General features: G+C 41.4%; 3 protein-coding genes across 5 annotated transcripts; 1 reads left to right on the forward strand and 2 right to left on the reverse strand.

Annotated features, from left to right (window-relative positions):
- Positions 1-4,885: 4,885 nt before the first annotated feature.
- Positions 4,886-46,248, reverse strand: IFIH1 (interferon induced with helicase C domain 1). Its single transcript, XM_081935858.1, has 16 exons — positions 45,546-46,248; positions 40,967-41,123; positions 38,999-39,160; positions 33,766-33,849; positions 28,690-28,913; positions 26,903-27,113; positions 23,347-23,564; positions 21,619-21,735; positions 18,386-18,509; positions 18,041-18,274; positions 16,313-16,569; positions 11,983-12,132; positions 10,991-11,152; positions 8,627-8,817; positions 5,996-6,089; positions 4,886-5,796 (listed from the first exon to the last, which is right to left on the reverse strand). Exons 1-16 carry the CDS (start codon positions 46,002-46,004, stop codon positions 5,614-5,616), a joined length of 3,027 nt encoding a protein of 1,008 aa, XP_081791984.1. The 5' UTR covers positions 46,005-46,248; the 3' UTR covers positions 4,886-5,613.
- Positions 46,249-56,997: 10,749 nt separating this feature from the next.
- On the forward strand, positions 56,998-77,470 carry GCA (grancalcin). Its single transcript, XM_081944643.1, has 8 exons — positions 56,998-57,260; positions 62,278-62,454; positions 67,327-67,396; positions 69,577-69,620; positions 71,391-71,538; positions 71,891-72,004; positions 73,168-73,226; positions 75,555-77,470. Exons 1-8 carry the CDS (start codon positions 57,237-57,239, stop codon positions 75,579-75,581), a joined length of 663 nt encoding a protein of 220 aa, XP_081800769.1. The 5' UTR covers positions 56,998-57,236; the 3' UTR covers positions 75,582-77,470.
- Positions 77,471-84,262: 6,792 nt separating this feature from the next.
- Positions 84,263-459,002, reverse strand: KCNH7 (potassium voltage-gated channel subfamily H member 7). 3 transcript variants are annotated; one of them, XM_081943610.1, is made up of 18 exons: positions 458,475-459,002; positions 454,855-455,085; positions 253,692-253,847; positions 249,557-249,589; positions 233,632-234,060; positions 231,137-231,157; positions 230,407-230,430; positions 222,627-222,841; positions 187,122-187,547; positions 165,709-166,108; positions 148,395-148,594; positions 132,055-132,307; positions 130,723-130,928; positions 125,294-125,393; positions 118,696-118,944; positions 108,560-108,728; positions 88,030-88,219; positions 84,263-85,421 (listed from the first exon to the last, which is right to left on the reverse strand). In XM_081943610.1, the coding sequence occupies exons 1-18, from the start codon at positions 458,548-458,550 to the stop codon at positions 85,155-85,157; spliced, it is 3,645 nt and encodes a 1,214-aa protein (XP_081799736.1). In that variant the 5' UTR covers positions 458,551-459,002; the 3' UTR covers positions 84,263-85,154. The 3 variants fall into 3 exon arrangements, with proteins under 3 accessions (XP_081799736.1, XP_081799737.1, XP_081799738.1); XM_081943611.1 differs by lacking the exons at positions 230,407-230,430; positions 231,137-231,157; XM_081943612.1 differs by lacking the exons at positions 230,407-230,430; positions 231,137-231,157; positions 249,557-249,589.
- Between the last annotated feature and the right edge of the window lie 117,714 nt (positions 459,003-576,716).

Raw genomic sequence — 576,716 nt, forward strand, 5'->3', positions numbered from 1 at the left:
GTCATGTGGCCGGCATGACTAAACGTTACCTTCCCACCAAAGGTGGTTCCTATTTTTCTACTTGCATTTTTACATGCTTTTGAACTGCTAGGTTGGCAGAAGCTGGGACAAGTAAGGGGAGCTCACTCCGTTATGAGACAGTAGGGATTCGAACCACCAAACTGCCGACCTTTCTGATCAACAAGCTCAGTGTCTTAGCCACTGAGCCACCGCGTCCCTCCACTATCATAGATAGGCAGTTCAAAAATGTGGAAAATAAATTTAAAAACCCATAAATTTAAATATTCCGTCTGAGCTGCATCACCTCACTTTTCAGTAATAATTTTCAAGCCCGCTAGGAGAAGGCCCTTATACCAGGGATGATGAATCTTTTAGGCACAGGATGCCCAAACCGGAAAGCATGCCGGAAACCAAATGACCAGCTGGCCAGTGTGCATGGGCACCTTGGAAAACCGACCAGCTGACTGAACTGGGGCGATGGCGTGTGTGCCCACAGAGAGGGCTCTTTGTGCCACGTCTGGCATGCGTGCCATAGATTCACCATCACGGCTTTATTATACATATGGTGATCTCTTTCCAGATATGTACATTAAATAAGGATTAGGTCACAAAACTTGTAGCATGATTCCTCCTGGATGCAGAGCTGCAGTTCAATCTAGGTCAGTGATCCAGTTTCTGTAGAACTGCAATCACATGTGATGGGAGGATGGTGACATCTTACCGTTGCACAGTGAATACCGGTGAGCCTTCACGGAGACGCTGCAACACTTTTTTTCCCCCTGTGCTGCCACAAGGCATGTATGTCTCATAAAATTCATGTCACTAGTTATTTGTGTTCTTGTAGAGCAGGGGAGGTTGAAATGATTGGTTTTACGCTGCCGATGTTATTGGCGTTTATGCCAAATTTAATCTTTCCCTTAAAAAAATAATAATAATACCAGCACTGTCAGATGACCCTTACGTTTGTATACTGTTGTTTTTCCTTCCTGGCTTTTAGCTGCGATAAAGTTTTGATTTGATTTTGCCGGGTTGTTGGATGGAGGAATGCACATGGGGTATAAAGCAGCCGTAATTTTAGGAGCTTTAACCTCAGTACTGTTCACAGGATAACTTCCGTTTTAAATGACCTATTTGGTTAATTAATCAATGCTAATAACTTGGATAAATTAAAAAGCTGTCCCTGATTGTCTACTAAAAGAAGAAGACTGCAACAAGAGCGGAAAAGTGTCTCAGCCATGTATGGGTAACTATGTTTGTAAGCCTTGTCAAAAAGCCTTCTGAACTCTAGGCTCTCACAATAGTTAGTGTCAGGAGCAAATACAGAAATTGAGTTCAAAGCACTAAATGTTTATTCCAAAGCACTAAATGTTTATTCTTGTGTTACCTATACACAAGAATCTGATATACTAACAATCAAGCCAAATTGGCACTAGGTAAGAGTCAATGGAAATCATGGAGGGGGGGTGCACTTAGGTCTCTTGTGGCTGTGTAAGGATTCCAAAACTGATGATACATTTGACCCTGACTTTGGGCTCCACCTGGTCATCTCCTACAGTTGGCAGTATTATGTACGATTGTACCTTGCTTCCAAGAGGCCCTCTAACCCTTCACCTTCCCTTTCAATTTATTCAAAAATCACTTTAAAAAACCCCAAAGTCCAGATAGGATAGGAACTTTGTTAAATTCCAAAGAAGGCATCTTCTGAGGCATTTTGATGGCTGTGGGCAGCAGGCCATCCAACTTATATAGTATTCCTGAGCAGTACTTTAGGTTTCTAAGATCCATGGTGGTGCAGTGGTTAAGAGTGCAGTACTGCAGGCTACATCTGCTGACAGTTGCCTGCAATTTGGCAGATCGACTCTCACCGGGCTCAAGGTTGACTCAGCCTTCTATCCTTCCTAGGTGGGTAGAATGAGGACCCAAAATTGTTGGGGGCAATATGCTGACTCTGTAAACTGCTAAGAGAGGGCTGGAAAGCACCGTGGAGCGGTATGTAAGTCTAGGTGCTATTACTATTTTACCGAGAAAGCAGCTACATATTAAAAGAAGAAAACACTGCCTTGAGCATAAACAAATTGTTCCCTGACTGAAAATCTATCCTACACATAGTCTTAGTTCCCCCTCTCCCTGGATTGAACAAGGAGGGAAAGGTTTTTGAATGTCACAGTACACAAGGTGGGTAGGGTATCCATTCGTCTCATCTATTACAATTTTTTGGGGAAACCCTCCTTTTCACAGGTGTATTTTAGAGGGAAAAGAATTCCCCTGGCAGCCACTTGAGGAAGCAGCCTTTTTAGATACGATCACAATGTACCAGGTGGATAAAGTGCCTCATAACAATTAGTTTAAGAAAAAATCTTAGAAAAACATCTTATTAGGATAAGTTGTCCCTCCTCCCCATTATTGCCACAAAAAGAGGGAGAGTGGGATTGCAACAGAGAGGAAAGAAGATGTGGCCCAAAAATGTAATTACTGCATTGAATTCTGACAAAGGGAGGAATCATGCAAAGCTTTATTAAAGACTGCTGCATACAATTGGTTATCAGGACTGATCTGGTGCTGGAATTCTCCAAGGCAGGGTGGGGGAAGGTCCACAGGCTGAAATGGTCTTTAGAAACAGCAAATCCACTCTACTGAAACACAATGTGTTAGGCAAGTAGTCTTACCCACAAACCTTTCTGCAAATGGGTGGCCAAGAATGAGAATCAGTTTTCCTGCTGTGCTGGTTTTAGCCATTAAAAATGTTGGGGCAAAGAAAACGTTCATTGTTTGTGAAAGATTAATTAGAAACTGGGATAATGTAGTAATGATACTCTTTCGGGTAGCAACAGGAGATAGGAAAGGAATAGGAAGAATAGGAATATGATAGAATAGAAAACAGGAGAGAATAGATTAGAATAGAATAGAATAGAATAGAATAGAACAGAACAGAACGGAACGGAATAGAATTCTTTATTGGCCAAGTGTGATTGGACCCACAAGGAATTTGTCTTTGGTGCATATGCTCTCATTGTACATAAAAAGTCAAGATACATTCATCAAGAATCGTAAGGTACAACACTTAATGATAGTCATAGGGTACAAATAAGCAATCAGGAAACAATGTCAATATAAATCGTAAGGATACAAGCAACAAAGTTACAGTCCTGCAGTCATAAGTGGGAAGAGATGGGTGATAGGAATGATGAGACTAATAGTAATAGTAATGCAGTAATGTAGTGAATAGTTTGACAGTGGTGAGGGAATTATTTGTTTAGCAGAGTGATGGCGTTTGGGGAAAAACTGTTCTAGTGTCTAGTTGTCTTGGTGTGCAGTGCTGAATGGCGTCGTTTTGAGGGTAAGAGCTGAAACAATTTATTTCCAGGATGTGAGGAGTCTATAAATATTTTCATGGCCCTCCTTTTGACTCATGCAGTGTATAGGTCCTCAATGGAAGGCAGGTTGGTAGTAATTGTTTTTTCTGCAGTTCTAATTATCCTCTGAAGTTTGTGTCTGTCTTGTTGGGTTGCAGAACCAAACCAGAACCAATTCCTCTCTAGAACTGTATCAGCAGCTCCTTGGGCAGTTTGCGCTTCCTGAGTTAGTGCAGAAAGAATAGAATAGAACAGAATATACAACAGGAGAGAATGGAATAAATACTTGGCCAAATATGATTAGACACCCAAGAAATTTGTCTCTAGTGCATAAGCTCTAAATTGTTCTTCTAATTCTAAAATTAATCCCTTTTGAACACTAGAATGGCTAGTGCATGGGAATTATGCTTAAACTCCTAAATTGGAGTCCTGTTCCAACTCAATCAACCACCACCTGCATCCTGATTTTCTTACCTCCTGCTGTTGAAGAACAGTTTTATAAGCCTCTGCTTCCAGAGAGGTCTTAAAACAGAGGACTACTGTACCTCCTTTCCTTCATCATCATACTAAGCAAAGCAAGAAGTGAGAAACTCCTCCTTTGTTCTATCTCCCTCTATTGGCAAGGGGGTTTCTCAACAGTTCTGATGAGACTTGTTCATGCTCTATTTTACACACCGAGATCATAGTAGAAAGATGGAAAGATTAACGATGTCCATCAGCCTCCCTTAGCACGTTTACATGTAAGAAGCTCCAGTCTCTTCATATTTCCCACTTGTTCCTTTTACTGTTTAAATATGTTGTTCCACTTCAAATAACACTTAGATGCAAAACAAAGCACCGGCCCTTAATATCCTCATTGTTGTTGACATTTTGCCACAACAGCAGGAGCTCTTGCTCCAGAATATCATCATTGTAATGAGAAGCCTGCTTTGCTTCTGGATGACCCACCTGTAAGGTCTTTGATCTGGAACTGAAATAGGCCAAATGAGAAGGTTGAGGATTGGCGCCTTTTCAAAAGTACATTGCATTTTGTACCTCTTTTTTATTTTTTAGCTGGAGAATCTTGCAATAGCATCATGGAGAAACACCAGAAGACTCCAACTGGGACCATTAAAAAAAAGCATAGCTTTGGCAGAGGAAGATGTCAGGTTAGAAGGCATCTTCTAAAAAGAAACTTGTGTCATAAGCTTTATCAGCTGGACTGTGCAGTGCTTCAGATCCAAAAACGTGCTTCACAGCCCAAAGTGAAAGAAATGTAACATCTACCCACTAGAGAAGCAGTTGCATCTTAGATGAGCAACTGCATCTTTCCCCAGGACACAACTATCTGCAGCTGCCAGAAAAGACAATAGTTCCACCCACCCACCCAATATGTTCTGAAGCCAAAGCCTTTTTGGCCTTTGGATCCAAAGCTTTTCACAACTCTATTCATCAGTATTTGCCTGGTGAAAGGGTTAGCATTACAAAAACAAATCAATAAATAAAGGCTACACCAGAGAATAAACAGCAGAGAAAACACAGAGGCAACAATGTTTTTTTTTAATTCTTTATAAACATGGAAAATGTGGAAGCATCATAAATTTGTATCAGGATCCATAAACACGTCAAATACTTCTATTTTCAACTCACTTCTTTATAAGCATTGTTAAGAACAATGTTGCTTATTGCATTAGAATTTTATTGTAGTCATTTTAGTCATGTAAAATAGTCATCTCGGGAAAGCAAGGAAATGGCATGGAGCTAAAACAAACTACCATAAACCCCAAAAGAACAAAAGGCTCGTTTAACTATTTTTCTTTTCATTTAGCATAGAAATTGAAACTTCAGACTGCCGAATACTTAAAAGAATGACACATCTAGGTAAAATACAAATATATTGTAATATAGTCTATAGTCCAGAATATAAGAGCCTTTTGTATAAATTTGATATAAGTTTAGTAAAATAATTTTTTACCAGCATGGCTTTTTTGTCCACTGCAGAAAACCTCATTAAAGTAAAAAACAAATTCTCACGCTGAATCATTTTATATCCTGGTTAGAAATGTAGCCCAGGAACTATTTTTTTCTTTTCACACAGTGACTTAAATCTGAACTGTCTCCATTCACAAATACAGATCCCTGAATGCTAGAGAAAAAACAAAAAGCTTTTGCACAATATCTGCAGTCATTAAGACATAAGAAAAAGGTTTCTTTGAACTTGTTTTTGGAAACCTGAAGGCAGAAAAAAATTCCCATCTGTCTTTAGAGTCTTTTGGCCTTCTTAATCTTCTTCACTAGAAATATGATCTGTATAACTGAAAGCTGGAAAATCAATGGCTAGTTCTCTCCATTTTTTGTAGAGTTTCTTTGAGGTGGATTTCTTATCTTTGAAATATACCACAAAATTTTTGATTTTTAAGCAAGGAAGATCTAGACCTTTGTATACCATCATAGTTCCCCAAATCTGGAAAAAAAAAGGTGAGAAAATCATATTAGGACTATACCAATACAAGAATCTGATGTTGTTGAACTCCCATTCCCAGCCATCATCCTAATCCAAAGTGATTGGATTATGTCTTTGGGAGAAGTGGCTCAGCAATATTTAGAGTATCCAACCCAGGATTAAGCCAAAGATACCCAAATTAATCAATTCCGACACTCACCTGGCCACAATCTCTACAGATAATGTCACCATTTGTTTGATAATCTGCTTTTTTTGCTTGCAGTGTCTTATTTTCCTTTACGATATAAAGGTCTCTGAAATAAAAAATGAAACAATTTACTTTTTTTTTTAAAAAAAAAGGAAGACGTTGTGACTAGTTTTTCATATAGGCAGGAAGGAGTTTGTCTCACCAGATAAGCATCATTGACACTTCCTGTAGCTTCACCCCTATCTGCTGGATGAGTCACCAAGTCTACAGACCAGAAATCCCCACACTTCTGCAAGTGGGGTATTTAGCTTTGTTGTGAACTAGTCGGATGTAGATATAAAAGGGAGCAAGTTCACTCATCAGATGTAGGTATAAAAGAGCGCTATGAAAAAGAAATGAACTGGCTGAGGGGGGCAATGATGTTCAATACTGGCTACATTTCCTAAATCAAAGCACTGGATTCAGAGGTGGATTCTGGCCGTCATTACTGCCAGTTTGCTCATGAGCGCGCTTTGCACGCACATGCACAATTCAATGGAAATTGTTCTGCACATGCGCAAAACTCCCCCCAAAAAAGATGGTGTCAGCGACTGGGGAACCGGTTTGGTGGCGTGGCCAGCTTGGGTTGCTGCTGGTTCTGCAACCCAGGCTGGCATGCCACTACCGGTTTGGCTGAATTGGGCCGAACCGGTAGGAACAGAGGTGGGTTCCTACCAGTTCGGCCGAGTAGGTAGTAACTCGGCTGGCCACCCCCCCCCGGAACCGGTTCTATCGGCGGCACCATAGACACCGCCATTTTGTTTTTTGCTTCTGTGTGTGTGCAGAAGCAAATTTTTTACTACTGCGCACAGCAATAACAGAAGCTGGAAACCACCCCTGGGTAGGAACCCACCTCTAACTGGATTACAACACAAGCCCGCATTTATAGTTCTTGTGTTTGGAATATCTGCTGCTACCAATCTGTCATTGGTATCTCTTCCTACTCAAAGCAGACAGGATGACTAGTAGATCAAAGAGGCTTCATATTCTTGTTTCACAAATTAACAATCGATCACATGAGCAGCTCTGGCAGCAACTGAGGTTTGCTTGTTTTCAGTTAAGCCATTGGTATACAGTAACTCTACCAAGGGATTTACCCGTAGACACCATTCTTGGTTTTCCCTGCTTTGATGGAGGGATCCCCTGCCCTCTTACTTCTTTATTGGCTGGACTCCTTAACAGCAGATGTTGTTCCGGTCTGTCAGATAAAGGGTGGCCTTTTAGTATATTGGGTACATTGCCAAATCATGAAGCCAAATCAAACTAGAGGGGTAACTTCAGAGCAAAGTTACAGCTTTCATTTTTTTTGGCATGAATGAGAGATTTGCTAGAAAAAGAACTCTAAGCAGGGCAATCAGTGGATTAGCAATTAGTGCAACCACTGCATTGATTCAATCAATGGAACCAGCGGAACAGCTTGCCTTCAAAATTTATGGGTGTTCCATTCCTGGAGACTTTTAAGAAGAGACTGGACAGTCATTTATCTGAAATGGTATACAGTCTCCTGCTTGAGCAGAGGTTTGGACTAGAACAGCGGTCCCTAAACTTTCTGGCTCCACAGATTAGCAGCAGGGAGAGATGGTTTCATGCATGCAACCTAGCTCCTCACATGTGCAAATGTAGCTTCACGTGGTTGCCTGATTCTTGCACAGCCCGATTGCCAACAGACTGTGGACTGGCAATGGTCCATAGCCCAGGGGTTAGGGACCTCTGGACTAGAACAGGGGCCCCCAACCTTTTGGACCTAAGGGACCACTAAATTCTTAATTTTAAATCCCGCGGACCACTAATATGATCTGCCTAATGACTGGCTGGCTGGGCCTGGCTGGCTGGGTCATGTGACTGGGTGGGCATGGTCAACTTGATGTCACTCACCGGCCTCTACTTGCCCCTCCCCTCCCAGCCACTCCTCACCTGCCCACCTGGGTTCCTTAGGGCCCCAACCGGAAGCAGTTGTTGGAGCTAAGAAGCCACCGCGAGAAAGAGTTGGTAAAACAACTGGCTCAGTTCAAATTGGATCTGACCGAGAAGGAGGCTCAACAGAAGCACCTCACTGAGGACTATAAGCATAAGCTTTCTAAGCCGAGGGAAGATCTGCAAGAGTGCAAAGCCAGGTACCTGTGCCTGGAGGCTCAGCGTGCTGAGATGGTTAGCCAGTTCCAGGCCATGATGCCGTCTCACTGGAAAAAGGACCTCTGGCTCTTTGCCACCAGCGGCACTTCCCTCCAGCCTTTGCCCAAAGCAGCACACCAGGAGGCTGAAGCAGACCCTAAGTCGGAATTTCTGCCCCCCTCCAACCCACACAAGACCCAGAAGAGGGAGACTCTCTGCAGCAACACAAGCTCATTGCATGTATCCGGCCCAAGGACCTTAGTTTGAGGACTCCTGATTTAGTGGAATATAAAAAATGCAAATAATTTTTCTGTGGACCACCAAAGTTTTCTCATGGACCACCAGTATCCATGGAACACTAGTTGGTGACCGTTGGACTAGAAGGCCTCCATGGTTCCTTCCAACTCTGATGTCCTATGTTCTGTGGTCAATCAGAACAAGACCCCCTTGAGGGAAACACAAACAGATACACACACACAGAGGTGGACTTACGCAAATTCCTTTTTAACATTGACATGATGCATATTTAAAATAACTTGAATGTCCGTTCCTGAGCATTTTGGATTGTTGCAGTTTTTGCAGTGGAACGTGATCAGGGAGGGGTTCTCCTTGTATTGTTTAAACTGTTCTTTCTTTGCCTTAATTTTCATCTCCATGCAGCTTTGCAGCTGAAGCTCTTTGATCTAGTAAAGGAATGAATGGAATCAGGAAATAATTCCCAACTAAAATTTCATATCATCCAAGAAAATTCATGTTGGATTATTTTAAATTTGGAATAATTAAAAAAAACCTTTCCTTTTCATGCCTTAAAGTAATTGCCTGAATACTGAATGTCTTTATTACATTACAATTATCGATCATCCTTGGGTTGGGAAAAAAGGGAAAAAATTAGATGCAGGAAACTATAGGTCTATCAGCCTGACCTCAATACCAGGAAAGATTCTGGAAAAAATAATCAAGCAACAAATTTGTGAACACCTAGAAGCCAACAAAGTAATAGCCAAAAGCCAACATGGATTTGTCAAAAACAGATCATGCCAGACTAATCTTATTGCATTCTTTGATAATGTGACAAAATTAGTGGACCAGAGGAATGTCGTCAATATAGTTTACTTGGACTTCAGTAAGGCTTTTGATAAGGTAGACCATAACCTACTACTAGATAAAGTAGAAGAATGTGGGTTAGACAGCATCACCACCAGATGGATTTGTAACTGGCTGACCAAACGCACTCAACGTGTGGTCCTCAATGGAACTGCATCTTCATGGAGGGAAGTATGCAGTGGAGTACCCCAAGGCTCTGTTTTAGGCCCAGTACTCTTCAACATCTTCATCAATGATTTGGATGAGGGAATACATGGGGAACTCATCAAATTTGCAGATGAGACCAAGCTGGCAGGAATAGCCAACACTCCAGAAGATAGGCTAAAGATACAGAAGGATCTTGACAAACTTGAACATTGGGCACTATCTAATAAAATGAAATTCAATGGTGAAAAGAGTAAAGTTCTACATTTAGGCAACAAAAATGGAATGCACAGGTACAGTATAGGTGGTACCTTGCTCAGTAGTAGTAACTGTGAAAGGGATCTTGGAGTCCTAGTGGACAACCATTTAAATATGAGCCAGCAGTGTGCAGCAGCTGCCAAAAAAGCCAACACAGTCCTAGGCTGCATCAACAGAGGGATAGAATCAAGATCACGTGAAGTGTTAATACCACTTTATAATGCCTTGGTAAGGCCACACTTGGAATACTGCATTCAGTTCTGGTCGCCACGATGTAAAAAAGATGTGGAGACTCTAGAAAGAGTGCAGAGAAGAGCAACAAAGATGATTAGGGGACTGGAGACTAAAACATATGAAGAACGGTTGCAGGAACTGGGTATGTTTAGCTTAAGAGAAAGAAGGACTAGGGGAGACATGATAGCAGTGTTCCAATATCTCAGGGGTTGCCACAAAGAAGAGGGAGTCAAGCTATTCTCCAAAGCACCTGAGGGTAGAACAAGAAGCAATGGATGGAAACTAATCAAGGAGAGAAGCAACTTAGAACTGAGGAGAAATTTCCTGACAGTTAGAACAATTAATCAGTGGAACAGCTTGCCTCCAGAAGTTGTGAATGCCCCAACACTGGAAGTCTTTAAGAAGATGTTGGATAGCCATTTGTCTGAAACGGTATAGAGTTTCCTGCCTAGGCAGGGGTTGGACTAGAAGACCTCCAAGGTCCCTTCCAACTCTACTATTGTATTGTATTGTATTGTATTGTATTGTATTGTATTGTATTGTTTAATGACCCTAACTGTGCCAGTAAGTGAAGCAGTGGCTAAATGGAAAATCATGTGACTGTAAGTGTGCTTTCCAGCCAAGAAGAGACAAGACTACTTAGTTTCACATCTTTGGCTTTTTATTTTTATTTTTTTGCCTCCTAACCAGTTCCTTGTCTTTTGGAATCCTCAAGTGCCTACTTACTGTCTTCTACACATGAAAAGCAATGCAATCATGCCACCGGGTGCCGTGCAAACAGTTGACAGTACTCTCTTGAAGTGTCTTTCTCTCCAGTATCTCCACTCTGTGACAGGGTGGGAGAAATCAAGTGGTTTCTCCAGGCAGTCTCTCCTTTGTGAGCATGATCACATTGCTTTTCATGTGCAGAAAAGATCTCTCTGCTTTGCAGGGGAAGGGAGGGGGTCAGAGTTAGGCAAAGGAAAGATTACTTCTGAATAAATAAGCACTTTTGGGGGAAAAAACCAAAGCTTTTCAAAAATAAGTAATAGCAAGCAAAAAAAAAAAGGAAAAAAGAAGAAGAAGAGAGAGGTATTTTCAGAACCAAAGTGGTCACACCCATGGTGTGGGCCTTACCTTTTGCAAATACTTTTCATGTGGCATCTTTTGGACACGCTTAATTGCTAGATGCATCATTTTCTCACGACACATATTAACATTTTCACGTTCAGCAGCTCCCGATGCACCTGAAGCTACAAGCACATAGGTGCTTTCCTCAGCTCGAGCTCTTCCCCGAGCCTGGAAGAAACAAGAAAATAAAATAAAATACTAGGAACTTACATGTAGGAGGTAGGTTGTGTTCCCCTCCTTTCCTGGAAGCGTTAAAGAGCTTTGCTGGAATATGAATCTCGATTTCAATATTTATTTGTCATGTGCTTTTAGAAACTAGCAACTCGTCAAAACAACAGAAAATGTCTTCCAGTAGTTGGCACATAGGATCTTAATTAATTACATTTATTTACTGTTGCTAATAAAATTTGAGGAGCAGCCTGGCGATGAAGACTGTCACCTCCCGCACAGAAGGTTGAGAGTTCAATCCTAGGGTGCTAAGAGAAAATATCTACTGTGAGCTCTGTGTGGCGTCAGGAAGGGAATCCCGCCAGTAAACGCTCAGTTCCATCCACTTGCCTTGACTCTATCCCAACCATACAGGGTTGTTAAAAAGGGAGGGTTTTTTTTTACTGTTGCCAATACAATTTAAAATCTATTTTAGAATTGTTTTAAACAGCAGTTGAAATATGGGGTAGAAGGAGAATTCAGATAAAATGGAAGGAGAGAGTTGCCTCTTTCTCCTGTGCCATACCAATGTCTCTCCCTCAACTTATTTGTCCCAGTTACAAAAAGATAGAGGTGCACATATATTCATGGGATGCACAGCAGAAGCCCAAATGTATTATATTTGAGCACTTGAGATAAACAATCTGCCTTATTGATAGAATGACATTTTACATGTTTTTATGCTGCAGTGGAGAGCCATTGCAGTGTTGTGGTTAAAGCAGAAGATGGTAGTCTGATTATCTGATAAACTTACAGGTGAAAACGCACTAATGGGATGACTGGAACATTACCTGCATCATTGCTATTTCATTGGTAACCAGACCATAGCGGATAACAATGTTGCACTGTGGGATATCCAGGCCTTCCTCTGCTACGGTAGTAGCAATTAGTAGGTTGATTTTGCCAGTACGGAACTTTTGAATGATATCTTTTTGTTCGTTCTGTAAAAACATATTGTTGTTACATTCATAAAGCAGCACGACGAGCATCTCTTACAACTTGAGTTAAGTCATGAAGCATTTGTTCTCAAATGTTACAAACTATGTTTTGAATTAAAGCAAGAACAAAGCCATATTTTAAAAAAGAAAACTCATATATAAAGCTGCCACAGGTTTCTACCGTAAGCAGGAAGAAGAAATTCCTAGCATTGATGATGTTATCTAGCTGGGTCAGTGACATGTGGTGAGGTTTATGGCTGGTGAGGCACTGACACAGTGGTGGGTTTCAAATATTTTTAGACTCGTGGACTTAAACTCCCAGAATTCCACAGCCAGGCATGCTCAGTTCTGATTTAAAACGACAGCATTTGTTTCTCTCTCCTTTCCTCCCCCTCTCTCAAACACACATACAAATTGGATTGGACTATCTTTCCTACCCCCTTCCCTCTCTCACTCACTCTCAAGCAAACACACACACACACAAAAGTTGGATTGGATTTCTTTTCCAGTGGCTTGAAAGCAGCTCCTCTGCCATTCCCCCCATTCTCCTGCTGCCTTCCCCAAACACCTCCACCATTGCAAATGCAGCTTGCTGTCTGGGTGGGAAATGCCTGGAATGCAATAAATCCCCCCCACTCACCTCCTGCTGATAGGCTGGGGTGAGAGGAGAGGCAGAGAAGCCGGAGGGGGGCCAATCCGAGCCTTCCTAAAGAAAGAGACTGGGGGAAAGTGTGTGCGCTACAGCATAGCTCTTTGCCTGGCTTCCGTGGATGACTCTGCTTAACTGTTAAAAAAAGCCTCTAAAAAAGCGCCCTCTACTATGAGGCAGGAGAACTGCGTGCCTCACCTACGTCAGGAATTTTTAGGCTTTTAACCCTTGCTTAACTCTGCTCGAGTGATCATAAAACACCTGGGAGGAGTTTGACTCTGTTGCCGCCGAGGATATGGACAGGCTACGCGGGCGACTGCGGGCCACCACATGTTTATTGGACCCGTGTCCCTCCTGGCTTGTACTGGCAGCCTGGGAGGTTACACAAGGCTGGCTCCTGGGACTAGTGAACGCTTCGTTGGGTGAGGGGTCCTTGCCGGCCGCCTTGAAAGAGGCGGTGGTGAGGCCCTTACTCAAGAAGCCTTCTCTGGACCCAGTAGAGTTAGCCAATTATCGTCCTGTCTCCAACCTTCCCTTTTTAGCGAAGGTTGTTGAGAGTGTGGTGGCGCAGCAGTTCCCTCGACACCTGGAGGAAATTACTTATCTAGACCCGCGCCAGTCCGGTTTCCGACCCGGCCACAGCAAGGAGACGGCTTTGGTCGCGTTGGTGGATGATCTCTGGAGGGCGAAGGATGGGGGTTGTTCCTCCATCCTAGTCCTGTTAGATCTCTCAGCGGCTTTCGATACCATCGACCATGGTATCCTATTGCGTCGACTGGAGGGGATGGGGGTGAGGGGCACCGTTTTGCGGTGGTTCTCCTCCTTCCTCTCCGGTCGGACGCAATGTGTGTTGGCGGGGGAGCAGAGGTCAACCCTGAGGCCGCTCACGTGTGGAGTGCCACAGGGGTCGGTCCTCTCACCTCTCCTGTTCAACACATACATGAAACCGCTGGGCGAGATCATTCGAAGATTCGGGGTTGAGTGCCATCTGTATGCAGATGACACTCAGTTGTACATCTCTACCCCGAACCACCCCAACGAAGCCGTCGAGGTGATGTCCCGGTGTCTGGAAGCCGTGCAGGTCTGGATGGGTGACAACAGACTCAAGCTCAACCCTTCCAAGACGGAGTGGCTGTGCCTGCCGGCACCCCGCTTTAGCCAATGTGTTCCATCTCTGGCCATCGGGGGGGAACAACTGCCCCCGGTGGATAGGGCACGCAATTTGGGCGTCCTCCTAGATTCCCGGCTGTCGCTAGATGATCATGTGACGGCCGTGGCTAGGGGGGCATTCCACCAGGTTCGCCTGGTGCGCCAATTGCGCCCCTTACTAGAGCGGGACGCCCTTCGCACAGTCACTCATGCCCTGGTGACTTCCCGTCTTGATTACTGCAACACTCTCTACATGGGGCTCCCCTTGAGATGCACCCGAAGGCTCCAGCTGGTTCAGAATGCAGCCGCGCGGGTTATTATGGGGAGTACTAGGTACTCCCATGTAACACCTTTCCTGCGTGAGCTGCACTGGCTGCCTGTGGCTTTTCGGGTGCGTTTCAAGGTGTTGATTGTCATCTTCAAAGCGCTCCATGGCTCGGGACCTAGTTACCTGCGGGATCGCATTCTACCCCATACATCCCTGCGACCAATCCGCTCTCACAGAGAGGGTCTCCTCCGGGTACCTTCCGCTAAGCAGTGCGGGCGGGCGGTGCCTAGGAATAGGGCCTTCTCTGTGATGGGTCCAACCCTCTGGAACGACCTCCCCCCCGATATTAGAACCACCTCGGATCTCCGCTCCTTCCGCAAGAAACTCAAGACCCACCTGTTTCGACTAGCCGGCCTGGCCTAATTGTAATTGTAATTGTATTTACAGGGAACATCTATTACTAACCTTCCTGGATGGCTTTCTAAATTTTAAATTGGGGTTTTAAACTGGTTTTAGAATTGTTTTTAATTATTTAAATTGGTTTTGGGTTTTATACACAGACGGTATGTGTGCGTTGTTTTGTCTGATGTCTTATGTTATGTTTTGTTGTTTTGAACATGAACGGTCTGTACACCGCCCCGAGTCCCTACGGGGAGAGGGGGCGGTCTATAAATTTAATAAACCTTAAACCTTAAACCTTAAACCTAAAGTCAGACTACAGGAGGCATGCAGTTCTCCTGCCTCATAGTAGAGGGCACTTTTTTAGAGGCTTTTTTTAACAGTTAAGCAGACTCATCCATGGTGAGGCAGCAACTAGCTCAGCTTTTTCCTTTTACATTTTTTTTTCTTTTCATGATGAGAACAGTGAGGCTGTGCCTCACTTTCCTCACCTGACTGCACATCACTGAGCTGGGTAATGAAACATCTGCAAGAAAACCAGCAAGCACAGAGAGCAGCAAGGGCTCCACGGAATAAATTCAGTTCATTCAGAGGTGCTATTCCCAAAATATCCAGGTTACCTAACTAAAGTAGAGTTGTAGCTCTGACAAATATAAATTCTATCTGACTACCTTGATCTACGTCAATAGGTTGTTACAGCCATATCACTTTGGAAGTCAGCTCTTAAGCATTTTAGCAAAAAAAGCGTCAATCACAGAAACATATGTAGGATTCACATAGAGCATTTGATATAATGATTATTAATGAGTAACACTCTACTTCTGAAATGGGATAGGAAAAGTGTGTGTGTGTGTGATACACTGTAGGTCATATGAAGGATCTGGCAAGCCACCCATATTTCATGTTCTACATCTCATAGCTACCGGCTGTGCTAGGTTTGGCATGGTTCAGGTGTGCCATCTTCTTTTACATTTTGGCATCTTTTACATACAAGGGCAGTGCATGCCCTTGTCCTCACAGAGCCATGGGGGTTTCAGCAATGTCTTCGGAAGAACCACAGATAACACGGTGTTTTGATGTTTTCTCTGGAGCCATAGAGCAGACTGTTTCTCGCTGGTTAGGACGCGGGGGCGGGGAGAACAGGGCTGGCTAGTGGTGGACTAATGCGCACACTTCCACTCATGTAAGAGAGAAGCCTTTGCACCGGTTTCGTACTCCTTCACGCTTCTCCGTACCAAACGTTTTTGCAAAGTGATGGAAGGCCCGAAGCAGCGTGAGATCGTTCCCTCGAAGGCTTTTGTCCATTTGCAAAAGCTTTTTGTGTAGAGAAAAGAAGCCTTTAGGGGTGCGGTCTCGTGTTCCTTCAGACTCACTGAAGCTGCCTGAAGTGCCAAAAGTGGATCCTGAGCAGGGTGTGCTTGTCTCACTCAGCCTCTGCTCTCATCCCTCCACTTTTCAAGCATCAAGAGCAGGGGCTTGGCTGGTGGGGGGAGAGGGGAGAACTTGGTTGCGGGAGCAGTGGGCCAGCACAAATGAGCACAACTCCACTCACACAAGAGAGAAGCCTTTGGAATTCCGTTCACGCGAGTGGAGCAGCACACTAGCCCGCCTCTTGCATGGCACAGTTCCAAATAGGCCATGGTCCAGTAGGGGACCCCTGCCCTACCCAATTGAAAAATAAAGGAAGTCTGACAATAGATGTCACATTTTTGTTTTACCTGAGTCATATGCTGAAATTCACTATTATGTCCTGTACCAATGAGGTAGTGAGCCTTCACTCCAATTTCTTCAAATTTGGGATTATCCTTAATCCAATGACAGATAGCAAATGCACTTTGACGAGTTTTTGAGAAAATAATTCCTCTGGGTTCATTGTTCTTTGTGAATTCTTGCATTAAAGTTGTACGCAATTTCGTTAGTTTTTCATTTTCATATTGTCGATTTTCAGCTAACTCTTCCAGTTCTCTTTGTTTGTCTTTAGGAACAAATGTAAAGGAATAAAATATTTCAGTAATTATGTTGAAAAAGAATTAAGAGTATGTCATTATGAGGCATGCTGGCTGACACTGATTGTAGCCAAAAATATCTGAAAGCATCAGCAGATCATGTTCAAAAAGACTAACATCCATTTGCGACAGTGGGCAAGCAAAGATAGACAGTGGGATGGAGTGGGTGGGTGTCTGTGTGGTGCATCCGGGGAGCCAGATCACATGCCTCCCCCCGCACCTCTACTTCCGCCTGCTGCTTGGAGGGCTGGGCCAGCAGTCGCATCACACAGATTCACCTGTGTGTTTAGCTGATGGACACCATAGGCTCCCATGCGCTCACTGCCTCCTGTGCTGGGCATGTCCCCCACAGGGCTGACGATCTTAACTGGGGTTTATTTTGGGGGGTAGGGCTTATATTATGAGCATCTTGAAAAATCATGCTAGGGCTTATTTTCTGGTTGGGTCTTATTTTCAGGGAAACACAGCAGAAGGCAGAAACTACAGGAGATAGGCAAGATCTCAAATAACAAGGCCCTATGCCATGTTAGAGCTTTATAGGGAATATCCATTGACTTGAATCACACCTGGAAGCATAATGGAAAGTAATATGATTTACACAACAGGTACTGGTGGAGGCTCTGTTGCCTGGATATGTTGACAGCAAACAGTAGTAGTGTAGATTTACCTACAAGTAAGCGATGAGGAATCCTTAGGTTCCTACCTGCTTGCACTGGGAGCACATGGTTTATAGCAGTGATGGTAAAGTAAACCTTTTCGGCACTGAGTACAAAAGAGGGAGCGCGCGCAGCCGTGGCCAAAAAGGGAACATTTTGCGCCATCTGGGCTGTGACCAAGGAGTACTTCTGTTCTCCGGATATGTACTTCCGGTTACTGCCGCGTATGTGCATGCACCGATCAGCTGGCCAGTGGACATGCTCACACTGGAAAACAGAAGACCAGCTCTTCCGGTTTCCAGCACTGCTGTTGCACGCACAAAGGTCAGCCGATCGTTGTGTGCGCATGCATGCCAGAAATTCAGAAGAAGAACAGGTGACATTGTGCATGGCAGGTGACCTGGCTCCATGTCCCACTTCGGGCATGCGTGCCAGAGTTTTGCCATCACAGGTTTATAGTTATGATTAAATCAGGCTAATAGCCCTGAGAATAAGTAGGGAGCTTGTCTAAATCTCTATCCACAGAACATCCTACCTTACTCCTCCCTGAGTTTCAGCTAAAGCGGAAGTTGAGAAAATTGGGAAGTTTCTATCCCAATTTTGAATGAAAACCAGAAAATGTATAAACATGAATGAAAAGTGCAGGTGAAATGTGAGCAAGCCGCTTGCTACAGAGCAGCCTTACTGAATGATCCCAACTGCAAGGAATTTTGGGTTCTCATTTGAATAGTGTACATTGATTGGTAGAAGTGTGGACAGGAAGTCCCAGATGGCTCACGCTTACCATAAAACAACTCTATAAGACATGTATTGGTTTCATCTAGCTGTGAGGCTATGCATTCATCTTCTTCCTTATCTTCATCCATTGCCATCTTTTTGCTCCTTTCTTCCTCATAAAAGTTCTTCAGATGGTTATAGGCATCAATCATTCGGGTAGTATCATTAATCAGCAAGGCATCATTGTACTTCTTCAAGTGTTCTGCACATACCCGCTCTTTGCGCATCCCTTCTTTGGCAGCTAGAAAAAGAACCAGCATTGAAAAAACAAGCAAACAAAGGTCTACGAAAACTCTGGCCATCTAATTTAGCAATGTATTATAACCATGTAGTAATCCAATGTAAACCTTACCTTTCTTTTCTTCCTGAATTACCCACTGTTCATAGGCCTGTGATCCAAAATCAACGTTTAGACTGAATTGGCCATAGCCTTGAATCTCAGTCATAATGTTTACGAGTTTCTCTCTAAATGGATCCTAAAATGTAAAGCATGTCATTAGTGAGCCAGGGATTAGAAGGGATCTTTATTTATTATATGCTGTCCACCTCACTGTCCCAAGACACTCTGGGATGCTCAGCAGCTTGAAAAGCTAGTCTAACATGCTCCCCCCCATGGTGAAATTCATTTTTTTTACTACCGGTTCTGTGGGAGTGGCTTGGTGGGTGTGGCAGGGGAAGGATACTGCAAAATCTCCATTCCCACCCCACTCCTGGGGGAAGGATACTGCAAAATCTCCATTCCCACCCCACTCCCGGGGAAAGGATACTGCAAAATCTCCATTCCCACCCCACTCCTGGGGGAAGGATACTGCAAAATCTCCATTCCCACCCCACTCCTGGGGAAAGGATACTGCAAAATCTCCATTCCCACCCCACTCCTGGGGAAAGGATACTGCAAAATCTCCATTCCCACCCCACTCCTGGGGAAAGGATACTGCAAAATCTCCATTCCCACCCCACTCCCGGGGGAAGGATACTGCAAAATCTCCATTCCCACCCCACTCCCGGGGGAAGGATACTGCAAAATCTCCATTCCCACCCCACTCCCGGGGGAAGGATACTGCAAAATCTCCATTCCCACCCCACTCCCGGGGAAAGGATACTGCAAAATCTCCATTCCCACCCCACTCCCGGGGGAAGGATACTGCAAAATCTCCATTCCCACCCCATTCCCGGGGGAAGGATACTGCAAAATCTCCATTCCCACCCCACTCCCGGGGGAAGGATACTGCAAAATCTCCATTCCCACCCCACTCCTGGGGGAAGGATACTGCAAAATCTCCATTCCCACCCCACTCCTGGGGAAAGGATACTGCAAAATCTCCATTCCCACCCCACTCCCGGGGGAAGGATACTGCAAAATCTCCATTCCCACCCCACTCCTGGGGGAAGGATACTGCAAAATCTCCATTCCCACCCCACTCCTGGGGAAAGGATACTGCAAAATCTCCACTCCCACCCCACTCCTGGGGAAAGGATACTGCAAAATCTCCATTCCCACCCCATTCCCGGGGGAAGGATACTGCAAAATCTCCATTCCCACCCCACTCCCGGGGGAAGGATACTGCAAAATCTCCATTCCCACCCCACTCCCGGGGGAAGGATACTGCAAAATCTCCATTCCCACCCCACTCCCGGGGGAAGGATACTGCAAAATCTCCATTCCCACCCCACTCCCGGGGGAAGGATACTGCAAAATCTCCATTCCCACCCCACTCCCGGGGGAAGGATACTGCAAAATCTCCATTCCCACCCCACTCCCGGGGAAAGGATACTGCAAAATCTCCATTCCCACCCCATTCCCGGGGGAAGGATACTGCAAAATCTCCATTCCCACCCCACTCCCGGGGGAAGGATACTGCAAAATCTCCATTCCCACCCCACTCCCGGGGGAAGGATACTGCAAAATCTCCATTCCCACCCCACTCCTGGGGGAAGGATACTGCAAAATCTCCATTCCCACCCCACTCCTGGGGGAAGGATACTGCAAAATCTCCATTCCCACCCCACTCCTGGGGGAAGGATACTGCAAAATCTCCATTCCCACCCCACTCCTGGGGGAAGGATACTGCAAAATCTCCATTCCCACCCCACTCCTGGGGGAAGGATACTGCAAAATCTCCATTCCCACCCCATTCCTGGGGGAAGGATACTGCAAAATCTCCATTCCCACCCCTCTGGGGCCAGCCAGAGGTGGTACTTGCCGGTTCTCTGAACTACTCAAAATTTCTGCTACCGGTTCTCCAGAACCTGTCAGAACCTGCTGAATTTCACTCCTGATTTTCTCCCCCCCAACAGAAATCCTCACACCATCCCTTTACGTCTAACTTTTGTTAGGAAAACCTCCAGTTAAATAGATATTCAACCAAAATCATAGTAAATCTTTTTTTTTTTTTTAGTTTATAATTGAGGAAAATATTAGAAACATTCCGTCACAGCAGATCAATTAATCCAGAGCTTCCCCCAACCTTTCTGGCTTTGCGGACCAATGCAAAGAGAGAGAGGATGGTTCCATGTGAACAGCCAGTAAGCGCACACACTGCGTGTGCAAGAGGGACTGTGCGCGTAATGTGGGAGGGAGGAGGTCCTTCACTGGAATGTTTCATTTATTCTATTTGTTTATTTCTTTCCTACCTTTAGTATTTTGACAAGAGCAATATCATTTAAACTTATATACCACTTCATAGGACAGTGATTCTCAACCTTCCCGATGCCGCGACCCTTCAATACAGTTCCTCATTTGTGGTGACTCCCAACCACAAAATTGGTGTCTCGGTTCCTAAGACCATCGAAAATATGTGTTTTCCGATGGTCTTAGGCGACCCCTGTGAAAGGGTCGTTTGACCCCCAAAGGGGTCCCGACCCACAGGTTGAGAACTGCTGTCATAGGGCTTTACAGCAGAGCTCCCCAACTTTTACAGCTTTGCGGACTGCCAGGGGGAGGGGGGAAGAAAGGGGCTAGTTCTGGGTGAGTGGCTGGCAAGCGCATCCATGGGGGTGCAGTCCATTTGCATGAGCTGTGGGCATATGCGTTCACTGCTCACTCAACTGGAATGTGTGCGCACACACGCTTAGCTGCAGATTCTGTGGCCCAGTTCCGAACGGCTCATGGCCCAGTAGTGTGCCGCATCCCATGGGTTGGGAACCCCTGCTTTACAGGCACTAAGCGGTTTGTAGAGTCAGCCTATTGCCCCCAACAATCTGGGTCCTCTTTTGACGACCTTGGAAGGATGGAAGGCTGAGTCGAACTTCAACCGTTCAGGATCAAATGCCTGGCAGTGGGCACAGTCAGCCTGCACTACTGCATTCTACAATGCTGCCATCACAGCTCCAGGAGGACTATTTACTCCTATCTCCCTATGTGCAATGTACCACATATGTTCTTTTTTTATGGGCTATGGGTGCAAAAAGAACCAAGCTGGAATCTTCCTCGAGATTCTAGTTCTTCCCATGAAGAAATGGAGAACTTTCTTTTCTGAAAGAGGAAGCTAACATCTGTAGGCCTGTCTTTCTTTTCTTTTCTTTTTTCCAAATAAGGGAACCATACACGATGCTAAAGTTACATGCTCACATAAAAATCCATACCTCCTTTTTGTCATCTGCAATCTCAAATTTCTTAACAGGTTCTTTTGCTTGATGTTGCAGTTGCACAATGTGCTCTTGAACAGTCACAATCTCATCTGCATCCAGATTGGCACATATCTAGAGGAGGGAAAATGATTTAAGTGATTGGATAGGTAGGTCTGTACCTACCTAATCATCAATGATTTGGATGAGGGAATAAACAGGGAACTCATCAAATTTGCAGATGACATCAAGCTGGCCAGAAGATCTCCAGAAAGATCTTGACAAATTTAAACATTGGGCACTATCTAATAAAATGAAATTCAATGGTGAAAAGAGTAAGGTTCCACATTTAGGCAAGAAAAATGAAATGCATAGGTACAGTATAGGTGGGTGCCTTCCTCAATAGTAGTAACTGTGAGAGGGATCTTGGAGTCCTAGTGGACAACCATTTAAATACGAGCCAGCAGTGTGCAGCAGCTGCCAAAAAAGCCAACACAGTACTAGGCGGCATAAACAGAGGGATAGAATCACGATCACGTGAAGTGTTAATACCACTTTATAAGGCCTTGGTAAGGCTACACTTGGAATACTGCATTCAGTTTTGGTCGCCACGATGTAGAAAAGATGTGGAGACTCTAGAAAGAGTGCAGAGAAGAGCAACAAAGATGATTAAGGGACTGGAGACTAAAACATATGAAGAACGGTTGCAGGAACTGGGTATGTCTAGTTTAATAGAAAGAAGGACCAGGGGAGACATGATAGCAGTGTTCCAATATCTCAGGGGTTGCCACAAAGAAAAGGGAGTCAAACTATTCTCCAAGGCACCTGAGGGTAGAACAAGAAGCAATGGGTGGAAATTAATCAAGGAGAAAAGCAACTTAGAACTGAGGAGAAATTTCCTGACAGTTAGAACAATTAATCAGTGGAACAGCTTGCCTCCAGAAGTTTCCTGAAGGCTCCAGGGGACGAAAAACAATCCAACGGACAAACCGGAAGTCACTTCTGGTTTGCTCGTAGGGCTGTTTTTAGTCCGCAGGAGCCTCCAGGGAAGCCTCCAGAAGGCTCTGGAGGACTAAAAACGGCCCTACGAGCAAACCGGAAGTGACTTCCGGTTTGCTCTTAGGGTCATTTTTTGTTCTCCGGAGCCTTCAGGGAAAGTTTGTGAAGGTCTCTGAAGGCTCCGGAGGACTAAAAACTGCCCCATGAGCAAACCGGAAGTCCATTCCTGAACTTCTGGTTTGCCCGTAGGGCTGGGATTTTGTGCTCTGGAGGCTTCAGGGAAGCTCCTGAAGCCTCCGGAGTGCCTCAGGTGGGGGCGGGGGAGGCTGTTTCCTATAAAGCCTCTGGAGCCTGGGAAGGGCGAAAAAAGCATGCAAAAAATGGGGGGGGGGAGCCTGTCATGTGTGCATGCACTCTGGGGTGTGTCACACATTGCATTATGGGTGCGGCACCCCCACACATGAGCCCCCTGTGCTCCCCCCGCTTATGGCACATGAGCCAAAAATGGTTTGCCATTGCTGCCCTATATTATATTATATTATATCCCTATATTCCTTGTAGGACCACTCAAACACAAGCAAACTCTTTGCAGCTTTGGTAATAACTCCTTAAAGATGTTGACTGATTTCCTATGTGAAAGTAAATTCTCTGCTCCATGCAAGATCTCTTTATTTATAACCAGCAATGATAAAGTTTGTTCTTGTAAAATATTTGCCACAGTTCTACGATCATGTATAACTAACTTACTGTTAGAATATGTTCGTCTGCTTTTGAATGATTTTTTGCACCTCCCACTCCAGGTGAAGCTGTGAGCCCCAGAATCTGAGGCTGAGCCACCAGTTGTTTTCCTTCTTTCTTTCGCTTCTCATTTTCCCTTTTTTCTTTTAAGTAGTAACGCATTATATTGTTATAGACAGCTCCTTTCTGGGTGTGATGGCATTCGTCAATGATCATCAAGGAGAACACTAGAAGACATGTACAGATTGGTTACAGTCCTTCTGCTCATATGTGCTGTAGTAAAACAAATGACTCTTTGCTTTTGATCAGACTGTTTCTTGTGGACTTGTTGGTGCTCTTTGAATGTGGTTGTTTGCTTGCAGGCATTTTATTGCCCGACTAGGTAACAACATCAGTGCTAGGGAGGCATGTGGTTTGCTTCCTGTTTAAATAGAGTAGCTTGACCTGCCAGTGTTGGTGGGGGAGTGTGGTCTTCTTCTTGGTAGTTTCTTAATTAGGATATTGTTTTCTGCTTCTTTGTCTCCTTAGAAGTTACTTGAATTGGGTATTGTTATAGCCTAATACCCTAAACCAGGGGTGTCAAACTCGATTTCATTGAGGGCTGCATCAGGGTTGCTTTTGACCTTGGAGGACTGGGGTGGGCATGGCCAGGGTGAGTCACTCATGTCGGGGGTGCCTCTGGCCCGAGTGCTATCTGGCCGAGTGAAAATGGGCTTCCAAGCTCCGTTTTCAACTGCAACGGCCGCCTGCAACCCTCTGCCAGCGAAAACTGAGCTTGAGCTCCATTTTTACTGGCAGAGGCATTGCCGGCCGGTCTTCAGCTGTTTCTGGGGCAGTCCCACAGGCCAGATCTAAGCACCCCACGGGCCGGATCTGACCCCCAGGCCTTGAGTTTGACATCCCTGCCCTAAACCCTAATGCAGGAACTACTCAGGAGACAATCAATCAAGCAGAAAACAAGGTTCTAATTAAGGAACTACCAAGAAGAAAACCACACTTCCACCAATACTAGCAGACCAGGCTACTGTATACAAAGAGGGAGCAAACCCCACACTCATTAGCACTGATGATGTTATCTAATTAAGTAATAATGAAACATCTGCAAGCAAATAGCCAAGCTCAGGGAGCACCAAGGAGTCCACAGTTCAACTCTGAGCTACAGGCATTTTCTTCTATTCATAACATCAGTTTCTTGCTTGCTTTTGAGTTATTTTACATGGTGTATTCAAAAGGTGGGATATACATCTAAATATACAGCCAGATAATGGCTTGATATTATTTCTATATCAGAACTAAACACACAGAGATCATGGGCAAGTCAGTATTACATCTCAAAGTCTATGCCACGGGTGTCAAACATGCGGCCTGTAGGCCAGGTGTGTCACGCAGAGGCCATGCCCACCCCTGCAAAGGAGGAAAACGTTGTGATATGTCACATGATGGCAACATAACGCTGCCAGTTTGACACTCATCATCTATGTGGTCTCTGCTTATTTACAGATCCTTTGCACGTTTAGTACATAAAGTACTTAGAACTGCAAAGGAGTCTGTAAATGTGTTTGGTCAGACACTTAGAAGTCCTGCAACTAGAATGTCTTCTTTACAAGGGAACTCCATATTCATCCAAATATGTATATAGTGCCTTTGGGGGGGGGTGGAGGGGGAATTTTACTGAAATCTAACAGACAGACTGGGACATTTTTGCTCTATGCAATTAGGGCTATTGACTTGAACAATTACTTATGATATAAAAGGATTTGACAATATCAATCAGAAAAGACATTTCAGTCATCAAAAACCTAATCCATCTGGAAGTTTGGTTAATATTTCTCGATTGTGTTTTTGTTTAACTAGCTATTCTTTTGGCTGAAGGAAGACGGAGAGAAGAGCAAGTGACTAGTTTTCATCGAGAAATGATCTTCAGGGAAAAACATTTTTTTTTAAAAAAAAGTAGCTAAATCTGCAACTTTTATTTCCCAGAGCAGTATGGCTTTAGAAAAGGCAAGGAATTTCTGGAAAGTTCTTTTGCTATAGCATTTATCCATATGTACATAAAATGAGAAACCGAGTCTTCCAAACCATGCCAAATCCTCAGTATATAGTTGTTGTTAGTTGCAAAGTCGTGTCCGATCCATCACGACCCCACAGACAACATTCCTTCAGGCCTTCCTGTCCTCTACTATCCACTGGAATCCATTTAAACTCATGCCTACTGTTTCAGTGACTCCATCCAGCCCCTCATTCTCTGTCGTCCCCTTCTTCTTTTGTGCTCAGTCTTTCCCAGCATTAGGCTCTTCTCCAGTGAGTCCTTCCTTCCCATTAGGTGGCCAAAGTACTTAAGTTTCATCCTCAGGATCCGGCCTTCTAAAGAGCAGTCAGGGTTGATCTCCTCTAGGATTGACCGTTTTGATCGCCTTGCAGTCCAAGAGACTCACAGGAGTCTTCTCCAGAGTTCAAAGGCCTCAATTCTTTGGCGCTCCAGTATATAATACCTATCATCCTCTCACGTAGAGCTTTAAGAAGTTTGACAGATAGTCCTCATTCAGCAAGAGTTTGCAGTTACAACAACGATGGAGTAACTCTGCGAGCAGTGTTCGCAGTTAAAGAGTTGCAATACAGCAAGATGGGTGGCATATAAATGTAATAAATAAATAAAACTTTTGCAGGTCTGTAAAGCAAAGAAGAGCTGAAGTAAAATTATAAACACAGTTATAGTTTCATTTAGACTATTTCACTTAATGACTGGGTTTCCAGTTCCAATTTTGGTTGCTAAACAAGGACTATCTGTACTTCCATGGCAGACTGCAGAATTTGGAGCCTAGAAGATGTGGCTGGAATTAAACTGTATCATTCATTCTCAATCATTTACCATGCTGCAGATTCACAGGTTTCTGAGAAATCAATGCTTTTAGTTTTTGTACAACTAAAAATTGAAATACTATTCATTCTGAATAGGCTTCTTCCAGTTTCACTGCCTGGATTGCACTTTAGTCTCTTAGGTCTGTGCTCAGGCTGCCCAAAGTATCTTCTTTCTCCCTCAACTATTTGCTCTGCACAAACAGCTACAAATGGAGGGGAAATTTTCTGAAGGAAACTGATATGGATCCCTGATTTAGGCTATAAACATTTTCTTGATCAATGTCCAGGTTTGGCAGTGTTTCACAAACAAGAGGCAGACAGGACCAAATGTGCTTTTGAAGGATTCAGGGTGGGTTCCTTTTCATCTAGGACTATACAATTTTTGATATTATTTTCAGTCGCCATGAGCTGCAAGCATTACTAGTCTAGTTGTACTGTTGAAAATGGGACCAATTATTTAAAAAGATGCATTTGCTGGGAGGAGACCTATATGCTCAAAAGATATTATTAAACCTAGTGAAGACTAAGAGATGCACCTTGCACCTTTGGGAGGTTCTCCAAGCAGAAATCATGCAACATGAATGTTGGTGACATGAGTTGGTGGTTATTGTGGGGTGGGTCAAATAAGAGGATGGAATGATGTCAGTTTGCCTACTCCTATTGCAATACATTTGGTGTTCAGATCTACACAGCTAACTATACATGCCTGATAACTGGACCCCTTCTTCATCATCTTCATACACTTTCTCCAATGCATTCTCCAGGATCTTAGCTGTACAAATAATCACATCATAATCTCCAATTAGTTCAGGGAATGAATATTTCAGCTGAGACGCCCCACTCAGTCCTAGTGTTCGGTATGAATGTTTCATGTAGGGATTAAATTCATTCTCTAAATGCTGTTCCACCAATGGCACCTGTTTTCCAGATAGATATATGAGAGAGAGAGGAGAGAGAAGAGAGGAGAGAGGGCGGGAGGAAGGGAGAGAAAGAAAGAGAGAGAGATTAAACAGATGTTCATGACTGTGGGTTTAGACCAAGGATGTCAAACTGGTGGCCTGCAAGCTGGATGCATCATGCACAGGCCACACCCACCCCAGCTCTGCAAAGACAAAAAAGTCTCGATACATCACGTGACAAAATCGAGTTTGATACCTGTGGCTTAGACCAATATTTCCCACCTTCAGTTCTCCAGCAAGCATGGCCTTTGACGAGAGGTCATGAAATCCAATTATCCAAAAGAAACCACTGAGAAAGGTTGCTTACATCCAGTTCTTTGGTTGCTCAGCTCTGGCTTGGTGCGCCAATTGTGGCCTTACCTGGGACCCGAGGACTTTACTCCAGTGACTCACACCCTTGTATCAGTATGTTGCTTAGATTAGTGCAACATACTCTGTGTGAGGCTACCATTACCATTTAGCCTGGCCTCCTCAACAGGTGCCAAATGCAACGGCCTAGTGCTTACCAGCAAGAGTTGGTGGGATCATATGATGCCCAATGTGGAGGGATCCTACACCGACTCCTTATTAGCTTCCAAATCCAATTCAAAGTGTCATTTTCTTTTTAAGTTTAAAAAACCTGTAGGCTCACGTTACTTGCAGCCCTGCCTTTCTCCATGGGAGAATCTGATGGTGCTGGGAAAAGCACCCATAATACATTTCATTATATAAACGAGGTCCAGGTAGGTCATATATTGCTATGGACCTCATGACCAGAGGAATTATTGAGTCTGTCATCTGCACCCCCATAACTGTCTGGTTTGGCTCTGCAACAAAACCTGACAGACACAGACTTCAACAGGTAATTAGAACTGCAGAAAAAAACAATTGCTAGCAACCTGCCTTCCATCGAGGACCTGTATACTGCACGAGTCAAAAAGAGGGCTGAGAAAATATGTACAGACCCCTTGCATCCTGGACATAAATTGTTTCAACTTCTACCCTCAAAATGACGCTCTAGGGCACCGCACACCAGAACAAGTAGGCACAAGGACAGCTTTTTCCCGAATGCCATCACTCTGCTAAACAACTAATTCCCACAACACTGTCAATAATTTACTAAAACTGCATTACTATTATTCTTCTCTTCCTTCCTAGTATTTATCTCTCCCCACTTACGACTATAACTATGTTGCTTGTATCTTTCAATTTATATTGTTTTTATTTATTTTCTAGTACGATTTGATAGCTTATTAGTAGTTTTCACTATCACTAAGTATTGTGTCTTTCTATTCTTGATGAATGAATTTTATTCTCCTTATGTACACTGAGAGCATATGCACCAAAGACAAATTCCTTGTGTGTCCAACCACCCTTGGCCAATAAAGAATTCTATTCTAGTCTATTCTATTCTCATGGGTGATGAAAGTCTAATGGCAAAACTTCTACATTTTGGGACTTCACCATTCATTCTGCTAACCAGAGTTTGACTCCCATCCTGATGTCACCATAGACCACACTAATTGCTGTTACCATTTATCACTGGATGGTTTACCTTGTTGACAAGAACTATAACCTTTCCACGCTCTTTTGCTTGTCTTTTTTTATCTAAGTGGTCTTTGGCAATGTAAACAGCAACTCGGGTCTTGCCAGAGCCTGTGGGAAGGCATATAACAATATTTTTCCCTTTCAAAGCTGGTTTGGCCACTTCCATCTGATAGTCTCTCAGACTCAGCTCTTTTTCAGAGGATGGTCTTTGGTCTCCACTTTCAACAGGATCTGCAGATGAAAACAAAAGTACAAATCATTGATAATGAAAAAAAGAAGAAGAAATTATTATGATTTTTCCTAATACATGCTCCAACAATGGAGGTTTTGGAGAAGAGAATGAACAACTATTTGTCTGAAATAGTATAGGGTTTCCTGGTTGAACAGGAGTTGGACGAGAAGACCTCCAGTTTCCCTTCCAGCTCTGTTATTCTATTTACTTTAAAACTTATAATGATGGTTTAAAAACTTAAAAACCTATAATGATGGTTTAAAACATATGTGTGAAATGTTATCATATTTTAAACATAGACAGAATATAGGAAATGGGCTGGAATGAGAGAAAAATTACCAGAAAAATATCTGATATTTAAAAATATTATTTCTGGTAAAATTGTCAGTGTAGGCCAATCATAAGGAAAATCACCATAAATATATTTGTAGATAGGATAAGGAATGGTCATACCTTTTTTGTACAGCTAATTCCATTAAAAGCTAACTAAGCTAATAGAACTTACTGAAGCTTGCGTAATACTTCCTAATGGACAGCAAACTAGAGCTACTATTTGAGCTATAGAAAATTATCATCTGCAGTTATATAACCACCACTTCTGTTGGAAAAAATAGTCCAATTTGTGGCCCAGCCTCAATGTTAGGAATGTGACTGTGGTCACTTTGTTCCTTTCTTCCCAAACATCCTGCTATCCTTTCTGGCTATTAGAAAGCCATGGTGCCATGGGGGTTAGAATGCAGTATTGCAGGCTAATTCCATCAACTGCCAGCAGTTCAATTCTCACCAGGCTCAAGGTTGATCCAGGCATCTATCCTTCCGAGGTCGGTAAAATGGGGAACCAGATTGTTGGGAGGCAATATGCTGACTCTTTAAACTGCTTAGAGGAGGCTGTAAAGCACCATGAAGTGGTATATAGTGCTATTATTATTGCTCTTCTCTCACAAAGATATGTCACATGGACAATTATCAGCACCGACTGTGGAATCAATGAACCTGAATTGGTGCAGATGTCCTCCTAATCTCTAAGCTACAAAAGTTGGCAAATGCTGAGGCTGAGATATTGGAGCCACCTTCTCTGAAAAGAGATAGCCTTGGGATTGCCCAAAAGTTCATACCTTTCTTGGGGTGGAGATACTGCAGGAGTTACTGACACTGGTTTGTGCCTTTATCATTAATAGACTGCAGGATGACGGGTAGTGCCTACATAACTTATGTGAGAGGGGAGAAGGTCTACTATAGACTGCGTTCTGTGTGATGCTTCATTATGATGCTTCAGCTGTCAAGAAATAGTGGTATCTCCTATGCATGACTTATGCATAGCTAATTTGGAGCTATCCAAAATGAATCTGTTATTCACAAGATGATTACAGACTCTAAGTGAATGCTATCTACTAGTGCTACAATGATTTTCTTTTCTTTTTTCTAGAATTGTTCTGATATTTTTGTTAGATAGTACAAGTTTCAAATAGCAACAAAACGAGTATAATGCCATGTTTTAACTAAACTGTTTCCTGCCACAAATTCCCAAGTCCTGGAATGAAAAACGGAGATAGCTAACTGAAAATACTTCAGTGTACTTTTCAGCTATATTTTAGCTACATTTCATTAGCTAAGACCATTTTAAGATAAAGAAGCACATGCTATCATGATCCCCAGGTTTAATGTTTTATTCCAGCTCCTATAATAAACCAACATTGTTCAGAATGTGCAGAATTGAACTGGATTGCCTGTTCAGTAAGTGATACCACAATGGCTTAATGGTTAGACAGTCAGTGTACAGATTTAATGTGAAGTGTGGTAGATACTTCTACCCCATCTCTCTTCCCTTCAAATATATATTGTCCTTGTTTTTCTATCCACGACTTGGTACTTTAAGGTAATCTAATTTTAAGAACAGCAACTTCATCAAGTGACACGGAAATATATCTAGGCTTAATCACTCGTCCATGTTAACTGCCTGCTAATATTTTTATTTTTTTTTAAAGTAAGCAATAAAAGAGGCAAAAACAAAGGTGAGGAAAAAGACTGCACAGACCAAAGGTTGAAATGACAATATGATAATTACAGAAAGATTAAAAAAAACATTTTGGGGAAAAAAGGCTAAGGTATGTCTAGTTTAATGAAGAGAAAGACTAGGGGATGCCAGGATAGAAGTTTTCCAATATTTGAGTTCTCCAAAGCATCTGAGGGCAAGATAAGAAGTAACAGATGGAAACTTATCAAAGGTTGAATCAAAGAGATTCAACCTAGAACAAAGGAGACATTCCCAGACAGTGAGAATAATTAATAAGTGGAATGGCTTGCCTTCAGAAGCTGTTTTTAAGAGATAGGACACCCATTTGTCCAGAATGATATAGTTTCCTGCTTGGGCAGGGAGCTGGACTAGAAGACCTCCAAAGTCCCTCCCAACTCTGTTATCTTGTAATTTAAATATTTGTCAGTCTCTCTTTTTCCCTCTCAAAAGTCATAACCTTTTCTATACTTTGGCTTCAATCTTATATAGGCTTGCTAAGAAGAAAAATCTTACTGCCCTCTGAGAGTAGGCAGAGACAGGAGATGGATAAATTTGGGCAAGGATCACGACCGTGACTATTCAAAGAAGATCCGGGTTACATTGGCTTGTACTCTGGTTATTCAGGTCACCACATTCTTTTTCTTCCATTTTGATAATTAGAGGCCCAGTCAGCCAGGCATGCTCATTTTATTATTTTTATTTTTTAATATATCTGATTACGCAATGTCCAGGGTCTAACATTAAATAGCTGCTCCATGGGCAAATACAGGCATGCCCTTACTGTATTTTAGTTCTCATTTCTTTTTAATTGTTATTTAAGCATTTATTACCTTCAGTGCTATGACTCCCACATAAACTGTAAACAGGAACTAGCAATTCATATGACTAAAATACTATTATTAGCGGGTAAAATACTATTATTAGCGGATAGAATCAATCCCTAAAAGTTGAGAGTTTTCTAAGTGCCTTTGTATTTAAGCTTACGGTTCACCTACCTCAAAAGTCCAGGATAGTTTACACAGATACTTACAATTTAATATTCCAAAGTTTCTTTTGATGTTTTGTTCTCATTTAAGAAACTTACGACATTCTTGCCTATCTTCCTAAGTGCTGTATCGAATGAACCTGCCTTTGTGCACAGGTACTATATGAGTAATCCATGATTGTATGGACGATCTGGGCACTGATATATGCTAAAACTATGATGATCTTACTTAGATTCTATGATTTCTGTTAGGATCAAGCCAGCTTCTCACGTTGCCACACAAGATCATTTCACATTATTTATCATACTAATTCTGTCTGTTCCAGAATTAATTTCCCTCATTTTTAAAAATAGCTGCTAGTATAGAAACCGACTGTACAATACTGAATATCTATTTGCAGTAGATCCAGATATAGGAGTACAGGGAGTCCTCAAGGGAGTCCAAAGATTCTGTTGTTAAGTGAGTCATTTGTTAAGTGAGGTTTGCCCCATTTTACAACCTTTCTTGCCATGGTTATTAAGTGAATCACGGCAATTGTTAAGTTAGCCCAGTTATGAAGTGATTCTGGCTTCCCCATTGACTGCTTGTCAGGAGGTCAGGGAAGCGGATCATATGATCCCGGGACACTGCAACTGTCATAACTATGAACTAGTTGCCAAGCATCTGGATTTTGATCAAATCATCATGTGGATGCTGCAAAGGTCATAAGTCTGAGAAAGGATCATAAGTCACTTTTTTTCAGTGGGTTGTAACTTTGAACGGTCACTAAATGAACCGTTGTAAGTCGAGGGCTAATTGTACCTCAGTCAAAAGAGTGACAGAGATTGACAAGAAACCAGCAGGAGGAACTTTCATTTCTTCCGCTTGCTGGACTACTTTTCTTTTTTATATCTAATTATTAAATCCTCAGAGGGGTATTGACTGAGGCAAGGCAACAGTTTAAACCAACCGTTTATTTCCAACTGACAACAACTTCAGAACCAAGGCAAAAATGACAGTTCCCCTCGGGCCACGGACATAACACTAACCTTAAATTCTGTGAGTAGGTTCACACGGAACATGATCGGAAGGGTGCATGGTGCATTAGGTATGTGATTGTGTGTCTTTGTGGGGAACATTGTGAATTGATTATCAAACAAGCCTGCACCTAAACTCAACAAGGCAAAGTGGTCAGTGAGAAAAGAAAAGTTAAAAAGGTAAAGATTCCCCTTGCACATGCGTGCTAGTCGTTCCCGACTCTAGGGGGGGATGCTGATCTCTGTTTCAAAGCCGAAGAGCCAGTGCTGTCTGAAGACGCCTCCGTGGTCATGTGGCCAGCATGACTAAACCAAAAGCGCACAGAACGCTGTTCCCTTCCCACCAAAAGTGGTTCCTATTTTTCTACTTGCATTTTTACATGCTTTCGAACTGCTAGGTTGGCAGAAGCTGGTACAAGTAACGGGAGCTCACTCTGTTACGTGGCGCTAGGGATTCGTACCGCCGAACTGCCAACCTTTCTGATCGACAAGCTCAGCGTCTTAGCCACTGAGCCACAGGCTGCAAAACCCACATAGGGCTACCGATTTGGATTATGGGAGAATTGAAGCATGCAGAGTTTGACAGAAACAGTCTGGGAGCTACATACAGACATACATCTACATACATCTGGTGGTTCAGACAACTTATACTTTATGTAACTCTTTTATTTTGTAGGCAGAGGAAGCAGTAACATAGTTTAAAGAACCCAGCAGTCCCCCGATGCTATTACCTTTTGGCCACGTATACGAATCTTCTATCGCAAGAAAATGTTGACTGAGCATATGCTTCTAATTTCATTTCATGTTTACCAGAGTACAAGGGGAAAAGTCCTACCTGAATCATCACTGTAAAGGTACATCTGTCCGAAGTTTGCATTCACATCACAGGCATTTGTTTCTTGCAAACTGACATCCGATTCTGACAGGTTAAATACATAAGCAGAAGAATAAAAGTCACAATGCACTGTTATTTCTGCCTCCATTTAACATACTTTGCTGTTGGATGTGACCCCTTCCTTTAATCTTAATCTCATTAAAGAAGTAGGTGTTTCTATTAGTATAAGAGATGCAGAAGCTGCTACAAAATATTTAAAGCACAGCTGAAAACTTATAAATGTTCAAAATTGTTTTTCCCCCATTTATATTTTCTGTGAGTTTCGCTAGTTTAGACACCTGGGAGACAAACCTGAATCATATTCAGGCATATGGCTCTCTCATGAGGAATCAAATATGAGGAATAAAAGCCTAAAGGAGGTATATTTATATATTCCCATATCCATAGCATTAGCACTAGCCAAAGTGAATAAAAATCAATGATCAGATTTTGTAAATTTAAATTGGATTCTTTTTTATTTAAATTGGATTTTTTTAAAATCAAATTTATTTTAATAAAATGCTTTTGGAGTAAAGAAAATCTCAATATAGTTTTCTTTCTAAGCTACATTAATAATTTAGTTTATTCAGCATGAAATGGAGCTTAGTTATGTAGCAGGAGGCTGTGTATTCTGCAATATGTACATTTTTGGTAAACTCATTCAACGAATCCAAGGTCTGTCAGCTAAATAGGAAACCCTTATTTTGTTTGCAAATAACATTAAAGTTTCTAACTACCAGCAAGAATGAGTCCTTACATTTAAAGAGCACCTGTCATTTCAGATCCATCATGGCATCCACTGTTAGTGGGCATCCACTCACCTGCGCCTGCTACGTCCCTCACCTTGTTGTGCCACTGCTGCATCACCAGCCATCCCATTAATGTGAATGGGATTGTCGGTGAGTCAACAGCGGGTCAGAGGAGGAGCCACTGCGGGACAGAGATGACAGTTGCTCTTTAAAAATTATGATTTAAATCAAATTGATTTAAATCGAGCCTTTTTTACAAGTGATTTAAATCATGATTTAAATCGAATTGATTTAAATCAAATCTACCCTGGCACTAGCAATAGCACTTAGACTTATATACCACTTCATAGTGTATTATAGGTGTCCCTGAGAGATTTAGAGAGTCAGCATATTGCCCCCAACAACCTGGGTCCTCATTTGCCGACCTGCGAAGGATGGAAAACTGAGTTAACCTTGAACCAGTCAGGATTGAACTCCTGGCTGTGGGCAGAGTCAGGCTGCAACACTACATTCTAACCACTGGCCACCTATATCCAACTCTCTCTGTCTGTCAGTCTCTCTCCCTCCCTCCCTCCCTCCCTCCCTCTATATTTCAGAACTGTTTTGCCCCTACTTTACTTTCTCTTTTCTAGAGCTAAAGGAGAAAGTCTCATCCAAGGTCTCCCACCTGGTTTTGTGACTAAGAACTATCACTTTGTGAGGTCTATCACTCAGTTTCCTGATTTTTAACCGGGTGCCTTAATCACTCCACCAAACTAGCTGTTTCTGATTTATATTAGGTAGTGCATAATTAGGCAGTGTAAAGAAACCTTTTGCTTGAGACCATTACATTACATTAGATTTGCTTTATCTAACCCACATTTAACACAAGATGCAATGGGATTTCTTGTGGCTAAAAACTAGATTATGCAGCAGAAGCAGATCTTCCTAACAGGGATGGATAGAGTGCCACCTACTGATTCCCTAGGTATTTGAATCAAGATGAATACCATTCGAATGGAGAAAATCCTACTTTTAGGCAAAAGTGTAAAACTGGGGTAAAAAACATGATTTGCAAAGTTCAATTTCAGCAAATGGCCTAATAATGATGAAATGCATTCACCCCTTCCAACACAGCAGAAGACATGAGAGGGGAAAATAAAAATTAAAAAAGGATTCATTTAAAACAATGTCAATACCAGCAAAACACTGGGCTGGAAAGAATCATTTAACGTCTTACTTATAAAATTAAGTACTTATATAATCCCTTACTTATTTTAGAAATAAGGGCTGACTGCGCAGTTGGAGATGAGAACAACGTATTTAAATTAAGAACAGAGTGTCTCCTCTGCCTCATTTAAATAAGCTCTGAATCCATTTATATACATTTCTTGGACAGACAGATGACATTGAATCACAACAGCAACAGGAATGAGTCATGACTATGTTTCCAATGGGGGGTGGGGAGGAAAGCAAAGTTATGTCTTCTCTTTCAGCAAATGGAGGTGCTAGGAGGTGCTATGGGCAGAGAAAGTTCACACCAATTAATTCTAGCAGGGTGAAAATTGTACAATGATTAGGAAATACACTTTCTTTGTTAACTGTTGAAGAACCGATGAGGAAAATTAAGGGGAAACAAGGTTTTGGGGAAAAGGGGGGAAAAATTAAAAGTTCCTACATATAGCCAAAAACGTGCTTGTTCTAGCTATGTATCTATATTTTCATAGTACAAGTAAAGGTAAAGGTTCCCCTTGCACCTATGTGCTAGTCATTTCCGACTCTAGGGGGCAGTGCTCATCTCCGTTTCAAAGTTGAAGAGCCAGCGCTGTCCAAAGATGTCTCCATGGTCATGTGGCCGGCGTGACTAAATGACAAAGGCGCACGGAATGCTGTTACCTTCCCACCAAAGATGGTCCCTATTTTTCTACTTGCATTTTTACATGCTTTCGAACTGCTAGCTTGGCAAGAGCTGGGACAAGTAATGGGAGCTCACTCCGTTACGCGGTGCTAGGGATTTGAACCGCTGAACTGCCAACCTTTCTGATCGACAAGCTCAGCATCTTAGCCACTGAGCCATCGCGTCCCTCATAGTACACGTAGCATAGCACAATCAGAACTGGATCCTAACATAACACTCTTTATAAACAGCCAGAGTGAGTGTGGAGGTAGAGAGAATACAAGCCTATTTTTTGGTTTTCAAATAAAATGCAAATTGCACGCATGTCAGTTATTGTAGCCCAAGTATTTGGAAGCACCTAGTTAACCTTGGTTGAATGGGGCAAGTTAAGCATGGTTGGACTTAGTTACTACTTGGATGAGAGACCACTTGGATTAGAGAATTCCAGGGTTGTTGCTTAGGCTAGAGAGCTGAAAAAGCATCCCCAGAATTCTGAGTGTGCTTCTACCTACCATGTTTTCCTGAAAATAAGACAGGGTCTTATTTTCTTTTGACCCCCGAAATAAGCACTTGGCCTTATTTTCGGGGAGGTCTTATTATTTTTGAGGTGCAGGAGGTGGCGAGCATGGTCACCTCATGGCTGCTGCTGTATTACAATATTTTGGGGGGAGGGCTTATTTTCAGGGGAGGATTTATTTTACTGCATGCGCTCAGAAGCCCGATTATTATCCAAGGAGTTTTTATTTTCAGGGAAACAGGGTACAATGAATGTACTTTCTAGTCGTCTTTATATCAGAGGTCTTAGCGTTCACAGAATACAGGTAGTCCTCAACTTACAACAGTTCGTTTAGTGACTGTTCAAAGTTACAATGGCACTGAAAAAAGTGACACAATCATTTTTCAGCATACCCATGACCATGTGATCAAAATTCAGATGCTTGGCTATTGGTGCATGTTTATGACGGTGTCCCAGGTCATGTGATCACGTTCTGACAAGCAAAATCAACGGGAAAGTCAGATTCACTTAACAACTGGGTTATTAACTAAGCAGTTGCAGTGATTCACTTAACAACTGTGGCAAACAAGGTCGTAAAATGGGGCAAAACTCACTCAACCAATGTGTCACTTAACTACAGAAACTTTGGGCGCAATTGTGATTGTAAGTCGAGGACTACCAGTATGATGAGCACTCTTGGAGTAAAACAGGTTATTGGTTAGATTAAAAACATGACAAAACTAACCAGCATTTTGTCCTTATCATCAGCAGGGTATAACTAATATTGGCAACCAATACTTTTTATCTTGCTGAAAAGTTTTGTATAAAAGCATCCGTTGAGCATGACGACTAGTGAAAGTCAAACTCATTTATTGACTGGAATGAAAGAGGAATATAAATAAGGAATACGAATGAAGCAAAATAGATACAGGTAGTCCTTGACTTACAACCATTCATTTAGTGACTGAAGTGTAGCACCGCTAAACAAAGGGCCTTATGATGCCCCCCCCCCGAAGTTACAGCTCTTGCAATGCTTCAGCAGTCATGTGATCAAAATTCGGATACTTAGCAGCCTCTCCCACTTATAACTCCAGGGTGCTTCAACTTCCCCCATGTGCCAATCCCCCACCCCAAATCTATGGCTGTCCTTCACTTGCTGGATCTGCTAGCCCGGGTATCAGCAACCCGCGGCTCCAGAGCTGCATGTGGGCTCTTTGACCCCTCTCCTGCAGCTCCTTGCCAACCTGCTCTCCGTCCCGAGACACTGGCCCAACCCAGTCACAAAACCTGGGTAGGTGTGGCTGGGTGGGTGTCATGTGACTGGATGGGTATGGTGTTGAGTTGGCCACGCCCACTCAGGTTTTGTGGCTCCTGATGTTTCCTTTTCTGTGGGAAACAGGTCCAAATGACTCTTTGAGTGGTTAAGGTTGCAGCCCCCTGTGCTAATCCTTTCTACCCACAGTTGATTTTCACTGTCTTCTTTCTGCCACTGTTGAGTAGGTGTGCCAGCCTGGCCCTTCATGAAGTAGCTGCTGGCTATGTCAATCTTATTCCCGAAGCTGTGCCCGCCCCTTGTCCAAACTGCACATGGCTTTGTCTAAATTGTGTGCAGCCTTCTCATGAGATTTTGGAAAGCAGGTGCATGAAAAGACAGTTATAGCTTCTTCGGTGCAAAAGGATACTTTCGTTCTACACTTGGCGAGTAGAGGAAGAATACAAAGCTATCGTTAGTGCTTTCATGATGAACATCATTTCTTCTTGAAAAGTTTTGGACCCAATGTCTTTCATTTGAGGAAGATTTGGCACTGATTTAGTTAAACTGATTATATTAGAGGAGAGCAAATTTTTCAGATAGGAAACACCACGAAGTGATTTGACATAATACTGCGCATCCCATCCTCCCAAAATGTTAAATTGGAAGAAAATATTTTTTTTTGCCTTCTTTAATTAAAAATTCTTGGAGAGCCCTGAGTGCCATCTAGTGTATCATATATGTAATGGCATCCACCGCTTACAATATTACTGATCAGTTATACAAATTATATGGAAAAATACTGGTAGCTGACAAATCACCTGAAATGGCAGTGAGGTCTTCAAGTGATTTTTCTGATACATCCTTCTCATCCTCCACAGCTCCTTGTAATTCAATTCTTGGCTGCAGATTCTCCACCACTTCAGAACTTGGTGCCTCATACATTTCATCTGATGAATCAGCGGCTCCGTTTACGCCTAGTTCTGTTCAATCAAAATTTTAAAAAAGTTGCAACCCATAACGGAAGCTTATTCATTTAAATAAACATTCAATTAATGACCTATATGAAATTGATGGATAATACAATTCTAATATACAATTCGGGATGTACCTGGGGCTAAACTGAAAGAAATCTTGGGAGTTTTATGATCAGAACTTCCCAAGTGTCCCTGGCTGTCCCTATTCGTATATGCACCCAAATAACAGGTAGGAAGGAACCTTAACTTAAGGGTTACAAAGCACAGTAGCAAGAATCAACTTTTGAAAGCAGAGAATTTTCAGAAGGCTTGAAGCTCTAAAGCAGGCCTGTCTCCACAAAGGCAAAAGATGCCACAATACGGCACAATATGTCATGTGACGCAATTGAGTTTGACACCTCTGCTTTAAAGCATAGCTTTAAAGATGAGGAGAAAAACAGAAATGAGACCACAGACGATGACAACTCAGGGGAATGAAGTCCTACTGAAATACGTTTGTAGCCAGTAAGGAATAGATCTACCAGTTGTCTATTTAAAAACAACTTTCATTGTTTGTAGTGCATCTTATTTCCCAGTAAATGTAGAAACAAAGAATGTTCTGCATTTTTCAGACTATATGACACACCTAGATTTACAGGAGGAAAACAATAAAAAAAATGGGGGGAGGCTTCACGCATTGTGTTTTCACCCTCCCTGCCCCCAGAAGCACTCTTCAGGGATTCACATGTCCCGTTTTTGCCAAAAACATGCCTGTTTGGGGCCTGCAGAGTGCTTCTGGGGGCCAGGGAGGGTGAAAACGTGACATGCGGAGGGTTCGGAAGCCCCAAAACAGGCCCGTATTCAGTCTCTAAGACGCACCAAAAATTTCACCCACTTGGGGGGGGGGGGGGGAGTATGTCTTATACTCCGAAAAATACGGTAAATAATACTCTCCCAACACAATATTTTCAGTCTCTACTATATATAGAAGTACAGGTAACCTTCGGCTTACCATCATAATTGGGATTGGAATTCCTGTTGCTAAGCAAGGCTGTCATTAAGTAAGCCATGCCCAACTTTACTATTTCTTCTGCTGCAATCATATGGGTGTTAAAACGAATCCTGTGGTCATTAAGCCAATCCAGCTTTCCCCATTGATTGTACCTATTGGAAGCTGGCTGGGAAGATCAAATGATCATGTAACACCAGGATGCTGCAAACCGTCATAAAATACATGCTGGTTGCCAAGTATGTCCATCGTACGATCCCGGGGACACGATGACAGTCTAATTGCAAGCACCTATCATAGGCCACTGTTTTCAAGGCTATCGTCACTTCCAATGGTCACTAAAGAAATGGTTGTAAGTTGAGGACTATCTGTAAGCCTAGGTCAGAAGCGATTCAGTTCATTGATTCAAGACTGCTCAATTCCTTTCCTGTTGAAAAATTAAGCCGATTATATTTGAAACATATAGTTATGCTGGTAAGTTTAGGTAACCTTTGCAAAATGACTTCTTTTCTTGCTACAGTTTATTTGATGAGTATCCTATTCTGTGATGACTTAGTAGCTAACTCTGAATCACAGTAGAAATGAAAAAAAGGGTTTGGTTGATTGCTCTTGTTTACTTACAAAATGCTCGTCCGCATCTTACAAATTTTACATTAAACTCACGGGCCCAACTGCACCTCTGTCTTCTCACCATGATCCCAAACTCTTTGTTTTAAAGAGCAGCCCTGTGGAGCAAACCTCCCTTAAGCGACAAGCAGCGAAAGCAACACCATCAGCACACAAACATTTACCATGCGCCAAAGCTCATGAAATTATATTATTACCATTTGGGTGCCCACTTATGTAAGCAGCCATGTCTGCATGGCCAGCTTCACCCAGGGCTTCTAGAAAGGGCGAGAACCATTCTTTCTTCTGTATTATCCTATGGAGCATTTCTCTCACTGCCGATTTATTCCCCTCTTTATCCTTTTCGATGACTACCTGTTGTAGGAAAAACAAAGAGGCAAAAGAAACATGTTTGGCAAGACGCTTCACAATGCATATCAGTGTCTCTTCTTATTGTCAAATACAGGTAGTCTGCGATTTACAACTACAACTGGGAGCAGAACGTCTGTCACTAAGAGAGGGAGTCGTGCCCGATTTGATGACTGTTTGGTCACATCGTCAAGTGAATCCTGTGTTCCTTAAGTGAATCGTGGGATTGTGACCAAATCCTGCTTCCCCATTAACGTTTCTTGTTGAAATCTGGCTGGGGAGGTTATAAATGCAAATTACATGACCCTGAGATGTTGCAACCACTGTAAATATATGCTGGTTGACAAGGGCCCAAATTCGGATCCCATGACCGTGTGGATGCTGCAATAGTTGTCCAGCACCATTTCACTTTCAATTGCCACTAAATGAGCGGTCAAGGTGATCAGCAGTATTAAGTACCTGGGGCTGCAGATAATTAACGATTTGACTTAGTCTCTTCATACACTATCTTTAGTGAATTGTGCAAACCAGCATCTGCATTTCCTGCTTGGATGAGGAGAGCCCATCTTTCTCCTTCTGTCCTGGCCATTTTTTACAGAGGCACAATTGAGAGTGCTTTAAGAAACTGCATCACTGTTCGGTTTGGTGGCTGCAGTGCCTCAGAGAGAAAGTCCATTCAGAAAGTGGTAAGGACAGCCGAGATGATGATAGGAAGCTTACTTCCTGTCATTCAGGATACTGCTTATAAGTGCTCTGTGTTTAGAGCTGAAAGCATTGTTAGAGACCCCACACATCCTCTTCACGGTCTGTTTCTGTTGCTCCCCTCTGGGAGGAAGTTTCAAAGTATTTATAGCAGGACTACCCAAATTCTGTAACAGCTTTGTTCCCTCTGCCAGGGGGGGTCAAACTCAATTTCATTGAAGGCCACATCAGGGTTGTATTTGACCTCGGTGGGCGTGGCCAGGGTGGGCATGGCCAGTTCGACATCACCCGTTGAGGCTCTGTCTTTGGCTGTGGCGGCCTCCTGCAACCCTCTACAAACTAAAACACAGCCCACTCAGGCTGTTTTCAGCCATGATGGCCTCCTGCAACCCTCTGCCAGCAAAAACAAGAGCTCAGGAGCCTGGGTGGGACACACAGCCTCCCAACCTTCATTTTCGCTGGCAGAGGCACTGTGGGCCAGTTCTTCACTGTTTCCAGAGTGGCCCTACGGGCCAGATCTAAATACCCCACAGGCCAGATCCAGTTCATGGGCCTTGAGTTTGACAACCGTGCCCTATGCCATCTATCTGATACACTCGCAAGATTTGTTTCTGTCGCCATCTGCATGTATACGTCCAAACTAGACTGTGCTGTTTCTCCATGTCATCTAGCATATGTGGGTATATGCATAATTTTATATTATTTGTTTATTTATTTCATCATGTTTATATAGTGTATATTAGAGATGGAGACCCTTTGAGAGTTGCCATGAAATTTCATTTTAATGTATGACAATTAGGGTACAATAAAATTAGTCTAAGTTCTAAGTATTCCTTGTTTAGCCTTGACAATTGGGACCGGCAAATCAGTCATTAAATAAAGTGGTCACTAAGTGAAACTGCGATCTTGCTTCACCTGTCCTTTGCTTTCTAGACCTTTAAAGGTTGCAAATGCCAGGATTTGTCACAAAGTTGCTTTTTCATGGTCATTGTTAGCTATGAATAGTTGCTAAGCCAGGCCAGGTTCTGAAAGGTTCTGGAGAGCCGGGAGTGGAAATTTTGAGTAGTTTGGAGAACCAGCAAATACCACCTCTGACTGGCCTCAGAGTGGGGTGGGAATGGAGATTTTGCAGTATCCTTCCCCTGCCACGCCCACCAAGCCACGCCCACCGAACTAGCAGTAAAAAAAAAATGAATTTAACCACTGAGCCAGGCCATTGCTAAACAAGGGCTACCCTTTATATGCTACTCCGTATGTTTTCAAAGAGTTATACTTAAATCAATTTCCAGCTCCTTTCTGAGCAGCATTTGTCAACTCAAGCTCTGCTAGGTGACCTACAAGACAGAAGCAGAGTCGGAGAATGTTCAAGGCAGACTCCTCGCCATAGCAGTAGCCTGATTTTGAAATACTTCATTCTTTTTTATTTCTCTCATTGTTGCTGCAAGGAAATGCTGAGCTAGGACTCTCTGGCTCCAAAACCCAAGAAACACATGGTAAGTTTCTTCTAAGCAGTGCACACCTCTAGACAGAAATCTTGCCCAACTAAAGCAAACTACTTGCATCATTAAGATATACTCTGAGTACTTCTAAGGAGGAGCAGTCTAGACCAGGGGTGTTAAAGTGGATTTCTTCGAGGGCCAGATCAGCATTGTAGTTCTCCTCCGCGGGCCGGCAGGGGGGAGGACTGGGGTGGGGGAAGACGGGACGTATGTCTCCTCTGCCGGCCAAAAACGGGCCCTGCGGATTAAAGTGAGATTAATTTTTTTTTGCTACCAGTTCTGTGGGCTTGGTTGGCATGGCATGACTTGGTGGGTGTGGTTTGGTGGGCGTGGCAGGGGAAGGATACTGTAAAATCTCCATTTCCTCCTGATCAGCTGGGACTCGGGAGGCAGAGAATAGATGGGGGCAGAGCCATCCAGAGGTGGTATTTACCGGTTCTCCAAGCTACTCAAAATTCCTGCTACCGGTTCTCCAGAACTGGTCAGAACCTGTGGCACGGAGGCCCCAGGAGGCCCGTTTTCAGCCTCCAGCAGCACTCTGCTGGACAAAAATGGGATGCATGGAGGCCTCTCAGAGGCACCGCGAGGCCCGTTTTTGGCCGACAGAGTGCTGATGGAGGCCAGGAGGCCAAAAATACCCACCCTGAGGCTCCTTTTGGCCAGCAGAGGCACTGCGGACCGGTCCTTTCCAGGCTGGCTCCATGGGCCAGATTTAAGCACCCCGTGGTCTAGACTCTCTTCCTCCAAATCCAAGTATCTAAACTTTGCTGTCTCTTATTTCTCTGGAATGCAGACACCCACCCCCTTTCCTTGGGAATCCAGACTACGTTTCACCACGAGAACCGTACTCCGATATAGTAGTGCAGCAATAAAGCTCCAGGGTACACATTTTATGAAGACATCAACAGTCTTAGGGAACAGCAGTACAGTCTCCATAATATGCTGTCCCCCAGGCTTTGAGTTGGTAAAAGAAAAACATTCCTGCCCTTACACTTTTTAAATTAGGATAAATTTGCAATCTGACAAGCAAAGAAGTCAAGAATCCAGATTCGCCTTACAACCACGTTCTTAACTTAATAATTGCAGTGATTCACCTCGCTATGCAAGATTGCCAGGCATAATCCTCAATTTGCAACCACAAACGAGCCCACAATTTCTGTTGCTAAGTTATGTGCGTTTTGCCCCATTCACCACATTTCTTGCATAGTGAAGTGACTCGCTGCAGTTGTTAAGTTAGTAACATGGTTGCAAAGCGAATCTGGCTTCTTGACTTCTTTGCTTGTCTGGTCACAAAAGGTGATCACATGACCCCAGGACACCACAACAGGAGAAGGCAACTGACAAATTGTGCATTATGATAGACTCCACACCTTAGGTGCAACATTGTGATTCAAGCATGAAAATGTCATGAAGCACCCGCTGTTTTGGCATCATGGTGATTTGGAGCAGAATTCTATGGTCATTGGAGCCTTCATGTTTATGGCTATTTACTTCAAAATCCCCTCTGTGAATAATTGATTGTTGGTCAGCCCCCGTGTTAACCATCTCGGTTAAGAAATAGGAAATGTAAACAAATACCCTGCCCAGAGCCCCTTATGAGGGAGCTGGGTGGTTAAAACATTAGATGAGACGGAGAAAGAGATCTCTAAAATAGGTATTGTGGACAAGATTCATTTGGCCCAAAAATATATGTTTGCTCCAAAATTGATTTGTAAGGTAATAATCCGCAAATCAGATTTTACATGTAGGATGGGTTTGACCTTCCATAGGGCCTACTACAGTTTTTTTTTCCCTCAATCTCCACAATTTTAAGGTGTGGGAACTTATGGTGGGTGGGGAATTCAGAGAGTTCAAGCCAGGGGTGAAATTCAGCAGGTTCGGGAGAACCAGCAGCGGAATTCAGAGTACCGGCAAATACCACCTCTGGTTGGCCCCAGAGTGGGGTGGGGGATGGGGATTTTGTAGTATTCTTCCCCTGCCACGCCCACCAAGCCACGCCCACAGAACCGGTAGTAAAAAAAATTGCATTTCACCACTGGTTCAAGCACACACGTTTTAAAGTTGTTGAGGTTCAGAAATCCAGGTCTAGTGTAAAGAATTCGGGGATTCATCCCAAATACCTTGAGAGCATTCTTCTTTACTGATCTCTCTCTTCCCATTTCGCTGCCCCCACCTAGTTTCGGGAGAGGACCCGGCTTGGCCTCCCTGCTGCTTTGTGCCAGCTTACCCGCTCCATGTCTTCAAAATCCAAGAGCCCTTTTCCCAAACACCGGACAGCCACCTGAGTAGCTTGCAGCGTGTCGGTGAGGCGATCGAAGAAGAGGTTCACCAGAGCCTTGCCCAGGTCGCCGACTGCTTCCAAAGAGGGCGAGGGCAATTCGCTCAGGCTGGGGTCCAGGTAATTGGCGGCGTCGTAGCCTCCCCGCACCAGCGCCTCGCAGAACTGCTGGCATAAGCCCGGCGAGTCGGCGGCCTCTTTCTCCACCACGGAGAGCAGCTTCTCCGCGGCTTCCACGTCCCCCTTTTCTTTAGCCACGGCGCGGAGCTGCTGTTTTTGGTCGAGGCTGAGGGACGGCATCATATCCAGCACTCGATTCACTTGGACGCTGGCCTTAATCCTGTTCCTAAAGCAAGAGATCAAGTAGAGGACGCACTCGTCCCGGGATGGGCTGGCGGCCGCTTCCATCCTGCCGCTGCTGCTGCTGCTGCTGCTGCTGCTGGAGTCGCCGGCGGGGAACCGCTTGGGAAAGGGAGGCGGTTCCCTCTCAGAGCGCGTGGAAACCAATCCAGAGCCCGGCTTCCCAAATTTACAACTTCGCCCGCCGGGGAAACACAGCGGACTGTTGGTTTCCTTCCTGAATCCTGATCCTGTCGCTTGGCTTGAAATTCAATCAGCTGAGCGATTCTCCGGCTGCAACTTTCGGTTTCTATTCTCCGTGGGAGCTTAGTTTCCAGACGGCCGTTTCCCTTTGCTCTGAAGGGGGAGTGGTTGCAATTTTTTCTACTTTCGCCTGCCACGGAGGACCTTACCGCCTGCTCCGTGAGATGAAACTAAGGCGGTCAATGTCCTAGCTAGCTAGAATTATATTGATATTGTTTATCAATATTATTGATTGCTTATTTGTACCCTATGACTATCATTAAGTGTTGTACCTTGTGATTCTTGATGAATGTATTCTATTTTATTTTTCTTTATGTACACTGAAAGCATATGCACCAAAGACAAATTCCTTGTATGTCCGTCCAACCACACTTGGCCAATAAAGAATTCTATTCTATTCTATTCTATTATCAGGAGCTGCTACAAAGAAGAGGGAATCAAACTATTCTCCAAAGCACCTGAGGGCAGGACAAGAAGTAATAGGTGGAAATTAATCAAGGAGAAAAGCAACTTAGAACTGAGGAGAAATTTCCTAACAGAACAGTTAATCAGTGGAACAACTTGCCTCCAGAAGCTGTGAATGCTCCAACACTGAAGGTTTTTAAGATGTTGGATAACCATTTGTCTGAAGTGGTGTGGAGTTTCCTGCATAAGCAGGGGGTTGGACTAGAAGACCTCCAAGGTCCCTTCCAACTCTGTTATTCTATTCTATTCCATTCCATTCCATTCTATTCTATAGTTCGTTAACAATAACTCCAGATATTGCCTCCATCAGATGTTTTAGTCTTACCCTTCCCAGAATCCAGAGCCGGGATCCTCTTGGAGACATCGTTCAATTCTCTTGGAGGCTAGTGGTGTGGGAAATTTTGCTCAATATATTTGATTTGTAAGACAAAGTTCAGAATAACGTTTAATACTAAAATCATGAGTGAGGCAACCACCTGCCCATCATGTTTGACATTTGATTACTTTAGGAATTGCAATTGTGTTTTTTTTAATTACTCTTTATATCTTTTTAATTCTACTGGAGAGGGTTTTGTAAGCCACTCGGAATCTTCGTTGATTACAGCAAAATATACCATACACCCAAATATCTACTGCTTACAGTTGTAAGTACACATCCCAATTTGTTAATAGTAACTACTGTACCCAAGAAATTGCAGTTGTGCAGATATTCAGGTAGTTTTATGACAGCAATACAGCTTCCACTGGATTCCTAGGATGTAGGTTAAGTTTCTTTTCTCTGGTGTAGTCTGATGTACACAGACTGGCTTCCTCTTGATTCATAGTTTCATTTTGTCAGGGGAAAAAACACCCTGTTAGAGACCGATGGACCGTGGCTGATTCCCTTCTGCATATCTTTTGAGATATTGAGAAAAATAAGTCTTTAAAAGTATTCTAATTAATAAACAAACTTTAATAATAAAATAAAACAGAAAATAACTAATTGGTTACATTTTGATAATGAAAGCTTCGTCAGCCAAAAGTTGGCTGGCGAACAAAGAAGAGAGGAATTTTGGAATGTGTAACGCGTGCGCAATAAATCACTTTCAGATAAGAACCTTTTTTTGTTTTATGACCTGCGCAATAAAGCTTTCTTAGTTTAACTCTTGAGTATCAGTTCAGGCAGTTCAGGCCTAGCAAACTTTTTAACATCGTGACACCCCTTCTTTTGCTAGTCTGGGCTGACGTCATCAAATCATCAATTAAGGCACATCTTCTTTCGCAGATATTCGTGTTGATTTGCGGCAAGTGGTTTGTTAAGCATGTCTGCGATCTGATCATGTGTAGAAACATATTGCAATTTAACAAAACCTTGCTTAACTAATTGCTTTGTGTTTTGATAACGAATGTCAATGTGTCTGGACCTAGAACCTGTAAAATGTGACTCAGAAATATAAACAACAGATACATTATCTTCCATCACGGTGATTGGTCGAATCGGACGTGTCCAGATATCTGTGATCAAAGCATCAAACCACGTTAGAGAATTACAAGCATCTGAAACACAAGCATATTCAGCTTCAGTAGATGAACATGAAACAAAACTCTGTTTTCTCACTTGCCAGTAAACAGGACAACCATTTAGGAACATCATGTAACCAGAAGTGCTTTTGCGTGACTTCTTGTCGCTCGCCCAGTCGGCGTCGGCAAAACAAATCAGCTTTGGTTGATCAGTGTGTGTTGGTTCTAGCAATAACTTCATGTGTTTAGTGTGTTTTAGGTATTTCAACAACTTCTTAATGCATGACCAATGAAATTGTGTTGCCTTACCTACGTGTCGTGATAAAAGATTAACACTAAGTGCGATGTCAGGTCTGGTCCAACTACTAATGTATAATAGTGAACCAATGACTGAACGATAGAGTGTTTGATCCTCGAACTCAGGACTTGGTTCATGTGTTAAGTTGTGAAAATCTGTTTGCATGGGTGTCTTTGTTGTGCTAGCATCTTTCATGTTGCAATGATGTAGAATGTGATCAATTTTCTCTTCTTGTGAAAGACTAAACCCCTTCTGTGTCTTTTCAATTTGAACACCTAAATAAGTGCTAATGTGTCCTAAAGATTTTAGTGTGAAGTATCTCTGCAAACTTTTGGCAAAAATCTCACTCATTTTCTTATTTGGACCAATATAAACAATATCATCAACATAAACAAGAATTATCTCATATGCATTGTTAGATCTTTTTGTGAACACGCATTCATCAGTTTCGGACTTAATAAAGCCCATTGAATTTAGTTTGTCAGTAAGACATAAATACCACATTAAACCTGACTGTTTCAGACCATAAAGACTTTTGTTCAGGAACCAGGTGTCCCCTTCTTGCTTTCGGAATCCTGGAGGGCTTCTCACGTAGATCTCTTCATCTAGGTCTGCATGTAGATAAGCTGTGTCCACATCAAATTGGAAAACTTCTAAACCAAGAATAGTTGCAGTGGTTAAAGCAATTTCTGACTGTTGGTGAGTAAGTGTTTGTGTAGTCCTCAGGATAACGTTGAGCGAAACCCTGAGCTACCAGTCTGGCTTTGTATAAAGACTCACCATTCGGTTTCTTCTTGATTCTGTAGACCCATCGGGTGCCAATGACTTTCTTATTTGCTGGAGGTTTTGCAGGTGTGAATACATTAAGTTTCTTCAAACTGTCCATTTCATCCTGCATTGCATCATACCATTTGTCTTGTTCTGAATCAGGGAGCTGTTTGATTTGTGTGAATGTCTCTGGAGGAAGAGTAACATTGCAAATCAAAGGTAATGGTGATTTTGTCAGTTGCCATGAATAACGTTGTGGAGGGATTCCTTTTGTGGCCCTCTTGGAGCGTCTAGGAACAACAGACCAGTCTTCTTCTTCTTCATCATCATCATCCTCGTCCTCACGTTCGTCGCTAGCATCAGCATCCGCGGCTTGAGAAGACGGAACATCAGGTTGTGAAGAACTGGTAGAAGGAATATCTGCCTGCGAATTATCATCAGGCTGCGTGGCATCTGGAACACCATCTCTAGGAAAATAAACTTCAGGATCATTGGAATGAATCCTGGACCAGTCAATGTCTTCCTCAAAATTAGCAGATTGTGAAATGACAATCACATGTTTAGTATCAATGAATTTGTACCATTTTGAATTATCATCAATACCCATAAATCTCAGTCTCTTTGCTACTGTACCTCCCTTTCTTCTTTGACTTAAGGGAGTGTTCACCATAGCATATGAACCAAAAATATGGAGGTTCTTGAGATTAGGCTTGTAGCCATATAGCATGTAGAAAGGAGTTTGATTGATTACACTGCTCCAAGTACGGTTGACAATGTAATTTGCATATTTGATTGCTTCACCCCAGTATGCGTTACTGAGATTGGCATCTTCTAGAAGACAACGCATCATGGTTTGTAGAACCCCTTGTCTTCTTTCTACGACTCCGTTATGAGCCGGTGTATATGGAGCAGATGTCTGATGAAGAATTCCATTCTTACGCATCCAGTCCTGGAAACGCTGAGACATGAATTCTGCACCACGGTCACTCTGGATTCTGGCGATGCGAACTTGGTATTGTGTAGAAACAAACGCTGCAAAGTCTTTAAAGATCTGAAAGGTCTCAGATTTCTCTCTCATAGGATATACAAATCCATATCTAGAATGATTATCTACAATTGTTAAAAAATACTTTCTGCCACCAAGGGTTGGTGGGAAAGGACCCACTATGTCAGTGTGTACCAAATCAAAAATGCGTGTTGACCGGCGTGTAGCGTGTTTTGGAACTGGAGCCGCCTTGGATTTAGCCTTTTTGCAAACGGCACAATCCAAAAACACCTTACACCCCTTTAGATCCAAACCTTTTGCGAACTCCGGCATCTTTCTAAGAACACGGAAACTGGCATGCCCCAATCTTCTGTGCCACTTGTGAATACACCTGGAATGCAAAGGTTTACCAGTTAGTGAATTCTCAACATTAACAGTTTCATGAGGACCCTCAGGCTTGCTTTGAGCAATCTGTTTCTGTTTTCTTTGTTTGTTGGCTTTAGGAGCCTTTGGCACAGTAACGCTTTCTCTCTCTGGGACAACTCTCTCTGGGTTTGCGTTGTGCCTTTTTGGAGTTTGCATACTTGCCTGTGCTTGCCCTTTAGGCTTTGGCTTTAAGTAATAAACACCACCAATCAGCATGGTTTCAGCAACAATATCACCATCTTTAACTAAGTAACTTGCTTTTTCGAGGTGGTGAACCTGGAACTTTAACTCTCTAGACAAGTGACTTTGACTAAGCAAATTACTGGTTGCTGAAGGTATGTAATAAACATCAGGGATGTGTGTATCGAGCTGTTCAATGTAAACAGTTCCTTTTCCCATAACCTTGCAAGTGTGGTTGGTGAAGGAATACAGTTCTCGATACTCGGGCTCTGGTTCGCCCATCTCTGTGAAAAGTTCCCTTCTGTGGGTAACGTGCACAGCTGCTCCACTGTCTAAAGTCCACAAAAGACGTCTGTCGAACTTTGGATCAGGTTGTGGAACGTTGGTTATGGCCAGTGTTGCAAGCGGAGCTTGTGGATCACGCCTTGGACCACGACGACCTTGTCTTCCGCCTCTACCTCTGCCTCTGGAATCTGTTCCTCTGGGCTGGTACGTGGCGGGAGCTGGAACTCGTTGGGGACAATCCCGGGTGTCATGTCCCACACGGTTGCAGGTGTAGCATTTTGGCATCCTTGGAGCGTAGCCTCTTCCTCGGAAGGGACGTCTGGCTGGAGCCTTTGGTGCTGGAGGTCGTTGCAGATGTGGGGTAGCTAACCTGATAGCTTCGTCTTCCACTAAAAGTCTGCAAACGTGGTTAACTGTGCGTTGAGCAATAGGCACGTAGTTAATCTTTGCAACAGCATCTTTCCATTCATAATTCAATGAGTTAATGATGATGCTAATCATTTGGATGTCATCGATTACATGGCCATTTTGTCTCAATTCACTTCTCATTCTTTTCAGTTTGGTCAAATGTCCACCAATTCGTTCACCAGGTTTCAACTTCGAACCATGGAACTCAGACATGAGCAAACATGAGGATTCAATTGAAACGGGCCTGTAGCAATCTTCCAAAATAGCCCAAATTTCTTGGGCAGTTGCATCAGGTGGAAAGATACCTTGGATCTCAATTTCCATTGACATGAGTAAAGTCGTGATAGCTCTGTTTTCAAGGTTTCTTATTGCAGGTGTCCAGGGTTGACGGGGAGGATCAAAAACCATGGAATATGTGCCTTCTCTTCGAAGCAAGAGCGCAATTTCACTGACCCAGGCTTTATAATTCTCTCCTGACTCCTTTAATTTGGACTCACCAGTCAAGGGGGTGACTGTGAATACCTGCTGAGGAATAATTTGTTGCTCTGGTTGCAAATCTGGTTGTTGAACCAGGGGATGCTGGGGTTGCATCATTGGCCTTTGCGTGGCAACATCAAATTGGCTTCCTCGAATTCGCCTTTGGCTTTGCCTTTTTTCATCTAGGGAGGATTCAACGCCGCCAGGGGGTGTTGAAGACTTAACCTCTGGAGACAAAGTTTTGGCTTCTAAAGGACTCATAGACAGATCTCTGAAAATCTGGTCCAATTGCTTAATCTTTTGCTGTAATAATTTTTCTCCGCCAGCAGATGGCAGTGCAGCTTCACTTTTTGGCTGCCTCTCCTTTCTATACGTATGCTGAAGTTCAATGGGCTCAAAGGGACCACGTGACCTCGGTGACGTGTACATGTCTCTTTGTTCTAATTGACTAATGAACTCTGTGGGGTGTGTCTTAGGCTGTTGTTTTGAAGAAGACAAGATGGCGTCCTCAGACTTTTTGGGAGTGGGGGAGCTTCTTCTACTTCGCCTTATCTCGTTAAAACACACTCTCGCCTCCCTAACATATCTTTCTAAACGTTCTATTTGATATAGATAGCTTTGCATTTCTTGCTCACCATCTGGGGAGATGTTATAAAATCTGCTTTCTGCGTGGGAGGATATTTTCTGTGCCGGCAGTTGCCATTCATCAATCGTTTGATAATCTGCGAGGGTCTGGGAATGGAGTGGCTCTGGCAGAGTGGGAAGTTTTGGCTTGGCCCCCAAAAATTCATAATCTCCTGGAGATATTTTAGAAGGAGGAACCACTGACCTTGTTTCGTGGATGTCGCGTCCTGTAGCTCCTTCTCCCATATTTGGCTCGGCACTTGAAGGAATTTGTTGTTCCTGAAGCACGTTTTGATCTTGCTTCTCTGTGTCCGAGGGAGCCTCCTTGTCAGAGGAAGCTGATCCTTCTGTGCTCGCCCCATCTTTCTTTTTCTTTTTTTTCTTTTTCTCCGACATTGCTAATTAGGCTTAGTCGGTTATCTTTAGATAGCATGAAGGGAAAATACAGCCATAAATTGTAGCCATCTCAGCTACCAAGTTGTCAACCAAACCTCTGCTACCAAGTTGTCAGCCAAACCTCTGCTACCAAGTTGTCAGGGGAAAAAACACCCTGTTAGAGACCGATGGACCGTGGCTGATTCCCTTCTGCATATCTTTTGAGATATTGAGAAAAATAAGTCTTTAAAAGTATTCTAATTAATAAACAAACTTTAATAATAAAATAAAACAGAAAATAACTAATTGGTTACATTTTGATAATGAAAGCTTCGTCAGCCAAAAGTTGGCTGGCGAACAAAGAAGAGAGGAATTTTGGAATGTGTAACGCGTGCGCAATAAATCACTTTCAGATAAGAACCTTTTTTTGTTTTATGACCTGCGCAATAAAGCTTTCTTAGTTTAACTCTTGAGTATCAGTTCAGGCAGTTCAGGCCTAGCAAACTTTTTAACATCGTGACACATTTCCTGTCCTCCCTCCCCGCCCCACACTTTTTTTTAAGGCAAGGAAATCAATAGAAATCTTTGTGAGAAAGGCATCTTTAAAAATAGGAAATGTGTTTAGGAAGAAGTCATGAAACAGTCAAGCTGTGTTCTAGTTTTCCAGGTTTAGATTTAGATTTTTTATTATTATTAGTGAAATATAAATTAATACACTACCACTACCATTGCCAATAAAATGAAACAGTGGCTATGTTATTTAAAAACCCAATAGTGAATAAAATAAACGAAATGGGATAAGAAATAGAACTAAGAAAAAAAGAAGGGAGAGATAAAACAATCTACAGCAGGGTGTCAAACTCGATTTCATTGAGGGCCAGATCAGGGTTGTGTTTGACCTCAGAGAACTGGGGGATGTGGCCACTGGGCATGGCCATGGTGGGCACGTCATGGGACTTGTGCTGGGGGCACCTGTGCAGGACTTCCCTGAGACTCTCCCTCACTCTCATTATAATCTCCTTCCTTCTCTTCTTTTTCCTTCCCTCTTCATTCGTTTTTCTTCCTTCCCCTTTCCTTATTTTTTCTTCCTTGCTCTCTTCCCATCTTTACCTCTTTTTCTTTCTTTCCTCTTTCCTTTCCTCCTTTTCTCTCTCTTCTTGCATACTCAAATACAAAAGGAGAAACATTTCTCCTTTTGTTTTGTTTTTAGTTTGATTTGATAGCCTCTGTCAGCGAAAACAGAGCTTGCGGGGGGGGGGGGGGCAAGCATGGCCCTTCCGTGTCCGTTTTTGGCCTGGACAGTCTCCTGCAGCCCTCTGCTAGCAAAAATGGAGCTTGGGTGTATGTATGCGCTCCCCACCTCGACTCTATTTTCTCTGGCAGAGGCACTGTGGGCTGGTGCTTTGCTGTTTCCAGCCCAGCCCCACGGGCCAGATTTAAGCACCTTGAGTTTGACCCCTCTGATTGTACAGTATATCTAGAGACTGTATCAGTTATAATGCTCAGAGTCATTGTCATGTGTGCAGTATACAAGTTCCATAATTTATTATTATGATATGTCCTCAGCATATTTTTCTTGTGTGGTTTGAGTCTGTCATTATCAGTGTTCTGGCTGCTTGCTTCTTAGGGAAAATTGGTACGGGGTAAAGCAGAAAACAATTATATTACATCCACTATTCAGAGTTTTCTCAGGGTTACAACAGCCACTGTATCTTACATTTGTAGCACCCAGAAAAAAAATTAACATTATTCCTTAAAATAATAAACAACGAAAAGGAAATGGGGTGGGGAGAGGAAATATGCCTTCAACACTCAGATAGATATTAACCATATTCAGGTAGTCCTTGAGTTACGACCTTTCATTCAACAATAGTTCCAAGTTATAGTAGCACTGAACAAATGATACTTATGTGGGTCCCCAAAGTTATGGCCATTTCAGTACATGGCCATAAAATACAAGGAATGGGAAATGATACAGAAACCAGTTTCAGAAAAGGCAGTGAAGACTGGGTAGCACAATTTTAATAATGGGGAGACTTAAGAGCCTTTGTTTTGTGGGATACAACAAAATATTTGTATTGTTGGAAGAAATGTGCTTCTCGGTTCAGTTCCAAATGGGGAAAAAGACACTGGAAACATGGAGGCTGCTTGGAAATATGGTTTAATGGTGGACAGGATCACATGCCTTGAGCTCCTAAACAGAAAAGGGGGATAACATACTTCCAGATGTTGGATGAGGAAGAAGAGGGCCGAGATGCTGAAAGTCCCTAGTTTTATGCCCTCTCTGGCCTTTGATCTTGAGGTTGTATTCTGATTGGTTGTCATACTCCCATGGGGCTGTTGGAAGAAATGTCCTTCTGGGTTCGGCTCCAAGTGGGGAAAAAGACACTGGAGACATGGAGGCTGCTTGGAAAGATGGTTTAATGGTGGACAGGACCACATGGCCTGAGCCCTGAACAGCAAAGGTGATCACATGCTTCAATGTTGGTGGAGAAGAGAAGAGAAGGGAAGAGAAGGGCTGAAGAAGGGCTTGTAGGGATTTTTATAATCTGTTCTGCCCCACCTATCTGTTTCCTGTTCCTGTGTAAGAAATGTATTCTGATTGGTTGCCAGACTCACATGGGCCCATACAAGGGCAACCCTCTAGGCTGTTTTGAATCCAGGTTTGATTGAGTTTAGATGCCATGTGGTCAGTTGAGTAAAGGCTTATTATCCTGCCTTAATCCCATCACAGCTGAAGAGGAGAACTCTTTATTATGTAAAGTGGACTAGCTTGGCCTTCTTAATGGCCCATTGACAAAAGTGGGGATGGGCAGGAAGCTGTAGGAATTTAGTGTTTAAAATGTGTTTCTCCCTTTTTCACATCCAGGAAAATATAATATTCTGCCTTTTCAATATTTCCTAGGATATTTCATTTTTCTGGGAGAGGGCTAGGTGATAACTTCCTACAGGGCCATGCAGGAGCAACTCTGTAGGCTGTGCTTTGAGTCCAAGTTTGGTTGCCTTGCTGGCTGATGTAATTTTGTCAGGAGCCTTGTGGGCAGTGTTAATCATACTTTGTTATGTAGAGTAAACCAGGCTTTAATGACTCATTGACAAAGGTGGGGGCTATTAAGAGTGAGTCTGTTTCCTGCCTAAAAACATGTTCCTCCATTTCTTATCCAGGGAACTATAATATTCTGCCTTTTCAATATTTCCCAGGAGATTTCATTTTTCTAGAAGAGGGGTGGATTTTAACTTCCTACAGTATGATGCAAACTAGCTAATCAGTGTGCAAGTACACTGATTTTTTTTTAAAAAAGGATCTTTACAGTGAACAACAGCAACAAAATCCTTACAGCAATAACCAAAAGTGGAGAAACAGTGGTTGATAATACAAAAAGGAACTAACTAGGCACGGATCTATATCATCTCAGTATTTGGTCTGACTTTCAAAAGTGCACGTATTACATGAACTGAAGTAATAAAACCAAATCAAAATGGAAGAATAACAATTTTGAGATATCAAGAGTAATACTTTGTTGGCCGAAGGTAAAGTGGACTTTTCAGTTCATCATAATTTTTTTTTAAAAAAAGGATCCATCCATTTTCAGATAGACGATACTCAGGAAACTCCTGCAAGGAAACTATTCCCCCAATAGAGGAACGATTATTTATTTATTTTTTTGATTTGTCAATCGTTTACAAAATAGGTACTCAGCACAAGCAACACTATTGTCAAAAAAAACTGACATCCGTCATTCATCTATTTCGTTGGTATCACTGATTTCGATAGCGGGCTTAACTTTCTCGCATAATCTCTTTATCAAGGAAATACACAATGCGTCCCTGCCTTTTAAGGAGAATACAGCCACGCTGACTTCCGCTCTTTTCCGAAACTACAACCGCGCCTTCCTCTTTTTCCTCAACGATCATTTCCGGAGTAGGCGGGACTTCCTTCTTAACTCCTTCCCCCCTCCCCCCACCATATACACCTCTTCCGCTCTCCCCGCTTCCTCATCTTGCGAAGCGGCCCCGAGCAGGAAGTGGACGACCGCCTTATCCAATAGAGGAAGGCGATACAAGAGGGCTAGCGGGGGGGAAAGGAAGTCCCGCCTCATTGTAGAGCGACTCAAGGAAAGAGAAGGCGGCGACTGCGGCCTTTTGGGGGGGAAACTTAAGAGGCGTTTGTGGCGGATTTAGAACCCCGCCGAGCTTCGAAGTCGGCTGTGACCGTTTTTAACGGTTCGTCTCTCGCAGATTCGGCATGACGTATCCCGCGTTTGGAGCGGTGAGTAAGGCAAACGGGAAGGCGCAGAGCCCGCCGAGCTGCTGCTTCTTCTTTCCGTACTTAGTTTGGAAGGCTGGTTGCCCGTCTTTGGTTTTCAAAAGCCATTTTCGCTTTCTCGCCTTTTGTTGGTGGGTCTCCTCGCTTGGGTTCCCTCGCCCTCAGAGACTCCAGGTTCTATAAAATGTCTTCTCTTCGTCTTCCTTCTTCCCCCCAAACCCGACCGGTGCCTCTTCCCCCCCCCCCCCAACTCCTTGTCTTTGACTGGGAGATGTTATGGCGGCCTACGAAGGGAATGGACTTACAATATCATTTTCCACCCGTAGGGTTGCAGGAGGTGACTAGGTTGGGAGTAAATTGCAGATACCATATATACATAGGCTGCACAGGTGGTCCTCGATTTATAACGGTTTTGCTGAGTGGCCAAACTTAACGATGAAAGATGTTCTTTTTTGTATTTTAATTGAAAAGACAGTGACATGTCAGGATAATAATTACATATAAAGCAAAGCCAATGAAAGGTTAATAGTAAATCTTAAGCCACAAACTAGTAACTATAACATTAATATAATAGTAATTATTGTAGTATGACCAAAAAGAGTGAAGAAAAAGATCTTTAACTAAATTTCTACTTAACATTAGCCGATTTACAATTTTTCCCTTACTATAGTCATAGTTTTATGCATCTTTATTTTCCATGCTAACAATTATTGACATTTGTAAACTTATTTTCTCTCTCATTTCTTCTACCTCTTGTCTTTATCCATTCATAAAATTTATTCCATGTCCGGTAATATTTCGAGTCTTCTTTATCTTTAATTTTTAAGGTTAATCTATCCATTTTGGCACAATCCCAAATTTTCCTAATGATATCCTCATCCGATGGTCCTCAACTTATAACGGTTCGCTGAGCGACTAAACTTAACGATGAAGAATGTTCAAACGTGTATCTTCCTCTGTTATAGTATAAAGGTGATGGAGTCAAGCAAGTAAAGGAGTTCTGTGGGTAGTACCTTGACTTAACAACAGTTCATTTAGTGACCATTCAAAGTTACGACGGCACTGGAAAAAAGTGACTTACAACCTGTTTTTCACACTTATACAACTGTTGCAGCACCTCCATGGTCACGTGATTTACATTTGGAGGCTGGACGACTGACTCACACTTATGATGGTCGCACGGGTCATGTGAGATCGCATTTTGAGACTTTCTGATGAGCAAAATCGATGGTGAAGCCAAATTCACTTAATAACTGTGGTGAATTCACTTAACAACTGTGGCAAGAAAGGTCGTAACATGGGGCAAAACTCATTTAACTAATTTCTCCCTTAGTAACATAAATTTTGGGCTCCATTATGGTCATAAGTTGAGTACCTGCATGAGCCTCTTCATTTTTATCCTAGGAAATAACCTTTTAAAAAACGCTTCTGTGCCTATTAGAATATTCTTTATTGGCCAAGCGTGTACCCACAAGGAATTTGTCTGCAAAGCATAAGTTTTAGTATACATACAAGCAACAAAGTGATAAATCATAAATCATAAGATACAGGTAGCCCTCAACTTGAAACAGTTTGTTTAGTGACTGTTCAAAATTACAACGGCACTGAAAAACGTGATATACAATCATTTTTCATAGTTACCACCTTTGCAGCATCCCCATCATTATGTGATCAAAGTTCAGATGCTTGGTAACTGGTCCATACTTATGACCGTTGTTGTGTCTCAAGGTCATGTGATCCCCTTTTGTGAACTCACAAGCAAAGTCAGTGGGGAAGCCAAATTCATTTAACAACCAGGAATTAATGATTCACTTACTTGTGGCAAGAAAGGTCATAACATGGGGCAAAACTGACTTAACGAATGTTTCACTTAACAATTTTGGGCTCAATTGTGGTCGTAAGTCAAGGAATAACTGTATAACCAACAAATTTATAGTCATAACATACCAATAGAAGTAGAAAGGTAAGAAGGTGAGGTGAAGTGTTTCTTTCTACAATATTCCAGACAATTTTCCTGCCTCATTTCTAAGGCTTCTAACAAACCTATTTTGAGTTCTGGGGACACCGTCAACATATCTGTGTTGTTCCCTTGCAATATGGAAGCAATTTGCCATTTACCAAAATTATTTGGTGGCACGGAACTCTTAATTTAACCAAGAAAGAAATAATATAGGAAACAGGTTATATACTAAGGAAAACAATGGAAATATTTTTAAGTCAAGGTAACAAATCCATGCAGTTTTCTTGGCAGGAGAACGATGGGATTTGTAGTTACTACTTTCTGAGATGTTTTATCAAGTTCCCAATTTAGTTTATAACTCTGGAATTTCTGAATGGTGGTCTATCCAAGCATTTACTTGATACGGCCCTGTTCAGCTTTTTTTTATAGTTATGTTGGTAATTTGCTGCCACATGTTGTCTCCTCTGGGTCTTGATCTAATGTTAAATGAAGAACAGGGTTAGCACAGCTTTATTTGTATATTTTAAACATATTTTAACATATTCTTATTATATTAAAATACATTAAGACTTGTTTCCTGAAACAGGAAAACCCTTGTTATCCTACATTGAAATGGGAAGAAAATTTGTTGCTGTTACACTGATCATTTAAGAGTTTTAATATTTAAGATTTTTTTAATAATACAAAGATACAAAATATAAACAAGAAAAAAAATGCAAAAAGGAAAAAAGAGAAGGATAGCAAAAGGGGGGAAATACAGTGCATTCAGAAAGTATTCAGATCCCTTTCACTTTTGTCTATTTTGTTATGCTGCAGCCTGATTCTGCAGTTGTTGAAATTCATTTTTTTTCATTAATCTATACTCACTATCCCATAATGACAAAGTAAAAACAGAATTTTAGAAATTTTTAAAAGTTTCTTAAAAAGAAAAAAACCTGAAATATCACATTGGCATAAATATTCAGACCCTTCACTCAGTACTTTGTTGAAGCACCTTTGGCAGCAATTACAGTCTCAAGAATTTTTGGATATGATGCAACAAGCTTTGCACATCTGGATTGGGGGATTTTCTGCAATTCTGCCTTGCAAATCCTTGCAAGCTCAGTCAGGTTGGATGGTGAACATTGGTGGACAGCCATTTTCAGGTCCTTCCAGATATATTCACTAGGGTTCAAGTCAGGGCTCTGGCTGGACCACTCTAGCACATTCACAGAATTGTCATTCAGGCACTTCTGTGTTATCTTGGCTGTGTGCTTAGGATCATTGTCATGTTGGAAAGTGAACCTTTGGCCCAGCCTTAGGTTCTGAGTGCCATAGAACAGGTTTTCATTGGGGATATTCCTGTACTTTGCTCTATTCAGCTTTCCCTCAATCCTGACCAGTCTCCCAGTACCTGCTTCTGCAAAGCGCCCCCATGGCATGGTGCTGCCACCATCATGCTTCACTGTTGGAATGATATTGGGCAGGCTTCCTCCAGACATAAAATTTAGAATTGAGGCCATACAGTTCAATCTTGGTTTCATCAGACCAGAGAATCTTGTTCCTCACAGTCTGGGACTCCTGAGGTGCTTTTTTCTTTCTTTCTGCAAACTCCAAATGGGCTTTCATGTGTATTGCACTGAGAAGAAGCTTCCCTCGAGTCGCTCTGCCCAAATTGGTGGAGGGCCGCAGTAATGGTTGTCCTTCTGGAACTCTGTCTCATCTCCACACAGGATCTTTGGAGCTCAGTCAGAGTGACCATTGGATTCTTGGTCATCTCTTTTACTAAGGCCCTTCTCCCCCAATTGCTCAGTTTGACAGGGCAACCAGCTCTTGGAAGAATCCTGCTTGTGCCAAACCTCTTCCATTTGAGAATTATGGAGACCACTGTGCTCTTAGGAAACTTCACTGCAGCAGAAATTTTATTGCAGCCTTCCCCAGATCTGTGCCTTGCAATAATCCTGTCTCTGAGGCAGGCAGTTCCTTTGGCCTCGTGGTTTTTGCTCTGCTACAGTCTGCCTTTGTCAGCTGTGAGGCCTTCTATAGAGAGATGTGTGTGTGTGCAAATCATGTCCAATCAATTTAGTTTATCATAGCTAGACTCCAATCAAGGTGTAGAAACATGTTCAACAATTATCAAGAGAACTGCGAGGCACTGAATCTAAATTTCAAGTGTTGTTGCAAACAGTCTGAATTCTTATGCCAATGTGATATTTCAGTTTGTTCTTTTTGATAAATTTACAGAGATTTCTAAAATTCTGTTTTCACTTTGTCATTCTGGGGGCACTGAGTGTAAAATATTGAGGGGGGAAAATGAATTTCAACAACTGTAGAATCAGGCTGTAGCATAACATAATTGACAAGAGTGAAGGGAGTCTAGATACTTTCCGAATGTGCTGTATATAAAGAAAAAAATAGAAATATTCATTCTCCCTTTCATCAAGACAAGTATAAGCGTTTTCAATAGCTTAACACCACCTCTAATATTTAAAAGATATAGAATAAAGGGTCTTTGGTTCTATCTATTGGCAAATATGGGTAGTTCTTGACTTACGACTACAATTGAGCTCAACATTTCCATTGCTAAGCAAGGCAGCTGTTAAATGAACCCAGTTTCCCCCATTGACTTTGCTTGTTGCAAGCTGGTTGTGAAATACACAAAGGTGATCATGTGACTATAGGACACTGCAACAGTTGTAAATATCTGCTGGTTATGAAATGTTCAAATCTCAATCGCATGACTGCAGAAATTTTGCAATGATTGTAAGTACCTGGACTGGTCATAAAGTTACTTTTTCAGTGTTTTCCTAATTTAGAATGATTGATAAACAGGGACATCATTAAGTGAGGACTAACTGTATTGTGAAAGCTATGTTTTATTATGTAACCAATATAATATATTGCTTACATAGTAATGAAACATAGCTTTCAAGCATGCTTCACTGGATTTTGAATATTTAAAAACTGATATTTTAATTTTATATTAGAGAAGGTGTTTTCGCAAGTTGGGGTGTGTGTGCATACATGCTTTGTGCTAGGCTGATGAACATAGTAAAATATATCTCTTCTTTTTGTTAAAAGTATGGTGCTTACCACGGTCAGATGCCAATGCAAATGGCAGTGGGACAACCGGTCCCTAGAGGGGTACAAACTGCTGTAGCCCATGATGGATCTACTGGATATTCTGTTTATTCTGGTGCCTATGCTGGTGCTGCTGTTGATCCCTTGTGGGCATTCTTCAGTGCTACTGCTGGACAGGTAGGTCAGTTTAAGTAATTCTAAAGTTTTGAAAGACAGTCACTTTTTTTTTCTGCTGATCAGGGTTAGAAATATCCCATCATCTCAGGGTTTTGTTTGGCAATGGATATATTGACAGTATTATTGGTATTACACCTTATAAATGACCTTACAGAATTGCTTGCCTGTAATTTTTTAAATATGACTGGCCATAGAGCACAAGATAGCTTTTCATCTACAGCTACTACCATGTCGATTGCTAGCTTTTTAGGCTTGTTTCTAAAGTTTTATAGGTATTAAACAGCTCAATAGCAGAAAAGGAAATAACTTTCCCCCCCATTTGTGACCAACATAATATCCAGCTGGACTGAGAGGAAGAATGGAGAAATTCACCTTCAACTAATCTGTTTGTTTGCATGGAATCCATAATCTACTTTTAAATGTAGATTTAGGCAAGCAATATAAAGCTACCTTCCTATGGTAACATTTTAAATAATTAAATCTTGTACTTTCTGCGTAAGAGGAATGGGAGGGCTACTATAAATTTGATTTTTGACCTCATTAATTAGACTATGATCTTCAGCCAATTTTATTTGTAGGGCTATCTGGCAACCTAGAATAGCTACAGTACATCAAGCTTTATATAATAAAAACATAGTGAATCGGTGTTTAAGTGAATGTCCATCCAGTTTCAGTTTGGAAGAGGTCTGTACATTATATGTGACTAGGTATTGAGAAATACAGAAGCCATATCTGTATAATCTGGGCGAAAGGACTGGTTAAAAGGTTATAGTAAAGATTCATCAAAGGGCATATGCATGGCCCCACAGGTCATTTGGTCTCTAGAGCGTTTTGGGAGTTGTGATGCCAATTTGCATTCTCTCAAGAGTGTGGAACTGCAAAAGCAATATTCATGAAGAACTCCAGTTTCAGGTGAGTAGCTTCTCTTTACATTTATTCTTCTGCTTGCATTTTATTTTTTATACTCTTTACAAAGAATGCCTTACAGTAGTAGTAAGGCATTTGCTTAACAAATCAATTAGCGCCTCCACAATAATAGCAATAGTAATATGGTATTTCTAGCAGCAAAAGCATTCATATCTCTGGCACAACCCATTGGATGCTATATTCCATTGGAGGAGTTGATAAGAGAGAAATTACATGTGACCTGAGGCAGGGACAGTGTAAGAACTGCCTTCTTAAATATTCTCCTTTGACCCTGAACGTTTTATCACCCACAGAGAGTTTTTTTGATACTGAAGGGATTTAATGGTACTTTCTATTAAAAATAGATTTTTGTGTATAGGATATTCTTTGATCCGTTTTAGTTGCTTATTGACAAGAACAGTGAGTATTCATTTCAGCCAGTTCTAAATTCTGTTTGCTCTCTGATAGTCAGGGAGGAAAAGTTATTTTATTGCCAGAAGTCGCTAACCTTATGTGAATGTGATTCTAAGCTTATGCTGGCAAAGTAAATTTATATTGTGGAAAACTGGAAAATACATGCAGTTCAACAATTAAAGAGTATGACGCTTTTGGAAGCTAGTATTGTCTCTTACTTGTGATTAAATTGTGAAAGGAAATAGATGCCAGGATATTCTCTAACCTAAAAATAGATTCTGTTGATGAGTGCCTAAAGATAAAAAGAGTGGCCACATAGGATACTCATTCTCAGAGAAACGCCTAATTTCAATTGTAAAATGCTGTCCTTACTAACATTTCCATGGAAGAAGAAATGAGTCTTAACTGTATGAAAGTATGGGACAGTATTTGCTTTCCCTGTAGACTGTCTTCTGATACAGGACAGGAATAACAAGAAAGGCATTTCAGAACAACATTTGTTTCATGAGAGCAGCAACTGCTTGAAATAGTATCCAGTACAAGTGTGGGTCAATTAATTGCTTCTTTTCTCTACAGGCAGGGAATGAACCACACATTTTGTCTAGAAAGGTGACCAACTACTTCATAAAGCAGATTTCTTGTTATAGTTGTAAATGGAATGCAGTAATTTTTTTAATGTTCTCATTCTGAGCATTTCTGTAAATTCCACTAAACTCTTTTTGGGCACGGTTCAAAATTCAATCTTGTGACTTTCATTTGAAGTTGTTAAGACAGACTTAGCAAAGAATAGCCAAAATGGAGTTGATAGTGTGAGCTACTAAGACCCCAAGAAGAATAGGGTTTTGGGTGGAAAAGATAATTTTCCAAGCAGTATAATTTCTTGGAATTATAAGGAATAGTGTATACATGTTTTTAAAAAGATTACTACCCAAAATAAGTTACTATAGGCATAATAACAGTTGTAAAATAGGCACCTAAAAATAGATACAAGTTTACATAGTGCACAGAGCTCTTAATCATATTTAGTACTATTTCATCTCAAATATTGACTGCAACTAAAATCTACAGGTAATCCTCGACTTACGGCCACAAACAAGCTCAAAATTTCTGTTGTTAAGTGAGACATTGGTTAAGTGAGTTTTGCCCCATTTTACAAACTTTCTTGGCATAGTTGTTAAATGAATCGGTGCAATTGTTAAATTGGTATCCTAGTTGTTAAGTGAGTCTGGTTTCCCCATTGACTCTGCTTGTCAGAAGGTTGCAAAAGGCGATCCCATGACCCCGGGACACTGCAACCGTCATAAGTATGAACCAATTGCCAAGCATCTGAATTTTGATCACATGATCATGGGGATGCTGCAAAGGTTGTGACTATGAAAAATGGTCATGTCACTCTCTTCAGTGCCGTTGTAACTTTGAACGGTCACTAAATGAATGATTGTACGTCGAGGACTACCTGTACTAGGTGATCAATTTTTGCAAGTGAGGAAAACATGAAATACCATTGCTTTTTCATTTTTTTCATTGCTTTACAGCAGGGTTTTCAAGCTCTGTATCTTGAGAGAAGTTTTTCTTTGCTGAACATGCTATATATCGGCTGTAGAATTCAACTGCATAGCAAAGGATTGTGCAGTGTGTTCTGGAATAACATGTTCTCAGGATCAACCTATGTGCTTTTGAATAAATGGGCTGGCATTCTAAGCACAATTGCAAGATCTGTTTAATGTAGCCTAACATCCTCAGATGTAAAATGCTAACAATTGAACAGAGCATAGCCTAGAGAATAACCCCAGCGTTCTATTGCAACTTCTTCTACAGTTCTAGAGGAGAAGTTTAATAGCATAGGTAGTACAGTAACGTATATTTTTTTTGGGGGGGGGGGTTGTGGAAGGAATAATGTGACTGATTATATTGAAGATTATATGATCAGTTTCTAAGGAATTCGGGAGTTTTCCAGAACATAGTTTGAAAACCACTGCTCTAAAGTAGCTATCTGGAACAGGGAGTTTTTCTGTGTTTTTAGTTAAAGTAGGATCGTCATTGCTGACTTCCATATTTTTCTTAATTCTCAACTGTAATATGTTAGTAAATTTAGTTTTTTATAGGAGGAATAAACATTCACTCCTGAAGTACCAGTCAAATAAGCACAATGTCATCTGCCATATAGCAAGACCAGTGGGGTGATGGAAGCGTGGGCCTTTGACACTCAAAAGAACTGATCAGGTAGAAACTTGCAGTAACATGGGCATTGTTTTTGGAGGGGAGGGTAAAGAAAGGCAGTGAAACAGTTTCTGAGTGTTCTTGCATTATGAACTGACGACGAGACTCAGAAATGTCGAAATCAAGATTCATTTAATCTTTTTCTTGTGCCCTGTGAACTTATCCAGTGAAAATCCTTTTGCTTTGGTGGTAAATGCAAAAGTATGTTTGCGTTTTGTACAATCATTATGAACAATCTCCTCAATTACATAGGTCTAGTAGAAAATATGTACTGAATACGTACTGAATTTTTGTCAATATGGGTAATATTTTCTTTCTTTCTATGGAGAACTTTATATCAGCATGATCCTATTTTTTTTAATCTAGCCGGGAAAATGATATGCCCATTCAGTTTGGAAAAACACTTCTGAGAAACCTCTGAGAAGTCTGTACATGATTCCCATGTTAGATTAAGGAATTTTGCTTAAGGCCAAATCAAGCAACAGGATTTTCAATATCCACCATTCCTTATGCTTTCATTGGCAAAGCTCACAAATTTTTTTTTTAAATCATTGCTGCAAAATTAACTTGGAGGTTAATAAGATATATTTAGAATGCTTACTTTTATGTTGTAATATATTTTAAGAAGCCTTTTTTGTCATTTTAGCAAGATAATGCATCATAATGCAATGGTACGGTAACTGAAAGGCTGCATTTCATGTCTTTTTGAATGAATATTCTCCCATGTGAGAATTTGCAGTTGCTCAAACAGATAGCAAATTGACATGGATATCGAGGTAGCTTGACAAATTAATGTAAAGGCTTTCATTATAGAGATTATTTTGTCTGGATGAGCTTTATGTTTGTATTTTATAATTGGATATGGATTTAACTTTAAACTTATGAATTGTTGGTTTTGTATATTTTTGCATAGAGCTGGATTTGAACTAACCTGAGAAACTCTGTAGGATGTGCCTGGAATGAAGAAATAGGGAGAGAAGTTTTTTGTTTATTTTAAATGGTTTGTCTCATAATTTGCAATGCTTGCACATAAAACAGTTTTTTTCAGTTCAACAGTTTTGAAAACTAGTTTTTATGATGTGTCCTATTTGTAAGATGTCACAAATGAGGAAGTTATAGTTTATTTTGTGATTTTGAAAACATGTCCATTGTGATTTACTTACGTAAAATAACTAGTATAGCAAATACATAGTTGAGGTATATTTGTGAAATAAACTATTTGAATTTAAGTAGAACAGTATGTTAACTGTATAGAATGCATGAATACTTGATTTTCTATTACCAGTTTTGTTAATCCCTTGAACCTCAAATTTGTACGCATTCATTTTACAGAATGGTGAAGTGGATGCAGAGGAACTCCAGAGATGTCTAACACAGTCTGGAATCAGTGGAACATATTCTCGTAAGATTGTCATTATATTTATTATTCTATACCTGTAGTTGTTTTGTCTGGACACAGGGGCTCAGTGACTAAGATGCTGAGCTTGTCCATCAGAAAGGTCAGCAGTTCAGCGGTTTTAATCCCTAGTGTCACGTAATGGAATGAACTCCCATTACTTGTCCTAGCTTCTGCCAACCTAGCAGTTCAAAAGCACGTAAAAAATGTAAGTATAAAAATAGGGACCATCTTTGGTGGGAAGGTAACCGCGCTCCGTGTGCCTTTGGCGTTTAGTCATGCCAGCCACGTGACCACAGAGACGTCTTCGGACAGCGCTGGCTCTTCATCTTAGAAACGGAGATGAGCACCGCCCCCTAGAGTCGGGAATGACTAGCACACATATGCGGGGGGGGGGGGGGACCTTTACCTTTACTGATTGTTTTGTGGTCCTTTTTTCACCTGTAATGGAGAACTCAATTTTTGTCTCCAGAGACCATATTTGGGGATAATTTGATAGATTTACTTTCAGATGTTTTGCCAGTGACAACTCAGTGATGTCTTCAAGTCAAGCAGGATCCAAATAGTGGAATAATTTCCCCCTAGTTTTGAAGTGCATTGAAGAGAGAAGGTGCACACATATTTTTAACCTCTGTTGAAAATAAATTAGTATGCTTATTTATAAATGCAGGTGGAGGATCCTCTCAAAAGGTATAAAAATTAATCTAAGTTCTCTATGTAAGCTGCATTGCTCATTCCTCATTTTTTTACATATTGCCTCTTAGATCATTAGTTGTTTACTGACTGCATGTTGTAAAAGAAAGATGATAGTGAATTCAAGTTGAACTTTCCCATCAAAAGGAAAACAAACAAGCAAAAAAAAAGTACTGGTTTTGTTCCTTTGCTAATCTAAGATTACCAGCAATAATTGAAATTAGTCCTGAACATGGCCTCTTAATTAGGTCATATGATGCACTTATATGTGCCACATGCATCTATATAGATAGTCCTTGACCTGCAACTACAATGGGGCACAAAATGTCTGCTGCTAAGCAAGTCAGTCGTTAAGTGAGTTTTGCCCCATTTTACGACCTTTCTTGCCACAGTTGTTAAGTGAAAATCACGGCAGTTGTTAATAACATAGTTGTTAAGTGAATCTGGCTTCCCCATTGACTTTGCTTATCAGAAGGTCGCAAAAGGAGATCACATGACCCCAGGACATTGCAGCCATCATAAATATGTTGCCAAGCGGCTGAATTTTGATCACGTGACCATGGGGATGTGGCAACTGTCATAAGTGTGAAACATGGTCATTGGTCACTTTTTTCAGTCCGTTGTAACTTTGAAGGGTCACTAAAGGAACTGTTGTAAGTCGATAACTACCTGTATAAGTTAACATTTATCTCTGTCAGAAGCCACATTCTTAAAAAAAAGGAAGGTCCAGAACAAAAGCGATATTTGTTATGCTACCCAACTTCCAGTGACTTTGGCAGCAGTAGTTAATCATGGTTAATTCAATTAATATTAAACATTGTCCTTACATTTCCTTTTCCTGTAATTACATTACAAGATCTTTAAACTAATATAAAATTAATCTTCCAGTTGCACATACCAAAAATGCTATTCTGTATACCAACTTTTATGCATGGAAACACATATCCCTTCTCCACTCCTTTAAACAGAAAGAGCAAATGAAAAGCAAAGCACAGCATGATAGATATTGGGTGAGTGGAAGGAACAGGGAAGAGAAAAAAAAACCTAGGCTGATGATTATGTGCAATGTGATGAAGGAGGGATGTCTAGCGAAGGGAAAAGATAGAAGCCATATTCAGACATTACAAGTGTTATTTCTTGAGCAACAGAATACCTCACCTCTCTGTTAATACTTCTAGTGAATTTTAATCTCTTTGTATAATACATGAAGGGTAACTGGCTCTCCTTGTAGTATTATTCTTGACTTGGCTTCCAAATGTCACCTATCCCCTCTTAATTACCATTCCACCTTGGAAAACTGTGAAGGGAGCCTTAAGTCCAGCTGAGAAATCAGATTTCAATTGGTGCTCTGTTCTCAACAAGTTGATTGCTACATTCAGAAGGTTTTAATGGTAATCCTTTAAATGAGATTTGATGTTCCTGTTTTGAGCACTAAGAATTACAACTGAAATGGATGTGATGCTTTAGAATTAATACTTCGTTTGCAATTTCAGCATTCAGCTTGGAGACCTGCAGAATTATGATATCGATGTTAGATGTATCCTTTTAAATTCAGCTAAATATGTAGGTGAATTGTCTGTTTCCGGATGTCCTTTTTAAAAGTAAGTTCCACTGAATTTAATGGAGTTTATTTCTCCAGTTCCATAATCAGTGTCTCTTGAAAAACATCAATATGTAATGCAGATGAGAGTATGTATTAAAAAAGTTTGAATCACAGAGCAAGTGGAATAATTTGTGCAAACTATTATAGTAAATCAAATGAGGAACAAGCATCAGGCTTCCTTCTACAGTCTCCTTGTCTTCATCCTGCTTAGCTGGAAACACAATTGCCAGTTTTAGAAATTTAACAAGATTTACAGGTGACAAAGTATGTCTGATGCCAGTCTTCAGATTGAGTTGTTCTAAGTTGGGCACTGTGTCATAAAATTTAAACGGTAACTTTGGGTTAAATAATTTAGGATACATTTTTGTTTGTTGCCTGAGGTGCAGGTCACCTGATGGAGACTGTAATTCTGTACATAAAGGAACAGAAATGGCAGGATCTGTCTGATTTTACTAAGGAACAAGAATATTTAATTGGTTCATTTAATGATTAAAATACGTGCAACTAGGTTTTCTGGTTGCATATATTCTTAACCGGCCCCATTAAAAATTGATTTGTACTTGTCCTATTTTAGCTTACAATCAGTCTTTTATTTACAGCCCGCTGACAACAATGCAGAAAGCAGCTTTGAAGGAATGTCATGTTACAGTGCAATCATGAAACAGTTATCAGTTGTCAAAAGAGCTAAACAAAGTAGGAAAACATGTCTTAGTGTTTTTACACATTAATGATGCAGTGATACTCACAGAGAGGTCAGGCTAGAAATTATGACCCCTTCTAATTTTGTGGGACTATGGCTTTTACCAAATGGATGCATGAAGTTTGCAGGGGGCTCACTTGTTTTTCTTATTTTATCAAAACAAAATGAAAATTATGTTACATATTCAGTCATTTTTTTCAACTAAACTTCAGTGGCACAATAGGCTGCAAAAAGGGCTTAGGTTCACATTGAAAGCTATATGTTGTCTATCCTGATTTTAGGGACTCTGTCAAATGTTAGAAGTTACATAATAAAATACATTTCTGCATATGTGAAGTCTGAGCTACCTCACGTTGATTTTAAAATAAATATGTAGGAAATCTCTGTTCCAATTCAGATTGCTTCCAGCTCATAAATAATAGATTCCCAGGGTGTTGTTGTTGTTGTTACAATTCCTCTTTTAAAGGAAGGACTTATATATGTCATCAATTGAAGTGCAAGTAGGAGCCCCAAATAATTTTTGTACTGTACTTATATATGCCCAGCAGGTGGCAACAGTAAGCTATTGTTTGATGCTCTCAAGAATGGTTAGTACTTAAATGTATGACTCTAATAAAATCCTAGGACTGTAAGTGAAATCCCAGAATTAAAAAATACATCCTAAGGGAAGACAGTGGCAAACTGCTTCCATAATATTCCTTAAGAAAATTAGAGGTATTGCTATTGGCACCATAGTCAAGTTGAATTTGAAAATTGCTTAGCTACCAATGTTAAAATGTGTAGCTTGATAAGATATTGTTTTCTAAAAGAGCAAAGTAAGAAGAAAATGGGGTGTGGTTTTTTGGGTTAAATGATTTATATGATTTGTCTGTTTAAAACATGAGCAAAATTGGAGCACAAGTGTGCAGAACAGTAACAGAATGCATACAAGTAAAACATTTATCTTTTTTGTTATTTTAATCATCTGTCCACAAGCTAGTATGCTTCTTAACACATAACGCTAGAGACAGAATACTGGAAAAATGGGCTATAATGAATTTAAAGAACTTTGGACAGCTCTCAGTGCTTGGAAACACAATTTCATGTTGGTTGATCAAGACCGAAGTGGAACTGTGGAATTTCATGTGCTGACTCAAGTTATTGTAGCTATGGGTAAGTAAAACTGATTTAGAAATCTAATTTACACAGGTAAGCCAGAGTTTTCTGCATTCAAATCTAGTGCTAGTTATCTAATTTAGGTTAGAAATTTATGGATTGTATTCCTTTTCCTATATCTGAGAAAGTTAGTCTTTTGTAATTGCACAATAAAGCAATATAACTTAAGGGGTAGGCTTAACAAATTACCTTAACTTGCTCTATTTTATTCACTGTATCTCTGTTGAACTTCTGCTATCTCAGATTGGTTATGACCATTGTAAATGATTTATGAATATCCAAATACTGGCAATATTCTCCTAAGCTTTCTATCCTGAAAGTGTGTTTTTCTTTCTAACTACTTATCTAGGATACAGACTAAGTCCACAGACTTTAATTGCTATTGTAAAACGCTACAGCAAGAATGGCAGAATTTCTTTTGATGACTATGTGGCTTGCTGTGTGAAGCTTCGTGCTTTAACAGGTAAATGCTGGATTTGTATAATATATTCTGATTTTACAAAGCAAGCATTCACTGCTTGGATATAGACCAGTTTGCATAAGTAGAACATATTTGCCTAGAAGAAGCTTTGAAAATTTCTTCTATTTTTTTCTTCTTGCAACAAATTTCTTTAGCCATTATGTGTAATTCCAAAGGCTTTTTCATACTGAAAGTGGGAGCATGCTCAAACAGTTGTCAGCTTAAAAAGCAAGCCTCATTTCAAAGTCCCAATGCTTTGATTTGTACTATTGACAAGATGGCAAACATTATTCTTTAGATTACTTTAGCCTTACAGTACAGTGAACATGGCAAAATATTTTACATTAGAGTGGCCTTATTTGGAGTCTGGTGTAATTCCATTGTATTGCTGGCGATATTATAGAACAGTGATGGCGAACCTATGGCACGCATGCCACAAGGAGCCATTTGTCAGGGCACGCGAGGTGCTGCCCTGTCAGCTGGCCAGCGTTCATGCGCACGCTGGCCAGCTGAGTTCACCTTTTTAAAAGTCATTTTTCGTCCTCCCCAGGCTCCAGAGGCTTTATAGGAGCCTGGGGAGGGCGAAAAGAGCCTCCCCAACCCCCCGGAGGCCCTCCGGAGGCTTCAGGGACCGTCCGGAGGCTTCCCTGAAGCCTTCGGAACGCTTAAAACAACCCTTCGAGCAACCCGGAAGTCACTTCCGATTTGCTCGGAGGGTGGTTTTAAGCGTTCCGAAGGCTTCAGGGAAGCCTCCGGACGGTCCCTGAAGCCTCCGGAGGGCCTCTGGGGGGGGGCAGGGGAGGCTCTTTTCGCCCTCCCCAAGCTCCTATAAAGCCTCTGGAGCCTGGGGAGGGCAAAAAAAGCATGTAAAAATGGGGGGGGTCGCCCGTTGCATTATGGGTGCGGCACGCCCATACACGACCCCCCTGCGCTCCCCCCACTTGTGGCATGCGAGCCAAAAAAGGTTCGCCACCGCTGTTATAGAATGTGCTATTGTCTGATGACTAAAAATAAATGGATAATGGAATATTGTTAATTTAAAGAGAAATGACATTATGTATTATGGTTGTGCTTTACTATTTTAAAATATACCACACAGATATTTTGTGTGTATATCTAGACAAGTTCAGGGTTTTTATAATATAAATCTGCATATTTTTTTTTAGATTTCTTCAGAAGAAGAGACAGCATGCAACAGGGCATTGTGAATCTTCTGTATGATGATGTAAGTAACAATACTGTTAATTGGTAATAAAAATGTTTTTAACTAGAATTGTGTTTCTTACATTTCCTTTTATAATCCCACTCCCATTATACTCGAGAATATTTTAGGAAATTACATCTCAAGATAGTGCTGTAGCTCCTCTTGAGATCTCAAACAGATGGCAGTTCCTTTAATTCTTCACTGGGCTCTTGATTTTTCATGTTCATTATTTCTTTGCTTATGCAGGATTTCATTTGATACCTTCCAGAGCTTACAGATTTTTTTGGTCTGTTCCTCCCCATTTGTACCACAGAACATGGTGTGACTCCCATCTCATTTTTCCATTGGTTTTCAGTCCTTGTTTTTTTCCTTTTATCATAATTATTTATTTTTTCCCTTTACTTATTAATCTCCTTAACTTGCAGTTGTTAGCTTTTGTTTTCTGAACCCAAGGGCCCCATTTGATGAATACCAGTCTTGTGGGTGCAAACCTAGCTCTTGACTAGGCATAAATACAGTTTGTTTGCTTTGCCATCATTCTTCCAGTTGGCAGGCCACTCTCCTGTCAACTAGAAGAATTGGGAGGCAGCTTTTTAGAGGTGGCAAACTAGCTGTCTCATTTCTTCCATTCCTCCTAATGTGTTCCAGAAATTGTCTGATGACTGTCCTGTCTTTGAGAAATCAATCAAATTCTCCCCGTTGACAGAAGATTCATACATATCTGCTATCCCATTAATGGCCTTTTCCCCTCATTTACTCAGACAATGCAGTAGTGGTTTGCAAAGAATTTGCTGTTACCCAGGAGTTCTTTGTGCCTCTTGGAAAATTATATGCCTTGCTCCAGCTGATTTTATTTGTTTTGGACAATTGATTCTGGGAAGAGTAGCAATGTTAATTGGGTTTTCTCCATTTATATACCATCTGCCTATCCATGGACTGATGGACCCTAAAACCCTTAGCAACAGATTTGTAGCCTTGTCTGCAGAGATCTGTTAAATCAGGGCATGATTCACTTTCACTGATATGTCATGGAGACGTGTCATGAAGAGCAGAGATGGAAATCGGTGTGTCTATTCTTAGAGGAAGCATCAGCCTCGTACCCTTAAGCGAACTAGTTATCCTAGGTTTACATAGTTTCAGCTAACAATTACTGTCTTTATTAAACATACGTACAGTATGGATATTGTACTATATCACCTGACTGGCATGTGCATGCCTGTTTTTGGCTGTTTTCAGTACCACTTTTTGGGCCATTTTCAGGCTGGTTTTGAGCCAAAAATGGCCAGTAAAATGCCTGGAAAATGACCCTAAAAACGGGCTTGGTTTTTCAGCCATTTTCAGGCTGTTTTCCAGTGCTCCGCAAATGGAAACTTGAAGAGCAGCTGGTGACAGTGTGCATGCCCATAGAGAGGGCTCTGTGTGCCACCTCTGGTACGCATGCCATAAGTCAGCCATCACGATACTATATTGTTTTATGTGCTGTTTAATCAGATTTCCATTAACAGAACATAGACGAAGCTGTGATCACTGTGGTCACACTACTGTAAAACTAAAAGGTTTACAAACTTCTCACTTCTCATCATGCCTTGTAGCCAGCTTCTCCTTTTCTCTTTTCTTGGGTGGTATTCCTTTTTGCTGTAACCAGCTGATAAAGCGCTACAAAAGGCCTACTGCTTTGGACTTGGAGCATCTCTTTTGTTCTTTTTGATAAAATCAACAGACTTTGAACCTATAACTACTTCCGTCTTGTGGAAACTGCTCTTTTTTCCCAGTCTGACTTCGGCTTATGTAGAAAGATAAAGTGCACTGAAACAAAGCGTGCCCCCCCCCCCCCCCTGGTAGTGATCTGTCAGCTTCCCAGTTGTAGGCACTTTAAGAGAAAGGGAAAAACAGTTTAAAACTCCGTAGAATCACCTGCAATCTGGCACATAGGTTTCAAAAGAAAGAAGTAGAGAAGAAACCACAGAAAGGTGATGGGATGGGGAGTGGTTTCTCCAGGTTTGGCAGGTGAATCCACGGTGAAGAAGAACCAGGAAGGAGGTTCTGAGGCAGCTGAAAACAAAAAAGAACCTGCAGAAAAGAGCCAGCAGAAAGAAAATACAACCCTGGACTCTAGACAGTGGCAATTTACTTTGAAACATATAATCAAAATAGTCATGAGTAAAACTTGCGTTTATACAAAATTATTTTTTCTCTGAAACATTTAGCACAAGCTTCAGAATTTCTTTCAATTCTTAATTATTTGATAGATACATTTTGGATCATATGCAAATAATAGGAATGGGGGGGGATTAGGATGGTAAGGACCCCCCCCCCCCCAACTCTGTTAAATTTCTTTTTGTTTTTCAGTTCTTGCAGTGCACCATGACTATCTGAGTGCCGGCTATGGATGAAAAGTCCCATGCTTAACTTCACCTACGTAGAGTTGCTGTGAAAGCGAGGCTGTCATTGATTTTCCATATTTCTGCCTGCTAATGTACCATTTTTGACCTTTAATGTGTAGTTTGAAATAAATAAGTATACAGGTTGTACAGTAATTGTTAGAGGTGTCATTCTTTTACATGTGGATGATAGTCTTTTTTTTTTCTATTTGGGGTTACGGTCTTAGGATGGATAAAAGGAAACAATCACCTTTCATGTAATGATTACAAACAGGGCAGGCTGCATCTTGTGAAATTGTAAATGCCTAAGAAACCAGGAAGCCATGAATTGGTGGCTGTCAAAAAGTATGTATAAACATTTGTATATTTCTTCTGAAGTTTGATAAATAATTTGAATGCAAACTAGAAGAATGTGTTCATAGTAAAGATTATACTCTATGGTAATAAAACATAATCTTCCGAGTGGTTTATCCTCTTGACCAGGCATCCCCAATCCTCAGGCATACTGGTCCGTGGTCGGTTAAGAACCGGTCCGTGCAAGCAGGTGAGAGAAGCTTTATTTGTGCATGCGTGGGATCTAGGTTGTGTGTGAAGCCATCCCGCTCCCCTCCTTTTCTCTGCCCCCTGCCCTCCCCGGTCCGTGGAAAAATTGACTTTCACGAAACTGGTCCCAGAAAGATTGGGGACCACTGCTCTTGACGTAATCTTCAAAAGAATACAGGTGACTTTATGGAGTTGACATTTTCCAGATGAAGCGTAGATCGTCTAGAAAGGTAAAAGAAGGGGGGCGTTTGCAACTGGCTCATGATTATCACCTAGAATGCCAAGAGCAGGTGAATCCATGAAACAAATGCCTATGTTGATGCTTCCTCTGCTTTACTGCACTGTGGTTACTGCCTGAAAGTAGAATTGTAGATGTGGTGGGAAGCTGTTAAGTAACGCAGCTTCTCATATTGTAATAATTACATGCCAATTGAATAGCATCAGCAGATCTCTTGCTCTCCTCCAACTCTCTGCAAGTGGTATTAGATAAACAGGGCCTGTGGCAAACCATTCCTTTATATGTTTTTTAAATACAGCGGCTGCTGTTTTCTATCCATTCATAATTTGTACATTGTAAGGAAATGTCAAGGTTAGAATTTGTAGATAATGGACTTGGTTTACCGGCCTGGTTATTGCCATGTTTTGCAGATTTAAACATTTTCTTTCTGCGTAGACATCTCATTATACATTGTAGATGAATCATAAAAGCCTTGCTTATAGTGAGCTGTTGGATATGTTCTGCTGCCAAAGGAAATAGAATTAAGTCCAGGTAGCGCTTCACGATTAACCTAGCAAGTGGGTGCATTTGTTGCAAGATTCCCCCGTGTTGCCATTTCTTGGTATATCGAATAGCATGATGCAGCTGTGTGATCTGAGCACTTGGTAAGAGGAGGATATATTTGCATCACATCAGAGTTCGGTCTCACAACTAAAGTTCATTTTGTTGAATATTGCAGTAAGCTGTACTCTTGCTAAGAAAGATAGTTTTTAGCCTGGAGACAACAATGCATCTGTAAAACATTTCAGTTATTTGTGTCATCCTGCACCTCCCTCTATAATTATGCCATTATATTTATCTCCTTTTAAATGGCTTTTGCGTTATCTTTGAATTTCTGTAACAGTGGTGGTATCAAATCAAAAGTTTTTGAAATCATTGACACTATTCACGTGGAAATTTTGTGTTCACCATTGTCAAGTAATAGCTGTAGATTATTTGCAATCTTCTATAGAGATTTTGTACCTTTTGAAATGGATGCTGTTCTAACTGTAAAAATGTTCTCGTTCTATTTTCAGTGCCATTCCAGGCAATTGTTTGAAAATAAAGTTAGAGCTTGCTTTGTATTTTTTTTCTTTCCTAAAATAAGTACATATGAGCTTATATTCGTGAGTGCTACAGTAATTTTACGGGTTCTCCTAGTATTTCATATTCCAACCTCTTAAGGTGAGATGTGGGTGTGGATGCGTGCAATAGATTCGATAAGGGTGAGAGAAACCCTGCTGTGGCAGTGCTCTTTGAATCTTGCACATTCCAACCACGGGTGTAGAATTTTAGCATATGCAGAGAGAAAATGGGCCATCTTTGTCACAATTTTTGGTTATAAATGTTCACATTTCTTCCCTTAAATGTAATGCTGCCTTGACGACTGAGGCATCTTTTTAACAATAGGCCTAGCCCCAGTGAAAAGCGAGGTGGTTTAGCAGGGGCCATCCAGTATACCTAACAGTATTTATAGTTCCTGAGGTAATTGTAAGGATTAAATCATCAACGCTGCAAACCATACAACATAGTGTAAGATTGAAAGAATGTATGGGGAAGAAGGGGGGGGAAAAGCTAAAAAGGGGTAAGTTGGAGAGAGGGTGTGACATTCTGGGTATGAGATAGTGTGATTACACGAATCCCATCGCTTCCCTGCACTTTCAGAGATTTCTGTTGTTTTACCACTGGAGGATGGTATTTGCCAGTTCTGCCTCCTCTTGTGCCCTTGGTGTCTCTGTACCACCTGCTACACTGTTTGATATATTCAAGGTTTGGTGTATAAGTTACAATGCTTGGGTTTAAATTGGGACCACCTGTGCACTATAGTGATGAAGTTCACTCAACATATAAGCCAGAATTAAAACTTTCCTCTTTAGGGTAATACTATGAACTCCGTCAGTCTCCTTTGCTGTTATGGGCCACTTAAAGGTCAAAACTTTACAACTCCATAAAAAAAAAAGTAACCTTCCAATATTGTTGGATTGTAGCTCCCACCGTCCTCACAATAGAAATGCTTGCTGGGATTGATCACAATTGAGTTCCACAATTTTTCCTGGATTCCTAATGTAACTCAGATGACTTACCTTGTCCATCACCAACTCTTCTATAACCACATCTGTTCTAAAACCTTGTCCATTAAACTGATAATCCCAATGCCTTTGAACTGCAACAACTCAAAGCGTTTCTTTACCATAGGCCACACAGGTTGGATGTTCCTAATAAAACAATGTTTGGAAGGTCTATGGCAGTGGTGGGTTGCAGGCGGTACACCCCAGTATGGGCGTATCGGAGCCTGCCCGGAGCACCGGGTACCATTCCGGTATGGTGCTCCGGAGGGCCCACCCACCCACCCTTGTTCCTTACCCGTCTTTAAACTCTTTGGCGCTTAAGCACAGCGCCTGTGTGATGCTCCATCGAGCAGCTGGAGCTTCACGGAGGTGTCGCTGGATGATAAGATGCATACGCGCACTGTGCGTGTTCTTGTGGAGGATGCCGGGCCCCATTGCAACCATACTGGTTGCAATGGGATCCGGAGCCCACCATTAGTCTATGGTACCCTATTGCATTTTAAAGAATGTATTTAAAGCATAACATGCTGTAGAGTTGTCAAAGAGTTGCCGATAGCAGCAGAGTTAAGATGTTTGCTTAATGTTGCCAGGCTAATTACTCAACTAAATATTGTAATGAGACAAGCTGATGAATAAAGAAATTGACAGGAGGGAATCACTCATGTTTGTTTTAGGATCTGCTACTTCAATCACAGGGTGCAGCAGAAATCACAAGCTGAGACAACACACCAAACTAAATGGATGGTCAAATAACAGACTAAGGACCTACTGGATTGACAATCACCAGGACAAAGCAAAGCAGAAAAATTGTTCCCAGCAATCTGGTTTGGTTTAAATACTCCAAGCAGCCGATTTGCTCTCCTGCTAAGACTTAACAGCTATCTGAGACGTCATGGCAACACTGCATTGTGCAATCTCTTGACCTTGTATTTGGAGTGCATTTTTCCCAAAGGGTGCCCTAATTCCAAAATCAGGATCTGGGTAACGATCCAAACTGCAGGGTACCTAAGGTGGAAGTTTCTGGCAAGGCAAGACTTGGTCTCTTAGGGTTGGGTCTGCTGTAGCTCAAAACCTTTAGGAAGTCTTGCCTCCCACTTTTTTTCCATGTTTGAAGATTTGTCTTCCAGTGGCATGGTAATTCTTGACAAAAGTCCATCCACAATGTTCATGGCCATTTGGAGCAAAGTCTTAAGTTCTGTTCAACAGAGAAAGTTTAATATCAACTCTTAAAAAAAGATGAGGGAAGCCTGCAGCAATTTCTGTAGAAGCTCTGTTGAAAGCTGCTGAATAATTTCTGAGTTGCAAACACAGCTTTGAAGAAGTATAAATTAGAGGGCCTCATAAAACAAGGGTTCCAATATTCCTTGATATGGTACCGTAATTCAAATTGGGGACAGCTTAATTCATAAAGAATCCCATTAAGAGGATGCATCCATTCACTTGGCAACAATGATCTAGATTTCATTATGACTCAATAGTATCACGTAAAGCAAATTGACCCCATACTGCAAGGTCTGAATAGCTTCAATTCATTATGTTCCCCCAAGCAACTTCTTTTACACAATGGCACATTTAGAGGGGAAAAAGCCTAGTCAGCTGTCTTGTCATTCTACCACTAGATCATTATGAAAGTAAATTCAGCTTACTTTTCTAGTTAAAACACTTCTAAGTAGTTAGTGAGACTCATGATGTTAGGAATGAAATACTTTGTTGGACAAAGAAACATTCTGCTTTAGTAAGGTTGCAAGAATTGGATATGTCTCGTTTAATGAAAAGTCGTCCAAGGGGCGACACGACAGCAGCATTCCAATATCTAAGAGGCTGCCACAGGGAAGATGGTGTTGACTGTTCTCCAAAGCCCCTGAAGACAGGACAAGAAACAATGGAAGGAAGCAAGGAGAGAAGCAACCTAGAACTAAGAAATTTCCTGACAGAATAATTGTGGAACCATTTGCCTCCAGAAGTTGTGGGTTCTCTAGTATTGGAGGTTTTAAAAGAAGAGATTGGACAACCATTTTTCCGAAATGGTATAGTTCTCTGAAATGCTTGAGCAGGAGGGTTGGACTAGAAGACCTCTCAGGTCTCTTCCAACTCTGTTATTCACCCCAGCCAGTTTCAATCTATCCTACTTACCTTTATTAGGAAACATCTAACAGACTGCCACTCCTAATTTGTAACAAATGGCACTGAAAGAATACATTTATGAAGGCTGTGGTTTGCTGGTTACTTACACCATTTTCTGTCTCCTAAAAAATACCAAGCTAATAAGCCAAGCAGCTCTGATGATATGTCAAACACTAACTATAAGTTGCTATCAAGTTCATTACTTTGCTTTAGAAGAATTCTACAGGCTAGCCAAAAAGGTATTTAAAAGGGGAAATGAACAGAAGTATAAATGTAAGATTTATTTTGTTCAACTGGAAAACTATTATAATTTTTTTTTCTAAACAGAAAGCATGGAAAACCAGAGCAAAATGGAAGGCTGTGGGGTTCAATATAAGTTGGAGGTTGGAGATGAAACTGCTATCAATCACTTGATTACTATATATGGCCTTTGAGGCGATATATTAGGTGAGGGAGCCAGGTGCCTGTTTTTCACATCAATTAAAAAATACATTAAATAGAGTTGATATGGTTAAGTGCCACATATTTAAAAGTCTGATTTAGATCACAGCAAGTCACCATTTCCTGGAAATCCTTTGCTGCATTTTAGAGAACTAAAAAATCTTTTAAGATCTTTCAAAGGCCTTCTATGTTCCCATTTGAGCAAAGCAAGTCACAGCCTTGACTCAATATGAGAGAGCTTCTTGTGTTCCTCCTACCAAATAGGTACAGGGCTAGAATAGCTTTGATGATACCAGAAAGTCCTGGATCAGAATTTTCTCAGATACTCAACTGTGGTTCTGCATTAAACTGGCAACACATCATGAATGAAGAGGAAGAAGCCTAGAAGAAATAGATGTGGTAGCAGTATGCATGAGATAAGAGGCCTGGGGCAGAACCATTCCTGAAATTAATGGGGATTGGGCACAGAAGAAGAATGTAGAGGAAGCAACAGGACGGGGTATTTTTACATGGTCATACCATTTGATACCACCTTGATAGTGCAGGGGTGTCAAACTCAAGGCCTGGAGGTACTTAGATCTGGCCTGCAAGGCTGGCCTGGAAACAGCAAAGGATTGGCCCGCGGTGCTTCTGCCAGCAAAAACGGAGTTCAGAAGGGCTACAGCCATGAGCTCCGTTTTCACTGACAGCAGGCTGTTGCAGCTGAAAACGGAGCTCAGCGGCTCATTTTTGCAGGCAGAGCGCTCGGGCCTACAGGCACCCCCGACACAAGCAACATCATGCTGGCCACGTCCACCCCAGTCCTCCGAGGTCAAACTGATGCGGCCCTCAATGAAATTGAGTTTGACACCCTTGTTCTAGTGAGTCAGACATCCTTTGCTGATCCTGTTTCAAAGAGCAGCAGAGATTCTTACGGCGATGCAAGTGAAGTGGTACCTTTTAATGTTTAGATTTAAATATTTCGGAGAACAATTTTCAAATCAATGTATGTTTAAACTGTGTAAACAAAGGACCCACTCATCAGGCTCCTTTGAGAATCTAAAGTGATTTGGGGTTTTGCTCCTGGGGATGGGCAATTTTTTTTTTTTTTTGCGATTATAAAAGCATCATCCATCTGTGAAATTGAGAGCAGCTCTGTGAACTATGGTGTTAGTTTTCTGTTGCAGTCTTTCATAAATCTCGGGCCTGATCGTCAGATGATGTGGCACGCTGATATGTGTCTAAGTAACCGCAGAAGAACAGTGTGGAGAATGTCATCACTTTATGGGGCTTCCCTTGAGATGCACTCGGAGACTACAGTTGGTCCAGAACGCGGCCGCGCGGGTGATTATGGGGAGGACTAGATACTCCCCTGTAACACCTCTCCTGCGCGAGCTGCACTGGCTTCCTGTGGTCTACCGAGTGCGTTTCAAGGTTTTGATTATGATCTTTAAAGCGCTCCATGGCACAGGGCCTAGTTATATGCAGGATCGCATCCTGCCTCACACATCCCTACGACCAATTCGCTCACACAGAGAGGGACTTCTCCGGGTGCCGTCCGCCAAACAGTGCCGGGGGGCGACACCCAGGAGCAGAGCCTTCTCTGTGGTGGGCCCAGCCCTGTGGAATGACCTCCCCCGTGACATCAGGATTACTTCCGATCTCCGCTCCTTCCCTGTACAGCTGAAGACCCACCTCTTTCAATTATCTGGCCTGGCTCAATCGTAATTATTCTTATTCCTCCTAACTGGTTTTAAATTGTATTTTAAACGTTAAAATTTTAATTCTATATGGGGTTTTTATAATTGGGGTATCTTAATGCGGGTTTTTTAACTGTCTATATGATGTAAATTGTCTACCTCCTCCGAGTTCGAGTCCGTGTTTGTGTATCTGTATGTATGTTCTGTATGTACGCCTATGTGTTTTTATATATTTTTTGTGTTTTATATGCCCCATTGTACGCCGCCCCGAGTCCTACTTGGAAAGGGAGCGGCTAATAAATTCAAACTTAAAAAAAAAAAAAAACTTAAATTTCCATCACACTGAACCTTCTAAACTCTCCCAAGTTGAGCAAAAGGTTGTCTTTAGAGATAGAAGAATTCAAAAGAGCTTGAAATAAGAAATCTTTTTTTAAATTGACATCAGAGCAGCTGAAGAAAATAAAAGTCAAATGTTTCAGTTTAAAACTTTTTTATTTTTGCTTCATTAGTCAATCTGTTCAGTTGTTTCAATTTCCCCCTCTTTTTCCTATAAACAGCCATAGCCATGCAAACACTCAGAATTATGGAAGTTGTTTTGAATGTAGAGGGGGAACTCTATATTCTTTGCCTGCCTGCCTGCCTCTGTCTATCGTCTGCCTGCCTGCCTGCCGATATCCATCCATCCATCTAGTCTGTCTATCATCCATCTATAATCTATCAGCTTTCTATCATCTATCTAATCTACAGCATATCCATCCATTTATCTATCTAGTCTATCATCCATCTATATCTAATCTTATCAGCTTTCTATCATCTATCTAATCTACAGTACATCCATCCATTGTCTAAACATGTAGCCAAACATAAATGTTTATAGTTTCTCCCTCCCCCACTCCACTAACTCCATTGTTTGATTCTCAAACAGTGCATCTTGAGAGGACCTCTTCTCTCCAGAGCTGCAATGTTTCTGAATTCTGGTAATTGGGGGGGGGGGGGATCTGCTTTGGATGCAAATCTTCCCATTACAAATTTAGAATCTGATACCAGACCACTCTAGGAAGAAGGAAGTATACGTTTAACAGAAATCTGTTTTTCCTACCATCAATGTCTACATACTCTGTCTTGCTGGATCTTTGTTACAAAATGGGCAGAAAGCTGGCTGGCTAATATTCATTTATAATTCTGCATATGCTCCCTCCGCTAAGGAACTATAGGTAAAATATGGCAGATATATCTGGATTTTCTTATTTCTGCAATGACCCAGATTTCTGTGCATGGATGATGTGTAGTCGATAGACCAGGCAACCATAGAAAATTGATCAACCCCTTCAGTTTAATGTTACTTATTGAAATAATTTTAGACACCAGAAATGGTATATGAAAGGATTCTCTAGTGTACTTCTATTGGATATGCACTCAAGCTTGCAGCTCTGTGTTCACACATATTGGGGGGGGGGGGGCTAGAGGGGAGCAAGAGGTAACAAAGGATTACAATGAATTTTTTTTTAGTACTCAGGTTTTTTTAATGCTTCCATTCAATTGAAAAAAGACAACATTTTCCAGTTTATGTAGAAATTATGTTTATTGCATTGTTTGTATTTGAGGGTCTTGACAGCTAGCTGCCTTTGAGTGTGGCAATTTATAGCAACGATAAAATTTCAGTAAAGAAAAATAAATTAGAACATTAAACGATTCAACTATTGTAAACTGAAGTCACAAATGTGGCTTTCCATTATGCAGCCGAGTTACCGGTTTTTTTCCTTTCCTTTTTTCCAAAATGCATTTGTGTTTTGCTAATTGGGTTTTTACATGAATGATGTCCAAACCTACAAAGTTGTTTTCCTTATGTTCAAAGCTAAAGGAGGTTGCTTTGACTGCAAAATGCTCAATCCTAGAAGGGTAAATTGTAGTGCTTTCCAAAAAAATAAATTTAAATACAATAAAACTAGAAGAGAAAATTGTTGGAAGGTAAAGTCGTTCAAGAAAAGCAAGTGGTTTTTGTTTTTGGGTCATTCTCATCTTTTTTTTTTTTGAAGGCGTGTCCGCAATAAAATAGTTTTTTAATTGAAAACAGTAAACAGGAACCTCCATGCAACAGAACCATGATCATTTCCAAGCATGCAAGGTGCTTTTTAAAAAATTAAAAAATAGAAGGTGCCTCGAGAATGCTGGCAGTTTTATATTTGCAACATACCGTTTTTGTTTGTTTGTTTATATATGTATATATCTATATATTTATATATTTACATTGTTACTGATCAACTTTCCTTACAAGCTTCAAAGATAGGAAAATATACAGTACTTTTGCATATAATGGTATATCCTTGTAGCCCCTGAGTCAAGTATTGAGATTTTGATAGAAAAAATAATAGGAAAGGAAGAAAGGAAAAAGGAAAAAAAAACCAGACGTTAAAAGCACTTACATTTTTTTTAGGTGATGTAATAATGCAAAAGGGTCATTTCCCAGGAAGACCAGGATCAGAGACATGCCTATGGAGACCCAACATTCCTGTCGTGCTTAGGGGAGATTCGGGCAAGGATGGGTGCCTATTTGGGTGGAGGTAGGTCTTACGGAGCGATGGGGCTGGCTCTACAGGGAGGTCGTGCTCCTGATCCAAAAGGGAAGCCAGGTTGTCTTCCGAGGCCAGGTGAAGATGCCCTCCACTTGAGAGGGATTCTTTGGATTTCTCTTTCAATTTGTCAAGATCCAAGAATTTGGGACCCTGAGAAGACACAACAACAAAAACATGGCTCCGTAGTGTTTATTGGCATTAAAAAGCAACGCAGAACATTTGTGGGTTGCTTTGTTTTTTTTTTAATGAGTTTACACTACTGGAGAATTTGTTTAAAAATCAGCAGTGCTGAAATCAGAAGCCGGGCTTAATAAAGGTGCTTCATCTATAAGACCCATGGTGGCCCAATGGTTAGAAGGCAATAGAATAGAATAGAATAGAATAGAATAACAGAGTTGGAAGGGACCTTGGAGGTCTTCTAGTCCAACCCCCTGCTTAGGCAGGAAACCCTACACCAGTTAAGACAAATGGTTATCCAACATTTTCTTAAAGACTTCCAGTGTTGGAGCATTCACAACTTCTGGAGGCAAGTTGTTCCACTGGTGAATTGTTCTAACTGCCAAGTGTGGCCTTACCAAGGCATTATAAAGTAGTATTAACACTTCACGTGATCTTGATTCTATCCCTCTGTTGATGCAGCCTAGAACTGTGTTGGCTTTTTTGGCAGCTGCTGCACACTGCTGGCTCATATTTAAATGGTTGTCCACTAGGACTCCAAGATTCCTCTCACAGTTACTACTATTGAGGAAGGTACCACCTATACTGTACCTGAGCATTTCGTTTTTCTTGCCTAAATGTGGAACCTTACTCTTTTCACCATTGAATTTCATTTTATTAGATAGCACCGAATGTTTAAATTTGTCAAGATCTTTCTGGAGATCTTCTGGAGTGTTGGCTACTGTGAAGCAGTAGATGTCTAAGTGCTATTGCTATTAAGCAATCCGCTATGCTTCTGAGTAACAGATACATATCAATGCAATCCAAATACAGGTAGTCCGTAACCTACATCCACAATCGAGCCCAAAATTTATGTCACTAAGTGAAACAGTTGTTAAGTGAATTTTGCCCCATTTTATGACCTTTCTTGACATAGTTACTAAGTGAATCACTGCAAATCTTAATTTAGCAACGCGGGTGCTAAGTGAATCTGACTTCCCCCCACTTACTTTGTCAGAAGGTTGCAAAAGGTGATCATGTACATGTCAACCGTCATAAATATGAGTCAAGTGCCAAGCATCTGAATTTTGATCACATGACCATGCGGGAATGGTGCAATGGTTGTGTGAAAAACATTTGTGTCGCTTTTTTCAGTGATGTTGTAACTTTGAACAGTCACTAAGTGAACTGCTATAAGTCAAAGACTATGCTACCTGTAATACTTAAGACATTTAGGTGGATTTCTTCCCCTCTGCAGCTTTTGGAATGCAGATGCCACTTTTGTAGTTGAAGGAAGAACTTCTTCTCCCAGATCACATGCAGGCGAGCAAAGCAGAGAGACAGGAAGGAGGCCTCCCTGAGTTCAGCCTTCAATGGCCAATGAAGGAATTCAGACAATTCAATGAATTCAAACAACTGCATGGATGAAAAGGCTCCTCGAAGTCTGCTTATCAAAGTAGCCTTTATTTGGCTCTATTTCTTTTACAACCAAGGAATGACTCTTGCCTTCAAGTCAGTGGTGAAATTCAATTTTTTTACTACCAGTTCTGTGGGCATGGCTTGGTGGGCGTGGCAGGGGAAGGATACTGCAAAATCTCCATTCTCACCCTACTCTGGGGCCAGCTAGATGTGGTATTTGCCGGTTCTCCAAACTACTCAAAATTTCCGCTACAGGTTCTCCAGAACCTGTCAGAACATCCTGAATTTCACCTCTGCTTCAAGTCCAGCTAGTCCACCTCCTGAATGAATTTGCCAATCCAGGAAACAAGCTCCTGTCAAGCTCAGGGAAATCAGGATATTCAGGCAGTTCAGATGTCTATAAAGATGTATTGTGAGTTTAAGCGTTGTACAAGAATCTGAACTATTAACAGTCAATGGAAATTAGCGGGAGTTAGGAATAGAAGGAATTCAAGATGGGCTGGACTTAGCTCTCTCATGGGCACAAAGGGACTCCGGACTGATGGCATGCTTCATCCCTCCCTTGAGCTCAGCCTGATCATCTCATACAGCTGGGGTGTCAAACTCAATTTCATTGAGGGCTGCATCAAGGTTGTGTTTGACCTCAGGGGGGCTGGGAGGGTGTGGCCAGGGTGGACATGGTCTGCTCGTTGTCACTCATCAAAGATCTGTTTTCTCTGCGATGGCCTCCTGAAGCCCTCTGCCAGCGAAAATGAAGCCCAGGGAGGCCTCTGCGTGCGGCTTCCTCGAGGTCTGTTTTCATTGGCAGGGGGCTCCAGGAAGTCGTCGCGGCTGAAAACAGAGCATGGGTGGGTTGCGCGGGGCCTCCCTGAGCTCCATTTTCACTAGCAGAAGGTTGCAGGAGGCCAATGTGGCTTAGTGGCCCTCCCAAGCCATTTTTGCTGGCAGAGGCACCGTGGGCTGGTCCTTTGCTGCTTCCAGGATGGCACACAGGCCAGATCTAAGCACCTCACAGGCCGGATCTGTCCTATTGGTCCTTGAGTTTGACACCTCTGTCCTACAGCATCTGGTCTAATCCACTTGTGCTGCTTTTCCCATACGGATTTCTATGAAGAACATTTTGTTTCCCACAAGAGGATAAAGCTGTAAATGATGTAAACCTGTCCCTTCGGAAATGCCTTACCTGTGAAGGACTGAAGCTTCGATCTGTTTTAATTGATGCGATGGGATGAAGACGTCGCAATAGCCGGACAGCTGGCTTCTGGTAATCTGCACTTGCCATCACCATGCTATAAGCAGGTGGGATGAGGGCTGACTGTCTCTGCAACAGCTGTAAGATGGTTTGAATGTCGGCTGTCATTTGGGATTCAAGCCTGGAAAATAGCAGGAAATAACCAGTCTATCAGAATATATATACACTCCATCTTCCCTCAAGCTCTCAGAGCAGAGCGCAATTAGATGGTATGCATTAGATCATGCCCCTTTGAACAGCGTTTCACGTGACTTTCCCCTTCTTAGTGGCAGGACAGAGTTTCTCCATTTTTACACAGCTTATATAATGTGTAGTGGTTTCATTTTCACTGACCACTAGAGGCACTATGGGACTGTTTTTGTCCTATTGGGACTGATAGCAATAGTGTTTAGACTTATATACTGCTTCACAGTGCTTGACAATCCTCTCTAAACAGTTTACAGAGTCAGCATCTTGCCCCCAACAATCTGGGTCCTCCTTTTACCGACTTCAGAAGGATGGAAGACTGAATCAACCTTGAGCCGGTGAGAATCGAACTGTTGGCAGTCGGCAGAATTAGCCTGCAATACTGCAAAACAATTAAGAAATTCACATAATTTGAATCCACGACCTAGCAGTATTTAGAACATGGGTGTCAAACTCGCTGCATCACGTTGCTGTCATGCTGACATATCATGACGCTTTTCCCCTTCATGGAGCTGGGGTGGGGGTGGCCTGCGCGTGATGTCATCAGTTTGACACCCCTGATAGAAGAAGAAAAAAGAGAAAGCTCATTTTTTAATGGGGGACATAAAGACGTGTGAAACAAAAGCTCATAGCAAAGTCAGCCCTACAAATTAGCTACCATAAAGATTTCATGTAGCGCTTGAAAGGTTAAGAAAGACTCACGGAATAGTATTTTTAAAATTACAGCCGCCCAAAGTAGCTCTTGTGATATCGGCATTGCATGACTTAGCTCATTAAGCTCACTAAGAAGAATCAGAAAATGATAGGGACGGGTTTTCTAAAAATAAGCTGGGGGAAAAAAAGGGATTGGAATTGATGCTTCAACTTCTCGCCGGGAGCTTTTTAGCAACAGTAAAACTAAATTGGCATCAGAAATAATGATAGTGATTGGGAAGAAACTCTAACCATACATTTTTTGGCAGAGTGAAAAAAAATGGAAGCTTTATGGATTTCCGAAAAAGAAATTCTCCTAAATACATTTCCCCTAAGGTTGGTTTTCAAGGAAACATGCTAAACTGTGCAGCTTTCCGTTAAGTACCAGCGTTTGATCTGATTACAGTTGATATGTGAAAAATTGCTTCCCTTAAGTAACCACTGGGATGTAGCAGTGGGAGAAGAACAGAGACGAGCTATTTATTTGGGCTTATCATGCTTGCTTTTCTCCTATCCCCCTAGCCTCACCTCTACGGGACCTGTGGGATAACAAGACAAAAACCATTGCTGGCGAATTCCCTGACATGACATGAAGAACACGCTTTGAATTTTCATTCTGAGTTTAGGAAATTGCCTCTGTAACTGAGCCTTGCAATTTATCACACCAGCCATCAACTTGGATCGCAGCTGCTCTCTGGCATGAGATTCCTGTGAGGCATTGCCTGTGTTAAGACAGTTTCACTGGGAAAATCAGAAATCTTCGACAAATTGTAACCTGGGGCCCCAGAGCAATGGTTTCCTCTCCCAAATGTCTTCTAACTGGTGGGTGGGATTCCAAAATGCAGATTATGAAGTTCTACCAGCTATTGATTCTGATCTATTTCAAAGATGCAAATTCTTTTTATCTATACAGGTGGTCTTCAATGAACAACTGCCGTTGGGATTGGCAATTCCATTGCTAAATGACATGGCCGTTAAATAAAAACCACATGATCATGTGAGCGTGCCCAACTTATGGAAATAGCAATAGAATTTAGACTTATATAGTGCTTCAGAGCCTTCTCTAAGCGGTTTGCAGAGTCAGCCTGTTGCCCTCAACAATCTGGGTCATTTTACTGACCTTGGAAGGATGGAAGGCTGAGTCAACCTTGAGTGGGTGAGAATCAAACTACCAAACTGCAGTCAGCCGGAAGTAGCCTGCAGTACTGCATTCTAGCCACTGTGTCACCACGGCTCTGATGTCAGAGCTTATGATGTCAGCTCTACTGTGTTCGCTAAGTGAATTATCCATGGTCATAAAACATGTCACGTGACTCCAACGTGTGACTTCCTGCTGACTTCTCCTTTAATTTTGCTTGTTGGAAGCCACACAAGGCAACCGTGAGACTGTAGGAGCAATCATTGCCTGCGTGTATTGGTTGTCAAATTGCAATCACATGACTGCTGGGATAAGTACAACTTGTGTGTAGAAGAATCGGTGCTAAGCCTACCTTTGCAGTGTGACCCTTAACAGCTGTTAAACAGGATGGTCGTTAACCAAGGACTACCTATAAATTATTGTATTTTTCGGTGTATAAGACACTCCGAAGTATAAGACACACCTAGGTTTTGGGGAGGAAAACAAGGGGAAAAAATCTGCTTCTGCCTCCCAGCAATTTGCCTCCTTGCAACAAACAGCAAACAGTACAGACGATATACACTGTTTTCTGTGTTACATTTTAGACTATACTTGTACAGATGCTGTTAAAATTGATGTGGTTTTCTGGAAGCATAGTTATTCTCTGCTATTTAAAAGGAGATACAATAGTACTGGGTCTCTTCAGAGCAAGCATTTATTTTAAAAAGCTGCTTCATTTTGTTAAGTTGTCTAGAACAATAATAAAGCAGTCTTTAAAAAATAAGTCCATTATTCTATAGGCATTTATAGTTATTGACTTACCTCCTTGCAGCAAACAGCAAACAACCTGATTAGCACAAGAAAAAATATCTGCCTCTGCCTCCCAGCAATTTGCCTCTTGCCAGCAAACAGCAAGTTTCACTTTCAATTTCAGCATGGGTCTCCCTATCATCAGCTGTTTCAGGCTGCAGGGATTGCCATAGCCTATTGCTGCCTCCGCAAGCCCCATTTTCTCCACTTGCTGCAAGGAGGTAAATTGCTGGGAGGCAGAGGCCAAAGGGTGGGAGCTAGTGGGTGGGCCGGGTTACATTCAGTGTATAAGACACCCCCAGATTTTCACCCTCTTTTAGGGGGGGAAAGGCATGTCTTATACTCCGAAAAATACGGTAAACTTTATCACAGGTCTTTTCCTAAGTCAGTATCGTCATCTGCAGTAGTTGCTGTTTTTTTGATGGAGGGCTGAGTCTAAGAAAAGAGTGTTTGATGAAAGCAAATTTCCTCTTCTCAAAGGGTTGGGATTGCTAATTCCTGGGATTATTAGATGGAACCAAGGCCACCTAAAGAAGGTTCTTCATCTGGATCCCGACAGATGGATCCAGATTCTTTGACTGATGGGATCTGAAGTAGACCCTCCTTGTTGGCACGAGTAGGACGGCCATAAATCTTGAGTTGAGCCCCTGTTAATGATTACTGGAAGCCTATGTAAAAATTATCAATCAATGGAAAGCTGGGATATCTGCATGCATTGTGTTACCTGCTGTAACTGCTGTAACATATGTTTTAATGCGGTATTTTATTTTTTCCTGGAAATTAGGCCATTGCTATTCAGGCTTTATTGGCTCATAGACTGCAAGAAAAGTGGCTTGCCCTTATATTGGCTTCAAATTGCTTGTTAAAATGTAGAGAGAACATGCCCAGGAGCACTTAGTATCTAATATGGACTGAATTTGTCAATTCAGGATTAAATTGCCCATTTGTCAGGACAAAAGTGATGACAGTAGTGGAATACCGGGGAGATGATGATGATGATTTTTTTTTTGAAAAAGGTTACAGGCCTGAATAAAAGCCAATTTCCAATTAGATGCAGCTCTGCCTGCCGGCAAGTCATTTTTTGGTCTTGGTGCAGAATTTATTCTGGTGGTTTACGGGGTATGATCCTGGAAATACCGCTGGAGCAACGGTAAAGGGCAGTGCCAAAGGCTGCCCTTTTAAGATCCCTCTGGGACCCTTTTTGAATTTGGGGAAGCAAGTATGATTTTCTTCCTCTGTTGAGAGGTCTGTCTTTAGTAACTAAACTGCTCGGTTCATGTTTGAAAATCTATAGGCATGTATAATACAGGTAGTCCCTTACTTATGACTGTAACCGAACCCCACATTTCTGTTGTGAAGTGAGACGTTTGTTACGTGAGTTTTGCCCTGTTTTACAACTTTTCTGGACACTGTTGTTAAGTGAATCACTGCAGTTGATATGTTAGTAACCCAGTTGTTAAGTGAATCTGGCTTCCCCCTTGGACTTTGCTTGTCAGAAGTTCTCCAAATGGGATCACATGACCCTTTTAGGACACTGCAATTAATGTGAGTCCATTTCTAAGCCTCTGAAATTTGATCATGGGGATCGGTGGTGGATTCTGGATCCCACCACTGATCTGGATCGTACCAGTTCGAACGGGCCCAGCGGCATCTACATGGATGCGCTCAGCACACGCATGTGTCTTACCGCCCCCGTGAACCTCCGGCTGCTCAGTGGAGCGTCTCACAGGCGCTGTACGCGCCATGTGCGTGCACGGAAACGTGGAAGCCTTAAAAGACAGGTAAGGAGCTCAGGTGGGCAGGTGAGAACGGTATCAGTGCACCAGGCAGGCTCCGATACGCCAGTACTGGGGCATACCGCCTGCAACCCACCACTGATGGGGATGCTACAAAGGTTGTAACTGCAGAAAACAGTCATAAGTCATATTTTTCAGTGACATTGTAACTTTGAGCAGTCACTAAAGGAACTGTTGTAAGTCGAGGACTACCTGTAGTTCTATTATTCAATTGATACCAAACCAGTCATTTTAGTTACAAAGAAATCTGAATCATGTCTGCAGGCAGAATAGGAATTTATTTCCCTCTCCCCCCACCTGCACCTTTTTCTCTAGAACACGGGTGACAAACTTGTGGCGTCGTGTTGCTGTCACATGACGTATCGTGATATTTCCCTCCTTCACTGAGCTGGGATGGGTGTGGCCTTCACATGACGCATCCAGTTTGACACCCCTGCTCAAGCATCTCCCAATTTTAGGACTAATATTTTTGGTAGCAAACATCTGGATGACCATGAGATGTATCTTTTTACTGCAACCCTATGCTGGTAGCCTCACCCAATCTCCAGAGAAGATTGGGAGGGGTTCAACAATAAATCAAAGTTTCTTTATTTAGAGTTTGATAGTATTCATGTGTGCAAAATGTTCCATGCACAAACAAATCTGGAGGGACTAATCTGGATGGCCCATGTCTGAATTCAATTAGATAATTGTTATTCCTTCCTAAGGGAGGCTCTGATTCCCCCCCCCCCTGTTTAAAACAGACCTATTTTTTCTAGTGATTTTTCAATGTTATTACATTTTTTTACTTGTTAGAATTTGTTGTAGCGAATAAAATGGTACAAATAGTTTTAAAATGAACCTTTTCTGTCTAATCTACAGTAATGAGTGGGGATTTTTCTAATTATTGGAATGTTATTACAACATCTTGCTCTATTGGACCATTTCAGATTTGTTTTGACAGTGTGCATGGAATTTAGAATATATTTTTTTCCTCACAGACCAGTGATGAGTTTTAACCAAGGTTTTTAGAGCAAGTAATTTATTTCTTTCGGCTGATAACAGTTTTCCCTAATGGCATGGTTGCCTATTAAGTTAAATATTATAAATGTCCCAGCAACTCAGTGCTTTTGAATCGACATTTAGATTCAAAAATTACTTCATGAATTTAAGCAGATAAGGTTTAATTTTATTTTGCAATCTAATTGCATTGCAGTAGGATCAACCATCTTATCTGTCCTGAAGGATTATACAATTTTTTAAAGCTTCCAACATCCCCCCCCCAAACAACTGACTCACCTGCACATCACTTTAATGATGAAAGAATTCTCTCTCTCTAAACCCATTTAAATGCCCTTTCTATATTAACACAAAATGGCAACTAGTCCAAGAATTCTAGTTGTGAAACAGAGGTCTTGGACAGTGGCTTAAATTATGCAGCCAAAGCAGCCTCAAACTCTACTTCTGATTCCTAAACATTTAAGCAGATGAAATCCACTTCTCAGAATTTCAAGAACAGTAGCTAAAGGCAGTTATTACAATGACAGAGTAAATCTATTCAAGAAAGGGTGGGTGGATAAAATAAAAAGTTGAGATAGAATTCACAACCTCCTGACTGAAGGCTGAAGGTTCAATTGTGTGGTTGCAACCAGCATCTTGACTTTTGGATCCAAACAGAAAAGTTTGAGAACAATGTTTGGATACCACCTTTATACACTCATAGGAGAAACTTCCATTGAAATCTGGGGGACGTATATATAAACAGACCTATAAAACGCAAGCAAATGGAGAATCTCACACAGTTTGAAAGCAGAACAGATATTTAAAAACATTGTTATACTTAATAAACAATATTTTTAATAAGGGAATTCATTTATATGTTGATGTACTGCAGTGGTGGGGTTCAATTTTTTTTACTACCGGTTCTGTGGGCATGGCTTTGTGGACGTGGTGTGGCTTTGTGGGCATGGCAGGGAAAGGATACTACAAAATCCCAATTTCCACCCCGCTCCTGGGGGAAGTTTACTGCAAAATCCCCATTCCCTCCCCACCCCATTAACCTGCTTTCCAGCTCCGTTCTCCTGTTCAAGGAAGATCAGCTGTGAGGCAGCAGGGGCGGGGCCAGCTTATTTGTCGGTTCTCCGAACTACTCAAAATTTCTGCTACCGGTTCTCCAGAACCTGTCAGAACTGGCTGAATACCACCTCTGATGTACTCTAGATAATAACCATCCTGATAGTTTTGGGGTCACATACTAATTCTATGCCATCTAAAAAGGAAGAATTACAGCAGACAATTATCATTACTATCTAATGGAAACCCTAGTAGATGGGATAAGTGGATGATGTTTTCCTGCTATTTCTTGGAATGTTGCTAGCTAGAACACTGGTTTCCTCGGGGAGTGAATGAATGAAAAAAAAGTACTTAGGGCACACAATATTAACTGTTTACCTAAAATTTGGACTGCCACTATTGGGTCAGATGAATAATTTTCCCAGGATAAAAAGCTAATATATTGGCCAAAAAAGAGGACATTGCTCTTCTTGTTAATAATGATCCTAACACTGAAAAGTGAAAAATAAACTTGAACACCATTTTCCATAATGATTAGTACAAAGGTTAAAAGTGTTTTTTCTCTTCTAATAGTTATCATGTATATTATTTCCCCTCCACTGAACCTGAAAGTCTATATCAAATTGTCTTGAAACAAACTGTACTAGATGGGCAGTACAGAATTCCAGGCTTGAACAGAAAAACTGGTGTTGATTGCATATCAATATCAAAATCACCCCTTAAACGGATTTGCCCAGGTTTGCCAAACAGGTTCCCCTAAGTGCTGGGATGACTGGGTGAACTATGCTCAGCTTAGAGCTGTTGTATTGGGGAAGCCTAGACAAAGTATCAGGCATGAAGTTCTCCCCCCCGCCCCAAATGTACTTGAGGGTAAAGTTGAAAAGGTTGAAATGTTGCACCCAACATGTTTAGGAGATAGCTTACGTGGGGTCTTCAATGCTTCCAAATTTTTATGATCAGTCCATACTTCAAAAGGGTGTTTCGCCCCTTCTAGGAAATGTCGCCAGGTCATCAAAGCCCATCTGACCACAAAAGCTTCCTTTTCCCATATAGCCCATCATCTCTCAGCCTCTTGTCAGTTTGCGAGAGGTGTAAGCACATGGCTGCAATTTTCCATCAGTGTGTGTTTGAAGTAATACTGCCCCCACCGCCACATCATTGGCATCAGCTTGAACGATAAATGGTGCCTCCATATCTGGGTGTTTCAAAATGGATTCAGCTGCAAAGAGTCACTTTAATTTCTCGAAAGCGGCTTGACACTCCATAGTCCAATTCAAAGGCTTACCCGGTCTAGGCTTGGCCTCCCCTTTTGACTTTAGGAGATTTGTAATGGGCAGAGCAATGCTGGCAAACAAGGGGATAAATTGACAATAAAAATTTGCAAATCCCCAAAAACTTCGTAATTGTTTGCGGGTACGAGGAGGTGCCCATTCAGTTACAGCCTGGACTTTCTCTGGGTCCATCTCAATGCCATTGTGGAAGATGTGGTAGCCCAAGTAATCAATTTTCTATTGATGAAATTCACATTTAGACAATTTGGTATAAAGTTCTGCGGTCTGGAGTTTCTTGAGTACTGATTGTACTAAAGTCACGTGTTCATCACATGTTTCTGTGTAGATAAGGATGTCGTCAAGGTAGACCAACATGCCCTTGTATAGGTGTTCATGTAAAACTTCATTTATTAATTGCATGAAACAGCTGGTGCCCCCTGTAGGCCAAATGAGTACTCTGAATTGAAAACACCCGAGTGGGAAGTTGAAAGCAGTTTTCCATTCATCTCCCTCTTTGATTCTGACTCTGTAGTAGGCCTCTCTTAGGTCCAATTTTGTGAAGATCTTCCCTTTACCCAATTGGGCCAACATATCCTTCATCAGAGGGAAGGGGTATACATTTTCCACGCACACACTATTAAGATTTTTGTAGTTAACACAGAGACGAAAGGAGCCATCTGGGCAGGCTGAAAGAAAAGACCCGGAATCTTGTCCCACAAATCTCCAGGGAATCAACTGGAGTTAAGAGGTGCTCCTAAAGCTTCAAGCAAAGTTTGCAGCCTATATGAATCAAGGATTAATCATCTGTTTGTTGGAGAAGTGAGATTAGAGGAAATCCCTCCTTTCAGAAGTAAAGTGAGGTTTTCAGGCTAAGATCTATGTTCAGATTACATTATTTTTAGGTATGCTAGTCTGCTGTTTGGAAACAGTCTGTGACTATCTCATGGTAATTACCTCTGATTTTTCTATCAGAAAGAGATTGTCTTTCAGAAAACTTCCATCTTATGTATTTTATCCTATCTATCTATGTTACTTGAAACCCCACATCTCTTCCCATATCATTCTATTTAAGATTGTTGTTTCAGATGCTATTTATACTTTTATTAGTGCTAAATGCCTCATATCATCCACATGTTTGGTGTTTTGATAAGCTAAAAGGAAGTTTTCTTTTTCCTTAAATTCAGTAGAATTGACTTTTAAAATGATGCTTTACTTCTTACAAGGGAAAAGGCTGTTGTTCAGAGGCCACACACCTTAAAACAATTATGGCCAGGACATGATGCTGCTGTGTTTGTTTGCTTTTATTCTTCTTATTAATATTACTATTACTATCCTCACCACCACCATTGTGCGCAGTTTATGATAAGTTGCTTTGGCTGTGAGAATCCTCTCTCTATCACAATGTAGTGTCAAGAAGAAAGAGCATAACAAGGACATCTCCAACACAGTTTTAGGCTGCATAAACAGAGGGACAGAATCAAGATCACGTGAAGTGTTAATACCACCTTATAATGCCTTGGTAAGGCCACACTTGGAATGCTGCATTCAGTTTTGGTCATCATGATGTAAAAAATGATGTTGAGACTCTAGAAAGAGTGCAGAGAAGAGCAACGAAGATGCTTAGGGGATTGGAGGCTAAAACATATGAAGAACAGTTACAGGAACTGGGTATGTCTAGTGTCAGGCCTGCAGCCAGTTCCTTTTGGGAATCTTTGGCTTGCCACACTAATATTCTATTCTACTATGCTGTTTCTTTAGTGGGGAATTGGAAGGGGGAATAGTAAGGAGTAGAATGTGATTATGTCAAAATAAAATTTATTTCTAGAATCCAAGGTCATCCTTTGCCTTTACAACTCTGCACCTGACTGGAACTGGATGGGTGGAACTGCCAGCATGGCAGTGGAAGATTGGACCAATGTAATGGACTTGTAGGTGTGGGGCAAGATCATGAACTTTCAACTGGGTGGGGAAAACTCAGGAAGCTCAGATTCGGGTTTCCACAGATGTGCCAACATGACTCTCTTAACAATTGAAACTTTGAGCAATACTTTGCCTTGGACTCTGATTTAATTTTGGATGTTATTTGGGACCATGACATTACCTCGAATCTCCCTTAAAATATTTCACCAGCTACCCCTGCACGGGGTGCTGGGAGGGGTGCTGACTCCCATCACTGACCCGACCCGGGTCAGCATAAAATATCAACGAAGATGAAGATAGAGCCCATGGAATAGAAGCAGATGACGGATTGCTTCTCTGCAAACCTTCCAAAGTTGCAAAGGAATCTGTGGAGGAGGAAAACTAGAGATTTATGGCTTCTGAAGATATGCGGTCAGAGCCAGAAGGGGTTGAAATGACTGGAGAGGACAAAAGCAATCACCCAGTAGCCGACCTGATGATTGGAACCTCCCAGACAAACTTGTGCAGCCAAACGTGAGTGAACCCCCCCCCCCTTCCCTAGCAAAGGCTCTGCACCATACTGGAGTGGAGATTTTTACTCCTTCCACACAGCGATAAGTGAAATGACCCATTATCCTACAGCTGAGCCACAGACAGATCCCCCATCAACATGGGGAAATCAATCCAGCCAGCAGAAAGGGGCTTGGGCCACATGTCTCCCTAGCCAGCCACCGATGTTTGGGCTGCAGCCTATGAATCAAGCACCACCGGGATGGGCTTTCTTCCCAGGTCATGAATGGGAAAGATGCCAGTGGGCATCTCCCTTCCCTCAGCAGATGGCACCATGTCAGATAATTGGGCAGGGGACAACCCAGGGATTGACATCGAGTCCAGTCCCACCTGCAATGCCCCAACAGGCTCTTACTCCACCTTCTGACAGAGAAATGTTCTTGACAATGGCAGAAGGGATGAATGAGGGGGAAGCTGAAGGATGGATAGCGGAACAACGTGTCAAGGCGGTTCCTAAGTTTAGAGATACAACTGGGTTCCTTCCCTCAGGGAGGGGGCAATAAAATGCCACCATTGCTGTCAATCTGGCCACAGAGTGTCAGAGTGCTTGGCTCCACCCCCAATCACACAAACATACGCACCAACCACCAGTGCAGTAAAGAGAAGGTCCCAGAAACGACCAGAAAAGAGTCATCTGGGTCAACAACCTCTGAAAGCTGATCCCCAACCTAAGGTGATGAAAAGCCCAACCAATGGAGAAACCTCGGCAGAAGAGAATAGTGTAGACGACCCGATGGTGAGTGCACCCATCCGTCCCTTTGCCATCCAAGCCAAACTCCAAGTACCCGAAACGGGAGTAGAAGGGGAAGTTGAAGCAATCGTGGAAACCAGCTGCACCCGATGCTAAATCAGCATGTCGATTGTAAAGCCACTAGGCATACGCACAAGACCTCTAGCCCATCCCATTCAGGTTGAGCAGGTAGATGGAACGCTAGTTGGGGGGACCCCAGCCATGCTAATGACCGAACTGGTAAAGTTACAAGTAGGCCGCCACTATGAGCTCCTCAGATTCATTGTGGGTCCAAAAATGCAGGAATTAATTATCTTGGGGCTTGCATGGCTTGACAAGTGGACGTCTATGATAAAGTGGGGAAACGGTGGTAGAAAATTGATGATCACATTTGGGCTGCTACCACTTGTGGAGCCAAAGGGCCAACCAGGGACGATTGAACCCAAGAGCCCAGAACCTGCAGCACCTGCAGCAGAGACAAAACCGCTAAGTATCCAACAAGAAAAAAAAATAGTGACGGATGTTTTGTCGAGAAAACCGCAGTACAACAGTAAAAAGGAAGAGGCTGTTCACCCCATCCTTTCTTCCTCCCACAAAAAGGCGGCCCAAGTGACCACCCAAAGCCAGGATAAGCTGATGACAGCGATGAAATTGGCGATCCCGGAAGACCCGTGGCTCAACAATAACAAGGATATCCTAATGATGAAAGATGGCTTAGCCTGGAAGGGGTCTAAACTGTATGTCCCCATGGGATTGAGGCTGGAAGTTCTACAGCGAAGCCATGATGCGAAACTAGGAGGCCACTTTGGATTCCTAAAAACGCTCCACCTCGCCAGGCATCAATTTTGGTGGCCAAAGATGAAATCAAAGGTGGAAGATTATGTAAAAAGCTGTGCGACTTACGCAACAATGAAAACACAGCCGGGGAAGCCCCCTGGGCTACTACAACAAGTGGCCAGCCCTTGCTGACCGTGGGAAGAGATCACAATGGACATCATTGAGCTCCCAGACAGCAGCGGGAATAGAATAATCTGGACAGTTATTGATTTGGTTTCCAAGTAGGCGCATTGGATGTTATTTGGAACCCTGACAACTAGTTTGATAAAAAGGACATTGTATGAGGGGGGGGCATATCTCACTGTAGGAGTGTTCCAATATCTCAGGGATTGCTACAAAGAAGAGGAAATCAAACCATTCTCCAAAGCACCTGAGGGTAGGACAAGAAGCAATGGGTGGAAACTAGTCAAGGAGAGAAGTAGCTTAGAACTGAGGAGAAATTTCTTGACAGTTAGAACAATTAATCAGTGGAACAGCTTGCCTCCAGAAGTTGTGAATGCTCCAACATTGGCAGTTTTAAAGAATATGTTGGATAACATCTGAAGTGGGGTAGGGTTTTCTGCCTAGGCAGTGGGTTGGACTAGAAGACCTCCAAGATCCCTTCCAACTCTGTTATTCTATTCTATTTTTTCCTCCGGGAACATGGATCATGTCAGCCAGAAAGTATAACCAGAAACTAGGAGTAGGTAGGGCTGAAGAGCATGGTAGGGAAAACCAAGACCCCTTCCATCTACAGCACATTGTTACCCCTCCCTTGACAGCCATTCATTACAAATATAATTACCGGTAAGTCTATATTGCATCAAATCTTCTAATAGTTTTAGTTTATGTACAATGTTTTGATGACAGCAACTGCCAACTAGTCAACTAGGATCAAAGTGGTATATCCATATGTGTTCGGTACAAACCACAATTGCAAAAAATGATACAACATTCAATTGCAGTATCATGATCCAATTCCTGACCTTCTGTACTTAGGTCCCACTGGACACAGATTTGTAATTCATGTAGCTTGCAGAAATGTTGGCATATACATTTCATCATTTCCCCCATTCCCAGAGATGCCTATGGAATCATCATGCCATTGGAAAAAAGGAAGACTTCCAGAATATTTGCAAACACAATTCAATGTGAAGTTGAAACCATCAAAACATTCTCCCCACCCCCCTTTACAAATGGACGTGGATTAAATGGCTTTTGCCTCCTTATTTTATTCCTGGTAAACAACTTGGTTCTGTGTTCCACCTAGCTTCAGTTTTTCAAAGTTTCTTTTGATAAAATGAAATGCATCGTTGGCCTATTGAAAAAAAAGGTGTCATCTTCCAGGATCGCCTCATTTCAAAGCATACCTCTAGACCTCTACAGCTTTTTACCCAATTTTAAGGATGAGGTATTGTGGAAGAAACTTTCAGAATGAATACTGCCAACTTTCTTTTCTTAGTAAATATGCCATGTATGAATAAAAACAGCAGCATTCTTCTGAAGGCTGTTTTAGACCATCAAATTTTCCATTTTGGGGCCGTCAGAGAGCAATTGTATACCGACTTACAATGTTAACATACCCTCTTTGCTACTTGCGTATCTATTCTGACATTAAAACACATGCAGCTTCTTTCTAAATTGTACATTCTGGTAGGGCCACTGCTTACTTGGACTTTAAGCAAAAGGCATTGGATTAAATAGCACAGATCTGATCAGTTTTTATCATTGCTCAGTAACAAATCTTATTGAAATAATCTGATTTGTCTTGAGGCAGGATCCAAATAACAGGAGCAGAAAAAGAGTTTAAAACTTGAGCGAGGGGGAGCATATCCATCATAATCTGCTTTTGAGAAGTTCCCTTGGGTCAAAAAAAAAAGTGAAATGTGTTAAGGTGTAAAGACTCCAAAGATGAGGCTGCATTAGCCACGTACAGCTCTTTGCAGAACTTTGCGTTCCAGCCAATCTTTGCCCTAAGGAAAACTTTTTCCATGGTTGTAAGAAAATGATGTCTCTATATAGTAGCTTTCAGTCTTTGGGCCATGATGGCATTGCAGTCAGATGGATGCTGGCAGCCTGTGGCATTCCTCTACAATTTATATCCAGATAATTGCTAGGGTAATGCTATTACTAGAACTGGGAGCAGGTGATTACAGGATGCTTTGATTATCAGGAGGACTTTGTTGGTTACCTGCCTGGAGTGTGGCCAAGAACATTTTTGCACCTTCGCTGAGAGGCATGTCGGCAGTTGCCAAGACAGATGTGATGACTGTCCTTCTCAAGAGCAGAGAATATAGAAAGACTATTAAGGGCACTATTATTAATGTTATACATTCTGAGAACAGAATATCTTGACCAGGTGGCCCAGAGGAATGCAGCATTCCCTAAAGATACTTAAGGATAAAATGTTTCTGAGATCTCACTTTTGCCAGGTGAACAAACTGACTGTAGGAATTCTGGAAGAAATTTGAGAAAGGCCAAACAGTTTGTTTCAAGCTGGAAAGCATTGACTCTCCTATAAGATTATAACTACCGTACTTTTTGGAGTATAAGATGCACTCCCACTCCCAAAAAAGAGGGTGGAAATGTTGATGCATCTTATACACCTGAAACCCCACCCCGCGTCCCATTTTAGCCAAAAACAGGTAGGGTGCACAGAGAGTTTGGGAGGCCTGCAGGGTGCTCCTGGGGGCTGAGGACAGCAACAACGGGATGCGTGGCAGGTTTGGGAGGCCAAAAACGGGTCCATTTTTCGCAAAAATGGGGGTATACAGAGGATTTGGGAGGCCTGCAGGAGGGCAAAAACCAGATGCGTGGAGGCCAAAATCTATTGTTTTTCCTTGTTTTCCTCTTCAAAATCTTGGTGTGCCTTATACTCCGGTGTGTCTTATAGTCCGAAAAATATGATAATAGGCCCCCTCAGTGTTCCACCATGGAGGTTCACCACAAACAATGAAATAAAATATGGCCGACATTCATGCTTAGTCACATGTGCAGGGGACAAAAATATTATGATATTTTGTTTCCCTAATTTTATTAAGGACATGATGATGATTTAATCCATTAAAGTCATGTCCAACTCTTGGCGATTCTAGGTGCCGGATCTTGAAATCTTTCTTTCTCTTCTTTTTTTCTATGCACTGGCTGATGTGAACTTTGATGGTGTCCAGCTATCGTGTTCTTTGGTGGCCTGATTTTCTTTTACCACTAACTCTAGCCAACATAATTGCTTTCTCCAATGATATTAAGGACAATACACGGGGAAAAAATAGTGTGAAAAATATGGCTTGACAGGAAAATCCTGATCCCGTCATCAAGTTTCTATATTTTCTATTATGGATTTCTATATTCTGAAATTATTCAATTTTATTTAGAAATCATTTCATAATAATGAGGCAATTGAAAAATATTTTACATCTTTATGTTCTTGTCGAAAAAAGGCACCTTCAAATAGAACAAATATCAATTGTCTCTGTTAGGGATATCTCCGTTGGGAGACAGAAAATAGCACAGCAGAATGTACAGCTAGAGAGAAAGAACGTTGCTAGTAGAAAAAAGCACACGAATAGAGTTTCAGACACTGCTAGTAAAAAACAAGTAGCTTTACTACTAATAAGTGCTTCACAAGCAGTGATAGTAGATATATGTCCAAACACAATTCAAAGAACAAACAATTGCTTACAGTCGCAGTTCACGTTCCAGTCATCAAGCGAGCAAGTAGTTATCGAACATAGGACAAGCAGAGAGAGAGAGTGAGTGAGCTCTCCTGACTCCCTCTTATTGTAAAGTTAATTACAGCTGATAAGTACATTCACCCATTTAAAGCAACAACGGCCATTTGTTATTGTATATAGATATATGTTGCCTACCCAACACTAGGAGTATACTCCCAACAGTCTCCAAGCAAGAACCGGTAGGACATAACATAGACAAAATAATGGAAAACGAAGAAGCTAAAGCAGTGTTTCTCAAACTTGGCGACTTTAAGTCCTGTGGACTTCAACTCCCAGGATTCTGGGAGTTGAAGTCCACAGGACTTAAAGTCGCCAAGTTTGAGAAACACTGAGCTAAAGTGTTCTGGGACATTAAAGTTTGAACAGATAAACACCTACCACATAAAATCCTGAATTTAATAAATGTTGAAAGGAAAGAGAAAAAAGTTTGGATAGTGGATGGGGCAGTACCTGAAAACAACAGAAGAGAAGATAAAGAAATGGAGAAAAATAAAAAATATATAATGACCTATAAATAGAAGTAGAATGACTATGGCAAAAGAAAGCAACGGTAGTACCAATAGTAAAAGGTGCCTTGGGTGCAATCCCAAAATTTCTGGACCACCATTGGCATTGACAAAATCATAATTATTAGTCTATTACAAAAGGAAGTGTTACTTGGAAAAGCTTACTGCCGGCCGCTCCAGCAGCTGAATCAGAGGAAGACGCGTGGGAGTCAGGATAAACATCAAGGCAACCTGAGAGCTCTGAGAGGAATGAGGTAATGGAAGGCGGAGCCTGGGCCATCCATCAGCCCTCAGATGGAGAGTCAACAGCACCCAGGTATGGAGGTGGCTGATTAGGAAGAGGAAGAATAGCTGGGTCCAGTGCCTGATGTGCAGATGTGCAGAAGGCAAAGGAAAGGAGAGCAGTGGAAATCTGTGGGCCGATCCTTGGGATGGAAGAGCCACCGCTGCTATGAAGCCCCACCCTAGCTCTGGCGATAAAAGGCAGGGGGCGGAGATGAATAGATGTGGCAGACAACTATTCATCTCCCTACCAGATAGACTTGTTAGCCTGTGGTGAGAAAGAAATGTTTTGCTGGGGCTGCTGATGCTCCTAATAAAGGATTCTTTGAGTTAACTTCAGGTTGGTCATGTTTGGGCAGCTGGGTCAAAACAGCTACTTCTGAAGCTCAACAAAGGCTGTGCAGAGAATATCTCTAGTTTCCAAGTGCATAACTTTCTTAATAAATAGTTAATGCAGCTGATATTAGCTGTTTACATGAGCTTGAATGTCCTGTTCTAATAAATCAGTAGAAGCTCAAATTAAACAAAGTGTAATTAAGTTAATACAACCAACTTCTTTTTTTGTGTGCATACGGGACGATTTTTTACTCAGGCACATTTTTTCCCTTTCTTTTTCCTGTTTAATTTTTTATTGCTAGCTTATTAACTTTATGGTTATGCTAATCTGCATTTATGCATTTATAGCTTTCAATTAATTGTGCCAATTAATATAAATTATAATTAAATCAGTTTCAAAGAATGCTATCTTCTGTATTAATTGACTGCATAAAAGAGTTCCAAATAACTTCAGATACTTTGCTTATGCTGAGAAAGCAGCAAAACATTACCGTATTTATTTACCAGAAAGATGTAGATTGGTTATAAAAATTGTTTCCAAATGTTTTTCGTATAGTTCTTAGGTAAATTTGATTTGGATGCTTTGAAACGTAGACAAAATATGCTAGATGCTCATGCAATTGGTAGTAAGCTGAGAATAAACATATTTTATCATGCCTCATACTTTTCTGGGGATTGTTCCATATTATTATTTTAACCATAATAGCCATTTAAAAAAAAAACAATAATGCTATTGGATGAAACAGGTATGTGCTGAATTCTCTGAAGCAGATGTAAGTACACATTGGACTAGGCTACATGAGCATTCAGCATCTCTTAATCTTACTTAACAGAAATATTTAGCAGAACAATAAGAGTTGGAAGTGACCTTGGAAGTCTTCCAATCCAACCCCCTGCTTGACCAGGCAACCATTTCAGACAAGTTATTCAGATTTGAATAATGCCAAATGCATGGTCCTTAACCAACACAGCCTTAGAGTAATGTATTAGACCAGGGGTGTCAAACTCAAGGCTCACAGGCCGAATCCGCCCCGCGGGGTGCTTAGATCTGGCCCATGAGGCCACCCTGGAAGCAGTGAAGAACCGTCCCATGGTGCCTCTGTCAGTGAAAATGGAGCTTGGGAGGGCTGCAGGCGGCCCTCCCGGACTCTACTTTTGCTAGCAGAGGGTTGCAGGAGGCTGTCACAGCTGGAAACAGAGCTCAGGGGCCCGTTTTCACTGGCAGAGTGCTTGGGCCACCACAGGTGCCCCTGACACGAGTGATGTCGAACTGACCACGTCCATCCTGGCCACGCCTACCCACACACCCCTGTCCCCCTAGGTCAAACACAACCCTGATGCAGCCCTCAATGAAATCGAGTTTGACACCCCTGCATTAGACAAAGAGAGACGATGGGAAGTAGAAATTATATAGAAAAGAAATCTAATCTAGGGAATATAAAGCCCTTCATGGTACAGTATAGGACTGGGTCTTATAGAGTACCTGTCCCTTATTGCAGCAGTATTCCTGCTACAGTACTCCAGTGGGCAGGTACTACTACAAGAACATGTCTCCTGGGTCTACCACATGATTGTTCTATAGAGGAGATTCAGGCCATGTCCACCCTCTTGGATCTCATGGCCATTGGCCATTGGTCTTGAAGGCCTTGGTTTTTCCCCAGAGAGGGGCCACATGCTGGACGAGCCCATCTATGGTGGTTTTAAGCTTGATTTGACTTTGGGTCAGTCTTTGTTATGTTACTTTTCTTTTGTGTTGTTTTTAATCTGTTGGTTTTAATACTCAAATGTGTACATTGGGTGTCATATAAATTGATTGTAAATGCATGCACTTAAAGTTCTATTCTGCTCTTCTGCTTCATGGCACTCAGGGCAGCTTTCAAGAATAAAATAACAATTGAAACAATAGTGTTAATAATCAATAAAACATGACTGATCCGATTGCACGTAAGTTACTGCTTGACAAAAATTTATGATATCTTTTGGCTCAAGAGTTGAATTCTCCTTGGTAAGCATTCAAAGGGACATCCCAGTGAGGGGCAGGTACAACAGCAAAATGGCAGGCTGAACAATTTATTTATGTTGACAGCAGCAGTGGGTTTCACACTTTGTTACCACCGGTTCTCGCTCACTTCATGGGTCCATGTGCAACTTCCACACATGCACTCGGTTTTCCACGCATGAGCTTTGCTCTCTCTTGCGCCTTCCGTGTATGCTCAAAAACATACCTAAATAGCACGGCATAGAGCCGGGATGGGTGAGCAGGCCCACCCATGATTTCCGCTACTGGTTTGGCCGAACCAGTCCGAACTGACTGAATACCACCTCTGGTTGACAGGAATATTTTCTAACCACTCCCTCCCACTCTGTCTTCTCCTGATATGCCTGTGACTTTTTTTTCTTTGAAGGATTTTTTAAAAACAATCTACTGAACAGATGTTATTGGTGTACACTCACAATCACGTTGCTCTACTCTCTTGGTTTCGCTGTCATTTTATACTGCCAAGAATGAATTTATGCTGGTCAATAGGGTTTCTTCCTCAATAACCCTGTCAACCGATGTAGCAAAAAACAGCTCTAATTTCATTCATTTGTAACAGTTTGATTTACGTATTCCCCGACTTCCCCTAAGAAGTCTTTGAGTGCACTGCTGCTAACTTGGAAAATCTGCTTTGTTGTCTTTCGCCAGCTGCATTTGCCACAACCTTTACTTCAAATGTTTTTTAAAAAAAGTAAAAGCATCCACATTTGAAACCACAGTCCAATTAGAGATCTCCACTACAATGTTAGATCACCGAACCATTCAACTGAAGCATGGAACTGTTCTTACTTTCCATAAAAATGTTTATTTAATTCCTCTATAAATGGTACAGCTCTGGGATATTTCCTCAACTCAGTCAAGAATCCTTCAGAATAATGAACTAAACTTTACTTTCTAATTCAGGATCTTTCAGAAGCTCCTTCAGCTGTCCAAGTTTTGTCCTAGTTTTGATGAAGTTAATATGTGAGATCACTGTGGATATGCTATTTTTTATTCCCAAAGAATGTGGGTAAAGTGGGACTTCAACTGAGAAAAATTTAACTAGGACACAAGTTTTGCTCCTTGCTGATAGATCTGGAAACAAATCAAGAGTTACAAAAAGCGCCAAGGAGATCTTCGACAGCTTACCGAACAGTAGAGGAATTCCATGGAGTACTGAAGACCTAAAAAGCACACCATAAAAACGTTCAGGAAGGTAATACCAACCAGACACATCATGGTTTGGGAAGATGCTTTACAAGAAAAATAAGCAAGTGTGTGTGTGTGTGTGTGTGTGTGTGTGTGTGTGTAGCAGTGAGAACAATAGATTGATTGCTGGGAAAACTCTACCCATGACAAGCCAGGTTAAACCACAGTATGTGCTGATACAGAGCTAAAATTTTCACACTATAAAGAAAGAAGTCCCCAGTTCAAATACGATGTATGCGCAAAACTACATTATCTACTGATAATCGCGAGAGAATGTTTCCTATCTTCATCCACAGGCCCATTTTGACTCTACATAACAGTGTTATATTATTCAGTGGAATGGATCTAGTTTGAAAAAAGAGAAATGCCAACATTGCTGTCACTATCAAAGCTATTGAAAACCCAGCTTGGCTTTTTCCTTCATGCTCTTGAGTTACCTGCTGAGTTGCTCTTGAAGTAGATCTAGCCTCTGCTCCACTTCGCCGTAGTTGATTTCACTTTCTGTTTCAGAGATCCCCCAGGTGACATGAGGTAATGCGGATGGACAGGAGGATTCTTGGTGACTTCTGCTCTGCTCTTCCTCCCAGGTTCTCCTGTCCCTGATATCTGCCAGTCAAAATGGTGAATGAGAGTGAAGGTTAGCCTAACACAGATAGCCTATTTTATGCCTGTTTCTTATAGTTCTATTCCATGCGATATGAAGAGGTTGCTTATCTGTTACTGTAGTCTTTCCTTTGCCACCAGCACACTCACCCATAAGGCTAATTTCCCCCATGCAGAAGCCACTCTTAGAATTTTGCAGAGCTAAAGCAAGTTTTGAAAAGGAAAACACAATCCTTTATCCATATACTCCTGGGTTCATTATCCTGCCTTGTTCCCTCTGAATGGTTTGAGATTCTCACAACATATCAGATTCCTTGCCATGGTGGGGATTTGATGTGGGGAAGGCGGATGGATTGTGGCTACCATACAAAGAACTATAGTTACAGGAGAATAATTTTATCTCATGATCTCTGGGCATCAGGCATTCTCAGTGAATCTGAGCAAGTTTATCGATAGAGATGCTGGGGCTAATTAAGGATGACAGACAACGACAGCCAGAAGAACTGGATTGGGATTAAATATCCAGATATTAGCGGCTAATTGAGTTGGAGGTCTGGATCAGATTATTCTCCTACAGTGTTGCTGTATTATGGGGCCTGCAAAAAGAAGCTGATGCTAAAAGCACCTGAGCCGAGAGTGCCTGAATAACCACAGTTTAGGATAAACCCATATAATATTGAGCAATGCTGCTACTAGAACTTTTGAATACATTTGCAAGTCAAGGGAATAAGGCAGCGGCGTCAAACTTGCATCATCACAGTGGCATCACGTGACGTATCACAACTTTTCCCGCCTTCACTAAACCGGGCATGAGTGTGGCCAGCGTCTGATGCATCCGGCCCATGGGCGCGCGAGTTTGACAGTCCTGGAATAAGGAATGGCTGTGAAGGACGATCATTGCGACCAAGACAATAATTAGATAAACAGGAATTGAGCTGGTTCCAAGAAACTAATTTGGGAAAACGTCTCAGACAAGCCCCTTCTTAGTTCAGATGAAGATAAAGTGAGGGAGGGGGGAAGATTCAGACTTGCCAAATTTTATTACAGTAAAAGTAGTCTTGACCTGTATGGTATTTGTTTGTTAGTCTGGTCTACTTTGTAGGGTGACAGTACTACAGAAGAAGCACCTATGGAAATAACAGGAAGCAGGGCACACTGTGTGCTGATTGGGGGAAATCTGGAAAAAATAGTCAGATACTCACTGATCTGTCTTCCTAGGTTATTGATCGATGAACAGCAGTTGCTCAACAATGCAATTTTCAGCCTCAAGAAACAGATGGAAAATAATAGCTTTTCTCTATTTATCTTTTTTGCTCTGAATTAATTCCTTTGCATTATTTTCATTTCCAGGAAAGAAAAGGAGTAGTACAAGGAAGGAAAATTTGAAATTCCCCAAACAAAATCCAACCATACTCTTTAGGTGTATGGCAGGTGGTTAGAGTGCAGTACTGCAGACTATTTCAGCTGACCGCTAGCTGCAGTTTGGCAGTTCAAATCTCACCAGGCTCAAGGTTGACTCAGCCTTCCATCCTTCCAAGGTGGGTAAAATGAGGACCCAAATTGTTGGGGGCAATATGCTGACTCTGTAAATCACCTAGAGAGAGCTGTAAAGCAATGTGATGCGGTATAGAAGTCTAAGTGCTAAGTGCTATTGCTATTAGTTACACTCCTTTCCACAGACTGTAATTTCCTAGGGTTGTGTTTGCTTTTATTCAGTAAAAGCACTTTATTTATAGATTTTTTTAAAAAGAAAGCTGGTTTCTTTATATAAATATTTGCACATTGAGCTCTCAAGGTGCAGAGCCTTTTCCTTCTGTTCTCTTCACACCTTAAAAGTATCATCAGAAAACAAATGAAAAACAAGACTGAAATAAAAATGCTCAACAAGATTAACATCAGCTGATGTTGATCCTATCTGATCTGCAAATATCTGAATAACTCCTAGATAGCAGCAAAAGGTACAAAAATTCTCTGCTGCCATCTATGGTCAAGAAGTAGAAGTCATGTCATCAAAAAAACAGTTAGCTTGAGGACGAGCCAATGTCACGACGAGACGACATGCAATCTCAATGCTCTGAGATCGCCTTCGATACTTTTGCCGCTGGGTGGTCCAAACAGACCTAAACCGTCCCACAGAGATGGTGGACAGGAAGAATATTTCTTGCTGATCTCAGGGACATTGCAAAGTCCCTGATCGATCCAAGAGAAGTTCTTAAAGCCGGCGACAAAAATCCAGCCATTAGGCTGATGAAGTCGGGGCGGCTCCAAAACGGAAAGATATGGAAAGACAAAGTGTTTCCAGCTGGTGAGGAATTTTTACCGTTTTAAAAGAGACTGCCTATAAAAAACTTAAAATTAATTTAAATTGGAGAACAGAAGAAAAAAGTGGCGGAATTAAATTTGGAATGGTTTTGGACAGTGGGTTACTTTTGAAATGCTATCTTCATGGATGGAATTTATGCAAGCCTTTTTAAACGAATGGATTAAGTTTTCTTCTTCTATTTTTTCCCCTTTTATTATTCTTTGTAACCTATGGACTAAAATTCTCATCTTTCATTACTTTGGGTGTTGTTCTAACTTTTTTTTAAACTTGAAATACAAAAAAGATACAAAAAGAAACAAAGAAGATTGCAACAATAACACTGCTACTCGGAGGCTGGTGGTTTGTGTATTGGAAACAAAACACTCTTACTTTTCTCACTGATTATCCTGGCTTGGCATTCCAGGGTCTCTCTGCTTGTTTATAGAGAGTGATAAGAAGAAAAGCATACAGATGTCCCTTTGAAGTATATCTTTAACCAGAGAAAGGTGAAAATAAAATGTTATTGTGAATCTATGCTTAATCTTGTTAAAACCTTCCAAGCTAGAGCAGCAGTGTTTGTTAGCTGGAGATAATGACACAATTTCAACAGCAGAAAGAAATTTTAAGTCTGCAAAAGATATTCTCAGAAATACAGAAATTATCAAACACATATGAGAGGATAGAGAAGAAGTTGGAAGGCTTAGAGCATCTAACAGCAAAATATGATGAAGAAGTTGGAGTTATCAAGTGGAAAAAGTGATGGTTAAAATCCTAAAAATCGAAGAGGAAAATGAATATAAAGAAATTAAAATTGCTGATATTTATGGTGATTGGTTTGTCTCTGAAAATTGAAAGAGTGGAATACTGAAAGAGGAATTAAATGGAGGGGAAATCTATCCCAGATGGCAAGATACAGAAGAAGAAAAAACAAAAGAATTCATGGATTTGAAGAGAGAAATTTCATTAGCAATATCATTGATAACACTACCGACAATCAAAGATAAGGAAAATTACATGAGAGATTTTATAAGCAAGGAGTTGCTAAGAGGAGTCCATACAAAGTTCATTAAGGAGATAATTAGAGGACTGACACCACAAATGGCAGAAGATATGAGACTGTTTTGCTACTGGAAAGATACAGGTTGATAGATGGAAGAGTATAATTTAAAACTAGTTAAACTTAGTGAAATTTAGTGACAATAGATATAGTTAAATAAATTGATAATGATAATAATGTATACAATGTATAGTGTTATGATAAATAATAATTGGATATGAATATTGAATGGTACCCATGAAAGGAAGATTAGAAATCCTTTTGGATTATATATAAAGATTAATGAAAAAGAACTAAGTTAGATACAGTTAAGTCTTGATTATTAGGAGGAAAATGTTATGATGCAGGATATAGTTAAATAAAGGAGGGATAATGATAACAACATATATACAGGTATGGGTACAACATAAGGAAACGGGATGTAAATTGTAAACTGATTTGGAAAGGAGGATTAGAAAACTTTGTTATTAAATATTATGGATGTTTAGCTAGAATAGGACATAAGGATTCAGTGTTATTGGACGATTTTAGAAATAGTAAATGAAATGCCAGAATGTGGTTATGTATTAAATCTTGATGTATTTTATGATGAAGGACGTTTAAACAATAATAGTCAAATGAAAATGGAGGTATGATGATGGTAAAATGTATAAATATCTGAGTTAAAACACTTTTTACAGTATGTAAAGAAGGATGTGTTGTGTTGTTTTGAAAATTAAAAATAATAATAAATGTTTTTTATTAAAAAAAAACCAGTTAGCTTCATGGACTGTTCTAAACCAAGTAAAGTAATTGTAAGCAACCAGGCCTTTCAGACCTTTTTAAAAGCAATTATGAAGAGTCTTAGGCACACGTATGAAAAGCAGGCGCTTCTATAATAGTAGCAATAGTCAGCATATTACCTCCAACAATTTGAATCCTCATTTTACCCACCTCGGAAGGATGGAAGGCTGAGTCAACCTTGAGCCTGGTGAGATTTGAACTGCCAAATTGCAGGCAGCCGGCAGTCAGCAGAAATACCCTGCAGTACTGCACTCTGACCACTGCGCCACCGTGGCTCATCTCAAAATAGCCCTTGAGATTAAGTTTATCACATTTTAGTAGTTAATTTCTTCCAGCCTTAGAGTATTTCAACAGATTCAGTATTCTCTGCAATTGAATTGCCAAATTGCAGCTAGCAGGCAATACTGCACTCTAACCGCTGCACCATCTCAGCTCTTCTAATAAAGCTGGAACTATGGCAGGAGATCACTGGTCCGATTCATTTTTCTGGAAGGCTTTTTTTCTTCTTCAAAGGCCCCTGAAATGTTCAGAGAGTTCAGGCGAGTTCACATTAATGCAGACGGTTTCCCTTCGTGAGGAGAAGATTTTCATTGTAATGCCAATATTCCTCCTTACATTGGATATTAACAATGAGATATCATATCTTGGCATCTTGGGAGGTGACCCGGGGCTGGCTTCTGGGCCTGGTGAATGCCTCATTGGGTGAGGGATTCTTACCAACCGCCTTGAAAGAGGCGGTGGTGAGGCCCTTGCTTAAGAGGCCTTCACTCGACCCAATGGAGCTAGCTAATTATCGTCCAGTCTCCAACCTTCCGTTTCTAGCGAAGGTTGTAGAGAATGTGGTGGCGCAGCAGTTTCCACGACACCTTGACGAATCCGAGTATCTAGACTCACGCCAGTCCGGCTTCCGACCCGGGCACAGCACAGAGACAGCCTTGGTCGCGTTGGTTGATGATCTCTGGAGGGCCAGAGATAGAGGTTGTTCCTCTATCCTGGTCCTATTAGACCTCTCGGCGGCTTTTGATACCATTGACCATGGTATCCTATTGCGCCGGTTGGAGGGGATAGGAGTCGGAGGTACCGTTTTGCGGTGGTTTGGCTCCTACCTCTCCGACCGGAGGCAATGTGTGTTGACAGGGGGACAGAGGTCGACCCTGAGGCCACTCACTTGTGGAGTGCCACAGGGGTCGGTCCTCTCGCCTCTCCTGTTCAACACATATGTGAAGCCGCTGGGTGAGATCATCCGTGGTTTTGGGGTTGAGTATCACCTCTACGCTGATGATACTCAGCTGTATATTTCAACTCCAAACCACCCCAACGAGGCTGTCGAAGTGATGTCCCGGTGTTTGGAGGCTGTCGGGGTCTGGATGGGGGACAACAGACTTAAACTCAACCCCTCCAAGACTGAGTGGCTGTGGCTACCGGCACCTCGGTTCAGCCAGCTGATCCCATCGCTGGCCATAGGGGACGAACAATTGCCCCCTGTGGAACGGGCGCGCAATTTGGGCGTCCTCCTTGATGCCCGGCTGTCAATGGAGGACCATGTGGCAGCCGTGGCAAGGGGGGCGTTCCACCAGGTTCGCCTGGTGCGCCAATTGCGCCCCCTACTGGACCGGGATGCCCTACGCACGGTCACTCATGCGCTGGTGACGTCCCGCCTGGATTACTGCAACGCTCTCTACATGGGGCTGCCCTTGGGACGCGCCCGGAGACTGCAGTTAGTTCAGAACGCAGCCGCGCGGGCTGTGATGGGGAGTACGAGGTACTCCCACGTAACACCTCTCCTGCGCGAGCTGCACTGGCTGCCTGTGGTTTTCCGGGTGCGTTTCAAGGTGCTGATTACCATCTTTAAAGCGCTCCATGGCACGGGACCTAGTTACTTGCGGGATCACATCCTCCCACATACATCCCTGCGGCCAATACGCTCACACAGGGAGGGACTTCTCCTGGTGCCGTCCACTAGGCAATGCCAGCGGGCGACACCGAGGAGTAGGGCCTTCTCTGTGATGGGCCCAACCCTCTGGAATGACCTCCCCCCCGACATTAGAACCACTTCTGACCTCCGCTCCTTCCGGCAAAAACTGAAGACCCACCTGTTCCGACTGGCAGGCCTGGCATAATTCAACTGTCCCTCCTGGCAAATGTATTATATCTGGTTATTTTAGGGGTTTTTTAATTTACTGTATTTGTTTTTAGGGGTTTGAATTTATTTTATATCTGCTTTGTACAGTTCTTTTAACTACATTTTAACCTCCTCCATGTCAATTGTCAACTGTACATATTTAATTTAATTTTATTGTATCCTGTTATATTTTGTATGAACTGTACACCGCCCCGAGTCCCTTGCGGGAGAGGGGGCGGTCTAGAAGCATTAAATATTATTATTATTATTATTATTATTATTATCTTTAGGCCAGGAGTGTCCAAACTTGGCAACTTTAAGACTTGTGGACTTCAACTCCCAGAATTCTGGGAGTTGAAGTCCACAAGTCTTAAAGTTGCCAAGTTTGGACACCCCTGCTTTAGGCTTTCCCTCCCCCTCACAATCACTAAAACTGATAAACCTATCGGTATCCTATCTCCTAGCACACGTATATATTGTTACACACTGTACACCCGTACGTTTAGAAAACATCCACATTTTGTTAATTAATTCAGTTAACAAGAACAAAGAAGAAGGCTGCTGGTTAGATGGAACATTATTAAAAGCAGGCAGATAGAAAAAGAACGAGAAAGGATGATTACTTCTTCAGTGCCCCAAACAAAGAACAAGGACATTTTATTTGGGTTTGTGTGTGACCACAGTGAGAACACTCCTGAAAATAGCTAAATATAGCCCAGAGAAGATTGTTTTGCTAGGTTGCCTTGGAAAGCGTTTCCATAGCTGCGAAATATATTTCTAGCAACCAAAAGGGAAAAGGTGAGCTTCCAAATTGCAAATATATATTAGTTGTATTTATAAAGTTCTGAGTCAATGGGAATTTGTGGGTAGATGAATGACATTATTGGCGCTTTCTCTCTCTCTCTGTAGCTCAGGGGTGGGCAATTAATTTTCCCAAGGAACCACATGAGAAACTGAGACTGCTGTGGAGGACTGAACCAATATGGCTGTGAAGGTGCGCAGCACAGACACACAAAAATTGGGGTGTGGGGGGGAAATAGCAGTTGCCTTCAAAATAAAAGCAATCCATGCAGGCTGGACAGAGATAGCCAAAGGTCCGGACGTGACCCGAGAGCCATAAAATGCAGAGGTTTGATGTAACCTGATATTTGATGAAGAGATATGGGAATAAAAACTGAAGTTCCTTATGCGGAAATAGGAGAGAAATCAACAAAACACATATCAATTGTGATGTGTAGAAATATTCCAGTGACAGAACTCTTGACGTTTTGCATATCTTCATGCATTTCAGTTATTCCTAATCAACAGTCATAAAGTTCTGGCAATAAAATGCCCTAGTGAGATGGCTAGGAGATGATTTATATATCTGATTAATAGCGAGGCAAAATTTATTCAGTGCTGATCTTACGTAGTAAATGTTTGTTACATACTAAAATTTGGAATGGTGTCTGAAACCTTAATTGCAATATTTGACTAACTCCTGCTTAATTCAGAGTGAACCCCCAAACCCCCACAATGACTACTTATGACTCAACTCTACTATTTCTTAAAACAACAGCAACACAATATCTAGTTTATACAACGGGATGGTAGCATGATTCCTTCCCAACAGGTGGAGCAATACAACTGTCATTAATTTGGGTCAGAACTATCAAGATTTCAGGCTTCACAGGAACAGGCTAATTTCAGAAACCGAAGACTCAGCACCAAATGAAACAAGACATGAGACTTCTGTGAACAGATCATTCATTAGTCTAATCTTAGTTTCTTGAACAAAACTCCCAGTGTAATACCAGTAATGTCTGAGTAACTGCATAGTATATAGGACAGCGATGGCGAACCTTTTTTGGCTTGCGTGCCACTAGTGGGGGGAGCGCAGGGGGGTCGTGTGCGGGCGTGCCGCACCCATAATGCAACGCGCTTCCCCCCATTTTTACATGCTTTTTTCGCCCTCCTGAGGCTTTATAGGAGCCTGGGGAGGGCGAAAAGAGCCTCCCCCGCCCCCCCGGAGGCCCTCCGGAGGCTTCAGGGACCGTCCGGAGGCTTCCCTGAAGCCTTCGGAACGCTTAAAACAACCCTCCGTGCAAACTGGAAGTGACTTAAAACCAGCCTCCGAGCAAACCCTGAAGCCTCCGGAGGGACTCTGGGGGGCGGGGGAGGCTCTTTTCGCCCTCCCCAGGCTCCTATAAAGCCTCTGGAGCCTGGGGAAGGCGAAAAATGGCTTTTAAAAAGGTGAACTTAGCTGGCCAGTGCACGCATGCGCGCTGGCCAGCTAACAGGGCAGCGCCTCGCGTGCCCTGACAAATGGCTCTGCGTGCCACAGGTTCGCCATCACTGATATAGGAAGTTCCAAACTTTGTCCTGAATTACACTTTATGGGCAGATGGTTTCCTGTGATCTCTTATCTCATGTGGTTCAGCTACAATCCAATGATAGAAAAGCTGGCTTTGAATAGCAACAGCACTAGCACTTAGACTGATATACAGCTTCACAGGGCTTTACAGCCCTAAGCGGTATAAAGAGTCAGCATATTGCCCCCAACAATCTGGGTCCTCATTTTACCCATCTTGGAAGGATACGGAATATTAAATATCATGTCTTGGTTCAAATAAGCTTTTTTTATATGGCGGATTTGTTAAGGCAGGATAGTTTTCTTTTTTTGTCTGCTCTATAGCTTTTGGGCAATTATCTGAATATTTTGTAGATGTAAATAACTCAGTGGTGGGTTGCACTTACCTTCATTACCAGTTCACTGATTGCGCATATTCTGTTCGTGCGCATGCCTGATTCGTGTTGCATGTGTGTGCGCAATCCACTGCCCCTGCAGCAACCAGCTGATTATTGGTGCTTGCGCAGGCGCCACATGATGTGCCACGTGCACAATTTTCCTTTTGCCATAAAAATAGGTAGAGGGTGTGGGTGGGTGGGCCAAAAGAGCCATGTGGTGCTCCGGGCAGTTACTGCTTCACCTGAACCGGGCCAAACCAGCAGCAACCCACCTCTGAAATAATTCCTTTGACTGGATGAAGCTGAGCATTTACTGGCTGGATTCCTTTCCTTATGCCTATGCAGAGTTCACAGCTTTTTCTTTGTGCCCTTGGAGAGAAACATCAACTACCAACTAGGATTGAACTCTCACTGGGAGGTGAGTATTTTCACCACTAGACCACTACACTGTTCATCTTTTGTATATAACAAAGAGATTAAAAACCCCAACTCTTTGCTGTTGGGAGTTATATGGTCAGCTTAAGGATGACCATTCTCTATTGAAGAGAATATCGAATCTGTTGAAATACTCTAAGGCTGGAAGAAATTAACTACTAAAACGTGAAAAACTTAATCTCAAGGGCTATTTTGAGATGAGCCATGGTGGTGCAGTGGTCAGAGTGCAGTACTGCGGGCTATTTCTGCTGACTGCCAGCTGCCTGCAATTTGGCAGTTCAAATCTCACCAGGCTCAAGGTTGACTCAGCCTTCCATCCTTCCGAGGTGGGTAAAATGAGGACCCAAACTGTTGTGGGAAATATGCTGACTCTGTAAACCGCTTAGAGAAGGCTGTAAAGCACTGTGAAGTGATATATAAGTCAAAGTGCTATTGCTATTTTCAAGGAATGTTTGATTAGAAGGTTAAAAGTCTGACTGCTCTAACCATGTCCTGTGACTTCTTAAATCTAAATACCTTTGGCAAAAGACTTTGTTGGGTTTACCTTTACAGGAGTGACTTCGTTGATCACTTTGGATTCTTTCTGTTGCATTCACCATTTCCTCAAAATCCAACACTGCAGCCTTGCCTAGACCAGCTGGGTAGCCTATGATCTCAGCAAACAAAGGTTTCTGCTCATCATCTGTCGATGACACAAAAGATGATGACCTGCTTCTCTTTTCCACATAATGTTTCTCGATGGCCTGACATTGCTGGTTGTTGTCCATGGAATTCTCATCTTCTTTGTCATAATCTGTTAGAAAAGAAATTATTAGATTGATGCTATTTAGTGGGGAATACTGTACATTATGATGGCATTCAGCAAGTTTGTTCTGTTCAGAGAATAATGCTCTTTCAGTGTCTTTTTATAGAACATGCCTATAGGATTTATATCTATTTCCTCAAGCAGATCCTGCGATTCATATCTCTAATCCCAAGGGGCATGGCTGAATTTTTTTAAAATAATTGTGAGTACAAATAAATACATTAAATGGGAACAAATTTTATTTGCAAACAGGATTACTCATCTTTTTCCGCAGCACTTAATACATTCTGATTTTTTAAAAAATAATCTAAATATTCCTAGGACAGAAACACATAACATTTTTTAAAGAGACCTATTTTGAATGTCTATTGCAGCTTGATAATGTACTCAAATTGTTTTTGCTTCGCACAGGTCGCTTTCGGAAAGTGAGGGGAGCCAAATGTCAACTCATAAAGTTGCTATGGTGAGGAAAGGTGGGGAGCGCATTCCATGCATACTTTCAGCTAGAGTCGGATCTCAGATTACTACAGCAAGCTTGTGAGGCACGCACCTCATTGGAGAATGTGATTTATGACACAGACTGAGGGGACGGAAGAAACGGGCAAAGTTCAGCCATAATTAAAATGAGGTCAGATCTGACTGCAATGGAGTATTGCCAAAATGACGATTTCTTTTGAAACTTGGCTTGAGGCTCATGAATTAATTAGGGCATCTTTCGGAAACCTGACAGGTACCTTATCCATTTTAATTAGAAAAAAATATGCAGGATCTAGATTGAAATTGAGAAACTGATGTATTGGGCTGAATTTTTTTTTCTCTTGGCTTCCTTGGGCTCAGAATCTTTGTTTACCTCCTCATACACAATTATGTAAATTTTCAAAACAACTCTGTTGTTGAAAGTGAAGAGATTTTTTAAAAAACAAACTTCTGAGTCTAGGAATAATGGTATCTAGAGCCTAGAGGGAGTATTTAATGCAAATATGGATAATATTCCCAATCTAAAGGGTATCATCTTCCTCTAATTAAAATAACATGAATCAGCTTCATGTGATATATATATATGGTAACTCCTAAACACAAATAGACAACTCTGCAAATATGAATAAGAAGTCAGCCTTAAAATCTCCAATTTATAATCAGTTTTTATCCACAAAAATAAACAAACCATTTCTTCCTTATTTATTAAAATGTCTATTTTGTAATATACTTAGCAATCAGTAGCTAATTTTGTCAATTTCTGTGCAGCTGAGGACTGAAGCAAATAACTCAAGCCGGATGGTTATAGCTTACATTTGTGATCTCACAAGTCTTATTCCCATGTTTAATAGAAAATCTTCATCTAATAATTCCAAGAATTCCAATTGGATGATCCAGGATATTTTGTTCCAACTTGTAATTGCTACAAGGACCTCTACTATATAGCCCTGATACTAAAAATGTAGTTATTAATTCATTTAATAAATAACAATTACCAACCTTTTATTATCCCCCAATTTTACTACTTGAGCTATCAACCTCATTCTGCCTAGCGGTATGGCCAGCCCTGCTGGAAAAGGATTATCACAGTCATTTTGGGATCAAGACAATATCTGACCTACATTTTCCTCCTTAATCATGGCCAGCAGGTATGCGATAGGAAATGATTTCACCCTCTACTATGAAATGCCTACCTTAATTAGTTTCGTATGGGCAGGTTTAAATATCCATGTTTCCACTTTATCATTGCTGTTTAAGCATGTAAATGACCCTCTACAGCTTTGCCTTTTGTCACTAGTAAACTTAGAATACTACCATTGGTAGCCTACTTATCTACCCAACGTTTAAGTACCAGTTTTACAATATGTTTAGGACAAAATATTTTAGGGCAACTCATATTTATCTTAAGTCCTGATTCATTCCAATCAAAGGAGGCTGGATGTGGACTATGTTAGAGGTCATCAATATTCATTCATTCATTCATTCATTCATTCATTCATTCATTCATTCATTCATTCATTCATTCAGCTGTACACCTTACACAATATGAATATGGGTGGTATTAAAAAACACATCATAAAAACCAACCATTATTACAATTCTATGAAGAAGAGCACCAGTTGGGATTACTACTACCAAAGTAGCAGAGAAAGTTATTATTATAGGCCAGTGATAGGGAACCGTTCCTTATGGCGTGCCAAAATTGTGTGCGTGTGCATGGGTGTTCTCACCAATTCAATCCTCCCTGCCCACCTGCGCATGCGCGCATGACCCTCCCCAGCTCCAGAAACTTTCCTGAAGTCAGGGGGGGGGGGAAACGGCCTCCCCTGCCCCCCCGGAAGCCGGAAATGGACCATTTCTGAGCTTCCGCTTGGCCCGTTGGAGACATTTTTCATCCTTCCCAGGCTTCAAGAAAGCCTCCGGAGGCTGTGGAGGGCGAAAAACGGGCCAAATGAGCCAACTGGAAGTTTGGAAACAAACTTCTGGTTGGCCCATTGGGCCTGTTTTTCACACTCCCAAGCCTCCGGAGGCTTTCCTGAAGCCTGGGGAGGGCAAAAACGGCCTCTTCTGGCCCTCCGGAAGGCCGAAAATCAGCTGACCGGTGCATGTATGCTCCCTGGAGCTGACTGCTGGCGTGCCACCTGTGCCATGCGTGCCATAGGTTCGCCATCATGGTTATAGGCAATAATATTATAGCGTTTTCTCTAATTCACTATTTCCTTGAAATCCTCTTTTACTTTCTGTTTTCAGTACACAGTACTCCCTCTAGAACCATATATAAAGGAACTGATTGACTGATTATGTACCAATGAAGCTGGTGTTGACTTTTAGTAACCTTATAAATATTCTTTCGGAAGATCAGTCCCTAACCTGGTCCTTCAAGTTCTGTATCAAGAAATGGGAAGGTTTTTTTAAAATGATGTTGTCTGAGATACTCTGCAGGATAAAACATCCAAAACAAATAAAATCCCTTTAATGAAAAGTTAGAATAATTTAATTAAGAACAAGCTGAAGGGTACATGAAATATGAGAAACTATACTATTGCTAAAATAAGAAACAATATTTCTTTTGTGAAAGATGTTTGATTAAGATTTTTGTATACCCTTCTTTTAATGCTGAACAAACATTTCTTATGAAGAAAATCTGCAATGCTGAATTAATCGTCTTATCCTTGGAAAATTAAGTGGCCAAGATACTAGACTAGAGGTAAAGGATAAAAGGACGTATGCATTATCAATGTTTTATATGAAGCCAATGTAGAAACAGTTGCTATAGAAACTACCGCAGTGAGAAAAAAAGCTAAGATTTCAAAGAGATACTACCCCTCTTCAACTTCTGATACTTAAAAAGAAAAGAAAAAGACCTCATAACAAGGGTATCACAGGAATAGAAGAAAAACACCTATATCTGTTTTAACTAATTAAATCTAAATGTTGTTCATTACAACAATCACAAAGTCTCCCTTTCTGGATTATTCCCTATTTTTGTGGTCTCCTTTGTGCCATTTTTTTGAACGATTTAAAAGTTAAAGACCCTCTTGGGTCAAGGATCTATTCCATTGTAAAGTTAAAAATGACTGATTGGCTGAATAATATTACATGATATCTGAGCTCCGGATGTTCCCCATTCTCTGGAAGACTGTTAACACCTGGCTTTTCCCTCAGGCCTTGGGGCCAGGATGGGAGATATGGCTAGCATTGTGATTTGGGAGGATAGTGATATAAAGTTGGTGGAGCATGAGAGGTTTTATAACCTTGTATATTTTATTATTTCCGTATCTGATGGTTCACTACTGTTCTGACCTCCCTCTGTCCATGCCTGTGTACAAGCCAGAACACAGGCTTGGCTGTTTGCCACTGTTTAATTGCAAGATAACAAACCCTTTGGCTGAGGGCCCAGATAACTCACATACAAGAAAAACAAACCAGATATTCAAACATGGCTCTAAGACATAGACTTTCTTCACTGCTAATTTCGAACTGCTGTTTCCTGCAAATGTTCCCTCCCAACGCCTCAGCTATAAGCTCTCTTGGGAGGCGCCAATCCACAACCACCTGAGCTGAATTATCTTCTATGAGCCTGCCTACGTAATTGCTGCTTACGCTTCTCAGCCCTTCTCACTCTAGCATCAGGGACAAACTGCCTTTGATCATCCCCACTGCTCCATGCCTCAGGCACCTCCTGGTGGCCAACCAGCCCCTCTGGTCCCTGCTCTGAATCTGAACCCTGCACAGGGTCCTCCACTTCGTCCAGGGCAGACTCAAATGATCCCTCGCTACCCAAGTCCATCAGCAGCTCAAACGGATCCTGCTGGGCCACAACAACTACCTAGGATCATTTTACCCTAATTTAGGCAGCAGTATACCTTACTACGTGATGGCAATATGAATTGAACAAATAAATCATTTCCCTCAGAATTACAAGGTCACTTAAAAGGGGTGAATGCCCCCTTTATGCTTGTCAAGAGTGTTCTTTTCCAAGGGATAAGCATTTTATTTAGCCAAGTATATTTTACTTTTAATATGCTTTGCTTTTTCCTGTGGACTGGATTCATTGATGGACTGATGGATTTAATTCCATGCGGCAATCAAATAGACTCTTGGTGGCTTATGCACGAAAGTTACAAATTAAACCATCCACAGTTGAAAAATAAACAGAATTATAATATGTTCATGCAAAGGTAAAGCCATGTAAAATAAGACAGAAATAAAGATAAAGAAGAGCTGAAATAGCAACATCAGATCAGGGGAAAGCTCTATGGAACAACTCAGTCTTCAACAGTTTACAATAAAGAGGGAGCTAGCCTGATCTCTAGGTAAAGGTAAAGCTTCCCCTTGCACTTATGTGCTAGCAGTTCCCAACTCTAGGGGAAGAAACACTGTTCCCTTCCCTCCAAAGGTGGTTCCTATTTTTCTACTTGCATTTTTACATGCTTTCGAACTGCTAGGTTGGCAGAAGCTGGGTCAAATAACGGGAGTTCACCTTGTTATGTGATACTAGGGATTTGAATTGCCGAACTCCCGACCTTTCGATCGACAAGCTCAGCGTCTTAGCCACTGAGCCACCGCATGTCTACAAGATGGCTATTTCACCATGCTGCCTTGTTTCGTCCCCCAAAACCTTTTGAGAGTCCTGAATGCCTTGCTTTTTCCTGGTTGATCTAATCAGGCTGGTCAACATTGAATGGAGCAGAAAGTCCGGCATGTATATCTGAGTATCAAACTATAAAGGGCTTTTGTAGGTTAAAATCAATATCTGGTTATGTTATGTAGTACCCCACTCTGATAGGATTTAAAGTGATGAGAATTGGTCTAGATGTGAAATACTTCAGCTTGCAGTTTACATGGCCTGGTAGACAAAAATCAACATGAGAATAGCAAGACTGAATTTCCTGGAGGCAGAAGACAGCAAGAGCAGTTTTGGTATTTATTTGTTCTCTGAAAAGGAAGTGAAGGATTGCTCCCCAAAATAGTGGACATATAGTTCTTGTTCCAACAGAGTCTTCATGGTTTCATATTGTTTATTTGTTTGTTTTACAAATGAAACGTGTCTTTCCTTTTACAGATGGGAAAGCCTGGAGTCAAAGCAGAGAGATAATTTTTGCTGACTTCCAGTGTTCTTAGTAGATCAGCAGGGGTGTAGCACTTGGAGGAGTGAAGTCATAGCAGTAATTTATGTGGCATCCTGAAAAAAAATTCTATTAAAAATTCATAATGGATACAGGCCAGAAAGTTAGTTTTTCTTTTTCAGCATTCTTTAATATTTATTTCGTTACTGAAGGTCACCTAGGGACATAATCTCAGTCAACGATTTCTCAATGCGGGAAGGGGAGGGAAGAGCAGTGTAAATAGTTTATGAAGGCATTTTCTTGACAGATTTTGTTGCCTCTTTTCTTTTGGCTTCGTGCTTTAGAGAGGCCCTTTGATGAAACAGATAGCACAGTACTTATCAACAATATGATCCTGAGTTAAAAGTTTCTTGTAGGATACAAGCCACTTGGAAAACATGTTTTTTACTATATCAACCTTTCAGAAATACATCAAATTAGAATTATAGGGCAATAAGGGGAAATCCCTAATTGTTTAATTTCATTAACCTTGAAATTGCACATAATGTCTACTTAGCAATAATCACCACTGAATCCAATGGGAGTTATTCCCAAATAAATGTGTCTGGAATGCAGTAAAAGAAATGTAAGACAAATAGGCATTTTGGGCAGATGAAAAGATATTGGTTCTATCTGTGTACTAAGACGTTTGAGCAGACTTCGATGATCTCTGAGCCTTAAGACAAATTTAGCATAGGTTTATGTGATTATCTTTTCAACAAACATCATTTAGTATATAAAGGCACCCTTACCTTTATCCATGTCACTTTCAAAAGACAATTTCCTTCTTCGGAGATTACCATTGTCTCCATCCGAATCATTTGTGGTCTGTCGCCTTATTGCAAGATCAGCCTTGAAAAAGAAGACGTCCATACAGTATATGATAGATTTAGAGACATTTGACTTTATTTATACAACTCTTCATTAGTTTACTTTGAGATGGATTCTTTCCATAGATGGAAGGGTTCCTTCTATAGCTTTTGAACTATGAAGAGCTATTGATTCTAGAAAGTGGGGAAGGAAGATTAATCTTTCTTCTTGGCCCCAAGTATAGTTCTACACTAGGGGTGGGTTCTGGAAGTCACTATTGCTGGTCTGCTTGTGGGCGCGCCATGTGCATGCACAGAAGCAAAAAACAAGATGGCGGTGCCACCGCCAGGAGAACTGGTTTGGGGGCATGGCAGGCCTGGGTCACTGCTGGTTCCACCAACCCAGGCCACCAAATTACTACCAGTTCGGCCAAACCCATAGGAACCCACCACTGTTCTACACTGTTGGAGAGTCAGGTTAACCCTAGCCTCCACAAAGAAGTCTCCATATAGCAGTGGTGGGTTCTGGATCCCGTTCCAACCGGTATGGTTGGAATGGACCTGGCATCGCCTACGTGGACGCGAATGGTACATGCATGTGTTGTATCTGCCAGCGATGCTTCTGCAAGCCTCTGCAATGCTCCAGCTGCTTGTCGGAGCATCGCGCGGGTGCTGTACACACCATGCACATGCGTGTAAGTGCTGAAGGCTTTAAAGGACAGGTAAGGAGCTCAGGCGGGTGAGCGGGCGCTCGGGGGCATCGTACCGGAATGGTACCTGGTACTCGGGCAGGCTCCGGTATGCTCGTACCGGGGCATACCGCCTGCAAACCACCACTGCTACATAGGGTATGGAGGATTCAGAGGGCTGGTGAAATGTTTTCTCTCCTACTTCTCCTAAAAAGAATAGAACATTCCAAAGAATAGAACATTCCAATGCCTAGGATTTTGTCTATATGCAAAAAAAACCCCAAACCAATAGTAGTAATTCCTTTTCTGAGTAAGACTCACAATTTATAGATGTGTGGGTGATATTGAAGAGGAGATGTCTCTTTAAAAAAAAGAATGGTGATATAAGCACTAGAATGTTAATTAAAGTCCCCTTTATATCTTGTTCTCTGAATTACTATTTAAAGTTGTTTATCCTTTTTAAAACAGAGTGTGCTCAGAAATAAGCTAGGGAAGGAAAAATGGAAAACAACCTCTTATGGATTGTTTATTACATCAGACAGTAATGTAGTAGTAAATTATAATTAGCTATGATGTTTAATTACACGATAACAGTAATAAAAGTTGATCTACATAAGAATAAAGCAAACAAATTATATGCTCTTTTATCTCTCTCTAATTTTTCCTTCTATCATTGAGTCAATGACAGAGATGTGACTTTCATAGCTGAAAAAGCAGTTTTTATTTGGGTAAGTGCCATTTCTTCTAATAATTATTTCTGCTTTTTGTCAAGAATTTCCGGGATATACATAGTCATTCTTCACTAAACAGAAACAGAACAAAACAAGAAAACAAAGGAGAATAGAATATAGAAAGCAAAAGACTGATCACATCTGTCTTCTCAATACAGGAAAGACGTAGGCTTTAGAGAAGGTCTTAAAGATGTTCTTAGAGAAGTTTAGCATGGTTTGCCCTTGCCTCCTTTCTAGGGCTGAAGCAGAATGGCTGGCCCAGATCACCAGCTGCCTTTTGTGCAAGGTAAGCCTCCCAGTTTCTAACCACTATATTATACTAGCTCGGTAGATCAGTGGTGAGATTCCAAATATTTTCCTACTCATTCTATGAGAGAGTGCTTTGCGTGCGTGCACAGCACTCAAAGACCGCCCTTGGTGTCAGCGCTGGTGAACTGAGCTGTTTTTTTAGCTCAGCATTCTGCCACACAAATCAACTCAGCTAAAAAACAAGGGAATATAGGAAGGATGTCCCAACCAGAGGTGATATTTGTGGGTTGTCCGAACTATTCAAACTTTCCGCTACTCGTTGCCCGAACCAGACCAAACTGGATGAATACCACCTCTGGTGTAGATGCCATTATCTTGATAGATCATAGAATTGTAGGGCTGAAAGAGACCTTGGATGTCTTTGTAGTCTAACACTCTGTCCAAGGTAGGAGCCCTTATATCATACTTGACAAGTGATTGTCCAATCTTTTCTTGAAAACATTCATCAATTAAGTGTCTTATATAGCTTAAAATATTTATAATCCCCTTGTCAGGAAATTTCTCCTTAGTCCAGATTGGAATTTTTTTTAGTGAGTTTCCACTCATTGCTTCTTCTCCTACCCTCAGGTGCTTTGGAGAATAAGTCATCCCCATGTATTTAGTAGACCCACTGCTCAGTAAAATACAGATTACAATTTATAGCAGTTTTGCCTAATGTAGATAAACTCTGGATCAGTATTTTTCAAACTTGACAACTTTTAAGATTTGTGGATTTTTAAGACGAACTCCCAGAATTCCCCACCCAGCTCCAGATGTAAGGACTTCAGCTTCTAAAATTCCCTCGCCAACTAGGAAATGCTGGGAATTTTAGGAGCTTTTGTTTAAAGATATGGACAGAACCCACATTGGAGAAAGCTGATGTACAAAATGGTTCTTGAACCTAACTTTTTTGTCTGACACTTCATGAAAATTTTAATGTCCCCCTGTTACTTTACCGATTTTACTAGGTCTAGTTAAGTGCTCCTCAATAATTTAAAAAAGATATACAATTTAATTCTCACTTTATGAGACTTTCATTCATCATGTCATTTGCATTTATATTGTAAATTCACTCTACTTCCTTTTTGGATTGACATGAACCTTACAATTCTTTTTATTCTTCCCCTTGTTTCGAGACTAAAAGGAAAGTTAGCCCCCTTTTCCTCCCTAGAATCTTTCTGTGATTTGTAGAATTAGAAGAGGCCTTTTAGATTCTCAAGGACCACCCACACACCCTAACCTAACCCATACAGGACGCATCCTCAATACATGGTTGACTAGTATCTGCCTAAATGAATCTAATGAAGGGGAGATTACCTATTTCTAGGTTATTGGTTCCACTGTCAGCCTACTTTTACTACTAGGTACCATTTTCTAACAGTCTTCTGGAATCTGCTTTTTTGTAATGCAAATTAAATGTTTTTGCATGCTGCATGCTGAAATAAAAAAAGTCTTGATCTTTTATGTGACATTACATTAGAAGAGGACTATCATACTTCCTCTCAATTGGCTTTCCTCGTAGCTAAACACAGCAAGTTCCTTCAATTACTCTTCATAATTTCTAGGCTAATTGCCTTCAGTACCCTTCTCCTATACCAGGGCTGTCACAACTCCCAGCCTGGGAGCCGGATGCGTCACGTGCTGGCCACGCCCACGCCTGGTTTAGCGAAGGGAAGAACAGTCCCAATACGTTACGTGACACCGCTGTGACAACGGGAGTTTGACATCCCTGTCCTATTCCAAATTCCACTGAATTCTGCTTAAATGTGTGATGCTAAGAACTGGATACAGGGCCTAAAATGGGGCTTTCCTCAGGAGCTGGTCACAGATGGAACTATAAGCAGCTTTTCTTTTGCATTCCCACTTAATAGATTACCAATGGGCATTAAAAATGTATCCGTCTTCCTTTGTTTCTTTCTGCTTTTAAGTAGCAGGGGAAAAAGTTGGGAAACGGGGCTATGACAGGATGTTGAAAGGAAGAACAACCTCATTCAGAAGAAGAAGTTCTATCCAACTGGACTCCAAGGGCTGATAAAAGTAAAGCTGGCAGGGAGCCAAGTACAACAAACCCCCCTCCCCCCCATTATATATGAACAGAAGCTGTTTAAATTGTGGGTGTCTAAGGAAAAACAGCCAAATACTGCTTAACAAGAGTAAGATTTTGCTACTACCGTATTTTTCAGACTATAAGACACACCAGTGTATAAGACACACCAAAATTTTGAAGAGGTAAGTAAGAAAAAAACGTTTTTGCCTTCTCTCAGCCCCCAGCAGCACTCTGCAGGCTTTAGCAGGGCTGGGGCAAGGCAAAAACGCCCCCGTTTCTGCCTTGCCCCAGCCCTGCTGAAGCCTGCAGAGTGCTGCTAGGGGCTGAGAGAAGGCAAAAAGGCTAAGTTTTTGCAAAACAACGGACTGTTTTTCACAAAAATGGGATGCGGGGGTGGGGCTTTGGGAGGCCAAAAATGGCTGTATTTGGTGTATAAGACGCATCAACATTTCCACGCTCTTTTTTTTGGGGGGGGGAGTTGCATCTTATATTCTGAAAAATACGGTAATTGCAATCCAAATTTGACCACCTAAAACATCTAAGGTACTATGCTGCATGGATAGAAGCGTTGGGGATACATCTAGCCTGTATTGGGGTTAGAAATTGAGATGATGGAAAGAGAAAAGAAGAAGGAGAAATGTACTATATGCAAACTGAAGCAGAGACTACAAGCAATGAGAAAAAAATATGGCTACTAGGATAATTTAGGTAGTAATCTAGAGCTATTACATTATAGATAAAGTAGAGAGGTAAAGAGCCATTGTCTTTACTGAGATTGAATTTTAGGCTGTGGATACATTATTTCAAAAAAATGAGGCATGGAAAATCTTATTTATGATGTGCTTAGTTTCTAAATATGTCATGTAATAGAATTGATGTTCTTTTCTCTGCTGGATATTAATATACTGTATAACTGCTTTTTCCTACATGCATCTATGTATCGATCTATGTATGTATCTATGATCAATATATCTGCGATGAAGCAGCTGTTCTTCATGCTCTAGTCCCTGATCACGAAAATAAACAAGCAAAGCAAAAGGAGAGAATTTTACTAGAGTTTTTTTTCTTTGCTAATATTGATCTTTCATCATCAATTTTTATTATAGTGACAGAACACATTTTTCTTTCTTTCTTTTACCTTTCTGGACCAGGAATGTCAAACTCAGGGCCCAGGGGCCAGATCTAGCCCTGTGGGGTGCTTATATCTCAGATCTTGGAAACAGCGAAGAACTGGCCCACAGTGCCTCTGCCAGCAAAAATGGAGCTTGCACAAGGGCCCTCCCGAGCTCTGTTTTCGCTGGCAAGGGACTGCAGGAGGATCCCCCCAGCCCTGGCCATGCTCCCCTGGCCCCCTCAGTTCAAACACAACCCTTACGCAGCCCTCAATGAAATCGAGTTTGACACCCTGTTCTAGGCAATTCGTAGATGCTGTTTTTGCTTTAATTTCATCCAGCTAGGAAGGAGGGAATGGCAAACCGCTTCTGAAAACCTTGTCAAGAAAACTGCAGGGACTTGTCCAGGCAGTCTCTGAGATCGGACAGGATTGAACAGAATAAAAAGGAAAACCTCATTTTTATCGGGAAATGAAAAGATAGCCGAACACTGTAATTAACATACTTTTGCATTTTCATGTCTCAAGTTGAAAGTGAGTTCTAAATTGGTGAGAAACAGGTCTGAAAATTCAGGATACATATCCAAAACTTCTAACAAGTCTTCTCGCTGGATTTTATGTAAGTCACAGTAGGTTAGTGCTCTCACATCTGCATTTGACTTTCCTGGTTTTGCATAAAGGTGGACCATTTCTCCAAAAATATCATTTTTGCCTGTAACAATAATGGCACAGAAAAACATGGTAAATACAAGAATTCACATTTCTCTCTCTCTCTTCTTAAACAAGAAGACATAAATGTCTAAAAATGATTGTTTAACCACCGGTTATTTATTTTTCCTGTAAAAAAAATCTTCCTCTCTGGAAATCTCACTAACAAAACAGAATAACACAATCTTCTGTCATTATAGTCTTTCCCATATTGACTTAATGGATGCTGTTTTCTGCAGAAGGTTGTTATTGCCTAAACAGAATTCATTGGGCTTTTACCTCTAGAGATAAAGCTGCAATTATTTATGATCCTCATAAAAGATCCTTGTAAAACTTTGCGAGGAGCATATGATGATTTAAACCCTCGATAGTAAGGATGGTTGAGTTCTGAAGAAGTCGAGGTGGTGTGCTGGAAACATGTTCCTACCATCAGGCATTCATCAAGTTCTTGTGGGAAATTATGGCAATAATTGTTGGCAATCCCTGAAGGATGAGCACTGAAGTTTTGTCACTGCTATGCTTTTTCTCCATTTTGTTATTCGGAATATCTAGACAGTGGAGATGTATTTTTCTACTAGCATAGTAGTACTGCACATCTGAACCTAATATAATTTAAGATTAATTCTCTTTTTGCCAAATTACAGTAGTTGCTTTTCTAAGAGTCAGCACCCAGGGTTGCTTTAACTGCTTGATGTAAGACAAAAGCAGGCAGAGTGGGGGGAGTTAAATGTGTCATAAGCTTAGAGTCCTTACATTGCCACATACCAAGTCCAACCTCTCTTGAATTCTATTGACTCTGATCTGGTGCCAAATGAGGAACAACAGAATTAAAGGGAAGTTGGACTTAGATAGTTTGTGACAATGTAAGGACTCTAAGCTGATGACATACTTAACTCCACCCCTCTGCTCTGTCTGCTTTTCTGCACTTGATGACATACTCCTTTTCTGTAAATTTTGCAGAATTTACATTTTATGAAAAGAAAAAGCGTTCACATTGGATCCAGTATGACATTGATGGATATTCTTTTGATTCATTCTAATATGCAATAACAATTCTGCTCTTAGAAAGGAGTGATTGCTGATCAAACCGTTAAACATTTCCAGAATTAATGGCATTTCTGAATGCTTACCGAGAATTGCTACAACCATGTCATTCTTGAGGATTTCAATGGAGCCTCGGGAAAGGAAGTAAAGTGCAGTCAGGATATCCCCACAATGGACTAGTGTGTCCCCAGGAGGTGCATGAGTAGTTTTAAACTTCATAGCCAGAGCCCGGAGACACCCTTTACTCGCCCCCTGGAAAGCTTTGCAGTTTTGAAGTAAACTTTGGTTGAGGTGGAGACAGATATCAGCTTGCAAACATTCTGGAAACCCCTTTAGGACCTGATGAAGATAATGTAAGAGTTTAGTACAACCAAGCTGCTTTGCCTATGGTTTGGGAATATCATTTCCTTGATCAATCAGGTGCCAAATAAACTGGCACTAGATCTGTAATACAACGATGATCAAAATATAATCAGAAATGTGATTGGCAGCATTGACATGGGTAAAGGCATTCGTGTTTGATATAGGTCACCGGAGGTTCTTTAATTTAGCTAGCTGGATCAAAATCATCAGAATGGATCTCTAACTGCATACTAGAGCTCATTAGAAAAAATTGGATTCCTAATTTGATACATCACTGACGATAGGCTTATCTTTTGGAGGGTAAGGCATGAGTTCTGGTCATGCTGAGATGGAAAGTCTATGCTCCCCAAGGACATTGGAAACAGAGGAGACTGAACCTTATGGGGTGCAATGTGAGAGGAGTGGGATGAATCATGAGTCATGTGAAGAGAGTAGGATGAAAAAAGATGTATGTTTCAGTGACTCAAAGACATGAAGCCAGCTTGTGTTGGAAGAAAGAATCATCTAGTCTTATCAAAAGAAACCAACTAATGATGCTGAAGCCATTCCTCAAAAAGTCTGTCTTACTTTTGCATTGGCTTTTGAGGAAATCCTCCCATTATTTCCCCTTTCCCCCGGGTAGCACTGATTCAGGCAGGTCCAGGAAAAGCTTCCATTTGAGGTTGTGTCCCCCCCACCTGATGTAGGCAAAATGTGCACATGGGGAAGGCCCAGAGTTGACTTCGCTTAATTGGAAGGTTTATGGAAGCAGCGGGACACCTGTTATTTGCCACAAAGAACCAAGCTTGATGTAGGTTAAATGTCTCGGCTTTTAGAAGAAGCAAAGAATGCTTTGGCTTGTGGTGGAGGTGGATCCTGATTAATGGAACAGCGGCAGGTAGGATCAAGGAATCTGGTTCTTCCTTCCCTTGCAACCTTGGAACCAACAGTTCCTTTGATGCTGCTAACCTGCACTGAGACACTTCCTTTGATTGCTAATGGTCGCTCAACATGAATTATTTTGCTAGGTCTGCTTCAAGGGAAGGACCCCCACACACACACACATACAACCTGCCTTCTCTGATTATGAAAATGATCAATCCCTCTCTGGTAACAACTCTTCAATGTCTCTGAAACCTGGTAGAGTCAAAGAGAGGATTCCACCAGTCATTCCCTTCCTTTGCATATCCTGTTAAAAAGAATGCTTGCTGCTGGTTGTGAAGTTTTGAGGGCAGCCGAAAACCCTTTTCGGCTGTTTTACCGATGGTTTGCTTTTTTGCTTTTTGCTTTTTGATATTCAAAGTTCTAAAACCCCATTGCGGGTTCTCCAAAGGCAGAGCTGTGTTCCTGAGCCCAGAAGAGAGGGATTGCAATTCCCTCTCAAACAATAGCTGCACGATCTGAACCTTGTACCTCTTCCTTTCTTCCCTCTATCACCTGTGTATTACGAAGGAGAGCTCAATTGAAGCACAAAAGCTGAGAAGTACTTTTCAGCTTGTGACCCAAATAGAATGAGATTTTACATCTGTCTGTCTGTCTGTCTGTCTGCATATCTATCTATCTATCTATCTATCTATCTATCTATCTATCTATCTATCTATCTATCTATCTATCTATCTATCTATCTATCTATCCGCCCAACTCACCCACCCACCTACCTACCTACCTACCTACCTACCTACCTACCTACCTACCTATCACTTTAAAGGAATTTGATACCTTCATATGTTCACATATTATATTTAAATGCATATTAATTAAATAATATCATTCCAGTGTTTAAATATTTAAGTTTTTGTTCCATTTCAGCACAACAAAGTTCTGTGCAGCCATTTATAGATTCAGAACCAAAACATTGATCCTATTCCTCCAGTTTTAACAAGCAAGATACGGATGGTTTTTACTTTTGACAGGAGAACATCATTCCATCGACCCAACGCTATGAAGTAAGAAATGACTTTACATAAATTAGACTTGTGCTGCAAAAGAACAAAAAAATAATCATATAAAAAGTTGCACAGTTTAAAGTCTTATGGCCAGGAATGCCATTTCCATGTTCAGGAAACAAGAAACATGACACTGAGAGATTTCTGTAGGTTTAGTGTAAATCAGGATTACATTTTAAAAAAAAATGCACTGGTTTTGGAGATAGATAGTCCTCGACTTACAACCATCCATTGAACAACCATTCGAAGTTATGACGGTACTGAAAAAAGTGACTGTTGACGATCCTCGTACTTATGACTATTATGCAATGGCAGTAGATCATGTCATCAAAATTGGGGATGCTTCGCAAACGGCATGTATTGACCATGGTCACAGTATCTCAGGGTCATGTGATTGCCATGACAACTTCCCCAGAGGGCTTTTGACAAGCAAAGTCAATGGAGGAAGTGAGCTTCACTGAACAGCGATTCACGATTCACCTCATGACTGTGTCAAAAAGGGCATCAAATAAGTCCTGGCTCACTTAATGATGGCATTACTGAGAAACAGAGGTTCCCGTTTCAATTGTGGTCGTAAGTTGAGGACTACATGTACGTGCTGCGATAACTGAGCTCTGACTTTGGAACCTGAAGGACAAAAAGCTCTCCCTCTCTCTCTCCCCTCCCCCTTTCCTGCTGAAGGATGGGATGGGATGCTTTCCCCGGTAGCTCTTCCCTCCTTAAGTCTCCAGCACCGATTCTTGCACTATTCAAAAGGCAAGCGCAATACAGATTTTCAGGAAACGTAAGGGCTATAAAGCGGAGAAGAAAAATAACAGTTGAAAATGATCTTCCACCTGCAGAAGACAGTCTGATTCCGGTCCAGAGAAATTTGGATCCAATTCAATGAGTTTTGTATTTTTAGAGTTCAGGCACCCTTTAAAACAAAAAAGGGTGTTGGATCCATTCAACTGTTTATGACAAACTCCTAAGGATTTCTTAAAAATCCTTTTCTATCCTAAGGATAAAGAACCAATGAAATAATCCAAAGCATGAGCACTCCAATGAAGTAATAAAATGGGGCCTGAAGCAGAGTTTCTTTCAGTTTCTCATCTTTGCAAAAACTGGGTTATCTTACTTTTCCTTAAAGTTTTAGATCTGCTCCTTAACTTGAAAATTCACTTAATTTTCCTGCAACTTTTTTCTTGATATTTGGAATATACGAATGTGAAACTATTACATATGTAATTATTTTGCTAACAGTTTTATTAAATGCAAAATCTTTATATTTGTTTTAGTAATATATACACTTTTTTCTATGCATTTTATACTGGATGCTGGACTTGCTATGATTCTTGTAATCTTTTTACACATTGCTCTTCAAAAAGAGAATTGCATTGCCAAATTCAGGGAAAGGCAACTTTCTTTGAAAGCAACATTAAGTAATCTCACTTTAAAGGGGCTTCCCCTGGGACGCGCCCGGAGACTACAGCTAGTCCAGAACGCAGCCGCGGGGGCCATCATGGGGAGTACTAGGTACTCCCACATAACACCTCTCCTGCGCGAGCTGCACTGGCTGCCTGTGGTTTTCCGGGTGCGTTTCAAGGTGTTGATCACCATCTTTAAAGCGCTCCATGGCACAGGGCCTAGCTACCTGCGGGATCGCATCCTGCCGCACACATCCCTGCGACCAATCCGCTCTCACAGGGAGGGACTTCTCCTGGTGCCGTCCACCAAGCAATGCCAACGGGCGGCGCCAAGGAGTAGGGCCTTCTCTGTGATGGGCCCAACCCTCTGGAATGACCTCCCCCCCGACATCAGAACTACCACCGACTTCCGCTCCTTCCGACAAAAACTAAAGACTCACCTGTTTCGATTAGCCGGCTTGGCACACTCATAGTTTTATTTTACCTCCTGGCAGATATTTTTAATTGGAATTTCTGGGGAACTTTTTAAAATTTAATTCTTTGGGGTATTTTAGGGGTCGTTTTTTAAATATTGTATTTTAAATGCTTTACTTGAATGTACAGTTTTTATAACCTCCTCCATGTAAGCATTTAATTATTTAAGTATTTAAATATTTAAGTATTTGTTTATTTATGTATTCTTTTTATGTATTCCATCGACTGTACACCGCCCCGAGTCCCTTTTGGGAGAGGGGGCGGTCTAGAAATATGAATAAAAGTAAAGTAAAGTAAAGTAAAGTCCAAAAGAAACAAATGCGATTCCCCACCCCCATAATTTCTTCCTTCTCATCTCATCTGCCCTCAATGGCAATTCCTGCCCAAGCACAAATCGGCAAAAGGGAAGAAATAGCTTCAAACTAGGAGAGGCAGCTAGGAGTCAGTTATATCTAATAAACAACAGATGTAAGTAACTTGGTTCGGCTTCTCTAAGCAATTAATCTGCACTTTTTTAAAAATAGTCTGATCCTAAAAAATGATAATAAAGGCTCAGCATTTGGGATTATAAACTTCTCCAGCAACATAATCTTATTTATTCTTTATTCAATTGTAGACGACCAGACCAATTCTAGCAGCATAACAGTTTTTTTTAAAAAAAAAAAAAACCTTTGCTCAGTTGTCATTGCTTGTTTCAACTGAATGTATATGGATGTTTAGAATTGATCCCACAAATGACATATAAAATACTGGACATTTTGTAAAGTTATCTTTCCCATTAAAAGACCTTTTTCCTTACAGAGTATTTGGATGTATTTATCACATGGGTTATACCACTAAATCTTGTGTTTTAAGATGGGGTTTCTTTTGTAATAAAACACAAGGCATAATATAATTACAAAACCATATCAAATTATTGCAGCTAAAATGATAATCCTACTCAATTCCAGGTGACATCATCCCTCCAAAGCTCTTTGGAACAGTTCTCTTTTCATTGCTTTTCAAATAAGGGTCAGGAGAAGGCTGTTTTATCAAGTGGGACTTGATCATCGAGAAACACTGGCTACGGATCACTGATGATTTCTTTTTCTTTTCTTTTTTTAAAGGGATACACAGCATTCCTAACTAGGGGGACCATATTGACTGGATCCAGGCTACCTGGAGAAGGAAGTCATATAGGTATCTCGGAGCCAAGTCACGAAAACGTTCAAGGTTAAAGCCATCCCTTTTACAGTATGCAGAGAAATCTCTTGAACGCCAATGCAGTGCCTGCAGTTTGGATGATATACAGCTGCAAAAGGTCTCACTTGCCAGCACAGACAGCTGTATTCTGACCAATTACACTTTCTGAGTAGTCTTCAGGGGGACTCCCATGCAGAGAACACTGCAGTAGTTTATTCTGATGGTGATTGAGGCATGAGTTACAGCTTCTTCTCACTCAGGATAGGGATGACCTACTCTTTCAGGGAGTGTGTATTTGCAAATTTTAAATGGCAAAAGACGAGTAAGGAAGACTGTAGTCTTAAGCACTTTATAAGAGAGTAAATTGCATTGATTGTAAATGGTTCTGCCATTACCAAAAGCCATGCTTTTGTGGTCCTTCCTTCCTCTCCCTTTTCTCTCTCTCTCTCTCTCTCTCCCTCCCTCCCTCTATCCATCTATCCACCTATCCATCCATATCTCATTCACTTTCCCTTCCCTTCCCTCTTTCTCCCTTCCCTCCCTCCCTCTTTCTTTCTCCCTTCCTTCCTTCCTATGAAGAACCCCAGAAGGCCTTTGGTAGGAGGAAGTAAAGCCAGATGTTTTGAAACTGAGAACAAGCCTATTGATCATCTGGTATTCTTAGAGCTCCATGATTGATTAGCTTAGCCTGAGCAAGGATAGCTAGCAGCACTTTCAATAAATTCTCAACTCAAGCTCCCTGCACTTGGGGATCCCCAAACAGTGAGGATTTCTTTTTCTCCCTTGAAGCCCCCCCCCCTTGCAGCCCATTTTTGCTTCCAGGGAGCTGCAGGGAGGGCACTCCCCATGCCCTGTTTTGGGCCTAGCAGGCTCCCTGAAGCCCCCTGGGAGCCAAACGGGCTCGTGGGGACTCCTGGAAGGGGCAGGGGAAGATAAAGTTGTGAGCCCTATGGGGACAGTGATGGTGGTGGTGCAGCAAGCTCCAGGAAGGGGGGGCTAGCGAGACTTACCTGTAGGCAGGAGGAGGCAGCTCAGTTGGGGCACAGGACAGGCACCATGTGGCAGCTTAGGCAGGCAAGGCAGTTTAAGAAAGCAAGCCGCGCGGGAGGTGAGGAGTGACTGGGTGGAGTGGGTGGGCGGGCCAAGCGACAAAGGAACCGGTTCAGGGGTGTGGCAGACCTGGGTCACTGCCGGTTCCAGCAATCCAGGCCGCCAAACCATTACTGGTTCAGGCTGAACCGGTAGGAACCCACCACTGATTAGAAATTACATTTGGTCTGGACATTTTCCCCCTATAAATAAATACCCGGGTTATCAGCTAGTATGTATGTATGTATGTATGTATGTATGTATGTATGTATGTATGTATGTATGTATGTATAGAAATCCACCAAGAATAGATCCCTAAAGAAAACCTCAAGGTAGTGTCAGATATTTCTCTCTGGGCGCAAAGAGAACATTATGTTCAGCTCCATTCAGTCGCCCCTACTCCACCCCAATGCAAGGGATTGCAGAGTCATTAAAAGGAAAAAACATATTTATTTATTCATATTTTTCCCTCAGAGAGGGGCTCTTATTCTATGGACTGCTATTGGAATTGGGGAATTTCCTTCTGGGTCTGTTTATGAAACATTCTGGCTATGGGCATGGAGGATGAAACCACGCTCTTCCAAAATCATTTCTTTCCTGCCTCTCAACTTCCTTCTATAGTTCTTTTTTTTAGTCTTGATGAGCATGATCAAGGCTTGAATGCTTAATGAATCAGTGGCTTTCACTTGGGAGGGAGCAAGGAGGAATAGCCTTTAGCGCACATGTATGCCCTCCCAGTTATATTTTCCAAGCTATTGTTGCAAAGAGAATTGCCACTTGCCTCCTTCCAAGTAAACAGGGCAGAGAGGGATTTTTATTGGGAAAGGGTTGGCAGTAGCATCTTCCTCTGAGTTGTTCCAACACCAAGGGTTGTGGAAAAGAGTTGGGAGTCCCCTTATAGGAGCCCAAAGGACCCAGCCTGCCACATTCCATGGATACATACTCGATGCCAACTCGCAAAGCATCCCTTGCCTGCTCTTGAGTTGCCATAGGGAGGAGAAGGGAAACAGGGTCATAGTTGGGCCGCAAATTACATAGGGGCAGAGCTGGCTTCACTTGGGTATGTGCCGACATGTTGCTCCTAATAACTGGATTTCTTTTGAAGCTTTGCTCGAGGCTCATTATTTAATTAGGGCATTTGTCGTAACCATGACACTCAGATGCACCCCATTACTAATGGTCATTCCAGATTGCTTGTGTTCAATGTACACAACAGTGTATCTTCCTGCCCTTCCCAAGCAAAATAAATCGTTCAAAGCGACTAAGAAATTGTGTGTGTGTGTGTGTGTATAAAAGTTATCATAATTAGCACAAGATTGTCAGATGAAAGAGTATAGGAGGGAAAAGACAATTTAGATTAAAGTGACGCTAATGTTTTTTTTAAAAGTGGTATATAGACTGATTTTATGAGAAATATATTGCAAGGATCAATAGAGGTGATTTGGAGAGAAGAAAGCAGAACTTTTGTGCTATATTTTAGCACTCCTTAGAACAGTTCGTTGTTTTTTTATACAAATAAGGATTGTATCACTGCTATTAAGTTCAATACAACCGTATTTCTCAGTTGCAATAATGCTGCACTGCAGAGGAAATTGATTTTTTTAATCTGTCTGTCTGTCTGCCAGAATTTAGAAGGCTAATTCAGTGACCAAATTGAAAATACCAGAGGTAATAATAGCTGACTCTTCATTCCATCTGAATCTGATTCTATAAAATTGGAAGATGGCATATAGAAGGTGATGATGGAGATGAAGACAGATGCCCATAATGCTCAAAGGATGAAAATTCAGTTATACAATGAGGTAGAAAAATGGGTTACTTTATAAGTTAATAAAAAAGAAAGGAAGAATTGTTAAAAGGAAACTCTCATAAGGAACTACATTTACTTTGAATTTCATTTCAGTGTTCTTCTACTGCCTTCCAGTAGTGACACCCATAGAAATGGTGAAGGCTGCAAGAAAAGGCTTGAATCTTAAACAGTGTACTATCTACCAGAACTGTCACAATATATTTGCATTTTGATCATAAAATAAATCTTGGGGTTTTTATAAAGTCTTCTTTATAAACATTTCCATAAATCAAATGGTCTGTTTTCCAAATCACATTGATTTGATTGTGGTATTTGAAGTAAACACTCATAAAGGTAAAGGTTCCCCTTGCATATAATGTGCTAGTCGTTCCCGACTCTAGAGGGGGGTGCTCATCTCAGTTTCAAAGCTGAAGAGCCAGCGCTGTCCGAAGACGTCTCCGTGGTCATGTGGCCAGCATGACTAAACGCTGAAGGCGCATGGAATGCTATTACCTTCCCACCAAAGGTGGTTCCTATTTTTCTACTTGTATTTTTTATGTGCTTTCGAACTGCTAGGTTGGCAGAAGCTGGGACAAGTAATGGGAGCTTACTCTGTTACGCGGCACTAGGGATTCGAATCTCTGATCGACAAGCTCAGCGTCGTAGCCACTGAGCCACCTATAAACACTCATATTTACTTGTTAGTAAGCCCTACCCAATCTCTATGGGTTTACACTCAGAATAGAATGCTTAGGAATGCAGCCTTAGGTAGCAAGGTGAAAATTTTCATCTATTTATTTAGTGGTTTAGCTGTGAAATTCAATAAGTTTATCAGTTCTTCTTTTTAACAGAGAAGGTACTTTTGTTACTGTTAAAGAGTCATATGCTATTAGCCTTCAAAATATGGATGATGTGGCACAGTCATAAGGGTATAAATGCAAGCAGTCCAATGACCATAATTTTTTTCTTCACTTATCATTTCAATTGTTACCCAATGTGGTTTTTCTGTTCAATATTTGTGAGAGGTTCACTGGGTTGACCACATTAAACTTTACAATATCTTATTATTCTTAGTTATTTTTGCATTATACCATACTAGAGAGCCTTTTGGCATCAAAAAGATGGTTATCTAAGCCTTTTGAAAGATAAATATCATTTTATAGGAATATACTCAGAAAATCAGACAGGTCTAAATTGGGTTATGTAAAATTGTGCTATTGTTGTACATCATTCAGCACATAGTTAAGTGTATGAAGGGATTTCTAGGTAGTAAAGGTGGGTCAAAATTATGAATTATAATAGATATTGCTGTATCTGTTATATAAAACAATTCACAAAGCAGCATGATTAAGGTATTTCACTAACATTTAAAAAAACTAAAACATGTTCAGAATCTGCTAAAGTGTATTTTACATTTTAACCTTCCTAAAAAGATTAAACATCAGTAATATCAGTTTGGTTGACTTGATGTATGGAAGACAATGGAAGCATGAAAATTAGGAAAGGAAACACACATGTGACTCTCCTCCAGATTGTGTCTTTATAATGCACAGCATGCAAACTAATCAATGATGAATGGATACAGCAAAGTAGACAAGATGAATCGGAGTGAATTGGAATGATAATAAACTCAATCTGATATACCGACAGAGAATTAGAAGGAGAAGTGCAAACATATTTGCATTTCTTTGATTTAGGCCCACCTGACTCCAAATGCAGCTCACAATTTGACGAAGAAAATAAAATACAATGCCATTCAAAAAATGGTACAACAGTTAAAGAAAACCTAAATCAGTAACAGCAGATAAAAAGCAAGATGGTGCATCCAGCCAACACAGTACTCGTAAGAGGCTCCAACCACTTTAGCTTAAGGCCTGGGAGAAAGGTCACATCCTCTAGAAAGTTATCAGTATGGGAGGATAGTTTGCATTGTGAGATCCTTGGTGTTCTCTGAGCTTGGTTATTTTCTTGTACATGTTTCATTATCAAAATACGTTAACGTCATCAGGCACTGATGATATCTAGTTTGGTAATGAAATGTACAGCCGTTTTTTTAAGTATTTGAAGAATGCTATTATTTCCTCCCTTAGTTTCCTCAGTCTTTCTTCATAGGAATTAACTTATAGTTTCCTGATCAGGCCCATTGCCCTTCTCAGAACTCGTTCTGGTTTGTCGGAATCCTTCTTTAATCTTTTTTTAAAAAAATATGATACATAAGTGGGGTCTGATCAGTGTTGAACAAAGTGGAAATATTTCTTCTGGTGTTTTGGAAAGTCTGTTTCTATGGGTCTACGTTCTTCACGCTATCGATTCACCGTCAGTTTGCAATCAATCACTGTTCCAAAATGAATTTTACAGGTGCTGTTATCAGACAGGCACTCTTCAGCTTATATTTGTGTGTATTAGTCCTATTTCCTATATATATATTATTTGTTTTGTTTGTGTCTGTGTTATTTCCCCTCCCCCCTTGATCATGTCTCTAATCTATTCCAAATTTCACTTGTCTTCCAGAGTACTTGATAATTTCATGCCATTTGAGAAGCATTTTTTCATTAAAATACTAGATAGTGCAGAATGTGAGTTTGAAAAAAAATGCACCTCATTAAATATCTCACTTTATTTTTTATGAGAAATCTCTGATGAGAAACTATTAAGAATGACTTTTATGCCAGCTCTTTATTCACTTTAATTGGCATGCCATTCAAGTCATGATTAAATAGCTTGTTAATTATAATATTGTGGGATACTTTATCAAATGTTTTGGTGAAATCAAGGTATGTATACAGCATCCCCACTGGTCTGTTAAATAAGGCCAGTCTGCGAAGGCTTTTCTATGATAAAATTTTGTGTGATGATTTTTAATGTTTGCCTTGTTTTCTATGAACAAACCAATTTTTGTATGATCTGCTCTAGAGTTTCCCAGGTATTGTGGTAGACTGAATAACTCTAGTTCCCTGCATTCTCTCTTCATTTTGAAGATGGGGACACTTGTCTTCCATTGGTCATCTGGTAGCAGGTCATCTACTCAAAATGAAAACCTAAAAAATCTGTTCTTTTTCAGAATTTGGACTGTGATTAAAGTAAACCCCAAATCCTGTTCATCCAAACATAATGCACATAATGTTATTGGTAGCACAAACTTTGAAAAGTGCCTTCTACATTGGGATATATAACAAAAGAAAAGGAGAGATGAAGTAAAAAAAAAGGGTTTAAAAATAATGAATTATATACTATGCCTAGCTCAGTTTGAAGATACCATTCTTTTGATCAATCAGTCATTTGGAATAAAGTAAGGAAAAAGCATTAACTTCTCTATTTATAATAAATATGTCATAAAGCTTTATTTTCATAAACCTGTTGTACCTAATCCAGTATCTTATTCCTTTTTTTTTTTTTTTTGTTCCAATGTAATAATATTAACACGTTAAAAAGCATTTCAAATAACCTTTCATAATATTAACAGTGAATATAATTACACAAAGCATGCATTAACTTTTCACCGCAGGAACTAATCTTTCTTTAGACTAGAGTAGACTCCATTTTCATAATTCATCCTGGCCACAGACATCTTGGGAGATCCCCTTTGAATCTCAGAAAGTCTGCTAATTGCTACTGATGACAGGTGAGAGATTCTTCATGATTAATTACAATGCATGCTCAAATGATTGAAAGAACACATGAGTTCAACTCATCTGCAAATGGATCGAAGAGAAATAATTTAAAAAAATGTTTGCTACTAACATGCACATAGTGGGAGAGGGGGAAAAAAACCAGTAACACAACCAAAAGCATAGAGTGATAGGCATGATGGCTTTATTCAGAATTGTGGGGCTAAACCATAGACCATGAGTATGGCACCTTCAAAATATTTTTCAATTTAGATTTCAGGTTGGGGTTCGTTTTTTGATTGCCCAAACCTGATTTTGCCCTTCAATTTATCAATCACATTGCTAACTAAGAAAAAAAAAGCTGTTTGAAAGAGAAATCATTGAAATAAATTTAATCTCAACAGTTAACATGGGAGATTCAATTTTACACTGGAATTAAATTGGATATAAATACCTCCTGCTCTTACCAGTGAGTGGTGTTATTCCATGTATTAAGGTATGAAGCAGACAAGAAAAAGATAAATCTTTCATAAGTACAACATATAAAAGACAGTTGGTACAACAACCTTGCATTAAAATTCAATTGGTTATTTTCCCTAAATATATGGAATTTCATGGGCGTAAGAAGTACCATATTACAAAATGCTGCTGAATTATGTTTAGTGCTGCATTTGGATTTGAAGCAGGAATCTCATACCTGTTCACATACATGCAATAGCAACTAGAGTGGTTAACTGACATACCACCCAGCGTACTGATGAATATGAGATGAGAAGCCATTTAAGATTGCTTTTCGATACACCAAATCTTGTACTATTCAGCTGAACAAATATTAAATGATTTAGCAATATTAATGGGAGTAACTGGATGTCACTTCTTTTAAATGTATGCTAAACATGGCTTTGATAGAGACGAATCAGTTATTTAATAACCTCACAAATAATAGGTTGGTTTCAAACCAAGTCAAATAACATCTTGTTGTCTCATTTTCGGAGAGCTTTGATAGTTCATTTGATAGTTCATTTAGACAGATAGTTCTCGACTTACAAAAATTACATATATACAGGTAGTCCTCGACTTACAATAATTCGTTCAGTGACTCTTTGAAGTTACAAAGGAACTGAAAAAATTACATATGTCTATTTTTCACACTTATGACCATTGCAGCATTCCCCATGGTCATGTGATCAAAATTCAAACACTTGGCAACTGAACCATATTGATGACAGTTGCTGTGTCCTGGGGTCATGTGATCATCTTTTGCGACCTTCTGACAAGCAAAGTCAATGGGGAAGCCAGATTCACTTAACAACTGTGTTACTAACAACAATTGAAGTGATTCACTTAACAACTGTGGCAAGAAAGGTCCTAAAATGGGGCAAAATCCATTTAACAACTTCCTTGCTCAGCAACAGAAATTTTGGGCTCAATTGTGGTCATACATTGAGGACTAACTGTATTCTTTTAATAATTCCAAACATGTGAATGTTGGTACTAACAGTGAATTCTGCCATTTTAGACATTGGCGTAGAAGTAAATTTCACTGTTTTCTATACACCTTCTCTCAAGTATAAACTAGGTATATTAACTGTTGCAGAAACTAGACTTAAATTAGGATGTTTACTGACAAAGGGTGTTTTTGATGTTGAGTTTTCCTGATTTGGCATATTTATTGTTGCTTTCATATTGACAGCACAACTTAAAAAAAGACACTGTAGGTTGGAAAAAAAAACCTTTTGATATTTTTCTTCCCTTTTCAAACTTTAAGTCCGTCGCACAAAATCAGCCATTCCATTAGCTGCCTTGGGGAGTCAAAAATCAAGCATAGGGAATGAAACACAACACTTCCCTGAAAGTAATTTGTATACCTGCTGCTGAATTCAACTCCCCCACCCCCCAGTTTACTGGTCAATCTTCTAAAATATTTTATTTCCTCGAATGGTACCTGCAGAGGGAGATGTTGGTTCTGCAGTATTTCAGTTCTCATTCCCAGAAAAACAGAACCTCTGGGTGGCTCCTTAATCTTGCAGGGACTCGGGATGGCACATCAGCCTTTTGCGCTTCCCGGGCAGTCCCAAGTAATAGTGCAAATGCATTGAAGGCTTGCAGGGCACTTATTGTATGCTCCTGGGCCTTCTAAAGAACCTTTTGGAATCAGATATGAAACACTGCACGGTTCCAAATAGCTATTTCTGTTTATGGCTCACAATAACATACAGCTTCAATATCTTCCATGTGATCTTGTTTAAACTGTTTTTTTGTTGCAGTATTTATAGCTTCAAAGGCAGGAGTCAGTACTGTAGCCTGACATAGAAGGCCTTGTGGGATATTGGGTTTTTCTTGAAGAAAGTGAATCGTGAGCCTGCCTTCCCACAATGATGGAAACAGTGGCTCTGTTTAGAGTCGTAGTTGATTAGGTCGACTGTGAGAACAGGGCCGTTAAAAACACATTTCAGCCATGGCTTTATATCAACATCAATGTAATAATTGTGGTTTAAAATGTGATTCTCAACGCACCCAAGGGTTTGGTGGGTTTGCCTGATGGGGTTTGGAAGTCTCAGGTGCTGTATGGCAAACAGCTTTGGAGACCTGCTTCAACTTCAGAAATGGATGGTTGTTTTAAAAAAGTAACTAATGACTCCATTTTGAGAAAAATACGGCCATGGCTTCCCTCATGCATCCATTCACCCATGGACTAGATCAGGGGTGTCCAAACTTTTTGCAAGGAGGGCCAGATTTGGTGAGGTGAAAATGTGTGGGGCCGATCATTCAGCCTGACATTCTTTGAACCCTTAACATTAAATGCGAATTGACTACCGTATTTTTCGGAGTATAAGATGCACCAAGATTATGAAGAGGCAAATTAAAAAAAAAGTTTTTGCACTCTCCCAAAAATGGCCCATTTTTCACGAAAATGGGCCTATTTTTTAAAGGGCATGAATAGCCTTTAAGAGGCTTCTAGAGTGCTCCTGGGGGCTTGGGGGGGGCAAAGTTGAGCAAAAAAATGGCCCGTTTTTTGCTCATTTATGCCCTCCACAGCCCCCAGGAGCACTCTGAAAACCTCCTAAAGGCTATGCACAGCCATTTTGGTGAAGGGGGCAGAGTTTTGGGAGGCAAAAATGCTGTATTCAGTGTATAAGATGCACCCAGATTTTTAGCCTCTTTTTTGAGGGGAAAAAGATGCATCTTTATACTTACGGTATAAAAATACGGTTTTTTATGAAAGACTAAACAAATAATTCCAGTGGGGAGAAGAGGCTGCGGGCCGCTTGAAATTTGAAAAAGGGCCGCACTTTGGACATGCCTGGACTAGATGATCTACAAGTTCCCTTCCAACTCTGTTAATCTGTTAATTTACTTTTTATTTAAACTAGAATACAGTTATTTTATCAGGGGTTTTGATGCTCTCTGAGCTTGGTTGTTTACTTGCAGATCTTTCATTATCCACACTAGGTAACATCATCAGTGCTGGACTACCAAGTTCAGAGGGCACCAAGGACCCTTCATTTCAACCCTCAGCTACAAATATTATTCTTTATTGGTAACTATTTCATCACCTTGTTGGATCCAAATCTTGACCAGATGGATCGATTTTACCTCAGCAAAGTCCTTTAGTATTGGTGGCATTTGGATCAGACTTAAAGCCTCTTAATTTAGGATTAAACTGTATATTTTATGAATGTGTATGCGCCTCTCCTCTGTGGGAATATTTGACTGCACTGAAATGCACCCTTGGATGGGACTAGATGACCTCCAAGGTTCCTTCCAACTCTGTTACTGTTAATATGTGAATACGGTTAAAAAGGAAGAACACCAGAGCATGATAGATATTTTGCTGCCTGTTTTTTTTTAAATCAAAAAAATATTGCAAGTGCATATTTTTGTGTATGTGTACACCCCTAGCGGCTACTCTGGAAAAACAGCTAAGTGTGTACTATTGCTCAAAAAAGGAAGAATTATCTCCTCACTTTGGGATTCTTCTTTCAATTGCTGCTTTTGAGTTGGCTTTCCATTGAAAAAAAGAAAAGGAAATACGAAATTACAAATTATATGGTATAATTTGACCTTTAAGCATCTTCCTTAAGGCATGTGGAGAATGGTCTTTCCATCATCCATGGAATATATTTTGGCACTTACTATGTATGAAGTTGTGTTATTTTCAGCAAAACAACAACAACAACAACAACAACAACCCGGCACTTATCATTTTATGGGGCAAGGCTTGATTTTTAAGCAATTCTAGAATAATTGCTCATGCAACCTTTTGTCAAGAGATTTGGTATACAGCTGACTTTTAAAGATCTACAAATTCCTTCCTCCAGTCAAAATTGGCTGTTTTCCAAAGTATTATGCTACAGTGTCTTGATATTTATTTATTAAACCAATGCATACGGCTGTCCATCTTCCAATACAATTCAGGGGCAGGGGCTAAGAAAACATAAAACCACAGAAAACAACATTAACAAAGAGTTAAGTGTGGCTAGGGTTGGAAATAAAGCCTTCTACTACCATCCAGCTTGGTTTTCTTTCTTTTCTAGTTGGGTTTGTACATGTTTGTGTGCAATGGGTGCTATAAGCAAACGTACATACCATGTTCATGTCAATGCCATTGGTGTATGTCCACGCATGCTGGAAATATTCTTCGAGCCTCTGCCTCAGTGGGTTGGGAATCTGATGAAAGCGAATGAACTCTTTCACACGTAGCATCTGCATGTGATACCGTGCCGTTCCAGAATATAGTCTTTGGATTATTGCAGATACGTTTCCAAAAATGCTTGCATACATTAATGCTGGGGTTAAAATAAAACCAGAAAATAAGATCATTGTACCTATACAAAATGATTTACATAGCTTAAAATATGAGTAATACAATTGTTTAAAAAAAAAAACCTCAATTTTACAGAGGAGGCCATTGAAAGGGACACATGTCTCTTGCCACTTACCGTATTTTTCGGACTATAAGATGCACTGGTGTATAAGGCGCACCAAGATTTCGAAGAGGTAAGTAAGAAAAAAAAGTTTTTGTCTTCCCTGTGGAGCACTCCACAGGCTTCAGCAGGGCTAGGGGAAGGCAAAAACACCCCCATTTTTCACCAAAATGGGGGCATGTTTCTCTTCCCCCAGCCCTGCTGAAGCCTGCAGAGTGCTTTTGGGGGGGGGGGGAGGCAAAAATACCCCCGTTTTGGTGAAAAATGGCCTGTTTTTTTCCCATTTTTCACAAAAATGGGGGGTAGGGGTGGGCCTTCGGGAGGCCAAAAATGGCTGTATTCGGTGTATAAGACGCACCAACATTTCCACGCTCTTTTAGGGGAGGGGGGAAAGGTGCATCTTGTATTCCGAAAAATACAGTACATAAATTGCAAAAACTAGGAAACAAGGATTGTCCCAATTAAATACACAGCCATGGCCACTTGTCCAGGCGCCACTTAGAGACATCATGGAATGAAAATCTAATGCTCCATTTCTAAAAATAGGCCAGGTATAAGAAGTACCCAAAGCTGTTTGCAATTACTGGATGAATCACTCTTCCTAAAGCCAATGGGACAATTCCTACAAAGCTGCAATTTACAGGACTTCTAACATGTTCCAACATGCATCAGTAACAAAAATTCAGAGATATGCTATTAGATATTGGATCAAGTTGTTTTTTTTCAACAACACTGTGAGAGAAAAAAATGTTTTTTCCTCCAGATATGTGCCAAAGAGTATCTTTATTTGGATGTCTTATGTCAAGAATACTGTTCTGCATTTCCCCCCTTGCTCCTGGCATGGATCTGCTCGATTATGCCAACTATTCAGATCAAGGCTGGCTAACTCTCTCACCAGTCAACGATGATGGACTGTTATATTACCCTGGCTTGTTTTTTTAATAGTTTAATGATGAAATAAGTCATATGAGAGACCAAACAATATTAAGTATTTAAAACAGTTGGTCAGAAGAAAAGTTCTGCTTTTCATTGGACTGCATCCAACAGAGTTCTGGCTGTGGGTTTTTCTTCAGTTGCTCTCAACTCTGCTTCAGAGGAATCTCCTAAATGGAGTGGATTTGGGAGTAGACAGGGCAAGATGAATCTGGTATAACCAGTCCCCAATAGATACAAATTGCTGAAATAAGTTTCCCTGAAAATAAGACAGGGTCTTATTTTCTTTTGACTCACGAAATAAGTGTTTGGCCTTATTTGTTGGGAGGTCTTATTATTTTTGAGGTGCAGGAGGCAGCGAGTGTGGTCACCTCATGACTGCTGCTGTGTTGCAATATTTTTGGGAGGGCTTATTTTCAGGGGAGGGTTTATTTTAGCGCATGCACTCAAAAGCCCGATCGGGCTTATTATCCTGAGAGGTCTTATTTTGGGGGAAATAAGAAAATTGGAGCAGGTTATTTCTAGTCTCATGATATACACTTTACCTACAAAATATATTGGGTTCGGTTCTTGCCATCAAATATACTTGACAACCTGGAGATTCTTACATGCTAATCAAGTAAATGTAACCACTATTTATTCTAATCACCTAGTTGCCCAAGTCTGCATGTCCACAAACAGCAAGACATATGCCTGGCTCAGGAAATTGTTTCCTGATTGCTTATTTGTACCCTATGACTATCATTGTTGTACCTTATGATTCTTGAGGAACGTATCTTGTCTTTTTATGTACACTGAGAGCATATGCACCAAAGACAAATTCCTTGTGGGTCCAATCACACTTGGCCAATAAAGAATTCTATTCTATTCTGTTCTGTTCTGTCCTGTCCTGTCCTATCCTACAATCTTTCTTCTTATGATTAATTTCTATCCCACATGAACCTTGTGGCCAGTCAGTAAATCTGTTGATATGGAATCAAAAACTGGGCATAATGTTCATGGGGGCCTTACCTCCTCAAAATAAATTGTAACTATTACTTCCCATGATTAGCAGAGAAATTCATTTTTGAAGCCATACCACATTGTTGAATTATATTGTTTGCAACAAACTATTGTTCCAAGATGCTTTTCATTTGTAATATTGTAAAGCTAAGTATTCCTACTTTCAATCTGTGTATTTGATCTTTTTCCTAAGTGAAGAATTTTATGTTTGCTTCTGTTAAACTTATTTAGCTGTCAGCTCTTGAAATGACTATAGCTGAAGCCATATCTTTCTTGCTTTTTTCTTAGTTGCCATACTTATGGGGCGGGGGAAGGGGTACTTATGGAATGTAGAATGTTTTCTTTTTCCAATGTGCCAGACGTAACAACGATAAGGCTCCCGAGAACCAAGGCCAAATCAGGGTACCCTAGCAACAGCAGGAGGAAGTGCTGAGAAGTTCATCACCTGCTTGGTTGGCTAATGTGACCTTTGACACATGGGGCTGGACAGTATCTATTCTTTAATTACACCCAAAAATGTGGGAATTATTCAGTGTTGGCTTCACCTTTGACAGTGACAATACAATGTACCCAATAAACAGGATTTTTTGAGGAAGCTAAGGCCTCAGAGTTTTGAATTGGTTGGGAGCATTACTTGGAAGAATGGCATTAACCTTTTTCTAAGCTAGGGAAAAGGTTTTTTTTTTTACAGTCCCAGAAATTAATGCTGTGATATCCCAGTTGATACATAGCTCTCCATTAATGATTACTCTTTGAATAAACATTAAGCCACCATATTTGTCCATTTTATTATCATGCCATCCAGCCCACAAGTAATTGGTTTGTTAATAGGTCAGGGTATTTTATCAAATGTTCAGGCAACGGGTTTCTTGTGAGGCAGTTTGGAGGTGAAAGTAGATTTTTAAGAAGTGGGATAGAAAGTGTTTTGATGCTTTTGGACTGTAGTGCTACAGAAGACTTCTGAGAAGGTCATGGATAGCCAAGAAAACAATAATTGAACAAATCAATCAGATTTCTCACTCAAGGTACGTATAGATGACCAGCCTCAATTATTATACTTCAGACACATCGTGCAAGGAACTAGCTCTCTCAAGAAGTCCATACCGAAAGGTGAAAGAAAAGAGCAGAAGAGGACAACTAGCAAGGTGGATGGATTCAATTACAGCAATGTTGCATGTCTAGTGGAAGATCTGAAAAACTAGGTTAGGGGATAGATCATCCTGGAGAAAAGAATGTGGTCATTAAGCATCAACGCTAACTCGATGGCATAATCATTTTATTAAATGCTTTGATGAAATCAAGCTCTATTGCATTTACCGCACTCCCAACAATTTATTAATAAAAAGTTAATCAAAAAGTCAATGTCAGCAGTTGCCTTAAGTTTTTGATAAATTTATGCTGTCATCGGGGAAGTAATACATTGTTTTCAGAGTGTTTATAGATTATTTTTATGATTCGTTGCAGATTTTTTAGGCGTCAATGTCAGAGTAACTGACCTCTGTTTCGTTGGGTCTTCCTTTTCTCTTTTTAAGATGAGGGACAATACTTGGCACCTCAAATTTCATACAGCTTTATTTGTTCTCCAGGATTTCTCAGAGGTAAGGGAGAAAAATCCAGCCAACTCACACAAGCTTTCAAAGTTCTGTTACTGTAGCCTATTTCAATAAAGTAAAATCTCCAGCGAAACTCTACAATCTGCTTTGGCCTAGTTTGAGCAGTGGCTGCAGGCTGAGACATAACAGTCATAACGAACAAGGCCCCAAGTTACATTGGAGGGTCTCATTTCCCCCCTACAAATGAGCAAAATTACTGGAAAAGCTGGAGAGAGAGAGAGATGCCTCCTACCTATGGCATGGTGCTTCTGACATTATCTTGTGTTTCAGCAGCTTCCCTACTGCCAAAAGAGCAGAAGGTCTAAACTTTTATCTTCCCTTCACTAATCAAGGGAGGGATGCTTGAAGCAGAGTAATTAACTGCAGGGATATAAAGAGATTTTCCATTAAGCTCATCTAATCCTTCAACCTTGCTGGGGAATAAGGTCAGTAAGTCTCACGAGTTGCCAAAGAGTTCTTTGCACTTGGCAATGTCCTTAAGAGGAAAGCCACAGAAGCTCTGAAGACTGCTACCCCAGTAGCCAAAAAGAGGCTAGCGAGGTTCAGCCTCCACAGGAAGGCTGATCTTGAGGGAAGTAAAAGTAACAGCAGGTGCAATGAATTGGAGAAGAGCAGGAAGGGTTAAAGATTCCAATTTCCTAAGGTTTTTATTTTTCTTACCTACCTACCTACCTACCTACCTACCTACCTACCTACCTACCTACCTAAAAATGGCTGTGTGTGTGTATGTTCCAGCATAACTCTGGAACGCCTTGAGCAATTTCAACCAAACATGGTACACAACAGAGGTGGGTTGCTGCCGGTTTGGTCTGGTTTGGCTGAACCGGAAGTGGAATTCAGGCCTAGATCACAGAACCAGCAGTGATCCAAGCCTGACACCCCCCAAACCGGTTCTCTGGTGCCTTCTGCCGTTGTTGGCATAGTTCTGCGCATGCGCAGACTAATTTTTAGCCAAATGTGCATGTGCAAGCAATGAGCAGCTGGCGCATGCAGCGAACCGGTACTAACTGGTTCAGGAACCCACCCCTGGTACACAGATGACTTACTCTCTGGAGGTAAGACACCCCTAACACCCCACCGTGTGTGTGTTCTGTTAAAATACAGCCTGTTGGGCCTTAGAATGGCTTCTACTGTAGTGCTGTAAAATGGCTTCTACTGTACAGCGCAGTGGAGTTGCCATGGTAATGGCCTCACAGTACTCCACAAGGGGGCTCCCTCTGGTAATGGGGAAAATCCAACATTAGAAATTATGTTTGGTCCAGACATTTTGCCCCTATAAATAAATACCCGGGCAATGCCGGGTTATCAGCTAGTATCCAATAAATGTGGAGGCTTGCCTAGAAGAGCAATATCTTGCTACTTGAGAAGAGAAAAGCAGCAAGGTTCTTTTCTTCTCTAGCAAGTCTTCATACATCGTGGAGAGGAGAAAAATAACACAGGGAGATGGGGATAATTTGAATGGAACCAGCAGCAACGTTAGCGGTAGGCACAGCAACTCTTTTTTGGGAGTCAGTTTTGATTCCTGGTGAATACCTGGACTAGTTAGTCCCTGTAGTTTTCTTGAAGTGTCCTTGCCTTTTTCCTAAGCAGGGACTGACTGGTCCAAGGTCAGTCAATGGGTTTGTGCTTAAGGTAGGACTAGAAGTCACAAGTTGTTAGCTTTCACCACTATATCAAACAGGCTTTCCAGAACAGCAACTTTCTTAATGGGACCTTCTATTACTTAGTGACTTGCATACACTTAGGAGCACATTCTCTAAAAAGGACTCTTGTTGAGTTGAAATCCCCAACAACTCTACAGCCAGTTTTCTGAGGAGCGTGAAGGTTCATTTTCCAAGCTTGTGGGTTGGTTTCCTAACGTTTCATTACCAGGCTGGGCAACATGAAAGCAGCTAACTAAGTACCAGGCTAGCAGAGTTTAGCTCTGTCCTTGTCAGTGTTCTGTTTATAAGGTCTTCAGGTGTGGATGTGTCAAGTGAGGGTCTTGTGATGGGTCAGGGGTGAGTCCTCAGTGAGTCTTGTAATGGGTCTTCTGATAAGGAGTTTACAGCAGGTCAGGTTCATTGGGAAGTGAACTGGTGGTCAGGGTGTGTGTGTACTGTGTGGGTTGGTTTTGATCCTGACCCATCACAAGATCCTCACACCTGAAGCCCTTATAAACAGGAGGACACTAAACTCCAATGAAGATGTTACCTGGTAACTAAACATTTGGAAACCAGCCTATAAGCTTGGAGAACGAACCTTCACTCTCATCCTACACCCAAGCTACAGATATTTGCCACCTACTGCAAATAGTTTTCTGGCTATTCTTTTTTTCTGTCTTGTCAACAGCTTAATTAGCTGTATTTCACTCATGAAGCTTCTGTTGTTAGCTAGTTACTGAATGAAGGGTTGAGTTTCTGGAGAGGTGAAATGCATTGCTATGCTTGATGTGAAGCCTGACATAAAAGATTGCATTTGCCAATTCTCATAAATGTGCATGTTTCATAAATGAAATTAAGACCAATATAACGGTATAACGATAGTGGATTGTGAGAGGATTTTTCTTGTCATATTCCTAGCATTTCAGAGACTGACAATCAAATGGATTGTCAGGAGATTCAGTGAAAAATATATAAATAAGTATATCCTGAAGCAATCTGTACCTTCAACCCTATCTTATGGAATTGCAAATAGAGTTTGCATTTGTTGTTATTGGTTGAGAAGTTGTGTTCGACCCATTGTGACCCCATGGACAATGTTCCTCCAAGCCTATCTTCTGGAGTCCATTTAAGCTCACACCTACTGTTTTGGTGACTTCATCCAGCCACCTCATTCTCTGTCATCCCCTTCTTCTTTTGCCCTCAACCTTTCCCAGCATTAGGCTCTTCTCCAGTGAGTCCTTCCTTCTCATTAGGTGGCCAAAGTATTTGAGTTTCATCTTCAGGATCTGGCCTTCTAAAGAACAGTCAGGGTTGACTTCCTCTAGGACTGACCGGTTTGATCGCCTTGCAGTCCAAGGGACTTGCAGGAGTCTTCTCCAGTGTTTCTCCAGAGTTTGCATTAAGTTACATAAAAATACACACACCAGTTCTTGACTCAAATACTGTATTACTGGAATACCTTTTGCTATGGAAAGGGGCAAATACAGATATGAAACCCGATCCTATGAACTACCTCTACAAGTCTAGCTAGTTACTTTTGGAAACATAATATAGTATTAAACAGACCTTGGTCTGATCCAGAAGAGATCCTATTTACCCAGAGCTTTATCTTGAGATATACTTATTATATTACTCAGAATGGCTTATTGCCACTCTATTGCCTCTGAACATTATAAGGCACCAATTTACAGGATCTATCTCCTGTACCTGATCATTACATTTCAGGACTTAAACCCACACCTGAACCTTGTGTATGGAGAATGAACCACTGAGAGCTCCAATTTTGGGCTGATTCTTAATTCCCCTTTGATCATTGAGAGGTACTTCCAAGATGGAGGGCTTTTGAAGTTACCAATCAAAATGCATACTGTTATGTAGTTATTCACTTTCCCCCCCTCCTGGGAAAATTTTAACATATAAATGTACGGTGGTTGAAAAAAGAGGGTTACAAGAAGAAGAAATTTTATGAATCAGATAAGGTGACTGAACAAATGCCTGATCTGGAAGCTGGCTACACTGGCAATGGCATCATTCATGTTTCAGTCCCTACATTTAGTAAGTTGTTCTTTCTAAATTACAGTTTCATTTCATCCCAGCTTCTAATACGGTTGACTTAAATATGCTAATTTTAAAAAGTTATTTCTTCAGTCTACCAAATTTCTCACTTGTTTATACCACGGATATAAGGCTCAGCATCAACTTGAAAACCTAAGCTCCAGAAAATAAATTTCCTCTCCTGCACAAATAGCCTTTCATCCTTTACAAAGTGTAGTGGAGATGGCATTTTTTACTATTGGTAGCATTACTAACAACATAAATGAATAACAATAATATTCAGATAGAACATTGAAGTTTTAACTTGGCTTAAAAATAAATTTGAAGGTCCTGAGAGTTTTAGAACTTGCATCTTAAAATACCCAGGGTTTTGGGCTGTGATTGTGATTCAATCAGTCAATCATCACAGCAGAGAAAGCGTTCCCTTACATAAACAGGGATAACTGATAAGTAATTTATTCTATGGAATTACAGAATTGATACAAATTCTATGTCATTGGTGGGCATCTCATTCTTAGCTGTAACTTCTGTGTAATTTTATCAGTGACGAAGATAGCCGGTCACAACTATGTACATACGTCTCTTCTCTTCCAGATTATAAATCGGAAACAAGGAATTAACTAATAAAGTTAGCTGATAATTCACTTCTTCTGCACACAGTATAGATAATTAGGGTTAGCAAAAGAAATCTGTGGTTTCTTTTTTCATTTTGCCCATTTTTGTACATTTACTTGTACTTTTGCGCACAACTCTTTTGAGAAGGTTTTCCAGAAAAAGTCTCGCGTGGGTTTCATAAGGAAAAACTGTGTTTTTTTGTCAGTAGGCAAAGGAGCAACTTAGAAGAAACCATTGTAATTTTTCATTCTTATGAGTATTTTAACTGGTAAGACATAACCACACAATCAATTGTCCTGCCTTGACAAGGAAATTCACAAAAGGCTTTATCTAATAGTGCTTGATGGATTAAAGGTGCTAAAAGGGTTTATGAATAAGGACGAATTAAACAGAAACGAAACAATTTTTTAATCAGCTATTCAACAGATACACATTTCCCCCTTCAATATCTATAGTGGTTGGAATTCAGAAAAATAAAGTGAAGTCAAAGATAGGACACAAGCTGTCTTCTGCTACACGTCAAGCACACCAAGCCTGCCCTACTTTTCCTGCATTTTTCTAGTAGAGCAGGGTTGATATACAGAAGAACTAAAGGACACTATAGGACTGTAATAATGTGTCCTCTTAAAAGCTTTTGAGACTCAGAGTACTGACTTGCAGTCTTTATGTACCTCTTTCAGGGATTCTTGAAATGAATGAACTATAGTCCCCAAGCAAAAACATTTTGCATGCTTTTTAAATAGGTTTCCCAAAGCAAGTCTTGTGGTTTGCATCCTCTTGAGTGCACAATATGACTGGGAGTTCCTTACTGTCCCAAAGCATTACTTTTAAGATGTTTTTCCTAATATTTAATGCTTTTTAAAAAAAAATCAAATGGTTTCCTTCCTCCAGTGACATGGATATCACAAAGCCAGCTGATGGTGTCAGATCTTACAAGTTGATTTTTCTCATATAGATGCTTAAATGGTTTAAAATAATACAAGAAAATCCTGCTTTAGAATTTCTCTCCTTCATCCTTTATGGGTATGGCAAGACATTTTATTAAGGAAACAGTTTATTTAATGAGTTCTTGCCTTCCTAATAGGATCCATGTTGATGGATGGCTGCAATGCCAAGAATGCCCACCTATTTCTTAAATATAGTTTAAGAAGGGCTCCACACAAGAGAAAAGGTGCTATTTCCAAGCACTGAATGAGTTTGGTTGGATTTGGGGAGGAGGAGGAGGAGGAGGAGGAGGAGGAGGAGGAGGAGGAGGAGGAGGAGGAGGAGGAGGAGGAGGAGGAGGAGGAGGAAAGGAAGTGGAAGGGCAAGAGGAAGAGGAAGAAGAGGAGGAGGAGGAGGAGGAAGAGGAGGAAAAAGAAGAAGGAAGAGGAGGATGTCTTCTTCTTCATTCAGTTGTCCATTCAGTTGTGTCCAACTCAGTGGATTGGATCAGATCAGATGGATAAGGGAAACAAAAGCCAGAAGTAATAACTAGATGTTGCAACATCCTGCATTAGAAGAATACAGTGGAGCCCTCTTCATTTTATGTCTGCATGATAGTCTGAAATAGATTGGGTTGAAAGATCATGACTAGCTTAGAGACACCCAGAAAGTTTTCATGGTTAAAAGAGTCGATGTGACTCTGATTCTTTTCAGGACTGAGCTGCACTTCCTTGCTTAATCCAGAGCGAAGGTCGCCACCTACTATTTTGGAAGGGCAGGGAGAATGACGTCATCTTCAGCCTGTTCCTAGGTTGCTGGGAAGATAAACATTATGTCTTTTTGCTCTGCCTCCTTTCTCTCACCACTGGTGCAAACCTGGCCTTTTTCTTCTACCTTACAACAAATGCCTCTGTTTCAATTGGCTAGGGTGTGCTCTCTTGGGCATCCCTCAACTCCCTCAGTTTCTGCTTTGCCAGACATTTCCTACTGGGCTGGTGGATTATCTCCTATGAAAGGATGGGACTTTGGGATTTTATGCTCAAGGGGAGGAACAGTTTAAAAAGTGGATAAAATTAAGAGTTCTTCCACATTTTTCCTTCAACTCCTTTGACAGGAAGGATTGTAAAAAAATGTTATATTTTCATATGTTATATATGAAACATGTTTGGAAAGGGTCTCATTCCGTGATGACGAACCTATGGCATGCGTGCTTCAAGCGGCACCCGGAGCCAGGTTGCCTGGCACGCATGGCGTCACCTGTTCCTCTTCCAGGTTTTGGTGCACATGCGCACACACCAATCACCTGTCTTTGTGCATGCGGTAGTGCCGGAAACCAGAAGAGCTGGTCTTCCATTTTCTGGTGTGAGTATGCATGCCGGCCAGCTGATCGGAGTGTGTGCATGCACTACAGTAACAGGAAGATTTACAGAAACAGGAAGTTCATTTTCTGGCACGTGGGTGCCCCCTGGGCAGCTCCTCTTCCTGGTTGTGGCCCAGATGAGTGTGCATGCCCATGCAAAATGCTCCCTTTTTGGCACTCAGTGCTGCCCATGCATGCGCTCCCTTTTCAGCACTCAATGACGAAAAGGTTCACCATCACTGGTCTAGATAACTTGTTCCCTCCAGGGCCCTCTGAAGCTGTAGCCTGACTACCTTCTCAACATCTTTCTCCCAAAGGGGAAATTGCTTAGAAAAAAAATGCTTGGATTCAGTGATAGTTTTTTGAGGAGGCATTCTAATGCCTTTTCAAAGCAGGTGAGTCCACCCATCCCTCAAGCAGATATTATGGCATGGACCTCATCCCCCATAAACTTCATCAGGCAGGGCTGACGTGTATGGGCCTGCAGCAGTCCCAAAGACCTGGTTCACTTTCCTCATGAGTTACAGGTTCAGACTCACCCCGGTAACCACACAAGGAACTTGCTTTAATTATCTCAACAGATTTTCCAGGTGGAGTCCAACTCCGAGTGGATTTGAGTTATTCTAAAAACCAGATGTCTAGAATATTCCTTGCGGTGAATACAGTGGGGCAAAAAAGTATTTAGTCAGCCACCAATTGTGCAAGTTCTCTCACTTAAAAAGATGAGAGAGGCCTGTAATTGGCATCATAGGTAGACCTCAACTATGAGAGACAAAATGTAAAAAAACAAAAAAACAAACAAACACATTGGCTGATTTGGAAAGAATTTATTTGCAAATTATGGTGGAAAATAAGTATTTGGTCACCTACAAACAAGCAAGATTTCTGGCTCTCACAGACCTGTACCTTCTTCTTTAAGAGGCTCCTCTGTCCTGCACTCATTACCTGTATCAATGGCACCTGTTTGAACTTGTTATCAGTATAAAAGACACCTGTCCACAACCTCAAACAGTCACACTCCAAACTCCACGATGGTGAAGACCAAAGAGCTGTCGAAGGACACCAGAAACAAAATTGTAGACCTGCACCAGGCTGGGAAGACTGAATCTGCAATAGGCAAGCAGCTTGGTGTGAACAAATCAACTGTGGGAGCAATAATTAGAAAATGGAAGGCATACAAGACCACTGATAATCTCCCTTGATCTGGGGCTCCACGCAAGATCTCACCCTGTGAGGTCAAAATGATCACAAGAACGGTGAGCAAAAATCCCAGGACCACATGGGGGGACCTAGTGAATGACCTGCAGAGAGCTGGGACCAATGTAACAAAGGCTACCATCAGTAACACACTACGCCGCCAGGGACTCAGATCCTGCAGTGCCAGACGTGTCCCCTTGCTTAAGCCAGTACATGTCCGGGCCTGTCTGAAGTTTGCTAGAGAGCATTTGGATGATCCAGAAGAGGATTGGGAGAATGTCATATGGTCAGATGAAACTAAAATAGAACTGTTTGATAGAAACACAACTCGTCCTGTTTGGAGGAGAGAGAATGCTGAGTTGCATCCAAAGAACACCATACCTACTGTGAAGCATGGGGGTGGCAACATCATACTTTGGGGCTGTTTCTCTCCAAAGGGACCAGGACGACTGATCCGTGTACAGGACAGAATGAATGGGGCCATGTATCGTGAGATTTTGAGTGCAAGCCTCCTTCCATCAGCAAGGGCATTGAAGATGAAACGTAGCTGGGTCTTTCAACATGACAATGATTCCAAACATACCGTCCGGGGAACGAAGGAGTGGCTTCGTAAGAAGCATTTCAAGGTCCTGGAGTGGCCTAGCCAGTCTCCAGATCTCAACCCCATAGAAAACCTTTGGAGGGAGTTGAAAGTCCGTGTTGCCCAGCGACAGCCCCAAAACATCACTGCTCTAGAGGAGATCTGCATGGAGGAATGGGCCAACATACCAGCAACAGTGTGTGCCAACCTTGTGAAGACTTACAGGAAACGTTTGACCTCTGTCATTGCCAACAAAGGATATATAATAAAGTATTGAGATGAACTTTTGATATTGACCAAATACTTATTTTCCACCATAATTTGCAAATAAATTCTTTCCAAATCAGCCAATGTGATTGTTTGGGGTTTTTTTTTACATTTTGTCTCTCATAGTTGAGGTCTACCTATGATGCCAATTACAGGCCTCTCTCATCTTTTTAAGTGGGAGAACTTGCACAATTGGTGGCTGACTAAATACTTTTTTGCCCCACTGTATACAGATGACTCTGTGGCATGCTGCTCCCTAAGGTAAATATAAAGGTTCCCCTCACACATATGTGCTAGTCATTCCCAACTCTAGGGGGCAGTGCTCATCTCCATTTCAAAGCCGAAGAGCCAGCGCTGTCATATCCGTGGTCATGTGGCCAGCATGATTAAACTCCGAATGCGCACAGAATGCTGTTACCTTCCTACCAAAGGCGATTCCTATTTTTCTACTTGCATTTTTACATGCTTTCGAACTCCTAGGTTGGCAGAAGGTGGGACAAGTAATGGGTGCTCACTCCGTTATGCAGCGTTAGGGATTCGAACCGCTAAACTGCTGATCTTTCTGATCGATAAGCTCAGCGTCTTAGCCACTGAGCCACCGCGTCCTGACATGCTGCTCCGTAGCAAGGAATTAAAAAAAAGAGCTGCTGGATAGCTATTTGTAGAAAAATAGCTATGTTTTTTCAATTGCACAGTGGCAGATAGGATAGCGCTCCAGAGGGTTAACATCATTGCCCAGAGGATCATTGGTTGCCCCCTCCCCTCCTTGGAAGACCTTTATAGCTCCCACTGCCTTAAGAAAGTTCAAAACATTCTTAAAGGTCTAGCTCATCCTGGGCACCCTTTTTTTGAACTATTACCATCTGGCAGACGGTACAGGATAATAAAAACAAGGACAAATAGGCGGAAAAAGAGCTTCTATCCCAGGGCAGTATTTATATTGAATTCTACGGTATAGTGCAATACTAATGCAATATCGGGTTTTCAATTTCAATTATATAGCATGTGAAGGATGTGTTTTTATGTTTTTATTTTTATAGTTACAATGTACACTGAAGATGGCATTTAATTTTATTGTACAATGTGCAATGACAATAAACTAAACTAAACTAAAGCTAAACTAAACTAAACTACTGCTGGTATTGCCACTTTGTAATCTATATAAATAAAAATGTAACATTTGCTTGTTCAAAATCTCAAATCTCTGAAAGTTCTTCACCGATTGCTTTGAAATTTTGACACAACGTTGCATTCGACTACGCACATGTTTTTATATGCGTATATTATATAGATGTCACACGGGTGACAGGTAATTTTTTGTAAAAACATGCTTTTTTGAAAACCAGCGCCATCTACTGGATGTAAAAGCAACACACGTTATACCATAGTGTTCATTTCTTGAGTATAGTATATTCGGAACAGTTTGGCCTCTCTCCAGCTTCGTCCCAATGGGCCCTTTATATGTGTGGCTGGGCTGCAGCTGCACCCTTTCCCCTTTCCGCCCCTCCTCCTCCGAGCTTCGCCATTTCCACCAAGGGGAGCCGAAGCCTTTCGGCCTCCCCCTCCCCTTTCTCTCCTCCCATCCCACCAGGACTTTGCTGTCTGCAGCGGGGCGGCGCCTGCCCCATCCCTTAGCCGCCTCCTCCCACTCTTATGCCAGCCTCCCCCTGCCCAGCCCAGTGGAGCTCCAGAGGAGGTGGAGGCAGAGTGTCTCCTCAGCCCCGCCGGCTGCGCGTGCTCTCCACCCCCCTCACAGGGAGCCAGCTACGGCCTTGCCAAGGCAGCTCTGACGGGGCGGCGACGGTGTCAGCCTGAGGCGCAGCGGGGCTGGGGCGGCCGCTGGGTGCCCTGTGAGGCGGCGACCGCAGTGGCGACAGCGTCTCTGGATGAGGCCATGGTCAGCGGGAGCTGCCTTGCATCTGCATCACCAGGGGCCGCTCCTTCATCCTCCTCCTCCTCTCCTCCTCAGCTCGGCCAGGCCGGGGCCTGTGGGAGCATCCTCCGTGGTGGCTCTTGCACGGGCCACTGTGGCTCACATCCATGCAGGGGCTGCCTCTGCCAGGGGACTTGCGCTTTTCCATTTAACCAGACTGGGCCACAGCAATGCGTGGCTGGGTACAACTAGTCCCTAATATGGGCTTTTAATATTTTTTTGTTAGATTTACTTCTTTTGATGGCACTCTAGCTGTTTCTTCTAGCATATCATCTCCTGAAGTTCATCAGAAATCCAGTGAGGACCTCAAGATCAGTACACAGGGAGCAGCCACATAGGAACAATAATAAGCTAAAGTCCTCATCATATGCTCACTTCAGACTGTGACCAAGGTTTCAATCAAATTACCTCAAGAATTTTTCCAAGCTTTCGTTGATTACTGCAGGCTAGCTATTCCTAGAGAAAGCTGTTTATACATTTAGTAATCAATAAATGTTTAAACTAAGGAGACTTCAGGAGCACTCAAGGATTAAGTTAAATTGATGTCATAGCAGAGCAGGTTACCAGATGCAATGCATGTCTATATAATATAACCCGTGTTTTCTCGAAAATAAGACCTAGTCTTATATTTTTGGGGTTCCAAAATAAGCACTTCCGCTTGCTCATGGCTGCAACGGGGCAGGAGGCTACGTGGCTGAATGACTCTTGGTTTTCCTGCAGCCCACAGGGTGCAACAGGGCCGCAACAGGGCAGGAGGCTGCACAGCGGCACGACTCTTGGCTTGCCCATGGCACAACGTGGAAGGAGGCTGTGTGGCTGCATGACCCTCGGCTTTTCCGTGGCCTGCATGGCACATTCAGATCAGGTGCCTCCTTGCCTCTGCCTCCACAGGCTGCTTGGACAGGTAATCAACTCACCTGCCCTGCGCAAACTGTGACTGCTGCCAGACATCATCAGGCGCTATGCTGACCACACACCTCGGCTGATGATGACCTTAACTAGGGTTTATTTTGGGGGGGGGGGGTAAGGGCTTATTTTAGAGGGAACATGGTAGTACAATTGTTTTGCTACTAACTCACAACTTACACATCCGGGGTAATTAGTGTGTGCCAAGAATGGGGCTTGTGCTCATCAATGTGTTATTTTCTGTGGTATTATGTGCAATTCACTTTCCCTGTGAAGCACCTTCTATTATATATTTAGCATTGATTGTTCAAGTCCATCTTCTCATCCAGGCTTTCCATGAATACATGTACAAGAATTGTAGGCTTTGTTTTCTTCCTCTGCCTCCTTTTTATTGTACTGATATTTATATGTATTTTAACTGTGCCTTTGTACGCCGGTTTGAGCTCCTTTTGTACAGTTGTGGCTGATGATAATACTGCGACTAATTTATTTTCTTCTATTCAGTTGTGTCTAATTCCCAGAGACTACCTACCCTGTTTCCCTGAAAATAAGACATCCACGGATAATAAGCCCAATTGGGCTTTTGAGCGCATGTGCTAAAATAAGCCCTCCCCCCGAAAATAAGCCCTCCACAAAAATATTGCAACACAGCAGCAGCCATGAGGTGATCACGCTCACCGCTTCTTGCACCTCAAAAATAATAAGACCTCCCTGAAAATAAGGCCAAATGCTTATTTCGGGGGTCAAAAGAAAATAACACCCTGTCTTATTTCCGGGGAAACAAGGAACACAAGTCCCTACAGTTTTTTTGGCAAGGGTTTTCAGAAGTGGTTTGCCATTGCTTCCTTCCTAGGCTGAGGGCCAAAGTTACCTAACTGGCTTTGTGCTTAGTATGGGACTAGAATTCACAGTCTCCTGTTTCTAGCCTGATTCCTTCACCACTGCACCAAATTGGCACTCTCCAAATATCTACTAAATTAACTTGAGCTATACAAAGATCAATAAGGTCTATACATTTCACATTGTGCCACAAGATTCCAAGTTGACCTTTAAAATGATTCTAAGTGTGAACAGTTCCTTAAGAGGTACTATAAATAACCTGAAGACAGTGGCTAATTTTTAAAAAGGAAAACACTACTGAATCTTATCTGGAATACAAATTGTGCTGGAGGCGTTGATTCCTGGTTTAATGTACATAAATTTGTGATTATTTTGTAATTAGGCCAATGCATCCTGTATTATTTTTCCCTTTGAAAAATCCAAAATCCTTACTGTCAGTAGATTACAAATAGCCAAGAAGAACTATTCTTCTTTAAAATACAATGATCAATTTAGAGAACACGAACCAATAAAAGAACAAGTCTAAACTATATGAATTAACATTCCAAAGTTGCATCTCTAATGGTAAAGTGATTGCAATCAATTCTTATGAAACATTCTTTAAACAGTAATATTTTTTAAAGCAATAGCAAACTAGTTTCATATGTTGTGATGCAAACCTTCCATTTTCATATGTTATAAACCAACCCAACAAGATAGAACCTTCAAGCTCAATAGTCCATAGAGTGGATACATAACTAATATTAATTTCATAATTTTTTCTATAAAAAAGAATAGGCTACTGACTTAGGAACAGAAGTAAACTCCCCTTAAAATTCTAATGACTGTGAAACCTCATAACGAAAAAGATCCAGAATTTTGGCTGAGATGTTTCTCCAGAACCAGAGAATTTTGCAAGGTGAAGTTCGAAATGAACAGTGGCAAAACGTTGGCGTGAAAATATATTTAAGAGTGCATGCCTTACAGAACTTTTGCTCAGTCTTCACTTTGCAAACACGTTCTTTCAATCTTTTGAAGGTTTCGAGTACTTAACAAGCCACACAGTTCAGAAATTCATCAGTAAATTAGTGAGGAAGTAAAAAATGCAAAAAAAAACCTGCTTACTTACAGCCAATCAGCATGACGCAAATAGAAAAGATTTTCTCTGAGTTGGTATTTGGAGACACATTTCCAAATCCTACACTGGTCAGGCTGCTGAAGGTAAAATAAAGTGCGGTGACGTATTTGTCTTTGATGGATGGTCCTGAGCTGCCGTCACTCCGATTGTAATGTTTTCCCAGCTGCTGTCCGAGGGAGTCCAACCAACCGATTTTACGAGACAAGTAATGCCTTTCAACATTCCCAATGGCATACCAAATGCAAGCCAGCCAGTGAGCAATGAGTGCAAATATGCACATCAGTAGCATCAAGACAGCCGCACCATATTCCGAGTATCTGTCCAGTTTGCGGGCAACCCTCACTAAACGCAGTAGACGGGCTGTCTTCAGAAGGCCAATGAGAGTTGTTGTCTGCAGAAACAGAAACCACAGTGTGTATTAAGCATTAGCTCACATGCGAAAGAGGAGAATAAGGAAAACAGCTTAGATGAACTTACTATTTATAACAGGGGTTCCCAACCTTTTCTATACCCCACATACCTAGAATGTTTCTGATATATTCTTGCACCCCTTTCAAAAGTAAACAATTATATGCATATAATTATGCATATACATTATAATTTTGAAACTTCTAAGCACAAATTTTTGCACCCGCTAGAATATCGTCTCGCACCCCCGATTGGGACCCCCTGGTTTATAAGTATGGTCTCATACCAAAGGGTCTTGTATAGAATAGCAATAGCACTTAAGACTTATATACCGCTTCACAGTGCTTTACAGCCCACTCTAAGTGGTTTACAGAGTCAGCATATTGCCCCAACAATCTAGGTCTTCAAGATGCCTACTAAGAAGATATAAGTTCTTAGGAACCATTAGAACCTCATTAGATATGCTGAATTTTACTTTGGTACAGAAATACACATGTCTTTCATTTATTAGAGTTACTGCTTCTTTCATACGGTACAAAGCTAGCATGTATTAGACTCCTTAAAGATCTAAGAAATGATCAGACCCAAGCTTACCGTGGGAGTTGCATCACACATCTTTAGACCAGAATGCAGCACATTCTTCATGGATGGAAAGTCAATGATGCAGTAACTCCTATTACTGATCTCTGCGGGTCCCTTTCCCTAGTTTTTGAGCCATGGTGACACAGTGATTAGAGTGCAATACTACAGGCTACTTCTGCTGCTTGCCGTCTGCCTACAATTTGGCAGATCGAATCTCACCAGGCTCAAGGTTGACTCAGCCTTCCATCCTTCTGAGGTGGGTAAAATGGGGACCCAAATTGTTGGGGGCAATAGGCTTTGTAAACCGCTTAAAGAGGACTGCAAAGCACTGTAAAGTGGTATATAAGTCTAAGTGCTATTGCTATTGCTATTTTTCCTACTTGGATCCAGGAAGGGTGCCTTCTCCATTAATGTTCTCTGCTCTGTGGAATGCCCTTTCTCAGAGACCCGGCAGAAACCCAGTTCCCCTGCTTTCCGGAATGCCTTGAAGAACTAGCATTGGGGTAGGATGAAACCAACATAGGGGAGAATGTTGCTTAATGCTTTGATTGTTGCTGTTTTTTGTGGTTTCAATTGTTTTGAGAGCCATCCAGGATTATAGTTCAGAATACAGATAGCCCTCAATTTACAACCATTTTTAATGAGAGTTTGAAGTTACAACAGCACTGAAAACTGACTTATGATCGTTTTTCACACTTATGACCATTGCAGCATCCCCACTGTCACTTGATCAAAATTCAAACTTTTTATAGTTATGATGGTTCCAGTGCCTGGGGTCATGTGATCACCAATAGTAACCTTTCCAGCTGGCTTCCAACAAGCAAAGTCAATGGGGTAAGCCGGATTTGCTTAATGACCGCCTGATTCACTTAACAACTGCAGTGATTTGCTTAACAACTGTGGCAAAAAGGTTGTAAAATGGCATGTAACTTACATATCAACTGTCTTGCTTAGCAATAGTAATTTGGGGCTCAATTGTAATTTAAATTGAGGACTATCTGTATGGGCAGCTACATAAGTTTGATTAACTAACTAACTAGCTAGCTAACTAACTAACTAATTAGCTAGCTCGCTCGCTCGCTCACTCACTCTCTTTAAAAATCAGTTGCCAAATGATCCTTGGAATGAAGGAAGCTAGTAAACTAGGAAACACAACAACACAATAAGTGCTTCATAAGGTACATATAAACTTTGGGAGAATCTCTGGTGTCTTGAGCATTATCTACAGCCAGGGGTGGGTTCCTGCCAGTTCTAACCTCTTCTATAGAAGAGGTTCCACAAATCTACATTGCTGTTTACAACTGGTTCCAGCTCCCTCCCCCCGCCTGGCCGTACATCATCAAAATGAAGAGTGAGAGGAGGAATTCTGGGAGTTGAAGTCCAAAAGTCTTAAAGCTGTCAAGTTTGACCACCCCTGGGGTTTTTCTCTAAAGGGTTATGGGTGCAAGGGTCTTGTAACTTGACAGCTTTAAGACTTACGTGCTTCAAATGCCAGAGTTTCTGAGCCAACATTTTGGTTGCTAAGCAAGAGCGTTGTTAAGTGAGTTTCACCACATTTTACAAGTTGGCCATGCCCACCCAGTCACATGACTGCCAAGCTACTCCCACAAAGCAGGCCACACCTACAGAAGAGGTTCTAAAAAAATTTGAAACCCACCACTGTCTACGGCCATTGTGTAGGCTGTAGAAAATGCTCAAGGCAGTCCAGAGGATTAACCATAGTAACTGTCCCATTATAATCTATTGTTTACACTATAATAATTGTAATAAAATAACAGCCCTTTTCACTGGTGAAAACGTGTCAAAATAAATAGCATGTGGTAAATAGTACATTTGGTACAGAGTAAATAGCTGTAAATCCAAAGCACATACTTTATGCTCAAATTTAAATTGTCTCTCTCCAAAGAACCATTGAATTGGATTTCATTTCTAAATGAAACCCAAGATTGGGGCCTTTATGCAAGAGGCATTTAAGGTAGAATTCTTAGGAAGTATTCCTAAATATTCCCACACTTAGGAATCAGTATATCTGAAGCTCCTTTATTCTGAGCCAGGCATTTGGCTGAATAACGTCTGTAATGATTGAAGGCTTTGTCTATCACAGATCTTTCCAGTAATTCATTGCCAGAGATTGAATTGGAATTTTCCGCATTACTTCTTCTTCTACTACTACTATTATTATTACTACTACTACTACTACTACTACTACTACTACTACTACTACTACTCAGTGACGTGCAGTGAGGTTTATGGCTGGTGAGGCTGGTGATGTCATCAGGAAGGCGGGGAATGGGACCACGTGTGCTGGAGGCTCAGGCTGCCTCAGCCTCCAGCACACGTGATCCCATTCCCCGCCTTCCTGAGCGTGCTCCGCCGGCTCGCGCTCCGCAGTCCTCGAAAACGACTGGGGAACGACGAGAACCTTCCTGCCTCTGCTGGACTTTGCGCGCTCCTCACGACTGCATATTGCAGTCATGAGGAGCGCTCGAAATCCAGCAGAGGCAGGAAGGTTCTCGTCGTTCCCCAGTCGCTTTCGTGCCTTCGTCATCCGAGAGCGCCGACAACATTTCTGCCTCCGCCCTCCACAGCTCCCGGCCGCGCCCGGACGGATGTATATAATATTATAATATATATATATATATATATATATATATATATATATATATATATATATATATATATATATATATATATATATATATATATATATATATATATATTATATAATATTATATACTATTATTTCATGAAGAGAGGTGAGGCTCTGCCTCCCCTGCCTCCCCTGACCGCACGTCCCTGGTACTACTACTATTACTATTACTACTACTACTACTTTAAATGCATATCCTGCCTTTCCCTTCAGGGGTTTATGTGGGGAGTACCCTTCACTTTATTTACTTGCCAAGACATTTCTCTATAATTGAGTGACAGTTTTTTTCTTAAAAACTTCAAGACGTTTTAGAGAAATTGAATTGAATGGGGAATTATAATTGAATGGAGAGCAAGGTTGGTGTAGTGGTTGTGGCATCAGACTAGAAACCAGGAGATTGTGAGTTCTAGTCTCGTCTTCGACAGGAAGCTAGCTGACTTGGGTCAATGACTGTCAGGTGCAAACAATCAGATTTATGTGTGACGGGTTTAAGTTGACTAACTTATTGTATTCTACTGGTCATACAAGACTGTTTACCTTCTCTTGGGAACAAACAAATAAGGTCCCATGGAACTTAGGGGATCATCCCTAGGTCACTTGCATCTGTGCAATGACTCATTGGGAAGAAGGATGACCAACATTTTGTTATCCCTCTCCAAACAAGGAGAGGACGAGATCATCCAGAAATAGCTCTAGACCAGTGATGGCGAACCTTTTTAGCCTCTGGTATCAAAAGCACGCATGTACATGCTATCGCACATGCTCGTGTGCCCACTCCCATAATTTAATGCCCCCCACACTGTGCACTGCGCATGCGGGTATGATCCCCCCGTTGCCCCCGCATGCGCGCACAGCTTTCTTGGAGCCTGAGGAGGGTGAAAACGGCCTCACACACTTCCAGGAGGCCAAAAATGGCCCATTTTCTGACTTCCGGTGGGCCCGATAGGTCCGTTTTTTGCCCTCCCCAGGCTCACATGTCCTCAGAAATGGCTCCACATGCCACTTGTGGCATGTGTGCTATAGATTCGCCATCACGGCTCTAAACAGTTGCTCCTTGTGAGGAGACCACAAACATCAGTCTCCAGTGGGTTGGAGTTCTGGGAGACCAGGAAAAAGCCATCTTTCTCAAACCATTGGATGCTGGATCCACATATTTTCTTTTTAAATCACCCTTGGAAATTGCCTGTTAACTAATGGGTTTTTGTTGTTGTTGTTATTAGGTATCTTGGATGAACAAATCTAATAGCTGCATTTCCTTCAATTTCCTTTAGTGAAGAGTTTTAAATACAGGTTTCACTTAATATTTTTTTAAATAATCAGAAAACAAGAACTTTGTTTTTGCAAAGTTATAAATTGACGAAGAGTCCAGATGGATTTGAAATAAGATTCTAGAATTTATTTTAAGAAGCCTTCCCATGAGAAAATGCTTTTGTTTTGAATTATTATTTTTTTTGGGGGGGGGGAAATCATGATAGTTTGAGCCGTTGAAAGTTGGACACTAGAGGGAACCAGAAAGAATAAAAGATTACATTAAAGGAGAACAATATATAAATTTGACTTGCTTATACAAAATGAAGCAAAGTGTTTTAACATTGGATGTATCAAAGGATGTATTTGAACAAATAGTCCTAATAGTAAATTTTGAGAATGTCTGGCTTTAAAGATGGATTGTGTTTAAAAGGTGTTACAGAAGAGGAATGTGTTTTATCTGACATGATTGAGGCTGATCTGAAAGTGGATTTAAAAATAACAGGCTTAATAATTTAATACTAAATTACTTAAGAATTAAATTCTTAATAATTAAAAGGGATATACAAGTGATAAACCGATTCAGTGACCTGGATAATTTTTCTATATGGGATTTACTGTACAAAAGAGGCTTGTTAAAGCTTTGAAGAATTTTGTGTGAAGGGACAAAGAAAAAAAAAGGGGGGGAACAAGTTCTATTATATTATTTGACGGGACAAAAGATCAAGATTGTTAAAAACAAAAGGAAGGAATATAAATTTGGTTTACTTGGTAAAGGTTAACATAGATATCTTTGGTAACCCTTAATGGATTTTTCCTGAAATCAGGACTGAAATGACAGAAGCTTTATGAATTTCTTTATAAATAAAAGATGGGATATGGGAACACGAGATCATTTGTTCTTTTTTAAGAGAAGGTGATAGGTTACTCAAATTGTTTATTCTTGTTGTGGTGAAGGAGGGTGTCATTTATTTATATATTTATTTTGCTTTTCTTTACTATATTCTAATTTTTCTTTCTTTTCTATTTTTTCTTTCTATTTTTTATTTTTTCCACCTTCTATTTTTCTTTTTCTTGTTTTCTTTCGCACTAGTTTTTATCTTTACTATTGTAATTTTTAATAAAATTACTGTTTAAAAATGTAGCCTCCCACGACTTTCCTTTCTATTTTCAAGATGGCATATATAATGCATAAAGTTTAATAGCTGAAAACATGTGCAGTTTTAATGGGAGAAGCCATTTCATCCCCCTTAGTACAATTATAATGTTTTATTAAAACACTGCATGTTTTATACATAGATCATAGGAGCAGCAATTTGGAAATAAGCGTTCCCTTCTTTTAAAGTAACTTGAACATAACTTATTCGATTTATACCAGTCTTGTAACTTTCTCCCTGCAACGATGCAAGCTGCTAGCAATGTATTGTACCACTGCTACATCAGGGCACTGCCACAAATTAAGAAACAGGAAGGGAAGTCAGCTGTCTGTATTAAAAAAAAGGTTGCTACCTTTCATTTAGGTTTTTATCCTTTAGATCAGGGCTTCCAAAACCTGAGAAAATTACCCAAAATTGGGTAAAAGTGATTTTATTTTGGGTAAGGACTCATGTTGTAGCCATTACCAATTACAACAGAGGCTTTTAAATTGACTTATAAAGATAGCCTTGTGTACTAAAATATATTGACAAAAATTCCCAAAGTATTCCTATAAGACAAAAATGGATGAAATTACCAATAGTAATTGGTTGACACAACATAAAGATTATTCAGTAATGAACACGGATATATATATAATACATATACATCACATATGTATATATTCATATACATATAGAGCAGTGATGGTGAATCTTTTTGGCACTGAGTGCCGGAAAGGAAGTGTGTGTGCGCTCGTCTGGGCTCGACCGAGAAGTGGAGCTACTTAGAGGACATCCTCCGTGCATGTGCCAGCAAGTCTTCTGGTTACTGGCGTGCATATGCGCACATGCCGATCAGCTGGCTGCGCGCATGCTCAAACCGGAAAATGGAAGACCAGCTCTTCCAGTTTCTAGCACTGCTGCACACACGAAGGTTAGCTGATTGTCGTGTGCACATGCGCGCCAGAAACCCGGAAAAGGTCCAGGCGATGCTGTGCGTGCCAGGTGACATGGCTTTATGTGCTACTTTGAGCAACCGCACAGAAGTTCTCCATCAGGGATATAGAGGATTCCTTCTATCAGTAATTGAGATGAGAGAGAGAAAATAAGTAGATTAAGAATTTGACATATTTCTTGATATATTGATATATTTCTTACATAATTCAGTACCTATTTGGAAATGCATACCAGTTTTGTAAATATTTTGACTTGTATATATTATTAGAACAAGCTATTGGCTCTGGGTGTGTCTGTATTGATTCCTATGCTGATGCTTTCTTCAACAGGCTTACTACTATTTTACTATTAAGTACTATATGCAGTAATGTAGTTTTAAACCAGGAGTTGCATTTAAATTTTTATTTTTTGTAAAATAAGTTGGAAGTCACTTTCTTTTTGTACTTTTCTCCTATAGTTTTTGTGTCCTGCACTATCCCATACCTTTCTTTTTATTCTGCCCTCAGGCGCCCTCAGGTGCTGGACAAGAAGCAATGGGTGGAAACTAATGAAGGAGAGAATAAGGTGACCAACCGTCCTCCTTTAGGGAGGACAGTCCTTCTTTTGTAAGTTCAGTCCTCCCTCGAAAAGTGTCCTCCTACATGTCCTCCTTTTTGATATTTGAAGGCTAATCTGTTGCGCGTTATGTGACGTATTTTATTAAACAGTTTTAATGGTGTTTTTTTTACTTCATCGCAAGTATATTGAACAGATATTGAATCTTGTGTTGAATTTTTATCTAAAGAAATGCTAGACATTAAAATAGACGACAATTATCTCTTTGAAGAAATTAGAAGACTGAATGTATATTTAAATTCTGAAAAATTAATACAATGGGAAAATCAACACGTTGAAATTGATAAAAGATGGGTGGATATTTTCAGCCATTTCAAAAACGAACATATTCCATGTGAACATGTATTTAGACTTGTTCAATTTACGTTGTGCTGCCCTGGAACTAATGCAGCACTTGAAAGAGTTTTTTTCAATTGCCAATGATTTTTGGACAAGTGAGAAATCGAGATTTAATGTTGATACTCTAGCTGCAGCACTTGCCGTAAAATTCAATATGAAGGATATTTCTTGTTCAGATATTTCCAATATATTCTTAGAAGATGATACACTGACAAAAAATATTAATTCAATGGAAAAGTACTCATTTAAATAATAATTAACAGGCATGTAAGCATAATTACAATATAAAATGTTGCAAATGTTTTTATTATGCATATATCATATTTTAGTGTATTATTGTTGCAATGAATGAAATATTTCTTTTATTTATGATATATTTTTTCCAATTTATTTGTCCTCCTTTTCATTGTAAAAAAGTTGGTCACCTTAGGAGAGAAGCAACCTAGAACTAAGGAGAAATTTCCTGACAGTTAGAAGAATTAATCAGTGGAACAACTTGCCTCCAGAAGTTGTGAATGCCCCAACACTGGACGTCTTTAAGAAGATGTTAGATAGCCATTTGTCTGAAATGGTAGGGTTTCCGGCCTAGGCAGGGGGTTGGACTAGAAGACCTCCAAGGTCCCTTCCAACTCTGTTATTCTGTTTTCTATTCTTTTCCTCTATTTATTCTGACCATTTATATTTTTTAGTTTTTATCCTTATGTTCTGTAAAAACTGAATAATGTTATATTTAAAAAAAGACAAATAAAATACACCTTCCTTTCACTGTCTTGTCTGCTTACCTTCTTGCCTATGGGCAACTTCCTCCTTCTTATAGGTCTTAATCTTTATATCAAGACTGGGCAGGAAGGCCCTTTGAAAAGGAGCTTCCTCTGAAAGGAAGGAGCTTTGTCTGAAAACTATTTATGCACCTGCAAAGAGAATGGCTATACAGCACTGCTAATATATCTGTCTATGTCTATGTCTATGTCTATGTCTATGTCTATGTCTATGTCTATGTCTATGTCTATGTCTATGTCTGTCTGTCTGTCTGTCTGTCTGTCTATCTATCTATCTATCTATCTATCTATCTATCTATCTATCTATCTATCTATCTAAGTGTGTGTGTGTGTGTCTGTGCGCGCATGCATAACTCTGGAAAACCTTGAGCAATTTCAACTAAACTTGGTACAAAGATGACTTACTCTCCGGAAACAAATACTGCAGGGGCAACACACGCTTAACACCTCTCTCTCAGGGTGTGTGCTCTGTTAAGATACAACCTGTTGTGCCTTAAAATGGCTTCTACTGTACTGCCGTAAAATGGCTTCTACTGTACAGCACAGTGGAGTTGCCATGGTAACGGTTTCACAGTACTCCACAAGGGGTTCCCTCTGCTAAGGGGGGAAATCCAACATTATAAGTTACATTTGGTCCAGGATTATTTTTGAGAACAATTGTATGGATTAGGATAAATAAATACCTGGGCAACGCTGGGTTATCAGCTAGTATATAAATAAAACTGGATTAAAATTCTCCTTATTGAAACTTGGACACTGAGAATTCAATGTTCCGCAAAGACTCTGTCGAATATAAGAGGGATCTTTCCCAGAGATCTAGAATCCAGGTGTATAGCAAAGTTACTTCTGATGGGAGGTAGGCAATTTTTTTTGAACGTGTGACAGAAATCAGTGACTGCTAATAATCCAAGTACATCTAAATTAATTTGGTCCCAATTTTTTTCAGACTCTTTCTTGCTTAATAAAATTGTGTCCTCTTTAATTACATCGTTCTGTTTTCTCCTTCAACGAAGTGAAAGGAAAGCAGATTTCTCCTCTTTCTTTGGAAGATAAATGTCTTACATAACAAACTGTAGACCTTTCACCCCAGTGTAATTAAGTTAATTAAAAGTTTCCTTATAATGCTCCTAACCAAATAAATAACAGCACCAGAAAAGGTCTGTAACTCTGGGTCTTTTGAATTCATTTTATGCTAACCATAAATGCACACTTTGAAAGCTTTGCATTGTGTATAATGAAATTTCACCTATCCCCAGGGATTCTTACACACTTGTCATAGAGAAATAAAAATTGTATTTGTGAGTCACATAACTTAATCTCATTTTTTGTAACGTTTCCTGATGTCTAAATCTAGTTAGTTTAAAAGTGATTACAGATTCCGGATATTTGAATATTATTCTCCCATCCTTGGAAATCCCATTCATGTTTCCATTTTACACAATAGGGATTAAAAAAAAACATTATATATAAAGAAGGCCAGATCCTGAAGATGAAACTCAAATACTTTGGCCACCAAATGAGAAGGAAGGACTCACTGGAGAAGAGCCTAATGCTGGGAACGATTGAGGGCAGAAGAAGAAAGGGACGACAGAGAATGAGGTGGCTGGATGGAGTCACGGAAGCAGTAGGTGTGACCTTAAATGGACTCCAGAGGATGTAGAGCAGGGGTCTCCAACCTTGGCAACTTGAAGGCTGGCGGACTTCAACTCCCAGAATTCCCCAGCCAGCAAAGCTGGCTGGGGAATTCTGGGAGTTGAAGTCCGCCAGCCTTCAAGTTGCCAAGTTTGGAGACCCCTGATGTAGAGGACAGGAAGGCCTGGAGGAACATTGCCCATGGGGTTGCGATCGGTCGGACATGACTTCGCAACTAACGACAACATATAAATATCTATCCTTGCTGACTTTATTATTTTTACAAATAACTCTAAGTGGATAACATATCCGACACCCCTCCCTCCTTCTATTTTCCCTGAACAGCAAACTCGTGCATTGGGTTGAGCTAAGAGAGTGACTGTCCCAAAGTCATCCGGATGGCTTTCGTGGCTAAAGTGGACATCCTTCTCTGTTGCCCCTTTTATGCAAGGATTCAAGAAAAGTCAGTGACTTATGTTGCTTGGGGACAAGTTTTTAGTGCAGGGCTTTTTAATTTAAACAATTCTATTTTTAATCAGAATTGAAATATTGTGTCTATCGCATCTTTAAAGCATAAATGATGTTATGCATAAGATAGATTTTATATTTTTGAATTGTACCTATACAGTAACCCACTGGCCTAAATATTAGGTTATACTAGCTGATAACCTGGCATTGCCCGGGTATTTATTTATCCTAATGATGAAAAGGAATGTATTATATCTATAGTGTCACTATAGATATAATTGATTCCTTTTCATTTCAGCAGCCCAGCCGTTCCAGAGTTATGCTGGAACACACACACACACACACACACACACACACACACACACACACACACACTGAGGAGTGTTAGGGGTGTCTTACCCCCACAGTATTTGTTTCTAGAGAGTAAGTCATCTGTGTACCAAGTTTGGTTGAAATTGCTCAAGGCATTCCAGAGTTATGCTGGAACACACGCAAACACACAACCATTTATATATCTATATCTATCTATCATCTATCTATCTATCTATCTATCTATCTATCTATCTATCTATCTATCTATCTATCTATCTATCTTGGACCGGGTGGCGCCTTTGCGGCCTCTCCGACGGCCACGATCGACCCGGGCCCCCTGGTTTAACGGGGAGCTAAGGGCGATGAAACGCCTTAGGAGACGCCTGGAGAGTAAGTGGAGATCCTCCCGCTCCGAAGCTGACCGAACACAGGTAAGAGCCTACATAAGGACCTACCTTGTGGCAATAAGAGTGGCCAAACGTCAGTATTGTGCCACTCTTATAGCGTCCGCAGAGAACCGCCCTGCCGCCCTGTTTCGGGTGACCCGCTCCCTTCTGTCACAGGAGCAGCGGGACCCCCCATTGCAGGGCAGGGCAGAGGAATTTGGAGAGTTCCTGCAGGATAAAATCGATCATATCCGGAGAGGTTGGACCCACTCCAGTGCTCCAGTGGGGACGTCCGAGACTAGTCTTGAGAGACCATGCTGGGAGGAGTTTGACCCTGTTGTCATCGAAGATTTGGACAGGTTGCGCGGGCGACTGCGGGCCACCACATGTTTACTGGACCCGTGTCCCTCCTGGTTGGTGCTGGCCTCCTGGGAGGGTTCACGAGGCTGGCTACTGGGACTGGTGAACGCTTCGTTGGGTGAGGGCCTGATGCCGGCCGCCTTGAAAGAGGCGGTGGTCAGGCCCCTGCTCAAGAAGCCTTCTCTGGACCCAAAGGAGCTAGCAAATTATCGTCCTGTCTCCAACCTTCCTTTTTTAGCGAAGGTTGTTGAGAGTGTGGTGGCTCAGCAGTTTCCGCACCACCTGGAGGAAGCTGATTATCTAGACCCGCGCCAGTCCGGCTTCCGACCCGGTCACAGCACGGAGACGGCCTTGGTCGCGTTGGTGGATGATCTCTGGAGGGCAAAGGATGGGGGTTGTTCCTCCATCCTTGTCCTATTAGATCTCTCGGCGGCCTTCGATACCATCGACCATGGTATCCTATTGCGCCGGCTGGAGGGGTTGGGGGTTGGAGGCACCGTGCTACGGTGGTTCCGCTCCTACCTCTCTGGCCGGACGCAATGTGTGTTGACGGGGGAGCAGAGGTCGACCGCAAGGCCCCTCATTTGTGGGGTCCCTCAGGGGTCGATCCTCTCGCCTCTCCTGTTCAACATATATATGAAGCCGCTGGGCGAGATCATCCGTGGTTTTGGGGTGAGTTACCATCTGTACGCTGATGATACTCAGTTGTACATTTCCACCCCAAACCACCCCAACGAGGCTGTCGAAGTGATGGCCCGGTGTCTGGAAGCCGTACAGGTCTGGATGGATGACAACAGGCTCAGGCTCAACCCCTCCAAGACAGAGTGGCTGTGGTTCCCGGCTTCCCGATTCAATCAGCATACTCCATCGCTGACCATCGGGGATGAGCAATTAGCCCCGGTGGAAGGGGCGCGCAACTTGGGCGTCCTCCTTGATGATCGGCTGACCTTAGAAGATCACGTGGCGGCCGTGGCAAGGGGGGCGTTCCACCAGGTTCGCCTGGTGCGCCAGTTGCGGCCCCTTTTGGACCGGGAGGCCTTGCGCACAGTCACTCACGCGCTGGTGACGTCCCGCCTGGACTACTGTAACGCTCTCTACATGGGGCTCCCCTTGAGGTGCGCCCGGAGACTGCAGTTGGTCCAGAATGCAGCCGCGCGGGTTATTATGGGGAGATCGAGATTCTCCCATATAACACCTATCCTGCGCGAGCTGCACTGGCTTCCTGTGGCCTACCGGGTGCGCTTCAAGGTACTGGTTACCATCTTTAAAGCGCTCCATGGCACAGGGCCCAGTTACCTGCGGGATCGCGTCCTGCCCCATACATCCCTGCGACCCATTCGCTCACACAGAGAGGGGCTACTCCGGGTGCCGTCCTCTAGAGAGTGCCAGAGGGCGGTGCCCAGGAGTAGGGCCTTCTCTGTGGTGGGCCCTACCCTTTGGAATGACCTCCCCCCAGACATCCGGACAACAACCGACCTTCGCTCCTTCCGTATGAAGCTGAAGACCTACCTGTTTTGTCAAGCCGGCCTGGCATAACGTTACAATCTTGCCACCCCAGGTCATTTTATAATGGGAAATTTTGTTTTTTAAAGTTTTTAGAGTTTAATATTTTTGGGGTTTTAAATTTTGTAAGTATGCTTATTTATGGACTTATTTTTACCTCCTCTGCACGATATATGGTGCTATCTTGATTATTGCTCTGTATGTCGCCCCGAGTCCCTGTGGGGAGAGGGGGCGACTAATAAGTTCAATAAAATAAATAAATAAATAATAAATCTATCTATCTATCTATCTATCTATTTTTAGATAGATATAGATAGATAGATATAGATAGATATAGATAGATATAGATAGATATAGATAGATATAGATAGATATAGATAGATATAGATAGATATAGATAGATATAGATAGATATAGATAGATATAGATAGATATAGATAGATATAGATAGATATAGATATAGATAGATATAGATAGATATAGTGTGTGTGTGTGTGTGTTGCATTTGTGCTGATAAATAAATAAATGGAGACTAGTATAGATCTATTTCAAGCTATTTCAAGCTATATGTGTGTGTGTGTGTGTGTGTGTGTGTAGTGCAACTTTAAGAGAACTTAATTGTATTTATGTGTGAGCAGGGATTATTACAATTGTCTTTATTTCTAGTCACTCTGCTTCATTTAAAAGATCTCTAGATATATACATGCAATGACACTATTAACACTCCCTTCTATTGCTTCTATTGTTGCTGTGCCAGGCTGCTGACTACCAAACAGCTGATCAGTGTAGCAGGGACCCAACTCCACACTCACTCCCAACCAGTGACGTGCGGTGAGGTTAATGGCTGGTGAGGCTGGTGACGTCATCAGGAAGGCGGGGAATGGGACCACGTGTGCTGGAGGCACACATTTCTGCCTCCGCCCTCCGCAGCTCCCGGGTGCGCACGGACGGAGGTAGGCAGAATGGCGCTGAGGCGATCCGGCGGGCGAGCGACCGAGGATCGGGCTGCCTCGCTCGCTCTTTCGTCCGCCCGGATCGCTTCGGTGTCGCTGTGGCTACCTCCGTCTGTGCGTGCCCGGGAGCTGCGGAGGGCGGAGGCAGAAATGTCGGCATCCGGGCGGACGAAAGAGCGAGCGAGGCAGCCCGATCCTCGGTCGCTCGCCCGCCAGATCGCCTCAGCGCCATTCTGCCTACCTCCGTCCGTACGCGCCCTGGAGCTGCGGAGGCAGAAATGTCGGCGTTTCCGGATGACGAAGGCACAAAAGCGACTGTCGACTGTCGCTTTCGTGCCTTCGTCATCTGGGAGCGCCGACAACATTTTTGCCTCCGCAGCTCCCGGGCGCCCGGACGGATGTATAATATTATAATATTATATATATATATATATAGTATATAATATTATATACTATTATTTCATGAACAGAGGTGAGGCTCTGCCTCCCTTGCCTCCCCTGACCGCACGTCACTGCTCCCAACTCTCCACATAGACTCCTTGTCATCCTCCAGTCATTTGCCTGTGCCCCATTATTGACTACAATTTGCATGTACAGATTGTTATCACCTCCAAAGTTACGTCTGTACTTTCTTTGATACCCAAAAGACGATCATAGATGCTGGACTTCATTTTGAAAGACAAGAGTTGAAGGATTCTGCCCGGTGGAACTTTATTTCTTATGAACTTTTGAAGATGTTCTCCAGTTCATTTCCAGGATTTTGGCTTACTCGGTTGTATGTATTGTTTCTATCGAATTGTCTTAGCCGCCTTAAATCAGAGGACAAATTCTATGAGTTTCTATTCTATAGCTCATTTGAAAACCTGAGGCTAATACTTTGGAAACCTTATCAAATTGTTTAATATTTCTAATGGACTAGCACAATGACAGGTGTGCACACCCTCGGCTTCTCTACTTTATTTTATTGGGAGTTTTTTTTAAAAAAAATTCAGAAGTGCTTAGCACTGTACAGTAATCGGTAAACTTGCATCAAGGTTATGAATAAAAGGAACCATTTTAAGAAAAAAAATATTTTTAAAAAAGATGATTTACTTCAGTTTAAGGTATGTTGGAACTTTCATGCTGGTATAATTGCATTTCTGTTTTTAATGGTTTTACATTAAATCCCAAGGAGCCCCGAGATTTTGCGATATTTAAATAAACAAATGAAAACATGAAAAAGTTAGTCTGTTGGTTAAAGAACTAATTCAAAAGGCAAGAATCCCTCTTAGCTAGACAGAGTAAATGCACAAGTTCCCGGTGGATATCTAGGGCCCAAATAACTTTTTAAGAATCTGCCTGGATATTTCTACCTACTACGGGTAGTCCCCGGCTTATAATCATTCAAAGTTACAAATGGCACTGAAAAACCTATTGATCGTTTTTCACACTTATAACCATTGCAGCATCCCTATGGTCATATGATCAAAATTCAGGTGTTTAGTGGCTGGCATGTATTTATGACAGTTGCAGTGACGCTGGGTCATGGGATCACCTTTTGCGACCTTCTGACAAGTAAAATAAATGGGGAACCCGGATTCACTTAACAACTGTGTTACTAACTTAAGAATAGCAGTGATTCACTTAGCAACTGTGTCAAGAAAGCTTATTGTATGCGGCAAAACCCACTTAATGTCTTGCTTAGCAATGGAAATTTGGGGCCCAATTGTGGTCATCGGTCAAGGATTACCAATACATGCCCTGGCCAACTCATTAAAGTTATATGGAACACAACTGCATGTTACTATGTGAGTCCCTTTTTGACCATGCTTTCTCTGAGAGCAGAAAATGCTTCTGCATGTTTGCATTAAGAAGGATTTAGTCAGGAGCCTGTTGAATGAAAATGACTGCTTGGAGGAGACTGATCAGGGCTATCCTCCAGTGGTGGGATTCAATTTTTTTTACTACTGGTTCTGTGGGTGTGGTGGGCATGGCTTGGTGGGCGTGCAAAATCTCCATTCCCTCCCCACTCCAGGGGAAGATTACTGCAAAATCCCCATTTCCTCCCAATCAGCTGGGACTCGGGAGACAGATAATAGATGGGGGTGGAGCCAGTCAGAGGTAATATTTACCAGTTCTCCGAACTACTCAAAATTTCCACTACCGGTTTTCCAGAACTGGTCAGAACCTGCTGAAAACAACCTATGCTACCCTTGCTCTTTCCATACATCTTCTTCTCAGTTCTGATTATTGAAGCTTTCAGGAGTGTTAATAGTATTCAACTTTCAATTTCCAAAATAAAGATGTTACTTTGATTTATAATGATGGCTGCTAGATTGAAGGGTAGCATATATTAGGCGATGATAATGCTGTAGTCTGATTGTGAAACTTATTTTGCAGTATTTGCATTTGGACAAATGCATTTAATTTTTTTTAAAATGTAGAGTCTAAATCATTTTTTTTAACTTACAAAGCTTATTTTTAAATAAAAATATCCATTTTAATTAGCTGATTTTTACTGCTTTGCACGTTTGTATTGGTGTAATATAGGGATGCAGTGGCTCAATGGCTTAGATGCTGAACTTGTCAATCAGAAAGGTTAGCAGTTCGGTGGTTTGAATCCCTAGTGCTGTGTAACCTAGTGAATTCCCTTTACTTGTCCCAGCTTCTGCCAACCTAGCAGTTTGAAAGCATGTAAAAATGCAAGTAGAAAATTAGGGGACCACCTTTGGTGGGAAGGTAACAGCATTCCGTGCACCTTTGGCATTTAGTCATACTAGCCACATGACCAAGGAGACGTCTTTGGACAGCACAGGCTCTTTGAAATGGAGATGAACATTGCCCCCTAGAGACAGGAACAACTAGCACATATGTGCGAAGGGAACCTTCACTTTTACCTTATTGGTGTAAAGCTGGGTTTTTATGATTGCCGGAAACTGTCTTAAGAGCCAGATGAAGTTTTGATTTTCTAATCCAAGGGTAAAAAAGGAAGATCCAACTTCAAAAATTCCCCCTTCCAATTACTGTAGACATTTCAGTGGCACATATCATTTTAATGCCATTTCTGTTAAAAACATGATCTTATGTGAGCATGTCATGAAGGAATCCAGAGAAGAAATGGAAAAATGTAGCCCTTTCCTTTCTACCTGGTAAACGTTATTTAATATTGTTAAACTGTTAGATAACTATGCTCCCAGGTCAAGCTTGAGTCCTGATGTTTTTTTTCAATCTCAGTGTAATCTGTAGTCAGAGTATTCCCTTAGCTGTCTCCGGTCCAAGTACTAATTCAGTCTAAACCTATTTTAGTCTCTCAGCCCTCAAACTCAGCCAGGCGCTAAATTATTAGGAAACAACAGTTCTCGCTGACCTATGCACAATCAAGTTGATATTTATTACTAATTACTGCTATGCAGGGACGTGCGGTCAGGGGAGGCAGGGGAGGCAGAGCCTCACCGCTCTCGTCATGAAAATTTTAAAAAAAGGGAAAAGGGAAAAGACGCTGAGGAGCCTTCTACACACGTGGTCCGGGAATGGGACCACATGTGCAGGAGGCTCCTTTAGCCTCAGCTTCCCTCCTGCACACGTGGTCCCATTCCCCGCCTTCCTGAGTCAACATGAAGGGGACCGCGGCTCGCGCTGATGACGTCACCAGCCTCACCAGCCATAAACCTCACCGCACATCACTGCTGCTATGACTTAGTCATCCTGTGCTATAAGTGGCTCTAAATTCTCCAAAATATATAGCTCTGTACTTAACATGTACTAGAAACTGTTCCCTGTAGGTGAAAAGTGGGTCAGGATATGTCTGGGTCATGCTTGGTTCATGTGCTTTGCTCAAAATTATTTTACACGTTGATTAACACTAACCATCCATGTTAATGTTCCACTCTGTATTTTTTTTAAAAAAAAGATGCATTTGTGTTCTTTGAGGCTGATGATACTGATTTATCACACAATACAATCTGCATCCTAAAATTATTATGTGGGATCTCTGATTTGGTTTCTTATGGTTAAGTAAAGACAGATTTTGGTGCGAACAAAGTGAGATTTTCCACCAAAATGAACTGTCAACCCTGAAGCTGATCTGACCGAAGCCATTTTTGACCGTTTCAGTGTTGCCACACTGGAGCTGAGGGATAGGGAGGGGGGAATTGAGACAGAGGGGAATCTGTAACCACAGCAACGTATTTTCTTTTGGGAACCAAGGACATTCTCAAACCTGGTCGAAGGAAGGCAGAATGATGCTACCCAGTTGCCTGTCCGCACTGTGCTTGGACGATGTGACTGATTGTTTAGAGAAAGGAGAAAAAGTTTTACTTTTAATGAAGTGAAAACCGCGGGAGACTTCAGAGTCAGTTTTCATCAGATATGTGCCAATATGATCATTCCAATAAATGTATTCTTTGACGAATCTACCTGCATCGAAGTCTCTACTTGCTATGGATTTATTACTTGGAACCCTGACATGAACTTGGCTGAATCACAGATGGGCAGCAACGAAGAACCCGAGAGAAGACTTTAGTGGGAAAGCTGCTTCAGGATGGAGCATCCATTTGGAAAACCAGTGTTTAAAAAAGGAGATATTAGGGCAGCTGACTTTTTAGCAAAAGTATGCCATATATTATGAGCATCTCAGTTTTAAAAAAAACTATGTTTAGGAGTATTAGTAAACTGTTTATATCAAGGAAAGTAGTGAATGTTTAGAATATGGTTTTCCAGTCTCTTTTTAACTCATTTTTTAAATAGTTATTATAGAATGGAATAATTAGCGTATTCCTAAAAAAAATGAGATAGAGCAAATTAAGACTGATTCATACATTCTTACAGAAAGATACTGCACAACCACAGGGAAAACAAGCATTTTCCTTTGGAAATGTCTATTTAATATCTTTGCCATAAATCTCATAATTTAACAGTTGTGTGCTAGCACTAATATTTTAAAATTAAAGGTTTTAAGTGAATCCACAGGAGCCTACCACCACTCTGCCAAGAATTACAATCGGTCATCTATTTTTTCTCTCCCCCTCCAGCATGCTGATACACAAACAGAATTATACACATAGTGTGGCTGGTAGCATTCAGCTTATTATCTTGTGGCCTTTCTAAAAACAGCTTGAGATCAAGACTTTCTGAGTCTTGGAGAACCTCCTGGTGAAGCCTCTGAAAGTGATGCCATTTCACACACACACAAAAAAGACTGGTTGACAAAGTTGTTAGCAGGGGTCTTTACTACAGGGAGACCTTGTGACAATAGGGATTTCAAAAAAAAAGACTCAATGACTAAAGTGGTAGTTAGAGTAAGAGATAATACTGCTAATCTACATTCACAATCATTCTCATGATAGGGGCATCGTGAGAATATCAAGCTGATCAAGAACAACATAAGAAGAAGCAGCCCTGAAAAGGAATAATTCAGAAAGTCGCCAAAATCCATCCTTCTGTAATAAACAATAGAATAGCTGTACTAATAGACGTAGTAGTAGTAGTAGTAGTAATAGTAGTAGTAATATCGTTTCCCCCCGAAAATAAGACAGGGTCTTATAAGATCTCCCCGGATAATAAGCCCAATAAGACAGGGTCTTATTTTCCTTTGATCCCTGAAATAAGCGCTTGGCCTTATTTTCAGGGAGGTCTTATTGTTTTTGAGGTGCAGGAGGCGGCAAGCATGGTCACCTCATGGATCTTGCAATATTTTCATGGAGGGCTTATTTTTGGGGGAGGGTTTATTTTAGCTCATGCACTCAAAAGCCCAATTGGGATTATTATCCAGGGAGGTCTTATTTTTGGGAAAACAAGATAGTAGTAGTAGTAGCAGCAGCACCACCAGCAGCAGTAATAATTAGAGGAGGAGGAGAAACAGCAATAACTGAACATGCATCTTACAAGGAAAGAGGGAAGACTTTCCAGACTGTGTAAGCTGAATCGGACCCAGATGATGTACTAACTTTCTTCAGGGACGTTGCTTACATAGGAAGGGGAAACACAAGAAAGGATTCTTTTCCCTACCTTTGCCTATACTCTAAAATTTAATTCTGGAAATGATCAGTGGAGGTCCAGCCCCTGTCTGACATTGTTTTGAGGATTCTCCTACCTCTTGCTTGCCAAATCCAGAAGACCAAACATTCTTGTTTTTTTGGTGAGCTCTGAGGGTGAAGGTCTTCTCCAGCAATGTTCAATAAAGCTAGCAAATGGACAGGTGCTATGCTGGACAAGCAACCATGTCACTTAGAGCCGTGGTGGCGCAGTGGTTAGAGTGCAGTACTGCAGGCTACTTCTGCTGATCACCGGCTGCCAGCAGTTTGGGAGATCGAGTCTCACCAGGCTCAAGGTTGACTCAGCCTTCCATCCTTCCAAGGTTGTTAAAATGAGGACCCAGATTTTGGGGGGCAATGTGCTGACTCTGTAAACTGCTCAGAGAGGGCTGTACAGCACTGTGAAGCGGTATATAAGCCTAAGTGCTATTGCTATTAGAGAAGTAGCTTAGGGGAATGAGCATTGGAGAGACACACATCAATCCAAGGTTTGCATATCCTTGAAAACAATCGTGTCCATTTAGATAGGACAAGGCTGCTTCTGCAACTTGCTTTTCCTCTGAGGAGCTGAGGCCATTTGTCACAGCCCAAGTCTTTTAGTGCAGTTCTTTATCATGGATAGACACTGATGTGGGCTTGAACCTGAATCTCTCCAGTCAACATCCAACACATAGTAAACATTCTTACGCAGACACAGTGGTCACACACATGCATACTCCACATTGTTGGTGTGGCAGAAAAAATATTTTGTGCATATTGGGGTTTGTGGCACTTGTACAAAATGGGAAACTATGATTTGCTGTGAGCTAAGACTACGCAGTTCTCTTCCTTGCGCTTGCCAATGAAGTGGGGAAAGTGACGAACAATCATGTGTTGGGATTAGGTCGGAACCAGAGGTGCGTTGCGAACCGGTTTTACTACTGGTTCGCTTCACACGCGCTTTGGGCGAACCGGGACCAAACTGAGAGCAACCCACCTCTGGTCTGAGATGAAGCATGTGACATATACATATGGGATGACACATACATTAAAAAGCAAGTGAGTTGTGTGTTTCGTTTGGCTTACCTCATCCGAGCCCGATCCAAAGATCAGCAGGTCAAAAGGTATTGCAGCAACCATGTCAATTAGGAACCAGCCTTTGAAGTAGTGAATGGCTATTCTCGCTGGGTCACTTACCACTTCTTCATTCTGGTTGACATATGTCGTTCGGAAGTTTATGAGAATGTCAATGATAAACATAATATCCACAATTAAGTCTACCATGTTCAAGGGGTTGCAGGAATAGCCGCACACCCGCCTCTTCTGTTCCTCACTGTCGTTGAGAAGGAAGGCAGCCGAGTAAGGGGTGAAGATGGCAGTGTAGATCACAAGCAGTAAAATGAGCCAATCCCAGACGGCTTTGAAAGGACTGTAGTGCAATATCGTAAACTTGTTGATGCGGGGTGTTTGGAGCTTGTATTCTGGCAGGACATCAGCACCCAAAGAGAGGACCTTGGGAAGTAAGAAACAAAACAACCAAACCATCCAGTGAGTCAAGTAGAAATGGAACAAACAAACTATCAAGCAACTCTTTCTGAACAAGGTTGCTGAAAAGGCAACGCAAGATAATTGTGCTGAATTTAGAAAGGGCAATGTGACTTTTAAAATATTACAGGCAGCCCTCGACTTACAACAGTTCATTTTGTGACCGTTCAAAGTGCAGTGGCACTGAAAAAAGGTGACCATTTTTTTTACAGTGACGCCCTTTGCAGCATCCCCATGATCACGTGATCAAAATTCAGACGCTTGGCAACTGGTTCATACTTATGACCGTTGCTGTGTCCCAGGGTCGACTGATCCCCTTTGGTGAAGTTCTGAGAAGCCAAGTCAATTGGGGGGGGGGAGAGCCAGATTTACTTAACAAATGGGCTACTAATTTATCACTTAACTTAACTTTTAACTTAACTTTATTCAATTTCTAGACCGCCCCTCTCTCAGAAGGGACTCGGGGCAGTGTACAGTCATATTAAAACAAGAAAACAATAAATATACATAGTATAAACATAAAATAAATATAGGGCAGGAGGAGGTAACAATAGTTCACTGTACAAATTTAGTTTAAGTTAGAATAAAATTTTAAAAATTTAAAATACATTAACCCTAAAAACTATCCCAGGTAAAAATATCCGCCAGGAGGTAAGAACGGAACTATAGATGGGCCAGGCCGGCTAATTGGAACAGGTGAGTCTTAAGTTTTTGTCGGAAGGAGCGGAAGTCGGTAGTAGTTCTAATATCGGGGGGGAGGTCATTCCAGAGGGTTGGGCCCATCACAGAGAAGGCTCTACTCCTAGGCGCCGCCCGTTGGCATTGTTTGGTGGACGGCACCCGGAGGAGTCCCTCCCTGTGAGAGCGAATTGGTCGTAGGGATGTAATGCAACTGCAATGATTCGCTTAACAATTGTGGCAAGAAAGGTTGTAAAATGGAGCAAATCTCATGTAACAAATGATTCACTTAGCAACAGAAAATTTGGGTCAATAGTACTCGAGGACTACCTGCATTGATATTTATTACTTGTATCTATATGAGAGAGAGAGACCGTGCTAAAATTCCTGAGTCTAGGAAGCAAATGAGAATTACTAGGAAAGGACAAAAAAAACAAAACACTCTGTATAACTCTCACTTATTCTCTTTTCTGAGAAGCATTTCTGAAGTGATAGATGGATAATGAAGCTAGGCCAGAGATGGCTCCTGGAGACAGCCAAAATCTAGTTTGCACTCAAAAAGGATCTTCTCATGTCAACTATCCCAGTGCTAACTCCTAATTTCCCTGGGAAACAAATATGTTCCTCTTGATTATATATTCCAATTGCCACCTGGTCAGTAGAGTCCCACTTCCTGTTCGTAGTTGATTCAATGGCTTGCTCTAAACATAGCACTAATAATAATATTTTGCTGTGGCATATTGATGCCATAATGAATAGCTACTTTCACACCTTACACCATGATGCAAACTGCAATCTCCTTATCTTTATATGTAAGCCAGGCTAAAATGTGATGCATTTTATAAATAAATAAGCTAGATAAGTACAAGATGTTTTAATATCAGAGGCAAGGACAAGACAGTGTCATCCTCTTCAGGGTCAAAGCTTTCGGATGCCTCCCTCTCCCAGACCAGGGGTGGGATTCAGCCGATTCGGATCGGTTCGGGTGAACCTGTAGTTCCAGTGACCATTTGGCCCCGCCCAAATGTGCACTCACCAGTTGTTAAGCCGGTTGCATCCCACCACTGCTCCAGACTACCCTGCAATGTTAGCCACCAGTTAAAATGTGAGTGGCTACTTTTGAGGGGAAGCAGACCTGTTTAAATGCTGGGGCTCAGGCACACAAGCTGGGAGGAACAAAATGCCCATGGCAAGCAGAGCATGAGTATTATGAGCTCCTAGCGTCGCAAGAGTCTGAATGACCATTAGAGAAATAGATTGAACTGAATCTCAGCCATCTAGTGGTCAATCTCAGTACATTCTGTTTGCGAGTTGGCCTGCTTCCACCTGTTGCTCAGCCTTCACCCACCCTGCCACTTCCAAACGCCTAGGCCCAGGATGGCGAACCTATGGCACGCATGCCACAGGTGGCACGCGGAGCCATTTGTCAGGGCACGTGAGGCATTGCCCCGTCAACTGGCCAGTGCGCATGCGCACGCTGGTCAGCTGAGTTCAGCCTTTTTTAAAGCCATTTTTTGCCCTCCCCAGTTCCAAAGGCTTTATAGGAGCCTGGGGAGGGTGAAAAGAGCCTCCCGCCCCAGAGGTCCTCTGGAAGCTTCATGAGCTTCCCTGAAGTCTCTGGAGCGCTCAAAACGACCCTCTATGCAAACCAGAAGTCCATTCCTGAACTTCCGGTTTGCCCATAGGGCAGGTTTTTTTCTGCTCTGGAGGCTTCAGGGAAGCTCATGAAGCCTACCGAGGGCCTCTGGGGGGGGGGGGGAAGTGGGGGGCTCTTTTCACCCTCCCCAGGCTCCTATAAAACCTCTGGAGCCTGGGGAGGGTGAAAAATGGCTTTAAAAAAGGCTGAACTCAGCTGGCCAGCGCGCTTGCACACTGGCCAGCTGACAAGGCAACGCCTCATGTGCCCTGACAAATGGCTCCGCGTGCCACCTGTGGCATGCGTGCCATAGGTTCGCCATCCTGGCTACAGGCACTCAGAATCATTGAGCTAGATGGGGTCCTTTAGAATACCAAATCTAACTGTCAGGCCTGGAAGCCATCTTTTCATTGGGCCTTCCGGCCTTCCACATTTAATCCTGTGGGAAAATGGGAGGGGGGAATTATATGGAGTATGGGAGTTATATAGTCAAAATAACATTCCTTTTTCAGAGAGTCAAGGACATCTTGCCCTGCACCTGGAGTGGTGTGACTGGGAGGCACCTCCAGTTTTGGATGGTGCCTGATTGAACCCTGTGATGGACATGTGGGTTCTGGGCAGGGACTTGGACTTTCATTTGGGTGGGGAAAACCTGGAAGCTTTCAGATTCGGGTTTTCCCAGACGTGTCAATATGACACCTCTAATAAAATGGAACTTTGAGGAACTTCAAGCCTTGGAGTTTTCTTTCGCTGGGGGTGTAATGTAGAACTCTGACACTAATCTTCGGAGCACTGAAGGAACTGGAATCAAAAGAATCAGTCCTAACAGATCAGAATAATCTATTTGGGGCGGAGGGTGTCTTTTGCTTTTAATGGTTGCTAAACAACCAGTCACAAGTCAAGGACTACCTGTATTTTATGTAGATATCATAAATAAAAATCTCATGTTCAGGTGTTTTCAAAAAAAGTCTCCAAGGACTCATTAAATTCTGCTTATCTTTAAACGACAGCATCTTGGATAACTGCTTTTACATAATTTTTTTAAAAACCCTCTACATTTAAGTAACATTTTTTTTCAAAATTATTTACTTTATGGTGGACTTGTCGGGAAATTATAATCAAGGTACCTAAATACTATGAATAAATTTTATTAAAATCAGACTTGACAAAGATTTTTAAAAAAATTAACGACGCATAGAAGAAACAGAAAAATATCATAAAAGGTTCAAAGGGGGAAAGCAAAGAATAATAAAAAAGCAGGGAATAGAAAGGTACCCAAAGAAGAAACTTCCGATCTTTGCAGCAGTTTCAAACATAGTTATCATCTTTATCCTCCCACATATCATTGCTACCTTCCTCCCATAAATAAACCTTTAAAATCAATAAATCCCAAAATCAGCAATTCAATTTTGTCTACTTTCAGCAAAAGAAAAGAAAATGAGTCAGTGTACCTAAATACTAGAAGGATACATGCATTGAGGGTAGCACAGGGTAGCTACACATTATAGGAAAAACTAGGGAAAATGTATCAGTAAAAACAAAAGAAGATAGACTGATACACATGCACTCATTTGAAAAGTTTAATTAAAAACAGAATACATTTTGTGATAGTAAGTTGGATTGTATGGACCTTCTCACTTTGACACTGTTTCGAAGGCTCTGAAAACCTAGTTTTACCAACAGACCTGGGCTCTAGAGTGGGATGGAGCCCATCAAGTGGCCTATTTGATTGATTGTTGTCACTAGGGAGTGGAGGTGGGGGTTATTGTTTTTATTGTTCATACATTTTCTTTCTTCTTTCTCTTAACGATCCTGTAATCCCTTGCATTGGGATGGAGTTGAAGCGACTGAATGGAGCTGAGCATTTACTGTCTGGATGCCTTTCTTGATGCCCATGCAGAGGTCGCAGCAGACAATAACCCAAAGAAATATCTGCGGCTATCTAGGAGCGAACTCATGGCGTCCTGATTGTGAGGCTCCACCTCTAGGGTACTGCGCTGCTCATTTTTATATTTTGTATATTGGGTTTTTTATTTTTGTAAGACGCCTAGAGTCACTGAGAGTAGGCCATATACATTTACTCAAATAAATAACAGGATAGCGATCAGGTGAGCTCTGTACCTGCCCAATCTGCTGCCGCTTCAAGATCCTTACACAGTGTTCTTCTTCCTTTTGGTGTCACAAAGTCCTTGCTCTGGGCAGCAGAACTAGGCCAAGCATTTGAAAGAAGGGCTTTTGATGAGTGTGGGTTAAGTCCAAGTAAAGAAAATCTTTTTCGAAACTTTAAAGCACTCACATCCTTTCAAAGAATGAACTTTGCTGCAGTAAGCTCATGTTTTGTTGTGGAATAACTTGCAATTAGGCTACACCGATAATAGCACCCCAATCTTGTTTGGTGGCCCACAAGAGATCTTTCTTTAGGTCAGAAGTATGTTTTAAGTGTTTCTTTCAGATTAACAGAGTCGGAAGGGACCTTATAGGTCATCTAGTCCAACCCCCTGCTCAAGCAGGAGACCCTACACCATTTCTGACAAATGGCAGTCCAGTCTCTTCTTGAAAGTCTCAGGTGATGATGCTCCCACAACTTCTGAAGGCAACTTCTGTTCCATGGGTTGATTGTTCTCACTGTCAGAAAGTTCTTCCTTATTTCCAGGTTGAACCTCTACTTGGTCAGTTTCCACCCATCATTCCTTGTCTGGCCCTCAGGTGCTTTGGAAAATAGCTTGACTGCCTCCTCTCTGTGGCAGCCCCTCAAATATTGGAACAATGCTATCATGTCTCCCCTGGTCCTTTTCTTCGCTAGACTAGCCATGCCCAGTACCTGCAATCGTTCTTCATATGTTTTAGCCTCCAGTCTCCTAATCATCCTGGTTACTCTTCTCTGCACTTTTTCTATAGTCTCGACATCTTTTTCATAGTGTGGTGACCAAAACTGGATGCAGTACTCTAAGCATGGTCTTACCACGGCTTTATAGAGTGGTATAGTACCTCACTTGATCTTGATTGAATCCCTCTGTCAATGCAATTTAGGATTGCATTGGCTTTCTTGGCTGCCACTGCACACTGCTGGCTCTGTGGGAAGGCTTCTGATAGTTACAGGCTGATATTGAGTACTAAAAGCTGCAGCAGGTAGACCAGGCCTTTCACTCTCTTTTCCCCTTGATTTTCTTAGGGATCTTTTTTTTTTCATTTTATACATTATGTTAAACCTGTTTTATTGCTTTTCAGTCTACTTTTAAATATTTTAGTCTCTTCCAAAATCTACTAGTTTTCAGCCACTCTGATCATATCTGGCTTCTTGCAGAAAGGCACCAAATGATTTCAGCTTCAGAATTGGAGGGGGGGGGGAGGAAAAAATGCCACCATAATTACTTTTAAAAAGAAATTCTTTAAGCTGGAAAACAGGTTGATCTTCTGCTGTTGTTTTTGTTAAAAGGTGGAGATTTTGAATTGAACTCAACTCCTGGTGATTTTCATTTCTTGGCCACAGTGCGGAAGTTTTTCAATTGTTGCCTTCTGAAATGTTTTTGTGATTTTTCAGTCTAGCCAGATTCAATTTTAGTCTCCATCCAAGCAGTATCCAAGCACAATGCTGGTTGGCTTTTAAGTCCAGGTAGAGCTACTTGCTGCTGCCTCATGCTGAGCTTACCATTTTCATTAGGGCCTGCTTTCTTTGGATCAGCTGATTGTCTTACACAAATCAAGAGAAGCCATAATTATTTTCCACTTTGCCTCCTCTAAAATCATCAAGACTCCTCAGTCAGGCCAAATGTTTTTTTTTCCTGTCAAAAGAACATGATTAATAGCTGCACTCACCCTATCTCCTGCAGGAAAGCCTGATGTGCAAATTCAGTTGCTAAATGTATAACAAATTCAGGTGCATGAGTGAAAATTAAGCTAACAGTTGCTTACACAAACACACACACACAGACACACACATAGAGTGATTGAGGGAGGGGAGAACTTTAAGATTACATTAACTTTCAGAACAACAATAAAGAAAATAATTTCGATCTTTATTGGACTTCACTTGAACTCCAGCCTTTTTCCAATACAAAACACATTTAAATTTATATATATAGAGTGGTTAATGCAAAATATGCCCAACAGTATTTTAATAGTAGCCATCCCTTGTTTAGCTGCTTAGCTGCATTCGCACACAAAACCACAAGGCAAATCTGTTGTAACTCACGTTCCAGTTCCAAAACAAAATAGTTCCAGCTATGCTGAAAATACCATGAGATCCATTACAGTAACACTATATTTAAGATATTGAATTTCTTATAGACTCAACTAATGAATCTGCTGACAAAACAGCAATAGCACTTAGAGCAGTGGTTCTCAACCTATGGGTCGGGACCCCTTTGGGGGTCGAACGACCCTTTCACAGGGGACACCTAAGACCATCAGAAAACACCTATTTTTTAAAAAAATGGAAAACATAAAATAATTTTATGGTTGGGGGTCACCACAACATGAGGGACCGTATTAAAGGGTCATGGCATTAGGAAGGTTGAGACCCACTGGCTTAAGAGTCATATGCTGCTTTACAGTGCTTTACAGCCCTCTCACATCTGTAATAATAGGTAGAAATACAGAGTGGGGAGCTTGGATTAAATGAGATATGGTATAGATAGATTAGATATAGATATGATTCACCTGCCTCAAAATGATTTCAATGGAATTACAGCATTAACAATGAATCTGGATCCAACCAATATTTGGATGTGATTGCTATAATCCTTCATTCAGCTTCCAAAAGCATTACTTACATGAATTATGGCAGAATATAATCACATTTTGCAATCAAAGGAGTTCATACATTTCATTTTTCTACCTGTCCCCCAAATCAAGGTTGTGATATATCAAACAGCAGAATGAATTATTTTGTATGTATTAAATGAACAGTGTTTAGCTACTTTAGAGAAGATATGGTAGTGGTCCCAAGGAGATGAGACATTCTGATCAATCTGACTAAGAGCACCCATCCTTTTTTTCAATCTTCCTTGCCACATGGGACTCAATGAACAGGCGCAAATAATCAGGTCCAATTCATAAAGTTGAAACACAGATGATTTATTAGTCAACTAAGAGCACTAAATTGGCACTAGATAAAGGTCAATTGAATTTGCAGGGGGATAGACTTGGATCACTTGTGGCAATGCAAGGACTCTGAACTGATGACATGTTTAATTCCCCCCCCCCCCAAACTCTACCTGCTCTTCTACAAATGCCTACTTTTATCATCTGGGACTCTGGAGATGTTCCTTGAATCCAGAGTATACCAATTCTAAGATGTTGCTCTTGGAGAGTATAATCATGGCTTTAGTTTAGTTTAGTTTTTCTTTTTTTGCTAGTCTAGTTTACTAGTTATCATATGCCCAAGCAGCTACCAGAAGGAGGCGCCTCTTCATTCTAATTATGTTATGAATTCCTGTTCTACTAAATGTTTGGAGAAAGAATTAAAAGCATTATTTAAAAAGTTCATTCAAATGTAGGACAGATTCCAGTATTATTAGAGATGTACTATTATAATTACTGGGAATCTCAAACACCCTTAATGTGCGTCTTATTATCTCAATATAAAAAAAAAGTTCAAAGAAGTCTCATATTAGCATTTTTGGGAAGAGACTAAACAGCATGTCAATAGCACTGTACTCTTTACATGAAATTCCTTTGGGTCAAGAAAGAGTAGGACATAAACTGATACTCCAGAATTTATTACATTCTCAGTAGTGGAGTTAATTAGCTAGTATAACCTTTTGGGGGAGAGGGATGACATTGGGGAGCAATGGCAAAGCTGTAGGAGAAAAAGACTCTCATTATTGATCAGATAATGTTCTCAACTTCCCAATTAAACTGCTATTTTGTAGAGAAACTGCATTTAGGATTTTCTCTGTAACTGCACGGGGCTTAGCTTTCAAATTGGAGCACTGGGTAATGGGGAATGATGTAAAGCCAAAGACGTGAGCGGCATGCAGAGTGTTCTCCCAACATGCTTTGCTTGGAGCAGAGAGACTGCCCCAGATCTCTGCAACTGTCCTTTCATTGAGAGTTAACATGCATTACTAGGGAGGCTTTTATTCAGTGAGCTAGTTTGTTGAACTTCAACAGATATCAAATAATTTTTTAAAAAAAGACTCAAGGCTGAGTTAGATGAAAATTCAGTGAAAATACCAGATTGCAAAAGTGCACCATAGGATGGGAAAGTTCGTAAAATGTTCAGCACGAACATCTTGGGCTTAGACCAGGGATGAAATTCAGCAGGTTCTGAAGAACCGGTAGCGGAAATTTTGAGTCGTTCAGAGAACTGGCATATGCCACTCCTGACTGGCTCCAGAGTGGGGTGGGAATGGAGATTTTGCAGTATGCTTCCCCTGCCAGCCACGCCCACCAAGCCATGCCCACCGAATTGGTAGCAAAAAAAAAAAAAAAGAATTTCACTCGCTTGAAAGCACAGCTTTCAGTGGATTTTTAAAATGGAGTAGGAACAAGGCTTTTAATAGCTATCGTGGAAGAGTTATCCTTTAAATTCTTATTTATCCTCTTGGGGCCTACGTATGCAGTCATTTTCAATATTTATGCTAATGGAATTAGCACAGAGAATGAAACGGGAGGATTATGACAGACTGATCATAGTCCTGGCAGTTAAGTTCGGGCGATCCCTTAGAAATATAGCATAGTCCCCTGGGGATCCTATGACCCACATGCAGGCAGACTATGGCTTAGTACAGTGATGGTGAACCTTTTCAGCTGAAAAGGGAGCATGCGTGCGTGGCACCGAGTGCTGAAAAGGGAGCATTTCGTGCATGCTTCGTGGGACTCCAAATGCATTGAGGAGATGCAGTCATCTATTTAATTGCATGTAAATACTTTTTTTTTTTAAAAAAAGCAGCAGCCTGTATTACTTATTCCTTACCAATGTTCAACAAAAAATATCTATTTGGGAAATGAGAGCAACATCACAATGGCGGCGATCATCTCAGCATAGGATGTGATATGACGGTGATGGTGAACCTTTTTTGGCTCCCGTGCCAAAAGCAGGGGAGTCGTGTGCAGACGTGCCACACCCATAATGCTATGTGCGCGAGCCCCCTAAGTGAGTGCGCACACAACCAGCGCCGACACTTCCCACATTTGGCATGTTTTTTTTGCCCTCCCCAGGCTCCAGAGGCTTTCTAGGAGCATGGGGAGGGTGAAAACAGCCCCCCCCAGCTCCCCGGATGCCCTCCAGAGGCCTCAGGAGTTTCCCTGAACCAGAAGTTCGGGAATGGTGACTTTCAGTTTGTCCATAGGACCGATTTTTAAACTCCTAAGCCTTCAGGAGGCTTCCCTGAATGCTCCGGAGAACGAAAAACAGACCAACGGCCAAACCGGAAGTCATTTCTGGTTTGCTCGTAGGGCTGGTTTTTGCCCTCCGGAGCCTTCAGGAAAGCCTCCTGAAGGCCCCTGAAGGCTCCAGAGGGCGAAAAACGGACCTACAGGGAACCCGGAAGTTTGGGAATAGTGTTTTCCGGTTTGTCCATAGGGCCGATTTTCATCTTCCGGAGCCTTCAGGGGCCTTCAGGAGGCATCTCTGAATGCTTGGGAGGGGCGAAAAATGGTCCTATGAGCAAAGTGGAAGTCCGTTCCTGAACTTCCGGTTGCCTGTAGGGCTCGTTTTTTCATGAAAAACAGTCTCAAAAGAAGGCCGAAGTTAGCTGGCCAGTGCTCGTCAGGGCCACAATCCGGAAAAGCTGACCTTCCGGGTTCTAGCATGCATGCATGCATGCTGATCAGCTGGCCAGCGTGCATGCATCCACTGGTTTTCAGCACTGCTGTGCGCGCAAAGGGATCATGTTCCAAAAATCTGATGTTCAGGGTTCTGGTGCGCATATGCACCTGACAATCAGCTGGCCGGTGTGCATGTGCACACCAATTTTCGGCACTGCCACATGCGTAAAGGGATTGCACTCTGGAAAATCTGAACTTCCAGGTTCTGGCACGCATGCGCATCCAACAATCAGAGGGTCGACGAGCATGCGAACATTGGTTTTTGGCACTGCCACATGTGCGAAGGACAGCTGTTGTTGCACGCAGGTGTGCCCAAAACCCAGAAGACAAACAGGCAAGGCTGAATGGCTTTGCGTGCCATAGTTTCCCCATCAGGACGATATACAAACCTCAGAAAAGGTTTACGCACAGGACCTTGATCCGGGTTTGTGCAGAGAGGCCCTACAATGCATCAGGAAGGAGGCAGAACCTGCTGTTGCAGTGCCCTATTGCTTGCACATTCGCTTTATGCAGACTGAATAATGCGGAGATTTTGTGTGGGCGCATTTTAATTTTTCATACAGTATTCCCTTTATTAGTCATTTATAGATTTTAATAAAACCTCAAAAAGCAAAATGTATTTACTGCTCATAAATTACCTTGCTCTTCGGATGGTTTTTTTCCTTTCCACAATTTTACTTTGGATAATTATCTCTTTCGTACTAATTCCAATGGTAGCTGAGGTTACATTTCGTTGTGAGTCTATTGTTTCAGACCAGTTCAGAATAGAAAAGTTCCGTTTCTCAGTTTAACAAACTGTCTGTCTTCCTACCTAGTTATATTCATGCTCCTGTTTAACGCACTTCTCTAAAAATATAAAATTGTCAAGTTTTTGCACAAAGATGTGGGTGTATAACATCACATAACAATTTACTCCGTCTAAATAAGTGGTTCAATTTAGGGATCTGATATCTTTTTTGTTTTGTTACCATTGGCCGTGTTTGCAAATATGGAGAAGGCTGCAATTTTGCACGTTTATCTTTTAGTAAGCTCTTGACAGTGAATCTTTTACATAAACATGTACAAACTCTGTTAAATTCTATGAGACGTAATCCTTCCCGAAGTAGCTGCATTTAATCTCGGTTAAGCAAAGGCAGGATTGCCGCCTTGAAACATATTACCAGCTGCATGTTTGAAATTTCATTATCTCTAAATAACATGCAGGTAGACCTCGACTTACAACCGTTCATTTAGTGACCGTTTCAAGTTACAATGGCACTGAAAACAGTGACTTGCAACCAGGCCTTGCACTGATGACCCTTGCACCATCCCCACAGTCAAAATCTGGGTGCTTGGCAACTGGCAGGTATTTCTAATGGTTGAAACATTCTGGGATCATGTGGTCACCGTTTGTGAACTTTCCAGCTAGATTACAAGTGAAGTCAACGGGGGAAGCAGTGGTGGGTTCCGGATCCTGTTCCAACCATTACAGTTGGAACGGGCCTGGCGGCGTCCACATGTGTCTTACCGCCTCCGCAAGCCTTCATGACACTCCAGTTGCTCAGCGGAGCATCATGCAGATGCTGTAAGCATTATGTGCCATGCACGGAAGTGCAGAAGCCTTAAAGACAGGTAAGGAGCTCAGGCGGGCGGGCGGGCCCTCCAGAGCACCATACCAGAATGGTATCCGGTGCTCCGGGCAGGCTCCAGTAGGCCCATTCCGGGGCGTACCATCTGCAACCCACCACGAAGGGGGAGCCATATTCACTGAACAACTGGGTGGCTCCCTTAACAACTGCAGTGATTCGCTGAACAACAGTAGCAAAAGAGGTTGCAAAATCAGGTGCTACTCACTTAATAATTGTCTTGCTTAGCCATGGAAATTCTCATCCAATCGTGGCCTTAGGTCAAGGACTACCTGTATCTCTTATACACTATATTGCCAAAAGTATTTGCTCCCCTATCCAAATAATCAGAATCAGGTCACTTCCAGGGCCACAGGTGTATAAAATCAAGTACCTAGGCATGCAGACTGTTTTACAAACATCTGTATTATAAGAATGTGGAAGTGTTTGGGAACAACAGCAACTCAGTCACGAAGTGGTAGGCCACGTAAACCCATCCAACATCAGTGTGTGACCTCACAAATGCACTTCTGGAAGAATGGTCAAAAATTCCCATAAACACCCTCCTAAACTTTGTGGACAGCCTTCCCAGAAGAGTTGAAGCTGTTATAGCTGCAAAGGGTGGACCGATGTCATATTGAACCCTATGGATTAGGAATGGGATGTCACAGTAAGTTCATATGCGAGTAAAGGCAGGTGAGCGAATACTTTTGGCAATATAGTGTATCTAGTGAAGCTGTAATGTATCTCTGCAAAATCTCAACTCATAGCAACATTTCTAGCTGAAGAGTTTATATGCTTAAATATATTAAATTTATATTTACTGTGCCGCAGACATCCGGGTGTGAGTCCCTTGTCGTGAGATGGGGCCCTGGGAGGCAGTTGGGCCTGCTGATAGTATACCTGATCCTCGCTATACATCAGCGGCCCTGCCTGAACTCCTCGAGCTGATCTCATCGGTGGCGGTTGAGACCCCCAAACTTTTAGTGATGGGGGATTTTAACCTGCCGTCGATGGGAGAAGCGTCTGAGGGGGTTCGGGAGTTCATGGCTTCCATGACAGCCATGGACCTGACCCAATTAATTCAGGGCCCTACTCACGAGGGAGGCCACACGCTGGACCTTGTCTTTGTCTCTGGCCAGTGGACGAGTGATCTGGGAATAGGGGATCCAACTATTATTCCCCTGTCATGGTCAGATCACTCACTTCTCCGGCTTGACTTCCCTGGTGCTACCCCCCGCTGCGGGGAGGCGGAACCGGAAGGTATTAGATGGTTCCGCCCCAAGCGCCTGATGGAACCAGATAGGTTCCAGACGGAGCTTGGGCCACCTCCTGTGGATCTGACCCGCCCCCGAGTGGAGGACCTGGTAGACGCATGGAATAGTGCGACTACCGGGGCCCTAGACCGGGTGGCGCCTTTGCGGCCTCTCCTGCGGCGACGAACCACCCTGGCCCCTTGGTTTACCGAGGAGCTAAGGGTGATGAAACGCCACAAGAGACGCCTAGAGAGTCGTTGGAGATCCTCCCATTCCGAATTTGACCGAGCACAGGCACGAGCCTATTTGAGGACGTACCTTGTGGCACTAAGAGCGGCCAAACGTCAACATTGCGCCGCTCTTATTGCGTCCGCAGATAACCGCCCTGCCGCCCTGTTTCGGGTGACCCGCTCCCTCTTGTTTGAGAGACCGCGGGAAGCTCCTTTACAGGGCAGAGCAGAGGAGTTTGGGAAATATCTGCAGGACAAAGTCGCTCAAATCCGGATGGGATGGGCCCCTTTCAGTAGTCCAGTTGAGACGCCCGTGGCGAGTCTTGAGGGACCGCTTTGGGAGGAGTTTGACTCGGTTGCCATCGAGGATTTGGACAGGTTACGTGGACGTCTGTGACCTACCACATGTTTATTGGACCCGTGTCCCTCCTGGCTTGTACTGGCATCCTGGGAGGTTACGCGCGACTGGCTCCTGGGCCTAGTGAACGCTTCGTTGGGTGAGGGGTCTCTGCCGGCCACCTTGAAAGAGGTGGTTGTGAGGCCCCTGCTCAAGAAGCCTTCCCTGGACCCAACGGATCTAGTCAATTATCGTCCAGTCTCCAACCTTCCTTTTTTAGCGAAGGTTGTAGAGAGTGTGGTGGCACAACAGTTCCCACGTCACCTGGAGGAGAATGATTATCTAGACCCGCGCCAGTCCGGCTTCCGACCCGGGCACAGCATGGAGACGGCCTTGGTCGCATTGGTGGATGATCTCTGGAGGGCCAGAGATAGGGGTTGTTCCTCTATCCTGGTCCTATTAGATCTCTCGGCGGCGTTCGATACCATCGACCATGGTATCCTGTTGCACCGGCTTGAGGGGCTGGGAGTCAGGGGCACTGTTTTACGGTGGTTTGGCTCCTACCTCTCTGGCCGGACGCAACGTGTGTTGGCAGGGGAGCAGAGATCGACCCGGAGCCCCCTCACATGTGGGGTGCCACAGGGGTCGGTGCTCTCGCCTCTCCTGTTCAACACATACATGAAACCGCTGGGCGAGATCATCCGTGGTTTTGGGGTGGGATATCATCTGTATGCTGATGATACTCAGCTATACATTTCCACCCCGAACCACCCCAATGAGGCCGTTGAAATGATGTCCCGGTGTTTGGAGGCCGTACGGGTCTGGATGGATGGCAACCGACTAAAACTCAACCCTTCCAAGATGGAGTGGCTGTGGCTTCCGGCCTCCCGGTTCAACCAGTTGCTTCCATCTCTGGCCATTGGGGGCGTGCAACTGGCCCCCATGGAACAGGTGCGTAATTTGGGCGTCCTCCTGGATACCCGGCTGTCCATGGATGACCATGTAACAGCCGTGGCAAGGGGGGCGTTCCATCAGGTTCGCCTGATGCGCCAATTGCGCCCCTTATTGGACCGGGATGCCCTACGCACAGTCACCCATGTGCTAGTGGCGTCTCGCCTGGACTACTGCAATGATCTCTACATGGGGCTTCCCTTGAGATGCACTCGGAGACTGCAGTTGGTCCAGAATGCGGCCGCGCGGGTGATTATGGGGAGGACTAGATACTCCCCTGTAACACCTCTCCTGCGCGAGCTGCACTGGCTTCCTGTAGTCTACCGAGTGCGTTTCAAGGTTTTGATTATGATCTTTAAAGCGCTTCATGGCACAGGACCTAGTTACATGCAGGATCGCATCCTGCCCCATGCATCCCTACGACCAATCCGCTCACACAGAGAGGGACTTCTCCGGGTGCCGTCCACTAAACAGTGTCGGGGGGCGACACCCAGGAGCAGAGCCTTCTCTGTGATGGGCCCAGCCCTGTGGAATGACCTCCCCCGTGACATCAGGATTATTTCCGATCTCCGCTCCTTCCGTGTACAGCTGAAGACCCACCTCTTTCAATTATCTGGCCTGGCTCAACCGTAAATTTTTTCTTATTCCTCCTGACAGTCCTTTTAAATTTTTTAAATTTTAAATTTTAAATTGTGTTATTATAATTGGGGTATTTTAACGGTGATTTTTAACTGTCTAATGTGATGTAACTTGTTACCTCCTCCGTGCATGTATGTCCTTGTATATATGTATGTTTATGTGTTTGTATATATGTTTTATGTTTTATATGTTCTATTGTACGCCGCCCCGAGTCCTATCTGGAAAGGGAGCGGCTAATAAATTCAAATTTATTATTATTATTATTATTATTATTATTATTATTATTATTATTATTATTATTATTATTATTATTATTATTATTATTATTATTATTATTATTATTATTATTATTATTATATATGCAGCTAGAAATATCCAGTGATTTGGATTAAAATATCAGTACTGAACCACAGGAGTTGTTCTTGGGCTGATCTAAAATCACTTTACTGTTGGTGAGTAAATGCTATTCATTGGCTTTAAGAAAGTATTGTTCTGGATCCGTGATGGCGCGCCTATGGCACATGTGCCCAAAATGGCAAGCGATGCCATGTCGCCTGGCACACGCGGCCTTGCCTGTTTGTTTTCTGGGTTTCTGGCGCACATGTGCATGCAATGATCAGCTGCCCTTTGCTCGCGTGGCAGCGCCAGCTGATTGTTGGGTGCGCATGCATGCCAGAACACGGAAGTTGGGCTTTTCCAAAGCGTGATCCCTTCAGGCGCAGGGAAGTGCTGAAAACCAGCTTGCACATGAGTGCCGGCGAGCTGGAATTCATGTGCGCTAGAACCTGGAAGTTCAGCTTTTCCAGAGTGCGGCCCCAACAAGTGTCCGCGTGCCGTTTCTGCATGACCAAGAATTGTCATCACTGTTCTAGATAGTATCACAAATTATAAACTGTATTCTAGAGGCTTCCACGGCAAACTCTGATGATCTAAAATGATAGCACATGTGATGATGACACCATATAAAAGGCTACGTTTGCGTACCTACATTAGACAACCTTTTTCTTAGAATGTGCCTGATGATGTCACCAAGCATGTCTTCATTTTGGCTCTGTCATAGTTTGCTGTGGATACTGGTACTGCGATCAATCCCTGGAAGATTTTCCTGACTGCCTTGGATTCTCCATCTTCAGTTTTCTATGATGCAGCTAATTTAATTCAATTATTTCCCAACTTGATGTATCTTTCACCTTTCACGTTTGAAGCAGGTGTTGGCAGTGAAGAAACTTTCACAATGTTCATCTGTCTCTTCCATATTGCATTTGCTTAATTCAATCCTGTAATTTTAGGTCCATTTCTCCAATCATTGTATTGCAACTCTCTTTTTAATAATAGTACTGTGTCCCTTCAAGATATTACATTTTGCTATAGAATTCCTGTCTTCCATCCCTGCGTGTACAGTCGGGACATACAACTGTGTAACTAATTCACTAATTCCAGTAAAACTATATTACTTGGACTGTAGCCAAACTCATTCCAAAGCACTTTGAGTATTACCACGTTTATAATCTTCTGCAGTCTAATAGAATTATTAATTATCTGATTTACAGTGACTCATTCCACTAAGTTCACTCATTCATAAAACATGCATTACAATACACCTCATTTCTGTTTTGTTTCTATCCTGTCTTTCCTTCAAGAGCTCAATGTAGACTTCCTTCCTACTTTTTCTTGTGATAATCATCATGTGAGATAGAGAGTATATTGCCCTAAGAAGCATCAGAGCATCTACCGATGAGGTTGGGTTTGAATCTAGGTCTCTCTTCATCACTACACCATATTGGTTCTGAGAGTTTCAGATTGATTTGTGCACATATCCTTGTCAAGTGAGAAACCCTTCTTCCAATCCTGGCAGCAACAATGATCAGACCTCTTTATGTCTTTGATCTGGACATTTGGATCTACTCATAAAAGTTGGACATCCTCCCTCCCCAATAATTAGAGAACATTTCAATCTAGGGTCTCATTACTTTGCACGGAAACCAGGGATGGTATTCACCTACTTTCCCTACCAGTTCACCAATATGAGCATGCACGTCCATGCATGCACTCGGCCTTCCGTGCATGCACTTTGATCACACATGTGGCTTGCATGCATGCGCATGGCTTGAAAACGTGCCTAAATAAGATGGCATAGAGCCAGGGCAGGTAGGTGGGGGAGGGAAACCCACCCGCAATTTCCACTACCGGTTTGAGTGAACTGGTCCGAACTGGCTGTATACCACCTCTAACTGAAATACATATGAACCATCGTTCTTGGCCAAAGAACAATACAATACAATACAATAGCAGAGTTGGAAGGGACCTTGGAGGTCTTTAGTCCAACCCTCTGCCTAGGCAGGAAACCCTATACCAGTGATGGCGAACCTATGGCATGTGTGCCACAGGTGGCATGCGGAGCCATTTGTCAGGGCACGCGAGGCACTGCCCTGTCAGCTGGCCAGCTCACATGCGTGCGCTGGCCAGCTGAGTTCACCCTTTTTATAAGCCATTTTTCACCCTCCCCAGGCTCCAGAGGCTTTATAGGAGCCTGGGGAGGGCGAAAAGAGCCTCCCCCCCAGAGGCCCTCTGGAGGCTTCATGAGCTTCCGTGAAACATCCGGAGAGCAAAAGAACCGGCCCTACGGGCAAACCGGAAGTTCAGGAATGGACTTCTTGTTTGCTCGGAGGGACGTTTTGACTGCTCCAGAGGCTTTGGAGAAGCCTCTTGAAGGTCCCTGAAGTCTTCGGAGCGTTTAAAACGACCCTCCGAGCAAACCGGAAGTGACTTCCGGTTTGCTCGGAGGGTCGTTTTGACTTCTTCGGAGGCTTCAGGGAAGCCTCCTCAAGGTCCCTGAAGCCTCCGGAGGGCTTCTGGGGGACGGGGGGGGGCTGTTTTCACCCTCCCCATGCTCCTATAAAGCCTCTGGAGCTTGGGGAGGGCAAAAAAAGCATGCAAAAATGGGGGGGGGGTTGCACCTGTAGTGCATGCATGCGCACTGGGGGGTTTGCACATTGCATTATAGGTGCGGCACGCCTGCACACAACCCCCCTGCGCTCCCCCCACTTATGGCACGCGAGCCAAAAAAGTTTTGCCATTGCTGCCCTATACCGTTTCAGACAAATGGAACAATTATGGTTTGTTACCACTTTCTGTCAAATTTTATCTCCATTTTTATCTGAACTGGCTTTCCTCAAGACTACAGAGATCATTGCTTTTTGGATTTTCCCTCATTTCACCACTTCCATTTTGACTTTCCCAGCAAGAGTGACCCGCCAGGAACTCTAAGTACACATTGGTTTTTTTCCCCTTCATAATTATTGAAGCTACTGGGCCCTCCTATCACTGCAATCTGAAAACCTTCTGCTAGTTGGATAATTAATCTAGCTCTGTTTCAAGTGACAGTTAAATATAAAAGCTTCCTCCTTATCCAATTATCCAATCAATTGTTCATTTATTTATTAATTTAATTCATACTAATTTGCTGTTCAATTCACACAATTTCAGATGCTTTACAAGATTAAAAATGGGAAAATCAATTATTTAATCATACGAAGTATTTAAAAGCCTGCATTCTGGTATAATTCTGTATATTGGTAATGCACTTAGTATAATTTCAGTACACTTTTGAATAATTATAGTGTGTACTTAGAAGCAGAGGGACACGGTGGCTCAGTGGCTAAGATGCTAAGCTTGTCAATCAGAAAGGTCGCAGTTGGGCGGTTTGAATCTCTAGCGTCGGGTAACAGAGTGAGCTCCTGGCTTCTGCCAACCTAGCAGTTCGAAAACATGTAAAAATGCAAGTAGAAATATAGGGACCATCTTTGCCGGGAAGGTAACAGTGCTCCGTGCACCTTTGGCATTTAGTCATGCCGGCCACATGACCATGGAGACATCTTCGGACAGCGCTGGCTCTTCGGCTTTGAAACGGAGATGAGTACCGCCCCCTAGAGTCAGGAACGACTAGCACATATGTGCAAGGGGAACCTTTACCTTTAGTTAGAAGCAAAACAAAACTGCCTTGAAATTATGAGAATTGTAATCTCAATATAATGTACTGAAGTCCTTCTAAGATTAAAGTACCAGAGGGCTTATAATTTCTTAGATTTTTGTTTGTTCTTTATCGTATCAGTAAATGGCATGATTTGCTTAACGACCGTGGCAAAAAAAGTCATAAAAATCAGGCATGACTCACATAACTGCATTGCTTAACAGTCTAAGTTGCACTCTCAATTGTAGTTGTAAGATGAGGACTTTCTGAATATAGTTCGGGAAGCTCAGCAAGTACTAAAAGTTTACATCAACTAATTAATTAAAATTACCCAGGTACCTTGATCCCTTTGCTGAAAGTATATAGGGCAAAAATAGTCCCAATGTTAACTTACGATGCAGAAATGTGGGGCCTTACAAAACCTATCTCACTTGAACAGGGGTGGTATTCACTTACCTATGCTACTGGTTCACAAATGTAAGCGTCCGCGTAGGCGCTAAGCCTTCCACGCATGCGCTTTGCCTAAAAAAAAGTGCATAAATGGGGCAGGCGGGCCAACCGCGATTTCCGCTACCGGTTCGGGCGAACCGTCCGGAACCAGCAGAATACTACCTCTGCACTTGAACGAGTTCAGACCTGTTCTTTAAGAAGTATACTAAGAACTGGTAAAAACCTATCAGCTCTTATAGTCAGAGCAGAAACAGGTATCCATTCCAGACTTAGCCAAAGCAATCATGAAAGCTTTCACTTACCAGCACAAGAATCCATTCAATGGACCCAGGTGGACTCTCCAAAATATGACAGGTATGAAAATAGCTGTCGGCGAGTTTGATGCAATTCTTAAGAAGGGCCTGCTCTACAGGAAGATCTGTGTTGTTATATTCCATGGACAAATAGGGGCACTTCCAGCACTTGACACAAAGAAATTGCAATTTGCACTTAGACTTATATACCGCTTCATAGTGCTTTACAGCCCATTCTAAGCGGTTTACAAATATCAGCATATTGCCCCCAACAATCTAGGTCCTCATTTTACCACCCATGGAAGGATGGAAGGCTGAGTTAACCTTGAGCCTGTCAGGATCAAACTGCTGGCAGTTGGCTGAATTAGCCTGCAATACTGCATTCTAACCACTGCGCCACCCCATTTATCTCATATCATGAGAGGATATGTGCTGCCCCAGTCATTGAAGATTTTGCTCATGTTTTGTTTGATTGTTAACTCTGTGCCCTCTTAGGCTAACAGTAAATATTTGATATCCCTACGTGAAAGAATAGCCCACTGTGATCTGAATCACAAATTGCCTATTTCCTCCTGGGCTTTGATATATGCAGTGTAAGCAGAACTAAGTTTATAATTACGGCAGTTCAGCTAAGAACCCGTTATATCAAACAGGATGGGGTATCATGTAAAGGCAATGTATTTATCTTTTCTTTGTAATTATTGCATATGGTTTTTTAATACTGTATCTTTTTTCTCTATTTTATCCTAGAGTTAGATCCCCCTATTTTATTTTTATTTTCTTTGATATGGTTGTAAAACTAATCAATTAATAAAGCAGCGTATCGTTTGCGTCTCTATTTTTGCTTTTACGGTTTTTGCAAAGAAGATAAGAATGATCTATTCAAAAGCTTTAAAGCTTTCTATAAAGTTCCCTGTATGGATACAAGGAAGGCAAATATAGTATTTAGAGAGAAAAACAAGAGGACGCCTAATGTTGTGTGAGACATTAATAGAGCAAGCAAAATACATCCTCAAGGGTGAGGACCATTGTTTTCAAATACGTGCTGGGGAACAGACAGACAGGCAGACAGATAGACAAACACACACCTATTTCTACTTCTTACCAAGAGATTAAAGAAATTTGCTCATAGCAAGAACCAGAAATAATATTCAGCCGGTTTGGACCGGTTCAGGCGAACCAGTAGCGGTGAGCCCCGGCTCTATGCCATCCTATTTAGCCACATTTTCAAAGCCGTGCACATGCGTGCAAGCCACACACATGCGTGCAAGCCACACACATGAGCAAAGTGCATGCATGGAAGGCAACGCACATGCGTGGAAGGCATACACGCTCACGAAGCAAGCGTGCGCGCATGCGGCAAACTGGTGGTAGACTTCTGTGAAACTCATCTCTGGTAAGAACCCACATTTTGACCAACTCTGTTATCCCACCTTGCTATCCCACAATTATTACTTTGTAAGTAATTCAAGGTAGCAAACCTATTGAGCACCCCTTGCCCACAACAGCAACCCGGAGAAAGCAACGGGGCTGAGAGAAAGAGAGAGCAGCCCAAAGTCACCCAACCAGCTTTCATGCTTGAGGTGGAACCAGATGGTACAGTTCCCCTGTTTTCTAGGCCAACATCTTCACCTCTACACCAAACTGGTTCTCTAATATGTCCAAATCTGGAATTTCTACTGGTGTTTTGTTCAAAATATATGTGAACAAAGTGTCAGTTTTGCTAATGTTGTCTCACGGCTGGGAGTGGGCCATATACTTCCACATTAACTTTGGTTCCGTGTAAACATCAAAGGAAGATTTGCACGTATGGATCAGTACTCACATATTCTTCATTGTGAGGCAGAACTACAATGAAGTACCAATGCCATGTTTTTTCCAAGGGAATTGCTCATACACCAGGCTGAGAGTGATTAATCGTGACTCAGTTATGAGTCACAATTTAGTTAGTAGGACTGAATCCAGATCGAGTGAAATTTATGCAACTGAATATTGCCTTGGCTAACTGCTTCGGTGAATCTTAAAGCACAACAAAGTTTGGATTCAATCTGTAGTAATTCACACTATTATCTCCTCTCCTTCCTATATGCCTCAAAGCAGCTGACAGGGTGAGGAGTGATACATAATAAAAATTAACTAGAAAATCTGAGTTACAATCTCATACATTCTATAAGGCAAATCCAATAACCACTATTCAAAACAAATGGCAGAAACAGTAAAACATGTTCAAACATGAAATTAGTACCAGAAGCCTTCATGGGATAACAAATTCTAAGACAAATGTAGACATAGAAGTAGAAGTTTAGAAGTATAGTGAAATTTATTGTAATTTCTCAGTTATCACACTTTCCCGACGTTGAGATTTTTTCCATGCACTTATAAGCACTCTTTTTTTTTTAACAAGGCTATTTAAAATACAGTGTGAATGAATGTCTTTATATGCATTTTAATTGCATCACAACATTTAGATATCCTTCCTTCCTTCCTCCTTCCCTCCCTTCCTTGGGGGCTGGGTAGCAAGATAGCTATCTTGTCTAAAAATATATGCTTCACCTACTTATTTGTTGACTCCTGCTTACTGGGTTCACCATTGGAAAAAGGTAGCATTTTATTTAAAACCGCTGCAAACTTTCACTTCTTTATTACAATTGTAGACAGATATAACTATTTTAAAAAATACAAATAGAGGTGATTTCTGACGTTTTTTTTCCTGATGTAGATTTTCTGTTCTTCTTAAAGGTTTTTTTTAAAAAAATAAACCAATACAAAATAGATGACAATCACTCCTAATTAATCTTCACAATAGATCAGATTTTTTTCTTTAACTTAATTCATGAATTTAATTTGAATTAATTCATGAATTAAATTCCTTTCAATAATCTCTAATCTATAGTTAATTTTATTTGTTTAATGCACACACATATATTAATTCCGTTTCACAACAGATCCAATCCAATCCCTTAACTCACTGTTCATGAATTAAATTCCTTTCAATAATCTCTAATTTCTAGGAAATTTTGTTTGCTTAATGCACACATATATGAATCCCACCTTATAAGTTATAATTCAACAGCAATGTTGAGAGTGATGTGAAGATCATAGCCAAGATGGTGTGGAGTGGGGGGAACAGAATAAACATCTTTATTGGCCAAGTGTGAATAGGGCACACAAGGAATTTGTCTCCAGTGCATAAGATCTCAGTGCACACACATGCAACCACAAAGTGATAGATCAGAGCTTCCACATCTCAAGCATAGCGTGTCCCTGTTTTCACCTAGCAGATGCTGAAGGACAATCCAGTGCTAGCAAGCAGATTGTCCCAAAGGTGCTTTTTTCAGGAGGCAACCAGATTTTCTTGTTTTTTCTTTTGAAGACATTTCACTTCTAATCCAAGAAGCTTCTTCAGCTCTGACAGGTTAGTTGTCAGATGACCAGCTGCCTGCAAGGAATATAAATCCTTCCACTCCCCGCCACCCTGTCAGAGCTGAAGAAGCTTCTTGGATGAGAAATGAAATGCCTTCAAAAGAAAAAAAGAAAGAAAATCCAGTTGCTTCCTGAAAAAAAAGGCAACTTTGGGACAACCATGACCTGGATGACTAAGAATCTCTACAGACTTCTAGAAAGCAGGTTGCTTTCTCAGAATTGTGGGATCACTTTGCCTAGAGCAGGAGTGTCCAAACTTGGCAACTTTAAGACTTGTGGACTTCAATTCCCAGAATTCCCCAGCCAACTTCCACAAGTCTTAAAGTTGCCAAGTTTGGACACCCCTGGCCTAGAGGATGGATAAGCTACAGCTGCATCAGAAACCCAGTATTTAGGATTTGGCAACATGCCTAATCCTATTTGCCATTCTGAAGAAAGAATTGTAATAGGTCCACATCTTTTTTTTTTCTCGAAAGGAAAAAAGCAAGTTCTAATCAGGCCAATCTTCCACTTCCTTATCCCTGACATTAGCTTTTCTCTGCACACCTTTGTGGCTTGTTCAGATTTGATTTCCCTTAATGACAGCACAGGTGTGAGGCAGTAAAGGAATCAGCCCATTGATCTTGACAGCTGGTCCCATCACGGTAAACCCCCCTTTGTTCCAACAACCCAGCTGTTTTGCCACATTTGCTTTATGTAAATTACACTTTGGAAATGATCATGCAATTAGCCACACTTAAATCATTACTATAATTAGGACTGGGGGTGCAATGTAAAATATCTACATACATTTTACTGAAAGTAATCACAGATATGTTTCTTGGATGGTAGATCCATTAGTTTTCTATCAGGCAAAAGAAGACATGGTGGGGAAAAGAGAAACTACAACCAGAGCATCCTAAATGAAACACTAGCATAAAATAATATGGAGTTTCATTGTCCTAGTAGAATCAAGATTATGTATTTCTCTGATTTAGACTAATGATAAAGAATTAACATCTGATGCAATTCAAAAGTTGAGAACTATTCACAAGTGTCTTATAATATGATGGGGATTGTTTCTTCCAAATGTTGCTTTATTTTTTTCCAAAGAATTTGACGCGATCGCTGTAGGTAGAATCCAGCAATTTTTCAAGAGCCACAGGAATGGGACTCTGTCTTATTGCACAATACACAACACACTTACGTAATAGTTGTGGCTATATTGTACAACATGCTAAGTTTGAATAATAGGGTGACCTTGACTAAATTTCTGTAGCTTAGTAGGTTAAAATGGGTTTAATTCAGAAACCAGATAAAGAATATAGGATAAATGTAGCCCATGATTGTTGGCTGACATTGTTACCAATACAACATAGCTGCTATTTCCAAGTCTTTCCCTAGTATAGGGGTGTCAAACTGGTGGCCCATAAGATGGCCACGCCCACCCCCAGTTTAGCGAAGGGGAAAAAAGTTGTGATACCTCAAGTGACGATGTGTCATTACGAGTTTGACACTAGTAGTCTGAGTCTAAAAATTCTCTAAAGAGAGAAAAAGTCAGAACTTAAAGCTCACAAATCATCTCCTTCCATTCTTATTCTTCTCCTTTTATGTTAAAAAAGACAATATTGGAACAGGAGGATTTCCCGAAAAAAACCCAAGTAGTCTCTCTCTGTCATGTTTTTTTCCCCATTTTGTCATTTTCTCCTGTAAAGACAATCACGTGTCAGTGCTCATGATAAAAATGTCCTACATGAGATTCATATCTTTTTTCCTTCATCCCAGTCTTTTCCCCTGCCTGTTAGTAGATAACAGAATGTTCTATTTATTGATAAATTGTAAAGACAAATCCCAGGTAACCCCAGGCTCTTAGGGCGAGAGATGACCTCTCAGTTCACCATGGATTTGTTGAGAAGGAGCCCCCTCTATTCTTCACTGCCCTGCTCTCAGCAGCAAAAAAAAATCTTAGCCATTTTCCCTGTCTCAGGGTGATATTTCATCATCTCCTCCCAGAGGACGTAGACTGAATATTGAACTATCTGCCAGCATAAAATAATAAAGGTGGTATACAAATCAATAAAACAAGTGATGCACAATGGAGCTATAGAGATGTTACGTTCCATTCTGAATATTACGGTAAATGAAAAGAGACGGAAGTATAATTAGAATTCACCTCCTCTTTAACAATTCCTTCTTTCACAAGTTTTTTTTTTACCTTTGGAGACGGGAGAATACCGAGAAAGCTTGGCTCAAATAAAGTCTTAGAGACTCATCCACAAAAACCTCTTGGGAAAACTTTCTTCACACTCTCTGAACACATTTAAGTAGAGGAAAAGGATTTAGGGCATTGTATAAGCAGTCAGAGATCTGAATAAATGGACTATTTTTAGGTTTTCTACAAGCTCTGCTTGTCCTAGATGTGATTGCTGTCTTGCTTTGGTTTAGATGGAAAAGTAAAGATAAAGACATCATTTTATCTTTCTGTATCTACTGGGCTTTGGTAAATAGTTGGGTAGAGATACTTAAGCCTCCGGGGCAACATGGTTTACTTTAACTAGCACTTCTTCCTTTAGTGCCTTAGGTAACAGTTGTTCACATTGCCTGTAATGTGATCGTCCTTCTAACTCAGGGATTGATGCAAAGACATTTTTCATTCAAATCAGAAGACATGCAACTCAGGAGTAGAACATCAATGGCTCCAGAAAGACAAGACAGTAACACTATCAGAGGTGGTATTCTACCTGTCCGGACCAGTGCGGACGAACCGGTAGCAGAAATTGTGGTAGCCCCGCCCACCCACCCCCGGCTCTATGGCATCCCATTTAAGCCCTTTTTTCACCTAAAGCGCATGCCCGGAAGGCTGTGTGCATTCGCAGAGATGGTCCCACTCACATTTGCAAACTGGTAGGGAAGGTAAATGTACACCACCCCTGAACACTACATATTACTTGGATATCTGGAGATGATTAATATTGTACCCATAGAGAAGTTGCAATGCTCCCGAGAATAAGACATGAAATGTCTACCTCGTTTGGAAAAAGAAGATGCCAAAGGCTGTTCATGATTTTGTTAGGAGAGTCAGGATCAGATCAAAGCGCCAATTCAGACATCAAAACTATCTTGCATTTGTGTAGGTTGGTCCTCTCCACTGAATTCAAAATCAATGAATGAATCTGAAATGAGGTAAATTAGGAGCATGGCCAGTGGTGAGATTCAGCCAGTTCGCACCACATCGGGAGAACCAGTTGTTACGTTTCTGAGCAGTTTGGCGAACTGGTTGTTTGAAGAAATCATTAGGACATACAATCGGTTGTTAAATTATTAATTTTAATTAAATTAATCCAACCACTGAGCATGGCAGAGGGTAAAGGGTTACGTTTCCAGTGCTGTTGTGACCCATTGAAATCAAACTTGTTTCTGTGGTTATTTTTTTTGGGGGGGGGGAAAGAAAACCCTTAATTTTGGCACCATTTCAGATTTTCTTATGATTGTAAAAAACCATGATCATGGTCAAATAATTAATATATTTTTCTTCCAAGCCATAACCCCATGCTCGCTCAGTTGACCATGTCTTTCCTTGCTTTGTTCCAAAGAAATACCAAGACTAAATGCTAAACTAGGGGAGACATGATAGCAGTGTTCCAATATCTCAGGGGTTGCCACAAAGAAGAGGGAGTCAAACTATTCTCCAAGGCACCTGAGGGTAGAACAAGAAGCAATGGGTGGAAACTAATCAAGGAGAGAAGCAACTTAGAACTGAGGAGAAATGTCCTAACAGTTAGAACAATTAATCAGTGGAACAGCTTGCCTCCAGAAGTTTTGATTGCTCCAACACTGGATGTTTTTAAGAAGATGTTGGATGGCCATTTGTCTGAAATGCTATAGGGTTTCCTGACTAGGCAGGGGGTTGGACTAGAAGACCTCCAAGGTCCCTTCCAACTCTGCTATTGTATTGTATTGCATTGTATTGTATTGTATTGTATTGTATAAACCAATTCACAGTATGAATATCATGTCTTTAATTTAAAAAAAATGCTTTTCTGCCTTGATGATGCCAGTACAGTGAAATTAGACACAGTGTAAATTAATGTGAAAAAGAACATTGCCATTGTGTGGAAAAACTGGCATGATGCTTCAAACCATATATTTAAGCCAGCATCCATCAAACCCTTTTAAAAAGCTAATAATGCTGTGTCTCCTCCTTAGAGGAGAATCCTCTTACACGAAAACTGAAGTGTAAGCTTTTCTTCAGCAATTAGAAGGTTTATAGTAATTACTCTGTCCTTTTCATTTATTGAAACAGAGAGAATTGGTCAAGTCAATGAAAGGCCACAGACAGAAATAGTCCTCCCTTCTGTTTGCATTGCAAATAGAGAAAGTTTCTGTCCCTCCCATTAGCTTCTGCCTACACCACTGCAACAAAACAGATCCTACCAATGGTGAAATTCAATTTTTTTTTACTAGTGGTTATATGGGCGTGGCTTGGTGGGCATGACAGGGGAAGGATACTGCAAAATCTCCATTACCTCCCCACTCTGGGGCCAGGCAGAGGTGGCATTTGCTGGTTCTCCGAACTACTCAAAATTGCTGCTACTGTTTCTCAGAACCTGCTGAATTTCACCCCTGAATCCTACCCCAGTTCTGTGTCTGAGACTACAGAGAAGAATTAGGTTGACCTGAAGAATTCCCCTATTTAATAGCTTTTTGTAGATGGGGGATTTTTTTTTCACTTGATCCGAAGTTTTGAACCTTTTGAAAAGCACTGATTACACTCTCCTGGTTCTGAGAAATTCTTGTTGGGTTTGAGGAATCATGAAATGTCCCAAGCTATTGTTAAAGATACTCTCGTTTTTAATTCTGATCAGTAACAATAAGCTAAAAAAATTCAGTACAGAGGAAGGATGAAAATTTGATTATTTTCATATACAGTATGAGTCCTGCCTCTACTGCATCCTTAGATGTGAATAAGTTTTAGTAGAACTTGCTTGATCAATCTACTCAAGGCAGATTTAGCAATTACTTTCTGTAGTTGGAGGACTGAACCGGAATTGTACCATAGATGGACTATCTGAGTTTGGGCTAACTTCATGAAGCTGACCTGGTCTGAATGGAGTGACCTGAAACCATCCAAAACTATTTTTTTCCTTGAACTTCTCAAAAGAAAAGTGGCCAGGGAAACTGTTGGGACAGAATGCAAAATGTAATTTCCAAGAAGGCTTTTGCCTTAGAACAGAGCTGTCAAACTTGCAGCCCACGGGCCAGATGCTTCATGCGTTGGCCACGCCCATGCCCGGTTTAGCAAAGGGGGGAAAAGTCCCGATATGTGATGTGATGCCGCCGTGAGTTTGACACCCCTGCCTTAGAGACAAATAGGGGGGAATTCCGGCTGCTGCCATTGCCGGTTCACTCAGGGACACGCCGCACACATGCACAGTACAGAAGCCAAAAACAAGATGGCAGCACCTACAGCGCCGCCGAGAAAACCGATTCTGACATGCCCTAGAGAGAACTCGGGGGCATGGCAGGCCTGGGTCGCTGCTGGTTCCAGCGATCCAGGTTGCCAGGTTACTACCTATTTGACCGAACTGGTCCAAACTGGTAGGAACCCACCTCTGGAGAGAACCCCTGCTAGAACCTGTGCTTCAAGGGAGAAATCCTTCTTTTCAGTAAACCGAAAGTGACCTCTGCTCGCCCAACTGCCATTTTCTTGAATCATTATGGTAGTGGATCTCTGCTTAGTCACAACAGGATAGTGAAAACCCACAACCAGGCACCTCTGGCTGAACTATGGAAAATTCTGCCAAGGACACAGAGCAGGCAGGCATAAAATCCCCTGATTTTGGATGTAATGGCCTGAGATCACTTTTAATGTGCAAATATTCTCCCCCCCCCTCTATCTGATGCTACCACAACCATCGTGTAAGAGGAAAAATGTAGCTGTGTTTAGTTTCACAGTGCCCATTTCAATAGGGCACTGCTCTTCTTGAAACTTGCAGTAGCTCCCATATTCATTAAAAAGACATCTAGTGAGAAATTCATGTAAAGGTAATATGAGAAAATTAGCTTCACAAAGCATTTGTATATCATTACTGCTAATTTAAATTGTTATCTTGCATGGTCCGGGGGAGACCAATATTTTCAGTTTCTTAATCATCATAATAAACTGGAAGCCTCCTTGAGATTTCAAATCCATGTATTTCTTGTGTAAATTATCCCATCTTCTTTTTACCAGAGCTAGTCTGGTTTTGATCCAGTCCACCATGGCTAGTTTTATGCCACAAAATAGAACAACCGGTATTTAATGTTAAATGCAATGGGGCAGAGCAAGCTTCCTTGCTTTGCTTTATTAATTATTAGAAGCAGCTTACAATACAGAGAGCTAAAACCATCCATAAAAGCAACTGAAGTTTAAAGTAAAAGCCAGTGCCATCCTAATTCAAACTTTACTGTCTGAATGTTCTTAGGAACAAAGCTATGTTCACTAGTTTCCAGAAGAATACAGAAGAGACATCCAATTCATCACATGTTGCCTATTTCAGAGATAAGAGACTGCTTTAAGAATATCAGCCTCCAACTCCCTACAAGGGAGGGGATAGGCATAGTACTCTTCCCTGCTAGGCTGGGTAGGGCAGATTTTACCTGAAGAAAATAGGCCAAAGATAACATGAACCTCCTACCCCCAGCTGTATAAGGCTTTATAGGTTACCTCAACTTGTACTAGGCCTATATATTGGCAACCATTATAGCTTCACAAAATTTGTGTGATTCTGCTGAACTCTGGTCAAGAAGCAAGCAGCTGCAGCTTCTGAGGCATCTTCACAGGTAATACTTCGTAAATTAATTTAAAATAGAGGTGTTTATTATACTCTACAAATAGAGAGGAGCTCTACTCAGATCCTGCTATGTTGCTTCATCCTGGTGGTGGTAATAGTGAATGTGTGTTCCTGAGTAGAATGAGGGAAGAACCATGGGAATGTATGCCAAGAGTATCTACAGTACTTCCAGAAGATCCACCCAAAATGTGAAGGTCATCCCAGCTAAAGCTATCAGACCAGCAATGATATAGGAAGATGCTGGATGAGGAAGATTACTTTACTGATATCACTGGGAAATCTGAAAGGCCAAGTTAGCCAAGATCAAACTGGAAAAAGTCAGCCTATGTGGTTGCAAAGAGCTGAGATGGACATGATGCCACACAATCAGGTAAGGGAGACAAGCATATCTCTATCTTCAGTACCTCCAGCTGCAAATGGAATATCCATGGAACCAGAATTAACAGCCACTCTATTTTGCTGGGATGCAGACTCAATATGCTTTGTCTCTCATAATTCACATCCAAGACCTTCTATAGTAGTAGACCCATAGTTGTGGTTCTCAAGAAATCAGTATGTTTGAAACTCAACTTCCACATTTATTTCTATGTTCTCTTAGCCTGCTTTTATACCTTATATTAAAAATGAGGAGGACAAAGAGAAGATTGTGAAATCTGGAGGAAAGACTTGGTGTTTTTCAGCAGACTTGTAATACGTGCAGGTGTTCTTTGAAGATATGTGCTACAACAGCCTGAGATTAGTGTAAGACCAATTAAATTAATAAATTTATTCTTCTGTAAGAGAAAATGGACCTAATTAAATGCATGAGGTTTACACAGTCATGGGATTTACTAAAATTCAAGATTATTTTTGATCCCGGCTTTGTTCTTTTCTTTGTCCTCCTACGTGTGTCTACTTTTGAGTGGCATGCTAAAAGCTGTGCAAACCTAGATCTGAATAAAGCAATCTTTACTATAAATGAAGATGTACACAAAAGAAACATTCAAGGAAATGGCAAAATGAAAATAAATGAAAAGCAAAAAACAAACAAACCCTTTCATATGGATCATAGTTTCAAGGGGATCTGCTAAACAGGAAAATAAGGTAATTTCAGAGCATGAAACTACTTTTTTATGCTTTGTAAAGTTCCATGCAAACTGATCTCTCTCTCTCTCTCTCTGTTTTTATGTATGTGTAATGGGCTCAGATGTTTATGTTTAGGAAATGATAGATAAGAAATTATAATGGGAAGGAAATACAGAGAATTGATTTTCTTCTCATTAAAAATGGTGAACTTGTAAAAGCTACTCCTGCAAATTGCTCAGGAGTTTATTAAATCATAAAGAGAACAGAAATACAAACAAATGTCAACATTCATTGGAAGCACTCTGTAAAGAGTTCTTGACCCCCCTGGCAAAAACTTCAAATTTAATTTTGAATGCAGAGGGCTGTAGAGTTCCTGGCATGTTTAACTACAGATTGTACCTGGAACTCTATGTAAATGTGTATAAAAGTGTAAATGTTATGCCTATTAATTTTTAAAATATGTAATTTTTATTTTGTACATTTATCCCCTAATATAGAGTCATTAATAAATATAAATGACATCTTGTGGCATTAAATAATCTATACGAATAGAGCTAGACTTAAGCTATTGTAAGTTGCACAAGGATTTGAAAATACTAAAATAATTTTCTTGTTAAACACAATTTAATATGTTGACCCAGATTTATAAAAACAGCTATCAGATGAAGTACAGTTATACTAATATACACACATACACATGAATAGAAATACTAGCTATTTCGTTTGAGGGGGAAAGTCCCTTTTTTCTTGCTTTCTGATAGGTTGTTGAACTACGTATTTCTTGAAACTGAAGAGAAGTTTAGCAATAATATTATAATGCTAGATAATGTGACTGGAGAACCATGAATAGAGTAGAATATTTGTGCAAATGTGTAAATCATATGTGTTCCTGTTCAGAATTAGACTCTTGTAGAACAATGGTTGTGCAATCATTTGCCAATGGAGCCTCCATAAAAGAAAAAAGCAATAGGATAAAAAAAAGAGAGAGAGGAAAAAAAATCAGACTCTTAAGCAAGCTCACTAACTAGCTTCTAAACATAATAGCAATGGGACAATCGCCATTGCATATAACAGGGTTGTCGTTACGTGATGTATCACAACTTTTTCCCCCCTTTGCTAAACCGGGCATAGACATGGCCAGTGTGTGACATATCTGGCCTGTAGGTTTGATACCCCTCGTATAGAAATCTTTCAGCAAAAGTTAGCCTCACCCCCTTTTTTCCTTCTGGAAAATTTAAAGCACCTTTCAATTTTGCTGCTGAAAATTTAAAGGACCTTTGAAGGGTTCCTTCAATTGAAGCTCCAACAAATAAAGAGACCCTCTTTGAAGATCTGCCAAGCCCTAATATTCACACACTGGCAAAAAGAACAAAAACCTGAACTGTAATAATGGAAAAGAGAGCTGAACAACCAGAAAATATTAGTATAATTTCAATAGACATGCAATCCATTATACTGGAGAAGAAAAACCGAGAAGAGGAAACTTCAAAGACTAGCGTACCATATATTGTATAATAAACTACAATCAAGCAGGCAAACATAAATAAAGTATGAAAATAAAATCGATAAACTAACCCAAATGACTAAGCCTGTAGCTCTATAAAAGTCTAATAACCTATAAAAATGAACAGAATCTGAGATCTATTAAAACTAAAGTACAAGACAAAAGACTGGCCAGCTAAGCTCATTGTTTGCTTAGTCTGCTGCTTGGATATTCACAATTGCTGAACAGCTTCAAGGCCGCTCTTCTTAAAATGGACTTGAATTGGTCAAAGTAATCACTTAACTAAGGAACATTCTCCTCTGAGTGTCTTCTGCAGGGTGTGATCTAAGACTTTGCTATGATCCATAAAAGAGATAATTTCTTCTGCTATGTTTGTTTATTTAAATTTATCAGACTCAACGCACACACATTGCTTTTTAGATGATGATGCTCACAAAATGATTTAGGAACAATAAAAGGCTTTTATCTTTTAAAGCTCTTATAAAAACCTTACTAAGCACAGATATCGGAAGAGATTAGAGATGCTATTCATCAAAGGGGAAAACCCAGAGATCAATAATTCAGAGTGAAAAGTATCACAGTTCCATCTCTGAATTTCAGTTTAACGGTAGGCACGTCTGAGGGATATTAAAATAATAAACCAAAGCTTTTATTGAGGATGAGGAAGAGAATGAGAAAGAAGAGTTAAAAACACAGCAGTGTGTCTATCTCTGAGATAGCATCTGAGACAGAAGAGAGGAATCAACCAACCCCTTGCCCCCCCCCCAAAAAAAATAGAAGCAGAGCATCTGTAGCCATGAATTCCAACAGAAACAAGTTCAGATCAGTACACGGAAGAATCAATAGCAATAGCACTTAGACTTATAGACCACTTTACAGTGCTTTACAGCCCTCTCTAAGCTTTTTACAGAGTCAGCATATTGTCCTCAACAATTTGGGTCCTCATTTTACTGACCTTGGAAGGATGAGTCAACATGGGTTTTGACTGCCAAATTGCAGGCAGCCAATAGTCAGCAGAAGTAGCTTGCAGTACTGCACTCTAACCACTGCGCCACCGAGGCTCCATATGAAAGTGCCATATTGTGCTAAGTGACACAGGAATTAGAGTAGAAAAGCAGAAAGATCTGTTTACTTGACTGACCAACTTTAACAACTGGGAAATAGTTATGACCATGTGACTTGCGTGGACATTGAACCTTCAAGAAATATAAGTATAGTAAGATCTCCCTGATAGTGTACTGGAATCAGTGCTCAAGTCACCAGCCTGAACTTCATGTCTTGATTTTGTTGTCAGGCTTGCAGTCATATTCCTTTTAGGATCTTTGGCCTGCCACACTTTCTATTATTTTTTCTATACTGTTTCATTAGTGGGGAATAGGGAGGGGGGAATAGTAAGGAGCAGAATGCTTTGTTGTATAATAAGACATTCCTTTCCAGAAGCCCAAGGTCATCTTTTGTCTCCGCACCTCTGCACCTGACCGGAACTAGATGGGTGGAAATGCCAGCGTGGCAGAGGAACATTGGACCATGTGATGGACTTGTGGGTGTGGGGGGAAGGGTTTGAACTTTCAACTGGGTGGAAACCCAGGAAGCTTTCAGATTCGGGTTTCCAAAGTTTGTACCAACATGTCTCTCTTATTAAAGTAGAACTTTGATGAAAGCTATGCCTTTAATTCTGGATGATATTTGGAACGCTGACATTTGTCTTTCTTAAATAGTCCGACTCTTGTAATGTGATGTGCATATACTTCTTATAGTCTGGATATTAGGACTGGAAGAAAGTGCTAAATTTCACTCAAGTTAATTTGACTTCTGCATATTATTCACAGTCAGGTAGGTAAACAGAATGAACCAAGGCCACCATAGAATAGTATCTGTACTACTATATCAGATATACCTGTTTATTTTATCAATGGCTAACTAGTAGAAACAGAACCTAGAAATGTGGAAGCATAAGAGAATGATTAATTATATATGGAAGGTTTATTGAAATGGATAAACAAATTTTATTAAGTGATTAATATGAATGTTATGAATATTGTTATAATTGCCATTTCTCAAAATTAATTGTACTCAGACAACACACTGTTCATATGAGAATTGAATGTTTTATGTTAAATAAAAAACTTTTTAAAACATGAAGAAAAAAAAAGATATAACCGAGTTAAACAGATAAGTCTGTGATCTTCCACGGAATTCACTTACAACAACATAATGCAGTTTCCCTCACAGAGCCCTTTCTCTGAATAATTATAGGTTTAATCTACATTAATGTTCCTCTGTGTGTGTTGCTAAAAGAATTGTGGTAAATCTATTTCATCCAGAAGAATCAAACTGCACAAGTCTAACAAAAGCATGCAGACAAGGAGTGGAGCATTCACAGAAATTAGAGAAGAGGCACAATTACATATTAAAAATCTCTCACCTGGGTAACCTTTTCGGTGACATTGTGTGTTCTTTCTTTCACTTTGGGTGCAATAATTGTTTTCTCTGATGATGGAGGTGATGATGCCTTTTTTTCATTTTTGATATCAGAAAAGTTTAGAGTGAGCTGGGGAATCTTATTGATGGTGCTGTATTTGTTGAGGTTTGAATCGGATGTAGATCCTAACAGACTTGACTTGATATGGTTAAAAGGACCTAGAAGAAAAAGAAGGTATCAGCTGATATAATGTCTTGGGCCACTTTCCAGATAACTGAAAAAGTAAATTACCTTTTGTTCTATAGGGAGAACGAGGCAGGCAGGAACGGAGGCAAGGCAGTTGAAGCTAACACAAACCTTTATTAACAGTATAACATGGCAAAATGTAAGGCAAACCTCGACCCGGCAAACAGCAGCATTTGACAGCTGACAGCCCTTTTACACTAGAGCTGTCAGATGCTGAACCAATAGAATGAGTGCATTCTCCCGCCAGCTGGCTGCTCGCGTCTCAACCAATCAGGGGCTGGCAATGATCGTCAATAGCATTGTAGCCTCAAGGACTTAACACCCCTCTCCTCCCAGTTAGCACATGTGTAGTCAGCCAAATACGCTGGCCGGCGTCGGCTCCGCCCAGATCGCCTTAGTTCAGGGGCGGTGGCCAAAGGAGGAGTCGCTGGTGGAGAGTCCTGTGGAACATCAGGAAACTGCGCAGCTGAGTCGGCAGGAAACTTTACCGCTGCGGGACTGACTGGATTCTCAGTTAAGCCTGGCAACAAGAACGCATCGGTGGGGTGTGTGCAGCTCTGTCTGAGCTGGAGCAGCCTCTGTCGATATTAGTTTCCCGGGGCAGGATTGGGTCTGCACCCGGTGTTGGTCTGCTGCGCTGGTGGCTCGCCATCTGAACTGGTTGATGTGTCGGCGTCACATTCACCCATCAGTGAGCTGGACCTTATAAGAGTAGGGTCCAGTTAGTTGCGTGATTTGTCCGGGAAGGCACCTTGGTTTGCTCCATAGTTTTGGGCATAGACTGGGTCTCCCACATTAAAGGCCCATGTGATTGGTTGCCTGTGAGGGGGCTTTTCTTTGCTGCATAACCAGGGTGTAGCCGGTCCAGGATTGTCCGGAGCCAACTGGTTGTCCAAAACAGGCGCTGGCAGAGGGCAGCGACTGAGGGCATCAGCGTGCCCCAAGTTTTTTCCTGGCCTATATTGTAGCTGATAATTATACGCCGCTAGAAAGACTGTCCGTCTGGACATTCTTGGAGACAAAATCTGAGGAGTCTGGTGATCCCCCACCAGAAGACCCAAGAGGGGTTCATGGTCGGTCACTAAGTGAAAATAAAACAACCATAAACGTAATCGTGAAACCATTTTACCCCTGCTACAGCAGCTAGAGCCTCCTTATCCAGCTGACTGTAATTTCTTTCAGCTGCTGAGACCATGCACGAATAATAGGCAATTGGGGCTTCTGAGCCATTAGGAAGGATGTGACTCAGAACAGCCCCAATGCCATAAGGTGATGCATCGCATGCCAAGGTTAATGGGAGGCAATCACTGTATTGCATTAATAAAGATTTGGATGTAAGGACATCCTTAACTGCCCTAAAGGCTTGGGCTTCCTTAGACCCCCCAATGCCAGGGTGTCTTGGAGTCCAGGAGCCTATGAAGAGGCTCTGCGAAAGACGCCTTATGGGGTAAAAAAATGGAGTAAAAATTAAGCAGCCCCAGAAAGGCTTGCAGTTCAACCTTAGAGGAGGGTGTGGGGCTTTCTTAATTGCCTCTACCTTGGACGGAGTAGGGTGGATGCCTTTGGAATCAACTAGATACCCCAAAAATTCTACACTGGGGACCCCTATCCTACACTTTTCTTGTTTGAGTTTTAGCCCCGCTTGGCGGAAACAGGTCAGGACTGCTCTTAATTTATCGACAAGCTCAGCTTGATCCAAAGTGGATATAAGCACATCGTTGAAATAGGGTACCACTCTTGGCAGCCCCTGGGGCATTCGCTCCATTAGGCTCTGGAAAATACCCGGGGTTACACTGACCCCAAATTACAAACGTTTACATTTGAAAGCTCCCCAGTGTGTTACGATGGTTTGAGCCATGGCAGTGGCTTCGTCCACAGGGAGCTGCTGGTACGCTTATGCCAAGTCTAACTTGGCAAAAATGTTTCCCTGGCCCAAGGAATGGAGCAGATGTTGAACCACTGGCACTGGGTAAGGGTTGGCTTGCAACCCTTTATTAATGGTGGATTTAAAATCCCCGCAAATTCTAACACTTCCATCCTGCTTAATAGGTATTACTATGGGGGTCTCCCAGGGGGAGTGGTCTACTGCTTGGAGCACTCCTTGTGCTATTAATTTATCTAGCTCTAAATCTACTTTGGGCCGAAGAGCAAAAGGCACTCTCCTGGGTTTTAGACATATTGGCGTCACCTAGGGGTCCAAGTTAAAAGAAATGGGGTCCCATTATATTTACCAAGCTTGTTGTCAAATACATCCATGAACTCGCTGGCCAGCGTGGCGAAGGAATCTGGAACAACGGAGTGGATGCTGGAGATGTTGAGCCCCAATGCGAAGAACCAGTCAAGCCCCAGGAGGCTGGGCAGATGGTCATCTACAATGATGAGGGGAAGAGGCCCCTGGAAGTTATTGCTGGCTATGGTGAATGTGCCACAACCCACAATGGGTATTGGCTGTCCTTGATAGTCTCTGAGGTGAAGTGGGCACTGCCTGAGTTGAGCTTTGGTCAGGCTGGGCACTATCCGTTTGATAGTAGCCCAAGAGACCAGAGATTTGGAAGAGCCAAATCCATTTTGCAGGGCTCTCCCTCTATACGCACAGTCAGGTATATCTTATGGGTAGGCTTAGTCAGGGATGCATGGCTGATAGCCCAATCAGGGTTCTGCTGGTCACCTGCAATGGCAAAGCAGTCTTCGCGGTGTTTGGGAAGTCTTTTTAGGAATTGTCTAGACAAAGCGTGCTATGGAGGTGGATCAGTGATTGGCATGGACTCTCTGCAAACCTTGGCTAAATGTCCTTTCCTGTCACACCGACGGCATATTGCGGCTTTGAACCTGCAGACTGACCTTGCATGGTTCCCGCCACAACTCAGGCAACCTGCCCGAGGTAAAAAATCAGCCTGAGTCCATTTTTTCCTGGTGGCCATTTTGAGGCAGCTAATCTCTTCTTCCTCATCCGAGAAGTCTTCTTCATCTTCTTCGTGGTGGACAGCATGGTCCCTGCTGGCATGTTTGGCTGGTGGCAGAAATCTCTGAATTTCTGTAGTGGATTTGTCCGACATTTCATATGCTGTGGCTTCATCCATGGCTGCCTGAAGGCTCAGCTCTTTTTGTGCCAGCAAGCGTCACTGAAGTCTGACGTCTTTGATACCACAGACCAGCTGTTCTAACAGGGCATCATCCAGCACAGGAAAGTCACAGTGCAGGGCCACTGTTCTGAGGGAAGCCATGTAATCGCTCACAGATTCCCCTTCTCTCTGGGTCCTCTGCCTAAATGCATAACGTCTGGCTATGCATAAGGGAGTTGGAGAGTAATGATTTTTAAGTTTCTCCAAAAGAGTCTCCCAAGGCATCTAATGGACGGATTGAGGGGCTGCTAAAGCCCTGGCTGTTCCAAACATCTCGTGACCACATGCACTGAGAAAATATCCTCTTTTACGGCCACTGGACAAACCAGTAAAGTCGTTTGCCTCCAGGAAGCACTCGAACCACTCGAGGTAGGCGTTCCATGTTTCAGTGGCCGGACTTAATGCCATGAATGCCGGTAGATTAGCCATCCTTAGAAGGATGGAACTTGAGGAATTAGCCTTGGAGCGACTTCTCGTCGCCTGTGATTTGAGGCAGCTCTTATTAGTAATTTCGCTTTTCCTTTACCTCAGTCCTAATCCCATCTTTCGTTGCCAGTGTTCTGTTGGGAGAACGAGGCAGACATGAACTGAGGCAAGGCAGGTTGAAGCTAACACAACCTTTATTAACAGTATAACATGGCAAAATGTAAGGCAAACCTCGACCCGGCAAACAGCAGCATTTGACAGCCCTTTTTATACTAGAGCTATCAGACGCTGAACCAATAGAATGGCTGCATTCTCCCGCCAGCTGGCTGCTCGCATCTCAACCAATCAGGGGCCGGCAATGATAGTCAATGTCGTCGTAGCTTCGAGGACTTAACACCTTTATTGTTATTTTTGTTTTTCAACCAGACTTGATAACTGTCTAGTTTAGAATCTGCCAACACTTCAATTGTGGAAGAAGGACAGAATATACCATGTTTCCCCGAAAATAAGTCAGGGTCTTATTTTCTTTTGACCCCTCCCCCCCCGAAATAAGCCCTTGGCCTTTTTTTCAGGGAAGTCTTATTATTTTTGGTGCAGGAGGCAGCGAGTGTGGTCACCTCATGGCTGCTGTTGTGTTGCAATATTTTCAGGAAGGGGTTATTTTAGCCTCTTTTAGCCCCGCTTGGACTTTTTATCCGGGGAGGTCTTATTTTCAGGGAAACAGGGTAGTGCCTAGAAGTAGTAAATAATTCAGTGGGAGGTAGGTGCGTGCGTGCTTGTGTGTGTGTGTCCATTGCACACACCACTCTTGAATCAGGACTTCTCATGCTTTCTACTACTGTAAATGATCCTGTTACCCAGTCTTTGTAGGGTCCTTAAACTAGAGGAAATTTTAAAAAGAGAGAAATTATAGAGAAAGCGGAAATCTATTTCTTCAGAGTTTACAGATTTCCGAGCTAGTTGAGTGAACACAAGTGGAAGCAGACATCCATTAGTGGAGTAATATCTTGGATTTAATCTAAACACACTTCGCCCTGAAAACTTTATTTCATGCTAGATTGAGAACGATGGGCTTTTAAAGTCTGGAGCCCATGAACTTTTTAAATTATGAATTTAGAAGAAATCTATAGTTATTATGGTTGTATGAGAATTCCAGATTCAAAGGCAGTATACTTGTAAATAGCATATGCCAAAGGAGCGCAAGTTTTAAAAAATCTGGTTTCTTGGATTCCTGAAGATTTTAGATTCTGGATTCTCTCTGTGGACAGTAGATTTTTTTCATTATATTCTAAAATACGCAACTTTCCCCAAATAGTATGTTGCTTCCATTTAAGGTACATATATCTGTGCAGAAGGGCAGCTCTAAGGCTGAAAAAGGATCCTTGAGCATATTACCTTCTGCCAGCTTCTGAGAGTTGTTGCGACAATAGAAGAAAGATGGACCACAAATATATCCCATACATAAATACTTCCTGAATAGTTAAATTTCAAAATTAGGGAGAAAAGAAGATTGTTTAATTTCAGTGGCACATGTGCTCCTGAATTACTCCAAAACCTGGATAATCCTGGGTGTCTTTTGGGCCATCGTTGCTTGTTTTCCATCTGTGATTTCAAAAATGGAAGAGCAGTGCTCTGCTCTATACCTGCTTTTCTTATGTTCTTTATTCATGCAGATTTAAGTCTTACTTTGCTGAAGCAAGTAACTTCTAAGGCTTCTACGATCAGCTCTGGGGGCGCTTTTCAAGAGCTTATTCACAAGAACTGCTAGGCTGGCAGGCATAAGAAACAGAATATTTCTTTATGGAAAGTTTGTTCCTATGGAATAGGCTTCTACCAGAAATATGTTCATTTCTCTCTGAGAATCTTAAATTGGCTTTAAAGATTATGGAACACTGATGTGGATCTGTAGCAGGGGTGTCAAATACGATTTCTGAGGGCAGCATCAGGGGTGTGTTTGACCTCGGGGGGAGATGGGGGGCATGGCCAACTCAACGCCACTTGTATCGGGGGCGCTTTTGGGGGCCCGAGCGCTCTGTCAGTAAAAATGGTCTCCCAGCTCCATTTTCAGCTGCGATGGCCTCCTGCAACCCTCTGCCAGGGAAAACAGAGCGTGGGAGGGTCATACTGGCCCACCCGAGCTCCGTTTTTTCTGGCAGAGGCACTGCAGGCTGGTCCTTTGCTGTTTCCAGGGTGGCCCCATAGGCTGGATCTAAGCCCCCCCACCCGGATCCCTCCACCAGGCCTTGAGTTTGACACCCCTGATCTATAGTGACAATAAATTGAGAAATAGGCAGAGTCTTAAGTACTTTGAGCCAGCAGCAAGTTCATTTACAGACAGTTGCTCACTTACAACATGGCGCCACACAATATCAAAACTACCGCTGATGGAGACAAGAAGCAAATGAAGACTTCCTAGGAATGGGTCACTTGTGGGCCTTAGCACATGCACATCATGCAGGTTTAATGGAGACATTTCATCAAGTGTATTCAATGACACATTGAAGAGGAGCAAAAACGAAAGCTCCTCCTTCATCCTGCCTCTCCTATTAAATTTAGGCTATAAGCACAAATTTATAAGTTTGTTACGGGGAATATATATATATATATATAGCTTAGTGGCTAACACTCCTGCCTAAGATATTTACAGCCCGGGTTCAAGTCCCAGTAAGGGTATGGCTAGCTGATGAGAGCTAATTAGCTCGAAATAGATCTATACTAGTCTCCCTTTATTTATTTATCAGTACAAATATAACACAAATATAAAAGGCAACATTAAAAATAAAAATATGGTTTTCTGCCTGCATGGTCTTCTGTGATGAAGCCAAAGGACAGAAAGAGGGAGTAGTGACCTTCCTCCCATATTTAGGCATACCAGGGGTTGTAACACTAATACATACCTATTTCCCTGGCTCAACTGATAAGGAAGTGAGCCCGTGGCTTAGTGGCTAACACTCCTGCCTAAGATATTTACGGCCGGGTTCAAGTCCCAGTAAGGGTATGGCTAGCTGATGAGAGCTAATTAGCTCGAAATAGATCTATACTAGTCTCCCTTTATTTATTTATCAGTACAAATATAACACAAATATAAAAGGCAACATTAAAAATAAAAATATGGTTTTCTGCCTGCATGGTCTTCTGTGATGAAGCCGAAGGACAGAAAGAGGGAGTAGTGACCTTCCTCCCATATTTAGGCATACCAGGGGTTGTAACACTAATACATACCTATTTCCCTGGCTCAACTGATAAGGAAGTGAGCCCGTGGCTTAGTGGCTAACACTCCTGCCTAAGATATTTACAACCCGGGTTCAAGTCCCAGTAAGGGTATGGCTAGCTGATGAGAGCTAATTAGCTCGAAATAGATCTATACTAGTCTCCCTTTATTTATTTATCAGTACAAATATAACACAAATATAAAAGGCAACATTAAAAATAAAAATATGGTTTTCTGCCTGCATGGTCTTCTGTGATGAAGCCGAAGGACAGAAAGAGGGAGTAGTGACCTTCCTCCCATATTTAGGCATACCAGGGGTTGTAACACTAATACATACCTATTTCCCTGGCTCAACTGATAAGGAAGTGAGCCCGTGGCTTAGTGGCTAACACTCCTGCCTAAGATATTTACAGCCCGGGTTCAAGTCCCAGTAAGGGTATGGCTAGCTGATGAGAGCTAATTAGCTCGAAATAGATCTATACTAGTCTCCCTTTATTTATTTATCAGTACAAATATAACATATATATATATATGTATGTATGTATGTATGTATGTATGTATGTATGTATATATATATATATACACGTGAAAAGGATTCTACTGTACTTAGCTAGAGAAAGGAATGTCTCCATTTGGCTAACTTTGCTTTACACTGTTGTCCTGGTGAAAAGGACCAATACTAGCATGTAATCAATATGAACAAGCATGTTTTCCACATGAAATTGCAAATGGAATTCATGCAAGCACACCTGAAGACTACAGTAAGCTTAAACCATACCCCCTGCCATCCAGGAGCGTGAAACTAGTTTTAAGGAGACAAAAGAGGAATACGTGAAGGGTCCAGATTATTCACTGATTGTCTTGGTGTCAGAATGATAAAACTGAATTGGATTTAAAATGAATCAAGGGCAGCTCGTTTCAATCATGCAAAGCTCAATTTGTAATGCTTTTTTTTAAACAACGTGATATCTTGAAAACATCAAGTTATGGTATCTGCGTCGGATTGGCAGCATCCCCATTCTACCTTCTTCAACAAGTTGACCTAGGTACAATCCAGCCGAAGTTCAAACGTTTAAGCCCTCTGGGGGTTTTGATGGGAGAGAATTAAGCACGTGCTCAACTCTCCCACTCAAATCAAAGGGGCTTGGCAGGATGTGCTGCTCGAATCAGTGACCAAGGAAAAAGCCCCAGAGAAAGGATGGGAAGTTTCTACTTGGATAGACAAGTAGAGGATTGCCTTGTGACTAAGTGAAGCCAATGGCTTTGAAAGAACATACTGTGCATCCATCCCTTCACAGCTTCCTCTGAATAGCCATCTATCATCACTCCCAGTTGAGAGCAAAGAGAATTGTGATGCATCCATCAAGCAAAAAGAACAGTAATTCCTATAATGTGCCCAGCTTCGTAAAGGTTAGCATGAGTATGATGCATTGGTACAGTTTATACAGCATGCCAAATAATGTGTCTGTCAAAAGCACCGAACAATAGAGGTGATAAATTTACATTACCTTTGACATTGCGACCATTGTCTGTTATTCAGCAGAATAAAGAAAAGCAAAAGGGGGAAATAAACTGTGTATCCAAAGACCCCAAACTGATGATATTCCCCCCCTTCTTGGTTCCCCAATACATTTTGAGGGAGACAACATTAAATTTGGGTGAATCAGCTAATGTAGTGAACGGGAGACTAATTTTCTCTTTTTAGAATTAAGAACCAAAAGTTGTCCTCATTCAACTGCTCTTCAACATTTCCCAGAGTGCTCAAAAGTGTTTTCAAATTAGCCGGAACAGCTATTTAAATGGATGTGATCTATCTCAGCAGGGGGCTGTTCTTTAAATTTGGAGGCTAATTTGACTTAAGAAATTGTAATTGATTAAGCAATTTTCCAGGATTATTCAATAATAGAATGCAGTCAACCAACTGCTCAATTAGTCAAATACACATTCTAATCAATCAGTTGCATGAAGATGAACAAGGGTTTTATTTGTGCAGCAAGGAATATCATTCTCTTGAAACAATATGCATACATGTTGCTGATTCAGACTGCCAGGTTGGGCAGGCAACGACTGTATTTTTCGGAGTATAAGACGCACAGGAGTATAAGATGCACCAAGGTTTTGAAGAGGCAATTTTTTAAAAAAGTAGGTAGGTAGATAGAGGGAGAGAGAGAAAGAGAGAGAAATACAGTAGATAGGTAGGGAGAGAGAGAGTGTGTGTGTGTGTGTGTGTAGGCAGGTAGGTAGGTAGAGGGATAGAGAAATAGAAAGAGAGAGAGAGAAATACAGTAGATAGGTAGGGAGAGAGAGAGAGTAGGTAGGTAGATCGATAGATAGAGGGATAGAGAGAGAGAGAGAGAGAGAGAGAGAGAAATACAGTAGGTAGGTAGGGAGAGAGAGAGAGAGTAGGTAGGTAGGTAGATGTTTCCAGGTGTATTTATCCATGTGCTGGAGAAGGAAATTGCTGACAATCTGAAGCACTTAAGACTTTGTTCCTGCTGGCATAGCACTTGATCAATGTAATTCTCATCAATCAGTTAAAGAGCTTTCCAAAAGGAAAAAAAGTTTTTGCACTATGCAAACCTCCCCAAAATGGCCTATTTTCCGCAAAAAATGGGCTTGTTTTTTTTTCAAATAAAAGACATGAATATCCTTGGGGTGGCTTGCAGAGTGCTCCGGGGGGGGGGGGGGTGGCGGGATGGCGAAATGAGCAAAAAAGGCCCGTTTTCCGCAAAAACGGGTCTGTTGCATGCATAGCCTTATGGAGGCTTATAGAGTGCTGTTGGGGGCTGGGGAGGCACAAAATGGCCCATTTTTTTGCTTATTTCTGCCCTCTCCAGCCCCCCAGGAGCTCTCTGAAAACCTCCATAAGGGTATGCATGGCCATTTTGGTGAAGGGGCGGGGCTTCAGGAGGCAAAAAAATGCTGTTTTCAATGTATAAGACACACCCAGATTTTCAGCCTCTTTTTTGAGGAAAATAGGTGAGTCTTATACTCTGAAAAATACGGTAGTCCCTTCAGTTAAATGCAGTGTCATCTTTCTGATTCAGGAATCACACCTTCATGACACCTGCTCTCTGGGATGCAATTCCCTATGAAATCCGGGTGGCTTCTACCCTGTCATGGAATGTATGAGTGATCTTGATGGACGAAGGGAAGACAGGCTACCCATGAAACAATCGGATAACAGAGTGGGGAGCCTCCAATCCACTAATGGTCAAAGGAAGAAACTTGGGAAAGATCGCCCTCATTCATCAGGCAGCTTAAAGTGGGGAATTTGTTAAGGTAGCCTTACAATAAGGTAGAATTAGCTCATCTAGTCATGTTTCCTATTTGGTTTACCCTTGGTGGCTTTCTGGAAAACCTTAAAGACCTGGCCATGCTCTCAGGCTCTAGGCTAAGATGGTTGGAGCCAGTGATGGGAGTATAATATTTTTTTTTTATGTGTTGAGCATATCTGCATCCATTTTCTGTTCGGTGTGTTATTAGGTGTTTATGTTGCCATCTAGGAGCCCCTTCGCCAAGTCAGTCTGAAATCAGGTGGTACCTAAATTGATTAAATGAATGAGTGAGTGAGTGAGTGAATGAAGCATATCCTGGAGGAAGGATTCCTGGATGCTCTGGATGAAGGCCTTCTGAATATGAAAGTGGCCATAGCAGTCTGAACCATTCTTGTATTAATACCACTTTACAATAAACAGCTGCCCAAATAATGAGAGAACCTTTATTAGGCCTTACTATCAAATTAGGGCACTGAGACTTATAACACAACATAAAGCACATTGATTTGGAAATAAGTTTCCCTTTGCATAGGTTCACAAATGATGAACCATAGAGGGCTTAATGTCATGCTAGAATTTCCTCTTAACTCTTAAAGACAAAGAGACTTCAAATATCTTGTCCTAGTTGGATTAAAAATGGCATGCACGCATCCCATTTTATTCCCAGTCATTCAGTTGACATAATTCATGAATATTGATCACCCTCCCCTTGCCCAATACCGTACCTTCACTAGCATGCCGATCCCTAAACATGTTCTTCGGATGGATGGTAAATCCTTCTATGTTGTGCACTGAAGATGCTCTCCTTATACTACTGATGCTCTCTTTTGATTGAGCAAGAGTCAACGCTGCGCTGGAATGCAGCATATCCGGGTACAGTCGATCCCACTGCTGTTTTGGTGATGAATGATCTAGAGGCCCAGATATATTCACTGGAGGCGAACACGTCCTTGGTTGAATGAGTGCCTTGGTGTCATCTCCTTCAGAGGGGCTGCAGCTTTCTTTCGTAGGAGATTTAAAATGCTTCATCGCCATGGAATTGTCGCTGTGCTTTGATGAATCAACAATCACTGCATCAGGATCTTCTTGTGGCAAAGATTGCTTTCTGTAGGATAAAAGACTCAATCTAGGTAGCCTGAATCCAAAAAGTTTGCCTAAGTAGGAAAGATCAGATTTCAGAAAAGAAACCAATCAGTTAACTATGCAATCACAAGCTGTTGTTCTCATGCTATTCTGTTGACAGTGGCCAGAAATTAATGATTCAAAACATGATTCTCAGGCTGCTTCAGATTTGAAGGTAAAATGCTACTTTAGATATTCTAACCCTGGGGCAGCAATGACAAGTCTAAATAGTTATCTAAATAGGGAACAAACATCCCTCACTTCCAATTTTGCAATGGAGAAGAGTATAAATTTGGAAGCTCACACATTAGGGAATGGTAGCAATTAAAGAGGTTAACCAGAACCAAGGCAGGCATCCCTTTCTGTTTTCTCCTGTCACTCTTTCTAAGTGTGTGTCCAAAATATTACCTGTTTCTTGAGAAAAGCACTGATAACTGATATTTGTTCTGATACAGAATGCAGCAAATTTTGGTTCATGGGGAAAATCTATCCTTGTGGGTTGCCCTCTCCCCCCTCTCCCCATTTCTCTGATTTTAATGGATTTAAAAAAAATAAAATAACATAAATTTATAGCCTCGTATTTACTTAAAATTTATTATCTCTAGATTTCTTTTTATTTTGAAGATTTCCATGGCCACTGGGTCTACTATTATGGGTCATATCAGATTTTTTTAAAATATATTTTTTATTTGTTTTCTCTTTACATACAATATGTGCTTAGTGAATAGCGTACTGTCTGGGTCAATTCATTTACGTACTAAGTAAAGGTAAAGGTTCCCCTTGCACACATGTGCTACTTGTTCCCAACTCTAGGGGGTGGTACTCATCTCCGTTTCAAAGCCGAAGAGCCAGCGCTGTCTGAAGATGTCTCCGTGGTCACGTGGCCAGCATGACTAAACATTGAAGGCGCACAGAACTCTGTTACCTTCCCACCAAAGGTGATTCCTATTTTTCTACTTGCATTTTGACATGCTTTCAAACTGCTAGGTTGGCAGAAACTGGGACAAGTAACAGGAGCTCACTTCTTTACGTGGCTCTAGGGATTTGAACCGCTGAACTGCTGACCTTCCTGACCGACAAGCTCAGCGTCTTAGCCACTGAACCACTGCATCACTTTCCGTTTACATAGTAATGCTTACTAAATTCCTAATTCCTATCCCTTTTGTCCAACCATTGATAAAACATATCATATCATAGTTTTGAAACACTAAAGAAAGAATTGCACAATTATCCCAGAGTTATTCAGAAAAAGTCACCTTTTCAGAGGCTGAGCAAAGAGAGCACTATTGTTGATTTGGTTGATATTTATATTCATCAATTCTTTTAACGTTGAACCTATCTTTAGGGCAGGGAATTATCTGCTGACAACTTGATTTAAGGGTACAATAGAACTGTTTGAAAATATTATGCTTTCAATTTGAAACACCTTATAATAGTTAATTTGGGAAAATGGCTTGCTCACTAATAGGTAAAGGTAAAGGTTCCCCTCGCACATATGTGCTAGTCGTTCCCGACTCTATGTGGCCATGCTCATCTCCGTTTCAAAGCCGAAGAGCCAGCGCTGTTTGAAGACGTCTCTGTGGTCATGTGGCCGGCATGATTAAACCCCAAAGGTGCACGGAGCACTGTTACCTTCCCACCAAAGGTGGTTCCTATTTTTCTACTTGCATTTTTACATGCTTTCGAACTGCTAGGCTGGCAGAAACTGGGACAAGTAATGGGAGCTTACTCTGTTAATGCGGTGCTAGGGATTCAAACCACCGAACTGCCGACCTTTCTGATCAACAAGCTCAGCGTCTTAGCCACTGAGCCACCGCATCCCTTGCTCACTAATAGCAACATCCAAAAGGCTTAAAACACTAGATTTAAACCCAATGCATAAATTAGGTGTTACTATTTTATCTTGATGAAACCTGGAGGGAGCCACGTATTAGATTTCCAGGCACCACCACCTGCATATTCAATAATGAGGGAGGGGAAAGGAGAGGATGGCTACTTGCTATTATGTCCCAAAAGAAAAAGTATTTGTGATGTTCCTCCAAGGTTTTGGGTTGCCTTGCTGATAGTTTTCAAAACAATAAGCCTGCAACATTCTATCGCTCTCCAGCTCAGCTCCCTGAATCCTCTTCTCTCCTATTTCCATGGACAAATCCAGCCAAAGAGAGTTAATCCAATGACAGCGAAACACTTATGGATCTCTCTGGTGAAAATGATTCATGCATGAGTGATTTGGGAGGGTAGGAGGAGAAGAAAGTGCTAAAGATAGCAATGCTTGAAAATTGACATTTGTTAATTCAAGTCCAGATTGGCTTCCAACATAAACTTATTGCATGCCTTGGAACAACATACAGTATCAACTGGAACAAGTTTCATATTTAACTTCACACACAACTATAACTCTGTTAATAGTTTTCATATATTCAGCTCAAACAAGATCTCATTATCTGTCTGTCTGTCTATCATCTATCACCCATCAATCCATCCATCCACCTATCTCTGATTTATATAGCCACCTATCTCACCCAAAGTAACACTGAGCAGCATACAACAAAGATAAGAACAATGAATAAATATATAAAATCACTTATCTCTATTAATTATAATAAAAACATTAAACATTATAAACAGGATAAACAAGGAAATAACAGACATGGGGGATGTTTACAATAAGCGGCAGTGGGGCAGTGGTTAGAGTGCAGTACTGCAGGCTACTTCTGCTGATCACCGGTTGCCAGCAGTTTGGCAGATCGAATCTCACCAGGTTGACTCAGCCTTCCATCCTTCTGAGGTGGATAAAATGAGGACCCAGATTATTGGGGTCAATAGGCTGACTCTGTAAACCACTTAGAGAAGGCTGTAAAGCACTGTAAAGTGGTATATAAGTCTAAGTGCTATTGCTATAATGGAGGACATTGCAAGTTTATCCATCTTTTGGGGTCCCTAGGTTTGTTGGTACAACCAGATCTTAATAATATTTTTAAAAATATGTGTTTGAGAGGAAATAGATGTATAAATATACATTTTGGAAAGGAAAAAACTACAGTTATATATGCATTGTGATACCAACTTATGAAATATTCTCCATCTGGAAGCTTGGCTGGTACTTATATGGGTTTTAAGGCTTTAGTCAAGGATTTAATTGATTGCAACTTAATGAAGTTTTATCTGTTGGTTTAATAGTACAACTCTGCATTAATGATAGTTTGATAGATTGCAACAGTTTGGTGTTTTATGATTTATGGTAGTTTGTTTTATTTACCGTAGACAGCCTTGAGATCTGTTAATCCATTGATATCTCGGCTTCTTAAACCTGGCATCTTCCAGATAAATTGGATCTATAACTCCTAGAAGTTGCTGATAATGTTAAATTGTAATCCCAGCACATTTGGAAGGCTCCAGGCTAGTAAAGATTGCTCTGGATCCAAATACATGTTTTAAAGGGGTATTAAACTTCCATACTTGAAATATATATTTTGGATAGAGTCGTAAAGTCACTTTCATAAACATGTTAATATTAATGTGGCCTCAACAGATTATCAAAATGCATGTGTGTATGCTATATAAGTGCTTAAAAATAAGTGGAAAAATAGAGCAGAAAAAAATAGAAATATAAAGTATAGTATATTGTTACAACTGGGTAACATAAATGGTTGCTCTGTTTCCTATAGCTAAAAAGATATTGGAACATTGGAAAGATAAATGTGTGACCCGATTTATTCAATGGATTGAAGTTCTGGTTACATTTGCTGACTATGAGCAGTTTCTTGTAAATGTAGACTTTGTATGAATAAATATAAAGAAATATAGAACGCATCTAAACAAAATACAGATTTAAAAAAAGCAGATGGTAATATAACTATCATGTAATCCTTTCAAGTATCATGCAATACATTTCTAAGTGTTTTACAAATATATGTATTTCTATATACATTATACACACTTGCATAATGTTTGTGCTAGATAAGTATATATAGAATTATAACTTTTCACTGTTGTAACAAGATATTTATTTATTTATTATGAGTAACTCAAAGTGGCAAGCATCTGGTTTATATATACTAACTGCAGTTGTATTTGAACATACACTAACTGAATTGTATTTGCGCAACAATGGAAAAATGATGAGATCCCGTCAGATGAGAGTGTAGTTAAGAAAATATTAGAATGCGCAAAAATGGACAGATTAACACTTATTATTAAGGATAAAGAAGAAACTGAATATTTTTATGTATTTTGGATTGGATTAGATTTATTGGATTTATATGCCGCCCTTCTCCCAAGGGACTCAGGGCGGCGTACAGCATTAAAAACCATTTTACCAATGGTTAGACAAGAGAAACAGAAGTTAGAAAGGAGGAGATATAAAAGAGAGGAAATGTTAATGTGGAGGGAATTTGATGATGAAGATGTTACGTATTATTGTAATTATATTGATATATAGTTATATTATTATTATTGTGAAGAATATAATAACAAATATGTGGATTATGACTGCTTAAATAACTGTACCCAGATCACACACCGTTTGGTGGAAATGGAAAGTAATATAAATTAAATAAATGAAACATTTTTTAAAAAGTGTCAAGCATCTTTAATGCTCCTTATTTTGTCCACAACAGTGAGGTAGGCTGGCTACGAGAGAGGGACTGGCCCAAAGTTACCCAGCTGGCTTTTATGCTAAGAGTGGGACAATATTTTTTTTATTATACTAGAATATACAATTAATGCTTTGATTTCTTTTCTCATCCTGAAATATGGTGACATATAAATATGTACTGATGTACTTGTATGTCTAAAGTACATCTTCCAAGAGCTTACTTTCTCAGGAGGCGTTATTGGATAGAAGAGATTCTCCATTTCAGTTTCCTTGGAAAGAAGGATGACAAGTTTGAGAATAATGATTCTCTCTTTTTCCCTGCTCCCCTATTGTTAAAAGTTTTCAAACTGTAGAAGGGGGGCTCATGTCTATATAGTGCTCTCTCTGTCTCTGTCTGTCTCTCTCTCTCACACACACACACACTAAATTGAATATTCTGTAATTAGCTGTTGTTAAGAATGCTTTTCTTTGTTGTTGTTGCAAGCCTTTCAATCTAATCACATGCAGCCATAGATTTTTACTGACACTAGCTGTAGGTAATAATGAGTCAAATAGATTAAAATATTCTATAGCTTTTATAATGCCTTTGAAAGTGAGTTAAAAAGTACTCCATTGCTAGCTAATGACATTGAAGACTGAACTATGATCGCTCATCCCAACCTCTCTTTCCCATCAAATGGGATCTTTCGCCGCTTTCCTCACATTCTTGCATAGAAAAAGTAGACATCTCCACATGCTCTTGTTCTATTTTAGAAATATTCATGGTAGAACAGATGGTATTTTCTGCTTCACTGGTTTAAAACAGTCATGTTAGAGTCTGTTGCTGATCAAGTTGTCTCTTAATTCAGCTGGAAAGGATATGCTTGGAAAACATCCCTCATTGCTGATATTTTCAGGCATGAAATAAAATAACAGCAGCGGCAACATATGACTATCTTTTCCAGCTTTTTTTTTTTAAAAAAAAAACAAGACAAGACATAAATTGTTCCAAACTTTTGGTTGCCTATTTTATTTTAAAGGAACTATTTTTTGAAAACAAGTTATGCATGTGCGATGTACTGACAATTATCAACTGGACTGGTTTCCTGGCTTTTCATTCAATATGAACGATATTTCGTATCACTGGAAATGAAGTCGACAAAACACAGATTGCAAAGATAGTCTCGCATGTTACTGGACTCCCTATGCCTGTGTGCACGTAGGCATGAGAAAAAGAGGTAATGAGGAACCTTTTGCTTAGAACAATTCCCATGGTTTGCACAAAGAACAGCAAAAACAATCCTATTCCAAGAGCCATTTAGTTAGCCTGTTAATTTCCTCTTCTTCTTTTTACATATTTGTTCTACAGCAGGGGTGTCAAACTCAAGGTCCAGGGGGGGTACTTAGACCTGGCCCACAGGGCCACCCTGGAAAAAGTGAAGGACCGACCCGCAGTGCTTCTGCCAGTGAAAACAGGCTCCCGAGCTCCATTTTCAGCTGCCACGGCCTCCTGTAACTCTCTGCCAGTGAAAATGGAGCTCCGTTTTCACTGGCAGAGGATTGCAGGAGGCCATGGCAGCCAAAAATGGAGTTCAGGAGCCTGTTTTTGCAGGCAGAGCACATGGGCCACCACAGGCGCCCCCGCAGTAGTGACGTCGAGATGGCCACGCCCACTCTGGCCACACCCACCCAGCCCCGCAGAGGTCAAACACAACCCTGATGTGGTCCTCAATGAAGTCAAGTTTGACACCCCTGTTCTAGAGGGTTCTGCCTGCGGTTAGCAAATGATGCTGGGTTTGATAAACTGATGAAAAAAATTGATAGGAATTAGGACTAAATGGCATTTTCATATTCACAGAGAATGTGACTCTTAAAACCATTTGCTGGAATGTAAAAGGATAAACAGCTTCCATGCAACAGGAAGCACAGCAAATGGTGCTGGGTGCTGGGAGATGTAGTTCAGGATCAGCTAGAAGGGCAAAGAAGCATCTGGTTGGCCACAGTGGAAATACAGATGTGGTTGAATCTTCATCCATTGCTGATTTTTCAGACGTTTTTTCATAATACCTGGTATCTATCTTAATGTATTTTGCAGGGTTTTCTCTGCTAACTTAATGTAACATTTGCCATCTTGCAATCCTGCATAAAACTGTTACTTCTGAATCTGTTAAAATCTACTGGGAAGAGCAGGTATCTGCATAAATCAGAAGAAGCAAAGTGTCATAAACAAATTTAGAATTTTTTTAATATGTTCATTTAGAACAAAGTTCAGGGAATCAAAGGAATTATTTTCTTCTGTTTGCTTCTTCTGTTATTCCCTCCTGTGCCATCCCTACAGAGTGAGGGAGATGAATATCTCCCCAATTCTTCAAATGATAAAATATGAAATATGCCTAAAAGGAATGCTGTTTCTCAGCTGGATATGTTCAATACTTCAAAAATGATAAACCTGTCGTCAAATATTTTTGATATTTTGCAAGATGGGAAGTAAATAGGAATATCTTTTCAATCCATTTGCTGCATTTGTTTTGCAAAGGATTGCAACTATTTTGCAATTATTATTCTTTTAAGTTAATATAATAATAAATTAATAATAAATTTAAATTTATTAGCCGCTCCCTTTCCAGACAGGACTCGGGGCGGCGTACAATGGAGCATATAAAACATATACAAACACATAAACATACATATATACAGAACATACATGCACGGAGGAGGTAACAAATTACATCACATTGGACAATTAAAAGTCACCATTAAAATACCCCAATTGTAAAACACAATTTAAAATTTAAAATTTAAGATTTAAGAGAACTGTCAGGAGGAGTAAGAAAAATTTACGGTTGAGCCAGGCCAGATAATTGAAAGAGGTGGGTCTTCAGCTGTACACGGAAGGAGCGGAGATCGGAAATAGTCCTGATGTCACGGGGGAGGTCATTCCACAGGGCTGGGCCCATCACAGAGAAGGCTCTGCTCCTGGGTGTCGCCCCCCGACACTGTTTGGCGGACGGCACCCGAAGAAGTCCCTCTCTGTGTGAGCGGATTGGTCGTAGGGATGTATGGGGCAGGATGCGATCCTGCATGTAACTAGGCCCTGTGCCATGAAGTGCTTTAAAGATCATAATCAAAACCTTGAAACGCACTCGGTAGACTACAGGAAGCCAGTGCAGCTCGCGCAGGAGAGGTGTTACAGGGGAGTATCTAGTCCTCCCCGTAATCACCCGCGCGGCTGCGTTCTGGACCAACTGCAGTCTCCGAGTGCATCTCAAGGGAAGCCCCATGTAGAGAGCATTGCAGTAGTCCAGGCGAGACGTCACTAGCGCATGGGTGACTGTGCGTAGGGCATCCCGGTCCAATAAGGGGCGCAATTGGCGCATCAGGCGAACCTGATGGAACGCCCCCCTTGCCACGGCTGTTACATGGTCATCCATGGACAGCCGGGCATCTAGGAGGACGCCCAAATTGCGCACCTGTTCCATGGGGGCCGGTTGCACGCCCCCAATGGCCAGAGATGGAAGCAACTGGTTGAACCGGGAGGCCGGAAGCCACAGCCACTCCGTCTTGGAAGGGTTGAGTTTTAGTCGGTTGTCATCCATCCAGACCCGTACGGCCTCCAAACACCGGGACATCATTTCGACGGCCTCATTGGGGTGGTTCGGGGTGGAAATGTATAGCTGAGTATCATCAGCATACAGATGATATCCCACCCCAAAACCACGAATGATCTCGCCCAGCGGTTTCATGTATGTGTTGAACAGGAGGGGCGAGAGCACCGACCCCTGAGGCACCCCACATGTGAGTGGCCTCCGGGTCGATCTCTGCTCCCCTGCCAACACACGTTGCGTCCGGTCAGAGAGGTAGGAGCCAAACCACCGTAGAACGGTGCCCCTGACTCCCAGCCCCTCTAGCCGGTGCAACAGGATACCATGGTCGATGGTATCGAACGCCGCCGAGAGATCTAATAGGACCAGGATAGAGGAACAGCCCCTATCTCTGGCCCTCCAGAGATCATCATATTTTCATTTATATCCAGAAAACTTTTTATTATAGGTTGATCAGTATGATATAGAGTTAAAATAACTAAACTAGACCCCTATACAAATACTGTATGTTTGTGTGAAGTAATTACTGAATAAGGAATATTCAGGAATCTATGGAGTTCTATCCGCCAAGTTTTAAGAGAGAGAGAGAGAGAGGGAGGGAGGGTGGGAGGAAGGAAGAGAGACTGTGACTATATTAGGACAGTTGTCTGCTGCTTGAAATAAAACTTTTCATGTCCTTGGGTAACCAAGTATGTTGATATAACTTCTACACTAAGGAGAATCTCTATGGAGATTCTCAGTCTTTCAGGTCATGGTTGTGTAGGAAGGTAGCACCCACCCTTCTCTTAGAAGAATGAAATATTCTAGGAAATATTAAAAATACCGAATATTATATTTCCCTGGATGAGAAATGGAGAAACATGTTTTTTTTAAAGGCAGGAAGTAGACTCACTCTTAATAGCCCCTCCCCTCCTCAATAGCCCATAGCAGATGTCAGCATTGAAGAGATAAAGAGATAGCTAGGTCTATTTGTAAGCAAATACCCTCACCCAAGATCCAACAGAAGTAGGATTAGTCCTCAGCCATAATAGGAATTGCCCAAAGCCCCTTCATTACATCACCCAGCAAGATTCAACCAAGCCTGGGATTCAAGACTACCTACAGAGTTACCCTTGCATGACCTCATGGGAGTCTGACAACCAATCAGAATACATTTCTTTCACAGGAATGAGAAGCAAGTTTCTATGCCAAAGAGAGGGTACACACACACACAAACACACCTCACCCATATGCTCGATTGCTCAGGACCTCAAACCATGTGGTCCTGTCCAGCATTAAACCATCTTTCCAAATAGCTTCCATTGTTTCTAGTCTTTCTCCCCATTTGGAACTGAACTCAGATGGACATTTCTTCCAACAGTTGTCTCAAAAGTGCTCCCCCCCCAAAAAAACCAGCAACTGGACTTACTTTATTTTTCTTGCAGACATTTTGCTTCTCCTCTAAGCAGCTTCTATAGTTCTGACTAACTGGCGAGGAAGGAAAGATTTATATTTTTTTCAGTCAGCCAGTCCTTGACTCTCAAAGTATTAACGATTGACTGACTGACTGACTGCAAAGGGTATAAATCTTCCCTTCCTTCTTAGAACTGTAGAAACCTCTAGGAGGAGAAGCGAAATGTCTTCAAGAAAAATCAAGAAAGCCCAGTTGCCATTTGGGGAAAAAAAGCACCTTTGGGACAACTTCTACATTTGGATACCTTTATACAATCAATACATTATTATCAACTGAAAAAAAATATTTATTTGATTTTTTAAAAATTCTGCCTTTATTATCTTATAAATAACTCAAGGTGAACATACTTAATATTCCTTTCTCCTGCTGTTCACCCCATAATAGCAACCTTGTGAGGTTTTGATGAACCGATAAAAAACAAATTTTATGCCTAAAGCTGGGTTAGACCTCACAGCCTCCTGGTTTCTAGGCAGCACCTCTGGTTAAGGAAACATTGGCCACAGTGTTTTTTCCCCCCCAAGAAACATTGGAACATTCTCCATAGTTTTATTTCAAACTTTACCAATCTGCCCTTCTGGAGGCAGTAAATCTGCAACAGGAGATTAGTATCACGGTACATTGGATGTGATCTGGCCTTGTTTTCTGGGAAAAGTGCTGAAACATCTATCAGCATGGGACTGAAGGAAACAGAACACTCTAGTGTTTTCCAGAACATTGCATCTCATAATGATACACTGAGCACACCCTTACTTCTTTCACATATTTTCTTTTTAATACAATACAATACAATACAATAGTAGAGTTGGAAGGGACCTTGGAGGTCTTCTAGTCCAACCCCCTGCCTAGGCAGGAAACCCTATACCGTTCCAGACAAATGGCTATCCAACATCTTCTTAAAGACTTCCAGTGTTGGGGCATTCACAACTTCTGGAGGCAAGCTGTTCCACTGATTAATTGTTCTAACTGTCAGGAAGTTTCTCCTCAGTTCTAAGTTGCTTCTCTCCTTGATTAGTTTCCACCCATTGCTTCTTGTTCTGTCCACAGGTGCCTTGGAGAATAGCTTGACTCCCTCTTCTTTGTGGCAACCCCTGAGATATTGGAACACTGCTATCATGTCTCCCCTAGTCCTTCTTTCTCTTAAGCTAGACATACCTAGTTCCTGCAACCGTTCTTCATATGTTTTAGTCTCCAGTCCCCTAATCATCTTTGTTGCTCTTCTCTGCACTCTTTCTAGAGTCTCCACATCTTTTTTACATCGTGGCGACCAGAACTGAATGCAGTATTCCAAGTGTGGCCTTACCAAGGCATTATAAAGTGGTATTAACACTTCACGTGATCTTGATTCTATCCCTCTGTTGATGCAGCCTAGAACTGTGTTGGCTTTTTTGGCAGCTGCTGCACACTGCTGGATCATATTTAAATGGTTGTCCACTAGAACTCCAAGATCCCTCTCACAGTTACTACTATGGAGCACGGTACCACCTATACTGTACCTGTGCATTCCGTTTTTGTTGCCTAAATGTAGAACCTTACTCTTTTCACCATTGAATTTCATTTTATTAGATAGTGCCCAATGTTCAAGTTTGTCAAGATCCTTCTGTATCTTAAGCCTATCTTCTGGAGTGTTTTTAATTGGAATTGCTAAGGTCTGATCTTCAACGTAAGGTTGTACATTGAAAAGTAAGGATTGACCCTGGTCCAATCTCCTAATTTGAAAAAAAAATGGTATATTTTTTAAAATAGACATTATCATCATACACAATACTAACTAAAATCATTTATGGAAATCTTAAAATATGATTTTGCCTGCAATTATCAACAATGAAAATACAATATGAGTAAATGCTACATAGAAAATCCCATTAATATACTACAAGCACTTAACATCATGTATAGGAGTATTACGTGATGAAATGTGCCAAATTCAAAATTGATCTTTATAGTTCTGATAGTATCAGTTGCAATTAAAATAGCAAAATAATTGGATCCTCACATATCTGGCACTAAAAAGGCAGGTAGCATATATACTGTAGAAAGTGTTGCTGAACCCATTTTTAAACATTATAATCTTGCCTCAAGTGTGTAAAACACTCTTCCACATGCAGCATATGTGCATTTCAGACAGCCCCACACTGCTTGCGCGTTATACAGCTCTTCTGCAACTGTGTTGATTACCTTCTGACTCAGCTTCGGTGCAGAAGAAAAATCCTAAAATAACACTTTGGTGACAGCATTTTGCTGGAGCTGCAAAACAGGCAGCTTCCCACTGATAAAGAACTTTCATTTCATCCCATCTCCCTAGCCCATCACTTTCCTTTTGCCTTCCTGAATCAAGGGCCTATGGTACTTAGGACTTTCACCAGGCATTTTTTTCCCCTGCTGTAAAATATAGTGCTATGAAGTAACATAAGAATGGGTGGAGCACTGGCTGGAACCTGGTTTTTAATGCTAAGAATATTGCATTGGTTGATGTTAGAATATTCATGAACTGGCAGAGACATGGTAACAAGGTCAGCCAATGTATAGGCATGGCAACTGGGTCAGCCAATGGGAACTATTTGGTGACTTAGAGCCATGCCAGATGGCTGGGAGCCTGGGCGTGGCTTAGGCTTAGCTTAACTGCCCTGTATACAGGAGGTTCTCTTCGTCTGTATTAAGCTCTGAACTGAAACCAAGCCTGTAACTACTACCACGTTGGAGAATCCACTATTGGTATTGTACATTTACTCAAGTGTTATTATGTATATGAAGAAGTTAATGAATCCTGCTGAATCAGTTATCTGTGTGTGCTTTCTGGATACGATTTCTGCAACAAACGCTGACAGTTGACCTATAGAGAAAATGGACCATTGTAAGGAAGATAATGTAAAGAATACTTGTGAGGTGGCCCAGAGAAGCTTCTAAGGACTTCTGGGGAAATGATCACCAACAAATTTCCACTACTATACGGTCTATTCTGCTTGGGAGCCTTGAAAAAGGACCTGCTGAACCATTGGGTTTATCACTGAACATGTCCACTGACAAACCAAATCTAAATTTTCTGCTAGATTGTCTTAGAATTATATTTGTTCTTTCTGATGAACTGACAACATTTTTGGTGATAAAATGGAATCTGTGAACTTTTCCTGTGAAGTTTAATTGGACTGATGTCTTGTAAGTGACAGGTTCATGTTGTGTTACGAATCAACAGGGTGCAAGAAAGTGTGTAAAACCTTGTCAATGTAATTTATTCACTAATAATAGATATGCTTGTGAATATGGAACACATCAATTGTGCCCATCCCACTTGATCAGTGTCTTGTTGGGGAAGTGCGAAACAGATGGAGAAAATCAAAGTGATTCTGCCTGTGTCACCATATCCGTTACTCATGCACAGAGAACGGTCCATAGAAAAATTTTGCAGGAAAGAATCCCTCACACATGCACAAAAGGGGAGCACACACATGGTTTAATGAAAATGTGCAGAGACAGTTAAATAAAAGCAGGTTAGGAAGCTTTTTCTAGCATAAGTGAACCATCAAACAGCATCTCTAGTGGGTGGGTATTTAATTCATCATTGTAATTCTAACTGACGGTGTGATGAAATAGGATAGGGTACCAATACTTGTTGCCTGTGAAGAAATAGCTTTTTACTAAGCCATGTCCAATAGCTCCTGATGGCACTTTTGAGGGATAAAATGAATATAGGATGTCTAATCTGAGTACAAAGTCAGGCATAGGAGAAATTGAAGGTAGAAGGATTGTGACCGGAAAAATTGAGCCATGTAACAGTTCCTTACAGCTTTAAAGGACTAGAAAGAAATGGAGAAATGACTTAGAACAATGAGTGTAGGCAGATGATCCAACCGCTTTAGATTTTACTTAATTATTCACATAAAAAGAGCTTGCAGTATTTACAGTCTTGGAATCACGGCATCTTCATGTTAACCTGAGATAAAGGCTACATGGACATGTACAGAGTGGGTTCTGGCAGGCACTACTGCTGGTTTGCTCGTGTGCACGCTGCAGACATGCACTTGATGTACAACTAAAATTGTTCTGCGCCTGCGCAGCCAGAAAACAAGATGGTGGTGCCTATGGCGCCACCCAGAGAACTGCTTCAGGGGCGTGGCAAGTCTGGGTCATTGCCGGTTCCAGCAACCCAGGCTGCCAAACCATAATCTGTTCGCCAAACTAGTCTGAACCAGTAAGAACCCACCATTGGACACATACTATAAAACTAGGATTTTTTATGGTTTGCTAATTTGTTCCGCAGGTAATTTGTTTTCTCCCTTTCTCCTACCAGGACCCAGATTCTGGACAGCACAAAAATCAAATAAAGAGTGAACTAGAAATAAGATGCAACAATAAAGTCTGTTGACACTATATCATAGATCGTAAAACCGAAAGCCATGGTTCAAAATGGCAGGAAAGCTAACTAGAACTCTGAGCCCCCAAAATACATTATAACTTTGAGTTATGAGCAAACCAGGTTCAAAATATATCTCAGGCTAAGCTCCATGTGTCCTCTTGCGTTACTGAATAGAGTAGTTAACATTCAAGGAATAATTTGCAGTGATTCATATGCACAGATCAATTGAGTGAAGTTATATTGAGACTGATAGTTCAGATTAGTGCATGGATGATGTTTTTATTAGTTCAGCAAGCAAGCAAGGGTCTTTTGATTTATGACCCACAACATTGAGGAAAGCTCTGCCTTAGTCAGTGTTTCTCAACCTTGGCAGATTTAAAACGTGTGGACTCTTAACTCCCAGAATTCCTTCAGCTGGCATAGGATAGGGAAACCCTTACTTTGGGGTTTTTGTTGCTGAATTTCAGGAGTGAGGTCCATTAAATATCAACAAAAGAGAATATTAAACATCAATTAATCCTCTCCCCATTGTGGGTGAGGGATAATTTGATGAGGGAATCACTCAGCACTGATGCTTGAGATGACAATAGAAAGGTCTTCAGATCCAATCAATGTTTTGAAACAATACTCAGAAATCTGAATATTTATGTAGCCTGCTCTATTAGCAGCGTTCCCTGGATGGATGGATGGAAGGGGCCTACACCTGGAAATGGGGATAGGAAGAGCCCCTGAGGGAAGTTTGATTTTCCTGGGAGATATAGTCCCCAGGAGAGGGAGTAAGAGGAAGTTTCAGGGAGCTGAGGTAAAACAGGATTGAGAGGGAGGGGAAAGGACAAACTGCTAAGAGGGAAAGAGAAAGATATCCTTGAGAAAGAGACAGAGATTATGATATTACGACTCCAGGGAAAGAGTCTGTATCCTGCATCCTGGCTGTCATGAGAGGGAAACTGGATAGGCCTCTCACTGGGCCTGATGTTAGCAATAGCATGTAGACATATATACCGCTTCACCCTCTCTAAGTGGTTTACAGAGTCAGCATCTTGCCCCCAACAACCTGGGTCCTCATTTTAGTGACCTCAGAAGGATGGAAGGCTGAGCCAACCTTGAGTTGCTCAGGATTGAACTCCTGGCAGTGGGCAGAGTCAGCCTGCAATACTGCATTCTAACCACTGCGCCACTATGGCTCATAATGAGACTTAGGGTTAATGAGACAACTGGATTGGTGAGGGGCCATTTGGCCAGAAAGGGCAATTGTTGGGACATTTTGCTCACCGGTTCAATGTTTGATATTATTGTGATCCTTAATTTGATTTGATTTTTATCTTAACAGTTGTTATTTTAATTAAAGCTTCCAAGGGAGGATGTTGCTATGCCTGGGCTAGGTGGGTTGATCACCTGGGAAAGGGCTTAGAAGGGCCCGATTGCCAATGGCCCTTTTGGGGGAAGTGCTACACGTAGGATATCAGGAAGTTGAACTCTGCAACTCAAGTACCATAAAATAAATGAAGGAAACAAGTGCAAACCGTAATTCAGTAGACAGAATTACCTGATGAAGCTCCTCTTGAAAGGTTGTTACTATCTGAAATAAAAGTAAAACTGCACTTACAGAGAGCATTTGATCACTTCTTTTAAATCATTAGGTTATTAAGAAGACAATTTGAGGTTAGCCTTTAAGGCATGAAACAGCAGAATACACATACAAGAACATTTGTCTCAATATGGCTATAGATCCACCAAAGAGTGGCGTATTAAGTTGTTTTCAAAATCAAACAGCTGAGTGCTTTGCCAATTTCAGTGGGATGTAGAAAGCCTCTGGATAGAAGAGAATGGTTGACAATGAAAGCCAAGTCATTTTGCCCAACCCCTTTCGCACTGCTAGATCCAGAATCCAGATTTACAGATCAGAAAAACTCTTGTTCCTAGGAATTACGTGCGAAAACATTCACCATCAATATTTTCTAATGGGAGATTTGATTCTACAATAATTCAAACAAAGCTTTCTAAAAACTTTGCTGCTCAGAAGGGATGGCAAAATGACTCGAGATGAACTGGGAGAAAGCAAACCAGCAGTATAGCAGAGGTAAACATTTGGGTTGTCGAGGGGACGTAACTTCACTCAATTAATCTATGCATCTGAATCACTGCAAATCATTTATTTGATGAGTGTTAACGAATAAGCCGCACTAGACTAGAACTGGGAGACTTAGTTTCAAATCGTCGGTCACATATTAAAATCAGTAAGTGATCGGTGTCACATAATTTCTCACACTAAACCATATGCAGCACTTGTATTATCTAAGGCAGAGCTGGCTGGGGAATTCTGGGAGTTAAAGTCCACAAGTCTTAAAGTTGCCAAGTTTGGACACCCTTGATCTAAGGAAAAGGAGGCCTTTCAGACTGATAGGATCTTTTGCACATTGGATAAGATTTAAGACTATAGGATATCTAAGGGTCCCTTCTAGATTGTGTGGTAGAATCAGTAGATTTGGTGAGAGTTGAGCCACACTTTCGGCCATCTCTTTAGGGCAAGAGTGTCAAACTCATGATGACATATTGTCGTCACGTGATGTATCACAACTTTTTCCCCGTTGCTAAAACGGGGGTGGGCTGGCCAGCGTGATGTACACGGCCCACAAGTTTGAACACCCCTTCTTTAGGGCATATGGCCAGAACCATGGTGACAGGATGAAGGGTGACCTGTGATTCTAGTTTGGGGCTCCAGTAATGGGTCATGGCAGAGGTTTAAGGCCCAGTCCAGCTCCATTGACAGTACTGTGTCATGGCCTTAGTTCATGCTATCCAGGGAGATTATTTTTTCTCCCCAGCTGGCTAGTGAATGATTAAAAGTAAAGGTAAAGTTCCCCTCATACATATGCACTAGTCATTCCCAACTCTAGGGGGCGGTGCTCATCTCAGTTTCAAAGCCGGAGAGCTAGCGCTGTCCAAAGATGTCCCTGTGGTCATGTGGACGGCATGACTAAATACAAAAGGCACAGGGAACACGGTTACCTTTCCACCAAAGGTTCCTATTTTTCTACTTGCATTTTTACGTGCTTTCGAACAGCTAGGTCAGTGCATGGAGCTCTGCCCGGCTGGAGAAGGGGTTACGAGAGCACCTATTCTGCCCCCGCCGAGCATAACTTCTTCTCTGGCTTCCGAACTCCAAAATGCGACTGCCAAGTCTTCCAGCAGTGGCCGCTCAAGGTGTGCGCTCTATGGTTGTGGGCTGGCTGCTGGAAGACTCTCTGTCCAGAAGACTCTCTGTCCGGCAGCTGGCCCATAACCATAGAGCGCACTCCTAGAGTGGTTGCTGCTGGAAGACTCGGCAGACGAGTTTTAGAGTTTGGAAGCCGGAGAAGTTATGCTCAGAGCGCGGCGGGGCGGAACAGGCACTTGCCCAACCCCCTTCTCCAGCGGGCGGAGCTCCATGCACTGACTTAGGGGGTATCCTGAATGTGCCAAGCTGCGGGAGCTGGGTGGCGGGCAGAGTGCCACGTGGCTTGGCGTCATAGGGATACCCCCTAGGTCAGTGAATGGCGCTCTGCCTGGCTGGAGAGAGGGTTTGCCGGGCGGCTGCTCGTGAGCATGGTCACCACATGGTTGCTTCGCCCCTGAGGCTGTGCCTGGCTCTTTGGGAGCCAGTTCACAAGGAGCAGCTGCCTGGCAACCCCAAAACAATAAGTCCTCCCTCTATAATAAGCCCAAGGCCATATTTCGTGGGGCAAAAGAAAATAAGACCCTGTCTTATTTTCGGGGAAACATGGTATATGGAAATGTTTACAACAGAAATGTTGCACTATGTCCAATGTTTTTAATGTTGATCTAATAAAAAACTTTATATATATAAGATTTTCCACCTCCCCCGATTTTTGTCTTAAAAGTAGTGATCTCCAGGTTCAGGCTACACGGAAGGGAATACTAAATTGTATAAGATGTTTTGCTATACTCTAAATTTCTTGGTTCGCTAAGCTAAGGCATTTATGTAACCCACACTATAGAGACTTGCTCCAGTAAGCAGAACAATGGAATTGCTATTTTAATTTCCTATTCCTGTCCTATAGCTCAAATTAGAGCGAGAGAGAGAGAGGTGGGGGAGGGAGGAAGGGAGGGAGGAAGGGAGGGAGGAAGGGCTGGCTTAGTCTCTATATCAGCTTGACTTCAGTTCAAAATCAACAATGCTGCATTGGAGCTCACGTTTGCAGACAAATGTTATGGCTTAATTATACTGAGTAACTGTGGAACCGATCTGGGTATTGACTTGCTCTTGGTGTCTTTGCCCATCTGATTTTTTCTGTTTTGTGATTGGCCATAAACCTGCTGGGAAACCCCCTTCTGATGCAGCCATAATATCTACTATGTGAATTCATCGTTCCAAATAGGTCTAGTATCTGATACACAGATATGTAATCCTGCTCCTTTTCTGTTCAAGGCAAAAAATCTTGAAATGTAGCCCTTACGGCACCTTACTTCCCTTTGGCTGGTTTCTTTTTCCTCCCTTTGTTCGTAATTTTTTTTAATCGGTTAACCTTTTATCACTTACTACTTCATTCCTAAAAAAACAAAAAACAAAACACCTCCCACTGGAATCCATGGAAATGCCAGTACACATTAATTCATCAGAAGGCATCAAGCTGCCTGTTTCTGGAATGGAGGATAGGAGGGAGATTCAGGATGCTAGGGGCTTTTTATTCTTTCTTTCCGAGTAGAACAGCAGCTCCAGGCAGATGGAAAATCTTTCCTGCTGATCCTCCCAAGTGAAAGATAAAACTGCAGTTATTTGAATCACATAATGAATGAACCTCTAGCAACAGAATCCCACAGTCGGCAGTGTCTAGCCAGAAGCATAATATCTTGTGTTCCCAGAGACTGGGAAAAGAAAAGAAGGTTGTGGCAGTTCTGGAATCACACAGAAATCAAATAGCACAACTAATATGATTGATTATAGACCAGGATATACCAAAGCATTATATCCCTAGGATAAGATATTTTGGAGGGTTGTTCTTGCTTATATCAGTCACAAAACTACAGCTCTTTGCTCCCTCTTCTCACCCTGTCATATAGAATTTGGATATGAAAAAAAAACCTAGCTCTTTGGATGTTGTGGCCACGCCTCTATCCCTCTGAATTGCTATTGGCAATTCAGTTGGGATCTAATTTGGATTTTGTTTAATTTGGAGGCAAAGCTTCCCCCACTCTGAACTGGTTGGCACCCATTTACCCCCGATTGGAATTCATTAAGCTATCATAAAAATGAACGTTCCAGAATTTGAAGCTTAAAATTACTGTCTATGAATCTGTATGTGAATCTGTATGAAGGCATGATTAATACTATTAAGATATTGGCAGTCATTTATATGTCAGTATAGACCATTAGGTCACAAAGAACAGCAACGACTGAGCAATTAAACAATAATCATTTTGAATTTATGGCACATATTTTTGAAGCGGAAATATAATAATTGAACCTAGGAATTGTTAAGAAAAGTATCTGCTTCTCCGTAAGCTATGCTCATTCCATTCCATAGATTTTCTTTCCAATGAACGTGCTATGATCTTTACTCAATTCTAACAGAATAACAAGAGTTGCAAGGGACCTTAGAGGTCTTCTAGTCCAACCCCCTGCTCAAGAATTCTACTTCTCTTACCCCAGCGATGCCCTTAATAAAGATACATATACTTACGGTTTGCAACTTTGGCTGTTAGTATCTGGCTCAATTTCTCTGGAGACTCCACATTTTCTTCATCAGTTACATATTCAAAGCTAATAATAAACATCATAGCCACTCCTTCTTGGTTTTTCACTGGGATGATGTGGGTGTTACAAATGAAGGTAGACCCTAGAAAGAAGAGGGGAAAACGTCAACAAAAGTTTCTATGGAAATAATCCAATTACTTCCCTACAAGAGATTCCAAAATGGTCACCAATCGGAGAAATACAGGAACGCTTGTATATTTGTTTAGATGTGAATCCCCTCTGACAATTCAAGCACGGTGAAATGGAGCACGCTTTCCAGAACATTTGCATTGTGGCTTCTCGCTCAATTGTGCTTTGTGCATCACAAAAGCTTTGGACATGTGTAGAATCCCTCCAGGAAAGAAATTCAGTATCAACAACCAAGTGAAATGTATTTTATCTTTAGATCCATGCAAATGATTGAAAACTTTATTTATGGCAATGCCACAAATAAAGCCCTTTGGGTCCCTAAAGCACTGAGGCAGACATGGTTTTCCAAAGGCGGTCATATGAAAGGTTTTTCCTGGTCATTTGCACATAGAGGTATATATGCACAGAACCTTCTGGAATTGCTGCCAAAATAAACCATGTTAGGAACTGGGTGTTGTTCCTAATAACCCTTCAGCCAAAGCCAGGATGGTCAAAAATGTAAAACTGTATTCAATTAGATAAAAACTGAAGTATTTGTTTGACCAGTATGCTCAATCCCAGGCGGTCACTCACTTTCTCTGTGAAGACTCTAGAAAGAGTGCAGAGAAGAGCAACAAAGTTGATTAGGGGTCTAGAAGCTAAAATATATGAAGAACGGTTGCAGGAACTCAGTATGTCTAGTCTAATGAGAAGAAGGACTAGGGGAGACATGATAGCAGTGTTCCAATATCTCAGCGGTTGCCACAAAGAAGAGGGAGTTAAACTATTCTCCAAGGCACCTGAGGGCAGGAGAAAAAGCAATGAGAGGAAATTAATCAAGGAGAGAAACAATTTAGAACTAAGGAGAAATGTCCTGACAGAATAATTAATCAGTGGAACAGCTTGCCTCCAGAAGTTCTCTCTCTCTCTCTCTCTCTCTCTCTCTCTCACACACACACACAGACACAGACACAGACACACACACACACACACACACACACACACACTACATATAACGTAGACTGTTCTGGCTAGAAGCAGAAATGTAGGAACTTACAAATGCTGGTTTATCTCCCATAAACTTCAGGCAAGTCCTAACTGAAGTTACTTAGCCCCCCAACTTCCCCCCTCCAAAAAAAACAACAACCCAAGGCAGCAATCTTTCCTCTGGCTCAGCAATCTGGTTTAAATTGAGCTTTTGTTGGTGCAGCCTATGAAAGCAATGCCAGAGTCCCTGCCACCGCATTCACGTCCCTCACACGGAAAACATGCAGAAAGCATCACAAAAATAGATGTGGGAAAATGCCCTTTGGTTTTCGAAGTCCAGCGCATACACTGAAGTCAGCAAAAAGAGCACTTTTCTGTACCATTTATATTTAGCTTGCTTTTTATATTTAGCTTTTAAAAATAGATACATAATCGGCTGAAATCTGATCGTCGTCCCCCTCCAGAACCTGCTACTTATTTAATTTACAGTACGGTAAATTTTAGGACTCCTCCTCTCCCTGGGAGTCTAGGCTGATGCCAAACAGCTGTAAAGCCTAGTAACTACTATCATCAGAATAAACCCTTAAAGCACTGCAGCAAAACAAGCCAGACAGGTTGCTGTATGATGACATCCCATTAACCACATTGGGAATCATCTACACTGCTGACTTGACCACTTTGTGCACTCCATCTACTGGATTGGGTTGGGGTCCAAAAGAACTACCTGCATTGTGGTGACCCATCCTGGATGTTATTTCCTCCAGGGGAGTCCTTTCTAATGATAGCTCCCAATGCTGTGGCCTGCTGGTTAGTCATCTGGCCAAAGGTCTTCTTCTGTGTGGTTCCTGAAATGTCAAGGGAGCCTCTTTGGATCTGCAATTGCTTTGACATTTCTCTGCTTTTAGGAAAGGGGTCAAGATAGACCTTTATTTTTAGCCTTCCAACCTGTCCTCTTGGCTACTGCTCCTTGTCAATATTGGATTAGCCTCATACAGTATAATGATCCTAAATGTATTTTTCACCCTTTAGTTTTATGTTGCTCTTCCTATATTTAGTCATCTTGAGTGCCACGCTTTGATGGGAGTTATAGTTCAATATATCTGCAGGGTGTCAACTTGGGAAGGCTGTGGCCCTCTTGCATACATCACAAAATGAAATTTATATTGTTTCTCCTGTTGTGTGTCATTTTACGACTGCCCAAGCCAAGACATAAAGACTGACAGGTCTTGCCTCTCAAATGTTGTAGCTGCGGCTTCAATCCATCTAATAAAACAGTTAAGCAGTGACACTTGCCACGGTTTCCATGGGAACAAACAGGATGACTTTAGTAAACAGAAAATAAGCAATTTAAGACTCTTCCATCTGGGGTAAAAATAGAAGTGCTGCAGGCTGTGTGCTGAAATTGAGCCTGGTTAATCAGAGTATTGGAGGAGAGACTAGACAGACCCATTATGCTTTCAGTTAATTAAGAAAAATAAATATTGACTTGAAAGTGCGATTCCCTGATTTATTGGAAAAGGCAGTTGCACCACGTAGCTTGGAAATGTTTGACATCTTTTGCATCAGGTTTATAACATAGCGACATGCAGACTGCTTGGTCTCTGATGTCAGGGAAGGAGAGAGGGAGGGGAAAGGAAATGAGATACAGACTCAGAGCACAATGTAGAATCAGTTGCAATAGGCTTTGGAAATGGAGGACTTTGCGCAAGCGATCCAAGATTGGCACTATTTTGGCAGAAAGCTATGTTGGAAACCTGGAGTTTCCCTCTTGGTTTTTAAATCCATGGCTAAATTTGGAAGGCAAAGCAACTCAAGCATGTTCTAACTCTTCTTCATCCCAGGGCTGATCTTTAGCTTCCTTCTGGGTTATGCTATATATGACATCTGGAGTGCTGCTTATTGCAGCTGGTTATAGTTCAACACGTCTGCCAGGCGTCAACTTGGAAAGGCTCATGCACAATCAAAAAAAGAGGAGAAAAGTTTGCATGAAAATTGTATATATTGACTCATCTGGCTTGATGTAAATGCAGGTTTGATGGCCATCACTGAAACGGGAAAACCAGATGGGCCTAAGACACTGGAAACACTGTGATCAATTATCCCATGTGTCTATATAGTAATAGACTTTAACAGCGTATCTGGCCTTTGAATTGAGGCCTTTGAACTATGGTGCAGGAGAGAAGACTCCTGCAAGTCCCTTGGACTGGCAATCAAACCGGTCAGTCCTAGAGGAGATCAACCCTGACTACTCTTTAGAAGGCCAGATCCTGAGGATGAAACTCAAGTACTTTGGCCACCTAATGAGAAGGAAGGACCCACTGGAGAAGAGCCTAATGCTGGGAAAGACTGGGGGCAAAAAAAGAATGGGACGACAAGAGAATGAGGTGGCTGGATGGAGTCACCGAAGCAGTAGGTGTGAGCTTAAATGGACTCCAGAGGATGGTAGAGGACAGGAAGGCCTGGAGGAATGTTGTCTATGGGTTGGACATGACTTCGCAACTAACAACAATAAGCATATCTGGGTTGCAAAATCCCAAGTGGCTCCCAGAAGGCTTACACATTTCTGATAGAATGTTATCCCTTGAGTTGGGCTAGAAAGAACAAATTCCTCAAAGGGACAGAATTATCCTTTGGCACAGCCTACCGCCCCACCTAGCGTCCAGAATTCTGCAAATGGGATGTTTTAAAGTGATGGAAGGGAAAAATGAATTAATATATGAATTTGGGCATCAGCATGTTACCTATATGGAATTCATTATGTAGAAATCCTGCAGTTAAAGTAATGCACTTCTTACATTTCTCCTTGTTTTCCTTCTCATGATTTGAACATTTTAAGGATCCCAATGTCCACTTCTGAAGTTAAAGCTTTTAACTAAAGTCTGAATTACCCTTGGCTTATCTTGCTTTATGCTATATAACCTTAAATACATTCTTCCAAACTATTTCATCAAACCACAGCTTTGCTAAAAAACTTTTTTAGCATTTTCAGCTTGCCACTATCTACTTGATGGTCTAATGTCACAGCAATTTGTCTATGTTCCAACAGATGGTTTTATATGTGAAAATGAAAATGTTTTTTATAGTACAAGACCTTCAGGGTACCATAACTCCATTAATTTGAAACTGAGCGTGAATAATCCAGATTTACAGTTATATACCTAATCAGGCATATGCAGAACTTTTAAAATTCAAACCAAACATCTGATTATAAGTATGAAACATCCTGTTTTGGGTAGTGTGCTTGGCACTCAAATTGGGCCATTGACCTCAGAACATGTTGCTTTGGATTTGAAGTAGATTGCATACATAACAATTTGCATGTCTGGATTACCTATGAAGAAATTCTGCTTGATGTCAGGCTTAGAGTCAAGCTCAGGATGTTTTGAAAAGATTCCAAAACACAATGAAAAATAAATCCATTGATCACCAGGGGTAGAATTCAGATTTAGGCATCATCAGAAATTATCTTCTTCTTAAGCCCAATACTGAAAAGGGGTTGACCATGGACTTTCTGATAATATCCCATCCAAATACTAACCTGGGTTGAATGACTTCGCTTTTAGCAGATCACGAATAGCTGATTAGATGTAACCACATACTGTGGCAAGATGTAGCAATTGCAAGAGCATTTAGACTTATATTCAGCTTCATAATGCTTTACAGCCTTCTCTAATTGATTTACAGAGTCAACCTATTGCCCACAACAATCTGGGTCTTCATTTTACCATCCATGGATGGACGGAAGGCTGAGTCAACCTTGAGCAGGTGAGAATCGAACTGCTGGCAGTTGGCAGAATTAGCCTGCAATGCTGCATTCTAACCACGGCTCTTTTGTAAAAGTAAGTCCTATCTAATTTAATGGAGTTTATTCCCAAGTAGAATTATGTATGAATGCCCTGACTGCAAAACCGGAATATATCCAGGGTCAAAAGGCAATGGTGGAAAACTTGGATGAATGAATATTCTTTTCTTGTGACCAGAAAAAGAGGATTTAATTATTTAAAAGTACACTCTGTAGGTAACAGAACCAGGACAAAGCAAACCTGTGCGCATGCAATGTGATAGAAACCGAGAATTGGTTCCTGCTAAATAAGCTCATAGTTTTGTTCATAGTTTGCTTCATTATTGTTGTAGAAAGGAGGTGTTGAGCTTGATACCACAGATGTGCATTAAAAGTGGCATTTAGCACTTGAGTGCTTCAAACACTTGACACATAATGTGAACACACATTATAAAAATGTTTTTAAAATCCCAAACTTTTACAAGAATGTGAGGTTTTGTATCGTCAGAGATGGATAAATCTTCCTGCAGCCCAGCGGGCTTTCTAAAGAATGAAAAGAGAACATCAACAGTTTATTATATAGCCAATACCAACTGGAAATACGGTATGGAAGCATCTTTAGAAGACTGAAGAATAAATCTGCAAAAACAGGCAAAGCTGAAACCCACAGTGATTTCCTCTTCAGCATCATATATTCTGTCATTTCCTACTGCCCATCAGGCACAGTGGTTAGAGTGCAACACTGCAGGCTTCTTCAGCTGACTGCTAGCTGCAGTTCGGCAGTTCAAATCTCACCGGCTCATGGTTGACTCAGCCTTCCATCCTTCCGAGATGGGTAAAATGAGGACCCAGATTGTTGGGGGAAATATGATGACTCTGTAAACCTCTTAAAGTAGGCTGTAGAAGCACTATGAAGTGGTATATAAGTCTAAATACTATTGCTAAGTGCTATAAAGAAGCAGTTGATGAACAATAACAACAATACTTCTTCAAACCATCCCCTTTCTTCAAACCTATCCAACAAATCACTTCTACTAATCTGGCCTATGGGCATCATTGAGAACATTCTGTCATTTTCCAAATTATCGCCTATACTGAGGTTTAATTTCAAACAACGTAAGTGGATTTCATGAGCACATTCCCATTTAAGGTTGTTGATTAGTATTGATTGAAATGGCCCCCAAAGCTGAGTCTTGCACAAACTTCACTAACAATTTGCTCTGTATCGCATTGTTCAATAAAGTATGGTGCTTTCTTTCTTTTCCTCTTAAACTTTCCTCATTAATGTTGCTCTCTTGTTCAATTCCCCAAATGGCATCTATCAAATCCATTGCTGAAATACTAGGTTATTTTCCTATAAGCAGATATTAGGCTTTGAATGGAGTTAAACTCAACTGAATCAAATATGGTACTTGTTAAGTAAGTAATCTCCCCATTAGGAGAGCGAGTGTGCAGAGAAGTGTAATGAGAGTGGTATGGAAGAACCAGCATACAGGGACACCGAATAGTATAAAATATAGTAGTTTACTATGTTGAAATATAGAGGTATTCAGAGTTCAATTTACAGTCCAAGTCATACACGGTTCAGTCAGTCAGTTATCAATGTTCTCAGTTAAGGAATGATCGTTCGAACACAGTCCAGTATCAAATAATCAGTTTAGCACACAAAGCAGCTAACAGTAGCAAAAACACAGTAATTCACGATACATCCGATCAGCATCTAACAAACAGAGAGCTAACAGTCATTCTGGCTCCCTCTTATGGCTGTCTGAGGTAACAGCAACCAATCACATTTTACAGCACTACTTAAAGCTACAGTACTACCATCATGGTTTATATATTGCTAACCCAACTGTTAGCTTACATTCCTAACAGTAGTGTCATCTTGCATCATTAAAGACTGGCAGCTCAAGAAAGGCGTTATTCAAGTTCTGTGGAGCTGTAAGTAATGGTATCTGTCTGCTAACATAGCTTCTCAAGTCAAAGAATTTATCTTCCCACTTGCACTTCTTGTACATCATAAAACGAGGTCAGTTTGGATTCTATTAAATACTGCATATGGGGATGAAATTATGAGGAGAATGAAAGAAATTTGTAGTGTCTGAGCAATGGTCCAGATACACTGAATGTGGGCTCCTTGATGTTCTCTGAGTTTGGTGGGGTTTTTTTTTTGCAGGTGTTTCATTACCAAACTAGGTAACATCATCAGTCCAAGGACTCCATTGTTGAACTCTAAGCTATAAATATTCTCTTTTATCAATACATGAATGTTCCTTGTAATTAGAGAAACTATCCAAGAAATAATGGACATGGTAATAATAACATGTTTATAAACATGTTCAAATTAAGGTCTTCCCATCACTGGCCCCATTTATTTACACTATTAAGGCAAGTTTTGCGTGCATGAAACCATGTCTAAACACCTGCAAAGATTCGAAGAATTTTTTTCTAGAATTTGCAAGAAAAAAAAAGTAAAAACAAAGCCCACAGTCAATTTATCCATTGTGAAAATCTGAAGAACCCTAAATCAACTGATTCAGAAAAATGGATAAAGATGAAAAAAATTGAATTTGTGCTGGGATTATTTGTCAATTTAGTCACTGCTGAGCGGATTGCGAAGGGAGGAAACATATTTAGGAAAAAGAAAGGACAACAAAAGTATAGTGAGTTGTATATTGAAAATACCCATCCAACCAAGTCTATAAATAAATAGAAATAAGTACTTGCTTTATTTCAGTAATGATGTGGTCAGTGCTTGGTCTCCCAAAGGAAAAAGGCCCTGCTTTTCCTTGTGATGCTTCTTTAATATGGGAGATAGGCTATATAGCCTTTCAAGTAGAACAAGGAAGCTCAACCAATGACCCTAAGGTTCTGCTTTTCCAAGTGAAGAGCACTGGCCTAATCTTTTGGTAAAGTTAGGTGAGACACGCATAAAACATGTTAGATATCCACACAAGCTGCTGTGGTTTCCATTCCAGTCCTCCATTTAGGCGGGAGCCTAGGTTTAACCTGATTGGTTGAGAGGTCTGACAGCTCCCTATAAAAGGAGAGCTGTCAGACCTAACAGTTGCTGGATTGTACATACTTGTCTGTGAATAAAGAGCTTGTTGTTGCCTTGAACCTGAGTCTGTCCTCTCATTGCCCTGATCTAACAAAACATGTATGCTTTCTGTTTTGAGAAGGAACAGTCAGATAGCTCTGGATTAATTCAAACTTTTGTTGGTTTTGTGGCATTACAATTCACCTAACAAGCTAGGACTATTTTTTTTTATGCAACTTCTGAATCTTGCCAATGCCAACAATGAATTCATTCAATTCAATCTTTATTGATTAGCCCTTGAGCAGTGCAGAATTCCAGAAACAAATGGCTCAAATTTGATAAAAGCAATTTAAAATGGAATTGGAATAATATACAATTTAAAATGACATTGGAATAAAATGCAGTCTAAAATGAAATGGGAATAAGATACAATAATTTAAGATATAGAAAAAAATATGATAAAAATTATATTTCAGTGTCTCCCCTACAATCTACCCCAAGCAGTCCCACATATTCAGATCTCAACAGAACCATTTTGCTTAAATACTGTGCTGTGTTAAATGTTATTTTTAGATTCTGTCCACACATAAGGTAAGTTGTTCTGATATGGGGATCCCAATGGGTCATTCGTTTGGTATATAGACTGACAACAATTAAGATAAAGAGCCTTTGGTCCAGAACCATTGCACTGCTTTGCAAAAGTCCTCATTATTCTCTCTAATCCATTTTAGGGGTCCAGCAGTTAACCTTTTAGTTATATATTGTATTCCCTTCTGCAGGTTCCCCACTGCAGGTTCCCCACTGGCATCAATATACTGCTTAATAAATATGGTATATATGAGCTGTGCAGTCTTAAAAAAAACATGTATGCCTTAAAATGAGTTAAATATATTGCACAGGAGGAGGAGGAGAATTCCTTCTCTGTACGAATGCTTAAATTGTAAAGGGCATGCTTTGATGTAAATCTGATGTAGATTTTAATACTAATTAGAAATGATATAGATTTGTGCTGCATCCAAAATTTGGGTTTATCTCCAGAACTATATTTTACTAATCGATAGCACCTATACTGACCCTTGCATGGTTTATAGCAGGGGTCCCCAAACTTGGCAACTTTAAGACTTGTGGACTTCAACTCCCAGAAAATAGCTAGGCTGGCTGGAGAATTCTCGGAGTTGAAGTTCACAAGTCTTAAAGTTGCCAAGTTTGAAGACCTCTGGTTTATCGTTTTGTCTTTTGTTCTGTACTGTCTTGACCAAATATTTTCATCTTAAAATTCAACATTAATCTTTGAGTTTTCTTTAGAGAAAGGATATGAAATATTGCATACCGTAAGAGCCTAAGTTCTTAATTATATATTAGATATACAAGCTTTTTCAGTACTTGAGATCCGTTGTTTACCCACTCGTACTGTTGTTGTTATTATTATTTCTACTTTACTTCTTACTTTTTAAAATTTATACTCTTTTTATAAGTGCCAATCTCAGACATGCACAAAGAGGCTAATACAAATCCGCCCACCGGAAATTCATGAAAAATGAAATAGAATCAACCGCTTAATCATGTCCATCAGAATAACCCAGGAAAGTACCTGCAAGTAAAACAAAGTCCATTTTTTAAAAAATAGAAGGAAGAATGGGGAGGCCAATTTGAAAACCAATTTGAACACATCTTAATTCACCTGCAATGGTATAATAGGCAATCAGTTCCATTCAGGAATAATAACCTGAAAGAAAGTAATTGGTACAAAGAGTGATGAGGTCAGTGCTACCAGTTATTTGCCTTTCTGTTTTTCAGCATACAGTTTGTCCCTCTGGAATCAATTATCTCTCCATCAATTAAATGAAAGTACTGGAGTTAAATAATGCAATGTAATGTAATAATGTAATTGAAACCAGTACTCCAGACCTAACACATTTATGGATCACTTCACTCATCCTTAAAGTAGTGGACTGTTTAGGCTGCATAAGTGAAAGAAATGTTCCTATCTTGGTTCCATCATAATGTAAATATTACATCCAGGGCTGCAATATTAATCCCTTTCAAGGCTCTGAAATGTGATGTTAGTCATCATCATCATTTAATAACCCCATAACCCTATGCGGGGTAGAGTCTGGGCAACTGAACAGAGCTAGCAGAGCATTTAATGGCCGGATGCCCTTCCTGTCGCCTGAAATGTGATGTTAGTATATGCTACTATAGCTAGATCACCCATTAACATCTGTTTTCTAATTCAGATTGTTGGTTTGTTTGTTTTCATTATTGTAAACTACCCAGACATTCAATGTTCAAGCCATATACGTTATATAAAGGAATAAAATGCATGCCTTCATCGATCAGACACAATCCTAATTTCTGGTTATTTATATATTTGTATCTTAACTCGTTCATTATTTACATGATAGGCTTAGATTGTATATAATTGTCTTTTTTTTCAAATTTTGTCACACTATGTTGATATAACGGGCAGTGAGAATAACCTTGATGAACAGTAGGAAAATCCGAAACCAAGGTAAGGGTCCGATAAGAGAAATGTGAGTCCAAAGCAGGAATGAAATTTGAGGAAAAACTCTCAATTTTGCATCCAGTTCACTGAACCAGTTGTTGCAAGGACTGGCTGGCCCCGCCCCATCCCTCCCTCCCAGGAGTCTCCATATGGCCTGTTCATCATGCCAGGTAAGTGCAGGGCTCACATGGAGGCTCTAGGAGGGCAAAAAACGGGCCTCCAAGAGTCTGGAAATGGACCTGTTTCCAGCCTCCAAAGGGCCTCTGGAGCCTTGGGGGAGGCCGTTTTCAATCTCCTAGAGCAGTGTTTCTCAAACTTGGCGACTTTAAGTCCAGCATAGCTGGCTGGGGAATTTAGGGAGTTGAAGTCCACAGGACTTAAAGTCGCCAAGTTTGAGAAACACTGTCCTAGAGGCTCAAAGAAGCCTCCGGAGGGCAAAAAATGGGCCTACTGGAAGTATGAAAACAGGCCTGTTTCCAGCCTCCGGAAGACCTCCGTAGCCTGGGGAAGGCCATTTTCACTCTACAGGAGGCTCGAGGAAAGCTTCTGGAGCCTGGGGAGGGCAAAAACACCTCCCCACCAATAGAGCAGGAGGCCAAGTAGGCCACGCCCACCATGGCCACACCCACCCAGCAACCTGGCACAGCAACCCAGTTGCTAACATTTTTTAATCCCACCACTGCCTATAATAGAAATAGTCTTAGCATTCATAACTTGGGTTTTCAAGTCTGGTCTCCTTCGAAGAGCTGTCAGATATGATCATATAACACCACTGCCATCCAAGCTATACTTATATACTTATCCCAACTGATTTCCAATAAAATTCAAGGTGCTGGTTATCACCTAAAAACGCTACGTGGTACAGGACCTATCCCACGCTAACTATAATCCATTGCTCCATTTGGGAAGGCTCTATTTTGTTATTTATATTTATTGAGGATTTTACATAAGGTACAAAGCGAATCTAAAGAAAAAGAGAGAAGAAAAGAGAAGAGAAAGAGTGCAAAAAAAGAGGAAAAAGCATGAAAGAAAATTAAATCAAATATAATTACTTCTGATTGTCTCTTCAACAGATACTAATAAACCTATTGTCTCCCTTCCCTCTTAACTCTTCAGAAATCCCTTCAACCGCTTATTTAATTTTATCTGATTAAGTGATTAAGTCCATAAATCATAATTTTGGGGTTTTTTTCTTCTTTTAGCAAAAAATCTATCAAAGGTTTCCAGATATTTTTTTTAAAAAAAACTTGTTCCTTTCTCCCTGACCAAACAGGTCAGTTTTGCCATTTCTGCTAGTTCTGAAATTTTTACAATCCATTTTTTAAAAATTGAATTTCCTGAATTTTTGATATATTTTTTGCCATATTTTGATTTGATTATATGTGTGTGTGTATGTGTGTGTGTGTGTGTGTATTTGTGTTACAACCCCTGGTATGCCCAAATATGAGAGGAAGCTCACTACTCCCTCTTTCTGTCCTTCGGCTCATTACAGAAAACCATCCAGGCAGAAAACCATATTTTTATTTTTAATGTTGCCTTTTTATATTTGTGTTGTATTTGTGGCTAAGACTCCTGCCTAATATGTAATACAGCCCAGGTTCAAATCCCAGTAAGGGTATGGCTAGCTGATGAGAGCTAAATAGCTTGAAATAGATCTATACTAGTCTCCCTTTATTTATTTATCAGCACAAATACAAATACACACACACACACACACACATATAAACTTCTAGGTTTTATTTTTTAAATTAATTTTAATTTAATATTTTTAAAGAAACAGACTGACTTATACAGGTGAATTCTTGGATAGGAGAGAACCTAAGGAAGAGTTTCCATGAGTGAGAGGCATGCATCAAAAGCAGATTTTGAAAGAATCTAGAAGGCTGCAGGAAGAAAATAAAGGGAAAATCTCAGTGCAAAAGCCCAATAAATGTGGGTTTCCTCACTTGCTCTATCTGTATTATGTCTACACAAAGAGAACTGTCTTGTAAATGCTCAGGCTGTGAAGAATGGGATATAAATATATCATTCAGTAAATAATTTAAACCTTTAATAACATAGTGAAAACTGGAAAAGTACAAGGTTGCTTCTATTTTTATCTGTGAAATATTAGAGGGTAAATATTTTATATCCTGATAGGTCTCAGAAATAATTTTTCTAACAATGCTGCAGAGATGGAATAAGTTCCTTGCTGCAATAAATATTATTTTTCAAGCTTTCGTTTCAAGAAAATGAAAAATCAAGTCTTGGAAATCTTTTAAATACAGCCAACCCTGCATTTATTCTAACCACTGCAAAACCATGATGGCACAGTGGTTAGAATGCAGTATTGCAGGCTAACTCTGTCCACTGCCAGGAGTTCGATCCTGACCAGCTCAAGGTTGACTCAGCATTCCATCCTTCCAAGGTGGGTAAAATGAGGACCCAGATTGTTGGGGGCAATAGGCTGACTCTGTAAACTGCTTAGAGAGGGCTGTAAAGCACTGTGAAGCGGTATGTAAGTCTAAGTGCTATTGCTATTATCAATTGGTCTATACCCCATTCTCTGTCCCATTGATGTATCAGCAAAAGTTTCTCAGAATGAATTTCTGAATCACAGCTTACCAATAAGAGTATATTTAGTTGTACAGGTAGTCCTTAACTTATGACCACAACTGGGGCCAGAATTTCAGTTGCTAAGCAAGGCAGTCATTAAGTGAATAAAGCCTTATGATCTTGTTGCCATGATTATTAAGCAAATCACTGAAGTTGAATCATGAGGCCATAAGTGAATCTGGCTTTCCCCATTACTTGTTGGGAGCTGGCTGGGAAGGTTGCAATGGTGACCATGTAATCCTGGGATGTTGCAACCATTGTAAATACATTGCCAGTTGTCAAATGCCTGAATTTGGATTATGTAACTGGGAACAGTTGACACTTGTAAAGTGTGAGGACTGATTGGAAGTCACTTTTTTCAGTGCCACTGTAACTTTGAATGGCCATTAAACAAATGGTTCTAAGTTGAGGACTAACGATAACTATTATTTATTTTCAATAAATTACTGTCTTACCGGGCATAATGTCAAAGGTAATTATCAAAAGTCTCTCTATTAAATTGACTTACATCAGGGGTGTCAAACTCAAGGCCTGGCCCGCGGGGTACTTAGATCTATCCACCCTGGAAACAACGAAGGACTGGCCTGCGGTGCTTCTGCCAGTGAAAATAGGCTCCCGATCTCCATATTCAGCTGCCACGGCCTCCTGCAACCCTCTGCCAGTGAAAATGGAGCCTGGGAGGGCTGCATGGTTTGTTTTCGCTGGCAGAGTGCTCAGGACATCACAGACGCCCCCGACAGGAGTGACGTCGAGCTGGCCACTCCCACCCTGGCCCCTCCACCCCACCCTCCTGAGGTCAAACACAACCCTAATGAGATCCTCAATGAAATCAAGTTTGACACCCCTGGCTTACATGGATCTCCCAAGTCTATTTATTCCTTTAAAGATTCATTGTCGAGGAACTACTGGAAGTAGTCTGCATGTTGAAATGTGCTCTGTCTCCTTTTATATCCCAGTGTTGTTACTTGAGGGGGTAGAAATGTTAGTTGAGGATACAAAGGAAGAATAAAGAAGACCAATGACTGCATTTGGTTAGGTATTTATTCGGAATTTAGCTTACAGTGATTAAATGGGAGCTCTTTCCCTTGACATTTCCTCCCCATCTCAACCCTGCATCGAATAGATATTTATCCTGTCACTGTAGCTGCTGCTGTTACTCATCCACTTGATTTACTCGGTGGCTGGAGGGCTTCCAGGGCATTTCCTTGCCTCATTTGAAGAAAGAAGAGCAACTCCATGAAATAACACCAACAATAAAAAAAAGAAAGAACTCTCCGAGAGAATAAGCACAAATATATATACCATGTGTCCATTAGCTTGAAAATGGCTTAAATGTGAATTTTCTGCTCAACCTTTTCTCTGTCTACCTTTCCAGACAACTGGAAATAAAAATCATTGACCCTCACGTACTTCTTTAAAAAAAAAACTACTACATAGACCCTGGGACTACTAAGCTCTTTGTCAGATTTTAATGATTATAAAGGTAAAGGTTCCCCCTTGCACATATGTGCTAATCGTTCCCGACTCTAGGGGGCAGTGCTCACTTCAGTTTCAAAGCTGAAGAGCCAGTGCTATCCAAAGATATCTCCGTGGGCATGTGGCCAGCATGACTAAGCACCAAAGGCACACAGAACGCTGTTCCATTCCCAACAAAGGTGTTTCTATTTTTTCTATTCGTATTTTTACATGCTTTCGAACTGCTAATTTGGCAGAAGCTGTGACAAGTAACAGGAACTCACTCCGTTCCGCGGTGCTAGGGATTCGAACTGCCGAACTGCTGACCTTTCTTATCCACAAGCTCAGCGTCTTAGCCACTGAGACACCATGGCCCTTGTTTTAATGATTATACACGCATGTACTGTATATTTAGAGAATTTGTCATGAATGATCTCATGAATCCTTGTAAAGGTTCAATTGTAGATCAATCTTAGTATCCCCATATTTCTATGTTGTATTTTGGCTGGGATCTGATGAAACTAGAAGCATTACCATTTATTTGTGTAACTCACATAACTGAGATGAAAGTATCAAATTATGAAAAAGAAGAAGTCTTAAAAATAATGTTGCAGATTTAGGGCTTAGGCTCAAAAACAGACCAGCAAGTATTGCTGGCCTTTATATACTCAGGCAATCATGCCCTCTATCTCTTTCCTGCTGAAGTGCCCAGCTCTCGTATAAGTCACCACTAGTTTGTTTCATGTTTAAATTCTTATCTATTTCAACTTTGTGAACCATAGAAAGAAACCTAAATTAGTCCCAGATATTAACAGATTAACAGAGTTGGAAGAGACCCTGTAGGTCATCTAGTCCAACCCTCTGCCCAAGCAGGAGACCCTATACCATTTCTGACAGATGGCAGTCCAGTCTCTTTTTGAAAGCCTCCAGTGATGAAGCTCCCACAACTTCTGAAGGCAACTTCTGTTCCATTGGTTGATTGCTCTCACTGTTAGAAAATATCTCCTTATTTCCAGGCCGGATCTCTCCTTGTTAAGTTTCCATCCATTATTCCTTGTCTGGCCTTCAGGTGCTTTGGAAAATAGCTTTACTCTCTGTGGCAGCCCCTCAAATATTGGAAGACTGCTATCATGTCTCCCCTAATCCTTCTTTTCATGAGACTAGCCATGCCCAGTTCCTGCAACCGTTCATCGTATGTTTTAGCCTCCAATTCCCTAATCATCACGGTTGCTCTTCTCTGCATTCTTTCTAGAGTTTCAACATCTTTTTTATAGTGTGGTGATATAAGAAAGAGCATAAAGAAATTTGTAGTTCAAGAAGCATGCAAGATAGAAAGAAACTAAATTATTTTCCCTGAAAATAAGGCCTCCCCATATAATAAGCCCAATTGGGCTTTTGAGCACATGCATTAAAATAAGCCCTCCCTAAATTACTGAGCGAAAAATAGAACTCAAACCAGAAGCATTCTTATTAGGACTACTGGATCAAAAAATGGACAAACAATCTCAATACATAATCATACACATACTCACTGCAGCCAGGATTGCCTTCGCACAAAACTGGAAAAAAATCAATACACCCTCAGATGAAACTACAATCAGGAAAATACTCGAATGTGCAGAAATGGATAAAATGACAATAGAACTAAAAGAAAGAGAAGAATTGGACTTCTATAAAGTATGGAATAAAATGTACAAGTGGCTAGAAAACAGAAGCCAAGACAGAAAATAGAAAATACAAATAGATGGAGATATAAATAATGAATACTATTATAAGTGTTAATACTATGTTTGCTAAATTATAGGACAAGGTTATAGTGAGAGGAAGGCAATGCAGAAGGGAGAATTATAAAAGCTAAGAAGGAAAGCCGATAGAGAAAGCTGTAAAATTACTGTATATTGTTATGTATGTTCTGTGTTTTGTTTTGTCTTATTGTGTTTTTTTTCCTTTGCTATGTCTTCCTTATTGTTTTTAAAGATCAAAACATTTAATAAAAATTATTTTTTAAAAAAGCCCTCCCTTAAAATATTTAAACGCATACGCAGCCAGTCCCCACAATTTCCTGGGAGGAAAGGGGGGAGCATGCCCCATATGAACCTGCCATTCATGTGGAAAGGCCTTGCGGAGGCCGCTCCCGCAAACCCTAGCTACCACGCCCCTTCTCTTAGTGACAGCTGTAAAAAGAGCGGCAGGTCCAGTGACACTAGGGCTGGCAAGAGTGTGCCAGAAATAGTGACAGAACTTCTGCCCCTTCTTGAGCAGCTGATGCGCGGGCTGTAGGCTGAGGTTAAGGGGGGCCCTGCTCCTTAAAAATAATAAGACCTCCCAAAAATAAGGCCAAGTGCTTATTTTGGGGGGGGGGGAGTCAAAAGAAAATAAGACCCTGTGTTATTTTTGGGGAAACATGGTAGTAATAAAGTTATGTTTGATGTTTTATCCAAACATGGTTGTAATTATCTGCCTGTTATGAGTAATGTGAATATTTTATGCTATGATTACTATTTTTCAATATTAAATATGCTGCAGGTACTCAATAACAACATATGCTTTATCTCTGGTGGGCCATCTTCTGTTTTCTGATGAGAACGGAACAAGGAAATGGGTGGACACATCTGCGGACCTCACTGTTGAAAAGTATGGATAGCTTTGAAGATCAGCTTGGCAATTAAGAGTTATTTTGGACAGGATGATTTCCAGCTGATTTAAAATGTCATTTTCCCCAATGGCCAAAAATAGTTTCTCTCCCTCTCTGTCCTCATCTTCATTTAGTTTCATTCATTCCTTTTCTTTCCTGTAGCCAGTGTGTTGTGTGTATGTGTGTGACTGGTACATAGAGATGAGAGATTGATTAATCAATTATATACATGGAACAAACTTTTTTTTTACAGGCAATTGATTTTAATTAATAGTTATTAATTCAACTGTGTTATTTTTAAATCCTGCCTTTCCTTTATCTGGAGTCCTGACTTTTGACAAAGAGATGGGTACACTGCAGACAGTCTTCACGCCTAGCAATTACCCGCACAAGTTGTCGAAGATTTTCAGAAGGCGTTTGCCCTTGCCTTCTTCCTAGGGCTGAGAGAGAGTGACTGGCCCAAAGTCACCCAGTTAGCTTTGTACCTAAGGCAGGATTAGAACTCCTCTCTCCCAGTTTCTAGCTTGATGCACAGCTGCACCAAACTAGCTCTCTGAACAGTAGATAGAAGCAAACATTTGACCAATTTTCCTGCGAGCTGCATGGCCCAGAAAACTGGTTCATTTCCAGGTTCCAGCAAAACAAGAGATGTGTCTTCCAGTCAATATGTCAACACTTAGGGTGTTCTGAAATGAAGAACAAGAAATGAACTAATGCTTTATGGTGCCATTTTTCACTTCTATTTCTATTGTCTGTATTCTCATGTTTGGCTTGTGTTATTTTAATGTTATAAGAAAAGTCTGGACATTTTGATTGGTTTATATATCGTACATAAGCTGCCAAGAGTCTTTAAGTTGCAATAGAATAAAAACATATTAAATAAACACATCAGCATATAGTTTCTTGTAAAATATGAGGCATAAGGAGTACGTTTATGTACTATTTTATATTAAAAAAGGAAAAGTAGTAGAACTAAAAGTAGTTCATTCTCCTTTGATTATAAACTGCATTTTCAAATGCTATCTATAATTGGAATTATCATTTTAGCATTTTAGATGACATTAAAATATGAAAGGGAATGAAATTTTGTTTTTTTCCCCTTTAATAGAAATGGTCAATGTCTTTGTGAAAGAACTTGAGAATATCACATTATGTTTGCAAATGTTTGGCTAGAGTATTAATTGCCAACAAGGTATGCTTGATTAAGGATAAAATGGAAGTAATTATGCTGCCTTCTAATACCAAATTAAGATAGGGGATGTTGCCAATATTGTAACTCAAAGGCCATGGAAAACAAGGAAGAGGTCTTTGAATGCTCATCAGAATATAAAAATGCAGTAGGAGGTGTCCTGCCGGATCAACTCAACACAACAGCTCATCTAGTCCAACATTCTGTGCTATGTCATGGTTAAAAGTTTGGAATTCTTTAAATTAATTTGCCCCATAGATTTCTTCTTCCATTTAATCCCATTCTTTCATAAATTAATTTCTTTTTAGTTTTAATGTTTAATTTTATTACTGCTTCTACATAAGTATAAATATGATAGTGTGTTTGCATGCTCATATCTACATACATATTCACACAGGGAGCAGTTACCGTGTTATCACTAAGTAAATTGACAAAACATGCAAACACAATATGACTGGAGACTGGAATGCCAAAGTTGGAAAGATTAAGGAGGAAAATGTTGCTGGACTGTATGGGAGATCAAATGAAGTAGGAGACCAACTTATCAACTGCTCTCACTCTTCATAGCTTCAGAGATTTCTTCATAGCCAACACAGTCTCCAAACAACCAAAATGATCCCTCTATTCACGGACATCACTAAATGAAATATATAGGAATCAAATTGACTACATTATTGCTAAAAGGAGGCGGAAAAGCTTAATTATAACATCAAAGATATGGTCAGGTGCTAGCTGTGGAAACAGATCCCATACTGCTTATGTGCAAGCAAGAAAGCCAGTCAGTTTCCACAACATGGTGTTGAACATATTTTTATTTGTTTAATTGGTTTCTATAGCTGCCAGCAAACAACTCTGGGTTACTCACAATCTAGTGGCAATTCTAAGCCCCTGAAGATTACCTGGAAGCTACAAGTGGTCCAGAAATGTGCTGGTTAAAGACCAAGTTAGGACCAGATCATCATGGGCAAAATCTATTTATGTGATCTCTAGAAGTTGACAATGATGTACATAATCATCATCAATCATGTAAAGAACAAATCAGTTCCTCTATAAAAGGTTTGATGAACTGGAGTACCTCACTGTAGTTACAGCTGTAAACAAGGCAGCAGTTCAGGTCATCAGCCAGAGTTAAGATTTCATTTCCCTGCTGCTTGAAAGAAGGCAAAGAGGATGCTGGAAGGAGAAATGGAAGTGTGGCTAAGACACTGAGCTTGTCAATCAGAAAGGTCAGCAGTTTGGTGATTTGAATCCCTAGCGCCGTGTAACGGAGTGAGCTCCCGTTACTTGTCCCAGCTTCTGCCAACCTAGCAGTTCAAAAGCACGTAAACATGCAAGTAGAAAAATAGGAACCACCCTTGGTGGGAAGGTAAGTGCTCTGTGCGCCTTCAGTATTTAGTCATGCCAGCCACATGACCATGGTGACGTCTTTGGACAGCGCTGGCTCTTCTGCTTTGAAATGGAGATGAGCACCACCCCCTAGGATATGTGTGCGGTGGAACCTTTACCTTTACCAGCTTCTTAGTGCTTTAACCCCTCCATTGCTTGCTACATCTCATACATCATACGGAAGAAATACAGCTCTTGGGAGAAAAACAGCTGTCCATTCCTCTTCTAAGAAACTGATCAAGATTTGTAGATGAAATCAAGCATCTCATACCAGTGTGGACAGTCAGTGTGATCTAGTGTTTAATTGCTAGACTAAGAACAGGACAGGGGAAACCAAGGTTCAAGTCACTTGTTCACTATTGAGCTGACTTGATAACTGTGGGCCAGGCACAATTTCACAACTCAATCTATCTTACAAGGGTGTTGTAGAGATAAAATGAGGCCAGTGAGTTCCCAAAGAAACTGTGTTACATAAATGCAGTCCACCCCTCTCTCCCTCCGTCCATCTGGCATAGAGATTGGAGGTTTAGAATGCAATGCTTTTCATCCGGTAATGGATCAGTCACCTCTATGTTATTGTAAAATGTAATAATAACAATATTTCATTTAAAGATCTCTGCTTTGATCTAAGATGAACATTAAAACGTGGGGAAAAGAGAACCATTCTTGTCCCTTGCAAAATAGCCTGGGCACAAAAGTGCACATTGTACTCTTTTACATCTGAAGAACATCTTCTGTGTTTTATGTGTCTCCTGTAGAAATATTTCATGCAAGATGCTATTACAAGAGGCGATTCAGCTAACCCAACAAAAGACTAAATATGCTTGAAACCATTCATTCATTCTTTGATCTATAAAAGTAAAAGAGAGTTTTGAGCATTCATAATGCCCGAATCCCTTTTTCCCCCTTGACATTCATAAGGGTTTCTGGCAACTGATTGAGAATCAGAAATTCAAAAGGAGTCCCATAGGATTAAGTAAAATGTTTTTGTCAGTAGTAGCATTTGTTGAATTTCTGCCTGCTATCTAACAACTACTGGAACAATATTGATGTCAAGAAGAAAACTTTAGTTTATATAAATTAATTTACCTGCAAATACCAAAGGGTAGGAACTGGCTCCATGTTCAGCATGCTTTCTCTTCACCTACCAGATCCCAGATTATACTCAATGATGAGATTTGAGATAAGGTAGCCTGGAAAAATAGTATCCTCAAAACCCAGGCAGCTGCCACCGCCCAGGGGAAACAGACCTTAATTACTGAGCTAATTTAATGATTGGCTTGATTTGAGAGAAAGCAGCTCTTTATAAGGATGACTTCACAGTTATTGACATTTGATGGAGACAAATAAAATTATTAGTGAGGAATGAAGGGTGGATGAGTAAATACATTCTCAGTAGATCTCAGTCAACCTCCTACTTCTCGAGTCAACTCTAGGATCTGAGTACTACTGCTCACCCGATCCCAACATTCAAGGATTCTGGACCTGCTCTGCATGGAATTATTTTATGCATTCTTCCCACGCTACCAGTATGGAAAATCAAAGTACTCTTCATTTTTAATATTTAGTTCTTCCAATTCTTCTGAGTCATAATTCATACCCGCCGTGCTGTTCTCCATCTCTATGGTTTTGTATTTTAAAGAGTGATTTGGGGTGCTTTGTGCATTTGATGAGCTAGGAAAATTTCGAAAGACTAATATAAACACATATTTATTATTTTATTCCATTTGCTTCATTAACAGAAATGTACTTTGTTAATTTGGGAAAGAATGTCATGTTTTTCAAATATCTTTGACATCTTTTGTTGTTACGCAAGTCTTATTGTTTTTGGTCAATTTAAGAACACTTTCTTGTTGAAAGATCACTTCCACAGCCACAAACTGAATAAGGATCTATTGTGTTTATTTTTGGAAAGTCTACAAAGGGATTTCAAGTGGCCAACCTCCTTAACTTGCACAAAATTATTCTCCAGTTGGAATCTTGCTAGAAATTCTTCCCCCATGCAAACTCATCTGTCTGACTATCTTTATGCATAAATTCCAGGGTGAGTCCTAATTACTTCTGAGTAAAAGCAAAGGAATAGTTAAGGAGGAGGACACATGTTCTGCATATGTCCTCCCCCTTAAAGTCCTTGGTTCAGTAGTAGATGTTCCAAGGAAGAAATTGCTTTATACCCAGGTGATCCAATGCTAGTCGTTTTAGGCACCAGTGAGTCAAATAAATAAATAAATACCCTGATTGGGTGTGAGCCGCCTTTCTATGATGTCATAAATATACCATATGAATTGAATGCAAATTTATCAGATTGATTTCCCTGCCTTCTCAATGGTTATAAGGAATATGAGATAGAAAATTCAGGGGTGTCAAACTGGAGGCCCCTGAGCTGGATGTGTCCTACATAGGCCATGCCCACTCCAGCTCCATGAATAGAAAAATCATCACGAAACATCACATGACGGCAATAGTACGTAGCAGTTAGACTTATATACCGCTTCATAGTGCTTTTACAGCCCTCTCTAAGCAGTTTACAGAATCAGCCTATTGCCCCCAACAATCTAGGTCCTCATTTTACCCACCTTGGAAGCATGGAAGGTTGAGTCAGCCTTGAGCCTGGTGAGATTTGAACTGCCAAACTGCAGCTAGCAGTCAGCTGAAGAAGCCTGCAGTGCTGCACTCTAACCACTGTGCCACCTCGGCTCAATGTGACGCTGTGACTTTGACATAGATGGAGCATTTGTCTAGCTCAATAAAAAACAGACTCTTCTGTTCTTAGCGGGACATCTCAGATGCCTGCTTTCTTGCACTATGAAATTGCCGAACAAAAAAAAGGGGGAAAAAAAACAGTGGCTTTTCTTAAAATCATCACATGTCTTTTCATGTTAAAATATGCCTAGGTAAGCCCTTCCATTGAGGGAAAAAGAGTAAGTATGTTGTGTTTTGGGTCTCTCTGGAAATCCCCCAATAATAGACTTTTCCAGATGAATTAGATTGCAATTCCTCTGTTTGTGGGAAAGAAAGGAAGATGATTGTATATCTATACATCTTACATTGTACATCTATAGTCTACCAGGGTTGAGGAAAGTTGCCATAAAGTTGTCAACTTTAATTCTGGCCTGGAAGGAAGAATGATGTGGCCACATGTCATTGCTGCCAAACATTTTCCTTTAAAGCAAATTTAAACATTAGAGAATCATCTGGAGCTTTTCCAAAAAAAACTGCCACAGGATCTCCTCATCTACTGTGAAGACAACTTAGCCTTTAACAAACACTAGTACAGCACTAAGCCGAAGGACTCTTTTGAGCCCTACATTTTGCTGGGTTTATTGTGGCAAAATAATGTTACTTTTAATGAAGCATTTTGAGATTTGTTTCCCATTAAAAAGAAACTCGGGCTGTGGAAGTAGAGCACAACAGACCATGGCAGCTTGTTTGTTACGATCGCTTACCGGAGCTCTAGAAACGACTTTTAAATGGATATTATTAACCTAATGAGCAGTAATGGCTGCTCTGAAATTATCGAAAAGCAATGGGCAAGTTCTTTATTTAGTTGTTGGATACTATGTACTTTCAGATTTCCCACTGCAAAATGTCATACTAAATATAGTTTTCAGGGTAACGGCACTTCTACTTCACACTTATTTTTGTCACTATTTAAAGGAATGTCCCTGGGAAATTAACACAAGCCTTATTTAGGATGTTAGGAAGGGTTGAAAATTATGGTGAAAAGAACCTTTTGTTAGCATTGTAACCTTTACATTTATAGGTAGGCATGTAGGAGTTTGCCCTGGTTAATATGGAAATAGGATGGGGAAGGAAGATTGATGGCCGGGGAAGGGAGAGGGATGCACTATTACCTCCTGACTTTAAGTAACAAATGGCAAGGTTTCTGATAATGCCCTGGTTTCTTCCCTTCATTGCCGCAAGGATGAGATGCTTCAGGTCTTCTTTATTATACAGTGTGTATGGAGTGTTCAGGGAGGGGTAGCATTTCTGGTGTAGGGGCATGTCGTGTCCTTTTAGGGCAGCTCGTTTTAGGGCAACTTTAGGGGCAGCTTGTCCACCTTTGGTCCCTACCTGTCACTCCGCTCTTACCTGTGGCTCCTAGTAGCTGTAGCATGCACAGTGGCCACACCCCGCCTGGCCAAACCAGGTTGAGAGTAGCCGTTGGTTCATTGACCTTTGGTGAGTTAGGGACTTGTCTATCCCGACCACGTGAAGACAGATTCCAGCAGATTGAGCTGATGAAACCTACTAGAATAGGACAACGGTCATGAAGGCGGTCTCTGCAAGAGATGTGGTACACTAAGAGCATGGCAAGACACGAAAGACACCCTGGTCAACCACTGTGCCCCGCCCATCTCCAACTGTCTTGACTCTTGTCCTGCTATTGGAGCAAGATGGAATCTGGGAAGAGAGAGTGAGGCTGACTCTGTGCACCTCTCCCTCACTTTAATCCAATTCACATGCAAGTCTTGACATCCAAGATGTCAAGGTCCTATTCAAATATGATGGATGAACATCCTTATACAGTGTCATCTTGTTGGACCCAGGAGTTCTACCTTCTCTGTTGCAACACCTGCTTTGAGCAACATATCTGTACAACACAGCCCATACTAGCCTAGTGTAAGGTCTGAAGATCTGGCTGTTTCCCCAGGAAGTTAGGCAAGCTCTGTTGCTTATTTTTTGGGTGGGAAGGGAGGCTTGGAATGTATTATTGACCATAGGTGTCATAGCTACTGTACTGAATTTAAAGTGAAATGGGTGGCTTAATATTGTAAATGCTAAGTCATCCCTTAAGATTCCTCCAAGTATATTTAAACACAACAGGCCTGGTTTTGAAAAGTATGTGTACACATGCGTATGTGTGTGTGTATCAGTTCTATTAAGCATCCTTTGTTAGCTAGTGTTAAAAAGAGCTGGCTCTTTTATGAACTGGGTATAGTGTGCATGTTTTCCATTGAAAAGAAACTTGAGCTGTGGAGGTAGGGCACTATAGTCCATGGCAATATGGAGATAGAGTCAGTGTATATTCATGAAGGGCTTAGTAACAAGGTCAGTCAATGGGAGCTGAGACAGTTTGGAGCCTGGGCATGGCTTAGCTCTATAGCTCTGAGTCTCAAAACTGTTCTCTGCCTGTGTTTTGCTCGTATTTGCTACCATGTTGGAAAAACCTGTTTGGGTATTGTATACTTATTTCATGTGTTATATTATATATAAAGAGAAGTTAATTCATCCTGCTGAATCAGTTACCTGTGTGTGCTTTCTGGATTTGATTGCTGCAACAAACTCAATAGCATTTAGACATATATAGCCCTCTTTAAGCAGTTTTAAAGAGTCAGCCTATTGCCCCCAACAATCTAGGTCCTCATTTTACTATCTCAGAAGGGTGGAAGGCTGAGTCAACCTTGAGCCTGGTGAGACTTGAACTGCTGAATTGCTGGCAGCCAGCAGTCAGCAGAAGTAGCTTGCAGTACTGCATTCAAACCACTGCGCCACCACAGCTCCTGTGGATACTGAGATGGTGGATACTGTTGAAGTGCATACCTTTCCTTTTGCACATGTGTGAATGTCGCGTACACATTCAAAAGGGACAGGGCTTGCAATGCCACACTTCATCTGCCATCTTGCCAAGTTTGATAGCGCCCCATGAGACACCACTATCTCCTTGGATTTTGGTCACTGGGTTTGTTGAACTTCCTTCACTCCTAAGTATGTGCGTCTGTAATAGCTATATATCTATATATACATACTTTTTTTATTAAAAAAAATATCAGGGAAACATTCCCTAGTAATATTTAAACACAGTCTGCAACTCAGAAATATAAAAATGAAAAAAAAAACATGAATATGTTTTCGTTAATTAATATGACAATTTATAACAGATTATTATGAATTATATCTCATTTCTAAGCTTTCTTTGTATAATTAAAAGAGACGTTATATCAGCTGCCCTAAGGAATGCAGTGCATAAATTGGGAAATCACATTCCTTATAAAGAGATGAAAAAGATTTATATGATCTGAAGATTTAATGTTTTACTCACAAGAACAGATGTAACTTTGTTGTTGCCCAGCTGGAGAGATGAAGTCATCACACATTTTCCTTTGCATACTATTTTAATAATGCCCTTGTCATTTAACAATCCCAGTAGGTTGTATGAGAAAAATATTCTTTTTCTACTAGCAGATGTAACCTTGGAAGTTTTCAGGAGGGTTCTGTTCATATTCTGTTCCATTGCCACTATTGTTTGGAGGCTCTTAGCATAGTTCTATGATCTGAATTTTGTATACTTATTACATGTTTATTTATTTTTAATTTATTTACCATGTTTAGAAACTGCCTATCTGCCTTACAGATCAATTCTGTGTTCAGTGGAAATCTATCATTCAATGCATGATTTCATTTCAGCTTTTTGTATATTCTTTTTTGTTATCATATCTGTCTACCAGAGGTAGACCACCTCTGGTAGAATACCTGAATACCAGGGGTGGTATTCAGCAGGTTCTGACCAGTTCTGGAGAACTGGTAGGGGAAATTTTGAGTAGTTCAAGAATGGAGATTTTACAGTATTTTTTCCCTGCCATGCCACAGAACCGGTAGTAAAACATTTTGAATCCCACCACTACTGTCTACCATATCTATAGTACCTCTATCTATCTTTCATTGTTACCTACCTACCTACCTACCTATCCCTTCCTTCCTTCCTATTATATGTAAAGTATAAAGACCTTCTCGTCTTAGATTCTAAATAAAGGAAATTATTAGCTATGTATGTTTCATGCCTACACTAAACTTAAATTTTAAGAAAAAATCATTAAGCATGTGTAAGTATGTGTATGGGCTTCAGCTCAACTATATTGAAGATAAATACAAGAAATGGAATTGAAGAATGGGCCAGAAAACTGAAACATATTTAACACCTCGTTGACTTTGTTGTATATTACAGCTGTAAAAGATCTACTACATATCATAATTCCCTAAAGTGGCATCCACCGAGTCTGACCGCAACAGCTGTTTCTGTGCAAAAGATTATCTGAACAAAGTGTATGACAAATACCCAGCTTAGCACTTTTAAGACGTGTTGGGTTATGTGCGGCCCACAGAAAATGGGATGTGTAGCCCAGTACATCATAGAGGAAAATGGTTTGAAAAGGTTGACACTATTTAAAACAAATTTCATTACTAAATTAGGAACCAGCATGACGGCTGAGATGGAAGTAATTCAATATTAAATTCAGAGCACAAGGCCATGCTTGTATTTTAATAGTCTTTGGCTTACTATAACTAGCAGAAAAAAGGCTTATCTAATGCCTTTGCTTACTTTTTTTATGAACTATTTTTTTTCATTGCATCCCACATCTTTTTCCGCCTTTCCAACCGTATAAAATGCATTTCTTAAATACTGCAGATGTTCGGCTTAGTTGTGGTGTCTTCCACCTTCTATGGACACAGAAATAGTCTTCTACAGCCTAGATCAGGTCAACTTCACCACCATACATGTACACTGGAGGAATTCTAGTATTATCATTGCAATTGATATCCTATGATGGAATTACTGATCCAGGTGGTATACGCAAAATCCAATTGGGGGGGGGGGAGGCCTTGCTACCATTTCTTCTTGCATGTGACTACCATCCAAAATTCCCTTTTTGCAAGCCTTGGAGATCTTTCTAACTATGATTTCTACACATGGATAGAAGAGCTTTCTACCATTTTGGAACAGAAATTGCATAAAAAGCCCTAAAAGGGGAATGTGTAGTTAAACAGCAGAGGAAAGCTCCAAAATTCATCTTGATTACCCAAAGAGTATACAGAATAGCAGGGTTGGAATGGACACTTTGGGGAGGTCTTCTAGTCCAACTCAAGCAGGAAACCCTATACTATTCCAAACCAGAGACTGTCCAGGTTCTCCTTAAAAGCCTCCGGTGATGGAGCACCCCACAACTTCTGAAGGCAAGCCGTTCCACTGGTTTCTGCTTTGATTTACTTACCTATTTCAGAGGACAATTCTGTACAGTCTAACAGAGAACTTCAGTATTAAGTGGAAATGCTCTTTTGCCCATAAAAGCCACATGTATAAAGACATAAAGGAGGCATTCTTGATCGTTATCATGTTCTGGTTCATAAAAGGTTCCTGGAAATCTATCAATGTATGAGGCTGCATTTCTTTAGAAATACTGAGAGTGTGTCAAGGGAATCAGAGAAGATAAAAGAGACTGTAAACAAAGACTGATGTTATTCTTTCAAGATAGCCCAGGTCAGAAAACAGACTCCACAAGGACTACTAGAACTCTTTATTACTTAGGATCAGAATCTTGAAAGTGGCTCTTGAAAGCTTGGCATAGTTTCTTTCTCTCTAATACCATGCAGAATTACGGCAGGGTTAGGTTAAATCTCTTTCTTACGTTTACTACTTTCCTAGACCTGAGATTTTGTTTACAATCTCTTTTCTCTGTTGTTGGCTCTTTTATTTCTTTGCCTAAGTTGCCTTTTCCTTCAGGGTAAAAAGTTCTGACAGCTAGGTAGAAAGACAGCTAAGGTGAAACCATAGTCATAAACATCTAGATCAAGGGTGAAATCCAGCAGGTTCTGACAGATTCTGGAGAATCGGTAGTGGAAATTTTGAGTAGTTCGGTGAACCGACAAATACCACCTCTGGCTGGTCCCAGAGTGGGGTGGGGATTTTGCAGTATCCTTTCCCTGCCACGCCCACCAAGCCACACCCACAGAACCGGTAGTAAAAAAAGTGAATTTCACCACTGATCCAGATATCTAGTTTGCTCCCACATCTTCCTACACCAACAAGCTCTAGCCATTTCTGGACTGGACTACTGTAATGCGTTTTGCATGGAGCTGCCCTTGAATAATATTTGGAAGCTTCAGCCAGTGCAGAAAGCAGTGGCCTGGGCCTCTATGTGTACTCCTAGGGCAGTACATGCTATACTTCTCCTCCAGTGGTTGTCAGTTTGCTTCTGGGTCCAATTCAAGGTGCTGCTTTTATCCTGTGCAGGATTCCTGCACAGGATAGGGGGTTGGATTAGAAGACCTCCAAGATTCCTTCCAAATCTATAATTCTACAGGCATTTTCACTCTTTGTCCAGAAGGCAAGGCAAATACATCTCAAGGTTCCAAAGGTGAGGAGCATCTCAATATTCATTCACCGATAATGGTCTCATTTTTCTTTAAGAAATGAAAACATTAAAAATAAGATAGATGATGCTCCTTTGTTCCATTCAGTGCATCCCTTGTTACTTTTGATTGTCAGCACATTCTGAACTCTCATTAGTCATTATTCTAGCTATGCCGCAATTACTGGTTGGCATGAATAATGGCGGTGGAAACTTGTATTTTGATTATCATGATTATTTTCTCCAAGGATAAATCGTATGCAGCTTGCGGGTTAATTGGAAGGTCCCAAGGGGAAAGGAAAAAAAAATCAGATGAAAACAGGATTGAAAGATGGATGCACGCTTTTATATGACAAAAAGTGGTAAAACCAGAGGCACAAATGATTTTGGAGAGCAATCCCTGAATCGGTGGAAACAACACAATATATTGATTTCATTTCACTGTAGACTGAAGATGGAACTGGACCTCAGAAGGGAATTGGACATTGGATACCCTTTTCCTAACTTCTAACCAACATTTGAGGCTTTTTTGAGCTCCAAAGTCACAACAAAACCAGGTGTTCTGGGAGCTGCAGCAGGGATACAGAAAGAAGGGTTCAGATTCAATAAGGAGATGGAATTTGGACAAATGAGGAACAGGTGGAAGACAAGACAATTTGCACAAGGTTCCACTCTATTGAAATATATTGCTTTCTGAGCAGGTCTGCTTGTTCCTCTTGATTCATATGGCAAGATAAAAGGCAAAAGCAGAATTACTGTAACACAGACATTTCTCTCTCTACCTGGGAATCTATGCTAATAGGTTTTCTGCAAGTACTCTTTGTTGGTTATTTAAAATATTTCATTTCTGATGATCCTCTTACATAGTCTCTATTACTTTCAGCATATCTATCACCTGTTTGTCTGTCTGTCTGTCTGTCTGTCTGTCTGTCTGTCTGTCTGTCTATCTATCTATCTATCTATCTATCTATCTATCTATCATCTATCTATCTATCTATCTATCTATCTATCTATCTATCTATCATCTATCTGCGTGTGTGTGTGTGTGTGTGTGTGTGTGTGAGAATATGTTCCAGCATAATTCTGGAATGCCTTGAGCAATTTCAATCAAACTTGGTACACAGATGACTTACTCTCTGGGAAAAAAATGCTGCAGGGATAAGACACCCCTAACATCCCTCCGGGTGTGTGTTCTCTTAAGATACAGCCTGTTGTGCCTTAAAATGGCTTCTACTGTACAGCACAGTGGAGTTGCCATGGTAACAGCTTCACAGTACTCCACAAGGGGGCTCCCTCTGGTAAGGGGGAAAATGCAACATTAGAAATTACGTTTGGTCTGGACATTTCTCCCCTATAAATAAATACCCAGCCAATGCCAGGTTATCAACTAGTATTTTATAAAGAGCAAGTGTTTTTTGTATGAAACACACATATACAAAGCCATCAGTCAGTGAGACTTCAGCCAGATTTATAGTTTTAAAATGCATTTTCTTGTCTCTACATAAGACATGAGCTTGAAAGAACTACAACTCCTTCAACAGGGAGTCTTTGGGGAAAAGTCCTGTTTACCCATAGGAGACTATTTATGGTTATGCTTCCGTAAGGTCTTAATGATTCCTGAATGCCTTTGTTACTTCCTGAGACTTCTAAGTGTCTGCTAGCAAACCAGAAACATATATAGGACCATACTGTATGGACCTTGCTATGAATATGGGTTCTCTGTTCAGCTGAATTGTTCTATCTTTTCTCCTCTTTTCTCTCTCATTTTCATCTGATCCACCAGCATCACAAAATGCTCATAAGTAGGTTCGGTCACTGCACTTAGAATCCTCTCTGGGGAGAGAACTGGAAGCGGTAAAGTATTGATCTATCTTTCTCAATGAAGAAAAAAAGTAGCTTCCTCCAGGCTTTGAGTATATCAACAGCAATAGCTCTCCCATAAATCCTTAATCTGTCCTGTTTAAAAGAAATTTAAATTTAGTAGCTGGAGCAGTGGGGTTTTCCAGTGAACCAGAACATACGATTGTGTTTGTTTGTGTGGAGAAATTTGGCTCCTGCATGAGGCAATCTGCGCTGGGATTGGTTGCTGTAAGCGTGGAGGGGGGAGTTTGCTTGATTGTCTTGTTTAGTGTATATACGTAGATGCAAAAATTATTTATTTATATAAAACTACAACTTGGTGTCTGTGTCTTTGACTTCATTTGGACGCCTGCTGCACAATTCTCTGACATGTCCATTGAGGGGGGGGAAAAGAGAGAGAGAGAGAGAGAGAGAGGGAGGGAGGGAGGGAGGGAGGGAGGGAGAGAGAGAGAGAGAGAGAGAGAGAGAGAGAGAGAGAGAGAGAGAGAGAACGAGAACTGTGCATCCCCCATCTTCAATCCAAATTAGATCCCACATCTCTGCCCTAAATAGAGATTAGGTTGCCATAGCAATTTTCTGATAATGGGCTATATATTCAATCTCTGGAAGCCATACAGGGAAAAAAAATCCCTTCTGATAATCTAGTAGCATGAACCTAGTAAAACCCTGTATATGGGGACCTGACATAATGTAACATCCATATCCCCCTGCTCTGAGAATTTAAGGAAGTGTGGACTGTCTATATCACTCTCATTGATTCCTTCTGATAACTTTTTCCCATATGGAACTAGGATCTCTGGCATCCACAGCAGTGGTGGCTTCCGCCAGGGACTCCTGCCATGTCGCTTGTGGGCACTCTGCACATGCTGTGTGCTTGATGCATGCTGTGCACGCATGCGCAGCGCAATAAAAATTATTCTGCGCCTGCGCAGAAGCAAAAACCAAGATGGCGGCATCTATAGCGCTGCCCGGAGAACCGGTTCGGGGGCGTGGCAGGCCTGGGTCGCTGCCTGTTCCAGCGACCCAGGCCGCCAAACCACTACCAGTTCAGCCGAACTGGTCCAAACTGGTAGCAACCCAACACTGATCTACAGCCATTTTTATCTGCAGGGGGAAAAATTGTGATGAGCTTTGTTTAAATGTCCACTGTAGCAATGTATCCCTGGGTAGCACCTCCCAACAGATCTTTTCTTTCAACTGTTTCCTAGATTATTGATCCCTCTTGATAAAAGAGTGTGAAAGTTAAGGTGCAAGGCCAAATTCTATACAAAGAATGTTCAGTTCTTGGGATGGACTCAAAGCTAAACTATCCTCACTTCTCCCTTAACACTCCAATTTGACATCGCAGTTCACTTGTTAATTTCATCCCTTTATAGGAACCATGCCTGCATTTTTTTAAATTAACTCTAAGCACTCCCAGAGTAGTTGGCATACAGCAGCTTAATTACAGAAGCTTTTTTTTTTTAAAAAAAAGGGGAATAATAGAAGGTGCTGGAAGATTAGCACAGCAGGGCTATAAATAAGGCAAAAAGCCAGCATGATATTGTACACTTGAAAAACATAGGGCTATACAAAGGCTTTCACCTGGCACCTGTAAAAGGAAAATGAAGATGGAGTCAGAGACAACCTGTTGAATGAAGAATGGATTTCCACAAAGGAGAAGGGCTTTTCACATTGCTTGTCGGCCTCCTAGGTAAACAACACAGGAAACATGACTACATGGGCTAATTCTACTTTATTGTAAGGCATCAGTAACAGAGTCTGAGAGTGCAAACTTTTCACCATCGGTTTTAACTGTTTCACCCATTAAGGTGAGCCCTTCCTAAGTTTCTTTCTCTGATCATTAAGCCACTGGGGACTCCTGCCTCACTTGTACGATTGCTTCCTAGGCAGCATTTGTTCCCTTCATTTCACAAGGTTATCCGCACATTTTTTACATTGACTTCGGTGGTGGTGTTCAGCCAGTTCGGACTGGTTCAAGCGAACCCGTAGTGGCGACCTGCAGGTGGTACCCAGACCCGTCCGCCCACCAGCCCCAGCTCTATGCCGCCCTATTTAGCCATGTTTTCTAAGCAGTGTACATGCATGTAAGCTGCGCGTGCAAGCAAAGTGCATGCATAGAAGGCACACATGCTCCTGAAGCTCAGAGTTTCGGTGCACGGCGAACCAGTGGTAAAGTTATGTGAAACCCACCTCTGATTGACATTCTCACCTCAAAGGAGAGTGGGAACTGGGACAGGACATTGGAAGCTTACCAGGGAATGTGTGTTCCTAACTTAATGCAAATGTTTAGGTGTGCACAGTTCTTAAAACTGGATTTGGAAGTAGGCCTGGAGCCATTGTTTCAGCTGGAAGAACTTACAGAATGCACTCCTTGCATCTGGTTCCAATTCCCGTACAAGCAACAGTCCTTAGATGCAAGGAGGTGTAACATTTGTTATACTCATGAAGTGGCAAGTCACCAAGACATGTTGAAAGCTCTCACTGGGGATTTTAATCCCATTCTTTCTGCAATTAATCCATTCAGACTTATTTTTTCCTCCTGTCAAAGCCACTGTTTGAATATTGAACTTATGAGCAATGAATGATTTCCAGTTGCCAGGAAACCAATGAATCTTTTTTCAGCATTTCATTTTAGAGTACCTTTGGTTGAAATTCATCATACTTAGAAGACATAACTTATTTTAACATTAAAATGTACCCAAACTATAATCTTTTTTTTTCTGAAGAGAATTCCTGTAAATCTCCTTCCACTTCCTCTTTATTGGTTGATTGTTTCTTTCATTTACAGGTAGTCCTTGACTTACAACAGTTCATTTAGTGACCGTGAAAGTTACTATGGTGCCCCCAAGATGGCAGGTGTGATCCTGCCGAAACGTTGCAAAGACAATCTCAACCTTACACGGAAAAAGACCCGAATACAACAAAACCAGCATACCTACACCCGTGAAAATCTACGAAAACACACACACACACACACACACACACACACACACACACACACACACACACACACACACACACACACACACACACATATATATATATATATATATATATATATATATATATATATATATATATATATATATATATAATGTGTGTGTTGTAATTGTACTGATAAATAAATAAAGGGAGACTAGGATAGATCTATTTCGAGCTAATTAGCTCTCATCAGCTAGCCATACCCTTACTGGGATTAGAACCCGGGCTGTATATATCTTAGGCAGGAGTCTTAACCACTAAGCCACGGGTTCTCTTCCTTATCATAAGTAGGTTCGGTCACTGCACTTAGAATCTTATAAGATTATATATATATATATATAAGATTATAATATTATATACATCTGTCTGGGCGCGCCCGGGAGCTGCGGAGGGCGGAGGCAGAAATGTTGTTGGCGCTCCCGGATGACGAAGGCACGAAAGCGACTGGGGAACGACGAGAACCTTCCTGCCTCTGCTGGACTTTGCACGCTCCTTGCGACTGCATATTGCATATTGCAGTCGCAAGGAGTGCGCGAAACCCAGCAGAGGCAGGAAAGTTCTCGTCATTCCCCAGTCGCTTTCGAGGACTGCGGAGCGCGAGCCGGCGGAGCACGCTCAGGAAGGCGGGGAATGGGATCACGTGTGCTGGAGGCTGAGGCAGCCTGAGCCTCCAGCACACGTGGTTCCATTCCCTGCCTTCCTGATGATGTCACCAGCCTCACCAGCCATAAACCTCACCGCACGTCACTGCAACTGATTCATATTTATGATGGTTGCCATGTCCTGGGGTCATGTGACCACCTTTTGTGACCTTTTGACAAGCAAAATCAATGGGGAAGCAAACAGTAGTTTAAGGCTTAAGAACTGCAATGATTCACTTAAAAACTATGACAAGACCGTAAAAATGGGGTAAAATCACTTAATGACTGTCTCATTTAGCCAAAGAAATGTGGGGCTGAATTGTGGTTACAGGCTGAGGATTACCTGCATCAAAATTTTCTAGAAACAATATCAAACATTTTTATTAAGTTATAAAGTATTATAAAATGTAAAATACAAAAGTAAATAAAAGAGCAGTGAAAGGGGAGGGAAGGGAGAGAGAAGGGAGGAAAGGTAGAGAAAAGAAAAGACTTCCAACTCTCGGTTGCAGTAGAATAGGGCATTAATATCAAATCACAGCGTTTTGTTTTTCCATAATAATTAGAACAAACCCATCATCCTGGGCCCAACGTTTGGGAAGCCAGGCTATGCCTGTCACAAGCCAGGACAAAGGGTGAGTGATGGAGGAATAACACCTCCTTAAAAAATCTTGGTTCAGCTGGCCCGGCTTGTAGTACCTTGAAAGGGTTCCTTTCCAGGGTTACAGGAGAAAACGATCACTGGTTTTGAAGGCGGAAGACGCCCTAACAGTAGTTAAAAGCAGCAGAACCCTCTTCTAGGAGAAGGGAAACTCTGATTACAAACCTCCACTGCCTTGTGGCTATATCCACTACTGGAAAAGGCTTCAGGAGTCAACCTCGAGGCAAAATCTGGAGCCGGAGTCCCGGAAGCAGTTCGGGACTGTAACTCCTGTAACCAATCATATCAGCTCTGCCTTTCCATTGGACTATTTCAGCAACGTGAAGAGGGGGGGAATCTGCTGCTTGGGTAACAGTCTATCCTCCATATTAATCTACCCAGGCCTCGTGCTCTGGAGAGGACACTCCAGCTTTGACCTCTTCCCAGAGCATGATACCATAGTCTTTTGAGACTGAATGATGCCAATGCAATGTAGAACAAGTCATTTCTATAAAGATCTATCAATCCAATCTGTAAAACCCAAAGTCAAAATTACATTCTTTTCCACCTCACGCATGGACTTCAGAAGTGATTTCCGTGTGGAAACAAAAGTACTTTTTTTTTCTTTAATCAGAGTAGTCAGTTTTGCCATTTCAGCCAACTCCATTTCTAGAAACAATATGATAATGGTCCTGATTTTTGCCGCGTAACAAGATCTGATGAACTTGCCTCAGAGGAGACTTAGCACCAAAAAGACCCAAAGACAAGTTGAACAGCAATGTTGCAGCTGAATTGGAGACAAAGAATCAGTTGAGGAAGAGGAAACCATGAAGATGAGGCTCAGCAACTAGACTAGCAAATTGAGCAGTTGGCCATTCTGCATTTAAAAACTGTTCTTCAAGAACATCTTCTCAACATTGAGAAGATGTTCTTCAAGAACGTCAAGAACATCTTCTCAATTCATAAAGGAAGACAACCCCAGATTTCCACATTCCTGAGGACGGTCAGACCCTATTTTCCCCTAAACTACATTACACAGAATTATCCCCTTTGGCTTTGCTCTATACTGACAGTTGAGGAGGATGGGTTAGGTTAGCTGACTGGGAGACAGACTAACACCATACAGGATGAAGGCAAAAAAAAAAAATACTTGGCTGGATTAATTTACTATAATTAAAGATTTTCAATGACTCTCAGCAGATGGCAGCACCTAGCTGACCCTGAAAGATGTCAGATTTTAATCAAGGTCAATTCAGTTTAATACTTGGTTGAGGCAACCACACAAGAATTCCCAGAGTGTTGGATTGACTGGGAAGTTGTATTGAAAATGAGATAGTAGTCTTGATCTCATCCCTCCCCCACTTTTTGCACCTATAAGATTTAAATCAGCTCAGGCACTATGTGTGTAACTTAACAAACCAGTACTGTAAGTTCCTCCAAACACAAACCTAGAAAAAATTACTTACTATAGCAAGCTTTGCAGGTCCTATTATTTGTATTATAAATCATGTATAAATCCTGAGTCTTTTATATGTATTCCTATTTGTAATAGCTAAGATTAAAAGGGCAACCCGAAAAACTTAATCTAACAGCGACTAAGAGTAGGCAGAGCAACTGTCATACACTAGAATCAATGTTTCCCATATCTATATAGCCAAAGCTCTAGAAGATAAAATGCCACCTCTATGGGGGCTGCAGTTGTCATTTGGTGGGTTCCTGGTAAACTGAAGAGATATGGGTTGGTATATTTTTCTCTCTAAATCTTCTCATATTTATTCAATAAAATCCTTTTGGCATTTCACACTGGATGTTTTGGAGTCCTCAACAATCAGCTGTTTTCTGGCTGTATGCCGGGGGCAACACAGCAAATGTGCTGGAATTCATCTCATATTTACACATTGAGGTAAAAAAAGACTATGGAAGAAGCTGGTAGCAAACCATCTCTAGCATATTATTGGATGCCATCTCCAGCAGCTAAGCTAACCTTCCGAGCATCTTTATCTTTAGAAACACAATAAATTGGTCAATCTATGGTGCTACTAGCCTAATGATGCCTCCTACAATTTCTGACATGATGTTGTTTTGTCCCACTTAGGGACGCAAGGACTGAGTATGCAGAGTACACACTTTATACTTGAGCAAACTTCCTCTTGCCTCTTTTATTGCTGCTTTAAAAAAATTAGCTCCCTTACAAGGATCAGAATATTGGGAGTTCTGCAGCCTTTCAGTCTACTGGGGTGGAAAACACAAGCCTGCATTATTAAAGAGTCAGTATTTAGAAAGTGTTTTAAGAGGCTGTTGAAATGTCACTACGATGATGGGTGAAATGTGCTGCAGTCGGTATATTATATATCAAGTCTCTGAAAATGAGAAAAAGTCCCTATCAATTATGATCTGTCACATTGCAAGCAGAGTGTCTGATAAGCATTTACTATATTTACCGTCTGAAAATAAGCTAGACAGAATGTAGCTATTATAGTTAGAGAATAAGCTAGACAGAATCTAAATGAGACATAGCACATTGCATTAAAGAAGTAGGCCAGGGGTGTCAAACTCGGGGTAGTTAGATATGGCCTGTGGGGCCACCCTGGAAACAGCGAAGGACCGGTCCTCGGTGCTTCTGTCAGCAAAAATGGGCTCCTAAGGTCTGTTTTTGCTGGCAGAGTGCTTGGGCCACTACAAGTGCCCCCAACAGGAGTGACATTGAGCTGGCCACGCCCTCCAATCCCTTCCCCCAAGATCAAACACAACCCTGAGGCAGCCCTCAATGAAATCAAGTTTGACAAAAACTGTTCTAGAGTTTTTGTTTTTCGTTTAATTTTAATTATATATGAGTGTTCTTTGTTTTGCATCCCTTTTAAGTGTCTTGCATTGAATATTTTAATGGTTGGGATATTATTCTTAGGCTTTGTATTTTAATGGCATTGTTGTTATTTTATTTGTATAGCAGCAGGGATTGTTATTTTCAGTATCTTCAAAATTAATTTCAGCGTTATCCTTAACCAGCCTATAAAGGTCTTTGATTTAGCATAGATAAAAATATAATAAAATGCTGCAAGGAAAACCATATAACTCAACAGCAACATTATTATTAAAAGTGATATGAAGAGATGTTTGAAATGCACATGGACCTTTATATATACAAGATGATTCAAGTTACTTGTGACTAGGAAATAAATAAAGAAGACCAGAGCTTCAGCAGTCAAATAAATTAGAGTTTCCTGGTTCAGTAAGGGGCATGAACATAGAAAAAGTGTCTTCTGTGTGAACTAATATAGTTGCTCAGATAAAATAACTGTGATATTTATTTAACATAAGAAATAACTGTGGGACAAAACATTGTTGGCTACTCAATCCATCTCTCTCTCTCTCTGTGTGTCTCTCTCTCTCTGTCTCTGTGTGTGTGTGCGCGCGCGCACGTGCATGTCTGTCTGTCTCTCTCCCCCCTTCTCTCTCTCTCTCTCTCTCTCTCTCTCTCTCTCTCTCTCTCTCTCTCTCTCTCTCTGTATATTTGTCTTGTATTGGAGATTATGAGTCTGTTTCCTCACTGAAAAAACTCATACTCTTCACAGCCATGTTTGATTCCTTCCCATCTTCTGCTTCAAAGCATAAAAAGTCATTGCCTATAATTATGAGACATCATGGGACCAATATAACCTGCCCTTTTGCTTGCTTTCCCTCCTGCTGTTTTTCCCATTTCTAATCAATTTAGTAGCTTTGCTTTTCTCCCATACAGTTCCAATGTCAGTTTGGGCCAGGAATAGTTTTATGGCAACAGCTATTAGTACAGAATCTTGCAGGTCAGGATGTGCTCCTTCCACTCCCTTGCTTTATCTTTCTGTGAACTAAGAAAGGGCTGAAGATGTTTTCTCAAATTAATTTTTTGGAATGGGCTCAAGCCCCGTTTATCTGATTGCTGCCTTAGTAAAGCTCCTTGTCCTTCGAGGCCATTCCCAACATCCCACAGCCGCGGTGTACAGATAGATCTGGTCTCCCCTGACAATCCTTTCCTTGATGAGCAGACCTAATGTTTTAAAGCCCTTTTCACCTATCAAGTAGGCATTTTATAACACTTCAGGGATCAATTCAACAACCTGCAAGATCACTTTGCATTACCCTTCCAAGAGAGCGGGGGGTGGGGGTTGCTCAGTGAGATTAGGCCCTAGGCATATTTATCTGAGAGGGAGATTTGGTCAGATTTTCTATATCGCAGTTCGGATGCTTTAGGCACTACAATAAACTAAAATTGATAGTGATACCGGAGAGTTCAGAATAAAAGAGAAGAAATATCACATTTAATTTATGTTCTATAAGCTTACTCCAAGCCAGGAGTGTCCAAACTTGGGAACTTTAAGACTTGTGGATTTCAACTCCCAGAATTCCCCAGCCAGCCTGGCTGGGGAATTCTGGGAGTTGAAATCCACAAGTCTTAAAGTTCCCAAGTTTGGACACCCCTGCTCTAAGCTCTTCCTGCTGGTCGGAATAGCCTTCTGGAACGGAGCCTCTAGAATCAAAGGGATTTTTATTCCTAAAAATGAAACATGTAGAATCTCATTATGAAGCGCATGAGTCATGTTTCTCCCCTTCCTCCGCCAAAGCGTCACGCTTTTTGTCTGAAACGAAAAGTTTATTTTTATCTATAGGTCTAGTATTAGAAGCAGGTCAATAGCTATTTCCATCTTGTTTTCCATCAAACTGTCAGTGGCGATTAAGCATATCTAACAGCATTATGCAATCTAACTGCTGCTCTGATCAGGTTACTTACTACTGTATTTTAATGGAAGCATTCCTGTTTCCAACCACTGGCATGACAATTTTACCAATGCCAAGGTCCTGAGTTCAACTGGGTTAGAAATGGGAGCAAAAGTTTATGCTGTTTCCCTATTCATGGCAATAATATGCTTTGCTCCTTTTGCCTTTCTTTTTTCAATAAATGAATCAATCAGCATTCTTCAGTCTTCATGTGCCAAGGGGCTAACAGAACCTGAAGTCTAGGACTATAGCAGTGGTGGGATTTACTTACCTTCCCTACCGGTTTGCAAATGTGAGCGCGTGTGCACACATTTTGCTCACACACGCCACATCTACGCATGCACACCGTCTTCTGAGCATGCACAGTGCATTATGTTGGAGCGGATGGGTGGAGCCTCTCGCTGCTGCCACTACTGGTTTGCCCGAACCAGACAGAATCAGCTGAATATCACCTCTGGACTGTAGTCTAAATCCAGATTACTATCCTATTGCACATGAGATAATAAATCTATATGCTGACTCCACAATTTTCCTCTACATCTGATAGGCTGCACAGCTGACTACTTTCTTTTTACCCATACATTCATACCAATGGTGGGTTCCGGATCCTGTTCCAACCGGTACGGTTGTGACGGGCCCGGTATCACCCACATGGACACACTTGGCACGCACATGCAACGTACTTGCCTGCGACGCTTCCGCAAGCCTCTGCAACACTCCAGCTGTTCGGTGAAGCATCGCGCAGGCGCCGTACATGCCATGCGCCTGCACAGAAGCGCCAAAGGCTTAATGTTGCAATCATCAATTAGCCTGGTGCCTTGTGAAGGCTGATACTCCGGTTTCAATATACAAAAGACTGACACATAGACTTCAAAGAAACACATTTCTCTCTGACCTTCCAAGTACGAAAGGGAGTTTTTCACAGATAACATTCCATTCTTGGGTATTCATCTCTAAGTTGCGATATCTCTGGCTTGTAACTACATTTTATAATCACGTGTAAAGTGTTGCTATGTATGAAATCATAATCTTCCCTATGATTCCTTTGTTTGCCTTCTGTAACCACCCACTTTTGTAACCAATAAAAGAGATGTGTAGGTTTAGACTTATGCGCTCCCATCACGAGAACACTGTGTGTCTTCTCTTATTCGGCTGGTTTCATGGGAGGCCCTCCAGTGAATCTTACAGCTTAAAGGACAGGTAAGGAGCTCAGGCGGGTGGGTAGGCTCCAGTAGGCCCGTATCAGGGCGTACCACCTGCAACCCACCACTGATTCATTCACATCATCCAGATACAGTACTAGGAGATACTGTAATTTTCGAACAGCTAATGGTCTGTCTTAAAAGATGCAGAATGTTCAAGCATGCATCTTATCCATTAGGGCTTACAGTGTAAGGTAATGGAGTAAAATAAGTAAAGTGGTTTTCAGGATAGTCCTTGACTTACAACAATTCATTTAGCGACCATTCAAAGTTACAGCGGCACTGAAAAAAAGTGACTTAGGATCATGTTTCACACTTACAACCGTTGCAGTCACACGATCCACACCATTTGGATGCTTGAACAACTGGTTCAAAATGTACGACGGTTGCAGGGTCATGGAAACCATCTGACAAGCAAAGTCAACGGGGAAGCAGGATTCATTTAACAACCGTGTTACTAAGTTAACAACTGCAGTGACTCACTTAACAAACACGCCAAGAAAAGTTGTAAAATGGAGCAAAACTCACTTAAGAAACTTCTCACAGCAACATAAATGTTAGACCTGATTGTGGAATTGGTACAGTCTGGCCTTCCGTTTTAGGGAGATGTGGGTTTTCATATCCAACTTTTTCATGATGACATACGTCACGGGTGTCCAAACTTGGGAACTTTAAGACTTGTGGACTTCAACTCCCAGAATTCCCCAGCCAGCCATGCTGGCTGGGGAATTCTGGGAGTTGAAGTCCACAAGTCTTAAAGTTCCCAAGTTTGGACACCCCTGACATACGTAAAAGATAAAGGTGAGATGGAATTGAAATAGTTTTGACAGCCTTTGGGTAGTTCCTGAGCAGATCAAAAAGGGTTTTAAATTGAAAATTCAAGAATCCTGTTTATTTTTCCACCACTTCTCCCACTCTCTCTCTCTCTCAGTCCAACTCACCTCACAGGGTTGTTGCTGTGGGAAAAATAGGAGTAGGAGGGCATGTTGGATATGTTAGCTGTCTTGAGTCATTTGTAAAAATAATGAATGAATGAATATAAAAATAAACAAGATGACTGACTTGTTGACAGCAGTGATGGATGCACTGGAAACCTGAAAGGTTAAAGTTGGGACATATTACCCTGAAGGAGGTCGAGTTATGGGCCTGTTAAGGTATTAAGATTCAACACTAATTGATGTCACCTAATGAATTAATGAAAATTATACATGGTCTGGGAAGGGGTGTGTGTGGAGAGAGATCTTATTATATACTGTTACAAGTCCTTCGGATGAAGTATCCTTTCCTTCCATTCATTGCATGAAGCATCCTATTGTAAGTATAAGATCACTGTTCTTGCCGTTTGATGCCCTGACCCTTCAGAGAGAGGATTTTACACTGCTATTAAATATAGATAACTCTCGGGATTCAATTGATGAGTTGAAGACTTGCTGGGATTTGCCCTAATGGCCAAGTTAGCTTTGGCAGTCGCCTCCCCCCTCCCCCCCTTTTTTTCAGTGAATAATTTACGAAGGCTCTCAAATGCTTTCAAGCAACTTCAATATAAAATTGCAGCTGACTTCTAACGAGAATCATATAACGGCTTTGCCTGGGGTTGCATGGTAGCTTAGAATTAAAAAGCACTTAATGGTTGGTTAATCAATGTTGTAATGTTATAAAACGCAGCTTGGTTTTTAAAAGAATTCCCACATGATTGGGGCTGAAAATGTGATTACAGACTCAGAATTAAAATGTGTAAAGAAGGGATCTTGAAACGGCATCCAAAACACCCAAGGAGTGATTACTCTGCAGATGCATTTTTACTCTTGAGTTGAATGGCAATAGCACTTAGACTTATATACCGCTTCGCAGTGCTTTACAGCCCTCTCTAAGTGGTTTACAGAGTCCACCTATTGCCCCCAACAATTTGGCTCTTCATTTTACCCACCTTGGAAGGATGAAAGGCTGAGTCAACCTTGAGCCGGTGACATTCGAACTGCCAAACTTCTGGTGGCTGGCAATCAGCAAAAGTAGCCTGCAGTACTGCATTCTAACCACTGCGCCACCGCGGCTCTGAATCCTACATGCATAGCTGCTATCACAACAGCAGTAAAACATTTCACATGTGAATAGCATTATGAAGACCACATTTTTACATCTTGTCACCCTCGTTAAATTGCAATGCTCAATGCACACATTTGTTTCTGAGCAGCCAATTCATAGTAGGCAGGGCGGGTTATTGAGAAAACAGCTGATGTGGATACATCTTTGTAGGTGAGCTTATCTTTCATATTTCATACGCCAATCAAGAGTCAGGAGGAGGATGGTTTGCTTTTCATTTGTCGAAAGACTTCAATACCTTAGCGCTTGATGGATTCCACTTCCCATAATTCTACCAAGAATGATAATTATGAGTGCTATGGTCCAACAACTGGAGAGTAACTAGACAACAGAAAGTTGAGTCAATGATTAGAGGTTCTAGCTATGGCAACAGAATTAAGGATTCTCTTTGTTGTGAGACTGTTTTTTAAAAGTTGGGAAAAATTATACAAATTTGGGCAGTTGTTCTATTGGAAGGCTTTCCCCTCCTTCAACTCTTTATGTTCCAGAGTGAGATTTCACTTAGTTCCTGATCGTAGTGTTCTCATTTCTCAGATTTCTACATCTTTTATTGTTTCACTCAGCTATTTCATTGCGTGATATTTGGGGGGCATCCACCGAATAGCAACATTTAAATAAAGATGTAAAGGTAAGTGTAATTCAGTACCGCAGCAGGTTTCAGCCCTTTACAAGAAGCTAAATCAAGAAGCTAGCTTTCCCATGCTATAAGGAACCATCCTTCATTGTTCTAGGGAAGAATAACAGAATCCTGAACGCTCACCCAAATTTCTTGCTGCTGCATCTTATATGAAGCACAATCAAGATGGAGTTGAGTTTCTTTCTCTCACTTCTCTCTATATCTTCAGTATAACAGCTTCTCTGAATCCCCCTTTAGTAGCTCTTTCATATCTTCCACAATCAGCATTCTACATTTTATTTTATTATAATCTCATCTTTATTATTTTTTAAAATAACTCAAGGTGAACAGATCCATCATACCTCCCTCCTATTTTCCTCACAACAACCCTGTGAGGTGAGTTGAACTGAGAGAAAGTGACTGGCCTAAAGTCACCCAGCTGGCTTTCATGGCTAAATGGGACTTGAACTCACAACATCTTGCTTTCTAACTTGGTACCTTAACCATTAGACCAAGCTGGCTCTAACATTTAGGAGTGTGAATACAATCTCTTTATTCTGGGATTGGCAAATGGAATGCATGATTCTTGCCATGTATTACGCAATTTGGGCTTAATCTCAGTCAGAAAAGCTGGAGACAAGGTTCAGCATTTTTGCCTGGGCTTTTGCAGCCTAGATGTTCTCAGGAATTTGCAGGATTCCTAGCATTGCTCATTAACAGTTGTGTCATGGATTAGCCAGAGTTTTCTTGCTCTTCGCCCCAGCAGACTGACTGGGAGAACAAATTTGCTGAAACCAAGTCAATTATCATGCTACCAGGGCAAGAATGGCAGAGAATATATATTCTCCATCCTACCTATACTCATTTCTTCTTACTAGTTCAAAACCATTTGCCATTGCTGTTGAATTCAGCTATTGCTGAATATTACCATCTGCAAAAAAAAAAGGAAAGAAAAAGAACACAAACGCCAGGGACCAAAGGAATGTATTTTATTAGGTATATTATAATAAGAATGTATCTAATCTAATAAAATAAGAGACGTGGTGGCACAGTGGTTAGAATGCAGTATTGCAAACTAATTCTGCTGACTGCCAGCTGTTCGATTCCCATCAGCTCAAGGTTGACTCAGCCTTCCATCCTTCCAGGGTTGGTAAAATGAGGACCTAGACTGTTGGGGGCACTATGCTGACTCTGTAACACAGGGCTGTAAAGCACTGTGAAGTAGTATATACCATTAGTATATACCATATTTTCCGGAATATAAGACACTCCGGAATATAAAACACACCTTAGATTTTGGGGAGGAAAATAAGAAAAACAAATTCTGCCTCTGCTTACCAGCATCCATGGTATTCATCTGGCTAGCATCCTGTCAGTGTGTGAGAGAGTTGAGGGCTGTTTGGAAACAAACAGTATTTAATGTGTGAGCAACAAGGAAAGAGACAACAAGGAGCCTGGGCGTGGCTTGTTCTGTACTAAAGCTGCATGCTGTGCTGATATCTAAAACTAAAACTGAAAGTGAAACTTCTCTCTTCTGCTGAACTATGTTGAAAAACCTGCTTTCGGTATTGTATATTTACTTAATGTGTCATATTATATAAAAAGAGAAGTTATTGAATCCTGCTGAATCAATTATTTGTGTGCTTTCTGAATGTGATTTCTACTACAAACTCTGACATGTCCTTGCAGCAAATAGCAAACAGCCAGGTCAGCTTCAGCACATTATTGCAGCCTGATTCAGTATGAGCAGCTGATTGGCGGGTGGATCGGCCTCCAAGAATACCCCCAATCAGCTGTTCCAGGTTGCAGGGATTGCCACAGACCATGCCTTGCGTTTTTGGCTACATTCGTTGTATGAGTCGCATCCAAATTTTCACCCTATTTTAGGGGCGGGGGAGTGTATTTTATACTCTAAAAAATACGGCAAGTATAAGTTCTATTGATATTAGAATACATTTAATAGAAATCCTTCATTAAAACCTCCTTTTCTTCAAAATTCCTGCAAATTTGGCATCACTTTCTGTGCATTGTAAGAATAATGTTTAAGAAACAAGAGACCTTGAAGAAGGATATGTATTTAGAAATGTAATGGGTTATATAATAAAATATTTTTTCATAGCACCTGGAGTTTTATCCTCTTGTTCCTCTTCCTCGACGTTTAGGCTAATCCTCCTTTATTGTTTTCCTTTTCTTTGATTTATTTTCTTGACCTGTAATCCAGCAACCTTTTTATAGCTAATATATGGGATATAGCATGAGTGTTCCTTAGTTGTAATGGCCTTTATTCAATGTTATTTTTATTTTGCCTTTTTGTTTAATCTGCTGCTTTATGCCTGTTAACAGCCTTAGTCTAATCCTAACCTCCATTAGCAATAAATTATTTTTGTTTGATTCAACATAACTTTAATTTCTTGTTGCTTATGTATGTACCTATGTACCTGATTGCTTATTTGTATCCTATGATTATCATTAAGTGTTGTTCCTTATGATTCTTGACAAATGCATCTTGTCTTTTTATGTACACTGAGAACATATGCACCAAAGGTAAATTCCTTGTGTGTTCAATCACCCTTGGCCAATAAAGAATTCTATTGTATTATATTGCATTGCATTGCATTGCATTGCATTGCATTGCATTGCATTGCATTGCATTGCATTGCATTGCATTGCATTGCATTGCATTCTATTCTATTCTATTCTATTCTATTTCAATCAATGCTATCCTGGCACAAAATCTTTGTCCCGAAACTTGATATGGAAGAGTTAAAAAGAAGAATAGCAAAATAACTGTTTTCAGCTGAAAGGTTCCCTTTAAGTAGCTCCCTTTTGCTCTTTATCACTCATTATTTGTCAAGCTCTTAGTTGACACATTCATTCATTTACCAGATTAATATATTTCTGCATACAAGAAGGGATGAACAGCAAATAAGGATTAGCACAAATGAAGAGCAAACATGCTGATTTAAACTCTGTCACTTTTCTCGCCTGTAAAAAAATGTCCTCTTATCCTAGGCACTCATTTGTGAAACATTTACCTTGGTATCAAAAAGGCATTTGTGCAAATGCCAAGAAGGGTGAAGGGAAAAGGGCATTGACATAGTTAAATGTCTCAAAAGAGATCACCTATTCACCTGGCTTCAGGATTCATGAGAGAGATAGTACTAGAGTTGACTTTGTCCCCTTTGAAAAACTGGAGAAGGGGTGTGCGCTTCCGAGGTACAGGTGGTCCTCGATTTATAACAGTTCATTTAGTGACCTTCAAAAGTTACAATGACACTGAAAAAAGTGACATGGGACCATTTTTCAGAGTTACGACATTTGCAGCATCCCCATGGTCACGTGATCAAAATTCAGACGCTTGGCAACTGGTTCTTACTTATGACGGTTGCTGTGTCCCAAGGTCATGTGATCACCTTTGGTGACCTTCTGACAAGGAAAGTCCATGGGGAAGCCAGATTCGCTGAACAACTGTGTTACTAACTTATCAATTGCAGTGATTGACTTAGCAACTGAGGCAAAAAAGGTCATAAAATGGGGCAAAACCAGGGGTGAAATTCAGCAGCTTCTGACAGGTTCTGGAGAACCGGTAGTGGAAATTTTGAGTAGTTTGGAGAATCAGCAAATATCACCTCTGGCTGGTCTCAGAGTGAGATGGGAATGGAGATTTTACAATATCCTTCCTCCAGGAGTGGGGAGGGAATGGAAATTTTGCAGCATCTTTCCCCTGCCACCCCTACCAAGCCATGCCCACCAAACCACACCCATCATGCCATGCCACACCCAACAAGCCATGCCCACCAAACCACACCCATCATGCCCACCAAGCCACGCCCGCAGAACCCGTAGCAAAAAAAAAAAAAGATTTCACCACTGGGCAAAACTCACTTAACAAATGTCTCACTTAACCACAGAAATATTGGACTCAATCGTGGTTGTAAGATTATCAGTACAAGTGCTGAGAATTACAATGAGAAGTGGCTCTGCCCACCCGCTCACTCGCTTGCCCACCCAGCTCTCCCCCTGGCTCCCCCGCAGTGAATTGGCTGTGTTGAATTGGCGGTGGTGTGTTGATAGAGGTGACTTGGCAGTGGCGAAACGAGCACACCAAACTGGCAGCGCCAGAGTCGTCCTAGACACACACACCCCTCTGGTTACATTTACTGTCCCATAAGGTCTGGCAGAGAAAGCAGATCATGGGTCTCGTCCATTAAGGGATGTCATCTGATGGGACGCGGGAGGAGAGCCTTTATGTACCGCAGTGCCTGCTTTTTGGCACATTAGCCTGATCCCTCACTCCCAGAGGCTAGATGCTTGCCTTCCGAAAGGCTCTAATAGTTATGTCAATGTGCCTGGGGATTTTTGGAGCCTGCCAGATGGCTTTACTGATTGATCCATGACTTTCACTTGCCTGTCTTTTATGCTACTAGGTTTTATTTTTGGTTTTTTTTTTAAAGGCGCAGGGGCATTGTGTCTGCTACCGATTTCTGTATTTTATCACTTCTTTGAATTCTTTGCTTCCGAGCCTGTTTTTGTAGCAAAAATACAAGGCTAAACTATCCTTAATAAATGCATAACAGGGAATAGCTCATTCCCAATGGTAGACTGGGCAAAAGTCCAAAGAGGAGGTGAGCATGAGGGTGTTGCAAATGCGGCCATTTATAGCTTGCGTCAGACTCAAGAAGTGTGTAAAGGTGTGTTTGCATCATGACAGCCTTGTGTACATGTCACCATTTCGGCATTGTGGTGATTGATTATGCAGGCTGCTGACTCAAGATTATTATCTCCATCTAGGGACAACCTAAGGGATGTGGTGGCTCAGTGGCTAAGATGCTGAGCTTGTCGATCAGAAAGGTCGGCAGTTTGGTGGTTCAAATCCCTAGCGCCATGTAACAGAGTGAGCTCCCGTTACTTGTCCCAGTTTCTGCCAACCTAGGAGTTTGAAAGTATGTAAAAATGCAAGTAGAAAAAAATAGGACCCACCTTTGGTGGGAAGGTAACAGTGTTCCATGCACCCTTGGCACTTAGTCATGCTGGCCATATGACCACGGAGAACGTCTTTGGACAGCTCTGGCTTTTCAGCTTTGAAACGGAGATGAGCACTAGAGTCAGGAATGACTATGAAGAACTATGAAGAAAACTATGAAGAAAAACAAATGAAGAACGGTTGCAGGAACTGGGTATGTCTAGCTTAAGAGAAAGAAGGACTAGGGGAGACATGATAGCATTGTTCCAATCTCTCAGGGGTTGCCACAAAGAAGAGGGAATCAAACTATTCTCCAAGGCACCTGAGGGTAGAACAAGAAGCAATGGGTGGAAACTGATCAAGGAGAGAAGCAACTTAGAACTGAGGAGAAACTTCCTGACAGTTAGAACAATTAATCAGTGGAACAGCTTGCCTCCAGAAGCTGTGAATGCCTCAACACTGGAGGTCTTTAAGAAGATGTTGGATAGCCATCTGTCTGAAACGGTATAGGGTTTCCTGCCTAGGCAGGGGGTTGGACTAGAAGACCTCCAAGGTCCCTTCCAACTCTACTATTGTATTGTATTGTATTGTATTATTGTATTACTAGCACATATGTGCGAGGGGAACCTTTACTTTTACCTTATATCATTGAGATACAATAATAGGAAAATGCTTAATGAAAGGAAATTTTCTTTTTTTTCCCAAGGAAGTTTTATTTTGCAAAGGGAAGCATATTATAGGATGTACTCATGTTTATTCTGATTTTGGAAAACATTGAAACCCCATTAATATTTCTTCCTTTTAGAACAAAGAGGGGGAAGTGGTTTCCTGCAACAGAAAGCTCCCTTTGCATCAGTTACATATGAGGTTTTTAAATTTAGTATCAGTTGATTTGGTTTCAAACGTTATGCTCAGTCGTTGCTTTCGTTTTCGTATTTTTCCACAATGAGAGCAAGGCAAATATATACATATTGATCTGTTTTCACGATGACATTAGCTTTCGCATTTTCCTAAAAGGATCATGAGTCACAGCTTTCTGGTTCAGCAATTTGCTTGGTCATGTAGTCCTCTGTGTCAAGAGCTGGGGACTGCCCTCCCCCCCACGCTATATTTGTAAGTGTGAAAAGTGAATCTTCTTTTACATATTGCTGCTGTTCTTTCACATGAAAGCATGTCCTTGGCCAGTTATTTACAGCCTCATATTTATTTGCCATTGGAAGGATCTTTTTTTTTGCCTGTCGGTATTTTTATTGAATTGCAGTACTTATATTGAATTATTATTCAGTTGCTCCTCTATTCAAACATCTACTTGCCTTTCTTCTCTTACAATCAATAAGACTGGGTTTTTTTTCTTCTTCTTTTCATGCAGGCCTGATAAAGGTAAATAAATTAGCTGCAATAGGTTATTACTACTTCTCTGCCTTCGTTTATGAAGAACCTCTACACTAGACTCGATCCTTAAGTGCTGTCTAAAAAATCAACAAATCAGAAACTCACTTGGCAGAAATTTGAGTTAGGATTTGCAGAATTCTTTTGTCCTCTACCTCTCCCTATCAGCAAAGTTTTGGGATGGCTGTAAACTTAGCATTGTCTGCCCCTGTTGATCTCTTTTTGAGATCAGACAATCAGACATAACTAGCTAGGATTGCTACTCCATCCATTTATATATCATAGTAAAATAAGTGCAGAGGAAAGGCAACCATTGGCGGGAGAGTGCAAGACTTAATACAGGTAGTCCTCATCTTACAAACACAATCGAGCCCGACATTTATGTTGTTAGAGTTGCCTCATTTTATGACTTTTCTTGCCATATTCGTTAAGTGAGTTGTTAAGTTAACCTGGTTGTTAAGTGAATCTGGCTTCCCCACTGACTTTGCTTGTCAGAAGGTTGCAAAAGGGGATCACTGCAACACTGCAACTGTCATAAATGTGAGTCAGTTGTTAAGCCTCTGAATTTTCATCACATGATCATGGGGATGATGCAATGGTTGTAAGTGTGATAAATGGTAATAAATCACTTTTTTGTTGTTATAACTTTGAACAGTCACTAAATGAACTGTTATAAGTTGAGGACTGCCTGTATATGTGGATATGTTCCAGTGTAATGGTTATGGACTATGCAATTTCAAATTGGCCTTCCAACTCATTGTCACTATGTAAGCGTCCCATTTATCACATTTTTCTAGTAGCATGGTGGTGTGCACGGTTAGAATAATGTGGGGTGTCAAACTCAAGGCCTGGGGGCCAGATCTGACCCACCCTGGCAATTAGATCTGGCCTGTGGGGCCGTCCTGGAAACAGCGAAGGAGTGGCCCGGGGTGCTTTGCCAACGAAAAGAGCTCCGTTTTCACTGGCACAGGGTTGCAGGAGGCCGTGGCAGCTGAAAACGGAGCTCGGGAGCCTGTTTTTGCTGGCAGAGCGCTTGGGCCACCACAAGCCCCCCTGACATGAGTGATGTTGAGCTGGCCAGGCCCACCCCAGCCCCCTAAGGTCAAACACTACCCTGATATGGTCCTCAATGAAATTGAGTTTGACAACCCTGGGATAATGGGTTGGAGGTTAGCAAGCTTGTGTTTGAGACCCAGTGCTGCCGTGGGGTGGGATGAGCTCCTGTCTTTCACTCCAGCTCCTGCTGTGGACATGAAAGGAGCCCCCAACTGGGTGTCCCTGGGGCAATGGTGATGTCACCGGCTAATCCTTTCAACCTGGAAGCATGTCAAAGCTTCCAACACGAGTGCGATGCAATCAGATTTTGCTTCTATCACAATAGCACAAAAATAGGATGCCAAGAATGATAATGGGATTTTAAAAAATCACCCATCCTGGATTGAAGAAGAACATGCTTCAAAGAAAAATCAAGTCAATCACTCCCAGGGTTTGATGATTGTATTCACAGAGCTCCCTTCTTTTGTTGAGATTCATCATTCCTTGATCAAAGTCAGGTTTCATAAATTATGTAAAGCTGATTGAAATGGAGGTTCAAATGTTTTATAGTGAAAGAAACATTTTTTTTTAAAAAAAACAATCCTCTTCATCAAGATGGAACAAACCAAAAATTAAAAACCTTCTCACAAAAATATTATCAACAGCCTTTCCCTGTTCTTTTTTTCCCCCTGCAGTAAAATGTATTTAGTGTTAAATAAATTCTTCCTCTGTCATGTTGGTAAGAATTAACTGCAACTTCCTAAAGATGAGATTTTTTTACTTGACAAATGTTATATAGCTATATACATTATATAATGGTTGTTTATAGCTGTGGCACAGTTCCATTAATTGCAATGTCAAGGAAACATTGATGGGAGATTTCTTTGTTATTCTGTATCTGCTCGTTCATTCCCGGGTTACACTTTTCTTCATCAACACGAAATCAAAGTCACTCAAACTCTCTTCTCTTCTGTTATTTGAATCCAAGGTGGTTAACAAGATGACTTAATCTTACATTTAAAAGTTGGTGACAATATTTTAAAATGGTCCATCGGCTATTCAAAATAATCCATCTCAATGACGAATTACCACGAGGAAGTGTTCACACATAAACACGTACGGGCCTGCACTCATTCTCTCTACTTTGCTAAAAACCCATGAGGTCACCGTTTCAACCTCTGTGTCAATATCTGCAATTATTAAGTGAATCCCACGCCCGTTAAGCAAATCCTCCTTTTCCCCTTCATGGGACACCTTTGAGCTCCATGGGCCCCGGAACATAGGAAGGAAACACTACAGGCAATAATGAGGTGGCCTCTAATGTATGCCCCCCTCCCCCCTCCCTCCCTCCCTCCCCCCCCCCCTCTCTCTCTCTCACACACACACACACACACAAGCTTTCTTCATCTTTGCAGTAGGCAAGGTTGGAAAAACTGTCCTATTCTTATATATATTCAGTGGTTTTCACTGCACTATTGTATAGAAGAGAAGTGGAAATGAAGCCATACAATTATCATTTGTGATTTAGAGCACCATTTAGGTTCTACACCTTGCCTGCTTTGGTTGAAACTTTTGCATTTTTTGCTTCAGTCATTAATTTATTTAAATGCATTGCCCATCCAGCTCCAGTGGATGCCAGCAGTCATTAGGATGTGTTCATTATCTCAGGTCAAGGCAGTCATGTTTACTTCAAACTCTTTATATTTTCTTTCTTAGTTCAGTTTTTTTTGTCAAAAATATAACAATACCGTACTGTTACAGTTCCTTCCTTTAAATACTGTGTAGACTTCCTTCCTTTCTCCCTCTCTCACTCCCCTCCCGATTTTACAAATTTCAAAAACATAAAAAAATGTGTAAAAAACAAACTAAGCAATATTTTAAAAAAAAGAATTACAAAACACATCACATATCCATCATCAAAGTCAATTATTTTTTAAAATTCTTAGATTAAACAGAACGAATGATAATAATCTATTGTAAAATGCAACGAAAGCTACGGCAAAAGAAAACATATTGCGTCTTTTTTAAATTGTCTTTTCAATAAACATCTTCTAAATTCATTTCTTTGACTGCTTCTTTAAGATTGCTTGTCTCCTGGCCTGGACAAGAGGCAGCCTGTTTTCAAGCGACTGTTTTAGTTTTAAAAATTTATGCAGGGAAATTGGGCGTCTTTTCAACCTCAATTTTCATTGCATTATGTCAGATATTTGTTTCTTTCATGTATAAAGTGGGTAAGTGCATATTTATTACTTTGATATCAAAAGAGATGCAAAGGTGTCATCTCCTTAACCTTTGCAGTCCATCATTTAATTCCTTTTTACCACAGCTTGACTTTAATGTTGGCACTAAACCAAATTAGGAGGAAAACTCAATGAAATACAGAGAGCATGTTGATGAAGGGTCTGGTTTCCATCAGGTTTCTGATGTATCGCTTTATTATTTGTTAAACATCTATCCTATTTTTCTCTAGAAACAATTTCTTCATGCAAGGTTTGACGGATAGATAGACTGACTGGCCCAAAATACATGTTTTTTGGCATCCAGGTGGGGCTATCTCCCAAACAGTGGTTCTAGGTGACATCCTTACAGTACTATCTCTGTTTGTGAAGGCAACAGATAGAAGAACAAGTAAACATGGAACTCTTTATTACAGTGATGGCGAACCTATGGCATGCGTGCCACCTGAGCCATTTGTCAGGGCACACGAGGCGCTGCCCTGTCAGCTGGCCAGCATGCCTGCGCGCGCTGGCCAGCTGAGTTCACCCTTTTTTAAAGCCATTTTTCGCCCTCCCCAGGCTCCAGAGGATTTATAGGCCCTCCAGAGGCTTCATGAGCTTCCCTGAAGCCTCCGGAGCGAAAAAAAACCAGCCCTACGGGCAAACCAGAAGTTTGGGAACAGACTTCCTGTTTGCTTGGAGGGTCATTTTGACTGCTCCGGAGGCTTCAGGGAAGCCTCTTGACGGTCCCTGAAGCATTCAGAGCGCTTAAAACGACTCTCCGAGCAAACCAGAAGTCACTTCCGGTTTGCTCGGAGAGTCGTTTTGACTGCTTCAGAGACTTCAGGGAAGTCTCCTGAAGGTCCCTGAAGCCTCCGGAGGGCTTCTGGGGGGGTGGGGGAGGCTGTTTTCGACCTCCCTATGCTCCTATAGCTTGGGGAGGGCAGAAAAAGCATGCAAAAATGGGGGGGGTCACGCCTGTTGTGCGCGCATGCGCACAGGGGGTCGCGCATTGCATTATGGGTGCAGCACGCCTGCACACGACCCCCCTGCGCTCCCCCCACTTATGGCATATGAGCCAAAAAACGTTCGCCATCGCTGGTCTATTACCTTTGGTTTTCTCTTGTAAGGAGACTATTAGAGAGCTTTTAATCTCTTTCCTTTTCACGCTGTTCATTCACAAAAAAGAAAAACACCCCTCCTGCTTTCTACTGCTCTAAACATTGAAAGGTGGCTCAGTGGCTAAGGTGCTGAGCTTGTCGATCAGAAAGGTTGGCAGTTCAGCAGTTCGAATCCCTAGCGCCGCATAATGGAGTGAGCTCCCATTACTTGCCCCAGCTTCTGCCAACCTAGCAGTTCGAAAGCAGGTAAAAAATGCAAGTAGAAAAATAGGAACCACCTTTGGTGGGAAGGTAACAGCGTTCTGTGCGACTTCGCCATTTAGTCATGCTGGCCACATGACCACGGACACATCTTCGGACAGCGCTGGCTCTTTGGCTTTGAAACGGAGATGAGCACCGCCCCCTAGAGTTGGGAACGACTAGCCCATACGTATTTGCGAGGGGAACCTTTACCTTAAACATTGATGGATCCTGCTCTTTTGCCTCAGCAGGGAATTCACCAAAGCTGCAGAAGTCATACGTTGAGCAGATAAATAAAGGTTGATAAATATAGAGTTCATGTTTCTGGATGATGGAAATTTCATTAGAGTCTATTTCCATGATCAATTATTAAATACATTCACCCGAGTCTTTCCCCTTCTGGCCTATCCAGGACTAATATATACACTAATCTCTTGAAAGGCATGAGCAGATTGTGAACAAAGAGGCATTATATTACTCTCATGTCCTGAAGATTTCTGAGAACGCTTTGCTGAAATATTGTGTGTTGCAAGCACTTTGGGGGCTCTGGATCCTAAGTGATCCTAATCCAGCACAAATAAACATTAAGTAGAGTTTATCTGAGTGGAAGTGGAGGTAATTCTTTCCCTCCTTTAAAAATAACTGTAAAGGATAGCCCAGCAGTTGACATTAGTGCAATACAACCCACCTTTTTGGATCATACTTCGCTTTGCATTAAGTAATGCAGACTTCGCTTTGCATTAACACTACACTGGGATGTAAATTACAGCAAACTAATGGCCCTGAACTTAGCCTGAATAATTTAGCTTTAGCTTTGTGGTTTGGAGGATGCTGCAACACAAATTCTTACAGCTTTTCTAGTCTACAAGAAAAACGATGCACGTGTTGTAAAATAAGCTTTCAACTCAATGCCTCAAGTCATGTGACATTCAGTCTGGAAACATGAAACACCTCAGTAATGTGTAATTCTCCAACAACCTGGGATATGTTGACAGAATGATTAAGAAACAAGTGAATAGTACTTTAAAATAAAGCCTGAACATTCCTTGGTCTTTGATCTGTGTCTGTATGTACATTGGAAGGAGGGAAGGTAGGATTAAGATCAATCAGCTTCAGAATACATCGGCATTTTGGTATCTGACAAATCTGTGAAAGAGTATTCTCCCCACTTTGCGGTCTCTGGATTTTTATTTATTTGTTTATTTATCTATCTATATATTTTTTTTGTAGCTTTGCCACTGAATGTTGTCAGAGGTTCATGTGAGCCTTTACTGGCTCACACGAAGGATTCTGAATGAAGAAATAACCCTGAAGTCTGGTGCTTGTTTCATTTATTTCATAAACGAAGTGTAACGTGTCAGTGTGGTGGGAAAAAACCCAAAACCTCCCATTGATTCAGTTGCATTAACTTTGCTGAAATAATGAAAACGAGCGGTTTCCGGTAATTGGGATTTCCAGTGTTTTTACCATCAGGACAAAGTAACTGGTTATTGGGTAGTCTCTTTGGATGTTCTAAAGTATCTTCTCTTGTTACCTCCATTTACACTATTGGTTCTGATTCCTCTCTGAGAAAGCCGATATGGGCTCAAGCATTTGTCATATATTTTCTGTAATAATGTCTCCTGCAAAAAGTTTATCCTCCTCCATATTGTGATATTCAGCCAGTTCTGGAGAAACAGTAGCGGAAATTTTGAGTAGTTTGGAGAACTGGCAAATGCCACTTCTGGCTGGCCCTGCCCCCAATCTATTGGCTGGGTCTTCTTTTGTTGCCCTGCACAGGAGAACGGACCTGGAAAGCATGTTAGTGGGGTGGGGAGGGAATGGAGATTTTGCAGTAGCCTTCCCCTGGCATGGTGTCAGAATAGATATTTTGCAGTATCCTTCCCCTGAAGTGGGGAGGGAATGGGGATTTTGCAGTATCCTTCCCCTGGAGTGGGGGGGGGGGGAATGGGGATTTTGCAGTATCCTTCCCCTGAAGTGGGGAGGGAATGGGGATTTTGCAGTATCCTTCCCCTGGGATTTTGCAGTATCCTTCCCCTGGAGTGGGGAGAGAATGGGGATTTTGCAGTATCCTTCCCCTGGAGTGGGGAGGGAAGGGGGATTTTGCAGTATCCTTCCCCTGGAGTGGGGAGAGAATGGGGATTTTGCAGTATCCTTCCCCTGGAGTGGGGAGGGAATGGGGATTTTGCAGTATGCTTCCCCTGGAGTGGGGAGGGAATGGGGATTTTGCAGTATCCTTCCCCTGGAGTGGGGAGGGAATGGGGATTTTGCAGTATGCTTCCCCTGGAGTGGGGAGGGAATGGGGAGTTTGCAGTATCCTTCCCCTGGAGTGGGGACGGAATGGGGATTTTGCAGTATCCTTCCCCTGGAGTGGGGAGGGAATGGGGAGTTTGCAGTATCCTTCCCCTGGAGTGGGGAGGGAATGGGGATTTTGCAGTATCCTTCCCCTGGAGTGGGGAGGGAATGGGGAGTTTGCAGTATCCTTCCCCTGGAGTGGGGAGGGAATGGGGATTTTGCAGTATCCTTCCCCTGAAGTGGGGAGGGAATGGGGATTTTGCAGTATCCTTCCCCTGGAGTGGAGAGGGAATGGGGATTTTGCAGTATCCTTCCCCTGGAGTGGGGAGGGAATGGGGATTTTGCAGTATCCTTCCCCTGCTATGCCTACCAAGCCATGCCCACAGAACCGGTAGTAAAAAAATTGAATTCCCCACTGCTCCATATCCATATATTTCATGAACCAGGATGATTCCTCTGAACAATATCATTTAGAGCTAACTTTTTGCTTCTATTAATGATCTTCTCTTATTATTTTTATCAGTCTGCTCCTATCAAATTATCTGACTTAGTAATATTTGCTAACTGAATATGACATCACCATCACAGTACCCAAATGGAAGAATTAGCTATTTTCAGAAACCATTACAAAAGCCCTCAACACCCAACAGCAATCCATTTTAATTCCTTAAAAGCCGACACAACCTTTTTTTTTCTCCTTTGCTTTTGGCACTTTCCACTCTGCAACCTAGGGTCAGCTTGCATTGCTACGCAGCAGCCAGAGAAAAAATCAATTCATTCCCAAGAGATAGAAATGCTATCGCGAAAGGTCACCATACCATTACAATGCTTGCTATTCGGCGCTAAAACCTTGAAATGGTGTGCCTGTACCAGGTTCATCCAGGCAGAGTTATCTGATTAAGATAAGCCTCGCTTTGTTTCTGTCTTCTGGGCTGTTTTGTGCTAGTATGATAATTTGTTTCATCTAGCAAAACATGGATATCCATTATACTTTAGGTCACCAGGCTGGGTAAACATGATTGTTTTCCCTTTACTTCAGCTAAGGAGAGCTGGGACTGCCTGATCTTGACATTTCCACTATATTAGTTGGTTCATATTTTTTTCAGCACACCTCCAGGCAGTGTTCATCCATGGGAACGAAGCTATGAAGAGCTCCCTTATTCGTCATTCTGTGGTGTGGTAATCATCCCCACCCCTACTTTTATGCCTCCCATTCCTCAGACTGGTTAGAATTCCTCAGCATCTCTGAAGAACTTTAGCATGCCTGGAGACCTATGATAGACACCTTATCATTTATTGCCCTAACAAAGCTAAGAGGGAGAAAACATGTCCTTTTCATTCAAGGACTCCGGTTTATATTTCTGATTTAGAAATACTTGCATCACGGAACTTCCAAATGTCTTTCCCGGGCATTTACAGTAGGTTGTTGATGTGCAACTACAAGTAGGGAGATAAATGATATGGGTCTAAAAATAAGCTCCATCAAATTGTCCATGACCCAGTTCTTAATGTTGCCATATTGGTGGGAGAAGGCTGACTGAAGTTTCCAACTTTGTTCAAAAGTTGCTTTGGAAGTAGGATTTGCCAAAGTCCCTCCTCATTTAGAGACAATGCTGCTTCTACGGAAAACGCTAGTTAAAGAGAAATCTGAAAATGGCAGGCGATAAGGACAGGGGCAATGAGGCCAAGATTTGAGGTGTGGACCGACAGAGATTTGACAGGACACATCATCTCAGCATCATTTCTTTCTTAATTTTTGAAAAAAATGCCCAGCAAATATATATCCGTTGTGTCAGCAAAGGGAATCAAGTGATCACCTCGTCTTAGCATTATTTCTTTCTTAATTTTTGAAAGATGTCCATAACAGCAACAGCACTTAGACTTATATACCACCTTGCAGTACTTTACAGCCCTCTCTAAGCGGTTTACAGAGTCATCATATTGCCCCCAACAATCTAGGTCTTCATATTACTGACCCCAGAAGTAGGGAAGGCTGAGTAAACCATGAGCCAGTCAGGATCAAACTGTTGGCAATTGGCAGAATTAGCCTGCAATACAGCATTCTAACCCTCGTGCCACTATGGCTTTTGCAAATATACATATGTTGTGTAAGCAAAGGGAATCAGTGAATGAACAAAACAATCCTTTGCTATTATGTCACAAAGCCAAAATATTATTTTTTTCTGCTCCTTCACCGTAAATGAGTAGTTTGAACTTTGCCTCTAAGGCAACTTACTTGGCAGCAAGCTTTCGTCTTTACCACATAGGAAAATAAAACAACAGTATCTTCCAGCTGTCCTATATTTATTTGCACAGATTGGGGGGGGGGGACTGCTCAAGGATAGTTGGGCAACCAATTGAGAGAAGAAAGAGATAACTGAAGAAACAAATCACAAGGTGTTTTTGTTCCACATTTGCCTGATGCATAAAGTACAAAACAAGTCCCAGCCCAGCCTAACATTTAATAAAGTGAACTGTGTTAAAAGGAAGTGGAATGGATTACAAACAAAAGAATTTGTGATAATGAAGAAAACGAGAGCTGTTGAATAGTGTGTGCTGTTGAGACATTACTGAACAACATGTGCTAGTTGAAGGTTGTTTCTAAATTTAGTTCAATGCATTATTTTCATCTTCAGAACCATAAACAATTGTAAAGGGCCACCTGTTTTGTTAAAAACTTCATGAGGTACCCTCTTGATACTGACTTTATGATGGAAGAGAAAATGTTTCACACCTGGAGTTGCTTGTTGGGTTTTCAAAATGCACTTTGAATAGTGTACACTATTGCCCTTATTTATTATTTCATAATAGAATAACACCAAAGAAAATAAACATTATTTTCAAAGATAGCTCTATCAAATGGGCAGTGCAAACTAATGGGCATGGTTCAGATGGACTTCCATGGGACTTATTTTATGTCTGTCCCCAGACTGCCCAGTATACTTGGAAAAATATGTTTTAAATGGTTGAGTTTGTGCTTCAACCCATTCAAGGTTTGTTGTTCCATGAAACCTTTTACAAAAGTTATATTTTATCTCAAATCTGTAACTTTTGTATAAAAGAGATGCATAGGAAAAGACCTAAGATTCCTCCACTATACATTTATCCTAAATCTTGGGTCACTTTTTGTATTGATCATACATAATGTTTAATAAATGAGATCCTCCTCTGAAACCAGAACAGAAAGGTGAAGTCCTTGACCAAAGAAACAGCTTATCTGAACAAGGAAGCAAATATTACATAGGGATCTGCTCATATCATATGATCATTGCCAAGGGCTTTGTCATCCCTGTGCTTGTTAATAATTTATAGTGATCAAATATAGCATTTGAAGTCCCCATGCCCTCTAGGTTATGGATTTTTTTTGATGAGCTTTTAACCTTCCAAACCATAGGGTTCAATGTCAGATTTCCCTTATTGGCCAATGATATTCTCAAAATTTGGGGGGAACAGCAGCAGTGCTCATGGATAGCCTTTTCAAGATGCTTAGCATGGAACACAAAATTGCTGAAGTCTTGAAGGAAACTCTCTTAGATTCAAAGAGATTTAGAGCAATTTACAGAGTAATAAAGAAGTAAAACAAATGTGTTTGCTAACCATTGCAAACAATTACATTGAAAGGCGAATCCCAGGTTGCATCATCAAGAAAGGGGATGGAATTTGACATCAAGAAAAAAGAAGTGGTTGGAAACGATTAAAGACAATTACGTAATGCGATATTGCTGTGGAAAAGATGATTTAAAATATAATCCATTTTTCTTAGGATAATTTTCTGAGAACATTCTAGTTAACTGTTGCAATGTTTTGCCTAAGCAGAATGATAGTCTAAATCAGGTGTCTCCAACCAAGGGCCACTCATTCAGTACTGGGCCATAGCCTATATGGAATTGGGATGCATGAGTGGTGGACTGGAGCACGCACGTGTGCAGCTCAACGTGCGTGAGTGGCAGGCTGGCGAGCACTTGCACAGGTGTGCGCTGGCCCACTGCTTGTGCAAGCCGAACAGCACCTGTGCGCATCTGCCCTGTTCCCATCCCCCCTGCTAGCCGGACCTCCAAGCCACAAAGGTTGGGGATCGATGATATAAAGCACATGTATCATTTGTCTACTCAACTACCTAAATCAGTATTCTCATATTTTGTGAGAGTACATGAAGATGGGGAGACAACTGAAGTTGAGAGTACACATACTGGCACTTCCTAGAGTCTGAAGGTGCTGATTAGTGTTTATCCTAGTTTACATTATCTTACGTAATTATTTTGGTCCAAAACTGGTTTACCTGCTTTAATCTATGATTTATTCCTATTCTTACACCTGAAACTAGAACTCTTACTCTTTAAAAAAGATATTATCTGAAGAGCGTATCATAGGTGAGTAACTACAGTATTAGCTACCTTTTGTTTACTCTTTTATTATTGCAATTTCTAGTCTCCTACAATTGGCTTTGACTTTTTGGGTAGGGAAAGTGTTTACTGTTAGTTGCTCTCCAAATTCAGTTCAGCTTCCTGCAGTCTAGGTCAATTGATAAATCATGGCCCAATTCTAATATATCACCTTTCATCTCATATAAACACGTTTCTTCCAAACCCGTCTAGTGAAGGAGTTCAAAGGAGGAAAACGTGTATTAATCCAACTTCAAGGACAATGTGGTTCAGACCTATAAATGCTTTGAGAAGAGTAGAAGAAGCAAATCTAGAATGCAGCCAAGAATCTTACCACTTGGTCAAAGGAATGATACTTGGTTTGCCCTTACTATTCTCAGAGTAGGGTGAAAATAATGGAATTAGAATTTAAAAACCAATAACAACTAAGCATTTAGATATATTTAATCCCTGAGAAAGCCACTTGGGGAGAGATTTAATAACACGTTGCTAAAACGATAGCCATAAAGAAGGGAGAGGTAAATTACTCCCGAATGGCATGGAGAGGCTAAGCGAAGGCAAAAGGTCAACATTAGTGTAAAGTAGTTTTCAGTGTCACTTTTAACACACATACATGAAAAAGGTGACAGACTTCAAGTGAGTTCAGTCCAAATTAGACATTAGAAACAGAGGCAAGTGGTAATATTCAGCCTTAAGAAAAGATGAAGTTTCTGGAAATATTAAGGGGAAATATCCTCCCCTTAAAAGCTCTGCTATTTTCATCCTCAAAATTCAAATAAGAACATTTTGCTCTGCTGTATTCAGAATTTTTTTTTTTCAGTATGTTCTGCTGAAGTTGGACTTTCCGGTATCTGGAACAGGAACATTGAAATTCATGCAGAAAAACATTTATAGGATTATGACATGCTTTTGTATCACCTTCGCCTAGTTACAAATCATTATTATTCTAGCGCCGTGATGGCGAAAATATGGCACGCGTGTTAGAAGTGGCATGCGGAGCCATTTGTCAGGGCATGCGAGGCGCTGCCCTGTCAGCTGGCCAGCGCGCATGGGCGCGCTGGCCATCTGAATTCTCCTTTTTAAAAGCTATTTTTCGCCTTCCCCAGGATCCAGAGGCTTTATAGGAGTCTGGGGAGGGCGAAAAGAGCCTCCCCCACCGCCCCCAGAGGCTTCAGGGACCATCCGGAGGCTTCCCTGAAGCCTTCGGAACTCTCAAAACCACCCTCCGAGCAAAACGGAAGTGACTTCTGGGTTGCTCGGGGGACCGTTTTAAGCATTCCGAAGGCTTCAGGGACCATCCAGAGGCTTCCCTGATGCCTTCGGAGCACTTAAAATGACCTTCCGAGCAAACCGGAAGTGACTTCCGGGTTGCTCGGAGGGTCGTTTTAAGCGCTCCGAAGGCTTCAGGGACCGTCCTGAGGTTTCCCTGACGCCTTCGGAGCACTCAAAACCACCCTCCGAGCAAACCGGAAGTGACTCCCGGGTTGCTCGGAGGGTCGTTTTAAGCGCTCCAAAGGCTTCAGGGACCATCCGGAGGCTTCCCTGATGCCTTCGGAGCGCTCAAAACCACCCTCCGAGCAAACTGAAAGTGACTTCCGGTTTGCTCGGAGGGTGGTTTTAAGCGCTCCGAAGGCTTCAGGGAAGCCTCCGGACGGTCCCTGAAGCCTCCGGAGGGCCTCCGGGGGGGCGGGGGGGCTCTTTTCACCCTCCCCAGGCTCCTATAAAGCCTCTGGAGCCTGGGGAGGGCGAAAAAAGCATGTAAAAATTTGGGGGGCGCGTGTTGTGCGCGCATGCACGCTGGGGGATCGTGCGTTGCATTATGGATGCGGCATGCCCGCACACGACCCCCCCCCCGCTCCCCCCACTTGTGGCACGTGAGCCAAAAAAGTTTCGCCATCGCTGATTTAGCGTATAATATGAATATGCCTGATGTTTTGGATTACTGCCGAGAACTACCGGTTGCTATTTTTTTATAAGTATAGCTCGACCTACTGTCAGCTAGGTGTTTAGACTGGATTTATCATTTTTGTCTACCTATTGAATCCTTCCCCAGGATCTGGGCTAAGCAGGTATTTTTGTTTAATACAATCAAAAGTATCATTAGATGATGTAAGTTGTTCCAAGCAAAGCTGCCTTTTGCAATTGGCTGGTGGGAATTTTGTCAATGTCAATGGTATTCCAGTGGTGCTCCAGATGTTTTGGGACTACACTACAATGTGCCTATTACTATCGGTACATCATTGCTTTCTTTTGCCACAGTTGCTCTACATCTATTTGCAGATCTTTGTATTTGTGATTTTCTCTTATTTTTTTTCTCTTCTACTCTGCTATTTCCAGATGCTACCACATCCATTATCCAAACTTTTTTTTTGCTAAGATTTGCATATTATGCGGCAGGTGCTTGTCTATTTGAATTCTAAAGTGCCAGAGTTACTTCATTTTCTATTACTTCCTCTATTTTGTGCTCCCCCCACCCGTTCTTTCTTGCAAACAAATGGTATTTGTTTATATTCCAATGCACCATTGTTGCTACATTGTTATGCCATGGTTGGAAGTCAGTGTGTGTGAATTTCTTGCTAACTAAGTGGGCTAATGTTTCATCAGCTTCTTTGCAGTCATTATTTGCTGTCCGTTGCTGTTTTCTCAATTCTGGTTTTATATGTATTTGTTCTTAAGGCTTGGTCTTGTGCAGGCAGTTAAGGATGGTGCAACCATTTTATTATTATTAATAAATGTGTATTATTCTTTGAGATTTAATCTGCAATTCAATTCAGAGTCTGGGACTGGTAAAAACTTACCAGTTCAACTCCTAACCAAGGACCTAAGAGCTGTTAAGGTAATGTCTGAGTATTTAGGCAGTTCTGAGTAAGGTGTTGTTGTTTTGCTGTTTTACAGTATAAAAATTGTGGCTTTTAATGTTTTAAAACATCTACAGAAGAAACGTTTTTGCTCTTCATTCTACACAAATTATAGGAATATGTACAGAATGTGTTAGATTCAAAGTTCTGATCTGATGCTCTAAAGACTGGAGTGCTGACAAATATTTCCTATTGGTTTTTTTTCTTTCCTTTCCTTTCTCCAATCATGATTATTGATATTCTAGACAAAACTGGTTTGTCAAATACTGTGGTTTCTTTATTATTGTTCCAAACAGTCTCAGCAGACTGATAATAATATTTTTGAATCTTAAGGTAACTCCCCTTAAGTGCATATGGATTTTTTTTTAGTTCCTTAAATTGTTCCAAGATGTCTTTATGTTCTGGAAATAAATTATTCCAATAGGTTCTAACCCAGAGAGCATAACTCTATATTAACTAGAAATTGAGTTACTTAAAGCAGACAAATGGGTATAGCAGATTAGCAAGAGTAGGGCACCAAGGTTACTACAGAATCAAAGTGGTGGATTGAATCAATATCCTGTTCTTTGCAAAAATCCAAATCGAAACATCCATAATACTTGACTATTCAGCCGTTGTTTCAACATATCGGTAAAGAGGAGCCTAGTAGCATTCTAGATAAATGTTGATTATTATTATTTTTACTGTTATGAAATGCTTCCTAACATTCAGCTGGAAACTGTCTTTAAATAGCTTAAATCTAATATCTCAGGGACTGCCACAAAGAAGAGGGAGTCAAGCTATTCTCCAAAGCAGCTGAGTGCAGGACAAGAAGCAATGGGTGGAACCTAATCAAGGGAAGAAGCAACTTAGAACTAAGGAGAAATTTCCTGACAGTTAGAACAATTAATCAGTGGAACAGCTTGCCTCCAGAAGTTGTGAATGCTCCACCATTGGAAAATTTTAAGAAGATGTTGGATAACCATTTGTCTGAAGTGGTGTAGAGTTTCCTGCGTAAGCAGAGGGTTGGACTAGAAGACCTCAGATGTCCCTTCCAATTCTGTTATTCTATCGTTCTATCATTGTAATCTGCATTCTGCACTCTGTTGTGAAATAAACTATTTGTGACATCCTTTCAGATATTTAAAGAGTCTATCCCTTCAATGTTCAACAACATCAGTTCCTTCAACCTCTTCGTTAGACTAAGTTTCTAGTTCCCCAATCATCCTCATGACTTCTTTCTGTATCCATTCAGATTTATCCAATCCTTCTAAAGGAGGAGCATGCAGAACTACACATAATACCTGTGACAGAGTCTGACAAATGTGCAATTAAGAGAACATTTATAAAAAAATTCTCACCCTCACAATTTTTAGAAGTGATGCAACTCATTGGTATTAATGACACTTGTAAGAAATCTTAAGTATATCAGATTGTCAGGCCTGCAGTTATATTCCTTTTAGGATCTTTGGCCTGCCACACACTCTATTATTTTACTATGCTGTTTCATTAGTGTAGTAATTGGGAGGGGGAATAGTAAGGAGTAGAATTATAGAATGTGTTGTTGTCATAATAGAACATTCCTTTTAGAAGCCCAAGGTCATCTTTTGTCTCCGCACCTCTGCATCTGACCAGATGGGTGGAAATGCCAGCGTGGCAGAGGAAGATTGGACCATGTGATGAACCTGTGGGTGTGGGGGCAAGATATTGAACTTTAAACTGGGTGGGAACCCAGGAAGCTTTCAGATTCGGGATGACACAGATGTACCAACATGTCTCTCTTATTAAACTGGAAGTTTAAGGATAGTTCTGCCTTGGACTCTGATTTATTTCTGGATGATATTTGGAACACTGATACAGATTATATGAACAGAACAAAGAGGATGATAGAACTTGTTAACCACCCCACAAATCAGTTTTGAGAAAGTAATGATTAAATGTGATTTGGAATCCAAACTTTATTATAAAAATAGTTATACTTGTTAAAAATAGCTTGAAACACATGTAAGAATCAAATTTGGGCTAGCAGTTGTATGATGTGAGTCTTCTGAAGGTCTAAAGAGTTCTCACATCTTCAGTTCACGAATTATACTTTAGGATTTTACGTCACTGGCATTTAATCCCTATGAGAATCCAACATAAAATGTATTTTGACTCTATGAAGTGCTGAATGTACATATTAACTCTAATCTTTGGTAGCAATGAAATAAAATCTCAAAATTTATGTGACACGTACTTACAATCTGCCCCAGGGTCATGTGATCATCATACGTGATCTTCCCAGCTGGCTTTTGACAAGCAAAGTCAATGGGGGAGAAGCCAGATTCACTTAACGACCGCATGGTTCCCTTAATAACTGCAGTGATTCACTTAACAACAGTGGCTAAAAAGATAGGAAAATTGGGTATGACTCAACAGCCACCTTGCTTAGAAATGGAATTTCTGGTCCTAATTATGATTGTAATCCAAGGATTATCTATATAAAGGTCTATATCTATACAAAGAAATGGCATGATAATAAAAATGCCAGCAGTACCATAGCTGCAGAAGAAGAATTTCTACCTGTTTTCATGGTTTATCAAGAATTAAATATTTTCAAAAGCCAACTGAGGATATGAACTCAGGACTGATCTTTTTTATTGGCTGTTGAAAAGGAGATCATAAAAATAACAAGGGGATGGAAGCAGATAGAAGCATGCGGGCCGCCAACAGCGAGTCTTGTGAGACCATCCTGGGAGGGGTTTGATTCTGTTGCCCCCGAGGATTTGGACAGGTTGCATGGACGGCTGCGACCCACCACATGTTTAATGGACCTGTGTCCCTCCTGGTTGGTACTGGCATCTTGGGAGGTGACCCGGGGCTGGCTTCTGGGCCTGGTGAATGCCTCATTGGGTGAGGGATCCTTACCAACCGCCTTGAAGGAGGCGGTGGTGAGGCCCTTACTTAAGAGGCCTTCACTTGACCCAATGGAGCTAGCTAATTATCATCCAGTCTCCAACCTTCCCTTTCTAGCGAAGGTTGTCGAGAATGTGGTGGCGCAGCAGTTTCCACGACACCTTGACGAATCCGATTATCTAGACTCACGCCAGTCCGGCTTCCGACCCGGGCACAGCACGGAGACAGCCTTGGTCGCGTTGGTCGATGATCTCTGGAGGGCCAGAGATAGAGGTTGTTCCTCTATCCTGGTCCTATTAGACCTCTCGGCGGCTTTTGATACCATCGACCATGGTATCCTATTGCGCCGGTTGGAGGGGATAGGAGTCGGAGGTACCGTTCTGCGGTGGTTCGGCTCCTACCTCTCCGACCGGAAGCAATGTGTGTTGACAGGGGGACAGAGGTCGACCCCGAGGCCACTCACTTGTGGAGTGCCACAGGGGTCGGTCCTCTCGCCTCTCCTGTTCAACACATATGTGAAGCCGCTGGGTGAGATCATCCGTGGTTTTGGAGTTGAGTACCACCTCTACGCTGATGATACTCAGCTGTATATTTCAACCCCAAACCAGCCCAACGAGGCTGTCGAAGTGATGTCCCGGTGTTTGGAAGCCGTCGGGGTCTGGATGGGGGACAACAGACTTAAACTCAACCCCTCCAAGACTGAGTGGCTGTGGCTACCGGCACCTCGGTTCAGCCAGCTGATTCCATCGCTGGCCATAGGGGGCGAACAATTGCCCCCTGTGGAACGGGCGCGCAATTTGGGCGTCCTCCTTGATGCCCGGCTGTCAATGGATGACCATGTGGCAGCCGTGGCAAGGGGGGCGTTCCACCAGGTTCGCCTGGTGCGCCAATTGCGCCCCCTACTGGACCAGGATGCCCTACGCACGGTCACTCATGCGCTGGTGACGTCCCGCCTGGATTACTGCAATGCTCTCTACATGGGGCTGCCCTTGGGATGCGCCCGGAGACTGCAGTTAGTTCAGAACGCAGCCGCGCGGGCTGTGATGGGGAGTACGAGGTACTCCCACGTAACACCTCTCCTGCGCGAGCTGCACTGGCTACCTGTGGTTTTTCGGGTGCGTTTCAAGGTGCTGATTACCATCTTTAAAGCGCTCCATGGCACGGGACCTAGTTACTTGTGGGATCGCATCCTCCCACATACATCCCTGCGGCCAATTCGCTCACACAGGGAGGGACTTCTCCTGGTGCCGTCCACTAGGCAATGCCAACGGGCGACACCAAGGAGTAGGGCCTTCTCTGTGATGGGCCCAACCCTCTGGAATGACCTCCCCCCCGACATCAGAACCACTACTGACCTCCGCTCCTTCCAGCAAAAATTGAAGACTCACCTGTTCCGATTAGCAGGCCTGGCATAATTACAACTGTTCCTCCTGGCAAATGCACTATTAAATGGTTATTTTAGGGGTATTGTTTTTAATTTATTGTGTGTGTTTTAGGGGTTTAAAATTTAAATTTATATTATACTGGCTCTGTACAGTTCTTTTAATCTCATTTTAACCTCCTCCATTCCAACTGTACATATTCAACTTTTTATTGTATTTTGATATATTTTGCATGGACTGTACACCGCCCCGAGTCCCTTTTGGGAGAGGGGGCGGTCTAGAAGCACGGTAAAATAAATAAATAAATGCAATGATACCTCTGCCAGTTGCGTATTATTTCCTGACCATCGTAATCCCGTGGACTCAGCCCAGAGTTCATTTTACTAAGGGCAAAGATACAGCAAAAAGATAAAGTTCTTGTTATATCTGATCTATTCTCATCTTCCTTTATTTTCTAGTCAAATCCAGGCTTGTGGATGTAGAAAGGGGATATTACTGTCAGACTTGTCTGTTACATTTTAAAAAAGGAAGAAGCAGAACTACTTTTTCAGCAGTAGGGTGTGAAGAGCTTTTTAAAAAACCAATCTATATTCAGAAGCTAAGCATAATAACTATCAGTTTATCACTGCTAAGAACTGCATCTACAAGACAAGTAATTAATGAGTTTAAGGTCAAGATTAGATTTTATAGATTTTTGGATTAAGATAGGGAGACATTTATTATTTTTACATAAGAAGATGGCATAGCCCACTAATGTTTGGATTTGACAGCTTGTGTCTTCAGTGAGTTAGTTTGCTTTATCGACAAGTTGGCCATGCTTTCACTACCAAGAACAGCTCCTTTCCTTCTCTATTATATCGAAAAGCAAACTAAAACTTAATGAATATTCAACTATACAGTCGAGAGAGAAAATCACTATACTAATAATCATTTTCCCCCCAAGGTTTATAGGGTTTTTATTTTTAAACATATATCAACATCAATACATGCAGTGTGGCCTCTGAGTATGGTTCATGTTAATACATATAGCAAAAGTCACTTGTTACATTAATCAAATTTATATAATCCTAATATTAATGTATTTGATTATTTTAAAATAGTTACTCAATATTTTAATGTTCCATTCTAATAATCTTCTTGAACATACATAATAATACCATCTTTCAACCTGTCATCTTTCCATGTAATTATTACTTATATTCAATTTATATAGAAATTCTAACTACTAATACCCCTAATTCTTATTTCTACCTCTATTCTGGCTTCTAGTCAGGCCACTCTTACTAATTCTAATGTTAACACACATACTTATGTTATATAGTCCTTTATAGAAATTCTTATTTCTACCCTTTTTAATCAGGCCATCATTATATTAGAAAAAAGAAGAAAGAAAAAAAAGGGGAAAATAGCTCTATTCTATCCATCATCTCTTGCCCATTTTAATACTTCAATTCTTATTTGTTTTTTGGCTTTCTTCCCATACTCCTCTCTTGCATCTTTGTCTCTGTCGGCATCTGTATCTTCATTATTCCATCTAAATATTTTTCCCATCTCTTTCTTCCAAAACTGCCAAGCCTCCAGAATATCCACCCATACTCCTATCTCCCTTTCAAAAACATCTTCCAGATTATGCAATTTCAATTCCATTTTTATATTTCTCAAAAAGTTTTTTTCTCATCCTATTTTATTGGGTAATTTGTCTGTTCTATCTTTTCCTCCATTCTTTTTGCCGCCTCCTCTCTTTCCTGGACTCTTTGATCTTCATTCATTGCCAGTTGTATCATATTTTCTACTTTGCCATTTATGTCTTGGATTAAGTCTTTTATCTCTCTTTGGTTCTTTGTCATGGTATCCCTAATGCTTTGAAACACCCGCGCCGTTTCTCTTGAAATCTGATTCATTTCCCTCTGGAAGGGCATCTTAGTTGAATAAATCCACTTTTAGTCAGGGTCACAAACAATATATTCAGTTCCCGTTTTGCTCATCAAATAGTTCAATAATCATAGCTCTTTACATCTCAGGTTTATTGATCAACTACATTTAAAAGTCCAGACAGTTTCTGCACAACAAAAATCACTTTACTTCACTTAAAAGTCTTCTTTATTCTCATAATAGTAAAGTAATTAATTATAGGACAGTTAGTATCATCACAATCCTTCAAAAAGATGTTGCTTATTTCTTCTGTCAAAGTTTTTCTAGATTTGTACGGGTGTAGTTTATTCCATTCACCAGTAGATGGCAGCATCAACACAGGTTTCAGTGTTGTTTCAAACGTGGTAAATTAAAATCCAAATTTAATTTACTTTATAGAGACAAAATTAAATACTCGAATCAATTCAAGTACATAGTTCCAGCATATTATAGTGCCTTTCTATAACAACACCTAACCAGTTTAAAATCCATTTTTTTTATTAAAAGGTATTTAGCTTTTCTCCCATCAGTTCCTTTCATTCAGGTCTAGGATTTTTCTATAATTGTTCACTGCTTTAAAAAAGGTAATTCTAAGAGTCTCTTTTCTTCTCTGGATTTTCTTCTTTTTTCCTTTAAGTTTAGGGACTAAATGAAAAAAAAAGAATATTCTCACCCAGCTCCAATTACTGTTTACTAACTCTGCTCCAGCACCAGTCTTAGGTGTTTCTCGGCTGTCCGAGCTTTGTGGCAGCCTCTTCTCCTCATCGTGGTTAAGAAGGAAAGAAAACCCTGGGTCAGGCAGGAGAGTTGCGGCTCTCTGCGACCTCACAGGGTGCCCCTCTTTGCTTCACCACCCCTACATAGCAGCTTTGGCTTCTTTCAGAGCCCACCAATGGAGAGAACTCAGCACAGGAGTGTGGAGACTTGTTCCGTGTGTCCAATCCCGCCACAATGTCAACCGGAAGTCTCATCATGCAAATAATCTTGTTGGGATTATGTCACAATAGTAGTATGAAATCCATTTAATTCTTTTTGGAATGGACTAAACCTATGTGAAGGTGAGTGAGATTCTGTTAGCAAGGATTACTATCTTTTTCAGGACCTGGATATATTTTTGAGGCAGAAAGCTTCCCCTGTTTAAGTAGTGATTGCTCTCTAACTATTTAGAAGATGCATAATTAGGATTTAGAACTTCTCTTTCACTTCTGGCGTCTACTGTATTGGAAGGGTTACAAATATGGAGAGCAAAATTTCCCAAATTTTACCTGTCTGTCTGTTTTCTATCACTACTTAGAACAAACAAATAAGGCCAACAGAGAGTGATTGGAGATTATTCCACCAAATGACAGTCTAGAACTGAAGGATTTTCAAACTTGAATACTGAAACCAATTCCATCAACTGCAGACATTGGGGTAAAGTCTCCCTTGAGTTGATTTTCACTTCTGGTAAACTCATAGACATAATCATTTTGTTTACTTGGCAACAAGTATACTTTGATTGCTTTCTTCTTGGGTTCTTTTCCCCCCTCCTAATCTAACCTGGATTTCGGGGATGTGGCCATCCACACCAGAGGGCAAGGGCAATGAGTAAAGAGATGAAAAGTCCGTCCTTTATGTACATGTGTGAGGATGCGTAAGCTATGAAGAAAAAGGAGTTTCGAATCCTAAAATGCTCCTTGCTTTCAAGTAGACTATTTGAATGCATGCCCTTTCTTTAGAACTTACGATCGCAGCCATTGTGTGATCTGCAAAATTAGAAATGAACTTTCTACAAAATAGGCAAAGGCCATACAATGCTATCTTTCACATTATTGGGTATCTGACATGAGAACTCAGATATGCACTTTTGTGAGATGCATTTCTGTTCCATTTGTAGAGATCCTATATTCAAAATAAACCAATCACAGGTGGTCAAATGTACCTTTTTTTAAACAAAAAGATTGTGTTTGTAGAAGCAATGGTATTTGAGACACAAGTTTTATATAGGTACAGATCTTCTAAAATACACCAATGTATCATCCAATTACTCCATTACATACAGTATTTATTAAAATATGAGAAAATATTTCAATTATGAACCCGGAAGAAGACTGCCTCACAATTAGCCAACCCATAAGGTATCACTGTGTATCATAGCCCTCTTTTATTCTGATGGAATTTGTTATGCCTTTCAAATCCAACTTTATGAAAATGCCTGACTTTTGAAGATGGTCCCGTTCCATGCTCTCACTGAATCTCTGGATTATGCGTTTGCAACCAGTAAAATGGCCAGGACCATTGGTACAAGCATGGAACCTGTGACATAGAACCGCAAGATTTCTAGTATGCTCCTTTACTGTCAGCTGTAAAGATGTTGTGCATTGCAAAACAGGACTGGCCTGAGTTACCTGCCATACATCATTTCCACAAACATAGGTTCTGCTAGCAACTCTGTGGGCAATTTAAACTGTTGCACTGTGTTCTCATCTATGAAATGATTAGTGGAACCTGAGTATAACCTATAAGAGTTACATTTCAGAACCTGCTGGGAACTAAGAAGAAAAAGAATATAATATAATATACTCACCTGTTGCTGGCTGAGTTCTTTTTAATTGTCTGAATTTTCCCCAAATTCTCAGAGGTCAAGGTTGCAAAGTTTCCCTGAACACATGGCTTTGAAACAATTTGGGCACTTATTTGCTGTATGGCCTACACTTTGACAGGTGCAGGGGCTGACTCAGAGGCTATACTTTAGCAGGGTAAAGTATACTCCCTTTAAAGTAGCAGAGAATACAAGTTTAAACTGAAATGTGTTTGAATATTAGTAGCTCGGGTTGGTAGTTAGGCTGTTGGTTTGAGCTCCAAGCTTGGCAATTTGGTTGCAAACATTTTGTCACCATTCGAGGAGACATCACCAGTGTGTTCTGAGTTGGGCTCATCTGTCAGAATAGAGGTCTTTTTTTAAAAAAAAAAAACATGTTTTGACAGACTAGCACAACTAAAAATGCACTGACGATGTCTCCTCGAATGTTGACGATCCATTTGCAACCAAATTGCCAAGCTCAGAACTCAAACAACAGCCTAAGAAGTTTAAATTGTCCATAGAGTTGTCAGTGGAACCCATGCTTGAGGAAATGAAAGATAGAAAGCACTTAAAGTTGCTACTGGTGACTGGTGGACCTCTGAGGTGGTCACAGGGTGGAGGCAGATGTGAATAGAACTGTAGAGTCTCCTCAGCTCTTCCAATCATCTTTCTACTATTAGGCAAAGTTGAAACAATTTCCCCTGCATTCTTTGGTGTGCCTCATCCCACTAATTCATCTCCCAGTTTATCAATAAGACCTTCGTCAACCAGAGCAAAATCATTCCAACCATCTCTAGCAAATAATTGGAAATTTTATAGATATGCGTGAAACCTCTTGTTTCAACTTGTAAATCTCTCACTTTGCCATTGCTCTCTTAGCTGAGTCACGAAACGCAGCTCTAAATCTTGAAATTCTGGTAATTGTCCAGTAACAAATCACTACCCTCAGTGAGGGATATGGCTGCCCCTTCCTTCACCAGAATCAGAACAAATGTCACCTTGAGGTAATCTATGGGAAACTCTGTTGGCGGATACACAATGAACTATTCACAATGAATTGTAAAAATCAGAAGTTTTTACTGAGCTCCTTCAAGCTTCTTTTTAGTTTTATTTTAAAAAGTCTTTAGTGGTAAATAAAAAATGCCGCTAAAAACATCCATAGAGAAGCACCATGCCTATTAAGAGCAAAAAGGCCTAGTTGCTTATGTAGTTCCTGACTGTACAGATAGTCCTTGACTTATAACAGTTCATTTAGTGATGTTTCAACATTACAACGGCACTGAAAAAAGTGACTTCCGACTGTTTTTCAAACTTACAACCTTTGTAGCATATCCATGATCATGTGTTCAAAATTCAGATGCTTGCCAATAGATTCGTACTTATGACCGTTACTGTGTCCCAAGGTCATGCAATCACCTTTTGCAACCTTTTGATGGGCAAAATCAATGGGGAAGCCAGAGTCACTTAACAACCATGTTAATAACTTATCAACTTCAATGGTTTACTTAACAACGGTAGCAAGAAAGGTTGTAAAATGGGGCAAAGCTCACTTAACAACTGTTTCAACTTAACAAACAATTGAGGTTGTAAGTCGAGGACTACCTGCAATCTGCATATGTGCTTTACATAAATCTCAAACTTATTGTGATTTGCTAACTACAGAAAGATTTTTTTTTAATTGCCTTGCTGACGTTAACGGTGAGTTTTGCCAAGCTCTTGCTGTGTCCAATCTGCTTATTCAGGCACTTTCCTAGCAAACAAGAATTATGAGCTGCAGAATTCATCTCAAAGAAGAAACATTTTGAAAAATAGGGATGCCTTGCTAAAAACTGAGCAAAAAAATATTACTGAGAGGCATTTTTGCCCTAATCGCTTCTCCATTGAGAAAAGACTTTGATGTATGTTTGTAACTCCACCATAAGTGGAGTCAAACTTAATGATAGGTTTTATTGCATGTTTAAAGTACAGTGATGATGCCATTTGCAAGAATTCCACATGGCAAAACAGATGCACTGATGAATTGGAAGAGAAATGAATGGACAAGTTCTTGCTGTTATTTCCCATCCCAAAGCAGATTTTTCGGCAAGTATTTCTCTCTTCCCCAGTATGCAAGGGATGCTTTTGTTTTAAAAGGGTATAAAAAGGCTACCTGTGAAATGGTGATGAATTATGCAGTTACAGTAAGTCCCCCACCCCAAATGAATGAAAGGAGGCTCACAAGAGATTACTACTCTACAGAACTGACAACGGATCCTGAAGGATGCACGAAAAATGGTTTTCAAGTCCTTCCTAACTCTTAAATTGGAATAGTGAGAAAAAGGAATCTGGGTTTACTGGGCAAAGACGGTGAAGGAAGTTCAAAGATTGTTGAAAGCAGAAAAGGATACATGGAGACTGGTGTAAAAGTGAACAGAGAGCAGGATAAGCACAAAGTATGATTTCCGTTCAGCTACCATATTTTTCGGACTATAAGACGCACTGGAGTGTAAGATGCCCCAAGATTTTAAAGAGGTAAATTTTGAAAAAGAGTTTTTTGCACTCTGTAGATCTCCTAAACCCTCTGCATGCCCCGTTTTTGGTGAAAAATGAGCATGCAGAGAATTTGAGAGGCCTGCAAAGTACTCCTAGAGGCACGGGGGGGGGGGGGATGAGCAAAAAACACCCCTTTTTTCCCCCAAAAATGGGTCCCTTTTTTTTGCAAAAAGCAGGACATACATAGGCTTTGGGAGGCTTGTAGAGTGCTCCTGGGGACTCAGGGGGCAAACAAATGACCCATTTTCACTTGTTTTTGCCCTCCCCAGCCCCCAGGAGCACTTTGCAGGCCTCACAAACCCTCTGCACATCCATTTTTGTGAAGGAGGCGTGGTTTCGGGAGGCCAAAAATGCTGTATTCAGTGTATAAGATGCACCCAGATTTTCGCCCTCTTCTTTTTGGGGGGGGGGGGAAAGGTGCCTCTTATACTCTGAAAAATATGGCAATCCCAGATTTACAGCCTCAATGAGGTGAAGTAATAACTGAAATCATTATTTAAGAATAGTGCTAAAATATGGGGAGAAGACAACACCCCTATGTTCATATTAAACCAGTTATGCTGGCTATTCCTCTGCACATTTGTAACCCTGGATTAGAGTTAGGAGTTGGTAGTGAAATGTCTGCAATTTTGCTAGCCCTAAATCCTAACCCTAACCCTAACCCTACAATGACGCTGAGCGCATCAAAGCTTTATCATGTACAACCACAACAGAAAACAGAAAAAGCTGTACAGCATCACTAAGGTACTATATTGTCTCAGTCATTCATACCTTCCATTGCTAGGATTCTGTGGGAGAAGTTATCCTGGTTCAGAACGTGTTCAATTTGGAAGTATCATTTGCATATCAGAGAGAGAATAACAAATTCATCAAGACCAAAGCACTCATATTATGGAATGACCGGGAAGTGGGATTTCAGTCATCACATCTTTGTTATTTTCCCCCAGGGCTTTCATTGACTCTGAAAATTATAATCATGGGAATGTAATAGACTACGTTTTCAGCTGTAGAGCTAAACCATGCCCTTCCCTAGCTCAGCACATTAACAGAGAGTAAAGTCCATCTCACCACATCATGAAATCAGGGGGGCAAGAGTCAGACTTCAAGGGAAATGATTTATTTGAACAATGCTTTATTTATAGTTGTCCTCTATTTTGGGAAAAGTTCATAATCCACAGAGCTGCAATGAGTCCCATTCAGGCTGCAATGAGTCCCATTCAGGCAGGCACAGAAGAGATCTCTGATTTCTTACTGCCTTTAGCAGTAATTTTGAACAGGGAGGAAAAAGGAACGAGGCTACACACCTCCCCTTATTCTGTTGGGTTTTACTGGGAGGGGAAAGGGCTGGGTACCCTTCTCTGTCCCCATTACCATGCCTGACATTGTTGGGCTCCAGAGAAAAAGTACCACAAAAATCACAGAGGAAGATCTGCCTCTTTTCGATCTCTGCTACAATCTTTTTAAGGTTGCTAGTGGGAAGGGAGACAAGCAACCCAAAAAAATTAAATAAAGGTGCTATCTGTGTGATGTGTAAATTGTTTCTGCACATATGCATTCGTAGATAATCTGTAAAAATTAAAATTAAATGAAAGGAGTATCCCAGAGGGAAGCAGGAATGATGGATTGGAAAGTTTTAAGTGGATGGCATGAAAAATACTCAAACACTTAACTCTACCCCAAAATGAAATGAATATCTAAGGGAAATGGAAGGAAAAGGTTTGGGAAATTGCAATCGTGGCCTCTGTCTTTCTTTCAGTTCATTGCCAAGAAAACGTGTTCTCTCTTTGTCCTTGTTCTTCCTATGTCTTTTTTTTGTCCCCTGGGTTTATATTATGCTTTGTAGCTTACTGTCCCTGATATAGAGCATCCTGCTCTTTCCTTTAGGCAGTCGGGAGTTTTCATCCATGAACCTCTCACACAAAGACATCTTTCAAATCCAATAATTACGCTCGGCTCCCAGACACAAGGCAACAAGGATTTTTATTAGTTTACCAATGCATCGTGCATTGTGAAGAGACTTTTCACCGTGTAACTGGAGAAATACAAGTTACGTGGTTATGGGAGAAGGGATTAAGAACACTCTCGTAGAAAAATTCTGCATTGGTTTGAAATTCACTGTGAACTTTTCTTATGCTGCAAAGCCGAATGGATTTCTGGCCCAGCTACAGCGTATTTAAAATGAGTAAAACATGTTTTCCTATTTACAACAATGGCGTTCTGTAGAACTTCTTAAGTCATCATTTTTCCACTGGTGATCCTTTGTGCCTGCTGTCACCTTCCAGTTTCCTAGCTTTAGCTGACCTAGCAGGCCTTTTAAGGGGATTATATACAGCTTTGCATTCAAACACTTTGATTTGGGGAGGGGGAGAGCATACTGCCAAATAAATATATATCGCATGAAGGTTGAGGGATTTTGCTTATTTCGTTTCAAAGTGGGGTTGCGGTTAGTTTAGAATCTGTAACAGCTGGGGGGGCAGTGATTGAATAACGCCATTTGTTCTCCCTTCTCACCTTTCAAAGCTGGTAAAAATGAAGAGAATAATAGGTTATCTTCAAATGGCTTTTAAGAGATTGGCAAGTGGAAACGAGGGTAGTAACAGAAGGTTAAATTCTCCAGTGTGTTTTAAATATGGCCCAATAATCTAGAATTGTGGATTCACACACACAAAAAAAGAAGTAAAATATGGCAAATCACTTTAATTTGTTTAAGATGTAATCAGGAGCCGATTAACAGCAAACTGGAGTCTGTTTTCTAGGCTTTTTGACTTTATAAGAGTGCTTTACCTGTTAGAGCAGGGGTGTCAAACTCATGTCGTCACTGTGGTGTCACGTAACGTATCACAACTTTTTCTCCCTTCACTAAACCGGGCATGGACGTGGCCAGCACATGACGCAAGTTTGACAGCCCTGTGTTAAAGGGTATGAAAACTATTTTAAAATATAGTCTTTCCTTCACTTCATGGTTTGGATCCAACTAAGTGAGCCATAGAACAATTTCCTACAGCAAAACAAAATCGTGTTATTTGGTACTAAATTAAGTACCATGGATTTTAATACATGATTAGATCTTAATCTATTCCAATGAGTAGCCACTATGATTTGTCTAATTATAAGCAGTTCAATTTAATTAAGCTGAATTAATTATTGAACTTTTTATTTTATTCCATGTATGGGGGGGGGGGAGAAGACGAGCAATTCATTTTAAAACAAAGAATCCAAGTATGTATTCCTTCTGAATTGCTACACTCTTGAGAACTAGCACCCGTATCAATTTTATACATGCATGTTATTGTAGGGATTAAAACAGTGGTGGGATACGACTGGTACGTCCCGGTATGGGCGCTCTATAAGCTATCTAGAGCTCCTGAAGATATGGTCGTGTATATCTATAAATAATAAAAATAACAATAATCATGTCATAGGATGAGATACAGTGGCATGATTTAAAAGTGGTAGAATGGGTAGCACCCATTCACTCTCTGGAAAAAGGCCTTCATTTCTGAAAGCTCTCAAAGCCCTTATTTTAAACTAACAAACAAGCAAACTAGGGAAGGGTAGTAGAACAAGTGAGATTAAGTTCCCTTTGATAGGCTGAGATTTTAATTGCAGTTAGAGTATTTTGTTCTCACATAGTCATAATCAGTGGTGGGATCCTATCAGTTCGGTGATTGCATGCTTTGCGCATGCATGGGCACAGTTTTAACAAAACTTACCTTCCACATTACTTCTGGGGAGTAACACAGCTGAGGTGCGGCAATCCACACTGCCACACGAATCAGCTGAGAGGATATAGGTAAGTAAAGCACAGGGGCGGGAGGGCCCATCTGATCGATGGAGCGAACCGGTTCACTCCCCAGCTGATCGTCGGGAGTTACCGATTCACTCGAACCGGTCTGAACTGGCTGAATCCCATCCCTGGTCATAATTCAAAATGTCCTCTTTGAACCTTTTCAGGATTCATACTAACCCTTTCTCTCATTTAGCACTTTGAAAAAAGTAAAGCCTATTAGAAAAACATATATTTTGAAAACCTTTCCTATTCTTAAATCTCAGAGGAAAAAAACCAATGGCAAACTCACTTCCATGCTGTTACTGAGAAAAATTACATGGAAATTACTAAGAGCTGAACTTGATTGGTAGGAGTCACGAGAAGACCTTTTAAAACAAACCTCTGCAAACTAAGAATTAGATCTATGAAACCAATTAAAAGCAGACTAGGTTTATTTGCTACATTCAATGTGACAGGTGGGGGCATCTTCTTTTTTGATGGAATTGTACCTAATGGACAAAATGATCACTGGATCTGCCAAGTCAAGTCCTGTCAGTTTCTGCTCACAGGAGCTACTTTGCTTTCTTCTATATTGATCCTGGACTGAATTCTACCTCTCTTTCCAGCTCCTCTCTCTTCAGATTGGAAAGATTTCCCTCCCTGTTCATTTGTACAACTATTTCCTCACCAACACATTTCCCAAGTTAATATTTCTTGCCAAGTATGGGATAAGTCCACCTTTCCATTTTGCGAATCGAACAGTATATTGAGTAAGAATAATAGAGTACTATTATTAAGTAAGAAAGGCTGAGCGCCAAAGCATTGAGCCTTTGAACTATGGTGCTGGAGAAGACACCTGCAAGTCCCTTGGATTACAAGATGATCAAACTGGTCAGTCCTAGAGGAGATCCACCCTGACTGCTCTTTAGAAGGACAGGTTCTGAAGATGAAAGTCAAATACGTTGGCCACCTAATGAGAAGGAAAACTCACTGGAGAAGAGCCTAATGCTGGAAACGATGGAGGGCAAAAGAAGGGGACGACAGAGAATGAGGTGGCTGGATGGAGTCACCAAAGCAGTTGGTGTGAACTTAAATGGACTCCAGACGATGGTAGAGGACAAGAAGGCCTGGAGAAACATTGTCCATGGTGTTGCGATGGGTCGGACACGACTTCACAACTAACAACAACAATAGAGTACTAATAAGAGCTTTGTACCAAAGCAATACTAGCTGTCAATAGGTGAAGAGATCACTTTCTTCCTAGCTTGGGAGCAAAATTTGATCAACTTAATGCTGTACGTGGGTATATACCTCCCATTTCAATGTGGTGATAATTAGCTTATTGTATGTATTCAAACATCCAAGGCTCTTCTTTCTTTCTTCTTTCTTTCTTTTCTTTCTTTCTTTCTTTCTTTCTTTCTTTCTTTCTTTCTTTCTTTCTTTCTTTCTTTCTTTCTTTCTTTCTTCTTTCTTTCTTTCTTTCTTTCTTTCTCTTTCCTTCCTTCCTTCTTTCCTACCTTCCTTTGCCCAATTTTCTTAAATCTCTACGTAAAATTGGCCTTTATTTATTTATTTCCCATTTTTATTATTTTTACAAATAACTCGTGGTTGTAACCAACACATCTTCCTCCTCCTATTTTCCCCACAACAACAAGTCAGCTGAATTGCATTGAGAGTGTGACTGATCCAAAGTCACCCAGCTGGATGTCATCACTAAGGTGAGACTAGAACTCACAGTCTCCTATTTTCTAGCTGGATGCCTTGATCACAAGACCAAATTGGCATTTATCTTTTCTATAAACTTTATTCTTGAACCTAAATCTCCATTTTTTTATTTTTTTGCTTCTATTTCCCCTCCTATAGTTGTTATGAGAAGACAGCTGGTCAAGGCAAACATTCAAATGATATTTTCCGATGTTTAATGGCTTGTCTTAGTTATTTCTACAGATTTCCAGAACATGACTTTTATTTTCTTTTTATACAGAGAAATGGAATACTCTGGATTGTAGAAGAAAGGTCTTTTTCTTACCCAGAAACTGTCCATCACCATTAGTTATTCTGGTGTCTTGAAAGCTCACCAATGGAACTGAGTGTAATCTATTATGAAACATGCTGTTAAAAATAAAATGTTAGAAATAGCATGTTTCTACCTAACACCGAACAAGATTGATCACTGCAGTAAGAGGGGGGAAAAGGAATGAAAGGAATGAAATATAACTTGCAAATTTGTGGAATTAGAAGTGTGTGTTATGGTCTGCTTGTTATATAAGGGTACACATTGGAGTATATATTAATAGCACATGGATTATTTTAATTAATGATATATTTGTGATATATGCTGCAATGGTAGTCATACCTCTAATTTTACACAATTCCATGATGCAGATAACTCAGCGAAAATGCTGAGCCTTTTTAAGGCTTATTGCATAACATCAAAACAAGATGTTTATCATACTTGTGTCTCAATTCCTTCCCTGGAGTCTCTGGTTAAAATATATTCTAATTTCTCACATTTATCTAACTTGTTTTGCAAATTCTTTATTTAGAAGAGAGGAAGAAAAGATGGTTTACCTATATGAAACCAGAGATTTCTCCTGGAACTCCTGGAACTTCGAGTGTTTTGCTTTGAAAAGGTGACAGAGAGAGAAAATGAAATTTTAAATGGTGTACCAGGGCAGTTATTATGGGTTCAGAAAGTAGAGAACTATGATGCTCTTTCTTCATACATAGCTGTATCTACAATCTCAGTTAAAACCAACTCCACTGTGCCTTGTTGAAGTTCATACTTGGGTTAAGAAGACCTGATTTCTACTGCCATTATTACATTAGTGACACCGAAGGAGTGTGTAAATAGATGAGCTTTGTCACCAAACTAAGTGAGATGTTGTTCCAAGACCCGTTTGGAATTTTGCCGCTTTGTGAAAGCAAGAGAGAAAGCTGTAATGTCTTGTTTAACATCTCAGTTATTTTTGTATGATGCAGCCAAGCAGGGTGGTGGTGCACAGTTAGTTTAGCACATAACAATCCCACTTATTAATTAGCTAGTTTAGGCTGTCCAAGCAGGAAACGCCAATCCCTCAATCATGTCATGAGAGAGAGAAAAAGATTGGAAGGATTCAGAGCAGAGGTGGTATTCAGCCAGTTCTGGCAGGTTCTGGAGAACCGGTAGCGGAAATTTTGAGTAGTTCGGTGAACTGGCAAATAGGCTGGCCCCGCCCCTGCTGCCTCCCAGCTGATCCTCCTTTGTTGTCCTGAACAGTAGTTCTCCATTCAATCTAGCACTCTTCTCCCTATCAAAGGGAGCAAAGAGCCTCATGATGAGAAAGGCTTTTGTATCCTGGCTCTTGCAGCTTCAAACCCAAGAGTGAACATCCAAGAGACTCCGCTATCAAATGCTAAATCAGAGTTGCCAACAGATGGGTCCTCTTATGTGACACAAAAAGAGACCAGAGTGTCAAATTATGCTGTGACCACAGAATGCTCAGTGCTGGAGAGCGAGAAGCTGCTCTCAACTTCATCATCCCAGATGGCAGAATTTTTCTTTTTTTTTTTTTGCTTCTGTGAGCAAGTTAAGTTTCCAGTTAACTGGGACGATAAGTAACATTAAATGGATAGCAAATATGCTTTTGGAGCAAACATAATTTTGGACAGAGAGGCTTTTTCTCTGTTAGGAAGGAACTCCTATATCAAGCATAAAGTAAAGGACCAAGCATGCTCGTAAAGGATGCATTTGGGGCAGGGGTGAAATCAACTTACCTTCACTACTGGTTCACAAATGTGAGCGCACACACTACGTCCGCACATGCACACAGTGTCAAAAACAGGATATGATGTCTAGGTTAGTGGGCGGAGACTCCCACCACCACTGCTACCGGTTCCCCCGAAACTGGATAGAACTGGCTGAATTGCACCACTTATTTGGGGCCATTCTCTTCCCAACATAATTAGCTATTGTTAACACTGAGGTTCATCCTTGAATCCAAGGGGATGAAAAGCCTGATGGTGAAGCATCTCTGCTGGGAACTGACCTGCCACAATAGATTGAGATGGACTCAATGGGGGATTAATGAAGATAGGCTTAAGATACAGAAGGATCTTGACAAACTTGAACATTGGGCACTATCTAATAAAATGAAATTCAATGGTGAAAAGAGTAAGGTTCTACATTTAGGCAACAAAAACGGAATGCACAGGTGATACCATACTCAGTAGTAGTAACTGTGAAAGGGATCTTGGAGTCCTAGTGGACAACCATTTAAATATGAGCCAGCAGTGTGCAGCAGCTGCCAAAAAAGCCAACACAGTTCTAGGCTGCATCAACAGAGGGATAGAATCAAGATCACGTGAAGTGTTAATACCACTTTATAATGCCTTGGTAAGGCCACACTTGGAATACTGCATTCAGTTCTGGTCGCCACGATGTAAAAAAGATGTGGAGACTCTAGAAAGAGTGCAGAGAAGAGCAACAAAGATGATTAGGGGACTGGAGACTAAAACATATGAAGAACGGTTGCAGGAACTGGGTATGTTTAGCTTAAGAGAAAGAAGGACTAGGGGAGACATGATAGCATTATTCCAATATCTCAGAGGTTGCCACAAAGAAGAGGGAGTCAAACTATTCTCCAAAGCACCTGAGGGTAGAACAAGAAGCAATGGGTGGAAACTAATCAAGGAGAGAAGCAATTTAGAACTGAGGAGGAATTTCCTGACAGTGAGAACAATTAATCAGTGGAACAGCTTGCCTCCAGAAGTTGTGAATGCCCCAACACTGGAAGTCTTTAAGAAGATGTTGGATAGCTATTTGTCTGAAACGGTATAGGGTTTCCTGCCTAGGCAGGGGGTTGGACTAGAAGACCTCCAAGGTCCCTTCCAACTCTACTATTGTATTGTATTGTATTGTATTGTATTGTATTGATTAGACACTTTCAGTCAGGAGATTCTGATTTATCATTCAGGATGTGAAAAATGAAGGAGGAATGATGCTTTTTTTTAATAGTCGCTTTTATAGCAGGAGCAGTATCTGGTTACAATTCAATTGGTAACCAAGTGGTATAAATGAAAGTTTTTGGACAACCCTTTCAGGTAACAATCATTCAAATTAGGCACCAATCACTAACGCAGAAAAAAGGGCATTGATGAATTTTGTGATCAAGCTCAATATGAAATCAACAGAACATGCAAGCGTGTTACAAGCATTGCTTGAAATTGGAGGTTGGAATGCCAAAACTGGAAATACTAAGGAGGAAAATATAGTTGGATTTTCTATGGCTTAGGAAATTGAAATGAATTATCTTTGAACAACCAAAAGATGGACATCCTCAGAAATCAATATATTGACCATATTGCTAAAAGTCTGTGGATTCTCAGTCGTCCATGTCATAGTTGTCTCAAAGGTGCTTTTTTTTCTTCAAAAGGCAATTGAACTGTTTTTTTTTCCTTGAGAAGGAAGAAGAAAACGTTTCACTACTTACCCAAGAAGCTTCATCAGTTCTGATGGTGGGGGGATGCAACGATAGGCACAGACAATTGAGACTGGTGGGGGGAATGTAAGGATTGCATTTCTTTGCAATCATCTGGTCATTAGCACTTTCTGAGAGCTGCTGAGACTGCTGGGGGGGGGTTATCTGTGACCTCAGGATCACCTGAATTGGGTGAAATTGGCTGTGGAATCTCCTTGGAACTGCTGAAAGGACTGCATTATAAACTGGAAATAGGTGGTATCTTACTCTTCACCCTCTGTTGAGGGAATGGTGTTCAATTCTAACATACATGGATCCTTTTACCCCTCTTTCAATTCTTAATTTTACTTCTAATTTTAATATTGATAAAAGAAAGTGGAAGATGTCAGTTGCAGCACTAAAAACACAGCCAGCTTCTCGCTGTGGAATAGATCACGAACTGCTCACACACAGGTCCCAAATTAAGCTAAAGAAGATTATGGAAAAGAAAGCCACAATACGATCTCCATTTTCAAGGAGAACAACTGGAAGTGCTGAACCAGAGTAAATGAACTTTTAAAAGATGTTAAGGATGGATATGACAAAAAAAGCCACCAAAGATGAAGAAATAGAAGAAAGCAAACTAGATGTCAGAACAAACCATGGAAATCGCTGAGAAGCCAAGAAAAATAAAAATCCCAGAAAAAAATTTAACAGGGTTTCAGACAGCTGTTGGAAAAGATAAGAAATAGTATTACATCAACATCTCTAAAAGCACAGAAGATGAAAACCGGAGCAGGAAAACAAGGAAAATATTTTAAGAGATCTTTGAACTCTAAAGGAGGTTTCAACCTTGAACTGGGACGTTGTTGTTGTTGCTGGTTGCGACGTTGTGTCTGACCCATCGTGACACCATGGACAACATTCTTCCAGGCCTTCCTGTCCTCTACCATCCCCTGGAGTCCATTTAAGTTCACGCCGACTGCTTCAGTGACTCGATCCAGAACTGGGACATTAAGGATGCCAATGAACAGGTAGTAACCAACTCAAAGGTGATCAAACAAAGGTGGAAGTACACTGACGCACTGCACAGTAGAGATGTGACCATCTAAGACACCTTAGAAATATTCCCTACTTCCCGACTTACAAGAACCTCTAGTACTAGAAGATGTAGTTACTGTACATCAGCAGTCCTGTCATTACCAAGTTGGAAGGCTAGAAGAACAGATAGAATATCCACAGAAATGTGGCAAGTTTATAAGGAGTTTGTACAGTTTCTTTGAAGTTGCTAGTGGCCAGCATCAGATGTTTTCTGAGCAGTAATGGGGTGATGGTTGGGAAATAAAGATTTCTTCAATATAGAGATGAGAAGTATAGGGGAAGTTATGATGGTTGTTTTGAAACAATCCTTTGAAAATATATTACAGTATTGAAGCTCTGATTTCTATCGGTCCCACTGGCTGAATGCTCCCTCTTCAAATTGCCTTTGAATGTAAAAGCACTCAACACTTTACCTTAGAATTATGTGAAATTCTTTTAGCTAGAGAAATATGTGAGTTTCCCTTTAATGTTTTATTACGGCACTAAAAAGGGAAAAAGCATGAGTAATTTAAAGCACCTTTTCCTCTCTTGCTAGAATATTGGGAACAGCCTTAGAGAAATAAAGGAAGTTTGACAATAATAACCAACAAAATGAGGACTTTGCTGCATGGGCAGTATCATTCCAAGTATCATGGATGGAATCCAAACACCCCCATAATGGAAGAAGATCTGTGGAAATCCTCAATCATCTAGGTCATGGCTGTACCAAAGGTGCTTTTCCAACTGGTCCTTCTTGTTTTTTTCCCCCTTTGAAAACAATTTGCTTCTCATCCAAGAAGTTTCTTTAGAAGCTAAAACATTTTCAAAGGAGGTGTCTATGGAGATTCTCAGTCGTCCAGGTTAGGGCTGTCCCAAAGACAGTTCCCCCCCACCCAAATGCCATCATTCTGCTAAACAACCAATTCCTACAACCGTCATATTACCTACTAAGACTGTATTACTATCATTCTTCTCTTCCTTCCTAGTACCTATTTCTTCCCACTTATGACTGACTATAATCATGTCGCTTGTATCTTTACAATTTGTATTGTTTTACTTGTTTCCTAGTATAATTTGATTGTTTATTAGTAACCTATGACTACCACAAAGTGTTGTATCTTATGATTCTTGATGAATTTATTCTATTTAATTTTTCTTATGTACACTGAGAGCATATGCACTAAAGACAAATTCCTTGTGTGTCCAATCACACTTGGCCAATAAAGAATTCTACCTACCTACCATCTATCATTTATCTATCTATCTATCTATCTATCTATCTATCTATCTATCTATCTATCTATCATCCATCCATCCATCTTTTCAAGAGGTTACTGGACCTTCTGGTTTTTCTTTGAAGACATTTTGCTTCTCATTCAAGAAGCTTCTTCAGCTCTGACTGGAGAGCTGAAGAAACCATCCAGTAAAAGCTGAAGAAGCTTCTTGGATGAGAAGCGAAACATCTTCAAAGAAAAACCAGAAAGTCCGGTTTTCAAAGGAAAAAAAAATGAAGAAAGTCCAGTTGCCTTTTGGAAAAGCACTTTTGGGATCCCATAATGGAAGCATGCTCAAAACTTTAGTATTCAGAAATCATGTTTTGTCTCTTCAAAAGTGGAAGAAAATGAAAGAGGGTGGAGTATTTTAAGATGTAGAAAGCCTCCTTTTCAAGGAAGGCTGAAAAGAGATATGGAAAGCTTGACAGATTCTTATTAAAAGTAGCTACAACATTAAAAGATAAGATTTCCAATATGCTGATAATGCAAATTAATCAAGCATAGTTTGATTAATTTGGACAATTGTGTACAGTGGAGGAATGTCAATGAGTGATGTGAATGCATATTGATATCATAAATCTCAGTGGTGAAATTAATTTTTTTTTACTACCAGTTCTGTGGGCGTGGCTTGGTGGGCATGGCAGGGGAAGGGTATTACAAAATCCCCATTACCTCCCCAGTCCTGGGGGAAGGATATTGCAAAATCTCCATTCCCACCCAACTCTGGGGCCAGCCATAAGTGGTATTTGCCGGTTCTCTGAACAACTCAAAATTTTCCAAAATTCAGAACCTGCTGAATTTCACCCCTGATACAGATTATATAGGAGTTAATGTTCACATATACATTCATTACTTAATCAGTCACTGATCTATGTAATATATCAGTTGTCACTGGTCGATATGGACATTCCAGCTGTACAGCTGAACATTTGCTGGCTAACTGACAAGCAAACCATTCCTGATATGGAATAATGAATGCACTTTGGTTGAATAAGATGGACGGATGATTCTGCATAACATTAGATAATTAAAGTGAACTTGAAATGTATTTTTAAAATCTCCAGGAAATATGGGCTATATTTTAATTTCCCATAACACAGAGGTGTCAAACTTGCATTGTCATGGCAGCATCACATGACGTACTGCAACTTTCCCCCCCTTCGTTAAACTGGGTATGGGCATGACCGGTGCATGACCGCACCCGGCCTGTGGCCCATGAGTTTGAGAGCCCTGACATAACTGCTTTTTTTCCCCTGTAAGAATGTGAAAAGTGCTTTCTAAGGTCAATACTGTTCACTTTCCATGGCCTGTAATGTAAGGAGGAATAGCACTTTATCTCCTATATATATGCTTATCCATACACAATATGCTTGTATCCATTCTCACCTATGACACCTCAGATTTACACATGGACATATCCAAACTCCATACATTCTACTACCATAAGTGGAAGCAGAACTTCCATTGCTAAGTGAGGTGGTTGTTAAGCAAACTGTACCCAATTTTCAGTCTTTTTTTTTACTGTAGTTGTTAACCAAATCACCAAAGACGGTAAGTGAATCACACAATTTTAAGCAAATGTGACTCTCCCCCCCCCCCATTGACTTTGCTTGTCAAAAGCCAATTAGTAAAGTCACAAATGTAGATTATGTAGCCCCAGGACAATGTATCTATCATAAATAAGTAGCGGTACATGCCAGTTGCCAAGAGTTCAACTTTTTATCATGTGACTAGGGATATTGTGATGGTTATAAGTGTTAGGACTGGTATTAGTCATTTTTTTCAGAACCACTGTAACTTCAAACGATCACTAAATTAATAGTTATAAATCAAGGACTACCTGTACTTCACCTTAGATACACATCTGCACCTCTATAACTGTCTGGTTTGACTTTGCAACCAAACAAGACACACACAGACTTCAACGGGTAATTAGAACTACCAAAAAAAAAAAAATTTGCTACCAACCTGCCTTCCATTGAGGACCTGTACACTGCACGAGTCATAAAGAGGCCTGTGAAAATATCTATAGACCCCCTCATATCCTTGACATAAATTATTTCAACTTCTACTCTCAAAACGACATTATAGCGCATTTCACAACAGAACAACTAGACACAAGGACAGTTTTTTTTCCTGAATGCCATCACTCTGCTAAACAACTAATTCCCACAACACTGTCAAATTATTTACTAATACTGTATTAATATTATTCTTTTCATCCTTCTATCTATCTATTCACACTTATGACTATGTTGCTTGTATCTTTACAATTTATATTGTTTTATTTGTTTCCTAGTACAATTTGATTGCATATAGTAACCTATGACTATCACTAAGTGTTGTATCTTATGATTCCTGATGAATGTACAGTATTTTATTTTTCTTTATGTACACTGAGAGCGTATGCACCAAAGACAAATTCCTTGTGTGGCCAATCACACTTGGCCAATAAAGCATTCTATTCTATTCTATTCTATTCTATTCTATTCTATTCTATTCTACTCTACTCTACTCTACTCTACTCTACAAGAGAGGCTTAAGAAGGGGCATAGGCTTGCTGCTAACAGCTATATTTCTTTTTCCCTGTTTGAAGGCCTAAAAAAGCAATGACTAAAATACCTTTTAGCATTAAAGCAAGCTAAAAGGCTTCAGGAAGACCGAGTGGGAAGGAGACACAGTAAACCAGACTGGAGGCATCAGCTGAATGTAACTCGAGCCAGTCAGAGATTTCCTACTTCTGTCCACCTAGGTCTCTCTATGCATCATTTGTTTCGCTGTATTTAGGATTATAAAATTGATTTGGAACTTAATTATATATTGCCCCTTGGTCATGAGCAATCTTTCTCTACAGATTGTTTTTTTTTTTAAAGAATTTTATTGGTTTTTAAACATTTTTGGGAAAAGGTAAAGAGGTACATAGAAAATTTAGGCAGCTTCCACGCTAGTGGTAGAAATCCCTCCAAATCTCACAATTTTTACAATATTAAAAACAACGTGTAAAAGATAAACAAAAAACAGAATCTTATTCTACATTGTATCAAATCATGTGTTCAATCATCTTTTCCTTTACCACTTTCTAGTATATCAACAATTACAAATATTTCAAAAACATTTATTTTTGTGACCTGAGCCTTTTCGATATTGCTCCTTCCTCCCTGGCCCCAGGTGGGACCACAGCCCCCTCCCTCCTTCATATCTTGTGCCTTGCTACCCTTTTCACTACCTTCCCTATGTTCGTCCTCTAGGAGAGAAAAGTGTTTTTTAATGAAGGCTTCAGCCTCCTGCACTGTATTAATTCTAATTCTGTTTCCCTCCCAAAAAATCAGCATTCCCTCTGGCAATAGCCATCTAAACCAAACTCCTTTATTGTATAATTTCTTTGATAAAGAGGAATACTTCCTCCTTCTTTCTCTTATCTTTTTTGGAATTTGCTTAAGAATGGTGATTTCTTCATCTTTTAGTGGTCCCGCCCTTAGGGCCCCTAGCACCTCATCCCTTGTGGAAAGAAAAAAGGACATTCTTTCAAATTCTATTTTTGCCATAAAGTTTTCCAGGTCTACATTTCCCTTCTGGATTGCCTTAACCTCCTCCCCCAGCCCAGCCTCCCTCCTCCAACATCACAATTCTCTGTTTGTTTTCTGAAATATGATGTTTAACATCTCTAAGTTCATCTTTGAGATCTGTCACCTCTTTTTTCAATTCATTTTGACCCCTCATTATTTCTTGAAACATTTGGGTAACAGATAGTTCTTTTGAGCTCTCTCCAGAACCTTCTTGTTGTAGCAATGAAGTAATTTTTGTTTGCTGCATGCTTGGACCCCCACCACCAGCATTCAGCCGCTCTTCCTTGTATTAATTCCTTCCTCCTGGAGCCCATTCGGCAAAAGGGCGGACAGCCCGAAGCTGTACCATGCCCTCCCTCGGCTCCCTGGCTCCTGGGGCGAGGCTGAAAAACACCCCCGCCGGCTGCCGCCAAGTCCAGGGGGTTTCAGCGAGCTTCCCTGCAGCAGGAGACCCCTCCAAGGCCCCCTGTGCTCCTTACGGAGCCCACAGAGGAGACGAGAGGCAGACAACGCGTCCGTCACCTGCAGGAACCGGAAGTGATCTCTGCTCTACAGATTGTTTGGATGTAACAAAATGCAAGCATTTAGTGTGGACGACTTATGTGGGAAGAGGGAATGTGGTGAATTTAGAGAATAATCCTTCAGGGTTTTTTAACATTAGAAGTAGGCATAATTAAAGACATCACTACAAGCTGCATCACCTCCCTCCCCTTCTGACTGAATCCCTAAAATGTATGAGTGGGTGGAGTGATTAGAAAAGTAATGAGCTAGCTGCTAACTCTGCCTTTAAGATAGCAATGGTCATCAGTCATTCCCACAGAGCAAAAATCCCTCGGATTCCCTAGAGAGAAATGTCTATTAAGACTGATAAACCAGTTGTGGAAATACACCCTAAAGATCTTTAGCATTATTCTGAATTCCTTAGGTTTTTTTTTTTTTAACTCTTCTGAGAAATTCTACTGAGATAAATTTTCTCTTTCACACATTTTGCGTCAGGGATCAAACATTTGACGAGGTATTTCTGGACTCTTTACTGCAGGGGATGCTAAGCTTAGATGTGTATGCATTCTGCACACGGTCTTCATTTTCGATGACTTTGAGATTTAGGATCCCAGTATGCTGTTTTTAAGACATTCCAAAATTTCTATAATCAGTGCAATCATGTTTAGAAGGAGCTACAGTTGGTTTTTAAATCTAAGAAATAACAACCATAAACTGTGATGAAAATGATAAATGGGCATTGATGTAAAATTGAGGCTTTTCATGTTATTAAATATAGATATGTAGGCAATGTTTAGAAGATTGATACATGCCCCAAAAGTGCTTATTCTGGAGGCAACTGGACTTCTGGTTTTTTCTTTGAAGATGTTTCACTTCTCATCCAAGAAACTTCTTCACTTTTGGGGCAACCATGACCTGAATGACTGAAAATCTTTACAGAAGATTGATACATATTTTTTATCCTCAAACTTTATACTGTTAAGTTGGCCTGACCATTGCATTCTTGATTATTATTGAAGTTCCCATTCCAATGCTAGGTACTCCCAAGTAACACCTCTCCTGCGCGAACTGCACTGGCTGCCTGTGGTCTTTCGGGTGCGTTTCAAGGTTCTGATCACCATCTTTAAAGCGCTCCATGGCATAGGGCCTAGTTACCTGCGGGATCGCATCCTCCCACATACATCCCTGCGGCCAATCCGCTCTCACAGGGAGGGCCTTCTCCTGGTGCCGTCCACGAGGCAATGCCAACGGGCGACACCGAGGAGTAGGGCCTTCTCTGTGATGGGCCCAACCCTCTGGAATGACCTCCCCCCCGACATTAGAACCACCACTGACCTCCGCTCCTTCCAACAGAAACTGAAGACACACCTGTTCCGACTGGCTGGTTTGGCATAATTTATAACGTCTACCTCCTGGCATACACATTCTTACTGGTTTTTAGAGGGATAGTGTTTTAAATTTAACCTGATATTTTAAACTTTTGTATCGATTTATTTATTTAGCTGTACAGTTTGGCATATTTTATCCTCCTCTCATACATGTATTTATGTAGTTATTTCTATGTTTTAATCTGTTGTATTTTGATACGGACTGTACACCGCCCCGTGTCCCCATTTTACCCACCTTGGAAGGATGGAAGGCTGAGTCAACCTTGAACCTGGTGAGATTCCAACTGCCAAATTGCAGGCAATCAGCAGTCAGCAGAAGTAGCCTGCAGTACTGCACTCTGACCACTGCACCACCCCGGCTCATTAGAGAAGGCTAAACCCTGCTCTTATTAGATTTTGTATGTTTTATGGGTTGTAAAAGAAAAGAGGGCATGGCTTTTAATGGAGGAGAAATCGGGACACATAATTGCATTGGGGTGATGCTAAGGAGTGTGTCAAGGACATTGATGAGAATCCTGGAGTAATAAGAGGTAGGAAGAGATATACCAATATAAATCATAAGGGTGACACAAAGACTGTCCTGAAACAACTAGACAAATTGCAGTTGCTTATTGGATATAATTTAAGGTACTGTACATACGTTTAAGTCCCAACACTGCTTGGACTCTAGTTTTAAAGGACATCTCACTCTCCTCTGAACCTGTCCAATCGTTAAGATCCGAAGGAAGAATTCTTTTGAAGCTATCTTTGCTGTAAGAGTCCAGGTGAGAAAGGACTTTCTTCGCCTTTGTTCCCAGGTTATGGAACACTCTCCCCTGGGAACAGTTTTTGGCACATCTACTGCATACTTTCAGCATTTTAAAAAATCTGAAATGATCCATATCTTTTACTGGACTTCTCATTATTATTTATTTATTTATTTATTTTAGGATTAATTATAGTGGAAGCCTCCTTTGGATTCTGTTTCATGTTTTCTTACTTTTTCTTAGCTGTCTTAAATGGTCACGAGAACAGAATATAAATCAAATCAATATTTAGAAAGAGGCATACAATTACTGCATCCCTTAACCTCACTGAAATGATACAGCACATGAGAAATACAACTGTTCAAGCCTCATTGCACTGATGCTTTCTTTTATTCTAGCTTTATCAAATTAAAAATATTACAGCGGAAAGTTATGTCTGACAACTGATTTGAGGGTTTTTTTTCCTTACCGTCTTGAGCAAAGAGCAACTACATTTTCTCCTCACCTTTCAACTCAACTCCAACAAAAAATAGAAAGGTTGAGCAATTGTCAAATATATCCGCTCACTTTCATTAGTGAATATACAGTGGCTTGCGCACTGTACATTCCGCTATCGCTAGTGTCAATTTAACGATACAAACCATCACTATCCTTTCCATCCATGCAATTGTTGCTAATTTATTAGGAAATATTGCAGAGTTAGGAAACCGAAATGTCAGCCTCTAAGATTCAAAGGAAAAATTACATTCCCGGTTTAACATTTTTATTGAATTATAAAATATGATAAGATACAAAATACAAAAGTAAATAGAAAACAGTGGGGAGGAAGAGGGGGAAGAGAAGCGACGAAGGATAGGAAAAGAAAAAGAAGCATTGACTTCTGACTCTCTTTCTTGCAGTAATAAATATAATGATAAAATAAGAGGTATAAATTATTCAGAAAGAAATTTATAAATTGAGGGCTTTCGCTGATGATCTGGTGATATTTTTACAGAAGCCGAAAAACAATGTAGAATATTTGATGAGGAAATTGAATGAGTATGGGGCTTTGGCAGGTTTCAAAATAAATAAACAGAAAACAGCAATGCTGATCAAGAATATGCCTTCTCAGGATAGTGATGTATTGAACAAAAAGTTGGGGTTTAGGGTTGAGAAAAAGGTGAAATACTTAGGGGTTCTGTTGACAAATACAAGTATAAAACTGTTTCAAAACAACTAGGTCCCTCTTTGGAGGGATATTAAACAGGATAATTTACAAAGGATTTACAAAGATGGGATAAACTGCATTTATCCTTATTGGGTAGAATTTATGTAATCAAGATAAATATTTTACCAAACATGTTTTTTTTTTAATTTCAGACATTACCAATACTTACAACTGACAATCCATTTAAACAATGGCTGAAGGATATTTCCAAGTTCATACGGCAAGGGGAAAAAACCAAGAACTAGATATGAGCTACTACAAGATGCTAAGGAAAGAAAAATTACACCCCCAAGCACTGCATATTTTGAATGAACAACTACTCAATGAGAAAATCAATAATATATAAAAATGATGAATGCCTATTGGGAAAAGGAGAAAAGAGTAGAGAAGGTGCATCACTTACACACATCATATGCAACTAGTCTTTCAGAGTACCGATATTTTTGACTGAGGGATCCTAGACATTTCATTATCCAAGGTAGGTTATATAATCAGTGCACTCAAAGAGCATCCCCCATTTTATCCTTGAGCTACAAATATTCTCCTCTACTGATATTTTTGACTATTTGGCACTTATAAAGCTGTTACCACAAACTTACATGAAGGGTATGTTTTACCAAACGATCTAACTTGTATTTCCAAAAGCAAGCTTTTAAACCTTAGCATGAAATCTGTTCCCCTTTTACTCAAATATTTCTCCAGCCATGATGCTGGAAATGGAACCTATGCAGAAAGAATTAATTATATTTCCCTATCTGTTTTAATGTCATTGTGTCTTTCTGTTCACTAGTATTAATACTGAAAGAACAGGAAAGGGGGGGGGGCTATTTGTTCACTTTATCATGCTCTTTTATTTATTTTAATGTCCATGGAGGCCTCATATCTAGCATATTAAAGACCAAGAAGTAAGAATCTCCAAAAGACAACTGAATTCACGATCCTTCATAATTTGTAATGCAATCCACTAGATATAATAAAACTTTTCATCATCTTATTTTTTGGGGGAAACTGTCAGAATATACAGTATCTCTGGGAAAGGGAGAAAGTAGTTCGGTTTTTTCGGTGCTTTAAAATATCAGAACCACTTTTTAAGTTTTCAAATTTCAGTGCAAAGAGCTTAATTCTCCATCTACATGGCTTGCTTAATTTAAAATGTGATTAAGCGCATACAGCCCCATGCAGCCCTGTTCTATGGGTTGTTTCTAAAAACATTTGGGTGATACTACTGTTTGCTTCCAAGAAAATCCTGCTAGAATTTAAATTAACCCCACTGCTGATCCTCCTGAGCACTGGATGGTGGAGTCCTTGGGCACACAGACAGTATACACCAGTTATATATCAGCAGAGAAGAAGGCAAGGCTAGCTAAGGGGCAAATAAGGTGAAAGGGAGGCATGGTTGCATAGTTTTATTGACAAGAGCTGCTCTCTCACTTATAGCCAAATATTTATAGTGCTGGAGATCCATTCTTGCTTGCACTGCCTTGTTTCATCATTTCATTCTACTGGATGCAGCAATTGTTATGGTCAAAGCTCATATACAGGAATTCCCCTTTCTGAGCTGTTTTACGTTTCTTTTGACACTATTTTTAATTGGCTGGGCTGATATTCATAATCTGTCATCACATCTATTTGTCTTTGCATAAACTATCTTTGGTAATGGACTTGATATCGTGCTGGGTTTCACTGCATGGCTTTTAATTTTTTAAACTGGATTACAGCTACCATATGTCAGATATGCAGGTCTTCTCTCTCAATATGGTTTCTTAATAATCATTTTCTTTTTTTTAAGGAGAGAAGGAAGTATCCATTTCCAGAAACCCTTTTGTGAGTTACTTTTTTCTCTGCACACATATTTTCCTGCATAAAGCTACTTGTCCACTTGTACTAATCATTGCCCAAAGTGAACAGTCAGAGACCCAGTGTGAATAAAAGAACCTGTAGGAAGGATATTCACGAAGATGATGATGATCAATGAGGACATAGAAAAGTTATAATCACACCCTAAGCAGCAATTGAATGGAGTGGGAGTGGAAAGTGAGAAAACATCTGATGGAGTGGTGGGATTCAATTTTTTTTACTGCCAGTTCTGTGGGCGTGACTTGGTGGGTGTGGTATTGGAAGGATACTGTAAAATCCCCATTCCCTCCCAACTCCAGGGGAAAGTTACTGCAAAATCCCCATTTTCTCCCGATTAGCTGGGACTCGGGACGCAGAGAATAGCTGGGGATGGGGTCAGTCAGAGGTGGTATTTACCAGTTCTCCGAACTAGTCAAAATTTCCTCTACCAGAACTGGTCAGAACCTGCTGAATACCACCTCTGATCTGATGTTATAACATATATATTTGAGTCCCAGCATACAAAAAGCTGACATTTGTGCTGTGGCATCACAACACACTGAATTGTTTGCCTGAGGCTACAACTGGAACAGGACAATAGAACTATTACTACTTTCTTTACACTGTTTGTATAGAATTCTCTTTGCTTAAATTATTTTATAATGTAATAAAGGATTGTACCTTAAGCTTTACAGTAAGGTCTCCCCTGCATTGTAAATGGCTAGGCATATTAGAAAAACATAACAAAAAACCCTGATCTCACACACAGTAAATATTTAGTCATTTTTAAGACTGCCTGATTTAGACTATAGATCTAGTTTGTCACTAAGTGCAAGATGGACGCTTTTAATATAGAAATTATTCTTCTGTGAATTCTTTGGTATAACCGCCTTGGAAAGGTATCTCTTTGGAAAAATACTAGGATAAATAAGTATAAGAGGCCTTGTACTTTGATATTATTTTTAGGCAATCTCAAATGTGCCTGCCTTGCTGTATCACTGCAGCTTACAGAATGCAAAGTTATCAGTTTCCTAGTACAGAACTTTGTTCTCTCTCCATCTTGCACAATTTATTGTGAATATTTAATAAGAGAGTACATGTTTTTCTAAACCAGGCATCTACTGAAAGAAGTGGCTATAATAAATTTAAATAAACAATAAACTCCCACATAGCATCTCTGTAAAAAAAAAAAGGAACTTCTGAAAAGTGCTAATATTGAAGATGACAATAGTGCATACTAATAGAACACAAGCCCTCTAGGCAAACGCATGGCCTATTTCCTTGGCTCTAAGCAATTGCGGTTATAGGTAATACATACCTTAATTTATAATCAAGTGTGTTTATCCCCTTTCAAGTCCAGCCTGACTTCTGGTAACGATGCAAGTGATTGCATGGCAGGGTTTGCTTGGCAGGGTTTCTTGGCAGGGTTTGGAAATGGTTTGGTAATGTTTTTTCTAGGTTGGGATTTTTCAACTTCCTGATTTGTAATGCTAATCCAGATGAACATTATCCAAGCTCTAACTAAGACCGAATGTATATTGCTTTTTAGATTACGTAAATTTGGTGAACCATTGCTGCCTAACTGAATGGGACATCCTTAAAGTGGGGCAAGAGGCTTACTTATTAGGAACAGATCATCATGGAGAAAATCTATGTGTGTGATTGCTAAGAATCAACAATGACTTGTTGGCATCTAATCATCAATCAAGAGTGAGATAATTCTGGGAGCTAATTCTGAGAGGCAAATCATCTCCTTTTGGAACCGTTAACTCCTACACAAACCGCAAGATAAAGCATGAGAAAAGTTGTCCCTGCTCCTTCTGTTGATTTCCTTTGATCACTAGATGGCTCCTTGCAGCCAAAAGGCAATTGTTCAAGGGCACTTCCCTTTTAGAAGATGTCCGTTCTAAATTAAAATAATCCAGGATACAAAAAAATTGACTTGCTGAACCAGGCTAAAAGAGTATAATATTTTTTTTCCTTCTTAGTGATCACCCTTTGGGGGGCCCCCAAAGTCACAAGCAGACTGCAGATATGGAAGCCATACCCCTCTTTTTCTTCTGCTCCTCCCCAGCTGGAATTCAGAGGCACGAAGGCTGTGATCCTGGTGATAGCATATCCCACTGAGTCATCACAATTAGGGCATATATAATGAGATATACAATTAAAGCAAGTACCAGTGATATGTACTTTCTAGTGCTTTTCCCTCTAATGCAGCACCCTGGGAGTTATTAGACAAGCACCATCACTAACTCTAAACAAATCAGCATGAACTCAAGAGAAGGGAAGGAAGCATAAGGAAAATAAGAAGCAGGGAGAAAAAGAAGAAAGGGAGAAACAAGATTTGTGTGCTTTTTCCAGTGCTCTTTATTTCCGTGCTCTAAATGATCTTGCAATACCAAGTGGCAATGCCATTATTTCTACACTGTACGTGTGCTTTGGAAAAGTACATATTATATATTACATGCAAGCAATCCAGCAACATTATTAGAGACAATGTTCCCATATATACAGTAGCACAGACTTTATGAACAAATATTTTTTTTACTACTCACTAGAGTGATAAATAAGCATTCAAAACTGGCGACGAAGACAAATGACATCTACTTTTATACAAGTGTCAGATCTGTAAGAGTTTGTAGCAGCAATCACATCCAGAAAACACACACAGGTAACTGATTCAGCAGGATCCATTAACTTCTCTTTATATATAATATAACACATGAAATAAGTATACAATATGAAAACAGTTTTTTCCAACTTGGTAACAAATACAAGCAAACACAGGCAGAGGAGAGAACAGTTTCAGTTCAGAGCAGCAGGCTAGTTTAGAGTTCAGCACAGACGCAGAGCTTTAATACAGAAGTTAAGCAAAGCCACGCCCAGGCTCCTTGCTGTCTGAATCAGCAAACAGCCCCCATTGCCTGATCTTGTTGCCATGTCTATTCCAGTCTATGAACATATTCTGACAAGATCGTGGTCTTGACCATACATTATCAAACAGGAAAGATTTACAACAATAGATTGGAGACAAGGGCAGATGGTCTGGAGTTCTGATTTCACAGAAATCCAGAACTTCTGTTGACATTGGCTATGTTGGCTGAGGCTAACACAGCATTTCTCAACCTCAGAAACTTTAAGGTGGGTGGACATCAATTCCCTGAATTCTAGAAGTTACAGGGCACCCATTTTAAACTTGAGAAACACTGGGCTAACAGGATTTGAAGTTCTTGTCAGAGGCTGAGTCAGGACAGGATCCTATACAGGCACACCTACACAGTCAGTACTTAAATGAGATATACTTTATTCTGTATACCAAGATACTTATGCTAATAAAGTGTGAGCTATCATTATGTACAAGTGACAGTGTAATTTACAAAAGACAGCCTGTACAAGATAGTACTTATAGATGTAGAATTTAAGAAATAATCTACTTAAATTCCTCCCTCTCAATTCTCTTTCCCTCACTTTCTGCTTATGCTTTATTTCAGGTTATTTCCCCTCCTTCTTGTTGTTCAGTCACTAAGTCGTGTCCGACTCTTCTGATATGAGAATGTCTTTTTGTTATATCCTGGCTGCTTACTGCCAAACAAAGCCTTTAAGTCATAAAGTTCTACTGTCCAGAATCTGAATCTCCATTAACTCAACACAATGTGTTCTCCTGGTCTTTCTACTTTTTCTTCCTCCTTTTCTCGTGGATTTGACAGGATTTCACATTTATCAGGTGATGTCCTCTCCAGCAGCATGTCTTGCATCATCTGCAAGGCAACCTACCCACCCCCTTTTTCCATTGTTCCTGGCTCTTTTTATAACCTGTACCCAGGACATATCCAGAGGTGGTATTCAACCGGTTCAGATTGGCTCATCCAAACCGGTAGTGGAAATCGTGGGTGGGCCTGCCTACCTGCTCAGGCTCTATGCAGTCCTATTCAGGCGCACGCACAAGCAAAGTGCATGCATGGAAGGCTGGGTACACCTGCAAAGCGGGCGCCTGCACAGCAAACCGGTGGTAACAAAATGTGAAACCCACCACTGGACATATCATATATATTACACAGATACCTTCTAGCATTTTCACCTGCTCTGATTTATTTTTTAAATTTGTTTGCCATCAATCTCACCTCTAGTTGACTCTTGATCTTCTGCTGAGTCATCTATCGTAAGTAAGTAAGTAAGCAAGTAAGTAAGTAAGTAAATAAGTAAATAAGTAAATAAGTAAATGGATAAATAAGTGAATGAATGAATGAATGAATATTATGACCATGGCTCAGACCTAACAATTTCTTTCAGACAGATGCTTCAACCTGCAACAGTCCCAATCACATGAAGTATACTAGAAACTTACACAAAGTTTGTATGGAGAAAGATCCAGATTCAATCTGTGTTATTTCCAGACAGGACTCCAAGAACTTTCTGTTTGAAACTCTGTATCTCTTTTTGGTGGTCTGTTGTTTAGAAACGAGGACTTTGCATGCTTTTTAAAGGTTCAGAATTGGTATTCAATGAGCAAAGCAAGCAAAAATCTTTGCATAAAAGTGAATGTGCTTCAGATCTCCCTTGCCGTAACCAGATGGAACCACTGAGTCAAAAAATTAATACCTAGGTATCTGGAGTTTACTTCCATCTTAGTTTGATCACAATACAAAAAATACATTATTGGCAAAGACCCAAACCAGAAACCTAGATTCTCACAAACTAGAAAAGAGCTCCTGTGTTCAGAAATACCTTGGGACACAAATATTTTGTTCTTAAGAACAGCCTGTCCCCTGCTGTATGTTGATTTGTCTGGATTCAAATTAAGTTGTGTGTCCTAATCTGCATGGAAACTTACTTCATGTTATTTTTCCATTAGGAGGCAGAATGGTGGATTTGTTGAATTTCCACTGTATATTTTTTAGAATGCATTACAACAAAGAAATAGTCAACAGACACCTCTTTGTCAGAATATTTTTCTTCATGTGGAAGAGACAGCATTATGGAAGGCTGAATTCATAAAGAAAAAAATTAACAGCATCTAAAATAATGAAATGGAACTACGAATGAAGCTAATTTTGGTGCTGATTGATTGATTGATATGAGATGATGTAAACCATAATCACTTCTTTGCACTTTCCTCTTTAAATTAGATTCTGGGGTAACCTAAATAATCATTTTTAATTACAAAACATCACCAAAAATGCAATAAAGAGATTGGCACAAACTGAGGACTATTATCACACAGGAAAATTCAGTTTTCCACTTAATGCTAACTACCTTTCCAGCCTTCAAAAATATTTGCTCTTTTTTATTCAGTAGCATAATGCCAACTGTCTAGATGGCAACACATATAATATTTTAAAATGTCTTTTTGCTTGACCTGGACCTATAAAAGCTGCATGCTAAAACAAAGCAAAATGCTACTGGACCTGAGCAGCTTTTGATTATGCTCTATATTTTTCACATTCATTCTAATGTCAATAGACCCAACTGCTGGAAAATACGCACATTTATTCTGCTTTAGCATTAGGAATTACAGAATGTATTGTAACGGAAGAAAGGGATTGGGAGGGACCGTGTAGGTCTTCTAATCCAACCCCACTCAAGCAGGAAACACTGTAACATTTCAGACAAATGGCTATCCAACATCTTCTTAAAGACTTCCAATTTTGAGGCATTCACAACCTCTTGAGGCAAGCAATTCCACTGATTAATTGTTCTAACAATCAGGAAATTTCTCCTCAGTTCTAGGTTGGTTCTCTCCTTGATCAGTTTCCACCCATTGCTTCTTTTTCTGCCCTCAGGTGCTTTGGAGAATAGTTTGACTCTCTCTTCTTTGTGGCAACCCCTGGAGTATTGGAACACTGCTATCATGTCACCCCTAGTCCTTCTTTTCATAAGAGTAGACATACCCAATTTCTTCAACCATTCTTTATATGTTTTAATCTCCATTCTGCTATTAATCTTTGTTGCTCTCCTCTGCATTCTTTGTGGAGTCTCAACATCTTTTTTATATTGTGGTGACCAAAATTGGATGCAGTACTCCAAGTGTGGTGTTACCAAGGCATTATAAAGTGGTAGTATCACTTCTCGTGATCTTGATTCTATCCCTCTGTTATTGCAACCTAGGCTTGCGTTGGCTTTTTTGGCAGCTGCAGTACACTGCTGGCTCATATTTAAGTGATTGCCATTTAGGTCTCCAAGATCCTTCTCGTGGTTACTATTATTGAGCCAGTTCCACCTAGTGAGTAGCTGTGCATTTGGTTTTTCTTGCCTAAATGTAGAACCTTATCTACATACACATCCGAGTTAACAAGTCTCACCCCTCCACCATTTTTTAAAAAATAAAAATTGTATTTTCCAAGAAGCACCAAAATTACGTCTCATCTTTATATGTTCCTGATGAATTATACCATCATAAAACCTAATAATTGTCTTGTGTGGAGATATACAATTCACCGTGAGCCAGTCTAACCATTCTCTTGCATTCACTGTCCCTTTTAATGCCATGCCAAGCAACCAACATTTTCCCCACAGAAACTCAGTTATAATAAGCTATCCTCTGGATGGTATAACCTTCTGTGCTATTTTTAAGCAACTCTGTTAGAAGAATATCAGAATTAAGGAAAGGATGAGGAAGATAATAGACTAATTATTTCAAACCACTCCAAGTTAATAGCGAAAGCAATCCAATGGCTTGCTTCCCAGGAGGACCTGTGCGATGAAAGTGACGATAACAAAGCTTGCATTTCAAACAGAACATCATCTAAATGCATAAATAGCACAGAACAGAACCATTTAGCTATGCCCTTTGTGTTAACTCAAAGGGCTGTTCCTGCCTCATCTCCATGTACATATAAGAAATAACAAACATCTGACTAGCAGACCTTTGGACATGCACTGATATCTTCTGTGGGGAACTATGAACAACATGTGACCCTTGACCAATCCCTCTGCCCTATTTCCCAAAGCCCACCTGCCCATAAATTAGCAGGAAAAATGGAGAAATATTCTTCCTGGTGCTATTAGGATCTAGGACCATGATGGTGAACTATGGCATGCATGCCAGAGGTGGCACGCAGAGCCCTCTCTGTGGGCATGCGCACCTTCGCCAGCTGGTCTTTGCGGGTGCTGGAGTGCTGGAAAATGGGCAAAAAAACAGCCTGAAAAATGGTCCAAAAACAGGCTGTTTTTTGCCCTGAAAATGGCCCCGAAATGACCCACAAAATGGCTAAAAACAGGCCATTTTTCAGGTTGTTTTTAGGGCCAAAAACAATCTGGAAAATAGCCTGGAAATGGCCTGAAAAAGAACGTTGGTCTTTACCTGAACGTTTCTTTTCGGTAGACGAGAGGGAGGGGCGACTCCTGGGATATTCTCACAGCCTGATTGGTCCAAAGGCTGAAGGAAATCTCTTTTAACCTCCTCCTTTCCCTGTGGCTCCCAATTCCTCGAAGTTGCATGACCAGAACATGCTGCCAAAAAAACAGACAACAGCAAGGAAAAAACCAGCCCCCTGCCCCTCACCCCGACTGACTATCACCTATGTCTGATTGGGCAGGATGTCACCCTTCCCTCTTGTCTACTGAAAATAAACGTTCAGGTAAGAACCAACATTCTTTTTCCGGTAGACTCGAGGGAGGGGCGACTCCTGGGACGTACCCAAGCTCAGTCCCTGGGAGGGAAACTAGGATTTGGGGGAAGGGGCGGTTGTACCTGTTGTAGAACCCTACACCCAAAGTCACCTCAGCCAATGCAAAGGCATCCAGCCGGTAGTGATAGATGAACGGTGTCAGGGATGACCATGTGGCCGCCCAACAAATGTCTTCGAAAGGAGCCCTCGTGGCCCACGCTGCTGTAGTAGCAGCACGCCATGTGGAGTGGGCCGTGATCCCCAAAGGGGGGAGCAGCCCGAGGACTCGTAGGCCGTAGAGATGGCTTGTCATAACCACCTGCCAATGGTGGCAGAGGAAACTCTGCTCCCCAAGGAGCCAGGCTGGAATGAAATAAAGAGGGCCTCTGACCTACGGAAGGAAGACGTGCGTCGGAGATAAATGCACAAGGCGTGACGAACGTCTAGTCGGTGCCAAAGGTGCTCCCTCTCATGGGAGGGCGCTGGACAGAATTTGGGAAGGATGACCTCCTGCGCTCGGTGGAAGGGCGAGTTGACCTTAGGGAGAAAGGTAGGGCCCAGCCGTAGGACCACCCTATCCTCATGAAACTGAGATCATCCTTAGATGAAAGGGGCCCCCAACTCGGAAATGCACCTAGCTGAAATCACTGCGACAAGGAATGCCACCTTGAGAGATAGGAACCTAAGGTGGACAGTGCGCAAGGGTTCAAAAGGAACCCCCGTAAAGGCCCTAAGAACAAGGGGCAGGTCCCAAGTTGGGAACCTATGGAAGGGGGGGTGTAAATTAGTGACTCCCCTCAGAAATCTCTTGATTAGGGAATGGTGGGCCAGAGACGAATGGTCGTTTCCTGGAAGAACCGAGACCAGGGCAGCTACCTGAGGCCGCAAGGTGTTGTGGGAGAGACCCCCATCCAAACCCTTCTGGAGGAAGTCCAGAATTTGAGTGACCGAAGCCTCAGTTGGACAAATCCTGAGTGGGCCGCACCACTTAACAAATGCCGGCCATGTGAAATTATATATCTGTGTGGTGGAGGGGTGTCTGGATGCCTCGATCGTTGCTATAACTCGGGAGGACAAGTTGGCACTTCTCAGGAGGCTCCGCTTAAGCGCCAGGCGGTCAGGTGGAGCCACAGGGGCTCCGGGTGGATCAAGAACCCCTGGCACAGGGAGAGCTCCTCCCACGGAATCCTCCACAGGGTGAGATGGAGAGCTGGACGAGTTCCAGAAACCAAGGCCGTCTGGGCCAGTGAGGCGCTATCAAAATGATGTCTGCCCTCTCTACCACTACCTTCCTCAGTGTCCCTGGTATCATGAGGATGAGTTTGAGGATCTGGAGTTGCTCCCTGAGAGCATTAAGAGAGTATGTCTACTCTTATGAAAAGAAGGACTAGGGGTGACATGATAGCAGTGTTCCAATACATTAAGAGACCTATTTCCTCAGCCATTTCAAAGGGAATTGTCTCTGCAGCTTCCTTAAGGGAATGGCATCCTTCTAGAGAGCCTAGGTCTCAGGTTGCTCACCAAGCCAGGAGCTCCTCAGACCATAGACATCAAATGGCAAGGTCCCCTTCTCCCTCGGTAGTTAGTGAGGGGATGACCCCCGCCAGGACCAAAATTGGATGCAGTACTCCAAGTGTGGTGTTACCAAGGCATTATAAAGTGGTAGTATCACTTCTCGTGATCTTGATTCTATCCCTCTGTTATTGCAACCTAGGATTGCGTTGGCTTTTTTGGCAGCTGCTCTCCGCCATCGGTGCCGCTCACGTGTCCTGACGATTCTCATGCCTATAGCCACCAGCTGGTGCAAGGGCCTTGCGGGAATAACTATTGGGCTGCCGAGGGTGAAGCTTGCCGGCCCGACTCTGACTGTGACACAAGCTGCTGCTCCAGGGCCAGAAAATGGCCGCCTTCACGTGCGCACTTCTAAAATGGCCACCTCCACGTGCGCACTTCTAAAATAGCTGCCAGAGGTCTCCGTGTGCTTTAAACCACTTTTTTTCTTCAGCTGTGACTCGAAATAGCTTGCCACTGCTCGTATCACTCAGGCGCGGCTTCTCTGATTTTAATAAAGCCATCCGCAGTCTGATTGGCACCTCTAGCTGGCAGCCTCCTCCCCTGCGGAGCTGCAGAAATGGAGCCTGACACCCCCGCAGTTCCAGGGACGAGTCAGAGCTCCTGAATTTTGTGAGGAGAGAGCAGAAAGCCAATTATCCCTTCCTCGGCTTGCTGCGAGACGGAAGACCCTGTCTCTGCAAGATAGCAGCTCAGAGAATTTAGAATTTAAAGTAGCCAATAGATCAAATTCAAGAATCAATTATTAGAAACTACTCACTCTCTCTGGGAACCAAAACATAGTGCTTGGACCAAAAGACTGAGAGGATCTGGGAGCCACAGGGAAAGGAGTAGGTTAAAAGAGATTTCCTTCATTCTTTGGACCAATCAGGCTGTGAGAATATTCCAGGAGTCGCCCTTCCCTAGAGTCGGAAAAATGGCTTGTTTTTGGCCATTTTTCAGGTCATATTCAAGGCACATTGAAAATGGCCTGCAATGCCCCCCAAATGGCCCAAAAACAGGCAGGTGTGTGCCGGCCAGCTAGTCTTCAAGTTTCCAGTGCTCTGGTACATGCACATGAACGCACATTCCAGTTTGGGCACTCGGTGCTGAAAAGGTTCGCCATCACTAATCTGGGGAATCTAGGAAGAAAGATGGGTAGGAGGGGAATGAAAAGTACAAACTCTCTCAATGAATTTGACCAAGAATTTTTTCCACCAATAGCAAAGAACTGGTGATTTCATATGACTGCCAAAAGATGGACAAATTCAAAACCCTTCTCCTCCTAATGATTGGGCCCATTATAATTGTTTTTCTGTCTCTTCTGAATGTATAGTGTTACCTCTTAAGGAGGTAAATGTTTCCTTGCCTGCATTATCAGTTAACCAACCTAGGTTAATATATGAAAAATACTCTTCTAGGACCGAAACTTAAAGTGATCATTTTCTGGCTCTTTTCTCTCAGTTACTTTACCCTTGAATAAGTAAATGGGCTTCTCGCTGCCAAATTAGTATCTTAAACTCTTCATCTCGTGAGGTTAAGTAGATAATTTTGCTCCCTTTTATGGCATCTTCAACTACCTTGTTTGCAATATAGTGATACATGTAAACAGAGCACAATAATTAAACTACTTTCACAATAGTTGAATTAACTAAATTTAAGGTGGACCAGAACCTCGAAATAAGACTAATATAACTAACTGCAGTTTTGGAATTGGACATTAAGGAAGAACAAAAGACCAAGATGGCTCCCCTCGCTCTTCCCACAGCAGCTGAAGTAGATAAATTTAAGGTGGATCAGAACTCTGAAATAAAAATTCTATAACTAACTGTAACTTTGGAACTGGACATCATGGAAACCTGGGAATTTGAAGAACTACATGAAATTATAAAAAATATGCATAAATCATTAAAATCAAGCCTAAATAGAATTCTGAACCCAGATAAGCAGGTATTTAAAGAAGAATGCAACAAAGAAGGGGGGGGGGAGACAATGAAGGGGTAGAAACAGGGGAATAAAAAGCAGACAAAAAACTCCATTGGATTTGGCAGTGGTATAGGGAAAATTGTAAAAGGGGATATGTCCCAACAAAAGGGAATAAAAAGCAGACAAAAGATGTTTTGGAGGTTATCAGTGGCATAAGGAAAATTGAAGTAGGAGATTATGCCTCAACAAAAAAAATATAAAAGATCTTTTTCACGGTGACTTGGGAAAAATTAAAGAGGGTGGATGTGTCAAAACAAAGAAAAGGGAGAAGCCAGGAACAGAGAAGTGGGACAAAAGACTTACTAGGAAAAAGCCAGACAACTAGAAATTGTTATATGGGAAAATATAAAGCTAAGATAAGGGGTTTATTCCTAAATATGACAATAAAATGAAGTTGCTAACTGGTTGAATATGATAATGGAAAGATAGTTAAATAAAGGTTAAAATATATGGAATATGGACAAATATGAAATTGATATGGGGAGATTGTAAAGCAGAGGTTTGTGATTCACTTTTATACATGATAATTAAACTGAGTTGCTAATTGATTGAATATGACAATAGAAAGACAATTAAGCATGGGTTAAAATATATGAAACATGGACATATATAGAACTTTTAAGGTGATGAACAAAGTGAGATGTTTACCGCTTGTTATTCTATACAGTAGATTAAGGGAATTGTAATGAACGTTGACCAGTAAGGATCATCATTTATAGACAATTAAGGGTAATCTAATCCAAGATATGGAAAAATGGAGAGGGAACATGAAATATACTTACAATGGGAAATATTGAGATTTAAAGACAGAATCACAAATTGGGGGTGTGTAAGGATGTATAATTATATAAATATAATGATGAGAATAACTGGGAATTGTAACTAGGTCTACATCTCAGCCAAAATTATGCCACGGGGTGAGAGGGAGGTTAAAAGCACAATGACTATATATGTATACTTTTTTGTTCTATTTTTTTTAAAAAATGAGGAAGATATATCTTAAAATTAAATATGTATATTGAAAAGGAATTATAAATACCTTCAACATAAAATGGAGCTTGCTCAAAAGCTGAAATACACCAAGTAAATGAGATGAAGTGTGTGAAGTAGAGGAGAGAGGTAAGGGAAGAAGAGAGAGATAGAAGAGAGGGCCGGGGGGAAGAGGAGGAGAGAAAGGAGGAGTGGAAAGGGGAGAGAGGAGGAGAGAGGAAGGGGAAGTAGAGAAGAGAAGAATGACGAAGAAAGGAAGTAGGGAGGGGGAGGAGAAAGGGAGAAAAAAGTGATGGATAAGGTACAAATATGGTGTATGGAGAGCAAAAGAGCCAATAATTGTTTCTGGGAGTTGATGGTAAGATGAATTGATGTAAACATTTAATAATACAATATAAGGTTGGCTATGTAATAGTATACATGTGATTATATGTTATGAAAAAACTTTATATACAAAAAATAATAATTAAACTACTTTGTGGACTAGCTTGATGGATTTTAATAAGATAACTCTGCTACTAAGAATTTTGAAGTCGATTATAAATTGGGATAATGATAATATTTCTTTCATTGTTCTTGGAAAATGCTCCGGAAAGAAGGAGGGTGGAGGCAGGGGACTTTCTTTGCGTAGAAAAAAGATCAAGGCATAATATGGGTGTCATGGTTTTCCACCAAAGAGTTTTTGCAATTTGTCCCCCTGCCCCAGTTCCTGCTTGCGGAAATGGATGTCTCTCCAATAAGAACATGAATATGATTGGAGGGGATGTTTCCCTGATCTTAAATGGGCTGGCAATGCCTTTTTGCCTGAGGAATTGCACTAGCAGCATTACAGGGGAAACTATAATGGAATTAACTTAGCATTCAAGCTTCAAAAGGATATAATAATACAGCAAATGCCTGCACTTTGTAGGCAAATGAGTTTGGTGAAACAATGAGACACCAGCCATTTATGGGTAATGGGTTCATTTATCTTCCCCCCAGCCCTATAAAGAGTATACACATTAAAACAGCACATATCACGAACAAAACAACTTGGGTCACAGAAGAGTAGTCACCTGAAGATTTGCTAACAGTAAAATATAATTTCAAATTCCCAGCAATGGGCTGAAATCTATTTTTTTCCATGAAATGCTGACGCCATTTCCAAAGCAGCTACTATAACTTAGGTGGGCTCACCACCAAAAACAAAAATCTGGTTACTTTACATGCTATTAGTACTTAGTGTTAAGCAGGGTTTAAATCAGAGGTTTGGGGGATTTAGCAAAGCACTCTCTAATGAATCTTCCCTTATAATAATGCTGATCCCACCAGGTTTAATGGGAAACAGTAGCAACACTTGTTATATTAAACAGTTGGTTCACCATTTAGCACAAAATAAAATTGAATGAAGATACATCAGGGCGCGGCAGGCCATTAAGATGAAATAGCCTAGGATACATGTATTCCTTCAACTGTGTAGATACTACATGTAAAAGCAGACCTGGGTTAAGTGATGTGCAAAGACAAAGTGATGTGCTGGATATATCAAACTTCTCTATAGAGCAGTGATGGCGAACCTTTTTTGGCTCGCGTGCCACAAGTGGGGGGAGCACAGGGGGGTTGAGTGCGGGCGTGCCACACCCACAATGCAATGTGCGACCCCCCTAGTGCGCATGCGTGCACAACACTCGATCTCCCCCCATTTTTACATGCTTTTTTTGCCCTCCCCAGGCTCCAGGGGCTTTATAGGAGCCTGAGGAGGGTGAAAATAGCCTCCCCCGACCCCCCGGAGGCCCTCCGGAGGCTTCAGGGACCGTCCGGAGGCTTCCCTGAAGCATTCGGAGCGCTTAAAACCACCCTCCGAGTAAACCGGAAGTGACTTCCGGATTGCTCGGAGGGTCGTTTTAAGCGCTCCAAAGGCATCAGGGAAGCCTCGGATGGTCCCTGAAGCCTTCGGAACGCTTAAAACCACCCTCCGAGTAAACCGGAAGTGACTTCTGGATTGCTCGGAGGGTCGTTTTAAGCGCTCCAAAGGCATCAGGGAAGCCTCGGACGGTCCCTGAAGCCTTCGGAACGCTTAAAACCACCCTCCGAGTAAACCGGAAGTGACTTCCAGATTGCTCAGAGGGTCGTTTTAAGAGCTCCAAAGGCATCAGAGAAGCCTCGGAAGGTCCCTGAAGCCTTCGGAATGCTTAAAACCACCCTCCGATCAACCCAGAAGTCACTTCCGGTTTGCTCGGAGGGTGGTTTTAAGCGTTCCGAAGGCTTCAGGGACGGTCCCTGAAGCCTCTGGGGGGCGGGGGAGGCTCTTTTCGCCCTCCCCAGGCTCCTATAAAGCCTCTGGAGCCTGGGGAAGGCGAAAAATAGCTTTTAAAAAGGTGAACTAAGCTGGCCAGCGCGCACATGCGTGCTGGCCAGCTGACAGGGCAGTGCCTCCGTGCCCTGACAAATGGCTCCACGTGCCACTTGTGGCACGTGTGCCATAGGTTCGCCATCACTGCTATAGAGGAAGGTGACAATTTTCACACTGCGGGTTCTAAAATAGTCTTCATTTTTTTTGGCAGAAATTTCTTAACCAGAAAATCATTAATTAACTTCGCAGAAAGGTCAATAGCTTGCAATTGCTACCTTCTGCCTGCAGAATGGTTTGGGCATGTTAGTACTTTTAAGAGTATGCCCCTATTTTTAAGACGCAGAAGCCTGGCCAACAAATCCTTTATCAACTGAAATTGAAGACCGGCATTTTGTCTGCCATACTGGTTTTCTATTTATTTGTTTTATTTTATTTATTTGGTTTGTCAAACACGTACAAAATAACAGGTATAAGTATAAACATGGACAGGAACAAAGGAAATGAGTACAAATAAATGGGGACAGTAGGACAGGGACCCAAACACACGCTGGTGTGTTTATGCACGGCCCCTTTATGGTAGAGAGTTTGAGGTTGAAGCTGTTTGGGTTAGAGGATGTAACAACTGAGTCAGGTAGAGAATTCCAGGCATTGAGACAGAAGAAACAGCCTGTTTCTCTCTAGATTTTCAGACTTATTTGCCCTAGCCACAATCACTAATGGCAAAGAATTGCCTGAATTTTCATCCAAATTATCTGGAGAATGCTGCATCTTCTGTCTCTGATCAAAACGATTGAGCAACCACTGGAATGTGTTCAATCCATTTCTATCCCTTCCGCTTCTGTTACTTCACTCTGGTGCTGCGCAGGTCATATATTGACAAGGCTGACACCATTACTGTAATTATCAACTCTAGCTTGGTTGAAGAGCCTCCCCAGGGCTCCTGGCAGAGTCCTCTGGCTCCAGAATTTGTTATTCAGCACAGACAAATCCAGGAAGGGATATCAGCTCATCTCCCCAGCTTTTCTGAGCTCTGCACTGGTGCTGCTCCTGAAAGAGTGCGAGATAACTGTTTCTCTCCTCCCAAAAATCGAGGGCCAGCCTGGCAAACTTTCTAATAGCCCTGGGTCATCATAATTATACTGAAGTGTCTATCATCAATGATACAATTCTTTTCCCACCCGGTGTTTATCGAATACAAAAAGTATTCATTTAGGTCTCTATCTTTCCTTTATTTATATGGCTGCTCATTTACCAAAGCACTCAGGACAGTGCAACAAATGCAACCATGGTAGTCATAATCCATCACGTTTAAAAGTGCATAAAAAGAAATATCTATAGTAGTCCAGGCTTTAAAAAAAAAGTCACAATAACAATAGATAGGCCTGCCTTCTCCCTAAGTTAACATCCTAGCCCCAACGCCTAGAAGAATAGTCAGGCTAGTATGTTGGGGGGAGGTTATTCCACATATGAGACACAATGGCACAGTGGTTAGAGTGCAGTACTGCAGGCTACGTCTGCTGACTGCTGGCTGACTGCAATTTGGCAGTTCAAATCTCAACAGGCTTAAGACTGACTCAGCCTTCCATCCTTCCAAGTCAGTAAAATGAGGACCCAGATTGTGGGGGGCAATATACTGAGACTGTAAACCACTTAGAGAGGGATGTAAAGCATTGCGAAGTGGTATATACCCTGTTTCCCCGAAAATAAGATCTCCCCGGATAATAAGCCCAATCAGATTTTTGAGTGCATGCACTAAAATAAGCCATCCCCTGAAAATAAGTCCTCCCCAAAAATATTCCAACAGAGCAGCAGCCATGAGGTAGCCACACTCACCTCCTCCTGCACCTCAAAAATAATAAGACATCCCTGAAAATAAGGCCAAGTGCTTATTTCAGGGTTCAAAAGAAAATAAGACCCTGTCTTATTTTCGGGGAAACACTGTATGTCTAAGTGCTATTGCTATATAAAAGATGTGACACAGAAGTCAAACTCTGGGGGATCCATCAAGGGTCATTGTTTCAACAATGGGACTCAGAACCAGATCTCCTTGATCTGCTGGGAGGGAGAGGCAGAAATCATCAATGAGAGGCATTACCAAAACCTATGGTAATGTGGCCCCATGCCAAGTGGGACCTTAAAGTTGGCAACATCTTGAACTGCACCTGAAAAACTTTTGTCAGTTTTGCAACTGACAAAAGAGCCACACGGCGTTTTAGGGTGGAGTTAAAGATCTCATCATAGGGGAACTGGAAAAGTACCTCAACCGCATCAACTTGGAACAGTCTAAGAACAATATAGAACTCTTCAGCTGGCTATGGTGATGTCTATTAAGAAGAGGTTTGAAGGGACAAGAGATGGATATTATTTTGGGATCCTGATGGTCAGAATCTCTCCTAAGATTGAGACTCAGGTGCACAAATGCACTCATATAAAAGAAAAGTCATTTTATAAAACAAACTAAAGTATCAAGGACTCTTCTGTATTTTGGAAGGTATAAGAAGGTATTTTATTTATTTACTTTTAGTAAACGAGCTGTGATGGTGCAGTGGTTAGAATGCAGTACTGCAAGCTACTTCTACTGACTGCTGGCTGCTGGCAGTTCGAGTCTCACCGACTCAAGGTTGACTCAGACTTCTATCCTTCCAAAGTTGATAAAATCAGGACCCAGATTGTTGGGGACAATAGGCTGACTCTGCAAACCACTTAGAGAGGGCTGTCAAGCTCTGTAAAGTGATATAGAAGCACAAGTGCTATTGCTCTTTCGATCTTCTCTCTGAAGCCCAGACACATTTGTCACCCCAGTACAATCTCAGTGCATTTGAAACCCGCAGAATTGGATAGGTTGGCTATGAAAATGCCATGATTTTGCTACCAGACATTAGCAGGCTGTACATATCACATTTATCTGTGCTCAGGTGGCATTTCTGCCTATTCCTTCCCTTTTTAACAGCCTTGAAATCATAGCATGGGCAGGTGGACAGAAAGAAGAGATTCCAAAGTGAAATATTATTTGCCTCTTTACCATCATTTACTGTCGTATCTCCTGCAAACTCCACATGGCATCAGAAAGGGCGTCCAGCTGGTAAATGCTCAGCTTCGTCCAGTCGCTGCAACTCTACCCCCAATTAAGGGATTACAGGGTCACAAAAAAGGAGTTTTATTGTCAGGTTTCAGTTGTTATTAATTTCTTCAGGCTAACCATACAGTGCCACATTTTAAATTGCCGGGCTCTAAATCTGGCTTAAACATACATTTAAGCAAAACAATTTGTGCCCTCTCAACTCAGCCGCAAGAGAACTATCAGTAAAGATTGTTGCATCACAGTGTCTTTTTTTAACTTGCAGAGTTAAAAAAAAAGGGGGGGGTAACAGTTGGTGAAGAGTGGGAAAAGAAAGGGAGGGAGGAGAGACAGTCTGAGCTATAAATAGATTCCACTAGCAAACAAGATTGAACAACTCCAGCAAAATTCATTGCTTTGTTCTGCTTGCATATGCATGCTTTACAACATTTCATTTGTGTGGGCAGATGTGTGACAAGAAGAGGGAGCTGGAGTGAATGGCACACTCAGAAGACCAAAGCTGGATTTCCAAATGAAAATGCTCATAAACAACTTCAGTGGCAGCACAGCTGGTCTCAAGAGTGGGCGGGGGGTCTGTAAAACAAGTAAAATGTCTAGGCCAGATGGAAATTGGGGGGGGGGGAGATTTGTCTTGGTACTTATGAAGCATGCGAGGAACTGGCTGTTGCGCAGTGCACAACTTCCCGAGAGGGAAGGCACAACTCTGGGGTCTGCTGTTGAAGGAGGGGTAAACGTCACCCAAATAAAACCATCTGTGTGGTAAAGAAGACGCTAAGTTGCAGCCAAAACCCCTTTTATGAAAAACATGTGGGGTTTATAGTCAGACCTCAACAATCTGAAAGCCTACGACGAGTTCAAATATTGAAGCTCCCCATACCTCACCATGCATATAGCAAGTTGAGTTTTCTTCTCTAGATTCTTCTCTTTCTCTTAGTTATCTGGTACTAGCCCAATTGACTACTAACTCCAACAGTGGAAGTTTTAAAGAAGAGATTGGATCACCATTTGTCTATAATCATTTAGGGTTTCCTGCCTAAGCACTAGAAAACCTCCAAGGTCCCTTCCAACTCTGTTATTCTATTCTGTTCTGTTCTGTTCTGTTCTGTCCTGTTCTACTCTACTCTACTCTACTTCAACTATACTTGGAACTTCAGCTGTTTTGCCCCAATTTAAACAAGGAGTTTTTCTCCTCTATCAGCAAATGGAAATGCTTTTACCATTTGACTCTCTGGGTAGGGTTTACAAAAGAACAGAATAGGTCTTCGAGAGGCAGTTTAGCAAGGAACTAGCTTTCAAAGAGCCGGTAAATAAAATAACCTTTATTGTCATTTTTTCTCCTGTGGGCAGACTGGCACACATTAAAGATGAAATTCTGTTGCCTGCTCTCAAAAGTGTACCCATACATAACACACACATAGATATGCCATATATACACACACACACATATATATATATATATATATATATATATATATATATATATATATATATATATATATATATATATATATATATATATATATATATATATATATATATATATATATATATATATATATATATATATATATATATATATATATATATATATATATATATATATTTGTTTTCGTAGATTTTCACGGGTGTAGCTATGCTGGTTTTGTTGTATTTGGGTCTTTTCCCATGTAAGATTGAGATTGTCTTTGCAACGTTTCGGCAAGATCTCACCTGCAGCCCAAGCCTGAAGATGGCAGGTGAGATCTTGCCGAAACGTTGCAAAGACAATCTCAATCTTACACGGGAAAAGACCCGAATACAACAAAACATACACACACACACACACACACACACACACACACATATATATATATTGTGTGTGTGTGCCTACATCCTAACATATAAATATCAAGCAAGCATTGTAAAATTTATTTTTGTTTGCAAAATGTGTATCTTCAGACCTGAATAATGTTTTGCAAAAATGATTGTTTATGAGAAATCTAAGATGCTCAATAAAAGATAAAAGATCCTCCATAGAAGCATTCCTAGTCCTATTCAATTTTCTCCTCCTTCTCCAGGGCATCAACTCTCCCAGTAACCTGTCTCATTCTTCCAGTCTCTTCAATGTAAAGAGAAATAATAAACTCCCTTCAGTACTATAATCTGAACCAATAAAAAAAAAAACCTGAAGCAGCATAGTAGTTTGCTTTATTGGAAGCAGAAAAGGATATATAGGTAGCCCTCAATGTACGACCACAATTGAACCCAAAATTTATGTCGCTAAATAAGACAGTTAACAGAGTTTTGCCCCATTTTAGGACCCGTCTTGCCACAGTTGTTAAGTTAGCATAAACATAGTTAGCATGTTAAGTTAGTTATAAAGTGAATCTGGTTTCCCCACTGACTTTGCTTGCCAGAAATTTGGAAAAAGTGGTGATCACGTGATTCTGGGACAAGTCTCTTTTTCATGCCATTGTAACTTTAGTCACTAAACAAAAGGTTGTAAGTCAAACACTACCTGTTAAGTACTAAATAACTAATTGAAGGGGACTTCTGCACTCCCCCATACATTAACACACCTTTCTCCAACCAAGCATCTTCTAAATAGATTGGGCTTCAACTTGACAAGCCACTCTGGCGAAGGAAAATGGGAATTAATGTCCAAGACATCTGGAAACCTGGGATGGTTGCCCTGGTTTTTAAAAGCAGCCATATGTCCATTAATTAATTAAGTTATCTTTTTAGAATATTTCTTCACAGCTTTTCTGAAAAGCATCCAGATGGTGTAGATGAATTCAACAATTAAAAAAAAATCCACAACATTAAGCATTAAACCAGTGAGCATTAAAGACCACTAAACAATGAAAACTATCTTATAGTAAAGTAGAGCAAAATACTACCTAACCCACATCTTTATCGCTAAAAGTAGTTAGCCTTGGAAAAACCATAAACAGGATAAGTGTAGCTATCCTTAATGTTTCTCCAGAGCAGCTTGCAGATTGAATAATTCATATTGCGTAAGTAGTCTTAATATTTGCAGATTGCCATGGAATCTGCTCAGGAAATTAGTTTTCAGTCAGCTGTTCTTTTCTAAGCCCCTTAATGTTTGACCCATAAAGATGCAGGAATAGAACGTACAAAAGTGGGGAAAGAAAATTTCAACCTGTTATAAGGCTTACAACCACAAATAAGTAAATACTATGTATTACTTAAGGGACATGGTAGCTCAGTGGCTGAGACGCTGACCTTGTCGATCAGAAATGTCGGCAGTTCAGCGGTTTGAATCCCTAGTGCTGCGTAACCGAGTGAGCTCCCATTACTTGTCCCAGCTTCTGCCAACCTAGCAGTTCGAAAGCATGTAAAAATGCAAGTAGAAAAATAGGAACCATCTTTGGGGGCAAGGTAACAGCATTCCGTGCACCTTTAGCGTTTAGTTATGCCAGCCACATGACCACGGAGACGTCTTCTGACAATGCTGGCTCTTTGGCTTTGAAACTGAGATGAGCACACACACCCCTAGAGTTGGGAACGACTAGCACATATATACAAGGGGAACCTTTACCTTTACATATTACTTATTAAGAGTTCAAATTTCTGTCGCAATTCAGGATTAGCCAACTAAATGACAGTGTCTAATAGAATGAAAACTATGGATATAATAACCCAAAGATGCTTTTTTCAAAAGAAGGCAAGTGGGCTTTCTTGTTTTTTTCCCTTTGAAAATGTTTTGCTTCTCATTCAAGAAGCTTCTTCAGTTCTAACTGACTGGTGGGGAATGGAAGGATTTATATTCTTTGCAAGGTCAATCCCCACCACCCACTGGAGCACAAACTGGGTTTAGTCAGAACTCTATATCTCAGGGCTGAAGGAGAAGCGAAAGGACAAAATCATATAAAGGAAGCCTTTGTAAAATCCACAAATGGATCCAGTAGGAACACCCTCACCACAGACAGAGCATAAGAGAACAACAAATGGAGCAAAAAGAGTTTTTTTAGTGACTGTAGTTCAAAATTACAACAGCACTGAAAAAAGTGACTTATGACATTTTTCACAATTACGAGCTTTGTAGCATCCCCATGGTCATGTGATCAAAATTCAGATGCTTGGCAACTGGTTCATACTTATGACGGTTGCTGTGTCCTGGAGTCATGAGATCGCATTTTGCGACCTTCAGACAAGCAGAGTAGCTGCAGTGATTCACTTAACAACCATGGTAAGAAAGGTCATAAAATGGGGCAAAACTCACTGAACAAATGTCTCACTTAACAACTGAAATTTTGGGCTCAATTGTGGTCATAAGTCAAGGACTATCTATATTCCAGTATTTGAGGGCCTGCTACAAAGGGGCCAACCAAATTCTCCAAAGCGCCAGAAAGTAAGACAAGAAACAATGGTTGGGAACTAATCAAGGAGAGAATCAACCTAGAATTAAGGAGGAACTTCCTAACAGTGAGAACAATTAACCAGTGGAACAGCTTGCCTGTAGGTGCTTCATCACTGGAGGTGTTTAAGAAAAGACAGGACAAATGGTATAGGACAGCGATGACAAACCTTTTTTGGCTCGCGTACCATAAGTGGGGGGAACACAGGGGGGTCATGTGCAGGCATGCCGCACCCATAATGCAATGTGCAACACCCCCCCCAGTGCGCATGAGCGCACTACAGGCGTGACCCCCCCCCCCATTTTTGCATGCTTTTTTCGCCCTCCCCAGATTCCAGAGGCTTTATAGGAGCATGGGGAGGGTGAAAACAGCCTCCCCTGCCCCCCCCCCGAAGAAGTCAAAACGACGCTACGAGCAAACCAGAACTTACTTCCGGTTTGCTCAGAGGGTCGTTTTAAGTGCTCCGAAGGCTTCAAGGACCTTCAAGAGGCTTCCCTGAGGCCTTCGGAGCGCTCAAAACGATCCTCCGAAGTCTGTTCCTGAATTTCCGGTTTGCCCATAGGGCCGGTTTTTTGCGCTCCGGAGGCTTCAGGGAAGCTCATGAAGCCTCCAGAGGGCCTCCAGGGGGGGCTCTTTTCGCCCTCCCCAGGCTCCTATAAAGCCTCTGGAGCCTGGGGAGGGCGAAAAATGGCTTTAAAAAAGGATCAACTCAGCGCCTCGCGTGCCCTGACAAATGCCATAGGTTCGCCATCACTTGTCATGGGGTCTCCTGCTTGAGCAGGAGGTTGGACTAGAAGACCTCCAAGGCCCCTTCCAGCTTTTCAGATTGAACATACATGCACGGTTTAAACCCAGTAATACATTAAGACAGAAGCTTGTTTTGTCCTCAAGGACAAAACACCCAGACAAAAACAGAGCAATGTTGTATAGGAGTGCAATGCAGCAGACATGTGCAGATCTCTACAATGGGGGGGGGGGAGGGAAACAACCACTTCACAAACACATGCCACAACACAGGAGAACAAATTCATCAGAAAAGGATTCAGCAGTGTATCTGAATCCGAAAGACAGGGGTCGCTCTTTCAAAGACAGCAAGCTTCACATTCTAGACAGAGAGGACCCCTGATTTGAAAGAGGGGGTCAAAGTGGCCATCTTTGTTAAAATTGAAAATCCCTCTCTCAGCAGGGAGAAAGGGATATGACAGCACCTATCTCCTGTTTACAATGCAGTCCTTTCAGCAATCCCAAGAAGGTTCCACACCTGTTTGCCCTCTGATTCGGGTGACTGAGTCCGAGGATACAGATTAGCCACACAAATGGCCCTAAAGACTGTCAAAGTGCTAACAACAGAGGGTCAGAGCACATCTGAAGCCAGAATACAATCCTTTGTTTCTTTACCCCTATCTCTATCCTTCTAAAAAGTTTAAAGCCAGATGAGCCAGGAAGTGTCAAATTGAGATAACCACAAACCAACTAAAATATAAACACAATTCTCGATAAACAGTCAAATTCCAAAGCTTTAATATACTTATGTAATGTTATTTAACATTACATCAACCCAATTAACATTTAAAGATGTTTCCCATAATCCCACTGTTGCAGTCAGCTATAAGTTTAGATTGGATTTGGCATTATTATCCACCTATCAAGTCTTTCCCAATTATTTATTATTATTAACTAGCTGCCTGGGTATTTATTTATCCCAACCCTCCTTCCATGAGCGTCGCCACAATTTCTAACATTGGATTTTCCCCCTTACTGGAGGGAGCCCCCTTGTGGAGTACTGTGAAGCCATTACCATGGTAACTCCACAGTGCTGTACAGTGGAAACCATTTAAGGCAGTACGGTAGAAGCCATTTTAAGGCACAACAGGCTGTATCTTAACAGAACAGACACTCCAGGGGATTTTAGGGGTGTCTTACTCCCACAATATTTGTTTTCAGAGAATAAGTCATCTGTGTACCAAGTTTGGTTGAAATTGCTTGAGGTGTTCCAGAGTTATGCTGGAACATACACACACACACACAGCCATTTTTATAGGTATACTATACTGAAAAGATAACGAATGATCACATGACCATATGATATGGGTCAGTGAACCCTCATACTTCTAATACCAAACTGTTTCTTGGTTTATTCAGCCATTCTCATTGCCAAGGTTCACAAATGGCACTAAGCCAACTGGCATCAAACAACAACAACAATATTGTTGCAGTTGCAGACAGAGTGTCTTGTGGAAACTTAGTACACACACACACACATCTCATTGTGGGAATTGAAATTGATGTAAGATTCTTACTGTGAATCTATTATAAGAAGTTTAATCCCATGTCATCACAAGTTGCAAATGACAAATGCTTTAAATTATGCACAACTGATATCAGCACAGGAAATGATGTGCCTTGTACATTGCTTAAGTGTTTATCTTGGATTGGATTCAAATTACTGTCAGCCAAATGGTAGTTTGAATGCACCTCTGTCAGCTGTATTCTGACAAGGTAGTGATCTATCACCAGAGTGTGTATATTGTGATTTCTAATCCACTACATTGTAATTGTTGTTCTGGGTTTAACTATGGAGGCTTATAGAGTGCTGCTGGGTGCTGGGGGGGGCAAAAAAGGCCAATTTTCTGCTCATTTCTGCCCTCCCCAGCCCTCAGGAGCTCTCTGCAAACCTCCATAAGGCTATGCAAGGCCATTTTTGTGAAGGGGCGGGGCTTTGGGAGGCAAAAAATGCTGTATTCGGCATATAAGACGCACCCAGATTTTCAACCCCTTTTTTGAGGAAAAAAGATGCATCTTATACTCTGAAAAATATGGTATATGGAGGCTTGTGCTACAAGAATTCACATTTTCTTTGGAATACGTTCTTATTTAACCATGAACCTTAGTTGAATGAGATACTATATGCTTAAATTCATTGGGATCTCTGAATTGTATTAGGAAGAACCCCTATTTGGAATTCATATGATTAAATGATAACATTCTTGACAATTCCTCATTATGTGTCTGTTTTTAACATATTATATAAATCACCTGAATGCAGGATTTTTACAATATGGTATTATTGTATGAATGCAATTCTGTATCTACAAGCCCCATTTAGCACAAAGGAGTTGATTTCCCAGTTGTACAAAGTTGCTTACAAAGATTGATTTATTAGGTTAAACTATCAGAAATATAGTTATCTACATTTATATATTTGTTCTGCATTTGATAAAAGTAACCTAGCTGCTATACTGGAATTTAATATTTTTTTTAAAAAAAATCCACCCAAAAGTGTATTTTCTACTTTATATTTGGATGGACAATGGTGTTACTTATGTAACATGTCTTCTCACAACTGTTCAGATATCCTGAAATGAAATGCCCCATAAAGTAGTATTAATTTTCCAGTCAACATTTTATCCTTCATCCTAACAACTTAAATGAAAGGTTTAAATTAAAGCATTGTACACCTAAGCAACAAAAAATTGATTTTGAGATACAAAATACCAGATCCTTCACCCTGATCTAATCTTGAAAAAAATTATCCAACATGTCTTAATGTACCAGCTTGGGGATACAAGATAGTTATTATTGCAGTGATAGCAAAAGACTGATTAAGTATGGTCCTTTCTATAACTGACAAAAGAAATATTATTTGGATGCTGGTTTGAGAAAAAAAATGTCTTTCAAAGGTTTATGGGCTTTAGGGGGGGGGAAGTAAAATATTAAAACTTCACTGTAACTGCAATCCTTCCATGAGAAAGGAAGTTTCTTTGAATAGACAAGGCAATTCGCACAATAACATTCAATTAAACTTCACTCTACTTACAGTATTTGGATTTTTTGAAAAAGCACCTTATTGTTTTTGTTTCAATTACTCTACTGATTTTGATTTTCTGTTGTGTCCTGAGAGCCTTTATTATTTTTCTCAGAAATAAGGTATCTTTTTTATCTATATAATTATGACATATTTATGATGACAGAATCAAACATAGATTATTATGTTTCACTTGTGATTCTCCTGAAAGGTCTCTGATATGATTATAACATCGTGGTAACTTAAGGCTATGGCAGAAATAGTTTGCTTTGAATGGAAGTGTCTATTCTCCCCCCCCCCCCCCCATCATGGATATGAAAAATAACTGGAGATTCTCTTGAATTTAATTAATCTTCTAAGAAAAACATGAATATGGAAATGGTTACTCACTTCCTCTTCCAGGAAGTTTTCAACTCGCCAGTCTATCCCAGAGCCCTGTAACTCCATGATATTCCCTCCAAGTATCAACTTGGCCCAAACCTTCTTAGCTTCCTATACTAGACAAGAATTCTCAATCCATAAATCAATCATATTTGCCAAAGAAACCACACATCGTATATATGGATACAGAGTAGTAACATGTCTTTTGCAAAACAGGTTCCACATATTCTTTCATAAGCAGGCCAAATAAAACTTTTGATTTTAAGTTGATGAAGCAGAAATATCGATCACGAAAAACATCAGAAAGCACAGCAGATGTACTAGGGTAGCTTCAATAGATATTGTTTCCTGCACAGTGCAGTATATTTCAAAATAAATCCAGTAAGCTATCTTAGCTACGTCCCAGAGGAATCGACACAATTATTTTCCTGCTAAAAGCAAGCAGAAATTGAAATTATTAGGTACACGCTGCACAAGCCCGGCTGTAATGCATTCAGTTTTGATAACGAAGAGATCATCAGCATCCATTTGGGATAATGATGCAAAAATAAATGGAAAATAAACATAGTTCACTCTGGATATTGTCCATGAGGATTTCAGAACACCGTGTTTGAAACAAGTAGAAACAGGGAGCATAATATTTCCATGAGTCAGACATCATTTGTGACTGAGTGAAACTGAGATTCCATTTGATGGAAATTGCTGTAACCTCTGCTGGACCTTACAGATTGTGTTCCGATAATTGGCCAGAAATTACTTCATGTATTGAGAAATGCAATACGCTAAAATTGAATATGTGGACTTATTTAGAATATTAGTACCAAAATTAATTTATTACAAAATTCGTCTCAATTTTCTTCTTAGCTAATAGGCTCGCTTTGCATAGCCATGTATCAATCTGAATACTAGCTGAATTTTTTGAATATATCCACATACAGGCAGTCCTTGATTTACAACAGTTCATTTAGCGACCATTCAAAGTTACAACAGCACTGTAAAAAGTGACTTATGACAGTTTTTCACAGTTACAACCTTTGCAGCATCCCCATGGTCACGTGATCAAAATTCAAACACTTGGCAACTGACTCATATTTATAACGATTGCAGTGTCCTTGGATCATGTCATCAACTTTTGTGACTTTCTGACAAGCAAAATCAACGGGAAAGCCGGATTCACTTAACAACTGTGTTACTAACAACTAGTGATTCACTTAACAACTGTGACAAGAAAGGTTGTAAAATGGGACAAAATTCACTTAACAAATGTTTCACTTAGAAACAGAAATTTGGGGCTCAGTTGTGGTCGCAAGTCAAGGACTATACCTGCATTGTGATTTTCACATTGTCATGGTGGGACTGAATTGTGATGACTTTGGAATTATATCAGAGAGAATAATCAGCAAATACAAAAAGCAGCCACTCAGCAAACGAAAATTAATTTACAGACTCAGAGTCATTTTTATTTTTTAGCCATCATTTTAATATTTTTTAATCTCACCTATTGAGGACTACCTGTATTTATTTTTCAGAGCTTTTGAGAGTAAACCACTCTGTGTGAGATTTGATTTTACAATTATTAGATTTACAAAAATGATTTATATTTTGAACTATAATTATGTTTTACAATGTGCTTTTTTAAAACTTTGCACATTTTCAGTTTAGCTTTAGTTTAATCAAATTAATGTATTATTCACGCACACATACACATATTCTAGTTTTATATATACAGTATATATAAAGTTGTATATAAATAAAAACATATTGTCTGCTCACTCAATAGAAGTAAATTAAATAATTAATCAGAATTGGGTTTTGCAAACCTATGTCTAATTTCCTTTTAAACCAGAGCTGATATTTTAATGGGACTATACATTATCTGGTTATGGGGCATCCATAAGGATAGGGGTGTCACAATTTGCAAAATGGTCGGCGTAGTCTGGCAATTTTAGCCCTGTTCCTTTTGTAGAGTCCTGCAACATCAACACACATATATTAAAGAGGCAGGGTAGGGATCATCATTTCGTGCTTGCCATCTTCCAGATCTTTATTGTCCTTGTGGACAGTGCTGTTTCCATTGGAGACGAGGATTGTGCCAACCAAAATGACAATTGTGTAATCAACAAGTAGATGTTGTTCCTTTATACTTACAATATAGCACTATCCAATCTTGTACTCTCAAAAGTATATCTCCTCGAGTTCAGTATGGTTTTTCCCCAAGAGAAGGGCTATAGGAGTCCAGGCCTGCTTTCCCCACTTTTTTGGCATTATTGTTCCAAAATGGATATTGCATGCACAAGACAATGAGAATTCGTGTGCAGCTCTATATTAAATTCCCCACACATACAAAATACTAACACAGCAATAGAAAGCATACCTTAGAAAATGTTTCCCTAGTGTGCTAGCTCATACATTCAGCTTTAATACGAAGCATATGTCTATTTCACAGTGAAGAATATGGAACAGAAAGGAATCTTAAGCTATACGTCCATGGCCATGATATAAAATTAGAATTCCTACATATAATTTGACAATGGGATACCTATGACCGTATGACCAAAGTTGTATTTTAACAAGCATCAATCGTCAAGACAGCTCAAGCAAAAAGACAACTTTTTGCTGAGTGGTTAGCTGTTATTCTTCATTTTAAAGGTGAAAAAAATGGATCTGTGACTCTTTTAAGAAAACCGGACATTCTTTATATTTTGAATCAAGAGCTCAACATTTCTCTGTCACAAGGCATTCTTCGCTTATTTCCAATCTGTCAGCAAAGATCTATGTTGCAGTTCATCAGCCAAGCTGAACTGTCCAAGAGGCATTAGGGTGGGAGAAAAAGTACACTTTAATCTTTAGCCATAGTCCGCAATTTCATACTGCACAACTAAAGGAAAAGCACTAGTATAAGAGTGCAGTGTGTGTGTGTGTGTGTGTGTGTGTGTGTGTGTGTGTAATACAAACTTCACTACATGGACAACCCCCTGCATTTTTTTTCTTGGCAACATTTTCAGAAGTGGTTTGCCACTGCCTTCATCTACGGTGGCCCACGTTCACCCAGCGGGCTTTTGCAACTAAGGCAGGACCAGAACATGTGTTTCTAAGTCCAACACCTATAACTACATCAAAAGAAGAGAATATTTGAAGCTCAGAGTTGAACTGTGGAATCCTTGATGCTCTCTGACTTGGTTGTTTGCTTGGAGACATGTCATTGGCCCAGCAAGGTAGCATTACCGGTGAAAGTAAATATGTGTTTTGCTGATTTGTCTACAAATACTCTAATCAAGGAAACAGTAGCCAGTAAAAGGGGGGAAATCACAACCCCACCAAAACTGCCAGGACAAGTTACTACACAGTATATAAAAAGGCAGCAAACACCACACTTACTCACTTAAATATGAATGTCTCATCATGGTAAGAGCTGTGGCTGTGGCTGGGCGTGTGGTGTGTGCGTGCGCCTGGAATGGACGAGTGAAGAATAATGGGAGTGTACCCCAATTGGATTGTATGATAACCCTGTCAGGGTCACCCAAGGTGAGAAGGATATCCTATCTGCCAATTAAAACAAGCACCTATATTGCCAGCAGCAATATCAAAATATGCTAGAGGCAAGTATTCACTTTAGTGACAACAGCAAAGGCGGCACTTCATACTGTGTGGGAGAAAATAATGATAAATTTCTCTTGAATTTTACTAAGAGACTGTCAGTCCAAATTAGAAGATATAACAGTACTTCCCTAACTAGCGTAATCAAGTCCCCCCCCCCCAAATGTTTAGGTTTGCAGAGCATGTGTAGCAAAAGCCCTTCAAAATCTTCTTTCATCCGTTCAATAAAATGTGGATCCTTTATAATAATGATGTGTTTAAATACCACCTTGGATAAATAATGACTTTTTCTTATTGTAATTGACACTACTACTAAAGCATGATTAGATATTTGCATGACATTGTCTAGCAGTCAGGAGTAAGGATCAAGATACCAGAATATAATAAAATTGGGAGCATGTTTGATGTAGAGGTGAGGAAAAATACATTCTTACAGTTAGGATGTTAAAAAGTTGCCATTTACACTCTATTATATAAATTTTTAACACTTCCATGTATTAAATTTAGCTGGAACTGAATTGCAGTCTAGCAAAGGATCTAAAATCTCCAGCCTTAATTATGCTCATGTATACATCCGAACTAGACTGCGCTGTTTCTCTGTGTCATATAGTATATATGGGTATATGCATAATTTTTTATTTATTTATATTTTTGTCATATTTATGCAGCATATACAGTAGGTGGTGGTGATTCTTTGAGAACTGTATGCAACAAAATTTCATTTTAATGTATGCCAATTAGTGTACATTTAAAGCAGTGGTGAGATTCTTTTTTTTTTTACTACCAGTTCTGTGGGCGTGCGTTTATGGGCATGGTGTGGGTTTGTGGGTGTGGGTTTGTGGGCGTGGCAGGGGGAGGATACTACAAAATCACCATTCCCTCCCCACCCCACTAACCTGCTTTGCAGCTCCATTCTGCTGTTCAGGGCAACAAAAGAAGATCAGCTGGGAGGCTGGGAGGTAGGGGGGCGGGGCAGTTTATTTGCCGGTTCTCCGAACTACTCAAAATTTTCGCTACCGGTTCTCCAGAACCTGTCAGAACTGGCTGAATACCACTTCTGATTTAAAGTGACAATAAAGTTTATTCTATTCTGTTTTGTTCTGTTCTGTTTCAAATTATATTCTATTCTATCCCCATCTCAAATAAAATGTAAAGCCTCTGGATGGTTCTTAGAAGGAACATATAAATTAATATATGCAATTCAATCTCTAAACATACAATTATTACTTATCCTTCTGAATTACTTAATTCTTGATCCCTACAAATTATGGAATACTTTCAAAATGTTTAATTGAAAAAGATGACCATAACTACAGAAGGTCCAGCCTCTAAAGTTTGTCAGCCTTTCTCAGGTAGTTAATCTTGTGAAATTTGCTCTTCTCATCTGGATTGGAGAGGACATAACATGATGTTTTCTTGCCCATAATGGTCAAGACAAAATCCTGGTAAATCTCTGGTTAGATGTCCTTGCATGGCTTGGTCAGCAGTGAAGATTCCCTTTTCTGCTTTTTCCCCAAGTAATTTATTCTTCACAGCACATACTTCATCCTTTGAGATGCATGTTGCATGATGAATTGCATGAGCTGCAAGCTGCAAGATGTAAGGTTAGTGGATAAATATAAGAGACAAGCAGGTAACACAGCCACTTACTTGCAGAACAGGCTGGCAGTTAAAAGCACAGATGTTAACACCAAAGGAGAAAGAAGCTCAAACTATAGCACATGAAAGTGCTTGGTTCTAAAATATACACATAAGTGCCAAAAGAAAAAGGGAGCGGGGAGTAAGCCGAACTGCAAATGTGAGGAAGGAGTGACAATTGCAATGATATAGGTTCAATATTCTTGTTATTGCAAGGAAAATAGGATCCTAAATCTGGCCAGCACACCAGAGGTAGGTTGCTACCGGTTTGGCCTGGTTCGGCCGAACCGGTAGTGGAATGTTGGCCTGGGTTGCAGAACCGGCAGCAACCCAGGCTCGCCACGCCCCCGAACGGTTCCCTCGCCGCCGCCAATTTTGTTTTCTAGTAACTGTGCATGTGCAGTTTACTGTAAATTGTTCTGTGCATGCGCGAAGAACAATTTGCATAGAACTGTGCATGTGTGCACAGCGCACATCTGGTGAGCGCGAGAAGCGAACCAGTAGCAAAACCGGCAGCAACCCACCACTGCGACACACTATTAAAATATTCAACATTACTTGTTTGGATGAAAGAGAAAAAGAATGCATGAGGTGTCCGATTTTATTGCTCATGTCCAAGCAAACTACAAGCAAATAGCGCAGGTTATAAAGGAGGTCTTCATTCCTTGCCACTCTAGCAGGCAAAGTAAATCTAAAGAAGACAACATCGAAATGAGTACCATCATGTGCAAGATGCTCAAGAAAAGGGATTCATTAAACTGAAATAATGCTTATCAGAAAATATACTGGCAGTTCTACTCACTAAAACTTTAACCAGAGACTGACACAGAACAAGAGTCATGAGAGTTGCAGATCAGATATGAGCCAATAAGAAGGGCTGCTGGATGTGTCAAACCAATGATATTAACATTTCAGCACCTGGTGTAAAAGAGGGAAGTATGTTTTAATAGGATTTACCGGTACTCCTATTATGCCACACTTGGAATACTGCATCCAGTTTTGGTCACCACGATATAAAAAAGAGGTTGAGAAGAAGAGCAACAAAGGTGATTAGGGGACTGGAGGCTAAAACATATGAAAAACGGTTGGGTATGTCTAATTTGATGAAAAAAAGGACCAGGGGAGACATGATAGCAGTGCTTCAATACCTCAGGGGTTGCCACAAAGAAGAGGGAGTCAAGCTATTCTCTAAAGCCCCTGAGGGCAGAACAAGAAGCAATGGATGGAAACTAATCAAAGAGAGAAGCTTAGAACTAAGGAGAGATTTCCTGACAGAACAATTAATCAGTGGAACAATTTGCCTCCAGAAGTTGTAAATGCTCCAACACTGGAAGTTTTTAAGAGATTGGATAACCATTTATCTGAAGTTGTGTAGAATTTTGTGCTTAAGCAGAGTGTTGGACTAGAAGACCTCCAAGGTCCCTTCCAACTCTGTTCTTCTACTCTATTCTACTTTATTCTATTCTATCCTATCCTGTCCCATTCCATTCCATTCTCTATATCCCACCTTTGTTAAAGAGATTGCTAATCTTAAACTACTTTGTTCTGCCTTTCTTCCTACAGAGTACTTGCTCCTAGACTCTCCTTTTGGTAGAAAGTAGTTTGCTATGTATCAGTCTTTCTGCAATATATTTACTACAAATAGATCTACTTTTCACATTGCAGCTATAAAATCTATTTCAGTGATAATTTGCTCAGGTTTGATTCCTACTCAGATGAATGCACAGAATGCTTTGACATAAATAAACAAACAAACAAGCATCCCAATTTACCATAGGATAGAGGTGGGTTTTTTTAATCCACTGCCATCCAGAAATATCATACTTGTGGATTCTATACTATCAGATTTATACCGTAAATCTGTGCAACAATAGCAAGTTTGTGGCCCTCCATACGTTGCTGCAAGTCAGCCTGTCTGCCCAAGGCTGTTGAAAGTTTTTAAAGCAACATTTGGAGGAATACAACTTGTCCCTCCTGATATATACCTTTGTTAATGTGCTCTGAGTAGACCTATAATGTTGTATTTATCAGGCAAAAGTTCCTACATAAGAATACTCAATCAGTATCCTAAAGCCTACACAACTACGCACATTTTGAATCCCAAGTCATGTAAATGAATTTGGATGCAAATTAGTAAGAAACATGTTTCCTGTTTTTTTATCCAATGGAAAACAGTTTAAATATGACAGCTTTCATTTAGATTGAATTGCCCAGAAATCCCAATTTCACCTACTGTTATCTTGACCTTGATCACTCCATCCAACAATCATTCCTACCCTTTTGCACTTTCTATGTCTTTTGTGCCAACTGAGAAGGACACAGAGAAGCATGGCTTCATCACAAAACCTGAATTTAAGTGCATCCACCCAGCTGCTTCACTGCGCTTCCCTTTCATCCTTCAATCTTACTGCTTCCAAGTTATCCACCCTAACCCTGTCCCTAGAACAGCTATGTGCTGTTCTGCTCTGCAAACAGGTAGTCCTCACTTTATGACCACAATCCAGCCCAACATTTCCGTTGTTAAATGAGCCTTTTGTTAAATGAGTTTTCCTCATTTTCTGACCTTTCTTGCTGCAGTTGTTAAGCGAATCACTGAAATTATTAGGTTAGTAACCTTGTTGTTAAGCGAATCTGGCTTCCCCATTGATTTTGCTGGTCAGAAGGTCACAAAAGGGGAAATCACATGACCCCGGGACACAGCAACCGTCATAAATATGTGTCAGTTGCCAAGTCTCTGAATTTTGACATGATCATGAGGATGCTACGAAGGTCATAACTTTGAAAAACGGTCCTAAGTCACATTTTTCAGTGCTGTTGTAACTTTGAATGGTCACTAAATGAACTGTTGTAAGTCGAGAATTACCAATACACCTTTAGCATACAACATTCTAAGAGCTGGGATGGAAGTTCAGACCCTGCTCAACATAATCCAGATTTTAAAAAAAATCTCTTCCAATTGTAAAAAAAAGTTCTAGCTGCCCCATATGCTACTGTATGTCCTCCTTATTCTGGTTGACCATCTGAATTTTTTTAATTCCTTGAAACTATGGTTCAACCAGTCATTCTTTCAACCACTAGGTAGCAGCAGAGTTATAAGGTTGTTGTTTTTTAAAATATATATATATATATATCTTTCTTGCCATTTAGTTCAAAGTAATCACAACTAGGATCACAACATCATGACTGTAAACTCAGAACAAACCATTGTTTCACTGAATCATGATGACTAAGGTTTTCACTGAGCGTATAGAATTCATTAGCCCTGTTGAAGGGGGGGGGGGCAGATCTCACACGGCATTTACACTACACCTGTTATTAGGTCCACAGCCAATCACAACTGAACAAGTTTCTATTCTTTTTTTCCCCACCCCTCCATTAGTAACGTAGCATTTTTATGTGTGATTTTCAATAAGCTGCTATCTGACGAGAAACAAGTACCCTTGTACTTTGTACTCATTTCGCCCCCCTTTTTTCCTGTTTCTTGTTTTTTTTCTTTATCTTCTTCTCACCCTGCTTTGTTCCTGCTTCAGCCACAAATAATTCATTTTCTGAATAAGTGTGATAATGAGGGTTGTCTCATTATTACAGTAATTATTATTTTTCTCTTCACTAAATATTTCTTTATTAGCCTTAAACTGCAAGACAGAAAGCATTTGCTGAACTGCCAGCCAACAAAAGTAAAACAATCAATGGGCAGCTTTTTAATTATTATAATTGTACAAGTCTCTGGATTGAATGTTGTGGAGTCCTTTTAGTGTCTACTATACTGTCATTACTAAGCAGGACTTCAGGGAATACTGTTGATGCAGGACGGGAGCTGGAATTTAGTTACGAAATGTAATGCCACTATTCTTGATTACTGGAATGCATTCATTCATTTTTATGAAACTTGGTTTACTAAATACATGTTACAGGAATTATGTATTGATCATGTTTACAACATTTGCTAAATACTCTGAAAGAAGTCACTCGGAATCAGGTGGCATATGGATTTTATTTTTATTATTATTATTACACGATTGTATCACAGCAGCCAGTTGTTTCGCCGGATTTGGCATTGATTACTAGTTGGGCCCCACCCAGGGACCTAGGACGTCGTAACGTATTTTCATAATATACGTGCAGATCCAAGCAGTGCAGCTTTTTGCATTTGACTGATGGTGATTTTGTCAAGTTTTAACTGTTTTAAATGTAATTCCAGTGCTTTTGGAATAGCACCCAGTGTGCCAATTACCACTGGAATTACCACTGCTGTTTTGTGCCATAATCGTTGAATTTCAATTTTTAAGTCCTGGTATTTCGTGATTTTTTCATGTTCCTTCTCGTTGACCATGCTATCACCTGGTATTGCGATGTCTATGATTGTGACTTTCTTTTTCTCAACCAGTGTGATGTCTGGTGTGTTATGCATCAGTATTTTCTCCGTTTGTATACGAAAATCCCATAGGATCTTGACCATCTGATTTTCGGCGACTTTTTCAGGCTTATGTTCCCACCAGTTTGTTGTTGCTTTAATATTATATTTTTTGCACAAATTCCAGTGGATCATTTGTGCTACTGAATTGTGCCGCAATTTATAATCAGTCTGCGCGATGTTTTTACAGCGGCTGAGTATGTGGTCAACAGTTTCATCAACTTCTTTGCAGAGTCTGCATTTGGCATCATCAGAGGATTTTTCGATTTTGGCCTTAATGGCATTTGTTCAGATAGCTTGTTCTTGCGCAGCCAAGATTAGTGACTCTGTTTCTTTCTTTAATGTGCCTGTTGTTAACCATAACCAAGTTTTTTCACTGTCCACTTTATCTTTTATTTTTTCCAGAAATTGACCATGCAATGCTTTGTTCTGCCAACTCTCCATTCTTGATTTTATCACATCTTTTCTGTATTCTTGTTTTGTCTGTTGGGCCTTCAGTAGATTTTTGTTCTTTACTTCGATTAATAGATGTGCTTGACTTTCTTTTAAATAATCAGCCAGTGCATGTTTTTCTTCTTCAACTATTTGCTTCACTTGTAATAATCCTCTGCCGGGGGCATGTATAATCTATCAGTGTCACCACGTGGATGTAAACTGTAGTGCATTGTCATTAGTTTCCTGGTTTTTCGGTCCAAAATGTCCAAATCAGCTTGTGTCCAGTTAACTATACCAGCTGTGTACCAAATACCTTGCCCAAGTATTTATGGCCTTGATTGTATTTCCACCATTTAATTTAGATTTCAAAAATTTCCTAACTCTGTTGGTGTACTCTCTCCTGACAATAGTTTTTACTTCTCCATGTTTGATGTTATCCAACTGCAGAATGCCTAAGTATTTGTAGGCTTCATTTTCGTTGCATTTAATTAGTTGGCCATTGGGCATTTCAATTCCCTCACATGCAGTGATTTTGCCCCTTTTTATGGATACAGTGGCACATTTTTCCATGCCAAACTGCATTGAAATATCGGTGCTGAATACTCGGACTGTGTTTGTCAGTGATTGGATTTCTATTTCTGACTTTCCATAGAGTTTCAAATCATCCATATTTAATAAATGCGAATTTTTTTCAGCTTCTTTGGCTGTTTGGTAGCCTAATTTCATTTTTTTTAAGATTATTGATAGTGGGATCATCGCAATGATGAAGAGAAGAGGTGAAAGTGAATCACCCTGGAAAATTCCTCGCTTGATATTAACCATTCCGTAGTTCTCATTCCCTACTGCCAACTCAGTTCTCCATTGTTTCATCGCCTTTTCAGTGAAGGATGTAATATTTTTACTAATGCCAGTTGTTTCTAAGCATTTTATGATCCAACTATGTGGCAATGAGTCAAATGCCTTTTTATAATCAATCCAAACCATATTCAAGTTCATTTTTCTTTTCTTACAATTTTCTAATATCATTTTATCAATTAGGAGCTGATCTTTTGTGCCCCTATTCCTTCTTTTGTTGCCTTTTTGCTCTACTGGCAAGATGTTGTTTGTTTCCAAATAATCCAAAATGTTATCTGCAATAATGCCTGTGAGTAATTTGAAGGTTGTTGGCAAGCATGTTATTGGTCTGTAGTTTTCAGGTATTGTTCCTTTAGTTGCATCTTTCTGAATCAAGTATGTTTTTCCAGTTGTCAACCATTCATCGATTTGACTATTTTGTAAAATTTCATTCAGTTGCCTGGCCAATATTGCAAGTAAACTGGTCAGATATTTGAGCCAGAAACCATGTAATTGGTCATTTCCAGGTGATGTCTAATTCTTTACTTTTTTTCTCGATTTTTGACCATCTCAGTTGTTATTTCTAATACTTGCATTTGTTTGTTACCAATGCTTTCCTCAAAGTCATGTATCCACTTTGCTTCCTTATTGTAGTCCTTTGCATTTCCCCACAATTCTTTCCAGAATTCAGCTGTGGCCTGCTTTTCTGATTTTTCACTTTTGGTGTCACCATTCACATTAAGACTTTGATAAAAATGCCGTTGGTCTGATCGAAATTGTTGATTTTGTTGTATTGGATGATTCGTGCCTCATATCTCTCAATTTTTCTAGCTGTTGCTGTTATCTGCTGTTTTACAATCTCTAGAGCTTCATTGATGTTTCTTGTATCCAATCTATATCTTCTGATTAGCTGATCTATGATTTTGCTGTTTTTAAGCCATTGCTCATGAATGCTCTTTAAGTTGCTAGTATCTGCCCTTAATTTTTTGACTTTTTGTTCTAATCGGATTTTCCACTTTGGCTTTGATGCTTTTTCCATTGTGTGATTAGGTGGTGGTGATTATTATTATTATTATTATTATTATTATTATTATTATTATTATTATTATTATTATTATTATTATTATTACATTACATGCCACCGGTGGCATGCAGAGCCATTTTTGAGGGCACACAAGGTGTTTCCCTATCAGCTGCAGAGCGCATACGCGCAATGGCTAGCTGGTTTTCAGCCTTGATTTGCGGCCGTTTTTCACCCTCCGGAGGCACCCAAGGCGAAAAGGGTTCATCATCACTGTGATAATGGATAGAGACTATAAGAAATCCCTCACACATCCTGCTAACTACAGGGTTCATTCTCTCTCTCTCTCTCTCCCTCCCTCCCTCCCTCTCTTTTTGCTAGATCATGTCTTCAGGGCATATGGACTAAACTGAAAAATACAAATTGTAAAATCCCAATACTGTAATGTACGGATGACGGTATCACAGTATTACAAATCACATTTCATACTTGCTCCCATCAATGTCCAATTCATAACCTTATGATCTAAAAGCAGATAAAAGCATAAATCCATATGCTGCCTGACTATATCCTTGTGATATATTATAGACTCTACTACCCATATTTAAGCGTACTGCTGTTTTATAAGGATTTTAGAATCTGTTTTATTTCTAAGTCATTCTGAAACCTTCTTCTATATATAAATGCTATTTCCAGTTCAAATGGGCACTACCTCTCTGGATGTTGCCAAATCCTGCGATGCTGTCAGCAAGATAAGATCCAAGTTGACTTACTCCACATCCTTCATCTTCAGCACATCTGTGGATAAACCTTGAACAACTATGAATAGCAATCTACAAGGCCTCTAAAATGGTAATGACACAGTCTGAGACCCAACTTCTGTAGCTCATGTGTGAGCATGCTCCTTTGCTTCAGCTCTGATGTCTATGGCTATTCTGTTTTTGGAAGTAGGAGTGTGTTTCTTTTAAATCAGGTTCTCCCCCATATCAAAGATCCGTGGCTTAAAGGGATGGGGGTGGGACAGGAGGAAGCGTTCTTTAGCTATCAGTTTCCCAAATGCAAGGAGATGATGTGCAGCCAAGATGGGAGAATTGACAGTTAAGACTTGCCACCCAAGATTCTATCCCCAACTCCGGGAAATTCTGCCACTTCTCTGTTGAAAGTTAGTGGGGATGATACCTTTTAAGCAAGGAAAATATATCAAGAGAAGCTGGAGGAACTGGAAGGAATGGTTCTTTAGCCAACCACCCTCTAATTTCATGCAGGAGAAGAGGACCCTCTTATCCTGCATGTTTCTGCATGTTTCTCTTGTCAGACCAGATGAGGTGGCAAAGAAGAAGAATTCTTTTTCCAGTGAATCTGCAATTACTTGGAGCCCCTTCTGGTTTACCGGGAAATGTCAAATCACTCATTAAACTGGGGTTTGACAAATTGTTGGTCGCATCCATGTGAGTTTATTCCCATTTCAATCCCACACTCTTGTCTGTCTCACCCATCTGGAAGATGGGCTATTTTTTGGACTCAAGTCTTAGTGAAAGGCCCATCATTAAAAATAGTCCAAGAAATGGGTCACCAGAGCAATGCCAGCAATCTGTCACTTGGTCAACTGAAGAAAAAAATATCAGCTAAAGTTTCTATTGGTGAGAACTGGTTCTCCATCTGTTAAGACATTTAGTAACCATTTCTAGAACAATCAGCTGGGGCAGTCTGCCTCTCCTTTACACAAGAACTTTATACAAGTTCTCCGCCTGTACATTAAAAAAAGTCTGAGAAAAAGAAGTGAACCTTACTGCTATATTTTGCCTATGTTTTTGTTGTTAGTTGGGAAGTCGTGTCCAACCCTTCCTGACCCCATTGACAACGTTCCTCCAGGCCTTCTGTCCTCTATTATCCTCTGGAGTCCATTGAAGCTCATGCCTACTTCTTCAGTGACTCTATCCAGCCACCTCATTCTCTGTCGTCCCCTTCTTCTTTTGCCCTCAATCGTTCCCAGCATTAGGCTCTTCTCCAGGGAGTCCTTCCTTCTCATTAGGTGGCCAAAGTATTTGAGTTTCATCTTCAGGAACTGGCCTTCAGGATTTTGCCTATATATAATTCTTATTTGAATGCACCATGTTTCCCAATAGTCTTATGTAGAAATTTAACCTTTTTTAAAAAACAACTTACTAATCAGAGCTTTGAGATATTTATCCTGGCAATGAACTACTGCAAGAGAAGTCTGATACCATGCTGGACAGCCCATCACAGCAGTTGGTGGTGTTTGGCCCACTGATGGGTCTCAGTGGGTGGAGGAATGACGACATTGAGGAAATCCACTAAATTTAGGCCTTGGGTTGCCTCACATTAAAAATGTCAGGACAGTACCTACTATATTCGAGGGGTTAGCAATGACTGAGGCAAGGCAGGACTCGGATAACAAGGGTTTATTAGAACAGCTAACGCAACAGCAACTCCAGAACAAGTGAACTTGAACAGTTCCTGCTTGACAGCAATTTACATGCAGGCAGTCCTGTGGTTAACCAATCAGAGAACGGTGACTTTCCCGCTCTGGCCACGCACGTGCCTCGACCAATGGTGAGCCTCGGAGACGGAGCCACGACTCCAAGGCTAAGACATAACACCCCTCCCCACCAGTCAGGGGCATGCATAATCCTGCAAATATGCAGGCCGCCTGCACGTGTGGTCCAATCTTCTTGGCTCGGCTGGAACTGACGCTGGAGAAGGAAAAGGAGGAGGCTTCTCCAGGGGAACTGCCTGCGACTGCGCTAACTCTCTGCCCGGCAACTTTGGATGCGTTTCTGATTGCCCAGGTGAGACTGGTGCCAGAACACAAGACCGCCGGGTGGGGCAACGCAGCGTTTCTGCAGAGGTGTGGTCATCCCGCTTGACGAGTCTGATCGAGCACAGGTAAGAGCCTATTTACGGACCTACCTTGTGGCATTGAGAGCGGCCAAACGTAGACATTGTGCCGCTCTTATTGCGTCCACGGATAACCGCCCTGCTGCCCTGTTTAGGGTGACCCGCTCTCTCCTGTCACAGGGGAGGCGGGGGGCACCCCTGCAGGGTAGAGCAGAGGAGTTTGGGGAATATCTGCAGGACAAAGTCGCTCAGATCCGGAGCGGATGGGCCCCCTCCAGTGGGCCGGACGAGCCGTCAACAGTGAGTCTTGTGAGACCATTCTGGGAGGAGTTTGACTCTGTTGCCCCCGAGGATTTGGACAGGTTGCGTGGACGGCTGCGACCCACCACATGTTCAATGGACCCGTGTCCCTCCTGGCTGGTACTGGCATCCTGGGAGGTGACACGAGGCTGGCTTCTGGGCCTGGTGAACGCCTCATTGGGTGAGGGCTTCCTACCAACTGCCTTGAAAGAGGCGGGGGTGAGGCCCTTGCTCAAGAGGCCTTCACTGGACCCAATGGAGCTGGCTAATTATCGTCCAGTCTCCAACCTTCCCTTTTTAGCGAAGGTTGTTGAGAATGTGGTGGCACAGCAATTTCCATGACACCTTGACGAATCCGAATATCTAGACCCACGCCAGTCCGGCTTCCGACCCGGGCACAGCACAGAGACTGCCTTGGTTGCGCTGGTTGATGATCTCTGGAGGGCCAGAGATAGAGGTTGTTCCTCTATCCTGGTCCTATTAGACCTCTCAGCGGCTTTTGATACCATCGACCATGGTATCCTATTGCGCCGGCTGGAGGGGATGGGAGTCGGAGGCACCGTTTTACGGTGGTTCGGCTCCTAACTCTCCGACCGGTCGCAATGTGTGTTGACAGGGGGGCAGAGGTCGACCCTGAGGTCACTCACTTGTGGGGTGCCACAGGGGTCGGTCCTCTCGCCCCTCCTGTTCAACACATATGTGAAGCCGCTGGGAGAGATCATCCGTGGTTTTGGGGTTGAATACCATCTGTACGCTGATGATACTCAGCTGTACGTTTCAACCCCAAATCACCCCAGCGAGGCTGTCAAAGTGATGTCCCGGTGTTTGGAAGCCGTCGGGGTCTGGATGGGGGACAACAGACTCAAACTCAACCCCTCCAAGACTGAGTGGCTGTGGCTACCGGCACCTCGGTTCAGTCAGCTGACTCCAACGCTGGCCATAGGGGGCGAACAACTGCCCCCTGTGGAACGGGCGTGCAATTTGGGTGTCCTCCTAGATGCCCGGCTGTCAATGGATGACCATGTGGCAGCCGTGGCTAGGGGGGCGTTCCACCAGGTCCGCCTGGTGCGCCAATTGCGCCCCCTTCTGGACCGGGATGCCCTACGCACGGTCACTCATGCACTGGTGACGTCTCGCCTGGACTACTGTAATGCTCTCTACATGGGGCTTCCCTTGGGACGCGCACGAAGACTGCAGCTAGTCCAGAACGCAGCCGCGCGGGCAGTCATGGGGAGTACTAGGTACTCCCACGTAACACCGCTCCTGCGCGAGCTGCACTGGCTACCTGTGGTCTTTCGGGTGCGTTTCAAGGTTTTGACCACCATCTTTAAAGCGCTCCATGGCATAGGGCCTAGTTACCTGCGGGATCGCGTCCTCCCACATACATCCCTGCGGCCAATTCGCTCTCACAGGGAGGGGCTTCTCCTGGTGCCGTCCACTAGGCAATGCCAACGGGCGACACCAAGGAGTAGGGCCTTCTCTGTGATGGGCCCAACCCTCTGGAATGACCTCCCCCCCGACATTAGAACCACCACTGACTTCCGCTCCTTCCGGCAGAAACTGAAGACACACCTGTTCCGACTGGCTGGCCTGGCATAATTCTTAACGTCTACCTCCTGGCATATATATTTCCTACTGGTTTTTTAGGGGACTTAATTTTATTGGACACTGGGGTTTTAAATTTTGTATATTTTAAATTATTTATTTAGCAATTACAGTTCTGTCTATTTTATCCTCCTCTTATTTATGTATTTATTCATTTAATAATTTTTAATTGTTATTATGTATGATGTTTTTGATATGGACTGTACACCGCCCCGAGTCCCTTTGGGAGAGGGGGCGGTCTAGAAGTGCTAATTAAATTAAATTAAATTAAATTGACAGCAATTTATATGCAAGCAGTCCCGCGGTTAACCAATCAGAGAACGGTGACTTTCCCACTCTGGCCACATGCGCGCCTCGACCAATGGTGAGCCTCGGGGCTAAGACATAACAGTACCAATTCTTGGTCTTATCGCTGAAGCAGAATAGGACCTGGCAAAGAGAGTGCCACAAAGTAGAACAGCATCATTGTTGATCAAGGAAGACACAATAGCACTGTTCTGATATTTGAGGGGCTGCCACAAAAAAGAGGGGGTCAGCATATTTTACATAGACCAGAAAGTAATGCAAGAAACTAATCCAGGAGAGAAGCAACCTAGAGCTAAGGAGAAATTTTTCTGACATTGAGAACAGTTAACCAATGGAACAGCTTGCCTTCAGAGGTTGTGGGTGCTCCATCACTGGAGGGTTTTAAGAAGAGACTGGATGGTCTCTTGTCTAGAATGGCATAAAGTATCTTTCTTGAGCAAGGGGCTGGACTAGAAGACCTCCAAGGTCCCTTCCAACTCTGTTAATCTGTTATCAACTGGATGAAGTGACATTAATATGGCCATGAGTGAGAACCTTAAGTAGATAGTGTTGCCCAATTTTACAACCTTTCTTTCCACAGTAGTTAAGTAAATCACTGCAGTGACGTGGACGTGGTTGTTAAATGAATCTGTTTTCCCCATTGACTTGTTTATCAGAAGATCACAAAAAACGATCTCATATGGGAAAGTGCAATTGTCCTAAATGTATGCCCACCGCCAAATTTTGATCACATGACCATGGAGATCCTGTAGTGGTCAGAAGGGCAAAAATGGTCATAGGTCACTTTCTTCAGTGCTGTTGTAACTTCAAGCGGTCACTAAAAGAATGGCGGTAAGTCAAGGGCTACCTATACTGATGCATATGTATAATGTGTGTCCTCAGTTAAAGTGGAATTGCAGACACATTCATTAGTATTTGGCTAAGCCTGTTCCCCACTAACCAAACACGTAGAAAACTGAAGCCCTTTGGCGATGAGAAGGAAACACTGCTCTAAATAGCTTATTTCTCTTGGGGAAAACTATGTAAGACTACTTCTCTTCCAAATCATTTAAGCAGTTTAAAATATTAGAGGTTTATAGCATGTTATCTAACTGCTGTCGCATCTCCCTATGATCTGAGGGGGGGAAATCCACAGTGCATACATTTGTTTATTAACAACATGGCTATAGATACGAACCAGCAACTGGGGAATAGGCTTATGCTAGGATTTGCATTTCACTGCAAAGCAAACTCGGTCTCTTTTGACGAGAAAGCATTAGGGCAACAGTATAATCAACTCTTATTCTCAGAGGTAGCCAAAGGATTTAGAAGAAGTTTTTGTTGTTGTGAGTGGGATCTGTTCAACCACACCAACCTGTCTGAAATTTGTAAAATCTGTCAAACTCAAAGTTGTAAACATGGCTGGATTTAGGGCATTTTAGAAACAACAAAAACATGAATCTAATATATAAATTTTCTCTTACTGCTCACTTCTATGCCTACTAAGGATTAGAGAATTTTTCTGAGAAACATATAATACGGTTCCAGGAGCTGAACTGGAGAACAGTTTTTAAATGAGAGAAAATAAAGACATTTCATGTGGGGTGCTTGGAAAACAGGTCTGGCAATCTAATCCAAAGGATTTTATAATGGATATGAAGCCCACTTTAGTAAAAGAGAGCTTTGGCATTTATAAGGAGTGGCAATAAACAAATGAAAACTAAAAACACTAAGAATATTTGAAATCCACGGCAATCATAAATGGTCACTGATGGACCATTATTTTATTTACAATGATTTAAGCTGTCCTCATCCATTTTTGTCCAGGTAAACAATTCCTTCACTTAGTAAAATAGTTGTTTAGGCAAAGAACTAGGCTAACTTAGATATTGTTTATATGATGGAAGTTATTATTTCTTTGGCTCTCATTTATAAAGGTAAGAAACTCACAAGGCAGAGACCAATATTGCATCCATATAAATGGAACTTCCCAAAAAAAGTGGGGATTTTTGCAAATGCTTATTGTTTGCGAAATGCTTATTAAATCAGGGAAGAAATGGGGATAAATGGGGTAGGGGGGAATGTATAAAGTAAACCCAAGTTAAGTGCAGAGACAAGGGTCACAGTGAATGCCTGAGTAATGTCTTCCCCAAGTGCCAATCAACAACAGTAAAGACCACTGAACCCTTGGATGGAGGAAGGAGTATCATGATACAGGCTGAAAGGAGAAAGACTGGTCAGAAGAATCCTTGGTACAATCAACATTTGTAGCAAAGGTGCTTTTTCAACAGGCAACTGGACTTTCTGTTTTTTCTTTGAAGATGAGTGCAAATGACCAGGAGTATAAATCCTTCCATTCCCAACCATCCAGTCAGAGCTGAAGAAGCTTCTTGGATGAGAAGTGAAATGCCATCAAAGAAAAACCAAAAAGTCCAGTTGCCTTTTGAAAAAGTACCTTTGGGACAACTATGACCTGGATGATTGAGAATCCCCATAGACAACATTTGTAGTTTCTGTCTTAAACAAGGAACACTGGAACTATTAACCACACTGTCCTTATCTAACTCCCACCACAACCACCACCACCACCCCCAAAAAACCCCTAGGATGAATCACAATTTGGTAGGAAAATTCAATCACAAAACTAGAATGAATCACAATGTGGTAAGACAATTCAAGGACCAAATCATAAATAATGCTGGATTATAAATGAAAATAAAGCATTCATACAGATTTAAACCATGCAACCATAAACCATACAAGGTACATTTAACGGAAGAGAAGGAATGTATATTTCAAATGTACTATGACAGTTTTTTTTTAAAAAAATAAGGAATGATGAGAGGAAGAAAAAGGGGAAAAATGAGATCTTTAAAGACTTTTTCTAGTTCTTTGCGAGGGACACTTTAATAAGAATAACTCAAACACTCTGAAAAAGTATCATTCCTTTTTAAAAGAGAAAAATAAGAAAACACTCAACAGACCATGGAAATGAAAAGAAAGAAATATGGCGTACAAATGTTTTACTTTAAATTGTTCTAATTTGTTGTTAGAATTTTTTCCTCTACGTTTCTTATTAACTGCAAAAACAATTACTGGATATTTTTGTCCTATTATTTTGATATTTCATTTATGTAAATTAAGCATTGAAAAGACTTTATTTCTATGAATCTCCATTTCCCTGAAGAATAGGAATATTCTATAATATCCTATAAATTGTTTTCTTTTCTCAGAGGATTGAAACTCTGGAATATAAAATATGTGCACTGTAACCTTTTCTTTCTATGTCTTTGCATCTTTCCCCCCCTAATATTCTACGTATAAGAGCACAGAAGACAATCCAAAACTTTGCCTCAGTCCCTTTCAACTCTACTTTAAAATGCCTGTTGTATTTCAACTAATTGGAAGGTGCATCCTTAGGGTTTTCTATCAACAGGACGAAGGTGGAGGGATTAGTCTGGATTATTTTTCATTATCTCATCCTTTCCTATGTAGATTTTTTTTAAAGGTTGAAAGAGGGCTCTTTATCACAATTTTGCAAGTTTGTAAATGTTGCTGTTGCTTACATTTGGCATAATTCGTGAAAAAGGTTCTGTCCCCATATAATCTCTGGCAGATTATTCTGAACCCATATAAAGAGATCATACAAATGATCACATAAAATGATATAAATGAGAGAATCATCTGGTCTAAACAGTTTGAACCACGCTACTTAAGTCTACTTAAATAATTGGGTATTAAGCAGGCTCACTCATTCCTTTAAGGGAGACTAAATTGTCACTGAATGGGCAGATTATTAATGCATAGTTTTATTTTATTACCTTTTTATTACCAGGAATAATACAGAACGTTCTCTGTATCACCACTCAGATTGCAAATGCAAGATATGAAAAATCATGAACCAGGGGTGGGGTGGGGATTTGCTACAGTTCCCATTCTTCCTCGTTGCATACATGTGTAATAAAGCAAATGTGTTAATAACCATAGAAAAGGATTATGGTGATAAATAACCACAACTGGGACCTAGAACATCCGTGGCAGTCATTAAGTGACTCATATCCAATTGTATAATCTTTTCTTTTCTTTTTGCTATGGTTATTATGCCAGTCAGACATCCTTAAAGGAATCACATGGTCATTAAGCAAATCCGGCTTCACCCATTGACTCTGCTTGTTGGAAGCCCCCTGGGAAGATCACAAAAGGCAATCATAACCAATTTCGTTGTCCTTAAGTACAATGACAATAAAGATGATACTATGTGATCCCACGACACTGCAACCATCGTAAATACTTGACAGTTGCCAAGAGCCTGAATTTTGAACATGTGTCTGTGTGGATACTGTAACAGTTGTAAGTGTGAAGACCGGTCGTAAGTCAAATTTTTCAGTGCTATTGTAATTTTGAATGGTTGCTAAACACATAATTATCAGTCAAGGAATATCTATATCAGGGGTATCAAACTCAATGTCAGCGTTCCAAATATCATGCAGAATTAAATCATTGTCCAAGGCAAAGTTATCCTTAAAACTCCAATTTAATAAGACAGACATTTTGGCATTATGCTGTGAAATTTCAACTCTAACGTACATCCTGTGAGTTTACCCAGTTAAAAGTTCATCATCTAACCCCACACCCCATAATTCATCACATGGTCCAATCTTCATCTTCCACGCTGGCATGTACACCCCTCTTCTTCCGGCCAGGTGTCGAGGTGCGGAGACAAAAGACGACCTTGAGCTTCTAAGAAAATCCATAACAATACATTCCACAATCCTACTCCTTTCTATTCCCCCCTCCCAACTACTACACTAATGAAACAGCATAGAAAATTTTAAGAAAGTGTGGCAGACCAAAGATCCTAAAAAGAATATAACTACAGGCCTGACACTCAATTTCATTGAGGGCCACATCAGGGGTGTTTGAACTGGAGTGGTGGGGGTGGGGTGGCCAGAGTGGGTGTGGCCAGCTGAATGTCACTTACGAGCTCCGGTTTTGCTGGCAGAGGCACCAAGAGTTCCTTGGTAACTCTTCAGTCACAGGGTCTATTTGCAACCCTTTGCTGTTTCCAGGGTGGCCCAACAGGCCAGCTCTAAGCACCCCATGGGCTGGATCCAGCCCATGGGCCTTGAGTTTGACACCCCTGATCTATATTATTGTAAGAGATCTCTAAAATACCTGAAAATAGAGGCACTATTAAGTCTCTGAAGAGGTTTTCTAATAGACTCATAAAAAAGTAAAAGTTCTCAGGAATCCTTAGTCAAGAGTCCGTTTTTCATTTTCTAAGCGAAAATATCTCCATATGGAAAATGTTTCTTCAAAAGATCTCATATACCCAAAACAGAGATATTTAAAAATCAGTCTCACAATAGTTTGCTTCTAGATTTTTTTTCAGATTCCAGTAACTCTTCAGTCACAGGGTCTATTTGCAATGCTTGTAGTTATGAAAACTAAGACACCTATTATTTGAGAACAAATAATAGCTGCTTTATGTTAAGGATGCAGAAGATAAAAGCATTAATGTACGTACAAAGATTTACAAAGGGTCCCTGATACACAATCAGCTGCTCGTACACAGGGGTTCCACGTGACTAGAACCATCAGATAACCTTGTCATGCTGAGAGCCTATTCATGTGCAGCTGCTCACACACTAGAGTTCCTTGGCAAACAGTTGAGGTCAATGGACAGGTGGAGGATACTGAAAAGGTGACACTGGAGATGGAACTGAGAGTGCACTATAAATACTTTTTTGCCTAGTGTGGTTGAAAACATGACAAAGCTACTGTTTCCAATCTTAAAAGCGCAGAATCAAGATGCAGCAGCAGTGTTAAACCCTCACATTTAGAATACAAAAAACAAATTTGGTTGCTCATTACAACAAGAACAAATGTGAAATCTAAAGATGAATTTCAGCACGACAGACTAAAATTAGACAAAAGGCAGACTAGAGCCTTTGGGGATTTCCTGAATATTAACTTAATTGAGTATTTCCTAAATATTAAGGGAGGAGCTAATTTTACATTCTGAGTGTATGGGGGAGTTGGTGAGAAAGCTCCACATATCACATCAAAAGTGTCAGTAGCAGAAAGTCGATATTCCCCAGGCGCACCAATCTATTTTGTCCTAAGGTAAGAATGATCACCCTGCCAACAAAAGTACGTATAGTCAAGGCTATGGTTTTCCCAGTTGCAATGGACGGTTGTGAAAGTTGGACCATAAGAAAGGCTGAGCGCCAAAGAATTGAGGCCTTTGAACTCTGGTGCTGAAGAAGACTCCTGCGAGTCCCTTGGACTGCAAGGCCATCAAACCGGTCAGTCCTAGAGGAGATCAACCCTGACTGCTCTTTAGAAGGCCAGATCCTGAAGATGAAACTCAAATACTTTGACCACCTAATGAGAAGGAAAGACTCACTGGAGAAGAGTCTAATGCTGGGAAAGATTGAGGGCAAAAGAAGAAGGGGATGAGGTGGCTGGATGGAGTCACCGAAGCAGTAGGCGTGAGCTTAAATGGACTCCAGAGGATGGTAGAGAACAGGAAGGCTTGGAGGAACGTTGTCCATGGGGTCCTGATGGGTTCGATACAACTTCACAACTAACAACAACAACAAGGATGATCTGTGTATATTGGATTTGCAGAAACATAGGACTGCAAGAAACTAACATATACTAAACCAGATAATTGGCTTATCTTGACCAGCTGTGTTCGTATCGGTTGCAGAGCTTTTCTAACATTTCACATCAGGGATATTTCTGTACTGGAAAGCCTATGGTCTTCCAATGAACTATGGTATCAGATTAACAGAGTTGGAAGGGACCTTGTAGGTTATCTAGTCCAACCCCCTGCCCAAGCAGGAGACCCTACACCATTTCTGACAGACTGCAGTCCAGTGTCTTCTTGAAAGCCTCCAGCGATGAAGCTCCCATAACATCTGAAGGCAATCAACACAACTCTGCATTGGAGAGTTTCGTTTGGTACATAAAGTCTAAGATAAAAGTTTCCTAGACAGAGATTTTTTTTAAAAGCTTCACTTGTCATTTCTTTAATCTATACTCTTTAAAATCTAGAGAGTTTGACTTCAAAATTCTCATATGCATGATGTTCTCTCTACAGTCTGCCAGCTCAGTCACATTTTTATTCTGTGTGCTTTGAAAATATGTCAGGCTAGGGTGAATAATTTGTGCAATCAGTTCCTAAGGAATAGGGATTTTTTTTATCCTTCAAATTTGAAAGAACTAATGGGAGAAACCTTGGCATCATTTCTCTGTATAAATTAAAAGAGCTACCTATGATGTCTGAGCATGATATTCAAATAACAAATATCAACTACACTCAAGTATGATTTGTATTAGACCGTGTCGTGCATATTAGATGGAATGATCCGGGTTTCATAGGGTTAGAGAGTCCTTTTACAAAGACACCACATTGAAAGTTATACTTTTTGATGCACGTGCTATCTGTGCCCTGCCGGTAAAACTGACAAGGAATGCAGCTGCATAAACCCCATTGCAAGGACAGGCAAAGATGCTCTGGACAGCACCACAGAAGTCAGAGATCAGACACGCAAAGAGTCCCATGGCTTTGCAAACCTCCCAGGAATTGGATCATGAGGATACTTTTGCATTTTGCCTGGATTCAGGAATATGCAAAATGCTATATGCAAAATGGCAAACTCCATTTTGAACTGCTGGCCTCCTGTTCTTTCTGTTTCTCCGTTGCCTGCATTACATGTAGCAAACTGCTGAATGTATGGAAACGTGTGGTACAAATGTAACCATAAAGGTAAAGGTTCCCCTTGCACATATGTGCTAGTTGTTCCTGATGCTAGGGGGCAGTGCTCAAAGCCGAACAGCCAGCGCTGTCTGAAGACGTCTCCGTGGTCATGTGGCCAGTATGATTAAATGCTGAAAACACGCAGAACGCTGTTACCTTCCCACCAAAGGTGATTCCTATTTTTCTACTTGCATTTTTACTTGCTTTCGAACTGCTAGGTTGGCAGAAGCTGGGACAAGTAATGGGAGCTCACTCTGTTACGTGGCACTAGGGATTCGAACCGCCAAACTGGCGACCTTTCTGATCGATGAGCTCAGCGTCTTAGCCACCGCGTCCCTAATGTAACCATACATCTATCAAAATCACCTTATTTAGGAGGATAATCCTAGAGAGGTGACTGAAGTTGTTGTTAACATTACCCTTGTTTTTTTTAAAAAATCTGGCTTCTGTACATGTCATGGTAGATCTTATATCGTAGCCTTTGTCCTGTCTGACAATATTGCAGACAAGAGAAAATGGAAGCCTCAGCCGTACCAATCACGCTTGCTGCTGGACACTGGGGTCTTGCTGCTTTTGTTGCTGGTTACCTTCCTCTGCCATCTGCTTTTCTTGTGGGATGCTAGGGCTTGTGAGAGGGTGAGCAGTGGCTGGGCTTGGCAGGGGAGATTCAACAGAGTGCCAGGCTATTGCTGATATGGCTTTTCTTCCAGGGACCACTTTTCCTTCCCTCTGACTAGCCCTGTGAAGGAAGAAAGGAGACACGACTCCAGTGGTTGAGTTTCTCACTGTAGGTTGAAGACCGATTCCTCTCTCTGAGCAACAGCCAGAGGAAGAGGGAGCTGACTGAAAAGGGGCCCTCTACCAGTTGGTGGAGGCGGCAGTGGAGGGTGAGTGTATTAGTGTGTATGTGTGGGTTGTGGTGAGAGTCGTAGTAGAGTGTGGTGGTGGAGTGGGAGATGGTGGCTGGGTACCCTGATGACAGTGAGAGTTAGTGGCGCTAAAGTGATTTAGGGTGCCCAGCTTCTGCTCCCAGGGATGGTTGTAAGAGGGAGCGCATTTTTGGGAATGGCGACCTACATTTGGGGCTGCTGCTAAGGAGGTTGGAGTATATAGAAAAGTGAAGATATGGAGGGAGACAGGGAGAGGGTTGTCCTCAGGTAATGCAGGACCACGTCTTACACTAGTGTTTTATTGCAGCCACTTGATCTCAGCCTTGGTCAGCAGGCCTTCAGTGTCCCTGGCCTTCAGCTGCTGCTTTTAAATGCCAGATTGGTCTACAACTGTGATGGTGAACCTGTAGCACACAGAGCCCTCTCTGTGGGCATATGGACCGATGCCAGCTGCTCTTCTGGCTTCCAGGTTTGCCGGCTGATCTTCGCGAGTGTGGGAGTGACGGAAACCCAAAGACCAGCTGGCCGGTACGAATACGCAGTATAAATCACTAACGAAGGAGGACTTATTATAGACCATTGATGATGAATCTTTTCGGCACCCAGTGCCCAAACTGGAGCGTGCATGCGTGCCAGAGCCCCAGAAACTAGAAGACCAGCATGCATGAAGACCAGCTGCGCAGTGCGCAAGCACGTGCAATAAACCAAAGGACCAGGGGGCTGGCACATGCATTTCCAGAGCTCCGGCGCCCGCAAAGACCAGTTGGCTGCACAGGCCAGCTGGTCTTCTAGTTTCTGGGGCTCTGGCACGCATGCACGCTCCAGTTTGGGCACTGGGTGCCGAAAAGGTTCACCATCAATGGTCTATAATAAGTCCTCCTTCGTTAGTGATTTATACATTGAGGAGAGGGCCAACCTGGCATGGTGACTGTCATTTGGGAATTTCTTACTCATTTCAGGTTGCCAGATGAGCTTTTGTTCATTAAGTTAAGTTGATGATCTTGATCAAAGTGCAAAAGAGTGACAAATACTGGCCCGAGTTCATCAGCAATGTAGAATTTGTCCATTTGTCCATTCCTGGTTCATATTACATACCACAGCCTCTCTCCTTGGCACACATGCATGTGTTATGCACATCCTAAATCAGTTCTTTTAGATAAATAAATATTACACATTGCAGGTCCAATTTTGAATCTATTCTGTCTCCAGTCTGAATAAAAACATGTCATTGCCTAAAAGTCTGGGAAGTTTTTAAAAAAGGAAATCTTGGAAGAAAGCAATGGCCAACTGCTTCCCTACTGTTGCCAGGAAAATTGCATGAACATGGCCAGGAAGTGGCCAGGACTTTACTGAATAGATAGTAGATAAATTGTCACATGAAAGCTCTCTTGCGCTCTTCTTTTCATCTGGTTCCATGGTTGCTATAGAAACTGTTCCTTTTGTTTGCATTTATTCAAAGTAGCCTGATCTTTAGGCTAAATAGCATGGAGGTTTTTTTTTATATGTGAGCAGAAAAGAAATACTATCCTGATTCAAGCCTTTCAAGCTATTCTCTGTATATGCCCTCTCTCTATGTAAGCCAACTCTCTTTTAGTACTTCTCTTGCTCCTTTGTTGAATTCATGAAAATGAGAGTGAGGATTATACTAATATCATTATGTCACCACTCCTGGGCAACAATCCCAGATGTCACGTGACCTTAAGAAAAGGAGAGAAAAAAACCCATAAGGGGTATGAAACAGGAAGGATCTCAGAGCTTGCAATTTTGGGGCATAATATTTTAATGACAGATCTAGTTAGGTCACCAAGCCAGGGCATTGAAAGTGGCAGGTATGCTCCAAGCATATCTTCCCAATCTGTTTCAGCTGTTTAAAAGGGCAAATGAATCAAAACATCCAGTTCATATGCATGGCTTAAACCTTCCAAAACCTGTTGCTTGCTCTTCTTCAATACTGACTGACAGCAGATGGAGTAATAAGCAATTGAACATACAATGCTGGGGGTACCCCCTCCCCTTGGAGGATAACTGTTAGGAGAGGAGAAAATAATCCCAGATTTCCTGAAGATCAGATGGGGATATTAACATTATTATTATTACTGTGATGGGTCAAGCAGAGAGCCAGATGTTTGAGAGATTGGATTTGGTATTTCTGTCCACCTACTGAGTCTTTCCTGTGGACAGGGACAGGCAAATATTATTGTCTAACAATATTAAAGCTATAGTCTCAGGATTGTTCCAAAAAAACTGCTGTTCCAATTGACTGGTGGTAATTTTAAGAATGCCAGTAGTGTTCAAATGGTGCTCTAGATGTTTTGAAATTGTATCCAAGGAAACCCATTACTACTATTATGATTTGTCTCACAGCCAGAGGTTTAGACTAATTTATTTTATTTATTTTTTTGATTTCTAGACTGCCCCCTCTCCCCAAGGGACTCGGCATAATTTGGCATTTAGCATTTTTATCCACCTATTAAGTCCTCCCCAAGGATCTGGGTTAGGCAGATGTTGTTTGATGGTGTTAGAGCTATTGTCATGGGATTGTTACTATTAAAGTAATGCTGATTGTATGCATAACAGATTCACCCAGCTGCAGATGTTCAAAGACCACTTAAGAGGCAGAAACACATACAAAGTGTTTTCCTTCACAAGCAAAACAAACTGGGTTACTTTTGGCAGGGTTAATTCCCTTTTATGACAATTTAACACGTGATAATCTTCTTTACGCAAAAATGCAAGGCTTGTTTTCCATAAATAGGGTATATGAATGGTTTTTTAAAGCAATGGTTTATCTTCCCCATCCTAAAAAGGAGTCAAATGGATCTTTAAACAACTCTTCATATGCGTGAGGATTATTTTCGTTTATATATTCATTAAGTTTATATGCCACCCATCTTACTCCTCAAAGCAACTAATGATATAAATGATACAGGCAAGAAGTCTTCCCCATTGATTGTTCTGGTACCTGTCTTGATAAGGGAAAGGTGCCCTCGTGTTTGAACCAGCTCTTCTTCTCAGGTCCTTCATTACTGAAGTAACCAATGCTTGGAGATAACCAATGAGTGGAAAATGAGACATTCTCGCTACCACACCCCTTCATTAAAAACTGGTTTTTCCCTATTAGCGAAGACGTTATACCAGAAGAGGGTGTTTTTCAGATGGCTGATGCCTGAAGGCATGTTAATATTCTGGGAGGATACAAGAGTTAGAATCAACACAACCATAGAGGCTCAGGCCTTTATGGAAAAAAATAAAGCACTCCTAGATAAACTCGATGACTCCACACCAGATTTACAGGACACGGGAGGGGCCGGAGCCCTGCTGGCGGGGGGAGAAGGGGCAATACCAAGAAAACTCAGATCACAAAAATGAACAAGAAAATCTGCTTGATACAAATTGATTGAAATTATTATCTGAACTTATATGCTGACAAAATATTATTATGTAGTGTTAAACCTATCTATGTATAAATGGAAAATATGAGCATGGGGGGAGGGGACACCTCCTACATGCTGTAACTGCCAAAATTTGTAATCTAATCTAACCACCCCTTTCCTTTTTATTTTTTTAAAAAACCAATAAAACTTTGTTTTAAAAAAACTGGTTTTTCCCACCCCACCAGCTTTCTGGGGGACCAGGAAGGGATGAAAGGGGAGAATCTACTCCCCCAAGTCTGATTAAATATGGAAAGCAAAACAAAAACTTTTGAGCGTTTATAGCAGCGTTGGTGAACCTTTTCGGCACTGAGTGCCAAAATGGGGGTCGTGTGGTGTGCCAGAAACCAGAGGAGCAGCCACCCAGTGCACATGCGCTGGGAAGATGATCTTCTGGTTCCCAACGCATGCATGCGCACCGGCCACCTGGTCTTCCAGTTTCTGGCATGCATGTGTGCAAGAAGACCAGCTGGCTGGTGCGCGTGCACTTGCCAGAAACTAGAAGATCATCTTCCTGGTGCACGCATTTGCACTGGGCATCTGTTCTTCCGGTTTCCAGCACTTCCACGCACATGAAGATCAGCTGGTTGGAATCCAGAAGAGCAACAGGCAACAGTTTGCCCAAAGAGATGGCTCTGCATGCCACTTCCGGCATGTGTGCCATAGGTTCGCCATCACAAGTTTATAGTCAGTTCAGCTGAGGTGTGTGGTAGAAGGCAATTGAAAGAAAAATTCAACTTTAGAAAAGGCACAAAAGGAAAATAATACACACAACACACAGTTCAAACACAAAAAGGCCCAACGCATCTCTAACTATAGTTAAATAACTTTCTACCTTGCCTGAGGATCACTCCTCATCCAGGACTCCAGACAAATCCCTCTCCAAAGATACCCAAAATGTTTCTTGCCCCAAACTCTTAGTCTTTTCATCTGGAAAACATGACAGAATCACCTTCTTATCCTCTGTTGGCTATCAGACTCAGGTAACTCCTTCTGGGGACATCAGGCCGGCTTTTGATTTAAAAATCCAGCTGCTTTAGAGAGAATGCATAGACATTCAACTCCTTCCCATTACTTCCTCTTAGATAATTTGAAGATGAAGAGAAACCATGATTTAGTTAAGGAAGTGCAGGGATTGAAGCTTATGAATTTTGTTACATTCTTGATCTTGCGTATCTTAACTGCAACTAGAATTGTATTTGCGCAATAATGGAAAGATGACGAGATCTCATCTGAGGGGAATGTGGTCAAGAAAATTTTAGACTGCGCAGAAATGGATAGATTAACACTTGCTATTAAGGATAAAGAAGAAACAGAATACTTTTTGATATGAGATATATTTTATCAATGGCTAAATAATAGAAGTTAGAAAGGAGGAGATTCAATTGGAGGAAATGGTAAAGAGGAGAGTTCTTAAAGAAGATGGTGTCAAATGTTCAATATTTATATTACTATATTATTATGTTATCATATTATTAATATGATGATGAGGAATTATAATAACAAAAATGTATAATATGATTACTTAAGCACAAGTGTGCCTAGAACACACATTGTTTGATGAAAATTGGATGTTACATAAATAAAACAAATAAAACTTGAAAAAAAGAAGCAGCATGTGAATTTTGTTAATAATGCCCATAGCGAGTGCTGATCCGGGGTTACTTTTTTTGAAAAGTTGATAAAGCTAAGAGGGGGGAAACTATTGGCCCTCAAGTAGTTGCTGTTAGAGGTTTCTTGCCATCAACTCCAGTCACCAAAGCTAACAATTAAAGACAACGGGAGCTGCTATCCAAAACTTCTCTTGTAATCCATTGTGATTAGAGTTTTCCTTTTTAGCTATTGTTACAACTTGAGCTCTGTCTCTTATATGAACCACTAACAAAGCCTGAAAGGAAGAATAAGTTGCTTTTTCTGCTGCACTGGGCTCATGTCCAGCAAAGCAGAAACAACTAACTTTAATTTGTTTATCTGCAAGAAGCCCAGCAGTCCTGAAGGAAGTTATTCTCTCTCTCTCACACACACACACACCATACTCCTCCTCTCTGCCACATGGTACAGCCCTTTGAACAAAAATTTTAATCTACCGTTGAAATACTTTGTAATAAAAATCTGGATGCAATGTAGACCTCTGCAGAAGTCTACATTTTAGCCACATCTGCTGTTTTGCAGGACTTCTCAATTTGCATTGGGTTTTTACCGTCACTGGTTCAAAAGTGCTGCTGTACATTATTAAAATGTGACAGCATATGACCTAGATTGAACTGTCCTCACCACCAGAGGAACATGTAGATTTATTATAATAACATAAAAAAACAACAACCGGCAAATCCTGCATTTACCTTCAACTAGCATAGAAACAGATAAAAGGATGGGGGAAGAGAGAAGGAAGGTCGGGGGGGGGGGGGGAAGGAATTAAATATTTCTGAACTATCTTTAGATCACAGATGCTAATATTACAATCCGATTAACTTTTGTTTCAGTATTTTTTACTGGACTGTCGAAAACGAGAGGGAATGCAGAACCTCTTGAGAGAGAGAGTGAAGAAAAACTCTAGCAAAATAAATTAATGGAGAGAACAGAAGGCAAGGGAAATCCCCCCCCCCCCGCCTCTCATTGGGAAAACAACAGAACAGCAGGGGAGGGAATTCCTGAGTATTCATTGGGGTGGGGAGAATCACTCCCAGTGCTGAACAGAAGGGAGAAGGGATTCCTTCCTTGTAATGAAACCCTTTGGGGAGAGCAAATTGATAGAAAGGAACAGAAGGGAACTGTAAACATTTAGGAGAGGACAGGCAATGGGATCAGTCTCTGTACTGTCTCTTCTTATCCCCTTGGAGGTAATCAGTCTTGAAAGGTTTCCACTAATTACATCAAAGCAACTCTGTGTGTCAGCTAAAAGCTTCGCTCCTTTCACTGCATCATGAAATCACATTTATAATTATTTTAAATTTATTACAGCCGCTCATTCCCATAGACTCTGGGATGCTGTGGTCCTTGTGAGTCAAAGGTCCTGGCAGGGGTGTTTTTGTTAAGATATTGCCATCCTATTACATGCCTTTTCCAATCTGATGGGAAAGGCAATCACTTTAAGCTTCCAGGTTGGCTTGTTTTTGTTTATTGAAAAAAAAAGAATTGTTATAGATCCGTGATGGCGAATCTATGGCATGTGTGCCAGAGGTGGCATGTAGAGCTCTGTGTGCATGCGCGCTGTCACGCCAGTTCAGCCAGCTCGTCATTGGGTTTTTGAAGCGTGAATGGATGCAGGCCAATTGTTGTCGAATTTCTGAGGTGGCATGCACGCCAGCCAGCTGGTTATCGGGTTTCTGAGGTGTGCATGATGCTGGCCAGCTGGTCATCAGGTTTTCAAGGTGCGCATGTGTGCCAACCAGCTGGGTGTTGTGTTTCTGGAGCTCTGGCCACCTTCCAATTTGGGTGCTCTGTGCCGAAAAGGTTCACCATCACTGTTATAGATTCTTTCTGTGCCGAAAAGGTTCACCATCACTGTTATAGATTCTTTCTGTGCCCAAAAGGTTCACCATCACTGTTATAGATTCTTTCTGTGCCCAAAAGGTTCACCATCACTGTTATAGATTCTTTTGCAGCACTGTAGATAGGGAAATTGCTGAGAGGGCAGCCAGAGTGCCCAGTAGAAGAGACTGCAGATATTTCTCTTTAAAGAAGCTGCTGGGATAAGAAGTGAAACATCTTCAAGCAAAAAACAAAGCAAGTCCAGTTGCCTTGCGGAAAAAAAAAACACTTTTGGGATAACCATGACCTGGATGACTGAAAATCTCCATAGAAGTTTCTCTTTGAAATAAAAATAATAACATTTTCAGTATTCATGTTACTTATTTACAATTTCCTGAAGCAGAAAGCATCTATTCAATCATGCTTGTCCTAATAGGTCTACTGAGAGAAATGTTGTAGTCAGAATATCAAAGGTAGTAAAGTTCTAACAGGGTGATTTTATTACCATCTTTTACAGGTTGCAGAAAAGAACATGGTTCATTCATGGTTTTGATTCACAACTTAACACACAGACATACCTCTTCCAGTTTTATCTCTAAATTAAGCTAGGCTTCAGGATCAATTTCGGTGGCTGAATGTGAATTGAAACAGGTTTCTCAATCAGCTCATTGCTATGCCATTCTGTCTTGTCAGTTTCTCCTTCTGCAATAAAAATGCATTCTACTGCGGTTATTTAAAACCCTTCTTAGTGGCCTTTAAATATTGCTAGCGCATTGCGCGAGTGGAAACTTGTTTTCTTTTGGTGCCTTTCCCAAAGTTAGTTTTCGTTTCAATTGACCGGATTGCTTTCTATCACCTGCCTCAGGTGGGCTGAGCTACTGATTCCACAAAGTTTTTGCTTGTTTTCCTTTCTGTATATTAGCCAGATCTGGATTTCCTTTCCATCATCTCCTGGGCTCCTATATTGAAAGGATGGCATCAGGGAGACCTCATATTCCAGTAACTGGTCACCCATAGATGTGGTTTCTTCAGAAGCAAAGTACAGGTGGTCCTTGATCTACTACAGTTCATTCAGTGACTGTTAGAAGTTACAGCCGCAGTGAAAAAAAGGGACTGATGATCATTTTCCACACTTATGACCATTGCAGCATTCCCATGGTCATATGATCAAAACTCAGTTGCTTGGCAACTGGCTCATTTATGACGTTGCAGCATCCTGGTGTCATGTAATCTTCTTTTGCGACCTTCTGAGAAACAAAGTCAATGATTCATTTAACAACCATGCTATTAATTTAACAACTGCAGTGATTCACTTAACAACTGTGGCAAGAAAGCTCATAAAATGGGGCAAAACTCAACAACTGTTTCACTTAAGAGACAGAAATTTTGGGCTCAATTGTGGTCCAAGGTCAAGGACTGCCTATACTTCAGACAGGGGCTGGTTCGATTCTGAGGGCACCTTCCCCCCCCCCCATTATATAGAATAACTGTTATCAAAACTGAGAAAAGATGGCACAAATTGACACCAATTTTGCTGATGATAACTGGCGAGTGCAAAGTTTAATATATCCACACTTAAATAGAAATGCTGTAATAAGAACTCATGTGCAAACTTTCACTCTCCTGTCCATGTCCATTCGCAGCTGATGGGCAACTTCAAAAGCTCTGCTATATCTTGAGTTTTTGATCTTTAAGTGAGAATACTATGACATCACATTTCACTTTAAAGAAGTCCTTTCTTGAGAAAAATTATCTTCTGTAAAGGAGAATACCTGGCCACCCTAACCTATTTTCACAAACTCGTTGCAAGTAGAAAGGACGTTCAGATGTAAGATATTGTCAGATGACAGGTGAGCATCTGACAAGAGAGGGGGACAGCCAACTGCTCACACTGTCATTCAGCAGAGCAAAAGCTTTACCTGGGATGCCAAATTAATTCTGGGCCTTCTGGTGATCTGGTGATCTGTCACAGCATGCTTTCCACTGACTTAACAATCAAAAAGAACTTTGTGTCACCAGAAGAGATTTTTCAGGAGTCAGAAGAATAAATTTCTTACAATTAATATGCATGCTATACTTTGCAATAATTCCATTTTCCTCTGTACCATATGGAAATGTTTATATTCCTCTCTTCCCAATAATTATGGCGGAGTGGGGAGAAAATGAATACCATGATATCAATTTTGCAAATACATTATAATAAATGTTATAGAACTAGACAAGTGATTGCTTCTCAATCACAGTCAAATATATTTTGTACAAATATATAGATGCAAGAGAAAAGCATGTCCTGTAAAACACTAGTTGGGAAGATCTGAGATTCAGAACTCCAGTCAGTCATTAAATGTATTAAATGACCTTGAATCCATTCCTCTCTCTACACTTACCCTACACAAAAGGTCAATAGAAATTCTAAACTTCCTGAGAAAGAGGAGCTACTTCGCGATGACACAATGTGCGGTCTCGACACTCCGAGACCACCATTGACACTTTTGCCGCTGGACGGTCCAGCTGGACCTAAACCTTCCCATAGAGATGGTGACCAGGAAGACAAAGCCTTGCTGGTCTCAGGGACATCGCAAAGTCCCTGATTGACCCAAGGGAAGTTCTTCAAACAGGCAGCCCCCAGGCTGATGAAGTCGGGACCCTCCGGAAGGAAGGAAGTGAAAAGAGAAAGTGGGTCCATCTGGTGAGACTTTTTTTCTATTTTGGGAAAAACTGTCCAAAGAAACCCTTTTTTTAAAAAAAAAGTCAAATTAGATCCTCAAGCAAGAATTAAGCTGCGAAATTAATTAATACTGGATTGCATTGGAAAGCTTTTTTTCTTTGTAACCATATTTTGTGGATTGAAATGCTCGTAACGTTGTTCGTTTCTTCTCTTAAAGTGAACGGATCAACCTTTTTTTCCTTCTGCTCTTTTGTTACTTTATTTTTTGATTTCTGGACTAAAACCTTCCTTTTTGTTTTTAAAAATTCTTCATAGTACTTGTTATTAAATTTTATTAAAGAATTTTATTTCATTTAAGCCTGAGATAGTGAAAGTGGAAAGTAACAACATAGCCACTCAGAAGTCGGAAGCTGGAGTTTTTGAAACAATGTATCTCTCATTTTTCTCTCTTTGTTTTCACTGACTTTGTAGCAGAAGGGTTTGTAAATTGTTTATACAAACTGATAAAGAGCCAAGGGCACGAATTGTTTTTGCAGGTGCCTGTGAGAACTATTTTGGCAGGGGAGAGAAAGGGGGAAAACAAAACAAAATAGAACCCTTCTCTTTTGAAGAGCACAAAAAAAAACCTTGTGCTTAAATCAACCTAAAATTAAAAAATAAAAGAGGCTTGGAAGACTAGAGTGGCAGTGGCTATTAGTTCTTTTTTCTTTTTTTTCTTCTTTTTTGGAAACGGATCAATATTCTGAGGAGGAAACCTTAAAATTTCAAAATATTTTGGCTGGAATTCAAAATTTATTGGAAGGATACGGGAGAATTGAGAAGAAGTTGGAAAAACTAGTATTTCTCACATCAAAAGATGAAAGGGCTGGAGCCCCAAAAATTAAAGGGGAGAATGAAGATATAGAAGATAAAGACAAGACAACTGATGAATTTATTAATGGAGCAAATGTGGGAGAAAGTGGAATAAAGGGAACATGGAAGAGGGATTTTGACGAATTGGAGGTCTACCCCAGATTTCAAGATACAGAAGAGGAAAAAAGGGTAATGATGATGAATTTAAGAAGAGAAACTCTTTCAGAAACATGATTGATAACCAAAAACAAGTAATCTTAAAAATAATTGGAGGGCAAGGAGATTACCTGAGAGATCCTTTAAGCAACAAAGTGCGGAGAGAAATCTATAAAAACCTTATAAAGGATATAAAAAGAAGACTGACACCACAATTGGCAAGAGAGATAAGACTGTTTTGTTATTGGAAAGATACAGGTTGACAATGAAAGTTCTTAATAAAAAATTAATTAATCTTGGTTGAGCAATAAGTAGGAATTTAGCAATTTTTAGATTGTTTTAGATTGTTATTAAATGTTTATTCGTTAATAATTAAATAACTATAATTAATAATAATGGAATGATAATGGATACAACTTAATGATATATACTATCATTAAGTTGTCTATTGTTAGACTAGTAAAAGAAATCTGGATATAGATTGCAAATTGTGACCTGGGAAAAAGACCTATAAATTTTACCAACAAACTTCTGTTTAGATTTTGTCATAAAGGTGTAATGTTTTTTGGGGGGAGTGTCACGAGAGGAGTTGGGATATAAATAGTAAATGACTTTTAGCTAATTATAATAACAACAACAAGGAAATGTTAATGGATATTGTTTAATAATATATACATGCTTTGGTATTGGTAAAAGCAACTTGGATATAATATTTTAAATAGTGGGGGGGGGGAGCTTAGAAACTTTATTAACTGATTTTTACTCTGAATATGTCATAAAAGTTATTGGAGGATTTTTGAAATAGCTAACAAGTGCCATTATGTGGTTGTGTTTTTAAGTATGAATAAGTTCAGGCAGAAGCACGTTTAAATAATTGTAGTCAAATGAGAATTGTGATATATTGATGATAAGATATATAAAGATTTTTGATTTAAAGTGTATAATGTATTATGAACTACAAGTAATGACTATGGAAGGAATGCACGAAAGTTATTTGTAACCAATCGACACGCTTTCTACAAGACGATTGAAGGATGATTCTTTTTTTGTGTATTTTTGTTCAATTAAAATAAAAAAAATCTTTATAAAAAAGAAATTCTAAACTTCCTGTATTATTTCTGAGGCAAAATCTTGGCATCCCAAAAGAGGCCTGGATTGATATTTTCATTCATGGAAGCTAAATTAATTAGAATAGAATACAATTGAGTTGGAAGGGACCTTGGAGGTCTTCTAGTCCAACCCCCTGCTTAGGCAGGAAACCCTACACCACTTCAGGCAAATTGTTATCCAACATCATCTTAAAAACTTCCAATGTTGGAGCATTCAAAATGTCTGGAGGCAAGTTCCACTGATTAATTGTTCTGTCAGGAAATTTCTCCTTAGTTCTAAGTTGCTCCTCTTCTTGATTAGTTTCCACCCATTGCTTCTTGTTCTACCCTCAGGTGCTTTGGAGAATAGCTTGACTCCCTCTTCTTTGTGGCAACCCCTGAGATATTGGAACACTGCTATCACGTCTCCCCTAGTCCTTCTTTTCATTAAACTAGACATACCCAGTTCCTGCAACCGTTCTTCATATGGTTTAGCCTTCAGTCCCCTAATCATCTTTCTTGAAATCAAGGATGATTTCACCATTTATTTTTCCTCACATACTTATCTAGACTCTTCGGTAGACAAAGTCATCTATGACTTTTTATGTGGTGAGGAAAAAATGGTAGTGGGTAGAGAGTGGGAGAAGGAAATCAAAGTATCTTCCTGATTCTCCTCACCTTTCAAAGTTTAAAAAAGGCCTGGGTTTTATTTTATTGCACCAGAAACAAAGTCCAAGAAGAAAAATATTTTCCAGTATGTCTACAATTTCCTTAAGAATGCAAGAACTCTCGATTCCAAATTACATTAGGTATAAATATGTCAGAATCTTCCATGCTACAGTAGAAACCAGTGACACAGGAAAATGAGATCTGCTTCAAACACCTTCCTACTACTGTTATTCAGAGAAGAAAGAAACATCATCAGTTAAGAAACTAGATGAAAGTTCTGGCATGGATGGATGGATGGAAGGAAGGAAGGAATCTGCATACAATATCAAATATCTTACTTGTTCCCTTTAGTGCTTGCATATACAAAAATAAAAAAAATAAAAAAATCATCAACTGCTGAGTCAGATTTAGCTTTATTCCACATATGGAAGATAGGCCCAGGGTATAGTTTTAACCAAGAGGCTGGAGTTCAGAGGTTCAAATGAGATTTTAAGTATTTGCAAGACTAAAGACACCTGTGATGCCTAAACATCCTTCTTCTGCTATAGGAAGTAGGGAAATGGGCCTACTCAGAGAAAAGGTGAAAGGGAAATAGAATGGGGCGGAGTAAAAAGGAAATGTTTTTTTTTTAAAAAAAAAGGATTATTGTTCAGTTTCCTAGCTCAAACCATAAGGAAAATGAGTTATAAAGTAGCCACATTGGATAAGCACTGTTGTGTATTTCCATGACAACTAGAACCCAGAAGTACAGGTGTTGTTTAGTATGGAGAGAGTATGATATTTTCTTCTCTAGCCACAATGAATTCCTGGACTGGATTGTGTTTTGTTTTTCTCAGCCCCATAATCTTCTCCAGCATTTAAGTGAAGTGAAATAGAATCGCACTTCTCTCCAGGTAAACTTTTCGGATTCCTAACCCAGAAGCACAAAGCAGCCATGATGAGAACAGATGTGGTTCTGCTGCTCGCCACCTTTATTCAACAGTTGTCTGAATGCTGGGATGAAAATTCAAAGAGCTCTTATGCAAGTTATGTTTGCAAGGAAACAGTTATGCCATGACAGCTTGTATCCACGCCTACTCTGAAGTGCTATTTGCAAGCATTTCACCCACTGCAGTATGGTTGTTTGACTGTAGTAAAGAAGCATAATCTGGATTTGTGTAGCGATAGGAAATAAGAAATCGAAACTCACAGAGCCAATTTCCCAACCGTAGAAAACTGAGGGTATCCTATGGATGACACTAGGTATATGAATGCATGTATGTACCATATGTACCATATTTTTCAGAGTAGGACGCACTGGAGTATAAGACACACCAAGGTTTTGAAGAGGCACATTTAAAAAAAAACGTTTTTGCACTCTGCAAACCTCCCAAAAACAGCCCGTTGTTTTTTTTCAAAAAAAAGGGCATAAATAGTCTTTAGGAGGCTTATAGAGTGCTCGTGGGGGTGGGGGGCAAAATTGAGCAAAAACAGGCCATTTTCCGCTCCTTTCTGCCCTCCCCAGCTCCCAGGAGCTCTCTGAAAGCCTCCATAAGGCTATGCATGGCCATTTTTGTGAAGGGGGCGGGGTTTCAGGAGGCAAAAAATGCTGTATTCAGTGTATAAGACGCACCCAGATTTTCAGCCTCTTTTTTTTTGAGGGAAAAAGGTGCGTCTTATACTCTGAAAAATATGGTATGTATGTATGTATGTATGTATGTATGTATGTATGTATGTATGTATGTATATACACATTTTTATATAGGTGCAATAGTGAAGGTACCAGACTAGGACCCCAGAAACTGAGTTCTAGTTTCCCCTTTGGCATAAAAGCCAGCTAAGTGACTTTGGACCAGTCCCTCAGTCTCGGCCCAACCTCATAGATGGGGTATTGTTATTGAGGAAATAGGAAGAGGAGGAAGCACTATGTATGTTCTCCACCTTAAATTAGTGATAAAGTAATAACAGTGGAATAAAAAAATATAAACATGATTAAAAATAAATATGACACTGACTCTGTAAATTCATTTTCGTTTGCTGAGTGGCTGCTTTTTGTATTTGCTGATTATTCTCTCTGATATAATTCCCCACAACTCAATGCCACTGTGAAAATGTGAAAACCACAATACAAGTATAGTCCTCGACTTGCGACCACAACTGGGCCCAAAATTTTTGTAAATTAAATATTCAGTTGTTTAAGTGAATCACTGCAATTGATAAGTTAGTCACCCAGTATAGTACTCACCGGTATAGTATTTGCTTTTATGTGCTTTGGCCTATGCCGGGGGGGGGGGAGCACATAATGCATCCGGGACCGGACCGAGAGTTTGACACAGTGGTGGGTTCCGGGTAGTACGGCCCAGTACGGGCATACCGGTGGCAGCTGGGAGCAGCGGCCACTGTACTGGAACAGTGTTTTGGTGGGCCCACCTGCCCGCCCACGTTCCTTACCTCCTTTTGAGGGAAATAGGCCAATTGCACCTGTGCACACAGCATACGGCTCCTGCGCGACCTCGCCGAGCAGCTGGGGCATTGCAGGGTGATTGCGTGCCTGACGTGGATGGACGGCCCTATCATAGCATACCAGTTGTGACGGGATCCAGAACCCACCACTGCTTTGACACACCCAGCCTATGCCATTGGGTATATCCATCTAAGCACACAGGGTGATTAGAAATTACCTCCAGTCAGTGACCAAAAGAGAGACACGGTGACTCAGTGGCTAAGACGCTGAGCTTGTCAATCAGAAAGGTCTGCAGTTCAAATCTCTAGCACCGCCTAATGGAGTGACCTCCAGTAACTTGTCCCAGCTTCTGCTAACCTAGCAGTTCGAAAGCATGTAACAATGCAAGTAGGAAAATAGGAGCCACTTTTGGTGGGAAAGTAACAGTGTTCTATGCGCCTTCGGTGTTTAGTCATGCCAGCCACATGACCATGGAGACGTCTTTGAACAGCGCTTCAGACAGCGTCTTCAGCTTTGAAACGGAGATGAGCACCACCCCCTAGAGTCGGGAATGACTAGTACATATGTGCAAGGGGAACCTTTACCTTTACTGTGACCAAAAATATGCATTAGCCTTGAACAAATCTTCACTAACATACATTATCTCCTTAACAGAATATTTACCGTAATCTTAAATATTTTCCAGTTCTTTAGAGACGAACAACTACTCATTCAATTTGATATCTGGGTTTTATTTGGTTTGTTTTACTTGTTGATCATAGTACACGCACACACACAAATGATCCTCAAATTTCCTATGGATTTTTAAAGGCATTCATACTTTAGAAAACCAAACAGCTGGAACTCTTAACATTAACTCAAACTTCTTCATGTCGTTTCCCTCCATAAATGTTGGATTACAACTCCCAGAGGTCCAAATTAGCATACTTTCTACTCTGGAGTAGGTAAGACGGTGACAATCATATGAGCAGTTTGTTAGGTTGGAGTCAATTAACATCAAATGTATATTTACTGGCAAGCTAAACTGGCTTCCACCATATAAGAAACTCTAATTTTCCTGCCTGCAAGATTTGTTCCTTGATATAATAATCATACCCTTTTAAAGCCATAGCAAGAGCCATTCTATTCCTTGGGGTAGCATTTCACATATTGACATAGCTGTTGGTTCCTTGCTCATAAAACGGAATAATTAGCTCCAAGAAAAAATCTATATATTGAACCAGGCTATTTTATGTGTGTGTGGCTGCATTAATTAGGGAAAGGATTAATTGTGTTTTGTTGCAGTATTACACAGGATTAACCATAATGTAACTTAATCACTATGCTGTAATTAGAAAGTGTTTTTTCCTTAACTCATCTCTGAGAAGAACTAGATGAATATGTTGCTATTGCAACCAAAATAATTTTTAAATAAGACTGTTAGAAGGTGAACTACTGGTATTTTAAAACATCAAAGATTTGGAACTATCCTCTACTTTCTTGTGACCTTAACCAACATTTTCCCACTTTTGCTTTACTAAGGAGCTTAGATATTTAATTCTCTCCATTCTATGTCCTTCCTTAAATCCTTATTTTAAAAAAAGTTAAGCCCAATTTAGGAAGGTAGTACATTCCATACCGAAAAAGCATCATTACATTAGTATCTTATTGCCAACTAAAGCAGCAAATTCTAAACAAAATTGCTTATCATTTTAGAAACTAAGAAGTTCTTTGAAAGTTATTGTCACATGTGTGACCTCAGAGCACATGCTTCTCCACAGCATTCTGAACTAATGTAGCTGTATTTTTAAAATAAAATTATGGTACATTGCTTGCCATGAAAGAGCAAATATTTCAGAAGCTTGGAACAGAAATTTAAACTGGAAAAAAACCATAGCAAACGGTAACTATTTAATTTAGATAAATTCTTCAAAGGGGTTCAACCTACTGTTGCCAAATAGCTTAGACTCAAAATCCTATAAGCCTTAGGCAGTAATCAGGAATTATGGGAATGGTGATCCAAAATCCTCAAAGAGCAATTTTGGCTAGCTTGCCTCTGTGAGAGTTAGCATCAGTTGTTAATTGCAATGTAAAGACCTTACTTGGTCAAGTTAATCAAAATCTTTCCACTAATAATACCCTAGTTTTAAACCAGGCTGGGTAGAAAACTGCCTTATGGTAGATCAGACTGCTAGCCTGTAATTATCAGTTATGATTGGCCGCTACTCTCAGGCAGAGGCTTTCACATCATCTGACCTTTTATTAAACTGAGATGGTAAGGATTGAAACTGATATATTCTGCTCGCAAAGTGTGTGCTTTTGTATCACTGAGCCATAGTGCCTTTGCAACAACTAAATTGCTTGCATCGTTACAAAGGAAATCCATAATAGCAAGAAAAGGTTCTTGCAAAAGGAAGTCAATCTTGTTGATGCACAGAATAGCAAAGTAAGCAAGACAGTAATTCACAACTTACAAACAAGAAGTGAGAAGTTATTGTTAAGATGAAGAAAATTAGAATGAATATATCTAACATAGAGGATTTTTGGCTGTCTGATAAACCTGCCTTCTAAATTCCACTTGTTGATGAGCATCTTCAAGCAACTCTTCTCTCTTCTGATTGTTTTTATCTTTAACAAGGACTTGAAATGGACATTCCTTCAAATAGAAAAATATCCTCTGAAAACTATTCTGCGTTTGATTACAAGTGGCAGTGTTGTTTTGCAAAAAGCTCCTTGCATGATGATGAATGCAATAGCACTTAGACTTATATACCGCTTTACAGTGCTTTACAACCCTCTCTAAGCGATTTACACAGTCAGCATATTGCCCCCAACAATCTGGGTCCTCATTTTTACCAACCTCGGAAGGATGGAACCTTGAGCCTGGTGAGAATTGATTTGCCAGATTGTAGGCAGCCGGCAGTCACCAGAGGTACCCTGCAGTACTGCACTCTAACCATTGCGCCACCGTGGCTCATAACAATGACAATAATAATAATGATCAGGGAGAAGCTTCTTTCTGCAATGCTAGTCTTCTACTTTAAGAACTGCTTTTAAAAAACATTGGAAGAACTGGTCAATATGTTACACTCTCTCACCCTAGGATTCTACCAGGTTTCCCCTGTATAGCTAAACCAGCCCAAAAGGTCAGTTTTGGTGGCAATTGTCAGTTTTGATAGTAAGAGATACTGAAATCTCTCTTCATGCAGATCCTGACCAATGCTGGCCCAACTCTTGATGATGGCAAGAACAAATATTTACCTATTTGATCAGAAGAAGGCCCATTGCCTTAACAGTGCTGTGTGGAATATTCAAATGTTTTAACAAAGTAAAACCTCCTTTGAACCCCACTCAACTTCATAAATACTGTGTGTCAGACAGCTTTTGTAGCAGTAATGCAGAAGTCTTCCCTGCTTTCTTCTAGATTTTTTCTTTTCTTTTTTTAGCACCCCAGTCTAACCTACAGGCTGGAGATTTCCTGGCAGTCTCCCATCAAGGCCTAAACAGGTCCAACCTTGCTTAACTGGTCAAACAAGTGCTGCCACCTACTGAAAACATTCAGGACTTGTCCTCGGAGAATCCGCTGTTTGAATGCTTTGCAATTTCCCTGACAACCTGCAAAAATGCACCAGACACATCTGATCTAAGAGCATGAAGGACTCTTAGATCAGAGTCTTAATCATGCCTGTTGCAGGCAAGACTGAAATAGTTTTTCTTCTGATAATAGTTTCTAGAACTCCCAGCATGAGTTTATGTCAGGGAGTGGATGGACTTTTTTTTCCAAGCTTCAGTGGATTGCTTTTTTTTTTTCCCAATCTCTACCCGTGTGAAAACCTAGTTCTTACTGTATTTGATTTTCTTGAAGTTGGTGGTACTTAAAAGACAATCTCATGAGAACTTCGAACATAAAGTGGTTACAGTCTTCTCTGGCAGAAGTGAAAGTATATTATCTTCTGATAAAAATTTTTGAGAACAGCATTTCCCATCCACGTGCTAGGTGGAAGGAAAATGAATTCTTCAGATTTTTGTTCGTTTTTTGATGCCACACTTATGATAGCCTTATATTTAAGCAGTGATTCCTGTCAAGATGGACTGTATAAAAAAAAACAATTATCTTTTATCTCAAACAGAGCAATAACTGTGGTACCAGTTGTGGGAGGAAAGTGGCCCATATGCTTTCTGTAGTCTTCCATCTATCCAGCTGAGTAAACTCTTTAAATGAAATAATGAAAATGAAACTGCACAGATGGCAGCCCGTTGACTAAATGGGACACATTCTCACCACAGAATTGTGTTCATTCAAACAGAGCAAAATGGCTGAGGACAATCTTTTTATTATCAAAGGCCACCTACAAATAGTTGGCATGGCTGAGGGGCCTTATTCTTTCTTCTTTTTGTCATAAACATTTGAATACTTCACACATCGCCCTCATATGATCTTGTATGAACAGGAAGGAAGGTTCACATTCCCCCCCACCCCACCACGGCTGACAAAAGTACAACTGCATTTCCCCAATTTTCTCTGCTCTCCTGCTGATTAGTACTGGAACTGCCCAACCAGCATATTGATCAATGTCCTCTCAAGTGTTACCAACATAAATCAGCTGAACAGCATGCAAGAATGAAAGACACAAAATGACAGGGGAGTTTGTGTGCCAACATTCAAATTGGCAAAGGCCAAGTGTTACATATGGTTTTGGGGTTGCCCGTATGTAAAGGAAATGTGATGTGGTAACTTACCCCTGGAACTAAGGAGAAAGTTCCTAACAGCTTGTCTTCAGGAGTTATACAATACAATACAATAGCAGAGTTGGAAGGGACCTTGGAGGTCTTCTAGTCCAACCCCCTGCCTAGGCAGGAAACCCTATATCGTTTCAGACAAATGGCTATCCAGACAAATAGCTATAGTTGTGGGAGCTCCATCACTGGAGCTGGTTAACAAAAAGATTGGGCAGCCACTTGACAGCTATGCACTTAACAGGTATAGGGTCTCTGCTTGAGAAGGTGGCTGGACTAGAAGACTTACAAAGTCCCTTCCAACTTTGTTATTCTGTTACCATCTGTTACTTTACCCAGTATATTGCCAATGTGATGCCACACATTTTTACCATGATGAGACAAATGTTATATCCAGTGGTGGGGCTTGGTTCGGGCAAACCGGTAGTTGGGACCTGGGCACAATCCAGTGGTGGGTTATGACTGGTATGCCCCGGTACGGGCGTACCGGTGCCTGATGGGAGCACCAGGTGTAGTGTATCGGTTGCAATGGGATCTGGAACCCACCACTGGCACAATCCCATCCTATATTGCTGCATTTTTTGATACTGCATGCATGCGCAGGTGACGCATGCAAGCAAAATTGCCATGTTTTGTGATGCCACACACATGTGTGGACAGCACACGCTCACATTTCCAGTGCTGGGCGAACTGGTTGTTACAGTATGTGAGGCCCACCTCTGGTTATATCATTTATCACATCTGCATTTGCTTTGCAGGTGTTCCAGATCAAGTGCTGAACCAAGAGTAGAGAGACCTAGGTTCAAGTCTATCGTCTACCGTGGAGATTCACTGGATGAGTTTGGAGCAGACTCCTAGTGTAAGCACAATGTACCTCATACATTGTGGTTGTCGTTATAGGAAAAATTAGAGGAAGGAATGCTGTATTTGATATCCTGAACTCCTAGAGAAAAGGTGAGATACAAATATAAGTAAATAGATAGTTCTACTAGGTCTGCTATCAAAATATTACAGTGTCAATTCATACTTTTCAGATGGGCTGATGCTTTAAAATTCCATAGCTTTCTTTTCTACATGAAATGTCAGGATGTCATTAAAAATCCATGGTTACTAGCTACTTGCGTTCCTCTTACAAGAAAGGCCCACCTCAGCTCCTTGTTAATGACTTTTTAAATGCGCCAAGAGTTCCTTTTTTAGGAACACATTTAATATGCCATCGATGCCTTTTGAATATTTTAAACATTTTGACTTCCCTTGTAGTTTTATCACCTAGTTCTAGCCTTGCATTTCAATGTTTGGTGAGCTTTGTATTAAACTGTACTTTAATTGTGAATTTAATCTTTCAAATTAAAAGTGTTTCGATTGTGGACTACAAAGGGCTTTCAATATACATAAATAAAAATAATGGACAATTTACCCAATACTTCTTCAGCAATGTATTTCTCTCTCAATTTTGTTTTTCCCAGTAATTTTATGATTTTACTGTCTAGTTGCTTGCACATGAAAAGGAATACTTTTTATTGCTGACTTTAATAGTCATGAAAAAGCTAGATCTTTGTCCTTCCTGTTCCCAATTTTAGAAGAATTAGAATAATTTATTTAAAACAAAAATGTAAATGGTTGAAGAGAAAATTCTAAGATAGAAAAGGATGAAAACATCCAAGAGCATATATTCACAGAAACAATCATCCTAGTTTTGCAAAAAGAAATGAACATTTAGTAGAACATTTAATTCTAGGAATTGCCTGAGACAACTGAATTTATGCTGAAATAACAACCAAGTTGAGATTTGCTAATCACAGGAGAATTTCTGAGCATGCTAAGGTACATTTTTTAAAAAGCAAGTAAAACAGAATTGAAACTCATAAACCCCCCCTCCTTTTCTGGGTATTTATTTCTGTCTCTGTGTTTACTGGATACTTTCTTCTCTGTCTCCATTATTTGTCCTTAAAGTACCTTATATCACAAAAACAGAACTGAGATCTCGGTAGGCTCTACAAAACTATATAGCTGGCAAACATTCCCCCAAAAATCTTTAGTTGAAAGAAACCCTAAAGATTACAGAAGCCTCCCAAAATAGCCCAATGAGTATTCAGCAGGCTAGGTAACCGTATTGAAAAAAGAAAGATGAAATCTGGAGAAAAGGGGAACTTGAGAAAAGGGGAAAAGGTCATATTTCAATGTTTTTGATTCCATTCAATTGCATGCTACGCACGCATACAAAAAGGATTTGTATGACACTACTGAGCAGTGATCGGACTATAAGCTACCGTGCTTGGAGGGAAATGGATCAAAATTGTCTAGATCTGATAATGAAATAGCTGCACTTATCTCAGATCATAACAAGCACTAGTTAGCTGGTGCAACAACAATGATAAAGTCAATACCAACTTCTGTTTTCAGTACTTCTGATTTTCCAATAATTCTGATTATGTCATGTTTCCGATGTCTGGCCTGCCCACCCACTTGAAGCTTAGTGTGGCCACAGGAGTTTGAACCCATTTTATTTTCTGTAATAACTTATTTGGCTCTATTTTTTCTTACTTCTTCATTTCCTAGGAAAAATTGCTGAAGACACTAGTCTAAGGTGCTCCTCATCTATTCAGTTAAACTCAGTGACTTCCTGATAAAATCTAAAAATGTATTCACTTGCATGAGGAGATTTAAAGCATCATGGATTTCTTAAAAGAGAAGCAAATTAGAAGTGAAATAATTGTGGTGTGGATTAGATTTGATCTACATCTGCTTAGAAATTGGGACAGTTACTATGAATATTGGGACTTTATTGGTCTTTTTAGTTCAACGTTCTTAACCTTCTTTTACTAGATCCAATGGATAGGATACACACATTGGGGCTATCAAAGATTTTAGGGTAGAAGCAGTGGACATATCTAAATATTGGTATCTAGAAATATTTTGGCTCATCCTTGAATGCATTTTGCCAAATAAAAGAGCATATACTATGCCAAAGAGAAGTCTATTGATACCTAAATTCTTAGCATGCACTTGAGCTGGGTCCCAGAATCAAATTCACTCCATCAGTATCTCTAGCTGTTTTTGCAAATGCCTTAATATAGTTAATATGGATAAGAAAACATTTATAAAATCAGGTGTAAATTGGGCCTATGGAGATTTTGTTGTCAGATATAGATACGTAAATCTAGATTGCCCTTAAGTCTGATAGTAAAACAACTTAATGTAAATTGTATTTGCATCCTGTTGTCATTGCAGTTGCGATTTCATTTAATTCTTCAGAGACAAATTATTAAGTATATTAACCAAAGCACTGCCATTTGAAAGAGTAATCAACACACACACACACACACACACACACACACACCAAGCCTCTGGGAGGGTGAAAATTGCCTCCCTGGTCTCCGGAGGCCCTCCAGAGGCCAGAAATGGGTCCATTTCCAGCTTTCCAGAACTTCCAGAAGGCCCGTTTTCCCCCTACCCTGAGCCTCTGCATGGGCCCTGCATTTACATTCCTATCCAAAATAGGCTGTGTGGAGACTCCTGGGAGGGGTGGGGTGGGAGGGGCAGGGTGGGAGGGGAGGGGCTAGCCCAGGGTGGGATTCTCCGAACTGGCCATAATGTTAGCTACAGGTTCTCCTGAACCCGGGCGATCCCATAGCAACCCACCCCTGGGTAAGCTACTTCACAAAAATAAAAGCTGAATCCTTTTAACATTGCATTAAACCACCTTAAACAATGGATTGATCAAATCATAGGTGGGACTGTAAAAAGAAGGTATTTCAAAAGCACTGCAGCTCAAGAGGTCCTCCCTTAGGCTTTGCATGTGGATGGGGCCATAACCAAGATCTTCTCGAGGCCTTGCAAAGCTTGGGATAGGCTGATTATGTGAAGACATTCCAGCAGCTCCTTGAATCTTAATCTATTTAGGGTTTTTAAATCAAAATTGTACACAAACAGGCAGCTCTCTCCATTCAGAGTTGAGATGTGATTTCAGTTTTGTCCAAGGTTCAGTCATTGGGCTTCAGTTTTATTTGAAAGCCTTTTTCTTGTGTTCCTATGGCAAAAAAAGGCAACTATTTTTTTTCCTTATGAAGCTTTGTATGGGATGAAAGAAGAGTTCAATCTGGTCCTCCAGAGACATACACTTTATTCCCACACTGGAGGAACAGAGTTAAACCTCCCCTATTCAGCAATTCAAATGCAACCAAAATCTCAGTGTTTGTGTGTGAATAGGAACATGGGGTTCAGCACAGCAGAGAGACAGGTGTGTGCTTTCATTTGCATATGTATACATTCAACAACATGTAGGCTTGTGATTCCTGACACATCAATAGCCATAAGAACTGATTGTCACTTAGTAACCTGAGATAAAAGCTGCTTTATGTAAATCATGTATGAGAAACGGAAGCCATCAGTGTAACTATAAATACAAAAACATTCCTGAGATTTGATTGCAGGAAAATGAAGCTGGCATGAAAATTGATTCGATCCTGATTGGTGTACTATAGTTACAAATATGGCCACCTCTCCCCAAAGGGAAGCCGTGGACTTTGTTCTTACTGTTTGAAAGCCATGTCAGGTTTCTAAGACAGGACAATGTTTTTCCTGTTGCCAGTCAAGATGTGGGTGTGAGCAAAATCCCAAAAATTCCAAGTCTAATTCATTGTATCAGCAATTTAACTGTTACAAACATTTGAAATCTCATCTAGCTGAAATTGAAGAGTTCTTTTAATTCATCATACATGTTCGTAGTATTCGTAGAATCATATTGAGAATGAATTGGGAAGGACCTTAGGGATCACTTATTGTATTTTCCTGCTCAGTAAATCGTCTAGATGAGAGGTGTCAAATTCAAGGCCAGGTGGCCGGATCCGGCCCGTGGAGTGCTTATACCTGGCCCATGGGGCTGCCCTGGAAACAGCAAAAGACTGGCCCGCAGTGTCTCTGCCAGCAAAACCAGTGCTCCCAAGTGCTGTTTTTGCTGACAGAGAGTTGCAGGAAGCCATGGCAGCCAAAAATGGAGCTTGGGAGACCATTTTCGCTGGCAGCACTCTCAGGGCACCACAGGCACCCCCAACACGAGTGATGTCAACCTGGCCATGCCCACTCTGGACACACCCACCCTGGCCTACTGAGCTCAAACACAACCCTGATGCGTCCCTCAATGAAATCAAGTTTGACACCCCCTGCTCTAGATTATCCAGGTTCTTCTTGAAATCTACTGTAGGATTCTGTTCTGCACAAGGAAGATTTTCTTCTGCATGCATGATATTCTTATTGATGTTGTTGCACAAGAATTATTGTTATTGCTACTACAATACATCATTATTGTCATTGTTATCCTACCCTCTGTCCAACTCAATGGCTTATAGGGAGAATAATCAGTCTTATGAGGTTGTTGACTCGAAGGAGTGTGATTAGCCAGAAAGTTCTAATAAAGTGGTGATTTGAGTCTTCCTGGTTTCAGTATGACACCTTATTTGTGGCACTACATAATCTTAGGTCAAATATAATATACAGTTTTATGTTTCGTGTGTGTGTGTGTGTGTGTGTGTGTGTGTGTGTGTAAATACTCGCTGGTGGTCTGTAGATTACTATGGATCCCTGTATACTCTAAGAACTACTTCTGGGCCTCTGGGCCTTAAGAACTACCTCTGGGCCTCACTGGTGGTCTGTAGATTACTATGGATTGCAAGGTCTGCTTCCTCTTCCATCTTATCTGCCTGTCAAATACTCATTGCTCTATTTTACATCTAGTTACATCTTGGACCTGCTGCAAAGAAAAACCCTGCCACAGCCATAGTCATGGATTGATTAACATTTTTATCTATTCAAGGTCTGACATTCTTCGACTGCGAGGGTCCCCCCTCTCGCAGGCATGCCCCCTTGCCCTGAAGAGGGCCCACCTCGATGAGGGGTTTATTAACCCAGAGAGGTGGAGGAAGCGGGGGATTAGGGGTTTTTTAATAAAATGTTTTTTAAAGGTTTTAAGGGGTTCCAGGGAGGGGGGGAGGGCTACTTTGCCTTGGGATATGGACATTGCCAGGTCAACAGGTGGGGTCAGGACGGAAGGGAGCGGAGTGAGGGGGGTGGGAGGAAACACCATTCCTACAAGGGGAATTCCAATTGCGACGGTCGTAGGGAGGGGTGGGCGCGAGGACACTAGAAGAACATATAATCGGTTGGGAGACCGGGGCCGCTGGATACGCCCGGTCGCTTGTACCAACCCCCGCAGGCTAGGTGGACAGGATCGGCAGAACCTGGGCCTTAGGCTGATGTTATGTAATGCGAGGTCCGTGATTAATAAGGCCCCCCTCATCAGTGACTTGATCACAGAGGGGGAGCCGGACCTCGCAGGAATAACAGAAACCTGGCTGGGCCCAGAGGGGGGGTTGCCCCTCAGGGAAATGTGCCCTCCAGGTTACCGTGTATTCCACCAGCCACGGGCCCAAGGTAGGGGTGGTGGGGTAGCGATAATCATCCGGGAAGATTTGGCACCGAGGGAATTCACTGTGTCGCAGATTTCTGGTTGTGAGTCTCTGGGTGTGAAATGGGGCCCAGGGAGTCAGCTGGGCCTGTTGATAGTATACCTGGCTCCCCGCCATACATCAGCGGCCCTGCCCGGGCTCCTCGAGCGGATCACGGAGATGGCGGTTGAAACCCCCAAGCTATTAGTGATGGGGGACTTTAACCTGCCATCGACGGGAGAGGCATCCGGGGCAGCCCGGGAATTCATGGCCTCCATGACAGCCATGGATCTGACTCAAGTAGTTCAGGACCCCACACACGAGAGAGGCCATATACTTGATCTTGTGTTTGTCTCCGACCAGTGGACGAGTGATCTGGGAAGAGGGAATTTAGTCATCACGCCCCTGTCATGGTCAGATCACTCACTTCTCCAGCTGGACTTCCCTGGCGCTGCTCCCCACCGCGGGGAGGCGGAACCAGACTAAGTAATAATAAGTTTAATAATAAGTTTGAATTTATTAGCCGCTCCCTTTCCAAGTAGGACTCGGGGCGGCGTACAATGGGGCATATAAAACACAGAAAATATATAAAACACATAGGCGTACATACAGAACATACATACAGATACACAAACACGGACTCGGAGGAGGTAAACAATTTACATCATATAGACAGTTAAAAGACCCGCATTAAAATACCCCAATTGTAAAAACCCGATATAAAATTAAGATTTAACGTTTAAAATACAATTTAAAAACAGTTAGGAGGAATAAGAATAATTACGATTGAGCCAGGCCAGATAATTGAAAGAGGTGGGTCTTCAGCTGTACACGGAAGGAGCGGAGATCGGAAGTAATCCTGATGTCACGGGGGAGGTCATTCCACAGGGCTGGGCCCACCACAGAGAAGGCTCTGCTCCTGGGTGTCGCCCCCCGGCACTGTTTGGCGGACGGCACCCGGAGAAGTCCCTCTCTGTGTGAGCGAATTGGTCGTAGGGATGTGTGGGGCAGGATGCGATCCTGCATATAACTAGGCCCTGTGCCATGAAGCGCTTTAAAGATCATAATCAAAACCTTGAAACGCACTCGGTAGACCACAGGAAGCCAGTGCAGCTCGCGCAGGAGAGGTGTTACAGGGGAGTACCTAGTCCTCCCCATAATCACCCGCGCGGCCGCGTTCTGGACCAACTGTAGTCTCCGAGTGCATCTCAAGGGAAGCCCCATGTAGAGAGCATTGCAGTAATCCAGGCGAGACGTCACTAGCGCATGGGTGACTGTGCGTAGGGCATCCCGGTCCAATAAGGGGCGCAATTGGCGCATCAGGCGGACCTGATGGAACGCCCCCCTTGCCACGGCTGTTACATGGTTATCCATGGACAGCCGGGCATCCAGGAGGACGCCCAAATTGCGCACCTGTTCCATGGGGGCTAGTTGGACGCCCCCGATGGCCAGAGATGGAAACACCTGGTTGAACCGGGAGGCCGGAAGCCACAGCCACTCCGTCTTGGAAGGGTTGAGTTTTAGTCGGTTGCCATCCATCCAGACCCGTACGGCCTCCAGACACCGGGACATCATTTCGACGGCCTCATTGGGGTGGTTCGGGGTGGAAATGTATAGCTGAGTATCATCAGCATACAGATGATATCCCACCCCAAAACCACGGATGATCTCGCCCAGCGGTTTCATATATGTGTTGAACAGGAGAGGCGAGAGTACCGATCCCTGTGGCACTCCACATGTGAGTGGCCTCCGGGTCGAACTCTGCTCCCCTGTCAACACACGTTGCGTCCGATCAGAGAGGTAGGAGCCAAACCACCGTAAGACGGTGCCCCTGACTCCCAGCCCCTCTAGCCGGTGCAACAGGATACCATGGTCGATGGTATCGAACGCCGCCGAGAGATCTAATAGGACCAGGATAGAGGAACAACCCCTATCTCTGGCCCTCCAGAGATCATCAACCAATGCGACCAAGGCCGTCTCTGTGCTGTGCCCGGGTCGGAAGCCGGACTGGCGCGGGTCTAGATAATCATTTTCCTCCAGGTGACGTGGGAACTGCTGTGCTACCACACTCTCTACAACCTTCGCTAGAAAAGGAAGGTTGGAGACTGGACGATAATTGACTAGGTCCATTGGGTCCAGGGAAGGCTTCTTGAGCAGGGGCCTCACCACCGCCTCTTTCAAGGCGGCCGGTAGAGAACCCTCACCCAACGAGGCGTTCACCAGGCCCAGGAGCCAGTCGCGCGTAACCTCCCAGGATGCCAGTACAAGCCAGGAGGGACACGGGTCCAATAAACATGTGGTAGGTCGCAGACGTCCACGCAACCTGTCCAAATCCTCGATGGCAACCGAGTCAAACTCCTCCCAAAGCGGTCCCTCAAGACTCGCAACGGGCGTCTCTACTGAATCACTGAAAGGGGTCCATCCCATCCGGATTTGAGCGACTTTGTCCTGTAGATAATTCCCAAACTCCTCTGCTCTGCCCTGTAGTGGGGCTTCCCGTGGTCTCTCAAACAAGAGGGAACGGGTCACCCGAAATAGGGCAGCAGGGCGGTTATCTGCAGACGCAATAAGAGCGGCACAATGTTGACGTTTGGCCGCTCTTAATGCCACAAGGTACGTCTTCAAATATGCTCGTACCTGTGCTCGGTCAAATTCGGAACGGGAGGATCTCCAACGACTCTCTAGGCGTCTCTTGTGGCGTTTCATCACCCTTAGCTCCTCGGTAAACCAAGGTGCCAGGGTGGTTCGTCGCCGCAAGAGAGGCCGCAAAGGCGCCACCCGGTCTAGGGCCCCGGTAGTCGCACTATTCCATGCGTCTACCAGGTCCTCCACTCGGGGGCGGGTCAGGTCCACAGTAGGTGGCCCAAGTTCCGTCTGGAACCTATCCGGTTCCATCAGGCGCTTGGGGCGGAACCATCTAATACCTTCCAGTTCCGCCTCCTCGCGGCGGGGGGTAGCACCAGGGAAGTCCAGCCGGAGAAGTGAGTGATCCGACCATGACAGGGGAATAGTGTCTAGATCCCCTATTCCCAGATCACTCGTCCACTGGCCAGAGACAAAAACAAGGTCCAGGGTGTGGCCTCCCTCGTGAGTAGGGCCCTGAATTAACTGGGTCAGGTCCATGGCTGTCATGGAAGCCATGAACTCCCGAACCCCCTCAGACGCTTCTCCCATCGACGGCAGATTAAAATCCCCCATCACTAAAAGTTTGGGGGTCTCAACCGCCACCGATGAGATCAGCTCAAGGAGTTCGGGCAGGGCCGCTGAAGTATAGCGAGGAGCCAGGTATACTATCAGCAGGCCCAACTGCCTCCCTGGGCCCCATCTCACGACGAGGGACTCACACCCGGATGTCTGCGGCACAGTGAACTCTCTCGGCTCTAAGTCTTCCCGGATAATCACAGCTACCCCACCGCCCCTTCCCTGGGCCCGAGGCTGGTGAAATGCTCGATAACCTGGTGGGCACATTTCCACAAGGGGTAGACCTCCCTCGTGGCCCAACCAGGTCTCGGTTATTCCGGCGAGGTCCGGCTCCCCCTCCAAAATTAGATCGTGGATGAGGGGGGCCTTATTGACAACGGACCTCGCATTGCATAACAGCAGTCTCAGGCCTTGGGTCTGTAGGTCCTGACCACCTAGTATGCAGGGGTTGGTACAAACGACCGGGAATGACCAAAAGCCCCGGTCTCCCAACCGACTACGTGCTCTTAAGTTGTCCTCACACCTGCCCCTCCCCACGACTGTTGGTATTAAGGAGCCCTGAACAGGAATGCTATCTATCCCAGATGGTTCCGCCCCAGGCGTCTGATGGAGCCAGATAGGTTCCAGGCAGAGCTTGGGCCACCTCCTGCAGACCTGCCCCACCCCCGGGCAGAGGACCTGGTAGCCGCTTGGAATAATGCGGCCGCCGGTGCCTTAGACCGGGTGGCGCCTTTGCGGCCTCTTCGACGGCCACGTTCTACCCGGGCCCCCTGGTTTAACGGGGAGCTAAGGGCAATGAAACGCCTTAGGAGACACCTAGAGAGCAAGTGGAGGTCCTCCCGCTCCGAATCCGACCGAGCACAAGTAAGAGCCTACGTAAGGACTTACCTTGTGGCAATAAGAGTGGCCAAACGTCAGTATTGTGCCACCCTTATAGCGTCCGCGGAGAACCGCCCTGCCGCCTTGTTTCGGGTGACCCGCTCCCTTTTGTCACAGGGGCAGCGGGACCCCCCATTACTGGGCCGGGCAGAGGAATTTGGAGAGTTCCTGCAGGATAAAATCGATCGGATCCGAAGGGGATGGACCCACCTCAGTGCTCCAGTGGGGACGTCTGAAGCTAGTCTTGAGAGACCATGCTGGGAGGAGTTTGACCCTGTTGTCACCGAAGATTTAGACAGGTTGCGCGGGCGACTGCGAGCCACTACATGTTTATTGGACCCGTGTCCCTCCTGGTTGGTACTGGCCTCCTGGGAGGGCTCACGAGGCTGGCTACTGGAGCTGGTGAACGCTTCGCTGGGTGAGGGCCTTTTACCAGCCGCCTTGAAAGAGGCGGTGGTGAGGCCCCTGCTCAAGAAGCCTTCTCTGGACTCAACGGAGCTAGCAAATTACCGTCCTGTCTCCAACCTTCCTTTCTTAGCGAAGGTTGTTGAGAGTGTGGTGGCTCAGCAGTTTCCGCGTCACCTAGAAGAAGCTGATTATCTAGACCCGCGCCAGTCCGGCTTCCGGCCCGGTCACAGCACGGAGACAGCCTTGGTCGCGTTGGTGGATGATCTCTGGAGGGCAAAGGATGGGGGTTGTTCCTCCATCCTTGTCCTATTAGACCTCTCGGCGGCCTTCGATACCATCGACCATGGTATCCTATTGCGCCGTCTGGAGGGGTTGGGGGTCGGGGGCACCGTATTACGATGGTTCCGCTCCTACCTCTCTGGCCGGACGCAATGTGTGTTGGCAGGAGAGGAGAGGTCGACCGCGAGGCCCCTTATCTGTGGGGTCCCACAGGGCTCGATCCTCTCGCCTCTCCTGTTCAACATATATATGAAGCCGCTGGGTGAGATCATCCGTGGTTTTGGGGTGGGATACCATCTGTATGCTGATGACACTCAGCTGTACATTTCCACCCCAAACCACCCCAACGAGGCTGTTGAAGTGATGTCCCGATGTCTGGAAGCCGTACGGGTCTGGATGGATGACAACAGGCTCAGGCTCAACCCCTCCAAGACAGAGTGGCTGTGGCTTCCGGCTTCCCGGTTCAACCAGCATATGCCATCGCTGACCATCGGAGATGATCAATTAGCCCCGGTGGAAGGGGCACGCAATTTGGGCGTCCTCCTTGATGCCCGGCTGTCTATGGAAGATCATGTGACAGCCGTGGTGAGAGGGGCGTTCCACCAGGTTCGCCTGGTGCGCCAGTTGCGGCCCCTTTTGGACCGGGAGGCCTTGCGTACAGTCACTCACGCGCTGGTGACGTCTCGCCTGGACTACTGTAATGCTCTCTACATGGGGCTCCCCTTGAGGTGCACCCGGAGACTGCAGTTGGTCCAGAATGCAGCCGCGCGGGTAATTATGGGGAGATCGAGGTTCTCCCATATAACACCTATCCTGCGCGAGCTGCACTGGCTTCCTGTGGTCTACCGGGTGCGCTTCAAGGTACTGGTTACCACCTTCAAAGCGCTCCATGGCACAGGGCCTAGTTACCTGCGGGATCGCGTCCTGCCCCATACATCCCTGCGACCCGTCCACTCACACAGAGAGGGACTACTCCGGGTGCCGTCCTCCAGAGAGTGCCAGAGGGCAGCGCCCAGAAGTAGGGCCTTCTCTGTAGTGGGCCCCACCCTTTGGAATGACCTCCCCCCAGACATCAGAACTACAACCGACCTTCGCTCCTTCCGTATGAAGCTGAAAACCTACCTGTTTCGACTAGCTGACCTGGCATAACTCTACAACCTCCCCAGCCCAGGGCATTTTTAATTGTAATTTTAGTTTTTAAGGGTCAATTTCACTGGGGTTTTAACTTTTTAAGTATTGTAACTTATTTATTTATTCTTACCTCCTCTATACGCTATATAATACCTTTGTACGTCGCCCCGAGTCCCTGTGGGGAGAGGGGGCGACTAATAAGTTCAAGTAATAAATAAAATAAATAAATAAATACTTACACACAATACATTTTAACGTTCAAAGCAAAGCAGCTACTGTATTTTTGTCTTTCTATTGCTTGAGCTAAAATCGTTCATGTCCAATCTAGAAGTAGGATATGCTTCCACATTGCCTGCTGTATATTAAATTGTTTTTTTCTTTTTTAGTATTCGTTTTCAGCATCGGTCTTATCTTCCTCATTTGTGAACACCGTGAACCCTGGAATTAAGAGACCTAAGAACTGTCTTTCAAACAAGTTCCTGGCATTTCACCAGATAAAGCAATGCTTCAAAGAAGCTGAGAATCTGCAAGCGTGAGGGGGTGTTGAGTGATTTTGTGAACGAAAGAAATAAGCAGATGCTAAATAAGGGATAAGCGCTTCCTAGCTCTATTCTCATCTGAGCAGAAGGAAGACGGACAGACAGAAAAGTGCCTAAGTCCTTTAGACGGTGGGAAGATGCGTGAAGGTAGCCTGTGATGAACACCAGGGAAAGGCTGGGTGGTCTGTAGGTGTGAGGACATTCAAGGCAGAGGCATGGCTCAATAACATTTTGCTGGTTAAGATGAAAGTAATGACAGAAGATGTGGAAAGGGGGGGGGGTGTCAAAAATCCTCCCTCCTGCTTTTGAGCCAGATAAGGGAACCAAGGCAATGAACTTTTTCTCCTAATGTACAAAAGAAAAGTGATTTGGTGGGTTATCTCAAGCCACTCTCCCTGACACTCCAAAAAAGAATGCCGCCCTACAAGAGATACATTCCTGCTCATTAAAGGCTTGCTCTGTAGATCTTCAGCTATACGCATGGAGTGCTGAGTACATGGACAGAAGACATACTGTGATTGTTTGACAGCAGCTCCAGGGCTGGTTATCTCTCGCTTTGAGGAAGCTATTGATTAAGTTTGTCAAAGAAAGTTTTTTTAAAAAGGGGGGTGGGAGGGAGGGAGGGGAGAAAAGAAGGAAGGAGGCAAAGAAGGAAGGAAGGATAGATAGATATATGGAAGGGATGGAGGGAAGAAGAAAGGGAGGGAGGGAAAAAGGAAGGAAGGATAGATATATAGAAGGGAGGGAGCGAAGAAGGAAGGAAGAGAGCGAGGAAGAGAGGAAGGAAGGAAGGAAGGAAGGAAGGAAGGAAGGAAGGAAGGAAGGAAGGAAGGAAGGATAAGTGTATGGAAGGGAGGGAGGGAGGAAGGAAGGAAGGATTGCTTTGATATTATTTTAACTCATTTTCCAAGATTCATAAAAATGTCATTCAAATTTTCTACAAGACCCAGAGTTTCAAGTAATTAAAAGTTTCAGCCTTTCTCAATTTGGTGTCCTTTACATATGGCATGGCATCCCCATGGTATATGTAATACTTTTGCTCTTCATATTACAAATAGATGATTCCTAGGGATAATCGTTCTCCCTTTACTGAGTCCTTTCCTTTTCTTTATTGCTACAGTATAATTAAAATCTAATTTCTTGTTTATATTTAATTGATACCAGGTTCATGAGGAACAACATGTCTTTGTTTTCAACGATATATTTTTGGTTCTGTTATAAACTATTTTTACATTGGTTATTCTTAAAACCCAATTTTCCAGCTAAAAACTGGAATAAAGAGACCCACTTCATCTTTACTTTTTAAATAAGAGTTCTGCATGGGATAAGATGCTACTTGGGTTTATTATATTTCTAAATCTTGTAAACTAATAGAATTCCCAGTCAGCTTCTATCATTTTTCACTGTAGACAAGTATGAAATAATTTCCAAGTGTTTCCATTTTTCTCTATTCCAATCAAAGCAATTAAATTGTTACTGTTACTTCCCTCAGTTTTCCTTTCCTTCCCTTTCTGTCTAAAGGTATACACTGTTTTATACATTGCAATAAACTTTCAAAATTTTGGAGAGATATTTTTAACAAAATAATAGCAATAACGAATAAAGAATCAAATTGTTATGAAAATCCGGCTTATTACCTATATAGAAGGAATAAACATTTGCAAACCAAACAATGTTTATCTGCATTTAGTGACACCGTCTATCATTCCCCCAATTTAATTATTGCATAATTACTTGAAAACTGATTCAGTGAGATTTGCTCCATTGCTCTGCTTAATCTCTGATAAAAAATTCACATGCTTAAAAAAAAAATGAGGTGGGGCATTACTCCTGCTTTCTATTAGAAATGACAGAATTTCATCTCTTTTATAAATGAAACAAAATGAATAACCATTAAGATGTGCAAAAAAATTAAATGGCCTGTTGTATGCAATGTAGGTTGTTGTTGTTGATGATGATGGTGATAGTGATGATCAGGACGATTTTCACTAGGGGTAAACTAATCGTTTATAATTTATTTCCATGAAAGAGGCAAGTGCGTGACTCACTAATGTTCTGAAAATAACTGCTTTGCTTTGGCAAGAATATGCCTGATCATCTTGCATTAAATACCCTTCATGGGAATGACTAATGTGAGACACTGGTGAAGAGGGCACAGCAAGCACCTGAATTTTCGGTGTCACATAAGAAAAGTACATCTTCCTTCCCCTGTCCTTACCACTTTCTGTAGAGGGACGATCGAGAGCATCCTGTCATATGGTATTACTGTCTGGTTTGGATGCATTACTGCTTCGGACAGGAAGGCAATGCAGAGAGTGGTGAGGACAGCAGAAAAGATTATTGGTAGTTCACTTTCTTCTATTCAGGACATAGAATATAAGCACTACTTGAGCAGGGTATGCAGGATTGTCTGGGATGCTACACATCCCCTTTAAGTTCTGTTTCCCCTGTTACCTGCTAGGAGGAGGCTTTGTGGGATCCGAAGCAGGACATCCAGATTCAGTTACAGTTTTGTCCCATGTAGCATCAACCCTGTGTACTCTCAGGTTTCCTCTTCCCGCTAGGTATTCAAGATGGACAGTGATTAATATGTGCATATATGTGCATGGGTGTGTGTGTGTGTTGTGTGTAGGTGTGTGTTATGTATGTGTATGGGTAGATATATACTTTCTTTTGAGAGCAGGCAACCAAATTTCATTTTTAATGTGGGCCGGTGTGCTCACAGTAGAAAAATGACAATAAAGGTTATCTTATCTAACGAAAGAGCTTCCTTATGTATCTATCTAGGCTACCCCTGTCTTGTCCTCCATTACTTTTAAAGGCTGGATGTTCCTGCAACATTTGCTCAGTCCTTGTTTCCCATTTTGTCCCAACAATGGTATAATTTTCTCAGAACAGAAATCAGACTATTTCTCCCTGTGCTAAATGGCCCCCTTCAAGGCTCCCTAACCTTTCCTATATAATCCACCAAACAAATGCCTATAAAGAAGCAACAACAAAACATCCCTTTTTCTGGAAGGACATTGGGCAATCTGTCATAACTTAATGAGCGTAAAAAAAAGAGTGCAGAGAAGAGCAACAAAGATGATTAGGGGGCTGCAGTCTAAAACATATGAAGAACCATTATAGGAACTCCGTATGTCTAGTCTGATGAGTGATATGATAGTAGTATTCCAATATTTGAGGGGCTGCCACAAAGAAGTGGAGGTCAACCTATTCTCCAAAGCACCTCTGGGCAGAAAAAGAAGCAATAGATGGACATTAATGAAGAAGAGAACTAACCTAGAACTAAGGATCAATTTTCTGACAGTTAGAACAATAACAGTGGAACAACTTGCCTCCAGAAGTTGTGAATGCTGCATCAGTGGAAGTTTCTAAGAAGAAATTAGACAATCTCTTGATGTCATTATCTTATTCTACTGCAACAAAGGGACTCAGAAAACACCTTCTCTTTCTTTTCTCCTTCTTCTCTACACTTTTCCCTTCCCCCTAGTTTTCCTATTATTTGTTTTTCTATTTTTGTATTTTATATTATAAACTAAAAAAAAAGGAAAACTCAAAAGAAATAAAATAAAAAAGAAGAAACTGGACAGTCATTTGCTGAAATAATATAGGTAGCATATTAATGTTTGGATCATAGTATGATCCAAATACAATTAATTTTTTTTAAAAACATTTGGTATTATTGCTAACAACAATAAAAACAACATCACCAAATCACTCTGTCTAAACATTTGAAATAGCTTCTTCAGCTTGCACAAACATAATCATTGATGGTACTTAACAATTTGTGGCTATTAACTAGTAGAAACACCCATTCTCCTTGGATTTAATCTTGATAAAACCACCTGGCAATTATAAAGCAGCCAACAGAAGAAGAATACTAAAGACTAAGTTCAAGACTAAAAACCACACAAAATGCTTTCAGGGGACCTGGAAAAAATGAGAGTGGGTCAATCTGCATTCATAGCCCGGGTCTGCAATGTAATATGTGTGTGCTTCATTCAGGGCAAGCAACATGATGTCTCTCAGATATCTGAAATATACTGAACTTCTATCAGATATATTGAACGTCTATCAATAAACATAATCAAGGGATAAATGTGGATGCTATAGCATAGTGATGACGAACCTTTTCCGTACGGTATGCCAAAATTGTGTGCATGTGCACTATTGCGTGTGCATGCCCACTCAAATCTCCCTGCCCACCTGCACATGCATGCGCATGCGTGTGACCCCCTCCTAGCCTCTGGAGGCTTTCCTGAAGCCTGGGGAGGGCAAAAACAGCCTCCCCCGGAAGCCGGAAATAGATCGTTTCCGAACTTCCAGTTGGCCCGTTGGGGCTATTTTTCAGCCTCTGGAGGCTTGGGAGGGTGAAAACAGCCCCAACGGGCCAACCGGAAGGGTGAAAAATCAGCTGACAGCTGTCATGCCAACAAATGTGCCACAGGTTCGCCATCACGGCTATAGCACAAACCATCTGAAGAACATTAGACTGCCTACATCATAGCTTAATCCTTTTACTCCCCCATGGACTCCATTACCAGCTTCACTACTCTTGTTCATAAAAAAAAAACCATTTATGCTTAAGTCAGCTGTATCCTTGTGGGAAAACTTTAAAGTAATGGAGATATATTGGTATGTTCATTCCGTTTCGATCCTGTAGCCAGAAATGAATCTTAGGCAACTCCAAGAATTGCCTTGGGGAAGAGTAGGATTAAGCTACTTGAAACAACATTATTTGAGAAACTAGCATGGACACAATGTACAATTTGGACAATACACATACCTCCCCACACACATACACCCCAAAAAGCAGACACTATCCCCATAAAACAGATACCACCAAAAACCTCTATACTTTCATATCGTTATTTCATAGACCTCTGTTTTAGGAAATTGTCTTTCAGTTGGGAGAGAATATATACAGTCATGTGTATAGCTTGAAGATCCAGATAGGACATAGAGCAGCATGCAGAGCTTCTCCAAGGTGATCAAAATACCTAGTCAAATTGCAGGTGAGCAGGAAATGAGTGTAGCAGCAGCAGCAGCGAGGAAAGCTGCTTGGTTTCAAATCTAGCTCCGTCTGGATCCTTGGAGGATGAAATTACAGAATAGGAACAGCGCTGAAATTCAGCTTCTTTAGGAATGCATCTGAACAGGCTACAACTCTCAAGCGATGCCCTGAGGTTTGAGCACTAAATTCGTAATCAGAACAGTGTTATTTGAGGGGGAAATACACAAGCTGGTTTGCTGCTAGACAGTTTTAAAAAAGAGCATCTAATGGTATCAACAGATCTCAGATACCACTTCATTTGGTATCATATAAATGCATCCAGAAAGCCATTGGGGCCACTAGCTACTTATCCTTCTTGAGCTCATATGAGGTTAAAAAAAGAGCTATGTATACAGTAAAATAGAGACCCAACAAAATATATCAACGATGGGTAGGAAATTGGGGGTTTTATTTTCAAGCAATAAACCATCAATTTGGAATGGCTTCTGTCCTTCAAACTTGAGCGTCCTGGGAGTGTGTCCACTGAATTGCTGTGGCATTTTCAGTGCCTGGTCTTCATTCATATGTATCATGGACAAGCAGATTGCCCATGGTGCTGTCTATAGTACAAACACTTATCTTTGGTTTCCACAGAGCTGTTCTATGGTTTGACTTTTTAACCATTGCCTTTGTGCATTATGGATGGAGAGAAGGGAAAGAAGGAACAAGTATTAGCAGACATTTGTTTGGGAACTAAATATAACCCATTCTGAGCTGCCCAGATGAAGAATGGTGGAACACAACTAATAAAAGGAATCTGAGTTGGCAGGTGGCCCTACAGTAATCAATTTTATCACCTCCAGAGCACAAGGTCAGGCCTTCAAACTTTCATATATTAAGTACAAGATGTAAGGAGCCTCAGTGTCAAATCTCAGCATTTGCTAGAGAGGTAAGAGAGAAAGTGTGAAGTTTGATAGGTGACATAACATCACCACCAAAGTGGAATCTTAATAACAACTATCTCCTTCAGCTGGGAGGAAGAGATTGTAGTAACGTCTCCCATCCGCCGATGAAAATACTAGAATTGCCACTCCACTGGCAATTAACCTCTGAAGAAAGTCGGCTTCATTGCAAATATAATGAACTCATAGTACAGAATATTTGAGTTAATTGAAATCTTGTTAGCTCTATTCATTCTGCAGTTCAAAATCTTATGGCAGCATTAGAAACAAATGCAACATATTCTATCTCCAATTTCTTTCTTTATATATAACACATACATTTTACATGTTCTGAGTGAGAAAACTGGTGGTGTCTTATCTGTGTGGTTTGTGATGCTATTAGTAATCGCTGTTGAAAAACAAAGCAGATATTTACAAGGGCAAAAGGGATTTACGTTGGTGACCTTTAAAAGCTTTTTAGTGAACTGGGTAATAAACAGGGGCAGGGAAGGGGCGAGGAGATAGAGGAAACAGACCTATTCTTGATATTAAAAATCAACATGCGAAAATGAAAGTGCTGGGTTTTGTCAAACATTCTGTGATTGCAAATTTCTTATAAGATGTAAGAAAAATAGCTAACTATTTTTATTCCCTCTTTGCCTAGGGTTTGTTTCTCTGTTTTTATAATATTTACTGTTTTTATAATATTATACATCCGTCCATCCATCCATCCATCCATCCATCCATCCATCCATCCATCTATCTATGGTTTTTATATGTCGATTTACCCATTTGCTTACATCCAGGTACAATGATATGACTATATTTAAATTGAAAACAGATTCATTGTTTGAAGGAACCAGAGTGGTTAACATTTCAAAGACCATCATACTGAAGCCCTGAAGTAGGGTAATTGAGCTAGCAAAAAAGATGAAGATGACTGGGCTGGAAGAATCCGACTCTCCGCAACCTGTTGTAGCACCCGCCTAACAAATGTGGCCTCGGGTGATGCATACTGGTCCATTTTGTAATGCTGAATAAAAGGAGAGGGTGAAGCCCATATGGCGGCTCGGCACACCTCCTCCAAAGAGGCCTGAGTAGCCCAGGCCACTGAAGTAGTCGCGCTACATATGGAATGGGCCATGATCCGCACTGGTGGATCTTGTGATTGCACAGAATAATCTTTTGAGATACATGCCCGGATCCAGCGCCCCAGGGTTGTCGACGATGCTTTGCATCCTAACAACTATGGATGGAAAGGGATGAACAAAGGGGTGAACAATGCCTCTGTGTGTTGAAAGAGAGAGGTTCTATGGATGTAGATATGTAGAGCTCTACGCACATCTAGAGTATGCCACTTGCGTCCTCTGGGATGAGATGGGGCCAGGCAGAAATTAGGTAGAATGAGTTCTTGGGAACGACGAAAAAACAAGTTTACTTTTGGGATGAACAACGGGTAAAGCCTCAGAACCACTCTATCCATATGAAAAACATACAAGTCCTGCCTGATAGACAGAGTGGCCAACTCCGACACCCTCCTGGCTGAAGTGATGGGTATCAGGAAGACCATCTTGAATGATATGTAACGGAGTGATGTCTCTCTCAGAGGTTTGAATGGCGGCCCTGTGAGTGCTTGGAGCACCATGGGGAGATCCCAGGTCAGATCCCAGGTGCACTACAGGAGGGCGAAGGTTAGAAACCTTTTAATGAGGAGATTGTATGCCAATGATATGGGCGTCCCACAGCAAAGAACTGGCAAAAGGGCTGCCATCTGACACCTAAGAGTGTTAGGTGCCAACCCTAAATCCAGACCTGCTGGGGACAGGCCCTTCAAAGTCATGGTTTGCTGCTCAGCCGCCAAGCGATCAGTTTGATCCACTGGGGGTCTGGATGGGTGAAGGATCCTTGGGTTAGAGACGAGGCTTGAGCTGGGAAATGCTATGGGGGAGCCATGGAGAGAGCCTTGAGGTCCACGAACCAGGGGCGATGCAGCCAAAAGGAAGCTAGCATCTTCTGAATGACCCGCAGTGAATGAGTGAGAGGGGGAGAAAGGCATAAAGCAGGCGTTTGGGTCATGAGCATCTGACTGTGTCTACGCCCTCTGCCCACGGGTCTCGTACCTTGTGAAAAGGTGTGGAACTTTTTTGTTGTTTTTGCTGGTGAAGAGGTCGGTGGTGGGCTGGCCGAAGCGTCTGACAAGTGACCAGAACAGGTGAGGATGGAGGGCCCATTCTGACTGGTCCAGGTGAGTTCTACTCAGCCAATCAGCCGTGGTGTTGGCTTTGCCGGAGATGTGCTTGGCCCGTAGAGATAGGAGATTGGTCACTGCCCAGCGACCCAGGCGCATGGCCTCCTGCATCAGAAGTTTGGACTGTGTCCTGCCCTGTCGATTCACATGGGCCTTGGCAGTGATGTTGTCTGTTAGGACTAGGACATGCCTGTTGACCACTGCATCCTGTAGGTGGAGGAGCCCCAGCCGAATCGCTCGAAGCTCCAACCAATTGATGGTGTTGCGCTGTTCCGACTGAGACCAAAGTCCCTGGGCCACTTACGACCTCAGGTGTGTGCCCCACCTGGACAGGCTGTTGTCGATGGTGATCGTCACCCATGGGGGTTCTGGGAATAACAATCCCTGCTGGAGAACCGGGAAATCCCACCATGCTAGGGACTTCAGGACCTCAGGGGAAATGTGAATCGACTTGGTTGACCAACTGGTGTCGTCTTTTTGGTACGGCAGCAGGAGCCATTGGAGAGGCCTTTTATGGAGTCTGACCCATGATATTATTGAAAAGGAAGATACCATCTTGCCCAACAGCTGAGAGAGTATAATCAGCTGGGCCTGATGGTGTGCCCTGACCTGCCTGACTAGGCCCCTTAGACTGCTCTGATGCTCCTCAGATAGAATGACCCTGCATTGACCCCTATCTATGACGGCTCCTAGGTGGAGCAGTCATTTTGTTGGTGTCAGATGGCTCTTCCCCAAGTTGATAGAGAACCAATGGTCCCTCAGGATCTGGAGAGTCATCTCCAGATCCCGCGAGGCCTGGATTGGAGACCTGGACAACAGGAGAATGTCATCTAGGTAACACAAGATCCTGATCGGGTAGGCCCTTAGATGAGCCATGACTGCCAACAAAGATCTTGGTAAACACCCTCAGAGACCAAAGGGGAGAGCCTGGTATTGGAAATGTCTCCCCCAATAGCAGAACCGCAGGAACTGCCGGTGGTCCGGGAGAATGGGGACATGGAGGTAGGCCTCTGTAAGATCCACCGAGGTCAGGCAATCGTCCCTCCAGATGCCCTCCAAGATAGTCAGGAGGGAGTGCATCTTGAACCTTCGGTAGACAATATGACGGTTCAAGGCTTTCAGATCCAGAATTGCTCTCCAACCCCTTAAGGCCTTGGGAACGATAAACAGAATGGAATAAAACCCTTGTACCCATTGGTCCTCTGGTACCAGTTGAATGGCCTGGATGTCCAGCAGGTGCTGGATGGCCTGGTCCATGAAGTGTCTCTTTCCTCTGTACCACGATAAGGGGCAGAGGAGGAAACGCCTCCAGCGGGGGAAGGAGAAAAATTCTAGGGAGAGGCCATGTTTTACCCTCTCCCTGACCCAGGCGTTCATTGTGACTTCCTCCCACCGGTCGGCAAAGAAGGCCAATCGGCCGCCGACGGGAAGGTTGTCCTGGTAGTCATTTTTGATGACGGAAGGGCCAATTGGACCCAGTTCCTCGGTAGGAGTGCTTGGGCTGGTAATGTTGCCCTCCTCTGACTGACCTGTCCTGTTGCTGATTCTGTCTGCCATAATATTGTCGTGATGGACAGGGGAAAGTGAATCCCTCATCCAAGCTGCAAAAGGGCGGCTTATGATGGTAGGAGGACGCCCTGGATTCTGGTTTACGGAATTGGGAAGGAAGGATCTTTCTCTTGTCTTTGGACTTTATCAACATGGGTTCCAAGAGCACACTGAACAGCTTATCCTTGGCAAACAGGGTGGAGGCCAGGCGCCACTTGTGTTTGGCATCCGCCTGCCATTGTCTGAGCCAAAGCATTCTCCTAGGAGAGATGGAGGAAGCTATGGATTTCGATGCAAATCTGGCCAGGCTCAAAGAGGCGTTGGCAGAGAATTGCAGGGCCGCCTTAATTTTATTAAGGTCTTGGTGTGCCCTGGAATCCGATGCGGGGATCTGTTCCTGCAGTTGTTTTAACCATTGGAGGGCAGCCCTATTGAAAAAAGAAGAGGCCGTAGAGGCCTTGATGGCCCAGGAAGCCGATTGACGGCCCTTAACTAAGATGTGTTCTGACCTCTTATCCTCAGGTTTCAGCCTCCTCAGAGATGCTTGGAACCAGGGAGGGTGAGGAGTGGGCCACCACTGGGGCATCTGGATGGAACCTCAAGAAGTTTAGTTAATTCAGGCCCCACATTAAAGAACCTGTTGTCTTGGGAGGTGGGGAAGGAGCCTGACCTGGGAGAAATCCACTGTCTCTGAACAATGTTCAGAAACAGTTGAGGGGAAAGAATTACCTCCTTCTGGACTACTGGTACAGAAAACATTAGACCAGCTGAAGTCACTGGGGTGAAGGGGCCTGCCTGGGCAGCCTGAGCAGATTCCTGCCTTCAGAAGAAGAGAGGTAAACATGGAAGAATGAAACAGGCCCCCCGTGGTGGGCTGGTCGGCCTTAGGATCCTTATCTGCAGTTAGATCTGAATCCCTATTAGCTTCCTCCTCTCCAGAGGAGGAAGAAGAGCTGCTAGTAGATCTGGAGGGCTGTTTGCTGTGCTTGGTGTTGCAGTGGATTGTCTGGATTCCTTACTTTTGTGCTGTCTATTGTGGTCTGAAGATGGGGAAGCCCTTTGTTCAGGGAGTCCGGCAGCAATGCCTGCTTAATTGCCTCTGAGATGATGGAAGCCATATCAGGGTAGGTAGGCAATGGGAGGCCCGGGCGATGGAATAGTCCTGGCTTCATGGACATCATCCTCTGCAGCCTCTACTTCAGATTCCTCACTGTCAATTCCTCCAGTGGGATGGGGTCAGCCTCCTGGATGGGAGTGGGCTCATTTGGAGGACTAATGGAGGCCTGTAACAGTTGTTCTGCCATCCTCTTGGCTGCCTCTCTTTGGGCCTTTCCGAACTGCTTGTCCAGGGCCATTTGCTGCCTATCCTTATCTTTCTGGGAGGTTTTGGACTTCCCCTTGGACTTTCCCTCTTCTTGGCAGGTGGATTATTCCTCTGTCTAGTAGACCTGACTCCAGATGTGCCCTCTAGGGGATCTTCTGTTAGGGGGGGAAGACTGGTCCATCCCTGCTTCCATACCCATCATGCCAACCCGCACCTGATTTTAAGGCTTGCCTAAGGAGGAGGGGGTTGGTTGTGCTAGGCACTCCAGGGCTTGTTCTATGCTGGAACCTGCTGGGGAAGTCTGGTCTTGCAGCTGAACAGTCCTGCCTCTTAATTACTCTTCAAGGCCACCAAGGGAAGCAGGGAGACTGGGAGGGCAGACAAAGGGGGCCCCCACTCGCTCCACGAGCTCAGCTAGAACAGATGATAACTTTGGAGTCTGATTGCAAATTCAAAATGGTGGCTGCCTCGTGGTGAATTCAAAATGGTGGCCGCCCTCTTCGCGCCTCCGACGAGGTTCTCACAGCCTTCCTGACTTGGCTGGGAACGATCCCGGTCATTCCCTGCCCCCTCTGCCACTGCGCAGCTCCCCTGGGGCAACTATACACTCACTGCGCTCCGGAAGCTTGATCTGGTGTCCTCTGATCGCTCCGGAGCCAGGCTGCACCTCGCAGTGGCTCCCTGTGGCTGTAGGAGCCTTTGGGGATGAAATCAAGTAAAAGAAGGTAAATTAGTCGAATCTGCAAAGAAAGAAACAATTTGAAGGTTGATTTGGAGGTGGAAAGGCCAATTAAGGTGGAATAAATATAAGAGAGAGAGAGTTTCACACGCCTGTCCTTGGAAATTTACTGAGTCACAAAGCTGGGTGTGGCTGCAGGAGAAGGCGTGTCTTAAAGATATCAGTCCTATTGGATAGCGCACAAGTATTACCAATGTATGGAGGCTGTCTCCGCCAATCATGGAGAAGGATATGTTCTGTAGGCTTCAAGATCTGCTTTAGAACATTTTTGTCACCGTTTTATAAAAAATGGTGGCACACATCTTTGCTTTTGCTTTTTCGCACCAATGACCATGTTACACTAGCATAGGCTAGTCGATTTCAACATTCCAGCAAAAAAGAAGCAGAAGCAGAATCTAAAGTCTATGTCAGCAGTATGGGTAGTCCTACCAGGCCTACAGGTAGTCCTTACAAACATTCATTTAGGGACCCCTCAAAGTTACAACGGTACTGGAAAAAAGTGACTTATGACCATTTTTCACACTTACAACCACTGCAGAATCCTCACGATCATGGGATCAAAATTCAGATGCTTGGCAACTGACCTATTTTTATGACAGTTGTAGTTTCCCAGGGTCATGTGATCACCTTTTGTAACCTTCTGACAAGCAAAGACGATGGAGAAGCCAGATTCACTCTACAACCATGTTACTAACTCAACAATTGCAGGGATTCACTTAACAACTGTGGCAAGAAAGATCATAAATGGGGCAAAACTCACTTAACTAATGTCTCAATAAGCAACATAAATGCTGTGGTTGTAATTTGAGGACTACATGTACAGGAATATTGCAAGAAAAGAGAGCCAAATTTGTTCTTGGGATAGGTCCCTGTTTTCTGTAGGAATCCAAGTGTATGCAATGCCAGCAATACTAATTGGTAGATCATGAACCAATAGAAAATCGATGAACTTGTCAGTTTCCATTTTAGATGAGAAATATGCAAATCACACAGTCAGGCAATGCTCCATGGAAAATGCAGACTCGTGTCCTACTACATTGGAAATGATACTGGCTATAATATAGGCATCCAACACTAAAGGTTTTTTTTAAACTTAATAACAGCAGATAATTTAATAACTTAAAAACCAACTTCCTCTACCAGATCATTTTGGCTGCCCTGAAAGTATTGGCCTTTTTTATTGCAAACTGTCAATATGCTTATTAAATTACAAATTGTTTGAGAGCCTACAGTAGTTATCAGTATATCAATCCAGGAAAAGAAGCAAGCTAGCTAACAGGCTACAAAGCCTATGCTGCAAAAATCCAGATGACCGCTAGAAGGCAGTAATTTTGCTGCCATTCAGTGGCCATTCAGTTTTTCTTTATCGCATTGATTTTGAAAGGCCATAGAGAAACAAGTTGTTGGTTATTTAATCACTGTTGTTGGGAGAAAGGAAGAAAAATATCAGTATGACTTTCTGCCCCAAATGCCAACATGACTTGACCAGATTTACAAACACTTCACTTCTAGGACATTTTTCTGCTTCAGGCAACAGAATGCCTTGAACAACCCCTACTGAAATCCATCACATGGAGTCAAATGACACTGTAGAATAATATCCTATAGACAACTGCATCTTTGTTCACCCAGCCTAGCATTGCTCAGTGCCACTTACTTTCCAAGGGTCTTGAATCTTCAGATAGAGCCAGAAGAAAAGTCTAAGTGAAACACTGGACAGTTGGTTAGAGCCAGAACAGATCATATCAAGCAAGATGGACCAAAGGTTTGGGACAGTAAGATTCTGCAACTTCTTCAGTCTTTATTTACTCTTTTCATCATAAAGTCCTAAGTTATCATGTGTAATATCCATTGACAAAAACTGGCTCCCTGTGGTCTACCGGGTGCGTTTCAAGGTGTTGATTACCATCTTTAAAGCACTCCATGGCACAGGACCTAGTTACTTGCAGGATCGCATCCTGCCCCATACATCCCTGCGACCAATTCGCTCTCACAGAGAGGGACTCCTCCGGGTGCCGTCCACTAAGCAGTGCCAGAGGGCGGCGCCCAGGAGCAAGGCGTTCTCTGTGATGGGCCCAGCCCTCTGGAATGACCTCCCCCCCGACATTAGGACTACTACTGACCTCCGCTCCTTCCGCAAGAAACTCAAGACCCAACTGTTCCAACTAGCTGGCCTGGCACAACTATAGCTCTATCTTCTAATCCCCCTGGCAATTTTAAATTTTAGGGTATTTTAATGTTTTTTAACTTTATTATTATTGTGTTATTTTATAAATTGTGATAATTGATGTTGTGAGTTCTTATACCTCCTCCGTGCAATATGTGATATGTATTTTCTATTGTACGCCGCCCCGAGTCCCTTCGAGGAGAGGGAGCGGCTTATAAGCCTAATAAATAAATAAATAAATAAATATTAATGACTTACCTCGCTGGGTGATAGCAAGGCTGTATCAGATGAACACTTCACTAAGGGTTATGGAAAATGGTAACAACAATATGTATTTTTTTCTGAGTGCATAGTTTAAGTCATCTTTAAAACTATGGGTTGGGAAATCTATTGATTGATCAGTTCAACACTAGTTCATCAGTTCAACACTGATGTTCACCAATCAGTCAGGAGTCATGCTATTTCTCTCCGGAATAACAAAATGAATTCTTTGGAGTCATGATTTCCAGTTCTCATTTTAACTGTGCCCATCTCCTGCCTTTGCGCTTCTCTGAAAAATTTCTCCACCAACATGGTAGCAGGACACAAGTTCACCCTCCTGTCAATAATCCGTCTTCTCAGGACCTACTCATTCTTAGATGTTTCCTAGTTTGAGAGCCTTGTTGTATACCTATTACACAAAAAGGATCAACAGACTACAATATCCCTCAATTGAATATGCCATGCCATCCTAAATCCTTCTACAATTATAGCTTTTATGTCAAAGCTTTACAGCTTTATCACCTCAAGCAATATTTTACAGCTGTCAAGAGTGATTTATGCAATAATGACTTCAATGGCAAAATGAAGTCCTCAAAGGAAGTGCTGTCACATATTTCCATGGCAAATAACTTTATTGAAACAAAAATATTGATGTGCTATGCAAATACTGTTTTACCTCCAAAGATACCTAATCAGATCAGTCCTTAAGAATAAAATTAAAAAATTGTATACTACAACAGATGTTATGAAGCTTATGTGAAAAAAAATCCATGAACAGTACCAGTTGTTATTCAGAATTTAAATACTTTCTGGTTTAGTAATTTTGGACAGCATTTTTTTTATACAATTGGACATACGATTCACATATATTTCTATATTGTAACCTTTCCTCTACTATGAATAGGATAGCTTCAAGTGTCAAAAAGAATGTAGACTTTGCTTTTAGACCAGAATAATTCCATTGCAAGGTATCTCCAATAATTTTTTGCTTCTTTTTGACTCTTTTATAATAAGCCACCGAGTAATAGCTTGTATGTGGCATAAGATTCAAAACCTTGGCCAAATGACTTTATTAGATAAACAGAAAGGAATGCAGCTTAAGCACAACTCTATAATGGAAGTAGCCGTAACAATTACATGCATAATTCCATATAGTAATTTTTTAAAGACCATGGAAGTGTTGCCGTGCTTAACTTCCCACAAAGGTAATGAATCCAGGAACATTTCAAGGTTGCTATCCAAGAAAACCAAGATTAATTGCTGTGGCAATGAAAATTAAAGTTTTTTAACCTGCAATTGTATCTCTCAGTACTGAGCAACAGATAGAGCTCCAGATATCGTGAAACCCCACCTTCCCACCTTCCCTAACCAACATGGCCAATAACAAGGGACTGAAGACATTGTGGTACTATATTTTGTACTCTACACCTGCTCTATTTAGTACAAAGGAACGTCTTCTCACTTGGATATAAGCAGATATGCTTATTGTTGTTACGACAGTCACTATCCTAAGAACAGAGAAATTAGGTAATATCTTATTGTTGTTGTTGTTACGACAGTCACTATTCTAAGAACAGAGACATTAGGTAATATCTCATTTTCAGGGACAAATAAACTGAAACATGTTTGCTTCAATCCAATGAATGCATAATCAACTGCAAGGAATGGTTATGTGCATGTACATATATAATCACAAAGGTGTGATTACAACCTTTGAAGGCTCTGCACACAACTCCTAATACATTTTAAAGGTCAATAAGCAGTTCCTGCAAAGCCCAAGCCTTCCCTTTTAATCTGTACATCAGTATTTTTTTTAACCACTTCCATTCCAGTTGCTCGTAGTTATTCTGAGTTCTGTTCTGACTGAGGCTTCCCAAGAGCATGAAGCAAACTCCTTGTCCCGACAAAAAACCCTTTTATTAATTTTCTGTGAATTCTGCTCATTCACATCCAGCAAAGTCTTTCAAGAAAAGATTTACAGTCACAGACCTCATATGGTTTGGAGAGCTGACAGGCCGATATCTGCGAAATTTGGCAAGGAGTCTTGGAGAGTCATGAACCAATTAAGCAAATGAATTGTCTCCTGCAAACTCCACTCCCCTTTCGCTCCTCTTTTATTTCCTCTGGGAGGGGCCGTTCATCATCCACCTGTGGCCTTACTCCCAAATCGACCCGTTCTTTAGCTGTTCCCTTCATCTGGCAACTCTGCACATGCGCACACTGGAAATAGGCTCCAGCTGTTCGTCTACCTCACTGATGTTTGACTCTGAAGGCAGCTGATAACTGGCATACGGCCCTGACCCCCTCTCTGCCTCCGACACGGAGCCCTCATCAGAGCCTTTCCCAGAATCCAGGACTGGCCCATGTTCTCCCCAACCGCCTCACTGTCCAAATCTGCTGCCACTAACTTCCCATTAATTGGAAATCTGTCGGTTTTGTCATTTCTGTGGTTAGTGGCTGAAGTTAAATAACAGGCTGGTATTCACACAACACATGGGCCCACAAAAGTCTAATTTAGACTGAAGCTATCTAAGTTTTGTATTCCATTTAAATGTAGAAAGACTGATAGGCAGTCCTCCACTCATGAGCATAATTGAGCTTGAATTAAAGTTGTAAGTCATGATAGTCATTAAGCAGGTCATCACATATTTGCATTCAATTTTACAATCTTTTCCATGGCAGTCATGAAATGAATAACCATGGTCATTAAGCAAACCCCAAGGTTGCTAAGTGAATACCAGAGTCATTAAGTGAACCCATGACTGCAATGGATATTTTTTTTACCAGAAACCAGAAGCAAACATCAGTTTCTGATTTAAAAAACCATTGTAAATCATAGTCACATCACCGCAATATGCTTCAAATAGCTTTAAATGCAGGCCAGAGTAACTAATAGCAATAGAACTTAGACTCATATACCACTTCATAGTGTTTTTACAGCCCCTTCTAAGTGGTTTACAGTCAGCCTATTTCCCCCAACAATCTGAGTCCTCATTTTACCCACCTTGGAAGGCTAATCCAGTCAGGATCGAACTGCTGGCAATCAGCAGAATTAGCCTGCAATACTGCCTTCTAACCACTGCACTACCCTGGCTACAATCATGTGACTGGGGAGGCATCAAAACTTTAAATTTAAGATCGTAAATAGCCACGGGGAGCTCTGTTGTAACTTCATCATAAGTTGAGGACTACCTGATGTGATGGAATATAATGCAGTGTCACAGGAGGGAGGAGCTCTTTTCCAGAGAGTAAATAAACAACATAACTTGGAATCCTTTATGCAGGAAAAGAACAAAGGCTGACATCTCCCCCCCCCCCCCCGGCAGTCCAATGTGTATATCTACTAATTATGCAGGTACATCTGCCAAGATTTCTGTCCATGGTTGAACAATAATAAACCACTCTGAAGTCATCCTCAGTTCCTTGGGCCTGGCACTGTATACCAAAAAGCTAGAATTCTTTAGAAGCATTTAAAAAACAAATAATTCATGTTGCACAATAAGAGTCAAGAATTCACTGGTGTGCCTTCCCTATTCGGTCACGCCGCTTTCTAAATAATCTTTTGCCAATCATATAAATAATATTTGTGCTACCAACTTATTTGGTTTTACCAGAGTTACTAGGCTGCAAAAAGCCAGTTGATCCCTATAAGGCAGCAAAATGTTATGGTTTTCTGCCTCTCTTCACCGTAAACTAGTGGCTGCCAAATCTTTCATGTATGTTTAAAAGCCAACGTTTCTTCAGGAGGTCCTGAGAATTGCAATACGGTAACGGTGCTAGGAATCTCTGTGAGAGACCTACATTGTCTGTTACCGAAACAACTAACTTCATCATAAACTGAGGACTACCTGATGTGATGGAATATAAGCTGAAGTTCCGAATAGATGACCTATTTCTGAATACAAAGGAAGACATAAAATTGTGGGGATTCTCTATTCCATAGACAATAGAGGCCAACATCTTAATCTTTGTCCTAGCAAATCCAGCAAGATTGGTAGTTGCAGCTTCTTGATCCTAGGCCAACTCTTCTGTGTATATATGTGAGACTGATGTATGTACCGGTACAAAGAAAGAGGGGCTTGCATTATGATGACTCTTCCTCTGTCTAGTTCCTTTTGACCTCTCCCATCTGTGAAAGCTGCAGTAGGAGAGTTACTGAGAAAATAGCTACTAGGATCCTAAAAGAAGGACATCATAGAAATTTGAAAAAATAAATGAAGAACATAAATAATATTCACCACCACATTTGCAAGAATAGACATGAGTGGTGCAGTGCCCTAGAGGTGGGGCTCTCGCCTCACAATCAGGAAGCTGTGAGTTTGATCCTAGGTAGAGGCAGATATTTCTCTCTCTGGGCACACTGAGAATATATCTGCTGAAACAAACTCCACATTAGCAACAGGAAGGGCATCCGGCCAGTAAGCACCCAGTTCCATTCAGTTTCCCAGACTCCACCCCGCAAGGGATTATGGGGTCATTAAAAGACGATGATTTGCAAGAATAGACATACTTTTTCCCTGATCTGGAGACATTGTTTTAAGGAAATGTGCTCATTCAAACTTTTTAAAATTTGTGCTTGTTTTGTTTCCAGGAATTACATTTATGAGTGAACGGAATCCTTCAGCAATACCAGTCCACCAATGTCACCATAACCATTGAAGAGATACAGAAGTCACAGCTTCTTTAAAGTTCAATTGTCACTTTATGATCCCTTTCACTGTCACAATTCTCAAATGAATGTAAACAGCACACAGGTGGATCTCTGAAGCTTAATTAAAGCTCATGATTTGAATATATTACAAATTTGCATTTGTCCTTCAAACAGATAATACAGTGCAAATAGCAATAGAAGAACAACAACATACTGATGTATTTCTGCAACTGAATAATCAGAAACTAAAATAAACAAAGTCCTGAGAAATAAGTAGTATTGTTACTCCCTTACCTGGATACATTTTGACCAATAAATGCCCATTAAGTTCATAAGCAAATACGTATTATATGAGTCCTACTAAAAGTAATGATTCATTGTGCAAATCTAAATCAGTTAAAAATTCTGCTGGTTAATGACAATAAAGTTATTTCAATTTGAAATCAGTTATACCTTAAAAATATGTGATTTGACCTCTTTGAAACAGGTATTCTTTTAAAAAAAATCCCCACAGTTATTACACAGTATTTGAAACAATAGATGACCGTTTAAACACAAGTATACTGTATAGCAGCAAGCATCTTAGTCTATCAAGTCAAATTCACCACTTATTTTAAATATATTGCCACATAGGGGGTTTTTTTTTTATTCCACAATGTGGAGCAACAATTAGTATAGATCAACACCGCCTATGGTAGAAAATACTTATCAGTCCTTCATTTGTTTGAGGTTTACATATGTGTAAGGGATAAAATGATAAAAGTTGCCTTTAAAATGACAATCACATTTTGTATACAATGTGATTGGATTTTTAATATCAATCCAGTATTTAAAACCTGATTCAACAATTGGGCACATTCTCCACTGTTCTCGGGTTGTCAACAGCCCTGTGCAATGCTTTGGATTTCATTCCAAAAAGATGCTCTCGACCATACAAGGGCACGAACATAGCACCTATCTCAAATTCCTTTTCTGGGAACAGAGGTAGAACACATTGTGGGAATAAAATCCAGTATACTAAGCAACCCAAATTTTCAAGAAGATTCATTGTTAAATTTATAATGAAAAAAACGTGGAGAAAGCTATCCTTACTCATTACACAGTTACAGGTGCATATATCCCAAACCATGTTATTTTGAAATGCTTATAATGCTGTATTTTGACATTGGGACAATTCATTCACAATCTTAACTGTAATAGAGAATGTAGAAAATAGAGAGAATGCCAACAAATTCGATGAATGAACTTAGCGAAAAGTAATAAATATATAAGGAGGGAAGAGATATGAATCATAATTCACTGGAAATAGTAAAATGTGCATATTCAGCACGCATTCTTACATATAGCACTTGAGTTTTAAGCTTGAAAACAATCACCATTACAGACGTACAATTTGCCCAGAAATAGAATCCTTTCCTCCTTCCTTCCTGTTGTGTACTAAATTGAACACTTAAGCCATAAACAAGATCCCTTTGGAAACCCCTGCACTGACATCACTTCAGCCATTCAAGTTATTTAGCAATATGAAAAACGCAAACCTGCTTACACACCAATTCAGAGCTGTGTTTAAATGAAAGAAAAGTGGATTGCTGGTGTGGAAGGGGCTATTCCTCTATTGCAGTGTTTCTCAACCTTGCCAACCGGAAGGTGCGTCATCTTCACTTCCAGGAACACCACAGCCAGCAAGCATCTTTGAGTTGTGAAGGCTGAGAAACACTGCTTTAATTTGTGGCTAGGATAACAGTCCCTTGTGTCCTATCTTAATTTCCTAGAATGGGTGGACTGGCACGTTCAAGATGTCCAGGGGGAAAAAAGCATCACACATTTCATAGGCGCTCAAGAGCCAATGAGCATCTCAACCATCATGGGAAGCTGGCTTTCCAAACTTCTTTTGAAAGAAATGCCAAAAAAAAAAAAAAGGAAACTACTTTACCATCTTTACGATAATAGGTAACTTCCATTTTTCTCTCCTCCGATCCAAGCAACGCCTGGGCAATTTGGGCAATGTGGTGCCTTTTGGTTTCTGGTCCATGAAGGAAGTCGCAGGTGCAGGGTTTTTGCATGACATCTGGCCGGGAGAACCCCGTCATCTCGCAGAAGCTATCATTGCAGTAGATGATCGCACAATTCTGCACTCTGGCATTAGCAATGATGAATTTTTTATCTGCAATAAAACAAGGCATTTTTTTTTTAAAAAAAAGGTTTTTAATTTGATAAACTTTAATAATGTTGGACATAGTGTGACATTTCTGGCCTAGTCATTTCCATAGAGTTCTTAGATCTTACAACAATAACAGTTTATATCCATTACATAGGTATGTGTAGTCACTCAGATTACCTACCCATTAATCCCTTTCATTATATAGTTACTATCAGTACATATACATATCCAATTCCTACCTATCATACAATATTGATACCATATTTCCAATTCTTAACTTACACACGTTTTTCTGTCCTGGCCTTTTTCCCTTGTTTCTAACCATCGGTACCATTTGTCCCAGATTTCGTGGTATTCCGTCTCACCAACAAAGCATTTTTTTTCAAGACTCTTATGATATCTCAAAAGCCTCAGGTGTCTGTCTAGAGAAGGTCTGTCCCTGCATCGAATTTCTACATACGTTGAGCTTTAGTAGAGGCCCTAAACACCACCCTGGTGTACCGAAGCTCTTTAAAAGTGACTCAGTGGGAGGCAGAAGAATTAAAACTCAAAATCAGATGACTTCGTGAGAGAGGGAAATCCATTCTAGGAAGCTGCTTGCAAAACTTAGTCTGGGTGAAAAGCTTAATACTGGCTTACTGTTCTATTGAAAAAAAAAGGCTTTTTTTCTTTGTGCTGAGAACTGCTCATCCAAACTATTGAAAGAGGCTTCATTTCTGAGGGTCTGAACTCTAATGAAAGCTTTGTAATAGGCTTTTGGACTGGGGGGGGGGGGGGAACAGGAAAGTTAAGATAATATCACTGGGCTTGCAAACAATTCTGCAAACATATTTAAATAGATTATAAAACTAGCTTTCCCACTGTCACAGTAGATGTTGGTTTTGCTAAATATTTGAAGAACGCTATTCGAATGAAAAAGGCTAGCAGGTATCCTGCCTATGAAAAGATTCTCAAAAACAGGAATCTATTCATTAAAAGATGACTTATTTTTGTAGGACAGTTGGCCATCTAGCCCCAGATCTCTCCAAGGCCTACATATGACTTGAGCCCATTCAAAGGACACTGCAGCATTATAGTCCTTAATGTAACAGAAGGGGGGAATGATGAGATAGTACAGCAAAACCAAGCTGCCTTTATTAGAATGTAGTGAAATGAAATGAAAATGCAGTGTTTTCCACTGATTCCCCCTTGTTTCTTTTTCTTTTTTGTGCTCCTATCTAATTTGGGAAATCTAGCTCCCAGCACCTTTCTAGTTCTTGTCTAAATAGGTAGCCCATCTATTTTCTAAGGTCTTTATCTTTCCTATCACTTACTATTTGGTTATTTTAACAGGAGATGCCATAGATGGAGAACCTCTGCATGCAACCTAGGTGTTTTGAATATGAAACTTATTTGGCACAGGAATGCCTTTTTGTATTTGCCCTACCTGAGGTGCTAAACAGAGAGAAACCTGAGAGCAGAGGTTAATCTAGGGCAGCATACAGTGAGAAGGAAAACAATTTGGGGGGAAGGGGGCTACCTAAGGCACTTTCCAGCACTCTTTTGCAAGAGCAGGTTGATTTGAACACTCTTGACGGCCCTGTAAGATGATCCTCTAAACACAACTGTGGGATCCTTGTTCTCACAAAATCCAAGTGAAAGAATTTAATTATACCGCACATCTAATCCTGACTGTATAAAGCAAGATACTGTGACTGGGCCGATTTTCCTTCTCATATGCAGAAGTAATGCAACAGAATTGCCGAAACATATGGTTTTAGGTGATTATAAGGGAGTAGGAGGGAGCAACTTATAGCCTCAATTATTAATTTATATCTCAAAGCTATTAATGTACTTTAATGGAGGATTTTGCTTGAAATTTTACTCACCCGTGTATTCTCTCTACAGAATCTGCACTGCCTACTCAGTTTTGCTGAGCCTGTTGTTTTCAATGACAGGCACAACCTTGAAGCCACATCTGTCACAACATTAAGGATCAAGGAGCAAGATATTTGCCTCACTTCTTTTCCAAGCTTCATCGGAGCTATCCCATGGCAGAAGTGCACATGAGCTATCTCCAAAGGCTAAAACATATTTACACTTGAAGACACAGCGAGAAGTCTGCAAGGCAAGGCGCATCTGTTTTGATTTCGCTCAACCTCATTCACATATTTTGTGAAATATTTCTCAGGCATGTCATCTTCCAGAGAAGAGACCCTGATTACTGACAAGTTCTCTTCGCAGCAGCCGTAATGTATGTCGCTCAATGGCTCGTGATGTACTTCCTTATGGAGAGATAATTAAGTCCACTAACTTTATTTAGTAGCTTCCTTCCATCTAGAAAAGTTGCACTATCTGACTTTCACAGGGTAGGAATCTGTTAGCTTGATATCCATAGCGTCATTATAGAATTGTTAGTGATCTACTTATACTCTTCCTAGGCTAGTTTCAATGTATCTAGAGTTTATTATCTCGTTGCATTCCAATGAAATACTTTTCCATTTTTCTGTTTTCAGGAATTGACACAGACAGACAGACAGACAGTCAGAAAGGCATAATGAAATACTGAATTTGCAATCCTGCACACACTTATCTAAAAGTAAATCCTTATGATTACAGAAACACAGCATTGCATTGAACCCACCTTGCAGCTCTAACCCTATTTTCAGAGCAAACGTTTTTGAAATACTTAAAATGAAAGCTCATGAGAGCCAGCCATATACTTCATGCTCATGGTTAGACAACTTTCCAAAGGGACTGGCCATTTATTGCAGTTTCACAACAGTTTTAATGTTTCTTCATGACAGCTCACAAAAGGCTCTACTATGGTAAAATGTTGAGTCTTTATGATCCCTCAGGGCTTTTGATGCCTTTGAGCCATAAGATCTGACAGGGATCTTATGGCTCCCCCCCAGAAAAACCCTAATTCATCCTGGTTCAGCCCCGTTTTGAAAGGGCCTGCAAGAAACTTTTTTCACCAAGTCAAGTCAAACAAATATCTTTCGGGCAACCAAAGGTCAGGTTTTCAACTTCCAGGCAGAAAAACGGCACACAACTTTCTGTCTGCCTTCCATAGGACTTTAGGCCATCCAAAGCACATGCCCCCCCCCCCTGCAAAAAAAAAGATGGGGCAACAATGCATAAACAATGCGTTTTGTCTCGGCCCTTTTTTGCCGAGGAAGGAAAGGAGAACAATTTGCCAAACTAAATTTGCCGATTTGCCAAAGCGAGCCGCCCTAAGGACGGGAAGGAAAGCTACCCCGATCGCCGTCTTGGAGAGGACTCAGCCACCCAAGGATGCCAGGGGCAGCCCTTGCCAAGCCCGATGGCTTGGCGTTTCAACTTGTCTCCGTTTCCCCTTCCTTCCCCGACGCCGCCACCAGCCCCCTTCCTCCCACACACTCCGAACTTACTTTGCCCTTCGAATTTCCGGATGATGGTCCCCAGAAAGGTGTTTTGTGGCGCCACGTGACCTCTGCGAACTGGCATGTTGCACGACCTCCACCTCCCCGGGGCGCGATGCCCCCTCCTCAGGGCTTCGGCTCGGTCCTCCTCCTCCGGCTGGCTCTGGCTCTCCCTCCGGCTACCCTTTGCGAGATCTCATCTCCTCGGGGGGCCGCCGGGCAAGGCTCGCTTTCCGATCCTAGTAGCAGCAGCAGCGCCGCCGAGCAGAGGCAGCCTCCCGCCCTCCCGGTGCCTGCTCCATGTTCAGGCTCTGCATCGGGGCCAACCTGACGCGCTCGCTTTCACCTTCCCTCCCTCCCACTCACCCCCGAGAGAGAAAAGCGGGGGGCAAAAAATCGTTGGCCTGAGGCGGCGGCGGGGGGGGTGACCTGGCTGAGGAATCCGCCCGAGGTGAGGGGCTTGCCGCGCCTCCGCTTCTCCTCCCGCGGAACGCAAGACCTCGCCCAGTTCCTCCCCTCCTCGCCACTCCCGGCGCGAGTGATGGTCGGGCGCCGAGGCGGGAAGACAGAGGCGCTGCCGGCTGCTCCGCTAGCGAGAGGGAGTGACGTCCCTCCCCGCGCGGTTACGGCAGCTCGGTTACTCAAGCGTGGCTCGGCGGCGAGTCAGCCCGCCCGTAAATCTTCCCCTCCACCACCACCCACCCGCCCGGAGCCGGCGACGGAGGAACTCCGGCGGCCGCGAGGAGCTACGATCCTGCCGCGCGCGGCCGCATCCCGAGGATGCCGTCGCCGTTACTGCGACGAGGCGAAGCCGAGCAAAAGGAAGGGAGGAGCAAAAAAGTGCCAAACTAACACAGGTCGCTTCGTCGGGGGGGGGGGGGGCACGCGGCCGAAGGCCGGGGTGGAGGCTGCGGGAGTGGGCAAAGGCTGTTCGAGCCTTTTTAATTTTATTTTATTGCTTTTTCCCAGCGCTGAGAAGATGAGCCCAGGAAAAATCCAAGGCATCCGCCCCGCCTTGCAAAAACGGGCATGCCTCCCGTGAAGTGAATTAAGAAAAGACCGTCGAGTCTCTCTCTCTCTCTCTCTCTCTGTATATATACACACATATACATACATACATACATACATACATACATACATACATACATACATACATACATATATACATACATAGTTTAGTATAGTTGTGTGTGTGTGTATGTATGTGTGTATACACACAAACACACATACATACATACACACACAGAACTATACTAAACTATGTATGTATGTATATGTGTGTATGTGTGTGACAATCTCAATCTTATATGGGAAAAGGCCGGAATACAACAAGACCAGCATACCTACACCTGTGAAAATCTACGAAAACAAATTATATATATATTTGTGTGTGTGTATGTATGTATATGTGCACACACACACACACACACACACACATATATATATATATATATAATCTCACAGAAATTAGTAAATCCCCTCATATTTTGTAAATATTTAAGTATATCTTTTCATGTGACCACACTGAAGAATTGACACTTGGCTACAATGTAAAGTAGTGAGTATAAAGCTTGTAGAACAGTGTAAATGTGCTGTCCCCTCAAAATAACACAAGATACAGCCATTAATGTCTAAACTGCTGACAAGATATACTTAAATATTTACAGGGGTGTACTCACTACTGTGATATACTTCATTCAGATTCATCTGTCCCGCTACAGTCTTCTGATCTTCACAAAGCTCTCTCTCTCCCCCACTCTCCTCTTCCTCCCTCCCTCCCTCTCATCTGGAGTTTTATCCTGAGCCATAGTTAGTCTAAACCCTCAGCGAGGAGGCCAACAAGTCCTGATTCTGTTCAGAGAGTCAATTCGGTTCAAGGATCTTTTCCAGTGTAGAAGAAGCACAGCTCTTCTTAAGAAGGGAGAAGAATGAGGAAAGCCTTGGCCTGCTGAACTTGGGGGGCAGGGGAGGGGGAGCAGTCATTGGGGAGAGGGAGGGCAGTGAAATAATGATGGAGAATAAAAGTTTGATTTTGCCTGCCGGTCAGAGCAGAAAGCTTGACCAAGACGTTTAAAGTTGGGCCTCTTGTTTTTCTGGTCTTTCCCCACTGAGGCTGCACTTAGTGAATATCCTGAAGTGTAGAACAGTGGTCCCCAACCTTTTGGGCACCCAGGGACCAGTTTTGTGGAAAACGGGCGGGTGTGGGGAGGATGGTTTCACATCCTACCTAAATCCTACATACGCATAAATGAAGCTTTTCTCACTTGCACTGACCAGTTCTTAACAAGCCACGACTGGGGGTTGGGGACTATGGCATCCACTATGGCATCCATGTGGCTTCTAAGATGTCAAAGACACATGGGTGCCACTACTATGTCACTACTATACTGAAGGATATTGGGAGCTGTAGTTCCGTAATTTCAGACTCAAGTTACCTCAAGTGGAATTGAAATGAATGCTATAATGTTATTGTTAAACTGAGAAGAAAAACAGAAAATGAAATGTATTCCTCATATGTCTTCATATTTTTTTATAGTTGCCCATCTCATAGAACATGAGAATGTGTTTTTTTTAAAACCCAAAAGGCTGCAGTATAATTATATAATGATATAATTAGAGAAAACTTGAAACATGGTTGCAATTTACTTACGGAGTAGTGGCTTGGCAAGTTGCTAATTACGTAAATATTTCATGTGTCCTTTATTGTTCCATTACAGAAAGGCAAATATAGCAGCAATGATTGCAAAAACTATACAGGAGTTAGTGTAAGTGTGGGAAGTTGCTTGACCAAGTTCAGATTGGAAGGGTACAAAAGATAACAAGGAGAAAAAAATTAACAAGTGCAGTGCGGTTTTATAGGCAGATGTTGATTTAATTTATATTTATCCCATCTTTATTTTTATAAGTAAATCAAGGTGAGGAGCTTACCTATTTCTTCCCCCTCTTTTCCCTCTAACAACAATGCTGTGAGGTGAGTTGGACTAAAAACATATGACTGACCCAGTGGTGGGATTTACATTTTTTTACTACCGGCTCTGTGGGTGTGGCTTGGTGGGTGTGGCAGGGGAAGAATACTGTAAAATCTCCCTTCCCTCCCCACTCCAGGGGAAGGTTCCTGCAAAATCCCCATTTCCTCCCAATCAGCTGGGATTCGGGAGGCAGAGAATAGATGGGGGTGGGGCCAGTCAGAAGTGGTAATTACCAGTTCTCCAAACTACTCAAAATTTTCTCCAGAACTGCTGAATACCACCTCTGGACTGACCTAATGTTATCCAGGTGACTTTCAAGCCTAAGTGCAGGCCAAATTGTTATTCTTCAGTAGCTCATTGATTAAGGCAGCCTATAAGCCTAAGCAACCAATTATTCAATACACTGAGAAATGTAAGTATGTTAAAAAAAAGTTTATTGTACTGTACATATGTTGATTTAGGAAAATGAAACCTTAGGGTAACATGACTATACTGAATTATTGAATTTTTCAAGAACGTTTGAAGTTGAAGGATGATTGCTAAATGTGAAAATAACAATATGAAATAGACATAAAGTATACGTAGGACATAAATGGATTCCTTAGTGAATAATTCAACATCGTACAAGGAGTAAGAGACATATAACACCTGTTGTGATATTAGACATATGTTGATTAGAGATATGTGCCCACTTTTGACACCTGGGAGCTGCATGGACTAGTTCCTGCAGTTTTCTTGGCAAGGTTTTTCAGACGTCGTTTGTCATTGTCTGCTTCCTAGGGCTGAGAGAGAGTGCCTGGCCAAAGGTCATCCAGTTGGCTCTGTGCTTAAGGCGGGTTCTAGAACTCCTTTTAGCCTGATGCCTTAATCATTGCACCAAAGTAGCTCTATATTTAGAAGTAAATAGAGTTGCTTTTTTGTAACTACAGTAAAAAATTGATTGTAAGAATTACAACCATGCAATTTAAGCCGAGACATGAAGTGGGCCCTACTATATTTAACCACAATAATTATTTTAAAAAATAATTCTAAATATTTCTGGCCCAATCGGGATGAAGGATGAAATATTTGTCTTTGTGCAGACATACTTTTTCATTTCCATATTATTTTTTATCATAACAGGCTGTAGAGTCCTCAATGTGCCATTTTAAAATATGGCAGCAAGTAAATTTATGACAGAGACAGAGCTGATATTTTGAAGTGGACTTACTGTTGTTGTTGTTGTGATGATGATGATGATGATGATGATGATGATGATGATGATGATGTTAAGCTTTGGTGAGATTCACAGCCTTTGGGGCTGGTTGGTAACTCAACAGTTCGAGTCCTAACCAAGGACCTAGGAACTGTTAAGGTAACGTCGGAGGATATAAGTTGTTCCAAGTAGGGTGGTTTTTTTGTAGAGTCAGAATATTCAAGTCAGGTAAATTTAGAATTTTCAAATAGCAAGGTAGCCCTTTAGGTATTGCTCCAAGGGCTCCAATTACAATTGGGACAACACATGATTTCTTTTTCCACAGTCACTCAACCTCAAGTTGCAAGTATTTTGTGATTTTTTTCTTGCTGTTTATCTTCAATTCGCGCATCACCAGGTATTGCAATGTCAATGAACCATATTTTTTCTTTTCAATTATTGTTATTGTCACTGCGTTAATTGGTTTGCCAGCTTGTGCTTATATTCTGAGTTATACAGCAGACTGAACTATTTCTTATCTGACAAATGATTTACTGCTCATGTCAGACATTATGTCACACATTCTTTATTTCTTTTCTGATCTTCCATTCACCTGCCGAGGGTGGGCAACATAACTCAGCAGAGATGTAGTTAATTGAGTTAGCAAAGTTTTGTATTTTTATTTTATTTTATATTAAAGTGTTTTTATTAGAACATGCTTTGGGTTTTATTTTTGCTTGTCTTCAGAAGTATGCTACTAGGAGAGCCTACGGTCACGCTTCGTTAATTCAGGGTGGAACTCCCCCCTTGACAGTTATGTCAGGTGTGTTGTAGGCCTGTCAGTCTAGATTCTGAAGTCCCACAAGATCTTGACTTTCTCATTTTCTAAAACCTTCTCAACCTGATGGTCCCAGTGGTTTTTGCTGTACTCAAATCCAAACTTTTGGCACAATTTCCAGTGAATAATTTTAGCAACATGGTCATGGCATTGTAGGTAGTCAGTTTGTGAAATTTTGCTGCACCCGCTGATCAAGTGGTCGACTGTCTCATCTTTCTCATTACAGAGGCGACATTTGCTGTTGGTGGTAACATGTTGAATTTTTGCCTTCATGCAGTTTGTGGCTAAGGCTTGTTCTTGAGCTGCCAAAATTAAGCCTTCTGTTCCTTTTTTCAGTACTCCTGATCTTAACCAGTTCCAAGTTAGTTTTTGGTCAGCTTTGCCTTCAATACTTTTCAACTATTGGCCATGCATAGCTTTGCTTTTCCAATTTTCAGCTCGCTTCTCAATTACTTCTTTCATATATTCAGCTTTTAACTTAGTTGTCTTCAAAAGGCCTCCTTTATTTACTTCCTTAATCATTGGTTCTTCACTTTTCTGGATGTACCGTAATCATTCAAGATGCGTCTTTCTTCTTCCACAGTCTGCTTTACTTGTAGGAGCCCTCGACCATGCTCTGCTCTTGGTAGATACTATCGGTCAACATCACTTTCAGGGTGCAAAGCATGATTCATTGTCATAAGCTTCCTTGTTTTTTTGTCCAAATTGTCCAACTCCACCTGGGTCCAGTCAATTATTCCTGCAGAGTATCGAATTACAGGTATAGCCCAGGTATTTATGGCTTTCATGATGTTTCCTCCACTCAGTTTGGACTTTAATATCTTACGAATTCGTCAAATGTACTTGGCTGAGGTTAATTCCTTGACTCTATTATGCATTAAGTCAGAGGCCTCTAAAATCCCCAAGTACTTGTAGCCTTCTTCTGGTTTTACTGCCTTTATCATTTCTTCATTCTCAAGTTGTATTCCATCATCTTCTGGGACCTTGCCTGCCCTGGTTGCCATTGTTGCACATTTGTCAATTGCAAACTGCATGCCAATGTCTTGGCTAAATTCTTTTTTGCTTTCAATTAATAAATTCAGTTCAGCTTTTGTTTTACCAAACAGCTTCAAGTCATCCATGTACACCAAGTGTGAAATTTTCAGTCCTTTCTTTGCAAGTTCGTATCCACAGTTCACCCTCTTCAAAATGGTTGTCAGTGGTAGCATTGAGAATATAAAAAGTAGGGGTGAAAGGGAATCACCCTGGAAAATGCCTCGTTTAATTTCAACTTCACCCAGTTCTTCTCCATTAGCCATAAGCTTCGTTTTCCAGAGGTTCATTGAAGTTTCCATAAATTTTTGTATGTTGCTGCTAATGCCAAAGATTTTCAGGCATTTCTTGATCCAGCTGTGGAGAACTGAATCAAACACTTTCTTATAGTCTATCCAAGCCATGAACAGCTTGGTTGTTTATTATTATTATTATTATTATTATTATTATTATTATTATTATTATTATTATTATTATTATTATTATTACTATCATCACATGTGAGCTTTATATACAATTTTGTTTTTTGGGGAGGGAAGGAGAACCTGAAGAGACAATCTCTCTTGTTTCAAAATAGCAGAATGTATTTTGCAACTAGTTAGATTCATTTTTAGTGATAATGAGCAAAAAAGCCTATAGAAGAGCTCTGGGAATAGGAATGATTGGAGAAGCTATCGTTACATTCTAGAAAAGTGAAAGGGTGTTAGAGGAGGAAAGGGAAGGAGAGGAGAGGAAAGGAAAGATCTATGATTCTCTAGATAAAAGCACAGACTCCTAAGCTGCTTTAAATTCAAATCAGCATGTTGTATATTTCAAAGATTCTCTTGCTAGTTGAAAGACATACATATTCAGTTGCCCACCTCTGTGTATGCATGTGTGAGAGTGAGTGAGAAAGAGAGAGATTGAGGAATGAGATCATGAAGCCAGATTCTGTAGATGCATGAATATTTAGTAACTGGGTGCTGTGGTAACATTGACTGGTTGAGACCTTGGGAAAGAGACAATAAAGCAAAGGTAGGAAAGAGCCCCAAAACAAATGGATGTATGGGAGAATTGCCAAGCCTATTCTCTTTGTTTAACAGCCCTGTATTTGGGGACTTTCAGCAGCGATTATTATTATTTTTACTAAAAGAAGAGCTTTCACAAGCATAATCAAAAGGGCTCTTTGAAAACAACAAATAGTCCACCTCCAAATAGCAGTATCATGGAAGGAAATAGGTAATGTAGGTACTTGGTGGAAGAGCCCAGTTCCTTCCTTTAATTTTCAGGTTTGCGCAATCACACGCCCCCTCCCCACTCCCCCAGGACATCCTTTTCCGTTCATGTCAATCTGGCATCATTTTCTGATCGTTGCTTCTGCAATCGCCTGTCGTTCCTTCGGATTGGAGTCCCGATGTGACGCTGCGAAATGCAACGAAGGAGAGAACCCGCTCTTGGGCGGGCTGGCGCTCGCGTTCAGGTTCCATAGCCGGGAAAGGAGCGCTTTGGAGAATCGCGCGGCAAGCTTGGAGTTGTCCATGGTGCTGATGCAGAACCCTAAGCAACCAGCGCCCGACTTCGTAACAGAACGAAAGGAATTCCTGCTGATGGATACCTTTCTCCTTCTATTTAACCCGCGAGAGCGAGTACTGTGACAGAAAGAGGATTAGGAAGATGCCGTGACTTTCTAGCTATCTTCAAGGCTTCCGAAAGTACAGCAATGGATTGCTTCGGCAATCAGTCTCATAGGGTCTTGTGGTGACCCTCGTGCTGATCTAAGGCAGGAATCCAGCAGGCATCTCTGTACTGAGCCGAGAGCCTCTGTCCTGCTTTCCAGCTGGAAGAGTGAGACATGCAGTTACAGTTCTAAGTCAGATGCTTCTGCTTTCCACCTGCCCTTTAACACAACCAGCAGGCTGTTTCTTTGCTCCAGCAGCCTTTCTTAAAAACTGCTGGAATTCCTCATTTATGTTGCATTTTATCCAGCAAATTGGGCAGCTGAGAGCTGTATTTCTGCAATAGGTAATTGTGGGACCAATTTCCTCAGGGTGTTATTCTGAAATTTGGAATAGCCCCGGTGTGTTGGAAAATAGATTGAATTTAATAATAATAATAATAATAATAATAATAATAATAATAATAATAATAATAATAATAATAATAATAATAATAATAATGGAGGCATGGAGAGACAGCTTTAAATAGGAATAAAGGAAGCTTAAAAATACCTACCATAAGAATAGTTTCTAATTCACAGGCTACTAGAGAACTCTTTTATGTCTACATTTTTAAACAGAAAATGTCCTTGGCTTTTTTTCCCTATCCCCCCCACCATCACATTTGGGAATTATTAGCAAAAGATGTAGTCTGCAACTCATTAATGTAACTGTGTCTTTTTCTTGGGAATGTATGGCATCTCTGCAGCTAATCTGAGAGAGAATGTGGCCACAAAGCATCTTTTTGGAGTTGAAATCTATCCATTGCACATTTATAATACATGCATTGATTATCATGTCTCCATGAGTAAGATGCCACGTACCCACATTTTGCCTTAATATTTCCTGTCAGTTCTGGACTTGGGAGAAATCCATTCAGGTATTTAACACCTTCCATAATCACTTAATATTGAATACAATTTAGGGGCTGCCCAATTCCAGGCTAAGACTCTGAATGGTTTACATTAAAAAGTAGAAACTGTACCAAAGATTTCTATAATAACATTTATTAATACAGCACAAATAAAGTGAGTCCAGGTTAAGCATGAACTCGCCAGTTTTGGAAACAGGACTTGCATTTGACGATGAAAACGGTTCTCACTTCTGATTAAGATGTTTGACTGAACTAAGGAAAGTAAACTTCAGGTCTCTGCTCAATGGAATGGGGTAAGCTGGGAGGAAGTGCTTTTCTCTTGCTGTGTTTAGAACAGGGACAATATATTTATGAAAGGCTGTCCTCTCAAAAACCCAGCTGAAGAGTTTTTCAGTAGTTGCAGCTTCTGATACAATCCCTATGGTTGGTTGTGTCCCTTCAAGTTGGTGATGACTTTTAGTGAACACATACAGTACATAGATTTTCTCTAAAAATCTCAAGGGTAGTCCCACATGACATATTTAGTATTGAGATTCCTACATTGCAGGACCAGATTTTTCTGACAGGGAATTACTGCAGCTGGTTGTATAAAAAAATAGAAACTGAAGAAATAGAAATGGAAGGCCATGTAGTACTTCATTATCTATTCTGCACAGGCCTTGCAATACTCTAGTACACAGGTGTCAAACTTGTCACATGTTGCCATCAGGTGACATATCATGACATTTTTTCCCTTTGCGGAGCTGGGGTGGGTGTGGCCTGCATGTGACTCATCCGACCAGCAGGCAACCAGTTTGACACCCCTGCTCTAGTACTAGCACTAATCGCTCATACCCAGATAAGTCTGAATGAATATTTAAATGTATTACTGGTTGATTACTATCATCAATAAGATCATAAATGTTTGATCAATCATCATCCATACTACATATTTGTTGAAAAATTCTGGAAAAAAATCATATTTTTAAGTTGATCTTTGATGGTGGAGGAAAAAAATGATAATTTGCATAAATTAGTGAAGTAAAGAATTTGACCTCCTTCTTTGTGTGAGTGACTTTGGGTATTTTGTTTCCAGTAATGCATGGCAACTTGAATGTTAATCATCAATGTAGCCCACTTATAGTTCAAACTTACCCTTGAAATATATGCAGTGATGTACTCTTACTTGATTAAGAAGATATTGATTGTATGCAGATAACTTTTTAGAGAAATCACATAAGCAGCATTGTGAAAGGGGGCAACTTTTGTTGAAGAACCTCTTATACCTGAGAGCAGAAAAATATTAAAAATGTTCCAGGAACCCCACCCCCATTACCTCCTCATGCAGTCGATAAGGGAAGCCTTATCTACTAAAGTGACCTTTTTCAGCATTTTTATTCCAGAGTTTTAAGGAGTAATCAAAAAGAGAAAAAAACATTAGAATAGATGCCATACTACTTTGCTATTCTATCTCCTTTTTCCATATAACTTAATAGGCATTTTCTCACTTGAGAGCTCTTAGACCTGGAAAATTGAAGCTACTTTACTAAATAGTTGCTTGTTTTTGTTTTCTTTAAAAAATGCAGCTCATTCTTTCTAATTCATAAACTAATCTTGAAATGTTTTTAAATGAAAATGTAGGGTATTAAATGCAGATTGATTGAAGACTGTTGAAAAATAGTATTGTTATTTGAGATGGAACTATTTTCTATTCCTGAGATTTTTTTTAAACTCTGAGGTATTTTCTTTGATCCCACTTGGGTTAAATTGCAGAATACATTTTACATGTCACTATGGCTGCAGCAACTAGTTTAATGTCATGAAAGATTAGTTATGAATGAATAGGCTATAATTATTTTACTTCCTTTTGTTCATTCCAGCTCTGAGGATTCAAAATAAATGTACCCATATAGACTGGGCAAGCTAATTCTTTTGAAAATTTTAGCAGGGATTAAAGTCCTTCTCCTCCTCCTCTTCCTCCTCCTCCCTCCTTTTCAACTTCATATGATTTGTGGCTAAGGTTAGAAAGTTAAAAAAAGAAAGCTAGTTTGGTGTAGAGACTAAGGTTTTGGCCTAGCAAACAGGAGGCAGGGACTTCTATGCCTACCAGAGGTATGGAAGCCAATTGGATGAATTTGAGCCAGTCCCTCTCACTCTCAGCCCAACTCACCTCATAGGTTTGGTGTGGGAAAAATAGGAGGCAGGAGCATTAGATATTTTGCTGCCTTGAGTTATTTATAAAAAAGGCAAGAAGTGGGTTGTTTTTTTTAAACAATACTGCTGTATCCACTCAAATCTACAGACATTTGTTGGGTGAGTGATGATAGACGCTTTCGCAGGCAGTTTCTGAAATGCCCTCCCTTGGTAGTCAGCATCATCCTCGCTCTTTTAAAAACACAATAAGTCATTAGCATTGAATTCCCCGTGTCATAGCTGGAGAGGGTTAGAAAAAGATGAAGGCATCCTTTTTGACAGTTCCATTGGCAGTTATGTATCATTGCCAAAAAGGCATTCAGAGTTGTCAACCTTATTTTATATAGTTTTTCTCTCTGGTAACGCTATGCTGCTAGCTAGGGCATACAAAACCTTTGCCAGACCTATACTTGAATACTGCTCACCTGCCTGGAACCCCCACTGCATTTTGGACATTAAAACATTAGAGAAGGTCCAGAGGTATTTTACAAGAAGAGTACTCAACTCCTCCGCCCGTAATAACATTCCGTGTAGCACAGGCTTGAAATTTTAGGCCAGGATAACCTTGAACTACACCGTCTGCATTCTGACCTGATCTTAGTGCACAAGATAATCTGCCATAACGTCCTACTTGTTAATGACTACTTTTACTTCAACTGCAATAACACAAGGGCTATCAATAGATACAAACTAAATGTAATCCGTTCTAATCTTGATTTCAGGAAAAACTATTTCAGCAGTAGGGTAGTAAATGTGTGGAACATCCTACCAGATCCTGTTGTTAGTTCCTCTTACCCCCCCTACCTTTTACCTTAAGCTGTCTACCGTGGACCTTACGCATTTCTTAAGAGGTCCCCAAGGGGACGTGCATAAGTGCTTCAGCATGCCTACTGTCCCTATCCTACTGTCCCCATTTATATGTACCCTTTTTTTGTGTTTATGGCTATGTTTTGCTTATTTATATCCATTTATTTCTGCCATTTTTCATGTATTTTCATACTTGTTTCCTTGTACTTGTTTACAGATAAACAAACAAACAAACAAACCTCGCTGAGCCCTGTTATTGCAAGCCTTACACTCATTACCATTGAGGCTCCCTGGCAAACCAGAGGCAGCCTGAACTATGAACTAACTTAACACCATAACTATCTTCTATGACCTATACTCAGAACCTTTTAGTGCTATCCATGCAATTCATGTGTATGTGTGTAAAAACAACTATGACCATCCAAGCGAAGCTCATTTTTGCATGCATCAACATGTGGGATGCATGTGGGGAAAAAATGGTGACACTTTGATCATACAGTTGCAATCACCATCTTGACTTTTTTGACTTTTCCTTTTTTTCCTCACTTGCCTGGCACTCTTAATTTTTCCATTCCCCACTAGCACTGATGATATTACAGTACCTAGTTTAGTAATGAAACGTCTGCAAGAAAACAACCAAACTCAGAGAGCCCCAAGCACCCCTCAGTTCAACTCTACAAATATTTTTCTCTATTGGTAGCTGATTGGATATATTTCACAAAGGTAAAAATGAACAAAGCATTCAAATCTATCTCTCAATCAGAATGAATTCTTCTTTTTCCTTTAGCAATACTCAACCATTCCAATAGCCAATTTTCTTCTCCAGAGCTTTTTTTTTTTTTTTTTGCCTTTCTTGCCCAGGGAAAAGAATTTAGCTTTTCAGAATGAGAATTTTGCCCTTAGACCAAATCAGCTGTCATAGAAACCAGTAAGGGGGGAAAAACCACAGAGTGCCACTGCTGCATAACCATAGGGAAATACATCTTAACCTTGTGCAATGACTGTCATAAGCTGGCAAGATTCTGAAGTGGCAGAGTAGTCTCTCACTTAATCACACCATTTGTTACTTTAAATATTTATTGTTTCTTCAAACAACCCAGAAACATGTTGTCTCTCAGTTATTTATTTTCATTTATAGTTCTGAAGTATCGATTGTCTTATCTTTCTGCAAACATTTATCTGCTAGTGATTTACAGTAACTTCATAGCATCACCAGCCATCAAATATCACATGAAACGATGTGAAATGATATAAAATGTGTTCTCATTAGTGTTATTTTGGCACAGAGATTGTTGAACTACTGCAAAAATGCTATAAATTGGTAGTGGGAAGATTGCCCAACCCGATGGATTACTATTTTTTCCCCATTTCACAGATGTTACTTGAAGAACCAAAGCAAGGAAAGGCGTAGACATTTAAAATACAATAAATGGTCATTACTAAAAGACTAACTGTGAATTATACAGAATAAGGAACGAAAAGGAGGGAGAACTCTATTTTTCAGTATTCTGTGTCTGAGTACCTTGTATATAGCACTCAATCTCACTCAAGGAATGGAATGAATACTCTTTTTTCCCCCCATTTAGGTATCAATTTTCTAACTGCAAGATATCATTTAACAATTTCTCACACACAGACTGAAGGTTAACATATAGGGTGGTCTTCAGGTCTAGTTAAACAATCCATTAAATCATCCAATATTCTGAAAGGCAATTTAATCAATTAATGCCTAGCTATGTGGTTCTTATACATTTCATAGTATGCAATCTACCAATGGTTAGGGATGTGGTTTGGGTTGCATAACTAAAAGGTAAAAAGTTTCCTTGTCCAGCTGTGTCCAACTCTAGAACATGATGTTTGTCTCCATTTCTTGGCTGAGGGAACCAGGGGTTGTCTGAAGACATTTTCTGTGGTCATGCAATGATGTAGGTTATGGAACGTATAATTCTCCCTTTTTACGACTTTCTAATCCCTTAATTTGGGGTAGAGTCAGGGCAACTGGATAGAGCTGAGCATTGTTCTGACCTAAGCTTCCCAAGAACATGAAGCAAACTCCTGGTCCTGACAAAAATCCCTTTTATTACTGTGAATTTTATTCACATTTACTGTGAATCCTGCTGATTCACATACAGAAAAGTCTTTCAAGGGAAGATTTATAGTCACAGACCTTATCTGGCATAGAGAGCTGCCAAGCTGATATCTGCAAAACTTGGCAAGGAATATCCTGGCAAGAAGTCTCGGAAGATCATGAGCCAATTAAGTGAACTAACTGTCTCTTGCAAATTCCACTCCCCTTTCCTCTGGGAGGGGCCATTCATCGTCCACCTGTGGGCTTACTCCCAAATCGACCCCTGTTCTTTAGCTGTTCCCTTTGTCTGGCAACTCTGCACATGCACACACTGGGAACAGGCCCCAGCTGTTCGTTTGCCTCACTGATGTCTGACTGTGAAGGCAGCGGATAACTGGCATACGGCTCTGGCCCCCTCTCTGCCTCTGACACAGAGCCCACATCAGAGCCTTCCCTAGACTCCAGGACTGGTCCATGTTTCTCCTCAACCTCCTCACTGTCCGAATCTGCTGCCAGCCATAACAAGCATTTACTGGCCGGATGCCCTTCCTAACACCATTTGAAGTTCACAGCAGATTTTTTTTCTTTGCGCCCTAGGAGAAAAATATCTGCCGCTACCTAGGATTGAATTCTCAACCTTCCGAGGGGAAGGCGAGCATCTTCACCACTACACCACCATGCTGCTCTATGGAATGCATTACTAACGTCCCAGAAACTTGTGTTTTAATAGTGCCTCCCGAAACCCTTCACAGTGCCCTGAATAGTCCTGGTTTCTCATATAGAATATGCTTATTTAGGAATCAGTGATTAAATTTTCATTATTATTGAAAGCAAATGACTTTTGCTCAGATCTTTTCCCTTTCAGGGACAAACAGCTGCAAAAAAAAGCCATTTCTGAGTCTCTGAAGCCATTGCAAAGAGGCCATAAAGAAAGGCAAGTTGACAACTAAATGGTTTTCCACAACCCAGTGATGTAGCCCAGGAGAATAATAAAATGCCTTCTGCAAGAAATTGAGATACTAGTGTAATACTAGAAATAGATTTGGATCCTCCTTTAATGTAGAGTTTGGTGTCCCCGCTTGCACTAGTCTTGTTTACACATATTTTGGCCCTGTAGACAATTACGTTCATTTCTTCTCTTGTATATAATTGACGAAGTTGATGTCGCCATGTAGCCCAAAGGCACACAAACATTTCTACTTTATACCCTGCTGGATATAGTTTAAAATGATGCAAAAAGCTTTTTTTAATGCTAAGTTCTACAAGTTTCTCCATTAGCACTAGATTGGCTCTCTGGTACAATATTATATTTTAACCCTTATTTCAATCCTTTCCTATAGTGTTACTGTTTAAATGAGTAATGCTGCCTGAAAATAATTATTTACCATCCCATTAGTAATTCTATCAGAGGCAGCGTTTATCACTGTCATTGCTCATACTGACAGTAATCTACTACATTTAGGTCAGATTCTTCTCTATTAGTATTTTTCATTTTTTTTGGTGACGTTCCAAATAACTCAGTTTAAAAACAAACTTGGGTGCATTTTTATTCATTACGGTGGACACCTAGAAGTATGCTGTTCGTCTTCAAGCAGGCGTGGAGAACTTGTAACCTTCTTGCAGTAGGTGGATTGCAACACTCATTAGCACTGAGTACTTCACACACTCGTTCGAGCTGATGGGACTTGAAATCAATAACATCAGGAAGGCCACAGTTTTCCCCATCAGTATTTTTATAGTTCTCTCCTAAACTAGGTTAAATAAGCTGTGATTTGGTAAAGATGTAGTTTAGTTTGTGTGATTGTCTTGGTGAAAATATGGAGATAGTTTCTATCAGGGGTGAAATCCAGCAGGTTCTGACAGGTTCTGGAGAACTGGTAGCAGAAATTTTTAGTACTTCGGAGAACTGGCAAATGCCACCTCCGGCCCCAGAGTGGGGTGGGAATGGGGATTTTGCAGTAACCTTCCCCTGGAGTGGGGTGGTAATGGAGATTTTGTAGTATCCTTACCAAGCCACGCCCACCAAGCCACACCACACCACCAAGCCACACCACCACAGAACCAGTAGTAAAAAAAAATTGAATTTCACCACTGATTTCTATACATCCTATAATCACCAGAAACTGAGCTAAATCCTTACCTTTACCAACCACGGCCTTTTTCCAGGAAACTTTTAAAAAATTATAATGTGGTCCTTATGCCTGTAATTTCCTAATCATCACCCATTGAAGTACAACTGAATCCATAACCCTATTAAACAGTTTGGGTTCTGTCATGGTTATCTAGGTCCTGATTCCAAGTATAGGATCATAAACCTGTCTGGTACAGGACTTTAGCGCTTCTATCCTGCATCAACTTAGCAAGAGAAATTATTCTGAATGCAAGAAGGGTGATGTTTGAATCAACATCTTAAATACTGTGTTTTCCTGAAAATAAGACAGGATCTTATTTTTTTTGACCCCCCCCGAAATAAGCCCTTGGCCTTATTTTTGGGGAGGTCTTATTATTTTTGAAGTGCAGGAGGCAGCGAATGTGGTCACCTCGTAGCTGCTGTTGCATTGTGATATTTTCAGGGAGGGCTTATTTTCAGGGGAGGGCTTATTTTAGCGCATGCGCACCCAGGTGGGGCTTATTATCCAGGGAGGTCTTATTTTTGGGGAAACGGGGTAGCTGTGCCCTCTTAAATTCTGTGCTCATTTTTCTGTGTGTAAACCCCTGGTGGATTCCTACTGACTGAGCAAGTAGGAATACAGCAGACTATCAAAACTGCATTTTAAATGGAATGAAAACATGAATTTCTGAGAAGCCTTGTTTAGGACTATATCACATATCAAACCAAATACATGATTTATTTAGACATGGCTATAGGTAGAAACTTTTATTTCAGAACTGTCACAGATTTAATTCACCTCAAGGCTTTGTTAATATTTATCAGACAGAGTCTGTGTTTAACTGGACCTATCTATAAGTTTTTTCTTTTACTTAAGCATAGGGCTAACCTAGAAAATATCAAACATGGGAACATATTTAACACATTTTCTTTTTCTTATTTTTGTTCAAGAACTGTTAAACCAACCTGCATGCGACTGGCTCCATTATTAAGAAAGGTGGAACATTTCTTTTTTACAGGTTCACTCTTGTTTAAAGTAAGAGGTAATATGAACCCTGCTGATGTGGTGGGGACCCTTTCCTTGATTAGGGAAACAGGTACAATTCTAAGCCAGCTTGAGACATCCATTTCTGGGAAAGGAAATTAAGGCACTATATCAGAGGTGGATTGCTCCCTGTTTTACTACCGGTTCGCTTCATGCAATTTACAGTGAACTGTGCACACGCGTGCACTACTAAACAACATGCTGGCAGCGGCCAGCCTGGGTCACTGCCGGTTCTGCAACCCAGGCCAGAATATCACTACCGATTCGACTGAACCAGGCCGAACTGGTGGCAACCCACCTCTGCACTATATGTAGAATCATAGAACTGAAAATGACCACAAGGATTATCCTGATCAATCCTCTATAACACGGATGTCAAACTCACTGCGTCTTGTTGCCGTCACGTGATGTATCAGGACATTTTTTTCCCTTTGTGGAACTGGGGTGGGCGTGGCCTGCATGTGACACATCCGGCCCATGTGCCAGTTTGACACCCCTGCAGTCTACAAATGTTCAGGAAACCATTAAGCCATTCATTGTATGGGTTGTGGCCTAACATCTCCAGATATATGAAGATTAACAATTATACAGAATTACGCCAACTGGGGCTTCTGGCAGGGACATGGTACTGAAATGGCTTTGATCACTCTTTGTAGAAAAATGCTGGAAAATGAGTGAGAGAAAACTGCTTCTTCCAATTTTACACTTCTAGGCTGCTTTCAGTGGTAACAGTCATGGCATCTGGAGTGCCATACCATCTGGAGTGCCAGGTTAGGATTTCGGCCACACTGTTTTGCAGTGATTCTGGTCCTACTGGTTGGGCCATGTCTAAAAGGTGGAGTTCAGGGACTCTTGATGAAATTCTGGGCTGCTATTGCATCCATATTATATGACTCTATTGGGATAACCCATCCAGAGCTTTGGAGTGGTGTGTTATTAATGTTCTGATGATGCTCAGCAAAACTGCTCCTTAACCTCCAGTCCCAGAGAAGCAACTGTACCCTTGCATGCTACTTAAATATGACAACGGACTGGGCGAGAGAAAGCAAACTGGAATTTAATTCATACAAGATGCAGATACTGCTGGAAAATAGGATGCTGTAAGTGACATTCAGTTTGTTTTGAATGGGATATGTTTTCCCCATAAAAACAAATCCACAGACTGGAAGTACTTCTTATTCCAATTACTTGTCAAATTAGGTTTTTTTTTTCTGTTTTATTTGAAAGCAAAACAACAAGGCCTGGGTAACATTCCATCTTCCTACATGTACAGGATGTAACCAGCCCACATGGCACAGAGAAACGTATGTTGCAGAATTTGGCTGCCATCCTATGCACAGTCGCATGTGAGCAAAAGCCATTTCCAATTCAGCTGGAGTGATGCTTTAATGATGAATATCTCAAAGGTTTGTCATCCAAAGGTTCACTGTAAACATTTCCTTTCCCATGTGGCACATTTTGCATCATAAAATGTGGCGTTTCCTCATCTAAGAACAAGGACGTGGCATAGGAGCATTAGTTAATTGGTCTGATTATAAAGCCACTTGGTAGGCTTTTTCCCTACAGAGACTCTGGAATAATACAGTTTCCTGCATTATGCAACTAAGATGGCACTTTGCTTTCCATCCAAAAAAGAGAACTGCCCATAGCTGTTGTACCCCTCCCAAACCTATTCACAGAAAATATACTCCGTATTTTTTGGAGTATAAGATGCACCTTCCCCCCCCCCAAAAAAAGGGGGTGAAATTCTGGGTATGTCTTATACACTGAATACAGCATTTTTAGCCTCCCGAAACCCCACTCCCTTCACAAAAATGGATGTGCAGAGGGTTTAGGAGGCCTGCAAAGTGTTCCTGGAGGCTGGGGAGGGCAAAACCGAGCAAAAAATGGGCCTTTTTTGCTCATTTTTGGGGGGGACTGCCCCCAGGAGCACTCTACAAGCCTCCTAAAGGCTATGCATGCCCTTTTTTGGCAAAAAAACAGGCAATTTTTTACTCATTTTTGCCCCCCCCCCAGCCCCCAGGAGCACTTTGCAGGCCTCTCAAACTCTCTGCATGCCCCGTTTTTCACCAAAAATGAGGACTGAAGAGGGTTTGGGAGGCCTGCAGAGTGCAAAAATCTTTTTTAAAAAATTACCTCTTCAAAATCTTGGTGCGTCTTATACTCTGAAAAATATGGTATATGAAACTGTATGGTGACAGGAAAGGGCATCCAGCCATTATACACCCTGCTAACTCCATTCAGTTGCCCAGACTCCACCCCGCACGGGATTATGGGGTCATTAAAAGATGATGATGATGATTCATTTTTATTTATTTATCATTAAATTTATATTGCCGCCTATCCAAGGCTGCTTACAGAATATAAAAAAACCACATCTAAAAACAGTAAAACTAATGAAAAAAAATCAAATACATTAATGTAATAAAATCATCTCCCACCTCCCTCCCCAGCGACAGCCAATCACACGAGCCGTTTAATGGACTCCATCCCTCTTTGGGTTCCCCAGGCCTGCTGGCAGAACCAGGTCTTCAGTGCCTTCCGGAAGAGGGTTGAGTGGGGGCCATTCTAATCTCTGGGGGAAAAGATGTTCCAGGGAGAGGGGGCCACCACGGAGAAGGTCCTTCTTCTCGGTCCCACCAGATGTATCTCCCTTGGGGATGGGACACGCAACATTCCTGCCTCCCCCTGCTCTGATGGGTTGGATAGATGTGACCGGCAAGAGACGGTCCCTCAGGTAACCTGGTCCCAAGCCATGATGATGTATATAAAAGTGCATATGCTGCCTTTCTTAGGCCTATGCATAATTCATTTGTTTTCCTGCTTATCCACTTCCTCCAAAATCATCACTTTTACTCTCACTTTTGGTGGTTACATTAGGGATAGACAGTCTCCGAAGCTTCTCTGACTTATTTCTCCCATTCAGGACCAAATGTATGATATCAAAAACCTGATTTTTACTTTTGGAGGGCATCCAGATTAGGGAAAATTGTTTTGAGGAATTCTGGAATCTAAACTGAATTATAAGAGAGCGTAAGAGCTTGTCAGACTTTGGCTAGTCAGTTCATGCTCTTATGTCCACAAACATTGCAGAGTTGAAAACTGCATTCCCCCCAAAATCTTGTTTTTCATTTATTCATGATAAGGTGATGAGGCCCAGTGGCTACAGAGAACAGCACTTTCCATATGGAAAAATATATACTTGAAAACTCAGGAGCAAAAGAGCAAAAATGTAGATTTCTTTTACCTGTCAAATCCCACCGAGGGCTTCTTTTATCTTCTTTTACTTTTCAAATTATCCTACTTTTTAAAAATCCATATTCCTGCCTCTGATCCTTTCTCATGTTCGTGCAGTCTGTTTCACTAATGACCTGGACAGTTATGCTTTCTCTCTCCCACGCACCCACCAACATATCCTTAATTCACTTTCATTTTAATTTCATTTTGTGAGAACGTAATTCGAGAGTGAGACATGGCATCATACTGCAGATGGCAAGTGTTAGGCAGATCTTATTACCTGCCTCAATTGAATCACCTCTGCCTTCTGCAATCATAATTGGTTTGCCTTGTCTTCAAGGGGGGGGGGGGGAAACCATTATAGCATAGCTCAGGATGACTCCTGATTTGGGGGGGGGGAATTGAGTTGTATGTTCTTGATTTAATGTTCCATGGTGCTGAGAGTAAAAAAAAAAGGGGGGGGGGAATAATATGCTGTCATGTATTGGAAATGGTGCTGTTCCTAAAGGCAGAATCTAGGAAAAAAACAGCATGCTTTCAAAATCATAATAATCTTATAAATAATTCATGGGAACAATAGCAATAGCACCCGTCATTATATATACAAAAAATGACAAATAAATAGAATGTTGATTTTGTTAAAAAAAAAAATTAAAGGTGTAACTTCTGATATACAGTATGTGCAGGATATATAACAGGAACATTTTTCATGTGTTTTAGTACAGACACGCATCTATAGAGATTCATTTTCCATTGAAGTAGGATATTTTTTGTGGTTTGTTAGGAGCCCTGGTGGCGTAAGGATTAAACTGCAGTACTGCGGTTTGACTCTGCCCATAACCTGGAGTTCAATCCTGACAGGATCAAGGTTGACTCAGCCTTCCATCTTTTGTGAGGTGGGTAAAATGAGGACCCAGATTGTTGGGGGCAATAGGCTGACTCTGTAAACCCCCAGAGAGTGCTGTAAAATACTATGGGGTGGTATTTATATACAGTGGTGCTACAGTGGTGGGTTTCAAATATTTTTAGAACCCCTTCTTTAGAACCCCTTCCTCTCTCTCCCTCTGTCACTGTGTGTGTATGTGTGTGTGTGTGTCTGTCTGTCTCTCACTCATTCACTTAATCACTCACTATGTGTGCGTGTCTCTCTGTGTGTCTCTCTCTGTCTGTCTATCTCTCCCTCCCCCCTCCCCTCCTCTCTCTCTATCTCTCTCTGTGTGTCTGTCAGTCTCTCTCTGATTCTGTGCCTCCCCCCCCCCCTCTCTCTCCTCCCTCTCCCCATCTCTGTCCCTCGGTATGTGTGTGTCTCTCTGTCTCTCTCCCTCTCTCTGTCTCTCTCCCCTCCCTTCCTCTCTCTCCCTCTGTCACTCTCTGTGTATATACATACACATGTGTATATACAGACATACAGACATATGTGTGTGTCTGTCTGTCTCTCACTCATTCACTTAATCACTCACTCTGTGTGTGTCTCTCTCTCTCTCTGTCTGTCTGTCTCTCCCTCCCTCCCCATCTCTGTCTCTCTCTGTCTCTCTCTCTGTATGTGTGTCTGTCAGTCTCTCTCCGATTCCCTCCCTCCCTCTCTCTATCTCTCTCTATGACTCTCTCTGTCTGTATGTCTGTCTGTCTCTGTCTGTATGTCTGTCTTACTCACACACACATACAGACACACACACATACAATGGTCACCTTGTTGAGTGTTCCAAACACTCAACAATTGGCCTGCATTTATGGTTTTTTGCAGCATTCTGTAGTCATAGGACCAAAATATATGGTTAAAAGTACCTGGCAGCGGCGTTTTTCCCTGGGGGGCTCCGCAGAACATCCCAAGACTTCGGAGAGAAGCTTACAGCCCAGAGCAGGACCAAAGCCTCTCTCCCAACTAGCCTTTCCTCCCTCGGAGGCCTTCGGAGGGAAGAAGCCCGGGCGAGTGAGAACAAGTTCCCACCATTACGAAGTCTCCGAGGTTTGCCCTGGCTTCTGCAGAAGTTTCCCTCTGAAGCTCTCCAAGGGAGGAAGGCAACGGAGAGGGGCTTTGGTCCTGCTCCAGGCTGTAATTGAGCAGGGTGTGTGCGCACCTATGTTTTCCATGGAGTGAGGTGGCGAAGCAGTGGCAGCGGCAGCGGGCGGAGTCGGGGCACTGCCCACTGAGCAGCACGACCTACAGCTAGCTCAGGAACAGTAACCGCCACCATCAGCTGCCCCGCGTCACCATCGCTTGCTACCACACAGGCCGGAGCCCCGGTGGGCACATGGAGGTGTGCAGCAGCAACGGCTGCCGAGCAGGGGGAATGCTTTGGTGGGTGCTGAAGGAAGGAAGGTATGAACGAGGCTGCAGACTTATTTGCTTTGGCTCTGCCATCTCCTTTCGTTCTCTGCTGCCCAAACAAACTACCGCCCATCGCCCCATGCTTAGCAAAGCAAGTCCGGGGAAGTCCTTTGCTGGGGGCCAGGTTCTAGGACTTCTGGCCACCAGCAGAAGGACCTCCTCGGACTTGCTTTGCTGAACACGGGGTAATGGGCGGTAGTTTGCGCTGCACAGCCGGCATCTAGGAGGTTCTAGGAGACTGGCCACGCCACGTAAGCTTCCGCCACTGTCCCCACCCCCTCACCCATGCTTGCTGGTGGCCAGGCATCTTAGGGAAGACTGGGGACCTTGCAAAGGCCTTGCGTGGTCCCTGAACTTGCCAAAGACACCAGCCGTGCTGCGTAAGCTCCCGCCGCCATCCCTACCCCCGTGCCCATGTTTGCTGGCGACCTGTGGCCCTGCATTATAACCGAGCCCGGATCCTTGCAAGGCCGCAAACGGTCACCAGACTTGATTATAGTGTAGGGCTGCGGCAGGCCGCTCTAGCTGGCCTGCTGCCCCCCCCGCCCTGCGCTTAGTTGCAGCTTACTTACCTCCTCGGCAATAGAGAGCCAAGCAGGAAAAAAAGGTAAGTGGGTTTAGATATAGCTTTTGGAGGGAGGGGGGGGGCGATTGGTGAGCCAGCCAATCAGTGAACGGCAGGCGAGGCAAGCGTGGTGCGACGGGTGGGGTGAGGGAGCTGGAACCGGTTCTAAACGGCACGGTAGATTTGTGGAACCTCTTCTATAGAACCGGTTAGAACTGGCAGGAACCCACCCCTGAAGTGTTATAGTGCTATAGTGCTATAGTGCTATTGCTGTTGTTTTCTCTTTGTCTCTCTCGTTCTCTTTCTCTGTCTCCCTTCCCCCACTCCCTCACTGCTTCTCTCTGTCTACTGGAGAGCTATTAAGTAATTAGCTGATAGGAAAAAAAAATTGCACAAATATTACTTCTGATAATTTGTGCATATTTCTTCAACTGTACAGATTTCTATTTCTGTTTTCCCCAGTTCACATTCCTTTTGCTATGTAGTTTTCTCTAATAACCTGAGATTTTGTGTGTATCTTTCTTAAATATACATATTTATGTCCTTTTTATTAATTATAAATGATACTGCAACATTCTGAAAAGTTTCTGTATATATGCTTACATGCATTTTAGCATTAAACAGACAGATTTAGGAATGGATTTTGGAATATAAAAATTATCATACAACCTATTTCTTAATACAGCCCTATCTCCTAAGGAATATTCCATTTTAAGGAACTGGAAATACATAGAACTGCGAGTATGGAAAAATATTGCTAGGCTTAGGCTTTGATTTTCTTCACGTAAATAATAAAATTCACATGTAATTGTTTATTTGCTTGCATATTCTTTGGAAAAATTGTTAATTTTTTTGAAATGAGAACAAATTGGCTACTCCTGAAATCTTAATTAACTAAAGTGACATCTGCTTATAGAATTTAGCTGAAAATAATTAACCTGTTTCCACATCTTACATTAATGCATTTAACTGAAGAAGCGATATGAAATTATTCCAATCCTATGATACTCAAATCAGTTGCAGATTACATTTGTGCTTAATGAACAATGTATTTTGAAACTTACATGTTTTTCCCATTTGAATCATGGGATCATACAATATAAACTATAAACATAAACTATTGTATATATTTATGCAGCTATATTATCTACACTAAAAATGATAACTTGTTAAGAACCCTTTTCCAAATCCAATATTGATAATAATAAAATATGGATGATGCCATAAAGAAAATATTTCTTCTTTTCTAATTACAGTTACAGGAAAATAAGAAAGACATTTTGCGTTGGGATGAGAAAGATCAAATTGGAAGGCATGGTTCTATGACTGCATTTCTATATTGACACAATCTGGGATGCTATCCGAAAAGTGATGTTGATGGCAATTTAGCAATTTATACAAATTGGAATTTCCTCAATATTTGCCACTCCATAATTTTTCCCAGATTAGCCTCTCACTCCCCAAATTTCTCTGGACCTTGTTGATTTATTGGATCAACTAGCTACAGAATGGTAGCAATTAGTGAAATTGAACAAGCCCAAGTGTTTCCGCTGAGACAAAAACACACTGATACAACCCACAAATACTGATCTGTCAGTTGATATTTAGGCTACAAAAATATTTCATTTATTTGGAAGAAAAATGTCTCTGTAGATAAGTCGTTTGAAGTGGATAGTCTAGGAAGACAAGGTTAATTCATTTTACATAGTCTGTTTATCAATTGTCTTTATATGCTTCCTTTTCTCTAAGAGTAAAAGCATTATATATAGAAGTCTTCTTTATTTTATTTCCATATAAACCCTTTACCCGCACACCAGGGCACGTGAAAAGAAAATGAATTGAAAGAGAGTGACTGTCCCAAAACCATCCAATGAATATGGGTGAATAGGTTTAATAGGGACCTTCAAATATAATCCCTTAACTACTGATGTACACTAATTATTTTGCTGTACAAAACAGGGGTACGCAGTCAGAAATATAATCTGTTTTCAGCAAACCATTTACCAAAGGGTACTGGAATACGCATCGTATCAACTTCATTCAAACTTCCTTGAGAAGCATCAACTACAGGAAATGCCTGATTTGAAATAAATATGGTGGCACAATTTTAGCTAAAATCCAGCTACTGCCAGGAAAATTAACCATCAGGGGAAGAATGAAGCCAGGATAAGAGGTTAAAAATGTATGGAAGAAGAAGGAGCAGATGGAGATCAAGAAGGATCTAAAAGCAGGATGGAGCAATAGCTGGAAAGAGACATCCGATGATCTACAGCAAGAGAAAGGTAATACGTCAACAGCCCTGCAATTTTCTTGGCAATATTTCAGAAATGGTTTGCCATGTGCCTGCTCCATAGGGCTGACACAGAGGAGTTGTGATAGATGAATTAGTCCAGATTCCCTGAAAGGAGGAGATGCATTTCAGAAGAATAAGAGGCAGTTCAGTGCAATTAGTTTTTGTGGGAGAAGAGAGGGGGAAGATAACACTTTCCCTAATAGTTCTCTGAGTTTATGTTTGGTGTAAATAGTAAAGTGCTTCAGTTTGGCAAGATTCTGTCTTTAAGCAGTATGAAACAATAAAGAAATATGCTTGGAAAAAATCACGTCTTTCTTGGTTTTGGGGCCCTGAATGGGGCTGGCTTAATGTCACTCAACTGCTTTTGTACCTAAGGCAGGGACTAGAACTGGCTTCCCAGTTTCTAGCTTGATCACTAATACATTAAACTGCCTGTGTTAATAGGTCTAACATATGATATATGTATCAACTGCATCTATTTGTGTAGGAATTCTCTCTTGTTTTATATACGTATACTGATTTTCTGTGTACTTTGCTGTCTTGGGAACAAAGGGACCTCTTTGTCATCTGAAGTCACTTGAGAAGGTCCTTAGACCCAAGGGGCAGACTACTTGGTACTTTTAGTTCCAAACTAGGAAGGGATTTTTCAGGAAAAAAAGCTTATTTTGGAACACATCCGATTCAGTGGTGCGATTCAAAAAAATTTACTACCAATTCTGTGGGCGTGGTTTGGTGGGTGTGGTGTGACTTGGTGGGCGTGGCTTGGTGGCATGGCAGGGGAAGGATACTGTAAAATCCCCATTCCCTCCCCACTCCAGGGGAAGATTACGGCAAAATCCCCATTTCCTTCTGATCAGCTGGGATTTGGGAGGCAGAGAATAGATGGGGGTGGGGCCAGTCAGAGGTGGTATTTACCGGTTCTCCGAACTACTCACAATGTCCAATACTGGTTCAGAACCTGCTGAATACCACCTCTGATCTGATTGCACAAGTACATATTCTTAGCCTGAATATGGAAGATTTTTCATGTGCCCAATAAGGCTTGTTTTCTGGAAAGGATGGTGCAACAGAAGGCTGCTTTGCCCAATTCATGCTAAAAGTTGACTTGATCCATAAAGGAGAAAGTTCTTCATGAAGACAGGCTGCAACTTTTGATGCCTCAGGAGAAAGACAGGTAATAAAAATATGATAACCTAGATTTTCCATTAGACTTTCGTATCGCTTGGAACAGGAAAAAAATAATGTTTTCTTGCTTGCTATGGCAAAGAGGCCTCTCGGCAAGAAAGCCAGTGGGCAGAAATTTAAGCCCTCTTACCTTTTATCTAACTCTAATGGTGGAATTCTTTTTTTTTTCTTTTTTTGACAGCATCATTATCTTTGCAATTCTGAACCGCCTGTAAATACATAGCCACTTAACATCCCAGGATAATTATGAAAAAGTATTTGCTTTTTAAAATGCCCTCATTAAAAGATCGAGTTAATGGCAAACTTGCACAGTAATTAATCTTTGGACTACTTAGAAACTTCAAATATGATTATGGGGCCTAATAATCTGCAATGATGTAATTATTCTAAGGCTGTGCTGGTCAGGGATGAGCCATAAAAGCCAGCGGCAGCCACTGTGAGTCATAGTGTCCATACCCTGCTTTGGACCAGCCAAACGATTTCACTGAAACTTGGTCTGTTTTCTTGTTTTGATTTTGATAATGTGGATCAGCAACTCAAATCCATTATGGGGATTTATTTCTTCTTCCCTTAGCTTTTGGCTAAATTCTTGTTCAGACTAATTCTTATTGAGTATTATCCATCTTCAGGTTGGGTTAAATGCACGGGTTGAGTTCCGGCTTCTGGTCCTGCCGGTTTGCCCAGGGACACGCTTCAGGCGCACTACATGCGCATGTGCAGAAGTTTTAAAAAAACAAGATAGTGACACATGCAACACTATGGAGTTACTACCTACTCAGCTGAACCAGTAGGAACCCATGTCTGGTTAAATGCTTGCTACAAATGTCATTAGCTGATGATATTTCCCTCCTGCCAAGTGGCCTTTGTTGCTTTTGCTTTGCTTCACGTTAGATACAGCAGGGAGAGCTAAGGTGGTGTTCTCCAGAAGTCTTAGCAGAGGTGGTATTCAGCAGGTTCTGACCAGTTCTGGAGAACTGGTAGCGGAAATTTTGAGTAGTTTGGAGAACCGGTAAATAGACTGGCTGGCCCCACCCCCATCTATTCTCTGCCTCCTGAGTCCCAGCTGATCAGGAGGAAATGGAGATTTTTCAGTAAGCTTCCCCTGGAGTGGGTAGGGAATTGAGGTTTTACACTATCTTCCCCTGTCATGGCCACCAAGCCATGCCACCAATGCCTACGAAGCCACACCCACCGAACCAGTATTAACAAAATTTGAATCCCACCACTGGGTCTTAGATTTCAACCCTGATAAAGATGATTAAGATTTCAACTTCCAGGGGTACAAGCCAGTGGTGGGATTCAGCTAGTTCGCACCTATTCGGGAGAACTGGTTGCTAATTTTCTAAGCAGTTCAGAGAACAGTTGTTGGAAGAAATCTCATTTTGTTCCCACCACCACCACCACTTTACAGGGCTAATCCTGTAAGGAAGGCAGGAAGGAAACATTCTGGTGTTGTTTCTAGCCTAGTCTTTATTGCCCTGCTTACAGAAACTGCCTCTCTGGTTAACCCTTACTACATTGTAACAGCTAAGGCAAAGCGCCCATCGACTTGAGTGACGTTGAGCTGGCCACGCCCACTCAGTCATGACCACCGAGCTACATCTACTCAGCTGGTCATTAGAGCAGAGAACAGGTTGTTAAATTATTTGAATCTCACCACTGGAACAAGCCAACGTTACTGAGCAAAGGACTGAGGAATTTGTAGTCAAAGTATTAGGGGGAAAAACTCAGATTGAGAGAAGCACCAGAAATAGCAATAAATGAAAGTTCCCACTTCATTTATTTACCATGTAAGATGGCTTGGTTTTCTTTTTTGCTCATCTTCCCTGGGGCCACTGTGACATAGAGAATGCAGTAATCTAAAACCCCATGACTTGCTACAAAGTCTGAGAGAGGTCTTTTGCAATGGAAAGGATTTATGATTTCAAGGATTTTTATTCTTTCATCAGGGTTGCTAGGTTCCAAATAGTTCTTTCTAAAAAAAACATCTTTATGTCAATTGTTTGCATACTTAAGTGGAAAAGGATGACCTGTTCTTTGAACAGGGGAGGTCAATGTATGCCTTATCCCAATTGTCAATTAGGAAATCCATAGGACCCTCATGTGGTCCATGCAGATTTAAGAACCACAGAAGGGTTATTGCCTACCTAAGGAGAAAGTAGGAGGGGGAAGGGAGAAGAACCATTTGCGATGGATTATATTCTTTTTTTAAAAAAAATAAAAAGTTTTTATTAACTATAAAAAATTCAGTGTCTACATAAACTGTGTGCTGTCTGAGTACAGTTAATTTTGAGAAATAGCAATCATAATAATAACAGTAATATCCATAACATTAATATTAATCACACAATAATAGTAGTATTTACTTATTTTAGTGAACCTTCCTTATATAACTAATCATTCTCTTATGCTTCCAAATTTCTGTTTCTGCTAGTTAGCCATTGATAAAACAAATCCCATGTTAAAAAATATTCAGTTTCTTCCTTCTCCTTAATTTTAAGTGTTAATCTATCCATTTCTGCACATTCTAATATTTTTTTTAAAATTACACTTTGTATTGTATTCTGAAGGTGGCTGTTTTCAGACTGAAACTTTGGGTTTGGGATAAATACCTCTAAGTCTTAGGAGATAAGGAATTTTTGTTACTAGTTCTTTGTTAGAGCAAGTAACAAAGAAGGAAGTGATTTTACAATATCTCTGAGGTTGAATGGCCTTTTTCTCCCAGTCTTTAAGAAAGCAAGAAAGCAGGTTTGGCAGAAAGGACAGTGATATGAAAAATTCTTAAGCCCATCTGAATATCAATATTGGAAGAAAATTTAGAACATTTAGCACAAATGGTTTTATACCCCAGGATATTGCTGCCAAAAAACAAACAAACCATTGTTTATTTTCTACATCACAGCCAATTGCAGCCCTGATACTGTAAGCCCCTTATGTCCAATTATATGGCCAGGCAATATTTTCTTGATTCTTCTATAGGCGTTAAATCACATAATTCCGAGCATGAAGAGATGGGTAGAATGGAGTTGCTCATTGTATACAGTGCTGAGCAGTATGAAATATTTCTCACTATTGAGCCAACTTAAAGCAGCATTGATCTCTTCAGAGAGTCATGCATCACAGTCGTGTAAGTAAATCTAAAAAACCTTTCTCCTTACCATCTGGATTACATATCTAATATATGAATGCATACCTGTTGCAAACAGCTCATTCATACTCCCTGGCTTTTAAAACAAACAAACAAACAAGCAAACAAACAAACATGCGCTTCTGGAAGAATTGTTACTGAAACTCTTCACTGTCTTTTTAACTGGCCAAAGACACAACATGTCCTCATGAGCAGGATTCAGTGGCAAGACACTAAGCAACAACAGGAAACAAAAAGTTACACAATGAAAAAGTAGTATTTGACACTTTAGATAGGACCTACACCCCTAGAAAATTAGGGGAAGGGGGAATTATATGGAGTATGGGAGATATATAGTCTAAATAAAATTCCTTTCTCAGAGAGTCAAGGTTATTTTGTACTGCACCTGGAGGGGTGTGACAGGGAGTTATCTCCAATTGTGATGGTGCCTGATTGGATCATGTGATGGACATGTGGGTCCTGGGCAGGGACCTGAACTTTGGTTTGGGTGGGAAAAACCTGGAAACTTTCAGATTTGGGGTTTCGCAGATGTGCCAATATATCTCTAATAAAATGGAACTCTGAAACTCAAGCCTCAGAGACTTCTTTCGTTGGGGGGGATACCTGGAACCTTGACATTAGGAAGAACATGAGTTGTGAGATTTCATGATAAAGGACTGCTACAAAATCACATTGGGTAAACAAGAATACATCCCGGATTTGTGTGGTTTTGAGACTTGCCTGGGCTAATGCTCAGTGATGAAAAGGAATAAATATCTTGCAGATCTATGGCCTTCTACAACATGCTCCCAGCAAACTCTACAATGCCCTAGTTTAGGCTCTCTTGCAGTAGATATGCCGCCATGCTGTCTTCTCCTACAGCAGAACTATTTATTTGCCATATATGATGGAGTATCAGCTTTATTCCCAGCATTCTTTTCTAGGAAACAGAGATTTGCTCAGTTAATATCTCAATCTTACAGATAATTTTACAGGGAAGTGGTTAGGAGAGGGTAGTTATGACCTCCATCTATTTTTAAAGCATTTTTGGCACACTTTGATTCATTGGGATAAGAGGGGGAGGCATCTAAATTAGTTTCTTGACAGAATGAAAGAAAGAATTATTTGTGTCTCTGTGAGAAAAACTGCAGACATCGGTGTTACCAATCTGCCAAACAGTCAGGAACACCCTATATTGGACAAAGATAGACAAGCTGCTCCTTTATCTAGAGGTTTTTGGGCTCTCGTAAGATTTAATATCTTAAATGTCAAGATTTTGAAGAATTACAGCCCAAAATTACAGCCCAAAATCTCAGCAGAACTTGAAAATCACCTAACCTTTATGTAAGGGGCAGGGAAACATAAATATAAGTGCATTAAAAAAAACAAAATTTGGAAATTCCAATGCCCCAGTTTGCTTTATCAAATAGACAAAATACAGTATAATTTTGAGAGAAATAAATTCATTTCAATGCAACCAATCAAAAGGATTTATATGCCAGAAACCTGAAAAAGGATAAAGTACTGATTATTACATCTATAACTCAGAAGTACATAAACAATTCATTCATGAGTAGGAGAAATATTCTTACAAGTGGTATTTTCTAATATTTTTCTTCATAAGGGATGGGATAGGAGAAACTTAGCTGAACCTCCAATAGTAAAGGAAGTAAAGAAAGCAGTAAAGGCTGTTGTTGATGCATACCAACACCTTTTATTGGAATGCAAATCAAAGGAACAAACTTTAGATCAAAATATCTATATATGAGTCTCAACCTCATTTTGTTTATTCAGTATTTGATTCGTAAGAATGTGGCATCATGGCCATGCTGGTGAAAATAGTTGTTTATGAGGGTGAGGGTTCGTTCACAAAGCTTGTGGCTTGGTTTCCGAACATTTTATTACCAGGCGAGGTAACATCTTCAGCAGAGTTTAGGGGAGTTTCCCCCTGTCCGCCCTAAACTCCACTGAAGATGTTACCTAGCCTGGTAATGAAATGTTCGGAAACCAACTCACAGAGAACAAACCCTCACAATCATTTTACACCTGAGCTACAGATATTTGCCACTATTGCATAGTCGTTTTGTTCTAAGCAAACAACCATGAGAAAAAGGTTCTTGAGAACTTAACCAATTTTGGTAACTGGTAACAGTTTTCGTAACTTACCAGTTTTGGTAACTGCTTACCAGTTTGACTAGTGTTAGACTGAACCAAGGAAATATTTTTCTTTGGTGGCACCATTTTTCGTTGCACAGGTAGTCCTCCTTTAGTGATTCCCTTGGGACTACGGGAACTATGGGTTATGATGGTGATGAAAAAGTAACTTTGTGAGCAATGCCCACTTTTATGATCTTCATGATCTTAAAGAAAAAAGAAAGAAAAAGCTAAAATAAGATTGTAAGCACAATTGCAATTTCACTTAATGACCATTTCACTAAGTTGTAGGTCTCAATTATGCTCTCCAAATGAGGACTACCTGTATAGGATTTTGCCATTGTCAAGACAATCAATTTTTCAATCTCTGAATTTCAACTGAGTATGAATCGACTTTTATTTGGTAGATGAGCTGCAGGTATCCTGGACACAGTATTGTAGAAATATATAACTTCTTTGCTCTTCAGTAGAGGTACAAGTCCTCTAATAGTGCTGTAGCTGGATAGGAAGAAGACCGTAGATCTAAATTAACAGTCCCCATTATGGCAGGTTTGCCAGACCCCATTGGAACTAGTGCTTATATATCATCTAGAGTTAATGGTGAGCAATAAGGTGTTCCAATTTGTTGATGAGGTCAATTATCAATAGAGTGGCTTAAGAATGTGATGGTGAAAAGTTATAAACAAAGTGATTCTTGGTGATCCACAAGAGGATTGTAGGTGAATAATCAGTGTGTAAGTGAGGGTGTCAGGCCTGTAATTATATTCTTTTTAGGATCTTTGGCCTGCCACACTTTTTAATAATTCTCTATGCTGTTTCATTAGTGTAGTAGTTGGGAGGGGGGAATAGAAAGGAGTAGGATTGTAGAATGGATTGTTGACATTCTTTTGTAGAAGCCAAGGTCATCTTTTGTCTTCGCATCTCGACACCTGGCCGGAAGAAGATGGGTGTACATGCCAGCGTGGAAGATGATGATTGGAACATGTGATGGATTTGTGGGTGTGGGGAGAGATCATGAACTTTCAACTAGGTGAACTTACAGGATGTAATTCAGAGTTGAAATTTCCATAGCCATGCTAACATGCTTGCGGAATAAATTGCACCATTAAGGATGTTTTGCCTTGGACAATGATTTATTTCTGCATGGTATTTAGAACCCTAACATTATTTCAACTCTCTACTTTAAAAATATTTCACTAGCTCCCTCCCCCTATCAAGGGGGAAGGGCTGGTGATGGAAGATCTGGTGATGGGGTCTCGGCATTCCCAATGCTGACCGGGACAGCGTAAATATCAGCGAAGAATAAATGAGAAGCTTTTGGTGATAAGAAGAGGAGTACGGAACTTCAAAGGCAATGGAATGCTGTTTCCAGTTTAATTGCATCTGGAGGAATGCAGGAGGAGACGCGACAAGACGAAGGAAATCTCAGAAAACTTCTTCAGCAAACTGTGAGTGCATGCTCCCCCTCCTTCCCCCCCCAGCTTAGAAGCAAGATTGGAAAAAAAAACAAACACCCTTAGAACGGAGGTTTGGGCTCCTTCCAGACGGCAATAAATAAAATGGCTTATCACCATGCAACTAGCTGGAAGAAAGATTCCCTTTCAAAATGGGAATTTCAAAGGAGGCAGGAAGAAGGAATTTTTCCAGCATCTGTCACTTGCAAGCCACCACAAATGGGGCTGCAACCAGTAAATGAAGCAAATTGGGCAGTAAATTGGGCTTTCCTCCCAGGACTTGGATGGAAGAGATGCTACTTACAAACTCCTTTGCCATCAGCATGGGGAAATGCTCCAAGCCAGCAGAGGGCACCTACTTGGCCCATAACTCATCCAAGCCAGCAAAGGGCACCTACTTGGCCCATAACTCCTCCAAGCCAGCAGGAGGGTCCTTGGCACGTAAAACTCCTTACCCAGCCATCATTGGTTGAGCTGCAACCTGTGAAGCAGGCAACCCTGGGATGGGTCTTAACCCCAGGTCATGGATGGGAGGGATGCCAGTGGGCACCTGCCCTCCCTCAGCAGATGGCACCATGGCAGAAAGCTGGGCAGTGGCCAACCGAGGGATTGACTTCCCCACCGGTTCCAGTCTCCCCTGCAAGGCCCAAAAAGGTTCTTACCAGACCTTCCTACAGAGAAGAAATCTCCATGGAAGAAGGGATTACCAAACAGAGGCCTGCATTGTGGATGGCGGGAAAATGTGCGCCTGCAAGGCCCCAAGTGGTTCTTACCCCACCTTCCTACAGAGTAGCAATCACCAACATGGAAGAAGGGATTACCAAAGCCAGGCCTGCAAGATGGGAAGCGGAACAAGGTGCATCTGCAATGCCCCAAAAGGTTCTTACTCCACCTTCCTACAGAGAAGCAATCTCCACCATGGAAGAAGGGTTTACCAAGGGGGCAGCTGCAAGTTGGAGAGCAAGGCAGTGTGATGAAACGGTTCCTGAGTTTAGAGATGTAACTAGGTTCCATTCCTCGTGGGGCCCAATTAAATGCCACCATTGTTGTCAACTTGGCCACAGAGCGTCAGAGTGCTTGGCTCCAGCCCCAATGCCACAAACGTGCGCACCAACCACCACGGCGGTAAAGAGAGGGTCCCAGATGCCACCACAGAAGAGTCATCTGGGCCAACAACCTCTGGAAGAGGATCCCCAACTTAAGGTGAGGAAGTGTCCTACCAAGGGGGAGGCCTCGGCAGAGGAAAAGGGCAGACATTCTCCGGACGAGGATCCCCAACTTAAGGTGACAAAGAGTCCAACTAAGGGGGAGGCCTTGGAGGGGGAAATGCCCAACCGACCTCTGGAAGAGGACCCCCAACTTCAGGTGACGAAGAGTCCTACCAAAGGGGAGGCCTCGGAGGAGGAACAAGGCCAGCCGTGGATGATTGGATCCAAGAGCCCAGAACCTACAGCACCTGCAGCAGAGAGCCCGAAACGGCCATGGGAAGAGGTCGCAATGGACTTCATCATGGAACTCCCAGACAGCAGTGGGCATAAAGTAATTTGGACTGTTATTGATTTGTTTTCCAAGCAGGCACACTTCATTGCTTGCTCAGGATTGCCATCCACAAACGAATTAGCGAAAATGTTTGTGAAACACATTTATCGCCTGCATGGAGTACCCAAGAGGATCATTTCAGACCGCGGAGTCCAGTTCACAGCCAAGTTCTGGAGAGAGGTCCTGAGATCTATTGGGTCCACACAAGAACTGAGCTCAGAGGTTCATCCCAGCATGAACGGCGCAGCAGAGGGAGCCAATGCGGTGGTGGAACAATACATCCGGTGTTTTGTGGACTATCAGCGAGACAACTGGTCGGACTGGCTACCCTTCGCCGAAGTGGCGTACAACGATGCGGTCCACAGCAGCAGAGGATTAGCGGATTTCCAGATTACCAGTGGCATGGAAGTTGTTGCCATGCCTGAGTTGCCTAGAGAACCTCCTTCTTTCATGTCTTTGAGTGAATGGATGGACATGCTAAAGAAAGGATGGGAGAATACAAAGAAGGCTCTAGCAGTTGCGGCAGAAGCCTACCAGAAGCAAGATGATCAACGTCGCTCACTCCTAAACCCCTACCGTGTGGGGGACAATGTTTTTGTATCTACCAAATACATAAGATTAGAAATGCTTAGCAAGGAATTGGGTCCAAAATTTCTAGGTCCATTCCCAATAGTGAAGATAGTTAACCCAGTTACAGTTCAACTCAGTCTACCCAGTAGTCTAGGGGAAATTGACCCAGAATTTCATTGTAGCTTGTTGAAACCAGCAATTGGGTCTAACAGAAGAGCATCCACCCAAGCTCAATCTCCTCCTTTAGTGATGGAAGGGGAAACACAATCTGAGGTGGAAAAAATTGTAGATTTCAGGCTGAATAGGGGTTGCTTACAGTACTTAGTGCATTGGAAGGGTTACCCTTGGTCTGAAGTTAATTGGGTAAACAGTGGGAACCTAAAAGTGGAGAAGTTAGTAAAGCAATTCAATGGGAAGTTTCCCGAGAAGTCAAGGGGTTCCCCTGGGTGGAGAAGAGGTGGTTAATTTTGTTATGTTAACTTTTATGTTATTCTCTTTGCAGGAAACGTTTTTCTTTTGAGGAGAGGTCGCCTGTCAGGCCTGTAATTATATTCTTTTTAGGATCTTTGGCCTGCCACACTTTTTAATAATTCTCTATGCTGTTTCATTAGTGTAGTAGTTGGGAGGGGGGAATAGAAAGGAGTAGGATTGTAGAATGGATTGTTGACATTCTTTTGTAGAAGCCAAGGTCATCTTTTGTCTTCGCATCTCGACACCTGGCCGGAAGAAGATGGGTGTACATGCCAGCGTGGAAGATGATGATTGGAACATGTGATGGATTTGTGGGTGTGGGGAGAGATCATGAACTTTCAACTAGGTGAACTTACAGGATGTAATTCAGAGTTGAAATTTCCATAGCCGTGCTAACATGCTTGCGGAATAAATTGCACCATTAAGGATGTTTTGCCTTGGACAATGATTTATTTCTGCATGGTATTTAGAACCCTAACAGAGGGGAAAATGATGTCGACCTCTTATTTCACTTCACTTTAGAAAGTGAGGGGAGGCGAATGGCAACTTGTAAAACATTTCCATGTCTGTTATCAAGTTGACATTGGAGGAAAGGGGGAGAGAATTCCACACATACCTTTGGCTAGAGTCAGATCTCAGATTACTACAGCAGACTTGTGAGGTGCAAAATTTTACAACCTGCTGCAGCACCTCATTGGCAAATGTGATTTATGACACAGACTGAGGGGAGGGGAGAAACAGGTAAAGTTCAGCCATAATTTAACTGAGGTTAGATCTGACTCCACACATGTATTGCCGAGATGTTGTTCCTAATGAATGGATTTCTTTGGAAACTTGGCTCAAGGCTCTTAAGTTAATTAAGGTATTTTTCGGAAGCCTGACAGTATCATATTGGACTTTAGATTATTCACAGTGCATTTTTTTCACAAATATCTTGTGTAAATACAACATTCTCTGAATGTATGGTAATTGATGGTGCTTTTGCATGACGGGATGGGAATGTGTACATTTTGTATGTTTAGTTGTCAAGATGTGATTAAGTAACAGATTATGTCCTGTCTAGTCATTTCACATAGCTTTTCTCTGTGACAATCCATCCTCAACCTGGTAGTCCATATCTTCCAATAGTGCCCACCACTCTAATTGAATCCATACACGTTGCTGCTGGTTCTTTCTTCCTATCTTTCCCCTCTTTATAGATCTTTTCAAGAGAGCTAGGTCTTCACATAAGGTGCCAAGAGCATAACCTTGAGCCTGGATATGCCTGGAATGAGACACTGGATTGATTTGTTCTCTGGTCCATTTTTTCTTGGGTATCTATAGTATTCTTAGGACTCTTTTCCAACTCCAAAGTCTAAAGCCATCAATCCTCTTTACTATTTTGCTTTGAAATCCAACTTTTGCTTCCATAGAGAGTCACAAAGAAAACCATAGTCTATAGGTGTGGTGGCGAACCTATGGCATGTGTGTCCAAAGTAGCACATGGAGCCATGTTGCCTGTCATGCACGGCATCACCTGGTGTGCATTCATGCACGATGATCAGGTGGCCTTCGTGCGTGTAGAGTGCCAGAATCTGGAAGAGCTGGTCTTCCATTTCCCAGTGTGAGCATGTGTACCGGCTAGCAGATTGTCATGATCGCATGCACACCAGTAACCAGAAGACTAGCAGGCCAGAGCGCATGTGCATGCCGGAAACTGGAAGTGCATTTTTCAGTGTGTGCATACACACTGGGCAGCTCCTCTTCCAGGTTGCAGCCCCAATGAGCGTGCGCACATGCCCTTTTCAGCACTCGATGGCGAAAAGGTTCACCATCACTGGCCTACAGGAAGGAAAAATTGGACTTTGGAGCAAAATAGTAAAGAGGGCTGATGACTTTGGACTTTGGGTTTGGAAAAGACTCCTTGGTCTTGGTCAAGATGTAGAAATTCCAAAATGAGCCACGTGGGGGGTCCCAAAATGAGGCATGGTTTTTAATCTTGTGTGTTTGACTTGGTGTATGTACTTTATTATTATTATTTAAAAAAAAACATTCTTAGGTAGTGTTCAATTTTTTTGATAATATCACCCATATAAAGACAAATTTGGGAACTGTTACTCTTCAAAAAACCTTTCCAGATTGGAAAATGACATTAATATGTTAAAAATAATTGAATTTTAAAAAATGAAAGCGTACTTAATCTGAATTGGCACAGAACAAAAAAGAAAGAGACTTGGGGCCATTCAGTGGAGACATTATCTCATTCAGAAGCAGATAGGAGAGTGGTCAGGGAAAGGAGGCATTTGTCCAATACATTTTATTAGAAAATGGATTGAAGATAAAAGTGGCCGTATAATATTGTAATGCATTTATGCTAAATTTCTGGTACAACCTTCCTCAGAATTCTTAAATAGTTCTGTTCCCTGCATTTTCAAAATGGACATTGCAGATCTGAGAAAGACACCAGAAAAGAGAATTAACAAATTGGTGGGGCAACTTATTTGGAGAAAATTGACTGCACTTGGGGCTTTTTAGCTTATGGAGAAAAATGGGAACTAATGGTGGGAAGGCATGACAGAAGTAGATGCCATTCTTGAGATACAGAAAAGTTGAAACCGTTTTACTCTCACAATGGGAATTCAGAGCCCTGCCATGAAGCCTGATAGTCACTGAATCAGGACAAATATAACATGTACTCCTTCAAATTGCATATAATTAAATTATAAAACTTTCAGAGAAATGCATGTAAAGATTGATGGCTCTGATTAAGCGAAGGCTTTGGCATTGTCATCTTCTCTTCAACATCCATCACTGACAAAATTACAGTTTGGATCTATGGCAAGTTATCTAATCAGTGTGCGCGATTAGCATTTTCTATTCTCTCCTCCACCCTCAGGTAATCTATAGCCTCAAATGAATCTTCCAGATAGTCTGGGGCTCCTCCTGAATTATGCAGAATGTAGCTTAGGTTGCTAATACGTGAAGGGATGAAATAACCAACATCATATTTGGGATATTGGGTTAATTTAAAGAAAGCCCTTAGCTAGCTTCTTTCTAAATGTATGTATGAATGTTCCAGAAGGAGATTTACAATGCATTCTACCGTGTTTCCACAAAATTATGACATGTCCTGATAATAAGGCCATGCCGTATTTTTCCTGTGGGCAAAAATATACGCCCTCCCCCAATAATAAGCCTGACAAGGATATAATTTAAACCCTTTGTAATTAACGATGATGGATCGTGGCTTCTCCTCGAAGTATACTTCTGAATAAGCAAAAATAAACCCGAGGCATGATCTAATAAAAAACATTTTAAGATAAAAGAAAGTAAAAATGCAAACTTGCTAACTGAATTAATTACATCTTGGGAGAGCTATGTGCCTACCTCTCTTGGCAGGCGAACAAAAGATCAGAAGTGAAAGTTAAGAAAGAATGTGTGACCTGCGCAGTAAATCATTGCAGATAAGGAATGTGACATGCGCAGTAAATCTCAACACAGCTAGCAAACCAATTAACGCAGTGACAAAGCTCCCTGGACAACTCCCCCTCCAGCCAGGCAGAGCACCACTCACCAACCTAGAGATATCCCAAAGGTGCAAAGCCGCAGGAGCTGGGGGGAGGGGGGCAAAGGCACTCACATTGCTTGACGCCTTTGGGATACCGCTAGGTTGGTCGGTGGCGCTGTGCCCATCTGGAGCGGGGGGTTGCCAGGCAGCTGCTTTCATGAGCAGCCGCCCAGCAACGCCCCTTTCCAGCCGGGCAGAGCTCAACTCACTGACCCAGTAATATCCCAAAGGCGCTAAGCCGCAGGGCGCTCTGCCCAGCTGGAAACAGAGGTTGCACGAGCACTTGTTCTGCCTCCAGCTCACGTGCCTCCCAGCCTCACCATGCCCAGATCTCCCTGCAGGGCTGGGCCAGGGCGCTGCTACTGCCATGGCCCCACTGCCGCCGCCACTGCAACCCCGCTGCCGCCACCGCTGCCATGCTCCGAGCATAACTGGCTTCCAAACTCCGGAGATCCACTGCCGAGTCTTCTGACAGCAGCCACTCTCGGACTATGCTCTATCGTTGTGGGCTGGCTGTTGGAAGACTCTGGTGGGACAGAGAGTCTTCCCGTGGCCACTCTGGGACTACTCTCTATGGTTGTGGGAAAACACGGTATTCAGCAGTGGGTTTCACATTTATTACCATGGGTTTGCACCGTGCGCATCCCTTCCACGCATACACGCAGCCTTCCACCAGTGGTGGGTTCCTAACCGGTTTACTACCAGTTTGCTGAGAGAGCGTTTTGCATGCGCACTACTCACTTCACTCGCACGCGTGCATTCCATGCATTGCTGTGCATGTGCAGTTGACTGAAAACTGTTCTGCACATGCAGAGAAACATGCCAGCAACAGCAGAAGAGACCAGGGAAATGGTTCGGGGGCATGGCAGGCCTGGGTCACTGCCGGTTCCAGCGACCCAGGCCGCCATACCACTACCGGTTTAGCCGAACTGGTCTGAACTGGTAGGAACCCACCACTGCCTTCCAGGCATGCACTTTGCTCATGCACACATCTTCCACACATCCTCAAAAATGTGCCTCAATAGGGCGGCATACAGCTGGGGTGGGTGGGTGGACCCTGGGCCCATCCGCAATTTCCACTACTAGTTTGGACAAACTGGCTGAATACCACCTCTGATTCTATTGGAGTTCTCAATACTGGGAGCTCACATTCAGATGAATCGATTTTACACCAATATTTCAGATCTTCTCCAGAGTATCCTGGCTCCCTGCCATTACTTGACTACTCTGTCTCTCCAGTTATCAGTGTTGCAGCTCCTTGAAAGCCATTTTTGGCACAGCTCACTCCTCCCCAGGCAAAACTCAGTGTGTCTGATTCTTTGGCTTCCATACTGAATAAACTGCATGTCCTCCCTTTACAACCACAATTGAGTCCAACATTTCTCCTGTTAGGTGAGACATTTGTTAAGTGATTCCCCCCCCCTATTTTACGACTTTTCTTGCCACCGTTGTTAAGTGGATCACTGCAGTTGATAAGTTAGCAACCTGGTTGTTAAATGAACCCGGCTTCACCATTGGCTTTGCTTGTCAGAAGTTCGTAAAAGATGATTACATGACCTTAGGACACAGAAACAGTCATAAATATGAAACCAGTTGCCCAACATCTGAATTTTCATCACATGATCATGGGGATGGTGCAAAGGTTGCAACTGTGAAAAATGGTCGTAAGTCACATTTTCAGTACTGTTGTAACTTTGAACAGTCACTAAATGAACTGTTGTAAGACAAGGACTATCTGTATTCAAAATCTTGGGATAAGGGGATAAAGATCTAGGAAACAATTGTCCAGTCATTATGATATCGATGTCTGGAAGGCTGTTATAACAGATGATAAAGTAATTACATTTTAGCAGAGTGGAAATAACCTTGTGAGTTTCCAGAAGTCAGCAGAGACATATCAAGAACAAATCTTGTCACATTAAATTTATCTTATGTTTTGCTCAGGTAACTTCATTAGTAGAGTGTGGGAATGCTAAGGACATAATTACAGTAACTTTAGCAAAGCATTTGGCAAAATACTTTCTGATTAGCAAGTTAGTTGAATGTCATCTGCTATTATATTTAAGTGGATACCTAGTTGGATCAAAAATCTTATTCAAAAAATGCCCATCATTGGTTTCTCACCAGACACATTGCGTGGGATGTAACCAGATTTAATCCTAGACCTGTACTTTTAAATGTTTCTATTAATGACTTGAATGAGGAGGTTGAAAGTGTGCTAAGTCACATTTATAAATGACTCAAGATTGAGTAGACAGAAGTAAAATTAAAAACAATTTTGGCAAGTTACCGAAATGAACTGAAAAAAAATAGAATGGAATTTAACAATGACAAGTGAAAAGTTCCACCCGGAGGAAACAAAATTCAAATGCGCACGTATATAGGATGGAGTATGCTTACTCTGAGTGTAAACTTGTGAAAATAAACCTTGGTACAATAATATTAAAAAGTGAATATGAATTAGTAGCGTGGTTAGGCAGAACAAAAAAGAAAAATGTAATTTCTAGATCATAGAAAGTGAGAGCTCCATGATTCAGCATAGACTTTTATCATGTGATCAAAATCCAGATGTTTGGCAACTGGTTCATATTTTTGATATTGTGTCCATTTCTGGGCATCATCTTTTACAAAAGATTCAAGTAAATGGAACAGGTTCATAGAAGGGCAGTAAATAAGGCCTGGGGAGGAGGGAGGGGGAGAGAGAGAGACAAGAGAGAGAGAGAGACAGACAGACAGAGAGACAGAAAGAGAGACAGAGAAAGACACACAGAGACACAGAGAGACAGAGACAGAGAGAAAGACACACACACAGAGATACACAGAAAGATACAGAGAGAGAGAGAGAGAGACAGAGAGAGACAGAGAGAGAGGCAGACAGAGAGAAAGACACAGAGATACACAGAGAGAGAGAGAAATATAGGTCTTAGAAATGTTTAGCTTTGAAAAGAAAAGACTGCAGCAGAGATGGGATAGAATATGATAAAATTGAGGGAAGATATTCTAGGCAGCAAGGTGCAGAATAATGGATGTAAGTTACAGGAAGGTGGATTCTGACTGAAATGTTCAAAGATACATTGTTACCCCGATTTCAACAACATAATAAAAAGCAGTGATAATGAGGAGAGAAGGAAGATAACAAGAAGAATAAAATGAGCAAAAGGTGATATTCATTTTAACAGCTAATGCTACTGGTGCTAGCCGGAAACCTTGTTAGAAGCAACTACCTTTCTGCCATGTTTCTGCAAAGGTCTAGTGTTACACAACCTTAAATTATGCTGCAAAAATTGTATGGAGTACAGCATGAAAGAAAAATAACACTGTTTTTCTTTTCGATTTACTAGTAGAATTATTTTATTAAAAAATAAAAGAGCATCACTGCACCTACTCGGCCCCGAGGCCGTTCTAGTTTTTATTCTTAGCAATATGCTGGTCACTAAATCCGGTTTGGTGAAAAGATTCATTGTTTAAAATACACCCAAAACAGGCAACTAATTCACACTCCTCACTTCCATTCCAACAGATTCGACTTTGGGTACAATGTGTATATACTGTATATGCTAATCCACTTGGTCGCCTATTGTAGTAAGAGGAGGGAGATATTGGTAACTTTTTCTCTTCTCCCTAATGTTTTAGTTTTTGGAAAAGAGCAGACCAGATTCTTTCATCTAATGTGTATGTCAGAGAGACAGAAAAAATCTAACCTCTGAGTTAGTCTTCTACATGCAGAGATTATGGTTGAGTAGGTGAGTTGTTCATTTTAGAAGGAGACAATGATACCAGAGGGGGAGTGACTCAACATTATTAAAAACCAGCTTGGATGGAACCTTGAATTGGAATAAATATCTTCTTTCCTTCCCTCCCTTCTCTTCTCTCCCTCCCTCCCTCCTCTTCTCTCCCTCCCTCCTTTCCCTTCAATCCTTCCTTCCCTCCCTCTTTCCCTCCCTTCCTCTCTCCCTCTCCCTTTTCCCTTCCCTCCCTCCTTCCTTCCTTTCCTCCTTTCCCTCCCGCCTCTTCCTCCCTCCCTACTCTCCCTCCCTCCTTCCCTTCTTTCCTTTCCTTCCTTCCTTCCTTTCCCTCCCTCCCTACTTTCCTTTCCTCCTTCCTTCCTTCCCCTTTCCCTTCCTTCCTTCCCTCCCTCCTCTCCCTTCCCTTCCTTCCCCCTCCCTTCTTCCCTCATCTCTCTTCCTTCCTTCCCTCCGCCCCTCCCTCCCTCCCTGGAAGACAGATATCATTTTGCAGACAACATAACATTGCTCCCCAATGATAATTGCCAACTTCCTCATAGCGAGAGCAGCTTTGGGTGACTTACTGTGTGATTTTGGGAGACCGAAAGAGGAAGCAAAGGGGATTGTTTATCCAAAATGATCAGGGCTGCATTGCACAAGTGCGTAGAACTGACCCACTTTTTTTTTCTTGGATTGCTTTTGGGGAGGGCAGTTGGGATGATTCTTTCATTCTGATTTTTGCTTTTCTGTGTCTTCCACATTATACAGCTGGAATTCAGTGGCATAGTTAAAGGAATGCTGTGGGCTCCTTGATCCACTAGTAATGTACACAATCCCCTTCCCTTCTACTATATCTTGAGGGGCTGGAGAAGAAATTAGGTTTGCATGTAATATAAACTTACCCCATTTATATTTCCGGAATGTATAGGCCAGTTGGACTGCGTTCTAAGCATTCTCAAAAATTTACCTTCTCAATTAAAAAAGTAAACACATAGAATATTACAGAAACGGGTTAATCACTGATAGTATAATTACAATTATATCAAAAAAATGGCTCCCAAAATATTATACAGTATTACAAAAATGAACTGAAAAAAATATAATGGCAGAAATAAGTAAAAAAAGTGTGTGTGTGTGTGTGTGTGTGTGTATACACAGACACACACTTCTAAAGTCATGCACCATATGGGGATGAGCATTTTGGGTTACAATAATGTTATTTAAGAGGCTCAAAATCTTAGTGTCTTCACACTTTCTCCTAAAATAGAAGTGCCTGCAGTTTTCATCTGGATTCCCTTCTTCCATACATCACTGCAATAATGACTCCCCTCCCCCACCTTTGCTTTGCATTGGTTTTAGATAAAAAAAATAGCTGATTTAAATGTACTTCTCCCTGTGAAAAACTGTACCAGGTTGATGGATGGTGGATGCTCGTTTGTTAATGGGAGCTCACCAGCTATAGATGTGACCGGGGGGGCGGGGCGGGGAGGAAGGATATTACTTGGTAGTTCGAAAACCCCAAGACATCCTTTTTCCATTGTATTTACCTTTCCTGAAGTTCCTCAGATACCAAGTTGTTGGGAGAGATGAGCCTTACTAATGCCATCAGACAGCAACACGTGATCCCATCATTTCTCAAGAACTCTGGCCCTTGTCGATATGGCCAGACCATTCTGAGCAGATCTTTCTTCAAGGCTCCTTTCTACATTTAACAATGCTGTAATCTATGGCCACATCATTAAATTTTCTTTAATCAAAAAAAATCTCTTTTAATAAGGGGGTTCTGTTAACTGTCCCAAAGGAATCAACATGGCTTCTTCAGCACAGCTTGTTTTTTGAGGGACGGGGGAATGAAACAAAATTGTTTACATGCACACACTTCCATGGCCCGGTTACAAACAGGCTGTGGCCCAGGGGTTGGGGATCCTTGGTATAGGATCAAGCTATTAGCTTATAGGTGTTTATGTGGAGTGAATCCTTTCTCTCTCTCTCTGTCTCATTCTGTGTGTGCGCGCGTGCTGTATTTACTGTTGTATTACTGTATTACTGTATTACTGTATTATTGTATTATTATTGTATTATTGTATTATTGTATTATTGTAGTATTGTAGTATTGTAGTATTGTAGTATTGTAGTATTGTAGTATTGTAATATTGTAATATTGTAATATTGTAGTATTGTATTGCATTATTGTATTATTGTATTATTGTAGTATTGTAGTATTGTATTGTTGTATTGTAGTATTGTAGTATTGTATTATTGTATTGTATTATTGTATTATTGTATTGGTGTATTGGTGTATTGGTGTATTGGTGTATTATTGTATTATTGTATTATTGTATTATTGTATTATTGTATTATTGTATTATTGTATTATTGTATTATTGTATTATTGCATTATTGTATTATTGTATTATTGTATTATTGCATTATTGTATTATTGGTGTATTGGTGTATTGGTGTATTGGTATATTAGTATTATATTATTGTATTGTTGTATTTTATTATTATTATATTATATTATATTATTTCATTATTTCATTCTTTTATTATTTATTTTATTATTTCATTCATTCATTCATTCACTTACAGGGTTGGGCTTAGACAGAGTAACAGGCGCAAAGTGTAGCCTAAGGAATTATTCTGCCTTATTCTAAACTTTAATAAAAAAAACTTTAGTTTTTTTTTAATGCATCTCCTTTTATTAAGGCTGAAATAGCTTATATTTCTGCCAACGTAAGGCAGAGGAGATGCTGTTACATTGCAGACGGGTCGGAGTACGGGGGAGATACGACAAATGGCAAAATGAGTTTGTCCCTTTGCAATATAAGTCCTGTTCTTTCTGTTTAGGTGTCATGACATTGCATGCCCATACGAACAGACTGCCGCTTGTGTCACAATGGTAAGATCCCTAATTTGGTACTTTTGACAAAACGGTCAGATTTTTGCAAACACCTCCAGTTAGATTCATCCAGCATAAATGTAAAAGTCTGTAGCAGTCTGGAAAAGCACTATAAAAGCTGGAAATGGATTGCCTTCAAAATATTTTTGACTGGTTAACCTTAACAATGAATTAATCATAGGGTGGAGCATTATCTGAAGTGGCATAAACCCTACTACCAGAAAGGATGTTTCAGTCACTTGTGCCAAATTTGTCTACATATAAATACCCACCCACACCTACTATTTTGGGGGAAGTGTCATGTCAGACTTGTTCCATATGTTGTGTCCAGGGATGGCATTCCGCTGACTGAAGGGCATCTGCCAGAAAGAAAATTTCAGTTCTTGTTCCATCTCATCTAGACAACCAGAATATCCCTCTGCAGTGTTAGACAGAATTTTCTCTGGGCTTCTGGAGCCGAGCTCCAGGATAAATCTGCTGGAAGGAATCAGGTAACTAGAAATGTCATATTATGGAAGGAAAAAAAATAGCCAAGCTAATTAATTTGTATAGGCATATACCATATACCACCTAACTCAAACTTTTTGCAAGGAGGGCCAAATTTGATGAGGTGAAAATGTGTGGGGCCGACCATTCAGCCTGACATTCTTTGAACCATTAACATGAAATGCAAATGAACTATTTTATGAAAGACTAAAGAAATAACTCCTGCGGGGAGAAGAGGCTGCAGGCCGCTCGAAATTTGAAAATGGGCTGCAATTGGCCCCCAGGCCAGACTTTGGACATGCCTGGCCTAAATACTTTCTTAATATTTCGTTAAGGACTTTACAGAATTAACTTGAAGAGTGCCCCAAAGGTGCCTCTTCCAAAAGGCAACTGGACTTGCTTGCTTCCCCCCCCCCCCCTGAAAATGTCTCGCTTTTCATCCAAGAAGCTTCTTCAGTTCTGGAACTATATTTTGAGAATACCCTTCTCTGCTAAAATCTTGTCCCCGATGAATGTTCATGTTGGAACCTTTGTGTACTTTGATGTTTTGGTGATGGTGGCGGCAGTGAGTGGCCTGTCTTGGGAATTTATGAAGGTCATAGAATCATTAACTTATCTGATTAAAAAATGAATAAATGGCAGAGTGGACAGAATCGCCATTCCCAAATGAAGCCTCCTTATGAAGACACAAACCAATTATATGGAGGAAACAGAATAGGCCTAGGATAGAGGTAGGTTCCTACCAGTTTGGACCAGTTTGGCCAAGTAGGTAGTAGCCAGCCATGCCCCTGAACCAGTTCTATTGGTGGCACCGTAGGTGGCACCATCTTGCTTTTTGCTTCTGTGCATGCACAGAAGCCATTTTTATTACTGCGCATGCATATGCACAGCACACAGCAAGCCCCTGAGCAAACTGGCAGTAACAGAAGCTGGAAGCCATCCCTGGCCTAAAAGGCATGTTTCTATCCCATCATCACCATCTCTGCCTAGTTTCCTATAGCAGTGATGGCTAATCTTTTTGTCGTGCTGAAAGCATGCATGTGCATACATCCATAATGCAATGCACGCATGCCCCCCATGTGCACACAACCCCCCATATGCACCTGCCCCCCCGTGCATGTACGTGTGATTCCTATGCACTTCCCCAACCCATGCTCCTCCACCCTGCACATGCACACATGACTTCTGCATGCGCCCCTGCCCTCGTGCTTGTGTGCTTGACCTCCCACACACACATCCCATGCATGCATGCATGTCTCCCACATGCACTGTGTGCATGTGTGTCAGAGACCTGAAAATCAGGTGGCCGGCAGGAGGCTTGTGCACATGCGCAGTGGAGCTGAGGTGGGGCGATTGCCATCGCAGTCCAATAGCTATTAGATGGCATGAATTGTCTTTTGGATGGTATGAAGTGTTTTGTTTGGCATTGAAAAAACATTAAAGGGATTGGAATAAATAATATTGTAAAAATGGAGTGTGGTTGTAAAGGAAGAAGGAATTGAGAAAAAATCTTTGATTTCGTAAACTGACCATAGTTGTTTTTTTTTTTTTTTGTTCCAAACGGGAATTGTATGATCAACAATCCCTCATAAAAACAAAGCAGATCTGCTTTTCATTCCCTTGCAGTAAAGGAGAATATCATCGAATTGGAATCATCTATGAAGCTGGTGCTTCCCAAACAGCATCTCACACGTCAGTAGGTGGAGAGACTCTGGGGTTCTGCACCAATTGCAGCTTGGAGTAGCCCTCAAAGTTAGCCATCAAGTGCATTGCACTAATCCATCTGTTAGATTGGCGAGAAGCAGCAGGCAAGAGGTGCGTGTGAGTTTCAGTACTTGTTATTGCAAGGAGCTCTGGCAGCCCAGCTGGCCAATGACAGTTGTTTAAACTTCCCGGGGTTTGGCCAACCAATCCCTGGTGAGCATGTGAAAACATGTAAATTAAGGAGCTCCGGCAGCCCAGCCGGCCAATGACAGTTGTTTAAACTTCCTGGGGTTTGGGCAACCAATCCCTGGTGAGCATGTGAAAACGTGTAAATTTAACAACGTACGTACGTACGTAACGCCATCCATGAGGTGATGGGGATATGAATGGGCATTGCAAAGACATCAGATTCCAGAAAAAGCCATTGATGGAGCCCCTCCCAAAGCTAGGGAAAAGATCCCCTGTAAGTAGTATGATTCTCAAATCATGAGATGCTGCATCCTCAAATGCTCCATCCTCAATCATGAGATGCTCCATCAGGTAAAGTATCTCCATAGTAAGTGTGTTCAAAGGAAGGCAAATTCTCAAGTGTTTGCTGCACAAAGAGCATCTTCATTTTGTAGGGATTCTACCTAAGCTTGTTCCTTCCCATCTTCTCATTCAGACCTTAATAGGGCTGCGTGGAATCAATCTGAATCCATCAGGTTCTTGGACAGACCATCTGAATTGATCATCCCACTCTAAAAAAGCTCTTGGCAGCAGTGAGCAGTAAGAACCAGGAAGTGATAGGACTATGGCAGATGGTAAAATGGTGAATTAAAAAAGAAAAGTCTTAAATTATCTAATCTCCCTTCCTCAGGACCTCCAACTAATCCTATGATTCCTGCAATACCCTGAAGGAGCCATAAAACCTCATTCTAGAATCTGCATTTAGGTATGTATCTTCCCTATACATTCTTGGTTTATGGGTTATGTTGTATTTAACACATGTATGTATGTATGTATGTATGTACGCGCACGTGCGCGCGTGCACACACACACACACACACACACACGTCTTTAGTTAAAATCCGGTTTGCAAAATTCTGAAAAACGTGGTTTTCAGCACACATATGTTTTCAGTTCTCTTAGATACGAGAGGTTGGAAATGGGCATAGTGGTTCAAAATAGGTTTGTATTTCTCAACAATTCATTGATGACAGAATCCTTGTGCATTTCCTTGAGGTTTATAACGGGAGAACCATGGAATGAGAATGCCATAAATCTAAGGGCCTCGCTTGGTTGAGATTTTGGTTGCTCTTAATGATAGCATTGTTTCATTGTCGCCGTATTCCCAATGAGCCAAGGAAACTACCTTGACTTTTAGCTGCAATATTAACAGTGGCAAAGTGTTCACTTCAAAGTGTTTTTCCACTCCCGTTCATTTGTGCACTGATAAGCAAGGTGCTATCGTTCTCCATTGGGTTACTGTCTTCAGGGCTATTTTCGTCCTGCACAGGAGGCAACACATGATGAGATGTCACCATGTGTGAGCAGAGATAGTGTGTCTTGTCATATGCTGATAGGCTGAACTCAGCTGTAAAAATGATGCCTTTGTCTTTATCACTGTCACAGTCTTATTTAACAAGCAGTGACTCTGCTTCATCACAAAAGAAGCTGTCATCTCCAGGTCTTCAGTGTCCTTTCATCATTGGTGTAAGAGGACCTTTTAGACAGCACCGAGGAGAAATTAACTCTAGATCGACTGTAATCTTCCATATATATTCACATACCTACCAGGGTGCTTGCATACAACTTTTAGGGTGCTTTGCTTTGACAGTGCTTAGAGCAAAACAATGTTTGAAGCGACTTCATAGAACCATTGTCTCCCCAATTTCTAAACAAACAAACAAACCTTTTGCATTTATTTTATTTTTCTTGGTGTACTTTCTAGCATATCTAATAGCATTGCAGGCTATTCAGTGAGTTGGAAGGCTTGTTTTTTAAGGGTTTTTTTTTTTACATGTCCACCACATGTGGTAAAATGTTCCTTCTGTGTCCTTGGCATTTCCCACATTTGGGATTGTATGATTTATCAGCATGCGCTTTCTTCAGTTACTAAATAACTGTGTTTTGCTGCATTGCGGCCTCACCTGGGATCTGCTGAATTCTTGGTTTCTAGGATCTTGTTGTAATTGCAATGGAAGAAATCAGGAACAAATTCTTCCCGTGGAGCTTTTCAAAACATATGCAGAGAGTCAAGAAACCAGAGGAGCAACGAAATCATAATCGTTATCTATTATCTTATCTACTGTCTCTCATCAAAAAAGCAAACTCAAATTACATTGCAAGCAGTTACATTACAGACAAAAAAAGGCTATGAGCTGTGGTGGCGCAGTGGTTAGAATGCAGTACTGCAGGCTATTTCTGCTGACTGCCAGCTGCCTGCAATTTCGCAGTTCAAATCTCACCAGGCTCAAGGTTGACTCAGCCTTCCATCCTTCTGAGGTAGGTAAAATGAGGACCCATTTTGCTCCCTCCATCTCCATTCTGCTTAGTTTTATTTCAATTGAATTTCTAAATTTATGACCTTTATTTATTGTTTTAATGTTTTGTAGTGCATTTTAATTGAATGTCTGTAAGCTGACTAGAACTGCCTTTGGTGAGATGGGTGGCATACAAGTTTGATAAAAAAAATTTCTGATGCATTTTGTGTTATAGAAAAATAAAACTCACCTAGAAAGAGTACTTTTATTTTTAAAAAATATAATTATTTCTGTCAATTTACTATTAGAGTAAAATTAGGAAAAGAATACAATATGAATATATATGTTTTACAATGTTTATTACAATGTTTAGGATTTTAAGATTGTTCAAATGTTGAGTATTCGTTTAACTTAGAGAGAGGTTGCTGTTGTATTGTACTATCTCTGAACTGAAATAAATCACCTTTGTTTATATTCGTTAGATCTATTTTTGTCACTTTTTAACCTGTTCTGTTATTTCCCTCAACTTTCTACCCTTTATGCTAGTTTGTATTTTAATGTTTGTTTTAGAAATTTCATAAAGATGTTTATAAATATACAGAAAGGAAATTGATTGACAGTGCTGGCACTAGATTAAGTCAGATCGTTTGCAACTTTCAATGGTGGCTATGTTTAACAAAAATATTTGCTTGTGCAGAAAGGGGGACAACCTCCCGTGTCTCTGAAAATCTGGCTAACATACCTATTTTCTTTTCAATATGTAGCATGGAATGTGTGACTGTTCACTTCCTCTTATTAAGAAAGGGGAATAACTGAGGCAGAGGTGATATTCAGCAGGTTCTGACCAGTTCTGGAGAACTGGTAGCGGAAATTTTGAGTAGTTCAGAGAACCAGTATATACCACCTCTGACTGGCCCCACCCCCATCTATTCTCTGCTTCCCGAGTCCCAGCTGATTGGGAGGGAATGGGGATTTTATATAAGGTGACCAACTTTTTTACAATGAAATGGAGGACAAATAAATTGGAAAAAAATATCGTAAATAAAAGAAATATTTTATTCATTGCAACAATAATACACTAAAATATGATATATGCATAATAAAAACATTTGTAACATTTTATATTGTAATTATGCTTACATGCCTGTTAATTATTATTTAAATGAGTACTTTTCCATTGAATTAATATTTTTTGTCAATGTATCATCTTCTAACAATATATTGGAAATATCTGAACAAGAAATATCCTTCATATTGAATTTTACGGCAACTGCTGAAGCTAGAGTATCAACATTCAATCTCAATTTCTCACTTGTTGAAAAATCATTGGCAATTGAAAAAACTCTTTCAACTGCTGCATTAGTTCCAGGGCAGCACAACGTAAATTGAACAAGTATAAATAAATTTTCACATGGAATATGTTCATTTTTGAAATGGCTGAAAATAGCCACCCATCTTTTAACAATTTCAACGTGTTGATTTTCCCATTGTATTAATTTTTCAGAATTTAAATATACATTCAGTCTTCTAATTTCTTCAAAGAGACAATTGTCATCTATTTTAATGTCTAGCATTTCTTTAGATAAAAATTCAACACAAGATTCAATATCTGTCCAATATACTTGCGATGAAGTAAAAAAAAACCCATTTAAAACTGTTTAATAAAACGTGAATTGTACTTACCTCTGTATAATTGAATATTCACTGAGAAAGAAATAATTACCGTGAGTCATTCAATTGCTGACGTGCCGTGAGTCTACTGCGTGCGTATGTGCCGTGTTGTGTTTCGGTAAGAAGTAAACAAAGCCACTTGCACGTGGCGCTCTCTCTCAAGGTCTCCCGTGCGGAGCACATGCGTCTCATAATCGCATCTTATACTGCACTATACCGAGCCTTGACGAATTGTCATGTCAAATACAAATACGTCACATAACGCGCAACAGATTAGTCTTCAAATATCAAAAAGGAGGACATGTAGGAGGACACTTTTCGAGGGAGGACAGAACTTACAAAAGAAGAACTGTCCTCCTTAAAGGAGGACGGTTGGTCACCTTATTTTATAGTATCCTTCCCCTGCCATGGCCATCAAACCACACTCACAGAACCGGTAGTAAAAATCTTTGAATCTCACCACTGACCTGAGGCTTTACGGTTAGGAATAGAAAGCTTAGAAAACATTAGTCTCCTCTTCATAGGAATGTCCTTCACTCATGAGAGGTTTTTTTAAAAAATATATATATACATAAATGCAAAATGCCATAATGCAATTTGGAACAACAGGAAGAAAATTTGAGGCTCCAAGGAAAATACGACAGTACAGAATATGGAGTATAATGCAAAAGGCTTTGCAAGGAAAGTAGATTGTCAAAAAGGCTTGCATGAATGGTGTTATTTTTGGCAAGGCCACAAAACTGACATCTTAGATTCAGTTGTAAAGCTGTGAAGGAACACACAACATTGTACTATATCCTGATATGTTATTAAATATGACAAGAAAAGAAAAAAAGGCAGGAATCACTAGTGTTAGATGATGAGTGATTTATTTGGGGTTTTACCCCAGGAATAAATTAATTATGGCATTAATGAAAAGGAAATAAAAGATGTCAGTGCCATTATTTGAGGCCTAGGCTAATGCAAGTAGATGGGATTAAAAAGTAGATCTTTTTAAAGTCTGTTCCATGGCCATCATTGTAAGTAGATTTATTCAAGAAAAACAAAATGTATTCATGCTTTGACACAATTAACATATATCCTTATATATATGATTATAATAGTAAAAACTAACTCAAACTAAACAACTTAAAAAAGAAAATAGAATAGAAAGAATGACAAGAGCAAAAAGAAAGGAAAGCTAAATATAAGAAAAGAAATACATAAAGAAGCGACTTCCAACAATTATTACAACACATATAGACAAATTTACCCTCATTAAGGTTATCAACAAATACAGATTTCTCTCATATCCCATTCCTTGCCTATAACCAAATCCATAAAATATCAACTTTCAATCCTGGTGTTAGCAAAAACTTGCTAGAAGTTACTAGTACTGGTACAAAGAAAAGTCTCATTTTAACCTTGATCATATTAGTCAACTTTATATTCCTTCCTTTTACTTCTAATAGTCTTATTCTTTAGTTAATTCAAGTATTGGTTTCTCTTCAATTCCTCTTTATCCCATCGCACAGATTCTTTTCAAGCCTCTTGTGTAGTTCCAATACAAAAACATTGTTCTTTTGATTCGACATTTGCATTTTAATTTTAAAAACGGCAACCACCTTCTTTTCTACCTACAATATTTAGCTTGTTCTCGTTTATTTCAAGTTCTTTAAGTTCTAAGTTTATAATTAATTTTTCTTTTGTTCAGGGTTGAAGCTAAACTCAGCTGGCCACTTTTCAGCCTTATCATTCCCAAAGGCTCTAATAACTTCAAGATGATTAATAGGCAATTTCTGAAAGTGATTAGAAAGTGAAATTTGTGAGCATGGGATCCCTTGAAAAGCTCTGTTGCCTCTGTGAGCAAGATAGCTTATGGGAGGGCTGACAATGATTAATCCCTTCATCTCCCAGTGCTTAGACCCATAGAAAACCATCATCCTGCAATCTCCTTGTATGGAACAACCATTTGGGGCACATATGGGCAATCTCCCATCGTCTCCTTATATGGAGAGTTCCAAGGAACAGGAGTACACATTGATTCCTTGGTCTTTGCTTGGTCATCAGTTCTGCTTTTGCAAAGACCTCTTCAGTTCACCATGTCTTCCTTGAAAATCTCAATTTTTCTTCTAAGACTTTTCAGAGCAGCTAAAAGCGTGGAGCCAGACTTAAATCTACCTCCATTGATAAGACTCTCAGTGAGTAGAAAACAGTAGAGGGAAAACAAAGGGCAGTGCAAGGAGGCTCTAGGTTTTCCTCCAGTTTTTAAAACATTAAGACAAGAAAACTATCCAGCCAACATTTAAGGGAAAGTTATTTCTGTATTTATTTTTGTGAACTGCCCAGAGTTGTTTTAAGATGGGTGACAATAAAAATATTTTAAAATAAGATGAAATGTAATGAAATAAAAAATTCAGTTTTCTTCACATAACTGGATTATTGAAATATCGACTTCAATAGACAAAAAAATCCAAACAAATAACCAATGAAGTTAAACCTGGACATAGAGAGAGATCACTTCCGGTTCCTGTAGGCGACAGACATCTTGTCCGCCGCTCGTCTTCTTGGTGGGCTCCGTTCAGGAGCACAGGGGACCTTGAAGGGGTCTCCTGGCACAGGGCGGTTGCCAGAACCCCCCAGACTCGGCGGCAGCCAGTGGGGGTGTTTCCAGCTTCGCCCCAGGAGCCGGGGAGTGAAAGGGGGGGCATGTCTGCCCTTTTGCCGAATGGGCTCCGGGAGGAATGAGTGAAGCAGAGGAAGAGTAGCTGAAATGTTGGTGGTGGAGGATCCTTCCTAATCTCCTTAACTATCGTTAATGGATAAGCAGCAGACTATTGTAAGTTCAATCTATTTAAACCGAATATTTGAGGGGGGTGTTTTTCTTCTTTTTAACCCCCCCCCCCTTGGACAAAGCGGCATTTAAACTACCTCTCTCTACATCGGAATGGAGAGAGAACAAAGGCTGACTTGCCACTTGAATTAACTATGTGAGAAAGATCGAAATCACAGTTGCAAGAGGGGATTGCTGAACTGTTTTCTTAAAGAATGGAAACTTTTGCTCTTCTCCCTGCGAAAGGAAGAGTCAAGATGGCTTCCCCCTGGTCTTCGTTTTTGTACTTACAAATGAACTCTGCCTTTTGAAACTACCTTTGGGGAAAAAAATCTCTGGTATTGTCTTAAAACCTTCCCTGAAGGTGCTCTGGACCTCTCCTACTGCGTGGTCTTTCTGGATTTTGATTATTTGACTTTCCCCTTTTTGGTGTATCTCCATGCCTTGGAACAGTGAAGGAGAACTAACTTCTCACTTTTGGATTTGCCTGCCACCTTGGAGGGCCTGGCTGCGTGCTCTGCTGACGCCATTTTCTTTGTTAAAGACTTATCATCTCTGAATTCAGACAAATGGGACCTAAAAAGCCACCAACGGGCAAGTCATTCTCGGCTCCTGCCTCGGCAACCTCCAGTCCAAGCATGCAGCAGACCAAAATTACTTCATTGTTACAAAAAGAAGGGGCTGGAGAGAGCTCAAAAGAATTATCTGTCAACCAAATGTTTCAGGAAATTATGAGGGGTCAAAATGAGCTGAAGAAGGAGGTGGCAGATCTCAGACGAACTCAGAGGGGTACAACATCATATTACTGAAAATAAACAGATAATTGTGGTGTTGGAGGAGGGGACGGCTGGGCTGGAAAAGGAGGTTAAGGCAGTCCGGAAGGGAAATTTAGAATTGGATAACTTTATGGCAAAAATAGAACTTGAAAGAATGTCCTTTTTTCTCAGATTCCAGAACCTACCAGAAACAGAGAATGAAAATCTTAAAGATATTATGAGTACAGTTTTAGCAGAATATATTAAGGCAAATAAAGCACAGTTGTGGTGGGTTATGGATCTGGTCTATAGGATCAATTCAGCATATGCTAGAACTCATAACGTTCCAAGGGAGGTACATGTTAAATTTCTTAGGAGGTGCTAGGGGCCCAAAGGGAGGGACCATTAAAATATCAAGATAAAGAAATTGCCATTCTTAAGCAAATTCCAAAAAAAAAAAAAAAATTAGAGAAAGAAGGAAGAAGTATTCCTCCTTATCAAAGAAATTATACAATAAAGGAGTTTGGTTCAGATGGTTATTTCCAGAGGGAATGCTGATTTTCTGGGAGGGAAACAGAATTAGAATTAACACGTGGAAGAGGCTGAAGCCTTCACTAAAAAACATTTTTAGGTGAGTACTTTTCCAATTTCCTGTACCTTGCCTTTGTAATCTTAATGACCTCATTGTGGTACAGCTGATTCCCTTGACAAAGAGGTGCTATATGGAATGTCATGGAAAGAATATTAGCTAGAAAAGAGGCATATGGAAAGATATGGTGTATAAGGGTTTTGTTAGGATCCACGCTGTTTCATTTTATCAGAAAGGATTGGTTCAACCTCAAGGTAAATTACAGGTGTCCACAAGAGGGGAAGAATGAAGGAGAAAATGATTGTATGTTTGTGATGGTATCCACATTCATAGTCATCATTTTGCATTAATTGGAATTGTTCTGGATACCAGTTGGCCATATCATATGGCCATCTATTCTGCCCGGGAACCCACATCTGGTTTAAAGTTAAGGAACTCTAAAAAAGGAGAGATAGACTTTTAAGTTTTCTATTCATAAATATTTCGGGAACTGTTCCCCATGGCTTTCCCATGAAGCACTTTACAAGGAAACTGGGATTTATGACTGGTCTGCAAATGCAGTGCTCATATCTGGTTGTTGGACACAAATAAGTGTCTTCTTAATGTAGGTTAGGTAAGGCAGCCCCTGGCCTTTTAAGCTTTTCTGGCTCTACTCCAATTCATTGACACTCCTCTTCTCACCCTTCATAAGGATTCAACTGTGCCAGATGTTGAAAGGCAGAAAGGCCAAGAGAGAGGAACTTTTTCCCCCCAGATCTTAAACACAATATGAGTTTGGTTATAGCATGCTCCATAATGTAATCACAATGCTAATGTCTCCATTGCTTGTCCTAGATCTGTGATGGCGAACGGAGGCGGCACACGGATGGCGAATGGAAGTGGCACGCGGAAGCTTCTCTGCTGGCACATGAGATGTCGCCTCAACTGAGCTCCACCGCGCATGCGCACATGTGTACCTCCCACCAGCCAGCTGATTTTTCAGGTCTCTGCAGCGGGTGTTGTTTAATCAAAATGCAGTTAAAACACTATGCAAGCCATCGAGAATATAACTATATATATACATCCAACAGGAACAGGAAGTGCCTCACAGGAGCAGATAGAGGTAAATCCTAGAGAAGCAGGAAATGCATCGCTGAACAATGGAGATGAATGTTAGAGAGGAATAAAGCTGCATACAAGGCAGACATAACACCTGTAACAGCATAGGCATGCACAGGAGGGAGCATGAGGGTGCGGTGTGCCCTCCCACATCCCATTTTTGGTCCCAGGAGGCTTCAGGGAGCCCTGCTAGGGCCAAAATGGGGTGTGGTGGGTCAGGGTGCATGCGCAGGGGGTGGGGCACGCAGGGTATGTGCACGCATTGTATTATGCACTGTCATGCGCATTTGCACACTTTTGGCACGCAAGGACAAAAAGGTTAGCTATCACTGTCCTAGATGGTGAAGTTTTTGGTGCGGATCCAAAAAAAGAAATGGTCATATAAACTATTTTGGAAGTGAATGTTGGTGTCGTACTCCCAGCATCATTTAAAGCAGCGGTTCTCAACCTGTGGGTCGGGACCCCTTTGGGGGTCGAATGACCCTTTCACAGGGGTCGCCTAAGACCATCGGAAAACACATAGTTTCGATGGTCTTTGGAACCGAGACAGCGCTCCTCTATGGTTGGGGGTCACTACAACATGAGGAACTGTATTAAAGGGTCACGGCATTGGGAAGGTTGAAAACCACTGATTTAAAGTCTGCTATCGCTCATCAAAACCCATTTAAAAAAAGGGGGGGGAAGTTTACTGGTAAAACTTAATGCGAATGTTTATTTCAGGGTAATATCCATTTATAAAGCCTACCTAAGAGCATTTATGTGTCAACGAACAAAAGGGTGATTTGCCTTACTAAAATGTTTATGTACAATTTCTGTCAATAGTTATGTAAACGAAGAAAGCAATGTATGAATGAGTGAATTATGAATTTATTGCAGCCCTTTGAGCATCAATCATAAAGCAAAAGGAAAAAAGAATGACCCAGATTTTACAACATTATACAAACTCCCACAGTATCAGAAATATCCATCATTTACCAAAGGTTTCAAGATCTAAAGACGACCATTCTCCATTCTATTATTTTTTATAATCATTCCCCACATCAAAAATATTACAGGGGATCATAGTCATGTTCCTAAAACACAGCAATGCAATTATTTTGAAAGCTTCTGAGAATGCCCCCCCCCCATGTGTTTATGAAACATTATCTAATAGAGTTGAAACCACATGCAATTTATGCCCTTTAATCATACATTGAACTGTGATTGTTTTATTGATTGGAACACTGGTGGGATTCCATTTTTTTTTTACTAGTGGTTCTATGGGAGTGGCTTGGTGGGCATGGCAGAGCGAAGGATACTATAAAATCCCCCTTTCCTCCCGATCAGCTGGGACTCGGGAGGCAGAGAATAGATGGGGCGGGGCCAGCCAGAGGCGATATTTACCGGTTCTCTACTCAAAATTTCTGCTCCCGGTTCTCCAGAACTGGTCAGAACCTGCAGAACACCCCCTCTGGATTGGAATCATAGAATTAACCCCCACCCTAGTTTGCTGCGTTTTTAATAAGAGTGGCATGAGAAACCAAACTTCGCCCTTCCTAAATGGAGCAGTGAAGCAGAGCAGATTTTGCTATCTCATGTTTTTTTCTCAGGGTTCCAAGTAACACGCCGATAGCAAACAGAACTCTGAGGCAGGTAGGTTCCTCAAATAATAGTTTTATTGGACATATCATATTGGCACAGGTTGGTGAAAACTGACTCTGAGTGTTCCTGCGGTTTTCACCTAATTAAAGGTTTCCCCCCTTTCCCAAACAATCAGTCACATGATCCAATCAAGGTGCCGTCCAGTTGCCTGGTAACTTCACCCTTCCTCCTCTCTCCGACCATCTGTGGTGACGTCCTTGGTTCCTAGGAGAAAGTATTTTATTTTGGCTACAAAACCCCAGCTATCTCTATTCTCCCCCACCCTCCCTATCTCTCAGCCCTTGGTCAGGTCAGCTTCAGGGTTGACAGTTTTCTGATTTTAAGCATGGTCACTGCTCATGTATAGTTTTCTGGAAACTGCCCGCTCACACTTGCAATTTTTTTTTTAATATAAGCAGCAGAAGGCTTTGGGAGTTAGCACACAGCCAAACAAATACTCATACAAATGTAGCTGTTTTAGTAGAAGAGTCCTAAATAAGCGGTAGTATCACAAGCATCTCTAGCGGAGCTATGGTATCCAGGATAGGGAAGGGATCCTTGCGGAAGCCTGAATGGATCCAACAATAACTGGATCTAAAAGATGATGACTAAAGAGGGCCTCTTCAGCAAACAAAGGGACAACATTAGTATCCTTACTTATTTTCTTCTACATTCTTTTCACTCTTTGACTCTTCTTGAAATAGAGGAAGATGGGAAGACAAGCTCAAATGTATCCTAGTTATTATTTTTATGTGACACATCCTGGTGAAGTCATTTCATGTTGAATTCACACTGGAGGCAACTTTTTTAAAAACTTTTCTGGTTTTAAAATGGTGCTTTCCTTTTTTTTTTCCACCCTGGCATGAATTGTACCATTATTTTCATCCATGAGTAGTATTAGGATCTGTCTTGCCTTGGCTGTCTCTGTCTCTGTCTCCCTCTCTGTGTCTGTCTGTCTGTCTGTCTGTCTGTGTCAGGGGGAAAAAAACACCCTGGAGAAAAAATGAGGTCTATGGACCGGGCTGATTCCCTTCAGCATATCATTGAGATGTTAAGAAAAGAAATAAAAGTCTTTGAGAAGTATATTCTAATTAATAAACAAACTTTAATACGAAAAATAATAAAAGTAAATAAAACAGAATTAACTAATGGTTACATTTTGATAATAAATGTTCCGTCTGCCAACTTGGCAGCCGGACAAAGAACAAAGGAATGCTCTGGAATGTGTGAACCATGCACAATAAATCACTTTCAGATAACATTTATGACCTGCGCAATAAAGCTTTCTTAGTTTAACTCTTGAGTGTAAGTTTCCAGTCAGTTCATGTCTAGCAAACTTTTTAACATCGTGACAGTCTGTCTGTCTATCTATCTATCTATCTATCTATCTATCTATCTATCCATCCATCCATCCATCCATCCATCTATCATCCATCCATCCATCCATCCATCCATGTCTTAAGCTGCAGAAAAGTCTGGACACCTGACTTTCACAAAGATATCAGCATAAGTAAGTGTCCGAATTACACTTTCCACAGCGTTTGTCAGTTTTTGCATTGGTTCTTTTTATGAGTGGGTTTAACACTTCTTTGAAAGAATACTAGGCCTATTTTTGTTTCAGGCTCTTGCCTTTACAAAGTAAGATTGCTACTTTCTTCATATAGAGCTCCTCCTGTGGTATTTAGAAAGTCAATCTAAACTAAGAAAGACAGTTGGATTCTGCCAGCTATGCATTAATCAAGTGCATTGCATGTTTTCTATTACTTCAACCAGCAAGGGTTGAAGGCTGACAATACATTTTACTGTTTTGATTACTTTGTGGAATGGTGGAACCATTTTATTTATTTCTAGGGCATTTTGTCTATTCCATGGAATATTTTTCAGAATCAGAATAGAGTTAGAAGGGACCTTGGAAGTTTTCTAGTCCAACTCCCTGCCCAAGCAGGAGACCATATATAATTTTAGGCAAGTGACTGTCCAGTCTCTTCTTAAAAACCTCCGGTGATGAAGCACCCACAACTTCTGAAGTCAAGCTGTTCCATCGGTTAATTGTCCTTACTGTTAGGAAATTTCTCCTTAATTCTAGGTTGCTTCTCTCCTTGATTAGTTTCCATCCATTGTTCCTTGTCTTGCCTTCTGGTGCTTTGGAAAATAAGTTGACCTCCTCTTCTTTGTGGCAGCCCCTCAACTGGAACATTACTGTTAATTTTATTTACTCCTGGACTTGGTCACCTTCTGCACAGGATGACAAGGGCAGCCTTGAAGAAGGTATGCCACAAAGCATCAACTCAGCCTGAAAAGATGGGAGGAAGGGAGGAAAAACTCATGATTGCCTGCTTTGACTGTCTTTGGCAAAAGAGGAAAGAGGAGAGAATCTCTGCCAGGTTTTTAGGATTCTATCCAGAAGTGGAATTCAGCTGGTTTGGAGCGGCCCGGGCGAACTGGTAGTGCTGAAGATAAGTTGGCCCCGCCCACCTGCCCCGCTCTATTCTATCCTTTATTTCCTGCTTTCTAGCTCATCTCAATCACGTGGCACAGCTGATTCCCCCCCCCCTCGCTGTTCTACTTAGCATTGCTGACTTGGAAGGTAAGCAGCTGAGCTTCTAAATTCTCCATTTTCAGTGCTGCGCGCAAAGCACTTTAAACATGCAAAGCTCTCTCACTGAACCGGTTGTTAAACCAGCAGTATCCCACGACTGATTCTATCGTTCCAGTTAACTCCTGTAGTTCTTATGGTTTCTGATTCTGACCATCCAGCAAATAAGAGCAAATAATATGTTGTTCTCATTCCATGTTAAGACTGTTCTTATACGTGCATTCATTTATTCTGTGCTGCCCTGCTATCCTCTATGCCCAGTGGTGGGGTTCAATTTTTTTTACTACCGATTCTGTGGACGTGGCTTGGTGGGCATGGCTTGGTGGGCGTGGCAGGGGAAAGTTACTGCAAAATCCCCATTTCCTCCCGATTCGTTGGGACTCGGGAGTGAGAGAATAGATGGGGGCGGAGCCAGTCAGAGGTGGTATTTACCGGTTCTCCGAACTACTCAAAAATTCTGCTACCGGTTCTCTAGAACTGGTCAGAACCTGCTGAATACCACGTCTGTCTATTCCCATTAAGCTGACTGCCACATCTCAAGTCATGTGGGCTATTTCTGAACACATGCTAGGATTCTTTTGAAAGAATGCTAAATCTGTGTAAATAGACCAGTTGGTAGAATGCAAACACAGAAGAAGTAAGAAGGAGAACTTTCAATACAGTGGAGAGCTCCACCATCTCACCCTGCGCTCATGCCTATGTCATTAGACAACATGACAGCTGCTTAAATCAACCAAAGCACTTGCTTGCTCAGCCCCATCATATTACATATTAAGGAGAACGATTAGGGATTGGCATGTCATACTTGGCAGGAAGAGAAACAAAACAAGGAAAATTCTCAGAGGGATTTTGGCTGACTCTTTTCTGTCATGGCTCCTGCCCTTTGGAACATCATACCCGCCCTGAGGTGAGATCTGCACCTCCCCATTTGTCCTTCTGTAAGGGTCTTCCTGACTCTGCCAGTTGGCCTGGTGTCCCAATGGGGGTGCACCATTCTAGCTATTAGATTAGGAAAGATCTCACTTTTCCCCATGTACTTCATGTTCTCATCCCCTCCCATCTTTTAATGGTTTTTATTTATTATTGTTGGAGTTTGTTGTTTTATCACTTTAATGTGTAGTAGTTTTAAAGTTTGTAAGCCACCCAGAATCATCTCTGGATGAGACGGGTGGCAGATTAATTTAATAAACAAATAAATAAAATCCACCTCATTGGCCCCATTATTAAAGTGGAGTAGGGCTAGTCAATGAAGGCAGTGCAAAACATACTGGCCTATTTTGCTATTGGACTTGAAGGAAAGACATCAATGAGGCCATCTGGCTGACTTCAAGGGCTAGAATAGTCTCATGACCCCCAGGAAATGGATGATGGGGGATTGGTTATATATGGGGGGGGGGTCACATATGGGAGTCTGGATCTCATTGTACAATTGTTATGCCTCTTAAATAAAGAAAAATCAATGTTCCATCAGGGGTGGTATTCAGCAGGTTCTGACCAGTTCTGGAGAACTGGTAGTGGAAATTTTGAGTAGTTCAGAGAACTGGTAAATATCGCCTCTGACTGGCCCTGCCCGCATCTATTCTCTGCCTCCTGAGTCCCAGATGATTGGGAGGGAATGGGGATTTTGCAGTAACCTTCCTCCGCCATGCCCACCAATCCACGCCCACCGAACCTGTAATAAAAAAAATTGAATCCCACCACTGAGTTCCATGATAATTGAAACCCTGCCCCAGACAAAGAATTCATAATTTTCAAAAAGCAGAACAACAACAGGTGCAGGTTACAAATTATTGTGAAGCTAATTCTTGGGGTGTTTTCAACAGTTTTCCCTAAACAGCAGGAGACAAAAGGAGGGCGATGTATAAAAGAAATATCCTTGCCAATTTCATTCTTGTCAAAATTGCTCTAAAGAAGTTTGCTCAATAATAAAACAACTGTGAAAACAGCATTCTGCTGCGGTTGGTTCTTTGCAGAGTAATCAGCCACCCACATTCCAAATAGTAGCTGCTCTGTGAACAAACCTTCCACCACTGGACCATTGTTCTCTATTTGTGGCTATTGAACAGTTCCCCTTTAGATTGGGGCAACTTTGAAAGAAATATTGCAGATGAGAAATAGGTGCCCCTAATTGTTCTCCCTTTTGAAGAATTGGCACACTTAAAATAGGTTAGGAACAATCCCAAATGTCCTATCTTTCCACAAAACCCCACCCCGAAACAATACCTATTCTGAACAGATGTCTACGAGATCACACTGCTTACTTTTTATATCCATTGTTTTTGATCTTCTGTTACAGCTTTCACTCCTCCAGGTTCAATTGTGACAAGAATTGAGAAAGTGGTGGAGGAGGAGGAGAAAGGGCTTTTCAAGAGCTTTTCTTAGGGATGTGATGTTATGGGTTTGGGTGAGGGATTGTGTTTTATCTGAGTCATCAGTTGCACATTTTGGTAGTTCTAATACTCTTGACTCTGGAAATCAAGTTAACTTAACATATAGAAGTCAGGTCAACAAGTTGCAAATAGTTTTAGTAGTTTAACATTTTTTGGGAGGGTTTGTTTTGCAAGGGGTGGGAATGAATGTTGGTTGTCAGTAAAAGATTATTAAGAATCATTTGATAGTGAGGTATACCCTTCATTGTCATTGTACATCATGTATACAACAAAATTGGTTTTAGCCTCACTGGTGCAATCCATGACAACAAATACAAACAACATAAATAGTATAAAGAATAATCCATATGCAAGTGATTAGGAAGAAGAATGTCATTTGTTGATATGGTGTGTATAAATTCCACAGGTTGAGTAAGGAAAAAAAGATTTTAAATGCAAAGATTTAACTAAATTAATAGCAGGTTTCCTAGAGATCTGTGCCAAACTACTTGCCGTTTTGTAGGTAGTTCTGATTAAGACAGAATTCGCCCAAATGTCCTGGAAACTTTCCCAGAAGAGAAGGTATCATTTTTCTTAGGGAGCAGAAATGGCAATATAAAAACATATAGCCACTAAATTTAGCAGCATCCACACAAGGACATTGACATGGAGTATATAGGGCATTTAAACAAAACTTCCTTCAAAAGAGCTGGGGCATCAAGTCTTGCTAATAAAAATGTTCTCCTGTTGTTGCTTTTTTTCCTAGCATTTTTCCCAACATGATTGCCAATGTCTGATGATTGATATGGCAGAAGAAGAAGAAGAAGAAGAAGAAGAAGAAGAAGAAGAAGAAGAAGAAGAAGAAGAAGAGGAAGAAGAAGAAGAAGAAGAAGAAGAAGAAGAAGAGGAAGAAGAAGAAGAAGAAGAAGAAGAAGAAGAAGAAGAAGAAGAAGAAGAAGAAGAAGAAGAAGAAGAAGAAGAAGAAGAAGAAGAAGAGCAACAGCAACAGCAACAGCAACAGCAACAACAATTTTTCCCATAAGTACAGGGTTCCATTTTTCAGATCAACTCAAAGTTTAACCATTGGTTGTGGTAGGAATTGACTGATCTGGTTATTACCTGAGCCTAATGCTGGGAGAGAGAGGGACTGGCCCAAGGTCAACCATCCAGCTTTCAGGCTTAATAAAGAAGTAGAACTCATACTCTCCTGATTTCTAGGCTGGTGCCTTAATCACTAGACCAAACTGGCTCTTAAAAATGCTCTCCTGTGTGAAAGAATCAAATGATCGATCAACTATTGGTCAGCTGAGAAACTGGTCTCCAGCTTTCTGGAAGCCCGAACTAGAGCTTTCTATCTATCAATATAGTTAAGAACTGTTTAATCCCTTAGAGGCAATGCCAAGAGAAATTGGCACTGAGAGGGAATGCCAGTCCAATGCCAGGGGAATTTCCTCTCTAAGGCTTTTCCCCATAATTAATTAAATTTTCTGTTAATATCAGAGAGAGGTCAACCCCACAGAATCTGCTCATATTTTGAATTGCTTCTCAAACAAAGCCATGTTGGCACATCTATTTTGCAGCATCTCATCCCATTTAGAATTGAAAAGAGGAAATGGATAGGGCACTTGGTAGCAGTTTTGCCTTCATAAATGTTGTTTAGACTGCTTAAAAAGAGATGGAAGTGCAGCATGATCCAAGGAACATGTTTTTATGTTAAATGCAGAAAATGCCAGGCACAGGATGCCTGGCATTTTCTGCCTTTAATATAAATGCAGTCCATCTGATCGACAACATTAATAGGAAAGTATTCTACTGCACTGCATTTTCTTTTTATTTTAGAGATCCAATAAACATCCACCTCCTTTGTATTTACAATTCTTCTTTACATATAGACCTCTGTTGGCAGAAATCCTACGTGCGCATTGTCCTTAATGTGCATTTCTTGAGAAATAATTTTGATGAATCTTGCAAGTCAACTCCCACAGAAATTTCCAACCAGAACACTTTAACGACCTAATGCTGAATCTTGTTAGCAGATGGGTATAGAGGTCTGAGGGGGAAAAATCTTTCTTTCTGGTGTACAGTATTTGTCTAGATCTTTTTGTAGTTAGGTAGTAAATTTCTTATTTGTTGCTTTCATTATTTCTCCAGATTTTAACTCATATTTACCTGTTTTATAGATTTCATTATTTGCATTTTGAACTTGCCTTCTTGCCTTCTCCCTCCTTGACAAGCTGCTATTAAAAGGGTAGGATTTAGATCTAAGTCTATGGACAAATAAAACAATGGATGATGGATTGTAACACAAGATTTCTGGGGAGCATCAGGATGGGGAAGATTGGAAGATTGGCAATACAACACACTGGCAACGGCTCCCCAGATTCTTCAAACAGGAATCCAACCAACCCCACCTAAACATGTCAATTACCAAACCTGCAACTCAAGAACATTTTTTACCCATGAGCTATGCAACGTGCACCACTGCCATCCTTCTCACAATTGAAGATTAATTGAAGTTGGCGCTACAGCAGATCCTTCTGCTTGCAGCTGTCATCCCCCTTTCTCCCCCTCAAAAAACATTTTTTTTCCTCTTCATAAGAAAATAATGAAATGTTCCTGCAAAGAATCAGTGTTGTTCTTCTAGGAATAGCTGTCCGTTTCCTTTAGTTCCATGGTTTGACTGACACACCAAATGAGAACTTGCAAAAGAACAATTCCCAAGTAGGGAAGCACTGTGTTGCCACATCCTGGCGGTAGCAACAGGCTGGAGATATATCGTTTTTCTCTCCTGTTTTCTGCACTGTAATGATAAACCCAATGAAGGTCCCCAGTGACCGTTGTGCATCAAATTTCATAGACTAATTCTTTGACTAGCTATCAACAGTTGAAGCGGGCAGAGGTCTCTAGGGACGAAAGGGACACTGGCACAGATGAGTCTCTTGCATTGCCCCTTCCCCTAAGGAGCATAGCCAAGTAAACTGTGTCCGCCCACTGTGTGTCAAAATGAACAAGATAGTGGCATTCTCATGATGTATGTGAAGAAGATGCATAACTCTTTTAGAAATTAGCGGAAGTTGCCACTGCTCCACTCTACGTGTGCTTCAGCTGTCTAAGCCACCCAGAGTTTTTGGGAGTGGATGGCCTGAATCCACTGCTTGGATCTGCACGTATATTACGAAAATACGTTATGACGTCCTAGGCCCCTGGGTGGGGCCCGACTAGTAATCAATGCCAAATCCGGCGAATCAACTGGCCGCTGTGATACAATCGTATAATAATAATAATAATAATAATAATAATAATAATAATAATAATAATAATAATAATAATAATAATACATTTAAAACAGTTAAAACTTGACAAAATCACCATCAGTCAAATGCAAAAAGCTGCACTGCTTGGATCTGCACATATATTATGAAAATACGTTACGACGTCCTAGGTCCCTGGGTGGGGCCCGACTAGTAATCAATGCCAAATCTGGCGAATCAACTGGCCGCTGTGATACAATCGTATAGTAATAATAATAATAATAATAATAATAATAATAATAATAATAATAATAATAATAATAATAATAATAATAATAATAATAATAATAATAATAATTATTATTATTATTATTATTATTATTATTATTATTATTATTATTATTATTATTATTATTATTATTATTATTATTATTATACAATTGTATCACAGCGGCCAGTTGATTCGCCGGATTTGGCATTGATTACTAGTCGGGCCCCACCCAGGGGCCTAGGACGTCGTAACGTATTTTCGTAATATACGTGCAGATCCAATTATTATTATTATTATTATTATTATTATTATTATTATTATTATTATTATTATAATAATAATAATAATAATAATAATAATAATAATAATAATAATAATAATAATAAAAAAATATTCTATCCTTGTGCCCCTTATTTGTCTTACAGCTGCACAGTAGAATTATTTGCACAATCATTACCGTACAACGTCGTTTATCAAACAATTTACATGGATTATTCACCAGATTTGAACTGATCCATGTTGGAAGGCAAATATTATATCTAAACCCAGACATATGGGGATCATGTGGCTATGTGATGAAGAATAGCTTTCTATTTAATAGAGAACAGTTCCTTTGTTTAAAACCAATCTTTATTCGTAGGACTGTCCAGGAAAATTAAATTAAAGATGACGTATCATCGCAAGGTCAGACCTGAAGTTGCCTGTCAACAGATGAAGATTGAAATAGGTCACTTGGTCACATTACCTAACGTAGCACTTAGACTTACATACCACTTCACATTGCTTTACAGCCCTCTCTAAGCAGTTTACAGAGTCATTGCCCCCAACAATCTGGGTCCTCATTTCATTGACCTCAGAAGGATGGAAGACTTGAGTCCGTCAGGATCAAACTCTAGGCAGTGAGCTGAATTAGCCTATAGCACTACATTCAACCACTGCATCACTATAGCTCTTATACCTGTGCTTACAATAAAACCTATGGCGATCTTTATTCTGTTTTATGTCTGTGTCTGAGATATACTGCCCACAATATTCAGAGATGGCATTGATATCCTTATCTGGCAAGATAACAGTTAAGTTCCAATTTCTTCCTTTATCAATACAATTTACTACTTATAGCACAACATCTTATGACTTATGCCATACAATGTTGACTCCGCTTTGATCCTCTTCAGAAGATCAGCTTGGCCTAAACAGCTTTCCATAATCATCTTGCTATGGATATTTCTACAAGAAAGTGCCTTTTATTTCCCAATGATTTATTAATTTAGTACTTCTTGGAATCCAGTGCATTTCTCAGCGAGCAGCAATTATATTTTTACATATCTACTTATGTTGACCTCTTACTAGCTGTTAGAACAGAACAGAATAGAATAACAGAGTTGGGAGGGACCTCGGAGTTCTTCTAGTCCAACCCCCTGCTCAGGCAGGAAACCCTATACCACTTCAGACAAATGGTATGACATCCAATTTTATAGCCATACAGACTAACATTTATAGACAACAGATATTTTATATCAACCTTTGTCCATTATTCCAAGGTTCCTATTTAATGTAATGAGCCATTTGTACATGAATCAAGATCACGTGAAGTGTTAATACCACTTTATAATGCCTTGGTAAGGCCACACTTGGAATACTGCATTCAGTTCTGGTCGCCACAATGTAAAAAAGATGTGGAGACTCTAGAAAGAGTGCAGAGAAGAGCAACAAAGATGATTAGGGGACTGGAGACTAAAACATATGAAGAACGGTTGCAGGAACTGGGTATGTTTAGCTTAAGAGAAAGAAGGACTAGGGGAGACATGATAGCATTGTTCCAATATCTCAGGGGTTGCCACAAAGAAGAGGGAGTCAAACTATTCTCCAAGGCACCTGAGGGTAGAACAAGAAGCTATGGGTGGAAACTAATCAAGGAGAGAAGCAACTTAGAACTGGGGAGAAATTTCATGACAGTTAGAACAATTAATCAGTGGAACAGCTTGCCTCCAGAAGTTGTGAATGCCCCAACACTGGAAGTCTTTAAGAAGATGTTGGATAGCTATTTGTCTGAAATGATATAGGGTTTACTGCCTAGGCAGGGGGTTGGACTAGAAGACCTCCAAGGTCCCTTCCAACTCTACTATTGTACTATTGTACCCTATGAAAACCTTTGTGGGTGAACTAGCATCTGTTATCAACAGCAAGCATATCCATCACCACTGTCAAACTATTCACTAAAGCTGCATTATTATTACTATTAGTCTTCTCATCGTTCCTACTACCCATTTCCTCTGCATGACTATAACTTTGTTGATTGTGTCCTTACGATTTATATTTATATTGATTGTTTCCTGATTGCTTATTTGTACCCTGTGACTATCATTAAGTGTTGTACCTTATGATTCTTGACAAATGTATCTGGTTTTTTTTATGTACACTGAGAGCATATGTGTCAGGCCGGCAGCCATCTTTTCTTTTGAATTTTTAGGCCTGCAACACTTTCTATTATTCTATTATGCACTTTCTATTGTGGAAAAATGGGAGGGGGAATTATACGGAGTTGGATGATATGTAGCCATAACAACATTCTTTCTAGAAAGCCAAGGCCATCCTTTGTCTCTGCACCTGGCCGGAACTGGATGGGTGAAACTGCCAGCATGGCAATGGAAGATTGGACCATATGATGGATTTGTGGTATGGGGGCAAGATCTCCAACTTTCAACTGGGTGGAAAAACGGGGAAGCTTTCAGATTCGGGTTTTCCCGGATGTGCCAACATGGCTCTCTTAATAAATTGGAACTTTGAGGAATCATTTGCCTCAGACTCCCGATTTACTTTTGGATGCTATTTGGAACCCTGACATTATGCACCAAAGACAAATTTCTTGTGTGCCCAGTCACACTTGCCCAACAAAGAATTCTATTCTATTCTATTCTATTCTATTCTATTCTATTCTATTCTATTCTATTCTATTCTATGAAAGAGTTTAACTTCAAGATTTCTGTCAGTTCAAAATTGGGCATTCTTTCAAAGAACAGTCAGGTGAAACCTGTGGTATGCATCTCATTCCCTAAAACCAATGCAGCATTAACTTTCTAATTCTGTGGTTGCTTCTGGGAGGGGTGTCCTTCTCTTTCTAGAATCTATTTATGTGTATCAGTTCTGAACTAGAAAATGATTCATATTCTCTCTCTCTCCCTCTCCCTCTCTTTCTCTCTCTCTCTCTCCCTCCCTCCCTCCCTTCTCTCTCCTTTCTTTCTCTCATATTCCAACATTTGCCCATATTAATTGCCTATAGAACGTTAGTTCTGCAAGTACTTTTTGAAAAGTGTATACATGTGTGCATTTCTCTACCTGTTTCTGTTCAAAATGTATCCCATGTTACAAAAACGCCAGCATTGTTTGGGTTGCTATAAGATTCCATCTTGAATGGAATAAAAAAAATAACCCAGGTATAGTATTGCACAATGTTGCTAGCAAAGCTGAACAAAATCTTTTAAAAAGACAGTTGAGGCTGGATGTAGGTATGTTGGTTAATTATTGAAATGTTATACAAAACGTAACATGTATAAAATATTTGTATATAATTAGGATAGGATAAATAAGATGGGTTATATATGTATATAAACACGATGATGAAGCAAGAGTTGATCCCTTTATAACAAGCAAAAAAAACCCCACCCATTCTAATTATTGATACTCTTCAGAGTTTATTTATAGAAATCTAATTTATCCTATTTACTTTATAATTCATTTTTTTCCTTTCATGCTCTTTGTTCATTACCTGACATTTCTGCATTTTATGAGCACAGCTGCAGCCGGAGTCAAGGTAACATGCAATATTAAGCAGTGATATTGACAAACTTGGCCTGAAATCATGAACTGTTTCTCAATGAGAGCAAATAATAACAGGTCAGCTGGGCATTTAGAGAGAGTTAACTGCTGCTAGGTGATGTGAATTACATTGAGTTATCTGTATTTAACCTCCAGGATTTTAAGTGTTTAATCAAAAATAAAGACATGTAATGAGTTGAATGAAAGAAAAGCATATAAACTAGAACATTATTTCAAGAAAGGGAAATGGATTATTTCATCACTCATGGGGCGTAGACACTGAAGATCATGCAAAACATAGTATTTTGCTCCAATAAAAATCAACAGAAAACTAGGTTAGTTAGAACAATTGATCAGTGGAACAACTTGCCTCCAGTAGTTGTAAATGCTCCAACATTGGAAGTATTTAAGAACAGATTGGATAACCATTTGTCTGAAATGGTACAGGATTTCTTGCCTAAGCAGGTGGTTGAAACTAGAAGACCTCCAAGGTCCCTTCCAACCAGGGGTGGGTTTCAAATTTTTTTACTACCTATTCTGTAGGTGTGGCCTATTTTGTGGGTGTGACTTGGCAGTCATGTGACCAGGTGGGCATGGCCGTATTGTAAAATGTGGTGAAGCTCACTTACCAACTTTTGCTTAGCAACCAAAATTTTGGGCTCAATTGTAGTCAAGGACTATCTCTGCCTTCCTCTGCATGGCAGCCTTCTCCTAGTAAATTCCTTCTCCTTTCTGGCAATTTTCCTCTCTGTTAGAGGACCAAAATAATCCAGACAATGTAAGTTTTCCTGCTGCAGCAGGGTGTTGTACTAGATGACCTTTGAGTAGCCTTCTAGCCCTAAATTACTGTGCTGTCTTTCTTTCTTTCTTTCTTTCTTTCTTTCTTTCTTTCTTTCTTTCTTTCTTTCTTTCTTTCTTTCCTTTGTGGGAAGCAACCCCCCCCCCAAATAAAATATTACTCATAAGAAAAAGCTCCCAGAAAAGGGAAAATCAAGCTGCTAACAAAGAAACCTGCCTGAGACTCATTCCACATTCCTGCCAGATAGAGATAATGAGATAATGAGCCTATAGAAAGTTTGGCTCACACAAGCAGGGAATCATCCAAACACAAAGCCCATATTGCACAAACCTCAAAACTTCAAAAACATAGAACCATATAAGAATCCTTCCTTTTATCCAGTTTGTTGTTCAGCTGACCCAGAAACAAATTGCTGAATGTCACTTTGCAAACCTCCTTCCTAGTAGCTTTTCAATTTAAAGCAGGGGTCTCCAAAGTTTGCAGCATTAAGACCTGTGGACCTCAACTCCCAGAATTCCACAGCCAGGCATGCTCAGTTCGGAGACTTAAAGTGACAGCATTTGTTTTTCTCCTTTGCTGAATCTCCCGACTGAAAAGTGAGTTTCATTCTAACACCCCCCTCTTTCTTTCTTTTTCTTTTTCTTTTTCTTTTTCTTTTTCTTTCTCTTTCTCTTTCTCTTTCTCTTTCTCTCTCTCTCTCTCTCTCTCTCTCTCTCTCTCTCTCTCTCTCTCTCTCTCTCTCAAGCCTTTTTTCCCTTGCCTGAACTGGCAGGGAAAAATGCTTTAAAAAAAAAGCTTCTAATGAAGCTTCTGACGAGAGAACTACCATTACTACCAGTCCAGGTTGCCAGTTTTTCACTACCTCTTCTAGCATACCGTACCATGTGGTGAGAAACCCACCTCTGCCCTCCACCATCCTGTCAGTACCTATCTTTCTACCACCACCACTGTCATCACAACTGATGAAGCTTCTTGGATGAGAGGCAAAACATTTTCTTCTTCTTCCTCAAGGAAAAAATAGTCCAGTTGCCTTTTGAAAAATCACCTTTGAGACTACCTTGTTTATTGTTTGAGTGTAGGGCATGAAATAATGTTTTCAAGCAGTGTTTTTTTTTTACTATTGGTTCTGTGGGTGCGGCTTGATGGGCACGGCAGGGGAAGGATACTGCGAAATCTCCATTCCCACCCCACTCTGGGGCCAGCCAGAGGTGGTGTTTGCCGGTTCTCTGAACTACTCAAAAATTCCGCTACTGGTTCTCCAGAACCTGTTAGAATCTGCTGAATTTCACCCCTGGATTCAAGTAACAAGATTCAAGTAACTGTTGGGTGGTGTTTTTTAAAAAATCAGATTCTGGTAGAATATTAGGGAGGGAGAGGAAAAAAAACTTTCTAACACCAAGAGCAATTTGACCCAATTATGAGCACGGTATCCACAAGTAGGCCTCCTCTTACTGGATATGTCCAAGAGGCTAGTTTGCTAGCTGCCTGTGGTGATTTAATTTGGATTCCTGCATTAAGCAGAATGTTAGACTTAGAATGCTCCATTTGGGTCAATAGGCCTATGATTCCAAAAGACTAATTAAATTGTGTGTTAGGGGTCAGATAAAACCAGCATCGTATGATCAGTGGAGAATACTGGGTTTGCTGGAATCTGCTAATGCTGTCATGTAACCTGCAAATGAGAAAACAAAGTAAGAAAAAGAAACAGATTTTCTGTTGATGATTTTTTTTAAAAATCGTCAACAGGAATATCAAATTAAATCAAGAGAGCCATTAAAGAAGGCACAAGAATATAGTCAGTGTTTTTTTCATTTATGGTTATTACAAAAATTCAAAACAGAGAAAGAGATGTATGAAATGGAGCAAAGTAAGAGATTTGAAGTACAAATTTGAAGTACTGATGAAGAACATGTAATTGCTAAAACATCTAGCGATTTTAGCTAGAATTTATATAACAATTTTAGTTAGATTTTGATTTTGCAACTTGAAACAGAAAGAACAGATTAAAGAAAGTATGAAAAATGGACTAAGAATGTTGGTTATAATATACAGATGGATCAATGGAAAAATATATTGTTAAAAAGATTTAGATTTGCATTTTGTTATGATCTTAAAGAGAAATTTTATAAAACAATGTATTGTTGGTACATGATGCCAGAGAAAGGAGCAAAAATATATAAAGGCATTTCAAATATATGCTGGAAAAATGAACAATATGGAGAAATCTTTTATTATGCTTAGTGGACATGTGAAAAGCTAAAAAAAATGGATTCAAATACATACATTGATTCAGAAGATTTTAAAGTTTAATATTCAACTGAAGCCAGAATTTCTTCTTTTAGGATTTCTAAAAAAGCCATGGAAAATTATTTCAATACAGGTAATCTTCACTTTAAATGACTGTTCAAAGCAACAATGGATTCCCCAAAAGTTAGAACCCATCTTCAAAGTTGCAACATACACCCCAGTCATTGGGAACTTGGAAATGGCTTGCATTTATGACCAGTTGCATTGTTCATGTCACCATGATTTGTGTCTTTTTTGGCCCAGTTTCCAGCAAAAAAAAGGGGGCTCATTTGGAAGAATAAATGAATAGACTTCATGAAAACGTGGTTCACTTAATGACTTGCTTAATGACTGTGGTAATCACTTCACAACTGTCATAAAAACCCTTGCAAAATCAAGTTCAATGGCCATAGTGACCCACGTAATGACCACAACAATTTATGACCACATTTCTAGGGTCAATTGTAATTGTTATTTGAGGACTATCTGTGTATTACTGTGGTGAGATTACTGTATGCACAAAAATGGAAAGCTTCAGCAATTTTCATAATGGAGGGATGATTTGGTGCAGGGGTGTCAAACTTGTGTCATCGTGGCATCGTCATATGACATATCACGACTTTTCCCCCCTTTGCTAAACCAGGCATGGGCATGGCCAGCGTGTGATGCATCCGGCCCACGGACTGCAAGTTTCACACCCCTGATTTGGTAAAATTTACAGAACTTGCCGAGATGAGCAAACTGAATTATTGGATTAGCAAAAGGATCATATCTACATTATTGGTGACTGGAAACCATGGACTTTTTTGCATAAAAGTGAACAAAATAAATTTTTGATTTGTAGTTTTGATGATTAGACCAGATAGATTATAGAAAGAAGATTGTCATTATATACTTTTAGAGAAGTTAAAATATAATTATATTACAATTGCTGTGAAGAATATTGGAAGCTACTTCTTTTTATCTTTCTCTTTCTTTCTATTTTCTTCCCCTTTTCCCCCCTCTAATTGCACTTTTAGCTTCTTCTGTTATTTCTCTTTTGCCTTCTCTGTTCTGTTTTAATTGGAATTAGTTTTTATTATTCCTGTTTATATTTTTAATTAAAAAATGATAAATATAAAAAATGTAATCCCCCACTGAACATGGAGTTCAAAGAAGCACTAAACCCATAAAGTAAGTCAGATGCAAAACTTTGAAATGTGCTTTGTTGTGCTCCATTTAGAACAGTGATGGTTAACCTTTTTGGTTCACGTGCCAAAAGCAGGGAGAACACAGGGGGGTCGTGCGCATGCATGTCCACACCCATAATGCTATGCCCACGGTCCCAGCATGCATGCTCACGTGATCCCCTGTGTGCATGTGCACACGACCAGCACTCCACCCCGCTTTTGATGTGCTTTTTTTACCCTCCCCAGGCTCCAGAGGCTTTCTAGGAGCCTGTGGAGGGCAAAAACAGGCCCCCCAGAGGTCCCCCCGGAGACTTCAGGAGGCTTCCCTGCAGTGGGGGGGTTTCAAAATTTTTAGAACCTTTTCTGTAGGTTGGCCTCTTTTGTGGGAGTAGCTTGGAGGTCATGTGACTGGGTGGGAGTGGCTTGGCGGTCATGCGACTGGGTGGGAATGCCTTGGCAGTCATGTGACCGGGCGGGAGTGACTTGGCAGTCATGTGACCGGGTGGGAGTGGCTTGGCAGTCATGTGACTGGGTGGGAGTGGCTTGGCGGTCATGTGACCAGGTGTGAGTGGCTTGGCACTGATGTGGCCGGGTGGGAGTGACTTGGCAGTCATGTGACTGGATGGGTATGGCCAACTTGCAAAATGTGAAGAAACTCACTTAACATCGCTCTTGCTTAGCAACCAAAATGTTGGCTCAGAAACTCTGGCATTTGAAGCCCGCAAGTCTTAAAGCTGTCAAGTTACAAGACCCTTGCACCCCTAACCCTTTAGAAAAAAAAAACCCAGGGGTGTTCAAACCTGACAGCTTTAAGACTTGTGGACTTCAACTCCCAGAATTCCTCAATTAGCATGGCTGGTTGGGGAATTCTTGGAGTTGAAGTCTGTACATGTTAAAGTTGCCAAGGTTGAGAAACACTGCTCTAGAGGTAGCCACTTTAATTGCGAATATTTGGAGATGGGAGGGATTAGGAGGGATAAGTCCTCTGCTAACCCCTCAATCTACTCTTACAAAAGCCTCCAGGTTAAGATAACCTTTGTTGACATATCTTTACGGTGAGCACAATGGTTGGCATCTATTAAAATGAAATGGTGTTGTTTGGTCTCAAAAGAAAGTATACATCTATTTTGAAAGAGCCAAAACCAAGGTCATTTCCACGTTGCTTAAGAATGAACACACTAATTGTGGAGCCTGATGAAAGAAGCCACGCATGCAGGTAAACAAGAAGGAGCGGAGTTAATGAAGGCAGGGAGAAGGTGCAGCCACCAGAATTGAGAAACGGGGTAGGTAGGGACAGATATAAACAAAAGAAAAGGCTTCTTAGTTGCCGTTCATCTTTTCTTCTTCGCCCTCAAGGGGCTTCCATCAAGCAACGTCAAGGGGGTGTCCTAAAGATAGGAAATCGACTCTTTCTGCTTGACCCTCGTCATTCACACATCCATGCAGCCCGCAGTCACTTGCAGGAGGCTGCGCCCAAGCGAGTCAGAAGGAAAAGCTGCACCTACCCCCATGCACCCTCGACTCCCACCCACCTCCATTCCCCCTGCTGCCCCAAGGAAAACCTTTCAGCTCCGGGGAAGCCGCGGAGGAGCCCTCTCCCAGCCGGGCTCTTCCCTCTCGCTCTTCATCTTGATGATATCACCGCAGCTGCCAGGCGTGGATGGATGAAGGTAGCCAGAGCAGCACCAAGGCGGTCCAGGTGGGCGAAAGAGCAAGCGAGAGATGGAGGATCAGGCAGCCTGATCCTCCCTCGCTCACTTGCTCGCCGGGAAGTGCGGAGAAGAGCGCGAAGTCCAGCAGAGGCAGGAAGGTTCTTGGAGCCCCTTTTGGCCACACGGCATACGCCAACCCGTGGCTTTCTTTAGCCTCCCGCCACTGCCGTGCCCTTTTCGGCCTTCCATCACAAAAACCTCTGGCTGCTGTACCCTAGCTTCCCGCTGCTGCCACCGCTGTCTCCCCTTCTCATGCTTAGTTGCTTACCTGAGGGAAGCAGCAAGCTGCTGGAAGGCAAAGCGAAGCAAAGCGAAGGGAGGACCCGATCAGCAAGCATGATGCGACAGCTGCTCGGGAACGAGAAAGACTCTTCAAAAGAGAAAGACGCTTTTCAAAAGAGGAATGTTCACCATTGGCGCCATGATTTTAAGCAGGTGTTAGAAGTGGGCGGGTCAACTCCAGCCCGCTCACTGGCTGCCTGGACTCCAGCCAATCAGTGAGCGGCAGGCTGGGCTAGTTTAGTGCGGATGGGCAGGGAAGCGAGTGAGCTGCAACGGAGCGGGCGGGGTGAGCAAGTGGGTTACTTCCAGGTCTACCGGTGGAACCTCTTCTGACCGATATGGTAGATTTGTGGAAGCTCTTCTACTGAACTGGTTAGAACTGGCAGAAACCCACCCCTGCTTCCCTGAAGCTTCTGGAGGGCGAAAAATGGTTGTATGGGCAACTCAAAAGTTCAGGAACAGTGACTTTTGGTTTGCCCGTAGTGCCGTTTTTCACCCTCCAGAGCCTTCAGGAGGCTTCCCTGAAGCCTCCGGAGCATGAAACATGGCTCAATACACAAACCCGAAGTCCGGTTTGCACGTTGGGTGGTTTTTCACCCTCCGGACGATGAAAAATGGCCAAAAAAGAAGGCCGAAGTCAGCTGGCCAGCGCGCGCATGCACGCTACAGCTAATAGGGCATTGCCTGGCGTGCCCTAACAAAAGGCTCCGCGTGCCACCTGTGGCATAAGTGCCATAGGTTTGCTATCACAGATTTAGAATAACAGGTTTTGGGTTAGGCAGCCAATTTGTTCCTCAGTGTTAACTTTCCCTGTCATCAACTTGGAGCTGAGCATGATTCACCTGTGAAAATAGGCCAGAATGTTTGTTCTATCTGCATTTTTTTTCCTGCTGACTCTTTAAGAGCAGATATGGATGTCAAATCTGGATTGTCCACAGTGAATTAAAGTAGGCACCTGGTTAGCCCTTTGCCATGATTCATCTTGATGCACTTGAGGACTCAGAGCCCAAAAGTGAGACAGCTCAGCAAAAAAATATACTTGCTTGGGGTCATAATGATTCTTTCACCTTAGCATCTGTTTTGTTTCGCGTGCAACTTTGGGAATTGCACTGATAGAATAAGTGATACTTAGTGGGATTGCTCAAAGTTCCTAGAAAAAATAGATACCCTTTCCCAAATCCTTTCCATGGAGGGGCTGAATTAGCCATTATAATCAAAAGCACTAAATCATCTTGCTGATACCCAGAGGTCCTGATAATTATTATAAATTGCTGAGGAGAAGCAGCTCTCTTTCAAAAGTCATTTTGGGCTAGAAGAGGAAATAGAATGTCATGCAGTATATATTAAATTAATAGCATGACTGCTCTGGTGAATGGGGTAGAGATTATAAATTCGGAGACAGTAATTTAAAATCATTCACTTGCTTGTCTTTCAACATAATGGTCTAATTACATGTAGATGCAAAAGTAATGCATTAGTTGAGCTTTTGCTAAAAAAGCATTTCTCCCCCCACCTCCCTCTATTCTTTCCCTAAATGAATTTTGTTTTTTTCCCCCTTTAATGCCTAAATGCATTTGCTTATTAGTGCCATTGATCAATGTTTCAAACATCTGCTATGTGGGATGGTTCCACATGCTGGCCTCCAGGTAGAATGTAAAATCATGAAAATAGGATCATTGATTTCAGGTTGTTGTTGTTAATACACCCACAATGCTGTGTTGTGCTTCAGATCCGATTTGGAAGATATGCTTTGGAATGTAGAGACGTGTGAAGCATCCCTTCCCTGCGACACATTGAAACGGTGGCATTTTTTTCCAGGATTATACAGCTGTGGGAAGGCTTACATTAATGTGGCTGCTTTAATGAGATAATAATAATAGAGAAGTAGTACATTTGTCTTTCCACGAGCTCCAAACACTGCTGTCAAACTGAAGCTGAAGAACTGCAAGAGAGAGGGAGGAGGGAGGGAGGGAGGGAGGGAGGGAGGGAGGGATGGTCTGCAGGGGAATCCAGAGCATTGTGTTACCATTGTATCAATTGTTTGGTCTTGTGATGGATCCATCTGATAAAAATGCCTAGAATTACATAATTCTATCCCAAACTCTTAAAGAGATGAATTTTGGCAAAGGCATGCTGTTAAAACAAATAGACACTTGTATGGAAACAAGATAAAGAATGAAAAATAAATCAAAAAGATATTCAGAAGAAAGAGGAAAAGAAAACAGCAGGTAGCTCCCCAAAGCTATACAATAGATTCTGTTCTTGGTCCTTATTCTCAGTCCTTATCTGCAATCTTCACATATCTCTACATTGGTATTTCTTGATGTTTCTCTAGATATACAGTAGATATTCCCCTTACATGAAGACTTCAGCTACCAATACTTTTTGTTTCCCTACTTTAGATGTTATAATGAAGGTTTAAGTTCGCAGAAGGAAAATAATTCAGTAATAATAAGGATATTTTTTTTAAAAAAATCAGTTATAAAAATGGACAGAGTTGTATGAATGCAGAGGGTTGTCTTATTACAACGGTCGCGGGGAGGAGGGGATGCGAGGACAGGATAAGATCCCAAGGTCGGTTGGGAGACCGCGGCTGTTGGTTACGCCCGGTCGCTTGTACCAACCCCTGCAGTCTAGGTGGACAGGTCCTACAGAGCCAGGGCCTGCGGCTGATGCTTTGCAACGCAAGGTCTGTCACCAACAAGGCCCCCCTCATTAATGAGTTGATCTCAGAGGGGGAGCTAGACCTTGCAGGGATAACAGAGACCTGGTTGGGCCACGAGGGTGGTTTACCCCTCGTGGAAATGTGCCCACCGGGTTTCCGTGCATTCCATCAGCCTCGGGCCCTGGGTAAGGGTGGAGGGGTGGCGGTGGTTATGCGGGAATGTTTAGAGCCGAGGGAGTTCACTGTTCCTCAGATACCCGGGTGTGAGTCCCTTGGTGTGAACTGGGGCCCAGGGAGGCAGTGGGGCTTGCTGATTGTATACTTGGCTCCTCGCTATGCATCAGCAGCCCTGCCCGAGCTCCTCGAGCTAATCTCAGCGACGGCAGTTGAGACTCCCAGACTTTTGGTCATGGGGGACTTCAACTTGCCGTCAACGGGAGCGGCTTCCGAGGTGGCTCGGGAGTTCATGGCTTCCATGATGGCCATGGACCTGACCCAATTAGTGCAGGGCCCCACTCACGAAGGGGGCCACACACTGGACCTCATTTTTGTATCTGAACAGTGGACGAGTGATCTGGGAATAGGGGATTTAGTCATCACGCCCCTGTCATGGTCAGACCACTCATCCCTCCGGCTGGACTTCCCTGGCGCTATCCCCCACCGCGAGGAGGCGGAACCAGACTCTATAAACTGGTACCGCCCCAGGCACCTGATGGAATCTGATAGATTCCAGACGGAGCTTGGGCCAATTCCTGTAGCCTTGTCCCGCTCCCGCTCCGAGGACCTAGCGACTGCCTGGAATAGGGCGACGACTGGGGCCTTGGACCGGGTTGCGCCTTTGCGACCTCTCCTGCGGCATCGACCCACCCGGGCTCCTTGGTTTACTGAGGAGCTTAGGGTGATGAAGCGCCACAGGAGACGTCTAGAGAGCAGGTGGAGGTCCTCACGCTCCGAATCTGACCGAACACAGGTAAGAGCCTATTTGCGGACTTACCTTGTGGCAATAAGAGCGGCCAAACGTAGACACTGTGCTGCTCTTATTGCGTCCGCGGATAACCGCCCTGCCGCCCTGTTTAGGGTGACTCGCTCCCTTTTATCGCAGGGGGCGCGGGAGACACCCTTACAGGGTAGAGCAGAGGAGTTTGGGGAATATCTTCAGGACAAAATCGATCAGATCCGGAGCGGGTGGACCTCCGTCAGTGGACCAGACGAGCCGCCAACAGCGAGTCTTGAGAGACCATTCTGGGAGGAGTTTGACTCTGTTGCCCCCGAGGATTTGGACAGGTTGCGTGGACGGCTGCGACCCACCACTTGCTTAACGGACCCGTGCCCCTCCTGGCTGGTACTGGCAGCCTGGGAGGTGACACGAGGCTGGCTCCTGGGCCTGGTGAGCGCCTCACTGGGTGAGGGATACTTACCAACCGCCTTGAAAGAGGCGGTGGTGAGACCCTTGCTCAAGAGGCCTTCGCTCGACCCAATGGAGCTAGCTAACTATCGTCCAGTCTCCAACCTCCCCTTCTTGGCGAAGGTTGTTGAGAATGTGGTGGCGCAGCAATTTCCACAACACCTAGACGAATCCGATTATCTAGACCCACGCCAGTCCGGCTTCCGACCCGGGCACAGCACTGAGACAGCCTTGGTCGCGTTGGTGGATGATCTCTGGAGGGCCAGAGATAGGGGTTGTTCCTCTATCCTGGTCCTATTAGACCTCTCGGCGGCTTTTGATACCATCGACCATGGTATCCTATTGCGCCGGTTGGAGGGGATGGGAGTCGGAGGCACCGTTTTGCGGTGGTTCGGCTCCTACCTCTCCGACCGGAAGCAATGTGTGTTGACAGGGGGGCAGAGGTCGTCCCTGAGGCCACTCACTTGTGGGGTGCCACAGGGGTCGGTCCTCTCGCCTCTTCTGTTCAACGCATATGTGAAGCCGCTGGGTGAGATCATCCGTGGTTTTGGGGTTGAGTACCATCTCTACGCTGATGATACTCAGCTGTATATTTCAACCCCAAACCACCCCAACGAGGCTGTCGAAGTGATGTCCCGGTGTTTGGAAGCCGTCGGGGTCTGGATGGGGGACAACAGACTCAAACTCAACCCCTCCAAGACCGAGTGGCTGTGGTTACCGGCACCTCGGTTCAGCCAGCTGACTCCATCGCTGGCCATAGGGGGCGAACAACTGTCCCCTGTGGAGCGGGCGCGCAATTTGGGCGTCCTCCTTGATGCCCGGCTGTCAATGGAGGACCATGTGGCAGCCGTGGCAAGGGGGGCGTTCCACCAGGTTCGCCTGGTGCGCCAATTGCGCCCCCTACTGGACCGGAGTGCCCTGCGTACGGTCACTCATGCGCTGGTGACGTCTCGCCTGGACTACTGCAATGCCCTCTACATGGGGCTTCCCTTGGGACGCATCCGGAGACTGCAGCTAGTTCAGAACGCAGCCGCGCGGGTTATTATGGGACGTACACGTTACTCCCACGTAACACCTCTCCTGCGCGAGCTGCACTGGCTACCTGTGGCCTTTCGGGTGCGTTTCAAGGTATTGATCACCATCTTTAAAGCGCTCCATGGCAGAGGACCTAGTTATCTGCAGGATCGCATCCTACCACATACGTCCCTGCGACCTATCCGCTCACACAGGGAGGGGCTCCTCCTGGTGCCGTCTGCTAGGCAATGCCAGCGGGCGACACCTAGGAGTAGATCCTTCTCTGTGATGGGCCCAACCCTCTGGAATGACCTCCCCCCAGACATTCGAACTACCACCGACCTCCGTTCCTTCCGGCAAAAGTTAAAGACTCACCTATTTCAATCAGCTGGCCTGGCACTTTCTTAGCTTTACCTCCCAGGGATTTATTTTATTTTAGGGTTTGGGGTTTTAATTGTGATGTTTTTAGGTATTTATTTCTTAGTACAGCCTATCTCCCCCTCCAAATGTATTTTAAATGTAGCTTAAATGTATTTAATTATTATGATTGGTTTTATTGTATTGACTGTACACCGCCCCGAGTCCCTTTTTGGGAGAGGGGCGGTCTAAAAATCTAAGAAATAAATAAATAAAATAAAATAAATAAATAAATAAATGCATAGTGCAGAGAGAAGTAAAAAGGAATATTTAAATGTTCTTTCTGGATGCTTGGTAAAGCATTAAAGGTAAAGGTAAAGGTTCCCCTCGCACATATGTGTTAGTCGTTCCCAACTCTAGGGGGTGGTGCTCATCTCTGTTTCAAAGCCGAAGAGCCAGCGCTGTCCGAAGACGTCTCCGTGGTCATGTGGCCGGCATGACTAAATACCGAAGGCTCACAGAACGCTGTTACCTTCCCACCAAAGGTGGTTCCTATTTTTATACTTGCATTTTTTACATGCTTTCAAACTGCTTGGCAGAAGCTGGGACAAGTAATGGGAGCTCACTCTGTTACATGGCGCTAGGGATTCGAACCGCCAAACTGCTGACCTTTCTGATCAAGCTCAGCGTCTTAGCCACTAAGCCACTGAGTTCCATTACTTTATAACAAAAGTACAATATTTTAAAAAGTAAATAAATGGATAACGGATAATGAAATTATAATAGCTTTACATTATTGGCTCATTTTAAATTTTTGAAGGTTTTAATAACAAGCTCCCTAATTTGAACAGATTGTTTCAAGGAAACTTATGAAAATTGGTAGAAAAGATGTATAATTCTGCTGAATCACAAAATGAAAAAAAACAACAACACTGTACTATTGTTAGAATAGTCCTTTGCCGCATTATCTTGTAATCTTTGTGATCTTAATTATATAATCCATTTTTCAGCTTTTGTTATCGAGAGTCCCAATTAGAAGACTATTTAGACATTTTGACTGCACTTCCTGTTTTCTTCTCACTTTCCTGAAAGGAGGAGTTTTTACAAGAGGAGCTTGGCCAAAAAGAGTGAAAAGCACGACCAGGCAGATATTGGCATAAATTGGGCAGAATAGTGACAACAGCAACTTGCTTCTGTGAGGCTTTTTAAAATGAAATCTAAGAATGTGAGCATTATAGCTTGTTCAAACTTGGAAATTTCTCTCTCTTCTCCTCCACTGTGGATGTTATTGATGCAATGCTATTTAAAATACTATACACCAATTTAAAATAAAATATACCAAAAACCGTGGTGGCGCAGTGGTTAGAATGCAGTATTGCAGGCTAATTCTGCTGACTGCTACTTGCCAGCAGTTCGATTCTCACCAGGCTCAAGGTTGACTCAGCCTTCCATCCTTCTGAGGTGGGTAAAATGAGGACCCAGATTGGTGAGGGCAAAATGCTAACTCTGTAAACTGCTTAGAGAAGGCTGTAAAGTACTGTGAAATAATATAGAAGTCTAAGTGCTATTGTTATCAGAAGGAAGCAATGCTAACCTGTTGCACCAAAAGAATGTGCAATCTTGAATTTTCTTGAAAATAAATGTCCTTGTTGGCACAATTCATTATTCTATATTATGTAAAGCAAAGATGGCTGCTCTTTAGAAGAAATTTGCTAACATTGTCCGGTTTAAGATGTAGTTTACTATTCACAACCCATATGATGTAGAGACTGTGTTCAGGTTTTTTTTTTTTTAATGTTACAATGGCTTTACAAATCAGCATTCATGCATCATCGAAGCTCTTTAAACCAAGCTGGAAAGAAAGGTATCCAGGCATACATTCAGGTTTTTAAAAATAGGAATCCCTTATAGAATACATATTCATTTTTTTAAAAAAAATTATATTACATATAAAGAAGAAATGAAAAAGTTAAAGAACAAAGAAACGAAAGTATTATTTATATTGAGTTTATTACATCTATGTTGTTCATTAAATGATGATCACAATATTTTTATTGCATCAACAGCTTATAAAAAGAATGAGTGTAAATACCCATGCAAATTATCTTTCTATATCTGAATAATTACAATCTTTTTACCTTCATAGATAATAAATCCATAGCTTTTCCTCTGCTAAATTTCAAATATTTGATTAAGATTTAAAAGAACATCCATACCCACGAAGAACAAAGATCTTGGTAACACAATGTTAACAATTTTGTAAACATCAAGCCAGTATGAAATTTAATTGAACATCAGAAGGATATTTTCTCATTGAAGAATGACAGCTCCAAATTGAAATGAAACTGGTAGCATCTTTTCTAAGATTTTTTAAAAAGATTGCTATAAATTAATACACACGATTTGATTTTAATAAAACTTGTTAATCAGAAAAGGGCTACCAGGATCCTTCTGATTTTGGACTATCAAATGAGTGGAGTTTTTTTTATCCATGTCACATGTCTAACACATTAGAAATAGGTAAGCAATCCTTTTTGTATACTTATCGATGCGTCCAATGAATATTCGAAAGAATGTTTTGCCAATCCACTGCCTGGAGCTATAATTCGCAATTTTGTGTTTTAGGCAGTTTATATTTCTTTGCAATAACTAATTCTGTATAAACCAATGCCTTCAAAATGGGTCTTTTGGGAAATATGACAGAGCTGACATTAACAATTGGGGTAAAATCCCACCATTTCTTTAGAAATATTACACTTTATAATTGTTTCCCAAATGGATTTTTTAACTTGATAACTTGCATTCCATAGGAAAATCAAAACTGGAAAACCAGCCTTAAAGATTCAGCTAAAATTCTGGAAAATTCTTTGTTTTCATGAAATTACTGTTGTTTTGCTAAGAAAATTATTGAATCTAGAGTTTGTTCTTGCCATAGGTAAAGGTAAAGGTTCCCCTCGCACATATGTGCTAGTTGTTCTGTTACAAAGCCAAAGAGCCAGCGCTGTCCGAAAACGTCTCCATGGTCATGTGGCTGGCATGACTAAACACCTAAGGCGCATGGAACGCTGTTACCTTCCCACCAAAGGTGGTTCCTATTTTTTTACTTGCATTTTTGCATGATTTCGTACTGCTAGGTTGGCAGAAGCTGGGACAAGTAACGGGAGCTCACTCTGTTATGCGTTGCTAGGGATTCGAACCGCTGAACTGCCGACCTTCTGAGCAACAAGCTCAGCGTCTTAGCCACTGGGCCACCTAGTTCTTGCCATAGAAGGTCCTTAATCAATCTGTTCAAAATATTTTAGAGGTATTAATATAGGCATACCTTTATGCCAATCTAACACTTTTAAGTAATCTTTTATCTATATCTGTCTGTCTGTCTGCCAAATTTCTATACCATCAGATTCACAATGGACTCCCAACAATTTCTGTTGCAAATATCAGTTCTGAATTAATTTAAATGTAAAACTCAAATGCTAACTAATTGAAGTTATTTTGAGATTCAGTTCTGAAAGAAAATAAATCATGGGGAAAGCTCAAATCACTTAAAGCTGCATCATTTTTTTGGCAACCAGGACAAAAATAGCACAGAGGGTTATTTTCTGTGCCCAGGATAGCTGGCTGCCAGAAGGTAAGCTACCAAAACTGCTCTAGGCCAGAGATAATCAGACTTGGTTGCAGATACCTGGAGGAGAGCAGACTTTGCAAAAGTCCTCTTGCTATACCTTTGAAGGTCAAGTTTGGTCAGATAAGTAAACAGGGGTCAAGGCCAGTGCCCAATCAGACCCAATAAATCAATCAGACATCAGCTCCAAACAAGAAGCAAGAGACAATGTCAAAAGCAATCCAAGGTTCAATGCAGTGACATTGGCAACACAAGACCACAATATTGTTGGAAACTCCTGCACCAGAACTCTATGGAGATTCTCAGTCATCCAGGCATGGTTGTCTGGTTGTTGTTTTTTTCCAAAAGGGATGCTTTGTTTTTCCTTGGAAATGTTTCACTTCTCATCCAAGAAGCTTCTTCAATTCTGACTGAGTGGTGGAGGATGGAAGGATTTATATTCCTTGTAGTCACCTGGTGGTTAGCACTCTTTCTGAAAGTCGTTGGGGCCACTTGGGTGTTTAGTTGCGCCCTGAGGATCACCTGGATAATGCAAATGGGTATGAAACCTTGTATGAACAGCTGTTATAAAGAGCAAATAGGTGGTGTCATTCCAGCACCAGAATTGCAGCTACTTGATGTTTCTGGCACCACTTCTTCCTCATCTGAGGATAGCTCCCCTATTAGAGCCTTTGACAATGTCCGAGACAGTGCGCCATTCAAAGTGGCCACAATGCACTGTTTCAGAGTTGCCACATACCCGTAGGGGGAGGGGGATGCCACAGATGGGTGTCGGGTGATGGGACCAGAGGTGGGTTCTTAACGGTTCGGACTGGTTCGGCTGAACTGGTAGCAACTTAGCGGCCTGGGTCGCTGGAACCAGCAGGGACCCAAGCCTGCCACGCCCCTGAACCTGTTCTCTCGGCGGTACTGTAGGTGCCGCCATCTTGTTTTTGGCTTCTGCACTTGCGCAGAAGCATTTTTTTAGTACTGCGCATGTGCGCGACATGTCCCTGAGTGGACCGGCAGTAGCAGCAGCTGGAACACACACCTGGATGGGACTAATGCTGGGAGAGGAGCCAGGAAGGCAAGCCAACTGCAGTCGGTTCAGAAGCCACCCAGGCCTGAAGGGAACTTGCTGGAGCCAGCCAGAGAGCAACCGGGCTCAAAGAGTGCTGGAGCTGGGCCAAATAAGTACTTGCTGGAGCCAGCCAGGAGCAACCAGGAACAGGAGGGAGGAGCATGCTGAGTCTCTATAGCCAGCTGGCTAGTAGAAGCCAGCAATGCTGGCTAGAAACCCTTTTACGCTATTGTTCACCATGTGCCAAGCTGAAAATCCAGTAAAGAGACCCACTCTACTCACAGTGTGGCCTCTTGTTTTGCTGGCTTGGTTTGGAATCTTGGCAGCCTTATTAGGTGGCTTTTTCTGGAGACATTTAACCTTGCTACAGATATACACCCTTGTATATCTTCAAGCGTTATGCCACAATGAAGTATTGCATTCTGGCGCAATTTTAGGGCAGGGATAGTAGGAATAAGGCTTGGCAAGCTAATGGACAGTATTGACTACCAAGGAGTTTACTAAGAAATTGACAGAAGCAATGCAGAAGATGGCCTTCTTCGGTTTAAATATATAAATGTTTAAAACTGCTTGCTGCATTTCCAATTGGTCTTCTGGGTTGCTTTTCATGACACTGAAGAAAGATCCCCATAACTTCCTCGTCTAGGTTGGGTGTCTCTTATCATTTTGGTTCCTTGGGATGCCATGAGGTTGGCATAGGTGACTGGCATTATTGGAAAGAACTCTCACATCACTAGCATTATTAAGTTGTGCAGCTGAGAAGGGTATATTAGCAGGATAGGAAGAATTACTATTCCCCCCACCCCAACCGCTTTATAGGATAGACTCCTGATGCTGAGTATTCTGAGACACAAGAAGTTGGCAAGCTTGGCCATTTCTGAGAAACCTTCAATTTGATCCAGTCATGCAGAATTTAAATGTTTGTCTTGAGCCCAGCTTCCAAATGCTGATTCATGAGCTGCAAGGTGCAGGACCTACCTAGTAGTGTAACATTCTATTAGCATCAAAAAGAACACATTAGGGCTAATGGTTGGCCCTATTAAGGGAGCTAACAGCTGAAAAAGTGAATGAAGCCCAAAGCAGTGTTAATCTTGACCCCCTCCCTCCCAAAAAAGCCCTGAAAAGCAGAGAGTTTAATGAAGTGAACAAATTTATTGGCCGGCAACTCAGGGCAATGTTAGAAAGTAAAACACACCACTCAATTCTCTCCAGCCTTCTGCGCATATGGAAGTAAAATTGCAACCTTGTGTATTGCTGCCACAACCCCAGATAGCCCTTGAGTGAAATAGGTGCTTGCAAAGACTATCAGGTCATCCAATTCAATTTACTGCCGTGAAGAAGGTCTCCCCTTCAATGTCTGAATCTGTTTCGATAGGACAATTCCATCAAATGGAAGTCTGCCGTCAACAATTTGCAAATCCTTCATGCATTGCATCAAGACAAAACTCATGTTCTATTTTGTTTACAAGGTTATGGGAAAGTACACTTAATTCAATGTAAAATTTAAGAATATCAAGTTTAAGGCAGGGGTGGGCTGCTGGGGATTTTCAGGGGTTCAGGAGAACCTCTAGCTAAGATTCTGTGCAGTTCGGAGAAGCCCCAAATCCACTCCTGGCTGGCCCCGCCAACCCCGCCCTCCCAAGAGTCCCCACGTGACCTGTTTTGGATGCAGGTAAGTGCAGGACATGCACGGAGGCTTGGGGAGGGCAAAAAACGCCCCCCATGGTGCAGGAGGCTGACTAGGCCATGCCCACCCAGCAACTGGACAGAGAACCCCTTGCTAACATTTTTAAAGCCCACCCTTGGTTTAAGGTATTTTTAAGGCCACAATTTGTCAAATAGGTGGGGAAAAAACTTTGAATCACAAAATGGTTCTGAAGATATTGAAGGATGAGATTCAACTAGAATGGCTGGCTTATGTTATCTTGCTAATGACAATACCTTGTATCCAGTGACGTGCGGTGAGGTTTAAGGCTGGTGAGGCTGGTGATGTCATCAGGAAGGCGGGGAATGGGACCACGTGTGCTGGAGGCTGAGGCTGCCTCAGCCTCCAGCACACGTGATCCCATTCCCCGCCTTCCTGAGCATGCTCTGCCGGCTCACACTCCGCAGTCCTCGAAAGCGACTGGGGAACGATGAGAACCTTCCTGCCTCTGCTGGACTTTGCACGCTCCTCGCGACTGCATATTGTGGAGGCAGAAATGTTGTCGGCGCTCCCGGATGACGAAGCTACGAAAGTGACTGGGGAACGACGAGAACCTTCCCCCAGTCGCTTTCGTGGCTTCGTCATCCGGGAGCGCCGACAACATTTCTGCCTCCGCAGCTCCCTGGCGTGGCCGGACGGATGTATATAATATTATAATATTATATATATATATATATAGTATATAATATTATATACTATTATTTCATGAAGAGAGGTGAGGCTCTGCCTCCCCTGCCTCCCCTGACCGCACGTCCCTGCTTGTATCAATGAAGAAGACTCCTACAGAATACATGATTATAAGGTATTTGCTATTTTCTCATTTTTTAACGTTCTATGACAGTGGTTCCCAACCTGTGGTCCGCAGAGACAGTGGGGAGGGGACATCACAGGTGTTTACGAAGACTTGAATAAATGTTATGATTTAAATTTTGAGTTAAAGAAAATCTTGATGGTCTGTGTCCATGGTCCATGGCCACAGGTGGTGTGTGGTGAATAACAATTTGAGAACCCTGGTCTATGACAAAATACAAAGCACTTTGCTTTCTGGAATGCCATACGATACTTAGGAAGATATTTTCTTTTTTGAATTACAGGTAGTCCTCGGGGTTATAATAACAATTGAGGCTGGGATTTCCAATACTAAGTAGTGCAGTCGTAAAGTATAACACATCACATGACTATATCATTTAGCAATGGAAATTCCAGTCCCAATTGCCTTTATAACTCAAGGAACATGCTGGTTGTTGAGCAAGGACCTCATATGACTGTGACTTCCAACTTCCTGCCATCTTTCTCATTGACTGCTTGTGGGAAGCTGGCAAGGGATCTTGGAAATTGTGATCACATGACTGCAACTCTCTGAAATGTCATAACTGGTAGCTAAGCACCGACTGCCCAGCTGGCAGCCACATCATTGTCGGGACACATGCTAAAGCCAAGGATTAGTGGTAACTATCATTCTGTACAAAGAATAGAGTAGAGGCAGAGCAGAGCAGAACAGAATAACAGAGTTGGAAGATTTCTAGTCCAACCCCCAGTTCAGGCAGCAAACCCTATACCATTTCAGACAAATGGTTGACCAATCTCTTCTTAAAAACTTCCAGTGTTGGAGAATTCACAACTTCTGGAGGCAGGTTGCTCCACTGGTTAATTGTTCTAACTGTCAGGAAATGTCTTCTTAGTTCTAGGTTGCTTCCAGGCATGAAATCCTCTTACCTTTGCATGCGCAGAGCGTCCCTGATGATGTCTGGGCAGGTGAGCAGAGTCTCCTACCGCCGCTACTACTGGTTTGCCTGACCCGGGGTGAACCAGCAGAATACCACCTCTGGTTGCTTTTGTCCTTCATCACTTTCCACCCATTGCTTCTTGTCCTGCCCTCAGGTGCCTTGGAGAATAGCTTGACTCTCTCTTCTTTGTGGCACCCTCGAGATATTGAAAGACTGCTATCATGTCACCCCTAGTCAGTGATGGGTTCCGGATCGCGTTGCAACCGGTACGGTGTAACAGAACTTGGCGTCCATCACATGAGTGTGCGCACACACGCGCAGCATACATGCACATGCGTGCAGCATGTGCATGTGTACTTACCTCCTGCAATGCCTCTGCGATGCTCCAGCTGCTTGGCAGAGCATCGCGCAGGCGCCGTATGCTCCGTGCGCATGTGCGGAAGTGCAAAAGAGCTAAAATACAGGTAAGAAGGGCGGGCGGGTGGACCCTCTGGAGCAACGTACCAGAACGGTACCCGGTGCTCCTGGCAGGCACCGGTACACCCATACCGGGGCGAACCACCTGCAACCCACCACTGCCCCAGTCCTTCTTTTCATGAAACTAGACATACCCAGTTCCTGCAATCATTCTTCTTATGTTTTAGCCTCCAGTCCCCTAATCATCTTTGTTGTCTTTGCACTCTTTCTAGAGTCTTAACATCTTTTTTACATCTGTAATTTTAAATCTGTAATCGTATGGGCATAAATCATTTTAAATCTGTAGCCATTGGGCATATGTATGACGGGGAATGCGAATTTTGCCCTTCCACACTCACAACCCCTCCAGAATCAGTCCAAAATATGCATTTTTGTGTTTGGGTATTCATGATAGTAATCGGGGTCATATCCAGTGGAATATTTGCATTTAATAATGAACACTTTAGGGCTTTTAAACTGGGGCAGCAGATTGTCATCAATTCCTTTTTCCTATTTAAGGGCCTCTCCCACAGTGCAGATTCTGAATGGCAGAGGCTGATTCTCTAGAACAGAACATAGCAAGGAGAATTGTTTTAGGCAGCGATCAGCAAAAACTGGCCATTGCAGTTACAAGCAAAAGCACTTAAAAAAGCCAGCACCGAACACAACCCGTTGAGTTTTTCCAAGCAACCGCAGGAAGGAAATTAAACCTGGGGGGGGGGGGTGTATTTATTTTTGAATCCCTTTCTTTGTGATTGATCACTTGATTAAACAAATACATGGCACATTTCCTCGGGTTCCTAAAAGTTAAGTTGGGGACAGTGTTAATTTTAGTTTTGCCTCACTGCAGTCCTAGAGAATTTAATCCTTTTTATTTCAACCATCTGTTCCCTTTGCTATGTTAGGTGGGGAGAGGGGGGAAATGCATTTATGCTCCTTTAAGGCTTCTTTCGTTGGCTGGTTGGTTGGTTTTCACCACTGTGGGAGTTTAGCAAGAGAAAATAGAATCTGTTGAGGTCCAAATTTACATTTGAGGCAATAAGGATCTGGGGGAAAAAAGAGTTCATACAACTAGAAGAAATATGCAGGCAGAAAGCAAAGCACAGTGAGCCTCAAACAAACAAGAGATTTCAGGAATCTAGAGCAGTGTTGTTGAATCTATGACGTGTGTCAAAGGTGATAATGCCACGTTTTTGGGTGAGAAGCCAGCTCTTCACCAAAACCCAACAACAGCTATTCTCCAAAGCACGTCGTGTTCTTGCCTGATTTTCAGAGGCTGCGTGAGAATGGGTGTGCTCTCACATGGCCTCCAGACTCTTTGGAAGTTGTGTGAGACAATTGTGCTCTCGTGCACAGCCTCCCAAAAATTGTGCGAGAATGGGACAAGGGTTTTGGAGGCTGCAGAAGCCACTTTAAGAAAGAAGACTTGTGAGTTCCGGTTCCGGTGGCTGACGGCGACGGGCAACTCGTTGATCGCTCCAGCTCCCCGGTGGGCTTCCCCACTTCTTGGGGGGGGCACAGGACGCCCCGTAGAGGCGTCCTGCCGGAGGAGCGGCATCGCAGGGGATCCCTGCATCGGCGGCGGCCGGCGGGAGGTCCCCTGCGCGCTCAAGGAACCGGGGAGCAGATCGGAGGGCGCGTGGGCGCGTCTTCGCTGACAGGCTGTTCGGAGTGAAAAAAGAAAGGTGAAGGATGCGGCAGCGGAGCGGTGAGGTGTAGACTCCCTTCATTCCTATTACCAACTATAAAATCTGTCAGCTGTGCAAACTTGAACTTTTGGCTTGATTTGGAGAGGTGCGGCTGGAGGGGAGGGGGATTCCCCCCCCTTGGACAAGCGGCTGGAAACAAGTGAGCTCGCAGCCCCAAGGGAAGGAGGAGGGGGAGAGCCAAACTAAAGATGTCACACCCTTACTAAATGGATTTTCAGATTTAAACTTTTAATGTTTAAGACAATGAGATCTGGAAGCACTGGGAACTTGGAACTTTGAAAACTTTATTTGTTGCCTCAATACCCGAAGCTGGCAGGGCAAGATGGCACACTTCCGTTGTCTTCATGAGATGTGAGACTTGACTCCACCTTTTAACTTCAGACTTCCGGTCTTTGTCTCCGTGCTACCTGGATAACTCTCTTGTGGATTGTTTGCTTCTGAACCCCCTGGAGTGAAAAACGACTGCTCTTTTGCCAGGGTGATTAGAAAACTCCCCTGTGCCTGGACTCTCTGCCTCCTGGACTCTCTTGACTGTTCTATCTCTCTGACTGATCCTTCTTTATACTGACTGGACTCTTTACTTTATAAACAATGGCATCTAAAAGACCACCTCCTGGAAAGTCAGGCTTTGCTGCCTCAGCCCCAACATCTGCAACCTCCAGTCCAAGCACACAATCAACGTTAACAGCCTTCAAGCAACCTAAATCTACGGACCTGGAGCTTCATCAAATGTTACAACAACTTCTACAGGGGCAAGAGGAAATAAAGAGACAATTGAAAGAGATGAAAGAAGAAATTAAAGAGAACCAGGATAAAATTAATAAGAACTCACAGAGACTGGATCTTTTGGAAGATGGGGCGGCTGAGATGAAGGGAGGGATAGAGGGTGTGCAAAGGGGAAACAAAGAACTTGACATCCAACAAATCAAAATAGAGTTTGAGAGAATGTCTTTTTATCTTAGATTCCAGAACGTGATGGAGACAGATGATGAAAATATAAGGGACATCATGACAACCATTTTGGCTGAGTATATTCAGAAGGAAAAACAACAGATGGGGTGGGAAATAGACCTGGCCTATAGAGTGAACTCAGCATATGCTAGAACACACAATGTCCCCAGGGAGGTACACATTAAATTTCTTAGGAAAAGCACAAGAGATGAAATCCTGAATGCACAAAGGGGGCAAGTCCTGACATATAAAGATAAGGAGATAACCATTCTGAAACAGATCCCCAAGAAAGTGAGGGAGAAAAGAAAATCTTATTCGCAATTGGCGAATAAACTATACCAGAAGGGGGTGTGGTTTCGATGGTTACTGCCTGAAGGTATGCTAATATTCTGGGAGGAGACAAGAGTTAGAATTAATACACCCATAGAGGCGCAGGCCTTTATGGAAAAAAATAAACTACTTCTAGAAAAACCAGAAGACACTTCAGTAGAGGTACAAGACACGGGAGGGGCCGGAGCACTGCCAGCTGGGGGAGATGGGGCGACATCAAGAAAGCTCATATCACACAAATAAGCAAGAAAATCCACGTGATATAAACTGACCGAAATTACCAATTGAATTTACCACACTGACTATATGCTATTATGTAATATTTGAATTTTATGCAAATGTATACTATGAGTTTGGAGGGGGGGGTGCACCTACCGCATTTCGCAGCTGCCAAAATTTGTAACATTTCCCTTACCTTTTCCCTATGTAAAACATTAAAAAACCAATAAAAAACTTTGTTTAAAAAAAGAAAGAAAGAAGACTTGCGCAACCTGGAGCTGCCTCGGTTTAGGCCACAGAGGCCTGTTAACAGAAAGGGAACAACGCCTGAAGGTAAGCGGTGTGTGGCAAATCCTGAAGAATCACACATATATATATATATTTAAAAAATAAATGAATATGTAAAGAATTGTTACATGTGTGTGTCTGTGTGTGTGTGTGTTTAAAACATGCTAGCAGAATCAATTTAGGCACTTTCTGATTTTCTGACATGCTGAGCCCAAAATGTTCACCATCACTGATATAGAGCAGGGATGTCAAACTCAGTTTCATTGAGGACCACATCAGGCTTATGTTTCACCTCAGTGGGCCGGGGTGGGGATGGCTGGGATGGGCATGGCCAGCTTGACATCACTCGTTCGGGGGCACCTGTGGCAGCCCGAGTGCTTCTACCAGTGAAAATAGGCTCCCAAGCTCCATTGTCAGATGCCACATCCTCCCGCAACCCTCTGTCAGTGAAAACGGAGCTTGGGAAGGCCATGTATGAGCTCTGTTTTCACTGGCAGGAGGACGGGGCAGCCAAAAATGGTGCTCAGGAGCCCTTTTTCGCTGGCAGAAGCACTGTACTCTGGTCCTTTGCTGTTTCCAGGGTGGCCCTGTGGGTCAGATTTAAGTATCTGTGGGCCAGATCTGGCCCCTAAGTCTTGAGTTTGACACCCCTGATCTAGAGTATCTGGAAAAGCAGGGACAACTATGTCATACGTTTACAACAAATTACGAGCAAAGGGGAACCAAACAGATACCATGTAAAGAGAGCAAGCATCAAGCTTGTTGTTTATTTGGGGCTGCCCTATACCAATTTCTCTTTAATACACAGGGGAAAAAAGAGAGGCTGGCAGTCTCTGAATCACTAGGTATACGATGAGGAGAAATATGAAACAAATATGTGAAAATTGCTCTTTCACTCTTCCGCCAACACAGGTAGTCTTCAACTTACAACCACAATTGAGCCCAAAGTTTATGTTGCTAAGTGAGAAATCTGTTAAGTGAGTCTTGCCCCATTTTACAACTTTTCTTGCCACATTTGTTAAGTCAATCACTGCAGTTGTTAAATTAGTAAGTGAATCTGGCTTCCCCATTGATTTTGCTTGTTAGAAGGTTGCAAATGGTGATCTCATGACCCCGGAACACAGCAACTGTCAGAAATGTGAGTTAGTTGTCGAGCATCCTAATGTAAATTGTATGATCATGGGTATGCTGTGATGGTCGTAAGTGTGAAAAATGGTCATATCACTTTTTTCAGTGTTGTAACTTTGAAAGGTTACTATGCAAACTGTTGTAAGTCGAGGACTACCTGTAATCTCTAAAATTAGGATGGTCACTTATGGATAAAGTAGAGTAGAGCAGAGTAGGAATTGCATGGCATGGCATGGATGTATATGAAGATATCAGCGCCAAAACAGAGAAGTGGTTTGCGTATAATTTTTTCCTTCTAATTGAAATATGTATATGTAACTCTGCAAATTTGTATTTTTGTAGTTTAATAGAAATGTTATTTCTATGTGAAATGTGAGAAAACTAACAAGTGGGGAAGAATCTGAGGTAGATATATGAATTTAACAGTATTCCTTGATGAATAACTTCAAAGTTCCCGAACGCCATCACTCTGCTAAACAAATAATTCCCTCACCACTGTCAAACCATTCATTAAGGTTAGTAATTACTAAGGTAAGGTAAGTAATTACTACTAGTAGTCATCTTCTCATTGTTCCTATCACCCATCTCCTCCCACTTATGACTGCAGGACTGTAACTTTGTTGCTTGTATCCTTACGATTTGTATTGATACTGATTGTTTCCTGATTGCTTACTTGTACCGTATGACGATCATTAAGTGTTGTACCTTATGATTCTTGACGAATGTATCTTGTCTTTTTATGTCCACTGAGAGCATTTGCACCAAAGACAAATTACTTGTGTGTTCAATCACACTTGGCCAATAAAGAATTCTATTCTATTCTATTCTATTCTATTCTATTCTATTCTATTCTATTCTATTCTATTCTATTCTATTCTATTCTATTCTATTCTAAGCTCCTGTTTCTGCTGACCTTTAAACCTGACTTGAATAGGGCAGTCATTCAAATGGAGCAGTGGCAAGCACCCTGAGATGCCCAAGGATATGTGAAACCTCTGAAAGCCTTCCATCAGCTGACCATAAATAATTTTCAACTTGAAAGAAACAATGCTGAAACATATAACAAGGAACTGTGCAAAGTTTTACCTAATTTAATTTCATTTAATTAAACATAAATCAAATTAAGTTTTGGACTATGGGATCTCCTTTGGGAAGGCAGTTCATGCCAGACTTCTCATGGATGACAGGACGAAAAATTGCAATAATAGAGTTCTGAAGACCCCAAAAACTGAAATAATGGGCTAATCGTAGAAAAGCTAAATAAATGATGACAAAAGAATTTCAGCAAGCACTATGCGTCAAATGCCAGGCCTATTTATAGTTAAATCAAACTCTTTGCCTCTCTTTCCTGCCTGCATGATATAATGGGGTTAAGGCAGTTCTCTTGCTCAATGTCAGTGTTCTTGTCTTCCTCCATCTTTCCTGAGTCCGGGTTTGGGTCAACGTTTGGGGATCAGGACCCTGGACAGCACCCCAGAGTTCGGGGGAGCTGGTAGAGTTGTTAAAGGGGATTCAGGCTAATGTCAGAGTTCCAAATAACACCCCCAATGAAAGAAGACTCTGAGGCTTGAGTCTCTCAAAGTACCACTTTATTAGAGATGGCATATTGGCACATCTGGGAAAACCCGAATCTGAAAGTTTCCAGGTTTTCCCCACCCAAGTGAAAGTTCAAGTCCCTGCCCAGCACCCACATGTCCATCACATGGCCCAATCAGGCATCGTCCCAATTGGAGATGCTTCCCAGTCACCTCATTGCAGCTGCAGGGCAAGATGACCTTGACTTTATGAGAAAGAATGTTACTTTGACTATATCTCACCCACACTCCATATAATCCCCCCTCCCATTATCCCGCAGTAGAAAATGTGGCAGGCCTGAAGGCCCAATGTAAAAGATGACTTCCAGGCCTGACACTCAGAAGCAATGGATTCCACCCAGTCTCTGCTGTCAAAATGCTGACTCTCTAAGAGTGGGCTATAAAGCACTGTAAAGCGGTATATAAGTCTAAGTGCTATTGCTACCACTTGGTGGGAGTATCTTCCACCAGGTGAAAATTTTCTTCAGTTTCGGTAGCAACTGCTGGATTTGGAAGTGGTACCGACAAGTCACCTTGATTTCTCTAGTGAACATATTACCTGAAGTGAAGGGAGGTCAGCACCCCACAAACCAGCATCCTTTCCTTATAATGGCCAGGTTATAATGCCCCACCATCCATATCTCTCTCTCTCTCTCTCTCTCTCTCTCTCTCTCTCTCTCTCTCTCTCTCTCTCTCTTTCTCTTTCTATCTAGCAATAGAAAGCTCGGTGCTTGTAAGAACTGTAATTCTCACTCCTAGAGCATTTGCTCATTCTTCCATCCCTGCTCAAGAAGTGTGTATCCTTGTGGATTGCTGTAATTCCGTGATGGCTATGCTAATCATCTGGAACGGAGAGGAAAATCCAGGAGTTTCAGTGGTGGGTTCCGGATCCCCTGACAACCGGTATGCTGCAATGGGGCCGGGCGTCCACTACATGCATGCGTGCTGTACATGCATGGGCACCACCACCCTGCGATGCTCCAGCTGCTCGGCGGAGCATTACGCAGACGCCGTACGCTGCGTGCACGTGTGCAAATGGCCCAGTAGGGTCAAATACAGGTAAGGAGGGTGGGCTGGTGGGCCCTCTGCAGCACCATACCAGAACGGTAACTGCTGCTCCCAGCAGGCACCGGTACTCCTGTACTGGGACATTCCAGCAGTAACCCACCACTGAGGAGCTTTTGCAGTACGAGGCAGAGCTTCCACCAAAGTATATGAACTTCCTGACAGTGGCTCTGCACAAACCTATCAGAGTACTTTATGTAACTGTACATATGACTACTCAAAGAATCACAGTTACAGGTCAGCAATTGTTCTTTTCTTGTATTATCTTGTTCTTATTATAGATAACAGCACCCCATCCTATTGCATAAGAATAAGAAGTGTTACAAGTATAGCCATGTACAGGGCACATAAACTGTTCAGATGTTCCCCTTAATTCTTGATTGTTGAGGTAAATCCACCAAATTCCTTACTTACGAATGTATCTACCTTTATATCCCACCTTTTGAACAGCAGCAAAGAATATGATTGCTTCCTCCTATTTTTCTTTATGAACAATTACGTAGGGTAATTTAGATCCCGATGTGACTCAAACAGCTTTTATGGCTGGGGATAGATCTGAACCTCAGTTTCTATGATCCCATTCAGAAATATTAATCCCAAAACTAATTAACATAATGACGAAGCTATTATAAATCCATTCATAAAGGTAAAGGTAAAAGTTTACCTCGCACATATGTGCTAGTCATTCCTGACTCTAGGGGGCAGGGCTCATCTCCATTTCAAAGCCGAAGAGCCAGTGCTGTCCAAAGACGTCTCTTTGGTTGTGTGGCCGGCATGACTAAATGCTGAAGGCGCACAGAACGCTGTTACCTTCCCACCAAAGGTGGTTCCTATTTTTCTACTTGCATTTTTTTTACATGCTTTCGAACTGCTAGGTTGGCAGAAGCTGGGACATGTAACGCGAGCTCAATCTGTTACACGGCACTAGGGATTTGAACTGCCGAACTGCCGACCTTTCTGATTGACAAGTTCAGCGCCTTAGCCACTGAGTCATTGCGTCCCTAAAAAAAAAAAATCCACTCATATAGCACCATTATAATTTCCTACAAAAAGCTGGGTAGATTTTGTTTCTGCTTTAGCTGAAAGGCTATTTCCTGGGAACCAGGCATATATCACAAAACAAGGAAGACGTGTCTAAACAAACTACTTTAAGAAAGAACATCCAGCAAATATTCCCTGGGGGTGACAGTGGCACCCGCTCTCTAGTTCAGAGCACCAAGTAAGAGAGACTAAATCGTTGTATAGACCCCAGTTACAGTCTAGTAGTTGACAGGTCTGTCTGTCTATGTATCTATCAATTTCTCTCTCTCTCTCCCCTGCGCATGCAGCCTGCCACCGTGCATGCGTGTGATATACCCCCCACGTGCCCCTCCACCCATACATGTGTATGCGACTGCCCCCTCATGTGCCCCACCCCCTGCACATATGCCCCACCCCCTGCACATATGCCCCACCCCCATACACCCCTCCCTCCATGCATGCTGGGGAGCGGGACGCATGCCGGTGAGTCACTACTTTGCTAAAAACCCATGAAGTCACTGTTTCAACCTCTATGTCAATATCTGCAATTATTAAGTGAATCCCATGCCTGTTAAGAAAATCCTCCTTTTCCTCCTTTGAGCTCCATGGGCCCCGGAACATAGGAAGGAAACACTACAGGTAATAATGAGGTGGCATCTAATGTATGCTTCTCTCTCTCCCTCTCTCTCTCTCTCTCTCTCTCTCTCTCTCTCTCTCTCTCTCTCTCTCTCTCTCTCTCTCTCTCTCTCTCTCTCTCTCTCTCTCTCTTCTATCTATCTCTTTTACATCTAGGTAGATCCTACAGTCAATTCTGTATCTAGATATAATAAATACAGTTAGATACTATATTGATCTATATTTTATAATAGATATTATATAGATACTATATCTCTATCAGCAATTATACATACGCACACAAGTCAATACAATACTCAGTGGAGACAGCATTTAAAGAAGCTTATTATGTAATCAATACGCTTCATTGTATACCACCCCAAACTGCCAACAAGCAAACAAAGAGATAACTGCCTGTTTTTAATGTTAAGGTTGCTATATCTGAGCTGTACAAATCCGGTATTTTGACAGATGAGGATCAAAGCTCCTGCTGCCATCTAGGTATTGCCTGAAATTTGGCAGTCCAGATATGGCAGTCCTACTATCCATTCCTCCTTATATTTGCAAAAAAGTCCCCTTGGTAAGAGCAGAAAAGAATGTTCTCCTGCCATCTAGTGTTGCTTCCCCCCCCCCCCCCCCCGACTGTGCATATTTCAAAAACCGGTATCTTTTTTTATATCGTGCATATATTGGCTTTCTCTTTGGGTCTTCTCAACACCTTATATTTATTATTACAAAGTGTAAATAATGAATTCTTGTAATGGGAAGGTACAACTCAGTTGATGTCATGCTAAATAAAAACAGTTTCTTCTTTTATGTAGCCCCTACACAACGAAGGAAAATTCACATTACAAACCCTCTCAACATTATATGGATAAGAGTTGATTTTTCCTATTGAGATAAAGCCTTATTTCTTTAAATTGTTACAAAAAAGAGTGTACTTCTCTTTTCAAGCAGCTAATTACACAGAAGACCATCCCATACCACATATTTACTTTCTCTTTGGATTATGGCTACTATAAGGAATGAAAAAAAGACCTCAAAAACTCACTAGATGGCAGCAAAGAACTATGGATAACTCTCTTGCAGTCAGTTGTTCAGATTTTTGCAGCACAAGTGTTTTTTGTTTTTATTTATTTAGTTTGTTGAACACGTACAAGATAACAGGTATAAGTATAAACATGGACATGAACAAAGGAAATGAGTATAAATAAATTGAGACAGTAGGACAGGGATGGTAGGCACACTGGTGCGCTTATGCATGACCCCTATATGGACCTCTTAGGAATGGGGGGAGGTCCACGGTAGACAGCTTGAGGTTGAAGCTGTGGAGGTTAGAGGATGTAACAACGGAGTCAGGTAGAGCATTCCAGGCATTGACCACTCTGTTGCTCAAATCATATTTTCTGCATTCAAGTTTGGAGCGGCTTAACTTGAGTTTGTATCTATTGTTTGCCCATGTATTATTATTATTATTTTTAATATTTTTTTTATTTTTGAATAAACACAAACAAACAAAACACAACAAACACCACAAAAGTATCTTCCATTACAAATTGTAAAAAGTGTGTCAATTGGTTACAAAGAGCTTTCGTGCATCCCTTCCAGTCATCACCTACAATTCATATCAAGTTATATATTTTAAATCATATATATATATATATATATATATATATGTGTGTGTGTGTGTGTGTGTGTGTGTGTGTGTGTGTGTGTGTGTTTGTGTTACAACCCCTGGTATGACCTAATATGGGAGGGAGCTCACTCCTCCCTCTTTCTGTCCTTTCGGCTCATCACAGAAAACCATGCAGGCAGAAAGGAGGAGAAGCCTGTGGCATAGTGGCTAAAACTCTTGCCTAGTGTATAATACAGCCCAGGTTCGAATCCCAGTAAGGGTATGGCTAGCTGATGAGAGCTAAATAGCTCGAAATGGATCTATACTAGTCTCCCTTTATTTTATCAGCACAAATACAACACAAATATATATATATATCATCATACCTCAGTCTTCATATGACTATAATTGTTTTTACGTCCCTTTATATAAAATATTCCAAAATGTAAAGCAAAACCACGTGATGGCATTCTGTTATCTATTTTCAATATCATCCAGCAACTTTACATCTTTATAACACTTTCTAAATAAAACTTAATTATGTTTAATAACAAAGTTTCTAAACTTCCTTTCTTAATCACTCTTCACAATTTATATCCAATTTCCCTTATTATCATGTCAATACAAATATTACATTATTATCATCAATCATTTATTTAACAATATCCGTCATCATTTCATTTTTTTTGTCTTAATTTAACTAAATTTAACTTACTCTTATCCTCTTATCAAACCAATACATATGTGTACATTGTTATTATTATCAATTATTTATCTAACTAAATCCATTATCACTTCATTTTTAACATAATGCTCTAATTTTAACTAAATTTGTCTAATATCTTGTTATTAGTTTTCATATCTCAACCTGTGTCTTTCCAGGAATAGTGCAGTCTTATGTCTTTTCCCATTTGTGGAATTAGTCTTCTGGTTATTTCCTTAATCAAATTTGTGTGGACTTCTCTTCGCAACTTGTTGCTTTTTACATATCTTGTAAAATCTCGAGACCCTCCATCAGCTTCTTTAATCAACTTATCTTTGGTTATCAGTAGTGCTTTTTTCAAAGTTTCTCTACTTGAATCCCTCAATTCTTCTCTTTTTTTTCTTCTTCTATACCTTGAAATCTGGGGTAGAGCTCCTTTCCATCTATCTTCCCTTTCTATGTTCCACTACTTCCATCTCTAACCACATTCAGTTCACCATCAGTATCCACAATTATCTTGCCTCTTTGTTCATTTCTTCCCTGGGTTTTTAGGACTTTAACCTCCACTTTTTCCATTTGCTGGATATCTTCAACTCTTCCATCGAAGAGCACCTGCATAAACACCCCATGCTCTTCTTATCTCTTCTGTAAACAAGCTGAAGCCTTTGAAGTGCAAAGTCAAAATGATCAAAGAGAAAAAAGAGGAAGCAATATTTCCAGGACTCAACTGCCAACCTCCAAGTGGCAGTGCAACTTCTTTCCCCTCTGATATTACTACCCTCTTTATATTCCTTTTATATCTTCTTTTATTCCAGGCTTAAAAGAAACAAAATTCTTAAATGGAGCAAAATAAAGAGAAAAAACCCATACAAACCAATATTATAAAAATAAAGAAAAAGATTTAATCCATAGATAAAAAAAGAAATAGAAGAAGAAAAACCAATACTTTCACTTTAAAAAGTAGGAAATATTTGCAAAACTTCCATCCATAAAAGAAAATAAAAAAAGGATAACACACTGTCCAATATAGCTTAATTTTGCTGCTTATTTTCTTTTCTTCGCAAGTTTAATTTAGTTTTGATTTTTTGGGGGGCAGTCTCTTTTATAACAATAAAAATTCCTCACCAGATGAACACACTTTCTCTTTCCCATTTCCTCCTGTTGCGGAGCTGTCCCAACTTCAGCAGCTTTTGTCTGCGCTTTTGTTGCTGGCAAGAAGAGATTCTCTTGGATCAATCGGACTTTGCGATGTCCCTAAGATCAACAAAACGTACTCTTCCCTGTCACCATCTCTTCGGGACGGTTTAGGTCCAAAAGGACCGTCCAGTGGCAAAAAAAATAGACTGCGATCTCAGAGCACCGAGATTGCACGTCATACCGTTGAGACATCAGCTCCTGTTTCTGCCCATGTATTATTGAGGTTGAAGCTGAAGTAGCTGTTGACAGGTAGGATGTTGTAGCAGATAACATCAGGTCAGATTGTCCAATCTATGATAACCCTAATCAAATGCCTAGGAAAACAGATGCTTGTCTAAAAAAGAGATTCATGCAACAGGCCAATCCTTGATCTCATTAGTCTTCTTGGGGACCTTGTTCTGGGAACGTTTAAGGAATAAAAAGTGATCCTTCCATATAAAGGGACAATCGAAAGCATCCTGTCATATGGTATTACTGTCTGGTTTGGAAGCAGGAAGTCAGTGCAGAGAGTGGTGAGGATGGCAGAAAAGATTATTGATAGCTCACTCCCTTCTATCCAGAACATAGGACATAGCACTGCTTGAGCAGGATCTGCAGGATTGTCTGAAACACTGCACATCCTCTTCACTACCTGTTTTTTTTTTTGTTACTTTCTAGGGGGAGGCTTTGTGGCATCTGAAGCAAAACATCCAGATTCAGCCACAGTTTTGTCCCAAGTAGCATCAACCCTGTGTACTCTCAAGTTTCCTCTTTCAGATATGTATTCAAGATGGACAGTGATTAATATTTATATCTATTTTATATGTAAAGATGTAGTTATATACATATATTATAGCATATGTATATATGTGTTATGGATGTGTACACTTTTGACAACAGGCAACAGAATTTCATTTTTAATGTGCCCACAGTAAAAAATGACAATAAAGATTATTGTTTGTTTGTTTGTTTGTATGTATGTATGTATGTATGTATGTATGTATGTATGTATGTATGTATGATCTATCAACTATCATCTATCATCTATCATCTATCATCTATCTTCTATCATCTATATATATATCTCAGTGTTTCTCAACCTCGACCCCTTTAAGCTGGCTGGGGAATTCTGGAAATTGAAGGCCACATGTCTTAAAGGGGCTGAGGTTGAGAAACACTGCTCTGTCTCTCTCTCTCTCCATCTCATTCTATCATGTCAAACCCAACTCAGCTTTTTCACTCCATGAGCCAGAAAATCCAAAAAGTCCTCCTTCTTATCCCTGACAATCAAGATAAAATCATGGCCATATAATCCTTCTGTCTACTCTTGCTTGAAATCCTGGACGCTACAGTCCTTAAAAGCTGGAGAGCTGCAGATTTGAGAAAGTCAACAAAAGCTGTTCAGAGGTTTAATTTACCAGGATCTGCAAAAGACTTTGCTGTGGTGATACCCGCGTCGGAAATGTCCTCCCTGCCACCCCAGTTGGAATCAACTGTCCATCCCTTTTAACACTTTTTTGGGTGATTCAATGAGAATTGATTTCACAGCAGGGGGTTGTCGAAATATCCTGTCCCTGCTGAATAATCAACCATTCAACCAATATGCTGCGACTCCAACATGTTTCCCCATCTGTCTGTCTCACGCTTTCATTTTGCTGGAGGCTCCCATGCAAGCTAAAGCCAGGGCTGATTTATGAATCCACAAAGTCCAAATAAGAGAATCAAAGAGAATGAAGATGGAGATCATAAATAAAAAAGGCTTTTAAAAAAATGAAACAAAAGCAGGAAAACATGAAGAAATAATTATCTCAGAGTAGAACAGCTGACCCATATCAGCAAGCCTTCAGCAGCTCAGAAACACTCACTACAAGGGAACCAAATCAGATCACAAATCTCAAGCTTATCTCGTTTGTTTCAATGACCTTTCTTCCTTCCTCTGATAAGAGAGAGAGAGAGACCTCGGTGGGATGGCCACTCTTGAATTGATAGCATGCGTGAAGATTTCAACCCAAACAATATTACTAAGGAAGAAACTGTTGTAGCTTTAAGTTTGAGACAGCCCCAGTTTAGATTGGACATAGATTGGAGTGTGTTGGGTAATTTTTTTTAAATTTTAAATTAAATTTATGGTTAAGAATATGCACTCTCCCCCAGTGGTGAAATTCAAATTTTTTTTACTACTGGTTCTGTGGGCGTGTCTTTGTAGGTCTGTTGCGGCTTTTGGGGTGTGTCTTTGTGGGCGTGACAGGGGAAGGATACTGCAAAATCTCCATTCCCACCCCACTCTGGGGCTAGCCAGAGGTGGTATTTGCTGGTTCTCCAAACTACTCAAAATTTCTGCTACCGGTTCTCTGAACTACTCAAAATTTCCACTACTGGTTCTCTGAACTACTCAAAATTTCCGCTATTGGTTCTCCAGAACCTGTCAGAACCTGCTGGATTTCACTGCTGCTCCCCCCCTCACTTCTGTCCATCAGTGTCTTTGCACCAAACAGTCCTGGAAAGGAATGCCAACATGATGTAACTGCAATGGCTCTGTCAGGCTGGAATATGACAACAGAAGTCTTGAGTTCTACTCGACATAATGACTAGGAAGTTTCTGTAGAGCAGGGGTCTCCAACCTTGGCAACATTAAGACTTGTGGATTTCAACTCACCACAAGTCTTAATGTTGGTCCACAAGCTGGCTGAGGAATTCTGGGAATTGAAGTTCACAAGTCTTAACCTTGCCAAAGTTGGAGACCTGTGCTGTAGAGCATCAGAATTAATGTTCTGCATTTTTCTCTCAGTATAAATGCTCGGCAATTGCATCTTGTCATGATATCTGGTGGGTTCAGTCATACATATCTGTTCTGACCCCCCCCCCCCCCTGTCAGGTAATGAACGCCGACAAAGGCTTAGCTGTTTGCCACACTTTATTTACAGTACTATAATCTTGTTGGCTGAAAGCACAAACACGACTCATGGGCAAGACGTTGGCAGCAACCCAACAGATACAGACAAGAGCTTCACCAGCTTGTTACAAATGGAAACACAAGGCAGATCAGACAAGGAGTTCTCCAGATTACTATGAACGGTTATGTCCTGCAAAAAGCCTCCTCCCAAACTCGCTTCTTATATACGCTCTTGGGGGGGGGCAAGCCACAACCACCTGAGCTTGATTATCTCTTAGGAGCTTGTCTCCGCAGCAGCTGTTGCCTTCGTTTCTCCGCCCTTCTTAATCTTGCGTCAGGGACAAACTCCCTTTGATCTTCCCCACTGCTCCATGACTCAGGTGCCTCCTGGTGGCCAACCAGCCTCTCTGGTCCCTGCTCTGGGTCTGAACCCTGCTCAGGGTCCTCCATTTCTTCCATAGCCGACTCATAGGGTTCGTCGCTATCTGAGTCCCCCAGCAGCTCCAATGGATCCTGCTGGGCCACAACACATATCTATGGGAGTATCGAGGAAAATAGAGTAAGTCATGAAATGTGCATTATGACCTCAGAGTGAAAACTCTGCACCTTATGCCTTTTGTTTGACATTATGGTGTGAGTTCCAAAGGACAGCAGTTATGTGTTCTGATCTAGGCTTCACAAAATCACGAAGCAGAATCCCAGGCCAAACCGGTAGTAACTTGGTGGCCTGGCGATGACACAGGCCTTCCCCTCGCCCGAACCAGTTCTCCAAAGGTGCCGCCATCTTGATTTTCGGTTCTGCACATGCACAGAACAATTTTCATTGCAGAAATGTAATTTCTCCCCCTTTTTTAAACATTTTGCATGTGTGCAGACCTTTTAGATGCAAATACGCGCACACACACAAAAAAAATTGCGGTCCAAACCAGCAGTAATGCTGGCAGCAACACACCCCTGATAAGTTGATATAAATGCAAGTTTCATTGATTCTATATCTCAGCCTTCCCTAACCGAATGCTCTGAGACTACAATGTCCAAAAGTTCAAGATGGCAGAGATTCTCCAAACAGACAGAATAAAGCCATCTATTTTGTGAGATATTGCAATGATTTGCATTTCTATAGACTTTAATCCCTTTGAATGCCTTCCTGCTAGCCCCTGGTTTTGACAAGAACCACAGAGTAAAGTGTATTAATTTCATATCATGATGGAAAAACAAGAGCTTGGGTCAATTATGGCTTCTCGTGCATTTCAGAATCTCTTTTGGCATGGGGAGTAACAGATGGAGGAGTCTAATTCCTCACAGTGGTGCAAACTTTGATTTCCAAAAAGAAGGAAACTGGAAAGCATTCCAGCTTCTGCATCTGCATCTCTAATTTGCGTTATTGAAAAACAAAGCAAACCAGAATTAAAAATGAAAGAGCTGGATGAACTATCAGAGACCTTCACTGTGTACTTGAGGTGGGAAATTATGGTTCATGCACAGGTGTCCACAGCAGAATCCCTGGTCATCCAGAGACAAAACTAGACTTCAGTTGCCCATGAATTATTGAATTCACAGCAGTATGTATGTATGTACCATATTTTTTGGAGCATAAGACACACCCTTTTCCCTCAAAAAAGAGGCTGAAAATCTGGGTGCATCTTATACATGGACTACAGCATGTTTTGCCTCCTGAAACCAAAATGGCCGTCCAGAGCCTTTAGGAGCTTTGCAGAGTGCTCCTGGGGGCTGGGGAGGTCAGAAATGACTGAGAAATGGGCCATCGTTTGCTCAATTTTGCCTCCCCCAGCCCCCAGGAGCACTCTACAAGTCTCCTAAAGGCTATGCATGCCCTTTTTTGGAAATAAAATTGGCCTGTTTTCATGAAAAATGGGCCATTTTTGGGAAGTCTGCAGAGTGCAAAACCTTTTTTTAAAATTTGCCTCTTCAAAACTTTGCTGTGTCTTATACTCCAGTGTGTCTTATACTGTGAAAAATACGGTATGTATGTATACGTTGTATGTGGTTTTAACTACTATGATCAAAAGATTCATGGCGGTTTACAAGCTATACAACATACAAGAAAGCATCCATAGTAAAACAGTAGTATAAACGACAATAAAATAAAAAGTTAATAAAATATTAAAAATGCTGCAATTCACTAAATCAAGAAACATTTCAGTTTTTAATAACTTCCTGAAGGTGAGCAAGAGATAGGGGAGGCCATTCCACAACTGTGTGGCTGCCAAAAAGCACCATTGGCATCTGATCTGGACCTCCAAAAGTATGGGATTACAAGCTGTTATGATCCTACTGGACTCCTTCTCTTCCTCCTCTTCTTTCCCTCTTCTTCCTCTTCCTCCTCCTCCTCCTTAAATATCAGAAAAATATAAAATGCAAAAAATAAAATAAAAAAAGTAAAACATGGTAGGGAAACAGCAACATCGGGGAATGCAGACCTCAAAGAAAAAAGCTGTAGAAAAAATTGATTTCTGACTTTCTTCAATAGAGATGGTGGTGCAATTTGCTGGTTCTCTGAACTGTGCAGAATCATTACTGCTGGTGTGGTAGAACTGGTCCGAACTGGCTGAACGCCCACCTCTGGCTTCCCTCTATGAAAAGAAACAACTATTTAAGTCTCAGCTGTGTCATCTTTACCTTGCCAGGCCATGCTTTGAACTCCAGACTCCACCTCAACGTTTCTTGGGTCTTTTCTCTTGGATTTGTCATTTGTTTACTAGATTCCTGTGCCAAGCCTTTGACTATGTTACAGTAGACATCTTTAGCTATAGGTAAAAAAAGGACTCTTGGCTTCGAAAACTTCTGCCTGATTGTTGCATACCATTGAACCATGGCAGGCATCCAGCATGCCATCTTGTTGGCCACCAGCCAGTGGAAGCTGGCACTGAAAACTAGCAGCTGTTCTTGACAAGAGCTATTAGAGCCGATTCTGCTTGGAGAAAGCAGTCCTGCGGATAGCCAGGTGCCAAGTCATGAAGTCCTTGATATGTCAACACCAGAACTTTAACAGTATATAGAAATCAATCGACAACCACTACAGAGCATTCAGGATTGGCGTTTTATGCTCCCAACTCTGAGAAGCATTAGCAATAGCACTTAGACTTATATACAGCTACATGGTGCTTTACAGTCCTCTCTCTGGCGGTTTACAGAGTCAGCCTATTGCCCCCAACAATCTGGGTCCTCCTTTTACCAACCTCGGAAGGAAGGCTGGAAGGCTGAGTCAACCTTGAGCCTGGTGAGATTCGAACTGTCACATTGCAGGCAGCCGGCAGGCAGCAGAAATAGTCTGCAGTACTGCACTCTAACCACTGCGCCACCGCGACTCTTGCAGTGTATGCACAGGCTGCTACACTCTAGACCAGTTGCAGTTTCTCCCAGTCTTATAAGGGCAGATTCATGCCAAAGGCACAGCAGTAGCCCAGCCGGATGGCATGAGTCACTGTAGCCAGATCCTCCTGTGTTAGGTGCAGTTGCAATTGGCATGCCAGGCACAGCTTGGCAAAGGCTCTTTAAGATACAGCCTCCACTTGTTCTTGCAAGCCAGGGGTGTCAAATCCATGGCATCATGGCATCATCACGTGACGTATCGGTAAACCAGGCATGGGTGTGGCCAGCACATGATGCATCCAGCCCTTGGGCTATGAATTTGACACCCTTGTGTCAAATTCACATGTCCGTCAATATGACATATTGCAACATTTTTCCCTTTGCGGAGCTGGGGTGGGTGTGGTCTACGTGTGATGCATCTGGCCCATAGGCCACCAGTTTGACACCCCTGTTCTAGGGTCTCCTGATCACAAACCTAGTCTTTTATTGCTTATGCCTGCTGGGATGGGATGGTTATAACCAGAAGGTCTCACTTACCAATAAAGTTTGTGAACATAGTGGAGGAATTTCATAATTCATCTGGAAGATCCCACCATCGCATGAACCCTGGGGTTCATTCTGAAGTGGTATGATTTGAAATTGGTTTACTTCCTCCTCTTATCATTGATATAATAAAATTACCAAATCAAGCTGGTTTGCAGTGAAAAAAAACAAACACAGAAAACAAACAATACTTTTTTGGAAAGTGTGTAAAAACAATTTCATCAGTTATTACATCCCTATTTTCTACAGAACATACATCCTGTGAGGGAGGTCGATCTGAGAGGGAGGTGGAGCAAAAGAGGGGAGAGGGAGAGGGTGGGAGGGAGGGAGGGAGAGAGAGAGGGAAAGAGGGAGAGGGAGAGGGGAGAGAGAGGGAGAGGAAGGGATGGAGGGATGGAGGGGAGAGAGAGGGGGGGAGGGAGGGAGGGAGGGAGGCATACATTAGATGCCACCTCATTATTGCCTGTAGTGTTTCCTGCCTATGTTCCGGGGCCCATGGAGCTCAAAGGTGTCCCATGAAGGGGAAAAGGAAGATTTACTTAACAGGCATGGGATTCACTTAATAATTGCAGATATTGACACAGAGGTTGAAACAGTGACTTCATGGGTTTTTAGCAAAGTTGTGACTCGCCGGCATGTGTCCCGCTCCCCAGACTGCGTGGAGGGAGGGGTGCATGGGGTGGGGCATATGTGCAGGAGGTGGGGCACATGAGGGGGCAGTCGCATACACATGTATGGGTGGAGGGGCACGTGGGGGGGTATATCACATGCATGCACGGGGGCAGGCTGAATGCGCAGGGGGTGTGTGCATTGCATTTTGGGGGCCCATATTAGTCTTGTTCCAGCACTTAATAATCCTCTCGTCAGCCCTGTTCTAGACCAGTGTCAGCTAACCTGTGACACACACGTCAAATGTAACATGCCACAACATCTTGGATGACATACTGGTCTTGAAACCATAACTCTGAAAACAAGTGTTTTCCTCATATTTCAGTTCTGTAATGATTTGACATTTCTTTATATAATGCATAGCACCACGCATAATTGGACTGTATTTTTTTTTACAATGCGAAAGGATGTAAAGACTGGTTTCTGCCATGTTGGAAGGATGTACAGTATGTGTGACACACCAGTAGAGTCACGTTAAGCAATTTTCGACATGCTGAACCACAATGGTTCTCCATCACTGTTCTAGACTGCTCATACTCTTTTATTCTGATGAAGTTCCTGCTCGAAGATCTTTCCTTTGCTGTCTTTTAAAGGGCCCCATTGCCAGATATATTGATAGATAGATGTGTATTCATGCACATCAACCCAGACAGCCAATTATGAAATCTTTCAAGCTGGTTCAGCATCTTGGTGCTGATGTTTTAGCGCCCCTTGGGGCAGCTTTCCCATAAATGACAATAAACAACCTTATTTTCAAATATCTTTCAGTCCTTGAATGAAAAATACATTGTTGCCATAGAGATTGTCACCCATAAATTGCTAATTACCTAGGCCTTAAGGGAGAGTTCCTTTGAATAAAATCCTTAAAATGGCAACACATTTCACAGCATCTATGAAGTACACATGTAAAGCCATTGTCGCTCTTCAGAATAGTCTGGAACCAGGGTTGTCTTTCTTTGCAGGCAACAGGCCAAGTGCCCAGAATGAAGTGGGTGAACCAAGGGTTGAAGTTTGACTTGTTATCACTTCAGACTCTGGAATTCACACAGTGTCAAGGAGCATTCCCCCCCCCCCTGTAGATAAGCAGATACTGTACACCAGGGGTGTCAAACTCAAGGCTTGGGGCTTGCATCCAGCACATGGAGTGCTTAGATCTGGCCCGTGGGGCTGCCCTGGAAACAGCGAAGGACCGGCCCGCGGTGCCTCTATCAGTGAAAACATGCATACAGCCCTCCCGAGCTCTGTTTTAGCTGGCATAGAGTTGCAAGACGCCATCACAGTTGAAAATGGAGCTTGGGACCACCACAGACGTCCCCAACACAAGTGATGTCGAGCTGGCCACGCCTACCCTGCCAGGTCAAACACAACACTGATGCAGCCCTCAATGAAATTGAGGTTGACACCCCTGCTGTACACCGAGAACTGAGATGAAGCAATTAGTATCCTGTTTGCATGGCACAACTAGCATTTAAACTCAAATGGATCCTACACAGTTTGGGAAGGAACCTTTCCATGTCCTTCACAACAGGGCATTCATGGAGGAATGAGTTGAAAAGGTCAAGATGGCAGACCTTACTGAAAGATAATAAAATACGATCTTTTTACAACTCTGTAGCCCCTATTTGGGGTACAGTTTGGGCGACTGGATAGAACTAAGCATTTACTGGTGGATGCCCTTCCTGACACCTATGTGGAGTTCTCAGCAGATATTTTCTCTTTGCGTCTTAAGAGAGAAACATCAACCACTACCTAGGATTGAACTCTCAACCTTCCAAGTGGGAGGCGAGTATCTTCACTATTAGGCCACCATTGCTATTAGGTCACTCTACTGAATGACAAATGCCCAACTCTTTTTTTTAATGTATGATGGGTATCAACAAGTGGTGGGCCTTTGGCCCTCAAGCGTGGCCACCATCTGGACTTCTTTGGCCTTCTACCTGCAGACATCCCTGTTTCATATGTCATTGAATGACAACATCTAGCAATCCCAGCCAGCAGGTCCAATACTGTAGTTAGCAGTATTTCTACTTTCTTTCTTTCTTTTTTTTTACATTTCTTAGTTAACTTTTCAAGACTGCAGTCTTTCTAACCATGCAAAACATACAAATCAAGACCCTAACAGCAAGACAGGTTCAGGGGACTACATAGAATCTCTTCACGATGACCTGTTGAATGCCAAAGGCCAAGTCCAATGTGTCAAAATGCACATCTGAAATACCTGCAAGGGTTTTTTGTTTTGGGAGCCCTTGTATACATAATTAAAAGGATGCTTCTGCAGCAGAGGAAGAGCTAACCTTTTATCTTTCATTGTGATCTCCTCCTACCAAAATCTCTCCCCTGCCTCTGCTGTTAGCACTGTGGGGAATTCCCATTAGTGATAGTAATGGCAGCTACCATAGGGAGGGAGCGAGTTAAGATTAAAAGGGATGTCCATGACATTGACCACATGCAAACAGCATTTATGCATTCTGTTCTTTGTTGAATGAGGACAGGCTTCTTTTCTGAGAGTAAGTTTGGGAACAGTTATGTGTTACTGACTGTGTAGTCCAGATTTATAATCCCGGGTCTTTGTGATTAAAGATAATTGGTAGTCTTTCACCTGTTGAAGGATGAGTTAGGAGAAGCTCATGATAAATGTCTCTCGCCTACCCCTCAAGGGCTGGAACCTATGTGGTCTCTTAGAGTGTTTCTTCCTCCATCTTGTTCTGACCCAGCCTTAGCAGAAGCTAAAACTCAGACAGACTCCTTGCCATGAAAAATCCCTCTTTATTTACCTCTTCAGAATTAATTGCACTCACCTACCAAAAATTCCAGGCAATAGTCCTTCAAGGAATTAACTGCAGTAACAGAACTTATCAGTTCCTTGCAATAATTACAAGGCTGTGAGCTCCCAGCCAAAAGGCTGCATATTAAGTTCTGGTAAGTAGTCTTTGTGGCACAAAACACAATGAGCAAAATCTTCAGAAATACGAACTGTTGTCTCCTATGACAACCACTCATCTTTCCTTCTATTTATTCCGCAACCAGGGATGGGCTATTCAGCATCAATTTGTGCTTTGCTTCCCGAGTCGACTTCTTGTCCTCCATTGTTCACCTCTCCTAACTGCTCTGTGCATACGTGCATCTGGAACAGGCCCCAGCTGTTCTTCCTCCTCATTCATATCAACCTCCAAAGGCAGCTGCCTCTCTAGTGGCCGGGAAATGTCAGACGGCCCTGGCTCTATCTCAGTGTCCAACACTGAGCATCTATCAGAGCCTTCCCCAGGCCCCAGAACTGCCCCAAATTCCTCCCCAACCTCCTCATCGTCTGAGTCTGCCACCAGCTCTGCTGGCAGCTGGCAGGCCACAGCACATCTATCTAGCATACAAGTGTCAAACTTACTGCGTCACATTGCTGTCACATGACATATCACAATGATTTTTCCTTTTGGGGAGCTGGAGTGGGTGTGGCCTGCACATAATGCATCTGGCTTGCAGGCTGCCAGTTTTACACTCCTGATCTAGCACTGCCCCATATTTATATGGTAGGAACAACACTATTTCAAAAATACCTGTTTGTTTGTTGATCTTTTCTTCTAATATGCCATGTAGAAAAGGAAGGAAGAGACAGCACTCATAGCCGGAAATGTAGCAAAATATAACATAGTACAAACATGATTATAACCAGTTGATGGGAATTTGGGTGGGGATTTCTACTGAGCATCTGAGTGTGTTCAGATGAATGATGGGTCCCCTTTTATGGGCAGTATTGAAGCAGAAGCTGGGCAATCACATGCCATAGTCAATCTTGTAGACCACAGGTATCAAACTCATGGTGTGATGTTTTGTGACATTTTTCCCATTCATGGAGCTGGGGTGGGTGTGGCCTGCACATGATGCATCCAGCCCATGGGCCACTAGTTTGACCCCACTGCTGTAGACCCAAAACTTTTGAGCCAAGCTCAATAAGTCCTTTTGGAAAGTTGAGAATATGGCATGGATGCTCTCACAAATGAGCTGTTGTAGAGAGAGGCTCAGAGCAAGAAGGTTGGGCATCATGTTATATCTTTTAGTTCCCAGGAATGCTCCACTTTTACCCAAGTTAACCTTTGAGAAGTACCGTATTTTCGGAATATAAGACGCACCTTTTTCCCCCTTAAAAGAGGGTGAAAATTTGGGTGCGTCTTATACACTGAATGTAGCCCCACCTACCCACCGTCCCCCATCCTTTGGCCTCTGCCTCCCAACAATTTACCTGCTTGCAGCAAACAGGGCTTGCTGAGGCTGCAATAGGCTAGCAATCCCTGCAGCCTGAAACAGCTGATGATCCTTAAATTGAAAGTGAAACTTTCTGTTTACTCCACAAGGCAAATTGCTGGGAGGCAGAAGCAGACTTTTTTTCTTGTCCTAATCAGGCTGTTTGCTGCAAGGAGGTAAATCAATAACTATAAATTCCTATAGAATGTTCAAATTATTAGACTTGTTTTTTTAAAGACTGCTTTATTATTGTTCTGGACAGCTTAACAAAATGAAGAAGCTTTTTAAAATAAATGCTTGATCTGAAGAGATCCAGTGCTATTGTATCTTCTTTTAAATAGCAGAGAATAACTATACTCCCAGAAAGCACATCAATTTTAACAGCATCTGTACAAGTATAGTCTGAAATGTAACACTACAAACAATGTATATTGTCTGTACTGTTTGCTGTTTGTTGCAAGGTAGCAAATTGCTGGGAGGCAGAAGCAGATTTCCCCCCCTTGTTTTCCTCCCCCAAAACTAGGTGCATCTTATACTTCGGAGCGTCTTATACTCTGAAAAATACGGTATTTTTCCCCTGACCAAGTCGGCATACATTGTCAAAGAGTTCTAAACAGCAGCAATTAATTGTTTTTTTTTTAAAAAAAAAATGTATATGGGGTTCCTGTAGACATTCTTGGAAGTAAAGATGATTCTTAATACTGGTGCTTGTTGTAATCTGTGCCATCCTCCCACTTATTTCTTCTTTTTCTATTATATAACACAAAAATGGAAACCTGAGGTGTGCCAAGAGAATTGTTTGCAGTGTAATGACTATGGATACCCTATAGATCTATATTTGTATGGTCTTTTGTAAATTGCGTTATATACTTTTGTCAAAAGGCAGTGCTGATTTGGCTTGGGCACATTAAAGAATGATTCTGATCATAAGTTTATTATTCTTTTACTCATGTAATATTTCCAAATCCTCATTTCATTTTGTTTTTAAATCCTCTTAGTACTATAGCAATTGTTCCCATGCTAATTAATTATTGTGTTTGTGATTGACAGGTTTTGTTAAAGGCTTAATTTCAGATCCATTGTTTCACAACCATGTTCTTGTATAAGGACATGGGGAGGGGGAAGAGAAATCAATGTGATAATACATTTTGCCCCCTAGATGGCAATAGACTCATATGCCTTTGTTTTATTGGTTCCAAAGTTTCTATTCTTCCAGAGCCTAATTCTACTAAATCCAAAGCCCATCTCCTGATACAATCAATTATCTCACAGAGTAAAAGTGATTGTTTAAGACTTACATTTATTAACAGAAAGTGCTCCAACAGAATAGAAGTCCATTGAGGAAAGACTGATCCGAGTAAGTTGCAATGAAATTAGAGCTGACTGCTTAGTCTCAAGAATAGTCATTGTCCAAGCAGTTGTTTGGGAGGAAATACTCACAGAAAATGGCAAACAACAGCAAGAATCAGTCAAGTTTTAGCCAACCTATGCCAGCAAATATGGAGAATGACATAGTGGCCAACAAATTGAAACAGGTCAATCTATATTGAGGGAGGGAGGGAGAGAGGGGGGGTGAGATAGGTAACTTTTGGGCATTGTAGTCTCAGCACATCTGATTAGGGAAGGCTGAGATATAGAATCAATGAAACTTATATCATCTTATTCAAGATATTCTTTGGCTCAGTGACTGTTTCCTTAGCGTCACCTTCTCCCCACAGTTATTGTGACTATAATATAGTAATATAGCATAATAAAGAAAATAAACGTGTTCATAATAATAATAATAATAATAATAATAATAATAATAATAATAATAATAATAATAATACTTTATTGTCAGTGCACAACATATGTTCAATGAGATTGGTTGAGCTCCCTCAGTGCACCCTCCCCCTCCAACACAATACAACTCGCAGTGTTGTATTGTCATAAAGACAAAAAGTCCCTAACCCAATAAATCATATTAAGAAACACCCAGTCCTATTGCACCAGTTCAACATGGAAATTCATATGGTTATTTTGTAAAATTGAACTTATTGACCAAATATTTCAGATTGGTCACAATACTTACAGGAATCATACAAGACCAGTGTAATAGACTATCTGCTGCTACCAATTATAACACATATAAAATGTTTTCAAGATCTATTGCAGCTCAACTCTAGCCAATGAAACCCAGAATGTATTCAAGATTATTTTATTGTCTTCTGAACTGCCTCCAGCATATCTTTGGTCACTATTTGTCAACCTTTTAAGGTAGACCAGACTAGGAAATCAAAGTCATGCATATTCATACTATTTTTATTATTAGTAATCAAGTTTGAATGGCCTTTTCTGCTCCCTCAATGGGGCGCTTACTCAGGTTACAGTTCTGGCCTGGATTGAAATTTCTTTTATCTTACCATTGTCTTAGTTGTGCCTCTTCCCCCTCTTCCCCCGGGTTATTCTTTCTTCCTGTTACAGATGATTATATTCTTGGAAACAAATATCATCAGTGTAAACTTTTGAAGACATTTTCAAAGTCTCCAGAAGACCCAGAAT

Source organism: Natrix helvetica (assembly GCF_964273705.1).
Source record: "Natrix helvetica genome assembly, chromosome: 1".
Taxonomy (NCBI): domain Eukaryota; kingdom Metazoa; phylum Chordata; class Lepidosauria; order Squamata; family Natricidae; genus Natrix; species Natrix helvetica.

Excerpts from the sequence above, each read along its gene's own strand:
- IFIH1 (XM_081935858.1), bottom strand. The coding sequence starts at position 46,004 with ATGGAAGCGGCCGCCAGCCCATCCCGGGACGAGTGCGTCCTCTACTTG. Across the intron at positions 28,914-33,765 it reads CCTTTACAGTGATGATTCAG|ATCCTGTTGAAAGTGGAGAC; the intron begins GTAGGACTTTTC and ends TTTCATCTGCAG. Across the intron at positions 18,275-18,385 it reads AATTCAGGAAGAAAAGAAAG|CTGCCAAAGAAGGGATGCGC; the intron begins GTAAGGTTTACA and ends TTCTTTTTCTAG.
- KCNH7 (XM_081943610.1), bottom strand. The coding sequence starts at position 458,550 with ATGCCAGTTCGCAGAGGTCACGTGGCGCCACAAAACACCTTTCTGGGG. Across the intron at positions 455,086-458,474 it reads CCGGAAATTCGAAGGGCAAA|ATAAAAAATTCATCATTGCT; the intron begins GTAAGTTCGGAG and ends GTTTTATTGCAG. Across the intron at positions 187,548-222,626 it reads TCACCGAAAAGGTTACCCAG|GTCCTCTCTTTGGGTGCTGA; the intron begins GTGAGAGATTTT and ends TTACTTCCCAAG.
- GCA (XM_081944643.1), top strand. The coding sequence starts at position 57,237 with ATGACGTATCCCGCGTTTGGAGCG. Across the intron at positions 57,261-62,277 it reads CGTATCCCGCGTTTGGAGCG|TATGGTGCTTACCACGGTCA; the intron begins GTGAGTAAGGCA and ends TTTTGTTAAAAG. Across the intron at positions 71,539-71,890 it reads TCAAGTTATTGTAGCTATGG|GATACAGACTAAGTCCACAG; the intron begins GTAAGTAAAACT and ends CTACTTATCTAG.